The sequence below is a fragment of the Lingula anatina genome, chromosome 2 (assembly GCF_051362555.1).
Source record: "Lingula anatina isolate TDL-2025a chromosome 2, LinAna3.0, whole genome shotgun sequence".
NCBI classification, from domain to species: Eukaryota; Metazoa; Brachiopoda; class Lingulata; order Lingulida; family Lingulidae; genus Lingula; species Lingula anatina.
In genome coordinates this window covers 47,893,620-48,453,550 of record NC_141768.1, presented here as the reverse complement: position 1 = coordinate 48,453,550, position 559,931 = coordinate 47,893,620, and the positions used below count along the sequence as shown (strand labels likewise).

The window sequence follows — 559,931 nt, the reverse complement described above, 5'->3', positions numbered from 1 at the left end:
GTGTGTGTGTGTGGGGGGGGGGGGGGGTTTGAAGGAGGGTTACACAAGATAAAAAGTAAATTTGCAGATGTCTATGTCACTCCCAATCTATACTACTACGTATAATATACCTAGAAATTGAATTCTAAAGGGTATATATTTGTATTCTATCCCAAGATGAAAGAACTAAATGTTCCTTAAAAATGCTTCACAAAGAATTACCAATGTTGCGCTCATAAATCAATGCTTATCACGGAAAGTAAAAAAAAAAAAGGATGGAGATAGAAAGGCCTCTAAAAAAGGAAATTATTTGACTTAAGGGCTTTCAACATTTCTTGTTTTAAGAAGTATTAGTTCAATGTATGACAGCAGAAACACATCTGCACGCTGTGGCCAAGGTATAATATAAGGAAAAGATCAAGATGACTGATATGTTCACACTACTCAGTGTGCAAACACTCAGAAAACATCTTCAACAAAATGTCAGCCAGGTGATAGCGTGAGGAAGGACTCAGACAATTGAGGCAACAGGGTGGAGCTGAAAATAACTTAAGATCTAAATATATATATATAACATACACAGCTCTTGGCTATTCTATCTGAATAAACAAAGTAATCAACTGCTGTTTCTTTTACGTAATAAATAATCTTGTTTGGTTGTGTTTGGACAAACGTGAACTTTCTGCAGCATGTCATATATTAAATACAGCTAAACAAGTCTCCATATAGAAATTCTTCAAATTAATCTTTGCCACATATACAGTATATAACTCCAATACTCTCCAAATGTGACACATATACTCTGACTTCAGCTTTCTATAACCTGCCACATACACTCCCATATACTCTCTCTGACCTGCCACATATACTCCTACATAAACTCTCTGACCTGCCACATATACTCCCATATATACTCTCTGACTTGCCACATATACTTCTACATAAACTCTCTTACCTGCCACATATACTCCCATATACTCTATGACCTGCCACATTTACTCCCATATATACTCTATGACCTTCCACATATACTCCCATATATACTCTCTGACTTGCCACATATACTTCTACAAAAACTCTCTTACCTGCCACATATACTCCCATATACTCTATGACCTGCCACATTTACTCCCATATACACTCTCTGACCTGCCACATATACTCCCATATACACTCTCTGACCTGCCATATAAACTCCCATATACACTCTCTGACCTGCCACATATACTCCCATATACACTCTCTGACCTGCCATATAAACTCCCATATATACTCTCTGACCTGCCACATATACTCCCATATATACTCACTGACCTGCCACATATACTCCCATATACACTCTCTGACCTGCCACGTATACTCCCATATACGCTCTCTGACTTGCCACATATACACCCATATATACTCTCTGACCTGCCACATATACACCCATATATACTCTCTGACCTACCCAGATACTCCTACATATACTCTCTGACTTGCCACATATACTCCCATATATACTCTCTGACTTGCCACATATACTCCCATATATACTCTCTGACTTGCCACATATACTCCTACATAAACTCTCTGACCTGCCACATATACACCCATATACACTCTCTGACCTGCCACATATACACCCATATATATACTCTCTGACCTGCCCAGATACTCCTACATATATTCTGACTTGCCACATATACTCCCATATACACTCTCTGACCTGCCACATATACTCCAATATATACTCTCTGACCTGCCCAGATACTCCAATATATACTCTCTTACCTGCCACATATACTCCCATATACACTCTCTGACCTGCCACATATACTCCAATATATACTCTCTGACCTGCCCAGATACTCCAATATATACTCTCTTACCTGCCACATATACTCCCATATACACTCTCTGACCTGCCACATATACTGTAACTCCCTCATAAACTCTATAACCTAGCATGTTTTCTACGTCTTACTATATGTCTACCATATTTCCAGTTCCACATTACTATGTATAGCAATGTAACATTTTCTAGAAAAAAAATCTTGAAAAAAGATGAACTTTATAATAAGCAATTTTGCTTCCTCTTACATTTGAATTTGAACCAAAACCCTCCTTGCGGCATTAAACATGTATGCTATCCAAATCATATTGCTTCGACTTAGGACTCAACAGCTTTGCCAATCAATATTACCGCTTAATTGGAGTCATTACCTTAATGATAATTACCACGTTTAACACCATATGTTTCGGATATGAAAGCCAGAATATTATACTCACTGGGCTTTTAATTGTTTTGATCACTGATGCATCTAGTAAAAATGAATAAAAAAGAAAACAGTACTGCACTTTTATGCCCCGCCAGGAAATTTTACTTGCATGTTTATGACTGAAAAATGGCCAAGCTATAAACACTAACAGACACAACTAAAAAGCTCATTTTCTGGTTCTTTTCATCTTAACTGTAATGATTTTCATACCATGGGAGAAGGAAATATGTGCTATTTCAAAAAAGACAGAGAGAGAGAGTGGTAAAATTTCTTCTACATTTCTAACAAATATATTTTATTTTATTTTGTCACTTACAGTGGCTGCAGTTACAGCCATTTCCTGTGTTTAAAACATTGAATGCACTGCTCAGGTGTCAAATAAGAAATTCAATCAGATCTCTGACATTAAATTCCCCCAGGGATGTTCCTTACCTCAACCCCCTTTGTACCACAACCAACACATCTCTCTTGTTAAATGAATGAACTTCAATTCAAGACTTCAGTTCAAAACTGTAAGCAAACACTAAGGCTAACAGACAGTTGGTTGCTGATAAAACTTCATTAAAGGTTTCAAACTACTGACATGCAGACCGGGTTAAGTATTATTTATTACTTAATCTTTTTTTTTTTTGTTTGCCTACCACCTCTTCCCTAAAGTGTTTCATGCAGTGATTCCTGAATAAATGGTTGAATCATGGCACATTTTGACCTCATCTCCCATAAATGTACTCTGGAGTAATAAATTTGTCATGATTTGATCTCTAAGGGCAATTTTTTCAACATGTTCTCTTATGAATTGGTCTGAATGGAGAAAGATGAAAAACTGTTATAATATGGGAAACGAGAATATTGGCAGGGAGGATACTTTGCAAATTTGAAAAAAAAATTTTTTTTAATTTTTAAAAAGCCATGAAAAAAAACATTCTATGCATCCTAGTAAATAAAGTACCCCTGTACTTTACAATGTATATTTAGAGCAGTAACAAATCCACGACTGCTGTGGAAAGCTTAGCTGAATGATTTTGATAAGTCTTCATTGCATATAATGTCCAAATAAGTACCTATAAAAATGACATTTTTTGTTAATTTATGTATTTCTGGCATTACCTGAGGGGAAAACACAATTTTACTGTGATGAGTGACAAAGCCGACAGAATCTGGCTATTAACAAATCTGATCAAACTCGTAACCTTCCTCATAGTGCAGATTGTTTTCAGACGAATTTTTTCACTTTACCGAACAGGTCATTACTGCTCAGACGTGTCACAAATCATCAATATATAAGTGGCAAATAATACCATACTTTCATTATTACATTGACCTCTAAGTCTACCTTTCCCTGGAATTTGGTTATAAATCTTTAATCATCCTGCCTAGCACTGAGAGGATCCAGTGTTACTTTACTGAATCAAATAAAAAGTGAACTACAAAGGATATCTTTCTGAGTATTATTTATCTATTTATAATTCATTTATTGCTAATGTAGTATTCAACACAGCTCCATAGTATAAAGTAACAAAAAGAACAGAGGATCTTGATTTTTTATTTCTTCAATTTTCTAAAATCTTTTTAAAAATCTTTTTTTTAATTTAATTATCTTTCCACATACATTATGTTTTATCTATCATTTTAAAGCTAAATGCTTTTAATTTAAAAAAAAAAATAACCCGAAGAACGCAACTGAAACTTTTTAATTAAAAAAAAAAAAACATAACTCTAAGAATACCTTAATTATTTACTGGTGATTGAACAAGTTTATAACCAATAGCCTTCTTAGGTCCAACATATGTACTCCAGTCAGTATACAGGTGTTCATAACAATACATTATCTCATGATCTGCCAATACATGCGTGGGAGCAAACATTCACAACTAGTCTATCAACACACCTATGAAAGATTATACATCAACTATTTCAACATTTGTTTTGTCATAACACTGCATGATTTCTTATCAACACATTACAAATTAGAAAATATAGGAAAAAGACAAAGTGATATGGGAAGGGGGGTAAGATGGAGAGATGTAAAAATGTTTCCTGTGAAAGCAAAAGCGAAAATGAAAATTTCACAACACTTTCAGTACAAAATCTACTTCCTAGTCACCCTCTAAATTGACGGTTTTTATTTCTATTGTTCACCCAGCTTAATTACCGTCACAGTATGGTCTAACAATTAACACTATTACAAGTATTGATTTGTTTTGGTTTTCATTCTTAAGCTGAAATTATCCTGATAAATGGGCTTATGCTAATTTAAACCACAACTATATATAACTTGAGCTTTTTTTATAAAATGTAAAATACATTCTTTTTTATTTTTATTTGTATTTATTTTAGTTTGATTTTTTACAAACTGAGGCAAAAAGAATAGAATTTATTTACACATACTACTTGAACTGACTTAAAACCCAATGTATAAACGTGATACAACTTCACACAGCCTAACACGGAAGCACAGGTTACAGTGTGAAAATCCAAGATAAGAATTCCGTATTGATGTATTGCATGTCGCTACAGCCTGCCGTGTATGGAGACACTCACCTTAGCGTACATCATGTGCCGAGGATGTTGGTGAGCGTCGTTGTCGGCCATGATTACTGCCAAGTTCCGCATAATTCAAGCAATTGCCTAAAACTACGTTACAATCAAAACCCGCAGTAAAAGGAGGTCATCAGCCCGTTCAGGAAGCAGAGCGGCACCGGTGCCATGAGACCCCAACCACAACATCCCGCTCTGTTTAGATTATTCCAAGTCACATTGACTGCGAGAAGATGCGAGACTCGTCTGCTTATTTATGATATGATTATTGTTAAATCAGGTGGTAATGCTTGGCTTTATTTTGATTAAACAATCTCTCTGATAATAAAACAGCTATTAACACTGGATTCGAGTGAACTGAAATACTTTATATTTCAAATTAAAATTTCCCATCTACCATTGCGACCAAACGACCGCCATTTTCTTTTTTTGGTGTATCGTGTGCCGGCGGCTTTGTCCACAAAGACATTTTATTTTAACAGACTGTAACAATTACAAAAATGACAGACAAACTTGATATGAGCCTTGATGATATCATCACACAGAACAAAAAATCTGGACGAGGTGGAGGAAGAGGTAGAGGCAGAGGCGGTCAACGACGAGGCGGCGGTGGTGGTGGACGCGTCGGTGGCGTGCGAGGCGGTGGTGTACAAAAGAGAGGTGGACGTGGAGGGGGTCGACCAACTCCTTACCAGAGAGTGAGTGTGCTGCTTCGTTTATTCATAGACTATATGAGAATATCTGTTCCCTGCTGAGACTGGATTTCGATTATTCTGCCCCCTTTGCCAGCCTCTGGGCCTCCTTCCATTATCTTCTAACGTTCACTTCTTTTGTTTTAACATAAACTGTTTTCTGGAGGAGGATTGTATTCGGTTTTAAATCTTTGTCTGATAAGTATGAGAAGCTTCAGGCCTTTGACTTTGACTTCACAAGCATCACTTCACAGTACATATGGATAGATCACTTTTCACCAGCATGCTTTTACTCCTAAAACACTTCCAACTGCTGAATTCTGTTGGCAGTACATTAGCCTTAGATATCTTCTGTCTCTTTCACTTCTTTTCATGTTTTCCATATTAATTTGTTAATTCAGAGCAGAAACCATTAGGGGGAAACTGTGAGCACATGAAAACTGTGTTATCGCATACAAATTTGATGGATCAGAGGATTTGATAGGGTCATTGAACCAGATGATATGGTCATGATCAGATGATCAACAGCAAATGATAATCACTGAGTTTTTCAGCAGTCAGCATTTTATGAAGTTTAAAGATCTACATGTAATCAGAAAAAAGAGGGGTTTTGGTCATAGAAATCATTTTCACCATTATCTTTAGCAATATAATTTGGTTGCTGTTTTATATGCATACTAGTAACTACCAGTTCTTATTGCCCAGACTGTTTAGTAGAAAACTAGTGTTTTTTATACCCCCCTCCCCCCTTTTGAAATGTCACAAAAAAGCAAATGTATTAGGTTAATGCATTAAGGATCCTGTCAATATTATTAATGTCTGATTTCTCCCTAGGGCTATGTTATCTATGTCTCCTGGCTTCATAATATATACATAGGCTCTAAAATATTGAATGGAACAACTTGGGTATAGAATCAAGCCTTTTATACATCTTCAAAATGTGTAGCTATGAACATTGATACAAAGGGCAGTGAAAGGCTATAAAATTCAATATGAAAACAGCAAATCATTAATATCATCAGAGGCTATATTAATTTCTATCTGATAATGGCTTTGGGATTAGTTGTCCATTTGTTGAATTATTTATTTTGGCAGCTATCTTCTCTCTCTCTCCATCTCTCTCTCTCTCTCTCTTTCTTTCTCTCTCTCTGCTGAAATGTGATTTGTTTATTATGCATTATAACCTGTGGTATATTGTAGCCCAAACAGATGCCAGATGTCTGGCAACATGACCTATTTGATGGCGGTGCAGGAGGGATGAAGAGAGGCGGCGGTGGACTACAAACACAAGGAGGCGGGTCTGGAAAGTTACTGGTGTCTAATCTAGATTTTGGAGTAAATGACTCAGATATTCAGGTGAGCTGAATACCAGAATACTTACCATCTTTGGTAAATTAATCTTGATGTTGTTATTGTCACACCTAATGAAATGTCAGATCGGACACATAAGCAGAATTTACACCAAAATAACAGAAAACAGAAAATGTCTATATTGATTGTGTTAAGTTGTTAACCTATGACCACTATTCATAAACATTTCTGTTCCTAGGAATTGTTTGCAGAGTTTGGTCCACTAAGAAAAGCAGCTGTCCACTATGACAGGTCTGGAAGGTCACTTGGTACAGCAGAGGTCATCTTTGAAAGACGGACGGATGCAGCAAAAGCAATGAAACAGTATAACAATGTTCCTCTTGATGGTAGGTTGTGATAGAATAGTCATGTCGTATTTAGCAGGATTAACTAAAACCTTTTTATAATTTTCATCCCATTTATACCTAAGTCACAATCTTTCTTATTTAAATGCAGTGTCAGCCTGAATAGATGTAGACCAACAATTCTCATCAAACTGCTATCTGTTAAGTGAACAAGAGACGATATGGAACCAAGTTTTCCTTCAATATGCTATCTTATTGATGACTGTGGATTATTTCATTACATTCTCAGAAAACAAGCCACAAGACCAAGCTGAAGTTAAACTGTCTTCCACAGTGATATTATTGCAGATCTTATATATCTTTATATATATAAACATATCCCAACAAACCTTACTATTTCAGGCAGAGTCATAAGCATACAGACTACAGTTAAACTGTGTCCCTCAATAACTTTTTGTAAAATCTTGTATATCACTATATTTATATCCCAACAAACATCACTGTAATTCAGGCAGGGTAATATTAGCATACTGACTCGAGTTAAACTATTCCACAGTCATTTTATATAAATTTTATATATCTATATATTTATATATAACCCCACAAACCTCACTGTACTTCAGGCAGGGCCATGAGCATACAACTGGTAGGAGCACCCGCAGCAACACAAACACCCCAGCAGAGGTTAGGGGGAGGTGGTAACTATGGCAACAGACCTAGAGGAGGCGGAGGCTTTGGCAGGTAAGCAAAGAGAAATCTGAATTAGTGTCTGTGTGCTGGTATAATATATATTTTGTTGACCCATGGCTCTAAGTTTGGATCACTGTGAATTTTACTTGCATATGTATAAGCACATGTTTGTGAAATTTAGGCATTATAGGTCCCTTTTCAGGATGAATTTATGTAAACTATATTCTCACATACATTACACCACAGTAAATTTAAACATTCTAGATCCTATTTGGAAAGTGTATAAATTGTTTTTGCTAGGCGTGGTTTCCGTGGCGGCCAGGGGCGTGGTGGTGGTGGTGGACGAGGCAGGGGAAGAGGCGGGCGTGGGGGTCAGAATCGCAAAACACCTACAGCAGAGGAATTAGATGCACAGTTGGATGCCTATAATGCTAAGGTTAGCTCACAGCCAAGACATGGCCCCATGGTATAGCACCCAACACATGGTATAGCACCCAACAGGGCCTGCTGTTTAAATACCACTTGCCTTGAATTATTATTATTATTTTAATTTATTAATTTTTATTTTATTCTAATTTGATTTATTTTATTCAATTAAATATTTGTAACTGGTTCACATAATGTATTGAATACATTTAGTTTTCCCTTAAAAGTCGGGTGCCTTTTGGTCAATGTCAATAATATTTACAAATTCAGTTCTTAAAAAACAATTGTCTAGAAAAGGAAAAGTGAAAGGTAATTGATATACTAGTTTTTGATGAAAAGCTTTTTTTCTTTTTTTTTTACTATGACTGGTATTTCTGTTTTCAGATGGATGTAGAATAGCTGTGAGAGTATTCCTAGGGACATTTGACATATTCCAGTAGCAGCTGCAGACGAGATAGTTTCCTCTTTCACTGGCAAACTCACTCTGAACTCCAGACTGTCATAAACTGTGACCAACTAGAGGCAACATTTTTATAGAAACACTTGATCAAGTTGCCTGTGAAGGATTCTATTTTTATGTCCAAATACAGCATTGAGACTGTCCTTCCTTAATTTAAGTGACCAAACTGTGTGTGATGACGTTAATCGTTAATGAAGCCAGGATCTAGAATTCTCAGACAGAATCACAATTGTATCCCTTACCTGGCATGTAGGCTTTCATGAATGAATATTATTTTTAAAATGAAACCTGGACTGCAGTTTTAATGTAAATATTGGTTTTTTTTTACAAAGATGATCACAACAGGAGATTGTTAGGAAAACGTATGAAATAGAACAAGACTTTTATATAACATAACTTGTTTCTCTTATTATTATTATTATTATTTTGTTGATATTTTTTGCAGTTTGGTGGAAGTAAGTGCTGTATTTGACGCTTGTGCATGTCATAAAAACTTAGTTTATGCCTGGATGAACCCTCCCTTCCCCCCATCAAATTCAAGAAACGAGATTCATTTAATTTTAAAGTATTTATTAATAAAATGCTCTTCCGACGGAGGTATCGGATGAAGGTGAATCGGAGTCGAATGGCAGTTGGTTGACGGAATGCTCATCCTGTTGTTTTAGTCGAAAGTCAGGCGGGGTTCCATTTTGTCCACGTGACCTGTGTCGTCTGCTATCGCTGCCCCACCAATTCCCAGGGTTGAAGTCGGCCTCCTGGTCTCTGTACTTGTGCCACAAACAGTCACTGTTGTACATGATGCACAAGAGGGTGGAGAAGACCGCGAGAAGGGTCAAGATAAAAGTGACAAGAGACGTTGTTAGGACAAGTTGAAGGGAATACATCGTGTCCTCGGGACAGCCGCTGCAGCGCCCTGGCTGAGTGGCACTGGTGTTACTGAAGACTTTGGATTTCTCGGTGTCGTCGGTGAGACTGGAAGATGACAGCGTCCAGTTGATCGAGACGATGCTTTCATTCAGTTTTGCTGGAGAGGAATTCTTGTTTTTTAAATATTTTATTTTTAGATAACTTATCGAGAAATTCCTAAAATAAAAACTATGTGCTCTTATGCACTGATACCTAAATGGAAACGAAACCTTCGGTTTCTCCTGATGTAAATTGATCATAGTACTGAAGTTTTAAAACTTTTGTTTACTTCTGTAAAATTAAAATGACATTACAATTTAAACTTATAAACCAAAATTTGTCTTAATAAGAGATTTTCAATTGAATGTAACTTTGTGTACAACTAACCTGTAATATATTCTTTCTCCCCGGTTTCAATTGTATTAACATGTTCGACAAAAAGCAACGATGCCAAACTAATACAACCGATAACAGCACACAACACGGAAATAAATATCAGAAAGTCCGACCGCCGATTTACCACTATTGTTTCCATGTTCGGGATTCATTCTGCAACCAATAACAACGGCACGTTTATTACGTCACAGAACGGGTGCGCTGTCGGGACTTTCCCTTGAAACCCGACATTTTAATTTGAAAATTTAATGGTCTGTTTGTGATTTGAGGACAGAGTAGACGAGATTATTAACTTATTTAGACTCGATATCAAGAAGAGTTTTTAAAGAAGAATCTCGATCACCACTTGTCACACGTAAATGCAGTATTTATGACGTCATTAACAATTTCAATTATTTACGTCTGTGACATCATCATGACGTCGCGTTGTCGCCATGATTCCAACTGCAATACTACCAAAACTCGCAGGCATGGATTCAGAAATTCGCCGCATGCTTTTTCTGAAAACCCGTGCTTACGTACAGAACCGACGAAAGCTTGTGCGTTTTCACATGCCTTTCCACGTCCACCGGCCAACTGACCTGGAGGAGGGGCTAGAACTACTGGCCATAGAGGGCTATACAGCAGACCCCACCGAGGAGTCCGACGTCTGGGTGGAAAGCGATAGTGACGAGGTGCCGTCAAATCTGGTACCCTTAATGTTACCCTTAATGTCACGGGAAGGTACCTAAATAAGTTCTCTCTTCTAACCCCACCCTCTCTCTCTCATTTTCTCTCTCTCTCTTTCTCTTTCATGATAACGATTAGGTCGATAAAACGAATAATGGGCGTTTTATGCATCAAACCTTACTGAAACTACTTTGTAAAAGAGACAAGTCCGTGTTATTAATATTCTGTCATATTTTCAGACGGACCATTTTCAAAATGACGGGACGTTTTTGTCTCGTCAACAGAAGATTGGCATCTATGTCAATTTTTATGCTCGGATTACCATTTCAGAATACTTTTGGGACTTTGTGTATGCCTTCATGGAAGATGATGAAAATTCTATACGAATTGGTGACGGAATCTTGTTACGCAGACTATTGCAGCATCTGTATACACTGGAGACCGAGGGACTCGTCCGGAGATATGAAACTTCCACCTTCGATGAAATATACCGACAACTACCGAAAAGTTGTCTCAAAACATCTTCTTCATTCAATGTTAGTATAAAAATCGAACATACGTACTAGTTTGTTTGCCCATACCAGTCTTTTTGTTTAATTGTTTAATTTACGAAAGCTTTTCTGAAAAAAATATTAGAGAGCAGATTAAAATAATTCTCCTTTACAGATCTATAGCTAAAACTAAGACATTGACACTGATATTATCACACCAAAATACTACTAAAACAGTTTGCTAAGTAATGCATTCAAGGCGACGAAAAGAAAATGGATTATTTTGTTTGTATTTTCTCTCTAATAAGAAAAAGATGGTCTTGGGTGGCTTGCAAAATGTAAGTTACATATTAAGTTTTCGGCATGGAATATAAAAGGAATTATGCCCTCGACTATCATAAAAGATGAAAGAAAGGAAACTATATATTATAAAGTACATTTTTCATTTAGTTTTCCTTTCAACACAATTCATTTCGGGGTTATGTGTAATGAGTCTTTCTTTCTTATCTTTCTTCCCCTTTTTATTTTTATTATCCATTAATTTCTTCTTTTTTTGACGCCCAAAATACATCATATTTTCAATTCTTTCTTTCTAATTCTAGGAATTGGAAGACGTGACAGAGAAATGCAAGATCACTTTCGTTTACTACGGCAATACACAACACCGCCGCTCCTCAACACAGCAATGGGCCGTGGTCACAGCTGACCGGCTGCAAGCAGAGGAAGGAAAGAAATACTTTTCTTCAAGCTTAGAGAGCAACCTAGGAACCTCATACAGCCAATCTTCCCGAGGGGTTGAAACAAATCGATTGTCAAGCATTTACCCAAGTAGGGGACGTAATAGCGCTTCAACTGCTCCTCGTGACAGGGAGAAGGGTAGTGATTTCACCACACTGAGCGCTGCTGCTGCTGCAGGCACGTGGAACAAGGCGGATTTCGGCTTTGGTAGACAAATCACCAAGGAGGAACCGAGCAAGCCTCCCTCCAAAGAAACCGTTCTACTGGAAGTTCCATGTTTCGAGTTCACGAGCAGAGAACCTTCCTCCATTGGTGACACCCCGAGCCCACTCTCCTGGAATGAAGGAGAGGAGGGTCAAGCGACGGGGACTGGCGTCCATCATGACTGGACATCACACCTGAACGGAAACGCTGCCTTCCTCCCTGCCTCTCACAGCCCTGCTATCGCTCAGCGTGGAAACAATGACAGCTTTTCTCTACAAGCAGAACGTGGTTCAAATGCTTCACGAAAAGACACGCTGTCTATTACGTCCGATGATTCTTTATCGGAAGTTTCCAGTCTCTTCGTGCAGCGTACCCCAATCGACTTTAAAGAACGCCTGATTAAGGCTTTGGACGACTTCCTTATTAGAAAAGAACTGGTCACATCCAACAGTTATCAAACAATACAAAGTCTCACTATTAACAAGAAGTTGAAGAGACGGCTATTTTCTTAAATTTCATCTTTAGTGACTTCATTCTCAATTAACAACGGTTCTTTTAAACATTGCTTTTAGCAGTGTTAATTGCCAAATTGGAATATTAAAAAATGAAAATGAAAAATATTGCTGCACTGCAATTCTAACACACTCCTTTTTTTATATTCAACAAAATGCACATTTGTCAATTTATTTGCTAATCTGTAACACAGTTACTTCAATAAATATAATGTTTATATAATATTACTATAATTAGTCATATAATTTTTGTGACAAAAGTTATAAATGGTTTTAACTGCCAACATGAAAGCCCTCCACTTGAATCTTATAACAGTCAATTTCGTTTTTGGTTACAAATCATGACAAGATGACGGCAGGAGAGGATACGTACATCATTCCACCACAACAAGGTGGGATAAATACAGACATGAAACCGTTTTATTCTATAACGGTAACTTATAATTTATACTGCTCATTGGTGGGCTAGGTCCCTATATTTACAGGATTTAATATTGTTTTACATGTCAAGCATGCTCCTTCTCTCTTGTCCTTTTTCAGCTATGAGATGAACAACATGCTGTCACAGTCAGCAAATGGGAGCTGAGAAATCTATGAAATTACGCAATCAGTGATGTTATGCGAGGACACAATTTATTTAAAATATAAAATAAATATTTTCCTCATGTGGATAAATTTGTCCTTAAGCTCAACACCAGTTCTGCGTCTTCAGGTGAGAGTTTGAAAACACCAATGTCCTGAAGGGCGTCGCTGGGTTCCTCACTGGGAGCGTTAGGATCTCTGTTCATCTGGTGTAGACTGCGATACAGAACATCTTTAAGGAGAATGGCAGATCCCACATTGATGGTCAGCAATATACAGGCCTCCTTGGTGCTGGAAATAGATATATTAGGTTAAATAAGTCCAATGTACTTTTGTTTTGAAAAAAAAAAAAAAAAAAAAAAAAAAAACACCACTTCCCTTGATATTAGCAAGAAAAAAAAACAATCGACTTTTATTTAATATATGAGCAATATCACATAGTATATCTCATCATTAGGTATTTAAAAAAAAAACATGACATCTAACTTGCTGACAGTTTAATATTCTAATCAAGATAAAGCATGTCAGGCCCAAACTCACTTTCTGAAGAAGTTTTCTGGTTTCTTTGTGTATGCTCCAAACAGAGGGAACAAATTTCTTGTCATGTCATAGTGCAGCTGAGAGGCACCTCCTTCATTGAAATAATTCTTCAGAATGAGCTGAAATTTCAAAAGATGAAAAAATAAATTCAACAAATGGCAAATATATAAAGCTTTCAAGAGAAATAATAAACAACATAATAAATATATCACTCCACATAAGTACTGCTCAAAATTGCAATTAATTTAACCTTCAATATGACACAATAACTGCTCTTAATAAGCATTATTCCAAGTGGAAAAAATGTCACTTCAGCAAAATTAAATTATAGGCCAATTTCTCACCTTATCATACAGATACTGGTCCAGTTCCTCGGCTAGCTTCTTCCAAAACAGATTAAATAAAGGTTTGCTGAGCAGCTTCTCAACACTATGAAGATGTTCTTTCAACACTAAGAACATTTCACATGCAGATGGCGACAGGGTGGGGGACGTAAACTCCTTCAGGGAGGGCAGTGACAGCCATCTGAAACATGGGGATAGTTCATGTTGTGTCATTTTTCTCAATTAACAGGCAATCAAATTTCAACATTAATACAAACACATATTCTACAGGTCTTCTAAATATACAATTTAATGTTAGTCAAACAATCATTTGTTCTTAACATCTTAAAAAAAGGAAAAGGTTTCTTGTGGCCCACTTCCAAGTAGCAAAATACCAAAGAATTGAAGTCTGTGATATTTGACTTCGCTTATCTAAAGCAGCATTTCACTGTCTGTTGTCTTAGGTCTAGTGCGCAAATGTACCTGTCCTTCCTGTATGGTCTGCTCCTAGCTTTGACATCATCACTGACATATTTGAGAATGATTTTCAACATCTCATTCTTGGTAATCTCAAAGTACTCAATAAGTCTGTCAAACACAGATCCAGTCAGGTCCTCTAGTTTGCTTTCATCAAAGGTGTCTGGCATCTAGTACATAAAAACAAATCATGACTACACTGAAATGTTGTTACTGCAATTATATTACATCTAAAAGAAAAGGAATTCTTACAAAACACAATCTACAAGTAAAATTTTTGTCTTTTTATACTGTACACAGTTTACAAGTGCTTTTTTTAAATCAAGCATCATAAACAGCGTGAGGGGTGATTCTCATAGGGTGCTTACAATCTTACAAGGATAATCAGAGCAGGTTTCACATCAACCACTTTTTTCACAAAAAGAAAAACCAATGAGTTATGCCCTCATTCTGTTCACCTATCTTTACCGACATATTTTGAAAATTTCAAGACTTTATGAGATCAAGTTCACACCTGAAAGTTGCTGGTGGACAGTTCTCCTGTGTCTTCTACTGTTCTGGAAGTGTCAATGTCGTCACCCAGTGGCGCTGGTGACATGGGCACATCTCCCTCTACAGCCTCTGTACTTTGACTCTCTATCCTGAAGTACTGTAGCTGCAGGAAAAACTGGAAAAGAGGGAAATAATGATAATAACCAAAAATTTGCCGATCCTTTTTTGCTTTTGGATCTCAATTCAACTTGCATTCTTTAATTGTGTAAACTTAAGCATCATTCTCAAAAATTTTCTGATGTCAAACTCCCTTATCCATAAAACATAACATTTCCCATGAGTAAACTTAATTGCAAAACATTTTCCTGTCCTTTGTCATCAAAAATTCTAATCACACAGAACTGTTCAACAAGAATTGTTTATAAAAAAGGTATGGGATAATACAATGAGTAAAATTCAAGCCAGAAAGTTGCCAGTCTCTCTACTATAATCCATTTTAAAATCTAAGATATAATAGAGGTACTGACCAGCAACTCACTCCATTCCTTCAGCACCTCTATAATGTAGTTAACAGCATTTAATATTGCACAGTAGCACTTATCCAGAGGATTTCCTGTGTTTTCTTGTTCTCGTTTAATCTGCAGCAGTCGTATCCTGAAGTCATCAAGGAGTTCAAGCTCTAATTCCAGGAACCTCAGTTTGCATGTGGGGTAAGGAAGGGGCTTGTAACGATCTGCGAAATGACAAGAATCATTTATTGGTCTGAAAATTGTGGGACTTTGAAATCGAAAATGACTTGCACACTTCCCATATAAAGGGTCAAATAAGATTTAGAGAAAAAATCGTAATATTTCAGGGCAAATAAAATACAGGAAGAATAACAATGTCTTGAAGGAAAAAAATATTTGAGTTATAGGTCACAACCTTGTACATGGATTGCTTCCACATATTAATATCTAAACTGCGCTGTATAAATTCACAATACAATAGTGATTTTCACCTGTTATAGTGAGTACAAGAGTCAGGAAGGCCTCAGCTGACTCGGGAGTTTTCATGTCGTCCACGTCTGCACTGTACTGAGCCTCCCAGGCGGTAGGGGAGGTCAAGATGGCATCTACCTTCTCTATGGCAACTAGAACATGGAAGAAATCCTACATGATACATTACATATGAATTTTCTTCTTTCATTAAAAAATAGCAATATTTAGGATTTCTTTACATCTCAATGGACTAATCAAGATGACTGATTGCTCATCCAAGGGACGTAAGTTCTAAATTCTTAACACCATATTAATGGTAGGAAAATGACATCAGGAGATGTTATATAATAAAAGAGTAAACTTGACTCAGCAACTGCTTACACTTCTAAATTCTTAACACTATATTAATGAAAGCAAAATAACATCCGGATATGCTTAATATAGCTCAATGTAAACATGACTCAGCAACTGCTTACACTTCTTCTCGATTGCAATCCACTTCTGGAAGGGTTCATCATGGCACAGCACATGCAGGCAGCCTGGCTCACTGTTAGGATAGCCAAAACTATTCCGTAACTCTTTGTCAAAACTCAGAACTTCATCTATGAAATGAGAGAACTGCTGTTCATCAAACATCAACTCTGGAATGTCGACCACCATCTTCTCCAGAACCAGTAGAACTAATCCTCTGGCAAACTCAGCCTGGAACAGATGCAGGTTATAGAACTTATGATATATACTGTAATATTATCAAAACAATTGCTGCATTTTGTAACATTGCCACACTATACACAAGTTATCTTATCCTTTAAAATGCCCTTTACATTAAGCCACTGACACTTTTTGTATTTTGGTTTAAAACAAGAAGACTTTCAGCACAATTTCACACCTTACACAATGTCAAACCCAGTCACACCTAACACAATGTCACACCCAGTCACACCTAACACAATGTCATACCCTGGAATCCATTGAATCAAGGCCCTCTTTCTTAATAACAGGCTGAACGTTGACTCTGAGAAATTCATTGTGATCTCGAAGCCAGCCAAGAACCTGGGTAAGGTACCACTCAGGCTGAAGTAAATAAGCAGCACTTAGCTTTATCAGTAGTGCAAAGTTGGAAGAAATTAGAATTACATCACTTACATGAATTTCAATATTCAAATACAATGTATATCTCACTCAATAAATTAAAACATATACATGACTATAAAAAGGTACTTTTTCTTGTCTTCTGTGCTAGACACATGTGTTATACCAAAATGTGATTTTGAAAATCTCAATCTTAAAGACATATGCTAATTCCCAACCTTATCTAGACTATTTGTCTGCTTGTTCCCATAGAAATGAAATCTGAACCTCTTCCTGAGAGGTTTCAGAAGAAGCTGTATTGGTAGAGGTATGGGTCTCCACCCTGGCAAAGATCTCAGCACTGGATGCTGCTGCAAGCCCTGATTCTCAGCGTGTAATCCTTCACTGACAGGAGTTAAGAATCATTTTAATCTTAAAAGAACTGTTTTTCATGTCTTTCAGGGTGCAACCTATTGACATTAAGGACATATTCTGTACATATTCACCAGCACATACTGGCATATATAAATCATAGTACAATAAATACAGTGTAGAGTAGTTAAGAATGAATAACTTTAGGATGTCTTTCAGAATGCAACCTATTGACTTTAAGGACATGTTTATAAACTTGTGTCTGTACATATTCACCAGCACATACTGGTGTATAAATTGTAGGAAGATAATTATCAGTTTGTATTTATTTACTCAAAAATTCTAGTGGAATCACAATCACTCTGTTTATATCAATCTTAGGGATTGCAATCAAGCCTGTGCCTCCACAGGTACAGGTGTTATGGTGCTGGTATGCAATGAATTGCTCATCAAACTCAATCGGTTTTAGAACAAGAAATTTTCACCATTTACTTGCAGTTCAGTAAAGGTTGAGAAACTTATGATAAAAAAGCATTACTCCATCATTCAACGTAATTTATAACCACATCACAAAACTAAGAATCTGATTTTTACACAGCTATCACACTGTTCAAGGATACGGTAATCGAAGGAGCAGTAGCTGCCTACACAAGGTTTTGAACTTCCCACTGGCGTTTTGGACCTCTGTCTCCTTGTCTTTCAGTTTCACAATGGCAGCAATGAAAGGCCACCCTAGGGCCTTCAGAACTTCATCAAATTCACTGGTAGAGAGAAGAAAAAATTATTTTTATATTACTGTGGTATGACAAAATTAAGGTTTTGAATATGAAGCAAATTAAAAAGATAATTTGTGCTGTTCATATCATCGAAGGGCTTGTTGGTCATAAAAAAGAAAAATTATTCAAAGGATTAAAGATACTACAAATTTTAAAAGATCCCGTAAAAATCGGTTGGAATCTATGTTATAAAATGTTTTGGAATTTATCTCATAAAAACAAGCTAGAATCTTCTTATAAAAATGTTTGAATATAGCATACCCAGAAAGTCGGTCCCTAAAAATTTTGTACCAGAAAAGCAATGTATTTTGTGAAAACTTGACAAGGTTTTGGCAGCTGGAACTTTGAAGATACTGAACTAATCTTCCCATCTCTGCAAACTGTGCTATGGATTGGTCGACGTTCTCTATTATAAGGGCTGTTTGAATTTCAGAGCTAAAAACATAATGGTTACATTAATCTAAATAAATATATAATTTAAGTGCTAAACAATACTTCTTGGACAGCATATTGCATTAATAACGTTAATCCTCTTAAAATTTCAGAGTTTACATTATAGTAACTATAACATACTACTTTACCTAAATGGTGGAAATTGGCAGAATGATTTTAGTAAATAAACCTTTCACTTATTCACAGTCATTTTTACTGTCACCACCCTAAAGACAACACACATGTATGAAAAATGTCCCCTTCAAGATCTATTTACCTCAACTCTTCTATTTTTACAATCCATTGTAGATATTTTGCATATTTTTCTAGTTCTTCAACTTGTGTAGTCAGTTGTGATACCCTGAATATGATGGGTTCAACCTGGCGGTTGTGTTCCAGGATTGCATCCCTCACTTGTTCCTGCTCAGCAGAAAGTGAAGCAATTCTGTTTCTGGCCTCTTCAGCATCCTTAACAGCAGTCCTGATCTTGCTGGGAACTTCAGAGCTTTTAAGGGAAATCTGGTAGGAGATATTAAATCTAGAAAGGTGCTAAAACAGTATGCTACAAATGTTTGAAACTGTTTTGTCTAAACCCTATGTCTAAATGTTTTGCAACTCTACCTGTCTTTTCAGATCTCAAAAAATATTGTTGATCCTTCCCTTTGAAATGTCAGGCAAAAATGGCAATTTCAGCGAATCAAGACTAAATTTGAAACATGGTTAAAAGGAAAAACTCTACATTTCAGTCAGAACAATAGATGAAATGAAACCTCTCCCGTGCATTTAACACATGAATCTGCATACTGCTGTGACATCTGTCAGCACTGCTGACGTTGCCAAGACTCAAGAGCGTTGGTTTACTCAGCAAAGTTAAATAATGCACTTAATTACCTGCGATTCCAATAATTCTTTTGTATGCCTCAACTTTTCGCGAACTTCTCTGACTTTGCTTAAACTTTTGACATCTTCAGAGAATTCAGAATTTATGAAATCCATGATCTCATTTTCTACCCTGTTTTCCCCAATGGGGGCTGACATGTTGGATTGCATCTAAAACTTACTAGTTTGTGAATTCAGTGATAGGAAAATATTGAAACTAAGAAAAATAAATTGAAATGAAAAGCGTTGTTCTTAACTTAAAATTTCACCTTTTTATAAGTTTAAGGGGAATTGTTTTATGTAAGAATGGAAAGGGTTCATTTATATTTTCCGTGTTTCGGTTAGGATCACCTTCGCACATCCGGTGTTCGCCATTTTATTCATTCACGCATTTTCGACTGTAAGTACAAAGCATGGAAATGAATAATGTGTGGCCAGTCTAGCTGGAAAAACTGTTCAACTCAAGTGGAATATTCAATGTTAAGTGCTTTTCTTTCGGAAAAGGGTCTGATTAATTTCCTCGTTTTTAAATCATGTTTCTAATTTTCGCGGTAAAATGTGTTTGACTGAACTGATCTCGCCGGCTTATTTCCTAGATGTAGTATTTGAAGATGGCTTTAGGAACAAAATTCTTTTTCATTTAGTATATGATCAGCTACCGTTAAAGCTGTCGGTATTTGGAAATGGGTTCTTGTTTAAAAGAGTGTAACTTTCTTTTACTTAACTGATAAAATTGGCATACATTTGTTTTTGTTATATCCTCTTATTTGCCCCACTCGTCCTGTTCTTAAAATGGAACGATAAAGGAAATGAGCCTCACAGCCTAAAGTAAAGTGAATGTCTTTCTTAGTAATACATGCGTCTTGGTTAATCTTGACTTGTGGATCCAGGGATTTGCCAGAGAAGGGGTGGGGGTCTATTTATGTATTTTATTCTGATAGCAGCCCACCTATTTGATATTTTACATATTGAGCATGTGATATCAGTGGTTGTATGATGAACAATTATATATACATTACAGGACCCAGGCTTTTGAACATGTGGTGGTATAGTGAAGTGTGAAATAGGTGTGCTAAAGTTGTAAGACTAGGACCAGGTGCATGACAGTTAATTAGATATGAGACCTGTCTGAGACAGTGAGAGAGATGGTTCCATTACTAGTACTTAGTTCATTTTTGTGCTTTTATATCCACAGAGCAACAGCCATTTAAAGTTTTCACATACCATGTCAGGGATTGCTTTTGGACGTCTGGCAGAGGAGAGAAAGGCATGGAGGAAAGATCACCCATTTGTAAGGATTGTCTCTTATTTTGATTAGGCATAGTTATCAGATATACTCAAATATATTGTGTTTAATACATTTCTCTCAGAAGTGTGGAATATGTGTGAAAAAATAAACGTGATAGCACTGATTATGTATAATTTTAAAACTGAAGCCTAATTTTTGTTCCCGGTAGTTTCTGTTTCTGTTTTCTCATTGGTGAGAGCAATGATGCAAGTAATGATTCAATTTAAATAATTTTGAAACATAGATATGATTTAAATATCCTTTATATGTAGAACATTTTCTTGCTCATTTGTTTTTTGGAGTACTTTACTAAGATATAATATTTTGTTGTTTTAGGGTTTTGTAGCCAAACCTGTCAAGAATCCTGATGGTTCTTTAAACTTAATGAATTGGGAGTGTGCAATACCTGGGAAGAAGGGGGTAAGTACCTGGGGGAAAAGAGGGTAGGCATCGGAGGGGGGGGGGGGGAGGGATTAGCAATGGATGCATTATGCCAACAAACAGAGGACATGCAATTTTCCTGCATGGTTAGATCAGAAGGACATCTTTTTTACTTCTGTCATAAAAAAATTATGTATTGTCAAGGCTTTTGAGCAAAGAGATACTGATAAACTTTATCTACACTTAGATTACCATTGGTTGTTTGTGTCACTCTTTCTTTCTATACACACATGAAGATGGCAAATTGCTTTAAGCATTATGTACTCATCTTAAGATAACTTAAAAATGTAACCAATTAACTAATAAACATCTATTCATTATGGAGAAAAGAAAAGAAAAAAGTTTTATAATGATAAACACTGAAAGAATAATTTTAAAAATTAATTAATTACATGGGTTTATGACTGACTTCTACCAGTTAGTTTTCATTGTTGACTCTTCCAATTTTGCAATTTCAGACAATATGGGAGAATGGGTTGTACAAGTTAAGGATGCTATTTAAAGATGACTATCCATCTTCACCACCTAAATGTGAGTACGAGTCTCTTATGGATTGACAGATTGTTCTGACTACATCCTCTTTAATCATATTAATCTGCAGTTCTTATTGGAGGTCAGTTTAGAAATCACTAGCTGACTGCAAAACAGGTCATTGCTGTAATGTAAGAAAACACTAACTGTGTTTAATGACTTTTGTTTGATAAAAGTAAATGTATGTATCTTTTATTCTTTCAAGTAAGTTTGATCCCCAATTGTTTCACTCCAATGTCTACTGTTCTGGTACTGTGTGTTTGTTGTACTGGATTTCTGCTTTTTATCTGTACATTTAACAGAATTACTGCCTTGTTTTCTTCCAGGTAAATTTGAGCCTCCACTGTTTCATCCCAATGTCTACCCCTCTGGTACAGTGTGTTTGTCTTTACTGGACGAAGAAAAAGATTGGAGACCAGCAGTGACAATAAAACAAGTAAGCTACCCAACTTCTGAGCATCTGTACTTGAAAGGAAAAGGGAGTTTAACTGTAGTGACGTGGAATATTAGCATCTTCTTTTTAAGAAAAGAAAAGAAACTTCAGTTGAGTGATGTATGTGTGTGTCATTGATTTATTAGAAACTTTATTGCCTTAGTTACCCTTAAGATAAAGGTAAACTTTGTTGGGTTTATCATGGCACTTCCTGTACTGTCTTCAGTATTTTCATCTTTGGGCATGTTTCAAGACCAGCATAAATACCTTACATTTAATTTCACTGAATTAAATCAAAATAACTAAAATTCTAGATATTGCTTGGCATCCAAGAGCTGTTAAATGAACCAAACATAAAGGACCCAGCCCAGGCGGAGGCTTATACCATTTATTGGTAAGTAATGGGACAGAGTTAATGTGGAAATTTATCCTTAAAGATTGATTGTCCTATTTAATTTCATCGAATGCTAAATCAGTCCCCATTAATGTGGCAGTGGTAATTCAGTGGAAGTTTTACAATGAAAATTGTCGTTTTCAATCCCTTCAAATGTAAAATGTTTTATTTTTAAAACAGTGCAGATAAAGAATTGGTATTAGCTATCTTCGTATGTAAATAGTAGTGTTGAATGTTTTCGAATTCCAACAAATACTAAATGTTTAGTGTTTGAAACAGTGCAAATTAAGTTTTGTTATATTAAGTAATTTTTTATATTTTTGAATTCCATAGAATGTTTTATGTTTGAAAGTGCAGATCTATGAAGTTTCACTATTAGTAATGTGTTAATTTTTGTGGTAAGTAAATACTAGTTTTGATTGAATGTGGCTGAGTTTTTCCTGTGTTTGCATAGTTCAAATTCTTTCTTTTTCAGCCAAAACAGAAATGAATATGAAAAGCGAGTGAAAGAACAAGCAGCCAAATTTAGGGACCCCTCCCTTACGTAGGAGACTATGTACTCTGTACGAAGACATTTGAAGACTATTGAAGTGAATTTTACAAGTATAAATTGAAAAATATTTAGCAGCATTTTCTTCTTGTCTGGCTGTACCTTGCAGTTGTGTATTATTGGGAACATCAAACAGTATCAAGGCATGACATGCTAAAGTATAGAAGTTTTGTGCAATGTTGATGGGTGACAAATGTAACCCAGTTTGCTGCATGAAATAGGTGCCTAAATCTCTAGAAATAGTGAACTTAATAGGCTTTTCTATGACAGATGGGCCTTTGTAAATTGGAGGTTGTAGCAGAGGGATCAAGTGTTTTCACATCTCCAGTGGCAACTGTGGGTAGTTAAAAATGAAAATCAGTGTTACAATTACTCCTGGGGTCCTTTCCTACAAAAGAACATAAGTGGATGGTAGATCAAGACTAAAAGCTGGAATCTTGAGTCCATTTTGATTTATCTTTAACTGCAAATGGAGACCTAGTGTATACAGTCTTATACATGAGCCATTTCGTACTTGTGAAACGGGCAAAGTATTTTTATTCAGTGACTAGATTTATTATGGGGCTAAGTGAGTTGCTCTTAAAATTTGACCCGTTTGACAGAAGTGCTTTTATGGAATGGGCTCTATGCTGCTTTTGAAGGATAAAACTTCAAAATGCTATTTAGTAACTTTTTATACATAAACTTCCACAGTATGCTGCAAATTGGGACGTTTAATTCGAACCAAAAAATTTCTGGGTACAATATTTCTTACTGTAGTCCCTTTTACCATTTTTATTTAAAAATCATTTGTAGAGAGCAACAGGCAATACTGTCTTTAACTCTTGTACAGAAATAGACTATACGACTGAATAAATATTTGACAAGTTAGAGGAAAGTGCAGTCATATCGTAAACTGAAATACTTGTGGTGACTGTAAAGCCAACAATTGTTTACCAAGTTATACTACAGTAACATTTCTTTTGTAATAAAAAAACGGGTATCATTGGCTTTCTTGTTTGTACGCCACTTGATTTACTCCAGGTGACTAAGTTTGACAGAAGTTTTTAGCAACCATACTTGAAGGCACGAAATGATCTTTTCATGTTAGTATGAAAGACATGATATCATTAGTGAATCCTTCAAAATACTTAAATTTTGCTCGATTTAAGTCGATACCATTCCCAAAAAGGTGTTACCCTCTCTAACTATCCAATGTAGCTGCTCCTTGCAATAAAAAAGAACTTCAGTTTTTAAAGAGACCTTTATTTACAGCCTGATGAAAAAGTCATTTTATCTCCAATGCTATAAGTTTAACATACTATTCAATGCCTAGTAAGAAATGGTGATAGGTATTTACATGGCAAATATACATAAAATTCACAGCAACGTGCTGTTTTCATACTTGTTACTGGAAAATTTTAATTTAAAAAATGTTAATACTGTACATTTAATTTCCAACTGTAACAGTAACATTTGGAAAGCACCACTGTAATTAGTTCATTACTAATGCTATCAGAAATAACAGTGAATGACGTTCAATATCAAAGTAAAACTCCTGTCCATACCTCAGTACTATAATATTTGTTCAAAAGTTTCATAGCTGCCTATGAATGGACAGCATAATGAAGTGAAGAAAATCGGAGGAATCCAAAAGACCAAACCACAGTATCTTCAATGTTCACAGAGAATCTCAGGAATCTACAAGGCCAACCACTTTATCTCCATAGTTCAGAGAATCTCAGGAATCCACAAGGCCAACCACTGCATCTTCAATATTCACGGGATGCGTCTCAAGTCCTTGCACAACCTGAGTCACCTCGCCACCAGATGTCGCCACAAGTCCCTCCAGCACATCATCAGGCAGCTCCTCGCTGTGTGTTACTATGGTAACATCATCAGAGGTCAGCCCCGGCACCTGTCCTGATGCAGTGACCGTAGTCATTGTCGGCGTGGTTGACATGGAGGCCATGCTGGAGAGACTGTCCAGGATTGAGGTTGGGTCAGAGGTGGCGACGGCGATAGTGTTCCCGTCTGGTTGGTTCAAGATGACATACTGTGTGGTGTTATCCTGGGCTGTGCCGACCACCTCGATGTTCTGCACCTGGATGTTACTCTCACTGTCAACTACCACATACTCAGCAGCAGGCTGGAACAGAGAGGAAGATGGGTCAGTTATATATCTTATTGCTAGAAAACTAAAACTTTTAAATATACTCAAGGGCCATGCAGAATGAGTTAGCTATTGTGCACTGACTCAAAAGGGACACTTGTTACCTGTGTGTCTGTCATGTCTTCCTCCTGTCCCTCCAGTATATAGTGTTATATCTTACCTGTGTGTCTGTCATGTCTTCCTCCTGTCCCTCCAGTATATAGTGTTATATCTTACCTATGTGTCTGTCATGTCTTCCTCCTGTCTTTCCAGTATGTAGTGTTATATCTTACCTGTGTGTCTGTCATGTCTTCCTCCTGTCCCTCCAGTATATAGTGCTGTGTGTCAGTTACCACAGAAGAGAATTGGGCCAGAACTGTAGGGTAATTATTCTCCAGGCTATTCTGAACCACATCCTCCTCCTGGGTCTCCTGTACTGACCTTAACTGCTGGGTGCATGGGGCTGAAATGATGGAAGAAATTATAATAAAAATATAATATAATTATTTAAATTTTAAAATCCATAACATGTTAAGTAGACTTTACAGCATAAAATTATTAAAGTTTACAGGTAAGAATGATTAACTGTTAGTGAGGTAACAAAAATGCTTTACTCTTTCAGACTGCAGGTCATTACACTCAAAACACTGCTTCCGTATAAACAATTATACACTTGTTTCTTGTAATAGCAACACCTGATCAAAGTAGGCAACATTCATGACCCCCACAAACCCTTCTTCCTCCACCCCGAAAGGACAATAATGAAGATACTACACCTCAAATAACTCTTCATGAAGATAGCAGTATTCAGTCAAGATAAACATCAATAGAAATATTGAGACAAGGAACAACCAGACATGAGAGGTAAGTAGGAAGAGGTAAGTAGGATTTACAACATGGGGTCTGGGGGCCACTGAAGGTGGAATACTGCTAATGTAAAAAAATTGGATTTCCAATTTAAATTGGAAAGAATCATGTCTGAACACCAAGGGCTTCCTGTAATGATCTCACCTTTTGCTTTTAGATGCCTGTTAAGAGTACCATGTTCAGCAAACTTGCGTCCACAATACTGGCAGGAGTATGGTTTTTCCCCAGTGTGTGTGCGGACATGGCGTTCTAGAGAGCCTTTTTCACGGAAGAGACGATGGCAAAATTTGCATTCCCAAGGCATCACAGACCCATGGGTGCGAAGGTGAACCTTACATGCATTCTGGAAATACAGGCCATACTTTCTCTTTAAAAAACACAACTATTATACTATATACTTCATAGGCAAGTGTGTTTGGAGAAACTGTGGACATTTAGTTACTTCCAAATGTTAAAGTAATTTTTTTCTTTTCAGTGTATGCATATAAAAGGCGTGACGTTTTTACTTTCTTTGTAATATCCAGAGCATTTGTGGACATTTACTTACTTTCAAATGGTTAAAATAATTTTTTCAGTGACTGTATTTAAATAGTAACATGATCTTACTGTGGTCTTGAAGGTCTTGTCACAGAAAGTACATTTGTATGGTCGTTCATTAGTGTGTATCTTCAGGTGCTCCTTGACGTGAGAAATTCTTTTAAAGAGTTTCCCACACTCTCCACACTTGTAGTGCCTGGCCTCAGAGTGGGCTGTCAGGTGCTTGCTCAGGGTGTCCTTGGTGGTGAATGTCTTGGGGCAGTGAGGGCACTGGTGGGGGCGCTCTCCTGGATTGGGAGGTTTGAAATTGATGAGAAGTAGCACATATTAGGTACAACTGCAGTGATTTATTACTAAAACACCACAGTCAATATGCTTTTGAAAGCCACTGCTCTCGTTTGTAAAAAAGATAATTTGTGAAATGCATTTGTAGGTGCTTAGAAATATATGCATGTTATTATTAAACAATAAATATCAAACAACATTAACTAAAATTCAAGTATATTTGTCAGAGAAGAATTTGATTAATTTTGCTGTGTTATGTCCTAGGAATAAGATGAGGTTGCTCAACGAAGATATCAAATTATTGGAGACAAAATATTTCAACATTAGCTGTTGCCTGAAGAAAAATAATTACCTTATTAAAGTATAACTAAGAGGTGAATAACGACACAGCAATCACAATGTTACCTGTGTGACTCCTCATATGAAGTTTGAGATAACTGCTTCCCTTGAATGTTCTGCCACACACTGGGCACTTGCTGAAAGTCTTGTAGCCGGTTGCAGAGGGGTCTTCTACAGCAGATTTCTCACCTAGAGTAAGGAGCTGCTTGGCTGCCATAGAACCTTCCCTGGAGTAGGCATTTCATAGTGAAACAGAGTACCTAAATAGTGCTTGCATTCTGAAAAACTTCAGTTCTTACTGCACAGATCTTCATTCTAATTGTAATGTTGTACAGGGGCGGATTAAGGCCGTCTTCTGGGTCTTCCGGAATATGGTCAAATTGTAAGGTTTACATTGATGGGTATATAACTTTCTTGTTGGAAGACGGTCAAAAATTGAAGATTCAACAAAGATAATATGGAAGACTGTCAGAAAATATATCTGGATCCGCCCCTGTTGTAAATACACACTTTGTACTATCTCATGTTGTACAGATCATTACATATCACAGTGTACAGCAGTCTTTTATAAGTACTCACTTGCTCAGGCGGAATAGGTAGGAATTCATTGGAGGTGGGTTTGTGGGTACCACATCCGCTTCATTACCGTCTGGACCTATTTCCTGGAAATATAGAATAAAATCTCTTCAATGCTTGCTAGCTCCATTGTCAACTCCAGTCAAGTATGTGGATATACTGAAAGACCCCTTAATTCTTTATTTCTTTCAAACCATATGGTTGTGGCATTTCCCCTTCACCTAACATACAAAATCTATTCAATAAAATGTATTTTGGTGCTGAAAATTTGAAGCATTTTTATATTTTAATTGTGAAGTGTATTAAAATAAAGAAACAAGTATAATGCATTGTATGATAAATAAATATTATAACTATAATATACCCTGAGTGTTGCCCTGTGTCTCTCCTTCATGTGTCCCGCCAGGTATTCCTTCTTGTCAGTGCAGAAGTTACAAGAGCCACACCTGAAGGGTAGTCCTGACAGGTGTGTCTTCAGGTGTTCTATTAAAGTGTCTACATTGGCCAGGGCTGCTTTACACACCTGGAACACAGCAGCAACCAAATCTATCAGCAACAGGGCACATGTGTGTGAGATGAACTTCATCAAGAGTTGAGATACATCAAAGTAAAGTTACAAGTTTAAATCATACTAATAAATTTTAGCTAAAACATATGATAGTTTTGCAAGGAGGGAGAGAGAGAGATCCACCAAACGAAAAAAATAAGCATTAATCTCCTAATCCTACCCTACACTGATTTGGCTCCAACTGTTCAAACTTGTCATCCTCCTCTCCATCCTCCAAAGAGAAGTCCTCACCCTGTCCCTTGGCCTCATCTGAGGTCAGAGTGGTGACCACAGTGGTCTCTCCAGACTGACCATCCACACTGGTCAGAGCAGTGGACACAGCTGGGTTGTCTGAGGTCATCATCTCAGTGGTCACTCCATCAGCAGCTGAGGCAGCGGCTCTTAATACTCTGACAGACTGGTCCTCATTTTCTTCACCTTCCTTGGAGCTTGGCTGAAATTTAATTAAAAATATATTAAATGGAGTTAATGACCTTCATCTTTTGTGAGAAGTCTGAATTGCAAACTTATACCACAACAACATGAAATTTGTTTTGTTAAACATATCTAATAGTGCAAATATTGGTTTCTTACCATGGCTGCTGTGTTGTGTTGTGTTGTGTTGTGTTGTGTTGTGATGTATACAGTTTCATCTTGTGAGCAGTCTAAATTGCAAACTTGTACCACAACAACATCAAATTTGCAGTGTTAAACAAATCCAGTGTGACCAGGTTCTTACCTTGGCTGTTTCATTTGAAATCACTGAACCATCTTCGGAAGTAATCTGTATTTTTCTGCCATATCTGGGAAGATCTGCATCACTCTTGGATGTACAAGGAGTCCTGGAATGAAACATAGCCCTTATCAGTAATCTCCTAGAACTCTATGACTAACAATCCAACACGGACCACACACTGAATACATTATTTACATATCTTTATGGGACTATATCAGATATAGCAGAACCTAAAGACAGAATATACCACTGCCCATGTTATAGAAAACAGCTTGAAAATGTTAACCTCATTTTACTCTTTAACACCAGGCTCTGGGTGAAGTTCAATTTCAGTGATAAGTTTGTCTGTCAGCACCATACAGATATGTCCTACCTAGACTTGAGATGTCTGGTCAAGGCCCCGGACTCTGCAAAGGACCTCTGGCAAAGATGGCATATGTAAGGGCGGTCACCTGGAATATGACACAATAGAAATGCTTATAGACAACACAAGACATTCAGATTACAAAGATTCGGGGACTTCATTCTCCATTATGTAATTCTTTTATCTTGGAACTGTAGAAGAGCTCATATACACAAGGACTATCCAAAATCCAAAATGTTGAAAAACACATTACCAACAGTGGCATCATCAACAAAATCAAAGGAAAAAATATTGGTGTTGTCAAAATCAAGAAACTAATTCAATATTACAGTGTTTAAGTGTGTACTGACCAGTGTGCCTTCTCTCGTGTCTCTTTAGTGACCCCTTGGTCTTGAAGGCATAAGTACAGCCTTCAAATGGACATGGGAAATCTCTCTGGTCACTGTGGGTTAGCAGGTGGGTCTTTAGCACACTCATCTGCAGCATAAAACCAGACATTTACCTCCTTATAGCATTTTATGGTTTAGATTTGGTAGCTGCTTTAACATATTGGAAATATATGTAGGAATTAAACCAGACGCTAAGATCCCTATAGCTTAAAATGGTTAAGATTTGGTATATATTTACTGTAGAATTCCACCAGACATTAAGTTCCTTATAGCTGGAAATAGGTCAGATTTGGTAGCTATTTACTTGAACATATTGGAAATCTGCAAAAACCTTCCTAGCTTGTTAGTGTTAATGGTTAAGATTTAGCAGATATTTATTTTAAAATATTGGAAATACTTATCAGATACTTTCAGTATCTACTAAATGAACAAAACAAGCAAACCTCTTTGAATTTGCTGTCACACACTTCACATGCAAATGGGCGGTCTTCATTTGAGGAGGTTTTCATTCTCTTCACTTGGAATACAGTGCTTTCAGGGCTTTCCATCTCTACTACAGGGGCAGTGCTGTTCTCCTCTTCTGCTGCTGCCTGGAGGAGTGTGGTGACAGCAGGACCCTTCCCTGTCTCTTCCTCATCCCGGCCTGGTGGAAAACAAAAGTATGTAGTCAGCTAGACCAGTAACTGATCCCTAAATCCATAGTTGTCATCTTTTTCTCTGTCTGTCACAGTTTGATATTAGCACAAAATGTGCACAGTGTGTGTGTGTGTGTGTGTGTGTGTGTGTGTGTGTGTGTGTGTGTTACAGTGTGTGTGTGTGTATGTGTGTGTAACTGTGTGTGTGTATGTGTGTAACTGTGTATGTGTGTGTGTATGTGTGTGTGTGTAACTGTGTGTGTGTGTTACAGTGTGTGTGTGTGTGTGTGTGTAACTGTGTGTGTGTGTTACAGTGTGTGTGTATGTGTGTTACAGTGTGTGTGTGTGTGTGTGTGTGTGTGTGTGTGTGTGTGTGTGTGTGTGTGTGTGTAACTGGAACAGTGTGAAGGGCATGTAAAAAAATCTGCACCTAGCACACAGTCTTTTCTGTTATGTTTGGTTTTGGGCAGACAAAGAAAATAACATTTAATTTTATCAACAACTATATTTTTCCTTAATTATGTTGTAGTGCTGCCATTCACAAATACAATTTAAAGACAGCTTTACTTTATGTTCTTTCTTACCAATCTCATCATTCACTATTTCCCATGTTGAATCATGCTCTATGTCTAGATGTCTTCGCAGAGTAGCCTCTCTGTTGAAAGTTCGAGAACATTTTGGGCACTTATGAGATGTCTTCTCTACAATATTTTCTTGGTCCACTGAGAAGTAGGTTTTCCTTTTCCTTTTCTGTGATCCTGAAACAAAAAACAAATAACAAAACCATGTCTGATTTTTGAAAGGTCAAAAAGAAAAGTTGGACCTGAAATAGACACCCATCAACTAAATGTGATAAAATTTAATGCCAAGCACCATGCTGTTTTCCATACAATATTTGCAGGTAAGAAGCAAGGGGTTTTCAAACACCACTTTATGGTTACTTTCAAATGACTAGTAACCACTGTGGTTGAGTGTTATATATCATGAGTATTACCTCTTGTTTCTCTCTCCTCATCATCTTTAGCTTCTTTCTTGATGAGCCGGGGAACCAGCACTCTCTTGTCTTTGGTTGACTTTTGATAGAAAACTCTGCAATTATCCTTGTCCAGTTTGTGCTTGATGAAGTCCTCAATACTGCCAAACTCCAATTTACACGTACCGCATCTGTGCGAGTCCTCTTCCTCTGAATCTAAATGTAAAAACATAAGTATCAGGTGACAGAGAACAGTACTGATAGCATTACAGAGTTAATTTAAATATATTCTGACATAAAACACCCTTTTGTAGCCAGTGTCTTATCCGAAGTCGCGCCAATCTCAGAAATCTAGGGTCCAAGCTAGATTGTGAGGGGTCGCCTCAGCTGGTTTAACCATCCGCCATCCATTTTGTAACCGCCTCTCAATTATTTTAACATATCGGCTAGATTGCGCAGTTCCCCCAACTACAATTATTGATTCTAAATAGTTTCATTGAAGAATTTTTCAATGACTGTATCATAAATTGAACCAGATGAGAAATAAGCAGACAGCCATCACGTACCTGGTGTTGTTTTATCGACAGAGGGATCGTCGCACTCCACGGCGGCAGACATTTTGCGACAACCTCTGCAAAGCGGGAGAAAGGGTAAAGTAAAACAAGGCACAATTTCGCTGGAACGGCTGTATTACAAAACGCGTTGTTAAAGCAATTTACCTAATATATGTGCTTAAGGAATAAAATCAACAAGAACAAAAACTTTGATATTTGTTTAAGCTCACTATTTTCATTATACTTTTAAACTTACACATTCTTTTTCATCAGAATAATCTTTCAATTAGACTAACTAATCTTTTGGACATGCGCACTTCATATGCTTCGTCGTTCTTCATTCACATCTGTATAAAAATAATAAATAAATAAAAAGGCGAAAACATATTGACATGAATACACTTTCTTCTTTTATTCTAAGTGTATGAAAAATCTCTCATTTTAATTTCTCTCTAAAAAATTTGAATTTTCAAACTCAGTAGTTTTTGAAGAGCATTTATCACTTTACTGCAGCTGAGTGAACGGCTGCTTCCATTAATTTTTTTTTCAGTCATTATTAGGAAATATATAGGCAGGGGAACCAATTTCATTATATAAAAATAAAGCCTCTGAGTTATGTGATGTAATGATGTAATAAGCCACGTGATGTAGGTCAGAGGTCATGAGTATGAAGCGGGAAGTGGGGATGCGACGTGGCATGTGAGACATGGACTTTTAATTCTGTAATAAATATTTTAATCTTTTATATAAATTGTTGTTACAATACCATATCTGGCGACGAGGATGGAACAGTCTCACAAGGGAAGAAAGTAACAAGTAAGAATCTATATAAACATTGACTATAGCGAAATTGAATGAGCGCAGTGTAACTCGTTGAACAGTCACAATGGCGAGCCCATCTATACAGATACCTACTTATCATGAATTTGACTGTAAGTCAGAAGGCGTTGCCATTAGATGGAGAAAATGGATAAACAGATTGAAAAACAATGTATTTGTTGGTTATGGTATAACAAGTCCGAAAAAGAAGAAGGCACTCATGCTATCTTTCGCCGGCGACGAGTTAAATGACATCGTCGAATCTTTCAGCACATTTCAACTAACCCCCGGAGAAGGAGAAGACGAGTTTACGAAATGTGTTGATGCTATCACTGACTATTTTTCACCTTCCATCAATGTTGAATTGAATAAATTTTCATTTCGACACGCTACGCAGAAAGGAGAGGACATTGACGAATTTTATAGAGAGCTTCAAGATATTGGTAAACTGTGCAGTTTTCATGACTTGGAATCAGAGATAAAATCACAATTGATTATGGGATGTAAATCTCAGAAAGTCCGACAGAAGGGCTTAAGTAACCCGTCCATGACATTATCACAACTTTTGCAGTATGCGCGTACAGAACAACTTGTCACTTCACATACACAGCGCATGGATGAACCCGCGGTTAACAGGGTGCAAGTCAGGAGTTCGACAGGTAGTCAAGCATTTTCACAATGCCGTAATTGTGGAGGAGAATGGCCACATGTGGGTGGACGGTCGAAGTGTCCGGCCTTCAACAAGGAATGTTTCTCTTGTAAACGGCTTCATCATTTCGCATCGATGTGCAGATCGGGTCAGCAACCATCATCTTCAGCTACATCTAACAAGCGCTACGCCGTAAAACCTAAACGCGTGCCTCATCGCCGTCAGAACAATGTGAATTGTCTACGTGGAAATTCTGATGTGACTGAAAATGAGAACGAATGCACGGGATCTGATGAGGATGGATATGTCTTCGCAGCGCATGCAGTGACCGAGAACATGGACCAACTCCCCCATTTTGAAATAGAGATGAACGGTAGGAAAATAATTTTTCTAGCTGATTCAGGCTCTACTGTAAATTTGATTTCTGAATTTGAGTACAATAAATTACAACCAAGACCAACGTTACATATTTCAAGTACTAAAATCAAGGCCTATGGCAGTGAAAACAATTCAGTTCATGTATTGGGAAAATTCACGTCTCACTTACAGGTTGGAGCAATTAGCTGTGACGCAGAGTTTTGTGTGGTAGCTGGCAGAGAGAAACCTATTCTCAGTTGGCATACGTCTCAACAATTACAATTAATAAAGAGTTGTGATCACATTCATTCCAAGCATATCAAATTGAACGATGAATTTTCTGATATTTTCCATGGCCTTGGTTGTTTGAAGCAAGGTGAGATAAAACTTCACATCGACGATAACATACAACCCGTAGCACAGCGTTATAGACGCATTCCGTTCCACGTCAGGAAACACTTACACCCCATTCTCATAGATTAGATCGACCTACATTGGATCGACCTAACTCCCTGGGGGTTCACGCTAAATAGCTGTCAGCCGGGCGGACACGAAAGTTAATTACCCCTTAAAGCTTGTAGTAGGCGGGGACGGACACTTAAGGGGGATTATCTGACAGTAATCTAGTGAGACTCCCCGCGGTGATAGATCGATCTAAAAGTTGTGAGAACAGAGCCATAGAGGAACAGATTAAAAAGGATGAGGAACAAGGTGTCATAGAGAAAGCTACAGGTCCTACGCCCTGGGTGTCTCCCATTGTAGTTGTTCCCAAACCGAAATCACCTGGGAAAGTACGTGTCTGTGTAGATATGCGCGCAGCAAACAAGGCGATTAGAAGAGAAAGACATGCAACACCGACGCTTGATGAATTAAAAACAATGTTGACTGGCGCCTGCTATTTTTCGAAACTTGATCTTAATCAGGGGTACAATCAACTTGAATTACACGAAGATTCTCGTTATATCACTACATTTGCCACTCATCTTGGCCTCTACAGATACCGTCGATTATTTTTTGGAGTGAATTCAGCAAGTGAAATATTCCAGGAAAGCATTAGACAAGCTTTGTCTGGTTTGAAAGGAGTCGTGAACATCAGTGATGACATTTTGTGTTACGGGACATCGCAATCTGACCACGACAACAACCTACGTGCTCTTTTTCAACGTTTGCGCGAAAGAAATCTAACACTCAACGCAGAGAAATGTGAATTCAATCAAACATCATTAGAATTTTTAGGGCACGTTTTTGGCGCGGAGGGTATTAAACCAAGCCACAGCAAAATTGAAAACATATTAAATCTCCCCAATCCAGCCAACGCTACAGAAGTCAGGAGTTTCTTAGGAATGACGAATTTCTGTGGGTCGCAATTCATTCCAAATTACGCGTCATTAACACATGATTTACGTGAGCTGACAAAGAAAAACACACCATGGTCTTGGACATCTAAACACGATGATGCTGTGAAGGAACTCAAGTCAAAGTTAAGCCAAGCAACGACTTTAGCGTACTTCAACCCGTCGAAAACCTCGGAGGTATACACAGATGCGAGTCCGGTAGGCATATCTGCTGTATTAACACAGGACGGCCGCGTCATACAGTACGCCAGCAGAGCGCTTACTCCTACAGAACAGCGATACTCACAGACCGAGCGAGAGGCTTTAGCAATCACATGGGCCTGTGGACATTTTCACATTTATTTATTCGGAGCCCATTTTATTGTGCACACTGACCACAAACCCCTTGTGAGCCTCTTTAACAACCCCAAGGCCCAGCTTTCGGCGCGTATCGAGCGTTGGATCATGAAAACACAATCCTACCAGATGACGGTTGTGTATCGTCCAGGGCATGACAACCCTGCTGATTACTTGAGCCGACACCCCACGCATCAGACTGATCAGTTATCATCAAGTACAGAGGAAACAATAGCAGAGGAGTATCTTCATTATCTAGCCTGTACTTCGAAACCAAAAGCAATGACCCTTGAAATGGTGAAAGAGGAAACCGAAAAGGATGTTACACTTGCAGCGGTGAAAAATGCTATGGTCACAAATGACTGGACTCCACAAGGGAATTTCAGTATTTTCCAAAACATTTATCAGTGTCGTTCGGAGCTTTCTATCTCAAACCCTGACGGAATAATTCTGAAAGGACGACAAATAGTTTTGCCGGAAAGTTTATATAGCCATGCTGTGAGTATTGCACATAGCGGACATCAAGGGATTGTAAAAACTGTTGCTTTACTACGCGAGAAGGTGTGGTTTCCTAGAATGCATAAACTTGTCGAAGACACAGTGAAATCGTGTAAACACTGTCAAATTTCAACGAAGATAATCACGCGAGAGCCGCTTCGCATGACAGATCTTCCAATCGCTCCTTGGACAGAAGTTAGTGCTGATTTTGGAGAAGGACCGAGTGGTCACAAACTTTTAGTGATAACTGATGAATACACACGATACGTCATTGTTGAAATTTTGACCTCGACTTCAGCACAGAGTGTTATCCCACGGTTGGATAAAGTATTTGCGGAGTTCGGCATACCATCGGTATTAAAAACGGATAATGGGCCTCCATTCAATGGAAATGACTTTGCGGATTATGCCGAGAAAACAGGATTTAAACACCGAAAGATAACACCACTGTGGCCTCAGGCAAATGGAGTAACAGAGCGTTTTATGGGCCCTTTAAAAAAGTCTATCAAGGGCGCCATCGCAACAAAGCGCAACTGGAAACAAGCCATGAATGATTTTCTCCTTGATTACAGAACAACGCCACATACTTCCACTGGTATTCCTCCCGCAACCGCTCTTTTCGGAAGGGATATCGGCTGTAAACTTCCACATGTGCCTCAAACACCAAACACTGATTCTAAAATCAGGCGTAATGACCAAAACAGCAAGAAAGTGATGAAATACTATGCCGATCGTAAAACAAATGTTAAGAAATCTACGTTAACAGTGGGTGATACAGTTCTCTTGAAGAACACCAAATGCAATAAATCCCAAACACCATATGAATCCACACCACTTACAATATGTCGTAAAAAGGGAACAATGATTACTGCGAGAGATGATTCCACGAGGAGAGAAATAACGAGAAACTGTAGTTTTTTCAAACGTTTTCATTAAGAATTAAAGTTAAAGTTGACAATTTTATGAATCCAATTGACATTTAGTATTATATGCATTTTGTGTTATTGTTTATTACATTTATTGTATATATGTTATGTGTTGTTCTGTCATAATATTCAAATTAAAAAAAAAAAAGAAAGAAAAGAAGTAATGTGATGTAATGATGTAATAAGCCACGTGATGTAGGTCAGAGGTCATGAGTATGAAGCGGGAAGTGGGGATGCGACGTGGCATGTGAGACATGGACTTTTAATTCTGTAATAAATATTTTAATCTTTTATATAAATTGTTGTTACAATACCATAAGTTATAACACAGGCTTTTTACTACAAGATTAAGATGTTGGTCTACTTTATTTTTTTTTTAAATATGTTTCAAATATTAGCACAATGAATAAATTATAGAGAATTAAAAATCTAAAACAATTAAATATTTTAATCCAGCATATACTCGAAGACAGACGCCCATTCAGCTAGTCCTGCAAATCTCTAAATCTTCACCATTCATAATTCTCAGTACTGCAAAAATGCCCCAGACTTTTCTTAGTCATTTCTTAGTTATTTTTTCCATTAAATTTCTTTTCCGCTACATGTACGAGGGGAGGGTTAAAATAAGGCCTATTTATTCCACCCTCTTTTTTTCTTTTCTTTCCTTTTTTATTTTGATACACATTATCCTTAATTCGTAGCATTACACGGCCGTTTTTCAAATTTTCATTTATTCTATGTGTATTGTAATTGATTTCTCTCTCTCTCTCTCTCTTTTTTTATTTTATTTTTTATTTATTTATTTATTTTTTTTTTACTCTCCACCGAATTTCAAACCTCCCAACTCAGTTGTGTGAATTATCAAAAAATTATATCTTCGATCCGTCATTGTGAATAAATCATTAACTATAAATAAATGTATTTCGATCGCGCTTTACATTGTTTATTTTACTTGTCCAAGGTCGTGTTATATATTAATTTAAAAAAAAATGGATTCTAAAAGCAAGTTTCATAACATCCGTAAACTATTCACGTGATCCCCAAAGTAAATCACCTATCGACATGACAAGGTTCGTAATTAATTTGCGCTATGTGCATTAAATTTAGTGTACCTCTCTATTTGAACATGAAACCTGGAAAAAATTATAAAAATGACACTTTGCATAGCCAGATATTTAAGCATTTTTCCCGGCCCGAAGTGACGAAAAGTTTTTTTAGTAACACGTAAAAAGCCTGAAATAAATGGAAAATGCCGGTAATTAAATAACTGATATTCCAGCCTTGGAGATTCGCTTTAAGATTTTGCTTTATTTTTTTATGGAAAATTAAATAAGTATAAATTGAGCTTTGTCTTGAATAGTATCGTTGACGTTAGACTGACGCTTAAACTTTGTGCGTCACACATTTTTTTAGATGAACACATATAGAATCGGGGTTTTCTAAGGCTATAACGGTCCCTTTTGTGACCAAAAACGAATTAAAAGCGTTTTTATGACAAAGCATTTGGCCAATTTAATCTCGAGACGATATATAATAAGCAAGTCTCGCTAGAAAATGGTCAAAAAGAAAACAACCTTCAATTGTAATTCTGTATATTTTTCAAAAGTTTTTTCCACTTTTCCATTAACTGAGTTTTAACTTGAACGTTTCGTGCCTTCATTTTATGACTGATCTCTTCAAGATTTGCACCTTCTAACTTAACGATTAAATCCTCAAAGGAATCATAATAAGTGATGTGAGGCCACTGGTAGAAATCTGCGTATTTCAGCCAATATTTGATGGCAGTCTTATTTGTCTCACAGTTGGGGTCAGGTACCCCCGGGACGACCCCGGGGATACGTGATCTACTGGGCCTCATCCCCCTCGTTCCATCCCAGGTCCGTTCATTTAGCACCATGTATTTATATTGCCACTCCGTTAACAAGTCTAGAGATGGGAAAAATAACGGAATACCCATGCGATATTGCTCAAATAAACTCATAAATGAGACTTGGTACGGTACATATACTATCCCTGGGTGAGACAGGAGATCTGTGAATTTATAGCTTGGATACAGCTCACGTAGAGGGACAATCTCCACCATAGAGGTTTTGCTGAGTTTCCTGAATTCTTCCAGGAATACATTCTGAAATTCCTTTTCTCTTGCGTGAATAGGTGCAAGAAGGTACTCGGTCCGTTTTATTTTGGTCGTGGAATACGTGTTGTTAACATAACCGCAAAAACTTTCCAAGACAATGGGTTTGATGCCCGTGAAGTAACGTATGTATTCTGCGTCATAACGGTTATTAGCAGCGACAATGTTTCGTGGGTCTTTTGCTATGTTGACAAGGTTTGCGTTCCATTCTTGCCATCTCTCTGGCTCTCGTCGTCCGAGCTCATAGCGCACAGTTGCTATCACGAGTAAGCTTCTGTAGAAAGGAATGAACAGCTCACACATAGCGGCGGGATGAAAACACACAAAGGCGTCCACGGTGTTCATCAGAGGGTCATTCTTGTAACTGTCGTAGAACGCCGCCTTGATGTCGTCCGGGAGGGGGATTCCATTCCAAGAGTTTAAAATCCGGAGCCCCTTAGCGCAGGTTCCTGTAACAGAGCAAGCGGCGGAGAGGCTCTGGTCTATGATCGTAACCCCCATGGGCTGCAGCATATTTTTAAGATCTCTGATGGGTGAAATATGGAAGTCATTTGACCAAATCGTGACGGGGAACGTTTCTCTCCCCGAGTGGCGGATTCGTCCCCACAAAATGTACAACATAGTTATAAATACTAAACACAAACCGAGCCTAGGTAGAATCCACGATCTTCGAGGAATCAGTCTGAAGAGCCATGCACCATTTTTCTTAAAATGTTTCCAAATTGATCCCAGTGCTGTTGACCGCATGGAGAGCGCCATGTATCAACATGACCTAATTACACACCTGAAACCCCCCTGACCTACTTACCTGTCAACATGTACCTGCACACCTGTGTTAATTGGATGGCGTTCTCAACTTGAGCGTGCTTCAACTTACCGCGCATTAATAACATTTAGATGTCTATTACATATCAAATTATATAAATTGGTAAAGGGGTAATGTGTTTTTTGTCTTTCCATCTTTTTGTTTTGGGGAAATTATTAAAAAATATTATTAAAAATCAATAAAACGTGGAATATTAAGAAAAAATACAGATAAAGACAGCATGATCTAAACAACCATTTTTGTTGCATTATTCTATTATGTTATTATTATACCGTTCAGTAAAAATTATTTAATGCATATAAATCACTTAATTTCAAGGTAAATTAAACGATCGTTTTTATTATTTTGCGTCATTACAATTTTCATTTTCGTTCAGTAATAAATCAATACCAATGGCTCAGTTGAAAATAAAGTAAATACGTGTTCATGCGTGATAAGGTTAACTTATTTTGTACATTTTTTTCAATCAGTTAAACGATTTGTGACTCGAGATGTTAAATTTTTTTCGACAGATATAAATTTTTCGCGAACAAAAATACAATTAACGTATTGTGTGGGCCCCTCAACAAAGTCGACCATCAGTCTAGCAAGTTCCAAATAAATAAAAAACACGCCGTCTATATACCTCCTTAGACCGAACTCAATTCTTGTTTTTAGTCTGCATAAATGCCATTTTTATAATTAGAAAAACGAAAATTTAAAGAATAAGCACAAGATGCGTACACAGAAAACTTAAGAGAACGTGTGGCCCTTTAATCATAGTACTTTGACCAATGTTTTTGATGCTCCTACGTTTTATTTCAAAAATTGTAGATATCCCCCGCTATCTTTTATTTCCTTCAAAACAGATCCATTAAAATAATCCCAGCTTCATCACATTACATTCCCCAGTCTGTCTCACATCTGGAACTTACTGATGCTTTCCTAATGTGACGAGAATAAAAAGGAGTCTTCTTTAAGTGGTGCTCATATTAAAAAGAAATGCATTTAGGAGCAAAAATGCTGCAGCTTGCTCTTGTGATAGACAAGATTAGATTTTTAGACCAAAAACATGTTAAGGAATTAAATTCTAAGACATTGTTTGCGCGTAACTTAAGCAAAATGCATGTGAAAAGCACATAAATAGTGCAGAGAATTGCCGTCAATTTAACCGGAGACATCGGTGAACATCTAGTAAAAAATCAATCTATGGCCCTGGTAGAGGGTACCTTAGGCACATTTAGTTATATCAAAATAATGTGACTAAACTAGACTCAACAGCTGTTGAATTAAATTTTATTTGGAGTGTAGAAAAAAATTACGTAGTACAAATATAAAGAAGGAAATAATGCAGATCCGACTTTCAGTACTATGAAAGATACAGATATCACTATAATATGAATATATTTATACCCAAAATTAATTTTGACATTTAATATAAATTATTAATAAAAAATAGTCTTGTAACTATAATATCTATAATGTTGCCTTATGGCAATATAATTATATTAGTTATCAACAGCTATGAGCACCACACTGTCACCTCTGATAAACAGCTGGTTAACGTGACGAGTGACATATACACAGCTGTTTCCCTGAGAACTAGGAATGATCCTTGCACCTGCTTCACCTTCTTGGCTTTGAGGTGCTTTCCCTTTTGGATTCTTTGCAGTGACAATTTTCTTCTCTTTCACTTTGTCCTTGTTTCCATGGCTTTTAGTATCTTTTATTTCCATCTTTTTACCAAGCCTTGTTTCAGAGCTGGCTCTTCTTGGCAAGCCTTCTTTATGTCCAGATTTTGTCTCCGTCTTTGGTTGCCTGGGCAATGAACTTGACTGTCTCCTGCTGTCTCTATTTTTACTGCTCATTTTTGATGAAGACAAACTTTTATGTGCATCTTTTCTTTTATCTAACGTGTCTCTGTGGTGCTTCCTATCATGCTTTTTTTCATTGTTTTGTTTTCTTGCATGGTGCTTACTTGAGGATTCACCATGTTTTTTCTCTTCCTTATCATACCCTGGCTTATGATGAGAATGTTTAGAAGGCTCATCCTTTTTCACCTTTTGATCACTTTTAGCAGCACCTTTAACATCCTTTTCATCATTATCTGGGTCGTCCAAAATTTCTCCTTCTGACAATTCCCCTTCCTCTAGCTTCAAAACTTCCTTTGGTACATCCTCAACATTACTTTCACTTTCACTTTTCATTTCTGCTTCAGCAAGATAAGCCAGTTCATGCTGCAGCTCTGCTAATCTAGATGTTAGGGCACCAACATCCTCATCATCACTTTCACTTTCACTGTCAGCATCATCATCAATATCGTCTTTCACATCACTTTCACAGTCATCCAAACCAACAATATTATCAGGAGGCTCCACACTCTTTGGTTTCTCTTTCGCATCTTTCACTCGGGTTTCAATGATTGTTGTTTTATCAATCTGATTTTCATCAGGACAAATCTCTTCTTTATTTTTATTTCCATCCACTTGAATGGTTTGAGATGAACTGTTTCCAGTATTTTCCTTTAAGTTGTCTTCCACCATTCCTGACATTTCACCATTTACACTGGCTGTGGGTTCTTTACGCACCTGCATAAGCATAACCTCAAGTTTATTAATGAAATTGTTTTGGTATACAGGATATCTTGAAAAAATGGTTTTATCATTTTCTTTATTATTCTGGTACAAAACAGAAATAATAAACCTTTTGGATGTTTGCATAGCTAGAAAAATACTAATAAGGCAAAAACAAAACTATCAGATTATATTTTTTCTGTTAAATTCACCTTTTCACTCCTTTTTCTTTTCTTTCTTCTTTTCCATGGCTTTGCATATACTTCATCAACATCTTGCATTGCCTTAACAGACACAAAAAATTCAGATCTAGCATATTAAGTGAGAAAGAGGGGCCATCTCTGTTGATTATTCATATAATAAATTATCCTTTAGAGTTTTCATGAGTCAAGTTTCAATTATTGAATTAGTTTTAACTACTAGTATGTAGGCGTAACCAATTTGTTATCAAATATTGAAAACCAATAAATAAACAAGAAATTAATTAAATGAGAAAAATTTCAAACATAATAATGCGTACATAGCTTGATAACATGTGGTTAAAACTTCAATAAGAAGTATTTTCATTTATAGGAAAAGATCGTTTAATAAGCACAGCATTTCATGTGAAAGCACTCTTTTTGCTAGTCTCAAGTACGCAGTATTTATATATGCTAAGATATTAGCAAAAACACTAAAGTACATATCAGAGATTGTAAATAAAAGTGCATAAAACTCTGTGGTTTAGATTACTTACTAAATTAAAATGTGTGTCAAAGGCTATAATGTATCCTGAACATATTCCCCTCACGTGTTTGAAACTTCTCGTCAGTACTTTCACTTTCTTTCTCTCCTTGACACACCTCCGCAGCAAACTGAATGGTCCTTTGTGGTGCTCGTCTGTTAATACAAGGTTAAAGCAATTGATATCAATATTATTTGATTAAAAAGTGGCTGAATGAGTTGTTTAAATTGCAAACATAAGAAACTGCTCAGATAAAATTTTTTAAAAACTTGTTTTATTGTTTACAATTTTCTAAAAAAAATTAGCACTGAGCATTCTAGGTGTTGCTTTTGGCATGAACATCCAAAGGCCTGACTCCTCAGAATTTAACTAAAGAAAATACAATTTGAAATCTAAGGCTAAATCAAAATCATAAGAAAAGAAATAATATACCCTCCATTCTTGACAGGACATTTCTGTCCACTCGTCTGCGAACTTCGGTCTGGTCTTCATCTTCGGGTTTATCTGTCGATTCACCTTGACGACTTCTGGACTGGCTTTGCAACTGCAGCTTTAGGATGCGCTGCGCATTGGCCTCTCTAAGCAGCCTTGCTTTGCCGGGCTGGGCCTGTCGTTTTTTATTTGAAACACTCTCAAATTCAGCGAGGTTATTAAAAGGGTTCACATTTTTGTCTGGAACTACTGTGCTATCGGAATATAATGCAATTAATGGGTCAAATTCGCTAGAAGTGAAATCAACTGTTGCTCCAGGGGCATTTAAACCTATAGCTGTATTTGAATCATATTCAGGGGAAACCTTGGATCTGTCATGCTCCATGGGCGCTGCCATCTTAACTAGCTTGAGACTCACACTTTAGTTATACTTACAATATGCTGAATTATTGCAAAAAATAATGACTGTGATAAATAATTTATAACAGTACAACTTATATAATTTTTATCCCCATATATTGACATCTTTATTTATATAAAATGTTTTCTTTGGTCTTAAATTAATTTCGAAACTAAAAAATGAATGTACTGCTAGCTCCCTCCATGGTAACCATTACACTTCCGGTATAGCTGACATTTGTTCAAATTCGGACATTTCTGAAAAATGCCCCCTAAAAAGAAAAAGGGAGGTAAGAAAAAGGGCAAAGGAAAGAAAGGAGGCGCTACACCCGCAGGTGGGGAAGAAGCACCCCCAACAGAAAAGGAAGTTTTACTTAAACAAGAGTAAGTGCACCTGAATTACAACCTGTACATCGTGTCAAAGGCATTTTACCACTTCACATTTTACAGTTATTGATGTCGTTGTATGACAGCCCAACTGGCAGCCGCTTAATTTTTATGCACTAGAAAATGTGTGACCCTATGTTGGAATGTACCTGTAGTAAGAGAAATTAATTGAATTATCCAATCTAAGCTCATCTGTGGGATGTTCAAAATCTAAGATTTAGTTTATCTTTATGTATCTGTCACTGTGAGAATATTTTTGAGTGCAATCATTTGAGAACATTTTTTTTTGTATTTTGCAGACTTGACAACTTGACAGAGGAGTTAGAAAGAGTAAAGAAAAAAGTGGATGAAATGTATCCTTGTCAAATGCACATTTATCTTATTCAGTAAGAAAAAGAAGCATTAGTATGAACATGTGTACGTGGTATGTGGTATTGATTTCATCTTATTTATCGATTTTGATATAATTTTCCTGATAAAAACACATAGAGAAGTGTCATTAAATTGAAGAATCCACATAATTCTTAAAACATTTAACTGGGGATGTTTTAACCTTAACTGTTATGAAGGCGTCAAGAGAATGAATGGCTGCAACAGGAAGCACACAAAGTCAGAGTGGAAAGCGTAAGTACCAAGTCATGTTTTTAATGAATTTCAATTATTGATATGTGCAACTTTTAAAAAAGTAAAAATGAAGTAGCATTCAAAGTTAATGACACAAAAATATGCATTTTTTCAGTGTTGTTAGTAGTGATAGAAATGTTTTTTTAAATTGAAAGTATATTAGCTTCTGTTTTATTCCCTTGTAGCATGAATATATGAACTACATGCAGAAGAAGACCAGCAAGAGGCAGTCTCTGATTATTTCTCTCAGTGACCAGAACCAGCAAGAGATTCAGAACATCCTGGAACAGAAAGCTAACATGTTGCAAGAGTATGAAGAGAAGAAAGCAGGTGGGTAATTGTGGCAATGTGAGAGGTTTTATCTTTATTCTTTCGTTTGTTGTTATTATAATTATTTATTTGTTTCTTTATTTTTTGCTTTCATTTAGTATTATTTCAGATTAAAGTAATTACTTGCAGGATTTTATCATTAAAAAGTGAAAATTTAACACATTTCCCATGGTGTACTCACTAACAGTTTTTTTTTATTAATATAATACTGTATGACCATTATTTTGGTGAATTTCAAAATAAAAAAAACCTGTAGTTACTTGATGGTATATGCACTTTGAAAAAAGTAATTTTGAAGAGGGGGTAGTGATTTCAGTCCAGATTATCAAATTGCATTGGAAATATTGTATAGATGTATTTTCTTTGTGGGTGTTGGTATAAAAACAAATGTTCACAAGAATGTTTTATACTATATTTCAGGTTTAAGATCAATACTGATGGAAAAAGAAAATTTGCTGTCCAAGACAAAACAAGAGCTGGAGGATTTACAAGAATATAAGGTTTGTTATCAAATTTCATGATAGCTTATCAAAATATAATGCACTTGTCAAATTTAAGTTGTGATGATTAGTATTTAAAGCAATAATGGACAAGTATCAATTTATTATACTTCGCTCATTTGAAAAATTTAAGGAAAGTCTTCAATAATGTACAATTTCAATAATAGATATTTTAATTTATTTTTTAGAACTTACAAAAAGACCAGCTGTCAAAGATCAAGGAGCTGGAGAAAGAGGTGCAGAAAATGAGAGGGGTGCACTCTGACACCATACAGAAGCTGAAGTCCGAGTTCCTCAAAGACAAGCGTGAATTTAACCAAGACTCCCAGAACAGAATATCTTCCCTGAAGGCACAGGCAGACAAGGTAGTTACTCTGCTTTGATCATATTTTCAAACATTTGTAACAAGACCTTTTTTTCTCTCTCTCTTGATCTGTTATTTTGTGGTAAAGATACTGTGGAGATGCTGCAGTGTCACTCTGCACACCAAGCTTTTCCATTCCTTTCAGTTGTGTGCCAGTTACAGGGTCTAGGTTACCCTCTACCAGGGTGGCAAAATCCAGAGAACCAAATGACTGTCTATTTATCTAAAGACATATCTGAGAATATCTTGTGAAAAATTATTCTGTCGCCCTGGTAGAGGGTAAGGTAAAGGTCATGCCTGTCCACTCTTTAATGTCAGCTTTCCATAGTTCCCTGTCTGCCTCTGCACCTCATCACTTCACCCAAACCATGGAGCATTGTTTTAGCAAGTCCATTCACCACTACATTGGTGGAAATACATTAAAACTTGCACACACATCTTTATTTAGATTTATCAGAAAAAACTTATTTTTTAGAGCTTTATAGAAAATTATTTTCATATTTTGAAATATTGTCATAATTTTATGATCCTCATTTGATATTCTCCCTATGTTGCAGGAAGCCCTGCAGTGCCTGAATGAACACACCAAAAGGATAAAAGAGGAGAACAGAGAATTGCGTAAAAAACTTTTCAGACTCATTCAGAAAACACGGGCTCTGCACGAGCACAAGAAACAGTTAGAGGAACAGAAAAAAGAACTGTTACGAGAACAGCAGTATGCTAGGGACTTGAAGAAACTACGACAGACACGCCAGCACAAGGTGCTGCAGTCGTTTGGTTTGTTGGAGGAGAGAGAGGAGAGTTCTGAAGACCCAGAACTGCTGCAGACACCCTCCACTAGAGGGTAGGGAAGTGCACCAGACAAGACAAGCTGGTGGTAACAGCTAGCCACAAGCTCAAAAAATAAAAGTTTCCTAATTTTATTTGTAACTCTTTGGTCAAAATGTAGGTTTGTGTCAATAAGTTTATTGTGAAGTATTTGAGTGCAGGTGAGGAAATTCGTTCCAAAGACGACTTCTTGTTTTAGGGCTCAAGGTGAAATAGATCAAATTAGTTGTTTTTGCATGTTTAGGACCACCAGCAGACATTGCCACCTGTCCTTAGACAGCTGGTCATACATGGTCAGATATGTCTAGGTGCTGGGTGGAAGACATACTTCCTTAGCTTTACTCTAATCTACTCCACTGTGGTAGTAACACTGGTAGCATGGGAAACAGCAGACATGTTTGCAAATATATTATGTTGATGTTGTACATAATGATGTATATAAACTTGATAAAATAAAAGAATGTCACGAATCGCAATGTGAGTTTTCTCAATTCGAAAATACATTCAGTGAATTTTTTAAAATATATATAACATTAAAATATTATTTTTCTGTATGAATTGGAATCAAAGCTAAGTTTAAAACTTTACAGCCCTTGGTATAAATTCAACAGACACCCAAAACCAAGATGTTATCCTAGAAAGTATTTATTTCTACATAGAAATTTATTTCTACAAAATTTTACAAGACACTTTCTTAATTGTCACCATACAGCTCTAAACATGAAAAAATTGACATGACAAATAGAAAAGGTGGCATTTCCAACAATAAAGTGAAGTGAACAGTTGAATCTCCATCTTCTGATTAAAATTATTGCACCTTTTTTTTGTGAAACTGCTGGACAATACTTCAACACAAATATCAAATAATATTTGTAATTTACAGCAAAGAAAAGTTCACATGATAAGCGTACCTTTAAAAAATCAATACAGATAAATACAGTACAATAAAAGCTGTTTGTATTATGTATAAAAAAAAACTCATACCCTGAGTGAACAGTTTATTACTTGTGCTGCTGCTCTTCAAATACAGCTTGTTATTTCGAAACCCCACTATCTTTAAACATGCTTTAAAAAGGTTAAAATATAGATTAACAAATAACATTACTGTGCCAAATTTCTGGGAAAAAATGACTAAAATTTGTTAACTAAATTATCACAATGCGTATGATTCTCCATAATTCTGCTCACAAAAAGTTAAAGAATAAAACAGTACTGTCTGTAGCTCTTAGTGGACAGATTGTATTGAAGGTAATATGCTGTATGGAATGTATGCTGATAAGTGTCACTCTACAAGGCCTTTAGAATATTACAATATAAAAATTTCAAGCAGGTAGAAAAACATGAACATTTTTACATGACTATACATCTAGTTAATTACATACATTTTGTGAGGTACATCTAATTTCAAATTAAGCAATGACCTTCTGCTAGAATAACTTTCCGAATAAGCTGGTGAACCAAGATTCGAATGAATTCAGTTACCATGCAAGTGTATCACAGTTGAGAAAAAAATGACAAAATTACAGTCACGTTCAGAATTCTAAAAGCAAATGTCATCATCATCATCGTCATCATCATCTTTGCCATTAGCAACGGGTTTAGATTCAATCCTATCACGACTCTGTCTCCTTGAAATAGCCTGGAAAATAACAGATAATTGCCAGATGAAAGCAAAAATATAATATCATAAAGTAAGGTATTTTACATGACTTTAAAATTGAATCTACTAATATCATTTCAAACATTTATTTGTTAACACTTTCAGCTTTTGCATTACACAAACGTGATTTTATAACGATAGCAGAGGAAAAATTTTTACCGGAGAACGCCTGGACCTTGGGGTGTCCCTGGGGGATGGCTTGGCTAAAACAGAACGATAAAATGCAAACTTAAATATTTACTGTGGTGTATTGTTAGAGTTTCATAATTAATTCCCACTTTAATATATTACTTTTTAAAATATATGATTTTTAATGTCTTTGATCTCATATTCACCTGATGATGGTCTTGAAGGTTGCTTTCTGGATGGAGTGACAAAGTCTTCTTTATCCTCGTCCTCTCCCTCAGAGTCCAGACCATTTGTCACTGGAGTAGGAAAAAAAAAACAATGATTTATTTTTTTAAGTCATTGTTAAGAAAGTTGGTGGTAAAGAACGGGTAATATTACAAGATAAAACTTTTCATTTTGTACGCTAAGTGCTCAGTCTCACACTGAGGAAAGTCAGGAAGTGACTGAAAGCTTTTTAAGTTACAGTTTTAATTAAGTGTAGAAAAAAAGATGTTTTATCTTATATCATGATCAACAGAATACACAGTTGAATTTCCATCAGAATGGGTAATATAATTCTTCAAAAATTTCATGATTTTCAAACATTCATAAAATAAGTCAGTCATAATAATTTACAATTGCATGGACTTTTCAAACTATGTACTCAACAAAAATACACAAGATTCCTAATAAGAAAGCAATCTTGCAGAGGCTATCTCTATCAGTTACATAAACAGTGTAATCTTACTGAGTCTGCGCGACTGTGCACTGCTACGTCTGGAAACGCGGGGAGAGGCCTTGGCGCTGCTTGGCCTTGATGACCTTGGTGAGGTCCGTGTGCTGCCTGGACGAGATCTAGAACGAAAAGCATGTGTCATATAAACAACATGTCCAACTACAAAAATGTGCTTTTCATCACATTCAGACAGTTATTTTGTTCAGGAAGCTGAAAAAACATTATTTATCCTCCTAAATAGAATAATTAACATCTAAGTTGCCAATATGTAATACATACTATAAAAGTGCATGGGGAGTTTCAAGACAACTATTTTGCTATGCAACAGATATAAGCACTAAAAAGTTCCCTCAATAAAAATCATTGCTTTTATTCAGAGAATTTAGCATAATGATGGCATCAGATGATTCCTGGCCAAACAAAATGGCTGTCAGCGTGGAGTGCAAGCTTGCTGCATTACTTGAATTTTAAAGCAATTAAAGTGTCTACAAACCTTCAGAACTCAGAACTGTACCTTAGAGAGGTTTGTAAATTATATTTCCTTGCCAAGTGGCCGCGTGCAGCAGACTGAATCAACAATGCAGCCTCGTCTGTTTCAGCCTCCTCTTGTTTAAGAGCACTACACGCAAGACAAGACACACAAGAAGAAATAAATAGGCAGAAATTTGCAAAACTACTCAGAAGGTGATAGTGACTATATGTGTATAAATGATATGTAAATGAAACAGTTAAAAGAATCACTGAAAATGTGCAACAATCTGCCTGGCACAAATTAGAAAATGAAAAGACTGAAAAACAGACAAAATTTGTGCAGAATCAAATCTAAGCAAATGGTGAGTATACGACATAAAAGTCCACAATATATAACACAGGTATGAAGAGATGGTGGCATAGTTATAGGCAGGTTTAAGTGGGAATAACATGAATCACCTGGTTCAGTACAAAACACTAGAACCCAGCTAACATGTTAAATGTTGCATGTTATTTAATTCATCCAAAAGGTGAAAATTTTGGTTTTCTGACTTAACCTGGGATAAAAATCCCCTTTTGAATCAGATTTGGAATGTTATGTCTTAAATCTGCCTTTAAACATGAAAAGACAAGATATTAAATCACTGGAGTTAACCTAAACAAGGACTTTACCTGTTTCTTAGCTGATCTTTCCTTGTCTTGTGTCCTCTGAGAGTGGACTGGATGAGCATGACATCCTCATCCTCCGTCTCCTCCTCATCCTCATCAACCTCTTCCTCAATATCCTCTTCTTCTTCATCTTCCTCCTCATCCCTGTATCTGCGGAGCTGTTTCCTTCGGTTGCTATGGCCGCGGAGTGCTGACTGAATGGTCTCAGCAGCCTGGGAAAAGGAAAGGTTGGATCATAAATCACAATGATCACATCACAACAACTTTTTGATATGGCGACCGAGCTGTAGACATTGACAATGATACACTGATGGGAGATATAGGAATGTATGTCGTACAAAATCTTTCTGGTTTTCTTTTTTTTTTATCTCACTGCAAAGACAACATCCAGCTACATTCATCCGGGGATAAAGAGAGAGAGGCTTTAGTCTTTGGTAATAAATTACTTTGATAATATTTTTGTTATAATAAAAAATATCAGTTATTTCAACCATTTTGCTTTTCGTAGTCTATTTTTTAAAAAGATTTATCTTGTCCATTATCACACATGAATCTTTTGTCACAAGCATATTTATCAAAACAGATTAGCAGCAAAAATTTGTTTAAAGCAATATGGATTTGTTAACCAAGGCAAAGCAAAGCACTTGATTCAAGTATTTTCCATTAGGATAGTTATTTGGTCATCAAAGCAAAATAAAAGTTCAGATGGTTTTAGTAAGAAAAATAAAAAATTTGCAGAGAAATGGGAGAAGGGGAGAAGGTAAGCAGCAAGCCATTTTATATTTGGTGTTTTCACAGTCTAATGTGTCAAAAAATATGCTTGTTTTTTAACACTGCATTAGATTAAAACTGTATAAGCACTTATTCACTATTTATCATGCTAAAATGAAAGCGTTTTGCTGAGGGCCATTCCACTGTATTCACTCCCAAGATTATCTCTTCGAGTCCATAAAACATTTCATCCCATCAAATACATGTTAAGGAAAATGCCCTTGAACTGAACTGGTTTGATAAAAGTGATTTTTTTTTTTTTTTTTTTTTATGAAAACATAATACTATGAGATGGCCTCTATTACAGTTAGTACTTTGGTATTAAATAGTCTTTTATTTCACTTTTTAAATTCTTTTATCGAATCAAAGAGATCAGCTATATTACCAAAGGTCCATAGTCCCCAGGAACCAAGCAGTGCAAAACATGTGCAAGGGGTTATTGTGAAACCATGACACTGCACCATGTGTTCTGTGAGTAATATCACATCCCAGATAAACTGCATAACACATTGTCAGACTATTATCAAGCAGGGCAGTGAGGTTAGCTGGCAGTGTTATGTGGGAATCTGTTATAGAAAGCATACAATACAGCCACAATGGCACGCAGGCAGTCAATGCACACACCCACAAGAGCACGTGTGTTAGCATGCAAACCCAAACAGAACATACTTCATCATCTTCTCTCTCTATCTTTATCTGCTGGTAATCAAGCCAGCCTTTCTGGATTCTCCTTGCAGCCCGCTGCTCACGAAACTTTTCCACCTGAGCTTTCCGTTTCTAAGAGGAAAGTACATTACAATATAACAGTGCTTTTTGATTCAGACCTGCCTGAAAGAAATTGTGTCACAGTGGGAAATGACTGAACACTTTGAAATGTCTTAGTAATTCTATAATGGTAAACAAAGAAAAACGCTCACAACAAAAAAGCAACTACAACCAACTGTTATATAAGATGCACTACTGCTACAATTTAACCACTACAATACAAATACAAAAAAACAAGAAAACTAAATTAAAAGACTTAAAGTAGAATTAATAGAATTACAGTTCATTACTGTCTAAATCATAAATCTATTCATAAAAATACAAAGAGAAATGCATCTAAGAGAATCATCAACATTAAAACAGCTACTTTTTAAAATCTTAAAATCAAAGGATTAGATTTTTAATTAGCATGTGTTTGTATTGCTAATCACAATCATCACATACTTCTTCATCAATTACTACTTTTCTATGGTGATCTCTCCATTCTTTTTGAATGGTTTTTGCTGCTCTACTCTTCCTGAAGCTTTCAATCAATTCTTCCCTCTTCCTGGCCTAGATAGTTGAAAATTTAAAGGGAGAAAAAGGAGAAAGAGAACTAAAGATGACCTAAAAATTACAGAAAAGTGCAAGGGAGTTACAGTTCAAATTAAAAGTGCTCTTAGATGAGGATATCTACATGAACATGGAACAAACTAAAATACTCTACGACTGTAAATCATTTTAATATACTACTATCTACTATACTGGTTATAATCCTTTCTGGCATGCTGTTATCAACCCATATGGCATCTAGAGATATCTAAGGATTAAGACTTTGTTTCCCAGGACAACAGTTTAATTAGAAAACTGATACAGAATCACAGAAATAGATGTATGAAGGAGAATAAGTTTCAATCAATCTTTTTAATAAAATGAGTGCACAAAAACAAAATTCGCAAAGATAACAAGGGGGAAAGTGTAACATTATAATGGTATACAAAGAAAAAATTCTATTATATTTTTTTAATATTCTGAACAGTTGTTCAATCACGATGGCTCCCAAATTACCTCTTCTTCTTCCTCCAGAGCCTTCCTGGTCTTGAAGCCTTTCCAGCCTTTCTGGATGCTCTTGGCTGCCCTCTGCTCCTGAAAGTCTTGAACTTTCCTGTCCAATTCCTCCCTCTCCTTCTCTCTTCTGGCTCTGCTGCTAGCTGTGCTCTCCACAGAATCTCGTCTGATGGAAAAAAAAAACAAAAAAAAACGAAAAAGCATTTTAACTATAAATCATAAAATTCATGCAATGTTTCATTTTTTTCATTTCTTTATAAAGAGACAAATAAAGTTTATTCATTTTCATCAAAAACCAAAGTGCCACCTGCAGCAACTGTGGTGAAATGTCATTTTTAATTCATTTAGGTTGACCTAAAAAAATCATGGCTACCTTGACAGTCGAGGGGAAATCTTAGGTCTGCCACTAGAGGGCCGAGACCCAGCGATACTGCGTGGCTTGCCAACCTCGGACTGTAGAGCCTCGATCTCCTTCCTCAGTGTTTTAATTTCCTTCCTAGAAACAAGCAAAACATGGTATTATTAAACATACAGCTTATTTTTGTCTTTATTTTCCTAGTGTTCTACTAAAATCTGCCTGACAATTGTTCACATAATCAACTGTCTATTCTTTCCTTAAATGCAAGTTTTTCTCTTCCTATTAAGTGAAAAAAAAAGGAAATTTAGAAGTAGAAATAGTCTTAACAAATGGAGTACAAACCAGCATGCGATTCTATTGGAAAACTGTTTTAAAGCCAAACTAATGAATTCTTTTCTGTTATGCATATCAATATTAACTAAAAAAAGAAAAATGATTTTGAAAAAAAAAAAAATTTTTTTTTATAAAAATCACAACTCTATAACTGTGTGCGTACTCTCTGTCGTCTGCCAGCTGTCTGTAGTGCTGCCTGTCCTCCTTCAGCCTCTTAATGATATTTCTCTGTTTCTCCAGCTCCTCAAGAAGTTCTGTCTCTCTCTGGTCCAGCTGATCCAGTCTCTCTGCCAGGCTGCCTTCAAGGGTAATCTTACCTGAGGAAATGCAGAAAAATAATGATTCATTATTCTAAAACTGGTACTGCCAAAAGATAACATTACATGATGTGTTTGGACTACAGCCAACATACAAATATCATTATATAAATCAAATGGGATTAAATATTCATCTAAATGTTTTTCAAAAGCTCCAGACATTTTGATTATAGTTAAATAAAACAGAGTTGATAACTGAATACTATGCTTCACATGTATGTAATGTACACAAATAGATTTGTCTATTTATGTCTGCTGTGGAAATTCAAAATGGAATCTAAATCTATCAATTAGTTAACTTTAATACATAAGTAATTAACCTTTGGTATTCACTGCCCCCTTGTTGTTAGTGGAGGTTTCAGACTTGACAGAGGCCGTCTCTACCTCGGTCTTCTCAAGACGCTGAAAAAATAGTATATGTATGCAAATATGGATCAGGATACCATAAAATTAATGTGTTGTTCTCTTCATGCATTCAGCCAACAATACATTAATACTTATATAGCTGAAAACTTTGGCAAATATGCCAATGATGTCACAATTTTTGTGGGAGTTCTGCTTTATGGATGTGATATGTATACTGACTAACATATAACACAAATTGCCAGCACCTACCTTTTCAAGCTTAGTAATAGCATTCATTAGTTGTTTCTTGTTCATATCTTCATAATCAGCTGGAAACAAATACACAAATAATATAATATATCTTAATCTGTTTAAGAAACATTAAGTTTTTAAAAAGTTTTTATACTTTTGTGTTTTTTAACAGGAAATAAACTTATCCATTATCATGGTTCCTTTTGTAGTATATTTGATTTTACAATAACAAACATAGTAGTTAAATATATAACTTGGAGTTTTCATATAAAGTTAACCAAGGAGAAGTTAAGTAAAGTTTTAAAATCTATTACTGGACTTTGAATTGAGTAATTGATGACAGTAGCTCTTCCTCTTGAAGACTTCTGCCGGACTAGTGAGAACACAGGTGAAATTATTTTTGGTATTCTTACGTAACTTATGTACCACATGCCTAAAAAGTATTCCAGATAATGTGGATGATAAATTTCATTCCAGTAAAACTTTTATATTACAAACCTTGTTTTTCTTTTAGCTGTGACTGCTCTTCCAACATTTTCTCCAGATCTTCTTTCAGGGTACGGTTTTCTGTCTGCAGCTTGACATTTTTCTCATTCATTCTGAGTATAGTGTCATTCAAGGCTTTGATTTTGGACGGATTTTCCTTACCAGGTTTAGAACTGGAAGAATTATGTGTATAACATTGAATAAAAGCAGAAATACAGTAGATAGTAATTCACACTCGATGTAAAGATTGTTTGTAAAAATCAATTGTAACTTTTAATTTATAAATTGCAAAAGTGTGACTGATGTTTTAAATTTACAGTTGTTGTATAAAAGTAATAGAAAGAATTTATTTACCTCTGACTAGACTGTTGTGTTGCTGGCGCTGCCCTGGTGTTTTGCAGGCGAACTACCTCCTGGTAGAAAGCCTCCATTTGCAGGCGCAGCTCTTCAACTTTGGTTGTTTTCAAATCTGCTTGTAATTTCCTAGAAATAAAATTATGGTTAAACCATCAATTCAAGAAATACTGCCGACTGAATCCATTTTATACAACTGTTAACAATTTCTTTGTAGATACAACTATATACCATACATAAAAACAACACTGAATTGACATGGATTAAAAAATTCATGAAATTGTTGTAGGGTGAAGGTTGTAATTTGATCCATAATAATATACTTAGACAAATTCTTCACAATCTGTTAGCAGGTCTAACATACGTGAGGCTGCTCTCCTTGTCCCTCAGTTGTTGCTCCAGTTTCAGCACCTTCTGTTTCATACTATGGATGACCTACAAAATAATGAACATTTCAATAACATGTCAAACTGTTTTAACCGCTGGTTATTTATTGTGCTCACTTAAGCTTCCTGCAAATTTTACTTAAGTTAAAATTGAAAATAAGGCTTAACTTTTAACTCTCTCTCTCTCAACCTTCATTTCAAACAAATCTCCAGGGATTATATACTAAGAGCAATGTTAATATGTGCTATCATACTCACAGCACCAGTGTCAGGCTTCCTGTCCCCCAGGGTACGCCGCATTTCTTCACTCTAGAATAAATTTTTTGAAGATACAGTTGGTAAATAGCTTATATTACTACATACTCTTTGACCTCCATACCAATTGCAAAAATATTTTTTTAAATATATGCCTTTTTAAAAATGGTAAAATTCAAGCCAAACTTCACTTTAATTTGTTATTACTGATGCATCTCAGCACAGCCTGGTTCTGAAACCACTTCACACCCCCTCCCATGGATGAAAAGCTGTGTAATATTACCCACTGTTCCCAAGCCATATTATTACTTACCTTACTTGGGTCCAGAAGAGTTTCTATTTCTCTTTCCTGAAAAATTTAACACAGACTTAAATATTTTCATTCAGTACTCCGTATATTGCTAAGTTTTGTTCTCAGCAGCTTATTTCACCACCTGTTAGTTAACTATTATGTACTTCTTGACCAACAAAAGTAAGATCATACTAAGATGCTTAAAATTTCATCATACAAAGGAAAATGAAAGCTACCTTTTTCAAGTTGTCTTCCTCAAGCCTGCGTACTCTGGCTTTTTGCGTAGAATTTTCACTTGATATTGCTGCAATTTGCTGAAAAACAGTATATAACAAGTTGAAACAATTTCTTAATACAAGTCATCAATATAAGTAAATGTAAATAAAAGATGTGTTTTAATCATTATTAAAATGGTATAGATACGATTCTTTTGGAAATGAAATGGAAAATTAATTTAAGGGACTAGTGAGAATGAGTATTAGTTTGTTTGTTTTTTTTTTTTTTTTTGATGCATTGCAAACATAATAAAGAAAGATAGATAATTTGTAACTTTTACCTTTCTGAGTTCGAGAATTTCATCATAATATTCTTCAGGTGTTTTATAGGCAGGTGTTCCCTTGGCTGCTCTGGCTGAAAGCAATCAGATCAGTCACCTGTCACTACACACTCTGAGGATGAACCCATGTTCCAGCAAGACTATCTTAGACTAAAACAAGCACTAACTCTTCAGTTTGCTTTAAATAAAAATTAGAAGTATTCTGGAGATTACTACATCACTTTGTCATCTGGTAACATCATCAGGACTTTTCCAGTTCAAATTTTGATTATAGCTTTACCTTACTTCTGTTTATAAATTAGTGCATAATAACACATGAATGGGAAGCCAACAAAAATACTTCCTATCATTAGTAATAATATAGTGTCTACAGCATTCAGATGTTAAAACATAGCATAATTTTTTAATTTAGCAATTATCATACATAACCATTATATCTCTTGTAACTACCCACTAGCCACCTCCATGATGGTCCTTGTGTAGTACCTAACCCCACCCCTCACCTGTGGGGTCTACCCCCCCTGGCCTGGGTTTCTCCGTCCCTGCCATCTGTCTCATATAGTGGCTGGTGCTCAGGTACGCCATATCTCTGTCTGCAACATGGCGGTCACGGAACGTCATGCTGCTATTGTCCTTCACAGCTAGGCAAAAGAAAATTAAAAATCAAACTCAAAGTAATTTTCAGAATCTGCGTGTCCGATTTGTGAAGGAAGTCTCATTTTTAATCTTCTGGCATTCACTACTTTCCCGTTTTTCCCTCCCAAGTTGTGTTCATTTATCAGCAAAAGAACAGATATTATAATAGAGTTTTGCACAGGCACAATAGCTAGGGTTTGATGCACATATCTGATACACAATCCGAATATTGTGGGAATCTCATATGAATTTCACAGTACTACACTCACCAAAGGACTATCAAGCCATGCTCCTCTAACTCCCCCCCACCCACACACCTCTCTCACAAGAAGTTTGTTAACCTGTGCCCATCTTACCTCCACTCTTCCTGAGGGTATCAGTCCAGTATTCCATGGGGGATCTCTTCCCCAGGTGTCCCTTGTTTTTACCTGACGCCATGTCTATAAAGACAAACAGAGGTTGACAGATTAATTAAGATAAAAATCTAAAGGCCATGTCTAGAAAGATGAAGGAGCTGACAGATTTAGAGACCATTCCTAGAGACTATTGTACTAACTTCGGATCAAACTATCTTCAAGCAGATTCTCGCTGACTTGCAATTAACTTAAGTGACTTAGATGTCTGTCACGCCTACTGAAGCTGATAGGGGGAAATTAACTAACATTTAGCAGCTTTAGTAGGCGTCCCAGACATCTAAGCCACTTAAGCTGAAAGCAATTTAGCAAGAAACCCTGTGTAGACTGACCCATCCGTTTAGATCAATCTAGGGATGGGAACCCAGTCTTAGAGAAAAGGCTAGCTTATAAGATTTTTTTTCCTAAAATAAGTACAATTCATTTACTACACTAAAGGACCATGCATTACATTCCGACTGTTTTTAAGATATGAATTTGTTTAAAATATTAAGCGGCAAGAAAGTGAATACCCATTTTTGTAAATCATAACTTAAGAGGAACCCAAAAATTACCCCCTGTCCTCTTCTTGACAGTGTCCAACCACATTTCTCGTACATTCTTCTGCGGGGCACTTCCTGTACGCCCCTTGCTGGGCGACCCTCCTCGCCGCATTCTTGATGCTGATGGCACCAAATGAGATGTTTTCTTGTGTTTTGTGGGAGCTGAAATTTTTTTTTTAATATTGACTATTCCACCCAATTTTGTATATTTGTATAACCATAAGTGAAGGGGAACCTTGGACAAACTTTATATTTGGGCACTCTGTTTAAATTTCCTACATATTATAAATCCAATATTAAAATATATCATATAAACTTTCACAAATAATATATTATTTTCTGTTCCAACTAATGACTTACATTTTTGTTTAAACAAAGATAATTATGACCATTGTAAGACATATACTACTACTATTTCTACCACTATTTCTACTACTATTTCTACTACTACTACAATGAATAATACTAAAGGACATTTCCATGCTGCTATACACTACCTATTGCTTACCGTGAGCTGGTTTCAATGGGGGTCTGCCTGTGATCTGCAAAGAAAAGGAGAAGAATTGTGATTTAATCTGTTCTTGCATATTTTTGGGGGTTTATTTTGTACTTTCAATTTCAATCATCGTTGGTTTGTTTTGGGCAAACTCATCATCAGTGCCCTAGCTGGCTTTTTGACAAGGAAATCAAAACTGCCTTTTGCTATTTCACTGAAAATATCTTTTTTTCAACAGTGTTATCAAACATTTCTAAGAATGTTTTGGGAAGGTCTCTTTTATTTCCTTCTTCTTCAATATTTATGTCTGACTGCAACTGCCTCGGAAATGAACTTACCCTTGCTATTTCTGTGTCCTCTTCATCTGATTGAAAATCATCTGAATAATCCTAAAATAAATGAACATGTGCATCATGATCTTTTAGTTACAATGGTAACATGTTACTTAAGTCATGAATGCAAAAACACTGATCAAATCAAAAAGCCTGGACAAATCACACTATAATCAAACTTGTTAACAATCTTAACACCCTAGCCTCCATTAACTACAATCTTAGGTCAAATCGTAACTGCTTAAAGTTTCCATAACAGCTGCAATTAAAAGGACTTCCAAAGCACCTTAGCTCTCCTCATTTTAGCACTACTTCTGAATCATAAGAAAAACATTCATTTATATACAGGTTTGTTTGACCTTGGAAAAATGATGCTTGAACTACTTAGTTCATTTTATCTAAATTCAAAGGCAAACAAAGCACCTGCTCTGCATACAAAGTCATAACTTGTTTGACTTGTGATCCCTGAGTAAGTAAATGTACAGAGAAGAGCTATCAGTCCCGCCTCACACATCCCAGGGGAGAGACATAGCAACCAGGATAAACAAAAACCACACCATGCTAGCTAATGTCTCTTATTGTTATCTGTTGCTACTCAAAAAGACAGCTTTTCAATAACTGTGCAATGTAATGCAATACAGAGTACATGCCACAGGTAAATCTTATATGTGGCCATTTTAACATACCATGTACAAGCATGCTGATATTAACCTGATATGTCAGAGCAGTGGCATTTACAATGGGCTTACAATCACTTCAGCAAACATATAATTGGACTTTCAGGAGACTCAGACAGCGATAAAAACAGATTTGATTTCTTTTTTTTTTCTTACTTTTCATTAACACCCGTTTAAGACTACTAGTACTTGCATATAGTTACATGTACATAACCAGTGTTATATCTAGAGCTTTATTTGTTCAAGTGAGTACCCAATTTTCAGGCAACACTAAAAATAATGTCTTATCAATAACAGAAATATTAATTAAACTAAAAATTGCTAGGTGATTTACTAGTTATAAGGAATAATTTGGCGGAAAAACTTTCAACTTTCTGGCTAAATCAAAACCTATAGAGTGAATATGAGAGCAGTTATACTGGGTATTCTTCTTTATAATTATTTAATTTTTCATAAGCAAGAATTTGAAATAAAAGCTTTTTTTAAAATTCAGCTGGAACTGCACTTCATATTAACACTTAGAAATAGTTTTTTCTAAACCATATTACTAGTGTACTTCTCTTATACTTCATCAATACATCAGTCACATACATATTGCAAACGGTATTCATAAGACACCAATAGAGACTATATATGTGGATATTATTAATTGCTATTTTCCAGCATATCTTACAAAATTCATACACCTTATAATAGTTTAATATGTAAGAACATGTACAGATATGCCTGTACACTTATAAAGGCTGACAAGTGTTCTAATAATTACAAATATGCATACACTACTGTCTGTGTTCAATATGATATTTCAATAACTGAAACAGTCACATAATCAATATCAATGCTGTTTCAATTAGATTCAAAAAAGGAACATGTTGCTTCTCTAAATTAGTCTGCTACATGGTAATTTTGTGTGCACTAATCAGATTAATCACATACAGCACTAGAAGATGAAGCTAATCTACAGAAATAATGACTGATCTTCCTACCTTTTCATCATTGGGCATCTTAAGCAGCACACATGGATGGCATATTTCCACCTGTGCTGGGGTATATTCCAAATGTCAGTGTTTCACTCACTGAAAAAAAACAAACATTTCAAGAACTGCATTCAGATGTAAGTTAGGCAGCCACAGCTCAAGAATAAATCTCATAATACTATTTAATTGAATATAATTATTTCGCGCATATATATATATATATATATATATATATATATATATATATATATATATATATATATATATATATATATATATATATATCAAATCCTTGTATGCACTGTATGCATGAGGTATGTTGGTCATCTAAGGAATCCAGTATATATGGCTAGTAAATATTGGCTCTAATAATCTGAATTAATGACTTAGGGTGCATTCCCATAGATTTTAGATCGATCTATCCCCGTGGGGAGTCCCACTAGATTACTGTCAGATAATCCGGTTTAAATGTCCATCCCGCCTACTACAAGCTGTAAGGGGGGAATTAACTTTCGTGCCCGCTCGGCTGACAGCTATTTAGCAAGAATCCCCAGGGAGTAAGGTCGATCTAGTTGGATCGATCTAATCTCTGGGAATGGGGTCTTAGGCATTGTTGTAAATGAGACTCACTAAAACTAAAGCATAAGGGCCTTAATTCAAAACACTGTTGTCATATAATAAAAATTTATATCTGATAAAAATAACTTTCCAAGAAAACTTATTTTCATACATTATTTGCATACATGTACTTTTTCCTATATGATGGGAATAAAATGATGAAAGAAAACTAAAAAAAACACATAAAATGAAATCTATTCAAATTCCAGAAGGAAAAAATATTTATGTAAACAATTTCCAATATCTTTGGTATAGAATAAACCATTTTAAGAAATGTTAGAGCAATTTTCATGGAAGTTTTAACACTCTCTCTCCTTAATCTCGGACTATATCCAAAACCTCTGACAAAATTATGATGTATAAACTAAGGTCTGTGTTTCTAATTTTTGGACTGATGAAGCAAGAGACTTGAATTTCACTTGTAACAGGAAAAATTATAACATTTGAGGAGCTATGAGATTACAGTTTGTATCCCAAAGCTTTTGGTCAGGGTTCTAAGATACCTTGGTGATAAAGGAAAACTGCTACAGTTTCCAAGATTTTATTTTGCTATACAATAGTCCAACAATGTATGCATATGAAAGCAAGTTAAATTTTCCAGCTAAATTTAGTTATGGCCCATTTTTTTGCTGTAGCAAGTGCTTTAACAAACCCACCCACTAAATATCCTTTTGGTACTTATAGTACTTATACATGTACTTCCCCTCCTTTGTCCAACCTGACAACCATTCATTCATTCAAAAGATAATGTTAAACTTCTAATCACTCGGTGTTAATTAACTTCTACAGATTAAGTGACAGTGTGGTGGGGCAGGGATACTCAGTTTTTGCAACATTGGTTAGGCTTCATAACACCCTACTGAGGCTATATTTCATTAATATCATGCTAGTTTATACCAGGGGAAATTGTGGGTCCTCTGTCATACTTTAAAGTAAATCATTTGCATTTAAAGCATTTTGGTATTTGTACATACCACATTTGCAACATTACCACCACTTCAGCACACCATTTGTAAGTGAAGTTGTATGTAGCCCTTGATAACATAAAACACCAGCCTTTCCTTTCCTGAGGCGAGGGTCGGGGGGGGGGGGGGGGGGGGGCAAAACAACGTTCATAAAATTAAGAATTATTACATATTATGCATTTTTTCAGTAATAAAGTCTAAAGCAATCTCTGAGAAAGACTAACTGAAGGGCGGGCGAGACAATCTTGGTAAAGTAACTGTTGTCAATAATTGATATGAATTTCGACTGGCACAGTCTCAGTCACAGGCAGAGAGGTAACGTTGTTCAGCTTGGCTCAAGCCAATACAAGGCTCTTCTCAAAGCTTTAATTAATCAAATCATATAATTTCTACATACAAAAGGATGGAACAACAGCATAATTCATATATTATATGTTACTCATATGAATATTACGGAATATGACTATCACATCCTAAGGCACCATAAATGTAACAAGTACTCTACATACCAACTCTATGTCATGTTGCCCTACTTCAAATAAACATTGGATTGATGCTATGTCTCGCCAAAACACGCGAAATCTCGTCATGATTTTGGTGCTTATTTTTCAGATTATATGGCTTATTTTTATAGTATCTGATTTTGAACGATCATATTACAACAAGCAGTACGTTTCATTGTTTTTCTTTATATATGAAAGACAAAATCAGAAACAGAAAAAGAAACAGTCACATGATATTCAAAAATAGGTCAAGCACGCAAGGTGCGACCTTCATTTTTGGGTCATATGATTGGTTAGATACTGAAAATGGCCGCCGACTTGACGTTCGGTAAGAGAACCTGCAGTTGCGTGCTGTTATTGAAGTGAAATCATTACACTTACAATGAGACACTACAGTTGATGCAAGGTTTACATAATTTTCTTCCATTTCAGGGTCGGTGCCACCCTTCTACAGGGAGATCTACGACATAGTATGCCCAAATCAAGAGCAAGTGGATCGCGATATGTTTATCAACTTACTCGTGAAGTCCAGCCTCCCCAAACAAACCCTGATGCAGGTGAGGTCTCTTTCATGTGATACCTCAGCATTCGCAACTCTAAAAAAATGGGGTTATTTATATTTTGATACACTACAACTAATTACGTATGTGGCAATAATATTCGTGTTATTATAATATTCCAAAGCGTGAACTTTATTGTAAGTAAATTCCTCAGGTGGTGGGCGTATCTCCATCCATACTAACTGATAAAATACAATGTAACATATCTCTGTACCACGGGGATACAGGTGTTCATTCCTGTCACCTTATGACTTCTAATTGTGTTTACATTAGCATAATTTATTTCATTTCAATCAGCTGATTATGCTGAAAATTATCAAACGCATTTGTCACTTCTGTGGCTTAGATAAAGCTGATATTATATCATCCCCCAATAATCTGTATTTGGAAATAATAAGATATAACACTGCTAGTTGGGGGGGGGGGGGGGGTTGTACTTTACTTTGATGAGCAATTCATTCTGTAAATCATTTGAATTTTTTTTTTTGATAAATCAGTATTCAAATTTAAATTCTCCTAAGTTAATTTAAATGGTCAAAATAAGCCTAAAATATAGATCCCGTATTGAATGTTTTAAATTTGATTTAACAAAACTTTTGATTTGGTGTGTTCTGTCAGTTTCCATGAATACAAGTGCAAAATTTTTTAAACCAATCCTGTCTTTCATTTTCTCATTATTGTAGAATAGATGACAGTAGCTGTATATTGAAAGGGATTTTTTGCATGCATTTAATCATGGTGCAATGAAAGGAAAGGGTCAGTTGTATTCTAGTGCAAAATCTTATGGTTTTACTTTTAGGATTTTGTTTATTTTGTTCCTTTGTTTTCTTTCAACTGATATATGTATAAAATGTTTTAACTCAATTATAGATAATTTAAAGCAGAATTACAAAGACTTCTGATCCACTGTTTTTTTTTCTGATCTCTAACAAATTTGGATGTCATTGGCCCAAAAGGAGTAATTAAAGTAATAGCCTGCTGTCATCCTGTTATACATTTATTTACTAGTATATAAATTATTTTAATGGTAAAAAAGTATATATTTATGTATTTATATTTGATAAAGGTAAAGTTAAGTGGGAAAATTAATGTTTTATCTAATAAAATAATAGCTAAAAAGCAGTTTACTAGTATTCAGTTATTCAGAATATTTTAGTTTGTCCATTAGTTGTAACCTTTACATTTGGTCTGTTTTAAATGAGAGCATTTACCCTGACAGTCCAAATGCATTAATTTGGTTAGAGGATAAAAACCTGCAGCTTCACTAAACCCATGTTTCTGTCTGTTTAGTTCCCCAAACAGAATGTACAACATGTAAGATTTTAATCTCTATACCTCTTACACAATAAAATTACGCAAGCTTCATGTATTCACTAATTAGTGGCTTAGTTTTATATATTAGTCAGCAGCATCACCAGAAGCCCACAACTAAACACAGATACATGTATTCTATTTATTTATTCACTTGCTGATGGATGTTTATGTCCATAGGGAGTTGTTTTCATTTAATGATATGCGTAGGATATAAATGTCAGCAATTGATTAATCTGTTTGACTGCAATAATTCAGACAGGTCATAAAAACAGCAGGTATAAATGTCTACTTGAGATATATGATGCAGTGTTTGGGTCATTTATTAAGCCTGGCATATAAAATTCTTATCTACATTTACTGACCACTTTATATTAGTGTATGCAAAACTGGGAAATGGCCTGTGTGTGTGTGTGTGTGTGTGTGTGTGTGTGTGTGTGTGTGTGTGTGTGTGTGTGTGTGTGTGTGTGTGTGTGTGTGTGTGTGTGTGTGTGTGTGTGTGTGTGTGTGTGTGTGTGTGTGTGTGTGTGTGTGTGTGTGTGTGTGTGTGTGTGTGTGTGTGTGTGTGTGTGTGTGTTAACAATTCACAATTTCTTATGTAGAAAATATTATTGGTTTAAGCCTGAGTATTTCAGGCTATTCTACCGAAAATGCTCTTCAGCTAGGAAGTTGGTGTAGTGTTTGTTGTTATATGAAAGTAACATCACAGTTATCTAGTTTAGTCCTCTTTGTTTTCATATACCGGAGTCTTAATATAATAACTCTGGTTGTTTAGCTTCGTTAGTTCTATGAAGAAATGATATATATATATATATATATATATATATATATATATATATATATATATATATATATATATATATATATATATATATGATGGTCTTTTTATAGTGTCGGTTATGGGCAAATCGTTTATTTAATAATTTCTACAAGCAATAAAAAAGCACAAGTTTCATGTAGGATGGGGGTTGTACATGTATATGGGTCATTCCACAAAAGGTGACTCTTAGTCACATCCGTGAAGCTCACAGTGTGTGCAAAATTTGCATAATTTTGACTTGTCTCTGTTTTAAATTATTTTGCTTTTAAATGTGGAAAGAAATAAGATATAATTACAAAAAGTTGACAAGGTAATGTGTGAAGCACTGACTGAATTCTGACCGTCACTTTTTTGTGGAATGTCACACCCATGGAAGATTTTCAACCATTCATTGTATTAATAATTATTATCATTATATTTATTGTTTTTATTATTAATTTTACATTTTGTGTACAGATCTGGGATCTAGTAGACAACAAGCAAGGTTACCTAAGTAGGACTGGATTGTACAAGGCTCTAGCACTGACTGCTATGGCACAGCAGGGAAAAGCCATCAGTGAAAAACTGTTAGAAACTTACTCAGATCAAGGTGGGGGAATGATTGTGAAAGAGAGATCTCTGTAAAAGTAAAGAAAGTCATTTGGTTTTTGGTATATTTTAAGTTTGCTTTAAAATAAATATATGTATTCTGATTAAGTAGTGAAAGGTAAGTCTTTCACTTACATGAAACATATTGTAATATGGGACAAAAACAGCTGAAATATATTTTCCAGAATTATACTAACAACCAGTAATATTTTCAAATATTACAATGATACAGGATTCTTGTTTCAAGCAATTATATCAACATTTATTTTAATTTTCCTACAGAATTACCAAAGCCCCAGCTAGGAGACTTGACAGATTTGAAAGCCATAGGCATGAGAGTTAGGAGAGAAAAGAACCCCAATGTGCTGGGTTATAATTATAAAGAACTTTGCCTCTTAGATACTATAAAAGTTGAACGAGTCCCAGAGAAGAAAGGCATCATCATGAAACATGTGGAATATGAAGTGACTAGTCAGGTAAGAACATGGATAAATAAAGAAAATATTTGCTTGTTATATTTCAGACATGAGCTTTTTCTGCTGAAACACAGAATTCTGCATTTTTAAATTCAATTATGATGGTTCCTGAGATTCTTCAAGATCTGCAATAAAATCTGGTTATAAATGAGGTTTTTATTTTATTTTCTTTTGAAACTTAGGCTCATGACTTTTATTTGGTATTTAATACTTTCACTTTGACATTTTGAGTCATGTACAGACACCATACTGTGGCATAATTCCATTATGTTTGAGTATGTTGACACTCAGCTCCTGATACTTTGGTAATACCCCTCTCATGCTGGTTAGGATTGCATTTCAAATTATACAGAAAGAGAATTGACCTCTACAGAAGTCTAAAATTATACAAAAATCTTGAGTAGGTGGGTAGAACTGGGACATAATTGAGGGTTGTAGTAATTATTTGGGGTCACTGAAGACATTAATAACAGTGTATATATGTCATTTGTGTGGACTGTGGACGTGTTTCTTGGTTATGGTGGCTTAACTTAGTGTGTACCAGCGTAGCCAGCTGTGTTATTACAATGTTTATATATATGTAGGTAAATCAGCAGATACTGTATTCATGGATTTTTAGTTTATATTGCTCAGAATTAAAACAAGCATTCCTGTCAATTTTTTCACAGAAATTCAAGGTTACTGTACTGAGAAGATACAATGACTTCTTGGCGTTGCATGAGCTACTTTTATTGAGGTTTCCTTATAGAATGATTCCACGCCTGCCACCGAAGAAAATGATGGGAGGTAGGCATATCGATTTTATATTTTTATTTTGTTAAGACGTGATTAATTTATGTTGCTCGTAGGTATTGTTAGATGTTTGATTGATATTCAGTTTGCTTAAATAAATAAATAAATAATTGAGCCCTTTTTGAATAGTATTTTCAAATTGTATAATCAGTAGCGCTGCTGAATACAACATGGTTTTTCTTTGTGTTACAGCAAGTAGAGAATTCATAGAACACAGACGAAAATGTCTGCGTCGTTACCTGAACCTAGTCGCCAGGCACCCAGTAATGGGAGATGACAAGTTGATGAGGTTCTTCCTGACTTACAATGGCTCAGTAAGTGCTGTCTTAGGGCGCATTCAGATTCACACATCATACTAGCTGGGTCGGCCCAACTCTGGGGATTCTCGCTAAAGTACAATCAGTGGAATAAGCTTAATCAGCACACAATAGTTATTTATCCCTTAGATGCTTGAGGAGGAACAATATTTTGTCAGTCAAAGAAGCTGATACCAGTAGTTAGACCAGCCAATTTAAAAATATTGTATAGGAATATAGAGTATGACATTTGGTTTCACTTTCATTTTCTGACATGTTAAAAATATCTCTTAATTCATCTCTGTATTTTCAGGAGATGCAACACAAAATAAAAGAACACTTTAAAGGAATTCCAGATGAATTTATGACAAGTGAACTGGCTTCAAAAGCAAAGGTAATCAGTACTTTATTTTACCCATTATAAAGTCAATTATATACATAATAAATGCATTATATATGTTTGCTCATGCACATTCTTATCAGTGCAAGTTATTGTTAACAATTGGCAGTAGTCATTTACATTAAGTATATTTGAACTACTCCGAGCATTTGGCACAAATTGAATATACAGTGACACTGATCATATTGATTTGTTCAGTTTAAACTCATTTTAAATAAAATGTGGCACAGACATATTAGTTAATACAAGGGCCCTGATGGTTAATATTTCATTAACTAGGATATAGTGCCAATGGACACACAGATGCAATTATCCCACAGTAAACAGCATATCTATCTACTGTACTCAAGTGTGAACAAGTTGATAGATGTCACAGAGAGAATGGTGCTACGCTCCACGCAGGAGGCAGGGGACATGCTGCATTTTGGGAAGGAATTGAGGTGCGTCATTGAGGTGGCCTCACTGTGTGAGATATTTTAAAGTATGCAACAGCTATATGCTTTCAGCTAGGCTTAGAGAATTGCATAGCTTGGGCAATTTTTGTGACCAGTTTTACTAATTATATAAAGTCATTAAATTAAATTAAATGGGTTTCTTATGTATCTTTAATTCCTTAACTTCCTTGCTTCATTTTGCTCTCTTTTAATTTGTTGTTTTTCTCTTTGGTGGAAGATTTGAAAAAAAGTTCACATATTCTGATCCTCCATATATCTCCCCAGTGCTCTGAGTAGTGACGACACCCCCGTGTCCCCCTGGGCGACAGGAACCAATGACACATGGTCCCACCTGAAGAAGGGGTTCAAACACCTGTCTGTAGAGTTTGCCACCCTTGCAGACAAAGCCACTTCACAGGTAAGTGTGGACATACTGAGACAGGCTCTATCTGGTGAAGAGCTTTGAAATTTTTATCTAGTGTGGATTGCATGATCTTGTGGTACTGGCATAAAGTAATAATCAGTAATATTTCTGAGCCTGTGTTGATGTCTGTTTGACATAAATAAAAAACAAATATTCTCAGTACAAGTTATAAATATTACTTTGATCTGGGAGTAAACAATGTTGATGTTGACTAGACAACGGGGTTATGTTTTTAGATAAAATGTGTATGAAATATGTCTTGGGGAATATCTTGAAGTCATGTAACCCTGGATTGTTTTTGTTTTTTGAAAAAGAGGGTAACGGACTTATGTTGCTTTTGGTGAAATGCACATATTAAGATTGTTGTTACAAGTCTTAGTAATATTATTTTCATTGTTCTTAGTCTTAAAATATTTATTATTATTTTGTGAAGGCGTCAGTCATCCAGGATAGTGTAGTGGGGCAGTTATACATGTACTTCGACTTACTTAGTGCATTTAAGGTAAGAAATACCTGAAAGAAAAAAATGAAAATATATTTTATATCCTCTATCCAAAGTTAATGCTGACAGGAACAGACCTCTATACAGGGATGAGATTTTCCTAGATCCCTTCAGGCTTGCCATATTATCTGCCTTTTTCACTACATGACAGTCTCATCCTTTTGTCTTTATCATCTAGTGCGCTGAGCTTTCTCATTTCTTATATCACAAACACATTGTACATGTTTTATATAATGAAATGTTTGCCCTCTATCAATTTTTTTTTTCAATGGTGAAAATTAAAAATGCATGTAATCCAGTCCCCTGTTACTTCAGGACCTGTGTGAACGGCATGAGAAAGGAGTTCTACAGGACCACCAGAGGGCGATACAGAAGATGGGCCAGTACAAGAAGAAGAAGATGACGGCCACGGTGCAAGGCTCAGAGGTAATATTAGGCCACCTTGAGAAGCTTGTAAAGTTCTGAAATCTATTTTATGACTTATACACGTACTTAACAGTGGCACAGTTTATGATTATCCAAAAATGTTTGAAACAAAAATGAATGTTTATAGTCAAAGTATAATTGGGTCAAAGAAAGCAACATAAAATTAAATTATAATTTTAAAAGGGGTTTTGTAAAAAAAAAAAAGTATATATATATATATGTACATGATTTTACTTAATGAAAATAATAAAAAGTAATGCTACTAAGTAATTTTAATTTTTGACAGGGGAATCCCCCATCAGCAATTTTCAAAAATCTTTTCATTATTATGATTATGAAAATCTTGTGAAATATATCATTTCAGTCAGAAGCAGTAGAACAGTTAGAAGCCAGGATATTAGAGGTAAGAAAACACCATGTAAAAGCTTACTGGAACATTAAAAGAAGTCAAGTAAACAAAATGTGATCTGAAAGGTGACATGCTATATTAAAGAACATGTATGATAGTAATATCACACCATTCAAACACCCAGAGTCTCATAGTTCTGAAGGAGAAATTCTCTATAAATAAGCATGTTCACCCTAACAGCAATTCAGTCTTCATTATCACTCTGTAACTGGGAAAGATAATATATTGTGTGGTGTGGTCATTGACCTGTTCACTTGATCTTCCAGCAAGAGAGTCAAATCAGCAATATGGAAAACCGCAATTACTTCTCCCTCCATTGTCTCCAGATGGAGGTCCAGTTAATCCATGCCAACATGGAGACTTTGTTTATAGTCATAGAAGCCATGATTAACAATGAGGCTAAAGGGTGCTCAGAGGTGAGTGGGAGAAAGGGAGCTCTTTAAGTCGTGGATTCTGTGAGAGAAAAGTATATATTCTGTCTGATTTGATATACAGGGACTTTGAATCTTTGAATTTATCTAAAACTATTGATAAATGTTTTTATAGAGAAAAAGTATTTGTAAAAATTATTGAACATGTTTGATAAACTCATTGTTGTTTAAGCTGAATGCAAAACATTTGCCATATTGCCACAATATTTCCCTTTGTCTGACTACTACTCTAGATAATTTTAAGGAAAATCAGTCGTAACATACTGATAATGTTATTGCTTTTAATTCCATCAGATGTAACATAGTTTGTGCTGTTTTTATTACAGATTGCTGCAGTATGGGAACAAATTAAACCAATAGTGAACAATATATTTCCTAAAGAACATAATGTAAATGGGGGTGTGCCCACGTCACCCATCGGTTCACCGAACTCTGGCAGAGCAGGAATAACAGTACAGTAGTGATTGACAGATCTAAGGAGGGCAGGTTGGAACTCCCACCCACCGTAGTACAAATCCTAGTACTAATTTTGCTGACTCATCATGGCAGAGGTGTGAAAGACTTCTGGGAAGGTTAAACTGTCACCAGTTGGATTTAAACTTCAGCTCTTTTAAAATTTGTGATTTTTTTATTGGACTTTTTTTCATGCATGTGCAAGCCACCATCCTGCAGCTATAGTTACCTGATATCCTTGTAAGCTAAATACGTCTTGAAAGAAAATCCATGCTTACAAGTCAGAGGCTCCAGACTGTGGATACAAGAGACTCCTGAACAGATGTTGCGTTATGGCAAACCATAAAACAGTTTTATTGAGATTTGCCTAGAAATGATCTGTAAAAAATTGAATGGCAGGATATACCTTTGCTCCTGTTTCATACAAATTTATCCTAGAGATAAGATGACAAACTCTTCAGCATAAGATAATTCAAAACTCTAGTCTTAGAATCAGTTAAGTATACAAAACAGTTTTGTGTCGTTTATTTTGATGGATAGACACTGTGTGTCTTGTTTGTATATTGACGGATTCATTAGGAATATTACAGTCAATAATACTGAGATAAGACATTAAATACACCTTGTTTTAACATCTGTGGCAGAATATAAAATATTATTCTTGAGGTGCATGCAATGACGGTTCACCATAGAGGTTACTACAGGGCACCTGCCAGGCCTCTTCTGATTATATGTAGAAGGGGATCAGAGGGAAGGGCTGTAACACAAGGACCTGAGCTGTGCTGGCGTTTGACAAATTCTGACTTGATTTTCAAATGGTTAACTGGGAACCTCCTATAATTTAATGATAAATATCTATGCAATATGTGTCTGTTGATAATTCATATTTATTTCGTTGTCAAAAACACTGAAAATATCTTATGGGTGATAAAATCATTATAGAATTCTACGATTTTTCGGTATTGTGTAATTATTCTTTGATCCTCTCCATGTTTAGATGTAAGTAGCTAGAAGTCTGTGTATCCATGCTTTAATTGAACTAGTATAATTCCCAGGTCAGTCAGTCCATATAATCTCATATAATTCAGAATATGGAAGGCAATATTAATATTCTTTATATGTATCTGCTATATTTATTGGATACAAGGTTGTGCAGCATGATGGGATACTTACAGAGAGAACCACGGGTCTCGTGTATCAAAGTGCTTCGGTCTCAGTACGCAATCCACACAGTTTCCTTTCTGTAGATAAAGTTTGATCCATGCTAACTCATGGTCTACAATTTATATAGGTTGACAAGAATCCACCCTTTTGAAGTTTCTAGTAGTGATAGTAGGCAGAGGCACTTAAGACCTCTCAAAACGGCTTAAATGATCTAATTGAAGATAAAAATACATTGAATGCAATGACACTTGCATATTGGCAGCTAAATTTAAGCCCAAATTCTTGCTTATGTGGTATTTTTTCATTATAAGGTAATTCCCTGGAAAAAGATAATTTTGGGGGGAGGGGGGGGGGTTAGCATTAAAAACAATTAGAAATGTATTATTGTACATATCAACACTAATATTGGTTAGGTCTGTACTGGAAATGTTTTGGTTATTTTAAGGCAAGGTTGTGCCTTACCATTGTATAGTGTCTGATTTTATTGAAAATGAGAAGAAATCTCATATAACCTAGAAATGAACATAGTGTTAAGTTTATAGTTAATTGTCAATGCCCGTTCTAAAGTTTGATTATTTCACACACATCTGCTAATTCTTCCTTGTGCAAAGGTTAGACTTCAGAAATTAAGGCAAAAATAAACAAGGCCAGTCCAAATTAATAAATTGGTTATCTTGCAGATACTCTCTGAAAAAAAAAAGGGGTTTCCAGGTGCTTTGAATTTTCTCACTTGATAAACTGATGCCAAATGCATATTTCCATTTGAAGAAAAAGTGCACAAAAATAAGAGTGGCAAAAAAATGATTTCTTACAAATAAAGGTTTTGTCTAGCCTAACTAGCATTTTTATGGGAGTAATTTCTTTATTTTTTTTCTATTTTTAGGAGGGGTACTTTAGAGAACATTGCAATAGTATTTTTTTTTTTTTTTTTTTTTTTGTAAAATTATACATAGCCATTGTTCATCCACCAAGTTGAGATTAACCAATTTACTTCCATGTGGAAAATAACATGGCGTTCAGGTACAACCAACACTGGGCTTGTTGGAAAGTTAGTCATTATCTCAGTGATCCAGTTTTGTCTCAACTGTAATATTTATTCCATGCTACAATGCTGCTTAGTTACATATATGCTGCATGCTAAAATAGCGCATTTTTTCTGATTCTAAACTAAATTTTTGAACAATTTTAAAGTAAAGAATACATGTCCTTCAGGAGGCCAGGTTATTAGTTTTCACTGTAAAAGCTACCAATGGAATGCTTTAAAATTGATTTTACAGTGTCATTGTAAAAGGTAAGATCTAGGTTCATTTGTATGTTATAATTAATTCTATCCAAAAGAACATTTTCACAGTTTGTATAAAATGTGAATAGGAATACTGGTATGTAATTTTTTTTTTAAACACACAAATCCATTTTTGCTCACCATAACTTGAAATGTACTGTCAAGTTATTTAGAGCTATAATTTTGTTATGTTGATTATGACTTTTATATCAATTTAATTCAACTACATGTACAGTAGATATGGCTTTGGTTAAAACTTTGTTCAATTCAGCATCTTTTAACTGTAGATGGTGTCCTTTGTAGTCTAACAAGTGCAGATTTCATCATTTTATAAAATCTTGATGTTTTAGTTAAATAGATGATGAATACTGTTGTTGATAAGTGATTATCAACCATATGTTAATGTTTTATGGTTATATATTTTGATAATTACATGGAAAATATTAAAATTGAAAATAAAGAATGTCTAAATGGTCATCATATGACTATTTCTTGTGCTGCATTATCAAAGGCATACTATCTGCACTAGAAAACGCCCCAAAGTCATATTCAATTGAAGACATATGGTGGGCAAAGGTTCAGAAGTCAATTATTTAATTAATGTTACAAAATGTCGAGTCCAAGTACAGGGACAGGTGCTGCAATGATTCGTGAGTGGGAGAACTTTTGTTTTTGTTTGTTTTTTTCAGAAAACATCACGGATGCAGTAAAATACCACAAAGCATATACAGTGCTTTAACGTTTTGATATATCAACCCAAAAATGCAAAACAATAATTATCACAATAATAATTATAATGCCCCTCCCCCCAGTAAAGATTAATTAAAACAAACGATAATTGTTTAGATCTACAGTAATTCACAAACAAAAATGAAAAATTACGGATCAGTTTAGTAGTACTACTCGAAAGTTTCATGATTTAGCCACTCACTTAAGCGTGTTCAAGGCATCTTATCCCCCGCCCCCTTTTCAAGGCATAATAACCTCGTTATCTCATTCTGAAGCTGCTTTGAAATATTAGTTGAAGTCGAGGCTGTGGGTGGAGTTGGTCGTGTTAAGGTCAAGGTTGCTATACCTGAAGCGTGAAGTTGACACCTGTCACTGAAACTGCTGCTGCTGCTGTAGTCATGGCAAATACAGTGTTCCAGTATTCCTCGGATGATTTTACGCTATGTACCCCGCCATGGGATGATAAGAAGGAATGGAATTTGAGTAAGGTAAAAAATTAAGAATCATGAACGCTATATAGACTTGTACATGTAGATAACCGATGTTAGATTACACTCAAGTTCACAATTATACTTACACATTGTCCTAAACTCGGTCACCGCCACGTACGATCATGGTTGTGTTTACATTCGTTAATGGATTATTGACGTGTGTACTATTGATATTATGTAACCTTTGTTTTATGATTGGGAGAGGAAGTGGCAAAGAACACAAATTTTGGTGGGTAGCTAGTATCTTTGATGCATATCACTCAGTACATGTATATCATACTGCCATTGCCACATTGGGAATATATATATAGTACTACAGACTGTATATAATAAAATATGTCAATTAAATCTGTGTTGTAGCTCAATATCTTTGCATAATGTCAGTAATATTCATATTAACATAATCTAACCAATGGCTCAACTGGCCAAGAAAAAACCCTGGAGACAATGAATGATTTAATACTATTTTATTTTTGAGTTTGATCAAATGCTCCAGTGTAAGTGGACCCAAGCTATGGAAGGGGGACATTTCCGTTATACTTTGGACCATGTTGTTACCCGTGTCATTCCAGGCAAGAGACATTATGTGTCCCAGGTAATCTCCTTTATACATCTGCCATTTCCCTTCTGTAACAACCCCTCTCTCCTCCTCAGCCACCAACCCACCCCACCCACCGTCCATATATAGAACTTTTCACCAATTCATATCAGTTGAAAAAACATTTCTTTAATTTCCTGAGGAGCAGATGATATAGGTATTATTCAGTTGACAGATCTTCATCAGTCTGCAGATCTCACCTTACACACATGAAAACGTATCACCTCTTAGCTGCTGGAGGAGGCTTGTCATTCTGTTAATCTGATTGCATTCAATGGAATCCCTGAAGAGTTGGATCTACCTGGTACAATAGTTTTATTGGGAATGCACCCTTAAAGGTATACTGTGATGAAAAAACGGGTTAAAACTATCCGTTAGGTGCCCAAAAGTCATTTTTGAGTAATGAAAAAAAAGTTCTTACGTTTATTTAGTTTTTAAAACCGATTTTATGCAGGTGTGAATGTAGTTTATGATACTCCCGCGTGGTGGCGCTTTAAGGCGAGTGACGTCACTAGCGTCAAGGCTCAGAAAGCCATATTCGATTCAGCTATCCGCTTGCTAGCAGTGCAAACTAAAAGCGATACACGCAATTGATCACTACATGATCATTTATAAATTCAAACTTTTGAAGATAGATACACAAAAGAAGATGAATTCCCCACGTGGTTATCATTTATTAACCAACAAAATACACCAAAACTATGTTAACAGTAAAGGTTTGGAAGCAGGGCAGCGAACACAGTTTTTCACACATTGCCCATCTGTCGCGTCGGCTGAACGTTCTTATCCCGACTGATAAGAGAAAGTTACCTAATACATGCTGGTGTGACAGCTAACATTATTTTTCACACCCGTGCAGTTTACCAGTGTCATTCCGGGAGAGCCAGGTCAGTGGACAAAAGGCCAAAGATATCGGACTGATAGCATCGGACACTACATTTCACACCTCTGCAACTTACCTCGCTACTTCTGCCTTACACGTGATCAGTGCAGCAGTATGTCGAGTAAAAATTTGATTCCACTATCATGTTAATATTAACGTTTTCACTAACATAACCAAAAAATTCGACAACGTAATTCTGCTACGAACTATTTTTTGGGCTCTAGAAGCTGCTCTCTTCTTCCTTTCGACGGCCGCATCATGCACACATCCTACAGGTAAGACTCTCGTCGGCAGCGCTCTGGCATTTACTGTCGCATTTTGGTACTCCGAAAAATCGAATATACTGGGTACAGCATCATCTTTTAGTTTTCTCCGTGCTTTTCCACCGCACAATTCAGCTCGCAGGTCACGTACGAAGCATTCCGGCTCGAAGTGGTCGCTACAGATCCTCGCGTGTTTTGACACTGTGCTGGGGTTTTTTAACTTCAGAGAATTGAGCCAAATTTTACGTTTAGCGGCATCCGCAGGCAGGATATAATAGCAGATGTCTTTCTTATTGTAACCTACATTACGGCACCCGGGAGCAACACAACTTTGTGGCATTTGTTTTTCTGACACCTGGATGTTTAGTCGCCTACTGCATAGTATATACTATTACTAGTACAGCTGTGGGAAGCTACTCCACGGGTTACGTCACTAGAAACTGACCAATCAGAATTTTCTCATCTAAATCTCATCTTTTCTCTCTAAAACTTAAAAAGAACAATTTTTTGACGTGGATTTATAGTTTTTATACTGTAAAAAAAGCAGTGAACGCTATGTGTTCCTAGAGCGCAGTAGGCCTTTAAAGAGTTGACTGTACCTATGTGAACCTGTGGGCGTATTCCCAGACATTTAGATCGATCTATCCCCGTGGGGAGTCTCACTAGGTTACTGTCAGATAATCCGGCTTAAATGTCTGTCCCGCCTACTACAAGCTGTAAGGGGGTAATTAACTTTTGTGCCCGCTCGGCTGACAGCTATTTTAATTTTAGCGTGAACCCCCAGGGAGTTAGGTCTATCTAGTTTGGATCGATCTAATCTCTGGGAATGGGGTCTATGTGAACCTAAGTCATTATTGTTTCAGTTGAATGTGAAGCGTGGAGTTGAGAGAAGAAAACCACAGGTGATTGACAGCGTTAATCAGCCATTTAATCCTGATATATTCAACTTCACCAAGATCAAACCGTCAGAGATACTTTTTGAGATGTGTCCCACACACTGGGGTCAGAGGTCAAACGGGGTCAAGGACGTGATAAGTAATGGGACCAAAGAGGATGAGGAGGTCAGTTTTTCTGAACAATGTGTATATGGATATACCTTTCATCTGATCTCGTCTGTCCATGTTGTTGTTGCTATTCGCCAAACTGTTTTACTTTATAACTAGCATACCTTGTTTTTGTTTCATTTAAGTCTCTCTATGGGGTAATGATATAATATCATTAAATGTTTTATATTTTAGCAAGCAAAAGAACGTAACCTTGTGATCATCAACATCAGCCCGTTAGAATTTTGTAATGTGCTTCTGGTGCCAGATGTTGATGGCTGCACAAATCAGGTAAGTTATAAAATGTCTGTTTGGAAAGATTTACAATATGTAAGTTAGATTTACTATTTAGATAACAGCTTTAGAGGAGCTGAGACTGTTAATGCAAAACTGGATACCACAAGATTAGAAGACCACAGTGATGAAAGACATTTAAAGGCCAGATTTATGTTGTTATTTCTGTTCTCTTCTGCAGGTTATCACACCAAAGTTGTTACAACTTGCAATAGAAATGATGCTGCTGAGTTCTCACCCGTAAGTTTTGCCATACTTCATTTGAATTATTGATAGTAAAACCAAATAAGTCACTTTTTATGTATCGTAAAAAGTTTCATAGTATCATTTTATTTATTTGGTAGAAAACATATTTTCCACTTTTAATAAATAAATAAATAAAACTTAAATATGACTTAATATCCAATTTTTATAAATAATTAAATAAAACTTAAATATGACTTAATATGAATATTTTATCATTTCAGTGGTTTCAGAATTGGGTTTAACAGTCTGTGTGCATATGCCTCAGTAAATCACCAGCATGTGCATGCATACTACTGTAACTATGAGCTCTATATAGAGCATGCTGTAAGTACACCACCACCTTATTAATTATACAGGTAGTAGGGAGCTTAGCAATTTCTGGGAATATCTGATACACAATCTATAAAGAAAAATGAGCTGAGGTGGATAAGGAGCTTGACAACATATTGTCCTTTAAAAGGGTCAAAGCATTCGACTAATGACAGTATTTTGGGGGAGGATTTTTTCTGCTGGATGTATGTTTAGGGTCAAAACCAATAGGTGACAAATGCCTTTATAGTGTTGTGTTAAATTTTATCCATAGTGCCAAGTTGCACTGTTTTAGTACTGTAATAGAATGACTGTTGAGATTGTTGTAACAATGTGTTAGGTGTGCTATCATATTGATTATAGTTAGAGATGTCACATCATGCCTTGTTTTCCAGTTTGTGAAAATAAATGGCATCTGCTATATTTTATCTGCTTGAATCGTTGCTTCATTCTCAACAATGACCCTTTGACTTATTGTCCTGCTATCTTTTCCAGAAGGTAAAAGAAGTGCATGATGGGATGTATGAGCTAGTCGACACTCCTGCTAGAGGCTTTGCTTTTCAGCTAGATGAACTTCCTATGGAGACTTTGATAAGGTATTTTGAAAAGGAAAATAAATAAGACAAGCATAAAGATTGTGATACATGTACGTATATATGTAGGTGTATACAGGTACTTCATGTAAAATTAAAGTTCTTTATTAACATTGAATTGAGAGGCATCTCAGACGAGACATGAATTTGTTAAAGGTCGATCCTCTTAATGACCATAGATAATAGTTAATTTTTGAATGAAAATGTACATCTGTGTACAAAGTGAGCAATGAACACACTTTTGATCTTAAAGACATGGTACTTGCAATAGGAGAGAAGGTATATTTTAGAGACGATTAATTTTACAATAGGAGACTTTTTTTTCTGTTGGCCAGTGTACATCTTGGACAAAATGCACTGAAGACGTATTCTTTTCATTGCTTTGATCATTTTAGAAAGAAAATATTTGAGAAAACATGACAATTTGTCCCCTTTCTTTCAGGAGAATATATGATATAACAGAATATTTCCAAAGACAGAATATTGCCCATAATCTAATGTTGGTGAGAGGACCAAGATTTGGTGAAGACAGGGCCAGTAAAAACAGAACCATTCGGCTAAACCTATGGCCAAGGAGGCCAGTTTATGGTAAAAAAACTCTAAATAGTCTTTATTTTTGATGACCATATTTAATTACAATGTTTTTTTTTTTTTTTTCAAGTTTGATTGTAATTCTTGCCCAATATAATATTTATGCCTTTTCAAAATTGGAAATATAGATTTGAATTTTACACATCATGTTTAGATGTTAAGTATTTATGATAATTTCAGCTCATCTTGTATACGAGGGCATCTTCAGTCGTGCAGCCACTGATGAGCTAGGTATACGTGTGTAGGGGGTGTGTGGTGTTGGTGTGTAAGGGGAGGAAAGTGGTGGAAGCATTTGTTGTTAACTGTTTCTGGACCAAGTTTTATTTTTCCTCTCATTCTTTTGTAGAAGCTGGTTTACTGAAATTACTTTGAATAGAATCACTAGTGAAAACAATGTGAATCAGTTCAAAAAGAAAGGGAGAAAATGTATTGATTTGAAAAGCTGGCATAACGAAACACTGTCGCAGTTTTTATTTTCATTAGACTGGATATTTTCTGTTTCCGTTAAAAGGAAAAAATGCCAGTAACCATGGAGACAGCTTGTAGCATTTTGAGTAGATTATAAAAATTGTTGTTATGGATAGCAATTTTGCTTACATGTTACATGTATGTTAGAACACACGCACACTAACTTCAGGATTTATCTGAATCAATCTATTCTATCTTTTTGGGGGATTTGGTGGCATTTTTTTCTTTATATTGTACTAAGCAATATATGGTGTACATTTTGTTTTTTTACAGTTTTATTTTTCAGGAACTAGTTCATAGTAATGTCAGGTATCCCAACCATGCTTGTGTATGATATTTCCATATTAAAATCCTAAGCTGTCTGTCTTCAAGGTCACTTTGGAAACTACGTAATTCACCCATTTTTAGCCATAAAACTGAAACACATGGAAGTCATGACTTTTTTCAGGAATATGATTTGGAATATCTAAATATGTAAACAAATATCTATATGTATTTTGAGTTGATTGTCAGTTTGTATTTTTGCAGAAAACAGTTTTTACTGTTGTTTATATAGTCATGTGACATTGGACTGATGTCTTGCTAAGCTTCAGGATACTCTATGTTTATAATTTAGGTACTGTTCAGTAACAGAGCTGAACTAATATGGACTCAAAAACTTCGTCTTAATACATCAGAATAGTTCAAAATCACCTCAGCTAGTAATACTTGTGGGTACTTCATTTTCTAGGTGCCAAAAATGAAGACATATTCAATATAGCTGTTGCAGAGCTTGGTGGACACCTGCCAATTAAAGGTAACTGATTGCTCCCATATTTCTGCCGAATTTATCATTTATATTATTATATGATTATGTCAGCTTTGGAAGGATAACATTTTTAATGTTTTTATAACATTACAAAGATCTGATATCACAGGCTATAGATGCTTGCTTATGAGTGATGTTCAAAAGCCATTGAAAACTTTCTGGTTTTCACTTTGAAACACTTAAACTGCTGAGAAGTATTGAAAGTAAATTGATCTAAAAAGGAATTCAGGGTTTTCCCTGCCATTTCTAAAATGGGGGCACTGTTAAATCAAGGGAGTGGGAATTGTTATTGTTCACTTATCCACCTTGATACCATGAGTACAGTACCCTCTACCAGGGTGACAGATTGATTTTTTACAAGATATTCACAGATAATGTTTCTGGCTAAATGTGGTCAATCTTTTAACTGTGGATGGTGGAAAATGTGCCTGTAATATCTGCCGCCCTGGTAGAAGGTATGAGTGCAGAGTGATTGAGATATTTTCATGGCCTTTGATAGACAATGATGCGTGTTAGCTTCAGTGTTGATTTTATTTTTATTTTAATAAAACACATTTATAGAAGTGGTTCCGAAAGCAGTTTTTTCCTTGTGCAGGACAAGTGATCTTGGATTAAGATACTTTTAGTTGATGGTAAATTATATTTTTTGTCAAAATTGATTATTTTAGACAGTAATTTTCCTCATTTCAGTGACAAAAGGATTTGAAAATATAACAGAAGAGGAAATAGATGGCAACCTGCAGGAGGCCTCTCTGTCACAGGAACAGTTTGAAGAGATCAAATGTGCTCTTATCAATCTAGAAACACAACAATCCTGAATATTTAAGCCAAAAATAACATAACAATGTACATTATAAATATTTTTTCCAAAATATTTATGTATATGTTTTTATTTATTATTAATATATAACCCTTTTATTTTCTTAAATACGGGCAGTAATCTCATGTTCCATTTTACTTATTTAATCTAAATAGATATATAAGTTACTAGTCATGAGTAACTGTCTTAACTTTGGGTATTAAATTGTTAATGGGTCTCAGTGCAGATCAGGGTGACAGCATAATCTGTGTTATACTGTACCAGTATATAATATTAATGTTATCAGGGAAAGATGTGATCTATACTAAAGACTAAAGCTTTAAGGATATCATTGACTGTGAACTAAGGGTGCTTTCCCAGAGATTTAGATCGATCTAAAGATTAAGTTTTAGATCGACCTAACTCCCTGGGGGTTCACGTTAAATTGCAGTCAGCAGAGCGGGCACCATAGTTAATTACCCCCTTACAGCTTTTAGAAGGCGGGACAGACGCTTAAGCCGGCCAAGCTGACAGTAATCTAGTGAGACTCCCCACAGGGATAGATCGATCTAAAAATCTATGGAAATGGGGTGTAAGCCCATAGTTTTGGGTAATATACAGTACCTGTGATATTGATGAAGAGCAACAAAACTAGATATTTGAAGGACCTATCCTCCTTTTAGAGGATTTCTGCCTTTCTGTAATTTAGAAAATTAGAGTGATGCTGATTTTGTAGGAAAAAGTTCAGACAATTTGTTCAAAGGCATTTTCCTCCTTATTTAGCATTCCAAGCTCTACACTTGATAAGTCTAAATGTTCTTTCTTTAACAAGACTATTTAAAAACTGTTTACTGATACTGGAATAAAGAGCTACTGTAGTAACCATGAAAATTTTGGCTTGGTGCGAGTGTTTGAAGAACACTAATATAAGCCAGTATTATAAGTATTGCTCTGTTGTTGGTTACAGAAACAATCAACGTGCAATCAAGATAATAATTATCAGCATTTACTCCCAACATAGTCTAATTTAAACAAATTATGCTACTATAGCCTGGGAATCTTGGTCACTGCTCCTTTATATAAACAACTCTTCCCCCCCCCCCTTCTTTCTTGAAAAAAAAAGGAATAAAATTAGTTTTCTTGTGTCTGTATGTAGGATATACCACGATGTTTAAGGGAAATAACCTCAATTTTTTTTTCTGACCACTTGATATTCAAGTCAGAGAATAAAACTACCAATTATAATATTTATTTACACTTTTTGAGTTCAACAATTTTTTCAAGCTGTTCAGTTTGACTGCAACAGTAAATATGACTTATATTCTTAAAGCAACACTAACTCTGAAATAGTTTGCAATAAAAACTAGACTAACAGAAAGTTTTGTTTACATACATTAAACACTTTCAAATCTTATTTGTTTAAAATTCAAAATGAATGTAATGTTCTTAAAATATGCAACAAGGTAATGAAGAGTTATTATCTGATAGTTTTTTCTCTAAATAAATGCATTGTGATTATTGAAAAGAAAATTAGTGTTCTTTGGAATATTTTTGCAACTGATATGACAAAGAAAAGTTTTCAAAAAGTGATTGAAAGTGATCTTTTTCAAAGATTCTGGATTACATTTAAATTACAGATGTAAATGAGATTACATCCAGTGTGGAAGTCCAACAATTTTGCTTAGAAAAGAGGCTTTCATTTGCAGTGGAACTGGGGAGGTCCCTCTACACGCTGCCGCTTCTTCTTTTGAAGTTCTGTGAAAAATTCTCTTATGTCTTCTTCACGCACCACCTGAAATAGCATATCAATTTACATGACATCTTTAAAAGATGATGAATATCAAGAAATTACCTGAAAAGAAAAGATGATGTGCATCAAGGAATTGCATGATCCAGGAAATAATGTGAAGTTCAAGTCATATGACAGGCAAAGAATTAATGAAATCAATGCTGGAATCAATGGAAAAATTCTTACAAATACAGGATAAGTAAAAGAGGATCTAGAAATCCATATCTTTAAACAGAATAAGTGCAGTTAAAAAATAAACCTCATTAAGACCCACTTCAGTGCCGCCTTATGGTCAAGCAGGAATTCAGCCATATCATATTTTCTTACCTTTCCATTATCTGCAAATTTCTTTAAGTAATCTGTCAGCTCTTCCTTCATGTCATTGTATCCTAGAAAATAAAATATTATAAACCTTATGTATCTATAATCATTTATGAAAATGATCATCACTGTGTCCCACTATTTATGATCATATGGACAAATTCCTGCAAATCTTCATCTTAAATAAATTACCATACCGAAGTTGTAAAACAAAACAAAGAAACTAATACCCCTCCCTTCCCCCCTCTTTTCCACCAGTTCAGTTACCTCTTAGGACCTCCACTTGCTGTATTCTACCCATACTGGACAGTACATTCAAGCCACGGTCATACTGGGACTGACCGGGCTCCTTCCCGCGCCCCCTTTCTTCATATGCATGTACAGTGTCTCCTTCATCTGGGAGAAATGGCACTTGTTTTTCTTCATACAGTTTCTGAAAGTAATAACATAAATGGTCTCAGATCATAGAAAATCTTTATCCTAAGTGACAATTTAACTGCAACATAGAACTTTTTATTGTCTTTAATTAAAAAGTGTACCAAAGTATATTTTACAGCTGATTTTCAGTTTTAGACAGAAAGCTCATATTACGTTAAATAGGTTCTGAAATTCTACACAAATACAAAAAAAAAAAAAAAAAAAAAAAAAAAAAACTCATTTTTACAACTCATCTGAAAATGTCCAACCTTATGTTTATATTAATAATAAGTGGACTAATACAAGCAGAATTTGGGACAAAATTAGTGAAAATTTCAAGTTTTCAGAAATGAGCCCGGGCCTTCGGAAAAATCTGATAACATTTATTGTGGTGATAAATCTAGAAACTTTCTCAGGAACTACCAGAAGTCTCACAACTGAATTAAAAATCACGAAAACCCAAAATTCCATAGAAAAAGCTCAAGCCCTAGCCTTCCATTCTGAATATAAATCATAATGGATCCAAACTGGTGAAACAACCACTGCTGCCGACTCCTTTGTTTTTGGCTGTTTTAGAAGTAGAAATGTGATAAGTGAGAACTCACTGTGCAATCATTACAAAGACACAGTTTGGCCCTCCAACCATTTGGCCAGTAGGTGGCACCAGAGGCAGTGCGCGGAATGTCTCTCTGTTGCAACTCCTGGAGTTTACACGAAGGAGAAGAAGACTCAGACAGGTTGGCGGAACACTGCCCATTTTTCTGTTCAATTTTAGCTTCGACATTTGTGTGTTCTTGTGAAAGTGGCTTTATAGCTTCAACTGTCTGGTTTTCTGACTCTTTTCTCTCAGCTGTCTGACTTCCTGACCCTGTGGCATCAGTCTTATGGTATTCTGATTTGGTTCCAATAGTGTCAGCATCTGTGCTGCCAGCTTGAACTGTCTCCACATCTACACCAACTGTGTCAGCTTTCTCAATCTGTGTGACTTCTGAAATAGTGAAAAATATTTAAATGAACAACTAAATATGCACAAATACTGTTATCAATATTAATCCATGATCAGCCATGTTCTACTGAAGTTAAATACCTACTCTTCATCAAATCTTCATATCGAATTGTTCAGAAATAAAACTACAATATTTGCTTTCCCAAGCACTGGTGCCTTACCAACACTATGTACAGCATATGGCCACAAGAAGTCACATTTCTTCATACATCCGTCACAAATCATCTCCATGAAATCTTGGTTCTGAGGCGGAGGAGTGCCCAGGTGCTGAAAATGGAGACAACATACTTAAATGAGAGAGGCTGGAGGGGGGCAGGAGCATGTTATGTGAGTATACAAGGTGACCTTGTGATTTTAAAGATAACCAAGATGTAACCAGTCTGAATAAATGAATGGTCACAACTTTGTGTGATTTGATACTTGACAGGTTATTCCACTACAGAGAAAATGAGAAAGACTTACTCTTCCATGATACCAGTCCTCACAGATGACACACTGAATCATCTCATCCTCTACCTGAAACACAGCAAGAAACCTTATTTCTGTTAATATAATACAGCACAAGCTGAACTGATATTAAAGATGTTAAGACTCCAAGATATAAGTTCAATACGCAGTGTTAAAATGCCCTTTACCACTATCAGTTATCATAAGTACAAAATTTCTTATAAATCATTCTTCTCATACCAAGCAGAGTACACAAAACACTGGTCAATTACTGTAATGAGTTATAAGTATGTCTTATGATATTTCCCAAAATAATACCCTGAATCCTGATAAGCAGACATGGGACAAATACGTAAAACCCCCGTTATACTGTTTTATGTCATAAGAGTGATGACTACAATACGGTAAAGTGCCATGAATTTCGAACGGCTCTTGAATTTCGAACGATCTTAAAATCGGCCGTCTGGAGTTTTTTCTGGACCATGAATTTCGGCCAGTAAGCAATTTTGCGCGATCTTCATTTCGTGAATTTCGTACACCTTAAAATCGGCCACCGGGCTATTCTCGCGCTTATAAAGATCTAACAGTCGGCAATGTTGCCCTAGCGTACCTTTACCTGAGTACTACGTGTGCGGCCCAAGGTGCAAGATAACGATCAGTACAGTTAGTTTAGGACGCTAAACAACATCGTCATATCCATTCATTCAGATAACAGGAGAATCTATTAAGAGTTTTACTGTCGGGCTGTTGTTTCTTTACCGCAGTATTCGGTGTGAGATAGCAATCGGTAGTTTTGCTGAGGCGCACAATAGCATTGTTAACAGTAGAGACTTCAGTAACAGAACAAAAGAGCAATGTTAAGAGCTGCAATAAAGATTACCATTATTGCTTTCTTGTCTCGCTCGATCTCCCGCTGACGATCTTCCGCTAATGAAGTCCCTTGAAATGTACAAATGAAATGAAAAATATTTTTAAAAATTATAAATTCCAATGGGGAGGGATGGAGGGTTAAAAACAATCGAGAATGATCTCCGGCTGACAATCTGCCGCAAACGAAAGCCACTGAACGAGTATGAGCTTTCTCGTTTCACTCGGATTGCGACGCTGACGATACGAAAATTGCGTTCTCGTCTCGCCCTTTGGCTTACGAAGTCTCTTTAACAAATATGAAAATTGCCTCCTGGTCTCTCTCGGATTGCGAACGATCTATCGCTGAAAATTTGAAATTTTCCTTTTTGTCAATCAGCTTTGTCAGTTGCCGTGCGTATGAAGGTCCAGAAGGTGTCCCCTTTCACAAATTGGCCTGTAGTTTGCTTAGTGTTTTGTTCATAGAAACATTTTATTGTGTTTTGTAAGCTTTAGGAAGTAGTTTCGTCGTGACTGAATATCAGCGTACACTACAAAGTAGTGCCATTCATCTGTGACGCATCATAAAAGCTAGGTACGTCAAATTACTCTAAGAAAATTTCTTACAACGTCCACGGCTGTCCCGACAGGCCAAGACGTCATTAAAAAAAAGTCGCAAGCCGTCTAGCCGTCTTTGAAAATATAGGCCGTCTGGTGATGTCAGAGGCCGTCCAAATGACGGCTGGACGGTTCGCTGGGAAAAGCCTTGCTCATAAGGGTATATTTATTTAACTAGGGGCTAACTGACATCACCCAGCTTACATGCGGGTGCATGCCTCCCAAAATTATATTAGAGGATAAAATTGTAATATATCTAAGTTTAATTGTTTGTAAATTTTGTAAAAATTGCCCATGCCACCCCGTTAGTTTGGAGGGTTAAGCTGGATCAAGTCCGTGTCAAAATTCTTTGAAACTTTGCAGGAAAAATCAATCTTCCTTTGTTTCTCTGGCTCCTTGTTTAGCCCGATGATCAGTTTCATCTAGTGCCCCCAGGTCTGCTGGAGCAGCTCTTTGAAATAACACACAGGTAGATTTTTATCTGAGATAAATATCGCGTTCGATACACTCAAGACAAAAGCTACCTGTGAGCTGAAGGGCACTTTACCCTCTAATTAAGAGGTAAAACAAGTTCCAGCTAGATGGACGATTAAGATCGGACTTCAGATGGTAACTAATATTGTTTACCTCAGTTCTGTGAAAGCAAACGAGAAGGGTGTCAGAACAATGGTGCATATATAAATTATACAGAGAATTTGTACATTCATGTGACATTAACTTATAATCGAAGGGGATTTTCGATAATATTCCTTGAAAAGTACACTAGATTTAAAGAGAATAATTTCATGGTTGGCCAAAAAATTATATACGCACAGTGTATCCGTGCGTATGTCTGGTTACGCACCTGTCGCAAACCAGCAAACCATATCCTGCGGACTACATGAAAATTGCCTTCTACATGTAGCATGGACAAAAAGTCCAAGCTTCTATGCTTGCTCGGATCGCTGACGATCTCTTGCTGACGAATATAGTAACGAAGTCCCTTGAACTAGTGTGGAAATTGGCTTATTGTCGCGCTCAGATCGCTCACTATCTCCTATTGACGATCTTCCAGTCCCTTGAACGAATATAAAAACTGCCTTTTGGTTTACTCTAGATTACCTATCTCTCGCGTTTGTTTGAAGATGGTTTCAATGACAAAACGTACACGCTTTTCAAATGCGTACATTGACGCAACTATGCTCCAGGAAATCAGTTGCTGCTGCTGGTTGCCTGAGCGAAAAAAAAATAAAAAAAAAAATAAAACGGCCCTGCAACCCGCCCCCCCCCCCCACCAAACCTAATATATTTGATCGCAGACAACAATCAGCTGTCATCTTGGTCGCAGCACACGACGGAGAGAGACCGTAATACACAGATCGGCTGCCGTGGCGAAGGCTACCTGTGCGCCGCACATACCGATCTGCGGTCGTAGTGGCCTCTTCGCACGGAGGAGAGGCCGTAGTGCCGAGGCCGGCTTCTGCAGGGAAGGCTACGTATGCGTCGGAGACACCGACCCGCGAACGGCGAGATGAGGACGCATATGGGCCATACACAGTGATCGGGTGAAAGTACGTGTATACCTTTGGTCGCAATTACCGACACTCACACAATCATACATTATGGTAACTCTAAATAGATCGTCGGGAGAAGATAACAGAAGGCCTAGCGACGAACAGACAACTTCCGGTCATAATTGACAGAATTCCATGAAATTCGAACTTTCGGAAGTTCTGAGCACCTCCTTTTCATGAATTTCGGCCAGAACGATCTTTTCCCAAATTTAATTATTTTCTACTGTTCGAAATTCATGGTACATTACCGTAATCTTGTTAAAGGAAGTAAAACTCGCCAAAATGTGAGGAAGTAAAACTCCCCAATATATGTGAGGATATATAAGATTTAATGAAATTGTTCTCTAATATATGTTAGGAATTCTCAGAGTGAACCAGTCCAGTTCAGTGTACCACTAAAAGTGCCTCAAACACTCACACTGTCCTCCACATCAGGGTAAGGTCTGGAGCAGGTACAGTACACGCCTCTGAAGTTCTGGTTGTATGTATTGCCTGGGTTGACACTTTCTTTGTTCTGTAACATATCCAAAATACGTAGTCAAACAGACATTGAGAATTCTGATTATAAGATTTAAACCAATGAAGTCAAATATGCTGCAGCCTACTTCAATTTTCACCCTAGCAAAAGAAAGAGTTCATGTGGTGATTCATCTAATAGTGTGATATCACATAAATAAAGCTTCATCTTTTTATCTTTACGTTACGTTCACTTAACAAACTTACCGGAAACAGTTTGCATGTAAAATCTGGAAATCTACTGTTCCCACAATCGCATCTAAAATTCCTACAAACAAATAAAATACAAAAATAGCGATTAAATTTATAAAATTCCATCTTATTCAAAAAAATTATTTGATCAAACCAAGAACAATATGCAATATTATTATCGAAGACATAAGACATCGATAAAACTGCCACATAATCAAGCTTAAAATTGCACAAGGAGAATAATTTAGATAAATACAGACACAGGTATATCATAAAAGAATTGTTTTTCAACCAAAACAGTATAAAATAAAGGGCACATCATGTGTGTACCTCTTAGTGTACAACTCCCACAAGCTGTGTCCCTCATGGCACTCGTAGCTACAGGCTAGACATATCCCTGCAGGCTGGCTACCCTCAGGTACTGCAGGAGTACAGGTGGCACAGGCATACACTGCCTGCCGCGGAACATAGCCCTAGAGGAACATAGACAAGTGTATTTTACCAAGAATTCAATAGTACTTATGGTCAAACAAGTTTCACCTCAGTAGCTCATAGCATCAACATTTTAATCAAAGTGACAGTTGTAAATGCTTCAAAATTGATGATCAATCTCTTCAGACACTGACTATAAAAAGCTTGGCTTGGCAGACTTCAACAGTAAAATTAAACTGAAAAATACAGTCTGTGGACTTTTGAATAAGTGTATTATATGTAGAATAACATATAACAATAGTGCAAACACACAAGTATTTGTAACTATTCAAACCCCTCTTCTCCCTACCAGTACACACACACTTTCAGTTTCATCCCTACTCAATATTTCTTAATTGTCACTTTAACAATGCAAAAAGTAGACAGATGTTATTTACAAACTTCTTTGCGTAGCAAACGACAGTTTGGACATTATCCATACAAATGACATGGAGTCATTAGCAGGGTGAGAGGAGACGCTATGCTCATGTTTTCCAGCAAAATTCCGATTCCGATCACATTGGCAAGAGCAACCGGTGAGTGTGTTTGCAACGCTCACCGATTCATATGTGCAGTTTTTATCATCGCTATCTCCCAGCACTGCATTTGCATCTGCTTCTAGTTGCTCTTCCTCTTCTAAAACGTCAACCATTGACACCCCCGTGTCTTCATCATTTGGCGGGCAATTCCCATTTCCATCTGCCATCTTTCGGAGCAGGGGTTATTTAGAAATGTAAGAATGGGAAAAAATACCTTTACTGTGTCATTGTGTAATCGACAGCAAATTAGCTTCAAGTAACGACCAATAAATGACAAAATATATAGAAAATTACATTTATGCTTCGAAAGATTTGTTCCTCTTTTGTTCAATGAACCCGTGCCAATATTGTCAATGGGTCTTTCTCAGTGTGTACATTAGCTACAATCATTTCCGGATGTTGCCATATTTTGCGCAGGCGCAGGTCATGGTGGTGGATATTTTGTACACAAAATCTGACAACGAGAGATGCGATGCAAAAGAAAGAGCCTTGATAGTCATGTTCTTGGTAGCTTATTAGAAAGCTGTTTATAGAAACGTATTTTTGAAGGTAAGGTGGTTTTGACGACAAATACTTTTCTATAAATACTGAAATTTGGCATATGAAATGTTTAAAAAAATGTGCAATTTCAGTTTTCAACCCTTGGGTCTTCAAATTAAACTTGAAGTGTCTTTGCCTTTATTAGCAGTTACATGTGTTCTAAAAAGAAAAAAGTCTTTTACATTTCTTTATTATTTGGTTTAAAAGGACTGTTGAACATTTTGATATATTTCGGTATGCTAAACCAACAAAAAATAATGAATTATGCAAATAGGTTCAATCTTGGTGATTCTGACAACACAGTGACAACATCCGCACATGTAATTTTAACTCCTTTCAATTTCCCATTGCTTCTCATGTTGCCAGGTCTCAGATACACTAAGGGATTACCACGTAATGCTAAAGCTTGGTTCTGCTGATATGTCAGAGTTTATGGATGTTTCATCATTCATGCCTAAAGTAACTGACTGCCTACTTTGATTATGAATTTATGACTTGCACTTAAACTATTACTTTAACTAAAATATTGAAAAGTCACTGTTGCAAGAGCATCCTTTTCAAATTAAATAGAAAAAAACTTAGCATTTTTTATTTGTTTCAGAATTAAGTACTGTTAAGAGAAAAGAACATCCACCATAGCGCAGGATATCCTAAAAAATAAACAGCTGACGAATGCAGCATTTAGGAGAGTGTCTGATACCTTGCAGGTCTTTAAAGCAGCCCTGAATGGTAAGGAGCTTACTAGTAGTCATTATTTTGTAGTACCCAAATGTAAAGCAGTCATGAAGTTTATTAGTAAGTAATTTTGCTTTGGCATTCTCATTTACACAGTGTTGAGAGATTGATACAGGAATGCAAGTGGCTGAATATTAATTAACACAGACTCTCGTGTAGTGCTATTAGTCACCAATTTAGCTAAATGCTAAATGATTGTGCAATGTATTCAGTCTCATATTCAGTTTTCCCTATGTTACTTAAAGTCTAGACCAATTTTTTTTTTTTGTGCCAGAGTTTGCAGTTTTTTATGCACAGATTCAAAATGTGTCTGGTTTAGTCTTGTGGGCCTGGGGGTCATGAGTTGGCATATTGTAATTTCATACTGCTAAAGATTTGCTGAAAAATTGATTTAAGTAAAAAAAAACTACGATTTCTGTATCATAGAAAGGGTGATATCATGGTTTCTTCTCCTTATCCAAGCAAGCTAAACATCTTTTTAATCAGCAGCTGAATAACCTTTAATCACCTGCCCCCCCCCCCCCAAAAAAAAAAAAAAAAGAATAAATAAAAATAAATAAATAAATAAACCCTTGCTCACAGAATATATTAAAAGATGCTAGTTATGTGAACATTTTGTTGTTATTGTGAGGTCAGTGCTATTTCTAGTGTTGGCTTCCTTCCTGGAAGTTAACCTGAAAGGGTAAATTTTTTCCTCATCCATGTCTAATCTGATTTGGACCCCCGGAAAGATAAAATGCTGCAGTAAGCCAACAGTGCAAGAACCCTGACCTTCAAGTATTCCCATGATCCATGCTATTATCATCAGTCAGGATTACCTGTTCTTTGAACATGAACATTGCTAACTAGTATGGATTATTGATCATGTCCCAATGGGAATATTGGATCAAGCACGTGTTATGTAGCAGTTTGTATTCATTAGTAGCTCTTAAAGTAACTATTGATCATGCAGATAAATCCATGTGACTTATATAAAATATGGATTTCCCTTCCTATACTTTGTCTTACCTGCTAAAAAGGGGGGTGGGGCATTTGTTTCACCTGTAATTCAATGATTATGATAATTTAATATTTATTGTTCAAAAAACATATCATATTAAATATGCAATTATTCGTTTTTCCCTTGTTTGCAGTTATTTGTGTAAATGTTTGCACTTGAACTTAGTCATTCTTGGAGTCTTCATGTTTCAGCATGCTGTAATGATATTAATAGTACATTTTATCATCAAACAAATGAAATCAGATATTTTTCTGATAAACCTTTCATTAGAGAAAATACCACATTTTTATAGCTGTGTAAAACCAATGGCTTGACTCCAGTTGCCTGTAATATTTATAGGTTTTATGGCCAAGATCATGTCTCCAACCTTTTGATGCCTTTTTTAAGCACCATTGAAGTCATATAGGAAGTATTTAGCACTTACTGAGTGATATCTGCACACACACAGTATGGCAGTTAAATGAGAGATCATTTTATAGGTATGTTGTAATTCAATAATTTTTTTTCACTCTTTCAGATAAATGAACTTTCACATCATTCTGGATGGGATATGTGTATTAGGAGTTGTTGCCCATTATGCCACATAGTTTTGTATGTGGAAGTTCATCCAAAGTTGCTGACAGTGTAATTGCCAAGCAGCTGTTGCAGGAACAGGTGGGTGATTCACAGTAGAGCACAGGACATACAAGAGGGTGACTTCCAAGCCGTGGTTCTTATCGGGTTAGGTCAGCCCATCTCAGCATGTTGTGTGGTTATGATAAGACTTAGGCCCCATTCAGAATAAGGGACTAGCTAGTTCGAGGGTCAAATATGGCTGACCCATTTGAATACTTCCCCACAGGATATCTGTATAGTGTCTATTAGTGGATTAGATGGCAAACTTTGTAGTGTGCTTTCATGTTTGACCTCCGGACTAGTTGCTCCCCTATTCTGAATGGGACCTTAGAAAAGGTTGACCCCCCCCCCCCCAAGTCGTGTTTCTTACCAGGTTATGTTGGCCCATCTGAGCATGTTGTGTGTTTATGATCAGATCACCATAGGTATAGACATTCTATTACTACATGACTTCTGTTAGTTATAGTGAGGAGGGTGGGATAACAGAGGGACAAGAAAAACATTATGTTTACTTATTCTTACAGCCCACTGAGTTGGCTCAGACCCAGCTAATGGAAACACGACTTTAAGCTGTGTTCACAACCTGTCTAAAATGGGACAGGAAATAGTGTCAATGTTAGATCTGCTGTGAACACGAGCATATAGTGAGTTTCCTGCCCTCTACATGGGGAAAATGGGATAAGGGATATACTGTAGGTTCTCTTGATTTTAAAGCGAAAGGTATTGATATGGACTTGGCACAAAGTGGCATTATGTAAAGATTTCTAACTGATGTGGACAATAATTGTTATCATTGCTCTATGGGAGGGGGGGGGGAATGAAGCTATTTTTCTACATAATTTAACCCATGTTCTATACACACCCCATCTTTGCTCTGCTCTCCCTGTGTTAATCTAGTTCATATCCAGGATATCAATGATCTAAATATAGACCTTTAAGCTGTTCTTAATACTGTTTTCAAAACAAAGCATTAAGATAGTGTTCTGATATATGGTATTTGTTGTCTGAAGTCTTTTATATAGTAGCATGCGTGGGTGCGTGCGTGTGTGTGTGTGCGTGTGTTGTTATGAAGATAAACCCCAGTGTTACACCAGGTGCTCTGCCTTCTATTACCTGACATATGAAAACAACATGTCACTTTTTTTTTTTGCACTGATCAACAATTTATGTCTATTTTGCTAAATTATTTATATTATTTTAGATTGTCATGCAATTTTCCCTTTGATTCATTACAACTTGCAGATAGAGTAAAAGTGATTCATTTAAAAATTGATAATGTTATTGGCCTTATCATTTAGACTTAGTGTTGTAAACTGCTGAACTTTGAGTGATTACGTTCTGACAAAAAATGTCTCGAGTCTTGCTGTTAACATAAAAATTATCTTCAGTATAGCTTTTTTAATCTTTCTCCCTTTAGTAAATAACAGAAAGGTAAGTGAGTATGATACTAATGTGTGCTGATCCTAACTTTACCTTTATCACAAATACCTCTAATCCTCACATCTGCAATATTTATTATTTCAGTTTATACTAATAGCAACTGTTTGGCAGAGCCTCTCAAGCAGTGATTTGCTCCACGCATTCTTTTAAAAATCTCTTAAATGATTTAGTTGGATTTGAAGCTGAAACCTACAGACTTTTTTTTGATAAATTGTTATGTAGCTAAGTTAACAAGTCAAACTGTAAATTTATATGTAAGTATTGAAATGGAAAAAATAATTCATAACAGGAAAACCCAGTGGGGCACTTAATGAGATAGGAGATGTACGTACTATTAATTCAACATATGTTTCCTACCTTAACCTTAAGGTATTAATATTTGATAAAATATGTTGACATAGTTCATTAGTTGGTGTTGTACAGAGAGATTGTTTCCATGGCAACTGTTGCTATGCACAGGTGAAGGGAAATCAGTGGAAAGTGATAGAGGGCAAATTTTGTCTTGTATGATTCAGCGTTGTGCATTTAGCCACAAGTCTTAAGAGACATACACGCATATAGGAATCTTGATACACAATCTAAAATCCAGATATATATATATATATATTAGAATAATTCCAGTCAAAGAATCTATAATATTTGGGTTTTAAATATGATAACTTATACTGCACTTAGAGCTATAGCTTAATGTGGAGCTTTGATGGTCGTAGTTGAAGGTTATAGAAAATAATAAGGTATGAAGTGTAAAATCATGTGAATGTTCCAATTGTGGAGTTGATACTGTTTTAGCAGCTGTGTGATTATATATGCAAAGAAAAAAGTGGGGTATGAAAGGAAGATATGAAAATCTATAATATCGTTATCAGTGTAGTGAATACTTTGTTTAAATAATAGAATATTTGAAATTTTCATTTAAAAATAGTTTATGAATTAATCACAATATATATATATATATATATATATATATATATATATATATATATATATATATATATATATATATATATATATATTGAAAATTGTAAGAGCTTCTGTCAGTTGGTATCTTTGAGACCATTCCCACAGATATTTAGATCGATCTTTCCCCCTGGGAATTCTCAGTAGATTGATGTCAGCTTAACCGGCTTAAATGTCTGTCCCGTCTACTAAAAGCTGTAAGGGGGTAATTAACTTTAGTGCGCGCTCGGCTCCTGGAAGCTGACAGCAATTTAGCGTGAACCCCTATGGAGTTAGGTCAATCCAGATGGATCGATCTAAATCTGTGGGAACCCAGTCTTTGATGTATCATGTTTTCCAGTGATTCTTGTCACTCATGACATCACATTTTAACCAACAAAGTGACGTATTAACCAGGACCTTGTATGACTGTGAACATCTTGTTCATCACAGGCGGCAGATGGATCATCTGATTATTAATTGAAAAAAAAAGGATAGAAAGTCTTTGTGAAAACACTAAAATGACATGCAACAGCTGCAAGAGAGGAAAAAGTTAAAAGTTTCTTCCTGATTAATTTAATTAAAAAATTGCAGAAAGACATAATTGAGCTAGGAATTGAAGTTCTTTATGGGAGTTAATGAGAATCTGGAAAATCTACCTTGAGCAGAAATGGAATTACCAGAGAGAAGAATTTTCAAGTGTGTACCAGTAGTGTATACTTTATAGCACTAGTATAATCTGCAGTAGCAGTTATTCTTCTGTATAACACTTATCATGCCTCAGTGGTTTGGAGTGACTACTAGTAGACAGGTGAGATAAAAAAAAAACTTTTTTATTGTGACACGGAATGCGATTTTCAGTGCAGCAACTGGTCACTTTTAAACCTCACATTTAAGTTTGGTGTTTGTCTTCTAGAAGGGAGTGCCAGTATAATTTGTTTATATTTGTATGTGTCTTTAAAGCTAATATATATAAGCAAATATGTGTAAGTTAACAAACTTTGGAGAAGAAGAACACATGTAGTGATGGTGATCTATTTGAGCTGGACCAGCAGCTGTTCCTATTCCAAAGATACAGGGCACTCCACTGAGTCCAGAGACCCCAGCAATGCCTGTGATTTAATTATACATATGGTGGTATGGATTACCTATGTCCATCTGCTTTATAACCAGAGACCCAGCAATGCCTCTGATTTTAATTAATAATGGACAACATGTAATATTAATTGCCTGTGTCCATCTACTTTATAACCAGCACTGCCAGATTTTAGCCACTTTGTTCCCAAACATCATCCTGTAAAAGTGAGCTCTGATAATGACTGTGTGGATATAGGTGGCTTTCAGATTCACACATCGTACTAGCTAGGCAATCCAACTCTGCGGGAGATCCTCACCAAAGTGCAATCAATTGAGTCAGCTGAATTGTCTGACATGCCTCCTTAAGCAGCTAGGAGGTAATTAACTATGGTGTCACTGTGCTGATTAAGCTGATTCCACTGATTGTACTTGAGCCAGTATCTCCCACAGAGTTGGACTGACCTAGCTAGTACAATATGTGAATCTGAATGCACCCTTAGATACACAGATATATTCATGGTTCTTTATCATGGAGTACTATGATATAGGGAGTGAGATTAATACCCTGAGTATAACTTGCTACTAGAAACTGGCAGGCTGATAATGGAAGGAGTATACTGGGCAAGGGAAATGCATTGTCAGTGCTATGAAACTAAGGGTGAAAGGTGGCTGGTTGATAGGTTGCACTGATTGCATAGATTTTGCTAGTAAAAGTTTGAAATTTTTTAAAGCCCACAATTTGATCTTGTGAATTTTTACATTGATTTTGGAAATAATAGGTATTTTACTACAGAAATATTGGTAATATTGGTATTTTTATATGTATTGTTATGTTAGATCATATACTTTGTATACGTTATTATTATTATTATTATTAATATTAATATTATTATTATTATGATAAATAGTAAAATGTTAATCAGTTAAGAAGTGTGTAGAATGTTGGTAATATGAGTATGTTCCCAGTGCTATGGTACAGATTCACTGAACATAACTTACTAGTATGCAATCGCATATCAAATGGAATGCAAATCTGGTTGGTGTTTTCTGTGATTTTTTTTTTCTTTTTTTGTGAGACACAACTATCCTTTTCTGTGGGTTCTTTGGTTGACTTAATTGCACTAGAGAGGAATTTGATTTTGTTTTCATACCATTTCATAGTTATGTGCACTACATTAATACAAGGTCCCACTAGAAGATTTAGTGGTGTACAACATTACATCATGATAGGCTTGGCCCTTAGTTCTAATTATGGATATTTGCCTTAGTTCTACATCTAATATGGATATCTGGCTTAGTTCTACACCAAATTATGGATATAAAGCTTAGTTTAACACTTAATTATGGATATTGGGCTTCGCTCTTCACCTAATTATGAAAATTCAGCCTAGTTCTACACCTAAACATTGAAATTTGGCTTCACTATAACTCATCCTCACCTAGATCTCTTAAATTGCAGCCGCATCTGCTTTATTTCTTACATTTGATGCTTGTCCTAACTTCTCACTCTTAATTGAGCTGATAGAGATGAGTAACTCACTTAAAAACTTAATTCCTTTTTTGCCATAATTGATTCAATTTACTTATGGCCACAGAAGTTTTATTTCTTCTTTACATATTTGGTTCCAGCATTTAACTATCTCTTTCTGTATGCTTTTTATCATTATGAAAACTTTTTGAAAGTAACATTTTCATTTTATTTTAAAATCAGACTTCTGTGGTATGATACATTATTGAAATCCCAATAATACTTTATCATTGAAATGTTCACAAACTACATTTGAAAATAATTTTGAAAAAATGAAGTTTCTTCTTGTTTTTAGAGCCTCAGGATAACCTCTAGTCAACAAAGTCGTATGGACAAAATGAAGAAGTTGTTGAGCTCTCCATTAAGTAAAAGAAAAACAACCAATGGCTCTCCCAACAAGACATTTGGACTTCCTTTGGAAGATCTAATCACCAAAGACCAGGAAATTCCCTTTGTGGTGCGCAAAATATGTGAATTTATCCGTATGCATGGTAAGTCAACAGTATTTATTAATTACATTGATCTCTTTGCTTGTTGGACAGACTGTTACATGAAGTGGATGCTGCTAAAGTTTAAAAGCTAATTGTGCTGCGGTGTGAACAGATGTTATTTGTGATATTTACAAGATCGACAGAGTTTGCATGTTATACAGAGAAGAAATGTTACATTTGTTACATATTGTATGTCAGTGATTTAGTTTTCATGTAATATACTATCTGCACGTTACCATTACTGCATACACAAAGACAATACAAATTGTGTGCCAACAATGCAAAATACATGTGGGAGATTTGGTTTTCACAGTCTTTTTTTTTTTTTTGACACTTGACAAACATATAACATATAAAATGAATCAGTTCTCTAAATGTAGCTCAGTGCTCTTATATAAAACAACCACAAGTCAAATTCTGATATACAATAATAAGATTGGGATATGTTTTGTGATGTCAATAAAACCAAACATCCAATGTGATAATTCACTTCTGTCTCTCACCAGGTATTGGTCACGAGGGTATTTTCCGTGTCAACGGCAACGCCAGAGTGGTGGAAAAGTTGAAGGCGTCTTTTGACAAGACAGGGGACGCGGATCTCCTTGAGGCAGGAGATGTCATGGCGGTGGCGGGGCTGCTAAAGTTGTTCCTTCGGGAACTTCCTGATGCTGTCATCCCAGAGAGCGAAACACAGAAATATGTGGAGATACATGAAGGTATTGTACAGTACTAATTTCAGTGAAGTATTTTGTAAGTGTTATGGTGTTTCCTAGAACTCCGTGTGTCACAAATGGTTCATATTGCCATAAATCAAACAATTGAGTGATTAAATGCCCATTGCTTTTGTTAATAACTTTCTACAGCATTAGATTGATTATTTTTCAGTAAGTTTTAAAGGTGATCATTGATCAGTGATAAATAATGTTGTAGGGATGATACTACAGATACCAACATTTTTATCAAATTTTTATGTACAGACACAGATGTGTCTGTACATATTGCCATCACCTGCGTCTGTCGTCGCCGTCGCCGTCGCCGATCATGTCGCCGTGCACTTTCAGCGTTAACACCATAAGTGGAAGACAGTTTTACTTTTTGGCTTAATATTTACAGAGCTGACTAATATTCATAAAACGCAGGTCAAGTTCGAAAATCAGCATGATCGGGCTATTATTGTAGAATTTATGCGGTTTTTTCACTTTTTAGCATATATACAACACTGTTAACACATTACAAGGAAAACCGATAGGCCTGTTGTCATGAAACTCACAGGAGTAATCAATCTTACTAAAACGCAGATCAAGTTCGAAAATCAGCATGATCGGGCCACTATTTTAGTAGTTATGCTGATTTTTTCACGTTTCAGCATATGTGCAACACTGTTAACACATTTCAAGGAAAACCGATGGACCTGTTGTCATGAAACTCACAGGAGTAATTAATCTTACTAATTCGCAGGTCAAGTTCGAATATCAGCATAATCAGGCCATTATTTTTTAAGTTATGCTGTTTTTTCACATTTCCTCAGATTCAATTCTTAGGCATGTTAACAGTCTCATTATTTAACTAATAAGATTCGTAAAAGTGTTTGTTTGACATTTCCTGCATCTTTACAACATTGTTAGTTGATTATGTAAAAATGATGGTAAACGTATTGTATAATAGAGTTTCAAAAATGGAAATAAACCCATATCATTGCAGTTTGTCAGATTCATTCATTCACTATGTTCAGAATCTCAGAATGGAGGAAATTGGACATTTAACACTGTTCTATTGATATTTTTCCTATCTCATCAATTTTCTTAGTTGGTCATATAAAATGGCAGTAAATTGTTAATTTTGTTATATGTTAAAAAATTGTTAAAAATGGAAAAAAAACACATTTCAGGACAGTGCTGTCTTGTCTACATTTTGGCATTTTCAAGTTGTGACTTTGAAGTTCCTTGTGCCTGAAGACCTTTGCTAGGAACATTTTCTGAATATCCATGATACTAATATTTTATTATTAAAAATTGATGGTAATTATCCTGTTAAACATTTTCTGAATATCCATGATACTAATATTTTATTATTAAAAATTGATGGTAATTATCCTGTTAAACATTATGTAATATTGCATCAAAATTTGAAGACACCCCTATTTTGGACACTGCTCCCATGATAACCATTTAAGGAAAACCATGTCACTTACTGTTCTCAAACTTACAGGAAAGAAACATGGGACTTAAATAAAGCTTCAGTGGGCAATGCAGTTTGTTTGGTAAATTTTTCTGGCAGTTAAACTTTTTTTTTTTTTTTTGTGAAAATTTAATTTTTCACATATTGGCATTTTCAAAGTGTGACTTAAGAACCTCCACGAGCTTGAAGACCCATGCTAATCACATTTTCTGAAAATCTGTGATACGGATCTTTTATTATTAAAAACTGATGGTCATTATGCTGTTAAGCATTATGTAATATTGCATTAAAATAGAAGAAAACACAATTTTGGGTGCTGCTGCCATGATGACCATAATGGGAAAACCATGTTACTTATGATTGTCAAACTTTCAAAAAAGAAACAAAGGACTTAAATGCAGCCTGAGCTGGAAAAGCAGTCTAATTGGCTTCTTTTTCTGGAAGTTATACATTTTAGTGAAATATTCATTTTTATCATGTTGGCATATTCATTGTGGGACTCGAAGCTCCCATGGACATGAAGCCAAATGGTAATCAAATTCTCTACTTGTCCATGCTATTTATAGTCAATAATCAAAAATTGGTGATAATTATTCTGTAATTTATTATGTAATGTTACATCAAAATTGACAAAAATCTTTTTGCACTGCTACTACAAACATTATGAAAAGAAAACTGTGTTACTTGTTAGTATTTTCAACTTGCAAGTATGATATGTAGGATTGGCATGTAGTTCAAATAAGAAAGCCAGCTCAAATGGGTTATCATTTATTATTGAATTTAAGCAGTTTTATGTGAAATTTTCATTTTTCTCATTCTGGCATATTCAAAGTGTGAACTTAAACTCCCATGGGCCCGAAGCCTTACGCTTGTTTCACATTTCACTTACATTGGTATTACCTGTTGAGCATAATTAAAATTTGATGTTGAATTTGCAGTTAAGCATAATGAACTTTTGCATCAGAATTGACAGCAGCCTATTTTGTGCATTGTAATTGTCTGCTTTTTGTCTGTACATTTGACAGCTTTGCTGCCTTGTTATATATATATGCAAATCATTCTTGCACTAACAGAACTCTTCTCTCTTCCTCAGAATATGGTGACAAGGATGAGCTGTGCACACAGAAGTTAAAGCAGCAGATTAAGACTTTACCCAAGATCAACTACGCCCAGCTGAAGTACCTGTGTCGATTCCTGGTCCACGTGGCTCAGAGAGAGAACAGCAATAAGATGAGTGCCATGGCCCTGGGGATTGTGTTTGGGCCTAATTTATTCAGGTGGGTACAGTAGGGGTCTGGTTCCACATCTATTACAGGATACAGAAATGCTGGTGGTTTTACCAGTATATTAGAAACAAGAGGAGGCATGTCATTCAGTCTAGCTGATTGCACTCAGCGAGAGTCCCCACAGACTTGGTTTTGTTCCAGGTAGACCGATGTTGTCAATGGGAATGGGGTCATAGAAGTGGCCTAGTTCAGAAATCAGTTTAACAGCATCAGGTGGTTTAGCTAGAAGAGCAGATAGATAAAGATGGGATTCCAATGTTTGAAACCATTGGATGTCTATAGATGGTCTGACTCTTGGGTTATGGTATTGGTTCTGTATGGGACTGGTCCACACCTACACCAGGCTAATACATCAGTCTACTTCTGGCTTAAATGTTATATTGCTTCAAGAAAATGGAACATTTATTTATTTATTTATTTATTTATTTAATGTCATACCTATTTAGTTTAGATTGAATTGACTAGAATATTTTATTCATGAAAACAGAAATAGCATATACTGAAGTTGGTCTAGTGGTTGTTTCAACTGTATTACTATTCATATGAACATGTGAAGAGATACATAAATGTGACAGCTAGTATATAAGATTGATTATTTGTTCTATGTACAGTAGTTATAAGACGGGTACCAGGATAATGGGGGTGGGTTGTTTAACTAGAGTTATTTATTACCTGGATGCCAGAGATAGAGTTCTAAATTGAATACTTCCAGCTAATTCCATCTATATGCCGTGTATACTTAAACCAATATTCAGTTACTGTGAAAAGGTTTATTGATGCAAAAGGTTGCTTTGCTGTTCATATTACATGCTTGTAAAATTAGCTGGAGTTGTATAGACAAAATTCTTCACAATACAATATATGGCTGTTCATTACAGTCAGGTATTACTAAAGTCATTGCTACTTGTACTCACCTTTGAGAGATGTTTTTTTAAAAAGGTGAAAGATTTTCTGTAGAGAAGACTGGTCTCATCAACAAACATGTGCAAGCCATTGCTCTTGACCAGTCATAAGTTGTCAGCCTCTTGACATAAAGTCCTTTTAGTTATCTGAAAATATATCTGTGAACTTCATTGTTGATATTTATATTTTTTATCAGCAAAATTAACTGTGCACTTGTTAAAATAATCTGGAAGAGGGTTCACAAGGTGAGGTTCACCAGTTAGTAAGTCAAGGCCAGAGATAAGAGAGATTCATACCTATACATCATTTAGGTGCAGTGACGGTATAGCAGGACTGAAAGAGCAAGGGGTGACCAACCAGATTGTCTGCAAGTTTATCAATCAGTTTGAACAGCTCTTTGATGACAAGATTTACTCCTCAGAGGAAGAACTGAAACCAGCTCCAGCCAAGTCACAGAGAATACAGGTGAGATCTGATGGACAGATATGACTTATACTGGAGTAGTGTATGTGTGTGCGTGCTTGCATGCACGGGCGTACGTGCCTGAGGACAGGCCTGTTTATTTTTTAACTGCATAGTAGATTGTGATACTTAAAAAATGCAATATTCAGTTTTCATATATTTACAAGTGAAAAGAAAATGATCAGCCAATAGTTTCTGTGACTTATTCAAAGTTGAATGACTAATGTCAGATATTTCATGACGTGTATATTTATAAATTTGTTGTATTGCTGCAGGTTCAGGAAGCCAAGCAGCCCAGAACCCCCCCTCCACGCCCTCCACCACCAAAATTTGAGATAGACAGCAGCAATGTCAGCGCCCCAGTACCCTCTCCTAGACGGGTAAGTTACAAGATAACAGCAATTTTCAACCAGATTTGCAGTGGACAGGCTAGGTTATAGTAGGCAGTCTTTAAAATAATGTTGTTTAAATCAATATGTCACACTTGTCACTTATTTTCAGAAACACTAACTGAAAAAGTAAATTAATAGACTTTAATATATAAAAATGAGATATCACCTGAAAGATTGGCTTGACTTGCAGTCGAAGATGAAGCAAGATGGCGGTGCGTACCTGGACAGCGAGGAAGTAGAGGGCAGTGATGAATCACGCGGAACAACTCCTCGCAGTCGTAGCATGCTCAGCCCGCGCTTTAGTGATGATGAGTTTTTGGATCCAAGAGCAACGTCTCCTTTTCACTTAGAAAGGTTTGTAACAGTACCTAAATTTACTAGTTGTTAAGATGATGTACATTTTGTTTCATGTGTAATATGTTAAAATGGTTACATATTGTGCACATACTACCAGTAATAATTTATAACAAGACAGCACCCTTACTGGTGTGTGTTCGATGGGACATATGACTGATTAGAATATTATGTTACTGAACAGACATGCTGAAACTGTCAGTCCCACCCGTCTTGGCCAAAATAATTTTCAAGGATCAGTTGAAAAATGTGTCTCGTCCATCCGAAGGACTTGCAGCAATTTTCAGAGGGAGCATTTCGAATTTACATTCAGTCCCAAAAAAGTCCTTTGGTCTGGCAAAAGTTTCATAACTGCAGGTTCGAATGCCCATGTGTATTAAGTTTTTAGCATGTCTGTGTGAATGAGTTAATATTGAAATGCAAAAAAAGTTAACTGTTTTGGATGATGTCAACTTGTCGTCATATAGAGAAGACCTGGAATGAGGAGGGACTTAGAACATTGTTCATGTGTTTGAGTTCTACATAGTACATATCATATGGTGCCTTGATAGAAATACGCTTTTCCGTCAGATCCAAAGCTCTGCACATGCCAGTGGAGCACTACTAATGTTACTGCATTATCACCAACATAGTTCATATGTGACATGAAAACTATTATTAAGAAATGAGTATCACTCCAATTTGTATATCTTACCTGAGAATATCCTGAGAACATTCCCGCCCACTCCTGGTGCACCATTAATGACCATAAGAAGTGATTGATGAACCTATTAAGGTAATTGCAGTACATAGTCTAGAATTCTCAGTAAATCTATACTCTTTTAGTGAGTAAACCTATCTTCTTTCAGTGAGACAGGATCCACAATGGCTTCTCCTGTAATTGATGTGGTCGCCTCAGAGTAAGTGAATCTGCTTTGATTTTGAGCTCGCTTAATTTGTGTCAGTCATGTTAATTAGTCTTTAATCAGTAATGGGTTAATAAGGTTTGCACATGTGGCCAATACTTATAGTTAAAAGGTTTCTTGAATACCATTAAATTTACTAAAGCTGGCTTAGTACTTGTAGGTACTGTATAAAAAAAAAAAATCAGTCTCAGTTATGTAAAATAAAGACATAAATTAATTAAGTTGATGAAATGTTTGAAGCATGATTTGATTACCCCTCCCCCTCTCTCTCTCTCTCTCTCTCTCTCTCTCTCTCTCTCTCTCTCTCATGTCTAACTGGTCCTTTTATTACAGAGTGGTGAAGAATGTGATCAGTGAGGTGACCCAGGACTACCTGTTTGGCAGTGACATCAGCTCTGATGATGACAGTGATCACAAGCCTGTCAGTAAGTACAGTATTTATGTTAAGATAAATATCTTAAATCAGTGGGAAAAATTTTTTTATCGAGAAGATTTTTGATTTAGACATACACTTTTAGAAAGCCATCTCATTTGCATGTGTACATGCACACACATGTTTGCGCACATACGCGCGTGCACACAGAGAGAGAGAGAGAGAGAGAGAGAGAGATGTTAACCAGGCAGCATTGATTGATAAACTATTAACATATATTAACATTACCATGACCTTTAATGAGTCCCCAGGTTCTCTTTAATAAGGCATCCTAATTATGGTGTACTTTAAGGTCTTAGAATACCGACCTGGACATGTGTGACATAATGGACATAGGTACGCCATGTTGTTGCTGAAACCAGTCCTCTTCAGGCATGTTGTCAACTTGGACAGTATAAAAAGATCAAAGATCAAAACTGTGTCCACTTTATTCTTCCCAACAGCTGTGTGACTCATTCATTTCAGATTATTGTAACTCGGCAAACAAGTAAGGATAATAGCTTGCCTTGGGGCCTAGGCAGAGTTGCAGATATGCCTCTTCCTTATTGTATGACCTGTGCTTCTTATTCTTCAGCTCCTACGCCAGCGCCTAGAAAGAAAAGGAAAGACAGAACTAAAGAGGCTCAGGTCCGAGAGGAATCATCGTCTCCCAATAGATACATGTAAGTTGAGGTGGTGGTGTTTTAGATACAGGTGTCAAACAGCAAACACTGTGTAGACTTTCTGTCACATATGCTACACATAACTGACTTTGTGCAGATAAAATCATTAGATTTCTTGAAAGTGTATTATGACTCTTTACTGCAATGATTGAGACTTCATTAGTTGGTTTGACATTTTTTACTAGAACTTTGGGTTTTGTATATTTTATTGCCCTGAAGGCCAGGGGTGGTGATATTTAGCTAATTTTTTCTGAACTGGAGATTTGTTTAGATTGTAGCAGTGTACAATTAATGACAATGCTTAAAGAATTATTAGAATGTAAATACATTTAGGAAAAGTCCAGAAGGTTGAAAATGAGAATAAAAAGAAATAAGAACTTTAGGGAGGGACTGATAAACTTCAAGACTGTCCTTCAGTTAGTAATTATGGAAAAGTTGGAAAATGCTGAAGAAAATAGAACGAGTGTTTGTTCTTTTTGCAGAGACCACGATGATGAAGAGGAGGAGGATGAGGATGATGAAGGATTGTTGTCACCACGATCTGGAGTCTCACTAGAGGGCGACACTAACGCCAAACCAAAGAGACACAGGTCTACCTCTGCCGCCACTGAAATGTTCCAAGAAGACGTAAGTATATATTTCTACTTATATATCTGTTATCTGAATTGTTAGACAAAATTATTGGGTTTTTCAGTTAGTAATTTTTTAAAATATTTTCTTTTTTGCCACCTGTTGCATTGTAATACTTGGGTACAAACTTTAAAACTGTGAAAGTATTTCAAGCCTTTTGTTTCAGTAATTGGCCATATTTCACATTTCTTGCCTTGCAAGAATTTGGTATATTATTTCATAATATTGTCTCCATTCCCAGGGGGTTGAGCATTCCCAAGGTTATCCCGGCAGACGGACAGGAAAGTCTGAGAGTATTACAATACCTTCTGACCTCAACGATCCTGTCGGCCACAGTGACAGTCCTCACGTACAACCAGTGCCCAAGCCACGAAGTCCTCGCAAGAATATAGACAGGTCAGGGACACCATCTTTGATATGTAGAACCTTCTCAGTATTACAGCTGCAGCTTTAAAATTTTTGTCTGCATGATAGTTTAAAGTATTACATGACAGTGACAGATGGAAATGTGAAGAAGTCATTTAAGTTAACATGATAATTTCTTACACTGCAGCTTGCATGTGGCACTTTCTCAATCTTGGCATGTAACAGTAGTGTGTAGTTAGGAATGTGGAACTAGCAGTTGTAAGCAATTGAAATCTGTTACCTTCATGTCAACATGTAGTAACAGGAGAACTGAAAACAGAACAGGACAGTTTTATTTGTTATGAACCTGAAATGAAGAGAAACTCCAAAAACAAAACGATGAATATTAACATAAAAAAAGATGCACAAAATATAAATTTCTAAAGCCTTTAAACAAAACACAATATTTTACATGGTTATCTATGTATCCTAAAAACAGATGCAAAAATACTAATCTCTAAAGCTGTTAGAACAATGAAGTTAGATGAATTGATAATGGTGTTATAGGTGTCTAGGTTTAAATATTCTGTGTGATACTACACACTTATTATGTAAAGATAAAACAGTGATAGCAGCCAGTAGCAAGATTTAGATGTATTTTTGGACAGTTTGGTGGCTGTCATAGTTATGTTTTGTATCATAGCTAGATCTCCAGCTGCCAGTATCACATAACTTCTCAAACTGAACACAGGTTACTCTGAATGTGATAAAAACAAGCTTATTTGGTCGACAACCTAGATCTTAGACAAATTACAACAAGGAAGAGGAACAAGTCTAGGTTGATAATTATTCATAGTCTGAATTCAGGGAAAACAGGTTTCTCTCTAAGTTGCAAAAATTACACACATTGCACTTACTATAATGAAGGAAGCACATGTTGGAAATTCATCAAATTGCAGTTAGCTTTTGGGTTCAAAAACAGTTCAGCTTTGTGTTTGTCAACTATTATAATTACTCTATCTTTTCAATGGGCAAAAATTATCAAACTTACAAAATTTTTTTAGTCACAAAAATTATATTTCTAAATAGCATTTTACTGCACAGAATACAGCTGTATAGGGGCCTGCTTTTTAACTTCATTGCTAACACTCGATAGGTATATTCTAATTTTTACTTGAAAAGGACAGTATTCCCCCCCCATTTGAAAAGATTGAGTTAATACTTTGAGGAAGTCAAACCCAGTTTCCCTTTTAACAGCCACTAGAAGAGAGTTCACTGCCCACATAATGACATAGACTGAATGAAGCCTAATTCTGATCTAAAGTTTTCTTCATTTCCACCTGTTGTGTGACTGCATGTTTATATGTATGTGTTTCTGAATTGATTAGTTGACTGTAAACCTGTGTAATGTCAGCCAAAGATAAAATTTGAAATGAACTAAAAACATTTTTGTCAATTTTGAGAAGGCATGATAAAGTTGAAAAAAACACAAAGAGTGTTCCTTAGACACCTTAACCAAGTTTCCCCTACTGTTATTACCACATATCTGTTGGAAGATTTTATGTGGATAGTGCCAACTTTAATTGATAAAAAAAAAGAAACAACTAGAAAAGCAATCCGAGAGTGCAGACCTCTGCGAAGGCAGCAATTTTTGAATATTATTGATTATTGATAGATTATTGATCCAGATCACCACCAAAAACTAATCATCTGTTCCTTGGCCCACTTCTGACAGTTCCTGAAAATTTCATCAAAATCGGTACATAACTTTTTGAGTTATGTTGATGACAGACAGACACAAACAAACAAACAGGGGTGAAAACATAACCTGGCAGAGGTAATGATTGTGAATTTTAAAAAACAGTTTAGATTTATGTGTATTAACAATTCTACAATTTGATTATCTTTATCCTTTCTTCCATCAAAAAGGAAAATATCCCCCCCTACACACACACACAGTATAACTATAAGACAATGGTAATCTTCATGCAAGGTCAGCATTATCTGGCTGGCAGAAATAATTTCATGGTGAGACATTAAATACTGGAAAGGCAATTATACAGGTTTAGTTCAAGACCTGAGTGGTTATGTACAAAGAAGCATGATCTCCCTGAGGTGTCTTTGATCTATTAATAGCTATCTAGTATTATGAGTAATGTTCTATGTGTGTGTGTGTATATATAAGAGAACACACAAACCCAGGCAAGAAGGGTCCAGGAACCTCTCTCTACTGTCACAGAGGTTTCTCAGCTCTCTTGTCATCCTCCTCAGAGAAAAGGGCCACCACTTTTGACATTTTGTGGCTGAAATGATCATTGTGCTGAAAATGATCCATGTGATAATGTAATTAGGGCTGTGTGGGTAATGGGCTGTTTACTGCTTGTATTAAGAAGAATAATGTGGTATCTGAAGATGATTAATGGGGGGGTCTAAAATAGAATGTGGTGTTAGCAGGTATTTTAAATGCTGTTGATTTATATTTTTGCAGGTCTCGGCAAAAAGACGGTTTCTCAACTGGAGAAGAAGGATACGGCACTCTGTCCAGTGAAGTATCGACGCTCAGTAATGTAAGTAACATAACAAGCTGCACATCTGCATCTTAATGTTAAGAAAGCAGCAGCTGCTTTGTCAAGCTTACATTATTTTAACTGCACAGCAGTAAATTGGGTGACATGTTAGGAAAGGTGGAAGGCAAAATATGCTTGTTATACAAAAAAATGGACACAGTAACATTAGGTGATAATTTATTTGAAAGATGATGTAGATAACATTGAGTGTTGAGGAGAACAGATGTTGCCAAGTCTTTACCTTTTATTGCTTTTAAAAATTATTGAAAAAGTATTTTCTGATATTAGCAGAATGACTTTTCAGAACTTATTAATTTATTAGTCTTTTCAGCTTAACTGAAATATAATTATATTAAGCAATTAACCAATGAATGATATTGATAATAATTAATTTTGTTGGAATTAGAAATTTATTATTTATATTACATTAAAAGATAGGATGTCACTGGTAGTTGAACCTTGTGATGACATTGTTTATATAAATAGCAGCACAGCGTGGTTGATAATTATGGATTGATATTCATGTGACGTAAGTGTGAAGATGTTACAATACCATACAAGCACCTGTTATTTACATATGTGATCTATGGGACATATGCATTCCTAGCCTGCGTTATGCAACATAGTTGTCTTGTGACTCACTATTTCCTGCCTGTAGCTAACCTATAAATACAGATTAGATCCATCCTACCAGCCAGCAGATCAAGGATGTTTTCCAATAGAAGCAGGCACATAAATTTCTCCATAAGTTAGAAATAGCCTATGATTCATTGGGTTTTGTGTAGGAAGTGTTCATGCAATCAGCTTATATCTTGCAGTAGGTAGGGGAATACCACATGTCAGGACATTTCACTGTACTATTTCTAGAATATTTTGCATTCTGATGCAATACAGGTATTGCTGACACCATTAATATTACTGTAACTGCATTATAGGAACAACTGCAGATAAATAGATGTACTTAGGTTTTTGGATTTATATTTCCAGTTTCGTAGAGCTCCAGGTCCTAAGAGGCGCACTCCAACAAGGAAGATGAGAACATTGCTGAGTCCGGATCACTTTGACGGCCATGTTGATTTAGAGAACATAGACGAGGAGAGGATGGAGTCTCCAGACTTTGACCTCCCAGCCCTTACCAGGAATAATACACAGATTGAGGAGGACGTTAATCATAATGAAAAGAAACCCACAATAAGGTTTCTTGATATTCACGACGAGCGTAACAAAATTCCGTCTCCAGAGAGGTCACCAAATAGCAGTAGAAAACAGCCGTTTGTTCCTCCACTTGACCTGTCCACACTGCATGAGAATGTGGAGGGTGGAGGTAAGTACTGCCAGCCAGACTTCATATTTCATACCAATAGATATATATAAAGCACTGGTGGTATAAAATACAATGTGTACTTAAGTGATGAGACTTTTTCATGGCAATTAATGGGTGGTTGCATTAATGAAAACACTAAGGCTTCGTTCACATGCAATGTCTATTTTCTAAATTCTATTTTCTATTCGCGGTATGTCTTATGATCACGCTCTGTGCCCTTAATGTCCCGCGGCGTAATTACTGGCAGCGCGAGCCAGTTACTTATAGTAACTTATAGTAACTTAAAGCTGACAACCGTAAGACATTTATTGCTTTAGGCTTCGTTCACATGCAATGTCTATTTTCTAAATTCTATTTTCTATTCGCGGTATGTCTTATGATCACGCTCTGTGCCCTTAATGTCCCGCGGCGTAATTACTGGCAGCGCGAGCCAGTTACTATAAGTTACTATAAGTAACTGGCTCGCGCTGCCAGTAATTACGCGGCGGGATATTCAGTGCACAGACCGTGATCATAAGATAGCGCGAATAGAAAATAGAATTTAGAAAATAGACATTGCATGTGAACGAAGCCTAAAGCAATAAATGTCTTACGGTTGTCAGCTTTCTTTTGGAAATATGGATTTTAGAAAACATTTTGTCAAAGATAGGTCATTTTACTTGAAGTTACAACACTTAATCAGTACTAATGAACCTTAGAATGTTTAAGTGTCTGTACTGAGCCCACGTTTGATCAGTGTTCTGTTCTCCTTACTGCCCCCATTATTTTCTGGTCAGTGTTCCGTTCTCCTCACAGCTCCCATACTTGTCTGGTCAGTATTGTGTTCTCCTTACAGACCCCATACTTGTCTGATCAGTGTTCTATTCTCCTTACAGGCCCCATACTTGTCTGATCAGTGTTCTATTCTCCTTACAGGCCCCATACTTGCAGAGAAAGGCCCTTCCATATCATTCCAGAAAGCCAAGTCTATGAAAGAGGAGGAGCCACTGCTGTCACCGCGCTCACAAAAGATGAAGAAGAAATCCAGGTATTTTAGAAAGTCCTGGTTGTATATGAGTGTGTTCTTTAGCCAGTCACTAGTGCATGATAACTCTAGCTCCCAGGGTTTGCCCAGAATTCCTGGATATAGTTACTTATATAAAGGCCACAGTTTGGATCTTTTTACATGCAGCATAATTTTCTTTTTGAAGAGCACGGTGTGAAATATTTTTTTAGCATTTTACTTGTGTATCTGCATCTAGCAGTGAATGTTATTTTTAACTGATCTTATCAAAATAAGCTTTATTTACAAAGATTTTGCTCTGTGTCTTATGTTTCCAAAAATAACCATGTAGACACGTGTGTGCACGCACACACACACACACACACTCACACACACGCATGCACGCACACACACACACACAGCTAAAACAATTGAAACAATATTCTTAAACTTGTTTAAAACTAAAAGTGAAATATATTGAAAAATGATAAACTTTGTAGTTTTATGTGACTTAGAAACGTTTGTTGAAATTAAAGCACAATTCTCCCAAAATTTTAAGAAATTTAAAGAGTGTGTCTGGCGTTATCTAATATTCTTGTCCTAAACAAGGAGACGGAGCTCTGAACACCTCCTTGACTCTCTAATGAGGTCTACGGCCTTTAAAATCTTCAGCAACCTAAGGTAACTCTTCATTTACTGTTCTAAAGCTGAAACTTTGTTGAAAATTTATGCATAACACAACTTTATGATGTTTACATTAAGCAGTATGAAAGGTTTATTTTACAAAGGCTGTTTGACATATTTCTATTTATTTCTATTCTGTTTTACTTACTAGTTCTAAATCATTTTATTTTCAATATCAAAACTCTGTGACAATAGTTCTAATGCAATTATCTAATACTTTCATAAAAATTGTTATGTTAAATTTAATCTTTGTTATCTTATATCACAAAAAAGAAATTGTTAATCATATCAGTAGTTTCTAAATTAAATACCTCATTATATGATACAGGTTTTTAAAAAACATGGCAGACAATAATCCACCATTTCTTATTTAACAATACACTATAATGACAGGTTTTCTTCAAATAATACACAACCTGACACCATATTAACACATATACCAGGAACAAAATGTTTGCCCACACAACTTGTATTGTTTACACGTATTTACTACGTCAATGAGAGGATCAGAGAAAAAATTAGTGCAGTGGAAAGAAATTGATATTAGTCATAATTCTCATGCAATAGATACCACACAAATGCATGCTTTGCGTTTAATGCTTAGTTATTTTGTTGCATATAACAACTTACTAACATGTGTTCAGTATTGAAGTTGATTGATTTTTCCATGATCACCGCAGTCTTCTTAGACACTGAAGGTATTGCGTCCATGCATAAGAAATTCCTGTTGTTTTCAGCAGATGTTTGCTATTTAAGTGGACTACATGTCACATTTGTCGTGAGTCAGAGTGTACTCACTTTTTTTTGTTGTCTCAGCTGGAAGCAGCATTTAATGAAAGTTGTCTTTTGGGACAGCTATATACATGGAGGCCATGAAGAGCAATACTTTCTGCTTGCTACAAACTCTTAGAAGACTGCACCTTCTTTGTTTGCTTTTATCAGACATGCTGAAAAAATTTTCAGATATTGGGACCAGCAGCTATGATAAATTAGCTGAAATAAAGGACTTTTTGCCAGACTGACTGTAAATTCAAAATGACCGCTCTTAAAATTGTTGCCGACACAAATTTTTACCAGTCTGTGAAAATTAAGTCCATCATGGGCCCCATAACTTGAAAGCATCGCGCATTGCAACAGAGCACAACTGTCTCGATTCCATAACTCGATCGCCCATACTCAATCCACATGGGGGGTTATGGAATTGAGACTGCTTTTAAGTTACAGGGCCATGGCCAACAGTTTCAGCATGTCTGTGGCATTGAGCCTTGCCTGTGATTTGATAATTAATGTGGTTTTGCAGTGGCTCTACTGACACGGATATGCCACCTTCTCCTCCAGTTCTTCAGACCAATGTCTTCAAAAGGTTGGTTTTATATGGTAAAAACTTGAAAATTTAGTCAGTCTTGAAAATTTTGTTGGAAGACAATTCTCTACCGACATAATTTTTTCAACTGGAAAATTTGGCAAACTTGAAAATGGGCCTCTCAATAATTTTGAAAAGTTTGTCACCCACTATTGCCAATCAGATTGATGCATTTTAAAATATTAATTTTTAACTGACGAAACTTTCAAGTTTTTACCATATCCACATACAGTCCCATCATGTCTATATAAATATAAATAGTTTTTGTTGCCCAGTTTTCAGTTGTATGCCATTCAAACAGCCCTGTTTAGCATATTATAGTGGTAGAAATTATAGAAGTCAGCTAGTGGGTTTCTTGGTTTGAGATTGCTGTCTGCATCCATACAATAAAACTGATGTTAGCTCATGTTGATTTCACTTTTTTTTTCACAGCATAAATCACCTTACTGAAGATATATATTGTTAACAGAGCTTGGTTTAAGTATTTTCTATTTCTTGATAATTATCTTAAATCTTCTAAGAGAATTTTCAAGATGCATTTCTTCATCCTATCCCTGTATCAGGTATTATTTGATGAGATATTGTATTTTTTAATGACTCAATATTTTGTTTGGGACCCTGTATAACGCCTTCTGACATGTGTTTATCTTTTGATGCAGTATGAGGTCAGATGATGAGCACACCCTGGCAGTGAAGAAACTCACTAAACATATTCAGTGTAAGTATAAGCCAACTAAGGGGGTAATGAGGACCACTTTGCTGGCTATAGGCTAGACCCATCATGTGGGGTTCCGTAAAAAAAGGTTGTAGTATTTGTTAGTTTTTATTGTTACTGAATAAGAAAAAGAATGAATTTTGTTTTAAATGTTTCATTTCCTTTCTGTTGTTACATAAGAAATCTACTTTTTTATGAAATTTCCAAATAGCTTGATGTCTGATTTGTTGCAAATGATTGTGAAATTAGAACTATGTACGTTAAATTAAAACTATTTTGTAAATTTTTGATAATACAGCTGTTGTTATTATTATTATTATTATTATTTTGTTTCCTTTTTTGCCATTACAGCATTGAAAAAGAAAATCAAACATTTTGAGGAAACCTTTGAAGCAGAGCATGGATACAGGGTAGGCTCAACTGTGCATGCACACAGAGAGAGAGAGAGAGAGAGAGAGAGAGAGAGAGAGAGAGAGAGAGAGAGAATAAGTAAAAAGGCCAAGGAATGGAAGTTCTTGATATTTAAGCGACACATAACATGTTCTAAATTTTCAGTCTATGTGTATAGTATTAATATGGTGTTTATATTCAAATTGAAGGTAGAAATGCAAGTTCATTTGAACAGTGAATCGGAGAGCAATACACTGTTGTCACTGTCTTCTTGGCATAATGATGACATTTCTTGCCAGTCACATTCCTTGTATTTAAGGAATAAATCCTCACATTAAAAAGTGGCATATTGAAGGGTATAAAGCAGTTTATCTTCTGTTCCAGCCGTCACAGCAGGACAAGTCGTCCAAGCCAGAAATCAAGAGATACATGAATGACCTGGCCAAGTCACGGAAGGAGCTAAAACGTAAGACAAGCATTAAAAAAACTTCTTGTACTGAATTTATACTACAGGGAGCTGGCAATGTAGTGTTAGTTTTGTATTTTTAAAGACTCCTGTTTGTTTTATTATCATGATCCAAAATATTTTAATATTGCTTGTGTAATCCAGGCAGACTTTGAAATACCCAAAGTGGAACTCTGCTGACCTTAATTAGGATTGAGGCATGTTTTATAGAAGCCTTTTAAAACATAGACACCACAATGCTTATAAGAGGGCCACACTGCACAGTTGTTTTATATTGTGTCCTTTCTGCATGTTAACCAGCTTTATTTTCTGCAGTTCTAGTCAGTGAGGACCAAACCAACCAGCATTCTAGTAAGCAGTTTACACATGTGGTCTTTTTCTTTTCCACCTTACACATCAAAGATGTTAACTACATATTGGTGATAAGTCAACATGCTAGTTAACTGTCGCCCTCGGCTGTTCAGAATGATTTAGATTCCAGTGCTCACTGCCCCTTATCTCCATGAGGACTCTCGTAGATTGCAATCAGATTAACAAACTAACATGGTCCTTTCCGAAAACGGAGAGGCTGGTGATTATGTGAATATATTGGAAATCAGAGGAGGTGTGCTAAACCGATAATCTGATTGAATACAGAGAGAATCCATGTGGAGTCATTCTGAACAGTACCTTTGTCCTTTCCTTTCCATTTGGACCCAGTCACTCTTGATACTCAGAACTCTAGTTTGCAGTGTCAGTATGTTCTTTGTGTTTGTGAACCTTTCACAGCCAATGGCACAATTAACTGGACTGGTCCACTATGAGAGGCTGATAACTTAGTGGACTTGTGAATGGAAAAAAGAACTGTAGCATACTCAGATGTTAGTACCTGTATTGTAATTAAATGTCAGGACCAGACATAGTGAACCAGTCCAGTTAAGTGTTCAGTTCAACATGGAGAGATCCTTGAAGACATGCTGTGGTCTGTTGTTACTTGTGTTCTTAACTATCACTTTCAGAGGCAGTCATCTGGTTACAGAGTCACTGTTATATTTTATAATAATCATACCCCAGCGTCTTTCACCTTTTTGTTCACTTGTGTATATTACAGTATGTACTTTCTACTACAGGCAGTCATTGGGTTGCCTCTGTGCTTTATAGTCATTTCAATTGAATTAATTTTGTATTGATTTTTATCAAGAAATCCTTAATGACTCGCCTGACTTAATCAAGTTTGCGTTTCTCCTATTCCTTAGGGAGTGCACTCTCTGTGAAGAATGAATTTTATTGTCTCATTTTAGGATGTTTTCCCTTTTGGAACTTTTGCTTTGTTTTAGTAGAGATAAAAGATGTGAAGGCCAGATGGTTTCTGGCATGTTGCGAGAAGTCATTGTTGGCTTTATTAATAAAGCCATTGTTGATATTCTGATATTGTTATTATAAGTGAAATTTTGCTTCATTCAACAGATTGAAATTTTATCATTTTTATGTACAGACACAGATGTGTCTGTACATATAGCCATCATCTGCGTCTGTCGTCGCCGTCGTCGCCGTCGTGCACTTTTACCGATAACACGATAAGTGGAAAACTGTTTTTTATTTCAGCTTGAAACTAACAGAATTGATAAATATTCATAATACGCAGGTCAAGTTCGAAAATCAGCATGATCGGGTGACTTATAGGGAATTTATGCTGTTTTTTCACTTTTTTTAGCATATATGCAGCACCGATAACACGATAAGTGGAAAACCATTTTACTTTTTGGCTTGAAACTTACAGAACTGGTGAACATTCAAAATCCGCAGGTCAAGTTCAAAAATCAGCATGATCGGGCCATTTTTAGGGGAGTTATGCTATTTTTTCACTTTTTTCAACATATATGCAGCACTGATAACACAATATAAGAAAAACAGATAGGCCAATTGTCATTATACTTACAGGAGTGGTCAATCTTACTAAAACGCAGGTTGAGTTCGAAAATCAGCATAATCGGGCCATTATTTTAGAAGTTATGCTGTTTTTTCACATTTCCTCAGATTCAATTGTTAGGCATGTTAACAGTCTCATTATTGAACTAATAAGATACGTAAAAGTGTTTGTTTGACATTTCCTGCATCTTTATGACATTGTTAGTTGATTATGTAAAAATGATGGTAAACTTGATATCGTGTATTGTGTAATCAAGTGTCAAAAATGGAAAGAAACTTGTATCATTGCAGTTTGTCAGATTCAATCATCTACTATCTTCAGAATCACAGAATGGAGGAAATTGGACATTTAACACTGTTCTATTGATATTTTTACCACCTCATCAATTTTCTTAGTTGATCATATACAAATGGTAGTAAACTGTTTATTTTGTTTTATGTTAAAAAAGTGTTTTAAAAATGGAAGTAAACCCATTGCAGAACAGTGCTCTCTTGTTTCAGCATATATGCAGCACCGATAACACGATAAGTGGAAAACCATTTTACCTTTTGCCTTGAAACTTACAGAACTGATGAATATTCATAAAACGCAGGTCAAGTTCGAAAGTCAGCATGATCGGCTCATTTATAGGGAAGTTATGCTGTTTTTCACTTTTTTCAGCATATATGCAACACTGATAACATGATAAGTGAAAAACCATTTTACCTTTTGGCTTGAAACTTGCAGAACTAATGGATATTCATATTACGCAGGTCAAGTTTGAAAATCAGCTTGATCAGGTCATTTTTAGGGAAGTTATGCTGTTTTTCCCTTTTTTTAGCATATATGCAGCACCGATAACACGAAAAGTGGAAAACCATTTTACCTTTTGGTTTCAAACTTACAGAACTGATGAATATTCATAATACGCAGGTCAAGTTTGAAAATCAGCATGATCGGGTAATTTTTAGGGAAGTAATGCTGTTTTTTCACTTTTTTCAGCATGTATGCAACACCTATAACACATTTGTGCTATATGATGGTACTGTATGTCCCTTGGGTGATCACTAATTAAATTAAGGTCTATAAAATCACTTGCTTACTCATTAATTTTCAATTGGCCATTAAATGAGATTACATAAAACACTCGTTGAGATTTCCCTGTAAAGTCCCATAGGTTTAGCTCTCTTAACTGTGTCACAAAATTAGGATTTGGTGATAATTATGCAGATAAATGGTGTTTAACATTGCAAATAAATTTACAACAAAAAATATGTGTTATGCCAACATGCTATAGATGAATAACAGTGCTTTATTTTTCTCAAACTTGGTGGGGTTATTAATATCAAGTTAATACAGCTAGATTAAAAGTTTGAATAGCAGCTTTATTGGAATTTTTTACATTTTATTTAAAATTTTTTTTAAATTATTTTTCAAACACTAGCATCTTCAAGATGTGATTTTTAACTCCCATCCACCAGAAGTGCTGTGCATTTTCTGTATTTTTGTATATAATTGTTATTTCTTCAGATTTAATTCTTAGGCATATTAACAGTCTCATTATGGAACTAATAAGATATGTAAAAGTGTTGTTTTGACATTTTCTGCTTCTTAACAATATTGTTAGTTGATTATATAAAAATGACAGTAAACCTGTTGTTGTGCATTATGTAATAAAGTATCATAAATGGAAAGGAACTCATCATTGCAATTTGTCAGATTTAATCATTGTTCAGCATCTGCAAATGGAGCAAATTGGACATTGAAAATTGTTCTATTGATATTTTTCCTATGTCAACAATTTTCCTAGTTGAACATTTAAAAATGACAGTTTATTGATTATTTTGTTTTAAAAAAGGTGTTGAAAATGGAAAGAAAATCATTTCAGTACAGTTATCTCTTGTTTACATTTTGGCATTTTGAAAGTGTGACTCTGAACTTCCATGGCCTTGAAGACCTTCCCAAATCACATTTTCTGAATATTCATGATACTTTTATTTTTTTTATAAAAAATTTGATGGTCATTATGCTGTTAAGTATTATGTTATATAGCATGAAAGTTGAAGAAACCCCTATTTTGGACACTGCTGCCAGGATAGCGATTAAGGGAAAACCATGTTACTTACGATACTGAAACTTACTGAAAAGTTTCATAAGACAGAAGTGCAGCTTGTGTTTGAAAACCAGTGTGATTGTTTTCTGTTTTGGAAGCAATGCAGGTTTATAGAGTGCTATACTGGCATTTTCAAGTTGTGACTTATCACTTCCATCTGCCAGGAGCCCTGTACTCTTTCTTTGTAACATTTTCTGTATTTTGTTAAGTTACAGGAATGATTCTTAGGATTGACATACAGCCCCCAAAAAATAAATTTTATATATATATATATATATATATATATATATATATATATATATATATATATATATATATATATATATTTTTTTTTTAAATTTTTTTAATGAGTTTAAGCAATTTTTTTTGTGTAATTTTCACTGTACCTCATTCTGGCATTTCCAAAGTTTAACTCTTATCAGCCCGTACGATCTTTATGTCGGACCCGACAGCCTGACACCTTAAGGACTATTTCCAGACCCTATCACACTAACTGTGGATCGATCTATCTCCATGGGAATTCTCGCTAAATTGCAATCAATGTAAGTGGCTTAGCTGTCTGTCATGCCTACTAAAACTGGCATGCCAGAATCCTAAGATTCTCAAACTGAAAGCAATTTAGTGAGAAACCCCTTGGAGTTGGATTGATCCTGTTTGATTGATCTAGGTATGGGAACTTTACTTTCATCCTAATCCAATGTTATGCAGAATTAGAATTTGATGTTGGCTATGCAGTTACAGTAAGCATAATACATTAGTTCATCAGAATTGACAGTATCCTTTTTCCTGCGTTTTTATTTTCTGGTTTTTGTCTGTACATTTGACAGCTTTGCTGCCTTGTTAACTTTATTTATTTTATATATTTATTCATTCATTGCTTTCAATTAATATTTATCAAACTGCCAACATATAGTTACATATCTGATACATAATAATGGTAAGCATACTCACACATTGCTCTGTTCTCTTAAACTGCTTGAAAGATTAGTAAAAAAAAAAAAAAGACTTCTCACTATCCACAGGCCTTAAAGAAGAAAGTCATATGGACCAGCTGGCAGAGACGTACCCCGGTGGACGTCCAGACAGCGGACATCATCCCACTGGACACGATGCGGACGGACCGACCATGCAGCAGACGCTGGACATGTTGATGAAGAAACTGTCGGACAAGAGGAGAGATGCCAACAGACCAGAGGCTTTAGAGGTAAGACGACAATTTTTTTTTTCCTGGAAGGGCCTGCCATATAATCACATGTTAGTGAAAGCACAGATGTTTTTCAGTTAAATAGTTTTTGTGAACTTTGTCAAAATGAAAATTGTTTGATTTGGTAATGTGGGATGTTAGTTTAAGTGTGTTTCAAGGTCTTTGCACAAATTGCTCAGCAGTCCTATGTATACAGATGTCACCACATTGGGACAGCTTATGTTGGAATAGGTTCATCACTTTGGTAATGTTAGAGGAATATAATTTTATGACAAAAGTTTGCTGCCTAAAAACAGTTCACTAGCTTTCAATAATATCATTTTGTTAAATTATATTGTTTGATTATTAATTTATGGCCCATTTGCTTCCAGATGATGAACAGAGAGCAGGTGCAGGATGAGAAACTTGCCGTCCAAAAAGTTTTATTGCAATTTGAAAATTTCCATGGCAGACCTGTAAGTAACAATACTGTATCCCAAATTTTACTTAAATGGATAATAAGTCAAATGCCATGTTTCATGTAACTCTTCCTCTTCCAATCTTTCTCAATGTATCGGTATAGGCTGTATAGCTTAAGTTTATTGCTGGGCTTGAAAAGGGCCTATAAGTGTACGCTATATTTCCCATGTATTATACCAGGTGACCAAGCCAGAGAAAGAATTGATGAGGCCACTCTATGATAGATACAGGAATATTAAGAGGACTCTTGCCAAGCCTATCTCGGTAAGTTCAATTTCATTTAACCAAGTTTTTTTTTTTTTTTTTTTTTTTTCTTGGGGGGGGGGGGTGCACAGATTCACTCATCACATAAACAGCTGAATATATGATATAAAACTTGTTTTAATTTACTCTCAAGTTTGAACACAACAAAGTACACTATAATATATTCTGCACAAAATGAAGTGAAATGATGTGCAGTGATAACTAACACATCAAATACACACCAGCCAGTCTATCTTATCATGACCAGTTTGCTGTGTTTTATGTGTGTTTTATCATTAACCCAGTCGTGTAGTGTCCATCATTCTGCTGTTTCTCTCACCATGTTCTCACTGTGCCCACCACTGCACAATTTCAGCCATCAGAGAAGGATTTACCTTCCGTGCCAGAGGGACATACCATGGACTTCTCACCTGGAGAAAAGACAGTCTCTCAGCCTAAAGTAAGCAGCCACCAAGCTGGGCCCCCAACAAGCCTCAGGGGTTATATTTTCAACACTTATTTCAGCCAGACTTCACAATCTTGCAGTTGTAATTGATCACACCATTTGCTGTGGCTTTGATAACTTAAATGCTTTTTGCAGAATAATCCTAATTTTAGTCTTCATACATTTTTGAGTTTGGGGGGGGGCATCTGCAGTAAGTTTAAAGAGTGTGGCTTAGATAACTTCAATGTTTTTTCATAATAATCTTAATATTTTTTAGTGTCCATATATTGCTTTATTTATTTATTTATTTTGGGTGGAGGGGTTATTGTTCAAAGATTTAATAATGATGTGTTCTACAACCTCCTCACAGACATCATCTCATCGTAAACAAATTTCATAATTTTTTTTCCAAACTCCAGGAGCCAGTCCACATTCACCTCCCGGCAGCAGAAATGGATGACCAAGATGAATTTGGTAGCGGGGAATTTTCTGTCACCAAAAACATGTCCTTGCTTCAGGACACCACAATGTTAGGGGTGAAAGGCAAAGTGAAGGAGTCCAATTTGCATGAACTGTCCATGTAAGAATCCATGAGAATTCTTCAGCTTTGTTTAGATTGATTGACTACAAGGAGATGTGCTGATTTAATTCCTTTAGTTTTTTAAAGGAAACATTCCTAATTATCCTTTACATAAAAACTAAGTTTGTAGCAAGGATTATATGTTCATAAACCTCAAAAAAGTATATGGGACACAGGCACAAATTAAAAACAAGAAGGGTTGAGATGAAAAATTCCACAAATAATATCTTTAAGTTGATTTTGTTGATGTCATTTTATGAAGTTAATTACCTAAAAGAATATAACGTGCATTAGAGACACAAACAGAAAAATCCCAGAGATTGTCTTTTTAAGTTGGTGTCATTTTATTAAGGGAAATTCATGTGTTGCAGATATGGTAAGATATTTTTATGTGAAAAGTTGTATTTATGATATTTTTATTCAGGGAAGAGCTACTTGCAGAACAATCAAAAACAAGAACTGAAAAGAAAAGATTACGAAAATTTTTGCGAGAGTTTGAAGATGATTTCCTGAAGGAAAATGGAAGGTTTGTTGAAACATCAGCATTGAGGAAGGTTTGATGAAAAGAAATGAAAGCAAAATGCATTATTTGTACTTACTGATGGTATATGATGAAGATTTCTTTGAATGTTGAAATAACTTCAACTCTGAATGGTTAAATTAAAAGAAGGATTTCACATTTTCTTAAGATTATAGTTGTTCATAAAGTTTACTTCATCGTTGACTTATAACATACCAGCCTTTCTGGAAAAATTGATTTGATTTTCAAAGACAGAAAATATCACTGAATTCATAAGACCTGTAAAGTGAAGATATTGCTATTTTGTAAGGTTAAGAAAACACTGCTGATCTCACATAATTTATATAGTTTACTTTACTGTCTGTCATTCCAGGAAAGTGCAGAAAGAGGACAGACTACCCATGAGCACAGAGTATAATGACTATAAAGTAAGTGAATGGGGTTTACTCCGCTGAAAAACCTTAGAAGGTTGTTGTTAATGTAGAGCAGATATTCTGTTAACTAACAGTGATATCCTGTTTATAATGCAGTATGTGGGTCTGGTAGCCAGGGTGGGGGGATTCGTACAAATTGCCTTTCTTTCCTGGAAAAGGTCCACTCTGGGTAAATATTGATCTAGGTATAATGAAGGTCTCATGGTAAAAGGTCAGCTTTTCTTAGAAAGAGAATCCCCTTTTGAAATTGTTGACTACTGACCAGTATGTGGAGCCACGTGTCAGTATAGCTGAATATACATATTTAGTCTTCATTGGCACCTTCAGACATGTTTAGAGAGCTTATTTTCATCAGTTTTTATCAAAGTTTTGTCCTTTCCAGCAAATCAAGGCCAGACTGAAACTCCTGGACGCTCTTATTTCAAAACATGATCCCAGCAGTACCATATGACCTAGTATAGGTGGCGCCACTTTGATCGCAGTGAAGATGGCAGGATGGTGTGCATTGAATGCTGAGTACTGAAAGCCAGTCGTCCTTACACAGCGGTGAAGGAGCCTGAGGACCGCGTCACGTTCTTAACAGAAGTTGCATTCCATGATTGCAGTGTGGAAACCAAAGCTTATTTTTGCTAGAAAACTTCTGCTGCAGATATGCACAGAAATATTGTGTATGCTATAATGTATACGATAATACAAATATATCAATCATGACAGCATGTCAGTGTAGTATTGCAGTGTAGTATTGCTACACTAAGATTTATAAATTTGTTGAAGTATGGATTTTGCAGTTTGCATACAACTGAAAGTTGTGAAGTGAACTTTTTTTGATGGCAGCTGCAAAATGTTATAACAAGAAGAGAGTTAATAGTTAAATTAATATTAAAGGCAACTCAAAGGCCAGTGGGGTTGTACATTGTTATATTAATGCCAGAAAAAGAACATTGAACAGTGAAAAATGAAATGGACTAGTAAAATATAACCTGTAGATAGAAAACCTCACAGGAAGTTTCTGGCAGAATCCAAACGTGATTTTGTTCAGGTGACAGGCAGCAAGTACCACTACAAATTCTCAAAAAAAAAAAAAAATCAAAATCATTTTATTGAAATAAGCACGTTAATGTGTAAATTCAGTATTTTGCCCCTTGTGCATATCTTACAAGTCTCATGCCATGTGCTGAAACACTTTTTTTAACACAAGAAAATGTAAAATCCTTCCATTAGATATTTTCTTGGAGTGAATTTCTGTGCTTGCCTTCCTAAGTATACCAGTGTTTACCTGTGCAGGTGTTAGACAGACAAGTCCAGGGCTCCGTAACTCGATAGCATCGCAAATTGCAAATAGCGATATCACCTCTTATTTCAAGGCTATTATATGGGGCGAGTAAATCCCCAAGTTATGGAATAGAGTTGCAATTTGTGATGCTTTAAAGTTACAGAGCCCTGGGTTTAATGCTGTATCTGACATGGTTACATTAGTGTCTCTTTGGCAGCGTGACAAGACAGGTGTTATATATGAGGAGGAACAGGTTCAAATATCTGGGTTGTTTTCAGCCTTTGTTAAAACCTTGATTAAGTATAGTGGCAGGAGAAATTTACTCGGTTGAGACATTTTCAGCAGCTTTGAGTAACTTTGAGAGTTGAACCTTTATGATAAACATTATTATGTTAGTTGCAGTGTGTGCCTGAATTTCATCACCACTTGAAAAATATTCTCCACGAAAGCATGTGACAGAATTGAACTCTGATGAATTGAGAACAATAAGACTGTGATATAGCCATACCCAGTGCCATCCAAAGTTTTTGAAATGTGTTCACTAAAACAACCCCTCTACAAGTCCCTCTTCTTGCTAGTAATGTATGTTCAGGGAAATTGTTCCAACCAAATCTCACATCTGTCACATTTTATATCCTATGTGATTATCCTAATATCCTACACGGTTATCCTAAAATCCTACACAGTTACCCTACTATCCTACTCAGTTATCCTAATATCCTACATAGTTATCCTGAAATCCTACACGGTTATCCTTAATATCCTACTCGGTTATCCTAATATCCTGCAAGATTATCCTAATATCCTTCATGTCTATACCACTCTTGAACTTACCCTGAACTTCAAATGCTGATAGTGACACTGGTTTAGAGGAAAGTTGCTGTCTGTGCTCAGAAATTTGGGTGATGGAGCCTTTGTGTAGGATGAAATTTCATTATAAACAAGTTTATTTCAGGTTGTTACAGTGGAAATGTGCATGGGTCTGTAGATGTAAGATACTAATCCGTCCATTAGCTACTTCCCATTGCATTGGTCCTTGTGTTTTGACTAAGGGCAAAGAATGAAGATTACTAATGTTTTCTATTTTTGAAATGAAATGTGTCATATTTCAAAATCATTTTTGAGTACACTGAAAATACACTTTAAGGTTAAAGGTTAACAGTAACAGGAGTGATGACAAGGTCAAGGTCAAAACCTGATTTTGGAATTGCCTGTAACTGAGGGAATCTTCATTGTTTCCACAGTGCTTTCACTGTTCTTCACAGATTTTTGCAACACTGCCTGAATCTAAAGGTTGTTTTGGTGATAAAACATATCTTTTTTTGTTTCTATATATAATTGTTTCACTAATTGTCTTTTCTACAACTTATTTTTGCATAAATCCAGATGTCTGTCACTTAATCTTTCAGTAGTCTTATCAAGATTTACATTGTATATTTGTATAGAATGTTAAGTATATTGGTACCAAAGTGTCAAGTAATGTATATTCTCTGCAGCATGTTACTTGAGAGAAATCCATGGACATTACTAGTGATTTTGAAAGCCAGGATAAAAATTTATATTTCTACGTTTAAAGACATTAACTGTATTGTCTTAGATTGGAAATTTTGCCAAAGATGAGCAGGACTGGCATCCACTAAAAAAAAGGATCCTGCTTTGTAACCTAGAGTAAAATTACAAGATTTTTGTGGGATCTGAAAAAGTGGCAGAATATATTGATGAAAGGTATCTCCACTGTGCTTCATCTGATTCAGCCACATCAATATACTGTTTGTGAAACTTGAATACACACAAGCATACACAGTACTTTATGGTAAATAAAGTTTGTACATTTTAAAACTTAAAACTGACTTCACTTGTGGTTTTTACATCAGTTGAGCTGTATTATGACCATGTAGTCTATGTTAACAGGTGGGGGGGGGGGCTAATATATGAAGAATCTGCCCGTTTGGCTAGGAAAAGATCTACTCTGAATCAAATACTTGATCTAGGTTGCGCAATTTGATAATCAAGTGTCTTCAAACAAAAAGGTATTGTTTCCATTTAAACTCAAGAAAAAAAAGAAGAAAACGGCATTTTGTGAAAATGTATCTCTTTATTCAGGTTACGTGTAGATCTCATATCCATCGTCACGGTAGCAGACAGTGGCTGAATGCACTTAGAAGACCTCTGTCTGCTGTGAGACGTCTCAAGTCAGACTGTCTGTATACCAGTTGTCAGCCTGGCCATCATATTGGAGGAGAAATACACAGAACACTGAAAATATACAACAGTTTAACAATTTTATCAATTCTAATAATTAAGTCTCGCCTTCCAAACGAGATCGTTAACAATTTGTTTCACTCTTGGGTCCAGTGGATTCACTCTGGGAGCAAGCCTGTAACGCGGGCGTCCCCGGTGGTCCAGCAGAAATTTCTCAAAATTCCAAGTTATGTCGTTCACCTTGATTGGCGTCCAGAACAGCTTCTTTGGGTCGCCTATAGTTTCCGATACGGGTGGACAGGCGGACTGGAAATGGTCAAAACTCAACGGTTATCAAATACAAATGTTATCTTTCAAATGCATCTTTTAAGATATAATTAAAATATAAAATTCAGTAGATCACTTTCAGTTTCGTTTTTTGTACGATTCTCGTTACAAGTATAGGGTCTTTCCACTTTCTTCCCACTTAAAACGTGGATTTTAAAAGAATTCAGTACAACATAGAAAAGAAATGTTTTAGTACCTTTAGAAATGTGAACAATGGGTTTTCATCAGGCCCGTTGACGTCTGTTTTAGCCATGAGTCTGAAGTTTGGCTCAAAACCTTTCCCAGGGCGCACAAACTTCAGACTGTTATAGATCTCCGAGGCGTTGGCGCCCGGTTCCTGGAGGCCGAACTGATTGCTGGGATACCCTATGACGTCAAAGTATCCCAAGTGTTCTTCAACAAGTGCATTCAAACCAAAATACTGGGGTGTGCTTCCTAAGAATGACAGGAAATAAAGCTATTTAATTGCATGTAGTTCATGCATGGTAGCTATTATTATTATTATTATTATTATTATTATTATTATTATGTCATGTAATCTGCGGATTCTTTCCATTGCCTACCTCAGGCAATGCCCAGGCAATCCTCTCACTTTTCAACCCAGATGTATATATTAACAGGTTCCGTTTCGATATTTTTACATACTGACCAGAGTGTAGAATGGGTTTATTGTTCAAAGCCCAAAGGCATGACCTTTTTTCATCCGTTAGTTAACAATTCAATATACAGTGACACCGCATTACGAACAGGATATCCCGTTTGTAAATCCAACAAGTGTACGCTGTATACAGCATATGGTGTAGCATATAAAAGTGATGTTACTTTTTAACGGTTTTTTAAAGTTCAGATGTTCCTAACTCGGTTTCACCAATGAGCACATTGGTTTCACTCTCAGTCTGTGTTCGTGTAAAGCCATTGGAACGGCAGGCACGCACAGAACGTGTGTATATAGAAGAAAGAATGAGCCCTCTTTCTCTCGCTATTGTAATTTGCTTTTTGTTAAATTTTTCAGCATCCATTTCCAAATTTGTCACACACACTGGATTCATCAAAAGAGGAGCCGTAAGCACTTGTGTCCAAATTGTTGTGTCCAAATTAGGGCGCTTCAACCGGACAATAAAAATAATTAATCTCTATCTCTCTATGCCACGTGCCACGCAAACTTAGCACGCAAATACAACCACCGTGTTACAGAAAGTTACTCTGACAGATTGCTTTCAGAACTATTACGTCTACGTATGTCATTTGCCGAGATTAAAGAATGTCTTACACTTGAAGGTTTTCGCCTGGTTCAGGGAGGTACTGTGGCAAGCGTCACCTCAATTACAGGAGAGAGAAATAAATACAGTGGAAAACACATTTGTTGTACAAAACACGAAGGAAATGAAATTAATTTATTTACTCAGGCTTACGACTGTACAAATAAGGGTGTGCCTATATGATTCGACAAGTCAGTACAAACTACAAACATGATGGAGCGAGTACGTGTAATCCATCAGTTCTACACGACTGTAGTATATCGTACTAAATAGACCAAAAAGCATAACATTTTGTATATTAGAAATCCTATTTTTTAAATATTTAAAACCATCCATGTTGCAACGCTACAATCTTTCCTAAATACTACACTCAGATGCAGGGGAAACAGTGTGGTACAAAATCTGAATTTTCCTGCCTTTATTGTACCTAAGTTATACATTGAAGCTTCACGTATAAAATCTGAATGCTTATTTATCATCATAATGTGAAGGTTCGCAGTCAGGAATATTTCTCTGTTAGATTAACAGAACTGGGAAATGTCTGTTGTCAACAGCACTCAAAGTACCAGCTTCCTAATTTGTATGGATGTGTCGATGACGCCATCCATATACGAGCTAACGGTAGTTATCTAATTCTAAAACTGAGATAATGGCTCATTTTTCCAACGAGTTTCCCAGCAAACGCACCATGAAGGCTGTCTCACTGCTTAATAGAGGATGCGTCCATGTAGACTAATGCTATATTAACAACAATCCATGGACGTGGCAGCGCGTCAAATCAATAGACTGTGCGGTTATTTTTTCTGATTAATTCGCTGTTTCACAGAACAGAAAGTACACGAATACCAACACAAATATGGATAAATATGGATATAGGGTTTAACTCGTATACTCTGGTTAAAAGTTTGTTTATAATTCTGTAAGGTACAAAACCATTTTTGTTCACACGGACGCGACAACTTGTTTGTGGTAACCTCCCGTATCACCTGCAGCGACTATAGCAAACTTACTGAATTCTTATTTATCCAGAGTCCCTAAACTTACACTTTTATTTATAAATATTAAACTGAACAGACGAATGATGAGTCAAACAATTATATGAAAAAAAATGGATTGCGTTCAAAACTTTCATTTTCTAAAAAAAAATTATAATAAATAAAGATAACAAAGCAACCCGCATTATTGCCAGCATTTACATCCTTGTATAAATGTACTGAACACGTTAAACAGGTTATCACTCATAAAATATCAAGGAACTAATGCCAGGGATTAAAACTGCAACAATATGCACCATAGTCAATCATATTAGCACTAACAAAATGACCTACCTCAGAAAGAAGCCACATTGGTGACCATCACGGCTTTACCATAATATTCCTGGAGGTTTACCGCCTGCCCGTCCGCCAAAGCAGTGTCAGTGAATTGGTGAATAGAGCCTTTCCTGGGGTCACACTGGGAGATCTGCCCCAGGGTCCCCGGGAGACACAAGAGCAGGGAGAGGCCCACCAGACGCTCCATATGGCTGGCCTCCTCTCACAGAGAATGTCGAGCAAACGCTGCTCTGGTGTGACAAGATATCTCCCACTGCGTCGATAGGTTGAGATGATGAATAGGATCTATAGCAGTGCTTGCACTTAGGCCACGGGAAATTAGATTGATAGTTTACGTGGTTGTGTTTGTTTTCATCGTGAGGACTAAATTAGAATATTGGATATACAGTTAAACTGTTGAAGTTCTTTATTATTATTATTATTATTATTATTATTATTATTATTATTATTATTATTTAGATAAATGACTGTTGTTGTGAATATTTTTTGAGTTTGGGGTATCTTAAATGTCATACATTCTTGATTTGCATTCTAGTTATCTTTATAACTTCTTGGATTGCATGAACGGCTTCATCTTTACCAAACTTTGAAGGGAAGTCAAGGGAATGTTCATGAGGGAAGCGAAATAGTACAAACCCATACTGAAACAAACCAAAACAGTGAAAGTAAAATGTCGGCAGTTCAGTTAAACAGATACTTAAATATCACAATAACTTGTCCACGCTCAGTATATTCACGAACCTGGTAAAACAATGGTCATTATTCTTAGTCGGCAAATAAGGAGTGCTTCTGACCTGCTCTCTCTGAAGAACATGCGGCCGGGCACGCTATTTCGCGATTGTCCTTTTATTTCTTAGCCCACTCATTTTTTTTTTTTTTTTTTTTTTTTTGGGGGGGGGGGGGGGGGGGGGGGGCTCGTGCATCGGTTTAATGGTTACGCACCTGTCAGTTATGAATAATTAGTGTTGTCCTTTCATGCTTATTTACGAAAAAAATGAAGCTATTTTTTCACTGTCTTTTATTGGCAACTCGTTCACATGGGTTAACCACGAAATATTTGAGGGAAGCCGTAACTTGTGTCCTTTCCTTGTGGTATTGTGTTTACTGCATGGTGCGAAATATTTGCCATTACTTTAACAGAAAATCTAACGGTAATCGCTGACGTATAAAGGATAGTGAAAACTGTCATCAGTAAGGGGCCATTCAGAAGAGAAGATCCGAGTATCAACTCGACCAAGGCTCAAGTATGGCGGACCCTACATGAAAGAAAGACCGCGCAATCCTGTAATGGTCTCTGCCTCTTACACGCCTCCCCACTCGTCGTCCCTGCAGTGGCACAGTAATTAAACCTCGGCTCCATTCGACCGGACACGTGGGGAGGCGTGTAAGAGGCGGACAGACCATTACAGGATTAAGCGGTTTTCCTTTCATGTAGGGTCTGCCATATTTGAGCCTTGGACCAGTTGATACTCGGATCTTCTATTCTGAATGGTCCCTAAGATATATCTTTATGCCAGTGAAGCAGCTCAGGTAGGATATTGTTTAACAATACACCGGTTCCAGCTCACTCCTCCGTGTTGGACGCAAATTAATTTACTGTTAGGGTAAGGATGTGTGACACGACATCTCATTATGACCTAGAAACCGGTTGACTCAAAGAAAATCTAACATTATAAGAAAATTAAATAAATAAATAGGTCTAAATAAATAAATAAACAAACAAACAAAGACAGGTCTAAATAAATAAATAAATAAATAAATAAATAAATAAATAAGTAAAGGAATGGAACACAAAGCATGTATATCAAAATCCAAAGAAACTTGTCTCGTTAGTTTCTAAAATTTCTACCATATTTTTTGCATATGCATATAATGGATAATGGATAATGGATAGTTCATCGACTGGCAATAAAATACATGTTAACAAGACTAGCCCGTTTGTTTACAGAGCAGTGTGACCACGAACTCTATTATCTCAGATCTGTTATTGCAGGTTACATAATCCCAAGGAAATTTTAATAAAAAACGGCATTTTGTGAATATGCATTTCTTTATTCGGGTTACGTGTAGATCTCACATCCATCGTCACGTTAGCAGACAGTGGCTGAATGCACTTAGAAGACCTCTGTCTGCTGTGAGACGCCTCAAGTCAGACTGTCTGTATACCAGTTGTCAGCCTGGCCATCATATTGGAGGAGAAATACACAGAAGATTAAAAAATATGCAAAATGTCAACAAATAAGGAGTTAATAACTTTGATTACCAAGCCTTGCCTGGGACACCAGATTGGACACAAGTTCTTTCACTCTCGGGTCAAGTGGGTTAACTGCAGAGGCAACCCTGTAACGCGGGCGACCAAAATGGTCCAGCAGAAATTTCTCGAAATTCCAAGTAATGTCGTTCACCTTAATTGGCGTCCAGAACAGCCTCTTGGGGTCGCCAATGGTTTCCGTGGCGGGTGGACAGGCGGACTGCAAATAATTTAAACACTTGCATTTTCAATGGGCTGATTTCTAATTAAATATGATATCCGGTATATACTGGTGTCCATATTATGCTAGGGAGATTTTGATTTCGTATCTTTTCGAATTTATGGGGCTTAAAACTCGCTACAACTGATAATATTGCAATATGGATGATAGTGAACACTATTTCAAGATTTATCATGGACAGAATTACGAAATTCGTAATTTTGCCCATGGATATATGTATAACCAGACGACCAAGCAACATATATCGGCACAAGCTATTATCTAAATGTATATGGCAGTTCGGGGTACCTGAGCCATTTGAATATAGATAAATATAATTAATCTAACAAGTTCATGTGAGCAAGACAATAAGCAGCGACAATCTATACAAGTGGATGTCGACGTGGAAATGCATGTTAGAAACGACAAAATATTATACATGTACTCCGGTATGTGTCACTACTGAATAATTTATCCACCTTTCTTCCACGTTATTAATCGAGAAAAAGTTAGATATAAATGAATTAGTTTACAAATAAACAAACTGCATTACCTTTAGAAATGTGTAAACGGGGTTTTCATTTGGTCCGTTGACTTCAGTTTTAGCCATGAGTCTGAAGTTTGGCTGAAACCCTTTTCCAGGGCGCACAAACTTGAGCCCAGCGAAGATTTCGGTGGCGTTTGCGCCTGGTTCCTGAAGACCGAATTGATTGCAAGGAAACCCTATTATGTCAAAGTATCTCCCATGTTCTTGAACAAGTGCATTCAAACCAAAATACTGGGGTGTTCTACCTGAAATTTTGTAGATATTTTAATCTTTTTAAAGCTCCATAACATATCTTATTTAGCTTTGTTATCTATCTAATAATAACGCGATGTAAAACAGTTTTCACTTCTTGTTTCAAAATTGACACAAAGCAGGTTTTTACATAATGTTCAAATTCTAAAGCTATATAGACAACCATATATCGACAGGACAGCGCTTAAATGTGCGGGAGTATTGTTTTACTGTGGCCAACGTCCCCTGTGGCACAGATAAGAGGCTGTATTCAAGGCAAAGTATTGGCAAATATGGTTCAAGAAATTGCGCACAAATTTCCTTAACTGGTTTTAAAACCAACATTATTGCTGCAAGTTTTTTTACCCTTGTTTCAACATTCTATATACCTAACAAATTCATATATGAAGAACTTACTACTCAAAATATACAGCGACACTCGACATTATTTTATTTCATTTTTTTTTTCAATAATAAAACCGATTTACCTCAGAAAGTTGCCACGTTGGTGACCATGACAGCTTTTCCAAAGTATTCACCGAGACTAACTGTCCTGTTGTCCGCCAAAGCATTGTCAGTGAATTGGTGAATAGAGCCTCTACTGGGATCACACTGGGAGATCTGCCCCAGAGTCCCCGGGAGACACAGGAGCAGGGAGAGGCCCACCAGACGCTCCATATGGTCGGCCTCCTCTAACAGGGAATTTCTCTCTCTCTCTCTTTCTCTGAATGATCTGGAAGATGTGCTGTTGCCTTTTATAACCTCACAAAACGAGTTATAACGTGATGAATAAGGCCATGACAAATTGGAACGTAAGTTTTGCGCAATAGCGTGTTCTTTCTCATTACAGTAAGGGGCAGAAGAATGGGTGAAATATATACATTAGACCTGTTGTAAATCGTTCTCTTTAAGAAAAAAAAAAGGAATGGATTTTTCAATGTTGAATTTTTAGGTAAAAAGACTTTCACAAATAGTTACAAGTTGTATATTGTCGGTATGGCAAAGCAACACGTTAAATTACTGTGTAAAAAATAAAGAAAAATCAGATTAAATTACAGGAATCGTTTGAAAAAGCAAGATTTTTCATTTATGTCTGAAATATACTGACTGTGCCATAACACAAAAACTGGATTGACTACATAACATGCGACTCATAGTTTCAAAAAACTTTTATTAAAATTCAAATCACACGTGTTTGGTCTTATGGAAACGACGAAGAGAATATTTTTTACAAATGCGGACGGAGGATCAGTCTCTGCCCCTTCTAAAATCTCTGAATCAGTTAAACCTATTAGGCCCAAACACTGGTAATTGTATGAACTGTCACGGCTTTACCAAAATGACACTGAATTTTTTACTGTACATACAGCTGGTGAAATAAGTGATACCCCAAACAAGTGATACCTTATGCGGTCACAGTGAGATTACAAGTTTTTTCCAACATTAGTGACATCCACATCGCATGGAAATTTAGCCATGCTATCCACGCAACAAAGCAAAACAAAGGTTTCCTTTCTTAGTCCAAAAAAAAAACAAAGTTCTGCTAAAGAGCCGACCAGGACTGTCAGCAGAATAATGACGCCAGACACGTCATTTTACAGAGTACTCTTTTAGCGTCTATTAATATCCTTCGCTAATTTACGTAACTTGTCTACATTCATTTACTACAAAATATGAGGTTCCCTGCCACGTGCCTTTCCACTGTCGTCTCCACTGAAAATAAACGTAGCCCCAGCAAAGCAACTTACTAAGTTTAAAATCACTTGACACTTTGTACAACAGACCCCTAGCTATAGGTTGTTCTCATTTACCGATGCTGTACATGTAATAACAGGGGCGGATCCAGGATTATTTGAAAGGGGGGGGGGTCCGTGGATGCAAAGCCGGGGGAGGGGGGCGAAACATTTTGGTATTTTAGAGGGCGAACGGTGCCATTTTGTACGATTAAGAACTATGATTCAGCTAGTCAAAATTCCAATTTCAAGAGGGGACCATTGGTGTGATTTTTTTCAGAAATCGAAGGGGGGGGGGGTCAGGACCCCCCCTGACCCCCCATCTAAATCCGCCGCTGTAATTAACTAAATGAAATGATGATAGAAAATCGTGTATTTTTTTATTTTGGCTTATATGTCCTGATGGGAGGCCATCAGAATTAAATTAATGTGCCTTCATTTGGACTTAGTATTCACCGCCAACTGGAGTCGATTTTCAAGGAACATACGAAGGGGAAAACGCCGTGCCAAATACTAGACGGGTGGCTTTTTGCTCAAGTCAATCAACAAGAAAACTTAAAAATCAAAAAGTTTGACACTATTCTTAGGATTCGTGTCTGGACGCGTCGTTTCCCAGCACAGCACATTAATAGAGGAATTTGAAATTTTTTCTAAACATTTCTAAAAATACGGAAAATCGGGAAATGTGTCTTTTGAGATTGAATGAGAAGAATCGGGAAATTGCGTCTTTTGAGATTGAATAAGAAGTTAGTAACTTTGATTACCAAGCCTTCCCTGGGACGCTAGATTGGAAACAAGTTATTTCACTCTCCGGTGAAGTGGATCAACTGTAGAGGCAACCCTGTAACGCGGGCGTCAAAGGCGGTCCAACAAATCAGCTCTCAAAGGGCACGACACTGGGCCCTGTCTGTCTGTGACAAGATTGGTCAAGACAAGCCATTTTGTTTACAATATTGTTTTAATTGCAAGATTGACTTCCTTTGCATATTAATTGATATTTCATTTATATTTATCCTGGTATAATGGTTTTGAATAATCGTTTCATTGTTACGTGAAAATGTTCTGATGGGGCTTTTCTTGGAAAGGAATTTCCATATTGACCAATCAAAAGCGTTGGTGCCGTTTTTAAATTACTCCGCGAGGACAAATTTGAAAGTCCACTACCTACAGTTGTAAACAAATGGTGAAGTTTTAGATCTACATTACTTGTGGTGATAGTCTCTAATAAGGGTGCCATGTATACCTTGGATGAACTAGAAGGACTAAAGTACGCAAAGCTCCAGGAGCTTGCTAAAGAAGCCGGGATTAAAGCCAATGTCAAGGTAAATATCATTATGTGAAATGTTTGATATCAACACGATGCTGATAAGTGCAATTAATTGACATCTTGGATTGGATATATATATATGTTTTATATATTCACAAAGAGATCAGTGGCAAATATTGCAAAATCATGGAAAAATATTGATAAAATACACCCAGTTTTGTTTGGAAAATATCTTCAATTTTCGACACCTTCTATCCAAGAAGGGAGACCAATCCGAATAAATCTACAATCTAGATTCTCTGTTAAAGTCTGATTCTTACTGTGAGTCTGTATACTTTACTGTCCACTCTATCCTACCCAGCAATAACTGAACTAGACATTGGGTGGTTTCATTTGTATAATATTATTTTAAATGTGCCTGCAAGAAATTGTGAGCTCTATTGATTCTGTGATGATATAAGTTTTTAGATTTTTTAAAAATTTTACCATATTTCAGGCTGAGAAATTGGTCAAAGATCTTGCCAAACATTATGATAATTTGGCAGGAAAAGATGGAAGCAGTGAGGTAATATAATATAACTGCAATAATTATGGTGATGTTGTCACCTTTGTTAGCAAGACATATACAATGTAAATAGATCCTACTACTATAACATTTTTTATTTCTTTTGCATGCACATAATTACCACATGAAACTGTAACACAAACCCAATCTGAAAAATAATTGGTAGTCCAGTTCTCTGGCATCTTAGGCGGTCTAAATTTTGAGCATTGTTTATGTGAGAAAATATTTGAAGTCATGTGTTATATTTTCCTCTAGGAGTCTGATGCTAAATCTCCAAAGGAAAAACCTGCCAGGAAGATAGCAAAAGGAAAGAAAGGAAACAAGAGGAAGAAACAAATAAAGGTGAGTAAAGATGAAAATGGTAAATTGAATTCTATATAAATTATACAGAATTAATTATCGAAAGTACTCTTTGTTTTTTAATCACTATCAACCTTAGCCATGTTTAACTTCATTTTTCGTTCTTTTGCAGGCTGATGAAAGTCCAACTGAGACTGACAAACAAGAGCAGGAGAGAATCAAGACACCAGCAAAGTCCCCCAAGGTCATGACCCCCAAACCTAAGAGACTGTCAGTTATCAAAGCAGAAGAAGCTAGATCATCACCCAAGGCGTCCCCAAAACCTGCTGGTAAAGTTTCTGAGTCCCCAGCCTCTAATAGAGTGCCCTCTATGGGCAGCAAGAGCAACCTACAAGATGGTGATGCCAGGAAGGGCAAGGGAACCCCTTCTTCAGCTCAGGGATTGAAGAGAAAGAGACAAAATGAAGACAGTTTTCAGGTAGTTTGAATCATTTGATATTTTAATGCTGAGAAAGTGCACTTTCCCCCCAAATATAAGTACTTTATAAAAATGTCTGTGGGACTGTGGATGTTACTACATGCTATCTGTTACTCTCTGAAATATACTGGTAATGGAAATGATCACAAAAATTTACTTTAAAAGAAAGCAGCTTCATCTGTTGAACTTCCATGTTGAAATTAGTTGAATGCAATTTCATATGTTTCTCACCTCCCCCAGAAAACTGCCACTCCACAAGAGCAGCAATCAGAAAGCCGTGTCTCTACAGGGAGAGCAAAGAGGGTCAGGACGGGGACATACGACAAGGAGGACAGCATTATCATTGCCAGCAGTCAATCCAGTAAAAACTCAAGCCCAGGTAGGCTCTTATTGTCAGATTGAACATTTGATTTTTGAAACTTCTCAAATCTTATTATTAGTATTATTATTATTTTGCTGTCTTCCTTTGATATGAATTTGACATTAAGGACTTACTACAATTAGAATAAAGCATGAACTTCAAAGAACAACGCTGCCTGACTGTGTACTAATAGGTTTTACTATCACTTTTTTGTTTGTTTGTTTGTTTGTTAAATGGGTGTTTTATAACAAATTGTTAATGAAAGACATTTTTCATGGTTAATTGCTGTAATTTTTTGCTAATTTTTCATTCTTATTTTATATGTGTAAATAAGTATAATCTAAATGTGTGTCCTCTTCCTTTGTTATTTGCAGCTCTGAGTGGAGGGAAGGAAAGTGCTAGTTTGACTGAAAAGAAAGAAGCAGCAAACAAAACAACAGAGGGTATTCATGTTTATTTATTTAATAGCAGCAGCATCTGGTTTTGTCGTGTCCTGTACCCATATTTTATATGAGTATGTGAGTTGTAAAAACTTTACAGTGCCATGCATAATTGAACTAATTGATCTTTGTAATTTTTTTTTTACTGGTTATTTAATTAATTCTTGAAGACACATCCGTAGGTGATGATTTCTGGTGATTTTCAGGAACAAAACCAAAAACCCAGACCAACATCCCAAGGTTTGCTGCATTTGCTGCCAAGAAGAAGGCAGAGAAGAAGCCAGTAACGCCAGGTAATGGTCATGACACAGAACTTTTCCTGGTAGACATGTTCTATTGGTTGTGTGTGGACACTCTAATGATTTGCCAACTCTACATTTTGATTTTTACATAATAGTGCTTCCTTGAAGAAAAGAGTTATTGATTAGCATAAAAGCATGAACTTGTAGCTGTTTTGTACAGCAACCTGTTGGTATGTATCATCAAGATCAATACTCTAGTCATGTCACTTCCTGAGTATTATCTTACTTTTACTGGCTGTATGTGTGGAGTTCAATAGATAGGGTTTGCTAACAGTGTTTTATTGACTGAATGTTATAAATATCAAAGATTTACAATTTTTTATTTGCGAGGAACGCTTCTGTCAATATTTTTCAATTTACAGGCAGCAATTTATGTTAAAAAGAAATGAGAAAAGAATAAAGAAAATGGAACTGGCATTTAAAATTTTTAGGTATTAGAATGTATTGTGAATTTAGAAAAGGCTGTTCAAAATTTTTGTAAATATTGATAAAAGGCAAGTTGTTTGAATGCAAAATTTTACTGAATTTTATATACACACATATATCTGTAGGCAATAAGGACTGGGCTAAGATTCACCAAAAGAACTTTGACAAAATGGACTCCATTGATGTGTACTTGGAGAAGAAGAGGGAGAGGACAAAGAGCATCACAGCTTCTGTGAAGAAAGCCCGTATGCTCACAGAGCAAGCAAAAGCTTCAGTGCAGAAACTGAAGAACCACAGGACACCAACAAACAAGGTAGAAAATTTAGATGTTTATTTTAGAGGTCTTGATACTCTCGTTCTACATACATACAAACAACTGCTTACAGCTATTTGTTGCTGACAAATTTCATTGTCGTTCATCTGTCATAGAAATATATATGAATATTTTAAAGGGACGTTTTTTTTACATATATTTGATTGTAAATAAAATGTGATATAGAAGTGTGAAACACACAAAAAACTTGCTTCATTTGCTTCTTTTGTTATATATTTCAGCATGCAACCTAAAACCTAGCCTCAGTTATAAATTTTTACTTCCAGGGTCCAAAGTTTGCTAAACCAGTGAAAGCATCCCTGTTCAAGTCTCCTCACTCTGGCGTTCCATTTGTGCCGTCAGTCACGTCCACCTCAAAGATGAACCTCAACTTCAACGGCATTCTCAAAACACCAATCGCCAAAACAGGGCCTATGCCTGGGGATGGCATCGCCAAGACAAAGGCCGTGACGGTCAAGTCTCCTGCTAAGGCTGCGGACAAACCCGGAGACAACACCAAGGAGAATAAGGAGAAGAGGAAGTCCATGGACAAGAGGAAGTCCGTTGGAGACAGCAGGAAGTCCATTGGAGCTGGAAGGAAGTCCATTGGAGACAGCAGGAAGTCAATTGGAGCTGGAAGGAAGTCCATTGGAGACAGCAGGAAGTCAATTGGAAGTGAGTGTAATAATCTTTCATTTGGACATTTGAGGAGTAAATTTTTTTTAAAAACTCACTGATAAATTTATCACATCTGTGGTGGCCGTTTATTAGCTTCTTTGGACAACTTTTCAAACCTCACATTTTCAAAAAAAATGGTTGAGGCACTTTTAATGTCTTGTGTATTTCAGACGAAACCTACTTAAGTAAAAAATAAGTGCAGAAAGGTTAAAAAAATTGAAATACAAATTGATTTTCACATCAAGTTAGTAACCATTATTCAGCTGTTTAATTCTTCTCCTTTTCAGCAACACCCTTCAAGTTTGGCAACACAACCCTCGGTGCGAACACCACACTGGGAAACACCGCCCTGGACACCAGTCAACCCGCGACCAATAAAAAGCCAGTATTTGACCTGAAGGCCAGCTTGGCTAAACCCATCACCTGGAAGCCCTACACTGGCAAATTGAAGCCCATTAACTTTAAGACAGAGGGACATCAGCAGCTGGCTAACAAGGGCCCAAAAGTGCAAACACGGTAAGTTTTTGAAAATTGATTTTGCCCTTTTCTTATAGAAGATAACATATGGATTCTCATACGAGAAAAAAAAATCTGCTTAATATTACATGGTGTCCTTTTGGGTCATTTGAAAGTAACAGTTTTTCCTTTCTAGTTTTTTCTTTCAGTTTTTCATTTTGACTGAAGAAAATGAGCACTTTTTAAAATGTTTTGTAGATGTTACTATTTTTAATTGAACAGAAAGCAAGTTCAAGACAGGCGAGCAATACATTCGGTTTTTCTTTTTGTCCAAAATTTGGATTCATTGGTCATGTTCTTCTGCATTGTGTTGTTAGTCTGCCATCTTAAAGTATGGCGAGATTTGACTTTAACAGGTATCTCAAATGGACTATGGGCTTGAGAACTTTATTACAGAAGAGGGTGTTTCCATTTCTGGCAACCCCATATAACAGGTGTCTGTTTATTAAATGCAGATTATTATTTTTTTCTCACAGGGAGGACAGACGAGCAGCCGCTTCTCTTCACCGGGCAAACAAGAAATATGACTTGCAGCTGAAAAGAAGAAAAATAGCCAATGCCTGAGTGACTTCTAATGAGAAAATGGGGGGAAAAACTTTCAACATTTCCACCAGCTCCATGTCATTATGCCATAGTTACTGACTAATTTTTTTAAAGTGGTATGCTGGAGGAATGACATCACATCATTTTGTGGTGTTAGATCTGTTGGTTTTTATATCCTTGGTACATGTTTACAGCATCGAAATTGTAACGACCCTAGTTTTAGCGGTGTACAAAAGGCAGCATATAGTGTACAGAATGCCCAAGCTTTCTTATGTTTTTAACTGTAAATAAGTATGTTAACTGGTAATGTATTTGTAGTTAAAAGAGTACATGTGAAGTTGATTGTATTTGACTCTTGTTTGAATGTCATGGATTAGGAATTTCTTTGAAGTTGTATTTTAATTCATTTTTTATACAAAAAACAAATTATACTTAATTATGTAGAAATGATTTAAGCTTTTAGATTCTGTGTACCAACGTACATTTAGCATTTCACTACTGTTGTAATGTTTTGGATTTGATCTTCCAAAATGGGTTTCATGTAATTTGGAATGTGTATATAAAACACTATTTGTAATAATTGGTAAGGGCTCAAGTAAAACATGAAAAACAGAAAACTTTCTAGTTCCTTCTTTTTTTTTTATAAGTAATTTGTATAATAAATGGCACAATATGGTTGATGTATAAAAAAATCAATTTACATTCTAGATCAACATGATCGGAGTATATGAAGTATTGACATTAAACAATATTGTCAATGAAAAAATGCCAATGCTTTACCATATGGCTGCACTGAATATTGATAAACATTTTAACACTGTTGTAAATCAAAATTATTGTCTTAATGTCTTCTCATATAACATACTTTTTTTTAAAAATGCCTTCAAGTAATTTGTGACATTTGGTCATGATTAAGACTGATTAGACTGACATCCACTATCATAAGGTGAGTTGGATAGATTGTGGCTTAATAATAATAATAACATGTCATCCTTCTATTGATAAAGGAGGTACTAGTATAATCTACAATTATATAGTAAGAGAACCTGATACCAATTTAACAAAATTACATTGCCAACTATCTTCTTTGAACCTGGTAATAAAGCAGAACTTGGCCCTGAAAATGACAAAGTGGAATGGATTTTTTTCCCAAAGAATCTATAAAGTACTTTTTCTGGCATCCTGTTTGCTTTCATCTACTTTATCAGATGATGAGTGTTGTGTGATGACGGTGAACTGTCACTTGTTTTATAGGTAGTACTTGATACTGGTGCACACAGTACATACATATCAGCTATGCTGGTAGAGTGTTTGCTGTACAGGTATCTGTGTTCTGTTTTCCCTATCTCTTCTCACTACTCCACATGGCCTGATTACCAATACGTGACCTATTTGCTGACAAGATAGTGATTTTTCCAGGCACCATTTCACCCAAACCTTTTTCATTTTATCACAAAGAAAATTTTAATTAACAAATAACAAGATATTTCAACTTTCATTAAATAATCAAAATTTGAGCAATTTTTTTCTGGATGTTTTGTATCAAAGAAAAGTTTTTTTTAAAAAAGACGGACTATATACACTAATATCAGGTGGCATCTGGTATTAAAGAAATGTCTCTTTACGTGATCCAATTTTTCTGGTTAACTTGTTCAAGGAATTCTGACCAGTTCGTCATCTTGGGATTAACTGTGATGTCTATACTGGTCTCACCACACTGCAACATCCCTATTGCTTGAGTTCAAAAGACTTTCTTGCATAAGCCATCGGCCAATCTCTCCAGGCTTCACATAATCACAATCTCCCCAGGCCTCTGTCTAACACAAAGCCTTCTGGTGGACCATATTTTGAGCACAGGTCAATGGTAATTTGACACCTCGTTCAAGCAAGTTTATCAGTTCGTCCAGCGCATTGCAGCAGGCTGAGAAGGGACTGAGAAGAAGGTACCAGCCGGCACAGAAAGCTCCTATGGGCCAGCCGATGATGAACAGGATCAGAAGCCATAATATACTCCACAACCAGGAACAATTGGCCATTGTGATGTTGATGATGTGAATTCCCTGTTAACAGAAAAGCAAATATACAGTGTCAATTTTCTTAAGAATCTGAAATAAGAGCACATAACACTGATTATGTAAGTTATTGCAGACATGTTTCTACTTTAATTCAAAATTTATATAAAGCTTCATTGATTGTCCTCATGCCTTTCTCTGGAAACATTACAATTATCATTCTTTCTTGACAAAGAACTTCCCTAAAAATGTTTCCTGTGGAGTCACTATACAAAAACATAAAATAAGTCAGTCTTTGTGCCAAGCATACTGTTAAACACTAACATACATTTGAATCATATTAAATATATGAATTCTGCTTCACCTTCCTTAACTATAGTATTTTCATACTTATGTTTATATTTATTTTTATATGCCACAGTGATAAGAAATGGCACCTGTCATTGTTAAAGGTACATACGAACCGAGCATCGGTGGAGTGTGGATGCCGAGTAACACATGTAAACCACTTCTACTAGATTCTCATATGACTCATATAAATTCGACATGCCAAGGGATAAACTGAATAGATCACTCTATCAGCCATAAAAGACCTTTAGACTGCTCCTTTTTTAAATTTATGGTTGTAAATTTAACCTACTTCCGTGACCTACTTTCCTGCCCCATTGACATACAGCTTAGAATGCCGGCAGAAAAATCTGTTCAAACATCATTTTTGGGTAAAATTAAACAATGCCTTTTGGTAATTCTCTTAGTTATACTACTTGAAACTATATATATGCTGGCATTTGGTTGGTTTTTGTGACAAAAAATTGACTTTGTATGCATCTTTAAGTAATAATTAAGGTTAATATACCCAGGAGTGTGACAAGGGGTATGTTTCACAATAAGACTTAGACCCCATTCCCATAACTAGACTGATATAGCAGGAGCGCCCCTTCTCCGTGGGTATTCTCGCTAAATTGCATTCAGATTAAGCAGCTTTGATGTCTGGCATGCCTTATGAAGCTGCTACTAGTAAACGATAGTTGATTACCCCATAACAGCTTCAGTAGGCATGGCGACATCTAAGTCACTTTAGTTGATTGCAATTTAGTGAGAATCCCCTCGGGGAAAAGATCGATCCACAGTTAATACAATAGGGTCTGGGAATGGTCCTTTAAGTTGGGCCTAGCTTTGCAAGTTACTACAATATTATACAAACATCATTCATCACTGAACCAGTCACACCGTAATAGCATGACATTAGGGATTCCCTGACGAGTTAGTCCTTCACCTTTTTCTGTCGTCAACAAGTTAATCAGTCACGTCCTTGATCTTCCTAACACAGTGATTTCTGGTGCACCATATTCTGTGCACAAGTTAATGGCAGTTTGAGGCCTTTCTCCAGAAGGTTTATTAAACCATCCAATGCACTGCAGCAGGCGGAGAAAGGACTGAACAGAAGATACCAGCCAGCACAAAATGCTCCGATCGGCCAACCGATGATGATAAGGATAAAAAACCATAATATGCTCCATAAACACCCACAGTTAGCCATTTTAGTTGTATAGCTCTTTTCTCTCTCAAACTAGAACAAAAAGTCAAAAATCCATTTTTTTACGTGAAATGTTGACAAAATATTATACTGGTTCTTTTTAGATATGCAGATAAATTTGCTACTGGTATCTGGATATAATACCAAAAACCACCCAAATGGAAAAGCTAATGTCAATTTTGATATTATTAGAAATGAGAAGGAGATGCACAACACTTTCATGCATCATATAATTATCTAAGGGGCCAAGAGAATTTTGCAACAATTTCATAAATTTTCATATAAAAATCAAAATTCAATTTTTGTGAAATTAATACTAGTAAATTCTTAAATCAAAATGGTGCTAGTACTTACTGAAAAGTGCAATTACCACAATACTGTTATGGAGGGTGGAAACTCAATGTGAGGAGAGACATGTGGTTGCATTGTGAATAAATATGATGATCACGAGATGTGTGAATCATGATAAAATGGTTTGACAGGAAGAGTTCTAAAAATAACACACGAGGACAGCACCAGCTATCAGAGCTAATGCTGGGTAAGGGGAGAGGGCACTTAGAAACAAGAAATAAACTGACATGTTATCTCAACCACTTCTATTCAACAGAAGTCCTTGGTTAGCTAAGGACATAAGGGAAAGATAAATATATGACCTGGATGTACAACTTGACTGACACTCAGAAGCTGATAAGTTTAGCTGTCCATTTTTAAGAATATTCAGGGACTTGTGCACTGAGTTTATGATTACTACAGATAGCGTGACACTGTTTGAGGTCAATTAATAAGTAATAATGAATAATTAACTTATGCATACACTGACAGGCTAGGACTAGAGAGTGAACAAGACAATATGAAGGAATTCATGCACTGACATATGCAATAACAGTTCTGGAAAAGACCTCAGATATGCCAGAAATCTGTCAACCACTCATACATATTCTCAGTATATGACAGCTATTATAATATCATTTAAGTACATGTACATGGTATATAAGTATATGGTTTCTACCACAAAATTCTACTATCTTAACATCTGCACATGACTCATTTTAGTGTGACTTGACAGCACAGTTTTGGACAATACTTTTACATAAAATATTCTGTTATTGCACAATATGGATGTGATTTATTTATATAAAATACAAAGGTACTGATTAGATGCAGTGGTTGACAATGAGTGTTCAGTGATTGACAATATATGATTAATGCTATTTTGATACTGCATATTACTCTTCAATCACAAATCAATACAAATGATAAGAGTATTAACACCATGCCTAATAGAGATAAAATATAATTCCCTAGTTGACTGTGATGAAATGGTATAAACTACTTTTATAATATCACATGTATTGTGGAATTAGATTAATGTATTACATTTGACGATTACAGAATTACATACTAGTATATGGAGTAAACCACAATTGTGCTATTCTAGCTAGAGGTCTTAATAATGTGAAAAACAACAGCAATGAAGGTAGGGCAAATAATATATACCTATAATACGCACAGTACCTAGTTAGCAAGACATTACCCGTGCTGAACCTTTTTATTCATTAAAAGTTTTAAGTTGTTTACAAAAAAAAAAAAAAAAAAAAAAAAAAAAAAAAAAAAAAAAAAAAAACGGTTTAAACGCTAAAAATTGCATGTAGTGTTTCTTTTTTACATTTGCATCAATGCCACAAAAACCTAACATTTAAGGTAATTTTAAACTTGTGGCGGACAGCCCGCACAAAGCCAAGGCCAGCGGGTTGTCGAGCAGCAGGATGTCAGCTGATGCTGATATTTACATACACTTCACTGTCTCTAGGTCCTTACAACAACGTTCACACCCTTTCGCTGCCGCCTTTGGAGTCTTTACAGTAATGCATCAAGTAGTCGCTGAAAACTAACATAATGATATTAAATCAAATTTACCACGAATTGATATACATACCTGCAATTGGAAGAAGAAAGGGAATCCAAGACTCGTTGATTGATGCGATCGAGGTAAAATTGGGTCACCAGATGACCTATTTTTCCATTTCCTGATTGAGGCATTGTGGGAAAGTTGTCAAGAAAGAAACAACATGGACGACGACAACAAAAGTGAATTCCTACGGATAGTTATGAAGTGTGCATAGTATTTGACTTTTAATAGCACCTCTGTTGCGAGCACCGAAAGGTAAAGTGCATATTTATATTTTAATATGTTATATATACTTTTAAATATAGTAGAACTCCCTGCAGCAGTTACAGCAGGTGCCCGTGGGCGCCCAGTTTGAATGTCAGTTGCACTGCCACTTACATGTACATGTATCTTATGATATGCTAGCACTATAAGAACTAGTATTTGTGAAAGTAGCATATGCCTAATTGATGTACACCTTTACAGCCTTTGATATATGCTGCTTTTTACACTTCTAGCTAACCAGCAGTGAGTATAATCTAAGGCACACTTGCAAAATAAATAAATAAATAAATAAATAAAATAAATAAAAAAATAAAAAATTTATAAATAAAATAAATAAATAAATCAGCACTTTATTTAATTGGACTATTATAGCTGCATGAAAAACTCTGTGGTTTGTATTTTGCTAGCACTCTTTTTGTCATACATTATTTTACATCTCCAGACCATGGAGAGAAAGCCAGACACAGGGTCCTCTTTCCAGTCCAGTTACTCTATGGCCCCAGGCCTGCAGAGGGAACCTACAGACACTTATCTGAACCCTGTCCCCACACCCAACATCAGGGAGACTAGCTTTGTCTCCAGCTTTGGGAACATGCCTGATCAGACCTCACTGGACCAGGGGACACCACCTGATACCTCACCAAATCAAAATGGAGTGGCTACAACTGGTTTGGCTAAGCCTCCCATGCCAGCAGCTGGCCGGGGAAATGCCTTGATGTCTAGACTCTACAACACCCCAGCTAGCTCTAAGGTTGTACAGATATATAAGAATATCAGCAATAAAGGAATTGCAGTGCCTAATGGAGATAGTTCTCAGGTAAGATTTCTACCTATGAGATAACACACTATGTCTTGGACAAGAAGATTCATGTATGGTTCCATGCGAGTGATAAACAATTTTCTCATTGACTTAGAATGTCTCTTGTTTTGAAGAGTTGATGGTCACTAATTACAACGTATCTGCTGATAAAAACTTTTATTTAATGTTGATTTGTTTTCAAAACAATTTATTTGCTCCAGCCTCTCGTGCCTCACCCTCCGTCCAGCAAAGTTCAAGGAGCTGGACCCTTCCGGACAACCTTTTATAAAAAAGACCAAGAAAGAAGGAAAATTCAAATGAGAAACAGACAAGAACAGAAATCGAATGATGGAACTCCAAAACTTGATGTTAGCACAATGTAAGTTGTTTTAGATGATATGCTATAGAACATAATCATGAAGTTTCAGTTTTCTTTCTCTGGACTAATTGCATTAGGTGAATGTGTTGCCTGTACTTAATCTTAACGTATGAAATTTCTAGCCCAACCATTTAATCATTGATAGTGAATAAGTGGAAATAAGATACTTGTGTCAGCTATGAACCTTTTGGTAAATGTTTAAAACATTTTGGATAAACAAAATAAAACAATGGGAAGTTTTAAAAATTCATGCTACTATTGGTACTTAAGTTTTCATTTAGTTAAAAAGGTATCTGTTGGTCTAATACAGAAATTATGTTAATACAGAAAATATGTATTGGTAACAAACTTTGGTCTTTATTTTTATCTAAAACAGGTTGCGCAGAAGACCAAGCAAAGAAGTTCTTCCTCCTATTCAAGTTGAGCAACCAGAAGATGCCATGTCTGATGCGACCTCTGAGATCAATCTTGAGGAGGAGGTGGAATCAGGTCAGTCAGCTTAAAATGGAACCGCTGCATAAAATTGGGTCAGTGGTGTAAGACTGGGTTCCTATACCTAGATCAATCTAACAGGATCTCCAAGGGGTTTCTCACTAATTTGCTTTCAGCATAAGCGGCTTAGATGTCTGGAACGCCTACTGAAGCTGCTAAACAATAATTGATAACCCCCTAGCAGCTTCAGTAAGTCCTCTAGGTTAATGACAAAAACTCAGTCAGTTATCAGTGCAAAACCTCTCACCCAGTTCAGTTATTGAGCTTCAGATTACTAGGCTAATGATTAAACAAATGGAGGGAGATAATGTTAAGTTTCTTGAACGTAGACTAGTATTCAGGGTAGTGACCTTATCTTTATTTAACCATTCTCATTATCCAAATATTTTGTAATAATTCAACTGCCTGGGGTAGGGTAAGAATAAATTACAGGACTTAAATTGTCCTATGATACTTAGCCAACAGAATAGAATATATTTAAAAAAAAGGACTAATTATATACTGTATGATATAACTTCTCAGTTTAATGTTAAAATGAGGTTTAAAAAATTAATTCAACATTTTTATCATTAGTCAAAGATGAAAAAGAGACACAAGAAAAGAAAACTGTGACATTCATCAAAGTGGAGGGAGAGACTGCAGAGCCACATGTCACAGAAGAAAAGCCTGACGTGGAAACTGCCACAGTGGCAACTACTTCTGCAAAATCAAGAAGGACAGCAGATTTGCGGACGCCAGATCTCTCTGAAAAAGGAGCTAGTAAACAGAACCGTGAAATAGTTCTGACGTACCTGAAGAAAAACAAATATGATGATACAGGTTAGTGCCCTTTCTGTCTGTCTGTCTCTTATGGATTGGATATCTGGTTTAGTCAGATACATCTCTCCTGTCAATGTTTTTTTTTCTTTTTTTTTCATTTAAATGAAATTAAATTATCTTTAGCATTGCTATTTAGCTTGAATTCAGCTATCTGGCATATTTTTTTTACCCCAAATCATTTCGAAGAGCCTCATAATAAATGTGCATATTTTTAGTTAATACAGGCATCATAGATGTTTCAGTTTCTGATCCTTTTACCATAAACCCGATATTTTTGATTTTAAACACAGAAGAAACTCTTTTCATTGTAGAACCAGAAGAAACTAATGTGGAAGAGTGGTTAATGAAGCTACGCAGAGAACTTGGTTGGAAAACTGAGCTTCCACGACATGGTCCAGGCTGCAGGAAGGCTATGGATAAACTGATGGAGAACCCAGATCAGAAGCATGAGGTATGGAAAAAGAATACTAGCTATTGATATTAGATAACAGTTATAAAGAATTTACATAAATTTGAAATTATTAAGTGCCAGTTTATGCAAAAAATATTTAAATTGATTTAAAAAAAATTTTTCACTGCTTAATATCCAAATGCATGAGAAAAGCATTAATGTTATTATACTTTATTCAAATGTTTCAATGTTTATTCTACATTTTTTGTGCACAATGGCTTAGAACTTTTTAAGAAGTCCAATGTTTTTATAGATACAACTTTTAATCTTTCTAGGATTCCCTGTTTCGTAAAGAAGACCCAGGGAGCTTTGTGTACTGCCTGCCTAAGAACAGGAACAAATCTAGAGCCAGATACAACCCTTATCATTTAGATATTGTGTCTGTGAATGCTGCTAGAGCTTCCCCAGTGTTCTGGACTGTCAGTGCTTCTAGTGTGTCCATGGTAAGTGTAGAATGTTCTGGATTGTCAGTGTTTCTAGTGTGTCCATGGTAAGTGTAGAATGTTCTGGACCGTCAGTGCTTCTAGTGTGTCCATGGTAAGTGTAGAATGTTCTGGACTGTCAGTGCTTCTAGTGTGTCCATGGTAAGTGTAGAATGTTCTGGACCGTCAGTGCTTCTAGTGTGTCCATGGTAAGTGTAGAATGTTCTGGACTGTCAGTGCTTCTAGTGTGTCCATGGTAAGTGTAGAATGTTCTGGACTGTCAGTGCTTCTAGTGTGTCCATGGTAAGTGTAGAATGTTCTGGACCGTCAGTGCTTCTAGCGTGTCCATGGTAAGTGTAGAATGTTCTGGACTGTCAGTGCTTCTAGTGTGTCCATGGTAAGTGTAGAATGTTCTGGACTGTCAGTGCTTCTAGTGTGTCCATGGTAAGTGTAGAATGTTCTGGACTGTCAGTGCTTCTAGTGTGTCCATGGTAAGTGTAGAATGTTCTGGACTGTCAGTGCTTCTAGTGTGTCCACGGTAAGTGTAGAATGTTCTGGACTGTCAGTGCTTCTAGTGTGTCCATGGTAAGTGTAGAATGTTCTGGACTGTCAGTGCTTCTAGTGTGTCCATGGTAAGTGTAGAATGTTCTGGACTGTCAGTGTTTCTAGTGTGTCCATGGTAAGTGTAGAATGTTCTGGACTGTCAGTGCTTCTAGTGTGTCCATGGTAAGTGTAGAATGTTCTGGACTGTCAGTGTTTCTAGTGTGTCCATGGTAAGTGTAGAATGTTCTGGACTGTCAGTGTTTCTAGTGTGTCCATGGTAAGTGTAGAATGTTCTGGACTGTCAGTGCTTCTAGTGTGTCCATGGTAAGTGTAGAATGTTCTGGACTGTCAGTGTTTCTAGTGTGTCCATGGTAAGTGTAGAATGTCCTGGACTGTCAGTGCTTCTAGTGTGTCCATGGTAAGTGTAGAATGTTCTGGACTGTCAGTGCTTCTAGTGTGTCCATGGTAAGTGTAGAATGTTCTGGACCGTCAGTGCTTCTAGTGTGTCCATGGTAAGTGTAGAATGTCCTGGACCGTCAGTGTTTCTAGTGTGTCCATGGTAAGTGTAGAATGTCCTGGACTGTCAGTGCTTCTAGTGTGTCCATGGTAAGTGTAGAATGTTCTGGACTGTCAGTGCTTCTAGTGTGTCCATGGTAAGTGTAGAATGTCCTGGACTGTCAGTGCTTCTAGTGTGTCCATGGTAAGTGTAGAATGTTCTGGATTGTCAGTGCTTCTAGTGTGTCCATGGTAAGTGTAGAATGTTCTGGACTGTCAGTGCTTCTAGTGTGTCCATGGTAAGTGTAGAATGTTCTGGACTGTCAGTGCTTCTAGTGTGTCCATGGTAAGTGTAGAATGTTCTGGACCGTCAGTGCTTCTAGTGTGTCCATGGTAAGTGTAGAATGTTCTGGACTGTCAGTGCTTCTAGTGTGTCCATGGTAAGTGTAGAATGTTCTGGACTGTCAGTGCTTCTAGTGTGTCCATGGTAAGTGTAGAATGTTCTGGACCGTCAGTGCTTCTAGCGTGTCCATGGTAAGTGTAGAATGTTCTGGACTGTCAGTGCTTCTAGTGTGTCCATGGTAAGTGTAGAATGTTCTGGACTGTCAGTGCTTCTAGTGTGTCCATGGTAAGTGTAGAATGTTCTGGACTGTCAGTGTTTCTAGTGTGTCCATGGTAAGTGTAGAATGTTCTGGACTGTCAGTGTTTCTAGTGTGTCCATGGTAAGTGTAGAATGTTCTGGACTGTCAGTGCTTCTAGTGTGTCCATGGTAAGTGTAGAATGTTCTGGACTGTCAGTGTTTCTAGTGTGTCCATGGTAAGTGTAGAATGTTCTGGACTGTCAGTGCTTCTAGTGTGTCCATGGTAAGTGTAGAATGTTCTGGACTGTCAGTGCTTCTAGTGTGTCCATGGTAAGTGTAGAATGTTCTGGACCGTCAGTGCTTCTAGTGTGTCCATGGTAAGTGTAGAATGTCCTGGACCGTCAGTGTTTCTAGTGTGTCCATGGTAAGTGTAGAATGTCCTGGACTGTCAGTGCTTCTAGTGTGTCCATGGTAAGTGTAGAATGTTCTGGACTGTCAGTGCTTCTAGTGTGTCCATGGTAAGTGTAGAATGTTCTGGACTGTCAGTGCTTCTAGTGTGTCCATGGTAAGTGTAGAATGTTCTGGACTGTCAGTGCTTCTAGTGTGTCCACGGTAAGTGTAGAATGTTCTGGACTGTCAGTGCTTCTAGTGTGTCCATGGTAAGTGTAGAATGTCCTGGACTGTCAGTGCTTCTAGTGTGTCCATGGTAAGTGTAGAATGTTCTGGACTGTCAGTGCTTCTAGTGTGTCCATGGTAAGTGTAGAATGTTCTGGACTGTCAGTGTTTCTAGTGTGTCCATGGTAAGTGTAGAATGTTCTGGACTGTCAGTGTTTCTAGTGTGTCCATGGTAAGTGTAGAATGCAATTATGATTTTGGTTCTGAGCTTCCAGTGCTATTTTGATTTTACATTTTGACCAATACAAAAAGAATTGAGGCATTTGGCTTAGATACTCAGGGTTTTCTGTTATATATTGCATTACATTTTAAGCAGCTTGGCTCAAATTTCTTACTAACTTTTTAAAACTTTAATAGAAAGAAGTAAAACTTGATTGAAATTATCTTTCATTAAATTCATATGTTTTGTCTTAAAGTTCATTGAGCATCCTTATGTTTCCAAAATATATTGCAATCTCTCAAGTCCTTACATATCTTCAAGTCCTGTCAATAATCGAGGTTATGAAATGTTTACTGTTTCTGTTTGTGTAGTGCATCCAGACCCCCAATGGAGAGGAGACATTTGTCACCCCTGTGATGTTATGGTTGTGGGAGAAGAGGCTGTTTGACATGATCTATGACCTCCCTGTCCTCAACAACTTCAGGTTTGAAGATTGATCATAAATGAATTGATAAGAATATAGCCCTGTAATTTATTCATATGACAAAATGTGAGAAAGAATATCAGGGAGCTTACTGATTTATTTTGATAGTTATCCTTTGTTGATATGGTTTATTCAAACATAATCTTACTTTTCCTCATATAAAAACAAATCAATTGGCAATTCATAAAGTATGTTCTGATGAAAATATTTTTCATAGCAAAGCATATTTTTAATGTACAGGATATGGAAGGCTTACACCTTGTGGAAAAACAATGTCAGAAATCACAAGACTACAAACAGCCTGTAAGTACTAGTATGTTTATGCCCAGACAGAAAGAGGAAATAGAAATAATAGAACTGTTTGTTAATGATTTTGTCTTGATATATATTTTTTGCTCAAATTTTCATAGGAAAATGCTCATTAGTAGTGTTTTCAATAATTATGTATACAGACGATTTAGTATATAATTGGAATTTTCATTTTCTGGGATAGCAGTTTATATTGATGCACAAGACGTTTACTGTTTTGAAATTTTCCAGGGAAATCTTAACAAAGCAATTATTTTGTGCCAATGAAGTCTTGCAAGGCTGTGTCCTCCATGTACAATCTCTCTGTGAGGCGGCGTCCGGCAGCTTGACAGGGTTTGGCTCTGGTGAGGCAGCCATTTGCCTGGTCAAGGTCAACAAGGCCGTGACCTTGACCTTGAAGGAGTTTGTGGCCACTCAGAGGCTGCAGGGAGAACTGGCACTAAAACAGTTGTTTGCTCTTAGGAAGAAAGTGATTGATGTCGTTTGGAAGTCTTGTGCTGTAAGTATGAAAAATATTGTGAAAATTGTATAAGATTTCATCGTAAAGTACACATTGATACCATGAACATTAAGCACTGTTACCTACTAGGCTTATGATGTTCATACTACTTTTGCTTTTGTCAGTTTCCATGCCTTGACTTAACACATTAATTTGTATATATAAACAATAATTTAGAGTCTGAGTATTATCTGTGATGTACTAAATGTTACATACATAATTTCTTTCAGACTGTGGCAGAGATGGAGGGGGTGACTCATGGAATAAGACCAGAAAAGGACAAAAAAGTTAAAGTGAAGAAAGAGCAGGAACAACAAAAAGAAGTCAAATACAAAATAAAAACCAAATATGGAGAGATACCTGTCTATGACAAGAAACAGCCAGTTATTTCAAGTAAGTTGACTAGTTTATTGGACTATCTTTTGATCATACAGTAAAGAAATCAAATGCACATACATCTACAGATATACTGTAGTTGTCAAATTTACACTCTTACAATGGCTGTTAGTGGCCATCTTCCTCTGTTTATATCTGCAGTTTGTATAACGTTCAAAATAGCCTGCAGTGATTACATATTGTTTCAGAATATATGTACCTCAAGTAAATTACAAGTTGCTTTTTTGGGAAGGATATCTTGTTATGATATCCGTGGCACCCAAGTATTAGAAAATACATTGTGTGTGCTAGACTTACAAAACACAGCTTCATAATTTTCGTGGGTTTTGTGGACTCAAAGCTTGACATCACATTTGTATGCTATTATTTCAGAAGACCGTCCAAGTTATGCACAGATTGCAGAGTGGAGAAAGATTCTTGCTCGGCTGTCAGAGTTCCTGAAAAGTGTTGACTATCTGTTACTGGAGTTGCTAAGAAGACTTGTCAAAACTGCCGTGAAAGAACTCCTCAACTTCCTGATAGCTTCTTTTAATGTGGGAGTGGAGGTATGTCTGCAGACATAAAACTTATGAAAAACAAGTGTCTTTAGTATTTTTATTAAAACCACCCAATTACTATTTGTTATTTCAAACAGATATTCATAGAGGAAAAATATTTGGATATCTGTATTATATTATTATATTATGTTAAAGAAACCTCATTTCTATATGTTATTTTAAGTATACATTCAGTAGAGGAAAAGCAACCATTGTTCTATATGGATCTATTCACCTAATTACAGGAAGAGGATGAAGAAGATGATGATGATGAAGATGAAGACAATTCCTCCACAGAAGGCTCTCCCCTGCCTCCAAGGAAAACTGGGGGAGGTTTCAGGTAAGGTGAAAGCTCGAAAAATGGTGGTCTTCTTTTAAAGTTGTTCTGATCCCAACAAATTAGAATGGAGTAATTCATTAATGTTCACACATTACACACTTACTATGGCTTACAGAGACACAGATTGACATAGTAACATTATTTATTTATTTATTTATTTATTTATTTATTTATTTATTTATTTATTTATTTATTTATTTATTCTTTCTTTCTCTCACTAAACACTTGTCATATTTTCAAACTTCCTCCAAAATTTGTTCTACCCTGTCTGACATCCCCAAGTTTAACAGATTCTGCTTCCGTTTAAAGGAGAGGGTTCAACCTGAGACAGGACACTCCAGATTCCCAAAGAACTGGCACCCCTGCCAGTATGAAACACAGAGGGAAGGAGCGCCAGGGGATAATGGAGACAACCTATGATATTCCCAAGTTTGACTTTGACAAGCAGCCAGAAGAAACCAAAACACTGAATGCTGATGATGTAAGTTGTTGCAGAGGGGAAAATATGTGCAATTTCTTTACTTATATGTGTTTTGAATCCAAGGTTTATACTTATTACCAGGTGCAGTGTTTCAGAAAACTATTGATAGCATTGGAAAATTACTATTACTTTATTGCTAAAAATATGAATGATGGCAACACACAAAGAATCAATTAGTTACAATGAAAAAAGGTGCCTTCATTTGTATTTGCCGTCAAGATTGTAGTGTGTACAGATTTTACAGTATGTTTACATAGCCTAGTGCATTTACCATCAATTTATTATAAATAATTCATATCCAAGGTAATGGAGGAGATAAAGAAGAACCAGGAAGTAGACGAGGAAGTTCCAGACCCAGTGATATCGGTCCAGCTGGTACTTAATGTGCCAGATAACCTGCCCAAGTCCCAACCTAAGTCCAGGGAAGGCAAGCGGAGTGGCAGAGATAACAGACCTTTCACCTCAGAAACTGGGAAGAAGATTGTTACCTTCCCTGATGAACCTGATTTCTCAGGTAAGACATAAGGGGGTAGTTCTTGAAGAGGGTCAGCATCAGCTAAGATATTTTTTTTCTTGCTGAATGTACTTGTTAGGAATCTATTGTTCTCTCTTTGTGAAAATTCCAACTTTTGTATTTTGGGACTCAGTTCAAGGAATCAGAATCTTTTAGCATAGTAGATATTTACTTAGTAGATATTTATTCTATAACAATGATTTTACATCTCTAATTCAGAATTCATTGATGAAGGTAACATAACATTGTTTATCATAAAGATACACACATGCACACACACACACACATACACACACACTTGAAGAAAACACTTTTTCATGAAGTACATATTGAATGATATTTCAGGGAGTGAGTCTGGCTATAGTGATGAGGAAGAAGAAGAGGCAGAGGAGGACTCAGAGTTTAACAGGTTCAAGTTTGCCTACCCCTTAGACGAGGAGGATGGATTAGGGTGAGCGGTAGATTCTAAAGAATTTACTATAATGTATTATAATATATTGTATAAATAAGATTCATTTAACTTTAACAATACTAGCTACCTCAAGTGCTGGAGTAAAGGCAGCATTGGTAGACAACCATGCCAATGAGAAAATATAGAAATATAAGAAAAAATGAAATATATTGTATAATATGAAGAATCACGTAAGTATTATTACTTTCAGTGCTGGTGCAGAGGCGGCATTGGTAGACAACCAGGCCAAAGAAATCCCTAAGAACAGAGCTCACTGCACTCTTTCTCCTAATGAGTATGAGATCAAGAGAGCCATGAGGGGGATTATTACTGGGTTTGAATACACAGTGGGTCAGTACACACATTTTTGATACTATTTTAATGTTAGAGTATCTTGATATTTACTACATAATTTGATTTTATTTCAATTTATATTACCTAATTGTTTTTTTTTTTTTTTTCATTTGATAGGTTTAACTAGTGTTATGTACTCTGTTTTGGCAAAAATAAGCATGTGAAGGCCAAAACTAGCAAAACATTTAATATCAAGGTTCAGGGTTCTATCAAACAATTGTGAACCAGTGTGTGTGTGTATGTGTGTGTGTATGCGTGTGTATAGACCAAAATTAGCAAAATGTGTGTGTGTTTGTTTATGTGTGTGTGTGCATTGAGGTTATAAATGTTTATGTATATCAAATATTTACTGACTAAATCCTGTTACCAGCTCAAGTTGGCTCCATGCTGCGGGAACCCAGACTGGCCGTGTTCTACTCTCCTCCCAAACATGATCTTAAACTGAACTATGACGAGGAGAGGGAGGAGGAGGACAGAGAGAAACAGAAACCATGGCCAGACACTGCCTTCATATTTGGTGAGGACCCAGAGTATATGGGCCTGATAGATGAACTCATGAATTATGTGACACAGGCGGCGGAGCAGGTGGCAGATTTCTCTGAGGTAATTATTGATAGAAATGTTGTTTAAATATTTCTCAATATTTCTGTGTTATTTTTTGAATTGATATTGTTTTGCATCAATAATAATTAATACATCAAAGGGTTCATTAATCAATATTTCTGTGGAGTAGATTTTTGCCTTAACTTTATACACATGCGAATATTACCTGAAATATTTAAATGAATGGTCAATTTAAGCATCCTTAAGAATAACAAAAACATTATCCATGAAACCATGTCGCTGCTCTCTTGCTTTTATAAATTATGGCAGTGCTGTCAGGCAGCAGGGCAGATGAGAGTTATGAAGAGTCTGGATTATATTTTATACTTACAGATTGTGTAAAAAACTTTTAGCCCTTTGAGTCAGCATGGTCTAAAGATCTGTTGGCCCAAGGGGTCAGTAGATGGCTGTACTTGAAAAAGGCTCATCTTCAGTATTTTCACTGATATTTGTCCTGGGTTCAGTGTGTTAATGACACACCATGTATATACTTGACATATATATTTCCCTTTCCTGTCCACAGAACTATGACAAGTACTGCCTGATGGTAGAACAGGCCAGGAGGATGGACGTAGAGGGCTCCATGGCCAAGAAACAGTGGTCAACAGATGAATTCCAACATGTCCTCTCCATACATACTGACCAGGTGAGCTGACCATAATAATGAGTGATAACAAGGCTTAAATCAATTAACAATTTGCTACATACTGACCAGGTGAGCTGACCAAACTGAAAAGGCTCTAATGAGTTAACACTTTGCTCCCTCTGTAACAGTTTCAACATTTTTCTTAGGACCAATCTGTTCCCCTGCACATTGACTAGAACTTGTTTCTTCATTAAAAAAAAAAGAACAAAGACATCATGTTAATTGACATACTTGGTGTCAGTTTTGAATGTAGATAAATAAATTTACTTCATAAATATCAATCAGTAATGTTCAATAACATGATTATTTAATGAGCAGGTTAGTTTGGTGGTGGACAACTGCAGACTGTGATGATATTATTTCTTATTTCAAACCAGGTGCGTGAGATGAAGAACATGGTCCTCAGTAAGAGACTGGGCATGATCCTGCTGATGGCAGAGAAGTTTAGCGAGGCTTGCATGCCCTATCCCACCAATGTCCTGAATATAATCCACAAGAAACTACCTGTGGTGGCCAACAAGAGGAATGAGGACCTTATTAATATTATCAAGGTAAGTCATATTAGTTTTCAGATGTAATTTTTTTTTACTTTGAAAATTTTGTCAAACTTGGTATTGGGCCTGTTAATAATTTTGTCACCTAATATGGTCATATCGGATTCACACATTTTAAAATATTGTTTAATTAATAAGTGACGAAATTTTCAATATTTTACCATAAGCTACAATCAAAATTTCACATTCCCCTCTTTAACACCAGGGAGCCCTGAAGAAACTGGACCACTTCCCATCCTCAGTGGAGGAGTTTGTGGAGCACCTGTCATTCCTGGGTCGCATGTCCTCAGAGTTACCTGTCCTGGACAAAGAGTTTGCCATTGTCACCAAGATGTTCTCTATAGCCAAGGACTTTGACGTGGCTATCCCAGCTGAGGAGTTTGCGTTGTATCAGACCCTGGCTCCAAGCTTTCAGCATCTGAAGGTGAGTACAGCATGGGATGGGCACTACTTCTACTTCTCCATTTAGTTTCAGGGGCGGATCCAGAGATATTTTCTGACAGTCTTCTGAATGATCGTTGTTGATCCATTCTCCATTTTTGACCGTCTTCTGACAGAATAAAAATTAGATACTCATCAATGTAAACTTGAAAATCTGACCATCATCTGGGAGACCCAGAAGACGGCCTCAATCCGCCCCTGAGATTTACCATAGAAGTGAAATCAGTAGATACAAAGTAATATAATGATTTTATTATATGTGTCATAGTGAAAAAATGATGTATTAAATCTAAAGCAAATATGACTAAATAGTTGTATATCAGTTTAAATGATGCCTTTAAAAGCCACAGTTTAACCATAGAATGATCACAGTGATGATATTTTTATTAAGTACTACTGAAGACTAAACATAGATGTATAGATGGTTGATGTCTTCCTTCAGTTTTTCATTAATCCAGTATTTCCAAAACTTCCATTTCATTCTCCAGTCCACTGTCCTATTCTGTGAAGCCAAGAAGGAAGAAAACATCCGCAAGTTCAGCACAGACTTGGACAGCCTGGTTAATGACATACGCTTCACCATCATGGAGATCAAGAACAAGGTGCGTGATCCAGCGCTCCTCCACGCAGACACCATCCCCCTGGCAGCCCTGGAGAACATTAAGTACCTCCAGGACCAGGTGCAGACGCTGGCGTCCAAGGCACGCAGCTACGGCAGCTACCAGGATAGATTTGGGAGTTCTCTGTCACAGTCCAAGAAGTTTTCTGAGTAAGTGTGTTTTTTTTTGAAAAAAAAAGTATTTATTAGTTAAGCTATGTATGGCTAGTTTAGTTATATTCTGTAAAGATGATTTTTATTGCAACGTTTTATTTGTTAAAGAATGAAAATCTCAGAATTTGTGCCTTATTTCAGAGATATTCAGTTGTATTGTAAGAATTGGCCTGTTTAATTATCTCTGCTACAAGAAGGGCTGGTGTGATAAGAATAAAGATGAATATCACAATATCTTGTCCATTGCTTCAGAACACAAAGAGATTCTTTCTGTACCATCAAATGCTATATATTTTTTGTTAACACATAAAGGACAACTAAACAATAAGTTCCATATTTCTTTAATGTACATTAAGCTTGCCTTGTTCATAATACTAGATGAATATAATTTGTTTGCTATTTTAGGGAGTATCTTCTAATGGACAGAAGAGATGATGCTGCCAAGGCTCAGGCAGTGCAGCATGAACTGTCCGAGATTGAGCGTGACTTAACTCTGCGACGTCTACTCTGGGAGTCCAGTGAGGAGCTGACCAGACTAATGGAGGAGTGGACATCCACTCCCTTTGATAAACTGAATGTGGAGAGCCTGCAGAAACACACCAATAGGTTTACACAGACGGTGTTTATGCTAGAGAAAGGTACAGAAATGATGTAGTTTGTCTTTTTTATTATGTACAGACACAGATGTGTCTGTACATATAGCCATCATCTGCGTCTGTCGTCGCCGTCGTCGCCGTCGTCGCCGTCGCCGTGCACTTTTACCGATAACACGATAAGTGGAAAATCATTTTACCTTTTGACTTGAAACTTGCAGAACTGATGAATATTCATAATACGCAGGTCAAGTTCGAAAATCAGCATGATCGGGTCACTTTTAGGGAATTTATGCTGTTTTTTCACTTTTTTCAGCATATATGCAGCACCGATAACACGATAAGTGGAAAACCATTTTACCTTTTGACTTGAAACTTGCAGAACTGATGAATATTCATAATACGCAGGTCAAGTTCGAAAATCAGCATGATCGGGTCACTTATAGGGAATTTATGCTGTTTTTTCACTTTTTTCAGCATATATGCAGCACCGATAACACGATAAGTGGAATACCATTTTACCTTTTGACTTGAAACTTTCAGAACTGATGAATATACTTAATACGCAGGTCAAGTTCGAAAATCAGCGTGATTGGGTCATTTTTAGTGAATTTAGGCTATTTTTTCTATTTTTTCAGCATATATGCAGCACCGATAACACGATAAGTGGAAAACCATTTTACCTTTTGGCTTGAAACTTACAGAACTGATAAATATTCATAATACGCAGGTCAAGTTCGAAAATCAGCACGATCGGGTCACATATAGGGAATTTATGCTGTTTTTTCACTTTTTTCAGTATATATGCAACACTGATAACACAATATAAGAAAAACAGATCGGCCAATTGTCATTATACTCACAGGAGGGGCCAATCTTACTAAAACGCAGGTTGAGTTTGAAAATCAGCATAATCAGTCCATTATTTTAGAAGTTATGCTGTTTTTTCACATTTCCTCACATTCAATTCTTAACAGTCTCATTATTGAACTAATAAGATACGTAAAAGTGTTTGTTTGACATTTCCTGCATCTTTACAACATTGTTAAATGATTTTGTAAAAATGATGGTTAACTTGTTATCATGTATTGTGTAATAAAGTGTCAAAAATGGAAATAAACTCATATCATTGCAGTTTGTCAGATGCATTCATCCACTATGTTCAGAATCTCAGAATAGAGGAAGTTGGACATTTAACACTGTTCTATTGATACTTTTCCCATCTCATCAATTTTCTTCATTGGTCATATAAAAATGGCAGTAAACTGTTTATTTTGTTTTATGTTAAAAAAGTGTTAAAAATGGAAATAAACCCATTTCAGAACAGTGCTGTCTTGTTTACATTTTGGCATTTTCAATATGTGACTTTGAAGTTCCATGGGCCTGAAGACTTTTGCTAGTTACATTTTCTGAATAACCATGATACTAATATTTTATAATTAAAAATTGATGGTCATTATGCTGTAAAACATTATGTAATATTGCATCAAAATTTGAAGAAACCCCTATTTTGGGCAGTGCTCCCATGATGACCATTTAAGGAAAATCATGTCACTTACTGTTCTCAAAATTACAGGAAAGAAACATGGGACTAAAATACAGCTTCAGTAGGCAATGCAGTCTGTTTGGTAAATTTTTCTGGCAATTAAACAGTTTTTTGTGAAAATTTAATTTTTCACATATTGGCATTTCCAAGGTGTGACTTAGAACCTCCACGGGCTTGAAGACCCATGCTAGTCACATTTTGTGAAAATCCATGACACTTATATTTTATTATTAAAAATCGATGGTCAGTATGCTGTTAAGCATTATGTAATGTTGCATCAAAATAGAAGAAAACACAATTTTTGGTGCTGCTGCCTTGATGACCATTATGGGAAAACCGTGTTACTTATGACTGTCAAACTTTCAAAAAAGAAACACAGGACTTAAATGCAGCCTGAGTTAGAAAAGCAGTCTAATTGGCTTCTTTTTCTGGAAGTTATACATTTTAGTGTAATATTCATTATCTTTTTGGCATATTCATTGTGGGACTCGGAGCTCCCATGGACATGAAGCCAAATGGTAATCATATTTTCTACATGTCCATCCTATTTATAGTCAATAAACAAAAATTGGTGATAATTATTCTCTAATTTATTATGTAATGTTACATCAAAATTGACAACAATCTTTTTGCACTGCTACTGCAAACATTATGAAAAGAAAACTGTGCTACTTATTATAATTTTAAACTTACAAGTACGATTTTTAGGATTGGCCTTCAGCTCATGAGAAAACCAGCTCTATTGGATTATCATGTTTATTGTATTTATGCATTTTTTGTGAAATGTTCATTTTTCTCATTCTGGCACTTTCTAAGTATAAACTTGAACTCTGATGGGCCTGGAGCATTATGCTTTTACTTTCGTCTGTGTTACCTGTTGTGCATAAGTTGATGTTGACTGTGCAGTTAAACATAATGTATTATTGCTTCAGGATTGGTAGTCTCCTATTTTGGGCATTATGGTTTTGTGCTTTTCTTAAGGTGTGACTTATGGGCCTGAAGACCTTTGAGTGGGTCAGTCTGTAAATTACCCTTGGGTATCACTAGATTAATTTCAGAGTTATAAAGTCATTTGCTTTAATAGGCCATTAAATGAGATTACGTAAAGCACACTTGTTGATATTTCCCTGTAAACTCCCAAAGGTAAAGCTCTCTGCTAGATTAATAATAAGGAAGCAGTGATAATTATGCAGGTAAATTTTGTTTAATATTGCAAATAAGTTATATATATATATATATATATATATATATATATATATATATATATATATATATATATATATATATATATATATCAAACTGGAAGATTAAAAGTTTGAATAGCATCTTCATTGGAATTATATTTACCTCAAGCTCTGCGAAGGGGGTTATATTTTCACCCCTGTTTGTCTGTCATCCACATAACACAAAAAGTTATGGACCAATTTTGCAGAAATTTTCAGGAACTGTCGGAAGTGGGCCAAAGTGGACAATGATTAATTTTTGGTGGTGGTCTGGATCAATAATCAATCAATTATCAATAATAATCAACAATTGCTGCCTTGGCAGAGGTCTGCACTCTCAAAGTGCTTTTCTAGTTTTGTTGTTTTCCTTTATAATTTTTTCTCAAACACTTGCATTTGTGACTTTTAACTCTCATCTGCCTGGGGCTCTGCACATTTTCTGTATTTCTACATAAGCAGTTGTATTGTTTTTTATGTCTTTAAACATTATGTAATATTATTTTATGCACTGTCATCATTTTTCAAATATTGAGACTTTCATAATGTGAATTTGAACTCTCATGGTCCTGAAACTGTAATCTTATTGAAGGGGTGGATTGAGACCATCTTCTGGGTCTTCCGGAAGACAGTCAGGTTATTAAGTTTATATTGACTGGTATCTATTTTTTTCTGTTGGAAGACCATCAAAATGGAGGATGGATCAACATAGATTCTTTGGAATACTGTCAGAAAATATCTCTGGGTCTGCTCCTGTTATTGACCATGTTACCCGTTGTACAAGATTAAAATTCAGTGTTGACTGACAGTGCTATTATAAGCATTATTTATTATTGCATCAAAATTGACAAAATGACCTTTTTTGCATCTTTATTTTCTGTTTTTTGTCTGTACATTTGACAGCTTTGCTGCCTTGTTTTTCATCAAAATAGAAAACAGGCCTGTAGCCAGATGGGGTTCAGGGGATTCAAAAGAACTTCCCTTTTTGCTGGGAAAGGGTCCTCTTTTGTTAAAATTTGATCTAGATACATGAAGATTTTATGGTAAAAGGTCCATGATTTGATATATTGAATACACTCACTTTATCTAAGTTTAATTTTCTAATATTTCAGGTCTTCCTCATAATGAGGTCTTGCCTAAGCTTAAGGAGCGTGTGTTAGACTTTAAGCAAGGTATGCCAGTCATCACGAGTCTCCGTAACCCTGCTCTCCGCGCGCGTCACTGGTCAGTCATCGAGGGCCTCATTGGGAAGACGATCATGAAAGAAAAGAACTTCACTCTGGGAAACCTTCTGGACATGAATGTACGTGTGATGGTGGTGTTTGTTGTTTTATCTAATGCTAGTGATATTTTTGTACTATTTGATAAAAAATAATAGATCTCTGTATTTGTGCTTTGATACTTTATGTCTATTTTGTGGAATGTTTTTCATGTAACTTTTGTGTAGTTGTTGTTCACCTTTGTAGCATGTTTCAAAACTTGATTAATTTGATTTCATTTATATGTTATTTTTTTCTTTTGTTTGTTGAATGAGAATGCTTCTCTTCTTGTTTTGTAGATATTCAAGCACAAGGACAAGATTCAGGACATCTCGACCACGGCCAGTAATGAACACACCCTGGAGATCATGCTGAACAAGGTAATATGCCATGGTGAACACAGGGGCAGATCCAGATATATTTTCTGACAGTCTTCCAAATTATCTTTGTTGATCCAGTTTCTATAAGTTACCATCTTCTGACAGAAAAAAATTAGTTACCCGTTTCAGTAAACTTGAAAATCTGACCGTCTTCTGGAAGACCCAGAAGATGGCCTGAATCTACCCATGATTAAAAAAACAATATCTGTGTGTTCTAGGTCATAGACCTGTGGCAGCACACGGACTTGAGACTGGTTGCACACCAGGGCCGCGACACCTGGATCATAGCTGGCGCAGATGACCTCCTGGCACAGCTGGAAGAAAGTCAGGTTACCATAGGAACCATCAGAGGGTCCAGATACGTCACACCCATCAAGGTAGGCAGCAGACGAGGAGTTCAGACGAGATTTCAAAAAAGTTTGGGGAAAAAGGCTATTTTAATTACCTCAACTGGTCCAACTGTGTTACATCTTTCACATGAAAAAAATAGGGTGTTTTGACTTGCAATGGATATAAAAAATATGGGCAATGTTTTGCAAAATATTTATAAAAGACTTAAAGAGAATTTTTTTAAATAATTCTGGCTATCATTGCTGAACTGAACTGTTTAAAAAAAAAGGAATACAGCATTCAGCCCTTGTATTTATCTATTTCTTTCCTGGTGGACCTCATAAGTTGTGTTTGTAAATCTTCTTAGTCCCAAGTGGAAGAGTGGGAGAGAAAGTTGACAGTGTTTGCCAGAACTTTGGATGAGTGGATGACATGTCAGAGGAACTGGTTATATCTGGAGCAGATCTTCTCCACACCTGACATACAGAGGTAAGATATTCTCTACACCTGACATACAGAGGTAAGATATTCTCTTCACCTGACATACAGAGGTAAGATATTCTGTACACCTGACATACAGAGGTAAGATATTCTCTACACCTGACATACAGAGGTAAGATATTCTCTGCTTTTAGATTGTAAAAAATAAAATATGTATAAATACACTGGCTGCTATATTGCTGTATGTGTAACTTTGAAAAGTATTCATGTTCCTTAATATCTTCAAGTAGGTCTGATCAGGTATTTTCTTTAAGTACTTACACCTACCTGTATGTCATCTCTTGTCCTGTCTCTTTGCTTATTTGTGTTCTTGAAATAGACTTCATTTAATCAACCTGTTTTACCTTTCTTATAAGTGTTTTGGTAAGTAAAACCTTAGTCTTCTTCCGTATTGCATGTTGATTTTTCCTATGTCAAGGTGACTGTTCACATAATTTGTACACTGGGCATTAGATACCAATAGCAGTTACTGCAGTTTGTTCAAATAGCTTGGCAATTTTTATTATTTGTTATTGTTTCTTTTATATTGTTCAACTTCACTAATTCCTTCTTGGCAGACATATGGAGCATGTGTTAAACAGTGCATTATGCATGTGCCTTAGTTGCATTTACCGTGTCCAGTTATTGTCACCATTTCACAAAACTGGCTTTTACATTTTACCATAAATCATTTAACTCAAATAAATCAAATAAATTTTGTTCTATTTGAAGTGGATGGAGGATCACCTAATGCAAAAAAAAAAAAAAAACAAAACAAACAAAAAAAAAACAACAGTTAAAACAACAACAAAGAAACACACACACACACACATATGGCCACACAGTGTGTTATAAGGAAATTAATGATATGTACCTCTATTCCAGACAATTACCCAATGAGGCCAAGTTATTCAGCCAGGTTGATAAGACATGGAAGGACATCATGAGGCGTACGGAGGACAGACCTAATGCCCTGAAGGCTGCCACTGCCACAGGAACCTTGGAGGCGCTACAGTCTGCCAACGCCAACCTGGAGAAGATACACAAGTGTTTGGAGGTACTGTTATTGATTAGAATTATTTGTGTGCTTAAATTGTTTACTTTTAGAAATACACTGTTCTTTGAAGATTATTTTTGTTTGTTATGAGAATTTGCAGTCTGGAGAAGAAACAATAATGAGGTGTTTTTCTATTTTTTCAGGTACAACCTCTTAATTCTTTATTATACATAATATAAAAACTGAAATAGATTAACATTATTGCTTTGTCCTGATCTCTTCTCAACTTACCACAAAATTATAAGAGTTGAAAATGTTTTTGGCGATTTTGGTATCTATTTTTCTTCTTGTTGATTCAGGATTATTTAGAGACCAAAAGACTCGTGTTTCCAAGATTCTACTTCCTCAGTAATGATGATCTGTTGGACATATTGGCACAGTCCAGGAACCCAGACGCTGTACAGGTCAGTGAGGGCAAATAGAAAAACAAGATCAGTAAAGGAAAAGAGAAATGGAAGGAAATGTAAAGTGAGGAACTGATAGATAAATAAATGGGAAAATGGATGGATGTAAAATATATTGTTTAACAGTAGACGGTGTATTGATTATTAACTTTTATCATATATAAATTTTTTAGCCCAGTAAGAACTATATTTAAGTATGCCCCTTTTCAGCCCCACCTTGGAAAATGTTTCGGTAACATAAAAGCTCTGGAGATCAAGACGTTGCCACGGCAACCACCTACAGTGAAGTGTATGATTTCAGCAGAAGGAGAGATAGTGCAGATGCCCAAGTAATTGTAACTTTTTTTCTTTTTTTTTTCACTGTAATTTTGATTGCATTTATTTATTACAGGAATGAAATGGATTTTCAAATTCAAATTTAATTTTATATTGTCCCACTTCCTATTAGATGAATTGAATTTTTAAAAGTTTTGAAATAGAATGAGAAAATTCAGAAAAATTGAAATTTAACAGTATGGATTATTTAAATAGATTTTCAAATTCAAAATTTAATTTTATATCATCCCACCACCTATTGGATGAATGGAATTATTAAAATTTATGAAATAGAATGTGAAAATCCTGAAAACTTAGATGCAGCAGTATATGATGAATCTAAGAATGTCTGATGTTATTTTCCAGGAATGTGAGGGCGCGTGGTCCCGTGGAAACATGGCTGGGAGGAGTGGAGATGGGCATGTTTGATACTGTCAAAAAGCAAGTATCTTTTATCCAGCTGCAATTTTTTATGTGTAACTCTTTCAGGATAACATTTATATCACTTTTAGAAAAAAAAATTTGATATGATAAGAAGTGGGTTGTTTCTGTTGCATGTTGTTTCCCCAGAGTGTTATAAAGTTTAAAGACATTAAACTGAATAAGATTTCAGATTCATGGTGGTAGTATGGTAAAATTTTTGATTAAAAGTTAAACTTCTAAGCCAAAAAATCAAAGTCAATAAATTGATTATTGTGAATTCTGATGTGGATCTTTTTTATGTGCTTATAAAATATGTTAAATAATGTGCCTTTCAGACACCTGAAGATGGGGCTGTCAGACTGGGTGGGAATCAAGCTACAAGACTGGGTGCTGAAACATCCAGGACAGGTTGTCCTCACGGTGGTACGGGAACCTGATCTTAGATTTAAATGCCGGGCACTATTTTTGTGAACTCTTGTACTATAATTATGGTTTAAATTTAGATTCATATTGTGATAAGCTTGATGTCATATATATATTCTAAGAGAAAAATTTATTAAGATATAAATGGTTTCATATTTTAGCTTTGTAGTAGAGTATAGTATACTTATACATTCAGCTTACAAATCTGCCTTTGCAACAAATATAAAAACAGGATATTGATACTTCATACATACATGTTACTAGTGAAACTGCATGTAAAAACAATTTGTGTTAACCACATATCTCCTCCAGGCACAGATCATGTTCAACAAAGATGTCCTGAACTGTTTTGCCACCTACGAGCCGAGGAAGGCCATGATGTCTATACAGGACAACCTGGTGGAGACGCTGAACGTCCTGGCGGGACTTGTGTCCACCAATCTGGCGTCACATAAGAGACTCAGCATAGAGGCTCTGCTCATCATCACTGTCCACAACAGGGACATCGTGGCTGACATGATTGATAATAAAGTTACCAAGAAAGATGACTTTGAGTGGATGAAGTGAGTGGTAGTAATGTATTATTAGTGTTCTGGTGGACTTTTCTTTAAGGTTGTTGATGAAAGAAGAAAAGTGGAGCAAATAATTAAGTAAATTTTACATATAAGGATGAATTGTATTTACTATAACATAGCTTAAAAAGGGTGCGTTTGCATATTTTTGTTTGTTTGTTTTAAAATGCATTGCAAAGACTGGTAAAAGAATTATGAAGGTTTTTAAAAAATAATAGAACAAACAATTTGTGAAGACAGATGTTATAGTGACCAACGTGGGACCTTATTTTCTTGCACATATTACATAAAATCAAGCAAATATTTTTTTTCTTTTTAGACAACTGCGTTATCAGTGGGACGAACAGACCAATAACTGTCATGTCCTACAGTCTAACGCTTCCTTCATCTACGGCTACGAGTATCTGGGCTGTTCCCCCAGGCTGGTCATCACCCCTCTGACAGATAGGTGCTACCTCACACTGACAGGCGCACTCCATCTGCACCTGGGAGGCTCCCCTGCTGGGCCAGCAGGAACAGGGAAGACAGAGACTGTTAAAGATTTGGCTAAGGTAGGCCGAGAACTATATTTGAGCTATTTACTTTGATAAATTTGTTGGCTGTTATGAATTTAACCCAAGTTTCTCTTATATCCACTAAAAATCTCTTTTAAAAGAGGTTAATTTAAATTTATGAACTTATTACTAACAATGCATAGTCAACTGTATAAAAAAGGAATTTTTTTTAATAAACTTCAATATCTTCATCATCAGGCCATGGGCAAGCAGTGTGTAGTGTTCAACTGTTCAGAAGGCCTCGATTTCAAAATGCTGGGGAAGTTCTTCTCTGGCAGTTCCCAGTCTGGCAGCTGGTCCTGTTTTGATGAGTTTAACAGGATAGATGTAGAAGTGCTGTCAGTGGTGGCACAGCAGCTGCTCACCATCAAGGCTGCCAAAGACACCGGGGCCCCAAAGTAGGTTTGGTTAAATGAGTCACAACCATATTTGTTTTTTAAACAGTTGGATGTCATTATATTAAACCATTTCTGCTTTAGAAATTGTTTTAAAGGCTATAATTTTGATGTTATTATTTTAATTCATAATTATTTATTTTTGTGATTTTCCCCTTCTTATATATAAGTTTTGCCTCAAAGTCCCCCATATGTCAATATTTGTGTACTGAAGTTTGCACTCATATTGTAATTTGTTTTTGCAGGTTTGTATTTGAAGGCAGAGACATAAAACTGAACATGACATGTGGAATCTTCATCACCATGAATCCTAGGTATATGTGTACCTGTAGGCTCTCTTTAAATTTGCAATTTTTTAATTTTTTTTTTTTTTTTGTAATTATGTGTCTCATATATAGTCTAGGTATTGTTCTTTGGTCAATATTTAAAGGATAGTGAGTGAGAAGTTTATAAATTCTCATTCAGTCTCTTTTACCCTTTATATGACAGTGCATGTTCACAGTAATGATTGAAATCTTTGAATTTTATTTGCTTTAACAAGAGGCACTGGCTCAACTTTGGAAAATGTTTCAATTTTCTCCCAATATCCCAATTTTATAATTTCCATTTTACATTTCTCCAGTTACGCAGGGCGTGTGGAGCTCCCAGATAACCTGAAGTACCTGTTCCGCTCTGTCGCCATGATGGTGCCAGACTACACCCAGATTGCGGAGATCATGCTGTTCTCAGAGGGGTTCACGGCTGCCAAGTCACTGTCGGGGAAGATTGTGAATCTGTATCAGCTGGCCAGCAAACAGCTCTCGCAGCAGGTAAAGGACTGGTTGTATATTGTCAAAGAGACTAACTTTAATGTTTAAAGTGTTTTCGTTGTTGTTTTGTTTTGTGTTGCTACTACAGGAAAAGTGTATTAATACAACACGGTTTGAGATGGGACTTTCCCCATATGTTTCTATTAAGGGTGAATTGTAATCCTCAGAAAATGTTATCTCTCAATAGCTTAGATGTGAAATAGCTTGATACAATTTTAGTCCCTACAGACACTATGGGCCAGTCTTTAAAAGGGTTTGAAAATGTTTAAACTGTGTGTAGGGGATCTGAATAAATTCTTCTACACATTTCTTATTCCAGGACCATTATGATTTTGGTATGAGAGCCATCAAGTCAGTGCTGGTGATGTCTGGACAGAGGAAGAGACAGGCACAACTCAGGTAGTGGGGCACTTTGATGATTATTTCTAACATGAAATCCATTGATCTTAGACAAATTGTAGACCCTGGACATAGTGGGGCACTTTGATGATTGATTATTTCTAACAAAAGTATTAAAATATGTTTGTTTAAAAGATTGATCAAAACAAGACATAGACATGTATTTCTTACAAAATTATCATTTTCTCCAAATCTAAGACAGAAATTATCATGAAATCAATTATTATTTATTATATGGAATAAATGATTGTTTGATTGTGTTCCAGCTCTGATGGTAGAGTGAAGAGTATGACGGAGAAGGAAGAGTCCTACATCTTGATCCACTCCCTGAGAGACGCTAACCTGCCGAAATTCCTGGCAGAAGATGTGCCGTTGTTCGAGAGCATCCTGGCAGACTTGTTCCCAGGAATTATACCTCCTGAGCAGGACCAGGGGATCTTAGAGGTTAAAAATATTCCCTTTCTGTGTTTGGGTTTTCTCTTTCTGTGTTTGTTCATCAGGGATCAGACTCTGTAGCACTGGTTCTTAATATCTACTATCTATTATATATAGGTCTTCTGTTCCATATTATATATCTCCATGTTATATATCTGTTATATATCTCCTGTTCTTTGTACCTTCCAGAAAGCCATCTCCATGTCAATCAGGGACCAAGGTCTCCAACACTGGTTCAGTCAGATAGAGAAAGTGAAGCAGCTCTACAGCCAGATCTTGGTGCGCCACGGAGTCATGCTGGTGGGACCCACAGGGGGCGGGAAGTCTACGGCCAGAAGTATCTTACACAGGGCTCTGGTCCTGCTACCCTCTATCTCTACTGATGTGGCAGCAGAGGACGGGTTGATGGATTCGCCTCTCAGGAAACCTGGGATGTTTGTGGTATGTGGAGCCAGGCTGATATCTTTGAATGGGGTTGGGTAATTCTCAGAGAAAAATAAGATTCACTAACAAGAAAATTTACAAGCACAATTTATAGGTTGACTGATATTTGCTAGTTATAGATACTTTTATCAATGCAATTAAACTTAAATGACATTTTTAAATTGTACCTATTTTAAAATTACAATTAAATTAAATGAAATTAAATTAAATTAAAATTGATCATATATTCTAAGTGTTAAATCAAGTCATTGGATTGATGTTTCAAGTCAAGAGAACTAAACTAATGTATTCTTTTCAATCAGCACAATCGGTCTAAGAAAGGCCGTGTGGAAATCTTCACCATCAACCCAAAGTGTGTGAAACTGGGAGAGCTGTATGGCGAGACAGACCCCAACACATTTGAGTGGACGGATGGTCTGATAGCTCACGCCGTGAGGAGGTTTGCTCGAGAGGTGGCCAGTACCCCCACGGAGGACCGTCCGTCCACTGCGGCCACCGCTTTGACCAGTGCCACTGGACTGACTGGGGCCACTGATGTGGTGAGTTGGAGTGTGAATGAAATGTTTGTAAATAATGGTTTTATTTTTAGCACTATCATTTTACTGCGAGCACATTGTGTGTGTTGTTTATTTATTTATTCACCTGAAAAATACATTGTATACATATTTATATATATATTTAACTGAGAGCCACAGTGTGTGTGCGTGTGTGTGTGTGTGTGTGTTTGTGTATTGCGAACAATGTCCTGGACTACACGATGCCAGGGGGTCACCTGTACTGTATGATGCTGATGTTATTTTAAACTACATCACCTCTGGTGGCAAACCCCATACTACACCACTGGAATAGTTATAATTGTTTTATAATAGCAGCAAGAAAGATATGCATATATGACATCACACTCTGAGGTGTTAAAAATCTTGATATTTTAGTCATTATTATTATGAAAATCTTTCCATTTGTATAAATTTCCATCATTTATGTTTGTTTAGCCACATGGAGATCAATATTTCATGATCCATGAGATTGCTAATGGTCTTTTGAATTATATCACACCCCACGGTCTCTTCACCTCATAGGGACCATATAGTGTTGACCTGGAGACCTCCCCTGGGTCCATTGTATGAGCACAGGCAACTTATAGTTTTTTTCGACCCTAAATCATCGTTTGCAATCATAACCTACACAAACCATAAAAAATAAAACAATTTTGATTTTTCTTTTTTTTTCTTCCTTCTCATCTTATCATGTGGTAAAGGTATTGTTTATAAAAAAATGGAATTAATTGATCTCAGAATGTTTGTAAAACATATGTAAGTTACACGTTACAGAATAAATTATGTCATAGAAGAATATAAACTGAGTGGGTTGGTGGTTTAATGTGAAGGACTTTTTCTAAATACTGTGAATGCCCCAGAATTAATACATTGGAGAGAAAAAATGGGGGTTGGGGGGGGGGGGGGGTAAAAGTCAAAACCCAGGGACAATATAAATATGATTAGTTAGTTCAGTGTGGCAGTATTCTAGCCATGTTATATTAATCTTTACTCCACAGGGAAAAGAATTATTCTTTATGTAATGAACAAACTCTAGCAATAACCATAACAGTACTTTTTTTATAACTTTACACTACACAAATTTATGCTAAAATGTAAAATTTGTAAGTTTGACCTCTGATTAAAAGTAACTTTTCTTAAGATAACCATGGTGTCTTTCTATCTTGTATTATTTCAATACATATAAGCAAACATATACAAACACACAGAAGTAGAAACTGTGACATACCTTTCCCTTTCATCAATTCAGAGCTCATTAAATTCAGTCTCTTCTCTAGACAAAAATTTCATATCTCTTGTTTCATGTGACTTATCCCATGTGATGTAGTTAATGACTACGTATCACAAGACATTCAAGGGGATTTTACTGGTAGTGGGAATGAACCTGCATTTAAACACAAAATGTACATATATAAAACATGAAAATTGAATATTTAGACCCGCCGTCTGTTTTCTTTTTAAACTGCAACTGTAATATAATACATATAATTCACAGACCATATAATAGATTTTATTAGTATAACTTAAAAGTAAATACCCAGGTCCAGACATGCTGAAAACTTTTCAGAACTGCCGGACATTCGGACCGGCAGTGATGAAAACTTTGCCGGACCGAATGGACTTTTGTCGGACCGAAAATGTCCATTCAATAATGGGAACGTTTTGTTTGCATAGTAGTACACAGAAGTAACTCTTGTAAATACATATTCAGTAATACTATTAAATAATTTGGACATGTTGTAAATTAAAAAAAAACAAAAACACACACTTGTGAAGCACTGCTTTATTGTTGTACTCATTTCACAAGTTCCAGGGTTCATACAGGCCTTTAGAAGAGCTTGATTTTGTTTCTTCCTTTGAAAGTCCTTGAATTTCACACTTAGTCCTTTGTCCTTTAATTCAATAGTGCACGTACGGCTTAAAGAAATTCATCATATATTTCACATCCCTGTCATAAATTTAGGTTAATTATAAATTTTATCATGATCAATTTCTCAAAAAAATTAATATTGTTTCAAATTGAGATGAATTTGATAAAAAATTAAATGGAAAAAACTCATTTCCACTGTTCAACAGTAGCAAAATTTGCTCTTGGTCAATTTCTCCTTTCCTTGAAAATAATTTGCAAATTTTGATGCTACACAAACAGTAAAGATTGTAGTCCGAATGGGAGTGCCAATGCATGAAACATGCTAGCCACTTCACTGTATCTGTCTCATCTGCATGGAAACGAACGGCTTCCTGGTCAGGACTCGACGATATCATAATCTAAAATAATAAAAATGTACATACTGATAATATGAAAACTGTAACTGGTACTGGTAACAGGTATCGCGTTTATGCTTACGGGATATTTAAAATCTGTGAACCATTATGTTCATACACCACGGATCGAGTTTTTTCGGTAGGTTCGAGGAAGCGACCGAACTGTCAAACTTTTTTTACGTAAAACGTCGCAATGCGGAAGGCACTGCCGCGTATTAGCTGAATGCAAACGAAAGTACCCATTAGTTAAATATCGTTACAATCACCATTGATTACGCATAATATTCAGTCCTATAATTCTGAAATCGTTTTTACTGAGTGAATCGGGTGACCTCATTTCCATGTAGGCTACTATCAACGCTTTTTTCTCCCTAAAAGAACGAATAACGATGTATACGTACCTTCGAAGGTCAGGCGTCATTATCCTTGGTTCCTATATGAATAATTGTTCTTGAGAAAGGAGTCAGGCGTCCAAGTTAAGCAGTAAACATTTTTTCCTGCATGTTTACATGTGCTTGGCAGCGTGGACCGCCCTCGTGATAGCTGTCTGTGTGTCGCGGCCAATATACCAATGACGGGGCGCGTAATTATCGAGAGCAGGGGGATTCCCCATGGGGAAGAACCCATTCGTTTGAGAGAGGGATAATACGATTGGCTTGCGTACTTTGTAAGTGAATGTGACCGAAATGTGGTCACTTTTACGTGTCACTAGATTAGTAAATGGAAGAAAAAATGATGTGGATTTTATATAATTTTATTTCTGAAGCACATCGAACGCTAACTGTTAATTCAAAATGGCGGCTCTTAAAACTCTTGTCGGTCCTTTGGACCGACAAAGTACAATATTTTACCGGTCCAGACAAATTTTGCCGGTCATGACCGATCGGACCGACAGTTTCAGCATGTCTGCAGGTCTGTAATTGGTTGTATGTGGTAACCCAGGCAGGTGAGGGGATTCCCCTTTCTCTTTTTTAGTTGAATTCAGCACAAACCATGTGATTTGTATGATTATAGAAAATGTTGTAGTCATAGTCACAAGGATCATATTACTTTTACGTCAGGTACAGAAAAAGGAGACTGGAACTTTCCATGCTTATTCTTTGGTTAATAATTGTTTTGTTAATTCAAGGAGATCTAGCCTAGCTGTAATCTGCATGCCTTGCTACCAGTCTGTTGTGCTCTTTATTATTATTATTATTAAATAGATTTAAGGTGCTTTGCCTTATGTGTAAAAAATTAATAATAGTTATCTGTGTTACTTAATGCACTTCAGAAATAGTAGTAACGGAAAAGTAAAAAAAAAAGTACCTTTAGTAATCCTGAATTCTTTTTTTAACATACAAGTGACACTTTTTCATTTGTTTTGTTTAAAAAATCTCTCTTTAAAGTTAATTATGGTTCACTTACACTTAAAAAAGAAAAAACAACAAAATTTAATAAGTAATTTGTTATTATTATTATTGTGATGGATCTCTGACAGGAATTACCTCTCCAGACATCATATACATTAACCAAAAATACAACCAATATATTATTAAATATAGTTGTTTGCTATGTATAAAAGACTAAACAAATCATTTAACTGATGAAAACCAATCTGTATGAAGTATTGTATGTATACAAATTGAATGTAATATGTGCAAAAAACATATTACATTTGATTTTATAATCAAGTTTGCAGTCAAAAGTTTAATGTACACAGAGGCCCTAACTATACACAAAAGTAACTTTACAAACTGTATTGTAGATAAAAGCACCTAAAGGCAATAATTGAGCACAGTTATTGGATATCTATATACTTTATGTTATCTGTACTCTGAATACAACCAATATATTATTTTTAAAAACCACTTATTTGAAATATATTAAATACTAATCAAATCACATAACTGACAAAAACAAATCTTAGTGAAATAATATATGTGTACAAATTGAATGTAATAAGATACATACAATTAACATATTACATTTGATTATGTAATCAAGTTTGCAGTCAAAAGTTTAATGTACACAGAGGCCCTAACTACACACAAAAGTAACTTTACAAACTGTATTGTAGATGAAAGCACCCATAAGGCTATGGTTGATTAGTTATTGAATATCTATACACATTATGCTATCTGTAGTCTGAATACAGCCAAGATCTAAGATCTGAGTTCAAAGCATGCATGTACATATTATATTATTATTATTGTGAAAGGGAGTTAACCTCCCACTACTCCATGCCATTATTACACTTAAGGACCAGACAGATTGATGCCATACAGAAAACTGTACCACTTCATACGAAGAGAACCACATGTCTATTCATAACCTGTCTTAAATTAGGTAATCAAAAACTTCAATTTTCCCAGTCAAACACTTAGACACAATAAGATGTCCCTCCTGGTCTAAAGCAATACCCTGGGGTCTTACCAGACCATCCCCCCTAGTGACCAAATGACATATAAACTCAGCCCTTGGGGACAGCATGTGAATACGGTCATTGTCCCTGTCAGTGACCAGTATGTGACCAAACTGGTCAACACACACACCATATGGGTGATCTAAACAGTCATCCCCCTCTGAAGCTGACCCTTTCCTACCATACCTGTGTAATACTTCCCCTTCCATGGTCAGTACATAGACACAGTGCTTACCAATATCTGTCACCACCAGATTACCCTGCCTGGTCAAGGCTATCCCATAAGGATGCCTAAAAAGCTCTCTGCCATCTTTGTCTTTCCTTATCTCTCTCACTACACTACCATCATGTTTGTTAAATATCACCACACAAGCTGAACTACTATTACCTGCTGTACACACAAGATGGTCCTTTGAAAAGACAACACCACTACAATCATAGCCTGTAATGGTTCTAGTTATCTTAAACTTCTGTTGGGAGTCTAAGAACAATATTTTCCTATTGAACCAGCTACATATTGCTATATTTCCACCACTGGTACAACACACACCTGTAGGCCTACTTAACCTATGTACACCATCACCTGACCACACTGATACCAATCTACCACTTCTGTCAAATAGTTTCAGGTTATGGTTGCTCCTATCTGGTACAACTATATTAATGGCATTGTCAACTGCCAGAGCCTCTATGTTTGGAGTGTACTTATCTACTGCAGCTTTGGCACCAAACTCTGCTACTAGTTTCAATCTAGTAACAGTTGTTCCCCCAGATATTTTCCCAATTGTGTCCTTCACCTTTGAATCATTGTGAGGGACATATTCAACTTTATCTTTCTTGGAAATGGTATCCTTTGTCTCTGCTTCATGTTTAGCCATAGTAGAAGAGAGAGACTTCTGGTGCAGCATCATTTCTTTGGGTGTTGCATTTTCCATCAAGTGAACAGCCAGTTCTGCTATCATTTCCATTCCATTTCTTGAGTTGATCATATCGCGACGTTTCTTTGCAAGAAAGCACTGTTCGACATTAACTTTGGCACGGAGTTGATGCCTTATTTCTTCTTTCTGTTTGTTTATAAAATCAATAAGCTGCTGGGAATGAGTCTCAAGTTTTCTTTCTGCCTCATTTTCTTCTGCTGTAAGTTTTTTCTCCTGGCGGTCAAGTTCAGTAATGCTATCATTTTTTTCCTTGATTTTTACTCTCAGTTTCTGAACTTGTTTATGGAGTTGTCTTTTTTTACCATCTAATTCATCAAACGATGTCCTTACACTTACACAGGGGTGGTCTTTGTGACAGTCCTCTGTCACCACACACACATGACATATTGCTGTGTCACACTTCTTACAGTACATGGTCACCTTCTCTTCATAATGACGATTACATGGGACATCTGTGGTGGAGGGTACAGGCTCACTCTGTAGAAACAAAGGTACTGGAAATTCAGCCACGCCCTCCCAAGGCACAGGGACATTTTTACTGCACACAAAGCACTGGAAGGTTTCTCCACGCTTCTTCCCCTTTATGGCATCAGCAAGACAGTTCTCACACAAAATATGCCAACAACTCAAAAGAAGTCTTGGTGCAGTCATACGTTTTTTACATTTAGGACAATTACGAAGGTCTGCTGTGCCATCCTCTCTTGATGGAGGTACGCACGCAGCCATAATCCCTGCTGTATCTGCTGATGTCCTGACTTTGATGGTTTTATTATAGCAGCTTTATCTGTCATACTGTACATGAAACTGTGGACCCACCAAAAGTTCAAGGTCATACACGGTTCTCGCAATATTTTGTTATTACGCTTATTGATACAAGTTAGGTTTTGCAAAGGATGAAATCACTTTTCAAATATCAGTTCATACGAGAAATAACATTTTTAAAAAAATGTCATTTTGCTTTGATTTTTTTTCTGAGTCACAATTTTAGAATTGATATGTTGTGGAAGCAATATTTTTTGAGACCCTATACCTGTCACCTGAGTAAAACTTCTATCAGGACAAACATCACCCAGACTGATGTGGTTGGTCATTAAATGGGGTAATCTTATCTTTAAGGGTCAGGAATTAATTATTGGACTGATGACAATATAGCTTTTAAATAGGTGCAAACCTTGGCAGTTAAATGAAATGTTATTGAAAAAATAAATGAACTACTTACAAGAGCTTAGGAAGATGGGTTATCATGAAGTGGACATATGAACAATTGTTGCACAACTCACTTTCTTTAGGATAAGTGATTGAGAATGCCCTAGAGTCGTTTTTTTGGCTTCATAATCTTTAAAGATCACATTGTCCCAGTCACTTTATGCTGTATCCAAGTGAAAATGCTAAGTATTAAGCATACTGTGTCAGTTTAATGATTGAATACAGATAATGCAAGTTGAGATGCGGCAAAATAATACCTGCACAGAAATTATTTCACATCCTCTCACTTGGTGAGTTTTAACTCAATAAACTTGAAGACAGATATTGCTTATGTAAAATTGTCTGGTGACAAAGTAAAATTTCCTGATTTTTTTTTTTTGGTAAAGCTTACAGTGTGTACATTGTAGATGGGTTACATGCACAAAGTTCTTATCAGCCAATTATCAACCATGCAGCCATTACCACTGTTGAATCTGCCAATCACCTGACTTCTATAGTTTTATTAAAGCAGCTTCACCTGTCACACTGTACTGTCCTGTGGACCCACCAAAAGTTCAAGGTCATACATGGTTCTATACATTGTATGCACAAACTTGTATTTACTTTGATCATCTTTAATAAATGATTACCTATATTATCTAGATAATTATTATACTTTCTTGGAATCTAGATAATTATTGTACTTTCTTGGAATCTAGATAATTATTATACTTTCTTGGAATCTATGGTTGTTTTTTTTTTACAAAATTTAAGGCCACATTTTTCTCATAAGTTTATATTTAACAATTCTGACAATGCATACAATTACATGTAAAGCTAAAATATATATTATAAAAAAATGTTTTGACCATATGTATGTAAATCTCTGGTACACAAAGCAACCAATTTTACTGGAACCATGTTTTATGTAGAACTATTTTCTGGTTGGTATCTTGTAAGGTGTTGAGGTGAATAAAGAGAGGACAGTGGAGTACAATGTAGGTTGGGTGGTGGCTCTGGGGGTGTTGTTACTGTTATACATATCATGGCTGTGGCTAGTTAAGGCAAACATGGCATCATCAATTTTGTAAAGTTTATTTAGTGATAATGCTCATCCAAGAGTAGATGTTAATATTTACATCATAGTGGTATCGGGTGTCAGCCTCTCTTCACTCAGATAAAGTGTGATCACATAGACAACCAAAGATAAAACCTGTCCAAGTCATGTCTACACTGATATCCTTATTCATTGTTTTAGTGAACAAACAATCACCAGCTAAACAGTAGGTCACCTTGATGAATGCATGTGTATTTGCATGTATGTGCATAAATGCATGTGTGTATATATATATGTATATGCGTGTTAATATGTGTGTGCATGTGGATGGATGTCCTACTGCCCATACGCACACTACCAGGTGGATATACCCTGGTATGTCAGAATGGCAAGATGAGTACTGGTATGTAATAAGGTGGGTGCCAAAGATGTCAAAGCCAATGTCAATGGCATCTTTTCCCCTCCTTTTCCTCCCTTCTCTATTTCAATCCAGTGACATCTTGCCCCTTCCTGTACCCCCTTCCCTCTCTACTTGAATCCAAGGAATCATTTATTATTATTTTCAAAATCATGATATTCTGTATTATTAAAAGTAAGGTCATTAAGTATCTTTCTATCTTCCAGACTGCCAGTACCAACCCCTCCAGTCCTGGTCCTATCAGTGAAGTAGGGGAGACAGATGGCCAGACGGTGGCAGGAGACGCTGCTGACCACCCCCCTGACCACGAGACCATGCATGAGGGGGAGATGATACCTGTGGACTGGAAGTGGCTGGTAAGATGAACTCTCTCTCTCTCTCTCTCCATTCTTTTCTCTCTCTCTCCCTCTCAATTCCATGGTACATAATCATGGATGTGGTGCAATGTCATGCTGCACACCAGTCTTCTCTAAAAAAACAAATTTTGTTAAAACTGGAAAAAAACTTATTGAAAAAATTTAAGTAATATTCTCCTCTCTTTTTTTACAGCTGTACATATCTTTTCAATTAATATTAATCTGTCATATTTCCATGCCCACCGTAGGTTCTAGACGGCCCAGTGGATACCATCTGGGTAGAGAATCTGAACACAGTGCTGGATGACAGTAAGATTCTCTGTCTGGCCAATGGGGAAAGGATTAGCCTTGGCTTTGGCATGAGACTCATGTTTGAGGTGGATAACTTATCACAGGCCAGTCCAGCCACCATCAGTAGATGTGCTATGGTCTATATGGTGAGTACTGAGACAAGGTACTCCTAGTATATATATTTATTATATAAATTACTAATATTGTTTTGGTCCTGCCATCATCAGTGAGTGTGAAAAGTAAGTACTGACAGAGACAATATTTAGGTATTATACAGTTATAATAATTTAGTCAGTTATGACCTACATGCCACCATCAATATTTGTGCCATGGTCTATTTGGTAAGTAGGAAGACAAAGTAAAATATATTTGTTATATATTTAGTAATATTGTTTTGGTTCTTTCATCATCAGTGTATGTGTAGTAATTCATATGGTATGCACTTATTCTAACTAATTTTATGTAAACTTAATTTTGTACAGTAAACAATTGATTTTTTTTTCTGTCACTGTCCTCCCCTGTAAAAAAAAACAAATAAAGAAAAAAAGCAAGCAAGAAAGAAAGAAAAAAATGAATAGAAAAAAATTTTAAAAAAAGATAAAAAAAACTATGCCTTTATTTTGTCATTCTACTCTAGGACCCGGTTGACCTTGGCTGGAAGCCATACGTGAAGACCTGGCTACAGAGACTGCCCAAGGAGATCCCTGAGAGCGGCAAACACCATCTCCAGGCTCTGTTTGACCACACGGTGGAGAAGGGACTGGAGTTCATGCTTCAGCACCAGAAGTTCCAATCCGTCCCTGTCCCCGCTATGTCCATGGTGAACTGTCTGTGTAGTATTCTCTTGTCCTTCTTTGATTTTATGAGCAAAAATGGAGGTTTTGGAGATCCAGGTATGTTAGACAAGACTCAGTAATGGGAAATATTTCGTAATATAAGAAATGATTTGGATATGACTCACAATTTGTGTTATTGATGTTGCGTTTTTACATTTTTGTGCATATCACTTATTTTGTGAATATCCCTGTATGTTATGTTGGGTTAAAATTTTTTAAAAATATAAATCAATGTGCAGTTTGTAAAGAATCCAATTGTTTTTTGAAATTGTTAAAACAATCTTTTTCCACATTGCATTTTTTAATAAAGTCATAAATAAGTTTTCTTATATTGTAATCTATGTAGATAAAGAGGTAGGGCGTCCCTCCAGTGCAGACAGCCATACTTCCAGCCAATCACGAAGTTCTTCTAGGACCGATGTCAGCGGAACCAAGAAGATGAAAAAGAGAAGCAGGAGACAAGCTAAAATTAAAGAAGAATTGCAGAAAATTGAAGACAGAGCATCTGCCAAAAAGGACCAACCTCACAAGTAAATTAATTAACTGGATTTTTATTTAAAAAATTATTCAAACAATTATCTCAGACTGATTTGATTTATACACAATTTGGTCTTTGCATCCATATTTAATTTAATTTCCATTTCTTAATAAACGGCCAGTTTTATTTCATTGTTTAGGGATCAAAAACAATATTACATGCAGAAAAACCCAGGAAAATTCACAATCTTCCTTGGCAAACTGTTTGCCTTTGCCTTCACCTGGGCGTTTGGTGGAAGTCTGCAGAGGTTTGATGAGATGGATGATGACATCGCTGTGACTAAGAAGGAAGGAGACAAGGACAAGCCTGATATCAATATTTGTTATGAATTTGATGGGTTTGTCAGGGATCTTTTGGAGGTCGAGCCACCTCTAGGTAAGTATTAATATTTTAATGTTAATGTTAACGTGTGAACGTGTGATGTTATAAATGATGACAGTGAAAAAACTTGGAAAATGAGAGAAACCTTTTTCAATGAGAAAGAATTTTGAATATTCCATTTGTATTGTTGTTTTTTCTCAGTTTAAAAAGTACAGTAGTGAAAAAGTTCATTTTTTTAGTAATAATTCAAAAAGTGCAGAATTTGAAGAATATTTGAGAAAAACTATAAAATGACTAATTTATGAAAATAATCTATATCTAACAGACTTAAGTATTAATTCAAATATTTTGTACTTGACAATGAATACCTCAATTACAACTGTATATCTTTCCCAGGCGTGCGTCTCCCATCTGGCCACAAGACCATGTTCAGTTATTTCCTGGACATGGAGTCTGGAAACTTCGTCCCCTGGGATGTGCTGGTACCCAAGACAAACTCCCTGATCGAGAAAGGCGCAGTGATTACAATAGGGGACACCATGGGTTTGTCCACGGGGCACGCCAAACCAGGAGAGGGTCGTCTGGAGAATGAGATTGTCACCACAGTGGACACTGTGAGATATTCCTTCCTGACAGGACTGTTGTTGTTGAATGGTCACCCAGTACTGCTCACAGGTGAGAAATTATATAGGCACATGAACAATATAAAATTTGTATTTATACTGTCATCACTATATGATCCTTGACTAATGACTGATTTACAGGTGAAAATAAAGTTGTACTGGTGTCACAAATGTGGTTCTAAGGCTGCCTTTGTAACCATAACTCTAATTCCAATGTTTTAATGTCTCTCTTGCTCTTTATTGAATTATACTTGTATTTGCCATTGGTAAGGACTGACACTTTTGGACATATAGAATTACCTGCATCTCTTATTGCTGCAAGGACACTTTCCTAGATTTTTTGTCGTAAACACAATAAAAGAAAAAAAAACATTTTACTAATTATTCTCAAGCCAGGCAGACTTTGAATACAACAAATGGTTTAAGAAAATAACTTGCTGTTTGAAGTTAAATGCTCATCTTTACAAATAACTTTTTTGATTATGTGTCGTCTTTACAGGTGAATCTGGTGTAGGCAAGTCTGCCATCATTAAACACATGTTGAAGGAAATGTCCAAGGACAATGGGACAACTACCAAAAATGGAACCATTTTAGGAAATGTGTTGAATTTCTCAGACAAAAACCAGTCACTGTTAGAAAACATCAGCAGCTTGACAAAGTTTGCCATGGAGGAAGGTAAGACACTTTGAAAGTTTCTGTAGACTGTTTCTAAAGACCGGTTCTCTTACGCATTTATTCATTTCTTAAATTTTTTGAGATGGATATACTGGGTATTGACCCATTCTTATTATAATAATTATAATAAAAATAACAAAGATAATAATAATGATACTGATATTAAAAGTAATTATGATAATAGTTATAATAATTATTATGAATATTATTTATTCATCTAATATAAATATGTAGAATATACATCAGAATTTGGAATGTGTTCAAGCTTTTTAAAGTGATATAAAAGTGAAATAATAATAGTTATATAATAAAAGTTGTAATGATCATAATAAAATCATCAAGTTTGAGATGTGAAAGTGAAACAGTTAATAACATAGTTTTTAAAAAAGATAATGAGAATTGAAATTAAGAGTTAAAATGAGACACAGCTGAAGGATATTTTTTTAAAACCTCTTACTGCCTTTTAAAGTCAAAAGTCTCTCATGATTTGGTAGAAACGTGAACAAGCTAAATGTCGAATCACAAAAGCATCTCATGTGCAAAGAAGTAATTATGTGTTCTCACTTGATTTCAGACATAGACACAGAGAAGAATCTAGATCTCCTGATGGGGACCAACAAACCCAAGCAGAACACAGGTATCTCCACCAGTCTGCTACAGTTTAGCGCACAGACGACTTCCGCCAGGACCCAGCTCTCCATCATACACAGGCTGATCAAGAAGGGCAAAGATACACTGGGAGGACCCAAGGGGAAAAAGGTTTGGGAGAGTTTCTCATAGTCTGATAGATTGGAATTGGACAGTGTGATTATTTCTTATATGGAAAAAAGAAAAAAATTTACTGAATTTGATTAATTTTACATGTCCAGTAGGTAACAGGTTATAACTACACTTATGTCATTATAACTTTGACATTATAAACTATGTAACATGCTCTTTTATGGTGGCACAACTAGTATTTGATAATGGCAAACACATGATAATCATAATCGTGATTGAGGAGGTAAACTTGAATCAGATATCACTGAATGTCAAAGTCTGTTGAGCAAGCACCATGGTGTAGTGATTTGAAAATCAAGAAGTTGGCATGATTCTCAGTGTATAAAGATATTTTTTTGATGTCCTGTTGATTTTTATCACACGTTCCAGGTATTGGTGTTTGTTGATGACTTCAACATGCCAGCCCCTGAGGAATATGGAGCTCAGCCTCCACTGGAACTTCTCAGACAGTTTCTGGATCTGGGCGGATTCTTTGACACTAGGAGAATGTTGTGGAAGGTATGACTTTATCCATGTATAACGATTTGAATCTCATAAAAAGGTTCCTATTGAGAGGTAAAAAAAAGTTTAATTAGATTAATTTAATTAGAATTACTAAACATGTCACTGATGTCAGATATAATTCATAAAGATATTAAAGAAAATGCCAGATGCCTGTTTATTTCAGGTGCCTGTTTTGTTAGCATTATATTAACAATAACATGTAAAAAATGGTTTGATTTCAGACAACTGTAATTATACCCACACAAAAATCAGCAATTTTTTATTAATATTTTTCATTAACTACCTTTTGACTTATTTGTTATAACATCATGGTTAAAGATAAGTTTCTGTGGCAATATAGCAGGTGTCTTGATTGGGGTGTGTGTGATAAAATATTGAAATGAAGAAATATTTCAGGACATCATGGATGTGACCCTAGTGGGGGCATGTGGACCCGTGGGTGGAGGCAGAAACCCTGTCAGCCCCAGACTTCTCAAACACTTCTGGTAGGGAAATATCACAGCTTCAGTTTTCAGTTTTTGTTTTGCAAAGCCATACATCTGATTTACATAAAAATCAAGTGAAAAAGATTTTTCAGTGTCTCTTGTGTTAATATTGTAGAAAAAAGTCTAAAGAGACTTAACATCATGCTTTACAAACAAAAACATGTTAAGTCTGGTTAGAGTAGTTTTTTATTTTACCATACATGTTTTTGTCTTGACAAACCCGAGGTGCATGATTGAAATGCCCTCAGAAAGATTTAATTAATTGGTTGATTAATTTATTCATTTATCATTACAGTATGCTAGCAGTGCCCCAGCCCTCCACCCGGTCTCTTCAGCATATCTACCAGGTCCAGCTGGGCAGGTACTTCCAAGATGGCGACTTCATGCCGGAGGTGAAAGAGTCGCTGTTCTCTCTGGTGTCAGCTAGTATAGCAATGTACTACAAGATGTGTATGAATATGCTGCCTACTCCGGCCAAGTCACATTACACTTTTAATATCAGGGATCTCACAGATGTAAGTATTGGGGATTAAAGGGGTTTGATTGTGTACAGGAGAATAACTGAAACTTTGATGAGTAATGTGCATGAGTTGCTTTGTCAGTTTATGTATTTCCAAATACTCGAGGCGTATCTTAATTTTGCTCTGTAGAAGCCTTAGAGCAAAAGATAAGCCTAAAATAGTTATATTAGTGTGATATATCCCTGTCCTCTAGGTAATCACGGGTCTGTTACAAGCACACCAGCAGGTGATAGTAATATAAGTGTGATATTTCCCTGTCCTCTAGGTAATCACGGGTCTGTTACAAGCACACCAGCAGGTGATAGTCAACAAGGAGAACTGTGCCCAGTTGTTCTCACACGAGGCCACCAGGGTGTTCCACGACAGGCTAGTAGACAGTGCAGACAGGGCGGCCTTCTTCAGCTTCCTGTCTGAAACACTGCATGATTACTTCAAGGTGAGAGAGCAGATGATATGACACAATGGCTGACAACAACTTAGATTATTAGGTAACGGTATTCGTATAATTAGAGGCGATGTTTTTAATATAGTGTATTTATTTATTTATTTATTTATTTATTTATTTATTTATTTTTTAATTTATTTATTTCAAAGAAATATACATAAAACACACATAAAGAAAAACTTAGATTAAAGGCACAGATTGAGCTTGTGTTACAATATTTGTAATTAGCAGTTTATGCATTATTTTAAAATTACATATATAACTGGAAAATATTCACAATTAAATCTAATTAATTGTATGTTTTGGTGAAAGATATGAGTTTTTATTTTTTATAACTGTTATTTTATGACTTTGTTGTTATTGTTGTTATAGGACACAGAGTTGTTACTACAGCAGTTGGAGAAGGACCAGGAGGCCGTCGACCAGGTCAGGGAGATTGTGGAGCAGGAAGAGAGCGTCATGAAGAAAGAGACGCAGATTGTGCAGGATTACGCTGATGTAAGAGAGCTTGTTATGTTCATATGAGGAGGAAATATTTAGCTCTGTGTGTTGCTTGAATCATAAAAATAGTGATTCAAAACTCCATAGCAGGAGTACTTAGAGTATCTGAAGCAAAGAATTTAGGAAAGCAAGTCAGTGGTCCATTAAATCATTTACATGTATAATTGTCTTGTCAAATAACTAGCATGTTCTCTTAAACCACAGTCTTTTTTCTCTTTAGGAATGTCAGCAAGACCTGAACTCTGTAATCCCGGCCCTGCAGACAGCCATCGGCTCCCTGGACTCCTTGGACAAATCAGACGTTGCTGAGATCCGTGTGTACACCAACCCTCCCGAGCTGGTCATGACTGTCATGGCGTCCGTGTGCGTGTTACTGCAGCAGAAACCAGACTGGGCCACAGCTAAACAGGTGCTTGGGGATGCGGGATTTCTCAAGAGGCTGGTCCAGTTTGATAAGAATAATCTACCTGATAAGGTATATTATGATATTTTACTCCTTTTTATGTGGGATTTTTATCTGTTACAAAGAACATTGTTTTTAAGATGAAAAATGTAATCCTTTTATATTAGATTCTTGTGATGGTTTTATTAGTAAGTGGCTTGTATTTGGGAATTTTAATTTGGTAATTAATACCTGTTAAAGATATTGTGCAACATTTCACTTGTTCTTTATTTGCATTTTTTAAAAAAATTCTTTCGACATTTAATTGACAGCAGTGATTTAAGCCAAAACAGGAAAAATGAAAATATAAACTTGTTATTTATCTGTTTTCACACAACACTATATATTGTAGGTTTATAACAAACTAAAGAAGTACACAAAGCATGCAGACTTCACCCCAGACAAGGTGGGCACAGTGTCAGTGGCCTGTAAATCCATGTGTGAGTGGGTGCTGGCCCTGGAGAGGTATAATGAAGTGTATAAGGTGAGGTCAACAGGTGCTTCCAGGTCTATAGATTTGATGTTGATATATCATCTGAAATATCTTCTCATTCGGGCGTGTTTTGAAAAAACTGACAGAGAAATACATGAGGTTGTGTTAATAGAGTTGATGTGTTTTTAAATTCTGGAAAACTTCTGTTTCTTCTGCTGTTGCTATTAATAGAAATTTGATTAAACAACCATGAATAATAAGCCAGAATTTCTGTTTTCTTCAGAAGAAGGAAGTGAGTGGCAATCATGTGCCTGGTGGTGTTATCGGTACAAGTGGTCTTTTTCTTAATTTCTCTGTTTTTATATATTTTTTCCTCGTGTTTCAGATGGTTAAACCTAAGCAGAGGAGGGTAGAAGAGGCCAAAGAAGCACTGCATCTGGCACAGAAGAATTTAGCACAGAAACAGTCTAGCTTATCAAAAGTAAGAAATTGTTTGACTCATAGGAGTGAGTGCTTTTAGCAAAAGATAGAAGTAGAGTTATATCAAAGGTCCTTAAATTTAGAGAAATATATTAAATCATAAATTTATGGTGAGTATTGCCTAGAATAACTGAAATGATGAATAGTATACGTCAAAGTCCTGCAAAGCAGTTCAATACTATACGAAGAAAACAAATCTTCAAATCTTCAACCATGAAGAAAAAATATTATGACTGTGCAGGGTGCTGATGTCTGTATCCACTTTGTTGATTGATGTCTCGCACATTTTTCTGTTCTCATTCCCCAGTTTTAAATATATTTAAATTTATATCCATCACTTTCTTCATTCATCTTGATAACCTCTGTAACTGATCAGTTTACTGTCATTTAGTTTTTAAACTTATTTCTCATGTTTCAAACTCTCCACTCCTTGTTACCACACAATAACTAGAGGATCAGAGAGGCGATACCGCCTCCGAATATTGTACCACCAGCTGGAGCAAGCGCATTCATATAGACCCCCACATACACAAAATAAGGGACACAGCCACCAGTTTTGTGCTTGACAAGCTGTAAAAATGCAATCAACAAGAATTTTTAAACTATTGCAAAAAATATATATGGTACAATCAAATTTAAGTTCTTCGTAAGGTAGGTCAAGGGTCAATTTCAAGGTCACAGTAAATTGCCAGTATATGACTTCCTATTCAAGTTCAAGAGTAACTATGGACCTATCTCTGTCAAGTTTGAAGTTAAAAGAGAAAGAAATTAGCAGAGTTCAGTTCATGATAAAAAGTAGGTCAAAGGTCAATTTCAAGGTCACATTTAGATTGCCAGTATATGACTTCCTATTCAAGTTCAATAGTAACTATGGACCTATCTCTGCCAGTTTTGGAGATAAAAGGGAAGCAAAATTTGCAAAGTTCAGTTTATGGTGAAAAGTAGGACAAAGGTCAATTTTAATGTCACATTTATAATGCCAGTATATGACTTCCTATTCAAGTTCAATAGTAACTACGGACCTATCTCAGCCAGTTTTGGAGATAAAAGGAAAGCAAAATTTGCAAAATTCAGTTTATGGTGTAAAGTAGGTCAAAGGTCAATTTTAAGGTCACATTTGGATTGCCAGTATATGACTTCCTTTTCAAGTTCAATAGTAACTATGGACCTATCTCTGCCAGTTTTGGAGATAAAAGGAAAGCAAAATTTGCAAAATTCAGTTCATGGTGAAAAGTAGGTTAAAGGTCAATTTCAAGGTCACATTTAGATTGCCAGTATATGACTTCCCATTCAAGTTCAATAGTAACTATGGACCTATCTCTGCCAGTTTTGGAGATAAAAGGGAAGCAAAATTTGCAAAGTTCAGTTTATGGTGAAAAGTAGGTCAAAGGTCAATTTTGAGGTCACATTTAGATTGCCAGTATATGACTTCCTATTCAAGTTCATTAGTAACTACGGACCTATCTCAGCCAGTTTTGGAGATAAAAGGAAAGCAAAATTTGCAAAATTCAGTTCATGGTGTAAAGTAGGTCAAAGGTCAATTTTAAGGTCACATTTAGATTGCCAGTATATGACTTTCTATTCAAGTTCAATAGTAACTATGGACCTATATCTGCCAGTTTTGGAGATAAAAGGGAAGCAAAATTTGCAAAGTTCAGTTCATGGTGAAAAGTAGGTCAAAGGTCACTTTCAAGGTCATAGTAAGATTGCCAGTATATGACTTCCTATTCAACTTCAATAGTAACTATGGACCTATCTCTGCCAGTTTTGGAGAAATAAGGGACCAAATGTTATAATTTTGGAGTTACCATAATGTACTTAAATTTCGTACAGAAAAAATTAATTAAAATAAAGAAAATGTAATTTTGGTCAAAATTCTTGAAATAGGAGGTGCTCTGAAGTTTCAGAAGTTCAAATTTGATGAAATAATGTCATTTTTGAACACAAGTTGTCTGCTTTGCCAAGCCTTATGTTTTATTTTTCCAGAGTTCAAAATTTATTATCCATTACCGTACTGCACATTTTGCTTTTACCACCAATATGTACTTTTTGATACAGCGTAACTCGAAAACCGTATGGAATACAAAAAAACTGAGACCACCTTCAGTGTTGGGCTTTACATGCTCTACAAAATGCAAAAAAGAATGGGTCTCTAGCATTAACGGTTCCCGAATTAGAGACAGTTTTCAGTTTCGGTATCTTATGGCCGCTACTCCCGTGAAAATGCACCGATTGACCCCAAATTCATGGAGATGAAAGATGACCTGAAGGGTAACACCTTCCAATAATATTATTGGTTAAGTCTGTGTGGTGTCTGAATAACAGGGCAAAAAAATTTTTTTTCGTAAAAAATTTCATTTTTTTGAAAATTTTGGCCCATTTGACCTTGAAGTAAAGGTCAAAGGTCAAATCCAAGGGTATATTTGAAATCTACACATATGACTTTTGGAAAGCCGTCTATAGAAATTTTTCCCATAACTCCTTCTGTAGGGTAGATAATTAGCATTTAATTTTGCCATTTTTAGACAAGGGTGCATTGCAATGAGTGCCACACCTAGACCCCAATACCGACAAAGCCCAAATTTTATGTGGAACGAGTTGAGATTATAGGTGACCTAAATCCATGAGATGGGTACGGGGGCCCTTACCGTCTAGGAGGAGAAGCGGTAACGGTAGCCGTCCGGCGGAGCCGGCGGAACGATCCAGACGGGATCGAAACCATGTGTACCGCCAGCGCTAACGCTGGTGGTACAATAATGCTATGATTACGAAAAATATCTTATAAAATTACATTATTTGCGTAGATTCAAGACCACCTAAAGCTCCTCCAGCAGCAGTACCAGGACAGCGTGAACCAGAGAGAGTCTCTGAAGGAGAGGAAGAAGACCACAGCTCTCAGGATACAGAGGGCTTCTGTGCTCATCTCCGCTCTGGCAGACGAGAAGGTAAAAACACTGTGACAGCATCTTAAACTTTGTTATAACTCATAATGCTAACACAATACTGTTACCCTTCAAAACATTTTTATATTGTCTTAAACTTTGTTATAACTGGAGAAGCTCAGTAAAAGAAGTAGATCTATGCATGATTAAATATGCTATATAAGGCAATTACTTTTCTCTGACTTTTTAGTTAGGATAGGATAATTTATCTATATGTGCACACTCTTCAATGGTTCCAGAATTGAGACTGTTAGGTAATTGTTGGGGTTACATAGGAAACTTCTCCAGATATAGTTTCAGAATGACAATCTACTTAGTACCCAGTGTGTTATTATCATTACATTTTTTCTTTTCTTGTTTTTTGGTCATGGATGATAACATTTTCTGTTCCAGGTGAGGTGGGCGGAGTCAGTGAAGGTCCTGGATTTCAAACTCCAGGGTCTGGTAGGTGACACCCTGGTATCCGCGGCTGCCGTGGCGTACCTGGGGGCCTTCACAGCCAAATACAGGAGGGAGCTGATACTGAAATGGGAGGAACGATGCAGGGCGGCAGAAATACCTATTTCTGAGGAATATGAGCTGGTCAAGATTATTGCTGATGCCAACCAGGTTTGTTTGCACATAAAAATGGTGTTACTTTTTTTTTTCGTTTTTTAAATTATGCTATAAATATAAATGACATTGTGGGAAGTCCACCTGTTAGCTTTTTATTTATTTTATGATATTAATTTTTATTATAATTTCTGTTGAATGATAATTGTAATTCAGATTACTTTGAAATCAAAAAGGCCTTCGCAGTTCAAGAAGAAGTGTATGCTGGACATAGAACAAAATGTTGAAAAATTAGTCACACTTGTCTCCAGGCATTTATAAATAAATGGTTTAACTGTAATGGTTGATTTTACTATTGATATTCAGGTCCTTCAGTGGCAAAATGAAGGTCTCCCAACAGACACATTGTCCACAGAGAATGCCATCTTTGTGAAGAAGGGGAGAAAGTGGCCTCTGCTCATTGACCCCCAGGGGCAGGCTAGCAAGTGAGTTAACTTCATGTCTTAATTACAAGGTGAAATGGTGAAGTTAAAGAAATACTGTGAAAATATTTGACTTTGATTCTTTACTTCAGAAGAATTTTGACTGATGAAAGATATTCATTTATATTGAGATATCCTTGGGAAATAAGTTATAAAACTATTTATTAATTAAGTACTCCCTCAAGATCTTGCTTTTTTTAACAAACTTTGTAATTCCAGGTGGATTGCTGAGATGGAGGGCACTAAACTGAAGATAGTCCAGGCTTCGGACCCTAACTACATGAGGACCATGGAGAGAGCCATTAGAGTGGGAGAGCCTGTCCTGTTACAGGTAAGAGATATCATAGTGGGAGAACCTGTCCTGTTACAGGTAAGAGATATCAGAGCGGGAGAACCTGTCCTGTTACAGGTAAGAGATATCATAGTGGGAGAACCTGTCCTGTTACAGGTAAGAGATATCAGAGTGGGAGAACCTGTTTTGTTACAGGTAAGAGAGAGTGGGAGAACCTGTCCTGTTACAGGTAAGAGATATCAGAGTGGGAGAACCTGTCCTGTTACAGGTAAGAGAGAGAGTGGGAGAACCTGTCCTGTTACAGGTAAGAGATATCAGAGTGGGAGAACCTGTCCTGTTACAGGTAAGAGAGAGAGTAGGAGAACCTGTCCTGTTACAGGTAAGAGAGAGAGTGGGAGAACCTGTCCTGTGTGTGTGTGTGTGTGTGTGTGTGTGTGTGTGTGTGTGTGTGTGCACATGCATGTGTGCTTAACACTGGTTCTTGGAGTAAATGTGTACATACTTGGCTGTAGGTTCATTGATTTGATAGACTGGCTGATATGTTACAGCACGCATACAGACTATCATTTTGAAGTTATTTTTTCATAAATGGCTTGTACTTTAGACACTTGAATGAAGTGTATGTGGTTGCTCCTTGTTGTTGTTTCTTGTCTTTGAATAGGATGAACTTTACCATGCCAAAATGATGCTCTTTGTAGCATATTGTTAATGTGTGCTAGCTTATTTATTATGTACAACATACACAAAGTCAGTAGTATTATCAGCAATAGACTGTTTAACAAGTGTTTCACTTTATGTCCAGTTTTTCTATTTACCTGTTGGTAGTTGTCAACAGGAATGATAGTTTGCACTTTGTTTGACACTTCATATTGAACCTTCTGTTGAAAATCATCTAAAACCATCATTATCAGTCTTGTATTATGAAACTGTGGATTGATCTGCCATTTGATATGTTGTCTTCAATTGTTGCAGCTAGGCAAAATAATGGACACTTCATGAATTTTTAAGGCAGCCATAGAGAGTAAATCATGTCTAATTCATAAGCTGTCAATTTCTGGTTCTGGAAACCGCTGGTGGTTTTGTTTGTATCAAGGTGATCTCTGCAAACTCTGCAACTGTTATAACTTGATTGCATTTGGGTTAAATGTATCAATGGAAAATCTAACTGGGTTTTTCAAAATGAACAGCAGTCAATTTCACCTTGTTATATATTATTAACAAAATCGAGAACCCCTGCCTGCCCCTATCTTGATTTATTTTACTTGACCTGGGATTCTCAGACTAGATCTTAGAGCATAGCCACAGTTGCTAAATGTAATGTATTTTTATGAAATTATTTTATTTAAAAAAAAGGTTGCTTAGTTGTACCCTATAAGAAGGAACTATAGTTTTTCCTGTTCACAGTGAAAGTCAGTCGTAAATGTATCTGCAATCATGCAGATTTCACCAAGTAGAAATCTGTTCTCAGTACTACTGCTACTTAACTACTAATAGTAGTGCTCATTTAAGTTGCAAATATATAGATTAAATGTCCTCTTGCAATTCTGAAGAAATACACTTAAATTTTAAAAAATGTTTTCAAATTTAGTACTCACTGTATTTTGGAGAAAGTTTTATGGTTGTTTATAGGGTTTTGGGAATTTAATCTCTGCAGCATAAAGAAAACACTAGGAAAAGTGAAGACAGCTAGCAGCTAGCTGACCTTAAAAAAGGTTTTGAGTTCAAGCCATTCTTCGCTGTGTTTTGGCACTTTTACCCATTCACCCACAGTGTGATAGCTTATTCTTTATCTGTAAAAACTGACTATGATTTCCTATTATTAGTCACTCGGTGAATATCGTGTCATATGTTATCTTTTCTAAGTTGGTGGGCTTGAATTGGCTTGGCTGCCTCTCTGCCTATGGAGAAATACAGTTATTCTCCCTGATTTAACTGTTTTATCAATTAAATTCTATTTTTAACATGGAACAAGAAAACGCAACATGATCTATTTTGATTTCAATCCCAGACAATTACCAGTTTTAGGTGTAAAAAGATTCCCTTGTTGGAGATATTAGTTAATATTTTATAACCTTCTTTGTTTACATATAAAGGTGCAGTTCAAAATGCCTCTCATTAATTCTCTCAAGACTCAAGCCTTTCACTATTGATAATCAGCAACTAATAAAATATAGATATTATAAAGAAACTCCTTTGTTAGAAGATAAAAGCTTTCTTTTATCCAAAGTTATCAGAGCTTGATGAAAATTCAGCTTCCTGGTTAGATGAAAGCGTGCCAGACACTATCATTATACGGTAGTAGTGGTGATGGATAATTTTTGTCAAAAGGTATTATTTCAATGTATACATAATTCACGGACATATGTAAGATTCAACAAAGGAAATATGAAAGTTAACAAATTAACAGACAACACATCTGAATTAAGAAAAATCCTGTGCTAAAAAATTCTGTAGATTATATTAATTTCCCCTGTGAGCTTTGGTAAAGGAGTTGTAATACATTAAATAGTAAATAAAACAGTTTTTAGAAAAGAAATACAAGGAATAATCTGACTGTGCTGATGTTTTTGGGCATTCAAGTCATTATTATTGAGGAAAGCTATAAAATCTTTTAAATGCACAGATAAATTAGCTTATTAATTAACACATCAGAAACATCATATGTTTGGTAAAATGACAAAGTTTTGCCACAGAACATCCCATCAATTGCATGATGAATATATACGTAAAAATATATATAGTTTTCTGCAAATTCTGTCACACATTGGTTGCCACTGTGAAGCAGCTAATTGTTTTTGTCATGACATGCTCCTGTTTTCTCTGCATTGGCAAAGAGTTATTCTTATTGCCTTGTTTCCTAGTCATTGGCAGAGAATTGTTGTTGTTATGATTTGTCTGGTGTCGCGGACTTCTGCTGCTTGTTTGTGACATGGCTAACACACTGGTGGTGTCACTGCTACTAGTCCTGTGTTTTCTACATAAACAGCAACAGAAAGCTTTAAATTTGTCTCTGACTTCATTGATTTTGAATGCATATATCATAGGGTTGATGATGCTGTTACTGAAGGCAATGGGCGCGAGGTAAGCCAAGACTTGGCCTTCATTGACTCCTTCCATTATACTGCTGTCACTTATAACTACTATGATGTAAAAACCTGAAATAGATACAGAGACAGTTGACATTTTTTTTTTCAGTGAAATAAAGAACAAGGTTTACAAGCATTAGTTTCTGAATATTCTTTTTTTCAATTTAATTAAATTTTGCTGTGAATATGAAAAATAATCATTTCCTGCCCTGTGACTTTAAAATTCTGTATAGGTGAAGTTTATGATTGTAGTCATTAATATATAGAAATGTGGTTTGGGGGAAAATATAAAAAAATCCTTGCTTTAGTACAGAATGATCTTGAAATTATTTAGTTCCAAACTGTGAAGTAAATCTACTTTTTCCGTCCTCTTTTTGTTGTTTTCATCAGTTTCGTGCATTTTTACTTCTCATCAAAATGAAAATACTCAGCAGGCATAGATTTCTGATAAGTTAAGAGGGATATAACTTGTCTTCAAGAGTTTGATACAGGTTATTCAAAAAGTGAGTCAGAAAATCAAGAACAAGTAAAAATATCACTCAAGGCCCCACTGATGGTTTCTTCTGATAAAGAAAAAAGAAGCAAATAATCTTTCATTTTTAAGTAATTGCATCAGCTGCATTCAGTTTTGTTAAGTAATCAATGGGTAGAGCATGGATTCTCTAAATAATGATCCCCTGTAGATAAATATTACATGGAGCTTACCCAATGGTCCCCAGCACAGAAAATAAGCTCCAATAATGAGGCAGACGGTTTTAGTGGACTTCCATGTGGCTCTGTTAGGGTGTGATCCCCCTGTGTTCTGGGATGCTATCATCCTAGCATGTTTCATTGAAATGTGGATCAAATGTGTGTATAAAATGATCATCAAGACAAACGGGATGAAGAACATCGTTACAATAAGAATCATGTAGCCTTTTGTGAAAGCCCCAAAATAACTACAGGTGAATTCTCCGTGTGTGATGTTGCTCCACCCCATGAGAGGGAGAAGGCCCACAAGTAGAGATATAGCCCAGATGATGGCTAGGGCTATTTTTTCTCCCAACGATGAAACATGTTTTTCGTGAAGATAAGGATGAACAATCTTTAAATAACGGTCTAATGTGAGAGCTGCTAAAGTGAGAACTGATGTGATGTTCAGTGCATTCAGCATCCCAAATCTGAACAAGCATTCAGTTGCATGCTGAAATACTACCAGATTGTACAAGTTGTTGTAAATGACAAATATGGAAATTAGAGTGTCAGCAACCGCCATGTTTGTTATGAAATAGCCCATCATGTCATGAAGTCGAGATGATTTTCTAAAGGTATCCAGTACAACACAGTTAAGCACCAGAGAACATATTCCTAATCCAAAGGCAAATCCATATATGATAAGATCTATCATGGTCACCTTGGTCCCGTCTAAGGAGACATACAGAGAGGGAAATATCATCGATGACATTGTTCAAGTTGTGTATGTACCACAGTAGACTCAGTGTGTCAATTGTTGTTCACATCTTGCAGCTACTGGATGAAGCTGTCAGTATTTCAAAATATCCTCTGTATCCACGTCTCTGAAAATATTACAAATATATTATTTTATAACCATAACCAGAACATAGTTTTAATGGTCGCATTTCTTTTACTAAGGCTGTTACCCATACTAGAGCCAAAAAACTGTTAGATGCTTCTTCAAATTTGATCAAATAAAACAAATAAACATGATGCTCAGATTATATTCTGTGCCAGAGAAACATCCCATTTAGAGCTTTGAGCCAAAAACTAAGATCCTACCAAGCATTAACTGAATCAACTCCAGCTGACGCTCTAACTTGTGAATTGAGCTGTAATTGATACAAACCTAATTGGATTTTAAAAATATTCTTGATAAGATTGCATCTTTTGTGTAAGTTGCACCCATTCATAAAATGCTTAAATAGCCATTACTGTAGGGATATCCAACGACCCTTCAGTAGCAGTTATTGTGTGAAGTAAAGCATTTAAGACGTGCAATTGTATTTTATACGGATCACTACCTCTTCCAAGAATGTAATCTGAAACATTGTCATCTCTGCGCTGTGTCTTTTTTGGTATCAAGTTAATATTCACAGAAACTATTCACAGTGAAAGTTGTATTTGCAATCTTTAAACTTTGGTGTTTTTGTCCTAAGATCTTGTTTTATAAATGACAGGTAGTTTACACTCATTCTCAGTCCATCTGTTCAATAAATTTATCTTTTTTTGAACTCGCATGGCGTGAAAGGACTACCAAAGATAAGCAGTACAGTTGAAGTAGCAGTACAGTATAGTAGAATTACGTAAAGAAGGGAGCATTGTTACATGAAATCTTTTTTTTTTTTTTTTTAGCTATGGGGCTACTAGAAACAGGTTTCTATTAAATCCAGTGCCTGCATAACCTCTCTAAACTGTTGGAAGAAATGTGTGACTAAGAAGAGAAGAATTTTTATCATACAATACAAAATGACATAGAAACTTTCAGATCGGGGTTAACGGCAGTGTCTGAAAAGAACCGAAACTAAAGATTATTTCTGTTGGTACATTTATCACCATGACAAATAATGGGAATAATGTAATTCAAGTCAGGATGCCCATGCAAAAAAAAAAAAAAAAAAAAAAAAAAAAAAAAATAGAGGAAAATTGTGCAGGAAAATTGTTTGGATGTGATGCTTTGAATGAATTCAAATTAACAAAGTGTGGTTGACATTGGACTAAAGTGACAAGTACTGAAGGCACGTACCATGGGGTGATTTTTTAATATTTTCTATCCTGTGACTTTAGGTACCTCCTCTGCAAACACGGATTTTAAATATCTTATTTGGTAATAGTCCTGAAATTTTAATTAGTTTATTTTCTTTTTCAGAATGGTTTAAATTTCTAAAAAAAAAAAAAAGGGGGGGGGGGGGTATTCTGCCTGTTTTCTGCCTGAACGTAAATGAATCAATTGTGGGTCAAGTTTTAGAACTGGTGTATATCATCTTCCCTTTTAAAGTGTTTTTTAAGTTGTCCTTGTTTGGAGCTGTGGGAAATCTTCAGCGTGTTGAAGAACAAACACCCATCTTTTATGGTTTTATGACTTTTCTATGGATTTTTCAACTCTGCTCTCAAGCTGTATCTATTCCTAAATGGTAATTTCTGTGAAAAAATAATCCCGTTTGACGCATTTTCCCAATAATGCTTTCATAGATGAGTGAGTCAGAAAATTGAAATCCCTATTTGTCAATATGGCAGGCTTGACTCCTGGAAAGTCACTCAGAAAATTATCTTGGAATTTTTAGGGCATTATTTTATCTTTTTTCTGCTTCATTAAGTGTGTCCTCTTTTGTGAATTCAAATATTTTTACTGTGAAAAGAATATATTGCTTGGATTAATAATTCAGAGTGCGAGATATGAGTGTAATGAGTCTAGGAGTGATAGAGAACAGACTAGACAGACTTATATCTTAATCTTGGATGGTTCCGGTGGAGAGTGTGTAATTTCGTAGCGGGAAATGTGGTTAATGGAGTTACGCTGAGGAACGTCCCCTGCAAACAGATATAGACCTTGTAGTTTGATAACAGTACGTGTACAGTCCAGGGAATATCAAAGTGGAAAAGCAAAGTCATGTAGCTTCCCTTATCACTTATTTGAATACTCTTGTTAGTTTTGCTTTTTTTGTGTTAAAAAATAAAGACATGGGACAACTTTCAAGGAAAACTGTTTCCTGGACCACATGAAAATGGTTCATTACTTTCACCAAGAAGCTATGTTTTGATGTTTGTCAAATTTGAAAAATGAAAATATTTAGTTTATGTTTATGTGGAATATTATAAAGTGATCCAATATGTATATTTTTTTACCTAGCAACAAGACAATGTATAACCTATCCCAGTAGAAGATTTTAATTTTAACTGCAAAGAGAAAAAAACAAATCCAGGATTCTATAGATTTTACAGATTTGCAACTCAGTGGCATGCCACAAAAAAGTACCTCTTCTCCAAATTAAAAAAAAATATTTTATGCATCCTTCTGATCATATTTAATAATTAAGATTTAGTTTAAATAAAAAAAACAAAACAAAAATGCTCCTGATAAACAGTCAGTATCTGCACACCATTGCCATTATTTCTCCACCCAGTATTTACTTTGACATACAACGACCACAAATTTCCTCAATTAAACAAGTTTTACATGTGCATACTTACCAAAAAATCTTAAATTCCACTCATCTCCTGTAAAAATCCAGTCAATTCCTGAGTCCCAAGTTTCACTGATTTAATTAACCTAAATTTTGGTGTTTAACCACTGCGTAGCTTGTTCTCCTGTCTACCAGCACACACACACACATAGTGGAGTGAACAGTGGAGTTGGAGTTGGGTAATCTAGTGATGCGTGGAGATTATGTGTGTTTATCCATTCCCATGCAATGTCCAATCAATACACGCACACACGCCTATGTTAACTGGGGGAATCAATAGCAACGAGAGAGGCTGAGATGAAGTGAGCTCTCTGAAGTTGTTTTTTTCTTCTTTTTTAGGCTACGGATCAGAATATCTGATTTTTGTTCTTAGTCATGCATTTTTTATGTATAGCCCTGGTAGGAAAATGTTGTGATATCTGGTTATTTCAAGGCCATCAGTGACGATATTTTAAAAAAGTACAAAAACTACATTCAGCTTGTCTTATCAGTTAAGTTTTGATAATTGATAAATGGTTTTTAGTTCTATAAATCATTTACTAATTCTGTCCTATGAAAAATGGCATATTTGTGATATTTTATGTGTATTTCTTTTGGAAACCCTAATGACTTGCAATAACGGATAAATGATAGTTCAATTATTATCATTTATCACTCATATTTTCTCTCACTCACTGTTGTGCTCAGGCACAAGTCTGGAATCCCTGGCAATTATTAATTTGAGAGGGAAAGGGAAGGGGAGACCACAGGGGCAAGGGAGGGGAGACCACAGGGGCAGGGGAGGAGAGACCACAGGGGCAGGGGGGAGACCACAGGGGCAGGGGGGAGACCACAGGGGCAGGGGGGAGACCACAGGGACAAGGGAGGGGAGACCACAGGGGCAGGGGAGGGGAGACCACAGGGGCAGGGGGGGGAGACCACAGGGGCAGGGGGGGGAGACCACAGGGGCAGGGGAGGGGAGACCACAGGGGCAAGGGAGGGGAGACCACAGGGGCAGGGTTACTTCAACTTTAGTCTTAAAATAATATATCATGTGTGGCTCATCAATTCAGACATGCATGGCCAAACATTTTTAATCCTTCAGACCTGGAATTGGCAAAGCTTGGGGAGGGAAATATTCTTAGAAATTGATGTTATGTTTAGGTCAAATAATGTGGTTTTCTGCTTATTGGCAGCCAGATAATTCCCAGGATGCTAAGATATGCCTTGTAGTTTTTTGCTGGTTATTAATCTAATGTGATTTCACTGGAGCCAAACTTTGTATCCTACATCATTTGACTTTCAAAATTCAATAATTGGGTGTGATCCTGGCTCTGCCTTTAAGGGTGGCTTTGACTGCTTCTGACAAAATTGTCTATTTGGATTAAATGATGGTATGGATACTTACATGTATATACCCAATAGTTCCTAACATTGTGCATTGGCAGAATTTGTATAATTATGGGAGCATAATGGGCAGCGCTTTTTTTTTCCTCGCAGGAAAAAATTCTACTTAAACTTCAATGTTAGATATTGCAGTAGGAGTTCTATAGTAACTGATGGCCTGTTTATTATCTTTAACTCTGAGATGTTTAGCATACATCTAGCAAAAGCACCTGTGTGTAAAATATATTTATTTTGAGCAACTAGAGCAACTTAGTTATCAGGCACTGTCGGGATTACAGTTAAAATAATTAGATCAGAAAGGTGAAATCCTAGCTGCTAAATCATCCATTTGAAAGTGTCTCCTCAGAATATCCTGCTTAATTTAGATGGCTTTCAAGAAGATAGTGCACTAAAGTCAGTCTCAATCTGTCCTGACCTCTTAAATATGTAGAAATATGATCCATTATCAATGGTCAGAGATGATGACATATCAGGACGTGGTATTGATGTTCTCAGGGAAGTGATAAATTTAAGATCCTAGATAACTGATAGTTTTGATCAACATTAGTAGTAGTTTATATAAAATTTAGCAATGATAGATTATGATTGAATAATTGGTTAACCATATTTTAACGAAACAATATTTTCTGAAGCAAACAAGAAGTTTTTTATACTAAAGAATATTATCAAAATTCTTATGATAATGTATTCAGCTTATTATGTTACATGTCAACATTATTGGCTGTCTGTGCTTCTTCTAATGCTTCCTATGTTTGTTTACATAGTGTAAGAAAGAAAAAGAAAATAAGTAAATAAATAATTTAATATGGTAGATACTTGTCTATCAGCAAATACTGGTTAAAAAGTATGATGGGCCTTTTTTGCATGTGTTGCTAATTGTATCATTGTGTGTGTGTGTGTGTATGTGTGTATGTGTGTTTGTGTGTATGTGTGTTTGTGTGTGAATTGATGTAATATTTTCCTCGTTAACATTCCAGGAGGTGACGGAAACCCTGGACCCCTCCCTGAAACCAATCCTCCTCCAGGAAACATTCACAAGAGGAGGACAACAGCTGATAAAACTGGGAGACACAGAGATTGAATACAACGAGAACTTTAGGTGAGTGCGCACTCTCTTTATAACATAGCTACCACTTCCATGAGGTGGCAGGAATCAAATAAAATTAATATTGTAGCATTATACCTTACATAATTTTTGAGAAAAGTCAACCAGTATTTCTGTTAAATGATAACATACAACGATATGAAGACCACTGGTTTGCCATTTATTTTACTATTCATTGATGTTAAACTTATTATCAATTTTCATGTTATTAACATTTGTAGCAAGTGGTGTTTTAAATGAATAGCTTCTAACTGCCTGAAGTCAATAAAATTTTCAAGAAAACTTAAGACCATTGTTAACAGCAGATATATAATACAAAGAACACAATTAATATTATCAGAAAACTCAAGATTTAAGTTGATAATTCCAGGCTATACATGACCACATCAATGGGCAACCCCCACTACCTACCTGCTGTCTGCATCCAGGTCACCATCATCAACTTCACGGTCACTTTTGACGGTCTCCAGGAACAGCTCCTGTCCATGGTGGTCAAACAGGTACAGAATGGAAACAAACAACTTTGTCAGACTGTCACTTGTTGGCTTTCACAGTGCTGTCCTTTGTACAAGCTTCAGTGACTGTCATTTACTGACCTTCAAGTGCCTTCCCTTGCACAAGCCCCATCTTTACCTTGTTTATTTTCCATTCATCCACCCTAGCTGTTTTATACTTAGTCTAATTACTTTCTGTGTGCCCTCTCTGGTATTAGAGCTTGTACCTCGTCAATAATCCATGAGGCAGACATGGGTAGGACTAATTGGAGGCCCTTGAGATAATTATTATGAGGAGGCAAGCAGTGTGCCATGGCTCATTTGTTAAAATCTGCTATAAATTGAATACAAGAATACAAGGGACAATTAAGGAGGAAGTAATGTATTTAACTTGACATAATTTTCTGTGATTCAAACTTTTGGTGGTGTGATGTAATATTGCTGCCTTAAGATTTAGGCTACTCTGATCTTAGTAACATAGCTCAGTGTTACTGTACAAGGGCATTGGGGGGGTTAGGAGGGCCCAGTTATGTATTGTGATTTTATAATGCAACATAAATATAAATCTTTTGAAATGAAAAAAAAAATCACAATTTACAAGGAAAGTGATCTTTTGATTATTCTTGAATGAAGCTGTTATATAATAATAATTCATTCAGCTTTAAGTGTTACAAATTAACATTGTTTGCTGTCTAAGCTACTTCTATCACAACTCTATTATGCTTACATCAAAAATATAAATAAATAAAGGATAAATTAAGGGATAAAATATCTATATAAGTATCTATACTCAGACTATTCTTTCAAAAACATGGAAACTTAAGATTGATAAACATTTGGCTATAACCTGTCACATTTGTCCCCCCTTTCAGGAACGTCCTCAGCTAGAGAGCCAGAGAAGTGAGCTACTGTCCAGTATCGCCCATGACTTGCAACTACTGAGAGACTTGGAGGATAAGTCCCTGAGTTTACTGCAGAAATCTCAAGGTACTGGCTTCTTTCAATGGGAGTTTGACAGGGGCTTGGTTTGTGATATTGAACTTTGCATATTTGAATTAGCATTATTATGCCTACATAGTTAGGTGCTGAGTTGAAAGATGATGTCACCAGTTTTTTTTTTCTATCACTGTTCCATGATGTATGATTTCACATAAAAATAAAAATAAAACAGCAAATTATGTTTTGAGAATCATCACATACAATATCCCACTCATCACATACAATATCCCTAACCAGCACTGTGTCATGATTAAGATTCACATCAGTTATTGATAAATTATCAATATTGATAAATGATATAAGGTAGGGGAATTTAGAATTATATCTTATAATAAACATGTTCATATAGATGACATTTTAAGACCTGGCAGATACTCTTTTTATTTTTTGTAAAAAAGAATTTTTATAAGAGTTTTACCTTGATAATGTATATAATATCTTAATTGTCTCCCATCTTCTTAGGCCATATCCTAGATGACCAAGACCTAGTGGACACCCTGAAGAAAAGTAAAGTGACCAGTGGTGAAATATCTCAGAGAGTCCAGCAATCAGAGGAGACAGAGAAGAGTTTGAATAAAGCCAGACTCAAGTATTTACCTGTACGTGAAGGATGGGATCTTTGGGTGTTACGTAATGAGATATGAGAAAACAACAATGAAGTGCAAGCTCTTATAGATGTTGAAGTCAAGTTTGATAAATACTTTAGAAAACTTTAATTTTGTTTTATTTTTCTAACTTTTGAAAAATAAAATTTGACTGTCTTCATCCTAGGGATACATATGTATTCTCCTAGATTTTGCTGCTATATGTACATTATTAGTTTTATTATAGTGTTTGGAATTTTACTGTCAGCATGATACAACAACACTGCAGACACATTAGAAATTCAAAGAGAAATACATTTATATGTGTTTTGTTGCAATGGTAAGTTACCTGAAAGCATCAGTTATAATATGACAGGTATCTGTTCTGTTCTCCAGGTAGCCACCAGGGGCGCTGTGCTCTACTTTGCCCTCTCTGACCTGGCCTCCGTGGACGTCATGTACCAGTTCTCCCTGCCCTGGTTCCAGAACATGTTCATCACCTGTATCAGCACCCCTGAGGACCGCCCGTCCTCGGCCGACAGAGCCAGCAGTCACCTGCGTGGCACCCTACGCCCCTCAAGCAGAGGCAGCCCCGACCTGGCCCCCCAAAAGACAGAAAAAGACCCTCCTCTCAGACCCTCGGCTCACGACCTAAACAAACACATGAAGCAGATGATTGACAGGCTGACGTACAGCGTTTACCGGGCAGTATCGGTGGGACTTTTCTCCAATCACCAGCTGATGTTTTCTTTTATGCTGAACACCAGTGTGATGCGGTCCAATGCTAAGTATGGAGACATTGTGAGCCAGATTGGTGTGATAGAAGACACAGAGTGGATGGTGTTCTTACAGGGCTCAGTACTGGCCAGTATGATGGATGAAGACACTCTACAGGCTCATGATGGTAAGTGGTGCTGGAATCTTCCTGTGGAAGGAATTCTTATTAACGCATAGGAGATACTGGTAGGATAGGGAAATTCCATCTTTTGTTGGTTTCTTAGATCTTTTTTATGTGTAAGAGTTTAAGAAGCTACTGAATTTTATGTGGAGTTTTTAAAAACTCAATATTTTGGATATTGATTATCATATCATCACACATTCAATTTCCTGTACTGTGCACTTCTATTATTGATAACCCATCTATTCTCTCCCCCCTCCCAGGTCTGAGTGCCATGCAGCGTCTAGAGTCCCAGTCCCAGGGGGTGGTATTTCAGAGACCGAGATGGGTCACGCCCTCTATGTGGAGAGAGTGTCAGTACATGGAGGCCACTATGCCTGTGTTTGACCACCTGCTCCGTAGCGTTATGAGTAACAGGGTACAGTGGGAGTTGTTCGCCAGGACGGAGGACCCCTATCATATCATGGAGGCTGCCTTTGATCCTGCTGTCATTGCACAAGGTAATGATGGACAGACTTCATAGTTTATACCACTGTCATCAGTTATTCACATTATTGTTTGATAACATTGATGATTAGTTCATTTGAGATTTTTAAATTCCATATGGGGTTGGTATAAAAATAGTGGCCTTTAATAACCAAATATCAATCAACTTATATAAAGTGTTTGTCTATCATCTCATTAATGGGAACTTGTTAACATTGCCTTTTACAGTAATTAAAGTACTTAAATTAAAGTACTGGTGATACCCTTGCATAAGACAATTATCTTTGAAGATTTAAGATCGTTTACATTTATTTCTCTTAGGTGAAGAAAACATCAACCACATGTACAAGGAAATATTCCACTGGGAAAATCTAAGCAGGTTTCAGAGACTAATACTTATTAAAACACTAAGACCTGAAACCTTGGTAGCATCTGTCCGCATGTTTGTCAATGACCAGATGGGGTCCAAGTTCCTGTCCACTGGCGCCTTTGATCTCAGAGAGGTGTTTGAGGAATCGTCTGCTAAGACTCCACTCATCTTTATACTGTCTCCAGGTAAATCTCTTTGTAGAAGTGGATTTTGTCACTAAATGTTGCCAGGAGTATTTTATAACAACTTACAATTTTTCATGGTCCGTCTTTTGCAATATAGTTACATATATGTATGATTTGAAACATAACTGGGCAAAAAGATAAAAAGTTAATACAGCAGCATTTATTTCCATATATTTCACATGTTTATATTTATAACAAAAAAGCAGCACATTTCATATAGAATGGTGGGATTAGAATAAGCAATGTTAAAGTCAGTTTTATCAAAGTTTATTCAATACATGATAAATGTTATAAATGTTGTATCAAACTATTAACCTGGTCTGAGTAAATATCAATAAGCAGTGCAAGCGCCTGACACTTACTCTTATTCTCATTCCCAGGCTCAGACCCCGGGGGTCAGCTACTGAGGTTTGCTAAAGAACTGAGGGGGAGTACCCTGCATCTGGACATGATCTCCCTGGGGAGGGGGCAGGGCCCCAAGGCAGAGGAACTCATCTCCAAGGCTCAGATCTTGAAGGGAAGATGGGTGTTTTTGCAGAATTGCCACCTTGCAGCTTCCTGGATGCCTAAACTACAGGAAATAGTGGACAAGTAAGAGACTAATTATAATAATGATTATAATAGTAATGTTATGTAATGATATAAGAGCTCTCTCTAACACTAGATCACTCTTCCTATTAAAGTAGTTTATGTATTTCTCACATAGATCCATGGTTTAATAGCAGTCAGTCAAATAAATGTGCCTTTAAAAAATTAACACACAATTGTTTCAAGACAAACAAGACAGATTATTTTTACTTCATCTGCTTTACTTAATCACTTTCATTTATCATCTCAAAAATTTCATTTGAGTTGAAGTAACAGGTATATTAATTTGATGATCATCTATATACTTGCGTGTAATATTGTTTCCTAGTTTCAACAAGCCAAAAGCTGATGTGGATCCCCAGTTCCGTCTGTGGTTGAGTTCCAAACCAGACCCCTCCTTCCCCATCTCTATACTACAGACTGGGTTCAAGGTATGTGATACTGCCACATGGGTCTCTGCCACATTATGATCAATATTTGTTTTATAAATATCCTTAGCAGTTTATATGCATATAGATCAAACACAGTACCCTTTTGGTTGCAGTATATTGTTTTATTTAAAGAATTAAGAGACATAATTAAGCAAATTCCTGATAATTCATATACTACCCAAGTAAGCACAAATCATCTGGTGTCTTACCAGACAGTTAAAGCACTTCCAAGCACTGCATGTTTTATGCCAATTATTACTGTTGCCTTGTTTTCAGATGACTGTGGAGTCTCCACAAGGTCTGAAAGCCAACCTAGCCCGGTCATTTGGCACTGGCGGAACAGGTGCTGTTAGTGAGAAACTGTACGATGACGTGGACAAGGAGGCGTCATGGCGGAACCTGTTGTTTGGTCTGTGTTTCTTTAATGCTGTGATACACGAAAGGAAGAAATATGGAGCCTTGGGGTGGAATATTCCATATGAGTTTAATGATTCTGATTTAGAGGTGAGTTGAGCTAAATTAGAGTACTGTATGCACAATATGTAAAGCTTTTAAAGGCATCAATTTCATTTGTGATTCAGAAATGTAAGTACATATGGAGCTAATATTAATGTAACTACTAGTTTTTTTTTTTTTTTTTTTGGTAGCCCCCTTTATATTTTCTCTATATAATCTGAAATCTATCATGCACTGTTAATACACAATCACAAATTTCAGGTGTCAATTCTTCAACTGGACCTGCTGCTGGGGATGGAGGGGGAGGGGTTGCCCTGGGCCGCCCTGCGTTATTTGACCGGAGAGGTCACTTATGGTGGGAGAGTGACAGATGACTGGGACAGACGATGTCTACACAGTCTTCTACGCAGATTCTACTGTGCTGAGGCCCTGGAACCTGGATATACATATTCACCAGATGAGGTTTGTGTTCTGTTGCCATGCCTGGTGTATAATAACTGATGGATTGGATTCAGTGAAGTAGTTGTTATTTTTATTATACTTGAAATAAAGTAAGGGTTACTGACATAATGCTGTATATTCTGATTTTTAAAATTATCTAAAAAGAGAGCATCCCAATAGTTTTCAAGTATGACATTAGAAAAAAAATAATAACATTTGAATTAGCTCTACGGTAATTCTATATATTATATTGCTTTTTTGATTAATTTCTGTTTCTTGTCAGATTATAACTGTAACCATTATTTGTGTTACTAAGATGCCCATTTACTGTGTATATGTTACCTTTCCAGGTATACCACCCTCTGCCTCCAAGCTTTACCTTCTCAGAGGTGAAGCAGTACATCGATGGCCTCCCCCCTGTGGACTCCCCCGAGGTGTTTGGGATGAACCAGAATGCCGAGAAAGCTTACCTGGAGAGTCAGGCCAAAGAACTGGTGGACACCATTATAAGTCTACAGCCCAGGCTGTCTGGAGGGATGATAGGGTACCAGTTCCTAGATAGAAAATATCTGAATCAACATATCCCTTAACAGTCATTGAGTTTGATAAAACAAGTTATATCCACTAAATTAACATAAACAGTTGTATTTGGCGATTTGAAAAAGTTGCTTCACTCTTCATAATTCAATACAAACACTTATATATCTGACAGGTCCAACAAGAGTAGTGATGAGCTTGTCCTAGAGATGGCAGCAGATGTCATGAGGAGCCTGCCAGAGACAATGGAGGACGTGGAAGAGGAAGAGGAGGAGAAGCAGACGTCAACCAGCAAGAGAGATATGTTTCATTGTTTGTCTGATGTCTTCAAAGTGGCTGCAGTGCCAGGAGAAAAACGAGCAAGTACGTATGACCAAAAAATGTAAAGAATTAATCCATATTATGCCAGTCTTTTGCTTGTATCAGCTTGTGCAAATTATTTCAGTTGGATTTGCACCAATTGTCAGAGTCATTTGGGTTAAACATCCATATTGAATACACTTATATTTGTCTCAAATATTCAGCATGTACCTATGCTCTGATACTATTTGCCTGATAGGAAGCCACGCCCCCACCCCAGTGGCAGACGGCCCCTCTCACCCAGAGCTGGAGGCCCTGCAGCCAATCTTCCAGTCTGCTCTGGTCACTGTCCTGCGCCAGGAGATCGACAGGTTCAACAACCTCCTTGAAATCATCCACAAGTCCCTGCGCGAGCTGTGCCGTGCCGTTAAGGGCGAGATTGTGATGTCAGAGCCACTAGAGGAGGCTTATAACGCCATGTTGACACAGAAAGTACCAGCTCAGTGGAAGGTTAGTTATGATATATTATAGGCTCTGAATCTCTGGAAGAGACAAAAAATGCTATATTAACCAAGAATTGACCAGTAAGAATTCAGTAGATGTGTATTAACATAATGTACATGATTGGTTTGTTATATGTATATTATATATATCATTTATGTAATCTGTGTGTTTTCAGCAAGCTGCCTATGAAAGTTGTAAACCTCTGGGCTCCTGGGTGAAGGATTTAATCCAGAGGGTGGACTTCTTTGCCAGTTGGTCAGACCTTGTAGTAGAAGCTGCTAACAGGGTGGTCAGACCCCCTCCTCCCCCACAGCCCATGTCCAGGGGGCAAACACAGGTGGATGCCCATGACCTCATCAAGACAGAGGCCAGAGAGACTCCCAGGAGCTTCTGGTTGCCTGGTTTCTTCTTCCCTCAAGGTATTACAAGGTTTCAGGGAGAAGTAGATGACAAGTATTTGATTATATATCAATACATGTGCATTTTGTCAGAATTTAAAATCAAAACTATTTCAGAGTATTAAGTACAAGGTTATTAAGCTTAACTTGGGACCCTTGAAATATGTTTTTTTTTTGTCTCAACCGACAGTTAGAATTAAAATTACACACTGGGTAATTATCATCTCTCTGATCCTCTAGTTTTAAGAGAAGGATATTATTTTAACAATCTCTGTTCTGTTTCCAGGTTTCCTAACTGGAGTCTTCCAGAATCACGCCAGGAAGCAGGGAGTGTCTGTGGATTCCTTGATGTTCCAGTTTGAGGTGATCAACACCAACCCACATGATAACGAGGAGAGCCTGAATGATGTGAAGCAGAAGATTCCTGTCAGGGACTGGGGGTTTAAGGTGAGATATGGGGTGGGGGTTTAAAGTGAGATATGGGGGTGGGGGTTCATGGTGAGATATGAGGGTGGGGGGTTCAAAGTAAGACAGGGGGGTCGGGGTTCAAGGTGAGATATTGGGGGGTTCAAGATCAGGTATGGAGTGTGGGAGAAGTAGTAGAATGATTCAGAATATTGAAGGCATTTCAAAAAGTATATAAAATAACCAAAAAGACTATACTATACTATATTATATTATATAATATTATATTATATTATATTATATTATATTATATTATATTATATTATATTATATTCATTTTAGAATTAAAAATTACGTTTTATTCTTCATCACAGTGTACAATATTTTACATTCCAGGGTCCTCCTCCACCAAAGGAAGGGGTTCTTGTGTTTGGGTTGTACCTGGATGGTGCCAGGTGGGACCCTAGCAACCACTCTGTGATGGACTCTCTGCCAGGACAGAGGTTCTGTAGACTACCAGAGATACATTTTCTACCTGCTCAGGTAACTCGTGTGACTCATCTTTTAAATATAGCTGTATGAATTTTCTTTATGTCCTTAGTTTGTATTTATTTGCTTTTGTAAACATTTTCTTCTCTATTTTTTAGCTGCATTTTGCACTCTCAGGGCACTAAAAAAAAACGTCAATCGGATCGTTTTTCCAAATTTAGATTGCTGTGTTAAGCTTTGGAACTGTGCCAATGTGCTGAATATCTCGTCACATTAAAGTGTATCGTAGTAATAACTGAGGCATTGTGGTCCTGTTTACTTTCAGATCTCCACTACAGTTCCTGTTCAACAGACTGACTCACCAGTCGACAATGCCTTCAAAACGAAAGAGGAAGATCCTGAGAAGAAATCCTACGAATGTCCGCTGTATCGTACCTCAGCCAGGGCGGGAACGCTGTCCTCAACTGGTCACTCCACAAACTTTGTGACCACCGTCCATCTCCCCACAGACCACTCCCCAGAATTCTGGGTAACCAGGGGGGTGGCTCTTCTCTGTCAACTAGATGATTAATATAAGTGCCATCAAAATGATGAAATGTCCAACCCAATCAGTACCATGACATTGACAGCTGTGGAGTGCCTTCATGAGGCTTGGCAAAAAGTTTTAATTAATAGGAACAACAGTGGCTGCTTTTACATGTATAGAACAGTTAAAATGAACAAATAGCACTTGGTAACAATTATATCACAAACCCTGTGCTTTCACTTGGTTGCCTTATATAATTATATGCAGCTATTTTTCTGATTTCTGTATTTATTCTATTTATTAGTGCTTTACTCATAGCTCTATGACTATACAGACATGTTGATGGTCACAAGATGTTGCTATGTCACCCTGACTTTTAATAGGTATAAATATTTTGAAATATTGATTCAGGAGATGGTGGGTGGGTGGTTTGTATATCACATTCCAAGCAGAAATACATGGAGTAAAAATAGGATCACTGTTTAAAATGTATATAAGGTTATTATAAGTGTGATATTGCACGTGTACAGCAATGTGATAGAAGTGAAATATGTCTAATATTCTTTAGAGAATCACTAGTTATTATTCACACATGTGCAAGTGTAACTTGCAGTTTCCTCCGCCCACATTTCAAAGTGCACACAATCTGCTGATAAACACATCCGTCCTAAGAAAAGGTGTTTTAGATAACACTGAGTCAAACACATTCTGTTAAAGATTGTTTATTCATATCTTTTTTATAGTATGTTTTTTTATGTTTTATTATTTTAAACACCCTCTATGCATTTTATGATCACTTACTACTTACCTATGCCCATTACTCCCAGTGGTGAAGTACTAGTATATGTTAATATATTTTACAAGATTTGTATTTTTGTTGGTTTAAAACATAAATGAAGATTTTTATCAAGATCAGTAGTTTGTTTTTTTTTATCAGATATCATAAATAGATAATGCAAAATATTATTTTGAGGATAGGTGATATTTACTGTGTTTTTATCTGTGATACGTTATTTATATAAAGCATATCAGTCAAATTTTCATGAAAAAAAATGTGTGAAAATGTGTGAAAATGATTAATTTTTTCACGATGAGAATTATGTAAAAATCAGTGTGAATTATTTTAAATATAATTTCCTGAATATAAACTGCATAAGTGAATATTGGTGTTTCAATGTTTTTTAACCTAATCAAATGAATATATGCACACATGCACCCATGCACGCACGCTCACAGTGAGAAGTTTTTCTCAAAGCTCTAAATCTTGTACCATATTCAGACAATGTCTCCAAATGTCCATTTAAATACAAAATGACATTAAGCCCCCTATGCCAACCCCACCCCACTGAAACCACCTTCTAGATTATGTAACCTTTTTATCTTTTTTGGGGCAGGGAGTGTTCGTTTTGTCTGTTATGATGATAATGACTCCTCTTGAATTGTCTGCCGGTCGATTTAAATGTCTTTTGCAAACTTTGAGGTGCGCTTTTAAAGTTTCTTCAAGTCGTTTCCTTTCTTCCTTTAGCTTTAAGTTAGTGTACTGTAGTACAGTGTTTTTGCTTTGTAGATCTTCAGTAAGCTGAAATGAAAACAACGCAAAAATTGAGAAAAACTCTGTAGTAAAAATGAATACAAAAAAGATTTTAAATATTGAAACGACAGTATTCTAGATATGATATTCTCCTATCAATTATCTGGATAACAGCAGAATACTTCAGTGAAATATCGACCAAAGCACACCCTTCCCATCTAGCATAAAGCGTCCTTGATGTCCTCTTGTAACTCTTAGTTAATGGAGAAGTGTCGTTAGAGGTCGTTTACGTAAGCGGAGCATGGCAACATATTTACACCATGTTAATCCTAACCCACCTTGATAAGGCGCCGCATTTTCTCTCGCTTTCTTTGCCGACATTTAACAGCCGCCAGTCTGTTTCTCTGCCGCTTGCTGATGCGCTGTTTTTCTTCTTCGGGTGACAACTAAATACAAAAGAAAAGTTTATCAATATTCTATCATTGTGGCATAGCAACATCATGAACATGCAAAGATAGGCAGAAATAACTTCACTTGGCAGAATGTTTTAAGAAGATGAAATCTAGAGTTCCACAGGAAGACGAGTTGGGTCTGTTGTTCTTTATCTGTGAAATAATAACCATCTCCCAAAATGCATTAACTTTCTTATCTGAATCTTCTCGTTATATCTTACAAGAAAATTCCAAGATGACTTAAATCCTCCAAGAGAATGGGCCTGCCACTGGAGTATGCAATTCAATGCCAAAATACGAAACATATTTCGTTCGCGTAGTCTCTTACAACATCAGGGGCGGATCCAGTCTTCCAAATTATCTTTATTAATCCATCCTCCTTTTTGACCGTCTTCCAACAGAAAAAAATTAGATACCCGCCAATGTAAACCAGAAGACCTAACACCAGCCTAACACCAGGTTTTTCTGTTATCTAATAACGCTATCAGTATTTGAGCAAGTGCCACACAACTCATACTTTGGGATCTAAATTTCAATCGATTTTAAATGGATTGGACACATAAATAACATTAAAATTCGTGTTGAAGATTCATTCAACGGCATCTAGAGCTGTGAGCAATCGTGTAAAATGATGCATACATCAAAATCAGGGGCGGATTGAGACCGTCTTCTGGGTCAGATTTTCAAGTTTACGTTGACGAGCATCTAATTTTTTTCTGACAGAAGATGGTCAAAAATGCATGATGGATCAACAAAGATAATTTGGAAGACTGTCAGAAAATAGCTCTGGATCCGCCCCTGCATTTCACGAAGATGTTTGCGACAGCATCTCCTAGAACTGTGAGCAACCGTGCAAAAGATGCATGTACATTTCACCAGGCAGATCTACTTGTAGGCCTACATGTACATGTATACTCGACTGCAGTGCTGTGTGGGATCAAAACGTTCCGTTTAATATTGATTATGTTACTAAAAACTAGAAGACATACAAAATACAAGCAGTTCGCTTTCTTACAGGTGATTACTAATCTAAACACCCCGGGTCAGGTACCTAAATGCTGCATGACAATGGCCCAGTCAAACTTTAACTAGGGTCAAATTGCAGAGGCTCGAAATCCTGTGGAAAATAATTTACAGCCACTTACCAGCTTACAGAAAACTAGGGAATTTCCTACAATCAAGATCGACAAATATACGGATACAAGATAAAGCATTTTAGAACCGCGAGACAACAAACCCCTATGTAACAAAAAGTACTATGTCATTTAAAGTACCGAAGGCAAAAAATGGTGCAATTGAACGCTGATTAAAAAAAATCCATAGGTGGAACAATATAGCAGACTAAATCATCAGGAAAATGACATCGTGTATACAGACATCTTAGAGGCCTTCAAAGTCAAGCTGATGTGCTATAAATCAGAGAAATTGTCTCTTAGCTGCAACAGCGCCAAGTTCTGTTCCTTCAGCAGAACTATACAGATACATATCTGTGGCCTGAAAGCTGTATGAATGTGTCTATGGCTGCACCGCCGATGTCCTGTATCCGCCAATAATGGCGCCCATATTATATTCGAGAGGGACTAGAGACTGAATACTGAGATGTTCTTGATCATATAACCATGGTGGCTGCGTCTTTTTAAGGTGCAGTTAACCGGCAAGTGTTTTGAAGGGGGGTGGCTGACTCTGGTCCCTGTGTTCCCCAGCACCTCAAGGTACCTTTAATACCCCTATTTCACACAGACCACGAATCCCACGAATCGCTAGGAATTGACAAATTTCAAGATTACTGGTTTAATCGTAATCAGTTCGTGAAGTTCTTAACAGATTCGTATATATTCGTAGTCAGTTCTTGCAATTCTTGATCAATCGGGAATTCGTGGCAAAAAATTTGAGCTGTTCAAAATTTTGGCCACGAACTCCCGATTCCAAAAAATCGTAGTTAATTCGTAGCAAATTCGTATTTCATTCTTAGGCATCGTAACTGAATCGCAATCGATTGGTAGGCATTCGTATGTATTCTTAACTCAAAATCACTTTTATTCGTACCCAATTCGTGCATGCATTCGGCATATGCTTAACTGATTCCTTATTGATTCATAACGTTCCTGCAGTATTCGTAATGGATTCTTGTAAATCGTAGTGAATTCTTGACAATATTCGTGCGATTCCAGCCGAATCCCACGAATATTCGTAACGTTATCGCACCTGTATCGTAACTGAATCGTAGAGCGTATCACGAATTCTCACGAATCCTGAAATTTGTCAATTCCTGGCGATTCGTCGGATTCGTGGTCTGTGTGAAATAGGGACATAAGTAAGCGGGTTTGGTGCCCTGGTGAACCGATAACCTATGCCGCCTGATTTGATGGAATTCTGAAAATTCACATCTGTTTGAGCAGGGTAAAGTTCGACTATTGAGACAAATGGATCATTGACTAAGGGGATTCCCCATCGGAAATTTTGTTCATCCGAAATAGGCTATTTGTAATGGTACCTGGCGTCCAACCAGTTATTCAAGTTGTACAAGGTGCATTCCAGGTCAACGGTGATGGCACGACTAGGTAGAGTGATATGGGCATAACGCTTAAATATCACAATCTTTCTTCAAACATTCTGTTGGGAAAATATTGCCGAAAAAAGCCATTCTGTGGTCAATTTTGCGATGGTTTCAGACTTAAAAGTCTTATTTTATGGACATTTCCGGGACGTGCCTTATTTTCTTGTTTTATTGGTCTGTATACTGCTTCGTGTTTTGTAACCGGTGAGATGAAAAAATAAAAATATTAAAAATTCAGTGCATACATTAGTTTTCCAATGGACCACACCCTGAATCCACCTGTGGTAGGTAGCCCATGTACATTTTGAACAAAAAAGAAAAAAAAGAAAAAACTAAACAGAAAACAACCTAGAACCTTTCTCTCATGTTTCGGGGCCTTCCCTCTACTTCCGTGCCAACCACCCACCAACCTATATTAGGTAGTGCTAAGGCATTTTGGGACGAGGAGAAGAGAGATGATTGGGCTTTTTCCCCTATGATACAAATTTAGTGACCTTCAGATATCTGCCTGACTTTACCCTGGACAAGCTTCTGATGTCCCCAAAACCCATTAGCTCCAGCGGGGTAAAAGTTCATTGACGGAGGGGGTTCCCCGTCGGAAATTTTGTTGTTCCGCGACGGTCTATTTATATATTTTATCCAACTGTTTTATAAGAGGTTCAAGGGTTGAAATTGTCAAGACACCCTGTGAGGTGATATAAACACAATATGTAACTAAAGCCAACATGCTTAACGGAAATTCCAAAATCTTTAGATCTAAAATCGACTTTAAAAACATGTCGAACATGGAATTTTAATGTAAAGTTTGACATATTTTCATAGATTATTCAATAAAAATGGTGAGGAAGATCCTATCGCAAATATTTCCAAAGATTATACAATAAAAAATGATGGCGAAGATTCTATCGCAAATATATATAGGTGTTAGTTTATCTTTATCCTTGGATTCAAGATTTGTCTAGGGGCTCAAAAACATCTGATTTTTCTGCATAATTTCGACAGCCGTCAGAAAAAACCCAAATAGGCTGTCAACAGGCCAGTATGAAAAATAATAAGGTTAGTAACAATTAAAATGAGAAAAAACTAGTTTCTTCCGTAATCTGTTATTGAGTGGTTGCAGAAATATGAAGCGAAAATAAAATAAATATGCGTAATCAAATTTTTAATTTTTTTTTTTTTTGGTTTTAACTTTCGTTTTTAAGGCTTCATATTACATACGCCCAAATTCTTTTTGGAGCACCTGATGAAGAAGCTAATTCATTGCATTTCAAGCAAACAAATATTTAGAAATAAATTATCACTATTAACGTATCAGTTTCATTTTACACTCATTTATCATTCTGATATTCGTTTGCACCCAATTATTATTTATACAGATTAGATAATACTCAACAAACTTTAACCGATGTAGCTATGATCACAGAATATAATTTCACAAGCAGCGCTTCTCAAAAATTGAACCATTGCCTTATTTTTCATATAAAATGTATCTTTTCTGTAAAATAGAGTGCAAAATTATATAAACTTTGGATTAGTTTTAATTAAAAATTTTCGCAAATTTCCGCAATTATATTTAAAAGTTGAACCAAAACCATGTGTATTGTTGAAACATAAATTAATAGTTTTTACTTTGACTAAAGTAATGATATTGAATCATTTGTCAAACATTTCATAATTAAGATTAACCTTCAGAAATTCGGGAATGGTCTTAATCAAATGTGTTGGTTTATCGCTCATTAAGAAGAAACCATGATAAAAGTAAAAAAATTTTACTAGTTTAAATCTCTTAATTAAATCCGTATCACAGGATGAACATCTGTTCTCTATTTTCAATACCTACCACCTCCGGGCATGGTGCTTTATAGTCAGGTTTGAGGTCACGTTTTCCATTTTTCAAACATCTATGTATTACGGAGTATCGAAGTTCTTGTTTTATTAAAGGACTCAAGTCTCCCTTACTTAAAGCCTCTAAATTTACGTCCGAGAAGTCTGGAATACTTTCATCAAAATCCTCAAAAAGTTCTAATGGATGAGGTGTCCCATTCAAATCATGAGAAGTGTTACACCGTTCAGCTTCCAGAAAAAAGTCCTCGACTTCGGGTTCCATAATTTCAAATCGTAACCCTTTTTAAGAAAATATATTACATTTTTTGCTTTTTTCCCAAATGTCCACTTGGTTTTTGATAATTGGGTTCCCACGGAGATTACGTCGGGAGAACTAGTTTGATTTGTTTAAACTGTGATCATGACACCTGATTTCATCGATCTTCTGCGCCTGCGTATTTGAAAACCCCTTGGGAATTCCCGGCGATAACGTGCAAATATGTTAATACAAATCATGTCAGCTGTATATATTTGTATTTATAAGTAATTTTGTTTAGATTAAAATCATTTGATGTAGTAATAACAATAAAAATGCATATGCGGTACTAAGGTAATGAAAGTAATGAGCTCTGCTTTGGGCAACAAAGGGCATTTTGTGCAGCAGATTTGCTTAACTTTTTCTTTTAAAAAAGCAAGACAGTTCAATGCATAGTGAAAGAGATTTAACTTTGCTAATATATCATTCTTTTTTAATTCGTATCTTGGGGAGAAAAAAAAACATTTATAGGTGGCTGACTAACTAATTGCGATATTCAAATATGCTTTTTTCCAAAAATTGAAAAAGGTATGTTTATCTTAAAAATTACATTTCTCCAGCATCAAGTTTTCTGCCTCACTTTCAAACCACGCCTTTTATGTTTTCTCAAGTTCACAAGTTGTTTTTTAAGCAGCTGGCATAAATTTTCTCAAGCAAGAAAACAAAGGGCATTTTCTGTTCAAAAAGTTCTTTTCAGTAACCTGATTCTGGCGGCCATAATAACGTTACCCGGGTTCATGCATACATAATTAATGGCGAAAAGGGGATTCCCCTTTGGAATTTCCGCACAACGTGACCTAGGTTACAACTATATGCACATAACATATCACAAAGGTCACTTTGAACATGTCATATCTTTCAAAACATTATCGAGCCTTTAACACATATGGCCATATTTTGCAAAAAAGGGCTGAGTGAATGATTGATAATAGTTGCAGCATTTTCCATCATCATCTTACCGCAGCTTAACTCCTATTGGTTAATAATTATTTTACTTCCTTGATGTTTGAATTGAAGGACTCAATTTCAGCGATAAAATTTTATGGGAAAAAAAACCAATAATCGTCCAAGATACTAAAACGCTTTGGTAAAGAGGCAATGACCGATTTATCGAACGTAACCAAGTCATTGTTATGTTGATGATGCAGCACCTGCCGTAGTTGTTTACATAGAGTGTACTTTGTGTTGGAGACGATGCACATCAATATTCCCAATACTTACAGGTTCGTTAATCTCTGTCCTGTATTCTACATGGACATCAGTCTTTCCTGACCTCGCGTTGCGAGCCAAAACCCTCTGCCTTAGTTCTCGCTTCACAGGGTTACTGAGAGCCTTCTCTACATCGTTACTGTTCACTTCCTCTGGGTCAGATGCTGAGAAATCAAAATTGAAATCGGTATCAAGGTCCTCTTCAGAAAATGAGAATTCTGCATCCTCTGGTCTTTCATCACTGCCCTGTATTATTTCTTCATGTACGTCAAATATTTCCATATTGCAAAATAAAGGGACATGAAGGGGCGTTGCAATGATCAGTAGTTCGATGTGGACGCATCAGCGGGCCATCAGACGCTGTCTGGGGACACCTCCACATCAGTAGACTACACCCGTCCAATGTTGTCGTGTGTTAAACGCCGTTAACACTGAGTTTTCACTGATTTACTTCTAAACAAGTAATTGAGAAAAACATGATTTTTTCCAGCTCGGCTGCAGCCATGTTACATTGGAACCTGGATGGTATAGGGGAAATCCCCTATTAACAACTTGTACAGTAGGGGATTCCCCTTTCTGCCGTCTTCCAAGATGAAAGCCAAGATATAGCGGCAGTATGTTGTTGATATTCAAAATAGAAATACAAGGACAAAAACATCATTCTCAAAACCCCCAATAATTTAACTTATTTGAAACATACTGTGAAGCATTTTGGAAAAAAGAATGATTAATCGTTTTGGTTTTTGAAAACATATTTAAAAATCAGTGAATTTTAGATATGAAGAATGTTTGAGCTCTCGCCCGTTTTTGTTCTCCCTTGGTTTAACAATGTATTCAGTACTAAAATAAACACCCGATTCCTGTCAGACTGGTTACCTAGCCCCTAGTGGAAACCTGGGTCTCCGCATTCCTCCAGTCTGATGTGTTGTTTTCCTTTACCTTATCATCTCAACGAAAAATTCCCAAATGATTTGTCACTTCTTAAATTTAATTAAATGATAAGGTAAGCAAAAAATGAAAAAAAATGCTTCATCATTATCATTTTGTCAATTAGATAATTGGTTTATTATCTAATGTATTAACTATTTGTTTATCTAAAAGCTATAATTGTTTACTTCAGGATGAAATGAATAAGTTGTAATAACGAATGATTATGTCATGAATATTGTCAACCAATCACATTTATCTAATACTTCATATGAATATACTTTTTTACTACTTTTTTCCATCAGACTGAGCTGGTGAAAATGTACAGAGATAAATGATTATAATAATACAAAAAAAAAAAAAAAAAAAAACTTTTACTCAAATAAATAGCCTCAAAATAACATAAATAGATATGCATCATCTTTACACTTTATATACCTGATATTTTATAATCATATATGTAAACTATGTGCGATAATAACGCCGAGCCAACTGCTCACAGCACTGATCGTACGCTAGCATCATACTATACATGTACCAAGATATCCCCTGATTATTGAATCTTAAGAAATAATCAGTTTGATAATATCTATAAAACCTCAGACAGACAGAATACAGAATGAACATGTATAAAGACGCTACCTATAAGTTCAAAAGAAGTTACCCGAGGGCATCTTTCCTTTCCTTGGCGTGCTACTTTACTATTACAAAACAAAGCAAACAAAACAAAACCTATAACGCTATTCGGGTATTTTGATAAAACATTGGCTCTGAAAACGCACTAAGTCTCAAGTTCAGTTCTTTCGCCATTTAAAATCAACTTGAAATGAGCGGGCATTGAGCCAAATGATTGTCTAGAGCGCGTTGAACCGCGTTCTTTTCCTTCTGCAGCTGTCGTATTTGGTAACGCAGTGAAGTGTTCTGACTTTCAAGATCGTTGTTTTTCTGGAAGATAGAATACTAAGAAGTGATCAGGCATTACAGGCATTATCACAGGTATATAGGTCATCACCTAAGTCATAACGACTTGCATCTTCAAACAGGCAGTATTTGTACAACACTGTAGCGAACAGTGAAGACCATGTTGACACGACGTTCGGCGGCCAGTCCTTATTGAAACTATACTTAAAGGGGGAAGAAGAGCTCATACACCTAAGCAAAAAATTAATTATGGAATTAATTTTATAATATCAAGGCAAGCTATTTGCTTCGTTGACAATATATATTAAAATTGTAAAATAACTGAACATATATGTATTGATTAAAAACAAACTAGTGAGCGTACCGCTTACTTTAACGAGATCCTGAATGGTTTGTTTCTTTTTGTCTCGGCATTTTCTGGCGGCCATTTTGTTTTTCTCACGCCGCGCATCCCTCCGTTCTTGTTCTTCGGGAGATAGCTGATATAAGATACAACAAGTCAACTTTGAAAGATAAAAACATCAGTGCCACACGCAGATTGAATATATTGTGCGAATCATGTAGAGTAACACAATGAGTTGGTAGAACGTGTGGGTGTGGAGGAGAATAAATAAGCATATCTAACATAATCCATCCATGACGCACACCATTACAACACTGTGCATTATAAACCATCCATGCCGAGGGACGGAGCGCCTGGAAAATACGTATTTTAAGTCAAAGTGAAATATCAACGTGTCCACTCTTTTCTATAAAACTTATATGGACTTTCTGCCATGACGTGAACAGCAACAAACAAGACGCCTCAAAGGCACACCGTGAATAAGTCTGGCTACATGTCAAGATCGATGTTTTTGCGGCCGAGATTCCCCTTTTCGACTCAATTAAATATCCAAAAGGTAGGAAAGTGTTGTTGACTGGAGAATGGTTGTTGTCGCTTTCGACGAATCCCGCAGTTTTCACACATGTGTAGCATAATGTAGATTACAATTTGAGCTAATTAACTTAGTTCGTTGTTAGGGCCACTCACTGACGGCTTGATAAGTGCTAGTATTGTTTTACCAAACCAAAGGCTAACCACCAACTAATACCCGTATAAAGGGGAATACCTGGTATCATACTCGTATTTAGTTTGGAAATGATTTTGGAATGCGAAGTTTCGGTTTCTGATTTATACACTCTAAATTGTTTTACCAAACGAACTTTCGGGACTACATGTAGCCATCTAGCTGTCGATGGTTTAAATAATGTAAAATATATATTATTGTTAAGTAAAAGTCTTTTTGTAAAAGTGGGTTATAAACATAAAATGTTATTAATATTATTATTATTATTATTATTATTATTATTATTGTTGTTGTTGTTGTTGTTATTATAGACTGAAAAGTTCTAAAAAAAACTTCAAAAAGGTTAAAAATGTGCGTATAAAATGTAGTGCAAAAATGACTGGAAAAGATATAAACATTTATTGATCTTAATAAAATATCGTTCCGCCAACAGTTAGACAATTTTTACTTGAAATAAATAAATAAATAAATAAATAAATAAATAAATAAATAATAACAATAGAAAAATGTTTAACGTGATACTGATGAATGAAGAGACCTGGATGTGTAAGGCCGAATATTTTTTGGCGTTTTTGAAATATGGAAAAGTTACGTAAATGCCCACAAGATGGAGACATTTATGCTATTCCACATGACGATGAAATAGCAATAAATGACCTGAGCAAAGCATAAAAATGAAATACCGTCTCGGAGTTTTCATTAAAAATAATATACAAATACAAATAATGGATAAAAACTTGCACTAATTGTGCACTGCTCCTACCTCTTCAACTGTTGACTCTTTATATTCTGCCTTCACAGCTCCATTGCATCTTCTTAGTATGCTGTATCTCAGTTCCTCCCTAACAAGTGGGCTCAGATCGCCTTTTACAAGAGCTTCGACATTGGCGTTTTCAAAGTCGGGCAGTTCTGCAGTGCAGTATCTTAAAGCGTCATATTCTTCAAGTGGAAACGCTGAAGGGTCCAGGAAGTTTTCATCGCTCTCTTGTTTGGAGGCAAGCTGCAAGAAGTGTTCCCCTGTGGCTGGTGGGATTTGGTGACAAATTCCAGAACAGATGCTGTTTTCCATGTTTTGTCACCTTTTTAGGGTATATTTGCTTTTAAAGATCTAGTATTCGGTTGACTTAGAGCAGTAATAGTTGCTACAAAGCTCGCGTTGATAAGTGTGGATCTGAAGAATGTCAAAAATTGAAACTTCTTCGTTAAAATGCAGCTTTTATGTACACGAATATCCAAGCCAAACAATTACATATGTGCGATGTAATCTGTCTGATATAGGCCTACTGTGCAGAACGGGGATTTCCATCAGAAACCACCCAACTCCGAGCCAAATAGAAAATGCACGGCCAACCATATGGTATTATTGGTGAGGTATGCTGAGGAATAAACTTTTTAATAACATGAAAAAATTGAATTGTACTTGGCTCTTATCTGCACCATCAACCGCATGGATTTTGTATTATTACTACGCAAAACTTCTCGCTGTTAGGGATACATAACCGTGCACAGAGTAAATAAGCTAGAGAATTATCTGTAAATGTCTAGTGAAAAGATTTTATGTGACCAAGATAGAGGGAAATTGACCTCGTGTATTAGTATTTCTATTGATATAAATGACCACAAATATTTTTCGAATAACAAAACAAATTTGTTTGGTCGTTAAGACGCATTCCACCGATAAAGACATTCGATTCGTTAACATGTTTGGGCGAGTTCAAACTTGCCTTTTGTTTCTTTGTATAATATGTCTTCGAAATTTACCCATTTTAAAAATAGATTCGACGTTGGGTAAGTACACTGCTCTCGTTGGAATGCTGCCACTCAAAACAGCTGTTATCACAATCTTTGAGTACCTGTGATATTATCTCACCTCCCAAACCATCTCTTCTTGATCGGTACGTTTTTCCTGTCACACCACGTAATTTGTGCACTTAGATTCTCGTATTTTAGTGTTCTTGCCCAAATGCACGGCAATGTCTAAATGTTGTTAAACATATACACAACAAAGAAAAGACCTCTCTTAAGAGCAGACCTAAGTTAGACATCGTTTTTTTTAAACTTATCTTCAGCTGTGCACACAGCATCAAACAAAACACTCCTCAGCCAAAAGTATGAATACATTTTAACAAAACGCCAATCACACCTTTGGGTTTTCCTAAACCGCACTTGTGGAAACGTGTGTGTGTATTTGTGGGAGTGAATAGCCGCAGGTGTGGCAGGAAATAGAGGGAGTCGTTGTGGTCGTAACCGTTTGAGGTAGGCTACAACGATCTACATTATTTTCAAAATATTCGGTAACAATTGTCACCATAGACACTTTTGAGACTTTTTTTCTACTACCGCCTGGTATAAATAATCAGGGAAACTTTCTTCATCAGAAAAAGACCCGACTTTCGCCATACATGCATTAATTATTTCTTTAATACTGGTTACAGTACTTTGATATCAAAAGAAAAATCCCCGCATTATAATTGCCCGGATGTTGTTGACCGGTCGTGGTCCAGTTTTTTTCCACGGGAAACTAACAAGAACTGTATCCTCTACTAGGGCCACAGAAGGAATTTAATAAGATATTTACTGATATGTCTCTGGCACTTTTCTGCACTGTCGCGTTAGAGAAAAGTGCACATAATAAATCTGCGGTCCTGGTTGTAGAGGGTACATGAACAGCAAGAACAAAAGAAAAACCAAAATGATCGTTGTACGCTGAGAATATTGTTTGGAGCTTCACCCCTTTACACTAACCTTCACCTGATTAAATCATTTATTCAAAATGCTGTATCGAAACGCGCTTTCCATATCATCCTTGTGATTTGTGTAGTCCCGATGTTTATTCATATAAATTTATCACCATGATAAACATTGTTTAATTGTTTAACACAATACGATTTAATAAAAATCGCTTTACTTTGTTATAAACAACCCGCCCCTTACGCTGTTCGTGAAATAAGCGAATGATGTAATCTTAAACTTATCGCAGTAATAATAACATAAATAAATTTCAGCTGTTACTTTTCTCATAGCTTGTGTCACGAACATTGTATTACTTACAGCTGTAGGCACATCTGCTTCCGTGTCTATATGCTTAAAGAGATAACAACTGTTCACTATGGCCAAAAACTGGACTTTTCCCGGGGGTAAAAGACAATTTTCTCATACATGTACAAACCAATGGTTAATTAATCCATTCAAACATTCAAAGTTAGTCCCTAGTTTTTTCTAAAAAGTTTGTTTTTGTAATATTCTCTTAAGAGATTATTACAAGAGTGTAACCACGTATGGAGGTCACGTGATGTGATGGCAAGCACAAATTCCAAAATAATTGCGTTAACTGCAGTTTTGGTGGAAAAATAGAATTTATTATATTTCTGTGGGTTGTTTATTGTGAAATATGAATATCTTACGAACAGTTGTTATCCCTTTAAATGAAGAAACTATACCCTTTCATGATAACGGTAACTACTGATTAGCCGAGCTGACAAGTGATTCATAATTTACACTTCAATAAAAGAAAATGTCGCCACATTTCAAATACTGTTTGCTAATGAACGTAATAACATGCCATAAAACGCTTGCATCTACCGTCACCTGAAAATTTAAATATGTTCTTAATAAGGACTGCTAAGCTATCGTTTTATCACAATTACTGTTTACAACACGATTTTCACCTTTATAAAACTTAAGCTTACCGCCCTATTAAACTTTTGCAATGTTTTCAATTCACTCTCTAGCCCAAGCGGACCATTATAATGATTTAAAACGCCAACATTTTTCTTTTCAACTGCTGTATTTATTTAGAATGAAAGTTATCTGTGTCAGGTCCACTATGTTGACACAGAAGTCAGTTCCCTTAACTCGAGTTCCACGAGGATGCTCCTTCAACGATCACACATCGGAAATCCCGACTTTACTGGATAACAGCAAGCAGCGCCATGGCAGCTTCACATTTCAGCGACTCCTTTTATTTTGTGTAAGGTTCCCCGGATCTGTTTTCAGTTATACAGTTTCTCTTTGGGGAACGACTGAGAGTCTGTGAGAATATTACAACCGCACAAGCATGCTTTTTCTATTAAATAAAAAGAAGTAATGTTATACTCCACTACCTCCGCCCAGTTATCTTAATGTTTGTCAGGGCAGAATGCCGTGCTTTGGATTTATTAAAGTTATGATGCTGGTGCTGTGTTGACCCTGGGGGGCCTCCCTGAGGGGGCCCCCCTTGTCCATACATGTTACCACCACCTGAAAAACCCTGTTCGGGCCCTTGTTGCTGTGGGGGGAATTGTCCTTGAAATCCCCCTGGCCCCATCATTTGAGGTTTGTTATAATTTCCAAACTCTTGAAACCCAGCACCTTGTTGGCCAGGAAACCCTCCCTGGGGTTGTTGCTGTTGACCTGGGGGGCCTCCTTGGTACCCAGCCCCCTGCTGCTGAGGGGGTGGGGCCTGCCCCTGGGGGTAGGGTGCAGGGGGGTAGGTCTGATTTTGAAACCCGTACCCCTGCTGTTGCTGTGGTGGTTGCTGCTGAGGGGGGAGAGGTTGAGACTGGAAGTTTCTGGGTTGGTATCCCGCCTGTTGCCCCACTGGAGGGGGTGGCTGTTGGTACATACCAGGGGGCTGTTGAGGCTGCTGTTGTTGTTGCTGATATTGTACCTGTCCTGCCTGTCCCGGATAGGGTTGCTGCTGCTGATAGGGCACCTGTTGTTGCTGTTGTTGGTATCCAGGTTGCTGCTGTGGGAAGGCAGTACTGGTAGAGAATGTAGCTGGGGCAGTAGCCTGGTTGTACACAGGGGCAGGAGTGCCTGACTGGGGGTTATAGCCAACACTGCCTGCTGTACTGGCCTGGTTGATCAGAGACTTGATATCCTGGGAGCCCTCCTGGGACATGAAGGAAGAGGTGTACATCTGAGAGGACATGTAGGGGTTATAGCTGCTGTAGGTAGTCTGTGCTGGTTGAGGGGGTAGAGCAGGGGGTGGCTGCTGATAGGGGGTGTTATACTGCCCTGGGGTGGGGGTCCCCACAGGCTGGGTCACACTGCCGTACTGACCCCCTGGGGTGCCTGCTACCACCCCCTGAGGGGGTACTGGCCCTGGCTGGGGGGTGAGGGGTTTCTCCACAGGCTGTTGTCCGGCATAGTGCGATGGCCTCCCTGGGGATGTGGGTGTGCTGGGTCCCCTGGAGGGTTTGGCCCCAGGGGTGGGGGTGACACTGGAGGACCTGCTACCATCCTGTCTGGGAACCTTAGCTGGCTGTGGGGGTTCTGGGGGTGTGGACTGGAAATAGAAATGAAGGTGCTGTTCTTGAATATTGTCAATGTGATATACAATATTTCAGTAAGGTGAACCAGTGGAATATTTTGCCTTTTTTTGTAATAATCCAATGCAATTCTAAGATACTATTTATCACACAGGGGGTGTGGACTTGAAATAGAATTAAAGGTTTTGTATTTGCATAAAGTCAATGTGAATCAGAGTACTCACTTTCTTAATGTGAAACACTTTCAGTGATCCCCCCCCCCTCTTTTTTTTCAATTCAATGCAAGTCCAAGACAATGTAGTTCTGACACTTACAGGTTTCTTCACTGGCAGTGCCTGCTGCTGCTGTAGTAACAGCTGTCTCTGTTCAGGAGTTCTGTTGGTAATCATGGGAGGGGACTCCGCCCTCTTCTGGGGGTTGCTGGAGTACAGGTCCAACACTCTGTGACAGATGTCTGAGAGAAAAAGAAACAATTTTTCTTTTTATCACTTCAGGATAGATTGATATCTTGTTTTGTTACTCTACGACCATGTTTGAAACAAATTACACATCTAATGACACTATTTAAAATAGAAGCTGGGGAACTTTTTAAACTTATTATTTTCATAAATACCTTTTTCATCGTTAGAGACCAATATCTGTAAATTCACTGCATACACATCTTCAGGCTATAAGGCTCATGGCAAGTTTTAAAATTTCAATAGCCATCACTTTCTGTTAAGAATTTATTACTATAGCCTCACCTTCTAATAACTCCAGAGTAGCGTCCTCTACAAAGTGTTCCCACCACTTCCCCTTGGTTCCTGGCACCCTGCCTTCCCAGTCTGTAATATCAAACTTGGACAGTCTGCTGGCCAGGTAGATCAGTGCCACAGCCACTATATCTGGCTCCCACTCCAGACACAGAGTGGTACACAGGCTGGAAGAGACAGGGGTGAATGAATTTTAATTCTAAAATTTTAATTAAAAAAATTCCAATTATGGGCATAAGATGAAATAGGAATCTACTTCAGCGTGGTACATGGGCTGGAAGAGGCAGGGATGAATCACATGAACTTCTAATATGGGTACGTTACAGCATAGGATGAAATAGGAATCTAAATCATGAATTTAACAATATAAGAGAAACTAAGAGATTCACATAACTTATCTTTATAGGAGGAACCAGTTTGTGTAACACAGAAATGTAAATAGCATAAGACAGTCCTTTGAATTAATTTCAAACAGTCAACTATAGCACTTTGCATAATGAAGCTTCCTATACAGGTCTAAAATGCTGCTGCCTGTTTCTTACTATATCCATTTATAAGCTTTTACATATCATTATTCTGCAACAACATTGTTATACAGTATTTTATAAAAAGGATTATACTAAGTTTTGGCTCTAATAAGCCATACCCGTCATTGATAAATGTCCATGCCATCTGCACCATCTTCTGGACTTTCTGTTTATCACCTGAAATATAACAGCTTTGTGTTAGCAATAGATCTCTTTTCATTTGGATAGTTAAGACTAGGACAAAATATATTTGGTATAGTCTCCAACATACAATGGTGTGTGTGTGTGTGTTGGGGGGGGGGGGGGGGGGGGGTTCTTCATGCATCTAAATAAAAACTGACCCCCCACCACTGAAACAGAGTCTAATAGCCATGTCTTATCAGTAAGGGTCTAAAATAAGACCCACATAAAAATTTAATTGCAACATCCAACATTTTTTCACTCTCATTTTTATATTGATACACAAAGCAATTTATGCTTTATACATGCTGCACATAATCATGAGATAAAATTAAACAAGAAAAATAATTTTGCTCACCTTTGATGCCTTTAGCAAACCTCAGCAGGAATGAATAGGGGTGGTCCACCTGCAGGTCAAACTTGATGGTTTGTAGCAGAATTCTCTCCATTGTGATCACTTCTTCCTACAAATAAATGTTAATTTACTGCACAAAAATAATAATGGATTAACAAGTACTGTGAGTTTCTGTAGTATGAATATAGCTTCACTGATGCTTTATCTTAATCACAGATAAATAATAACAGACAAAATAGCAACAAGTACTGAACCAACAATGGTAACTTATAAGGCACATGACCAAAATTTAATGTCCTCCATGCTTTCACCTTCAAAACTAAACATTGTTGAGAGAACAGATAGCAGGCTAGTATATATATGATGTACCTTGGGGTCCTCTCCAAACACCATGAAATGTTGGTCAGGCAACATGGATCTTGCTGTCTTAATGATGTCCTTGCACTTCTTAGGTGTCTCCTCTACCTTCCCAGCCAGGAATAGACAGCAGGCACCCATCACCTGGACATAGGGGGATACAGGAGGGTTAACATATGACAGCTGATATATACACAGTAAATAGAACTCCACTTCTTACATATTATATAAGAGTTTACACAGAGTTTAGACTTTACAGCCATTTGAATTACATATATACTAATATTACTGATATCCCATATATGTATCTTCATAATGTTTACTTGATACATTTTCATATATTTCATCGAATCACGTGAAAAATCAAACTCAACTATCATGCTTGGCATGACATTCATACTACACTGCTTCATTTATCATATTTTACAACTGACATCTTTGCTCTGAGTTGTATTATTTGTGCTGTAATTAAGACTTTACTGAACTCCACTCACATATCTGTGGAATTCTCTAAAGGAATGGTACATGTAAAACCTGTGGAAGTACACAACTCCTGTGGCACAAGTGTCATAACGACTGGTGATGCAGTTAAGGAAGTTAGGAATTATTTTGATAACATACATTATGTTAGTATTCAACTTATATATCAGTCATTACCTTGTTCTTAAAGTATAAAAGTTTCATGACATCACGTCTTCAAAATAAGCCTCCCCCACCCCCAATGTTATCGTAATCACAATATTTATAAGATTATCCTACAGCCAAACTGGGTTATTAATTCTGGTATTATTCATTGCATGCTATACAAGCAGTACAGTAACAAATCTTTGCACATATAACCTGTTACATCCACTTTCACATTTCTCATATTTGTTTCATTATATTGGACTGAGAAAATAGTAAGACTCCAAATCCAGACCTAAGCCTAGCTCTACGTGAGTCATGTGGTATAAGGATACAGTCCTAGTTTGTTGCCAGCATCAATGATAAACCTGGCCCCCTCCTTGCGATACCGGGCCTCCGTTTCCTGGTCAATGCCATCTGCCTGGGAAGGAGTTTTCTGAAACTCATCTTTATCATAGTACCAACAAGGCATGCTGGGAATACTGAAAAAATCATGTGGTTGATTTAGAGAGGTGAAAAAATTACCTCACTGGCATGGCAAGACAGTGTCATTGTTGTATTTTACATCTACTACATTTACAAACGACAAAAACAAATTGCTCAAAATTTAAGGTCTACGGATTTTTTTGCATTATTTTTTATAAAAGCAAACTACGTAGGAAAAGTACTGTAGGGCAGAACTAAGGTATGTGAATCTGTTCACATCTGTATAATTTTTTCATAAAAAATAACACATTACAGATTCAGATTACATTATTTTAGTGTCTGCAATTTGCGTCTGACTGGAAGTAGTATGTGAAGGTGTCTTTTCTAAGGATATCTCATGAAATGTACAACTATTAGGATTTATATATACCCACTTACTCAAGCGTTGTAGAAAAATACGTTTATGCTTCTCTTATAACTTTTAAACAGTCATTTATCTTGGCAGCCGGCATTTACAGCATTTCTCCACATTTCTCGGTAACAGCTTCGGAGCACATGTATTGATGACGTAAGATGGAAACAAGAGAGGCCACTTCGATAATTTTGATCGAATTCTTTAAGATAATGCCATGTGTCTAAAAACTTAAGAGCTTTGTTGATTTTTATTGAAATTTATATGTTTTGATTTTAAGATTTGAAGTTAAAGATACATTTTGTCAATATCCGACACTGAGCAGCGCATAAAACTATGACGTCACATCATCTACACAACCGGTTGTATTTAGGCGAAGGCATGTGCACTGGTTTCTCTTGATATTACAGCAATGGGAAGAAAAAGCAAACGCTCGAAGGCTGCATCAAATGAAAATGGGGACAGTGGTGGTCTCAGCAAATCTCAAAGGAAAGAATTGATGGATTTGACCAAGCAGTTACTCGAAAGTAAGACTTTTTAAAATGCACAACTCGTTGTTTACAAACAGCAGCATCAGATGAAAGTTCGCCTTATAAGGACATAAGAATGAAACACTTGAGTGTATTGAAAAATCATATTTTATAGAACGCGCAATTACATTTGATTTTATTTTGATATAATTTTTGTTGAAAATATACTTGAAAAATTACTATATAATATTTACAATTTGTGAATAATATTGAAAGAAGAACAGTTTAATTTGCAGTGCAAGTACATGTATGCCATACAGTAAGTGAAAGAGAAAGGTGCTTGCAAATAATAATCAAAACCAACCAGCTGGGAGAAAACTAAAGAAGCGAGAAAAAGAAGTAGAACCCCACAGTGAATCTCATTTGCTTATTATAGTTGTTTCTGTGTTTTCAGAATGTGTGAAGCCAAGTGAACAGAATGAATGGGGGAACTTTCTGGAAATTCACGATTTGGTAGAAAAAGTCAGAAAGCTACAAGAGGGTATGTAGTGATTGTCATTTTATAATGGTTTTTAAAACAATAACAAATACTTTAATGTTTGTGACTTACAAATCAAGTGATGGATATATTTTAAGTCTCTGAGTCTCTGGGAAGTTGCACCTTATGGTGGAGCACTGATTTTGAAATAGGTCATAAAGATTTGCAAATAATGAATTTCAAGTGCATAATCCCAGATTACTGAAAATCTTAATCACCTTTTATTACAATATAACACGTAGCTTAGATGCTGCATCATTTCTATAGTACAGTTAGAGCACTTTGTGTATTTTCAGGTCATAATTTCCTTCCTGGAGACAGAGAGACACATTTCCCAGTATTTTTGACTTGGCTGAAGGACAATGGGGTAGATACCACAGCAGTCAGCATCAGAAAGTTTGAACATACTGGTTATGGATTAGAAGCTAAAAAAGAAGTGCAGGTAAAAAATTGTATATTTTCATTTTGATTTTTAGAACAGATTTCAAAGGGATGCCTGATGTTATTTACTACTGATGTCATGCCATAGAACCAATATGTACCTTTGTTAAATAAAATTCAAAATGTTTTACACCAAAAAATGATTGTTTGTTGTAGATATTAGATGTTGCACATCACATCTGTACGATTGTCTTTTTATAGTGATAATTTTTTTGATCACCTATGAACATCTTGATTTACAGGAAAGTCAGCTCCTCCTGACCATCCCCAGGAAATTGATGCTAACAACAGAATCTGCTAAACTAACATGTCTCGGTGAGAAAATAGCAAACAAAAAAAAAAAAAAAAAAAAAAAAAAAATACAACAACAACAGATAATAATTTCTGCACAGATTGTACAGGTTACATTATTGTATATATAATTAATGGTATATTGTAAAGTTAAGAACAACAGCAAACAGTTCTTTGGTATTTAAATAATGACTGTGTGATTGATAAAAATAAGCAATATAAAATTTATATTTCCATTATACAAAAATTTTTGTCTAGCAAAAATTCAACTTTTATTTTGTTACCTTGAAAGTTTTTAAAGAGTCTTCCATTAGATCTTGGTTCAGTACTTTTTATTATGATATAAGTGGATTTTTGAGTGCACAAATCGTAAGTCTGTCTCTCACTTTGTCATTTTTCCAGGTTCACTTGTTGACAGTGATCCACTACTGCAGAGTATGCCAACAGTGGTTCTTGCCTTACACCTCCTTATTGAGAGATGTGATGTGAATTCCTTATGGAGACCTTACATAGGTATTCTGTAATATTTTAAAAACACATCACGGTCATTGTTAGATTTGTGGTTTTACAGAATTGAAAGTTCATTACTCGACATTATTGCTAAATTTCAGAAAAATGTCTGACATCATAATATGGGAAAGGTTTGTAAATGACAAAGTTTTGGAAATTCAGCCAGTTTTTGTTAATACAGCTGCCTAAAAAAAAGCAGTTGTGTTGCTAACGAGATTTAGAGAAAACTCCTTAAAATCATTACGCCATGAAAAGGGTTTCATTAAAAACTGTTGCATTAAATTATCCTAATTTGGAAAATTATGGAATTTGTAGTCATGAAGAGATATTCACAAAGTTCATCATTTTTAACTTTTATTAGATACTCTACCAGAAAGTTTTTCAACTCCGCTGTATTTCACCCCAGATGAAATCCAGTTACTGAAAGGATCTCCTGTCATGAGTAAGTGTGATTTAATGTGCTTTATATTATTCTGATATGTTAGATATGTTAAATATGTCAAGATTCAAAATGTTTGGTTTCTGCTATTTATTTCATTACATATTATGGATAGAAAAAGGTGTTCAAGTTTTATAAAATTTGAAAGAATCAACTTGATGATAAAAAATAATGCCCAAATGTTAGTAAAAGTAAATGCACAAATATATATGTATACCATGTTAATGAAAATAATTTCAGGTGAAGTCCTGAAGCAATATAAACACATAGCAAGACAATATGCATATCTTCACAAGTTATTTCAAGTAAGGAAATAAAAGTGTTCTGCCATATTTAATTGTCCTTTTTATAGACTTAAGCTAGCTTGTGGATTTCATATATTTTGTTTAAGTTATTAAGAATTTGTCAAATGATACTTTTGAGCCAAATCGGTGACATTCTAAAGTTTATTCATTATTAAGCCAAAGTTCTATTTTGCAAAATTCATTTACACGATCACATGATGTCAGCGAATTGCCTCGTTCTGAAATTTAAAAATAGAAAAAGAAAGAAAAACTCTTGATGATGTAAATGTTGGATTGTTGACATTGAGCTTGATATGTTGAAATGTTTCTGTTTTAGGGTTTACCTGATGGCAAGTGTCCTCTCAAACACCAGTTCACCTATGATGACTACAGGTATTCACTCTATGGACTGTGGTTGATGTAGTGCACAAAACTTGCCTGAACCACTTAGGATTGTGTTCAAGTTTTTTTTATTTTAACCACACATAACATATTGGAGTGACCTGATATTGAGTTCAGTTTTTTAGCCTTATAGGTTTGTTTTTTTACCTAATAATAATGTAAATTCAGGAAGCATAATACAAATAAGTGACTCTTTAATACTTAACCTCATGCATAATAATTATCCTGAATCATTTATTAATTATACAATATACCAAAATCTTGGGTATGCATGTCTCATACTGAGTGACGATGATAATTTCCAGATCCACTGTTTTGGTGAGTGTATATTACCACTATGGGGAATTCTTGGTCAGTTAACTCTAGTCAGGTAGTTTAGCCACTGTAATATGAGAAAAATCAATGCATGAACACCCTTAGGCTAGTAACATGTTTGATACAGCACATGTTTGTTGCTGGAATCTGTGTCTTTATACAAAACATATCAACCAGTGGGTCAGAAAAAAGATTTTTAGAAGTATTTAAAATTAATTCTGGGTTCCAGGTTTGAAAAACATTCTCATCTCTTTATTTTGGGAGGCTCATATTCATCAGATTGAGCTCTGGTTTGAAGTTTTTAATGTGCAAATGAGGGTACCGTAGATCATTATGGTTTTCAACAACATTGGATTGACACCAAACTGAAAATAAAAATAAACTTTTAAATCAGGTTGAAGTGCTCAGAATTTGGTAAAAATGAGGAAATGCTGACATTATTATAATTAACTCAGGTCCTTATTTATTGTTGAGTAGTAGATTCCAGTTTGTTAACTTAGACCCCATTTCCAGAGATTAGATCAATCTACTTTAGATCGACCTAACTCCCTGGGGTTCACGCTAAATAGCTGTCAGCCGGGCGGACAGGAATGTTAATCACCCCCTTACAGCTTGTAGTAGGCGGGACGGACATTTAAGCCGGATTATCTGACAGTAATCTAGTGAGACTCCCGCGGGGATAGATCGATCTAAAAACTCTGGGAATACAGCCTTAGTGTGGTGGCAGGACTGCAGTGTAGACTCTTTAACATTTTGGCATGCATAATTAATTAGTTGAATAAGTAACAGGAAATATATAGAATGATAGAAGAAATGAATTCCCTGAAACTAGATATTGTGCATTGACCTGGGAATGGACCTAGCATAACCATAACGTGCATATGAAGCATTACTTTCATGTTTCTTTATTGAAAAATATGGCATTAAAATTTTGCAATATTGGCAACTAGTCTTCAAGGCAATTATTTTTTGTCTCAAATTTGATAAAAACTAATTGTGCTAAATTAGAATAAGAAAGAACTTAAGCACAGTAGGCATATTGGCTTGTAGATTTCTACTTATGTGGTAATTTTATAAAGGGAAAATAAGTATAAATGGAAAATAAGTATCATTTAGGCAATATATTATGATATACAGAGTGATAGGATTCTTTAGTGCTCACACCCCCTTCAGAATGCACATTGTTTTCTATGTGTATTATCTTAACAATAAAATAATGGCATGGGCCCCTGTAGCTGTAATTGGTGCTGGGAGAATGGGGACAACCTATGGTATATTTTATATTAAAATATTGACAGATGTCACTGATAACCTTATAGTATATGTAATTATGTTGACACAGATAAATGTGATAAGTATAAAAGGAAGGGGTAAGTTACTCTGTTGTCAGCCATGTTCAACAGGATGAAATTTTAAATATTGTGATTTGTATTTAAATATGTAACTATATGATAGTATTGCAATTCTGCCACCACAAAATGAAAGATGCAGCAGTAAGAAGACCCAAAAGTGCTACATATTTTGATGACCAACAATGAAAATACATAATAGAAGCAAGCATATGGTTATCTGTTGTATTTGCAAACATTTATTAGCCTGTTATTAATGTTTTAGGTGGGCAGTGTCAGCAATAATGACAAGACAGAACCAGATTCCTACACCAGATGGGCAGCAGATGATCAACGCTTTAATTCCCTTCTGGGACATGTGCAATCATACTAATGGGCAGGTGAATGAAATGATCTCACTTTTCTTAAATATTTTTGTTTTTTTACTGTGCTCTGTCTGATTTTAAATGACCACTGCCATATGTAGTAGTTATTTGATATTTTTTACAATGGTTATTCTTGTATAACAAAACAGAAAAATGTCTGATAGGCAACTGAAAGTGATTCTATGTAATCTACATGTTATTCCTTTTATTTTCTAGTTCACAACAGATTACAATTTAGAGAAGGACTGCAGTGAATGTTTTGCCCTCAGAAATTTCAAGGAAGGAGAGCAGGTAAGGAAGTGTGATGATCATAGGGGGCAGAGATTGCAGACAAATATAGTGCCATTTGGGCCGAGTTTACTCAGAATTGGCAGAGCAGTAAAAAAGCAATGGTTTTTCTGTCCTGCAGACATTTTTTGTAATTTCTCATTGCAACTTAAAACGAATGGTTTGAATTAAGATGGTCTTGAAATTTCTTGCGCCTTCAGATCTACATTTTCTATGGCTCCCGGAGTAACGCACAACTTCTCCTATACAGTGGTTTTGTCTTCCCAGACAACCAGAATGACACATTGGACATAAAACTAGGTAAGTGATTCCACAGAGAAATTGAATACTGCTGCTTAGCCTGCATAATTGATTTTCTCCTTTTTATACTATACCATTTCATACCAACCCTTAAGAGGAAAACAAGATTGTAGTTTGGAATTTTGTTAAAAAAAAAACAAAAAAACAAAAATTTGATGATGCGATTTGCAGAAGTATGGACAACACATTTAACAGGATATTTTTTGGGTCTAGTATCGTGATAGTTTTAAATTATGGCTTTAAAGCAATGCTAAAAGATGTCTTGTGTTAAGAAAAAGTTATTTATCTTCTTTGTTTCAGGGATAAGTAAAAATGATCCATTATATACTTTAAAGATAAATTTGCTCACAAAGTTAGGAATAATAGGGTAAGTAATCTGGTACATTTTAATGTTGTTTCATGCATATATTAATTGATTGCATCTCTTAATTGTATTAAAATAATAATTTCAATTTACGCATGTTCTTTTGAATTAATTTATCTTACGTACTGTTCAGATGTTACAGATTATGATGTACTTTAGAATTGTAAGCCCTGTCACTCAACATTAAACAAGGAAAAAAATATAATAAAAACATCGATTGCAGAGCTGAAATTAAGTCACAGCCTTGAAAAAAGCAGAATTTATCTTTGCCAACACAAATTGTTACTGTTCTGTAGGGATGTGTTAATTATATATTTTAATTAAGCAAAAAAGTCTGGGTCCCGGAGTGATTTTTTAATTATTTTGTCTTTAATCTCCAGTTCTGGAATGTTCAGCTTGTACCGTGGAGATCAGCCTGTTGATAGCAAACTGCTGGCTTTTCTTAGGATATTTAACATGAATGAAGGTGATTTTACTGCTTCTTAATGTGTTCTTCCTTTTTTTCAATGGATAACAATGAATAGAATTAAGATTGTCTAACTCTTTGTATGTTTTGCTATCTTTGCATGATGCAAAGTTTAATGGAATTATGGTGTAACAAAGTTTGCTTAAATGTGTTCACTCACTGAATAGAAAATCAGAAGATTTTTAGTTTGCACTTGCATATCTTATTAGATAGATTCATGTTATTATAAAACAATGGATGAATATGTGCTCGTGTCAATGCATTTTCAGAACAACTAAAGCAGATCTCTGAAGAAGAATGCCTGGAGAAGCTTGGAGATCTGGAGTCAGACGTGTCCCAGGAGTTAGAACAGAAAGTATGGAGTTTTCTAGAAACAAGATGTTCTCTGTTGCTGAGGTCTTATCAAAACTTTGAGGTAAGCTGATATTCTACTGTCAAAATTAAAGTATGGGAATCGTTATGGGGTTGGAAGTTGCAGAAACTAGCTTTGAATAATTTATCAAAACAAAAATGGCAAACTACTTCTATTTCTCTTCATTGATTTGGATTTGGCAAAAATGTTGTTCAAATTCCATTCCTTTTAGCTTTACCTTTTATTATGTTAGAGTGGTTCCATTTGCATGCAACTAATTTTATCTAAGTTTTTGAAAAATTGATACCGATGTGCATCTCAATTTCATTTTCATTTCTTATTTAGCAGACTTGGAGATAGCTAAAACCTGTTCTCCATTACTATTCTAAGCCTGCATTGCTTATTTAGGTTATTTTCTCCACATTACTACTTAGGCCTATTCTTCTTGTTTTAGGATAATGGCAAGATTTCAGATGGTGACACTCTGTCAGATAATGCAAGACTTTGCCTGCAGTTGAGAATATGTGAAAAGTCCATACTTCAGAGAACTTTAGAATTTGCCAAATCGAAGAAGGAGAAATATAATATTAATGGATCAGCATAATCCTGAACCTTGTTATCTTCTAATTCACCAATCTTTACTTAGATTGGAACAGGTTCTGTGTGCCTTGTGTGGAAAACTTTAACATGTGGAAAATGTTTTTGCCAAATGTGATTTTAATTCCTAGAAATGACATAATTATGAGGAAATAAATAAAATTAGTTTTCTTTTTTCATATATTGGTTGGTCTGATGATAGACACTGATGAACACTTTACTGTAAACTTGTGTTGATGCAAATTTCTTTCCTATCCTGAATATTAAATATAAATATGAAATGTTTTATTTCTTTTGATAATTGTATGAAAAAATTGATTTGTTTTGGAACATTTGAAGAAAGACCCTAAGTTATGAAAGAAGCAGGGGAAAGCACAGTCCTTAATGATATTAACATGTTCAAGATTTTATTTCCTGTTAGATTTGATTGAAAACTTTTCTTAAAGGGGTATTTTATACAATATAACAACATTTGCAGCTTACTCTAGAAAATAAAACACTTCTGTGCCATACAATTTACAAAGACATTTAAACTCTGTTGTTAATTTATGTTTTGTATCACCACAATTTCTCTTGGTGGTAGAGTGGTGAGATCTACATGAATAAAACTTTTATAAAAAGGAATAGATTTGGGTTCATTCATTTTCTGGCAATACCAATTCTTAAATTGGTTGAACAAGGAAAATTTTTAATGAAAAAGAGTACCAATAAATTGATATCAATTTGATTTTGTATCACTAGTTTAGGTAAAAATTAAAATGAAACAATCATGCATGTACACTTCAGCAGATGGTTGAAAGACGGTAATATTAGTTTTATTTTGCCACCGTGTAATCTAGTCTATTTATAGTTCTGAGCAGAATATTTGTCAAGACAGTTTAAGTCGTGACCGCTGTGGGTTGTCGGGTGTGCCTCTTGATTGACACACCATCAAGTTGGGTATTTGTGTCATCAGGATATCAAGACAATTTTTTTCTTATATATATATTATTATTAAATGTGTCCATTTCATCTGTCTTTCAGTGCTAGAAATGTTTGTATTTGCTTCAACTCCGAAAGAAATAAATAAATAATAAAGGTGATTGATTTTTAAAATATCATTGTAAAAGACTGACAGCCCATTGGAAGTCATCATAAATAAATGCAGGGTCAATATTGATTGTCTTTTTTCATGACAATCTATAAAGTGTGTGGGGCATTGGATTTTTAACCTAAATCCCAAATTGCACTATGTTTCTTTATAATTTTCTACTTTTCATCTGTCATTCCCTAATTATTTAGAAAAGTCCTTTTATTTTGGATTTAATACCCCCCTCACGCTACTCAGCCAGTGAGTTAGGCTATGACGTCACGAGGACGTCTGCTTCCAAAAATAGAATCGACAACAAATATGGCGCACTGGTTCCATAGGAATCCTATCAAGGCGACAGCGCCGGTCACGTTCGACCTTAGAGGGGTAACTAGTACTGGCCCAACACGTAAAATATGCAGGTAAGCTAACTTACTTGGTGAGGATTAATTTTATGAATTCGATTTATGTTAAATTGATACACAATGTACAAGGAAATAACGCAGATCTGTCAGTGTCACGAGACCGAGTTGTACTTACAGTTTTAAGTGTTCAGCTTTAAGGAAGCATTTTGTCCTCAAAGACACTGAAATCTCATTTTAAGAGATTACGGGAAATAGTGAAAGGCCGACACTACGTGAGGGGTTCGAATTGATGATCATATCCCCCCCTTTCACAGTCGACCACCCTATATCTAAAAGTGGTCTTGTTTATTATTGTTCTTGGAATATGTAGTAGATATATTAGATGGTAGATCTAGAGCAGTATGGAATATGTGATATATATTTTGTTAAATTTCATGCAACAGTGACTTAAGGCAACACAGAAACCGGCTGCTTGATATCCTGTCAAATCCCAATGAGAACATGGAAACTGTAGACAACGTTGCAAAGGAATACTTCTCTTTGTTACAAGGGTTTTTGACAGCTGTGGATGAAAAAGGAGGAGAGAGCAAACTCAGACATATAATTAGGTTCAGATGGACCAACACACTGACTGGAAACACTCCTACGTAAGTTGTCAATTGTCTTTTTTAAGAGTCTGATTTCTAAGTCACTGTTATGATAATGAAAAAAAAAAAATATTAAAATTAGCACCTGTTTCTAAGTGATGATGCAGCTCCACATGAAGAATGAATATGTAATGCATCAAAATGGTAAAATGAAACAAGGATTTAGCTGTCAGATATTACAACATTTTATGGGTCCTCTTTCTCTGAATTAATTGTACACACAAAAAACTCTTACAAACAAATTCACTTTAATAAATGATGAAATGGTGATAAATGATGACATGTTGTCGTTAATGCCTAAATGATGATAATATGTTTTTTAGCAATTTATCATTATTATGATTATTGTTTTTGTTTTCAGGGCACAGTATGATGCAATGTATGAGTTTGTCTCTATGGCAGTAAATGTGGCCCTGTGGTATACAAAGCATGCAGCTAAAATTGCTGCAGAGAATGATGAGTGAGCAGATTTGACATTGTCTTTAACTTCACTGAGCGGTATACTTTAGTAATACAGTCTGCACCAGGACACTTTGAGAGTGACTTTAATTGTTATTATGCTGCAGGGTTTTCTTTGTAAACTCGCTTTCACAATTTCTCTTCCCACTATTTGGGCCTTATTAACATGGCTGTCTTATGTAATAACAAGGTTAAATAAGTTGTCAAAGTCTAATGCTACAGACTGTATCGCTGGAAGCTTTAAGAATAGCTTTAAATTTCTAACAATAATAATTTTTTAAATAAAAATGTCTATAAATACCTTAACATGATGTTTTATGTACTCAGAAATTATATTGGGAAAAATTTTTTTGATGTTATCATAGAAATAACAACTACAGAATATAACAATATTTTCTATATTTCAATGCTATTTACATTTTTTAATGAATTTGCACACTTTTGTATGACATAAAAAATAAAGAAAGAAAGTGTGAGGACACAGAAACTTGTGTAGAATATTGAATAGTTATCCCCTATCTTAAAATGCATGCTGAGGCTGCTCTCTGTTTAATTCCAGACCCAGCATGGATGAGGCTAAAGAAGTACACACATGCTTAAGAAAGGCAGCTGGGATTTTTGTACATCTACGGGTGAGTTATGTGAACATATGCTCTTTTTTCATACAGAAAAGACTGCTATAAGCTAATTGAAGTATAAGATGATCAAACTTGTAATGAAACAAATAGGGACCATGCTATTTTAATTAATTTTTGATTTAATCTTTCAATGGGGGAAATTGTGAAATTTACAGAACATTATAAAAATAAGAACAATCCTATTAAATGGTAGCAACAAAACTAAAAAGTAGGCTACAAAATAGTTCTATTGAATCTATTTTATACAGTAAAATCACCCATATTGCTATACAGAGCATGTTTTGTAATGATTTCACAATTGTGCATTTAAAGATTGATGATTTTTGATTGATAATTTTTCTCTGTTGAAAAGATCGAGTCATTACCATAGCTCTTGAGTTTGGCCAATAGTGTCTACAATTTAGATGGTTCTCTAGTATAGAATTTAAGTCTGACTTACACTGAAACGATTCATTAATTTGTTTTTCATTTATTAACCCAGGACAAGTGCATTGCTGGTCTGATAGAGTCACCGGAGCAGGGGACAGATTTGGACAGCAGGGTCGTCACTGCCTATATGCACCAGTCTACAGCAGAGGCACAGGAAGGTGAGGAGAGCTGTCACATGGTATGAATGTTGTAGTCTTTTTCAGGAGAGTATTGTGCAGTTTTGTATAGTTTCATACCATGTGGCCTTCTGAGGTATGTTGTGTGTGTGTGTGTGTGTGGGGGGGGGGGGGGGGATGGACCAATTGGTTGAGAGAGAGAGAGAGAGAGAGAGAGAGAGAGCATGAAAATGAATATTTTGTGTAGTCTTTCATTTTGTACAACCGTCTAAATATACATAGTTGAAGTCCACAGACCAGATGTAATTGATCACTCCATGTTTTATCTCAGAAATTCCATTGTATGTTATCTCAGAAACTACTTCACTTTTACAATAATTCAGTAGACTTATGGTCCCTTTGTAGTAATAACTTTACTAATTTCTTTCAGTGACTTTGGCAAGAGCTGTGGAACTGAAGCACACTGCTAGTCTTATATCTGCTCTGGCTTTTGAAACCTCAAACATGTTTCAGAGCGCAGGTAAGTGTGGGTAACTGTGTTATTGGTGTAAAGATTATGAAAGCTCTGCTTTCACATTTAAAAAAAATCAAGTGTAATTTTATGCATACTTTTAGCTTTAAAAATGAAACTGTTCGGTCTGTTGGCCATATCACATGTTGAGCTGTAGGTAATATGTTTATTCTTTGACTCCTTGACATTGTCATTTTAACACTGATATTTCTAAAGCGGTTAATAAGTAACAAGCACTGTACTCTTTTTATGCACTCAATTCTTAAGAACATCTATTGGAGTTTTGCACTTCATACTTCTTTGATATACCAAACAGTTGATATTTGTAGTGAACTCTGTTTATTTCTGATGACATTATGAGGACTAGATCCATCAGTTTAAAGTAGTGGATTAAAACTGTGACAGAATTATAATCATAAATGCTATATTTTCAGATGACTCACTTAAAGGCGAAGATGAAAGATTAGTCACCAAATGGCGCAAATATCTCCAATTAAAGAGAGCTTTTTATATGGCTTATGTAAGTAGGTTTTATTTCATTTATGAGTTGATTGTGATTACTGTGTCATTGTGTAGGTATGGAGACAATGCCTTCATGATAAGATATGGCATGGTTAGGGTATGTATACCAACTGTAATTTCCTACAAAATTTCAAGGAGTCCAAGTCGTTATTTTTCAAAAAATTCATGAGCCGTCAAGCCATCTTTGCAGATAAAGGCTGTCTGGGGATGCCAGTAGCTGTCCAAATGAGGGCTGGGCATTTCACTGGGAAAAACATTGCTCTAATCCCTTTGTTTTCTTTATAGGCATACTCATATATTAGTAAGGTATGGTATGTATTTTACTATAGATACACATGTAAGAATTTTAACTCGCAGTTTTCTCTATAGGCGTACTCATATCATGGTATGGTATGGTATAGTATGGTATGGTATGGTATGGTATGGTATGGTATGGTGTGTATTTTATCATACAACCACATATGTAAGACTCTTACCTTTTTTTCTACAGGCGTACTCATATCATGGCGAAACTCTGCTGGCACAGGACAAGTGTGGAGAGGCAATCAGATGTCTGAGAGAAAGTGTCAAAGGTTTGTTATATTTATGACATTTTTCATTTTAAATCTATATGAACAAATCTTATTGTGCGAGATCTTCAGCAGTCTTGTGTATAATTCAAAAGATTTTGATTTGTGTCAAAGACTTAATGTGTAAATTAAAGTATTTTACCTTTTGCATTTTATGAGGATTTTTCCTAAAAATAAAAACATGGCAGGTGTTGAATAGGATTTTCAGTCCGAAATTCTTTGGCATAAACTGCATGTTAATTGGATATTCTATTGTTTTAATAAGAGTATGAGAAGGCAGGTGCTCTAGCCAAGGAATACAAACAGGCCAAGGGTCCAGGTACCACAGCCAGACCAGAGGAACACTTGTTCTTCAGGAGACTAGGCCCCATTGTGAAGAGAACATTGGAGAAATGTGAGAGAGAGAATGGGTTTATGTAAGTACATAACTGGGGGCACACTGGTTTGGCTTAACTAAACACTTGCTGGGTTTGGTGTGCCATGTGCATCAATGAAACAGATGTTGATTAGAAAAGTGAAAAATAGAATATGGAAACAATCAGTTAATTAACACAACATTTCAGCTGTCATCACTATTTACCTGTACCTACACTCTGTACACCACTCTTGTTTGTTGTGTGCTACACAATAAAAAATATCACCACAACTGTAATTTTTCCCTATATATCAGCTACCACCAAGCAAAGTTACATCCTTGTATTTTAAGGAAAAAAATGGCAACAATCATCCATTTTTCTGACTTTTCCCCATTCCAGCTACCATCACAAGGTTCCAGAGGAGTTACCAGACTTGGCACTGAAGGCCACCTATGGTTTAGCCAGTCCTGAGGAGGTGGAGTTCCCACCACCAAGTCCTGCATGGAATCCTGCTGTGTATGCTGAGTTCAAGGTGGAAAACAACCCACCTGTTCCTGAAAAGGTGCAAAGTTTGATACGTCTTTTAGATTTCTTAATGAAGGACAATTGCAGTGGCTGTTACCATATCAGATATCAGGAATTTGTCATTAGATATGTAATTTACACATTTTCCTTCATTCAGTTATCGACCAGTACTATGAATTTTCCAAACTTCAAAATTCCCTCAACATATTTTTTCCTTACTCAACTTCCAATTATATTTGAGCAGGGGAACTTAATTTATAATTTGTAAAAGGTGCAAATTGCCATATTGTGCATAATGATCAGTTTAGGCTTCCAGAAAATAGCACAATTTATGACAAGTGCAATACTGTTGACTTCCCTTTATTACATTGATCCACAAACAAGATTTTTAATTCTTTTTGCTATTGATAGTTAAGGTTATAACCTGTTAGTCTGGGTATAGGTGGAGAAAAATATAAGTTATCTTGCTTCATTTCAGGAGAAAGAAAAAGGTGAAGGAAAGGAGATCCCACCTGTAAAGGAAGAAGATATCAAGCATGCAGGAAAAGACCCTAGAAATAATAGTGGCTGTGTGGTATCATAATGATAGCTTGTTATGACAACATCAAGAAACTACTTTGTTCACATATTTACTATTATAGACTTACTATACAGAAGAAATGAGTATACTCTGGGCATATGTAGTCAAAAGTAGTTATTGAAATGAAGTGTAATATTGTGTAAAATAGCTGATGAAATCTGATTAAATTCAATGGAAAACTGTATATATTTAAAATGTTACTGACAATGAATATGGTTCTACTAATTAAGGAGTTGACAGACTTGAAATAAAGAGGAGTAAGGAGTTCAACAAAGTTCATCCCAAGGGGGTGTGAGGGTGGGGGAGGGGTTTCTGATTTCATTACTGTAACAGGTTTCAATTTACTAAGTCAGTAGCCAGGCCGGGGGGGGGGCTCCAATGAACCTTCCTTTATTCTGAAAAAAGGTCCGCTCTGTGTTAAATTCGGTCTAGGAACACATGTTGAAAGGTCTGCTTTTTCAGATAAAGTACCCCCACATTTAAAATTGCTTGCTACTGGCCTGTTTACTATTTCAGAATTTGTAAGCCTGTGTACTGTATGATAAATCTGTACAATGACGCATGGTTTATAAAATTATATATTGCCATCAGTGGTGTATTCATTGTAATCAGGGGCTGTTGAATTAATCAAGAATACAGTTCTGTATGTAAAAGTGAGCCAGGAGTGCAATCTGTACATTTAGTAGTGCTATAGTCAGCATATATGATTATATAAATATGTTTATAATTAGTGATTTTGCAAGAAATCTTTTCAGGTGTTTTCCATATTTATTTAAAAACTATAATGTATATGGATTTTTTAAAGTATGAGAAGTGTTGAAAGGAAAACGTGTAGTATAGGTAAAGTACAGGTGCCATTGTGCATTTGATTACATAAAAAAATTTTCCCATTCACAATTCGGTTTTGACGTTTATGCTGTTTGGGGTAAAATATGCATTATTTTAGGAAAGACTAAATCATATAAAAATATCTCAAACCAGGTTCTGTAAAAATTTTGTTTCGAAGAATGGTGAAGTAATTTGGCAAGGATTTATAATGCAGAACAAAAGCAGGGAAAGTACTTAAATATTGACTGGAGTGGGTGTGGCATGTCATATACCAGACTACTTGTTCTAGGGTTTACAGCTATGGTATGTTGCTGGAAGTCTGTAGGCAATTTCTTTGTGATTCATACACTTCTATTTGTGCTAATGTAAAAAAGCAATTCTATTTTAAGGTCATCTGTATTAGTTTAATGAGTCAAATTAAGTTCACTCCCACAGAAATAGAATTTTAAAGTAAAGTAAATGGATTTTTTAACATAGATTTATGAGAAATTTTCAATTTAATAGTGTTTTGTGTATTTCCAGAAATATCAACCACATTGTACTAAGCTGATACATGTTACATATTTACAACTGTTTTAACGTGGGTAACAAAAAAACCTCTTTTATGTACTAAAAACTGTTGGCCATTTGGTGAAATTAACTTTGAAAACATTTTATAAGTTAACTTTTGAAAAAAATGTCATTGGTTCAGCATATAATGCTCATGTTTATGTCAGTCACATTTAATTCAGTTTAAATGCATTTTGTATATTTATGTCACATGGATACTAACGTCATTAATTATTATTTAAAGCTATTTTTACACGTGAAAAAAAATAAAAAATAAAACGGCCTGTCATGCAAAACTTGGTTATGATCATTTGGTGAAAAAAATATACAGAACTATAGTTGAGAACCTTTGACAAATAAAACTTATTGCAAAGTATAACTATTATCCCTATGAATAGAAAAGTTCTTTAAAGTTTAAACACTAATATTACAAGATTTACGATTTACAAGATCTTTTGTATGCCTGAGTTATTGAAGAAAACGGTGTCCACCTAAATATCGGCTAATTTATTTGGCTTAAAAATGTAGCATAATAAGGTTCAGCATATAATGCCCATGATTTAACTATATTTGTGAGAGACGGAGGCATAAACCCGTCTTGTTAAGTCACCATTAATCGCCTTTTTATGTAAACAAACGATGAAATAATGATGACAATGATCAATCATCTTGGAAATATTCTTGATCATACATGTGTATGCCAAGACCCTGACTGCGCGAATACTTGTCCGTCTTGTGATTGTAAAACAAATATTTGATTTTTTTTAATCCCTTTATACCAACTTTTATTTGATTAAAACGCTCAATGATATCCAGGGCCTTTAGTGTACAAAATACAGGCGCAGAGTTTCACTTTGGCTGCTTGTTTACATCCTCGCAGGCGCCTCTAATATCGAATAGCGATCGGCTATTGTCGTGATTTTACGGAAAAAGCCGAGTTATTGTCAAACTGGTGAGACTCGCATGGTATGGAGGTAAGACTTCTTAGAGTTAACTGGGCTTGTTTCTGTGTAGTCACGGTGAAGTATATAGACACAAGTCTTGATGGTTGTTTGTAGTTTAGATCTACATCTAATCCCCTAAGTTCAACTTGATAAGGCAAAATGTCTTTCCGCCCCCTGCACTTTGACAGCACTGTTAGTAGTGTAGCGTAACATGCCGCGCATTCTTCTCATGAGCCTACGTAACATACGATGCTACGACCGCTAGATTTATTTATAAGTTGACGGAAAAGAATTATATAATTTAAGGAGTACAGAACTATCCAGAGTGAACATCCTTGACAGCAAGAGAAGCGGCAATGCCCAAGCCAACGACTGAGTCCAGAAGCAAGCCCGGCTGAAGTCAGAAAACAACGCTCCGCTGTGACTTTATCAAGAAATGCTCTAGAGCATTTGATATCGGTAAATATAACCAACAAGACCACATCATCGGCTTCTGCGCGATTTTTAACGTTTTTAGACACGAAGTCTACAGCATTCATAGCATGTTTAGAAATCTATAAAAATATACACTGTACATGTACATTAGAAAGGACAAAATTTTATATCCTATCAGTATCAAAACTAGAACCACACGTTCTGTAGACTGTATCCTTAATTTCAGCTTCTCTTTGTGTAGTGATATGTCTGTTATTTAAGTAGATGCATGAAGATCAATTTTTCAATGAATTTTAGATTGTCAATTAGTCACATATAGCTCTCTGCACAGTGGTATACTGGTACACTTTATATACTAGTAGCTGTGTATTATGTAAAACATTAATTTTGGAGAACCAGCACAAACTTTAACAGTGTGTTGACCATTTCCTCCAATATACAACCACTATCTTTGATGTAACCCTTGATATTTGATAACTGACTGAACCAGTTTTGCATTCAACAATGGATGCTTCAGTCTTTCCTTTTCACGTCCTGTTCATTCCCATGTCAGCCTTTTTACCAACCCAGCACAAAGGCCCCTGTAGATATATATATATGTAACTTGACCTTTTACAACAAAACACAGGGGATCAGATGTGCTGGTGAGCTTGACTTGGGTACTACAGGTAGCAGAACAGGTAACAAGAGGCTAGAAATGAATGGAGGTAATGCACCTTGAGTTGGTGATAAATGATGTTGCTTGGACTTAAGACCAGTTAAGACTACATGGTTAAAAATGCCCAGAAGACTTTCAAAGGTGTTATCATGTATTGCTTTCATTTCTCTCCAGTTACTAGTAGATAAGAAAGTCTGATATAAAAAGTGAGCTGCAGCCCACTCTCTTCCAGGGCTGTATATTAATCATGTGCACTTTTCTCCAATGCAACGACCAAGAAATGTGCCATGAATTAGCCATAGACATAACCGTGAATATTTAGTAAAAAATCAACCTGTGGCCCTGGTAGAGGGATACTACACCCAGGCTTCAGGTTCAGGTGAAGTCTGTTGTCCTCTGCTCAGTAGGGGGAGTTATATATATAGAGTCTACAGACAAAGAGTCAGATATATAGAACATAATTGTTTACGTAACATAGCTTGTCTGATCCAACTCCCCTTTATCCTGAATGGCGTATTGTCTCAGGGGTGAATACTATCATGGCAGTGGGGGGTGGGTTGTTGAAAACTTGTTTTATAGATGAGAGGGGAGTGAAAGAACTGGTAGGCAGATACACTGTACCTGTTCAGTAATATTCACAGTTTCGAGGCTATGTCAAATACTTTAAACTTATAGGTCATCTGGTGCACCAGAGTCAGAATCTACTGTCCTAAACTAAAATTCACTTAAATTGAACCATTGAGATTAAACAGGCTTTCTATGGCCACATTCAGAATAGTGGACTAACTAGTCTGAGGGTCAAATATGGCAACCCACTTCAAAGCTTGTTGTCCAATCTGCTAGTAGACACTGATTAAATTCCTGGTGGGGTAGTATTCAAGTATTAGGAGGTAAATATCTTTTAGCAGCTTCAGTAGGTGTGCCAGCCATCTAAGCCACTTAAGCTGAAAGCAATTTAAAGAGAAACCCCCAGAGATGGATCGATCCTGTTAGATCGATCTAGGTATGGGAATGGGGTCTTAGTTTCTATCCACATCTTGTCTTCTCCAGATATGTAGTTGTCGGGCCTGATATGGTCTCACCGTCTGTGGAGGAAGGAGTGGTGTGGACACACTGTATTGTAGCCTTTGTCAGGCATCATAAACCCCATTGAAAAGACTGCACCAGCTCAGTTTGACTCAGACCAATACACACTCTCTCTCCCTCTCTCTCTCTCTCTCTCTCTCTCTCTCTCTCTCTCTATATATATATATATATATCAGGCCTTAGAAATGAAATTACCGTTTATGTTATATAGTGGCACATCAGTGATTGCAGTCATCGTATTAATGGCTTGAAATTTGATTTAATGGTAAAAAGAAAAAAAAAAAAACTGACTGCCAGCATCAAATTATTAACTGTGAACTGTAAGCCCCCTTACCTGTCCCATTCAGCACATTCCATATGAGATTATCATAGACTCATTACTCTGGTATTTTATTACCATAATGATAATCACATTTATTTAAAAAAACCACACAGTAGGAAGAGTGAATTATATAAACACATAAGTTTGATTATGGAGACATTTGTAAGCCAAATTTGTACTTGTTTCCTATTCGAGACTTGGTAAGCAGCAATATTTATAGGCGTGAATAATTCATGTCAACATTGTCAAAATCACAATGCTCAAGATGTTCCAATCTATTGTTTGACTTGTTGTTAATGATACACCTGAAGACAATGGAAGTGGATAGCAAATGATACATGGAATATGTATAAATATTGTGGAGTTGACCAACTTGCTGATAATAATTGCCATTTCATGAGAAGGTTACAGGGACTGCAATGGCGGATGCAAGTGCTGTTTACTCTGCAAGTTTTTCAAACTCTTCTGCCATATTGATCATACCCAATGGTTGAGAACAAGAACTTTTATGCAAACAGTGAGAGACATGGATGAAAGCCTAACATAATCTCAAAAATTGTGTGCAGTAAAAAATTGATTATCGCAGCCAGTATTTTAACAATTGGACCATGAGATTGTGAATTAAATCTTTAATTCAGTGATGTCAAACATAAAATCATTGTTTATGGGCCTGGATGTAGTTTATTCTTGAAATAGATGTTGAGACACTATGATATGGTTTCACCATTAGAACCAATTAAAGTTACCTTGCCATTACAGCTACTGGTAGCTTGCCAGTAGTTACTCAGTAATGAGATTTGTGAAATGATTATCACAGCCATTGTGTTTACAATTTGACCATGAAATTGTGAATTAAATTTTTAATTCAGTGATCACAATCATAAAGGACAATAATAGTTTCTGAGGCCTGGATGTAGTTCACTCTTCAAATAGTAGATGTTGAGACACTATGATATGGTTTCACTATTAGAACCAATTAAAGTGTCCCTTCCATTGCAGCTGCTGGTAGCTTCCCAATAATTACTCAGTAATGAGATTTTTCTGCCTATCAGCGGATTCCCAACTTTTGGAGCCAAAAGTATCATTTTTGAGATAATGGAAAGGCCCTTCTGGACCCCACCATATTTTCAGACTTTTTCACTTAGCAGCAGACTATGTCCTGATTGCTACAATGATGTTAAATATATTGACAATAACACTGCTGCTAATGAGGATGATATGTTTTATTGACAACTGTGGTGTCCTTGCTTACTCATGTGTTCACTGTATATTGTGTGACACTAGTGAATAACATCCAAATAAAATAATCTAATGGACATAAACATGTTATAAATTCACTCATCAGTTTTGACAATATGGACATGCCCAGATTTACCAAGATACAGGTACATGATAATGAATTAAAGGCACGTAAAGATTGCTGTTGTTTTTTCTCATCACTTGGTTACATGCTGTAAGATATACCTTGCTAATACACTAGTGCTTATGGCAACAAGCTGTTTTGATATTGAATAATGGCTTAGGTCTTCATTGAGGCTGTCATTACTTGCTTTCGTGTTACTTAAAGAGAAGATCCAAGTGCTAACTGGTCCATGGTTTAAATATGGCAGACCTGCATGAAAGGAAGACCCCTTAATCTTGAAATGGTCTTTCTCGCCTCTCACACGCCTCTCCACGCTTCGTCCCTGATGGGGCACAGTAATTAAATTTCGTCTCAATTTGACCAGATGTGTGGGTAGGCGTGTGAGAGGCGGAGAGACCATTACAGGATTAAGCGGTCTTCCTTTCATGTAGGGTCCGCCATATTGAGCCTTGGACCAATTGATACTCGGATCTTCTATTCTGAATGGTCCCTAAGGGTGCTTTCCCAGAGATTTAGATCTATCTAAAGATTAAGATTTAGATCGACCTAACTCCCTTGGGGGTGACGCTAAATTGCAGACAGCCGAGTGAGCACCATAGTTAATTACCCCCTTACAGTTTTTAGTAGGCGGGACAGACGCTTAAGCCGGCCAAGCTGACAGTAATCTAGTGAGACTCCCCACAGGGATAGATCGATCTAAAAATCTATGGAATTGGGGTGTAAGAATGCATTGTCCAAGTACAAGGATAGCACCTCTCACAGCCATGTGCTCCAGGTTTGGAAAATTGGAAATGGGACTTTTGTGCCTCACTTGGCTGAGCAATATATTGTTACCATGCCCCTAGACATTTTCCTTTGATAATGGGATTAGGAGCACCAACCATTATTGATGCAGGCTCAATGAGGGTTTATGGCTGAGATTACAGATGTAGTATAGAGTTGGGATATGGAGCACATTCATGGTGTTGTACAATATTCGGAGGATGTCTGAAATGGTTGGTAAAAGAATGAAATTGGGTACAGTAGTATCAAGCATGTTATTGTTAAAAAAATGCCTGGTGAATGATATGGTTACATTGTCACAGTTAAGAAGAGATAGATAAATAAAACCTCTATCTGAGGCTACTGATTAAAACTGGCTTTTGCTACACCAGTTATTAATTTAAAGTATTCTTCTACACTTGCATTCACGTTTTCTTTCAACAGAATATTTCACACCATTAGGATAAAAAAATATAGATGTTATGAAATTTTTAGTAAAGCACATAGTTTTCTGTGTCAGTCTGCAGAATTAATAGAATTCCCCAGGTGATGACTTGACCAACTTTTGTGACTAGGAAAGGGTTAAACAGGCACTGGGGAGGGGAAGATGGGTCAATGTAAAATGTTTTGAAACCCTGATACAGAATGAACTTACAGTACCAACAGGATCAATCTATCTCTGCAGGGATTCACACTGAAGTGCAGTCATTGTAGTCACCTTAATTGTCAGGCACTCTTTCTCTCTCCCCCCCCCTCCCAACCACATAGTCTTGTATGCTGATTAAAATGATTATACTTTAGCAAGAATCCCCTGCAAAGCTAGACTGATCCAGCCATGTGAGAATCTGAATGCGCTCTAAGACACATGACCAGATGAGAGCAGAGTCTGTGGTAAGCATCTTCAAGAAAGTCTGATGTTCTGGAAACCAAATTGTTGTAAATCATGCAATCAATACTGTGGGACTAGTCTGCCATGTTTGCATGTTACACCTACATAGATACACAGACATATGCAGTTATTTTTTCCTCCTAACCAGGATTCACCTGTCCACACAGAGGGGTCATTACTTACAGCACTCCTTGTCCCTCCTATTACTGAATGGCATGTTAGCTCACCAGTCAGAGAGTAAATATAAGATTTAGTCCAGCAGGAGATAGTGAGGTGGAAAATCTGGGATTTTCTAATGGTAAGACTCTTCTAGACTAATGTTGACAGTATGGATCAGTAAGATAATTTCCATGTTACATTACCCACAAAGTTCAGGGGCCGATCCAGAGATATTTTCTGATAGTCTTCTAAATTATCTTTGTTGATCCATCCTCTATTTTTTACTGTTTTCTGACAGAAAAAATAAGATACCCGTCAGTGTAAACTTGAAAATCTGACCAGTCTGGGTCTTCCAGAAGATGGCCTCAATCTGCCGCTGGAGTTTGTACCGACCCAACTAGTACAATGTGTCTATCTGAATGGGATCTAAGTCCCTGTCCCACTGTCCTTGTGGCAAAAGTGTCGGCTGATTATGATTTTAACCCTTTGCTCTTTAATGCAGCACATGAGCTGCCCTTCGACATCACAACCAAGAGGTGATAAGTCCACTTTTCCCTGGAGAAAATATCACTTCTTCCTTGGAAAAAGTGCAGTCCTGTTATTTAGTGAATTATATGACAGATGGCACTGAATATATGAAGTGAAGTAAGATGAAGATGCAATTAATAATAAATCTCACACAGGAGTGAAGTTATGACATGGTGGTCATCAGGTGGGGGGGGGGTTAACAATTAAAGGCCTACAATTCTGTCTTAACAAGCTCATGAAGAACACCTGGAAGGATCAAACCTTTCATTTTGATATTATGGAGTAATATTTCTTTCTATGTATTTTTCAGGCTGAAGCCATGAGCCACCCCTCCAAGATTTTCAACAGTAAACAATGCATCAAGGGTGTTATCATAGCAGTGGTGCTGATGCAGTTATGTGGGATGAGCTATTATCTTGTCTTCACACTGGGAAAACAGAGACAAAAGAATGCATCACATGTACAAGATTCTAATGGTGATCCACACGTGTATAATGTCAAGGTCCTTAAGGAAGCTTTGCGTTCAGGCGGGGATTCTAATTTAAAAACTGAAGGAAAGAAGGTAGCTAAAGTTATAGGAAATCCAAGTAAAATACAGCAAGATTTTTTTCCAAAAATCAAAAGTAACAATTCAGTATATACAACACAGTCACAGAGAGTGAAATTCTCAGAAACACTGCAAAAACAAAAGAGTTTTAAAAAATTCAACAAATATATATCACAAAAAGTGATTCTTGGTGAAGATAAAAAATCATATTTCCACATAGTTGGTACAAAACGTTGTTTTAAGGAAGGGACAAAAAGTTTTACTAACCAAGGATTATGTACTTGTTTACCTAACTGGTATGGCCCACAATGCAGCATTCCCGCCTGTGTACACTTCGCTGATTATCCACCCCGAACACTTCATGTCAGAAAAAATCCAAGACGTATCATTCATGCTTTCCCTTTTAATCATGAGTTTGAAGCATTAACGACTCTTCTTCATGAAGTCGGAGATGTTGTAGATCAATTCATCATCGTGGAATCAAACTACAGTGCATATGGAGACAAGAAACAGTTACGACTGCTGAAAGCATTAAACTCTGGATTTGGCGCAGAGTATCATTCCAAAATTTTATACACATTTTTAGACCATTTTCCAGAAGGAGGACGTAAAGATGGTTGGATTGCTGATGCTTACATTCGAGCTTACTGTGGAAAGAAAGGATTAAAACACATTGGGGATTTAAGACCAGACGACATTATGATTATAACGGATGCTGATGAACTACCATCACGAGACCTTATGCTCTTTCTAAAATGGCACAATGGCTTCCCAGAGCCTTTTGGAATAAAATTCCGCTGGTCGGTGTATGGGTACTATTGGAAAATGCCAGAAATTTCAAGGATAATGGTTGGCTGCTCAATGTTTATTTTCAAATACGTCTTTCAATATGACACAAGTGCTCTACGTAAAGCAGTGGAAGGCACATACTTACTTGATAAACCCTCTTTGCGCTGGTTAGCTGATAACGTGACTACAGAGCCTTGGTTTTTTGGTTCCCACAACCACCTGGGGGGCTGGCATTGCTCTTGGTGTTTCAAACCAAAAGGAATTGCGACAAAACTGACCTCAGCTCAAAATGGAGATTACCCGCGCTGGGGTGACTTCCCAGAGAAGCAGAACCTTACCTATATTGCAAACCTGATTAAGACGGGTACCTGGTTTGACGGCAATACTTTAGGAGAGGGAGGTGTTGTTTATGAAACACCTAAAACGGATCCATTCTTTGCTCCATCTTATTTGCTTAAGAATCCTGACAAATTCAAATACCTATTAAAAAATCCATATAGAAAACTACAAAATAGATACAACCAGGATTAGAGTTTTCTTTTTTGAAACATGGACATTATGTCCATGTTTGAAATTAGAAATAGTGGTAATATATTCAGTGCTTATTGAAATTATTGTATGAGAGGCAATGATTAATCAAACTGAATTAATTAATTTTAGAAGTTGAATGTGTAGAGGTTAGTGATAGAAGAATTGTAATTCTTTCTGAAGGCATATCATGGTTTACACAGAAATAGAATAGAAAAAAAAATGGCACAAATATTTTAATGTTACAGTTTTATTTATATGAGTAATACATTTTTGTGATGTGAAATATGTGAATGAAAAGAAGTTTTTGATATATTTACTACTTATGGACATGAAAATATCCCTGGAGATTTAAGAATCTGAATTATGATTTAATGTCTTAATAGTTTTGCCCTTTTATGCATACAAAATTGTATAAAGGGTGCAGTATAATTATAGTAATTAAAGAGGGAGACCAAAAGCCCTTTTTCTATTAATGTTTGTTATCATATAAAGGACATACTTGTATTTTCTTTTACAAAAAAGGGGGGTTATATATACATTTCCTACAAAATTGGATATTACACAGACTTAACGTTACTCTATTGAGTGTTCAATATATATAAAACTATTCATATGTATAAAAATACCTAGACAGTATAAAATTTGTATGTTACTAGGTGCTTTGTATTCTATGAAAATCTTCATCCGTTTTTGAGGTGCTGTGTCTTTCAGTAAGACTACATTCCCACAGATTTAGATCGATCCATCTGAATTGACCTATCTCCCTGGGGGTTCATGTTAAATTGCTGTCAGCCGAGCGCGCACGGAAGTTAATTACCCTCTTACAGCTTTTAGTAGGCGGGACAGACATTTAAGCTGGCTAAGCTGACAGTAATCTAGTGAGACTCCCCAAGGGGAAAGATCGATCTAAAATCTGTGGGAGTGCACAGAGAACCAATTATGGGTGTGCAATGAAGGTTGTGAAATAAGCTGCTATATTATATGATATATAAACTTAAGGTCGATATCTCTATTCAGGGGGGGGGGGGGGGGAAGAAATTGTAAATTTAACAGATAATGTATTTTTAAGTCATTATTTTTTAAAGTTGCAACATTCTTATTGAATGATAGCAACAAAATAAAAAACAGGCTACCCTACACCTCTAATTTATGCAGTAAAAGCACTACAAATGCTATATAGAAATATAATTTTTTTTTGTAATTATAAGATCATGTATCAGAAAGTTACTACTGTTCTTCTAATTTATCTTGCTAGATGTTTCTAAATGTTGAGTTTTTTCTTTTGATCAAAAAATGTATCCATGATGTAATACAAGTCACAGAGTCAGAAATTATTTTTGCTGAATTTTCACAAAATATGTTCTGACTAATTCTGTGCACATATTCGGTACTGTGAGAGAGGTTTTTGCCAGAATTGAAGGCGTTCTGCTGGCTTCTGGTAGATAGTAAAAGTTGATCTGGTCTGTTATAAGAGACAATTGTTTTTCTGCATTGCTTCAGTAAAGCTGAAGGTTTACATTCCATAAGACATTATTAGATTTATATTTTTTATCTATGTAATATGTACAAAATCTACTTATAGCATTATTTCAGAATTAACCATGTAGTATTACTGTAATGAATTTATATCACATCTTCTTAATATTGCATTTTGCTATGAAGAAATTGCATATTTGTGTTAAATTGCAGGGATGTCAAAACAAGTAAGACTGACCTACTTACCTATGAGGCCTACTACTGATATTGCAAATACAGGATTTTATACTTGGACATTTTTCAGTTTTAAGTAACTTATGGGGAAAATTTTCACTTTTTGTTACAAGACACAGTAATGTGGGTAAAGTAGCACAAAGATTTGTTGGTTAATTTTTTTTTTCTTTTTTTTTTTTTTTTTTTTTTGCCATTTATTGTGAAATATTTTGAAAAAGAATTATGTCAGTGATGGTTTTGAAAGTCTTTTTGATTAAATATCTAATATTTTTTTCTGGAGTGTAAAGTTATATTATGTTGGGGGAAGGATGTGGGTGATTTTTTCAATGCTTTGTCCCATACTGTAGTAAATTTCATTTAATATTATTTCTTTCCTCTTTTGTGGGTTTAAAGATATATGTTTTTTATTTTTGTAAATTTTATGCTTCCTTTTTAGTTTTAGAAAGTCCATATACAGAAATTCATCAGTAATTCAGGAATTTTATTGCTAAAGGTGATTGTGTAAATGATTTTGTATTGCAAATGCGTTTTGTCTGCTGGTTGCAAGAGTAAGATTTTTGTTAAAGATTTAGTGCAGTGTAGTATGTGATATTGAAACTTGTTAATTAGTCTCTGTAATTGTAATTTTGTGGTTGAATGCCAAAGGATTGTGTTGATGAAATGTTTACAAATGCTTGTGTCAAGAATTTCCCAAAGGGAATGGCGTTATACAAATCACAAAAAAACTTAAGTAAATTCCTGCATTTTCAGCCATTATTGTTGTCATATTCATTAGTTCCTAGTTTTCAACTATAGTCAATTGCAATTTTAGGCTAATATATATGTACTTTTGTTTGCTCTGTTTTGATAGATACTCTAAGCGAATTGCGTACCAGCGATAGAAACTGTAAGCGAATTGCGTACCAGCTTTTATATCACTCATTATTGTTTCTCATAACTTTTTTTAATTATGTTGAAGTCGAAAAAAAGATTCCGTGGGTAATTTTTACCGTAATTTTTATATTAATGATACTTTATTTAGCACTTATGTGTTTGCAAATAAATTTTAACAAGCTCTCTACTGTGACAACTAGTTAAAAACTGCTTTACGTTTATGCGTATACAACGTACAGAGATAACTAAATAAGTAAAACAAAACTATTGAGAGGTAATATGAGATCCAATTTTTTTTTTCACTATTTAATCAAATGTTGCGTAATTGCTTCCGATAACAATGACTAAACATCAAAAACTGTGATTTACCTTTTAAGAAAGTTCCACTTTTTTATTTGGGGGGAGGGGGGGTCATTTAGCCATATCGTATCATGAACCTTAAACACACAAGAAATGAAAAGGGTGGAAAGTGAAAGTAATTTCATAAAGTTGATGATCTTTTAAACTATTTTAGTCGGATTATTAAAACACGTCATACGCTTCAATAATTGCCAATAAATAACTCCGACCCCCCTCCCCCGCGGAACGCCTGGCTCAGACGCCCTCTAAGGTGAATTCAGATTTTAACCAGGTTTTAACCTTTTCACTTTTACGTAACTTCAATGGGCTGTTTTAATTGTCATCTGCTCCAAGTTTTCAGACATGGAGTTTGAAACTTGAAAATCTTAATTTTAATTTCGATTTACCCGCACGTCGGGTGCAGAGTTAAAGCCAGAATTATGTGGAAAAGCGCGTGCCTATTTTTAAAGTGGACACGAAACTTATGGAGAATCAAGCATTCAAGACAGTCACCTCAATATTGGAGTTTTGGGGTGGGGATGGGAGCAGATTCACGCAAAATCTAAAGTGGAAACCCGTCTTTGATTTTCGAACAGAATTTAGTCCTGTAAAATCGCACTAGCTTTCGGTCTTAGGAAACGAGGTCTTCGATTTGTTTCAATGTTTGTTAATATATCGGATAGCTGTTTTGCGCAGGTCTTTTCCTTGTGATGTGTAAGTGGATCATTTTCCTTTTAATTGACCTAGCCTTTGCTTATATTTGCCTAAATTGTTCGCAAACCGCAATAGTAATAATAGTAATAAATAAAAACAATTTAAACACATGAAAAAATGTTAATTTTTTATCCATCTTCTGCATTCCCCTGTGTTGTGAGAAAAGTCGTTGCTCTGATCCTTGGTGTTTTGCGTAGGAGTGCACTTCCCGCCTTCTGTCAGAGCAGAGCGGTGATTCAGAAGATTGTTATTCACCTGTATCAAACAAAGCGACACTCTTTAAGTCACGTGACCGATGTGCGTCCTCAATACACCTCAGCATTAAATTCACCACTACGATTAATGCTATGCAATTTGAATATCTCCAAACCGATTTTTGATGAGGTCTATTACGAATCTCATCAGTGTGTTTGATTAAAGGCACTTAATTAGTGGTGTAATTAACGTCGTCCTCGGCGTCTCCCACCTGGTCTGAGTGTGTCAAGTCCCTCCAGGTCGAGGCCAGGAATGAGACATAGGTAAACACTTTAACGGCTAGTCACAAACCAAGATGGCGGCGGCCATCTCAGGTACAGTGTTAAGTGTGTTGATAATCGTCTCTACGTTGACTTTCACGGCATGTGAAGAAGTACTATCAGGAGTTATAGACAGCGATACCACATTACTACGAGCTAACAGTCCTTATATTGTGAAAGACGACCTGCATGTTGATAAAAGGAGTACCCTGACAGTCCAACCTGGAGTCACTGTGAAATTTTCTCCAGGTGTAAAGTTTCTGGTGAATGGTACCTTGATAGCTAAGGTAAGAGCTTTAATCAGCAACAACCTGTTTGATTTATCCTCTGGGTCAATATAATTAGATCTTATGTTTACAATACACAGGCTCGTGGTATTTCCATAAATATTAGATTAAGCTTGTAAACTAAATTAACAGAATGTTGTGACTCACTTCTACATAAAGGTTCAGTGGCTGTATAAATCTGAGTCAGAATATATATAAAAATGCTATATCTTACTTTTTATGTCTTTGATTTACTGCGTTCTTTTTCATAGCTGTGATATCTGAACTGAGATGCATGTACATGTATGTAATCATGGAAGTACATCTTCCATGATATGATTGACTATTGTCTTTAGTTTCGTGGCTTTAATCATATTAGGTCTTTCTGTAATGGATTTAAATTTTCTATCTAGAGCCACCCACCAGCAAATTGTTATACATGTTCATAAGAGAGTGTGTTAAGTCACCAATATAGGATGTCCAACAACATCATTCGGCACCGGGAGTAGTTTTTACAACGAAAATTTGAAAGTAAATCATTTATTTTTGTAGCTGACAAAATAACTGGTATGAACTACTGTCGACAAATTTTCAGGACGGAAAAATTAGTTCTAGGAAGGCATGAATCACAAAAAAGTACTTCTCATTGGATTTTGAATTATAGCATTTTTTTTTTAAATAAAAAGTAGAAAAATAACGATTAATTGATGTGGCATTGAAGGAAGGTATCACATCTATAGTCATGGGTATTAAAAAGCAGCGAGTTTGCTTTAGATTGACATATTAGGAGCGGTCACAGACACTGGGAGCACTCACAAATGTAAGAAAAACAGTGTAGCGTTTATTAAAGAAAGGGAACTAGATTTAATTACACACTTTCCAGAAGCGAACAAGTTCACTGTCAATTTGCCCCAGCCGTAGTTATCCTTTATTGGTACACGAAGATCATGAAAACAAGTGTACACATTCAGCATGGTTATTACGTAAATGGAAGTGTATTGTCTGTCCTTTGGGTCGATTTTTCATTTCATTGATATACACTGGAATAACAGAGAGCTCTGCGCACATAAGATCGGTGTAGATCTATAGGAACGTCTTTATTTCTTGCATGAGAAGATTGTAGGGAGAAGCTCTCCTTAAAACTGTTTTCCTGTAGCTGTGACAGAGGGTTAGCTAACAGGCTACTGCTTGAAACATCGTCAACATCGTCACTCCTCTCCTCAGAAATAATGAATATCAAAATATTAAAAAAGTTTGTAATGGACTTTCCTCTTTTTCTGATGATTTTTTTAAATTGAAATAAATTGTTGGAAAATCAGTCTGTATCTTTTATTATACACTGCAGATTCAGATGTCTCACAACTGAGTACCGATGAAGTAACTGATAAAATTGTCTGATAATATAGTTATATCTCGTAAGTGGCCAGTTGCCGAGGATGTTTTGATGACATGATACTAGACCTATGGTACGAAATGATGTAATATAAATATAACTAATTATAGCGCGCGACAGAACATGTGAGGACCCCGGCGTCTGTCTCTTAATTAATTGTTCTACATGTATTTAGTTGGATATTCGCTGTGAATATATATTATGATTAAATATTCTATGTTATGGGATCCTACGTGTTTATCATAGAACATATCACATGTCCATAATTGAGAAAAGTTTATGGTGTTTGCTTTCCGACGTTATCGTAGAGGAAGTGTTTTTTTATTGAATATTGCCCGGCACTGGTAGGGTAGGGTAGGGTACGCGTCCCATGGCTTTCAGTCTTACACATTTCAGGCGCTTGTGTACATCGTTTCGTTACAGAAAGCTCAAACAATTTTTAAAATACAAATGAAATTACAGTTATTATATAACTGGATGTAATTGTTCAACAGCTTCATGTATATTTTTACTGGTCTTATTTGCATTAGTGTCCCGCTCAAAAGCTTCTCCCGTTTAAGATACCTCTTATGCTATGGCTGCTTGATTTTTCGTAGGTTTGATTTGAAACAAAGAGAGAAAAAAAGATGGAAAGAAATACGCCAAATTGACGATAAAAAATAAGAAAATCACCTTTGAACATTAATATTAAAATAAATCAAATTCCTCTTTTGTCTAGGGCACCCCGACGGACCGTATTGTGTTCACCAAGGAAAATGACGACGGCTCGGGAAACCCGGACCTCTCTCGCTGGCCCAGTGATATCCGCATGGTAGAGGGAGAAGAGGGCAGGTTCCTCGAGGGTCGCGTGCAGATGTATCATAGAGGAAGATGGCGATACGTCTGCTCTAACTACAGAAAGTAAGTCTGCCTCTCATTTTCAGGGAATTAAGATCAAAACGTGAATGTCTTGGTAGAATGTTTTCGTTATGTCTGTTTTTGAATTTGGGGTTATTATTGAATCACATGCATTATTTGACGAATTTCAGATACATCCACTACATACAAATAGATGTTTTAATCATCATTTAGATTCCTAGAATTATGGAACCGTCAGCATGAAGCCTGACCAGCCTTGCTGTTCTTGACAGTATACCTACTTTTCAATAAGCCTACTGAAGGCTTTATTATTTTTCGTTATCTTCTGTGTCTACTAAAGTCTATAGTCTAGTTAGATCAGAATAAAGCTATTTGTATGTTGCAGAAAATAAATAAAAGCTTGAGATACTTAAAAAAAAAAGAAAGTGGTTCCGCCCGGGATCGAACCGGGGACCTTCTGCGTGTTAGGCAGATGTGATAACCGCTACACCACGGAGCCGTTAGGGTATGAGGTTGTGTAAATATTAAAATGTTATTGGACGACAATTTCAAAGTCTAAGGCAGCTGATGTCCTTATGAAATTTTTCCTTTTCCTCGCCTGATTTGCTCTACGTGGTTTCTTTTGGTTTGATTAATAACTGCATGTAGACTGGTATTTAGACTATCTTGTTTTGAGCGACATCTACAAGGTATGCGCTATTGCCTAGCAAGCAAGTCTGCGTTAGCCGGGTGATTTAAATGAATTCATCGATGATTTAAAATCTAGTTTCTTAAAAGTTATATTATCTATACTTTGGTATTCGAGATACTGCACAGAATGGTTATGGCATGGGAAGAGAACAACCTTACGCTGACTTATCGAAGAAAAGGAAGGGAAACTATAACTATACGATATTTGGTTTTCAGCTAGTTTCACTTTCATTTAGACCATTCTGGTTTTGTTACAGAAAAGATAAAAAACTTAATAATAATTGCTCTTTATTTATTCGAACATATAGTTTATACAATGGTTAAAACGTGCTTATAATTTCTACGATAATTAATGGCTGCCAAAGAGAAAAAAACATTTACAGAAAATTAACATTCAATTGGCTATATATACACTTACTTTTCAGCTGGACCCAGATAGACGCTGAAGTTGCCTGTAGACAGCTTGGCTACAACTCTGGAAACTTCACCTTTAACAGTACACTGTGGACCAATGACACGTGGACCATGATGTATGAGCTGCCTGCCTGCTATGGATATGAAAGAAGTATTTTTGACTGCCCAGGAAACACTGACATTAAAATTGGGAGAACTATATGTGGTAAGGTTATTTACAGCTAGGTTAACTGGTCGACCAAGTTCAAACAAACAAAAAATAAAGAAAGAAGTAAATTTGCTCTCATCTCCCATTCAAAATTATGTTTACGTCAATGACAGTTATGTGCATATATTTACAAAAACACGTAAAAGAGGTGAAAATCAGTTCTATGACTGATATTTGAGTAATAGGTATTCATTGTAAAACAAACTTTTTGTTTGCAGGAAACCCTAACCTGGCTCCTTCATTACCTTTACCATATAATTAAAGCATTATATTTAATGCAATTAAACCCTCTGACATCTTGGTTTTAGACCAGTAAAGCCTCATTTCAATTCTCTAATACATCCTAACATGTATCTTGGTTTTAGCTCATCAAGACACAGTGGGACTCCGTTGTGAAGATAAACTGGCCTCAGACTTTGCCACGGATCACTGGCAAGGCATTGAGCTATACAACTCAACCAGAAGGAGAATAGTGGACTACAATCAACGCTACAATGTATCAGCCTCCGTATTAGAATACGTGGACATTCAGTTTGCTGGCAGGGACAGGGACGGCTTCCCCAGGTCAGCCCTTGCAGCCAGTCCATTTGTACCTATCTTGAAAAATGTGAATCTCCGCTGGAATGCTCACCATGGGACAAATTTTTCCTATTGTGAAACTCCAGTCATTGTCCACGACAGTAACGTGTATGAAAATAGAGGTATGGTATTGTACAAGAAATATTTGTCATAGCTAGGTAGTGTTCAGTTTTCTTAAATGAATAAAACTTTTTATATAACTTGAAATTATGTAGTGGTATTTTCATTAATAATCTGAACATTTTATTTGAGTTAGAAAACATCTAATAATGATCAGTATTTTGTATTGATAAATAGTACTGTAACATATTTTTTATGTTATCAAGAAGGTTTTTATTTTCCCTCACTATGATGATAAATATATATTAGAGGCACAGTATTATTGTACCACCAGCGTAGGCGCTGGCGGTACCCATGGTTTTAGTCCCGACCCGTATGTTCCGCCGGCTCCTGCGGCTCCGCCGGCTCCTGCGGCTCCGCCGGCTCCTGCAGCTCCGCCGGCTCCTGTGGCTCCGCCGCCAAGTCACCGTTACCGCTTCTCCTCCTAGACAGTAAGGGCCCCTGTACCCATCTCTTGGATTTAGGTCACCTATAATCTCAACTCATTCCACGTAAAATTTGGGCTTTGTCGGTATTGGGGTCTAGGTGTGGCACTCATTGCAATGCACCCTTGTCTAAAAATGGCAAAATTAAATGCTAATTATCTACCCTAAGGAAGGAGTTATGGGAAAAATTTCTACAGACAGCTTTCCAAAAGTCATATGTGTAGATTTCAAATATGCCCTTGGATTTGACCTTTGACCTTTATTTCAAGGTCAAACGGGCCAAAATTTTCAAAAAAAAGAAATTTTTTACGAAAAAAATTTTTTTTGCCCTGTTATTCAGACACCACGCAGACTTAACCAATAATATTATTGGAAAGTGTTACCCTTCGGGTCATCTTTCATCTCCGTGAATTTGGGGTCAATCGGTGCATTTTCACGGGAGTAGCAGCCATAAAGTACCGAAACTGAAAACTGTCTCTAATTTGGGAACCGTTAATGCTAGAGACCCATTCTTTTTTGCATTTTGTAGAGCATGTAAAGCCCAACACTGGAGGTGGTCTCCGTTTTTTTGTATTCCATACGGTTTTCAAGTTATGCTGTATCAAAAAGTACATATTGGTGGTGAAAGCAAAATGTGCAGTATGGTAATGGATAATAAATTTTGAACTCTGGAAAAATAATACATGAGGCTTGGCAAAGCAGACAACTTGTGGTCAAAAATGACATTATTTCATCAAATTTGAACTTCTGGAACTTCAGAGCACCTCCTATTTTAAGAATTTTGACCAAAATGATGTTTTCTTTATTTTAATTAATCTTTTCTGTAGGAAATTTATGGCACATTATGGTAACTCCAAAATTATAACATTTAGTCCCTTATATCTCCAAAACTGGCAGAGATAGGTCCATAGTTACTATTGAAGTTGAATAGGAAGTCATATAGTGGCAATCTTACTGTGACCTTGAAATTGACCTTTGACCTACTTTTCACCATGAACTGAACTTTGCAAATTTTGCTTCCCTTTTATCTCCAAAACTGGCAGAGATAGGTCCATAGTTACTATTGAACTTGAAAAGGAAGTCATATACTGGCAATCTAAATGTGACCTTTAAATTGACCTTTGACCTACTTTTCACCATGAACTGAATTTTGCAAATTTTGCTTCCCTTTTATCTCCAAAACTGGCAGAGATAGGTCCATAGTTACTATTGAACTTGAAAAGGAAGTCATATACTGGCAATCTAAATGTGACCTTAAAATTGACCTTTGACCTACTTTTCACTATGAACTGAACTTTGCAAATTTTGCTTCCCTTTTATCTCTAAAGTTACGCTGTATCAAAAAATACATATTGGTGGTGAAAGCAAAATGTGCAGTATGGTAATGGATAATAAATTTTGAACTCCGGAAAAATAATACATAAGGTTGGCAAAGCAGACAACTTGTGGTCAAAAATGACATTATATTTCATGAAATTTGAACACCTGGAACTTCAGAGCACCTCCCATTCCAAAAATTTTGACCAAAATGACCTTTTCTTTATTTTAATTAATTTTTTCTGTAGGAAATTTATGGCACATTATGGTAACTCCAAAATTATAACATTTAGTCCCTATTATCTGCAAAACTGGCAGAGATAGGTCCATAGATACTATTGAACTTGAATAGAAAGTCATATACTGGCAATCTTACTGTGACCTTGAAATTGACCTTTGACCTATTTTTCACCATGAACTGAACTTTGCAAATTTTGCTTCCCTTTTATCTCCAAAACTGGCAGAGATAGGTCCATAGTTACTATTGAAATTGAATAGGAAGTCATATACTGACAATCTAAGTGTGACCTTGAAATTGACTTTTGATCTACTTATAATCATGAACTGAACTCTGCTAATTTCTTTCTCTTTTAACTCCAAACCTGGCAGAGATAGGTCCATAGTTACTATTGAACTTGAATAGGAAGTCATATACTGGCAATTTACTGTGACCTTGAAAATGACCTTTCACCTACCTTACGATTAACTTAAATTTGATTGTACCATTTTTAGTTTCATTTTTATATATAAAATTTAAATCTACTATTATGCTCACTTTGTTTTGACTTACATAACAAAGCTAATGATCAGTGTTATTCACTATCTTTTAGGTCATGGGATAACAGCCCACACACATATTGGGAAAGTTCACATAATAAACTCTGACCTTCACCACAATTTTGGGGATGGTGCATTTGTGGAAGTGGCAGATATCCGTAATTATGTCTATGACGAGGAGAGGCTGGCATTTTGCAGCCGACCCACTTTGACAGACCCTAGTTATCCAATGGTCATTGGTGGCCATCCATACTTGAGTCCTCCATGTGGGCTGGTGAGTTGAAAGAAAAAAATAATTTAATGAATACACATATCTTACTTAACGACAGAAATTTTGTATTGTAGTAGACAGTTACATGTGTTTAAAAAGTGTTATCTAAACTCTAAATATTGAATTCACAGGAACTTCAGTTGTTACAATACATAATGGCATATAATAATTGTAGTTCTATTGATATAATTGTTTCCTGGTCACTTTCAGCTATTCAATGCCCGGCATGACCAAGTCCTGACTGTGGATTTTCTGGAAATGGACACCGAAGAGTTTGTCACTGGTTACATGGTATTCAGGGAAGGCAACACCAGGTCTGGCCCCCTTATTGCCAACATCACGGTCACCAATGGCACCAAATATGGCCTCCCGCAGTCCATTCACACCAGTACGAATGGACTGTATATCAACTACCACTGGACGCGCCCACCCTTCATGCTGGACTACAAGTGCTACAAACTGCGTTATTGTGCTAAGTTTGTGATCCAAGTGTCGGCTGGAGATAGTAAGTGTTGTTTGACTCTGCATTGTTTTTATATGTAAACTGTTTGAGTCAGTATCATTGTAAATGTACATGATGACTAGTCTATGCTTATAATGCACAATGCTAGAAAATTTAGATAATTTTTTTGTTTGGAGATATAGTGTAACTAAAGTGAATCATGTTTTTATGTACAGACACAGATGTGTCTGTACATATAGCCGTCATCTGCGTCTGTCGTCGCCATCGCTGTCGCCGTCGCCGTCGCCATTGGCGTGCACTTTAACCGTAAACACGATAAGTGGAAAACCGTTTTACCTTTTGGTTTGAAACTTACAGAACTGATGAATATTTATTATACGCAGGTCAAGTTCGAAAATCAGCATGATCGGGTCATTTTTAGGGAAGTTATGCTTTTTTATGTACAGACACAGATGTGTCTGTACATATAGCCGTCATCTGCGTCTGTCGTCACCGTCGCCATCGTTGCCGTCGTCGCCGTCGCCGTGCACTTTTACCAATAACACGATAAGTGGAAAACTGTTTTTTCTTTTTGTTTGAAACTTACAGAACTGATGAATATTCATCATACGCAGGTCGAGTTCGAAAATCAGCATGATCGGGTCACTTATATGGAATTTATGCTGTTTTTTCACTTTTTTCAGCATATATGCAGCACCGATAACACGATAAGTGGAAAACCATTTTACCTTTTGGCTTGAAACTTACAGAACTGATGAATATACATAATACGGAGATCAAATTCGAAAATCAGCGTGATTGGGTCATTTTTAGTGAATTTAGGCTATTTTTTCTCTTTTTTCAGCATATGTGCAGCACCGATAACACGATAAGTGGAAAACCATTTTACCTTTTGGCTTGAAACTTACAGAACTGATAAATATTCATAATACGCAGGTCAAGTTTGAAAATCAGCACGATCGGGTCACTTATATTGAATTTATGCTGTTTTTTCACTTTTTTCAGTATATATGCAACACTGATAACACAATATAAGAAAAACAGATTGGCCAATTGTCATTATACTCACAGGAGGGGCCAATCTTACTAAAACGCAGGTTGAGTTTGAAAAGCAGCATAATCAGTCCATTATTTTAGAAGTTATGCTGTTTTTTCACATTTCCTCACATTCAATTCTTAGGCATGTTAACAGTCTCATTATTGAACTAATAAGATACGTAAAAGTGTTTGTTTGACATTTCCTGCATCTTTACAACATTGTTAGTTGATTTTTTAAAAATAATGGTAAACTTGTTATCATGTATTGTGTAATAAAGTGTCAAAAATGGAAATAAACTCATATCATTGCAGTTTGTCAGATGCATTCATCCACTATGTTCAGAATCTCAGAATGGAGGAAGTTGGACATTTAACACTGTTCTATTGATACTTTTCCCATCTCATCAATTTTCTTCATTGGTCATATAAAAAATGGCAGTAAAATGTTTATTTTGTTTTATGTTAAAAAAGTGTTAAAAATGGAAATAAACCCATTTCAGAAAAGTGCTGTCTTGTTTACATTTTGGCATTTTCAATATGTGACTTTGAAGTTCTATGGGCCTGAAGACTTTTGCTTGTCACATTTTCTGAATAACCATGATACTAATATTTTATAATTACAAATTGATGGTCATTATGCTGTAAAACATTATGTAATATTCCATCAAAATTTGAAGAAACCCCTATTTTGGGCACTGCTCCCATGATGACCATTTAAGGAAAATCATGTCACTTACTGTTCTCAAACTTACAGGAAAGAAACATGGGACTAAAATACAGCTTCAGTAGGCAATGCAGTCTGTTTGGTAAATTTTTCTGGCAATTAAACAGTTTTTTGTGAAAATTTAATTTTTCACATATTGGCATTTCCAAGGCGTGACTTAGAACCTCCACGGGCTTGAAGACCCATGCTAGTCACATTTTGTGAAAATTCATGACACTTATATTTTATTATTAAAAATCGATGGTCATTATGCTGTTAAGCATTATGTAATGTTGCATCAAAATAGAAGAAAACACAATTTTTGGTGCTGCTGCCTTGATGACCATTATGGGAAAACCGTGTTACTTATGACTGTCAAACTTTCAAAAAAGAAACACAGGACTAAAATGCAGCCTGAGTTAGAAAAACAGTCTAATTGGCTTCTTTTTCTGGAAGTTATACATTTTAGTGTAATATTCATTATCTTTTTGGCATATTCATTGTGGGACTCGGAGCTCCCATGGACATGAAGCCAAATGGTAATCATATTTTCTACATGTCCATCCTATTTATATTCAATAAACAAAAATTGGTGATAATTATTCTCTAATTTATTATGTAATGTTACATCAAAATTGACAACAATCTTTTTGCACTGCTACTGCAAACATTATGAAAAGAAAACTGCGCCACTTATTATAATTTTAAACTTACAAGTACGATTTTTAGGATTGGCCTTCAGCTCATGAGAAAACCAGCTCTATTGGATTATCATGTTTATTGTATTTATGCATTTTTTGTGAAATTTTCATTTTTCTCATTCTGGCACTTTCTAAGTATAAACTTGAACTCTGATGGGCCTGGAGCCTTATGCTTTTACTTTCGTCTGTGTGACCTGTTGTGCATAAGTTGATGTTGACTGTGCAGTTAAACATAATGTATTATTGCATCAAGATTGGTAGTCTCCTATTTTGGGCATTATGGTTTTGTGCTTTTCTTAAGGTGTGACTTATGGGCCTGAAGACCTTTGAGTGGGTCAGTCTGTAAATTACCCTTGGGTATCACTAGATTAATTTCAGAGTTATAAAGTCATTTGCTTTAATAGGCCATTAAATGAGATTACGTAAAGCACACTTGTTGATATTTCCCTGTAAACTCCCATAGGTAAAGCTCTCTGCTAGATTAATAATAAGGAAGCAGTGATAATTATGCAGGTAAATTTTGTTTAATATTGCAAATAAGTTTTAAATATATATATATATATATATATATATATATATATATATATATATATATATATATATATATATATATATATATATATATATATATATATATATATATCAAACTGGAAGATTAAAAGTTTGAATAGCATCTTCATTGGAATTATATTTACCTCAAGCTCTGCCAAGGAGGTTATATTTTCACCCCTGTTTGTCTGTCATCCACATAACACAAAAAAGTTATGGACCGATTTTGCAGAAATTTTCAGGAACTGTCGGAAGTGGGCCAAAGAGGACAATGATTAATTTTTGGTGGTGGTCTGGATCAATAATCAATCAATTATCAATAATAATCAACAATTGCTGCCTTGGCAGAGGTCTGCACTCTCAAAGTGCTTTTCTAGTTTTATTGTTTTCCTTTATAATTTTTTCTCAAACACTTGCATTTGTGACTTTTAACTCTCATCTGCCTGGGGCTCTGCACATTTTCTGTATTTCTACATAAGCAGTTGTATTGTTTTTTATGTCTTTAAACATTATGTTATATTATTTTATGCACTGTCATCATTTTTCAAATATTGAGACTTTCATAATGTGAATTTGAACTCTCATGGTCCTGAAACTGTAATCTTATTGAAGGGGTGGATTGAGACCATCCTCTGGGTCTTCCGGAAGACAGTCAGGTTATTAAGTTTATATTGACTGGTATCTATTTTTTTCTGTTGGAAGACCATCAAAATGGAGGATGGATCAACATAGATACTTTGTAATACTGTCAGAAAATATCTCTGGGTCTGCTCCTGTTATTGACCATGTTACCTGTTGTGCAAGATTAAAATTCAGTGTTGACTGACAGTGCTATTATAAGCATTATTTATTATTGCATCAAAATTGACAAAATGACCTTTTTTGCATCTTTATTTTCTGTTTTTTGTCTGTACATTTGACAGCTTTGCTGCCTTGTTTTTCACTTTTTTCAGCATATATGCAACACCGTAAACACGATAAATGGAAAACCGTTTTACCTTTTGGCTTGAAAGTTACAGAACTGATGAATATTTATAATAAGCCGGTCAAGTTCGAAAATCAGCATGATTGGGTCATTTTTAGGGAAGTTATGCTTTTTTTCCACTTTTTTCAGCATATATGCAACTCCGTAAACACGTTAAGTGGAAAACCGTTTTACCTTTTGGCTTGAAAGTTACAGAACTGATGAATATTCATAATACGCCAGTCAAGTTCGAAAATCAGCATGATCGGGTCATTTTTAGGGAAGTTATGCTTTTTTTTCATTTTTTTCAGCATATATGCAACACTGCAATATAAGAAAAACAGATAGGCCAATTGTCATTGTACTCGCTAATGGTCAATCTTACTAAAACATAGGTTGAGTATGAAAATCAGCATAATCGGGCCATTATTTTAGAAGTTATGCTTTTTTTTTTTCACATTTCCTCAGATTCAATTCTTAGGCATGTTAATAGTCTCATTATTGAACTAATAAGATACGTAAAAGTGTTTGTTTGACATTTCCTGCATCTTTACAACATTGTCAGTTGATTATGTAAAAATGTTATCGTGTATTGTGTAATGAAGTGTCAAAAATGGAAATAAACACATATCATTGCAGTTTGTCAGATTCAATCATCCACTATGTTCAGAATCTCAGAATGGAGGAAATTGGACATTTAACACTGTTCTATTGATATTTTTCCCATCTCATCAATTTTTTTAGTTGATCATATAAAAATGGCAGTAAACTGTAAATTATGTTTATTTTGTTTTATGTTAAAAAAGTGTTAAAAATGGAAATAAACCCATTTCAGAAAAGTGCTGTCTTGTTTACATTTTGACATTTTCAAGATGTGACTTTGAAGTTCCATGGTCCTGAAGACCTTTGCTAGTCACATTTTCTGAATATCCATGATACTAATATTTTATTATTAAAAATTGATGGTTATTATGCTGTTAAGCATTATGTAATATTGCATCCAAATTTGAAGAAACCCCTATTTTGGGCACTGCTCCCATGATGATCATTTAAGGAAAATCATGTCACTCACTGTTCTCAAACTTACAGGAAAGAAGCATGGGACTAAAATACAGCTTCAGTAGGCAATGCAGTCTGTTTGGTAAATTTTTCTGGCAATTAAACAGTTTTTTGTGAAAATTTAATTTTTCACATATTGGCATTTTCAAGGTGTGACTTAGAACCTCCACGGGCTTGAAGACCTTTGCTAGTCACATTTTCTGAATATCCATGATACTAATATTTTATTAAAAATTGATGGTCATTTTGCTGTTAAACATTATGTAATGTTGCATCAAAATAGAAGAAAACACAATTTTTGGTGTTGCTGCCATGATGACCATTATGGGAAAACCATGTTACTTATGACTGTCAAACTTTCAAAAAAAGAAACACAGGACTGAAATGCAGCCTGAGTTGGAAAAGCAGTCTAATTAGCCTCTTTTTCTGGAAGTTATACATTTTAGTGAAATATTCATTATTATCTTTTTGGCATATTCATTGTGGGACTCAGAACTCCCATGGACGTGAAGCCGAATGGTAATCAAATTTTCTACATGTCCTTGCTATTTACAGTCAATAATCAAAAATTGGTGATAATTATTCTATAATTTATTATGTAATGTTACATCAAAATTGACAAAAATCTTTTTGCACTGCTACTGCAAACATTATGAAATAAAACTATGTTACCTATTATTATTTTTAACATACAAGTATGATTTTTAGGATTGGCATGCAGTTCAAATTAGAAGGCCAGGTCAATTGGTCAATTCTTTTATTGAATTTTTTTGTGTGAAATTTTCATTTTTCTCATTCTGGCACTTTCAAAGTATAAACTTGAACTCTGATGGGCGTGAAGCCTTATGCTTTTACTTTCGTCGGTGTTACCGGTGTGACCTATTTTGCATCTTTATTTTCTGTTTTTTGTCTGTACATTTGACAGCTTTGCTGCCTTGTTTATGATTATCAAGCTGATAGGTTCATATAATTCAAAAGTTAAGAAATTGAATTTGAAGAAGTGGACCAGTTTCTGACATGCAAAATTTGGCAAAATGTTTCTAAATATCCATTTTTATTAAAAATCTTTTGCAGGCCCATCAGCCGACTTCAACCTTACATCAAGTAGAATCTACAACAATACCCAGCGTGGAATCACAGTGCGTAAGATGCGCAGCAGCGTAGTTGTGAAGAGCTCCAATATATCCCATAATGCTTTCCATGCTGGCATCCATGTCTACGGTGGTGCAGGCGATGTTTTCATCTCAGATTCGCAGTTCTTGTATAATGTTGACAGTGGGCTTAATATCACCACAGCAGGTGGGAGGCGTATCATCAATACTACGGACTTTATTGGCAATGATTACGGTGCATTTGTAGGCTACCAATTGTTGAACAGGACCCGTAATGAAAGTGAATATCTCACAGAAATTATCAATTCTAATTTTCAATTTAACTGGAAGTCTGCAGTGAAGTTTGGGAACTACTGCAAGACAGGCAAATCTGTGGTGAATTTTACTTCTTTCTCCGATAACCATAGAGACTGCGTGGAATATGAACCTTGTTACCATGGTATCGGCCATATGCACAATGTTACTGTAGGCCTAAGTACGTTCAGTGATAATGTCGGGCATGCCTTCCGCGCCACTCCCATGCTGAACACCATTGGACGCTTCGCAAACAACACCATTGAGCGCCACAAAGCTGGAGCTCTTATGATTAATAATGAGGACAACTTTGAAAGGAACAGACTTTACAGGACTCAGCCTGTTAGCTATGTTGTAGTAGGGAATAATTTTCACAACAATTCTGGAATGTATGTCACCAACATGAGGCTAACAGTTACTAATATCCAGAGTTTGATCTTTGAGTACAATCAAGTCCGGGAGAATACCATCATGGGCGGATTCGAAACAGAAATGTTGAATCCCAGAAGCCGTGCAAGTGCTGTGGTTATTGCATCATCTGGAAATCTCGTTATTCGACGTAATCACATACAAAACCCTGCCTCAGTTCGACAAATGGCGACCCATTCTACGGACATCACTAGCATCATTAATGCCACCTACAACTGGTGGGGGACAAAAAACCACACGAACATCTTCAGGGGGCTTTTTGATAACAATGATCGATACAATCTCGCCCCCATCATATATTATCCTGCCCTGGCAAACGATGAATTATCGACTAGATTTTACACTATCAACCAACCTAACTACCAGCCTCCGTTTCAAAGAAATGGAGGCAGAACTATTGGAGGAATGTTGAGGCAGTCAACAACACTTTCAGCTGGAACTTACAGAGTGGACAAGGACATTAATATTCCCCTGGGGCTACAGTTGACCATTAATGCTGGGGCACGTCTTGAGTTTGAAAACTCCATTGGTGTTCTTGTTCAGGGAAAACTGGCAGTTTCTGGCAGCCCAGGGAATGATGTCATTATGACCTTGCAGGATGACCTTCACTTCCATAACAGCAGCACTGTCCGCCTGGTGGGCCAGTCAGGGATAGCAGACGACACTGCCATGGAGGGGCGCGTGGAAATAATGGTGGACGGAGAATGGGGGACAATTTGTAGTTTCGTAAGTTTGAAATTGTTTGAATGCAAAATTCATCAAAATGGTTGTTTAGTAATATGTAAAATGGGTCAGATGATAGGAATGATTTCTGTTTTAGTGGATTTTGAAGGAATTGAATAAAGTGCATGTAAATATGAGACAAAATAATCAAAACATTTTCGTTTTTACTACTTTTATTTCATGGGATTGTACAACTCATGAACAGTTGAGCTGAAAAACCAGTTAACATTTTATTTTCTTGTTGCTAAATATTCAAAATTTATCAACAACAGCAAGAACAATTTTCAATTACTTGCCCAGTCATCCATGCCCCTCTCAGAAACAAAAACATGCATGACTATTTGCTTATATTTTATTCTTTTGTAACATATCTCTGTACCTACATTTTGTACATGTTTTATCAGAATGAATTATCAATCTCTCTCTCTCTCTCTATCTCTGTGCTAGGGCTGGAACATAGAGGACGCCGCTGTTGTATGTCAGATGTTGGGGTACACAGTTCACCCTGATGACTGGGAGACCAACTATCAGGTTCCTGTTGACAACCCCAACATGCCCATCTGGCGCAGCGCTGTGGAGTGCACCATTTACGACACCAATATCACGGAATGCATGGCTGACAGTCGTATGGAACACTCGTGTGATCACAGCATGGATGTGCATGTGAAGTGTAAAAAGCCTACCTGGGCAGGTGAGGGGAGAATTAGTTATCATATGACTTATATGCCAGGATATTTGCTTGATGTGTATCTATTAGATGAATATATTGAGGTCAAAGTATATCAAAGTTCTATCAAACACAAAGTGAGATTTAGACATAAAAACTGCATTTTGTGTATCTAAAGTAACCAGCTTCTTTTTACTCGAAAATTTGTATTACTCATGTGATAAACATAGAAATTTTCAAAATGATGAATACATTTTCTTCAAATTATATACATTTTATTCAGAAAAAAAAATTGCCAAATAGTCCATTGTACAATTTTTGGGAAATATACCAAAAATGTAATGTAGATATGTAAAAAATTATCATCTCATTTCCCCTTCCCAGGCACCAGATTGATAGCCATTGCCAGTGCCAGTTCTATTGTGAGAACCAAGATGGACAAGGCAGGGTTGTTGGACCACTCCACCATGCAGTATGTCCCAGCCCTCCAGACGGACTACAACAGACATACCATGTCCTACGTCTCTATAAAGTAAGCTTTTCTAGCAGAAGACGGGCTAAAATATCAAAGTAAATGGCAGTTGTTGATTCATAAAGGCTTGAATGATTTTTAGCTGGTGAAAAAGGTTTTAAAAATGTATTTGTGTCAGGATTCAGATTTATCATGTAACTATATTCCAAAGTCAATTCAAGTGTGATACATAACTCCCTACAGTATAGTTATTCATTTAAGAAAATATATTTTTCAAATTAAATTGTTAATGAACATTTTCACTTAGAAAAGTTACTTGTGTCATTTTGATAACATGCATACAAACATGTTTTTAAGTGCATAAAAATATGTCCAAAATTGCATTACAGTTCACTGAGTGAAATTTTATTTGTATATTATATTTATTTTCAGTGACACCTTGTCATCAGGTATAGCAGTCATGTTTAATAATCCAAAGGGGGACCAGATGATTGACCACTGTGACATTAACAACAACCTTGGTGACGGCATCCTCACCCGCAGCTCCTTCCTCACTGTCTCCTTCTCCACCTTATCTCATAATCAGCAAGCTGGTTTCCGCTTTGACCCCCGCTTCAGCGAATACGATGCCTGGAATGTGCGCTCCTGGGTGGCCCTTAGCCGTGACAAGACTGTGGTTATCCCACTTCCTGCGGGACAGAGCCAGAAGATTATCCTCGGAACTGGGGACAACAATGAAGGTGACTATCTGTTCTTATTGACGGAGCAGATGGGACAGACGCTGGACATGGAAACCACCTTTGAAGTGGAAGTTCAAGATTCTAGGTTGGTGTTTGTGGCTTAATTTTGTCATTTTATCAAGTATGAAGTAGGAAGGATTAGATTATTAAGTGCTTATGCTTGTTTCAGAAAAAAGCTTTGATATTTTCATGTTTTTTTCTTAGGAATTATACGTCATTGATAAACCATTGAATAAAGGTAGATACATGTACAAAGTACTCAAAGTTAAGAAAAATTATCAAAGATTTTGTTTGAATAAAAAAGATTCCAAAATTGATGACAGGTTCCGTGTGCTGGTAACAATGTTGGATTACAACCCAGTGACCTCAGTGGAGAAATTGCTGATATATGATGGCCCCAGGAACAACATGGCCAACAGCAGGATAGTGGACATAGAGGAGAACTTGGTGGAGTTTCCGTATTTGTCAACTTCCAAGACTATAACATTCAAATACAAGGTGAAGGGACCCCAGTCTGGGAGACTGGCCATGTTGGCTACCTCAGGTAATGAACAGATTGTCAGTAAAATATTGACCTTGATCAGGGTACTCTTATATAAAACTTACACAAAATGAGATAAGATGTAGAAAATAGGAATAAACAGGTGTCTTAGCCAGAGACACACCTATCAAAAATAATTAGGATTTCTAAACTTTATTTGAACCGACTATTTCTGGTCTGCTCTTTCTATCCTGCCCACACTGAGATTTAATATAAATCTGCCAGTAACTCTTGCCAAATGTAACAGCCTATGGCTAGTTCACACGTTAATATATACACGTTATAATTCTTATGATGTTATGTATCAGTGTTTGGATAACAAGGATTTAAAACTCCTACTAGTTTGTATTAAAGTGTCTTAATGAAAGTTAATATTTCTTTATCTTGATTGCAGTGAGGTTTGATGCCAACAATCCCAACAACAGACCCATAGCAACCTTACAGTTGAAGAACTGCACCCTGACAGATAACTACAATGGTATCGTGACCCGCCATTACAACAGTCCCTCCAACAGGAGGCTGGAGATATTCCATCGAAGATATGAAGAGTTTATTAACATTATGGGTAAGTTTGGATAGATTGCTGTTTAAGAACTATTTATTTATTTATTTTAGGTTATTTATTTATTTATTTTATGATGTAAGTGTCATATGTTATCTTTCCTCAGATTTAAAGCTTTATGACATCTTAAAATTAGGTTTTAGGGTCTCACATTTTCTGAAATTTACAGCTATTATATGCTTAATGAAATTAAGTTGGCTAAACTCAGAACATTGAGACTCTGCTTTAATTTATCATATGAGAAAGAAGCACTAACATTATGCCAAAGATTGCATACAGAAAGCAAAACCAAAGTTTTGTTCTCAAATTGTTTATCTCGTGTATCATTTCAGGAACCAGAATACTACGCAGTAAAGCAGAGGCGCTGTTCTCTCCCAGTGTCTCCAAGTACACAGAAGAATACTTGTACGAGCCCAATCTGGACGAGTTATTACGCGCTGAACACATCAGTAACATAACCTACAGAATGGAGGACTGTGACATAGACAGCAATGCCAAAGGAGTTCTGGCCGAGCACAACCATGTGGAGTTCTCAAATAACGTGTGGAAATGGAAGTTGAGAAATAACAGATTTATGTGGAACCAAGAGGGTGGTTATGTGATAGAGTTGCCTGAGGTTTCTGATGATTTCCGTTACTTCGGCAACCATAGCGTTAACCACAGCGTGGAGGTGAATGATACATTATTTGAGAACAATCTCAGATTCCAGTTTGTTATTGGTGGACATTATGCCAACACCACCATCTATAGGAACACGTTTAGAGATAACACTTGTAAAAATGGGCTGATTTATATATCAGGCATGGAGAAAGACCTATACATCCATGACAATGAGGTGATCAGAAACACTGGACGCTTCATGCTGGAGATCGACACGTGGTCACATGTAGAAAACGCCTCCAAGATCCACGGCCTGGTGTCCTACAATCGGTTCTCTAATAACAGAAGACTAGTAGTCACCACCACACCCACCATTTTCATGAACAACCCCACCAGCTATGTCCTGGCTCTGAAAGGTGTGCAACCAGTCCAGTTCCATAGAAACCTTTTAATTTCCAATTATCTGGAGTATGCCATGATTGCTGGTTTGAAGTCTAGCCGTCTTGGTTTGACCCTGAATGTTGATCAGAACTACTGGGGTACGACAAATCAGACCAAGATTGGAGAGAGCATTTTTGATTTTGATAACTGGAATAACTATGCTGTTGCGAAGTATTATCCTTTCCTCACGCAGCCAAGTTTTACGTCTCCTCTCACCACGGAGCCCAAGCTGGAGTATCAGCTCAGCCTAAATTTGCCCCTGGGTGGCAGGGTACTTAGTAACACCCGTATTCCCAACAGAGGGCGACCCTACCTTGTGGATTCAGATGTCACTGTCATGCCTGATGTTATCCTGGAAATTGATCCTGGAGTGGAGTTGCAGTTCAATCCTAATGTTGGAATACTTGTCCTGGGAACTCTGATAGCCAGAGGGAGGCAGGATAATAGGATCAGGTTTTTACCCAAAAAGACCCAGTACGTTACCCCACCTGCTCCACGGGTTGATAATTTTGTCAGGTTGTACCGCGGGAAGTTCTTTCCTCCCCGTCCAGACAATGAAGGCTTCTTGCAGTATTATAACAGCACCTTGAAACGCTATGTTTTAGTTTGTGATAACGATTTCCACGAGAAGGTGGCGCAAGTGATGTGTCGTAGCATGGGAATGGAGAGCACTAACGTCCAGTATCGCTTCACTAATCTTTACGACTATGATGAATATGGCTGGGGAGCCAGGTCACAGAAAGATTTCTGGCAGAGAACGTACATCTGTAATGGTGATGAAGACAGCTGGGAGCAGTGTTATTCCAAGATTCACTATGGTTTAGGCGAGTGCCTAGCAGCAGAAAATTATGTCTATATGAGATGTGGAAAAAGAAATCTTCCAAGTACTCACCAGTACTGGGGGAACATTCGCTTTTCTTCTCCAAACATTGAATACATGCAGGACGAAGATGTGGGTGGCTCCTCAGAACTCCTCTATGTTGACATCTACGGAGCTGGACTGCTGCATGGTGAGAAAGTGGCCGCCATTCAGTCAATGTACCAGACCCCCTCTGCAGACGACATCAACATCACTCACTGTGCCTCCCATGGATATGAATTTGTAGACCCCCGTGCAAAAATTACAGTACAAAATAACATCATCACCAACAACCATGGATATGGGGTGAGAGCCTTGATTCTGAATGGCGAGTCCTCCGCCCGTGAGATGGCCTCCTCCTTTGAACCTCTGAACGACAGTTCCATTCCTTACAATGCCTTTGGTATGGTGGACATGTGTGACACAGAAAAGGAGTTGGTTATTGAAAACAGGATTATCTTGTACTATAAATATTCTTACAGGAGTGTGGACTGTGTCAAGTATATTCGGTCCAGGTCCCTAACCAACACAGTGGGGTTGAGGTTCTTACAGTTCAACCTTAAAGAAGACAACTTCAGCAGGAACAGTATAGAATTTTATGAGGGCAAAATCATCAACGACACCACATATATAAACGTACTGTGGCCCAATGCAACCATGAGTCAAAGAAGGCAGTTGTATAAAACTAATTATGGCTTTAACACTCTTAATGTTCACATCCATGCTGCTGCTGGGGAACCATTCTATGGGTTTATTGCTGAGGTGGTCATCTTGCCTTTGTCCAGGAGAGGATATTCAGGTTTGTGTTGACATTTCTGTATTTATTTCAGACTTGAGCTTTTTTCTTTGCGGAAAAGCGCAATTCCGCATTTTTAATTGAATTCCGATGTTTCCTGAGATTTGTCAAGGTTAGGTGTTGGGTCCTATGATAAATGTTCAGAGGTTCTTTTTTTTTCTTTTTTCTTTTTTAACCTGGGCTCAAGTCTGATATTTATGTGTAAAATTGTTGTGCAGTTATTTACATTAGGTAGCAGAGTGTAAAGTGCAGAGTGGTATTAAAATGCCACTCGTTTGGTATAGTTCTAACTACTATTTGCTACAAATACCGGTAGAAAATGTGTTAGCTTTGGTGTTTTTGACTTGGATTTAAATATCTTACTAAGCATATATTGGAATAATTTAATATCAGAATGTAAACATTTGACAGTTTTTTATTTGCTAACTCACACTGCAGGACAGGAAGACTTGGCATCCTCCAGCCAGAAAATTAAACTTCTTAAATTTCACATTTTCACTTTTCTGTCTCCTTTTTGTTTTTCCAGGCAATAACAAGTTACACAAGGTGGTCAAATCCCTCATCACAGACAATGAAGGGGGTGCTGTCATGTACGTCAACGTGGGCGAGACCAACCCTTCTGTCGCCATGACAGAGAATCAAATTGAAAGAAATGGCATCTCCATGTTGAACTTGACTTCAAACCCCACAGTGTATCTGAATGTCCAACACTTACCCTATGTGACCTTTGCCAATAACTTCTATGGAAGCAACAAAGGAGGGTTCTATATGTATACAGTGGCTGATGCATTCTCTAAAGCTGTCCTGGCCAATATCAGTAATAACGTCATCTATGGGAACACCTTTGGACCTTGCATGGAAGTAGGAGGACATCACTTCCAACAGGTGAAATTGATAATAAAAATGGACAGTCTGAGTGATTGTGAAAAAATAGACAGTTTGTATTTCATTTACAGAGAGGAATGTTTTTGGTGTTTGGTGTTAAAAAGTAGGATTATAATGATGTTATTAAGAAAGTCTGTTTAAGAACTTCAAGACAGTCATTTTGTATTCTGATGTGAGGAGTTAGTATTAACCATAATTGCATCAAAGATATAAAATCATTCTATATTTGAAGTAATATGTTACCTCTAGTTTTCTAGACGTTTTATTTGTGTTTCATTTTTGTCACTATTTCCTAAGGATTGCTTCCATGTTTTTGTGTGTTTTATTACAAATCTTTGCTAAGTTCTTTAGTTTATTATTTTTTTTCCCCAAAACATCATATTTCAGATTTTGGTAAAATACAACTACATAACATGGAATCTGGTGAACAACACAGAGACCAGTACTCTTGTCTTCCGCGGTGTGGACGTGAACTTTACCAGGAACGTCCTCCATAACAACACTGGTTCCAGCATTATTGATTCTTGGTAAGAAGGCAGACGTCTATTTGTACAAGGATGTGAATATCCTGTCAGCTTCATGGATTTGTTCAAATAGAACTAATTGCTTTCGCTGCCTGTCTGAGGACATCCATAATTTGTGGGAGTTTGAGGGCAAATCTGTAGGAAGCCAAAATAAGAAAAAAATTCATAATATTTTGTGAAAACAATCTGCCAAATGAACGAAGAATTTTTTAAAGACACATCAATGAAAACTTGATACTGTGCTTACCTTGCAAAAAAAAAAAAAAAAATCACATTTTCAAGATTTATTTTCATCATAGAAATAAACTTTGAAAATCGTTGAATTAAAATGATAACTTAATGATTTTAGGTTACAATGATGTGATGAAATCTTTTCTTACTTTGAATCCTTTTTATTACAGGGGTGTAGAAAAAGTACAAATGTGGCCGACGTATGAATACAACCACATCTACTACAACAACGCGTCTGGTCCGGACTACAAGACCACCATATTTGCTCACACTGTACGCCATAAGGTCCGCCATAACTACTTTGACAATCCATACTGTACTCTGGACTTGGCAGCGGGAAATATGACTTTGTAAGTGTAGCCAATGGAGGTAGATGCCTTTTCTTTAAAAAAAAGGCAATTTATTTCATTTTATTATGTCATTTTTTTCTTTTTATTATGTCATTAAATGAAGCTGTAATAGTGGCTTATTGGTAATTTATGTTCTCAGCAATTATTGTGAACTATGTGAACTTTAAACTAAATGTTGGACTTGGCAGCAGGAAGTATGACTTTGTAAGTGTAGCCAATGGAGGTTTAATTTTTTCTTTTTATGATGTCATTAAATGAAGCTGTAATGGTGGCTTATTGATAATTTATGTTCTCAGTAATTATTTTGAACTATGTGAACTATGAACTAAATATTGGTGCACTGTTACATCGGACTTAAACATTTACTGCAATATTTTTTGTCATCAAAATAAATCGTGTCTGTTGGGAACTTGAATTTTTTTTGCTTTTACGCAGCATTGGTTAGTATTTTTCTATATGTTGTATATTCTGTATTTCTTCCACAGCACGGATGACTACACCCTGTCTATAGAGGCGCCAGGGAACTGGTGGGGGTCACCCTATGACCTCGCCATCAGGGGAAGAATTCTGGATTTTGAAGATGGCCGCTACAAGCACTTGTACCGAGCTCCCAAGAACTGGGAGGATTGGTGGCGCTGGAATGTGTGGAGAGAAGAGTGGCAGGGGAGACATCCCGAGGAAACTTTCTACCAAATTTATAATGTCACCTATGACCCACCGCTTTATTCTAATAAATCCCTGCTACAAGGTGAGAGCTCTGTTTGCCAAAGTAGTTTTCTGGTTACCTGTGGAAAGCTGCTAATTGATTGATGTGAAATTTAAAAGTTGGATCCTGTGTAGTTGGGCTGTGACTTGAAAACATTACACAGATTTTGCCAAGTTCATAATCTGGTTACCTGTGTAAAGCTCCTTTGCTAATAAACAGGTGTTGCCTTCCTAATTTGCACTTCATTCTCATCGAGAGGCAGGTGTTGACTTTTAATCTGGATGTTAAATCCTGTGACGTCTTTCACACACCTAAATAATGTCGCAATTTATGTAAGATTTTTTTTCTCAGAAATTATGAATTAAAGATATCATTCCTAACTTTTTGTTTAAAAAATTTTCAGGATTTTGTCAGCCAGGTTGGCATGAATACAACAACCGCTGTTTTTACTATATGGGTGGACTGCTGCCATTTTACAGAGCTAAACAACAGTGTGAGGTAGGCCTGGGGAAGCTTCAGGGAGATAAATTTTTTTTTTTGTTGTTTTAATAAGTTGTTGGTATCTGTGATTGGTGATTGGTATCTGTCTGAAATAAAGCACTTTTAGATGAATCTTCTTATTTCTTATACACTGAAAAGTTTAGGCTCCCAATTTGGTGTAAAGTAATCATTCAAGATTATACCAACTGATGAAAGCATATTTATATTTTAATATTTTGTCAATTTGCTGGATAACATGACCCAATATCTGTGATTGATGATGATATTTTTGATTTCAAGCCCAAATATGACTGAAGTAAATGTCTTCATATTCCTTACTTTCAGCTTGAGGGGGGTATTATAGCAGACGCCAAAGATGCCTTGAACTTCCTGGGTGGTCTGGTCATCCAGGACCAGGCTGATTACACACATTTCTGGAAAGTTTGGGTCTACCACACCATCACTGAGGGGTATTGTTCCGCCATGTTGAACTACCAGCCTATAGCCACCGACTGTCATGAGAGGCTGCCGTACATTTGTGAGAAGAGTAAGTTCATTTGTGTGTTAAGATTGTACATTTTATCTCCCTCTGTTTTGGGTATGTGAAGGTACATCAACGTTTGCCTACATATTCAAGACACATTCTACATAAGTTTAACGAACCCCTAGCATTTGTCTGTGTTTTGGCAAATTTTCTCACATAGCTGTAGTGTGACAGCACCTTTATTTCCTCATCACCAACTGTAAGTTCAACAGATATTTTAGCTGTAATACTGGACAGAGTTCACATAGGTCAGGTAATGTCAGATACATAGATGCTGTGTGGCACGTACCAAGTGGGATTTCACCAAAATTTGATCATGAAGTGTAAGCTAAGTTTAAGTGAAAGCCAAGTTAAATTTATTTAGGAAATCCGCCTTTTAGCTCTTGTGAATTGGAACACAAATAATACGGGAGTAATTAAAATAAGAATAAATTCAGTATACTTTGTTTAATGTTGAATGTTTAAGTATAATTGGAAAATGATTTTCCTTCTGTTTAGGTAAAATAAAGCTGAGAGATTTGAAAGACAGATTCAAGAATCGAGTGATTTTGAATAACATTTAAGATTTTTAAATTAAAATTTGATTGAAAGATTTCTTTTGATAAATAATAATATGTTTAATAAGCTAAACTGGATAATCTTGCTACTTTCAGTTCCTGTGGTGCCTTACTTCCCGTTCAACTGGAGCTGGGTGATAATTGTTGTCTCTGTGATGGGAGTTATCGTCCTCATCCTCATCATTATCATCTGCCTGGCATATCTGAAGGCCAAGCGTCGCACAAAAGAAAGACTAGAGCGCCGAGAAGTCATTCGCAATTCCATGCGCTCCGTTAAGTCCACAGGCACTGGTGGCTTCAACAGTTTCCGTGCTCAGAAAAAGAAGCCACGACAGCCCGAAGTCCACGTCAACATGCATCCTGATCTGACAGTGTCCGGAGTCACCATAGACGACACAAGTGATGACTCCATGGACAAGACCAAATTGGAGGGTCTGAGCACAGGCTCCACCTTTGATTACCCCTCCAGGAATGGCAGTGTTATGTATGACAGTGACAAAGAGGACATGTACCCACCGAAACTGGAAAATGAAGTGACCACTTTCACTGACCGGTCTGCGGAACCCAGTGTTATTGACAGTGACCATGATGATTACTATCCGCCCAAACTTGAGAATGAAATTCCTAACCTGAGCACCAGGCCAGTCTATGGGATCTACCAAAACATGGGCTATGATGATCGTAGTCTGGACAGTAGGAGCGGCATCGACACCCCTCCGCGTTCCGTGAGCACGCCGCAACAAACCAGGATGACTTTAGAGTTTGAAAACAAGGGTTATGAGGACAGCCTTGAGAGACGCCCTAAAACTCTTAAAGCTTACACTCCAGCTAGCAAACTGAGTGATGATTCAGACAGTCTGAGCGACAAAGCATCACTGAGCAAAGCAGATTCAGATTCTGATGATGACGATGTCAAACCAGACCTGAATTCTAGCGTTAATTCTTTAAGGAACGGCCAGCGCCCACCTCCTCAGGAAACTGAAATATGAGATGTAGATGAAGTTTGTGAAAGATAATCCTGATTGAGTGAAAAGTCATGCAAAATGTTCAAGCATTGTTGTGAATCAATGGAAAAAAATTGGAACAGAAGAAAAAAATCAATACAAAAAGAGAGCAAATGTGTTGCAAATTGGTTCTGGCTGTGTCTCACGAACCAGAAGGATCTCCCGAAGTAACAATTTCATGACAAATGAAGCAAGCAATTTTGCTGGAGGACAGCTGTCGGCTTCCAAGTGCCATCTAAGGTTTTTGAATCATGTGGCCTAGCACAGCATTTATGTCAAAAAAAAAAAAAAAAAAAAAAAAAACATTGAACTGTTATTTGTAGCAATCAGGGATTTGAAGAATTTGAAGGCTGTTTATATACATTTAGATACATGGATTTTTATACTTGCCACCACCTTGGGTGGTCCAAGAAAGCCAAAGTTAATTGTTATGCATGAATCGCTTGCTCATGGAGAATAATTACCTCAAAAGAGTCATTGATAATTGCTTGGCTGACACCAGTGACTCAATTAGTGACCAAAGTTAGAGGAATTTAAATATTATAGCTTAAGGCGAGGTAGTTGTGCTTCAACAGTTCAGATTTTTTTACCATGGAGAAGGTACTGTTAAACCAGGGACCATATTTTGTTGGAGTTATTTGAGGTGTTATCTCAGTTGTTACTTTACACACACACACACACACACACACACACACACACAGCTTAAACTAAGACTAAAACTGCATACAAGATATGTGAACCTTCACAATCATACCCATGATACAGTAACTAACATACTATTTTGTAAGTCTCACCATGAAGTCCTGTGATTGCTTTTTATTATGTGAAGGGAAATGTAAGTTAGTGACTGGATTTTTTAACAAAATTGACATCAGTGGTTTTTGTGAAAAAAGTGACTGATTATTTGAATATTTGTATTTTAAAATAATTAAGTATCAAAATGGAGTAAATATATGTATTATAACACTTGGGACCAGAAAGCAAAGGTTGTATATTTAGTATTATAGTGAAATGTCTCCTTCAATTTACGTAGGTTGTGAAAATGAAAAGTAGAATGACGTCATCATTACTTGTCCTAATATGACCTGTGTTGAGTTTAGTATGTTTATGGTTTTTCCATGTTTTAATGTCATTTATTTTCTTGTACATACTATCATACTATGCAGTAGATGTTCCATGAATGCGGTGCTACATGTATTGGATAGATTTGCGTGTTTTTTACTTTGCTAGTATGATTGCTCTTTTTTATGTCCTGTTTTTGGCGTAGTAGTTTTGTTTTTTCCATTTAATTCATGTTTCCCCCCTGTAATGCAACCAACAACCATGTACCATAAAACGTGCAATTAACTTGAAATATGAAACCAATAATTTCAGTTAAAATCTAAAATGTGTGGATACGGCAAGTGACGCAAAACGTTGATTAATAGTTTTACCATTATTCCTATTATTGAACAAAGCAAAAATGTATATAATTCTCCTCTTTGGTTTATGAATAGTCTTTCTTATTTCCACTCTTTCTTCGATGTTTCTTCTTTTATAGTTTGTTTTGCTGTAAAAATTTCATTCCAGATTACAAAATGTTATTATGTTTGTTCCTGTTTAATGATTGTAGAAATGTGTAAATTAACGCAGTGAAGGTAATCCTCACTTTGCTGTTAGGGGAATATCAATTTATTGGAGTGTTAATTGAAACAGTTGTATTTGCATTTCATCACAGCACAAATGTTTTTTTTTTCTTTTGCATTTCTGGAAAGTAAGTGGATGGAAATGTTGAACGTTTATAATAGTTAATAAGATACCATATGTCTTTGAACATAATTTTCTGCGCCAGATATGTATTTGTATATTGTTTAGTTAACGTAAAAGTAGCGTCAGTGTACATAGCGCAGATACTGGTATCGTACATTTGTGTAGAAGCTTTTTATACATTTTCATTTTATTTTGACAAGCTTATTGGATTCAAATTTTATAATAAAATATAAAATTAGGAAGGTGAATCTATTGAGGTGATTGCGAAAGTGCAGAATTTAAGCTCTTTTTTTCATGAATAAGTTCGAACACGTACAAACAAACAAGCATCGAACAAGTCGAACTCGTTCGCACATTTAAAAAAATAACAAAAGGTACCTGCCGTTACCTCGTACACAAGGAGTAATCACGAATACCTTGCATATTATAGTAATGAACATGAAATGCCATCGCAGGAAACCAGACCTATTAATTACATGTATGAAACTGGAAAAAACACTCGGAGAGCGCAGACATCTATGGTGGCCCCTATTGGATATTTCGACTTTTCGACTTTTAGAGTTTGCGACTTTTAGAGTTTTAGAGTTTTCGACTTTTCGACTTTTTTCTGCGGACAGCTTTTTGCTGCGGAACTTCTGCACATTTGGCACGCGGAAAGCAAGCAATGGAAAATCTTATTACTAGTTATTATTTCAAAGCAGGATACACAGCAACTGAGATTGCTAAAACTTTAATTGTCACTTGCCCATGGCACCTATGTAAGGTGAGTGTAACTTTCCCTATGATATGGTACTGGAAAGGTTAGTATCCTCACTCATCAAACTTAATTATTGTAACTGATTATGCAAGGGGTCACGTCGGTGCGGGGGAGTATCCGGATGTAGTCTTATGTAATACTAGTTTTCAGTGCTTAATTAAGCCTCGAGGGCTTTGCACATTTATTTATTTGTATTTTATATTGCAAAAAGATGTCATCTTTGCTCCCTCCTTTCTCTCCCCCCCCCCTTCATCAAGCTTTTGCATTCTTGCATATTTAAACATTTTATGTTAAAGATATATATTTGCATGTTTTGTATTTATTTAGATTGTTGTACAATGTATACATATTTTCTCATTTCATACTCAGTGAATCCTACTTGAGGAAACGTCTTGTCAAATTGAACTTAAGAAGAAAATCAATTGAAGAGGATTTACCTGAAGTGATTCATGCAATGAGAGTGAGTCTTCTAAAGAGAAACTATATGATTGTAAAATGTTAAATATCCTGCTAACTCATACATGTAGTTAAATTTGAAAACTTCTGCAAGTTTTGGCCTTTATTCTCATTTTGCACCAGGTAGTGCAAAATTCATGTACAAGCACTTCTTACTGGTGATTCTGATATGCTTTGCCTATATCTGAATTGTCAATAGGAGTGCTACATGTAGTGCATGAATTTCGTGCTATGCACCAGGGTGTCTTTGAATGATTCTTTTTTTGCTCATTTTAGTCTTTATAGCATGTTACACTGAGGAATGCCTGTTTTTTTTTCTATGCAAAAATTTGATGTCCAGCTTATGATCTCAGCTTCTGAAATGAATTGACAAACAGTGCAATATACCAGTCGTTGAGCCCAATGAACACTCTGTTAATATTATTATGTTTACTAAGTCCAAAATTTAAATTATTTTTTGCTAAATCAGTATCAGGGGGTAACTCTTACTCCACTACAGTGAAGATAGGGTTTATTAAATTAGTAACTCATGTTTTAAGCAACATTTTCAGTTGCCTTACATGTCTTGTTGCAAATACAGTAATGTAGTTTATAAGCTTGGATAATTATAGAAGATGCATTTTACAATTTACTATTCTATAATATTATTTATTACTATTTTACTGTTGATTATTTTAATTATAATGGGTTTTATGTAAGAATTAGACTGTTTGTAATCATTGTCTTTATTGTAATCTATTTTTTTTTTAATTTGAGAATGTGGTTTATTATGTAGAATCTTGTGAAAATGAGGTTTAAATGCTTGTTTTTCATGTACTGTCACTAAACATGTGAATATGGATTTTCATTTTCTGAGGCTGTTTTGCTGTAAAACCTTTGCAGGAAGAACTTGAAGGAACTGGCAGATGTCTTGGTTATCGTGGTATGTGGTCCCGACTGAAGAAAAAGTATGGTCTATCAGTAAAAAGGTACAGAAAACGTTTTTTTTTTTTTTTTTTTTTTTGCACTCAGCTTTGTTATTGTACCACCAGCGTAGGCGCTGGCGGTACACATGGTTTTAGTCCCGTCCGGATCATTCTGCCCTCTCTGCCACCATGTTACCGTTACCCCTTCTCCTCCTAGACTACAAGGACCTGCATACCCATCTCTTGGATTTAGGTCACCTATAATCTCAATTCGTTCCACGTTAAATTTGGGCTTTGTCGGTGCTGGGGTCTAGGTGTGGTGCTCATTGCAGTGCACCCTTGTCCAAAAATGGCAAAATTAAATGCTAATTATCTACCATATCGAAGGAATTATGAGAAAAATTTCTACAGACGGCTGACTGAAAGTCATTTATATGTGGAGATTTCAAATATGCCCTTGGATTTGACCTGGAAAATAAAATATAAGGCTTGGCAAGGCAGACAACTTTGGATCAAAAATGCCATTATTTTATGAAATTTGAACATCAAGAACTTCTGAGCACCTCCCATTTCAAGAATTTTAACCAAAATGACCTTTTCTTTATTTCAATTAATTTTTTTGTTGGAAATTTATGGCACATTATTGTAACTCCAAAATTGTAACATTAAGTCCCTTATATCTCCAAAACTGGCAGAGATAGGTCCATAGTTACTATTGAAGTTGAATAGGAAGTCATATACTGGCAATTTGACTGTGACCTTGAAATTGACCTTTGACCTTCTTTTCACCACGAACTTTGCAACCATTAACTTTGCAACATTTAAGTCCCTTATATCTTTTCATCACGAACTTTGCAACCATTAACTTTGCAACCATTAACTTTGCAACATTTAAGTCCCTTATATCTCCAAAACTGGCAAAGAAATGCCCATAGTTACTATTGAACTTGAATAGGAAGTCATATACTGGCAATCTAAATGTGACCTTTAAATTAACCTTTGACCTACTTTTCATCATGAATTGAACTTTGCAACTTTTTCAGTGCTTATACTTTCAAAACTGGCAAAGATATGCACATAATTACTATTAAATTTGAATAGGAAGTCATATATTGGCTATCTAACTGTGACCTTGAAATTGACCTTTACCTACTTTTTATGAATGGTAAGAAGATTTTGTCTTACAATTTTAATCAAAATCGCTAGGGCAGAAATATGAAATCTGAAATATGAGAGAGCGTCCTTAAAGGGATAATTAAGGGACTCTTCACTTTGGACAAAAAATGAATTTTCCTGGAGTAAACAACAATTTTCCCATACTTACCAATGGTTAATGTATCCATTTTTACATTCAAAGTTAGTCCCTGTTTTTTTCTAAAAAGTTTGTTTTTTGTTTTAATCTCTTAAGATATTATAACAGAGAATAGCCATCAGTGGAGGTCACATGGTCTAAAGACAAGCTCAGATATCAGAATAATAGCTATAACTGCCGTTTTTGTGGTATATCATATTTCTATGAGTTGTTCACAATGTTTTTATTGTGAAATATAGATCTCATATGAAGAGTTATTATCCTTTCAAGGAAACAGCTGAATTGGGCAAAAAAAAGGAAAAAGCACTACCACTAAATGTTCAACAAATAATACCAATCCCTTTAGCTTTATGTGGAGAAGATGGATCCCCCTATGGAGAAGATGGACCCCCCTATAAAAGATATAAGTCTTTATCAAGACATTTTTTTTTTCAATCAAATTTCCCACAAGCTTTTAATACAGGGTTCCCTAAAGAAATTGCCTATACTAACATAGTTATTGATGCAATGTTTCAGGTTATAGCACCACCATTACCATTACTTTCAAACAATATGCACAATCTTTTTACAATAGGAATATCTGGGGTAGCGCTAACACTCACCAATTTGGCCAAATGCTAAAATTGGCTTAAATTGGCTAAAGAAAAAGGGCTTGATTTGATGTTTTAGCCAAATTATAACCATTTTGATAACAAATTGACAAAAATGTGGTGATTTGGCTAAGTGAAAAAAATTGCTAGCGCTACCCCAGAATATACTTAAATTATTTAAAGTCAAAGATATTGTGGAAATTCATGTTGTTTTCGATAAACCAGTGGACAAAAATAAATATTATCCTAAACAAGTTGAACATGATAGGAGAGATCAGGGTTGCTTAGGATTAAATGTGGAAGAAATTACTCATGAAACCTCTTTACCAGCAGTCTGGCATGATTTTTTAAGCAATATCTAGATCTAACAAGGGTAAACTAATAGCCTACCTTGGTGATACCTTATTGCAGTTTCACTGTGAACAGTCACACTGAGATATAGGAGTACTAGGTTGTGTGTAGCTGGTAGTTATAATGACATATGCAAGTTAGCTGTCAGTGGTTCTGTTAGGGGGGATGCTTTATTTAGTTCAAATCATGAAGAAGGGGACAGTTTAGTCTGGCTTCACAGTCTGAATAGTTCAGAAAATAATATGATAATCATATCACCAGATACTGATGTACTAGAAATAGGGCTTGGTTTGTATGATAGCAGAGAGTACCTGGGTAAGAACATTTTGATAAAATTAAGTTGTAAGTTGTATGAGGAAATTTATGTTAATGTTAATAGGTTGCATGGTTACTTAGTTAATGATCCCGACTTGAGTAGGTTAGATAGGTCAAAGGTGGGTAAATTATGCAGGTTTTGTTTGTATGTTCTGGGTGTGATTATGTTTCGTTTTTTAGGGGATTTGGTAAAAAACAATCTACTCTGTATTTTATAGGTATGCTGACTTTATATCTGGAAAAATTGCTGTAGTAACTCTTGATGAAGTAGGTGCAGGGAACTACAGAAGTGGACTATTAGCTTTTCACCATTTGTTAGGTTGTCTTTATTTTAGGAAATGCTGTACAGGATAATTTTAATTTCTTAATGAAAGGGTGTATAGTTGTAGGAAGGTAGACCACATGTGGCAACCGTTGTTGGAAGTTGTGTATGTGAAGGGGAGTGTTTAAATAGCTTAGATAATTTATGTAGTGAAGAAATTATAAAAGAAAACAGTGATAGTGAAAATAGTTGTAGTGAAGCAGAACTTAAAAAGCAATTCGAACACGCAAACATAAATAGCTAGGCATGCTTTATTGAAAAGCAATTCGAACACGCAAACATAAATAGCTAGGCATGCTTTATTGTTGACAGAATTTTGAATGGCTACAGAATTTGAATGCTTTGGGTTGCACACTTTTAGATTGATATGTCAGTAATAAATGATCCAATCTTGATGTCAAAGCTGATTTCCTTAAAATTTCAGTGGATGTGTCCACATAATTATTTTGGTTTAGAGAATATGAATGCTTTGGGTTGCACACTTTTAGATTGAAATATCAATAATAGACGATTCAATCTAGGTGACAATCTTTGATCATAGGCTTTGATTTGATTTTATTATATTCGTATTTCATTAGGTGTTTCTACAGAATTATTTTGGGTTTGAAAAATTGTTGCTTTGGGTTGCACACTTTTACAAAGATATATCTTCAACAACAAAATTGTATATATTCTTAATGGGGCAAGTCAAATTTCTTTAAAAAATGAACGACATTTTATCAAAATCAAATGGACTAGGTACTTGTTTTTTTCAATGAAAAATCACAGACAATTGTGAATTTTACACATACTGTATTTTTTAATTCATATTTTTTAATTGTAATTTTCTCATTGAGTGGTACAACAAAAATAAGAGTGCCTTACAGTTTTATTCTTTATAATAAAGACACAAATCCTACATGGAAATATATTTTTGAACTGAACTTTGCAAATTTTCTATCCCTTATATCTCGAAAACTGGCAGAGATACGCCCATAATTACTATTGAACTTGTATAGGAGGTCATATTCTGGAAATCTCACTGAGACCTTGAAGTTGATCTTTGATTTGCTTTTCACCATGATCTAAACTTCTCAATTTTTCAATGAATGCTATTGTTTGTCAAGGGTAGAGTTACACACTATTTATAGAACTTTCTTAATTGTCGGAGTAAAATAAAGATTTTATTATTACAGGTGTTTAATCAGTTGAATTTTATTTAGATAAGACAGATTACTAATGTGCTATTTATATTTTTCAGTAAATGAAAAAAGAGACAGGAAGTGAGAGGTCTTCAACAACTTTAATAAAACTCTTAAGTCTTAACCTAACCACACCTTACCAGCTGACTGCCCACATACCTTGTATAAACTATGGATTCTGCTATGGTCTGACAGCCAAGGTATGAAATACAGCCCGTAGTATAGAAATTGCATATATGTAAAGGTGGATGATTAAGAAAGTAGTTTTAATGAGGAAAGTTGCTTTGGAATATAAAACCTTTGAAACATTCAAATGTGAATTTGTGTGAAATAATTTTTAAAATTAGCTTTGTTTCATTTTTCAGATAACAGCATTGCAAGGGCCACATACTGATCAAAAGGACATACAAGGAATGCATACTGTTTGCTGTTAAGAAGAGACAAGAGATGGACATTTTATGTATTTTTTTTTTTTGTGTGTGTGTCTGTTGTTTAATTTCAAATGGTTGAATGTCTCATGTGCCTAGATGTTACTGTACAATTATATATTTAGCTTGGGGTATTTTATATGCTAAAATTATGTCTGCATATATTAGTGTGTTGCCATTGTCTGGTGGCAGCGTGGATTTTTTGCTTTTTTATTGCCAAAGATAAAGCCTGATTTAAATAAAGATGGAAAGTGACATCAGTGCAATTTAAATTCAACTGATTAAAAATGATTTAATACTAGCATCTCATCTGCTGAGAACATCAAGGTTATTGTAATATTACTGTAGAATTAAAATAGTATTTAGCTGCTGTAAAATTAAAATAGTATTTAGCTGAGGGGTACACTCCCATCTAGACAGATAAATTTTAACTAGAAAAACTTGATTTAAGATACATCTGCTAGAAGCTACTATTATGATACGATTTTTAAAAATTTTAAATTTAAATTAAATGTTGAAATTGTTACAAGCATTTAAGAAGTGGTTGCATGCCTGAAATGTGCAATAAATTCTTTTGTTTTATGGGCATAATGGTCTAAATGCCCATTTTGTTGCTAATAAATTACCACATATATATATATATACATGTGCATAGTTGTTTTTTCTTTCATTATAGATTTTCTTAAATAAAAATATACTTGCCATAATTGTTAAAAAGTTGACATAAGACAAAATAAGTTATAAGTAATTAATAAGTAATAATGATAAGTAATATCGGAGTTTTTTTTTTTTTTTCATTTTTCATTATTATTTTTTATACAAACATCGTATATGTTTCTTGTCTTCCATATGTATTCTCAAAACAAGAAGTACATTTTAACTATCAGTTGCTCTTGTCTTGATAAACAAATAACACTGACATCTGACGGCTAGTATCACGATGCCAGTATTCCGACTGGTAAAAAAGTTGCCAGGTTAGATTTTAATGAAACTTGATAGTCAATTTTCTCATGCGAAAAGCCACCTTCCATTGACGTGAATAAGTTGCACAGTTTCTGTGACATGAGATATCTAAAAATGTTAGTGTTGCTATGGCCAAAAAGTGACCAGTTGGCTGCATGACTTCGTCGAGATCTACCTTGCTTCTTACTTCTGAATATCTTCCTACGCGCAGCCAGTGTATGACTGGTAAAAAAGTCGAAAACTCGAAAAGTCAAAAACTATAAAAGTCGCAAACTCGAAAAGTCGAAAACTCTAAAAGTCGCAAACTCGAAAAGTCGAAAACTCTAAAAGTCGCAAACTCTAAAAGTCGAAATATCCAATAGGGGCCACCATAGACATCCGCTCTGGCAACTCAATTTTCATTATAATAAATTCAGTGAATCACCAACATTGTGTGATCGATTCTTAGAAAGCCAATTTCTGGCCTATTTTGACAATTTTATCACAAACCGCCCATAATTTTTGTTTTTTTAGTTAGGTTTAAAGTAGTTTAGTTTAAAGTAAGCAACAAAGGCAAAAACAACCTCTCCTAATCTTAAAGGGCTTTTTATGAAGAGTGCAGATTCAAATTTAGAGCTTTTTCAGCCTATGTTCTCTTCAAGTGTTTGCTTACGTCATAGAAGTAATTCTATGCTTATATTGAGTGAACATAGTGGATTAATGCCCATGCAGTGTCTTCAACTGAACACGTAAAACTAATGAATGAGCAAAGGCGAAATCCCTGGACTATATATACACACACACACCTAGCGGATGATTTTTGATCCCGCTGTGTAATATACGTCCACGCCATCTTATCAGATTACGAGATTCAGAAAGCCTGAAATAAAGCGGATTGCCAATTTATTGTCGACTTGATCATGCTGATTACCAATTTAGCAAATCGAGGCCATTCTGGTTAAGGCAGGAAGTATTATCTACATACACCGGTGATTTTAATTAGAATAGATATTATACATTGTCTCGCCTGCTGTGACTGATACACACAGCCGGTATAAAGAATATCGACTACGCTGATGTCTCCTGGTGGTAATTAGTTCCTTGATAGATTTAAGTATTAATACGGTCACACAAAGGAGGAGATACTAGCAATAAACGATACATTACTATCGACGACATAGGGCCGACATTTTCAATAAATAATGTTAGGCTACGTCTAACGTATTGCGACCAACCTATCAAACGTCTTTTGGGAAAAAGATATATATCGTCTTAATATTGAAGCATTGTGACGCCCTTCACACCTGTACTAATCAGTTATAACGCCTGTATCGACATAATTGTAGAGCTACACGTCTCCCAGCTTGTCATAGAACGATTTCAAACCATCGTGTGGTTGCTTTCTTACACCTCCTAGTGTATCTTGTAATCATATATAGAGAGCTTAATTCTTCCCCACTGGAAGATCTGACTGTCATTCTCCCCCACCCCCCTCTCTCTCAAGTGATAACACAATGGATGAGATACGAAGTCCATTATCCGCAATATTTGTATGATAAACGAGAGACTGGAAGTTACACATCAAAGCACGCGGTTGCCGTGGCAACAAGGTTATTGTTAATTTCCGAGCTGAAATCCTCGAGAGGCCTTTTGATAGATCTACAGCATCACGAAAGCTGACTAAAGAAAAGTGAAGTCTATTTAGACAGGGTTGTATTTAGTCCAATTCAAACTGAAGCGCGCGGCCAGGCCGTTCTTTGAAGGCCTAATGCAATATCTCATTAAACTACAGATTTCCAAACACACTTACTGCTTAGGCATGTATGTATTTTGTTTAGAAATGACAAAAAAAGGCAAAACTGAAGAAAGTGTTTTTAACATGTCAGAGAGATATATCTTTTGGCAAGGCAGAGGGCATATATTGTCTGGAATAAGACGAAGAATACACACTACCACTGTTCGCAATCTTGTTGATATATGGACTCTCTTAATGTCTGGCCCCAGAAAATACACTTTCGCTGTTCGCGGTGTGATATTACCCAGAAGGAAGGAGCGAAATATGTTCTTTTCAAGCGCCATTGCCCATAACGATTGGATCTACTCCTTGAAAGCAGAGAAAATACTCGTGGGCAGCCATTATTTTTATCGACCGCAATGTTCCTACATGCAATCAATATATTATCGTGCTCCTATGCAAATGGCAGCAGACACGACTCTTGGAATTGTGACTCCAATATATTGTAATTGTCCGCACTGATAAAGCCTCCTTTCAATATTAATAAGCTTTATTTAGACTCCAATGATAATTATTTGTTGAAATGGCCGGGACCTACAGCCTGTTTCAAACAGTGACGTGCGCGGTGACGTAGGTAGGGGTCCACCAATGACGTTGTGCCGTTGGTCGACAATACGGCAGGAACTCCTTCCAGATGTGACTTTTCGGTTTGCAGATTAATTTCAACTACAGACACGACAATACAGGGACTGAAGAAAACAGAAGGACACTAAGAAGGGTAACTGAAGCAGGGTTGGAAAACGAACAGACGCGAACTGTTGGAATAGAAAACAGGCAACAAGAGAGGTCGAGGGATGAAAATTTTGGCCATTTCACCATTATGGCGAATGACTGACGTGTGGTTGTTGCTCGTTTTCCTGAACTGCCATATTTTAAGATCGCTATGTAAGGAGGTTGTTACCAATTCTTGGTTGGTTACCCTTCATGGCGACGGAGGAGAAGAAATAGCCAAAAGAGTTGCCAAAAATACAGGATTTTCATACATTGGACCGGTAGGTGTAAAACATCTTTATGGCCATTTGGTAGACTTAACCCTCTCTATTATTATTCATAAAAATCAGTTTGATAACAATGATTTTCAACGTGTATATTGGCAAAGTTGTCTTCATTCCTCCATATCATAAATTTCTTAGCATAGTATATTTTTCGGATTTTCCAATTCAGCAATAATTAACACAATTTGGTACATGTATGAGGATTTCTATTCAAAATATCGATCGCTTTTTCTCTTTCGTATTTGACCTTAAAAAAGACAACACAAAATTTACCGGTTTCATGTTTAAACGTTAATGATAAAGCTGTCTAAAATGAAGAATTTTGGGAGAAATGCATGCAAGAACGAATAGATTTTGTCCAGATCTTACGCCATCGTACATATAAATAAATCGCACTTCTTCAACGGCTGTTCTATAAATTTGAAAAGTCCATCCTAAATAATCTTTCACAAACTAAAAAATCATGTAAAGACTATCTCACACGGGTCGTTTTTATATCTCTGGTATTTAACCTAGTGATTACTTCTCTTCGACACAAACCAGGAAACACACCTTAATAAGGAAAGTTTGAGTTTAATGCCTATAGCTATGTTTTTCCTGTTTCATTATTCTCTGGTTTTAGGTCACCTATCTGTAATAACGCTTCTCTAAGTCAGTCAGTCAAAAGTTAAAATTGAGACGCAAATAATGGTGAATCTATAATAAAGCAAATTCAGTTAGATTAAAGTGATCAAGAGTTGGATCCATAACAAATGGGCATTTCAATAAAAGTCAGAAATGTGTGAAGGCAAACGGCTTTAAAACCAAACAAAAACCATATTTCCCTCGGCGTTATCTTGGATTTCTCTGACTTGAGATTTCGCAAAATTTTCTAACTTGATTTAAGAAATTGTTAAGAAAAATAACACAATTATGAAATACGCTTAAGAAAATATAAAGTTTAGATTTGGAACAGAGGAGTAAAAAGTTATTATTTACATGTAACAACCTAAGTTTTGAAATAAAGCACCTACAATTTCGCGTGACCAAGTAAAAGTGCGTTCCTTCCCTTGGCACACGACAATCTCCTAACGCGGCTTAGTTGTCATATCAAAACCATGAATAATCATTATTCACAAATAATACTTAATTTCCCCAACACAAACGATATCGATCTTTTTTATCTTATCCCCTTGAGTGTTGTCGGTTTGAAAACAATACTTCTATCCTACATAGACAGAAAACATATATAGGGCACCATATTGAGGGGACTGCCTTTTCCCGCCTCGACAAAGACGGATTGTTGTCTCGTATTTTAAATCAATCAAGTTAACTGAATACGTTACCAAAGGTGGATAGCTGAAATTGGATTATCCTTAAGATACATCTTTTATCTTGCTTTTACACAATCACCAATGTTCCGTCTTTCAGTTGTTTCATTTGACTGCTTTTTAAACAAGTCCCCGAAACGGTACTATATTATGCAAAATTTTATACTGGAAAATCATGAACGCATTTCGATTTTGGAATTCAAAATTTTGGATTTAATTTTCAACCTAATAGTCGCTTTCTTGGTTCCTTTATCAAGTCAAGGGTGTTTAAAATGATGTTAGTTTTCTTCAATTTCCATGAATGAAAAAGATAACGAACAATCTCAAAGTTGATTGTAAAGTTATTGTCAGTTAAATCCAATTGTTACTAAGGAGAATTTGTGTTTGACCCAACCTTGACTTAACAAGTAATAACAAGTTTCTTGACAACAAGGTTTCTAACTGGTGTATTTCCGTTCAAATCTTGTATAACCAATATCAGGTTACTTACCATATTACAAGGCTACGGGAATGGACACTGAAATTTGTTTTCGAACGCGAGCAGAGTGACCCTTAAATAGAATTTATGGCTGCCACCTTTTTATGCATTGTTCTTTTCCTACGTGACACGGTCCTATTGAGTTATATGGTTTACCACCAGATAGAAATGTACCGCCCCCTTTCCGCTGCACAAGTGTGTACCATATGGTACTTAAAGAACAGCCAGATCAATTTGCATTTGTTCGTTCTGAAAGTAATTTGAAAACACATTTATTGCCCACCTTTGAAAAACATTGACTTGATTCTCCAGGTGAAATGGCCACTTGTGTCGGAAATTTGCGTGTAGATCTAAGCAACGTGCAATCTCACCTCCCCGTGTTTAACATGGGTGTTATCTTGATCGACAGTTATTTTCACGAAAAAAATGCATGACTTGCGAGGGAGTTCTATATTCATCGCAACAAACCCAACTATTTTTATGCTTCCGATATATCTCAAAGGCATATATATCTGTCCTCTGGGTAAATACAATATAATCTTTCTTTAGAAAAAAATTACATTAAGTCTCAATCAGACAAATGGCAAGTTTAACATGGTTAGGGAAAGTTAACAGTAGATTTGTTTTCAACTGGAGTAATGATGTGGTGGTTTGGGGAGTTGCACGTCCTCTGACACATAGTGACGTCAATGAGCTGTCTCTGATAAACAAGCTCACAAAGCATCCGTCAAAAAAAAAAAAAAAAAAAAGATAAATAGATGCAAAACAGAGTTATTCAACTTAATACAGCTCACTGTAATCTTCATCATAATTTTTTTCAGTTGATCATCGCTATCGTTTACAAAATAGAAAGCTAGTTTACTCATTAGATTTTGGTTACATTTTCCAGAAAATTTAATTATGCATTGTATCTGCGATCCATTACATGAGTTTCATTGCTTTATGCATTCAGATAAAACAGGTGCCTCCTATTATTTTTAATATTCAGGGTACATGTAATTATTTCTATACTTCATGGTATAACGATCGTTTTGCTTCACCCCAAAATCAGGTTTTAGATATATCGGTGCCTTTTAAGCAAAGTCACTGCATTGAAAATAAAAACCTCTAGCGGAAATTGCATATCGATCTTGCTACAGCCGTATTTCTACGACTGCCAACATTGGTTTCTCAATTTCGATTATCTGATTTTAACGCGGTCCTCAAAGCAAATAAGATCTACTGTCGACCACTTTGGCATGTCATAATCTGAAGTGTAGGGAAAATGAATCACCATAAAACGAATTGGAATGGCACAAAAAGCCTCTGAAGTTATGTATATGCCATGCCATTTCTGAGAAGTCGCTTAACCACGCGAGAGGCATTCCTGCCTTCAATTCTTTTTATCAAAGGATTTCTTTTTCAAAGACTCTTTGAAAGAGCTTTACCTTTAGGCAATCATACTGTTTCACATTGTCTTCGCGGGTTCTTCGCAAATCGTGGCGTGATCTACATGAAGGAGGCCATTCAGGACAGAAGATCCGAGTATCTACTGATCCACGGATCAAATATGACACGGATCAAATATGGCAACGCGTCATTGAACGGATTAAATCACGGCCCCGAGGTTTAATTGCTAGACCCCTGCAAGGACAGAGCGTGTGGAGGCGGGGAGACCATCAGCAGATTGATCGGCTCTTCTTTCATGTGAGGTCCGTCATATTTGATCCGTGGATCGATAGATCCTCGGATCTCCTGTTCTGTATGGCCTCTATGTCCTATACATATTTCATTGATTTAGGTCCCCTCTAGTAACTGTGTTCTGCTGTTTTTAAAGCAGAGTCATTTGTCAGAGATAACATTACTGACATTAATGACGTGCTCGTTAAGCACAAATGTATTGATATTAATATAATCTTCGTAAAAATCCGATTGTTTTTCTCCTATATCCGAAATAATTAGAATAGACAAACGAACAATTGATGAATAATCCATTTGAAAGCCCAAAATCGTTTCAAAATCAACGTTCCGTTTTTCCAAAAATAATACACATATGTAAACTTGTTTTTAACATGTCCTATTTTTTTCTTTTCAGGTGCTGAATTCCAAGACAGATTTCCATTTTGTCCACCATGCTGTCCACAACGCACGCATGCGCAGAAGTGTGCCTCACACAAGACTGCTCAAGTCGGACCCAATGGTAAGTGGCCTTCAGAATAAAGTTGTTCTTCTTTCACAGCCAATGCTAAAAAAAGTGGGCGAATGACAGGAATATTCCGTTGAAAAAACACTTCACCGTTTATGCGCAATGCTTCGCTATTGACGAAAGAATGAAACACGTTTTAATTAGTTGCTTTTAGCACAGTTTTACCACGAACTTTAATTTTCAGTCCCAGCAGGTAAAATTTAATTGAAATCCACCTGTAACCCGCTATTCTTCGTTCTACCTCATCGCTTATACCACTGTCAATTAACTGACAGGGATTACAGCAGATCAATAAGAGGGGTTTGCAATTAAGCGTCTTCCTCCCGAAATTAATCTTTTGCTAAAACCATTAAGACCGCTTCCAATGTTGTTGCCACGATGCACTGATGTGGCATCAACGGAGATGTGACAAACACGCAAACTGCCAAGCGTGGCGTACAGAAAACCGCACGGACTGTCTCTGTCCATATTTAGTAATTCATCTCGCCATAGGGCAAGTATCTCTTGTTTAAATGTACTCAGTATCTCAATGAAGTACAAAAAATAAGTCTTATAAACAATTGTATATAAGCCGATCCCGATTCTATGTAAAGCGTCGTTAGGATACAAATTAAAGTACTCCTCTTTAAAGTTTCCTTGCAGTTTTATGTGTTCGTTCAAAAACTCGCAGTTTCAAGTCCAGTGGCAGGATGAATATATTAGCACATTATTAACAAGAAATATGAGTCTACCACAGTTTCCAGTCAGTGTTTCTGACAACAACAACAACAAAAATAAATAAATAAATAGATAAATAAAAAATAAAATAAAATAAAATAAAATAAAATAAAATAAATAAATAAATAAATAAAATAATTATAAGTATAAGAAAAAAAAAAAAGAAAAAAACACAACATAGGTCAGTGAGCGAGAAAAATCTGAAACACACTACCTGGCACGACCGGGAAACTAGAGGCCTGTTGGTTCTCATTACGAAAGAGTCCCTCCGTTGGCTAAATGCATCTGCTAATTATTTGGACATTTTAGGTTCACCATCTTTTAAGAAAGTAATTTCATAATGAGAAGACTGTTTATTTTTTAAAAAAGGAAACCTTCGTTATTTCTGATATTATGCAGGTCTGTCATCAAACTTGGCAATTTTTTCCAAAATCATCAATTGGTTATATAATAGATACTAAAAGAAAATGGCATCAGAATAGATATACATGTACATGACATCCTTCTATATTGAGAGTAAAACAAATATTTACTGTTGAATCTATTTTTGTGATGATTAACGTCATAGTTTGATTTTGTATTGAATGGGTGAACACCGTCATGTTTAGATTGTTGTAAATCTTGGAGAATTTTAAAGATACACAACCATTGTAAACAGCAAATTGGATCTTGTCAAGTTTCGGTCATACAATTTACATTTACATGTCATATAATTTACATGTTAATTGTACCGTTGACTTTAGAATGGGAACATTAAAAAGAACTATGTATCAACCTGTGCATTGTGAAAGTGAGCAAGCATCATGAATTGAGCAAAAAATAATAATCTTAACTGCGTCTCATGCATAATTTTTACATTCATTTCTATACATGAAAATCGTGCAAAAATATGGCGTTATATGTCCTGAACTTGATATGATGGCTGACAGACAAGCCACTTAAAACGCCGCGTCACGCCTGCAGCGACCTTGATTGTAATACCACAGATCGTATGTATACATGTGATGCACCAATATAGACTCAAGTTTTAATTCTCTTTGTCTTTGTGAAGTCTATGAAAAATCCAATCGATACCAAGAGTTGCCGGACAAAAAGCAAACCTCGTGGAATTCAAGGAAACGTCAAACAAATGGCGCGTAGGTGTTCCAGTAATTATTTCCGAAGGCTTATCGATCGGGATTTCGAGTGCCTCGGGTCGTGGTATACCGAAGCCTTACAGGCGCAAGGCATAAAAGTACTTGTGGGGTTTTGTACGCTGAAGTTAATGACAGTGTTCAGTATCACACGCGATCGATTATATATATTCGTTGAACTCCTACTGTACTGAAAAGTTACAGACAGACAGACAGACAGACAGACAGGGTGTGTTATCAGTAAATGTATATAGTTTGGGTCATCACTTCAAGTAAACAAAAAGCAAGAGGCACATTTGTCTACGTTTTCGCCACTTTTGGAAAATCATAACAAACTTAAATCTTACCATTAGGCATTTCAATGTGTTAATAGATTATTCAAAATAAATAAATAAATAAATAAATCTGAAAAGGAAAGAAAAAGAAATAACATAGTATTTAGCAGCTGGGTGGGTTGTCGTATCCATCTGCAGCTGAAACAAAATGAAACGTTGCTAGCTTCATCTGATATGGACGTAAGTACTATACATGTATGTGATGATTCTACTCCTAGGTATTGATCTTACGGCTTGTTTGTACGTCCCCTATCATGGAGCGGTCCGCAAGGTGCTGATTTTGTTCGCATTTTCTGACGTGTCTATTCCGCACCCACATGCGAAATTAACGAGGCTTCTTGCTATGAAATAATTGGGGAAACAGGAAAGGCTCTATAAGTCCCATAGTTAATGGCATATTAAAGAAGCTGGTCACTAATTTGTGTAAATCCCAACAGCGAAGGCCACGTAAAGCTGATAGTGTGGTATCATTAAAATTTCATGAACTCGGGACTTATCGATTTATTATTGGCAGGAAAAACACAAGATGCAACATGGCGGCTCTGTTTCAACATTCAGTCCCATTTGTCGAAGTAACGTATCAGTAGCAATCTTTTACAAACACATTAAACCATTCCCGAGATAAATCATATGCTTCTATGAACAGCAGAGTGGCTTTCTCCATCTCGCATTCAGAAAGCACACAGTTCTGTACAGGGCCGTTTTACTGTATAATAAGACTGGATATGTTTTGCCTGTGGCATTTCTAACAACTCATCTGTCCGGAAAATTGTTTTGTCAATCCATCTGAGATCCTTTCTATTATTACAGGTTATGTCATAGCAGAAATTAATAACTGCATTGCTGCTTATTACCCGGAACAATATATTATCAACTTTTCTGGCTGTTGACTCAATTTACATCTCTGGGGTCTGGAGCAGACGACATTTGAGTTTTGCAAATTTTACACTCATAGTCGACTGTCAGACCAGAATCAGGAGGCCGAACAACACCAAAGTGTGAATAAAAGAAACCTTTACGGAACCTTTCTTAAGGCAAATATTGCTTATTTTGAAACACACCACCCGAGAATGACCAGCGCGAATGTCGCGTTAAGATAAGGGTGATGCATTGGTCTGATATTTCCAAGGTTTTAATCCCCGTTGTGAAGCAAGAAACCTCCTGTATCTTTTGCCTATCAATCAATAAGTTCTTCATCATCCGCTTGGCTAGCACTTCTCATCAAATTCTTTTTGACTGAAGAGTTCCTATTTTCTCTCCATAATGGTTCTGTCAAACCAGTCTTTAAGTAAAGAATCGATGTAAATATTATTTTTTGTCAAATTATCTTTCTTTCTGCACTCATATCCAGACATAGAACACAATTGCTTTTTCTTTTCTGGTATTAATCATCTTTGACCGCTATGCGTGCATCGAATTCACCACAATGGATGTTTTTTTTTTTCAATGTCTATGATACACAACAAATCTTTGTTATTATGGCATCTTCGACCACGTACCGTTTGCTCGCTCTCTTTCTGTACCTTAGACCGTCACTTTCATAACCGAATCGACAGGAATGAAAGCGTCTAATATAGGAATAACATATTTCCCCGAGAGAGTGTAACCTCCAAATTGCAGATATCAACTTTGATCATCGATCAACATGGGTTATAGTTGAAATATTCCTTATACTGAGAATGATTTGTCTGGCACTTCACATCAGGCATGATTGCAATACTGCTTGGATAAAGCACAAACAATCTATCTTCAATAAATTTCGAATTATGAGAGAGAAAAAAAAATTATTTATCTATCTGTTCATGAAAAAACACGACAAAATCTACTGTACGAGCTACCTGCATAGCTACCCGGTAGCCGTTTTTCTTAACGTATATTTTTATTGTTTATTAAATGCACTGAGCTGTTTGTTAAGCAATAAACAGATTTTCCACACGATACTTAAAACATTTCCTATGGCATATCGACAAACATTTTGGTCAGCCTTTAAGATTAATTCTTTTCTTTTCCCCTTTCAGGTCCGATTTGCTGTACAACAGACTGGGTTCCCGCGTCTTAAACGCGGGTATAAACCCCTGAAGCCTTTGTCCCACGCCAAAAGCAATAAAGCGAAGGCTGCCGCCCCGCCGAAGACTTCCGTGCCTACTGACCCTCTTTATCCCAAACAGTGGTATTTGGTGAGGAGGCTCCTTTGATATTTTAGCTTTAATTATCTAAATAATGCCATTAATTGGTATTTGGCGAGAAGACTCTTGACATTTTACTTATCATTCTCTTCTTTTACCGTTAATTCACATTCACGATTGTAATCTATATCAAGGTCACATGTTGCGACACATACATGAATACACGGACATACAGTAGATATAAACTGAATAATTAATTTTAAAAAATGAAGAAATATATAAATAAAAAAAAAAACAGTGCATAAAAAGTAATATTTTTACGTTAAAACAGTACAGTCTCATGGTACCCACCTTCTAATTTATTCAGTCTCCCATTATTCATTATTGCCGTGTTCAGACTTACATAAGTCCAAGTTTTGAATTTTAGAACAACACAGCACAAGCGGGAGGCAAGTTAAAGCTGGACCTGAACGTTGAGGCAGCCTGGGCATTAGGCATCACCGGGAAGGGGGTCACCACCGCCATTATGGACGACGGTAAGACGCTGGCGGACATGGCATTTTTAAAATACTGTGTGTATCTTATTCCTAGTTACTGAATATCCATAATATTAACCATAATGTTCTGAATCAAATATAATTTTATGCTGGCTTCAATATCAGTGTCGCTTAGCATATGGCAAAAATGTCTAATTCTGTTTATATTTTCCAGGTATCGATTACATGCACCCGGATTTATACGAAAACTTTGTAAGTATTTCAAGTGATGTCAGTAGTAAGAATTCTGATATTTTCCCCCAAACTCTGCCTAACCTTAAACGACTTTTGCAAACGAACAGCTATCCATGTGGTTAAATGTATCATGTCTGGGATTGTTCCTCTAAATCGAATTTTCTTCGAAAAAAGAAAATTGCTCTTACTCGCAAATCAATGTGCGACCGATCCATGCACTTGGATTATATCATTTTTTCATCAAATAGGTTAGGCGTAAATGACCGGCCATTCATTTAGATAACTCTGTCTTTCTTGACTCAAATGGAAATGTCGATATAAGATACTTTTATTGGGTTTGTCGTTTTTAAGGTCTTTATGGGAAAAGCTAAAAAGCTTTGTATTCTATGTAGACGTGTGTATAATAAATGACCTTGGGACATTTTCAAACCCGGATAGCATACGTTTAAATAACAACAATAAAACATTCAGAAAAATACAGAAAAACATGCAGAAAAACGTAGTGAAGTGAAGAATGATCACAGCTGTGTTACACAGGAGTTTTTTGGGGATCGTTTCTTTAAACAACAGTTTCTGCTCCCCTCATTCATACAGTTATACAGTTCCCTTAATATCATTTCAGAACGCGGAGGCAAGCTACGACTTCAGCAGTAACGACCCCTACCCATATCCTAGATATACAGATGACTGGTTTAACAGGTAAATATACAGCGTTAAAGACCTTAAACATCGTACAAAATGATGTTTGGCATTTTCTCGGTTTTCTTGGCAGTAAGGTTTACACGTCTGTTATGTAATTATAAAAAAAGATCTTTTAGTAAGAATGTGTGGATGAAATATGCATAATCATTATCTTTTGAAGTCATTCACTCATTGTCACAGTGGTTTTAAAAATACCTTGTCAAGGTACCCCCTTAAGGGTTCGTAACTTAAAGTATACCATACCGATACCATCACGAGCTATGAACCAATGCAGTTTTCAAACATCAGTTGTAGTATACTTTCTTAAATTCCTCCATTGCAATATTGAATAATTCCCATTTTCCCATAATTACCACCTCTTCGATTTTCAAAAATTTGATGGCATTTCTTTAAATGTACAGCCTGCACATAATTTATAACATAAAAGCCGTTTAGCTTTCCTTATTTCCTGTTCTGAATAAAACATCCCGATTCCATCCTACGTTACTCATTAGATAGGTAATTGATTGCTTTTAAACAATTTGTTTTATTGTGATTCCATCATCGGCTTTTGTTTAAAAAAAAATCAGTTTTGAACTTTGTTTCAAAGCGACCTCTTCATCGTATTTATGGAGTTAATGTACTGAAAGAGGTTCTAGTTTTTTTTCTTTTTTTTTTTGCAAATGAAACTAGACTATATCCAACAAGGAATTGCATGTACCGGAAGTTTCATTCCCCGTTTTTACATTGACGTAGGTTAATATACATAATCGATATCCCTAAGGCCAGATACATGGTTTACCTGTAACCACAGTGAATGTTCGCTATTAAAAAAGAAGGCGGAAAGATGTGTAGTTTTTGTCATAAGTGGCGTCTGAAGAACAAAGCCTTTAAGGAATATTTTCTGAGAAAACTTTTCATCTTGTTCAGAAGCTTACGAAGGAGTAACATTTCTGTGTGTTTGAGGTTTTGTTAGACGACTGTCTTTATAGTGTGTTAACACCCTAGCATCACATGTAGATTGGGGAAGCTTTTTCAAAACTTACCAAGGGAAAACACTCGTATGGCCATTAAAGATAATTAACATTACTAATCAATATCCACAACCTCCATCGTTTTAAATATGAAATATAACAGGTACGTTTCTTCGCCAAGATCTGCGGTGGTCTAAAGCTTAAGTTCTGGATTTACAAGGCACTTCCTTTCATGTTCACACTTAGGATGTGAAAATGAACCTCGGAATTTTCTCTAAGAGAGCATCCGCAACCCGTTGTTCCGCGGACTAACAAGTCCACGGGTGAAATATGGCGTGCGCTTGAAATCAATTAGCGTAATCTCCTAACAATAATGTAATGGATTTCCCGCCTCCCACGCATCCCAGCAGGAGCAGGGCAATTAAATCTCGGCACATGCTTTCAAGTGGGTCGCGCCATATTTGATCCGCGGACTAGTTAGGATCAGCTGACTTTGAATGCTCTCTAAGTCTCAATATCTAAAGAATAACCAGTAACTTTTGGTACACATGTATATAGGGTCTGTTTGCATCACGAATTATCCCCAAAAATATTTATTTGGTATCTGTAATGCATTTTAATACCTAAGATATTTAGCACTTTTATTTTTGCTTCACTTTACTCTATACGTATTCAATTATGATGTTTATCCGAGCGATATGTAACGATTTAGACATATTTTCTGCCTTGTCCTCTATACACGTTGGTATTATCATTGGTTTTAAATCATTCCATCCAAGTGCAATCTTTAGGTTTACATGTAATTCTTTACACAGGTGACTTTTCACAGCGACGGTAAGCATTATGGAATATTTGCTACATTACTTGCTGGTATTTCATTGACATTTAGAGAAAATACTTGACATTTCAGCCATGGCACCCGCTGTGCTGGAGAGATAGCTGCTAAAAGAGACAATGGCGTCGGGGGAGTGGGCGTGGCCTACGGGTCTAGAGTGGCAGGTAAGAACCACACAGGGGTTGGGTGGCTGTCGTCTGGTTCCGTTTATGAGTTAGTGATAGAAATGTTCAATGGTTTTGGGATACCATTACAATATCAAGTGGAATAACAATCAACATCCGGCTCATCATTGCCAGATTTCGTGACAGAGGCAGAGCCGACATAAAGCGTTTTTGTAGACAAAAATTGCGTAGAGCGATGGAAAGTGGAAAGATGAGTAACAACCAATGCGTCGACTGACTTTTTTCTCCGTCTTTTAGCGGCTGATTGCAAGATGAAAAAACAACTGAAGTTGACGTCAATCATGAACTACTTATAATCACTTTTTATAATTTTATTGAATCATAAGTCACCTATTGACATCTGACTAAAGGGCGCTTCTTGGTATTTATTAATGTTTTATTCAAAAAAGTATTTTTCCAAAAGCGTATTGCCAGGATTAAGAAAATTTCATCTGTAATCATCTCTTGGAAAATGAACTAAAATCTTCTTCTGAATACTTGTATGATTTGTCAGCTCTTTTTTAAAATATGATTTAATGTGGATTGGCCTGTGACAGATAAATTACTTATCAATGACAGAAATATGACGATTTTATTGCCCTCAGCGCCAGTGCAATGATTTGTCCATCGGACTGGTTTTAATGTTTCGACTTCAGAGAACAAAACAAGTGCGTTGAACCTTTGGTTAATACTCTACATGTATATGAACTACAATACATGTGGGCAACGTCAAGAGTGGCAGGTAGGACCCACCCAGGGGTAGGGTGGTTGTCGTCTGCTTCCGTTTGTCAGTTAGTATTGAGTTTTTCAATGGTATTGGGACATCATTACAATTTCAAGTGGAATAACAATCAACAGCCGGCTCAATATTACCAGATATCGTGACAGAAACTGAGCAAACACAAAACGTTCTTGTAGGCAGATATTGCGTAGAGCGATGGGAAGTGCAACAAGATTATAGGTAGTTTACCGGTAGTTTAGACCAACGTGGTTTGCAAGATGAACAAACAACCGAAGTTGACGTCAATCACGAACTGCTCATTATCGCTTTTTGTAATTCACCGTTTAACCACTGACGTAGGTCCCTTCTTCGTATTTACTATGTTTTGACTTATTATTTAAAAAGTCCCTGTAACTTTCAGCGAAAAAATGACATTCTCAAAACACAATGCAGGAAGAATTTCATCTGTAATCATCTTATCAATGACAGAAATATGACGATTTTATTGCCCTCAGCCGGTTGGAAAACCTTCTGAATACTTGCTTGATTCTCTCAGAGTTTTGTCTGTAATCGTTTCTTTGAAAACCGATTGAAATCTTCTTCTGAATACTTTCATGATTCTGTCAGCTCTTTTCTGTTATGATGTAATATGGTTTGGTCTGTGATAGAGACATTTTTCTTTAACTGTCTGAAATATGATGATCATATTGCTCTCAGAGCTGCTGTCGTGCTTTGTCTACCGTGCTGATTTTAATGTTACGACTTCAGCTATCAAACAAAAGCGGTGTACATGCAGTCACATTCTTATGCATAAAATGTTGTTCCATCTTGTATGGTCAAGTAATTATTAACTAATGGGACGTTATTATTCACGACAGTACAAAACGCTTACCCACGGCTTTTTGTTTTCGGACTATACCTATTATTTTTATACAATACGCCACATGGTATGATAGCTGTCTGTGTCAAATCTATTATCAGACCGTTTTCGAAAAATTAACAATCAAGTCTGTTGTTTTCTTTAACTACCCGATTTATGAAATGATTTGCTGATTCTAGGGCTTTTTGTTATTGTAAGGACATTAAAGAATATGCGTATTTTCAACCCTACCAGGCTTGCGAATGTTGGACCAACCATACATGACGGACCTGATAGAAGCCAACTCTATGGGTCATGAGCCCCAGAAGATCGACATATACAGCGCCAGCTGGGGTCCGACAGACGACGGTAAAACTGTTGATGGACCCAGGAACCTCACCATGAAAGCTATCGTATACGGAGTAAACGAGGTAATGGATTGGTCTCGTCTTGAACCAGGAGTAATAGGTACATTATCGTAATTTTGTTGGAATTACCGTCTCATTCCTCAGGGGAGGGCATGTGATACGGCCCTTTCCTTTTCTTCATCAAAACAAGCTTTTCAACCAAATTGCCTGTTTATTTGATCACGTTAATGGCTTTCAATCTGTCTATATAAAAGACGAAAAGATACCGCCGAGGAAAAAGATCGCCCCCAATAAATCAATTTTACATAGCTTCTTACAATCATATTATGTCTGCAGGGCCGTCAAGGGAAGGGGAACATCTACGTGTGGGCCTCAGGGGACGGTGGTCCTGATGATGACTGCAACTGTGACGGTTACGCTGCCAGTATGTGGACAGTGTCCATCAACTCGGCGACCAACGACGGGCAAACCGCGGGTTATGACGAGTCGTGTTCCTCGACTCTGGCCTCCACCTTTAGCAACGGGAAGAGCAGCATTTACGACGCTGGCGTGGTAAGTGATGGCAATGAGCATTCAGGGCACAAGACTTTGGGGAAATTATCTATGATTGTTTCAATGACAAGAAAAATAGAGTGATGATTGGAGTGTTGTTGTAGACTGTGTGTTTTGGATCCGATTGTAGACAGGAGAAAAGCGTGTTTGTGCTGAAATTATTGGCTCATTTTTTTACCATTATATGTTATCAATCCAAAATCGCAAGGGACATCTCCTATCCTACAGATTTTTTTTAACCACCAGCAAAATAATCAATAATGTGTTTTCGTTTGATGTCTTGGGAAAGCAAAATATCCATAAAGCTTACTTCATAAAGGATAGGCAATATTTTGGAAACCTTCAACATTTGTACTGAAATTAGGAACGGCCCAAACTGCTAGCTTCTTTATCGGCACATCTTTACGACATAATCCCAAAACTCGTTTACAATCAACCTTTAACAGGTATATGTAATTTTATAGAATATCACACTGAAATAGGAGAGACAAGTATCAAAAATAGTGTTTTAACATTGCAGGCTACCACCGATCTTTACGGGAACGTCACCACAAAGCATTCTGGAACATCGGCGGCTGCCCCCGAGGCTGCAGGCGTCTTCGCGCTCGCTCTGGAGGCAAAGTAAGTGTGGTGCAGAATTAATTTAGCCGGAAAGACGCGTGAGTCTCATGCGGTGAAATAAGGATAATTAGATGTAATCATTTTAACACTAACCTGGGAATATTTCCAATCAACACCCTGTCTCCCAAGTCCTTATTTCAAAGACGTAAAACTTGTTTTCCTCGATCTCCTAGAGATATGGACTGAATTGCATGTTTTTTCTGACAAAGTTGAATACAAAGTCCTTATAGAATTGCGCCATTAAAGAGTTGTTTTATTTTATTTTATCATTTATTTATTTTATTTATTTTATTTTTTGTAAAATAGCCACTATATAAAGCCTACAAATATATCTAGATATTCAACAAGTGCTGGTTTAAAATAGATCTGACCTGTGTTGTTTTTGAGTACAGTACTTATTATTCAACCTCCGTTATCAAAACCTTATTATATCAATTCATAACAAATTGCTGGGATTGCTAGAATCACCGCCATTATTATTTTACCTTTAGCCCCGATCTCACCTGGCGTGATATCCAACACCTGACTGTGCTCACCTCCAAGCGGAACTCTCTGTTCGACCCTGAAGGACGCTTCCTATGGATGGTAAACGGGGCTGGGCTGGAGTTTAACCATCTGTTTGGCTATGGAGTTCTAGACGCTGGGTCCATTGTGGATCTGGCTGGCAAGTGGAAGAGCGTCCCAGAGCGGTTCCATTGCTCCTCTGGCACTGTGCAGGGAAAGCAGTAAGTTTACCGTTCACACCTATACAAAGTCTTGGGAGTTTAAGTTATCAGAGCAATATTCCAGAGTAGCAAGTTTGAATAACATTTTAATTCGTTTGTTATAGATTATTGATATTTAAAAAATATTAACTGTAGATTTACCAATTACACAAATTGAAACAACACTTTTTTTATTTGTCCACCAATAAAAATATCAAAACTTTCTATAAATGCACCTTTGCCACTGCTTTATAAAAAGTTAGATCACAATTTGTCACAAACTTATATTGTAGAGATTCACAGAAACGTTTCTATTTGGAAAGGCCCTATTTGAAAGTTGAGTTGTCATAAACAAGTCAGTTATGTTTTCTTTTTAATTCTTACAGCAAATTTAAAACTAACGAGCCACTGCTGTTAATTATCGACACTGACGCCTGCCAGGACAAGGACAATGAAATCAATTATCTGGAACATGTCCAGGCGTTCATTACCATTAACGCGTCTCGTCGTGGTGACGTCACCATGTATCTGACCTCCCCTATGGGAACGAAGTAAGAGCTTCATCTGACATAAATTATTATTATTCTAATATAATATTTTATCATAATTATCTATGGATTAACCAAAAAGGTATTAGTTTCTCTTTCTTACCTGACCGATGATGCAGTAATTCAATATTCAAATTCAAAGAATTTTTATTCAAAGAATTTCAAAGAATTTTTAAGTTGTTCGATTTCATTGGTTTGACTTGAAAGAAGCAAGTTAGCACATTATACATGAAGCGGATAACTTTCAGAACAGTTGAATAACTGTAAAAAGAGCTTTGGCATTATTGTGAAAACGGTATCCTTTTCTTGCCAGGACTATGATCCTCAGCAGACGACCGCGTGATGACGACAGTACATCCGGGTTCATCAAATGGCCGTTCATGACCACCCACATGTGGGCAGAAAACCCTCAGGGCCCATGGCGATTGGAGGTCGTCATGGAGACAGCCCCTGTCACTGGCCTGGAGCAGGAGGGCAACCTCTTTGAGTGGACTTTGATGCTCCACGGCGTTCGCGACGCCCCCTATGCCAAGTTGCCCGTTGACGCTGTCACCAACCACGAGAAGCTGGGCGTGGTCAAACGGGCGCACGAGCGATTTATTGCTCGCTCCGCCAGGGTGTAGAATTAGGAATTAGATCCCAAGCTTCTTGGCTGACTGATATATAGCATATATACATGTGTTCTTTTACATGTTTTTTGATGAAAATTATATGAAAGGAATTTTCTTCATGTAATAATACTTGTATTTGGGGTAAGACCATATTTGGGCAAGTTATATGTACATCTGTTTTCATTTTCCTTGTGACTAGTCAGAGAAGAATATCATCAGCTGTGTTTGGAGGTAGAAACTATCTCAATATTAGCTGTTGACTGAAGAAAAAAAGCACATCGTCCTTGTGACTAGATATTAGATTTGATCAACTACCTACCTTAAATGGTGTAATATTTGCATCACATTTCGTGTGATAATGCAGCCTGCCCTAAATAATTTTCTATAAATCCATAGAAACCCCTGTTTGATTGTTGGAGTTTCATACATCTTTTGGAAAACTATTAATGTGCACTTTATCAGTTTTGTCATTTTTGGGGGCAAATCACTAAAAAGTCAGCTAAGAAACTTGGGATCTATTTCTTTTGCCACAATTATATTACAACAAAGTTCTGACAATGAATGAACTTTGTTGTAAAACAACAGCATAGTACTTATGTGGTGTATGAAGAACAAGAAAACAATGGGCTCTTCTTTCTCATCACATCAGTTGAATAAAAGATACGTATTTGGCACAAAATTACAATCAACAATACCTAGTACTGATCGAGTCCCAAAGTCGAAAAGTCCCTATCCGTATACACACGTAGGGCCGCTGTATTCACAATCTGACCTGATTCGAACGTGTTCTTTCACTTCACTCCGTGGAAACGCAATTTTATTTACAACAACATCAACAACAAAACGGTGCTTAATTAAACTTGTGTGGAGATGATGTGGTATTAATTGGAATAAAACCACATGATCTCTAGAAAGAGAAGAGGAACATTCACGAAGACGAACACCGCATGTTTCTTCTTTTAGGTTGAATTCCAAGTATCTTTTGCCTGAAAATCAAACGCAATAAAAGATACCCTTGTAAGCCCAAAATGTTGCTCGATATTTGTATAGTTCCGGTGTATTTTCTGTTTTTGTCTTGAATCGTGTTTTTCATAGGGGTAGGGCGGGGCGGGGTGGGGGTCGTTGTAAGAGATTTGTTTTTATTTTTAAAGCTATACGCAAATAATTTAAGCCTCTGTCTGTCTGTCTGTCTCTCACTCTCTCTCTCTCTCTCTTGTAAGATTAAAATGTTTGGCAAGATGAATAGATAATGAAAAGGGATTAAAAGAAACCAAATACTGTTTCCATCATAACAATTAATAAATTAAACACTGACTGTAGTGTATATAAGTAGGACTTATTGTGCTCCTGTTATGCAGTATTGTGATCACACGTTTGCACGGTATATATATTATAACATATGTTGATAGAATTCCTTATAAATGTTCATAGCATTACTTATAACTATTATGAAACTGACAACAGTGTTAGGTCCAGAAAGGGGAGCGTTTTACAGTTTTAGTGTCATATTTTAGACATTTGATGCCGCGGGATTGTACAGTTAAAAGCTTGTTAATATATTGCAATCTGAGGATGATTATTATACAGCGAAGATACAGTAATTATTGTGTGTGTAGACATCGTTATATCTGTGATAAATGTCTGAAGTCGTCTCGCTCCAACTTCTGCTTTGTAGTTTAGTAAAAAAATATAGAAACGATATATATTTTGGGCTTATGTTTGGAGGTGACAGAATCTGCGACGAGGATCAAGAAAATAAGTCTTTGGGCAACAACCTATGTACAATTTATGACTGTTATTTATTCTGTGAAATAAATATTTTGGCTCTATTTTCTTTTTAAGTGTTGTTTTCGATTTCAAATTCTGTGCGGCTAAAGCCGATGATATTTGATTATTTAGTCGCCCATTGTGACATTTGTCATATTACGCAAACCAGCACTTAATAACCAGTAAATTGAATAACAAACTTATAAATTGTTCGTTCTTCGAGCTTGGCCTATTTAATTCCATTTAAGTAATCGAATTGTCTACAGGAAAACTGTCCGCTCCCTCGGCCCACAGTGTGGATATACATGGGTACTGGTTCATTACTATCACACATGCGCAAGTGCATAGACATCCCAATCTTCCAAAATATCAAAGTTTCCACTCGACATTTAGTGATATCATGTTACCCATCAGTTTAGAAGTAGAAATAGTCGAACATGAGACTGTAATTTTACCCACTGAGATATAAATACTCTTCGTTAAGCACTAGACTTTCCAGGGACAGTCGACAATTGTCTTTTCATCGAAGTGAGTTACATTTAGTTCTGTGTTTCTCTGTATATTATGGCTGAAAAATTTCATGTTTAACAGCATCTCAACGTTGTGTTACCAAGAAAAAAATAAAAAATAATAAATAAATAAATAAATAAATAAATAAATAAATAAAGATGAAAATAAATAAATAAATAAATAAATAAATAAATAAATCAAAAATTCTCCAGGGCGCTTATAATGAGAAGACTGTCGAGAGCTCGTAATAAAATAGGAAATATCTTTGGATTCAATATTTCTAATCTGAGGATACGTAAATGAGATGCACATTGCTGACATTGAACAATAAAGGAAAACAATGGGTAAAATCCGTTATATCCAGTTTTACACGTCTACAAATAACGTGGGTTTCAGACATCCAGAACACTGACTTTGTTGCAATATGTATCACGTCGGCGCCTTCAGAGTATTTTCACATTGAAGGAGAAACAAAAACTTATGATTACCTTAGTTTAAAGTATCACGGTAGTCTGTCTTGATTATCTACAGTAATCATACATTTTAGCGAATGAAGGAGGAAGCCATTATTTCACGCTAAATTACCATCGTTAAATTTCTTATCAACCCTTTCCTGTTTTCATTCAGAAAAAAAACTGCCCACTTATAGTTTACACGAGTATTTTTTTTTAAATTAAATTTCCCATATATGTAAAATTACTGGCCACTCTAAGATTTCACTAAAATGCTGGAGGGAAATGAGCTTGTCTGTCTTCTGAAGAGCCGACTTAGCCATTGGTTTCTCTTATGTCAATTATTTTGCTGTATTACATTGTTTGTAATGTACAGAAATTTTAGTCTTACCGTTTGATATACGAGAGAAAACATGTATTCACCTTAAAAAGATGTTGCCTCATTATCCCCCATTGTATTAATATATATCATGGAATGTGTTAGGTTGTTTTTATGGACAGGGAATTTGGGTTCTACACTGTACATTATGACAAATATGGGTGTAAATATATATCAACCTATACTAAATTTTATTATCCCCCATTGTGTAAAAATGAATCATTATATTGATTTTGTCATTTTACAATAAATGACAAAATTTTTCCTTATTGGAATAAGGCCCCCTTTACTTCTAGAGCAAAAACAGAACTTCAGAAAGTTTGTGAGCATATGGCTAAATTGTACATAAATTCGATTGTGCAGCAACACGCTCGCCTCAACAAAAGCAATTTGCAATATAACACCTTTTCCACTCAAATTTCGTGCGTCAAACATCCTTCAATATCAGAGCTGTCAACTCATTCACACGTATTCTACGTCATATTTAGAACAGACTAACATTATTTACATGTGTTAACATGTGTTTTTCTATTTTTGTATTGTTCTCCCCGCCTCAACACGCGCCATTAAACAGATTAAATTTTGGCCCCAAGGTTTAATTGCTAGGCCCCTGCAGCGACGGCTCGTACGGAGGTGGGGAGACCATCATGGCATTAGCGGCATCGCTTTTGGTGGAGTCGGCCATATTTAATCAGCGGATCAGTTAGTACTCGGAACATCTATTCTGAATGGCCCCTATGTTATCTCTATATCGCTCCCTTGAAACAGATTTTATCGGATGCAACTGTCTTATCAATGTTTTATGTTGGTGGTTCTTCAATATGGCATGCCTGTGATCTATATATATGTATATTATATGTACAATTTTCTGAAAGCCGTCCTTAATAATTCAAGACAGCATGCACAGTGAAGCACTCGTATTGTGACGGTTCTAAGAAACAAAACAGAAAGATAACGTTTCTTTACCTATTCATTATGTGATACGATGCCTTACCAAGCATTCTTTAGGAGGTCCTTGCTTTCTCTCTCATATCCTTAAAAAAGCACCCTTTTTATAAGACTCTCTATAATGCGTTTCTCGCACCATCTATTCGGGTCGATAATTTTCTATAATTTCTTTTCTGTACATATTACATTAGATGTAGAATACATGGACATGCAGGGTTTCTTTATTTGCCTTGAACTAGTAATGTCCTTTGGGTAGAAACAGTGGCGGATTTAGAGGGGGGAACAGGGGGATTCTGACCCCTCCCCCCCATTTCGGTTTCTGAAAAAATATCACACTAAGGGTGCATTCCCATAGATTTTAGATCGATCTATCCCCGTGGGGAGTCTCACTAGATTACTGTCAGATAATCAGGCTTAAATGTCCGTCCCGCCTACTACAAGCTGTAAGGGGGTAATACACTTTTGTGCCCGCTCGGCTGACAGCTATGTAGCGTGAACCCCCAGGGAGTTAGGTCGATCTAGTTTGGATCGACCTAATCTCTGGGAATGGGGTCTAATATTCCTCCTTTGGAATTAGAATTTTGACTAGCTGATTTATGCCAAATGGCACCGTTACTCCGCTGAAATACCAAAAGATTACGGGGCCCTTCAGCAGGCCCCAAACCCCATGCCAACGGGGGGAGGGGGGAGGGGGGCTTGGGCTTCGCATCCGCGGACCTCGCTTAGCATAATCCTGGATCCAACCCTGAGAAAGATTTCAAAGGCCTAATTCTGGTGCACACCAATGTGATTTACACGAGATAAAAGGCCAACTTGTATTTGAATTTTGAGCCTTACATATTCCCATTATTCTTGATTCACCAGCAGTTGAGGGTGGGGAGGGGGTGTCCCAAAACTGCAGGAACGTGCTAGAGCTCCTGTTTCCGTTTCAACTGTCTACCACATAGTTTTTTTTTTACGTGTACAATTCAGACCATTCGGCCAGCATATTTTTCAAATATATGTGAAAAGCAACATCGCAATTCTTCTGTAGTCAGTGTTATTGTAGTTCGATGGCGTGATATTTGTATGCCTAACTTATGACTGGTTTGCAAGGACATTAACAGGGAAGTACAAGGTTCAAGGTGGCGCAATGGTATGGTATGGGGTACGTGTAGTTACGTAATACGTCGCATACCAAAGGCTTGTAGATCCACACATGTAGAAGCGCATGTGTAAGAAACGCTCTACCTGTTTGTGTTTATACGCGGTTAGTGGACATTAGATTGAGTGTGTTGCTTACCGTTGTTTATCTTATCAACTTGTCGCAGGTGATTTATTTGGGTTTTGGGACCCCCCAGGCTAGCAACACAAACGCTCAGACTGAAAGCAAGATGTCTTCCTCCGTAGGGGGCAGTATATTAAGATGCACTTGTCTTGCTTTCGTTTTTCTCTCACTGTGTCTGATGCCCCGAGCTCTAGCGGCGAGTGCAGGGACTAACCGTCATATCAAGGAGATTTTTATCGGACAATGCTGGTACTACACGGAGTATATCAGTCAAAGTTTAGGCGAGAACGTGTAAGTACGGGCACATGTGTTGTTATGTCAGATCTGTCGCCAACAGAATGCTGGTGGCAAATTTTACAAAAATCTTATAGAATGAAAGTTTGAATAAATATGTCTACTGCTTGTCTATCTGTGTACATGAATGTCTGCACTGTGTCTGAAGTACGGACGTGTGCTTATATATCCATGTGGTATCTTGAACCCGGGTCCCCAGTTACAGCGGGCTGGCGACAGCTTTGATAAAGAATTCTGGCTTACCCTCACAAAGGAAAAGACTGTTATATTCAAAGTTTATCAGAATTCATGAAGTGATATGATGTTGACTACCAAATATTATCAAAATCCCAATTCTATTCGAGTCATTATTGTAACAGGGGCTTTAAGGAGAGGTCACTGCTCGTGTTCCGTTTCGAATAGCAAATTGTTTTGCATCTTGGAAATAGCAAAGTAGAACTACTTCCTGGTAGGAAAAAAGTACATCCTGGTAGCAAAATAGAACTACATTCTCACATCATTAAAATCATACTGCAGCAGTTGCTTATTTACCCTTTTTTGTTAAAAGAACAGTTAATATAAAAATGCTAGTCAAAGTTACAAAATTTTTTTTCCAATCAAAAGGCAAAATAGGCAAAGGCATCCAAAGAAATAATTAAAATGAATTTCCTTTTTTGTTTACGTATTTTGACTGTAGTATTTTTGACTTTGCTCCTCTTACAGCGCATTCAAAACAACTTGATCCGCGCACTAAATATGGTCGACTCACTTAAAAGCAGCGCCAACTAATCCCCAGATGGTCTCGCCGCCTCCACACGGGTCGTTGCTGCAGGGACCTAGCAATTCAGCCTCAGAACCAATATTTAATCCGTTTAATGATGCAGAAGCCATCAAGAAACTACCAGCATTGGTTTTTAGTGGGGTCGGCCATATTTAGTCGGCGAATCAGTTTGTCCGCGGATCATCAGTTCTTAATGCACTCCTAAACAACAATGTCGAATACCCTTTTTCCATCAATAAAAAAATGAACAAAATCAGTTTTTAATTATCTGAATTACTTTCGCCAAAAACTCACAGGTGAAGAGTAATATTTTCTAATCATAGTCAGCAGAACTGCACAGATCTTTGGGAGAAATTTTCCCGTGCTTGGATGTACAAAGACCCGTGTAACGTCACAATGGCGGACTATGAACCGTTTGTTAAAGCAGCCACTGTTCCTGGGGAGGTCCCTACAGACAAGGTGCGTATTAAGTGTTTGTTAAAACAACCACTGAAGCTGAAAAGATTCTTACAATAAGTCATGTCGAAAAACGAATACTATTTAGCACTTCATTGCCTTCTTATCACAATAAACGAACTGCACTTTCAACTGTTTTGTTTATAAACAATCATAACGCGAAAGGTCATTAATAGTCCAGGAAATTGGTGAAAAATTGTGCATTTTTTACCTACAAGCATGAAATTTGGCACACTTATGGACAATAAAATTCTAAGCAAATTTGGATATATGGGCATGTCTGAAAATTCCAAAATGGCCGTCAAATCTAATATGGCCACCAAAATACCTTTTCAAATTAAAACTTCAAGTACATAGTCTTCTAATGACTTAAAATATCATATAAAGGTTAGAAGACACCATGGTATGAATCCTTCAGGTGTATTAAATCCAAAATGGCCGCCAAAAGTAAAAAAACAGACCATTTATTCAAGATATCCATTTGAATGGGGAATTCATCAAGCACTTAAAACTACAAGCATAAAATTTGGCAGGTTTGTGGAAAATGAAATTCTGAGCAAGTTTGGATGTATGGGCATATCCAAAATTTTAAAAATGGCCTTCAAATCCAAGATGGCCTCCAAAAATACGGCTTCTAATTAAAACTTCAAGTATATAGTCTTTTAAGGGCGTAAATATCATACAAAGGTTAAAAAACACCACAGTATGAATTCAGAATCAATATTTGCTTTTTTAGGTGTATTAAATCCAAAATGGCCGCCAATAGTAAAAAGCACTCTACTAATCCAAGATATCCAGCAGAGTGGTTAATTCATCAAAAACTACAAACATGGCATTTGGTACAGTTGTAAAACAGGATTCCAAGTACTTTTGGATGTATGAGCATGTCTAAAAATTTCAATATATGGCCCCCAAATCCAATATAGCCGACACAAATACCCGTTCAAATTAAAACTTCAAGTATATATAATCATATAATAACTTAAGATAACATTTTATGGTTAGACAAGACTATGGTGTGCATGAAGTATCAATATTTGATTCTTTAAGTGTATAGAAATCCAAAATGGCCTCCAAAAATAAGAAAAACAGGCCACTCACAGCAGCAGTATGGTGAATTCATCATGCACTTAAAACTACAAGCATGAAAATTGGCTCAATTGTACAGAACAGGATTCTAAGCAATTTGTTATATAGGGACATGTCTGAATATTCTAATATGGCCACTAAAACCCCTTTAAAGTAAAAAAAGACTACTATATAATCTGACTGACAACAGTCTTTACTCTTTTTTGGTTTTTCGCTCCTTTAGTTACATTTAGACCCAAATGACCATAAAAAATGGAACAGGACTCCTTTTGGTCTAGTTGTGACACCACATGCAGCAATTCTATAAATGTCAAGGATATGAAAATGTCAAGGTATTTTCACAAGTAAGTTTCAAATTAACGAAAGTTATTTTATCAAGTAAGTGTTGCACATTTTATGGGCGGTCAACCTTTTACTTTAGTAAATGGACACTATCTGAACAGAGGATAACAGCTAGCTACACCGAAATTTCTACTTATTTGGTTAAATATTTTTCATTCATTAATGTGTGCCTAGCTTTACTAGTAGTTGTGTTTCCCTCAGTTTTCCCAGTATTTCCTTAAAGCTAAAGCTTCTACATGTAATCCACTTTCCCCAACAAAATACCAAGAGGCATTGGTCTTTTTTAACACCAAAAAGCATCAGTTTACATGCATGAGGGTCAATAGGAATATGAAAGTGTGGTAGGGCATAGTAGTAGATGTAGGTTACTAGTGTGAACCCTTATAGGACCAGTCTTCCAATGCTTCTAACTCAGTTTACATGCATGACGGTCCATAGGAACATGAAAGTGTGGAAGGGCATATTAGTAGATGTAGGTTACTAGTGTGAACCCTTATAGCACCAGTCTTCCAATGCTTCTGACTCCCCTCACCACAGTTAGCAACTGCACACATAACTACAAACAGATGTGGTAGGAGCTACCTGGTAGATTTTGATAGCTGGGTAAGTGAATACTCCTCGTGGCTTCATTCTGGATTGTCCCACAGAGACAATGATGCCGGAAATCTCATGAATTTGTACCTTTCAAAGTCCATATTGCACTAATTTCTTGGTGTAATCCTCAGAATACATCGTTTTTTGAAGTTTTGTATGTATTAACTGTCTGGAGGATTTTAATTCTTTTATTTTCATGTTCAGTTTTTTGAAAGTATAAGTTTGTAACTAAACAAGTTGCCAAATGATCAAATGAAAACCAAAGTTTGGCGCCTATAGATCAGTGCTTCTTTTTTTGTGCACGAAGTGTGAAGTCTGCAATGCAACTCTTGGATACAGCACGTATCAACACCTGCCCTCTGTTTGGGGTACAGGTATTTCTTTGCTCATAAATTTTCACTAAATTCTAGGTAGCCATTACTGCGAATGTACTAAAGCCAATTTTTTAAATAAGAAGCTTTTCTAATTTACTTTTGAAGCACAAGATAACATCATAACATTATCGAGTGCAAATGTGCGCTGCTTTTAGTACTTTACCAATGAAAAACACCAAATTGTTGAGACCTGTATGTTTGATTAGCTGTCATTTTTGTTATATTTATGAGCATTTGATGAAGCGCCATGCACTGATCTAGCTGAAGAATCATAACCAAGAGACAAAATTGGTACACCCCAAGTTTTTTTTTTATATTTGCCTCTTTAAGGCTAAGTTATTCTGGTGTTTCTTTCACATTTTATGGATTTTGCACGATACTTTTTTTCTTAGAAAGGGGGAGTCACTCATGAGTGCCATATAAGAAGATTGCCAACTGGGAATTGATCTAAATGAGAATCCAGAGCAAAAAGTCAAACTACTTATGTTGGTTTATCAAAAGAAGGACTTTTTTCAGTACATAATAAATGTATCATGCTTGATGGTTTTTTAAAAACTCTGTAGAATAGCTCCTGCACAGGTAGGAATATGCTGATTGTACAGGTATTTTGCAAAGCCCACATGCCTATTCCCGAGTGATTACAATTCAATAGTTGTGGTCTGCTGACTTTTGGAGGCCATTTTGGAATTTTAAAACCTTAACTGGCAGATACTGATACTTCATACATACAATGGTATTTTCTAACCATTAAATGATATTTTTATAAAATACTGTACAAATAACTTTCACCTTGAAAGGGTATTTTGGGGGCAATATTGAAATTGGCTGCCATATTGGAATTTTCAGACATGCCCCTATATCCAACGTTGCTTAGAATCATGTTCTACATAACTGTGCCAATTTTTATGCTTGTAATTGTAAGTGCTTGATGATTTTACAAAACTGCTGCATATTTTGCGTAAGTAAACTGCTTATTTTACTTTTGGAGGCCATTTTGGAATTCTATACACCTGTAGAAGCGGATATTGATAATTCATTCATAGCATGATATTTTCCAGCTATAAAATGATATTCTAAACCATTTTAGGACTATATATTAGATGTTTTAATTTAAAAGAGTATTTGTGGCGGCCATATTGGATTTGGCGGCCATACTGGAATTTTCAGACATGCCCATGTATCCAAAAAAGCTTAGAATTCCATTATCTACAACTGTGGCAAATTTCATGCTTGTAGGTAAAAAACGCACAATTCACCCTTTTTTCTGCACCAATTTCTTGGACTATAACAGTATCTTAACACTTTATTTTTGTATCAAACTTGGTTCTTCTCTGTAGGCGGTATTTTGGGAGGCGGCGTACACCCTAACACACGACTATAGCGGCAGCCGGCGTCGATACGTGGCCTCTGCTGACATCCTGACTGGCTACCTGGGTAATCACGTGTTCGCCTGGTGTGGTCAGGAGGCGGAGCCAGGCATCAACTTTGACAGCTGTCCGCTGGAAGAGGACTGTCCCATGTTCCAGGGCCAATATGGCGGAATGTGGACAGCCGTGTCGAAAGCGGTGAGAGGTTTTGGTTTCAGCTACAGAAAAACAGGTCTTTTCTTTTAATCTCTCATTTTTGCGGAATTTTGATAAAAGAAAATGTAGTTTAAAAATAAGTTTTATATTGCCGTCGATAACTGATTCTTTCTTTATCGATGTTTTGATAGGTAAAAAGATGAATCAGTAGGCCTACAAATATAGGTCTACCTTATCTTCGGTTCCAGGGTTAATTTTTATTCTGAAATTGCAATGTGATTAATTCTGACCAGAAACCATTTAATGAAAAAGTTGCTCCCAACAGAAGTAACGCATAATTTGACCTATCATTTTTTCAGTGTGGACCATCTAAACATACATTTTTCCTTATGATATTCTACGCATATTTTTTCATTGAACTTTATTATGTTTTATTTATAAATACTCCCACTATTAGACAGTTGGGAACACTAAGATCATATCATTATGTTTATGGGGATAATTTGCATATTTTACCGAAAGTTTGCAGAGGTAAGCACTGGGGTAATTCAAATGATCCTCAATGGAACAACTGCAGGAACCAATGTGGCCTTCAACGAAACAAGGTACTACCAACAATTTATCTAACTGGTACACGTGTAATAACATGGATTCAAAGCAGACATTAAAACACTACAGTAAATATTTCTTTTAGTATTCTTTTCTTAGAAAAGACGTTGGATGGTAATAATTAAAAGCCCCTTTTTATTTCAGTAATACAATGTATTTAAAAGATATCCAAGGTTTACCAAAGCTTTCCACTGAAGCTGAAAGACACTTATCAACATGATCAGAAGGCATCATGAAACATGAAATTACCCCAGTACTCTATTTTACAGCTATTTCAACCTTTTTGAACTTCCAAACTTTCCGAAGGCGAAAGTCACGCGATTTCAGCTCATGGTATTCCATGATGTTGGGAAAACGCACAAGTACGTATTGGTATACCATTACTCAAATTTTCATAAATAACTTTTTCAAAAACTATACAAAGGAGGCATTAACATGTTTTTCCTTTTTGTGTTAAACATACTCAGCTCATCGAAAACGTAAAATGTATTAAGCCATTAATATATTTCAGGGAAACGTGTAACAATGGAAGCATTCCTCTCCTTAAAAAACGTTTAGAAGAACTTGGTTTCGAATGTGACTGCACCGATGACCCAAGGTAAAGCGAGCCGATTAAAACAATGAAGAAAAAGAAACGCTTTGCAGGTCTTAAACAGGTCATTATTTAATTATTTTTGATATTTAACGAAAGTCAATGCAATCTTTTAGCTCCTTACTATAATTAAAAAAATACATTTATTTAATTTCCAGCGCACTGAGGCACATTTTGTGTTTGGATGACATCGATTCAGCAGAATGTCAGTTCGCCTCCAAGGTACTGCGGCCAACGTCCGCTTCAAATACCATAGGGGCAGGCTTCAAGACCTTGGTGTTTGGGGGCATATTAGTCCTGTTTTATTTTATAACCATTTAATGAATTAACTGAGCTGACATGTGATTATGTATAACAGATTACACGTCATGCAAAACCAAATACGATTTCACATTTATATTGCATACCCAAACTATGGTACCATTCCCAGACACTATCGTATTAACTGTGGATCAGTCTATCTCTGAGGGGATTCTCGCTAAATTGCAATCAATTTAAGCGGCTTAGATGTCTGTCACGCCTACTGAAGCTGCTAGGGGGTAATTAATTATCGTTTGTCAGCTTCAGGTATAGTCATATACTGGCAATCTATCTATGACCTTGAGCATACATATACTGTGACCTTGAAATTAACTTTTGACCTACTTTTTCACCAAGAACTGAATATTGCATATTTTCTTGACCCTCATATCTTTAAAAACTAGCAGAGATATACCCATAGTGTTGCCCCCATACTACAAATGCAACAATGATAACACATTTCAAGGAAAAACAATAGGTCTATTGTCTAAAAAATCACAGGAGTGATCAATGTTAGGAAAAAATCTGCATGATTGGACCATTTTTAGTTGTTTTTTTTTTTGCATTTTTTTGCATTTTTTACATATTTTGATCACTCTTGTTGATTGCATTTTATAGAGCTTGTTAAGCACAAGACTGGAGGTGGTGTCCCTTTTTTGGGGGGTTTTCCATACGAATGCGCTTACTCCAGCTGGTGGTACAATATCCGGAGGCGGTATCACCTCTCTGATCCTCTAGTTAGAAAACAGTGTTGATCTTTTTTTTCGGATTAATAAATTTCGTTAAATATGCATTTATATCGATCAACTAAATATTTTTAAGGAAAACCAATGCTGAAATGCGTTAGAAAATCAAGATATTAAACATTGTCATTGTCCAATAAACAGCGAGAATTCATTTGGTGCGACACAGTACAAAGTGCTGGGTTTGAAAGTTTGCAGACGACGGCTATCTAACCCGAGGATTTTGCGTATTTCGGGTTTCTGCAACTAAGTTAATTTCTTTTGAATCATGGGATGGGTATGGTCCCAATATTTAAGGCCACCTTTTCGAATGGTCACCTTTTCGTTTTGGTTCCCCTGGAATTTTGACCTTTGGACGCGGCTGTAGAGTACCTGATCTTTGGCGCGAAGATGTTCCTTTCAAAACAGCCTCGATTAACGGGTTGGTTTTGGCTGGGGTGGCTTTTATTTCCACCAGCAAAGCTGACAAAATGTAGTTCCGCGGCATTTCGTAATTAAAATGAGCCTTGTATTTTCCAGTCGAACGCGAAACAGTTTTGTGTGATACACGATTTGTGACGTGGAGTGAGTTGCACTGAATGCAATAACCATGATACAACATCGAGATCAACTGACGAGTCATCCAGGCACCATGAAACCAGGATTCATAGTCTAGGTGCATATCATACGGTATGAGGAACGACAGGGTATCTCTGTGGAAAGCGTTGAAACACTCATCAAAATCCCAGTTCAAGTTTACGGGTTGGTTTTCATTGACAAATTGTCTAACCATGTCTCGGTAACGTACGTAACCCACAGCAGGTTGGTAATACATAAGAAACTCCTCGAACCGCTGAAAGGGATTTGCAGCCATATTGGGCCAAGGTTTCCAATTGACCTGTCCATCAGTACGAAGCGATAGCTTCAAGTCGTCGTCGTCCATGAATATATAGTAGAGATAACCCCCGTCTTTCATTTGGGCCGCTAAATTCACCGCGTGCTGAAGAAGAGCACTTCTACCGGAACCAACAGACGTATTCGGGGCGTATATTTCTCCCGACCTATCTGAAAACGTCATCCAAATGACGTCGCGTTCCTTTGTTTCTTCTAATCCTTCGATGATGCCCTTCGTTGGACCTTCAATGAGATACACAAAACGCTTCCCAGTTGTCAGACTGTTATTCCTCGGTCGGACAACTGCGTACCTAAGCTCCAATGTGAACTCTACGGACTCTGGCAAGTCATCGTACTCGGTGCCAATCCTAGGAGGCGATCTTGTCGGGTTTTGCTGACTGGCTTCTTTGACAGCGATAAAGTTCAGTAAAGAAGACTTACTCATCATTTGTTTTATCCATAGAATCTGCCACACAGAACCAATCAAAAGGGTTGACAGGGCCATGTATTTGACTATCTTAGAAGTCCACATAGCTGTCGAAAATCTGTCACCTAAATAATATATATGAAAGCAAATTACCCTTTCTTCGGACGTTGAAATAATTATGAATACCTGTCTAACTCTTTCTGGGCCACGTTAATACACGTGTATTCTAACTATTGGAGCGAGTGAGCCTAATTACATATAGGCACAATATTATAATAGCTTAAATTGCCTTTCCTCTGACCCTTACTTGCTAATCATTGTTCTTGGTGATTTTAATAAGGCCAACATGAAAAGTCATTGCCTAACTACCGACAATTTATCAATTTTTAAAACAATAAAGGTGTTCAATCACCCTAAGGTGAGAAAGATCAACACCCTGAAAAAATTCGGAGAGTAAAGCGATAATAACTCTTCGTTTTGGCCAAAAAAAAAATGAATTTTCCTGGAGTAAACAACAATTTTCCCATACTTAACAATGGTTAATGAATCCATTTTTACATTCAGAGTTAGTCCCTGGTTTTTTCTAAAAAGTTTGTTTTTTTGTTAAAATCTCTTAAGAAGATCTTAAAATCTTAAGAGATTTTAACAGAGTATAGCCATCAATGGAGGTCACGTGGTCTAAAGACAAGCTCAGATATCAGAATAATAGCTATAACTGCCGTTTTTGTGGTAAAACAAAATATATTATATTTCTAGAGTTATTCACATTGTTTTTATTGTGAAATATAGATCTGATACGAAGAATTATTATCCCTTTAAGCAGTGATTGGTAGTGCAATCAAGCAAACTAAGAGAGCCCCAGAAAGCAGATTGAAGTAAACTTCGAGACTGGCAGCACGAAGCAGTTAATTGTCTCTTCTCACACGGTATAAGGGAACGAGACACAACGAGGATGACAAATCCCTCAGCTCATCGAACTCTCTGTGAAAGTTGACAAAGATGACAATATTAAGGTAGGGTACATCTAAAATTTTTTCCATAACAGCTGTTTTTCGAGGCGAAATTTTATGCTTAATACAAATATGATAATCATTTTTCTACAAAAATTATTTAGGTAGGTAATTTTCAAAATGGCAGCCAAAACAACAACTTCAGGTACTGTAGTGTGTCATATGTCTTTTCTTATGTTTTAGGGATTGTAGAATCCATTTCTAATGTTAATACTGAGATTGGTACATTTTACAGTGAGTTCAGTTACAATGTGAGCTAACAGTTTTCTGTCAAGCTAGACTGAAGAGCCAGAATATTCGATTATGGAGACAATGAACCACCTTAGTCACCTTCATCTCTCTTTGGACGGTGAAATAATTATGAATAGACCTACTTGCCTACTCTATGTGAACAACGCTAATACATAACTCCCCCATTATTCTAACTATTGGTGCAAGTGATCCTTATTAGACATAAAAATACAACATTGGCCAAAAAGGTTGTCCCACACCCAATTCCATGTGCTTTATTTACAAATAATCACCTCACTGTTTAAATTGTTCTAAACAGTGTTTTTTTATTTTAGCAGTCACTTCTACCTCTTTCAACGTGCTGCTTGCGGTGAAATCTACAGGGTGTTTGACTTTAAAGACAGTTTACTATCATTAAAAGTGATTATACCATTTCAAATAAAATTTATTTAGTGGAATTTGTGGTACATTGTAACTTCTTACACATACCTGGCTCTTTCAAAATCCCCAGAAAAGAAGTGTCTCCTGTCGATTCTAACGCCGCCAGTACAATTATCTAAAATTTAATTTGCCAGCATTCATTCATATACCATTAAAATCATATAAAAAAATTATCTCAGTGAGCAATCTGTGGTATATTGGACAATATTAAGATATGAGTTTCAAATAGGTCTCCGGCAACACGATCTTTGATCGTTATAGTGACCCATATCTAATTGATTTGTATAAGCTCCCCAACGATGAGGGCTTAAAGCTCGAATCCACGGTTATTCAAACAACGAACACAGGGGGGGCTTTATAGATCTTAAAACTAAGTCCTTATTTAAATTATCTGATAAAAGAAAACGCAATTTTAGCTCCTAACGCTAGCTTTCAAAAGTAACATATACTCCGCGTCGATCTCAAAAATAGACCATACAAAAATTGAGCACTATCAGATCTTCAAAGACGTTACTAGGTGCAAAAAAAGAACACTGATCAAAAAGGTTGTCCTACCCCCAATTCCATGTTCTTTATTTACAAATAAACAGGTTTGTAGACAGTGTTACAGACATTGTTATAGATAGTGTTTTTCCAGATACCGTATACAACATAATTAATGGTTCAGATAATACAAAGGCTTGTCGCGCCGCCTACAGGATGAAATTTCGGTACGCGGTAGACACACGCTATTAAACACGCAGGCCCGTAGCCGGGGGTGGGGGTTCGGAGGGTTCGAAAGAACCGCCCCTTTTGCTGGGAAAAGGTCCACTCTGGGTAAAATATGATCTAGGTTCATGAATTTTTTATTGAAAAAGGTCCACTTTTTCAGAAAAAGAACCCCCCATTTGAAATTGCTGGCTACGGGCCTGACACGTATCCTTTACCGAGCACATCCTAATGCTAATTATGTGAAAATTTTGTGATATTTGGTGGTGTCTTTTCAAATTAATGGACATTCTTTAGCTTTGTGGAAATAAAAGTGAACATTGGATTTGAGGGGGTACCTGTACACTTGGAAATCGTTATTATTTCCAAGCTGTACAAGTACACCAAGAAACCTTTCCCACCTCTATTTCAACCTCAATGAGGAAATATGCTCATTTAGTGGCTTAATATAGGGGCGGCAAGAGGAGACAGCAGGTACAGGTTTACCCACGTCGACAAGACTGAATACAAAGAAGAATGTGCTCCACAATGTAAATGATAGTTATTATCTTTCTTTTGCTAATTTATTGCCCAGGTCTCACCTTTTTTGTTGCTTTACTAAATTCACACTTAAAGCTTTAGATTACATATTATATTCCCCAGTTCAAAAAGCACTATGACCTACCTTTCACTGGTTGGGTCTAGCACAAAATGCACGCACTACTGTTTTGAGCACCATACATAGGCCATAGATTTTATAACCAGACACCCGCATCGAGGCTTTTTAATATTTTCTCAATCTATGCTCACTGTACGTAAAGGCCAGGTCACACTGCGCTTGCGACCTTTTTGCAACCTTTTTGCAACCACAAAATCTGGCGGTCGCTTGCGATCACTTTGCAAGCTAATTAAGAAGCTGTGGCCAATTTTGATCGGCAAGCAGTCGCAAACCGGTTGCAACAAGGTTGCAGTATGGTATCTGCAACCTCTTATAGACCATCTTCAAGTTATAGGTTACCAGGCGCACACTGTTTGCCGAGCGATACACAACCTGTCTGCAACCACTTGGTGACCGAAAACCGGTTGCAGGACTGTAGCAATCGCTTGTCAACTGGTAGCAGCAAGGTCGCACAGGATATATATGTTGCCAACTTGTGACAGTAGCTGCTTTCCCATAAATTCCCCACTCAAAAGACAAAAATTTTCTAGTAAAACGACTCCTCTTCATAAATCATTGACTTTGTTTACCTAAGAAGTAAAACGAGTAAAAAAACTCGAAAATACTGGGTGAACCCGTGGATTGCAAGACGCCCCTTGTAAGGCGATTACAAACATTTGATGAAAGAACTTCGACTTGGAAATCAGGAAGTTTTCATTTCCTTCCTAAAAATAGAACCAACAATGTTTTGTGAACTTTTGAAAAGACTACACTCTCACCTAACGAAACCAGTGCTGCAATAAAAACATAAACTTGCATACGTTTTAATCCTTGTTAATCTCATAATACTCTTTAATATTTTCTTGTTCAAATACTTGGTCTCTTTGAGGTCGCAAGGCCTGTGCAGTTACGGTCACACTGAACAAAAAACCTCTTTGCGACTTGCAACTGTCACCGGTTGCAAAAAGGTCGGCGACCGGTTGCAACAACTCGCAAAGTGGTTTCCAAATGAACGCTGGGTTAATATCCGGTTGCGCCGATTTTCGGTGCAGCACCGATAACCTCCTGGCGACCGAAAAACCTACTTGTGGTATCCAGCCGCTTGCTATCAGGTCTCTGACTGCTTTGCAACCGCTTTGCAACCGAATGTGTGGTTTTCCCTTTGTCTTTTTAACCCTAGGCGTTTGCCTCTTACAATACAACGTAATTAAATCGTGACAAGTCATGCGCATCGTGTACTTTTTACACTCTCATCCTTGTAGTGAGGGTACCAAGCACTGGGAAGATGTTAAATTGTTTGTGTTGAAACTATTTTTATTTAAGTCTATTGGACACACTTTACGATTTATTCAATTATTTTGTGGATAATTTTGATTGTTGAAATTATGATATTAAATAGCAGCTATACCTTGCTGATTAAATTGCTTTTATTTTCCGTTTTCTCTGCATTCGTGTATTTGTTTCATTGTTTACTCTGATAATATGGCTTTGCAAATTTTAAATAACATACAGCGTATATAATTGAGGTTCTCGGCATTTTACCTATGATTTTCGCAAAATGGTAAAATAAATAAACGTAGCGTCAAAAAATCTTACATTGCTTTTATCATCACATTTTTTTTTGGTTTCGTAAGTGTGAAATGCCTGGTATATGAAAGCCTTGGCAATTGGTATAAAATATTGCCAACAAATGTAATTTATGTTTTCTTTCTCTAAAATATTATAATTTACGACCTTGATATTTAGAAGGCTTACATAACAAATTATGAAAAGTCTTTGCCCAAATAAACCACCATCCTACGCCTATTTTATTGCAGTCGCTTGCAACCTTCCTGCAACATATCTTCGAACGCCTGCGATCGGTAAAAAACCTGTTAGCGACCAAGATACTAAAGACCGTCAATCGACCATGCAGTTACAACTGCAACCTTCTAGCGACCTGCTGCCGACTACTTGCGACTGGTAAAAAACTTGTAAGCGACCAGTCGACTAAATACGGTCAATCGACCGTGCAGTTGCAAATGGTATGCTACTGGTTATAGCAACCTACTGACAACCAAGAAGAGACCGATAGGCTACCTTTAGGATACCAACAATTTTCATCTTTAGTCGCACTGGTTGCCGGTGCACAAAAAATGGCCTTCATGTGTCAACGATCGCAGGCGGCCTGTTAGCAACCTTATGCGACCACTTTAAAACCTATGGCAACCTCTTTGCGACTGAGGTTGCAAAGAGGTTGCCAAAAGGTTGCAAGCGCAGTGTGACCCAGGCTTAAGCTTGTTTTATGCGTCACCAATCAATATGTTCTTGAGGATGACTGAGTGAATATCGTAACTTTTGCATTTGTGGTGGTATGTGTTGATGGAAACGTACATACAATTAAAATAGTGAGATTTCAGAACACATTTAAACACATTTAAACCACTATTTAGGTCAATTCCACGAAAGCTTCTCAAGCAAAGCCTCGTGTACATCATGAAACTCAACCTTGATGATAAGACCACGTTTGGGGACTGGCGTTGCGCAGGGCTTTCGATTGCCACTAAACTTATTTATCCAAAATAACATTTTCGCAAATTTTTGCTTAGGGCAATTACATTAAAAATTTCGTTTGATCACTACATATGGAGGTTTGGTATCTCTAACAGAGCCGACTGTGGTTTTGCACGGTTGTTAAAAAATTCAAAGCAATCACCACGAAATGTCACGAGTTGGAATCCCGGATAACGCATGCCAGCTTATTGGTGATCATTATCCCAAAGTATATGTCCTCAAAACTATTCCCTTTCTCTTCCCTAATGAGTCCTCCAAATAATGACGTCGCAGGGGTCGGCATTGACCTTGGCTAGCTGATTTTAAAAAGTATAAATATAACCTTCATTAAAAGCAAAATGGGTGGCCAAGTCATAAATTTTTTGTAACATTCAATTCATTTTGTTAATATAATTCCCATTAATTCTTATGTTAAATTAATAAAGATTCATATCCATATTTGATTGAAGTCGCTAGGGCATAATTCTATTTTAATTTTTGTATATTTCTGTCAAATTAAGGTCATTTTGGCAAAATACCCTTGTCAGCTTGTAACGCAATGTTATAAGGGACGATTCCTCTCGAAAGCGTGCTTCATTGTCCACGCGTTCTTTTCATATCTTTTAAGACCCATAAAGCCTCGGTCACAACTAAACCGGCCGTACGGGCTCTTAAGGCCTGCTTGCATCCAAATTTTGCGCAGAATCTCACATGCCGCGCAAGTCCTTCTTGCGAAATTTGGAATTCGCAGACAGCCCGTGAGCACGTACGGAGGATGTTGGACATGTCGAAAAGATTCTACGAATAATCTGTGAACAGCGAGGCCACAAACGTAACTTGCTCCACTAGCATTTAGAATTATGCAAGTAAAGCCTAGGTCCCAACTACGTTTTGGACGCACGGTTTTTAGGTTCCTTTCGTCCAGCTAGGACGTAGCTAGATCGCATGCAGCGGCTGTTGATCCTGTCGAAAAGTTTCTACGTGCTGTTTGCGTCTTCCTCACGCACGAACTCCCACGTTTTCCCCATTTTTTTGGCCGTAGACCACACGTAGCAGCCCGTACGTTCAGATGGGGCCTATGCTTCAGTCGTGCGTGGTCCAAGACGCACGTCGTAAACAATGAAGGAGTAAGTGTCCTTTGCGTGTTGAGTACGACGCACGCCCTCACAGCTAACGAACAAAGTCGAAAGCACGACGGAAGTGCGTCAGGAGTGAGGCGTGCTCATGATGCACGCTCGTGTCTCGACAAATAACGTCGCTTGTAGCAAGACAAACTCAAGAAATGAGTACATCACACCTTGCAATTAGCGTCCCTGCTTCTCACGTGGACCCTGCGACTCTCAAGGCAGACTTGCGCCTTTCCATTGCAAACTCTCCTCTACCTCTACGCACTCCCCGGCCTCCACTGCACCCAAAACTCGCAGGGGCCGTACGATCCTTAAATTCGTGCGTCCGGTTGTGACCGAGATTTAATTTTACATATTTTTTTCAAAAATCGCCAGGGTAGAAATGCTGTTTTTAGAATCGGAGAGAGGATGAATAACAAGTAAGTGGGATACAGAAGAGGGATTCGTTGAAAATACAGCAGTAAGTAACTGAAAATAGTGAAACACGTCAAAATTATGCAACAATACACAAAACGTCCACTTTGTGGAATAATCCATTCTTATTTTAGACACAATAGAACGGCTCACTGGGCGACTATCCTAAAGCTCCAGACAGGGCCAATAATAATACTAATAATAGTAATAATAATAATCTTTTGGGGACTGAATTTTTTAGTTACATTTTACAGGATCTTGACACGTCTAGTTCCACATAAATGTTGAAACAAAATACGTAGACAATTACATAAGACATGAGGACTTGTTATTGATGGGTATTTTGCCTTTCAGTTATAGTAGTAAATACGTTAACGGCTCTCTGGCATGATTAATTTTTTGGATTGAGCAGCCAGTGAGGTTTTAGAGTACATTCATTGTCTGATCAAGTTCCTCTAAAGCTACGTTCTTTGGTAATAGGAAATGAGTTCCAGTTATATTGCGTCAGGTGAGAATAGAAAGATCCTGACGTTTTGTCAATGATTTCTTATTTCACGAAGGGTTACTTTACGTGACCACAATGATGACGGTGATACATATTGAACATATTTTCAATCACTACCCGCCCAAACATGAGACCGCTTTCTCTGTGAAAAACGCAATAAACAAGTAGAAAATAACTTTTTTGACAGGTTTAGTTTGTTAGTGGTGCTTGGGTTCTGCCTCATCTGTTTTGAACATTGTAATTTCTCTTCTCGTCTGCTTTCCGCCCCTTTATAGATCTATCTTCATGACATTGTTAGCTGTCCACACAGTCCAAGTCACCACGAGAACCTAGAAGACATTTTATAACTTTGATTTAATAAAATGATGATAAACACTCAAGGTACAGTGTTTTGACAAGCTGCTAATATTGCAATTAATTGCTTTCCCCTGTCTAAAATGTCATAGCAGCCATTTGCCAATAATAACTTAATTCATTATATTCATACTCATTCTTAACAAAATTTGAGAAAATATGAAATATGACAATATGAGACCACTCAATGCCGACTGACAATTATGATTATTATCTTTAGGAAACAATAGATCAGTGCATCTGGCCTTTGGTCTTTAATTGCTGATAAGGAAGGAAAGAGTAACGAGGACCAAGCCTGAAAAAGAATATTTCATATTAAGATATTTACATAGCTCATGACTCACCGTGTTTTGCGGCCGCAGCGTCGCATAATTTCTTAAACTTCCCGCTGGAGATGAGTTTGCTGAACCCTGCGTTCCACTTTGAAATGAAATCGTTGTCTTTCCGTGTCATCATACCGGCCCCCGCCAGAACGCAAGAAAATCCGCTCCCGGGGACTTTTTCAATCTCAGGGTTGGTTCTTGATACATACCCCACCATGCCTTGGGCATTTGCAAACGCTACGTCTATCTGTATGCGACAAGTGTTGTACATGTACATATTGGAAAGTTTATAATATGTCTGGTAGAATCAAGGGGTCCACGTGCAACCCCGTGACAAACAAAAGGAACACATATTTTCCTAACCCTTGATGTCTAAATTTTTCATTTCTAGGTGTAGTATATAATCAAAATGAAAAGTTTGCAGCAATACTGCAGCAATGTTGCTGCAAACTAAAAACTAAAAGTTTGCAGTAATGAGTTTGCAGGAATTAGCAAGAAAAAAATATTGCTGCTCAATTTGCAAGAAGGAATTGCAGTTTGCAGCAATGTTGCTGCAAATTCGCTGCAAATTTGCAGCAGGCCTGATATTTTGGTGAGGACAATGCTGAGAAATATGTCGCAGTGGGGCTTCATTTTAATGTCGTGAAACACCCTGTGGCTCAAATGGTCGCTTTTATAAATTGGGATTCTGGAAGGAAATCATTCATAATTTGTTATTCAAATAAGATATAACAATGATCTATAACCGTTGTATAGCTGAAGTGTTACTCTGCACAATGGCAGTGAAACATGTTTTAGTTAAATGGGGCCAAAGGTAAAATGAGGTCAAATTTGAGGCATTTTTTTGGAAATTAGCGCCCCTACAGCGCAATGATATATAAATTAATGGTATATCTTAATTAGATCCTATTTTATTAATGATTCCCCTCCCCTACCCCCATTTTTCAGCAATCAAACTAAGCTCCCCTCTATTAGTACAGTACTTGTACATTGTATCATTCATTAATATCACAAACTAACTGCAAAATAAACTGTCAAAACTCCATTATGTGTTTGTAATAAAAATAATTTTAATCATAAATATCCAAAAATCATATTCTCGACTCACTTTTCTGATTAAAAAAAACTGTATTAGTTTGCATTCATAAAATTCTTCAAAACTGACCTCATTTGACCTTGACCCATTTAACTTTTACAACATTTATTGTTACATAAATTTTATTAGTTATATGTTTAGAACAACCCTTCAGCTACACAGCAGTGCATAAACAACTGCTATATTGCTATATATTTTTTAAAATTACAAATTGTGTTTAATTTCCTACCCCTACCCATAATTTTTGAAATGCACCCATATAAGCCACATAACCACTAAAGAGCCCCCATGGCATTGATTCGCTCGGGAAACACCTAGAAATAAAAAAATTAAGATATCAAGGATAAGAATAATATATGTACTCATTGTTTAGACTAAATAAAAAACACACAATACTTTTTAAAACTAAAATGGAACTTTACAGTTTTAATGAATACTTCTAATACTACTGGTATCCAATATACTAGTACTACTACTACCCTAGCACGAAGTCAATATCTGAACCTTAATTATATCTACATAACTACATTCTAAGTTCAAAAATGAACATGTTAAATATCTTACTTCGCCACTTTTCAACTTGGTCACGACATCCCCAGGGTTCTGAAGGTGGACGATGGTCATGCTGTCCTGACCCTTGACGTCAGTCCATCTGGCTAGACACCTTTCGTCACTAGACCATCCATCTCCTAAACCTTTAAAAATCCAACATATGCCCCTATAGATTTATCTTCTACACACAATTGTCAATAGAAGTGTCGCCCCCTGAATCGGAGTAATCAAAGTAGGCAGATCTTGAGTAGTTTTAATGCCTGAGCTCCGTATATCGAAAGGTTCGCTATGTTGCGCACGTGCACAAGCGTCTCGATTCCATGGCCCCGTATCTCGAAATAGAATCGGTTATGGAATCGAGACACTTGCACACTTGCGCACGTGCGCAATATAGCGAACCTTTCGAGATGCGGAGCCCTGGTCTACTTATAATGTGACTAATGAGTATGAAACCGCTGTACCATGGACCTGTTTTTTTTTGTGATGTTTGATGTTAATAAAATGATACCAGGAGCATATCATTCCACAGTCATGTATCTCCCCCATAGTATTGGTTCAGTAGGGGTGACACTTCTATTGTCCACTGCGTGTAATTCAAGTCCATTCAGTGTTTTAGCATGATGCGCACCTTAATGGGTGACGTACGTTATACATGTACACTATCTGTATGACATTGACTCTGCTACAAGGACGTATTCAAAGATAAATCTAGCCAAGCTGCAATAATTGTTTCTTCAAACAACCATTCCTGTAAGTCAGTTTCTTATAACAGGAAATAATAGAACAGGTGCATTAGAAGCATCATCCTGAATTAAGCGAGTTTAGCTGCGTGAGGTAACCATTCTGTATAACACTAAGTACTGATGGAATTCTTGGTGGGAAACTAACAAGACCAAAAACAACTGCCTGAATATACTGAGTATAGTTTCTGTTGTTTGGAAAAAACCATTATGATTAACACTCCTTGCAAATGGAATCCTTTTATGAGAAACTGACAATATCATGGACACAATTTTTTCCGTCTAAGTTTCTGTTTTATTCAGTTATCATTATCACACATATATAGTAAGCCATTGCCAATGTAATGTTAGTAAGTGACAGCATGCAGTGAATAAGAGCGGGGAGTGTTTAGTAGAGTAACTTAAGTTGATTGACATGCTCTTATGGTATTTATACAACTGCGCTTAGTGTAAACAAAGAGAAGGCCGCTACAGATTGCATGAGGTAGGAATAGAAATGAAGGAAGCGGCGCGGGTAATAACTGGACAGTAGTTCAATAAATAATAAGAAAGATAATATCTGAGTTGTATTTGCTACCTCGCGTAACATGACGAAGACAAGCCTATAGCTTCGTCACAAAATGGTGGAGGATGCAAAATATAAACATAGATGTTTGACATCATGAGTCTTGTCGAAAAGAGAGAGAACGATAACCGGACGAAAATACGTAGGCGAACACAAAGTATCTAGATGGGAGATTGGAATTGGACAAACATAAAATGGAAGGTAAGACAATTGCTTTAAACGGTTATTTTGGAAAATGCTTCTTGCGATATTTCGATGAATTTATGGTAGACAGCCACAATTTCAAACATTGCCTTAGTGAGGTAAACATAGTTATACGAGGGCTGAGAAATGCAAACTTAGCATTATCTGAATAGTTTCATTGCGCGAGAAGAGGTCAGGTATTAAGGGTACATACATGTAGTTTCGCGTTGATTAAGTGTAAGGCAGTGCCAGAATTCCATGCCCATTTGAATGTAATCGAATTTCTAGAAGTAATGAATTATTGATTATTGAATTTATCCCCTAACAGATGTCAATTAAGCAGAGTAAAGGCAAACACCTCGCGAATGCAGACGCGATTAGCCGCCGCCCTTACCACGAGGGAAACGTTGAAGAATAAGACTTAGAAAATATAATGACCCTGCACAGTTTTTTTAATGATGCATGTTTGAACAGAATACATATGTTAGACACTATCTCGGCACAAGTACTTTACGTTAATTTAAAACAGAGTGGCAACGAATTTAAAGGTCTGGAATGCTTTTAACATTTAGAGAAAGGTGACAAAAATATGACGTTGTCAAAATGTCAAGATTGCGAGGCATTTGTTTTAAAGAGGAATTGTTTTAAAAAGTCCAACGTAAAGATAAGAACCTTGCGTCAATTATCACACACTTGACATCAGACGAACTTCTACTTAGTTGCAGAGGCGCTTGGCTTCTTGTTGATAGAGATAGGAGATAACGTGATAATTGATGGCAGAAAATCACCCCACCCAGGAGGTTCTTTGCAACTTGTTTTTCAGACAAGTTAGAGTACAAAGTTTTGTCTAGTTTACACAACGATAATGCAATCGGTCATAAGGTTATTCAAAACACGTAGTTACCATTACGCACACGGTGTACTTTTTAGAAAAGGTCATTTACAGATGTCATTATGTTCGTTCTTGTGTTGAATGTTTGACAAGGAAAGTTCCTTCAAAATAACTCCAGGGCTTCGTTGCTAACTTTGCCCATAAACAAAGAGAGTAAGGAAAAAAATAGAAAAATGAAGAAAAACGAGAAAATGAGACTGCAGGACAAGCGAATTTGTCCCAGACCACTGATGAATTATTTAAAGTAGAAGCCTTACGAGGTCGCGTCAGATAAAAGTTGAAGCACAGTCTCTTATTTAGTGGAAATGGATTCCCTTTTGGTTGGAATATTAGGGATCCAATTAAAAACTAAACGAGGCGACATTAAAGGGAATAATATAAGAGTAAAGGAAAAGAAGAAAATATATTAAGTTGCGTGTCAATGTAATAGAACACGCCTGTTTAAAACTAACAGCAAGATGGGAGTAGCAAACGTGACGAAGTTGAATTCTAATTGGATAGAATTAAGATATTTATAAAGAGACTATCTTAAAGTGATGTCATTAAACTTTTTATGGAAAATATGAAAAGATGCTCTTCAATGTCAATGCCATTGACGTTTGTTTTTTAAACATGTACGCTAAGTCTTTTCTAGGACAATACTATTAGGAGTTCAACGGCGATATGGTTGTCCCTCATTTTCCCTCGGAATCCGTAAAAGATTCACGTAAGTAAGTGTGAGTATTGATTAAAGAAATAATTTGAATTGGTTGTAGACTCGTTATAAAATTTGTTTGGTGAATATATTTTGTATGTCTTATATTTTCCGATACCTGCTAATTTAGATAAATGTAAACATTATCCATCTTTTGATACGTCTTATGTTTATTAAGTAAATTCATTTCCGTCTACATTTTATGCATCTATTGACCTTAAGAATTTTACAGGTTGCGGAATGTTTGAAGAGATGCCAACAGCTAAGATATCTCACTTCACTGTTGAAAATTCGTGACAAGACGGAAAACTGCATTTGGAAATATTGTGTTGTTGACTTGAACAAAAATGTTGCACTAATCAATATTGATAAAATAGTTTATTTTTCCAGGTTAGCCAGGCAGCGAATGAATTTTTCGTTGTTCGCCTTTTTAAATTTTCTTTTACAGGATATAACACTTAAATGGCATTCACCTTAATTTCAGGCAATACTAATTATTATTGCACTTTGTTTTGGTTTAGGGCTCCTGGACTTACAGTCTGCGTAATTTCAGATGATGAATCATAATTCTTTTCATAAGAATACCCCTTCTGTTTCGCCCACTACCCCCTTGCAATGTCAAACATCGTCGAAAGTGCACATGCACCTTTGGAGGTGACAAGCAAACATTAAGATTATGATTAATCTACCTTATTGGAAGTCCCTTCAATAGAATTATGTTTTCGGGTTGCGAAGATTAAAATTGGAGAATAGTTTGAACTTTCTCGACAAATTGCCTTAATTAAAGTCCTAATCACTGGCATTTCGACGATCTTTTTAAAATGATCTTGTCAGTTGATAATGTGGTTATATTGGCAATCAAAAGATCGAGTGGAACAAATGAGTTAATGAGTATAAATGTTGCAAGGATAAATGACCTTATGTGAATATTATTTGATATATTGTGAGGAATAAAATGATTCATATGTGACATATTTCAATGTGGTTATGGATAACTGAATATGTGGAGTTGAGGTATAAAAGTGTGCGCATGACGTCATATAAATACTAAAATCTGGGACGCCAGATAAATATTAGCATCTGGGACGCCAGATTGCGTTATTATTATTTTTATTATTAGCATAAGTATTATTGTTGGAAAAATTATCGTATTATTAGCATGGTTCCATATATGTTTTATTGTTATCATAATATTTTGGATGGATAATACTATGGCAAGTTAAAATCTTGCCTGTTAAATGTGACTGTATTCAAGTTTGATGATGATTGTTATAATATACGTAGTTAAGTTTTTCTTGACATGCATTTCTGCTTCATTCATTTTGGATATATTCGTAAACGCTGGACATGGACATTCGTGGATACACAGGAAACTGTGAACATTTATCTACACGTATGCCAACGTGCGCGAATAAGACGTTTATCCATATACAATGAGTGGCAGATGACAATCGCTATGCACTGTCTAGAAGGACTGATTTTACACTATGTGCTAACTGAACTTTCGTGCTAAAATTCAAAATGGAGGATGCAACGGACTATACCAAATGGAACTTTTCATTTGAGTGGATATGAACTTTAAATTTTTACGAGTTAACTTTGAGTTATATGTTATTGCATGTGGTTATAACGACACATTAAGTATTGTGTGTTGAATATTAAATATTAAATATTAAATTTTAGTATTAATAATACATCTTTGTTCAGTTTGTCGGTCTTATAATTATTAGTTATTGATATTTAACTATACAGTTATTGGTATAGGAACAGTGTACTTAACTTTTATAAAGATGATGACGTGAAACTGATGATATCCATAAGGAAGATTCTTACTTAATTATTTTTCGGTATGTTATTGTTCAATCGTGGATTGGGTTTGATATAAAACGATTGTTTCTCTTATAGCCACCAAAAGAGAGCGCTACAGTGTGGACAAATATGAAGATGAACAGGTACTTCATCATGAACGATGCGCTGGTCGCACCGTTGTGGTGAATGCTGCTCATTAGACAGGGAAGGTACCGCCCGATTGTCTCACTTGGTGCATTCCTACTAAATCTAAAATGACAACCAAGAAAAAGAGAGAAACCGTAGATAATGTGTCAGAGCCATAATAAGAGAGTAACAGATTTAAACATCTGCGCAGAGAAAACAATTAAAAGTATCTGTACTCTTGGGCCACACATGACAACATGTAAATGCACATCCACGAACAACCATATTTTCTGAAGAGTTGTCAATCTATCTTCCTTTGAGTTATATTTTGGGTTTCATGTCCAACGTATTTCTATTTTATCATAAGTTTCTTATAAAATATCTATTTACTTAGTTTTGTTTTGCATGGATTTATGGTAAAAGACAAATGGAGTGTTCAAATTTATTTTAATGTGAATTTTTAATTTTAAATATGCCTGGGGACAGGCATATCGTCCCCGGGAGATAATGTAATGTTAGTAAGTGACAGCATGCAGTGAATAAGAGCGGGGAGTGTTTAGTAGAGTAACTTAAGTTGATTGACATGCTCTTATGGTATTTATACAACTGCGCTTAGTGTAAACAAAGAGAAGGCCGCTACAGATTGCATGAGGTAGGAATAGAAATGAAGGAAGCGGCGCGGGTAATAACTGGACAGTAGTTCAATAAATAATAAGAAAGATAATATCTGAGTTGTATTTGCTACCTCGCGTAACATGACGAAGACAAGCCTATAGCTTTGTCACACCAATAAGAATGGTTTACCGACTTTCTTGTTTGCTAAATTTCTGGAAGGAAACGAAGCAGCGTTGCCCGTCCTGACATACAAATAGCTATTCGGGGGTTTGGTGAATGTCGATGAGAAACTGAACACCTGAATCCTGTCTATAGTTATATACCAGCCGGTGCAAGCATCGTACCACCGGCCCATCAATCCTGAAATGTGATTGAAGGCAACCTCTACAATCATGTTGGTAGGCAATATTTACATAGGTAATTTTGATTCTCAAATATCAACAAAGGTTATCTTGTTTAAACTAAAATTTTCATAATATTTTGGATTAGAATAAATTCATGCTATTCACCGAATTAAGGCAAAAGTATGAATATTAGCAAAATCTGTTTTTTTTTTTTGTAAAACAGGGAAATATTGTTTAGTTGGCGAAGTTTCTCTAAATTAAGTTTTGTCAAATTAGACCAAAGGTTTCGTTCAAGGCCAACTTTTGATAAAGTACTGTTGAACAATATCTCTTGTCGCTTTCATAGCTTTCTGAGAGGGTAAGACGTTTGCTTTGAAGAATTTGAGAAAAAAAAAACAAAATGGCACTGTCAACGAGAAATCACGAAAAAACCCACGTACCCTGGCCGCCGTGTGAGGGTTGTCCCGGGGTGGAGTCCCAACAGTTACTGTACTTGTCCCATACAGTGCGGCAGTCCATGCCGGCCTCGGTACACACTGTGAAATGTTTAAAAATGATAGCTATGGTTGTATCTGTCTTGATTGTGGAAAATTTGGGGGCGGGCAAATATGCAAAGTGCATATAATGAAAATAAGTAGGTCAAAGGAAACATAAATAATTTCCTATGCTTATATCCCTGCTAGTTTAGGAGATATAAGTTCTGGGAAATTTCAGAGTGCAGTCAGTCAAAGGTCAAATTCAAGCTAGGCCACATTAAGATTGTGTGCTTGCAATTTAGACCTAACCTAACATATATCAACTTGGATAATTTGTCAACGAACAAATTAAGCTAAATAGTGGTATTGCAAAGTGAGACTAGTGATACAGTTAGACTGGGCTTTAAGGCGAGTACATTTCTAAAAAATTGCGATAACCATTAGCAATGAAATGTCGATTTACCCGCGTCGATTAAATCATAATGGAAGCCTGCCAAGTAGCCAGAGGTGTCTCTGAAAATTAAAACATCACAAGTATATGTGATTACGCATTTAAGCACATGTTTCATAGGTGATAATATTTGACCATCCTAGTCTCTATTGCTGATTTAAGAGAAGCAACATTATGTTCATGAAAATAAATTCCTCAAAATGAAATAAGCAGTAACTGAAAACTTAATGGAACATACTGTACTTGTACCTGTACGTCAAGACGTAGGTAAAGTTTATAATTTTTGAGTCTATATCTGTCTGTCTGTCTGTCTGTCTCTCTGTCTGTTAGCAATATTATGGAAAAAGTTGTGATGAATATTTCACAATCTGGAAAGGAAGTGGTGATCCATTTATCGATTAATTAGTTAGGTAATTCATAACGTATGTTTATCTGTTAGAAATATCACCCGAAAAGTTTTGGAAAGATTTTCATGAAAATTTCAAGAGCCATAAACTATCCAATCAGTTAATAAATCAATAATGAGAATTTAGTCAATCCTTTGATAAATGGATAAATAATTAATAATTAATGAGAATGAGAATTGAATTGCGTTGGCAGAGGTCTGCAGTCTCCAAGCGCTTTTCTAGTTTCTAAAGTTTAACTTTTGAAAAATCTTAATAAAATTCACTTTTAATATATCGGTGTACAATATTCTTACTTACCCTGTATGTAGAATATGCCCCCGAACAATGTTGTTCTAAATTAAGTGATTTCGTGGTTTTGATTAACTCTGTACCATTCTAATAAATACATGTATTTTTAATGACTGAAATGTCAGTCCTGTACATTAAATGAATTTGATTTTTTTTAAGAACACTGAAAAAATAATTTGTGTGAATAACAGAAATATTTATCAGAGTCGCCACAACATTGAATGATATAAATATTGAGAATCAAAATTGGTTTTGGGGGATAGGGGCCTACAGCATAAGCATATCTATTCACTATCTGATTTGCATCAGCAGAGTTAATTTTTAAAATTTACCGGTGCTTTAATACAGAAAAATCTACCTACATATATTCGTGAGCGCCCCAGTCATGTCCTGTGGCGATCGTGAAGATTCGTCCTCTTGATGATGAGCCCGAGATCCCAGCAGAACTCCAAACAGACGATCCTTGTCCAGAGGTGCTGCCACCTATTGTCGTTTGGTCGCCTTGGATGGTGATGTTTGGAGTGGTCGAGGATCTCGACACTGCCACTACAGCTATAACTATAGCTATCACGGCGACGATTGCACACACTGCTACCAGTACTATCAAAATGCGGTTTCCTGAAGGACGAATTAAGAAAATAACATTGATGATTAGTATCATTTGGTTGACAGTTATAATAGATGCAAACCTCAAAATTCAAATTTAATAAAATTTTAATGGTAATAAGAACTGAATGCGAAGTATAAACATAATAACGTGCTTCTAAAAAAAAAACAGCTGTAAGTCTACTTAGTTTTTGGTTCAAGATTTAAAAAAAAAGTGGATGGCAGATTAAATCTAGGGGTTATAATATAATGGAAAGGCACAAGCAACAGAAGAGCAGTGAAACGGAATCTACAAAACCTATCTCTACAGAGTATATAAGAGTACCTTTTAAGAAACACAAAAATGGCATCATAAACTTAACGCTTCATACAGAAGAGACAAAAACTCTTTAGTCCCTGCCTTCACGTACGCTTTGGATAAAAAATAAGTAAATGTATTTTAAGAAACAGAGCACGTTTAAGAAGGCTAGAAGTAAAATGAGCCAGACAACGTAAAACAAGCAGCAAGCAAATGGAAAGGTAATAAAAACAAAAAGGATGCAAACATTTGCGCGCACACACACAAACACATACACGCACACGCACGCGCGGGCACCCAAACATGCACATTCCTCATCTCTCCCCACCTGCTGCGGTGCTGTCATTTAAGCATGATTAAAACTGGTTATAATTCATGACATCTGCTGACATTACTACGCAACCAGAACACAAAAAAAAACATCTTAGTATGTGCTGTCGGTTGTGTTTTAGTGTTGGGGTTATGGGAGGGATAAGACAAACAAAAACAACATTAGATCAAGGACATTGCTTAATCATGACATTAGGTGCATTTAATAGGCCTTTCAGTTGCACCATATGCTTTGAAAAATGTATCAATGACGGTGATGGGAATCAACCGAACGACTTTTGAGTGTCGTGAGTTAGCGTTGAACCAAGCGAGATACAGAAGAGAGAATGGCCAGAAATAATAATGGACAAGCGGTGCTGTGCTGTGCTGTAAAATATATAGTAGCCGACATATTTTAGGTGATATCCCAAGCACAAAGTTGAAATACGTATAGAATGGGAGAAACGTTTCAGTGGTTTTATAACTTTTGTGAAAAATTCTTACACCTAGCAATTGTAATTGAAAACAATATCTGTTATAAATTAAGCAAAATTGACTGAATTGATACAAATCTATTTAAAAACACAGTTCAAGTAGACAAACAGGGCCTATCTCTGGCAGCGAAGTGCAAGGTCGAGCACGTCTATGTATCGTTGCAAATATAATCTCTACAAGACATGTTAACTAAGTTATAAAAATGTATGTACATCGTAGTGACACTCCAATAAGTCGACTAAAATCACCTTCTTCAGAGAATTAACTATCGAGATTCAGAACTAAAAATACTTACTGGTGTGAATGTTTAATGCCATTTTCCACACTATGCTTCGCTCGAGTGTGCGGTTACGTTTATTTGGTACTCCACCTCTTCTCGTAAAAGTACAATGTTTGAGCAGGTACAAATTATGTTTGTTTTAATTGTTTTAAATACAACAAGCAGAGAAATAGAGACAAAAAATATGGAAATTGTAAAGCTTGCTTTTTACAAGTGATATTCGTTTCACCAAGTGCTTTTGGTTTGTGAATATGATGATAATAAAAAAATATATATTTACTCTGCATTTATATAGTGAGAAGTGCATTTATATAGTGAAAGAGAAGAGGCCCAGCTTTGGTCCTGTTTATCTCGATTGCAGTGAATGCCCGTGCTATGCCACCGTGCACAAACGGACATTGTCGAAGATGTGTCAAATCCACGTAACTGCCACCATCTCACAGCTTTAGACGACGATTTCCGAACATCGTTCTCTGCAAGTAGACGCCATACGGTGGGAGGCGTTCGGTGATAACAACAGCGTCGCTGAGCGGCAAAATTTAGTACTGAAGCGTGAAGGGCGTAGGGAGGCATGGCGCAACGTGGTCTACCTCGCGAACCCTGCAGGCGCGGATCCAAGATTGGAAAGGGGTCAATTTTTAGGAATGACAGGCCTCGGATGCAAATCCTTGGGTGGGGCTCGGGGCCCGCTGAAGGGCCCTAAATTTTGGTATTTTAGAGGGCAAACGGTTTCATTTGGTACTGTTTAGAACTAATTCAGCTAGTTAAAATTCTAATTTCAAGAGGGGACCATTGGTGTGAATTATAGTCAGAAATCGAAAGGGGGGGGGGGGGGGGGTCAGGACCCCCCTAAATCCGCCACAGCCCTGAGCTTCAGAGTTAAATTGAAACAATCCTCTTACACTATTATATACTATACCGCTAACATTTCAAATAACTTGAGACGGCAGATGAATGCTATAGTGCAGAGGATTGTTTCAATTTATCTCTTCTGTGTGGGTGACTTCGCGATATTCCGCCTTTTTTTTTTTTTTTTTTGGTCGAGCACCAGCGCATTTAACTGGGACAGGACCACATAAAGTACTGAAGGTGAAACGTGGAGGGTGTTCACACAAATGCATATATTTTCATAACAAGACGAAAAAAATCTGAAATTTTGATATATTATTCAGCATTTTTCTACAATATATGTGCTTTACTCTTCGAAACCCTGTTCTACCCGTTCATTTCCTCGAGTCTCACGCGTCCTTTGGGTGGGTACTTCTCTAGTTGACAATAAACTCTGATGCTATATTTATCAAGGATAATTATTTGAGGAAATTCTTGCTACCAAAACATTGATTCATTCATTTTGTTTTTATGCCTTCAGTGGTTGAGTGTTCATGAGAAAGATGTATCAAAACAAAAACAGTTCATTATATAATTATATAATTCAGGGGCGGATCCAGAGCTATTTTCTGACAGTCTTCCAAATTATCTTTATTGATCCATCCTCCAATTTTAACCGTCTTCCAACAGAAAAAAATAAGATACCTATTAATGTAAACTTGAAAATCTGACCGTCTCCTGGAAGACCCAGAAGACGGCCTCAATCCGCCCATGTAATTTAAGTATCTAGTGAAATGGCCCCCATAACAAGTTCTATAAATTACATCGTAGCTCTTGATATGTACAACAATCAGACAGGATCAGAACTATCTACAATAAATTTCAAAAGATAAACTAATTCTTTGTTGCAAATACAACAGTAAAAAAATGAAAATAATGAAACAAGTCAAAACATTACACAAAACGTCCACTTCGTGGAATAACCCATTCTTATGTAAGACACAAAAGAAAAGTTCACTGGGCGACTATCCTAAAGCTCCAGATAGGGTCAATAATAATCTTTTGGGGAATTAATTTTTTACGGACACATTTAACAGGATCTTTACACTTCAAGTTTTACATAAATGTTTAAACAAAATATATTAAATAAGCCAATTAAATAAGACATGAGGATTATTGTCATTGATGGGTATTTTGCCTTTCAGTTATAGTTAGTTATAGTATATACGTTAAAGGTTCTCAGGCATGATTCATTTTTGGATTGAGCGGTCAGTGAGGTTTTTCAGAGTACATTCATTGTCTGATCAGGTTTTTCTATGGCTATGTTCTTGACATTGTTATAAGAAATGAGTTCCAGTTATATTGAGGTGAGAATAGAAAGTTCCTCTCGTTTTGTCAATGGTTCTTATTTCACGAAGGGTTACTCTATGTGAACAAAATAATGACGGTGATATACAGTATACTGAACGTGTACTTCTATCACACCCAGCCCAACCATGAGACCGCTTTCTCTGTGAAAAACGCAATAAACAGGTAGAAATTAACTTTTTGACAGGTTTAGTTTGTTCTTGGTGCTTGGGATCTGCCTTATCTCTTTTTCTCTTTGTAATTTCTCTTCTCGTCTGCTTTCCGCCCCTTTATTGATCTATCTTATGACATTGTTAGCTGTCGACGCAGTCCAAGTAACCACGAGAACCTAGAAGACATTTTAAAACTTTGATTTAATAAAAAGCAGAATAACATATTCTTAACAAAATCTGAGAAAATATGAAATATGACAATATGAGACCACTCATTGCCGACTGACAATTATGATTACTATCTTTAGGAAACAATTCATCTATTTCCAGTGCATCTGCTTGTTGCTCTTCATTTGCTGATTAGAAAAGAGTAACAAGGACCAAGAAAAACAAAATTCTTTAAAGCGTATTTCTCCTCCATCACTTCCCACCCCTGCCCCCGTCCTTCCATGCCGGATATCCCATTTCAGAATGCCCCAGTTGATGTCCGAAGCTTGAAAACGCATGTTTCACAGGTCTATATTCAGATATACATGTATACATAGCACGTGACTCACCGTGTTCTACGGCTGCGGCGTCGCATAATTTCTTAAACTTCCCGCTGGTGACCAGTTTGCTGAAACCCGCGTTCCATTTTGCGATGAAATCACTGTCTTTCCTTGCCATCATCCCGGTCCCGGCCAGAACGCAAGAAAACCCGCCCCCGGGGACTATTTCTATCTCAGGGTTGGTTCTTGAGGTATACCCCGACATGTCTAGGGCAGATGCAAACGCTACATCTATCTGTAAGGGGTATACATAACTTGCAGCACATTTCTGTTAATTGGAAAGTTTATAATAAGTGTGGCAGGGTGCAACCCTGTTGCAAACAAACAGAACATATATTTTTATAACTCTTGATGTCTAAGTTTTTTATTTCTAGGTGTGGTGTTCCCATATCCCTGAGCAAAACGATATCTCTGTTGCAAACTAAAAACTAAAAGCTTGCTGCAACGAGTTTGCAGGAGTTTGCAAGAAAATTTTTATTGCTGCTTATTTGCTTACACATTCCAGCAAATTGCAAGAAGGAATTGCAGTTTGCTGTAATATTGCTGCAAATTCGCTGCAAATTTGCAGCAGGCCTGATATTTTGCTGATGCGGAGAAATACTGTATGTTGCAATGAGGCTTCATTTAAATGTCGTGTCGGTCTTATTTAGACCCTATCCTATTAATGATTCTCTTCCCCTACCCTCCTCTTTAGCACAGTACTTGTGTCATTTATTTAAGTTACAAACTGTAAAATAAACTGTTAAACTCCATTAAATAGTTCGCTCAAGGAACACCTAGAAATATAAGAACTAAGACATCAAGGATTAGAAAAATGTATGTTCTCGTTGTTTGCTACGGGTTTGAACGTGGTCCACTTTTTCCCACCAGACTAAATAACAATACATAATACTTTTTAAAACTAATATGGAATTTCACAGTATTAATGAATACTACTACTACTACCTGTATTCAATACACTAGTACTACTACTACTACCCTATCACAAAGTCAAATTGCGTTTTTCTTTCCAATATCTGAACCTTAATTATATCTACATAACTACATTCTAAGATCGAAAATGAACATGTTAAATATCTTACTTCGCCACTTTTCAACTTGGTCACGATATCCCCAGGGTTCTGAACATGGATGATGGTCATATTGTCCTGACCCTTGACGTCAGTCCATCTGGCTAGACACCTTTCGTCACTAGCCCAACCATCTCCTAAACCTTTAAAAAGCCAATGAATTAATCTTCTAATTCAATTTCATTCACTGTTTTAGCATGATGCGCACCTAAATGGGTGACGTTATACACTGACACTTGCTGCATGGCACGAACTCTGTTACAAGGACTTATTCAAAGAGAAATCAAACCAAGCTGCAATAATAATCTCTTCAAACAACCATTCCTGTATGTCAGTTTCTTACAACAGGAAAAAAACAATTGCATTTGAAGCAATATCTTGAATTTGCCGAGTTCATCTGTTGCATGAGGCAATCAGTTTGTATGTCAGTAAGTACTGATGAAATTCTTGGTGAAAAACTTACAAGATCATAAACAACTGCCTGAATTTACTGAGTATAGTTTCTGTTGTTTGGAAAAAACATCATTGTAACTAAGTGGTTATATTTACACCGTGCGAATGGAATACTTCTATGAAAAACTGACAATATCATGGACACAAAATTGTTCATCTCAGTTTCTGTTTAATACAGTTATAAGTATCAGAGATATAAGCTTTGCCAATAAATGTTTTTTTACCGACTTTCTTGTTAGCTAAATTTCTGGAAGGAAACGAAGGAGCGTTGCCCGTCCTGACATACAAATAGCTGAACGGGGGTTTGGTGAATGTCGAAGTGAAACTGAACACCTGAATCCTGTCTATAGTTCTATACCAGCCGGTGCAAGCATCGTACCACCGGCCCATCAATCCTGAAATGTGATTGAAGGCAACCTCTACAATCATGTTGGTAGGCAATATTTACAAGGGTAATGTTGATTCCAAAATATCCATAAGGTTATCTTGTTCAGACTAACTTTTTATAATATTTTGTAATATTTCATAATATTTTGGATTAGAATAAAGTCGTGCTATTCACTGAATTAAGACAATAGTATAAAAATTAGCAATATCTGTTTGTTTTTGTAAAACAGGCAAATATTGTTTATTTGGTGGAGTTTCACTCAAAAAAACTTTGTCAAAGTAGGCCAAAGGTTTTGTTCAAGGTCAACTTTTGATAGAGTTCTGTTGAACAATATCTTTTGTCGCTTTTATAGCTTTCTGCGAAGGTACGACGATTGTTCTGAAGAATTTGAGAAAAAACAAATGGCGCTGTCAATGAGAAATCTAGAAAACAACCCACGTACCCTGGCCGCCGTGTGAGGGTTGTCCTGGGGTGGAGTCCCAGCAGTTGTTATACTTGTCCCATACAGTACGACAGTCCATACCGGCCTCCGTACACACTGTGAAATGTTTAAAAATGGTATGGTTGTATCTGATTTGGTTGTGGAGAATTTTGGGGCGGGCAAATATGCAGAGTGCATTTGATGAGGAAAAGTAGGTCAAAGGTCAAATTTAAGGTCACATTAAGATGCCCAATATATGATTTCCTATGCTTATATTTCTGAGTTTTGGAGATGTAAGTTCTAGGAAATTTCAGAGTGCAGTAAGTCAAAGGTCAAGTTCAAGCTAGGACACATTAAGATTGTGTGCTTGCAATTTAGACCTAACATATCAACTTGAATAATTTGTCAACGAACAAATTTAACTAAGTTGTTGTATTGCAAAGTGGGCGATACAGTGTACGACTGAAATTTAATCATCGACTAAATTTCTTGAAAACTGCAATAAACCATTAGCATGTCGATAGCAATGAAATGTTGGTTTACCCGCGTCGATTAAATCATAATGGAAGCCTGCCAAGTAGCCAGAGGTGTCTCTGAAAATAAAAAAAAAACATCATAGGTAGGCCTATATATGTGATTACAAGTTTCAGAGGTGACAATATTTGTTTCAGTTAGACCATCCTAGTCTCTATTGCTAATTTTCGAGAAACCTCGCTATGTTCATAAAAATAAATTTTCTCAATATGAAACAAAGCAGTAACTAAAAACTTAATGGAACATTCTTGCACCTGTACGCCAATATAATAGGTAAAGTTTATAATTTTTTAGTCCGTCTGTCAGCTTGTAGAGTCTATATCTGTCTGTCTGTCTCTCTGTCTGTTAACAATATGGAAAAAGTTGTGATTAATATTTCATAATCTGGAAAGGAACGGGCAACAAAAATAACATTTTGTGATCCATTGATCAATTAATTAGTTAAGTCATAACGCATGTCTATCTGTTAGAAATATCACCCGAAAAAGTTTTGGAAAGATTTTCATGAAAAAAATCAATCAGTTAAAGGTACATACGAACCGAGCATCAGTGGAGCGTGGATTCCCAGTGACACATGTAAACCTCTTCTACTAGATTCTTATATGACTCAAATAAATTCGACATGCCAAGGGATAAACTGAAAAGATCACTCGATCAGCCATAAAAGACTGCTCCTTTCTTTAAGTTTTTGGTTGTAAATTTAACCTACTTTCGCGACCTACTTTCCTGCCCCATTGACATACAGCTTAGAATGCCAGCAGAAAAATCCGTTCAAATATCATTTTCGGGTAAAATTAAACAATGCCTTTTGGTAATTCTCTTAGTTATACTACTTTAAACTATATGCTGGCATTTGGTTGGTTTTTGTGACAAAAAAATTGACTTTGTATGCATCTTTAATAAATCAATAATGAGAATTTAGTCAATCCTTTGATAAATTGATCAATAATAAATACTAAAATGAGAACTGAATTTTGTTGACGGAGGTCTGCAGTCTCCTAGCGCTTTTCTAGTTTCTGAAGTAAAACTATTGAAAAATCTTTTTTTTTTGTTGTTCAATATACATACTTACCCTGTATCGGCCGTATGTATTATTTGTCCCCAAACATGTTTTTCTAAATAAATTGATTTGTGGTTTTGATTACCGTTCTAATAATTAATTCTTAATGACTGAAATGACCCCAGTCCTCAACATTGAATGAATTTGAATTTCTTTAAAGAACACTGAAAAAATGTTTGCTTGAATGACAGAAACACTGATCACAGTTGCCACCACATTGAATTGAGATAAACACTGAGAGTCAAAATTGCTTTTGGGGATACTGCATAAGCATAACTATTCGCTATCTGATTTTCTGATTTGCATCGGCAGGTATTTAATTTCAACACAGAAAAGTCTACCTACAGATATTCATAAATACCAACGTCATGCCCTGTCGCGATCGTGAAGATCCGTCCTCCAGATGATGATGAGGCTGAGCTCCAAACAGAACTCCCAGCAGACGATCCTTGTCCAAAGGTGCTGCCACCTATTGTCGTTTGGTCGCCTTGGATGGTGATGTTTGGAGTGGTCGAGGATCTCGACACTGCCACTACAGCTACAACTATAGCTACTACGGCGACAATTGCACACACTGCTACAATTATTATCAAATAACGGTTTCCTGAAGGCAGAAGTGGAAAAATAACATTAATACCTGCCTTTACGAACATGTGTTGGATAACAGATACATATTTAGTGTTCACTGAACTGCATTTACACAAATGTCATTTTATCCACGACGCCCTCCTTGTGATTAGAGGGTAAAATCGCAGAATCGGTTTCTCAAATCTCTCTTTGACCTGAACACCTACGAACACCGCTTTGATACCATTATTGAGTGCAAAGATCAATGTCAGCCATCGCTTTTAAAATGCATAGTGCAAATTTATCGAACAATGTCTAAGTTACCTCCAGGGGCAGTGCTACCTTCCATGATTTCAAATGTCTGCCTCAAAGGTCGGTTAAGAAAATGTTATCAACTCTGAAGAAGAAAATTAAGCTAGACAGCTTGGTGCATGAAACAATTAGGAGAAAGGACTTATTGTCGCCTTAAAATAGAACCATTTCCCTGGCGTTGGTACAACGTGATATAGGCACACTGTCTCAATAAAAGAATTACAATATAAATTAACATGATAAACTGCAGGCAGGTATTTCTTTTATTTTTATTATCTTTTTGTCCACTTTTCTATCTCTTACTTCCTCTTACTTCCGTAACATGAATACGATATATATATGTGTGTGTGTGTGTGCGTGTGTGTGTGTGTGTGTGTGTCAAAGGCCCGGACCAAATCTAGTCCCATGCGTAAAAAGCCCAGACCCCATGTTTATTACGCCCTGGCTGGGTCCATTCTTTATGGTGTCTTTGCATTGTTAACAGCATAATGGGCAAGTTAAATGACCAAGTTAATTGACCAAGTTAATTGGCCAAGCTGCCAGTTTGTTTGTATGGCATGTGCAGGGGTTGTCTTAGATCAAGGCACAAATGAAGCCCACCTTAGTAAATGTTACTAAATCAATCTACATGTCTTTTCTTTAAACATTAAACATCTTTAAAAGTATCATCCTCTGATGTATTTTACAAATCACAGGTAATGAAATACAAGTATATCTCATTTGCCACACCTGTACTAGTAAGTATCATAATATGTGCCTTGATCTAAGACATCCCCTGCACATGCCATACAAACAAACTGGCAGCTTGGCCAATTTACTTGGTCATTTAACTTGTTCATTATGCTGTTAACAATACAAAGACACCATAAAGAATGGGCCCAGCCAGGGCGTTATAAACATGGGGTCTGGGCTTTTTATGCATAGGATTAGATTTGATCCGGGCCTTTGATATATATATATATATATATATATATATATATATATATATATATATATATATACAGACTTGACATTTAATATGGAATATTTCAGTTTCGAAGGTATACCTAGGTAAAAATACGTTCTTTTTTCAAAAACTCCGATCTCATATAAGATTTGTGAATGTAAAAGTGTGCAGTCAGGTGTGTCACTACCAATTAACTGACTTTCATGCCTGTTGCGCTGCTACATTATGTAATTTGCAGTGATTTAATTGGGTAGTGTTCCTTTGGGCTGATCAAAGCTTGGCTTAGGCAAAGCTTGGTTCTGTCAAAAAATATCCATATTTCGGCAACTACTGCATAGAAGAATTTGAAATGTTGCATGCAAGCGGTCAGTTTTGCAGTGCGTAAAATGAGCCAAGTAGTGCATTACAAATTTGTTAATCTAAGGCAGAATGGCGCGAAAAAGACAGACATAACCAGACAGATCATAGCGCCAAACGGAACGGTCCCCACAGTTTTATAGAGTAATGCCCAGACTGATGTACCTACACAGAGGTGACCCCCAATGTTCAAAATTTTACCTACAGGGTACAGGACCCACTGTCTTTCGGTATACGCTGCTGCAACTCAACAAAATCACTTAGTCTGTTCAGAACGAGGGGTAAATTGCCACTAAAATGCATTTTTCAAAGCCCTTAGCGAACACTAAACTGGTTTTAGCAGGTAAGAACACAAAATGACCTCCGAGGTACCCACTGTATACAGCAAAACATCGTCGTCTGTTTCTCTAATGAATTGGGGGCCATGAACGATTCTGGGTAGAACACTGAAACTGCGTGGCTTTCTTTATTGAGGTCAGATTTCACCTGTACCGCCCAATTAGTCAAAACAGAGTTTACAGATATCCAGAAGAGGCCTACGACAAAGCATATGCCGGGTCTAAAGTGACAAGGATGATTGACAGCGTCAGTATTTGGAGTAGATTCCACATTGGTGCCAAAACACCAACGGTAGTCATCCACGAAAACCTGAACCAGATCAAATAAAGGAATAATCTCGGAACCACTTGACTATCATTTGATAGGGGGCACCTTAGGAACAATTCTAGGTTGCACGATGAGGTTGCAGGTTCACACAGAGCACTTTTAATAGCAGATAACTTACAGAACCAAGGGAATGAGCAGCTACCCTGGTCATCAAAATCGCCACATTTGAACCACATAGACAATATTTCGGTAGACCATTACTCACCAATCAACTGCCTACATGTCCTACAACAAAACTGGACCAGATTGGACAATTTTAGACCGATGCCTGGAATGTTATTCCAGATTGAACTCTTAAACCCTACCCCCAAGAAATGCCTTGCCGCTTGAGAGCGCTGGCAACAGCCACGAAGAGGCCAGGCGTAACAACGACCATTACTGTGACTAGCAACTGACATGAGGGTCTTTTGTGGAAGGTATTACCCTTTTACAGACGATAATTTGGAAAATATGGAGATCTAAAATATCTCTTTTAATAGGAGTCGTATGACATAGAATAGGCAACGTGTTTTTGTTTGCTTCTCTGGCGAATTCCATTAATGAACTGATGTCACAATGACATCAAAGAGGTAATTTAAAGTTATTAAAACGCGATTTTAATCCTTATTTTTATTTATCAGTTAGCAAAATAGGAAAAAACTGATAAAATATTGTTTCGAAAAAAATATTCCATATTAAATGTCAAGTCTGTATATATGCACTTTCACGATACTGGGTAACAGCAATGGGTTAGGTTATCATATTTGAAAGTCTGTCAAAATATTGGTATATGTTGAATTACAATGTAGGTGCTTTCATGTGAAAGGGGATGCATTTGTCTTATTACAACAATCAATTCTGTTTCCAAACATTGTTGTGTGTTTTAAATCTTTTAATTCTTAGCCGAAAATGACACTAAAATAGGGCTTAAATCTGGGATACAGATACCAGTCTGTTTTGCAGCTCTCAGAATAGTATGTCAATTTTTTGTTCACACAGTATTTTTTGTTCATTTACGGTTCACACAGTAGAGAGAGAAAAAAAAAAAAAAACAAAATTGCTCTTCGTCGCATTTGGATGGGTGAATAAAACGTGCTTTTGTGTATTACCATTGTTTTCAACTTCAGTACAACGTATTATCTCCCATACACGTGAACTATACAAATCGTTCAATTTCGGGATTTAAACGCCTGAAATACATTCTGCTTTTCATAAAAGAACAATGTGTAAATAAATCCTGTCATCTGAACGTGGACAGATGTAATGAACCGATGCTGTTTCGTTTCCTTCAGACGCGTACGATAGCGAAACCACAGCTACAGTGTAGTTTCGTTACCCCATGCAGATTCGGCCCACGGACTGCGGCGTTAGTAGTGGAGATTTCCTACCCTCTGCCAGGACCGCAGTTATTATTGTGGACATTTTTTTTTTTTGCCAAAATGATCACAACAAAATGACTATGTCTATTTATCTAGAGACATATCTGTGAATATCTGTGAAAAATCAATCTGTCGCCCTGGTAGAGGGTAGAGATTTCCATTGTTGACGTAATGACCCGGTCACATGAATATTAAATGAGACTAATTAAATAAGCTATATCCAGCACTCACTTTAATGTGTAATTCACGAAAAATGATTTCATGTCATCGCTGCTCAACTGTTGATTCAGGATCGCATCGTGCTTTCCCAACTATGTGAAATTAAGTGTATTTTTCCCTGATGATTCTATATCTGTTTAAGGTTACATTTACAAACTTCATGAATATAAAGCAAAATAGGATGCATTATCTAAGCAGAAAACGTACTCACAAGATCGGCGCCAAGTTGAAATTTTGATGCCTGTGTCCCAATGTTGTTATACAGAATCGTGGACGTGGAGATATATATTCACAATAACTCGCAAAAATAACAATTTTAGACCCAATTTCAGTTTTACTCAAATGGAAGGCTAAGTTGGTCTACAAAGCAGATGTTTTCAAGCCAAATTTGAAGGGCATGAAGATGCGCCCGTGTATACCTACGCGCAAAATCTCTCTCTCTCTCCTTTGCGTGGACCTGTTGCGGTGATGTATTATATACGTGTCCTAAACCAGGTACCAGCATTCCACAAACAGAATACAAAGGTGATTTAGTATATTCTATTAGGCGCGATGTAGTAAAGGGTTGGTGCGAGGTCGGTAAAAAGGTATTTAATGAAGGACGCGGTGCAAATAAGACATTTGTGCTAAGGTTATTACTTCCCTCAATGTCCAAGGTATTTACTAGAGACAAAAAAGGGGGGGACTAGAGACTAAGATGTTTTAGTATTGGTATGCAAGAATCACGCTACGAGTAAAACTGAAGTGAAATTGGAAAGAAACAGAGGAAGATGGGTTAGATAATTATGTATAAATGTTTCACAAATTGAATATATGGAATAATAAATTAGCACAGGAAAACATTGCAAATATATATGGGGACTTGTCGGTAGCTAAGCGTCTCCAAGTACCATAAGTAGGCGTGGCAAATCATTTCAAATATTTTTCGGGTAATATCAAACAATGTCTTTTGGTAATTCTCCTGGTGATACTATTTGAAACTATATGCTGGCATTTGGTCCGTTTTTGTGGCAAAAATTGACTTCATATGCATCTTTAATAATTCAAAACCATCATTAGTGGAGATGAGCTCTAGGGAAGGGTGCACGACGCAGTCCTTCCAGGCCAGGTGGAGTTAATTTATACATGCTAATGTTGATTTATACATGCAAATGTTTGAATATATTTTAAGAAACTTAGCACGTTAAAGAAGACTAGGAATGAAATGAGCCAGACAACGTAAAACAAGCAGCAAGCAAATTGAAGGGTAATATAAACAAAAAGGATACAAGCAGTTGTGCATCAATGACGGTAATGGAAATCAACCAAGAGACCTTTAGCGTTCAACTAAGCGAAATTTTGCGAGATATAGAAGAGAGAATGGTCAGAAATAATAGTCGAATAGCCAGAACGCTAACCCTGCAATGTTTTCTTCTGTAAACTTTTTTTTTTGCTGAAATGCAATATGGCCGTCAATTTATGAGAAGAAATAGAAAAACGACATGGAAATTGTAAAGCTTACTTATTAAGAGCTTTTTTGAACGTTTACCCTATCAGAAGAGCACAGCAGGACTAGTGAATACACTTAAGTGTGTAACTTTCGGCAAAAAAGCCAGAATGGCGGTCAAAACATATGGCAGAATGTAAAAAAGCGGCAAAATTAGTTCGTTTTTTTTTTGCGTATTTAGTATTATCAAAATCATATCTCCCTTAATTATTTTTGTTCATTATGATATTTTGTTAGCCATAGGCTACTTTTGGTCGTTTTCCTATTTTTCCTCATAAATTGACGGCCATATTGAAAAATGCTCAATGTCTCGGAAGTAGCAGCCAAGCTAATTTTGCCTTTCTCGGCCTGAAAAATGCTTTTCAGCAAAAAAGGTTTGCAGGAAAGAACATTGCAAGGTTCGACTATTGGGCCTATAGGAGTGACGACTCTACTAGTAGACTAGCAAGTGTGGTTGCGTACAATATATAGAACCCAACATATTTTACGTGATATCCCAAGCACGTGCGCTTACCACGAAGTTGTAATAGGTATGGAATGGGCGAAACGTTTCAGTGGTTTTATAGCTTTTGTCAAATATTTTTACACCAAGCAATTGCAATTAACAACATCTTCTGTGATAAATTAAGTAAAATTGACTGATATCAAGACAGTTTTAGAAGTTAAAGACTATTTCAAAGCACAGTTCAAGCAGACAAATATCTCTAAGTGCAAGGTCGAGCACGTCTTTGTATCGTTACAAATATAATATCTACAAGGCATGTCATCATAGAGTATAAAATTTATGTACATCGTAGTGACACTCATAATATCATCTTCTTCAGAGAATTAACGATCGATATTCAGAACTAAAATACTTACTGGTGAATGTTTGATGCCATTTTCCCTACTAGGCTTCAGTCGAGTGAGCGGTTCCATTTATTTGCTACATCACCTCTTCTCGTAAAAATACAATGTTTGAGCAGGTACAAATTAGGTTTGTTTAAATTGTTTTAAAATAGAACAAGCGTAATAATAAAAACAAAAAATATGGAAATTGTAAAGCTTACTTTTTACAAGCAATATTCGTTTCACCAAGTGCTTTAGGTTTGTGAATATGATGCATAATGATAATAGAAAAAAGAAATATTTATTTACTCTGCATGCATATAGTGAGAGATATATAATGAAAGAGGAGAGGCCCATCTTTGGTCCTGCTTATTTCGATTGCAGTGAATGCCCGTGCTATGCCACTGTGCACAATGATTCATTAACTTTTCGACAGTGTAGAAGAGGTGTCAAATCCGTGCAGTTGCCACCATTTTACAACTTTAGACGTCGATATCCCAGCAATGGTTTTGCAAGTAGACGCCATACGGTGGGAGGCGTTCGGTGAAAACAACAGCGTCGCTGCGCGGCAAAAAGTTCCAGCTATGTACCTTTTTTAGTACTGAAGCGTGAAGGGCGTAGGGAGGCATGGTGCAACGTGGTCTAACTCGCGCACCCTGCAGGGGCGGATCCAAGATTATTGGAAGGGGGTCCATTTCTTTTTAGGAATGACAGGTCTCTGATGCAAAACCTTGGCTTGGGGCTCGGGGCCCGCTGAAGGGCCCTAAAAATTTGGTATTTTTAGAGGGCAAACGGTGTCATTTGGTAAATGGCGGCTGAGGATACACTGCCAAGCAGAGTCGGACTTTAATTGTCCACATTGTGCTAGGGACTGCCACTCTGATATTGGACTTTTCCAGCCATACTCCCCACTGCAATATCAGGACAAACAGTCCAGCCCAAAGCACAATCATGTAGTCTTTCTAGACGTACAGTGCCAATGAATGAATTTTATTTGCTATTAGATAAAGTAATGGTTAACTGTTTAAGGCTCTATTCCCATAGATTTTAGATCGATCTATCCCGTGGGGAGTCTCACTAGATTACTTTCAGATGATCCGACTTAAATGTCCGTCCCGCCTACTACAAGCTGTAAGGGGGTAATTAACTTATGTGTCCGCCCGGCTGACAGCTATTTAGCGTGAACCCCCAGGTAGTTAGGTCGATCTAAAGTAGGTCGATCTAATCTTTGGAAATGGGGTGTAAGGCTACCTACACAGCTGGTGATAGTTCCGTCTCAGCGTGATATCCACCACGAGGCAGAGTATCCTCAGCCGCCATTTACCTGTGGTCCGAAACTGCAAGCCGAAAAGAACACTATTAGTGATTAATAGAAATTAATAAAAAGAAACATGTTATAATTGTTATGTTTATTTTTCACAAGCGTTGTTTGTTTTAATAAGACAGTTTTGAGCATTTAATACAAAATAATAGAAGAAAGAAAATTGTTCTCCAGAATACATACAAAACAGCCTATAAGGCTTGCAGTCTTCTCCTAAAATTGAATAAAAATATTTTGAAATATTTTGTTGTTGGAAAATATCTTAGTTCTATATGAGGACAAACGTCCCTTCAATACAGATATTGTGACATAATGAAAATGAGTTCTTGTCATTTAACAAGAAATAGACAATAAAATCACGCCAGCGACACAAACATTTTATGCAATTTGCATAGCTACTGTATCACTTATAAATTGCCGATTATTTCTTTCCATATTGGAGGGTACTATGGTGAAAAAAAACAGTGGAAATCATGGAACAAATCAAAATTACGCCAATATGATAAAAAATGTTCACATTTTTGTTGAATTAGTACTTTGTTATAAGTTAGAAATTTTAGAAATATTCACAAGTCGACAATCCTAAGACTCCAGAGAGGATTGATGTTGTGTCAGGTGAGAACAGGTACATGTAGATCCTTTCAATTGTATTTGTCTTAGGGTTTCTCTGTTCGAATAGTATGGTGACCGAGAAACATTCGGTTTTACACCAACGGACTTTATTTTTGCATTTTGATGGATATTAAAAGCAGGTTAAAATTGTACCATGCTCAAAGAATCCCATCTTTATATGTTAGTCAAAGATCACGACAAAGAGTTATGGGTTTTGTATATCTGAGTTGTGTTTTGTTCTTTTTTTCTCTCTTATGTGGAAATCTTTGTACACTGTCCGAAAATTCCACGGCCGTCTTCAGCAAAAAAAAAAAAACAAAACAAAAAACAATAGGAACTGAACTTTCTGATGGGTCTTAATTGTCAGTTAGTATTTTTCTTTCTGTAATCTATCTTTTCCAGTCTCTTTCCCGCTCTTGGTGATATCTTCATGGTATTTCTAGCCATCGACGCAGGTCACGGAACCACGAGAACCTACAAAAAGTTTTATAACTTACAGGTAAAACTATAAAAGTGATAACCTTCGCCCAACATACAGTATTGCGACGAAATAACGTTGTATGAAATGACATTTCAATTTCAATTTCATTTCGCCTGTTTTCGAGTGTGTTCCGTTCAGTGAGGATTTTCTTCTGTTCAATTTTTATGTGAGACTACTTATTGCCGACTGGATTTTAATCATGTTTATCATTAGAAAACTATATGTAACATCTAACATCTGTGGTCGTCGTTTTTCACATTTTAATTAGAAAAGCTATCCAATGTCAACATCTAAGCTGTTATCCCGAGTTTGAAGAATCATGCTTTTAGAGCTGTTTTCATGTGACTCACCGTGTTTTGTAGCGGCAGCATCACATAATTTCTTAAACTTGCCGCTGGAGACCAGTTTGTTGAATCCCGCGTTCCATTTTGAGTTGAAGTCGTTGTCTTTCCTAGTCATCATCCCAATGCCGGACAACATGCAAGAAAACCCAGCCCCGGGGACTTGTTCAACCTCGGATACATAGTCTGCCATGTCTAAGGCAGACACGAAGGCCGCTTCTATCTATTTGTGAAAAAAAAGAGTAGATTAAGACTAGGATCCCATACCTAAATCGATTTAACAGAGGGGTCTAAGGGGTTTCACGCTAAAATGCTTTCAGTTTAAGCGGCTTAGATGTCTGGAACGCCTGCTAAAGCTGCTAAACGATAAATAACTTTCCCCTAGCTGCTTCAGTAGACGTGACAGGCATCTAAAATTGAGCGAGAATCCCCGTGGAGATAGATAGGCTCTGGGAACGGTTTCTTAGTTTCCACCAAACATGATTGTGTAGCATTCTCCTCATCGTAGGCATACTGTATGAATTTAAATATGTCAATTCTCCTGTAATATATGACGAAGTCAAATTCCGTTTTATCTGCAATGTCTCAAGAGCACTGAACACTTTCTACATTTCAAGATCGGAATGGAATACGCTATATATCTTACTTCTCCACTTTTCAACTTGGCAACGATATCTGCAGGGTTATTAACGTGGACGATGGTCATATTGTCCTGACCCGTGACGTCAATCCATCTGGCCAGACATTTCTCGTCACTAGCCCAACCATCAATGAAACCTTGAATAATCAAATAGATTAATTTTCTATTTTATATTACTATTTCTATTACCTACCTGAATGACAATACAATGGTAATACATTGATACAGGTAATCTATATGATACACGGATTTATTTAAAGAAAAACTAAACAAGACTAACAAGACAACTTCATAAGGGACGGCTACGGGTGATTTAGCAGTCTCTATATGAATCTTCTGAGTGAATACAGTAGGGGGGACCGGGGCTAGTTGGACCCCGGGGTAAGTTGGCCCCCCATTTTTTTTTTATGACTAAGTAACTATGGGGTAAAAGAATTGATCACATCAATTTGTGAAGTGACCGTATCCAACGGTGCTAAGAAAACGTCGGCAGTGAGTCCAAATGAAATAATTTAGCATCTTTTAAAAGTAACTTTATTAAAGAGACTTGATGGGGGTCCAACTTGCCCCTTTGTAGTTTGGAGAAAGTATAACTGACAGTTATTACAGAAACAGACTGTAACTTGAAGAACATAACACTGTGAGCTGTCGACGTTTTATTGTTGAAACACTTAAAATATCGTCAACATCTTTTTTCTCAATACAGTATAGTAATGCTTATCGACATAATACTGTATGTGTCTTACCGATTTTCTTGTTAGCTACATTTCTGGATGAAAACGAAGCAGCGTTCCCAGTCTTCGTAAAAAAATAGCTGGTTGGGGGTTTGAGGAATGGTGAAGAAAAGCTGAACACCTGAACCCTACCTATGGTTGGAAACCAGCCGGTGCAAGCATCATACCAACGACCCATCAAACCTGAAATGTTTTGGTTGTAAAAAAAAATTATCAGTAATATTACTTCGAATTTCGCAGCCTCTTTTGCGCAATGAACAAAGATTGAATAATATACTGGAACACATATTGAATACCAAGTGCCCCAAGCGCTTGTCATATTTGTCTATTTAGGGTTAAGGTTAAATTATATTCCCCAATATTGTTGATATAAATGATAGAAAACAAACTGCTGCCCCAACGCATACCCTATGCTTCAGAAATATTTTGAGAACATGAATATACGTAGTCAGACAGAACTTACATGGGCAATGTCGATTCCCAAACAACTAAAAGGTAATTTTTCTTCAAGACAAAAAACATTCATTTTTGAAAAAAAAAAAAATGGGGATAAATTTGTATTTTTCATTGCAATAAGTGATATTTATGTGACGAAGTTGTTGTCTTTATCTTTTGCTGACACACACACACACATACACACACACACACATACACACGTCACGTACCCTGGCCGCCGTGTGAGGGTTGTCCTGGGGTGGAGTCCCAACAATTGACGTACTTGTCCCATACAGTACGACAGTCCATGCCAGCCTCGGTGCAAACTAAAAGATATCAGTATTCCAAAATTAAAAAGACACGATTTTATAATATGTAGACCCTATCTGATAAAATGCACTAATAGGCCTATGTCGACCCAGTATGTTACCTATGTTACCTACAATATTTTTTTTAATTGCCTGCCTGTCTAAACCGAGGCTGTCAGTAATGGATGACGATACACAAGATTAGAAAATGTACAAAACCCGCGTGAGCTGGGGCTCAGCTTTTTACAAAAGGGTGAAATTCTGTGCGCCGGTAATGTCTTCTTTCTAGTCCTACATAATACAAATGTGAATACTCTGTACACACAGGGACTGTTGTGCAAAAGACAACAAAAACTTAAGTGAAATTATCCGTGGATAAATTCCGTTATCTTTTCTTTGTTTCCCTATACAAGCTAGTCTGCCATTGTTTGTGACTGTTCTCCTCCAAATCCCTAGAAATCTCGCTTGATTTTATGTTTAGTTGCGAGACTTGAGACTATTTCGGAAGATTACCATTTTGGCTTAACACATCAACTTGCATGTTGTAGTATATGTCAACAAGCGACATTTGACAAATTATTTTAATGAGTGGCAGAGCATCAGATGGGGATGGAGCAAACAGTGATCAAATTATTTGAAATGCAATTATTACTTAACATATTGATGAAAATGAAATGTCGATTTACCTGCGTCGATTAAATCAAAATGAAAGCCTGCCAAGTAGCCAGAGGTGTCTCTGAAATAGGAACAATACAGCAATGTGTTATGGATAGGAATGTTAGCACGTGAAAATTAAGTCTTTGATTGCTAATTTTATAGAAACCACAGTGTGTTGATTAAAATGTCTTTCTCATAAGAAATGACTTTAGATATGCCAATGAACTTTATCGGCAGAGATAACTTTTTTCTACAGAAAAATCTACCTACATATATTCGTGAGCGCCCCAGTCATGCCCTATGGCAATCGTAAAGATCCGTCCTCCAGATGATGAGACTGCTGAGCTTGAGCTTCCAGCAGACGATCCTTGTCCAGAGGTGCCGCCACCTGTTGTCGATTGGTCACCTTGGATGGTGATGTTTGGAGTGGTCGAGGATCTCGATACTGCCACTACAGCTATAACTATAGCTATTACGGCAACGATTGCACACACTGCTACCAGTACTATCAGAATGCGGTTTCCTAAAGACGCAATTAAGAAAATAACACTGACAATTGGCATCATTTGTTTGACAGTTACATGTGTATAGCCCTAATGAATGCAAGCTTCAAAGCTCAAATTGAATAAAATCATAAATGATAAGAAGAAATGAATGCGAACTATTGGTTCAATTTAAAATTAAAAAGAAAATAGATGACAGATAAAATCTAAGGGCTAAAAGGGCACGAGCAACAGAAGAGCAGCGAAACGGAATCTACAAAACCTATCTGTAAACAAACATCCATCATAGCAGTGAGTCCTGCACATCCACAAGGAACAATTCTAATAGGATAATTCTAATTCTAAAAAAAATACGACACTGGAGACTTGAGCAATATGCGTAAGTCAAATGTTTGAAGGTGATAAGAGGTTAAATTATTAGACAGAACTTTTATGGTCCCCCATGATGAGAGAGAAAGTGGTAATGCAGTAGGCCCAAGATATCTGTGCCGTCATTTTTAAAAGCATGATTAAAACAGGTTATAACCCATGACTGCAGCTGGCAGTATTACACATGCAGAACTTCTTCGTATGTGCTAATTGGTTGTGTTTTAGTTACCATTCCCACAGATATTTAGATCGATCTATTCCCCTAGGGAGTCTCACTAAATTGCTATCAACTTGACCGGCTTAAATGTCTGTCACGCCTAGTAAAGCGGTAAGGGGGTAATTATCTTTACCCTAGCTGCTTCTGTAGGCGTGACAGACATTTTTAGAAGCGTCTTGAGCTGACAGCAATTTAGCGTGAACCCCTAGGGAGTTAGGTCGATCTAGATGGATCGATCTAAATACGTTTGAATGCAGTCCTAGTGTAAGGGTGATGGGAGGGATAAGACAAACAAAAAACATTAGATCAACGACGTTGCATAATAATCACATTAGGTACATTTAGTAGGTCTATCAATTGCACCATAATATGCTATGAAAAATGTATCAATGACGGTATTAATCAACCAGTATGGGAATCGACCAAGTCCAAGAGGCTTTTGAGTGTCGTGAGTAAGCGTTAAACCAAGTCACGCCTTTTTTGCGAGATATGGCAGAGAGAGTGGCCAGAAATAATAATGGACAAGCAAGTGCGGTGCTGTTAGATATACAGAAGCCGACATGTTATAGGCGATATCCCAAGCACGTGCACTAACCACTAAGTTGCAATACGTATAGGATGGGCGAAACGTTTCAGTGGTTTTATAACACTTGTCAAGATTTTTTACAGCATGTAATTGCAATTAACGTCAATTTCTGTGAGACATTAAGTAAAATTGACTGAATTCAAGACAAATCTATTAAAAAACAGTTCAAGTAGACAAATAGGGCCTATCTCTGGCAACGATGTGCAAGGTCGCGGACGTCTTTGTATCGCTACAAATATCAGGGGCGGATACAGAGCTATTTTCTGACAGTCTTCCAAGTTATCTTTGTTGATCCATCCTCCATTTTGACCGTCTTCCGACAGATAAAAAATTAGATACCCGTCAAGGTAAACTTGAAAATCTGACCGTCTTCTGGAAGACCCAGAAGACGGCCTAAATCCGCCCCTGAATCTAGCCTCTACAAGGCATGTTAACTAAGTTATAAAAATGTATGTACATCGTAGTGACACTCCAATATGTCGGCATGCCTCAATAAAAACAACTTCTTCAAAGAATTAACGATCGATATTCAGCACTAAAAATACTTACTGGTGTCAATATTTGATGCCATTTTCCCCACTAGGCTTCAGTCGAATGAGCGGTTACACTTATTTGGTACACCACCTCTTCTCGTAAAAATACAACGTTAGAGCAGATACAAACTAGGTTTGTTTTAATTGTTTTAAAATAGAACAAGCAGAGTAATGAAAACAAAAAATATGGAAATTGTAAAGCTTACTTTTTACAAGCGATATTCGTTTCACCAAGTGCTTTAGGTTTGTGAATATGATGCATAATGATAAAAGAAATATTTATTTACTCTGCATGTATATAGTGAGAGATATATAATGAAAGAGGAGAGGCCCATCTTTGGTCCTGCTTATTTCAATTGCAGTGAATGCCCGTGCTATGCCACTGTGCACAATGATTCATTAACTTTTCGACAGTGTAGAAGAGGTGTCAAATCCGTGCAGTTGCCACCATTTTACAACTTTTGACGTCGATATCCCAGCAATGGTTTTGCAAGTAGACGTCATACGGTGGGAGGCGTTCGGTGAAAACAACAGCGTCGCTGCGCGGCAAAAAGTTCCAGCTATGTACCTTTTTTAGTACTGAAGCGTGAAGGGCGTAGGGAGGCATGGCGCAACGTGGTCTAACTAGCGCACCCTGTAGACGCCCTGAGCTTCAGAGTTAAATTGAAACAATCCTCTACACTATTATATACTATACCGCTAACATTTCAAATAACTTGAGACGGCAGATGAATGCTATAGTGTGCAAAGGATTGTTTCAATTTATCTCTCCAGTGTGGGTGACTTCGCGATATTCCGACTTTTTTTTTGTCGAGCACCTGCGCATTTAACTGGGGCAGGACCATATAAAATACTGAAAGTGAAATCTGGAGGGTGTTCATACAAATGCATGTATTTTCATAACAAGACGGCAAAAAAAAAAAAAAAAAAAAAAAAAAAAATGAAATTTTGATATATTATTCAGCATTTTTCTACAATTTATGTGCTTTAGCCTTCAAAACCGTGTTCGACCAATTCATCCCCCCCCCCCCCGAGTTTCACTCGTCCTATGGGTGGGTACATCTCTAGTGGACAATTATCTCGGATGCTATATTTATAAAGGATAATGATTTGAGGAAATACTTGCTACCAAAACATTGATTCATTTTATTTATTTTTATGCCTTCAGTGGTTGAATGTTCATTAGAAAGGTGTATCAAAACAAAAACACAGTTTACCATATAATTATATATTTTAAGTATCTAGTGAAATGGCCCCCATGACAAGCTCTATGAAGTACATGACAATAAGCTCTCTTGATATTTACAATAATCAGACAAGATCAGACTTATCTACAAACATTTCAAAAGATTAACTACTTCTTTTATAGCTGTCTATTAAAAGCAAAATTAGATGTTTTAAAAGTCTGATTAACCTACTACTAGAACGACAGAATATCTTGCTCTGAGAAGATATTTCATTTTCAATAAATAATGCTTTTTCTTTTTCCTTTATTATCCATGAAATGGTCATTTTTTGCCAAAGTGTATTTGTTACCAAGAGAATCCCTGTCGGATTGAAATAAACACTCAATCTGAGGGAAAATTATCACTTGTAGTTTTGCTAGGCTTCTCCCATTTCACATTATATCCTAACAATTTGAGCAGCTATATTCTGAATAAGTTTGATGTCTCCGTCACCAGAGGTCGCCCTTACAGCAACTGTAGCATAGGTTCCTCCCACCTGACCTTTGGCAAGACGTCCGGGATTGAGACAGCAACAGCCATGGACCTCCTGGTAAACAATATGAAAGAAAAAATTAAATATACTATTATTCCACATTTCTGTGAGACCACAGATTCAAGAGATTTCAGGCAATATTTTGGGTTGAAGAGAAAAATGGCTCTTTGTCTAGGGTGACACAAATTACCTTTATAAACTGCTTGAGGTCGGAAGGCGTGACAAGCAGGTGAGGGGTCACAGGCAGCTGGGCGTGGCCATCAAACAGCTCGTAGTCGATGTTTACCTCATCAGATGGTGGGTATAGGGGGTAGAAACTGGCAAATAATACAGAAATGTGTGATAAATTATAAACAGTTAAAGAAAAGGCCAAGATATCTCAAAGTTTTTTTACCAGTAAATGAGTGTGCAACATAGTCATTCATAATTATGTCATTTTACTTTCTAATTCAATTGCAAAAAATTGTTAAGTTACTGAATTGATTATTTTGAAAAAGGAAAATAAACATATCTCGGGAAAACTAAAAACACATCCAAGCAAGCTGCAGAGTACATACCTGTGCTGAGTGAGAAGATGGTTGACATTTCGCCCTAGTTTGTCAGATGCCCCATCACTGAAATAAGGATTTTAAGTCACTCAGATATATTTAAGGCATATAATTGGTGTAAAATGCCAAATGTACCAGTGATTTAATTCATAATGCTTTCTCTTATCCTTTATAACTAGACCACTTTCACTTTATTCCACCATTTATAATACTGTACTGAAATTAATTTTCCAGATTTTTTGCCTGAACAGTTGAATGTAATTAAAATATTTCTTAAACACAAAATATTTCAGTCTCTATTTAAAAGCGATTACAAACCTCACATCTTCTTGATAAAAAACTACCTCTTTACAACTTAAGCCAACATTCCTATGCCCTTTATCCTGTCAGACCAAACAATTCTTACTAACAATTAATCATAAAATATGACAGGTAGGACAAAAATAGCAGTTTCTTTAAAAGGACATTTAAAGCAATCTCAGGCAACATGGCGGGGTGATTAAAACATGTTCCTCTAATGTTCTGACACATATTACTTTATATATATATCAAGTTCAAACTCAGAATATTAAAATATAAACTCACTTTGCAACTTCTTCAATCCCCATGTGAAACAGTATGTCAGTTGACGAGATGGCTATCACTAACCCGTCCAAGCTTAAGGTACAGGGGTCAGGCACAAAATGGACTTTCTACCAAAAATAATAAAATGGAAATAATAGATAAATAAATCGCATATGTAAAATCTGGACAAATAATAAAAATTAGCTCACTTTGAAAAACAATTAACGCTTTCTTCTTCTTCTAGTTTTACCCAATATAAATTTTGCATAAAAAATGAACCTTTTATTTAAAAACTACATACACATTATAATTAAAACTTTACAACTTAAGTTAGACAAAGTATATCAACTGTAATTTAGCGAATTAAAAAATATCAATTATCACTAACTGCACCCAGTCCATCAATAATTAGTAGTGAAATAAGCTCTAAGTACACAGGGGGATGTTACGGCCCAGAAGAGGCTATTATGCTGTACCTGTCTTTTCGGACCACATGTAAATGGCGGCTGAGGATACACTGCCTCGTGGTGGACATCACGCTGAGACGGAACTATCACCAGCTGTGTAGGTAGCCTAAAATAGTAAGCCATTACTTTATCCAATATCAAATAATATTCATTCATTGGCATTTGGCTGTGTATGTATACATAGAAAGACTAAGGGATTGTGGTATGGGCTGCATCATTTGTCTTCATATTACAGTGTGAAGTATGGCAGACGGTAGCACAGTGTGGAAAAAGTCCGACTGTGGTTGGGAATGGTGGTCTCTTTCCCTTAGCTTTCAATGACAGTTTGCTTTCAAAGGCAAATAATATAGCACATCTTTAAAAATCATCCCCTTAGTAAGGCAGCTGACCTTAGAATATAACTAGTAATGATATCCAACACCCCCTTGCAACATATAATGCATACAATGATTTGTACTATAAATTCAAAATTTAAGAGAATGAAGAAGCTTAATGCCTATGTTTGTAAAGAATTATGTGATAAGCAAACCAAATATAAAAAATAAAATGTTAGAAAGAAATATTCTCACCTGTCAACTGATTTAATCAGCTTCTCCAGAAGTGTTCTGAAATACTCTTCATAAGAACACTCCATATTCCCTTTCTGAGAAGGAAACGTTAAAAATTATTTAACAACTACAGGATGGTAAATTCAGATAAAAAAATTGAAAGATAGTTATCTCAGAAACAAGCAATCTTTCTAAGGTCTCTGTTGGAATCACCAGTTGGAATCAATTATTTGAAGAAAACAAGGCCTATAATAATGATATCAGATTTCAAAGGCATGTCCCTGTTGAAAAGTTATAAGGTAAAAAGAAGTATTACATCAACTTACCAAAATTTCCTCATGTTTGGCATCAACAAAAGGTCCAATCTGAAAATAATAAAACCAAGAATTTGGTGCTACTCAACTGCTGGGAATAATAAAAAACTAACAAATGTACACCTTTAAAATGTGATATCTACTAATACCACTGATACTTATAGGGCTATTGTCACCCCTTTATCTTAAAGGGATAACAACTGTTCATTTTGGCCAAAACACCGATTATCCAGGGGGAAATGACAATTTTCCCATTCCTACCAATAGTTAAAGAATCCGTTCTGACAATCGAGGTTAGTCCATGGATTTAAAAAAATTGTTTTTTTTTTTGTAATAAACTGTTAAGAGATTATTACAGAGGGTAGTCACACGGTCTAATGGCAAGCACAGATTCTAGAATAATTGTGATAACTGCCATTTTAGTGGTAAAATAGAATTTATTATTTCTAGGAGTTGTTTACAATATATTTATTGTGAAATTTAAAGAGTTGTTATCCCTTTATTTTTCAGCATTTTATCATTTCATAATAAAAATGCAGACATGCCCTAGGTTAAAAAAAAATATGAACATTTATCATGGGACCCAACATCTAACCTTGACGAATCTCAGGAACCGTCAGAATTGAATTAAAAAATGCAGAATTTCGCTTTTCAGCAGAAAAAGCTCATGCCTGAAAATGTCCTATGCTCTCAATACAAGGGATCCCAATTCTCCCAGGCTATCACCTACCAGTATACAGACATCTGGTCTCTCCTGGTGGATCTTCTGCTCCAAATCTCTCAGTGGTTCATACGACAAGCTGTCCGAGGTTGTAAATGGCCCTGCAGCTATCATTATGTGGAGATCTATAATGACAGGTGACAAATAAGTACTGTTTAAAGACGTGGTGTTCATGAGTTCAGTAAGTAAAGAAGATTATACATGTAAATATGTCTGTATAGATAATGGTGGAAATGAATAAACTCAAAATCAGCCAAGTAAGAAGTTAATTTAAAGAGCATTCCAGGGACGATAATGATAATGAACTATTTAACTTTAATCGTCAAGTAAATGAACAGGTGCCATCACCAAGTCTATATAGCCCAGTCACAAAGTATACAATATTAAACAAATTATAACAAGACTTCTTAAGCCAAGTGTTTTCATACCTTCCTCAAGTGAAGGGACATCTGGCAAAGGCAGAGGACCACTCTGGAATGAAGAATTCTAACAGTAAAACAAGTTTAAAGATCTGGTAACCTCGAAAAAAAAAAATGTTTGAAAACACATTGGGGTGGGGGGGAGGGGGGGTAGCAACATTAACCACTACATATACATAATAATTAATATGAAAAAATTTAAATGAAATGAAAGTAAAAATCTTAAAGGGATAATAACTCTTCGTTTTGGCCAAAAAATGAATTTTCCTGGAGTTAACAACAATTTTCCCATACTTACCAATGGTTAATGAATCCATTTTTACATTCAAAGTTAGTCCCTGGTTTTTTTTCTAAAAAGTTTGGTTTTTTGTTAAAATCTCTTAAGAGATTTTAACAGAGTATAGCCATCAATGGGCGTCATGTGCTCTAAAGACAAGCTCAGATATCAGAATAATAGCTATAACTGCTGTTTTTGTGGTAAAACAGAATATATTATATTTCTATGAGTTATTCACAATGTTTTTATTGTGAAATATAGATCTCATACGAAGAGTTATTATCCCTTTAACTTTTACCCAGGTGAACTCTAAATAATTTGCTGAATAAGTCATCATCATTACTGTTATTATTATTACCCTCCACTCACCCCAAGTACTTTTTTCGCCACCAGTTTGTTCCCAGTGCTGTTCAACCCTTCTATAGCTACAATCTGAAAGCAGATCAGAATATGTGAAATTGTGTTACATACAAAACCAATTTTGGGTTGTAAGAAGGAGGAAGAAATGACTTGGTGCCCTTATGACTTGGGGTCTAAGAACCGATGAAAGTGGAAAATTGCTAAAGAAATTTGCACTTTCTATTTGGACTGGAAAAAAAATCACATCTATTAACTTTCTTATACATAAAAATGGATATATCCATTGTTCTGCTATCTCAAAAAGTTAAATTAGACTATTAAAAATGCAAACAAATTATTTAACTCAACAAAATTGTAATTGAAGCACTTCAAATGAAGTAAGTTGAATCTGTCAATAATTCAAATAAATCCATTTCAAATCTTTTTTTTTTTTTTTCACAATTTAATAAAATTTACATTATAACTCTGTCATACCTGTCCAGGAAAGAAGGAGAACTGCTGAATGGCAGACACGTCAAGAGGAATCTGTTTCCCAGATGATGTCTGCCGCGAGCCCTCCAGCAGTAGCGACTGTTTGTTAAGTCTGCCATCACCATCACAACATATCCTGCCGACAACAGTCACTTGGTCCTGATAAATTGTATGATATCATTGAAAATAAAATCCCCAGTTGTGTGTTGGGGGAGGGGGGGGGGGGGAGTCAAAACACATCTAATTATTTCTAATAGACTTGACTAAATACTTGGCTTGGGTTACTGAAAATAATAAAGAAAAAAAAAAAAAAACACCCGGAAAATGACAGCAATGAGATTGATAAAATGTTGCAGTAATGTTCCTTAAAAACACTGAAAATATCATATCGACATACCTGAGCTGGGAGAGCCATGTGAGAAAACTCCTCTATTCCATACTGTTTCTGCAAATGATCAGCCAAACTCTCAATCCCATCATTGAGTACTGCAAGTGAAAAAAATTACTAAATTCATAACAAATTGCAATAAAAATAACACTGATAAAACAAACAATAATTATTTCTAAAATGCTTACTGTAAATCAGGTAGGTAGTAAACACCTTTACTTTTGCTAACCAAAAATGATAAGAAATTCTGTCCATTTACCATGCGCTTTTTCAGTCAACTTCTGGAACATATACTTCTGCTTTTCTTTTAAACTGTGTTCTTCATCATACAAGGTCACACTGCATGGCCTTGACCTTTGACCCTGTGACCTTTTCAGAAGGTCACCATTACCAAAGGTGCATTCAACTTTCCCTGCATTAGACCTGCTTCCATATTTACGAGATGGAGTTGCAGCTCTGCAAGAGGAAAAAAATCAATAAAGAAAATTGAAACTTTCGGGTGGTATTACATGAAACCATGTCTATAAGTAGGAAAAAAAAACCCTCAAATGTTAAGAAGCTACTGACAAAAGAAATCAGAATGTAACTTCATCAATTCTAAAGGTAAAATGACACTAGCTACATGCACAGGGTTTCTTTTGCACATCATTTCTCCAGAATACTACTTCAGAATAATATTTCATATAGAAAAGATTAGAAATAAGAAGTTAAACACAAAACTTGATAGCAAAACTAGCAAATCTACAAACATAAAAGAGAAAAATCACACAAGAAACACCTTGGTAATTCAAGACTTACCAATATTAAAAACAGTTATGCAGTAAATTAAGATAAAGTGACGAAGACTCACACAGAAGGAGACATGGTTGTAGGAGAGAAAGGAACAGCAGGACTTCTTCCCCATCCTGTGAACCTTTTACTGACTGCATTCTCTGGGGTGTGCTGACGTTTTTTAGTTCCTTGCTAAAAAGAGTAAAGGTTAAAGAACATAAGTCATCATACAATTAATGATAGTAATTAGTAGGCTGGATGGGTGAGGATATCTTAATGACATAAAAACATCCAGCTTAACAGAAGTAAGCCATTCATTGTATAAAACTTATATCATATAATTACATTTTATCTTTAAGGAGAAAAATTTCAATATTCACCTTGGCACCTGGCGTACCGTAGGCACCCAGGAGATCCTCTACATCTTCTTCTTCTAATCTGGTACACAGTTAAGGCAATCAACCCTTTCATTAACATTCAGGTGCATAGCTTATATGGGGAATAATATCAAGAATGATTCACTGACTCTATCACCAAGAACCAAGCCTGAAAATGCTTATTTAAAACAATGGAAAAACTGCCTTTGTAATAATTCATAATTTATATGCTTTTATTTTCCTAACTCAACATTTTTTTCACGTTTTTAACTGAAAAATGTAAAACAGGACCTATGGCCTTAGCCTTTGAATTACTAATGCCAATGGCTGATATATTTTATTTTATGCTTCAATTTGCCAATCTTTCTTACATTTCTAATTTAAGGCGAAAAAGCATGTTAAGTTTATCAAATGCCAACAGAACAGAAGGATACGCGGCTTCAATAGTGTCCACTGTGTACATCACTGGTTCTGGTCTTCTGGACACAGTCCTGGGGGTCTTGGGGGTCTTAGACATCTTACTGGTGGCCTTGGCTAAATCCTGAATTAGAAAAAAATTAGAAGGTATTTATATGTTTCAGAGGGAGTTAGATGACTCCGTTTTTACCTTAAAACCTAATCACAAAAAAAAAAAACTTTTCATGTTTGTCAAGGTGATACAACAGTTTAAATATATATAAAAACACACACACACACACACACACACACACACACACACACACACACACACACACACACACACACACACACACACATTACAGTGTATGTGTTCACACACATATTATCAATTTTTTAATGTTCATCACGAAAGTTATTTGCACTCACCTCTCTTTCAAACTGCTGTAAGCTTTCCTGATTCAGACTTAGCTCTGCTCCACCCTTGGAGAGCTGGTAGGCCATCCAGGCGCTGGCCATCTCGCCGGCATTCCTGCGGTAACTGACACATAACTCCTGTACTGGAAATAACATTACAATTCACAGGATACTTTATGTGGAGAGTGGCGTGGTAGTTCCATATTTTTAACGCGATTGTGGGGGAACTATATCATATTCTAGACGGTGAGGTGTTATGAAAAAAAGCATTAATACATCAAACGGCATTTTGAAGTTTTGACTTGGGGGGGGGGGACTGACACTGTGACAATGTTTATACATATTTTATACACGAAAGACAGCTAATGAGAATTTCAGCTATACATCAATTTAGCAAGAAGTACTTACACTTGTTTATCGTATCAGGATCATCTAAAGCGAACCCAAAGGTTTCGAATTCCTCAGCAAGTTCTTCTTCGTTAACACCTGCCATTTCTGATTTTGCCGCGAAACGATCGTGGGTAAATAGGTCACGAAGATCTCCGTAGTAAACAGTATTTCAAGCGTCTAATTGGTCAAAAGAGTATGTAGGTCATGTATCATTATTTATTTTGGACAACTATTTTATCAATTACCTACTGATTTAAGCTATATGTCAATAACATATATTAATGCTTTCCTATTTTTCTTTAATGGTTGGAGATTTTTTTGGGGTAAATGTAACTACTGCCCCGCACTTGGGCGTCATTAGTTGCAAGATGGATGACTGCGACTTGGAGAAGCTGACGATAAAACCAGGCAAACTTGAACCCGCATTCAAGCGAGACGTGACAGAATATCATGTGACATTAGGAAGCGAAGTAGAAAAGATTACGTTTGATCTGTTTACCAGTGATAGTGGTGCATCGTACTCTATTTCGGTAAGAATACAGGCTTAACCCTACTCGGCTGTGACAGAATGTTGAGTGCTGCTGGGTACAGTGTTAAGATTGTTAGCTCTTTGCAAAGCAGCTATGTTCATCTTGAGCTTGGTTAGAAATGGATATTAGTCACTAGTACTGTGATAACTTGCATACACGCTCGGCTGTCACCTTGATTGGATAGTAAACGATTGTCGTAAAATCGCTAAATGATATTAAACCGGGTGCATATACTTGAAAACCACCTACAACAACCTTGGACTGCCACATTAATCCAATACAATGCAAAAATAAACTATAACAAGTGGTTAAAGCCTTCAAACCGAATGTCGTAAAGTCCCCATGTACCTCCATAGAGACAATAAAATAGAGTAAGCTTCTGAAACAAAAATAAACCTACTTAAACATAATAATCGAAATAAAATACTGCCGGGCATCGGAGCGGCCTAAAACTTGGCACGCTTACCGCAAATACTGCAGGCTACATCATCCTGTAAGCGTGCCAAGTTTTAGGCCGCTCCAATGCCCGGCAGTATTTTATTTCGATTATTATGTTTAAGTTGGTTTATTTTTGTTTCAGAAGCTTACTCTATTTTATTGTCTCTATGGAGGTATATGGGGACTTTACGACATTCGGTTTGAAGGCTTTAACCACTTGTTATAGTTTATTTTTGCATTGTATTGGATTAATGTGGCAGTCCAAGGTTGCCCTAGGTGGTTTCCAAGTTTATGCACCCGGTTTTAATATCATTTAGCGTTTTTACGACAATCGTTTACTATCCAATCAAGGTGACAGCCGAGCGTGCTTGCATAGTGCACGACAAGCAGTACAGACAATTATCTTATCAAAGCACAGCTCTTCAAAAGATGTTAGCTGTTTTTTCTTCTGTTTGAGGCATTAGTAGCCTTTAATTAGGTCCTTAGTCTGCTACTTTCTAGATTTTACTGAGACAGGTTTAGTGCTGCCATGTAATATATTGAAATAAACCCTGGCCTTTGACTTTGTATATACGTTCATTTGACTTACCGGTAGCTGCAGTGATTATTCAGCCAGTAATATACTTGAAACAATAACATTTCCCTTACTGTTTGTTAACTGTTTGTCACCTGGCCTGCTGTTAGTGAGGAACCAAAACTCTGGAAGCAGTATCCCCTTTCCTTCATCTCCAGTATTAAATTGATTGCACAAAGTTACTAAAACTATCCAAAATTTAACTGAATTTCTTCAGAATAGTGGCGGATCAAAAACAGTTCCTTTGAATGAAGGGGAGGTACTGGACATCAAAATAGAAGTAACTGCCGAGGATGGTACCGTCAAGAATTACTTTGTTCATGCCAAGCGTCTGTCAGCCAGGGATGCGACCTTGAGTGCCCTGAAGCTGAATACTGGGGTGTTGTCACCAGAGTTCAGTGCTGGGAGATATGAATATAGCTGTAAGTCTATAACCATCAGTAACTTGGATGCTAATCATATGAAGGTGGCAGGGGAAATAAAGCAGGAACTTTTCTTCAATCTCCAGATAATATTGAAAATGTTGTATATACCTGTCTATCCAGAGCACCATTTCTCAGGGAAATAAGCTATCACGGTGAATAGGTTATGTATCTAAATATTGGAGGTATGTGAGTATACAACATTCTCTATGCTAGCTGTTGATTGGAGAAATAACTGCTTTTTTCTAAGTGCATAACCTAAGTACCATGTTCTAAGTGCTTTTTTCTAAGTGCATAATAAAATTCTATTCTGATGGAAGGAGAAACTTTTCAATCATTTGGAGTCAAGGAAGATAGACAAAGAGCAGAGAGTAATATGGGAGTACTTGTAGACATTTATTGGCTAATCTGTACTCTAGTTAAAGGTATCTAATGTCTGACTCAGTATAAGTATTGAGTATATTAGTTTGAATATTTTTCTAGGTAAGTATACTTTCTGCTACATTATGAATATTTGGGGTTATTAATTACCATTATCAACTGAATAAAAACACTTTCACATCAGTGATACTGTGTTTTCTTCTGGAAGTCATTTTTATTAATTAAATACCTCAGAAGATAAATCCCGAAAATGATCTAATATATGCATCATTGTCTGTCTGTCTAGGTGTGTTGCCATGTAATGTTGCCACGGTGACAGTGGCAGCCACGCCCCCTGATCCCAAGTGTGTGCTAACTGTGAATGGTAACAAAGCAGACCAGCCATCCCCTCTCAATGTGGGGGAAACCAAGATAGAGGTGGAGGTGACCTCTGCTGATGGGTCAAATAAACAGGTACAGGATTATTTTTGTGCATATTTTTGCATATATTTAATATTTTTGTCCGATCACATGTGAACGTACATGTGCTAGCTGGCAATACAGGTCCTCTGGACTGGCAAGGTTTTTGTAAAAATACTATGCATAAAAATAAATCACTTGTAAACATAGACTAATGAATATAAAATACTTAGTTCTGGCCAGCACAGAATTGGAGAGACCTGCAGGATTCTTGTAGTTATTTTCTCCAAAGTTTTCCCCATGTCAGGGTATATGTACTAGTGTAAATACTGGCAGATGCATATGTTGCTACTTGCTGATTATTACAGATAATGGTGAATATTTGTAACATTATATAATTGTGTCCTGAATGTAATAATAATTCTTTGTGTTAATATTTTTCAGATATACACAATCTTGGTGACAAAGACCCAAATTCCTCGATACATTAAAATATCTGATGCCTCACTAGCAGCAGCCCTAGAGTGTCCAGTTTCCCTTGCACCCCTGTACTGCCCGGTCACTATCAACGGGAGTGACCCCAAACACAGCTTTTCTGGACCAATCATAGATGAGCTGACAAAGACGTCAAAATTTGACCCTCTGAATGAAATGCCGCTGGCACTGGATTGGAGGATACAGGATTACGATCTAGAGAAGAAGCTGGCCCAGGCCAGTGGCTGTATTCCTCATGTTTATGGAGGTAATGACTCATGGATGTCTGTGTGAAAGATTTATAAAGAAAGTGGAATTAAATATAACAAAAATACCCATGATTTACATATTTGAATTAAAGGTAAATCTTTGATGAGTAGACTTCACATATTAAAACCAAGTGCATGCGTTATCTTCTGCAGGAGCATCAGAAACTGTGAAGGTTGGACAACTTGGAGAAAAACTTGCTGATTGCAATCAAACACCAAAAGCTCAGGTATTTGTTTAACTTCAAGTCTCCATTGACCTCATCTTTGCTGCACCTCTCTTGATCTTATAAACAACAACATCAGTTCAGGCATACTGAGCTTTTAAAATAATTACCTGTCTTAGGAAAAAGTTTATGAAAAGAATTTTTACGAATGACTTTTTAAAATGAGTGATGAATTTACATTTTAATTTCTACTTTATTTGTCTTGATCAACATTTCCTGTTTCAATCAATTTTTCCTCTCTAAGCTTTTTACTATCATTTTACATTGCATTGAAAAGTCCAATGAACAAATTTGAATTTTAGACACTTATTTATTATTATTATTATTATTATTATTATTATTATTATTATTAATACTTTAGTACGCTATCTCCTTAATACTACTTTGAATTTATCCCTTGTAACAGTTTCAGCGAGTTTTTAATTTAGATTGCATCTTTCCTATTTTAGGATGTGAAAGACAAGTTCAAATCAACAGACGCTCCCATCACTCACACCATCCAAGTGCGGCCTTGGGAGAAACAACTTCATCAGATCTTTGATGAAACCAATGCCACTAAGCTGGTCACTTTAGGAAAAAACTCTGTTCAGAAATACTTTGAGACATTACCCAAACCAGGTAAGATTAATGAAATACAAGTTGAAGGATTTTTAATAAGCATATGCAGCTTTGAGAAGATATTTGTTTCAATATCAACACCAATTTTTATTTATAAGAAACTGTTCTCTCTCCTCATCCATTATCATTATCAGGTAAAGCACCCAAGTTTGCCGAGGGCGAGGGCCCCTTAGATCATCTCAGCCATGCTGCCTTTTGTTACGCCTGTGCCCTGAAGACCAAAGGCAAGGATGCCAATGTCCACCTACAACTTGGCCTAGTCTTGGAGGAGAAATACTATGCTGAGGACATGTTTCATTTGAAAAAAGAGGTATAAAGTGCAAAATTGATATATGATGTTCGGTGTTTTACTGTTACAGTATATCCATGGTAATTTAGTTTTTTTTTTTTTTTTTGAGTTAATAAAAGTTCTTTTTCCCTGCTACATGTAGGTAAAGTACAACTGAGATGGCTAAAAAGCAACATTTTCTTGATATTTTGTCAATACCATTGAAACTGACAAATGCATTTTAAAAAGAAAGCAAATTAGTATTTCAATTCTTCTCCAGAGAGGTATTGGAGAGATTGCTGGCATGAACCTCCAAGCCAAAGAGAGTTCCAAGGCTGAGGAGATAGCTGCTATCTGTAAGCTCCATGGCTGTGAGCCCAATGCCCCCCTCTCCCTGCAGCTGAAGGCCCTGGACACAGAGTATCACCAGTTAGTGGACAGTGGTCAAGGGGACAAGGCTGAGCATGTGCAGAAATTGTATGCATGGAAGAACAAGCAGGCAACTCAGGTACAGAATAGTTGATGCCTTCCAGGATGATGATGCTTGAGTATTTGCATTGATTTGATTAAGTCTAAGAATTATTACTGCTCTTTATTTCTTGTATATTAATGTACATAAAAAATATCTTGATTCAGAGTTTGAAAATACTGAATTGAAGTGCTTGTACAGGTGCTCATTTTCACAAGGTAACAACGCTCGTAACATAACAACATAGCATTAGATGACTACCATAACATGACATCACTTTACACAGAAAGTTGATGTCAAGGACTGAAAATAAAAGGCTATGTATAATAAAGATATGGTTATTCACAATTCTAGTCAATAAAATCACCCCTCCTTCCAGGAAGGTGAGGCGGCCCAGAAGGCAGAGGACCAGGCATCCCCCCTGGGTCAGGCTTACCTGAAGTACATGGATGCCCTGTCCCTGGACGAGGCCAAGGCAGTGTACCACTTCCATGTGGGCCGCCTGCTGGTGATCCAGGGTAACTACCTGGAGGCCGTGAAGAGACTGGAGGTGACCCTGAGCTGGAACCCTCAGTACCAGATGGCAAGGTGAGTGGCACAGAACCCTCGGTACCAGATGGCAAGGTGAGTGGGACAGAACCCTCAGTACCAGATGGCAAGGTGAGTGGGACAGAACCCTCGGTACCAGATGGCAAGGTGAGTGGGACAGAACCCTCAGTGCCAGATGGCAAGGTGAGTGGGACAGAACCCTGAGTATCAGATGGCAAGGTGAGTGGGACAAAACCCTCAGTATCAGATGGCAAGGTGAGTGGGACAGAACTCTTGTTACCAGATGGCAAGGTGAGTGGGACAGAACCCTCAGTACCAGATGGCAAGGTGAGTGGGACAGAACCCTGAGTATCAGATGGCAAGGTGAGTGGGACAGAACTCTTGTTACCAGATGGCAAGGTGAGTGGGACAGAACTCTCAGTTCCAGATGGCAAGGTGAGTGGGACAGAACCCTCAGTATCAGATGGCAAGGTGAGTTGGACAGAACCCTTGGTACCAGATGGCAAGGTGAGTGGGACAGAACCTATTACTGCCGTGATGTTGACCTAGAGTAAATGCTAGAAAAGTTGAAGATGAGACAGTAAATTTTTTTCAAGTTGTTCAGGTATAGAAGTCATTGGCCATTTCATTATCTGACAACACTCATATAATACATAGTATTCCCTGCAAACAGTAACTGGTACAAATAGAGTTAATTTACAAAATAAGTTTATTTTCATTCTATCCTATATTATCCTCTATCCCCAGGTTTTACCTTGGCCTTGCCTTGGCCCTACAGAAGGATGGACCTAGAGACAGAGCCAAGGAGGCCATCAGCTACCTGCAGGAGGGAATGGAGATACTGCTAACACAGCTTACACAGGAGGCACTGGGTGTGGAGGGCACAAGGTAGTCTATGTACATAGAGGATAGCTGGAAGAATTTACGATATATATTGTTCTTCTCATGTTAACGAATTTCTTTAAACATAAGAATATTATAGAATTGTACAAGACACTGTGCTGTGAATTTTAAGATACAAGTTTTCATAATGTAAAAAAAAAATCTGCAAGACGATAAAAATTGGTGAAATTTCAGGGAATGAAAAAAATTTCACAGATTTTACAGTATTTTCTGTAGAAAGTGGAATGGAGACCTGACTTTTATATTTAGACCAGATAAATAATCTGTTACTCTGTGCGTTGTGTTTCATTTCAGTAAAGATGAGGAGCCAAAACTTAGTGCAGAGAATCTCTATAGACTGTCCAATGTCCACCTGCTTCGGGGTATTGTCCAGCTGGGCAAACTGGCCGCTATCAACCCTGATGTCAAAGACTGCATGTCATCATCTGATGTATTCCACAGGTAAAATATCACAGATGTATTCTATTGTTTGTCATTGCTTACAACTCCTTTGTAAATGTTTATTGTAACTAAAACATCAGGGTAAGTAATTGAAAATTGTGCAGATTTCCATTTTTTTTTTGTTTTTGTTTTTAAATCTTGATACGTGAATGAAGAGGAACATTTTTCACTAACAAAAAAATTCATAATTACAAAAAGTAAATCTTCAGTTCAATTCAGTTTTACTGTTTAAGTGCTGTACATTCACACTCATCTACTCATATTTCAGTGCTGCCTACCTTGCCACGCAGGTGCTCACCAGGATCTCCAGAGGCGACACCTATAAACAGTTTGAGTGGGTTCTACTGGAGGCACATTCCTTGCTATTGGAGCAGCTCTCAGCCAATCCTAAAGACAACGAGAAACTGATCACACAGAGATGTGAGCGTCTGTCAGCACTGATAAGATACTCCACCATTCCCACCAATAGTGATCTGCTGGCTCTGCAGGCTAAGGTGAAGACATATCTAGATCATTATTTTAAATCCCCTTTTTAGATTTGGGAAGAAAATTGTTGAAATTGAATAGTTATAATGTTGGCTTCTTTTTCATGGATAAAGTTAATTTTCTGAAGGAGACACTGAAACTTTGCTGTCTGTAATCTTTCTTTTTCTCAAAAAAGGAAGTTGGGGCAAAAAAAAAAAAAAAAAACAAATCTTGACATTTAATTCCTTTAATATGGACATATCCATTGGAAAAATTTTATTATTGTTGTTGTTGTTATAATAATGATTATTATTATTATTTGATACAGACAAGCCAGAAGCTGGTCACCAGTCAGCCTTGCAACAGCTACGCCCTCTATCTTCTTGGTAACTCCCAACTGGAGCTGTACGACAATGACCCTGGGTCAGAGGCATCCAAGCAGCTCCTGGACGACTGTAAGAAGTCCTTCCTGGCCAGTATTGCACTGGAGGGGAAACCTGCAGCGGGGCCAATACCAGAGGAGATTAAAGGTGTGCTCCTCTTCAAATACACCGAAAATCATTATATGCATTTTAACAAAAATGTGATAATTATAACAATAATAGAAATAAAATTTAAGAAATTAAATGAAATGAAAAAAGACAAAAGAAGAAAGATAATAAGAAAAAGCCTCCTTTCTAAATTCATATACATGCATACCCATCATTTTTATTTGTTCATTGTTAAAATGCCTTTGTTCAAAAACATATAGGACAGAAATGGTGGCAGGACAAGGTGAAGGCAGAGGAAGAGAAAAAGAAAGCTGAAGCTCCCGCAGCGGCCCCAGCAGCAGACAAGGCCCCTGCTGCGGCAGGCAGGGGAGGAGCAGCGGCACCCAGGGGGAGGGGAGCCACCACACCTGTCAGGGGAGGTAGGGGAGTTAATTGGCCTTGTTTATGTCTATTACTACATGTAGAGTTACCATATCTTGGTTCTGTTGTTAAAGTCTGCATTTTTGAAATAAGATTAACTAAACATTTTAATATGGATTCTCTGAGAAAATTTCAGTTAGGACAGTTTATTGAATTGACAATTTATTGACAATTGTGCAATTATTTGTTTAAAAAGGGAGTTTTAATTGCACTTAGTTGCTGCCATTTAAAGTCCAGATTGGAAAAAAAATGAGGTATTAGGGTTATTGTAACAGACAGAAGAATAGCTGACATTTTGTCACTTGTCGTTGCAGTATCACGAGGAGGTGCAGCTGCACGTGGTGGGGCTGCAGCACGCGGGGGAGCCGCCGCAAGAGGAGGAGCTGCTGCTAAAGTAACATAGCTAACATGTATATCTTTGACATTAACATGAAACTGCAATTAATGTCTGAAATACAATACAATGCAAAAACTACAGAAAAGTAGATAGTGTGTAAAAAGCTGCTTCATACTGGCATTTTTACCTACATTCAGCTTTGTTTTACCACCCTATACACTCACTACTTCAGGCAGCCCCTGCTAAACCTGCCGCCCGTGGAGCCCCCTATTGTTAATATTAACCACCCTATATATATATATATATATACACTCACTACTTCAGGCAGCCCCTGCTAAACCCGCTGCCCGTGGAGCCCCAGCTGGGAGAGGAGCTGCTGCAGCTAAACCAGGGGCACCTGCCAAGACTGCTGCTGCTCCTGCAGCCACCAAACCAGAACCTGCCAAAGAGGAAAAACCAGGTAATGAATACATACACTTGGCAATACTGACTACATCCAGACTAACAATGGAACAAAAAATCTGCCCTAAATGTAAGAAATGTCAAGCTTCATCTAAATGACTCAGATTCAAAACTGTTACTGTGCAATCCTATTTTGGAATCATATCTCAAGAGATTGACACAAGAGATTGACATTCACTGTAAAGACATTGCCAAAACATAATTATCAACTTTCCAGCAGAGACCAAACCAGCAGAGTCCCCAGCTGTGGCCCCAGTTCCTGCCAATGCCCCTATCAACCGTAAGGCACACCACCCCAGACTGGGACTGGCCAGGGCACTCTCCAGGGAGGCCGAAGATCTCTCTGAGTCACTGAAATATTACCACGAGGTCATCACTCTGGCACCTGATGTGAGTTTCTTACTGCTTTTCACTTTTATTTTAGATTGATATCTAAAACATGATTTGAATATTACCATGATGGAAACACCCCGCTTTCTGTAGTATACATGTGCCACCCTACACACTTCTGTTAGTTGTAAAAAGTGAGATATTGCCCTAAATAAAGTGCTAATTTTTAATAGAGCAACCAGTTTCCATAAAAATTTTAAGTGTGTAGTCTTTAAGAGTTTTTTCAACACCAAATGTAACTTTATCTTCACCGTTTTCCAGCTTCATGAAGCTTACATAGAATCAGCAGATATGATCATCAAAAAAGACCCCATGGCTGCAGTTGATATCTATGCCAGGTTTCCTGTCCCAGAGACCCCATCTTTTGATGATGCCTACATATTCCAGGAGATAGTGCGACTGCTGATGAAGGCGGAGAAGTTTGATGACCCCAGGCTGGGACCAAACTTAATTGCCTTGGGGAGAGTAATGGGCCTCGGTCAGTGAAATTTTAACATGGCAAAATTCCTAATTTGATATCTTAATAAGCCTTGTTTGGACATTGATGTCATTAGTTTGCTGTTTTACATATTGATAGTTTTACTGTTTTAGTAATCCCATTTGAAGAATTTCTTGTTTCATTATGTATTGAATTTCATGACTCAATAGACTACTGTTTTATTTCTTATCACTTCCATGCTATATCTTGTTTAAGAAGAAAAATTCTTACTCAAAAAGTACAACATCAAAGTCGCCCATCAATATGTTTATATCCATTTAAAATCCTGTTTAACCTATAATCTCATTAAAAAATAATATTTCATTTTTTCTGTCAATCTACTTAAGGATCCATAGAGAAGTATGTAGAGACCCTGGATGCCAAGTTCAAGACAGACCTGTGTAAGTCTGTGTATGCTGGTGTGAACCACAAGTCTGTAGATGACCCAGATATACAGGCCTTCTTCAAGTTCAAGTGCTGGATATGATGTAGAAATTATGTAACAATGTCAGCAGCTTTAATTTGAAGGACTCGGACACTGACTGAAAGAATGGACCTACTGAGTGCTGTGTGTCAGCCTTCATGCAAGAAATAACAGACATGAGCCTAGGTTTAAAAAAAAAAAAAAGCTCTTGAACATTGACCATGGAACTCAACATTAATCGGCCAGTGGTCCGGGGGCCACCTTAGTAATTGAATTAAAAAATGCGGTTTTCAAGGAAAAAGCTTTTGTCTGTGTAATCTGGCTTATGTTCTTGGTGTTTGATTCAAAGACAAACATTATCAAGCCATACACAGGAATGAAGGACACTGGGAATATGAAGAGGTGGACTGGAGGTATAATATAAAGGGTAATAATTAGGTAATTAAAATGTCTAATCAGATTTCATATTATTGTATAACAAAACTGATGCATTTAGAACTCTGTACATTGTATTTGAAGAGAAGTTTGCAGAGAACAAGCTGATATCTCCCAAGTCAAAGATGCCAATTTGCTTTTTAGTCCATTTTCTTTGTTTGTCCTTATAATTATGTTGGGTAACTGGGGCAAAGAGGTTACATTTTAGCCATCATTTTGTTGAACCAGTGATAGTAATCCGTCCAAGTTATATACATGCTGAATAGGTGTTTGTTTTCTAGCCATCCTCTAGCAGTCTTTACCCATGAGCATATTTTTATATTAAAAAAAAATGATTTCACTTTATAAATGTGCTGTTACAGAGTAATAAGTTTTGTCTTAGTTAATTTTACTGCAATGCTTAATTTAGTAGAATTAAAAAAATGTATTTAGTTCTAGCAGAGAAAGTATTTTATAGCATAATTATCCCTTTGTAGTCCAGAAAATATATTTTTGTTGTCCGTTTTATGGTGAAAAGGTTGTGATAATTTTCTATGACGCTACAATCGCAGAAAATAAAACAAAAGATTGGAATACAAGGTATGAATTCATTGCTTTATTCATATTCTCTCAAATGAATAATAAATAATTTTAGACTGGTCAAAGGACAAGGATTTTGTTTTCTAAACCAAAAGTTTATTAATATTAATATCTTCAATATGTTTTGGACAAACTTGTAAATAATCTGTCCCTTTATTGCTTGACACATTGAAACTAGTTCCCAAAACAAGTGAATATTCCAGATAACAATTCACAACAACACTAATGCCAATTACCAAACTTTCTATTGTGATAAACCACTTCAATATAATTAAGGAAAAACATTTTGGAATATCCAACAGCACATAAAACTGACATATGTAGGATCCCTCTTCCCTTATTTGAAGTCAGATAAAACAATAAGTGTCTCCCAAACTAAGCACCAAATGCATCTTTCTCATATTCCTCAAATTTATAGTTGTCCCAGATTTTGTCAAACATCTCCTTGCATTGAATTTTAGCTCTCAGTTTAGTACAAAGCAGGAATGCACCAGACATTTTGCGATGCAGGGAGTACGTCTGCTCTGGTGGCGGCGAGAGGCGATGGTCCAGCATGACAGGCAGGATGTTCCTAACGCGGTGCGTAGTGCTCTGCGTAGCAAAGTCAAAGGGTTCCGCGGAGTTGAAGGCTTCGCCAAGAATGAGGACTGTATCTGTGTGGGCATCTTCCATAACCTAAAAGTATTGCGAGAGGATGAATCATCATGAAATGAGAACAGTGCTTATTGCTGACAACACCACTTCAACAATTCAGAAAACTTTACCATGAAAAATTTAACTTGACATGTTTGTAATTATATGGAAATTGACCCATATTATCCTATACAACCAGATTTAAACAGAACATCTTAGAATGCCATAATTATATCCATTATACTTCTTTTTTTGCAACTTTTCTTAACCTAGTAATTTTGTACATCAAGGATATGAGGGAACAAAAGCCACTGAGAAAATACGCCCAGTGACCTTTACCTTTGACTCATAACCAGTGAGAAAGCCTATTTTCTTGGACCAATCCAACACCCCCTCTCTGTCCCCCTCCCCGGCAGCCTTGATGATCCTGATGTAACTGTCCACGAACTCTGTGTCATATTTCCTGGTGGCACCGAAGTCTAGCAAGTATATCTAGAGAGAAAAAAAAATTCCATTTATTCATTTTCATCTACATTTATAAAATCTGCCTGACCAAACAAAGCATCCACTTCCATCTCATCTTTAGCAAACTTATTTTCTCCTCCCCACTCCTCCAGACCTGATTATCGCAATCTCCCAGAATCCTCCTACATTTATTAGTGAATGGACAAACATCTGTAAATAAATGGACAAATCAAAAGTTCATTAAAACATCCTTACCTTTCCAGTGGTTGGGTTGAAGAAGAAGTTGGACCAGTTAGGATCTGGTTGCATAAGTCTTAACTCATACAACTCATGAAGGCAAAGCCTCAGGATGTTCTTGCAAATCTAAGTAAAATAAAATAAAATAAATAAATAGAGATTGAGAGAGAGAGAGAGAGAGAGGCAGGGAGGGAGAGAGAGGTTGACTTACATGGTTCCTTGTGTCTTGGTCCATGTCTACGGCCTGATCCAGAGGTACTCCATCTATCAGCTCTGAGGTGATTACTTCCTTAGAACTCAGCTCTGGGATCACTTCAGGTACGTAAAACACCTCATCATTCAGCAAGTCATCCCTGCAAGTAAATCACTAGCCATGACAACAAAAATACCTTCCAATTACACCGAACAGGCTACAATCTTCCCATATAAAAACCTTGTTACTTTTGGCTTACCCTGACCTGTTCTTATCTTATAAAACCAGAGTTGTATTCCTTAGACTACCATTTCTGTTTTATCAACTATACATGAAGGGATTCTTACTGGAGAGAACCTCAATGAAGGTGAAATAAATTATATATATTGACTTTTGTAGGAAATGGTCTGTATAAATTCAAACATGCTTTTCTACAATGCCAATACATTAGAAAATCATTTCTGCCACGAAAGAGATATTTACAGAGGTCAACAATGGTGTTGGTTTTGGACAAAACATGCCCACCAATATTTAGATAACTTATCTTAAGCCCCATTCAGAATAGGGGACTCACTAGTCCGAGTGTAAAATATGGCGACCCACTACAAAGCTTGCCGTCTAATCTGCTAATAGACACTGAATAGATATCCCGTGGGGAAGTATTCAAGTGGGTCGGCCATATTTGACCCTCAGATAAGTTAGTCCCCTATTATGAATGGTGCCTCTGATACCTTCATCATAATTAACTAGATTAAGTCAAACTTCTACAGACATTCTAGATGTTGTACCTGAATATCTTAGCATACTTGGCTTCCCTGTAGTAGTCTACTTCCCAGGCTAACTCTATCCTGGCTTGCTGCACAAACTCTTCCACATACAGTCCTGAAGATAACAACACCACAACATGACCCTGATGTCTGATGCATTTCTTCACTGTGCGTGCGCGTGCAGTGTGTGTGTATGTACGTGAGTTAGTGGTTTATTTGATCAGATGCCAAAACAACTATACATAGATTAACATGATTGGTATTAGTTTAATATTTCACTTTTTGTTCAACTGACAGCAAATATTATTCTTTATTTGCATCTTATTTTTCCTTTTCCAGTTTAACTCTTGAATCATTTGGATGGGGTTGGCATTAGTCCTTGACATACTTTGATACAAGAAGCCCTCTTTGAAGCACACAGTCACATGCTGACTTTTTACTGACCCGTTTTTTATCAGCAGGGTCTCTTAAACTCATTATGTATTGAAACACTTGACTTTTATTTGCTACATTACATAGCCATACCTTTAGGTAGAATCTTCCAAAAGTTTAAGACAAACATCAAGTTGTCAATGTCACTGTTAATGCTTTTACCAACCCCTGGGTACTGAAAAGTAAAACAAGTTCTGGGAGACTGTTATAGTCAAAGTTGATACGTCTTTCATGTTTTGCTCAACTTAAAACTATTTTAATAACTAAAACATTTAATTGTCTAGTTAAAATCTCTTCAATTAAAATCTAGGTAAATTTGATCATCCATGCGATACACTGCCAACCAAAAACTGTTGCCATTATCAATGGCACTGAGCTGGCACTAGAGGAAGCACTCCATTAAACACATACTAGAAGCATCATATCTATATAATATTTAACACAGTGAAGGGTAACCAAAATGTGGCCCTGAAAAGGTCTCTTACCTGTATCTTAATGGCCACTTCTCTTCCATCATGAAGCCTCCCTCTGTGTACTTGACCTATAGATGCAGCAGCAAATGGTTTGGGGTCAAACTCGGCCAACTTGTCCCTCCAATCACTGCCTAGCTCCTTCTTCATCACTTTCTGGAACAACAAACAACATTTTTTCCTCTATTCAGTGCATACATACATATATATATATATATAGTGGTGTTTTTCAGTGAAATGCAAGCACTTGAGGCTTGAGGTGTTCTGGTATATATCACTCCAAGGACAGTTTATTATCTCACAAATAAGCTATTCAAATAATATATGTAATGTCCCATATTTTGTACAATATTTTCATAGTTCACACCATCAATTCTTCATTTTCTGCATTTAACTTATCTCCACATAAAAATGTTACCATTTGTAACTGCATACAATGTACTAAACTGTGAACTGCTCTCAACAACATTACACATATGGTCCCTTAAAAGCAATTTTCATATATATCAAACATGAGCCTAGGTTTAAAAAAAGATAAAAAATAAAAAACTTCTGAACATTTATCATGGGACCCAATACCTAATCGGCCATGAATCTCAGGAACCATCAGAATTGAATTTAAAAAAAGTAGAATTCGGCATTTCAGCAAAAAAAAAAGCTCATATTTGATTTATTTCCAGAAGCAAACTATCAAACAATTAAAAACAAATACCTCCATCTGCCAAGCTGGCATGAAATCGGCACTCTGTCTCACTCTATCAAATATCTTGGCCAGTTCTGGGTTGATCATGGTGTTATCCAGTATACTAAGCATCTGTCCCAGCTTCAGTGCGGCCCCTCTCACCTGGCACAGTTTGTTCACAATCCGCTCAGCGTTCGCCTCACTCAAGAAAGGATTGGACGTGGAGTCAAGTATTGCAGATGCCTCGAGTTCTGCAAAAAGTAGAAGCAATTCCGGGATTTTTTTTCCACTATATTTGATTGTACTGTTACCATTTGTATCAATGAAAACAAGTTCAAAGCAGAGCTTCCATGAGTTTCTGCCAGAGAGAAGTATTTCCGTGACCTTGGAAAGTAGGGCAAGGTGAACCAATCAACACATTCGTCCAAAAGAGTCTTCAGTGTGCCAAGGTCACCTGGTTCCTCAGTCATGTTGTCAACAATATTGTGTCACAGAGATTGAAAGTGACATAGTGTGAGTATAATCCAAAGCTCATAAATGACAGTGTAAAATTTAATTAATTTAAATAATATAATAAACCATTTGGATGAAGTGTGGCCATTTACATCACTAATGTGACAGATATTACAGAAAAACATAGCTATTGTCCACTTTAAAGATGGCAGGTAAAAATTATAAAATAGAAACCTGGAATGATGTCAATCAATAGTTATTTAGAAATATGTGATATGTGAAACAATGAACTTCTGAATCATAGTTACTCCAGCATAACAAAGTTAATTATTTCACATCAGTATCACGCAAGGAAGCCTCCACAAATGCTGTGTCTGGCAGAAAGTTAAAACCAGGTCAATATAATTATATACCACATACATGAGTGATGTCAGCATATAGTCCTTAAGTACAGTGGCTTTGTTTCTGTTTGTGTTATTAAATTTTGACCAGCTAACTATCTTTATGTCAGACAAATTTTGAGGTACAATTATCTGGACAACATTCCATAATGCTTCACGCAGACTTCAACTTACTCTTTTTATCATCCTTTCCAGCGACAAATCTTTTTGTAACTTCTGCTAGTGCCCCCATGCCTAGTCCTGCTGCAAGACCTGAAAGACATAGATTTAAGTCTTAACACTACTGTAACAGTAACTTACATAAGACAAGGGCGTTAATTGGCATATCCCATATGTAACAGACACCTATTTATAGACAAAATCCAAAACAAATTCTCTGTTAGAAACATGTCTGGGAAAATGTAGAGACATGATTGGAGATATGAAACTCACACATAGTACATGCACGCAGTGTATGTGGTGCACGCATCCATGTATTCTGGGCATACCACTAAAAACCATCATAAAACACATTAAAACCAGAAGTTTTACTCTTGAGCATACATAACCTCCATATGGCAAAAAATATTAAATGTAATACTGGACACTAAATTGCTGTCAACTAACTGGCTTAATTGTCTGTGGCGCTTACCGAATCAGCTAGGGATAAAGATAATTACTCCCTAACAGCTTTACTAGGCATGATAGATCAGATAGAGATAGAGATAGATCGATCCAAATATCTGTGGGAATGATCCCTAAAAGACCTTCAGATCTCTGTGAGAGCCCAGTATTAGATTTAATATCCATGCCTTTTGAACATCACCACTGGACATAATTTATATCTTGACATTACCTCCATAGTTCATTACTCTTCCCACACGAGACGAAGGCACTTTCCTCTCTCTAGCTCGCTCACTTAACTGAAACAAAAATTAACTTTTCAAGGTGGGAGGCCTTTTTAAGCTCATAAAAGAAACTCAACAGAAGACAATCACTGTTAACTTATATCACCATACAACAGGAAGTCTTAAAATTTAGGCTGCTAGGATATATTATATTATATTATATTATATTATATTATATTATATTATATTATATTATATTATATTATATTATATTATATTATATATCAAAGCTACAATATATAACTGCATAGTTCAATTATATCAATCATTTCTATCATTAGGACTAGCAGACTCTGCATTATTCAAATTTTAAAGGGATAATAACTCTTCGTATGAGATCTATATTTCACAATTAAAACATTGTGAATAACTCATAGAAATATAATATATTCTGTTTTACCACAAAAACGGCAGTTATAGCTATTATTCTGATATCTGAGCTTGTCTTTAGACTACGTGACCTCCATTGATGGCTATACTCTGTTAAAATCTCTTAAGAGATTTTAACAAAAAACCAAGCTTTTTAGAAAAAAAAACAGGGACTAACTTTGAATGTAAAAATGGATTCATTAACCATTGGTAAGTATGGGAAAATTGTTGTCTAATCCAGGAAAATTTATTTTTTGGCCGAAACGAAGAGTTATTATCCCTTTAAAGTAGACATTCAAAGTAATATTGTGCATTTCCTCACTCAAAAACATATCTCTATCCCTTTATCATCACATAAGTAAAGGAAACTAAAATAAAAATACACCCACCTTCTGTTGGTATTTTGAACTCTTCTTAGAGCTTTTTGTTTCTTTTAAAACATTTTCAAATGCAGTGGCAGTTGACTGTTGGGAAATGAAAGATTCAGTTTTATTTGCTTTTTCTGACTTCGATTGTGAAAGTTTTTCCATCGAATCATATGATTTGGTTGGTTTTGATGATGAAGATGAAACAGGTGCCTTTGCTTCCTCCACAGATGAAAGATTTTGATTTGCTTCCTCAACAACTGCTGAATGCTTTTCCTTCTTTTGGTGTAAATGTTCCTTTTCCATTTTTGTTAGACTCTCAGCTGTAAATTTTGGCACTGTGGAATCATAATGAAATGCAGCATCTGATTGGCTATTGCTATTTTTCTGGTCCAATCCCGTAAAAGTTACATAATCGTCTGCGAATTTGGGTGTTTTATCCAAGAGTTCTGATATCACACTTTCATCAGTCAGTGAACCAATGTTTTCTGAAAATGCCTCAAAATCATCATTACTTGTTTCTTCTTTCTTTCCTAATTTTGACCCTATTATAGAAGCTGTATCTTTAATTCCTTCCAAAGTTTCTTGAATATTCTTCTGAAAATAAATTATGGTACATTAAATGCCTACTCTGATTAAAATACTACCAGAACTACCAAAACTGAGTTAACTGAAATGTAAAAAACATTTCTGACACTACTGCAGAACTTAATTTTTTGTGTTTATATCCGTTAAAACATTTCACAATAAAAATGAATTATGAATTTTTTTCATAAAAAATAATGAAAATACAAATACAGTGAATAACGTCTCCTGCACCATTAACAAATATTTATAGGCATTTTCTTCTGTGTTATACCCATCCTTATAAAGATGTCTTTCCAAATTTTTCTCCTTTCAGCACATTTACCTGAAAAACAGCCTGTTGGTCAGCAGCATTGGTGACCATTGCACCAAGCTGGTCATTGACCCCCTGACCAGTTTTCCTGAGAGAAGAGTTACTCCAGAAAACTCTAAACTGGGCCTCTTGTCGTAGCGCCAGGGCCCTGGTGACGCTCTCTAGTCCCCGGAGTACAGCGATAATGTCGTTAAATCTTGACATTGTCTTCTTAACTGGGGAAATAAACACATAAGCATAACTTATTTGTAAATAATTTCACATGTGTATATAAACAGAATTTGTCAGAGAAGTAACAGTTTTGCTACGTTGATAAATAGAAGATGGAACTTTCATTTTGAATGATTTTTTTTACTGAAGTATTGTAAAGTGATATCAAAAGTGAAACTACTTGGTCTTATGTCTGTTTAATGCAAGAGTGATGTCAAATTTCCCAAATTTAATTATCATCTACAGCTAGCAGGTAATATACTCTCTCTCTCTCTCTCTATATATATATATATGTATATATATATATATACAAAATCCACAGATTCAGCCAAGATAAAGTACAGTTATACCTGGGAATGGTGCTCACAAACTGTGCGATAACTTGATAAATCATTCAACCAGGGAGCACTTTAGATAATCGATTTGAACTTGATGTTCATTTTGTGTAAAACATTGGACTATTTGACCGTCACATGTCACTGACAATGTGACACACCTCCATCATGGCTTGTGTAACCAAAAAAGAACACTTAACAAAATTGTTTCTTATTTTTAGCACCAGCCAGGTTGCACCGCACACAAATGTACTACTGCTACAATAACCACTGACGCCACAACCCTGACTATAATAACTACCTGACGTCAATTGTCACCTTGGACAGCAGATGTTTACCTTGGTGACATCAGTATTTTGACATTCAACAGAATGATATACAATTTTCCAATAACAGTAATTATTCTGCACAAGTAATGCTTGCTATGTGAATTATAAGAAAAGAACAAATATCTCTTGATTATCATTAGTTGGAATGCTCTGGACAAGAAATGGTGGTCCAGGAATAAACCGTAAAGGGCCATATCAGACTGTCTTTGAGGTATAGAGGAACACTGTAATCTTATTGGCTGGTGGAGACATTTGAACCAAACAGCAGAGGTCTGCAGTCGACTCTTGCAGAGATTTTCACAAGTACATCTCACATACTTTCTTTAAAGTGACCAAGCAAGGCAGAGGAGACCAAACAGCTTTAAGAACTACAAGATGAAACTTCATTTGTTGTGAAAAATATCACATTTCAACATCATGGACTAAGGTAATGAAAAAGTGGCATGGCCAAAAGTTTTTGTTTCTTCTTATTAGAAAATATACTAGGATATGAAGTTCTCAGGGATAAATTAAGGTTTCACTTTCACTGGACGTTGCAAGGAAAGACGTAAGAAGGAAATAGTCATTTTTTAGTTTTTGATACAGATAAATAAACCTATCATACATTTCACATGAACATCATAAAATTGGGTTTAAAAATAAGCTCATTTTTTTAAACCCAATTTTATAATAGATATTTTAGAAATAAGTTCATCACCCAGCTCAATAGGGATTAAAGAGGCATCTGAAGTCAAAATTTTGCTACGAAAGCCTACCAAATGCTGCCATACAGTTTCAAATGGTAAAACTTGGAGAAATACCAAAGAATGCTATTTAATATTACCTTAAAAATGATGTTTGAATGGATTTTTTTTGCTTGCTTTCTATGCTGTATATTAACAGGCTGATAAATAGGTTAGATAGTTACTAGTTGGTTAAATTTATGACCAAAAATTTGAAGAAGGTGCCTTTTAAAGCTCTTTTTTGGCTTTTTGAATGACTAATTTAGTTTATCCATTGGCATGCAAATTTTATTTTAGGTGTATGAGAACCTGGTAGAAGTGGTTTATATATGTTACTAAGAATCCATGCTTCATCCTTGGTTCAAATGAACCTTAAAAGAAAAGAACTACGCACAAAAAATGATGATGGCATCAGATATTTCACACCTCGTTGGCATGGCCAATAACAATTAAATATAAAGACAGGATAGATCAAGTTTCAAGTGATAATTACCAGGAAGATGAAGCAAAGTGACCTTACTATGGCTGGATCACACGTTAGAATTCTCAGTGATCTTTTTCTTACACTTGATTCTACAGTAAAGCCTGACAGTTGAAATATCGGAATCTTTTAGATCATAATTTGGTAAAGTAATTTTAAAATGTTAAGTCCTACTTCAATCCGAAGCTTAATTTAAGTTTGCTTAAATTTAGTGATTTTCAAGACAATTTAATATGTACAGATTCACTACAAGAGGCACTAATCAAAATCAACATATAGCTGATTATAGAAAAGAACACCTTAGAGGCCTTAGTCCTCACCACACTTACTTAAAGTCATAATAACTCTTCATTTTGGCCAAAAATTGGATTTTCCTGGAGTAAACGGCAATTTTCCCGTACTTACCAATGGTCAGCGACCCCATTCCTGCATTCAAAGTTAATCCAGGGTTTTTTTCCTAAACGTACGGTTTTTTGTTAAAATCTCTTAAGAGATTTTAACTGACGGAGCTCTCTCTGACATCGCATAGTCACTGTTGACCTACTTAAAACCGCGGGAAAAGCAGACAACAACAACACTATAAAAGATTCATGAGATATATTCGTCTTTTTGTTAAAAATACATTAATATCCACAATGTGTGCCATTCTGGGCTTTTCGTTATTCGACGCACTGTACAAAAACTCGCAACTTAGGTCTGCGTCTGCATTAATGCGTTTGCCGCCATATGTTATTTTGGTCTCGAATGAACGCGAGAATCCGCGTGACACCATTACGTCATTAGCAACGAATGCCTTGATGACCGGGAAAAAAAGCATCGTAAGCCCTATTGACAAGCACAGATTTTAGTTTTACTACAATAACGGCCGTTTTAGTGGTAAAATACAATAGAATATATTTCCATGCGTTGTTTACAATGTATTTCATGCGGAATTTTGAATCTCAAAGGAAGAGTTATTATTGCTTTAAAGCAATGATAACTCTTCCTTTGAGATTCAAAATTCCGCAAGAAATACATTCTAAACAACGCATGGAAATATATTATATGGCATTTCACCACTAAAACGGCTGTTATTGTAGTAAAACTAAAAACTGTGCTTGTCAATAGGGTTTTCGGTGCCTTTCTTCCCGGTGGTCAAGGCATCCGTTGCCAATGACTTTGGCGTGTCACGCAGATTCTCGCGTTCATTCGAGACCAAATAACATTTGGCGGGATAAGATATAGCAGGCACATGATGCAATCCTCAGACGAAAGTTGCGAGTTTTTGTACAGTGCGTCGGATAACAAAAGGCCCAGAACTGCACACATTGTAGATATAAATGCATTTTAAGCAATAAGACAACTATATTGTATGAATCTTATTTGATTGTAATAAAGTGTTGTTGTTGTCTGCTTTTCCCGCGGTTTTATGTAGGTCACCAGAAAACCCCGCTCGATATCGCGCGACTATGCAATGTCAGAGAGGGCCCCGTCAGTTAAAATCTCTTAAGAGATTTTAACAAAAAACCAATCGTTTAGGAAAAAACCCTAGACTAACTTTGAATGCAGGAATGGGGTCGTTGACCATTGGTAAGTACGGGAAAATTGCCGTTTACTCTAGGAAAATCCAATTTTTGGCCAAAATGAAGAGTTATTATGACTTTAAGATTAACATAAATGGACATTAATTTGTACAGGTAACCACAGGTAAGCATGCACCAGCTAGACTGACTAGATCTTTACAGTAGTATCCAGCACTCAAAATCTCAAAATGTGACAAGTATTATATTATATTATATTATATTATATTATATTATATTATATTATATTATATTATACAAACAAATTTAACAGAATAGCAGAGGCACTGATCACCTTAATAATTCATTATAAAATAATGAAAATTAATGACAAATTTGGAGTCTACTGCATATTGTACATGTACATTTTGTTCTCTAAAATGTACTACTTGTAACTACTAATAGTATTAGATTGTTTTGACTGCGCTGACACAGCAATAAATACATAAAACTGTGATAGAAAAACGATCTCTCCATTAATGTAGATCCGTATTAATTTCAGTTTACATATGAATATGCCAATGTCATTTACCCGGCCGGCATTTATATTATGACACAAGGTCAAAGAGTATGACTAAATAATTTTATCCTATTAAAGACTTGTAGTAATACCTCTTCTAAAAAATACGTCAATGAAGGAACTGGAACGAGTTAAAAGTATGGCGTAGTCAGTCTGTAACAGCAGCTATGAAGAACGATGTCGTGGTTGCCGTGAACGTTTAACTTACATCACGAGTTACACAACTCCTAAATGTCCGGTTAGGTATCCTACCAGGAGCACACCTACTAAGTTGTATTCGTAAGGACCTTAATTTACAGCAAGCTTAATCAGCCATACTCAAATACGGCATTTCTTAGTCCTCGTGTGCTACACGTCAAATTTGGAAGTCCACGCAACGATTGCTGTCGATGAACGTATCAGTGCACATGTCCTGCCGGTAAATTATCTTGTCGATAGATGTCGCCGTAGTTACGAATAATGCATTATATTAAAATAAATGTTTGAAACGAAATGATTGAAGCAAGTAAAATGTAAAAAAATTAAATTCTTACATTTAAAGTTATTTATTATTTATTTCAGTGTCTGAACAAGATAAAAGTCTTCGAAACTATCCTTCAAATTAGATCCTCGTGTCAAAGGGTAAGCAACAGGCTGCTGAGTTTAAAGACGTGCGGACGACAGATGGATTTCTTTTAAATGTGGCTTTAAATAAGTTATTTACGTCACTAAAATGTCAGCAGCTTGTAATGTCAATTGGTAGAGCTGTTTTGACTCAATGAAGTAGCCAAAGGTAGACTAGGCAAAGAAGGCTTGCCGAAGAAGCTGAGTGGTTCGGAGCCGCGTGTAGCTCGTGAAGTCGAGGAGTGTCATTTGTAAGTGGCACTTTGTCAGGAGTGTCATGCGAGATCTGCTGCTGTTTGCGTCATTTCTCTAACCATGTTGCGGAAATGAAGACCATCCTAACAATAGTGACCATGGGGAAAGGATAATTGATTTTCTTGTAACAAACGCGGAGAAGTGTTTACACTTGGGATTTTATTGTTTTGAAATTATTTTACTAGAGAATTGAAAACGTTTTCACGTGTGACACAGGTGCTTGTTTCTCACCGATTAAACGCTAAAGTTGAGAGAAGGGTGAGTAAGTGTTATCAAACGAGTCATAATTTTTGTCAAAACAAGTTCCTCTGTGTTGTAGTTGTAACTGACGTTATTGTTGATATATTACTATTAGTAGAATGTGATATGCTGCCATTTCAGTTACTAGTATGTTGGAATATCTTATATGGTCTCATGTATTTGGTTAGAAATTGGACATTCAAGTCAAAATATTATTTAAGGTATGTAGGAATGTTACGAGTGAAGGGCAAGGTTGTTCAGTGATATTTTAGGTTCTAGCCTAGTCCATGTTTTTCTGTAGTCAGATCTGAGTGCCTTTGTCTTAAATGTTAAAAATGTTGACATGTTTGTACATAAGACATGATTCACATACTTTACATCTCTGATGACCCTTAGTAGGTTGGGTTTTATTTTTCAAATGTGAGACGTAAATAAAATTATTATGATTTTTTTCTTTCGTATGTATATATATATATATATATATATGCAGCTCGTTGGGGGGGGGGGGGGGGGTAATTTTATAGCCTCACCCCAATTTACCCCATTATGGTTACTTAATTAGTACAGGACATGATTCAGGTCAGCACCTCTAGGGTGTCATTATTAAGCCATGGACAAGTATGAAACCAGATGTCTATACAAGTAATGGGGTCATGTTGGAATATTTCCTTCAGGATCTTAATTTGGGGGGGGGGGGGTGATTGGTGGGGATAATTTGTACGTACTGAATGTGTAACATAAATAGTGAGATCAAACAAGGATATGGTCTAAAAGATATCCGTGTATGCTACACTAATACCTTTTTTCCACATCTCTCTTCTGCCCTTATACTGTGGACTGACTTTTTCCTACCCATACTGTTGTGTGTTTGTGTGTGTGTGTATATATATATATATATATATATTTGTCTGTATTGTGCTTTCCATGGCTGTTCAGTGGATATTAAATGCCTCATGACAACCAGACCTTACTTCCCTCAAGGGGAACATTTGGATGATTAGAACGGAAACCACTGTATACTCATTACCTGAATATGATTCACTGTTATTATCTCAGTTATTATTAATGAACAATTCTGAGATGGAAGAGATATGAAATGAACTTTATGTGTATGGATCAAAGGCTCAGAAAATATGATGTTAAAATCTGCCTATGATAGTTTTAAATTATGATTAGATTTTTAGGTTTTCCTTGTTTTTTATTCTGTTGAATGTTGTAGTAAACCCTTTGAGATGACCACTGAAGGATATTGTTTTGTTTGCCCCCCCCCCCCAAAAAAAAAAGAAAAAAGGAAAAAAGTAGAATAAAATTGCTTAGTGATTATCTCCTGACAGTTAAAAATTGTCCAGTAAAAGATGTAAAGTTGGATTTTTTATATTCCTAAGTTATGCAAAGTACCTACATGACCAAAAAAAGTTGAATGTATAACCATTATGTTATTGAATAACCCTCAAACCAGTCTGTACTAGTACCAGCATCTCTTCCATGCCTCTGTAATCTTGAATACATACAGTATCTGTTTTTATCTTTTTGGTAAATTATCTTGTCTGTATGAGTAAGAAAAAGCACACAAACACTATCAAGCTGTATAACCATAGAACACAAACGTTTGGTTTGTGATATAAACAATTGAAATATTTAAAGGAGAACATAAAATTTTAAGTGAAAGGACTTCTAGGATTTGACTACAAAAAGGTCAGTAACCTGTCAGTTATGTAAAGCTGTGTACATAAATATGTGGCCTACTTCCATCGTGCCTCGTCACACCATGTGTACAGTGATTGTCTACAGTACTATATTATTATCATGTTCCTAGGGAAGTTTAACTAAAGGACCATTCCCACCGATATTTGGATTGATCTATCTCCCTAGGGAGTCTAACTAAATTGCTATTAACTTAACTGGTTTAAATGTCTGTAACGCCTAGTAAAGCTGTAAGAGGGTAATTATCTTTACCCCTTAGCCGATCCAATAGGTGTGCAGACATTTTAGTGAGACTCTCTAGGGAGTTAGACCGATCCAGATGGATCGATCTAGGCATGGGAACCCAGTCCAAGACAAGATAATATCACATACCCTTTAAATCCCAGGCCCATAGCCAGCAATTTCAAAAGGGGGGTTCTTTTTCTGAAAAGGTGGACCTTTTCCCATAAAAACTACATGTACCTAGATCAAATTTTACCCAGAGTGGACCTTTTCCCAGCAAAAGGGGAGGTTCTTTTGAACCCCCCGAACCCCCCCCCCCCCCCCCCCCCCCCCCGGCTATGGGCCTGATATCGGCTGGTCCCAAAGAGTTATTCAAGATGTGGAAGACTCTTTAATAACCAAAGATGTTTTACAGAAATCAAGAACACTTTACCTGATAGGATATTAAAGTGGTTTTAGCAGGATACAGTAACAGTATGTTATTAAAGAAAATACAGGTAATACTTGTTCACGATATCTTGAATTAAGGGAAATTTATGCTCACATCTCCAAAATTAAATCCTGTTGTATGAATCATTAGCACATTTTGCTGTGCTGTAAGACATTCAGAACTGTGGTTGGATATTTATAAGATTGAGGTCATAGGCAGTCAGTTTCCCTCTGTAACTTCCTCACAGTAATATCCTAGCTCTTTGTACTGAAACAATCATGATTCATATACCAGTAACAAGGAACAAAGCTTCTTGGTTCCATGTGATATGAGAAGCCAGGGTAATTGCACAAACATAGGAGCAGGGTTTAGCTTTGGTCAGGTACCGTAGATAACTTAATTACTAGTACAGGACTTCTTCATCTAGACCCGACCCCCTGGTCTGAGATGGCCATAGTGATAAGCATGCCATAAACAGGTTTTCTCAATAACCGTTTGACAGGGGTCTATCCACTGGCTACTCATCAAAGCCATTACAAAAGGACTGCATAATGTTAGTAATCATATATATGTAGTCATTACATTTAAAAATGTTTTATGTAATTGAATCTAAATTTGTACTACAAATCATTTGACAAATGAAAAGTAATGTAAATATAAAATTACTGTTAAACTTAAATCACCACCTAATAGCATACCTGTACATGTAGAGGGTGGGTAATTGTCAATCAAAAATTACACTGTGTACAATTCAAAATATTTGCCATTTGTTTTTCTCTTTTCCACCAGTATTTTTTGAACATTTGATCTTTAACAGCAGAGAGATGATTGAAGAGGTTTCACCTCTTGTCTTTTTCTCTCTGTACCAATCATGCATGGGACTTTACAAAAAGGTTTTCAAAGCAACAGGTAGAATCAGACATATGCAATATTTATGCACATCAGAGATCAGTCTAGCTGCCATTTAGAAATTAGACAGTTATGTAGACTTCTACTTAACAAAATGAATTTAAACTGCCAAACACTAATATTATCAATAAACTGAATTAAGTTGAGAGACCAGTTAAAGTGATAAGATGATGCTAGAATGAGTTCACAGGAGTTATTAGATAAATACTAGTTGCTTTCTACAGGGAAGTCGGGTCACTTCTTAGGACACTCGTCATGAGGCAGCCAGAGATAATATAAGTTAACCGTGTTGTTTTGTTTTCCAACCTTGTTTTGATGGCCTCACTTCAGGTAATGGGATTAATGTCAATAGGGGAATTTTGGTCAATAAGGATGCTCTCACCTTGGCTCATGGTGTTAATACAGAGGGGGGAGGCACTCGAGGTGATTTATTACAATCGAAAACTGTCTGTGATAGAACCACTTGAAGGTCCTCAGTCTTCAGTAGCTTTGAGAATGGTCAGCAAAATGCACTAGCTGTAAAAGTGAGATCTTTCCCCAGTTAAAGTCAGGACATTAAAAGTAAGTGAGGTAAATTTGGTGGGGGGTTCATGCTCTGAAGCATGCCTGTGTCTGTTTTTAGACAGAGCTATTGGTAAATTGGTGCATAACTGATAGGTTTACATATATTTCAACTACCTTGTAGTAGTCATTAGAAGACAGCTATAATTTGGAACAAAGATGATGTTCTCTTGTTTTAGCCAGTGTAAATGAAGAAAGATTTGAAAGGGGGAGGTATGTCATTGGAGGTATGTCGTTGTACATTTGACTGCTGTTGCTGAGTGTGAAAATACGTCCACAGTAAGGAAATGTGTTCATAGACTTGAAAGCAATTTTGGGAATGGAAACAATACTTAATGAACAACAGCCATAGCCTTGAAACTTTTTTTGCAATGAACATTTTTTATGAGGATTTGAATTTAATTGTGCAAATTATAAAAAGCACTAGAGCCCCCTTTATCAAATTCTTACAACTAATAGGTTATTTCCTTCTGATATTCATAGTAATATATACAAATATTTGATATTGAAATAAAATAGTTTTGCTATCAATTCAGTTCTGGGCCTTATATTATAAAATTACTTGGACTATTTTTATCCTCGGTAGACAAACTAGCCAGCATCATGTATTGAAATATCTGTTGTTAAAGTTGTCAGAGTTGTTATAAGTCATCTTCCTACATTAAGGCACCTTATATCATAGTCACGACTTCCTGTGTTCCGTGCCATCCATGTGAACAGAATGATGTGCGTGACTTTTTCTGTTGGCATTACCAGCCAAAAATAGCTGCATATTACATTTTACTGTGACGGGTAGAATATATGACCAGTGCTTGATTATGTTGAGAAGATGACAGTGCAAGATGTTTTACACAAGTCTGATGCCATGTAGTTCAGGTGAACTAGTTATAGTATATTACAAAAATCAAATTTAATGAGTTTAAGGTGGACTTATTATGTAGTATTGAATAACACAAAGCAGATTAAATGAGCTTTAGGTGAACATGTATGTATATTTGTTAAGGGGCACATTGAATGCATATCTTGAACATTTTACAGGAAGTCATTTATGTCAGGATTATTTATAGCGGTTTATTTATAGTGTTATAAGTAAAAAATGTTTTTGGTATTTTTAGCATAAACAAGTGTTATGCCCAGTCAAAATTTATAAAACATATTAAAAGATAATGATTTTTAATTTTTCACTTATAATCTCAGTTACTAGTAAGTAGAGAGCATCAGAGAGGCAAGGTAAACTTAGATTTGGGTCCATGGATTGGTTTTGTTTACAAAGATGCCCTTAAAACATTTTTAATAAAATGACTGACTGGTCATGTTGTTGAAAAAAACATTTTAATAGCTATATCAAATGAAATAAAAGTACACATCTAAGTATGGGCAATATTACATTGTGATTATATCAATAGTATTCTCCAAAACAAATGCAGTGTGAGGAGTTTTTGGATTATTTTAGCTTTGAAAGAAGCCCTTTTATCATATACTGTAAATACTGCCTGTGGTAGCACAAGAAAACCAGTTCTCCTGAATACATTTTTATAGCTTTTTTTTCTCTATGACAACCTCAGAATTAATGACTTTCAGCATGTATGACGCCATTCCCATTTACATCATTGGTCTATGTAGATCGTTCCAACTCTGTGAGGACTCTCTCTTAGTGCATGGAATGACACGCCTCCTCTTGTTCTTGTATAATCACCAGCTTTTCTACATCCTACTCATAACCAGGAGGAGACAAGTCATTTAGTTACTAGTAAGCTGATTGCACTCAGCGAGAGTCCCAAACATTTTAAACAGCTTCAGTTGTGTTTGACCTCCTAGCACCGCACTACATAATACACTGCGTCTTGCATATATGTATCTAGTCAAATGTTTGTCCTATTTTTTGGTAGAATATTATATTGATGTAACAATTTGGTGCAACGTGTTATCACAAGTCTCTGTACATTCATATGGTCTTTATTTAGTAACTTAGATCGGATGATGTGATTATTCGGCTTTCCTCAGATAATCATAATTTAATTTGTTGTTTTTTGAACTTTACACACTCATGCAGTTTCCTGCTTATATTTACTTAGTTTTTCATATTGATACCTATTTTTATTTTGTATTATTATTTATTGCATATATGAAATAAATTTGAGATGATTATGTGAAGTATTACAGTGAAAATTGTTGAAATTCATAGGGTGATAGGATGATCCTGTTTTTCTCAGATTATCACATTTCGGAACATCTGAAATGGACGCATTCAGAACAGCGAAAGCGTGCCGAGATTTAATTGCTCTGCCCCTGCTGGGATGGTGCACGTAGGGTGCAGGAATCCATTGTCAAGTGCAAGCCATATTTGATGCGTGGACTAGTTAGTCCAGACATGCTGAAAACTTTTCAGAACTGCCGGACATTCGGACCGGCAGTGATGAAAACTTTGCCGGACCGAATGGACTTTTGCCGGACCGAAAATGTCCATTCAATAATGGAAACGTTTTGTTTGCATAGTAGTAAACAGAAGTAACTCTTGTAAATACATATTCAGTAATACTATTAAATAATTTGGACATGTTGTAAATTAAAAAAAAACAAAAACACACACTTGTGAAGCACTGCTTTATTGTTGTACTCATTTCACAAGTTCCAGGGTTCATACAGGCCTTAAGAAGAGCTTGATTTTGTTTCTTCCTTTGAAAGTCCTTGAATTTCACACTTAGTCCTTTGTCCTTTAATTCAATAGTGCACGTACGGCTTAAAGAAATTCATCATATATTTCACATCCCTGTCATAAATTTAGGTTAATTGTAAATTTTATCATGATCAATTTCTCAAAAAAATTAATATTGTTTCAAATTGAAATGAATTTGATAAAAAATTAAATGAAAAAACTCATTTCCACTGTTCAACAGTAGCAAAAATTGCTCTTGGTCAATTTCTCCTTTCCTTGAAAATAATTTGCAAATTTTGATGCTACACAAACAGTAAAGATTGTAGTCCGAATGGGAGTGCCAATGCATGAAACATGCTAGCCACTTCACTGTATCTGTCTCATCTGCATGGAAACGAACGGCTTCCTGGTCAGGACTCGACGATATCATAATCTAAAATAATAAAAATGTACATACTGATAATATGAAAACTGTAACTGGTACTGGTAACAGGTATCGCGTTTATGCTTACGGGATATTTAAAATCTGTGAACCATTATGTTCATACATTAGGTTCGAGGAATCGACCAAACTGTCAAACTTTTTTTACGTAAAACGTCGCAATGCGGAAGGCACTGCCGCGTATTAGCTGAATGCAAACGAAAGTACCCATTTGTTAAATATCGTTACAATCACCATTGATTACGCATAATATTCAGTCCTATAATTCTGAAATCGTTTTTACTGAGTGAATCGGGTGACCTCATTTCCATGTAGGCTACTATCAACGCTTTTTTCTCCCTAAAAGAACGAATAACGATGTATACGTACCTTCGAAGGTCAGGCCTCATTATCCTTGGTTCCTATATGAATAATTGTTCTTGAGAAAGGAGTCAGGCGTCCAAGTTAAGCAGTAAACATTTTTCCTGCATGTTTACATGTGCTTGGCAGTGTGGACCGCCCTCGTGATAGCTGTCTGTGTGTCGCGGCCAATATACCAATGACGGGGCGCGTAATTATCGAGAGCAGGGGGATTCCCCATGGGGAAGAACCCATTCGTTTGAGAGAGGGATAATACGATTGGCTAGCGTACTTTGTAAGTGAATGTGACCGAAATGTGGTCATTTTTACGTGTCACTAGATTAGTAAATGGAAGAAAAAATGATGTGGATTTTATATAATTTTATTTCTGAAGCACATCGAACGCTAACTGTTAATTCAAAATGGCGGCTCTTAAAACTCTTGTCGGTCCTTTGGACCGACAAAGTACAATATTTTACCGGTCCAGACAAATTTTGCCGGTCATGACCGATCGGACCGACAGTTTCAGCATGTCTGTTAGTCCATGGATCAACTTTGTTGTGAATACTCTCAATGTTCTCCACCTTCAGGAGAAGTTACCCTCTACCAGGGCGACTGATAGATTTTTACAGACTTAAGACTTAGAGCCAAAATGACCATCTATCTAGCTAGAGACATATCTGTGAATATCTGTAAAAATCTATCAGTCGCCCTGGTAGAGGGTAAGGAGAAGTAACCTACAGCTTGTAAAAATCTTTGAACTATAATGAGTCATAGAAGGTAGAGATGGTTTAAAGAGATAACAGAGATAGATAATTTAATTTCATCCTCCCTGTTGAAGAGGAATGACAATTATACCCTGGAAAAAAGAGAGATTTAATCTGAAAGAGGTTCAGTCAATAAGATAATTGGGTTAAATATTAAATAGAGATTTTAATCTTGACTGATTCCAGTAAGTGAAGATGGATGTTAAATAGATTTTAAAAGCTAATCAAAGTGATCTTAATGGAGTTGTTCAGATAATGTGAAGTTGTTCAGTGCTAACCCAGTATAATCGCCCATTCCCAATGAAACTTGTTCTACGTACTAGAAGATCGATCCAACTCCATGGGGACTCTTGCTATATGCAATCAGTTTAACAGATTAATATGCCACCTCTTGTTTGCAATGTACCTGTAAAATCGCAGCTTTTCTGTATTCTGCCCACTGCCAGGAGGTGTGTTAATTGGAGTGCATTCAGCGAGAGCCTCCAGGGAGTAACATCAATCTACATAGAACAGCTTCATTGGGAAAAAGCCCCAAGTTTATCAGTTGTAGAAGAATTGGTGAAGCCTTTTGTTTCTATTAAGCACCCCTGGAAGAGCCTTGTGGAACATTATCAAGAAATGCAATTAGGAGGAAATAAAATGGCTTAGATCTCTAAGAAATTATGTTTCCTAGAAAATTGTTACGTGCAATGACTTAGCTCTCAGTGGAAAGAGGCGGTTTGTGGTTTGAAGTACAGAAAGGTGTATCACGGTATCTCAAAATCACTGAATACAACCTTTGTTTTGGGAGGGAGATAGATAGAGAAAGAAATATATAACAAATGAAAATCAATACTGCAATACAAATGATAGCAGGTTAAGTTATACTGGTTAAGAAGGTTTCACTGGCAGAATTATTGTAAATAATGTAGTTGTGTGGGTCATACATTTACTGAAGAAAATGCTGATTCAAAAATCTGAGATTCAAATCATCTGCATTTACTTCCATAATGAGCCATGAGTAAGGAGAATCTGCCTGTTGGGTTTGAATTGGTTTTATTTGTTGTATTTTGAGGAAGAGTCATGAAATGGGGATGTGGTTGAGAGAGCTTACACAAAAGACTGAATCATACATTTGTCCTTGCCTAAGGTTTACCTTCTTAGGTCTTTGTATTAGTAAGCAGGTTTCTGAAGGCCTAGGAAGGGCATGTTGTCTTCTGCATTTGTACTGTTAACTGTGGTAGATTTTTGTTTAACAGGTGTGCTAACTGTGTGTTTTGAGTTTTTTGAAATTTCATTAGTATAAACTATGCACTAGGTTACCCCTGACATCATAACTAGGTCTGACGGACAGATGTGGCGATAGAGGGAAAATTTGTTAAGAAAATACAAGACTGTTTAGACGATAGTTATTTCATTTGAAAACTGTACCTAGTACAATTTGTACAAACTTAATGTGTCCAATGATCACTTGAAATGATAATTGTAACTTAATGGATGAAAACCAAAAAATATGGGTAAATTCACATCATAATAGCCATTATGATAATAGATACGCTTGCTGTTTTTTAAGATTGAGTGTTAAAGCTTGAAAAACAATGTTGAAGTGAGAGAAGAATTTCAGCAGCTGTGTTATGTTATAAGAATGAAGCAATTTTTCTTCAGTCAGCAGCTTAATATCAACAGAACATTTTCATCAAGGAGACATGGAAATATTGGAGGTAAAACTTTTTCAATATTTAGCTGTTGACTGAAGAAAAATTACTTCGTTCTCAATGTTGAAGTGAATAGAAAAAACAATCTTTTTACTTTTATGTAAAATCGTTAAATCGATTGAGAAGGCATTGTTTTTCAAGCAGTCATGACACTGCTGAGGTTAAACATTTCAAACTTTAAGTAAGTGCAACCACATTTATCTCAAAAGTGTACATGTGTAACCTTATAAAACTTCTGTGGCTGCTTCCACGGAGATTACAGCAAGCTCTAGAGAGAAAACTGAGCCAGAGGAGTGAACTGTGACATTGCACAGAACAGGGGTTGGGGGGGGGGGGCTCGGACGGGATGTGACGGGTTGTGGGGCTCAGGAATGGGGTGTGACAGGGGGTCAAGGGGGTGTCAGGAATGGGGTGTGACAGGGGTCAGGGGGGTTCAGGAATGGGGTGTGACGGGGGTTGGGGGGGTTTAGGAATGGGGTGTGGGATAGCATTGGGACAGTTTCATTTTATATAACAGAACCTTATTTTTTACAATAAAAATGTCCTTATATGGAGAACTTCACGAGAAGAATGTAAAAATGCAAAAAAAATGGCGACCTCTCTAATCGGACTGTTTAATAGGAGAGAACTAAATGAAATTGTATCAAACTTTTTTGGCTTTGCTGTATTGGACCAAATCTGTACACTTTAAACAAAATGACAATTGAATAAGTTTAGTGGTTAAATGTGATGATTTTGTTTTCTTTTTATTATCATTCATATTATTGTTTTTTTTTAAACGATTTTTAACAAATTCTTTTTTTGTTTCAGGTTTTCAAGTAACACATAAATGAAGTAAAAACTCCACCTGGGAGGCAGATGAAGGGTCACAGTATGGAGCCGAAAAAACATTCCGCTAAGCATTTGCGTCATTCCTGGAGTTTCTTTGGCCATCGCAGCCACTCCAAGTCCACGTCACAGGCCAGTGGACACCATCAACATTCCAGGACCCCGCCAGGACCAGTGAATGAGTTACAAAACCAAGAGGACATGTCTCACAATTCCACTCTCTGGAACAGTGACACGAACATAGCTTCTACCAAAGGTACTCCTAGCACTGCGCCTCACTCACAACATAGGCGGTCTAAAGAGGACTCCAGTCTGTCCATATACCATGACCTCCAGAAAAGTTATTCCATTGAAAATTTAATTGTGAAGTATAAACCTCTGATTGAGAGCAAAGAGAGGAGACACAAAGGTAAAAGAAGTGGCAACGCCAAGTGTGCGTTGGCTTTGTCTGGTGCTAAATATGGTGCTGGCTTGGTGTTACCCCATCATGTGGAGGACCCAGGACTTGCAAGCTATGCACAGGAATATTTATCCAAAAGTGAACTTGACTTGCCTGCAACTATAGTCGCTGACCAAGTGAAAAGTGTTTCTGATACTCGTCCATTAGACAGGAGTCCAGAGCACTCTCCCCTGCAGCAGTCGCCAGAACTTCCAAGAAGGTGCTCCAAGAATAGGACCGTGACACATATGGACAGGTCCTTGCCTGGTAGTGACGTGGCCAGTGATGATGACCTGAATGTGGAACCAAGGATGGCGTACGGAAACACTCTGGTGCCTGGGGGGGCGCACAACTCGCGGCTCTACCGCACTGGCTCGGACAGAGGGGTAAATGTTGCTGGCTGCAGGAACTCAGCCAGTGATTTTGAAACTGTTGATTACGACCATTTACATGTGGCACGTAGCTTTGATTCTGCCAAAGACCACCTCAAACAGAGCTATGGTAAAACCCTGGAGACAAGTGGACCCGAGTTTCAGTTTACCATTCCTGATTCTGGTGCTGCAAATCCGCTGCAGTTGGAGACGGATTTGCGTTTAGGACATAAAAAGGCGTTACTCAGCCCGCAGTGTAGTCACAGTAGTCAGGGCTCTAGTAACGCAGACTCAGCTGTTGACTTGAACTTACCTTATTCTGATGATGATCACCTAGACTTACTGACTGTATCAGCATCTCATGAGCACAATGAAATGCTACTAAATCATGTTAGGAAAGGGACTACCAAAACATCAAAAAATAGACTAACTCTTTCACACAAAATGAACAGTAATGGCAGCAGTGAAAAGGACTCCTTTGAGTCCAGTTCCTCTCCCACTGTTGCTATGGCATTCAGTTTCCCGCAGTTGCCCCATATGCTTCCAGCGGTCATTATCAGTGACCACAGCCATGAGGGTGACCCAGGTGACCTTTATGGGAAACAAAATGAGGACAATTGGGAGAGCGTTGACAACACCCCGCAACTGTTGAATCATCCTAAATTAAGACGTCAACTCTCAAACAGCAGCATCAGTTCTTCAAAGTCAGATGTTTCGAGTAATTCTGAGAAATTTTTGTCGGATTCCTCCTTCTCTTTGGATGAGGAGAACATTGATGGCAGGGAATCGCCCTCTAAGCGGGAAGGCAAAGGAAAGGTAGGTCACATATTATTAGTACATGGCAAGCTTCTCAAGTTCTTGTATCATCAATGCCACATTTTTTTATTTTCGGAGAAAAACTTGTTTTGCAGGTTCTTTTGCCACTGATGACCCAACTTCTGTGATGAGGGCAATGTAGGCTCTTCTTACACCATTCAGTACAGTTTTTCTGTTTCACGCATTTTTCAAAGCTTGACAACTTCATAGCCTGACTTTTACATGAGAAAGCCACCTCAAACAGAGCCCTATGCTCTACATGGCAAAGTAATGGGCTTATTATTTTATTTTTTAACTTGAGTATGTGAAAGGGAGTAAAAGCCCTAGTGGTGAAGCGAGCCTCAGCATTCCAGCATATATATATATATATATATATATATATATATATATATATATATATATATAATCTTGTCTATTTTGAAATCAGTTTAATTTATATTGTACAATAGCCTGTGATCTCCCCAGATATGAAAGCACGGTTGTGAAATCATTTGACTTAATATACTGATCTGCAAGAAAGATTTCAGACTTCACTTGTTTACTCGCTTGCAGGAGGAAAAATTAAGCACTTTGATAACTACTAGTATTTAACTGTGACGGCTAAATTATAGATAAAGACAGATGGATATTCTTTGATTGTTTACAGAGTTATTAAGCAAAAGTATTGATGTTCCTCAGTGCACAGATGTTTTCAGGTGTCTTTGTGGCTTTTCAGGTCTAACTTCTGCTTTGGGCTGAATTTGACATCACTGCAATCTCAAAAGGACTCTTGTCTTCCATGCTTAGAATATGTTGACAATGCATGATCAAAATTGCACATACTTGCTTAAAAAAAAACAACGTTTGGATTCCCTTCCATCATCTCGAAGGCAAACAAGCTTGAATGGCAAGCTAGTGTGGTGTCTGCCCCCCGTAAGTTCACATGATATTATGTCTGTGCTTTCATATCCGGGAAGGTCACTAAACCCCTTTGATGTGTGATTGTGTTTCCGAATTTTCAGATGAAGCCATCTTTTTCCTTTTATATTTTTTCATTTGGCTTCCATAGGAATTGACTGATCTGAGGGGAGGGGGCACTGTCTAGTCAACTTTTCATCATTATAAAGAGGTTGATATTTCACTTGTTTTTACTTTGTCTGTGAACCCCTGTGGGGTGGAAGTAATTGAAATCTTATCATCTTCTGAGAAAGCAGTTCAGGGACCAGTTATGTGCAGGTAATGATGACGGAGATATTGGAAAGGATTAGAAAGGATTAGTGTTTGGATCATGCACAATAAACCAACAGAAAAATGATGAAATTCTGGTATAGATTGTTTACATGAAATATATGCTTTCACAATGAGCATTGCAACAGAATCACTTGAATATGTGCTTACTGCTGATTCTGACTATTATTCACTTATAGTAAAACTTGCATGGTTTTCTCTCTCTCTCTCTCTTTTCACGGTGCTCTAATCTGTGTAAAGTCTTAGCATGCACAGATTTTTCCAAAGCACCTTGGATATTTTACATCTTTTCCCTTCTTATTCAAAAACATGAGGATTGTCACTGTGTACTTCTAGACGTTAGATAAAACAATGTAGAAGTATAAAAAGAGGAACACATAAAAGGTGTAACAGGAACCTTTTTCTTTTATTAATGCTGCTGTCAGGATATTAAATATCAGGTGTAGTTATGGATACTAGAGCTACATCTGCTTCTCAGACTTCTAAAGCAGCTCTGCAGGGATGCTATATTTAATAGGTAGCGCTGTGCTTGATTCCTTGAAGAATCATGACAAGCACAACTGTGGAAGAGAACACAGCTCAGCGCATTGTTTCCTGCTCCTGCTATGGTCTTTAAGTCGAATAAGGTACTGCTTCACAAATCTCGTTTATTTTGTATGAAATTCTGTGATTCATACTTTCTCTACAACACAGCTTCTCTCTCTCACACACACACACACACAAAGCCAATTGAAGTTTTTTTTTTTAATATTTGTTCTGATAATTGATATATACATAAAGAACATAACTTGACAAATGTAAGACTGAAGCAGTAAAGTTTTGGGTTTGTTCCGTCAGTGATAGTAGCCCCCTGATGTTAGAGATGACACATTTTCAATATAGAACCATCACTGGATGAAGACCTCTAAGAAACAGATGTCCATATCACAGCCCTCGAAATGTGAATATCTATTGTCTAGAGTCTTGATAACTTGTGGAGTAACACCTGTTAAATAACAATGGGAATCTGTCCTAAACAATATGTAGAAAACATGTGATTGCCTTGACTTGATATTGTTTTCCTTGAAATTGTTTTCCATGCTTAATGGGCTTCACATCTCGACTGGCTTACTAATAAATATATTGAAAATTCATTAGACTCCATATTCCTTTTTAGCCTTTTTTTCTAATGAGATTGTATAATGAAATTTTAAATTCCTACGAGACATAGAATTTGATCTGAAAATGTTATGAATGAATGATTTTACTGATATTTGCTCACACATGGAAGATATGGACAGTCAAATTATTTATGTTTTGTGTGTCTGCTCTTAGACGGGATTGGTTAGTTTTACAAATTTATAGAGATTCCTCCTCCTTTTAACGCCACTTCTATCACTTGCCTTGGTAATAGGTTGCTATCACTTGGCTTGATAAAAGGTTGTAAGAAATTCTGTACTTACACATTTCCCCATATTTAATTTAAACCATTTTTCTCTTGTATTTTAATAACAAACTTCAGAAGAAGGTGACTACTTTTGACTATGGTCATATTCAGCACAGAAGAGAAGTTAAACATAAGAGACAATAATTCTTCAAGGTCACATTCAGAACAGGTGATCCTTGAATCTACTGATCCACGGATCAAATATGGCGAACCCTACATGAAAGCAAGACCGCCTAATCCTTTATTGATCTCCCCGCCTTAACAAGGCTTTGAGGTTTTATTGCTAGGTCTCTGCAGGGAAGGCATGTGGGGGGGGGGGGGGGGGGATTATTTCTTTTTAGTCCTTGGAGCAGTTAGTTGGCCGATCATCTTTTGTGAATATGACCTATGTGGAATAAAATGATGTATCAAGTACTGATGAAAATTGATGACCTGGCATGAACTAGTAGCCTAGCTGGTTCCTGGTAAAGGAACAACCCTGTCGGCTTTGATATCAGTAATGTGAATATATCTTTGACATGATATGGTTTCTGAGAAACCAAAAGTGTGGAGCTTTGTTCCTAGAAATGGTCCAATGTTGCTCATGGGTATTTTTTTTATGTACTAGTATGTTGTTGATGTGTACAGTAGAACAGCAGTTGAGTGTCATCTTCTCTCAGGTCACTTCAGGTTCTGTATGGCTCCATTCAGAATGGATGATCCGAGTGCCGCCAACTAAATATGGCCAACCAGTCGCAACCATACTTCAAAAGCTAACTCCATAAAGGTCTACCTGCCTCCACACAGGGGCCTAGCATTTAAACCTCGGGGCCCCTGATTTAATCCATTTAATAGTGTGTGGAGGCCGCTAACTCCATAAAGGTCTACCTGCCTCCACACAGGGGCCTAGCAATTAAACCTCGGGGCCGGAGATTTAATCCATTTAATAGCGTGTGGAGGCGGAGAGACCATCAGTGTATCAGCGGTATTTCTTTTAAGTGGGATCGGCCATATTTAGTCCGAGGATCAGTTAATCCACGGATCATCTGTTCTGTATGCGTTCTGTGTGATAAGTTTTCCCTGTTGTCCTTACTGGGGTATAGTGAGAGAAAGTAGAACTTATAGAGAAAACCCAATTTGCAGGATAAGGTCATTTGGTCTCAGTGAATTAAATTTAGTCATTCAGGAAAGTTTTAAGTTTCAGCTTTCTTACAACCTTAATCTTATTGATATGTAGCTAAAGCCTGGTGTTCACAGTGATCAACTAGGCATTTAGTACTATAAAGACTCAACCCATAGGTTGATTATTCTCACTCAGTATAAATTACTAAGGGTTTACTCAATCTCATACAAACGCAGATTCATGGTTTTAGATGTTTGACGGTTATGTATGCCCATGGTACTTTTTACAATAAATAAATAAATAAATAAATAAATAAATAAATAAAATAGTATAAAGATGCAATGCTGAAATAATTCTGACAAATTTTCAACTGAAATATCCTACACTGCATTAAATGTAGTTCTAACTTTTTTGAAAATTAATTTACTTTCAGACATTTGCCTAACACATTTTTTATACCTTTTTTTGGCAGGGGATATAAACTGTATAAATATCAATATTTAGATCCTTTTCATTTTTTGTAACGGTAGATATAGCTGTTTATAATAACTGGGCACCCCTGGAGTTAAATGAAGTGCTTCCAAGTGTGTATTTCCGTCTAGTCTCTGTAGCAGTGGCCAGCTCATTGATGAAGAAGCCATATTAATAGAACTGTAAGTGGAGAGAGGAAATCCTGAACAGGAGTAAGAATAGAGAACTGAGGCCCTGGCTTACAGCTGCTCTTTATGCTATCAGATAGTTCATCCTGGTGAGCTTCAGACCTCTTAAATTGTCTGTATGGAGGATGAGTCCTAGTCAAGTCTAACAGAAAACTTTAAAGCCTGAACTTTCTGCAGTTTTAGACACCATTGACCAAGATAAACTTGCTCAGATCTAGCTGGCAGTTGTAAAACAAGAGGGGCACATGTTTTTCCTTTGGTTGCTTCACCTTTAATGGTAGGTAGAGCAAATCCTTCATGTTGCGTGATAACTATCATCTTGTTTTCCTGTGTTTCAGGTAGTACAGATGTTATGTTTGGAAACCGTGTATTACATTTCACCGTGTATGATGGTTCATATTTAATAATGTTCCCTGTTGTCATGGTTACGGCTGTCATGATTCTTAAATTTGCCAAGAATAATTTCACGCGTGCATTCATCTTTGTTATAGACACTTGGTAATCCTAAACCTTTTTGTCAATCCTGCATGTGTTTTTTCAAATTTATCTAAATGTCATTGTTATCCCAGTAAAGATATAATACAAAAACCCTCACAGAAGTTTGTTTGGCTTGTAGAAACAATTATTTTGAATAACAGTTTTGGTTGTTCTAAATAACTTTTCATCATAATGCTATATATGTATGATGAAGTATAAAAATTTGAAAAACCCATACTGAAGCATTTTATGGATTCTGAAGCCCTTTTTCCCCCAAATTGTTAGTGTCAGGTAAGGAGGGTCAAAGGTTTTATAGTTGGAGAAAAATACTGCTTATCCAAGGGAAATTTATGAATATTTATCTAGTGAGAAAATTTTGTGCTGCCTAACACTTCAGATAAAGACATGCACAGCTTAAAAATCAAACCCAAGCATTTTTTAAATAAAATATATATGATGTTTGTGACAGAAAAGATATAAGAAACTGGCTATATTTTTTTAAAATTAATTTTGTTAATTTTTTCACACGAACCCAGTATTTTTAACTATCAGACCATTCAAAATGAGTGTGGGATATTTCTGCATGGAGCATGACATTTATGTTGTAGAAATAACATAATTTTTCATCTCGTTTATCAAAAGACTTCCTGATTGCAGAACTGATCATGGCAGATGATAGAATCATTGCCTTATCATTTTTGTGGTATATATTAATAGGTCATGTTCTGTGATCTTATACAAGAGCCTACTTTGGCATGAGGTCGTTTGTTCGGTAACTTTTTCTCACGAAAAATGCTGTTTTAATCCTGTTTTTACACATCGGTAAAAGAAGCACTAGTAATCATGCTTCTGAAAATGATGTTAGAATGAGTTGATATTGGTGTCAATTTGTTTTGAGAAAGTAGAAAAAATTGCTATGTCATGACAGCTTAATAAATTTCTTTTTGATTTTTTCCTCTTATAAAAGCAGCAGCTTATCGCTTTCGGGGAATTTTTTTTTCCAGGCAGTCAGGTAGAAGTGTGGTAGTTTTTATTTAAATTTCTGACATATTGATAAGTGTCCTTATATCACCAGCAAAAATTAAATTTTCTCTGTCCTATGTTTATTACCTGACATCATTCCCTTGTCCTATGTGTTTATTATCAAGCAGCCATCATTTCTATTTCCTAGAAAATGATTCATTATGTATATGTCCCCTGCTGTCTCCTGTCTTTTATGTCAGATAATGGACTGAATTGTTGACAACATTTCAAGTAGCAAGGTTATACTGTTACTTGACTGTAATGAGACAAGCAAAAACAGTAGTTCATTTCTTTAATGGCTCGGCTTTCTTGTCAAACTGCCAAATTTACATTTCTGAAAACAGGAGATTAGATATACTCATGTAATGTGTATGAAATAATGTCAGTGCTTTTTCCTGAATATTGTTGACTTGTATTTGTGTGTTAGAATTCTGTGCTATAGGCAGACAGCATTCCAACGTAAGTAAATAAATAAATAAATGTCTGGTAAATTGGATCTTCAAAGGTCAAGAATAGTAAAGAGATATTTAATAGGTCATGTCTTGATGTTGAGTGGTAGATAATATTTATGTCAACAGCTCATAACTGGTTTCACTCTTTTCCTGATCTTGTTTGATATCTTATTAGGCTAAAAATTTTTATCAGCAGGTTAAATGAGAATTATCTTGAATATGACCTTGCAATATGGCTACAGTATAATGTCTTTGGCCATGTACACCAAATGGCAGTTTACACTAGTAGGTTACAACTTATATGCCATAACTCATTGCCACACTGGTACAACTGCTGCTATGAAAATCTCTCTCTCTCTCTCTCTCTCTCTCTCTCTCTCTCTCTCTCTCTCTCTCTCTCTCTCTCTCTCTGTGTGTCTCTGTGTAGGTTTCTCTGTGTGTGTAGGTTTGATGTTAATAACATTCTGTTATCTAAATGATGATAGAATCGCATGACAGAAGATTGACAATTTTTAATCTTCGTAAAATGTTATTTGTGTTGTGACTGTTATGCTTTAAAAAGGAAATCACTTGAACATGGAAACTGGAATATCAGTTAAAATCGGTGTCCAGAATTCTGTTTTATGTACACTTTATTTTTGGCACTTTTAGGACACCGAACTCATTTACTATTCTCATTGATAATGTATAACTCTGTGGAAGCAGTTGTTTTGTTCGGAAACATGCAATAACTTGAACAGGAATGGCATCAATTTTCCACAGACATGTGTAAGTATTTCTGGTTTTCATGTCCAGGTGCCCGAAATAAACCAGGCAAAATGAGAAAAGTCTGAACTCTTTGTGTCCTAGGAGTGTAACTTGCTAGTTAGGTTAGAGTGGCTTTTATTTTATTTGGTTGGTTGGTAAATGTGTACATATACATGTATGTCTTCATTAGTGAGTAGATTGGCAATGATTTACTTGCGAGTTTATTGCCCATCATGACTAGAAGCAAGAGTGGAGTGCTTGGTTGGGCGGGGGCAGGGGGGGGGGGATTGAAAGATGCCAGACATACAGAGCAGATACCTAAAAGAAAAGGGGGGAAGGGGGGCAGAGACAAGTAAATACAGTTTTATAGGTTATAATAACTTAAACCAGCTGTTTGATGGTGTGAAAAAAGTAATATTTTTAAAATCAGTGCTGTTGGTATATGGAAATGTTAAAATGTCTACTAGATTTGGTTATTAAAACGAAGTTTTGACAAAAGTGCTGATTTGGAGAATTAAATGTGGTATTTCCATACTTCATGAAGCTTGAAGTCATAAATTTAATTTGAAAAAAATTGATAAATATTTGTTGGCAATCCTCTTTAAAATCTGGAAATGCTTTGAAATGGATACTGCTGTATGCTATTCTCTCTGGTCTGCCTTGGTTATAGAACAGTGTATATTTCAAAAGAAAAAGAAAAATTAGGAAATCAAAGAAAAATGCAGTAATAAAACTAGACTAAGGCTTCGTTCACATGGAAAGTCTATTTTCTAAAAATCTATTTTCTATTCGCGGTATCTTATGATCACAGTCTGTGCCCTGAATATCCCGCGGCGTAATTACTGGCAGCGTGAGCCAGTTATACATTCTATAAAATCTCATCCTCCATTGCCGCATCGCTTGCCATCGGATCATGAAGGTTGCACTCGTATCTGTCGTGTGTATAGCTTCTTCATCTTCTTCGTCTTGTTGTTGCACCAAATCGACAAACACATTTTTCAAAGCAACCACCACTGCCATTAACTTTTTAACTTCGTACTGCGCATGCGTCAAGGTATCAGAATCTCCTCCGAGCCAACCGAGAATTAATTACAGCTTTGGAAGTAACTGGGTCGCGCTGCCGGTAATTACGCCACGGGATTTTCAGGGCACAGACCGTGATCACAAGATATACCGCAAATAGAAAATAGATTTTTAGAAAATAGACTTTCCATGTGAACGAAGCCTAAGACCCCAATTCCCATAGATGCCATTGGGCTACGTAATTGGACCCAACTCTGCAGGAATTCTGGCTAAGTGCAGTCAGTGAAATCAGGTTAGTTGTGTGACAAGCCTTCTCAAGTCCAGAGGTAATTAGTTAAAGTGTTAAATGAGTTAATTACATCCTAGCTCCTCGAGGAGGCATGACATTCAGTGCAGCTGATTGCAATTAGCGCGAGTCCCCAGCAGAGGTGGAGTAACCCACGTACAGTAGTGTCTATAGGAGTGTTCCGTAAGTGATTAAACATGTTCATCTTTAAGTGATATGTTTTTTAATGGACATATAAGTGGAAAACTGAGACCAGCTACATGGTGATCATGTAAATCCAATATATAGCAATGTTAAATCATGATATATCCTTTATATAGCAGTGTTGGTGTTAAAACCATTGGACACCAGAGAACACAGAAATTGCACAGAGAACACAGAAACTGTCCCTTTTCTTCAATCCACGGTATTGTAGACTTTGTTTGCTTGACCAGTGATAATGACACAGTTTAAAAGTAGTGTTTGTTTGGAACTGAAAAGCCAATGTTGTAACTGCGGGGTACAAATATAGGCTTGGTCACTCTAGCACAGCAGACGTGTACCGGAGACCAAATAATGCTGACCTTTCACTTACATAGGCCTGTCAATACAGCATAGTGGAGACTGCTCTTTACCCATTGATTGTCCACTGTAAGTATAATAAAGGGGTATTGTTTATTTTGGAGGCACTTGGTTATACTGAACAGAGAAAGTTGAACACGGGTGAAATTGTGACATTGGGGTAGAGAGTAATTTCTTACATATAACTCTATCCTCATGGCATAGGAATTTGTTGCAGTTTTAAGGAAGAAAGAATAGATTTCAGATATCACAGTAGGTAGAGCTGTTACATAAGACAGGTGTGTAATGTGTGCTGCCATATGGTTTGGCCACATCTTGACAAGTCTAATATTTAACATCCTTGTTTGGGGTAAGATGAGCACAGTTGGCTTTCCAAGATTTCTGCTCTACAGAATTTCAGAAAAATCATTTATTTGGTTGTTTTCTGGCAGTTTCAACCCTTTTCACCAGGCAGAATGGAGCTTTAGTTTATTGACCTTGAACTACCATGTTAACCTCAGGACCTTGGAACCCAATTGAACAGCAATAATCAGGTTGATTTGCCTCGGTTCATTGCAGCTCAAGATTGGTTCAGGGTAGAAACAAATTGCTTCTGTCATTACTAGTAAGGACACTTGCTCACTGTATGCTCCCATAGAGATGTGGTTCTATTAATGTGTCATTCAAGCAGGATCTACAAGTCAGTGGATGTCACTTTGACATGGTGGTTCACATCCACTGTAACTTCCATTTTCTTCATGCAGTTTAATTATTGTTATTCTTAAAGCATGTCAGCCAAGAGTTTCCTTTTCTCTGAGGTAGTGAAAAGGCAATAGAAAAAATATGCCAAACATCAAATAATTCTATATGGTTTGTTTAAACCCCTTGTATCTCCCCTGCCTATATGAGCCTGGTATATGATTCTCATGATATTGTGCAGTATTTGGAGAGCTGCAGTATAGTAGCAGGTGCAGGGTTGCTGTGCCTTCCCAGCAATGTTGTGTTGTGTTTAGCCAAGTCTTCAGTATTGACATGCATGGTAGGTTCATTGCCTGTCTGTGCATTGGCATAAAGATGGAGTTATGTAAGTGGCATTCTTTGGATCTCTAAAATTTCTTGTCATAGACTGTAAACTACATAATAGTTGAGGTGCCTGAGTTGGGAACATGTGAAGGGTGTAGAATTATGTAGTGTTAGTCAAGTTAAGGTAATAATGGAATGAAATCGACTCTTCTCCTGGATCTTTCGTTTTGAAGGTCATGTTTTGACCACAAGTCCATTTCATGTCCATCGTTACAAATATCTAAAACAAACGCATGGATTAAAACATTCACTTTGGTATTATACAAGTGTTAATTGATCTTTGCAAGAAACATATCTTGTTATTACCATAAAATCTCCAAGGACAACTTTATTATGGTGATATTTACAGTTTCACAGATTAGAATCGCAGATTAGATTCTGGCAGATTTGGAATAGCATATGTTTTAATATGTGTTCTAGAATCCCCCAAAGCAATTTCTGGCTTCAGGGGTCAAATATTTATCAGTAAAATGTTGAAGACAGCTGTGTTCTGGTAAAGAAGATGATGATGATGTGACAGGTGTGTCATTGCAGACTTTGTAGAACACCCAAAGCATTCTGTGCAACAAACAAATAGTTTTGGTTTCCCCCCGCCCCTTCCCCCAAAATTATTATTTTTATGTACATTCTGGGTTTACACAAGCATGGTTAAATTAATAACGCAACTACTGAGTTAACTGTTATATATATATAATTTGTATTTTTTTAAATCAGTTTATTTTAGTTTATAATTAATTTTTTTCACCCTTCTTGTTGATCTTGTTTAAAATTATTATTTGATGTCTTAGATGGATTTGCCCCTGGTTTTAACTATTTTGTTCAGTAGAATGTTAAATTTTTTACAAGCTGATTTTATATATATCTTATGTTGCTTCATAGAAAGTGATGCTAGTTTCATATGTACCTTTTGGCAAAATTATCCTGAATCCTTTGTAGCTTTAAACTGAATAATGACATTGCTTTTTCTTGTGTGCAAGATCAGAATAGAATTGCAGAAAGTGATTTCAGTCAAAGAACTGTATCAGGTTTTGCTCTATCATATAGCCTATTGGAAGAGATTCAGGTTACCCTTCAAGTCATCAGCATTTCTTGTTTGCCAGCATTGATAGCCTTGAGCACATTAATCCAAGGATGTTATGTAACTATTTCTCAGTATTTATTCAGCTATATTAATCCTCCATATTTATACCTGCTACTAGCCAGGAGAATACAAACATTGACCTGGTCAGCTATCTTGATTAAGAGAGCTGTTAAGTGAGAGAGGATGGATTTCATTATGGCAAACCAGCTATAGGTGTATTCAGCTAGGTGTATTCAGCTAGGTGTATATAGATAGTAGTTTATTTTAGGGAGCACCTTAATGTGCAATTTACTAACCCAGCAGGTGGCCTGAATAAATAAGTCTGATGTCTTCGTTGGTAGGAATAGAAGGCCACAGTAGGCTCAGGGTGAAATAGACAGGGCTGTTCTCCCTCAATATTACTAGAATGTAGTTGTTATTAAAAATATGATATTTATTTATTTATTACAAAGATTTCAGAAGAGAGTTATAGTATTGATGTTGAATGTTTGCAGGTTTGGTTGAAAGTAAGTTTTATAAATTGTTTTTACTGAGGAGTTGGCTTTTGCAGTGGTTTATTCACGTGACTTATGATACAAAAAAAAGTGACCTTAGGACCATAGACTGTAAGACAGAACTGTTTTTATAGTTTTTTACTGCCACAATGGCACAAGTGGATCTGACTGGATCTATAACTGCAGTGTCTTATGGTATTTTTAGAAATCATCTTTCTCTGTAGTTTTGCTTATGACAGAAATATTAGCCAAGGTGGAGAGTGAGATGTTATCACCTGTTTTTTTGTCTCAATTTTATTGTCTGCTTGTTTAAGATTTTATGAATAACGGTCGACCGGTAGGACCTATTAGATGCTAATCTTGGTCAAGCTTGGCAGTGACGCCTTACTTTACTATTGTATGCCACATAAAAGCATGTGTGATAGGCTCTAAAACACATAAAGAACAATTTGGAAATGTTCACAGATAATTTTATACTTTCTGATTATTAAATTTTCAAAAGATTCACAGGTTTTATAAAATATGGTGTGAGACAAAAAGATGAAATTGATATTAAAGGGGTCCATTATTTATCCACTGTTCCTCACCCATTAAATCCTTTATATAAGGCTCCATTCAGAATAGGAGACTAACTAGAGCGACCTCTGTGGTCAGAGAGCATGTGATTGTAGTGATACATACATAAGAGTTATACTCATCTGTATATTTCTGTCTATATCTAGACTTCTATATGTTGATATCCTATGTCTTAACTTCAATATCTATCTATCTATACACACTTGCATGTGCATGTGCACTTGTGGGAGAATGTGTGCGCGCCTGCACACACACACACATACAGACACACACACACACACACACACTGTCTTTTATTAGTCGAGAGAAAGAGAGAGAGAAAGGCGTGCTCAGGTATGACAGGTAACCTATTTCCATACACCAGTAGCTGACACACATTGCCTTCAAGACAACATCAGAGATGAGAGAGAACTGACTGCCACTTGTTGATGAGCTGTTCACAGGAGTACAGAATCAATCCTTGTCTAGGGCTGGATTAACAAGAAACTGTGGCAAGGGTTTTATATCCCCTTTATACCAAGTGTTTTCTCTCTTTGAGGCAGGATTTGATTAATCTGAAGGACATGGTGTAAAAAGAGAGGGAAAGAAGACAGCTCATAGAATTACATCAGATATACTGGAAGCTGTGGAGTCCATTTGGCGTGATCAGTTCTGCCTCTAGGGAATCTGTGTTTATACCAGAACAAAGGATACAGTAATACATAGGTAATAGGTTTGTCTATAAATAGAGAAAGATATTATATGCATCACCTGTGGAAAGAGATTTTGCATAGTAGGAGAAGAATATAGGTCAACAGAACAGCAGAATAACCACTTTAAAGGTCTTGGTGGTTGTAAAAGTAGAAAAGGCTGAGTAATAGAGTAGGGGTGAGAGTCTCTAACTCCCACAAAGGTGAACTTGGAGAACTGTTATGTTAGGTCCTGGAGGCATCCATGTAACTGTATCCCTGCCTAACCCAACACCTACACAATAAGAAGTCAGTCTGATGTTTTTTAATCTGTCACTATATGGTTTATGTACCTCACAGCTAAAGTGGTTGTTAAAGGGTTATAAGCTGGGCAGATGGAATGTGGGTTATTTGTCCATGGTGAATGAGTGCCTTGTGCTAAGATTTGTTCCCTTCAGTCCCTTTAGAGTAGTTTGTTGGTCAATTAACTTGGAGCCGGACACAGTGGCTGCCTTTGTCTTGTGTTGGCTGGTGGGCGTGGCCTCTCTCTCTTCCATGTGGCTTCACATGTACCTGCAGTGTCTCAGTCAGTGTGTCAGTCAGTGTGTATATATGTACTAGTATTGACCAGAGGAGTTGTACATAGCATGGGTCATCACCTATGTTGTCAGTGATGTGTTATGATATAAAGTTTCAGGTGACCAGTTTTTTGCACATTTCAATTTGAATTCATGTCTCTATATTGCTGTTATGTCACAACTACAGTGCTTTCTGGATCAGTAACCATTCATATCAACAGATGTTAGGAAGACACAATGCAAGTCAGTGATGTTGACCAGGGAACGGCAGGTGCTCTGTGTTTTATACACTGTATTAGTGGAATATGGATTATGCTATTGATTAGCAGATTTGGTAGTATTGATGACATATTGCACACTAGTTCTAACTGGTAAAGGTGTGAAACATTGTGGAGATATGTGGCTGCAAGTATTACAACAACAGTGGTTAGAGATGTATTCCTTTTCAGAAGAATTAGGCTATTGGAGATGTTACATACACTGTTAAGTTGAAGCTGGGCACACTTGAAATAGAGCTTGCATTGGGAAGTTAACATATATGTATATGGCTCAGCAAGCTGCTTTGTCATTTATTTTTAATGGAATTTTTATCCACAGAAAAGAGTGATATTCATTAGTTACGAGGCTGAATCACTGAGATCTATAGTTACTGAAGGAATGGAAAAATCTGCGTAGGCGAGAAGTGTTGGATGTTAATAGGCAAAAAGTATTGGATGTTAATTTTTTAGGAAGTATGTCACTGCTCAATGTGAAACATTTATTTTCAAGTAATATAAGTATATGGTCGAGTCATCAATATTGACCCATATGAATCACTTTACCACATGCTAAGAAACATTTAAGAGAGCATTCACAACCAAGTTGATCCATGGGCTAACTAGGCCGTGTATCAAATATGGCGCGCACTTGACAGTGGATTCCCGCACCCTGTGCACACCATCCCCGTGGGGGCAGAGCAGTTAAATCTCGACACGTTTTCAAGTGGGTGGCGCCATATTTGATTTGCAGATCTTTAAGTCCGTGGATCAAATTGTTCTCAATGCACCCTACTACATTGTTTTAGATGCTCTGTAGAATTAGAGTGAATTAGAAACTCAGCTAGAAGTATGACGTAGCTGTATTTATATTGTTATGTATGCATAGATCAGACTTTAAAAAGTGATGTTCCATGTGTTTCCAGGTGTTCTACCTGCCATAGGTGACTAGTAGACAGAGACCTGGCTTACCTGACTTAATGGCAAATTGATGGGATCTTAAGGGTTCACTACAGTAGAGAGAGATGAAAGAGTTAATAGCATTAGTGCAGTGTAAGGTGGCAAAACATGTCTACAGGCTTTTATTGTGGGTGGCACTTATCCATGTAAAATCTTTGATCTAAAAATCTGCGATGTACTTTTGAAGAGGGTACTCCCCCCCCCCTTCTCTTCTCCTAAGAAGTATGTAGCAGATAATTTGTTCTGTGAATGCTATGAAGCTCAAGTGATTGACATCAGTCAGTTTTGAAACTAACTTGTTGGAACATCTTTTATATATTGTTTACGCCATTTTCCCTAGTTAACCTTGTGTGGAGGCATCACACCTGCTACCAAGTGAATGACTAATTAGTATTGTAAGTACGTTGGCGGCATTACATGAAGACTGTTGTCAGCCATGTGTACTTTCTTGATGTTGTCATTAATAGCAGAATTGGCATTTTACTGGTCCCATGAGGTCTTTTAAAATAACTTTTTTTTGTGACAGCAAAGAGAGCTTGCCACTCAGAATATACTTCTAGAATATTGTTATTTGTTTATGCTGTGTGGACAAAGAAAAGCACTTGAGGTCTATAGAACTGAACTGGATACATGCTGCGGTTTATTCCCAGGAGAAGTAGGCGTCAAGAGTTGTTTTTATCCGAGTAACAATTCAGATGAAAGAGCAAGCTACTATATGGTCATGAAGAAACCCGAGAAATTGTTTTGATCATATTGTCCTCCCCTGTGTGTTAACATGGGACTCTGTTGTCTGAATGTGGCACCTGGTGGATGGGAAATGAAGGTAGAAAACCGACTTGATCAGATCTGGTTTGTCATGTCATCAAGAATTGGGTTAATTCTTTCGAGGACTTAATGCTTATGTGGGATTTGTGGGTTTTCCGTAATTGTATTTTCTGAGAAAGAGCAGGTTTGTTATGTTTTTTTTTTCTTTTCTTGTTTCTTTATCTTTTTTGCTTAGTTTCTGTTTATTTGCAAGGTTGCAATTTGATTCTAGTGTACAATACGTAAAAGATTTGAACAAAACATGGTTTTTTCATGGAGAATCCCACATGAGACATGAGCATTTGGCTTGGACTTGGAAACTTTGATCCTTGACTTCTAAGATTAAGGTTAGACATCCAAGAATTTGTTGTTGTTGTTGATAATTTTTGTGGTTTGGGTAGAGTTCTATAAAATTCAATCTTTCACTGTAAACAAATGAGCTGGTGTTGAGGAAATTATAGGTGCTAGACCTGTAAATGAATTCCTTCAAGGGCGCTGTTTATCTTTTTGTGTTCATTTCCTTTTTTGTCATGATAGGTATCTGAGAAGCGTAATTGTTAGAATTAGTCATTATGTGTTCGATTTAACCTTCAAACAAGTCCTGAGGACTCTACTCGAAGCCAACGGGAAAATTAATCTTGTGTGCTCGTGTCTCATGTCAAAGCCTTGATGTAGGTTAGTGTCAGAGTGATTTTTTTTACCATTGATTGAAGATTGCTATATAAGACATCAGTACTAGTAGTGTTGTGGTCGTAAAAATATACACAGTTTTCAGGGATGTCTCGGTGATATAAAGGGAATTCTTGGATTTTGTACATTTGAAGATGCATCTTTAATCTGGTATTGATCATTGGGCACACATGGACTACCCGAGTGTGCTACTTCACTTCTGGATTGAGGCGTGACTCACTGTAGGAACAATGGCAGATCAAAACATAGCGAATACTACAAGGCCATTCATTGGTCATCCACAACTACATGATAGTAAATCTCCCCAAGACACTGAAAATAAGTCACAGTTAACAAAGCATGATGATGATGACTCCAAAGGAATTTTTACTGGAGAGATGAATGACAAATCGTGCAAAAAAATTAAGCTAGAGCCACACGTGTGCTCTCTCATGGCTGCTGAAGCCACAGAGGATCATGACGAGGACGAGCTGCTCCCACCTTGCGATTGCGAGGAGTGCTTTCTTGCAGGGAACAGCGATAGCGGGAGCAATGACTTTGAAACGGGGAAACAAATGAAACGAATCAGAACCATGGTAAATATGTTTCAGTGTAATTTCTGTTTCTTTGAGTGTGGTTTTCTATGGCTACATCATGTCAGAGTCTTCTATTACAGATTTATGAACGCACATGTGACCCAAGGTGGTTTTGGTGACTTTGAAACAAGAAAACAGATGACACTACCAATTTTATATACAACAGAAAATTATATATGGTCAGAATTGTACCTAAATGTGTAGCTTTACTTCGTCTTGTGCTTGGTTTTTATTATTACTTTCATTTTATTGGTATGCTGTTTTGTCTAAAAGTAATTTATTTTGAAGCCATTTTAATATCCTTTTTTTATTATATGGTTTCAATTTTCATGATGTTGATCATTTAATACATTTATCTGAGATCACGTAATCTGCAGGAATGAAGTTCACCTTGGCTGACGTATGGATAACTGAATATCTTCATTTATTTATTACAGGGTAGCTTGCTGTAGTTTTCAGAGTCTATCTGCGGTCATATTACATGATTATGATATGTGTCTTCTTTTGTAGTAGAGACTATTGTATGTGTGGTTACAAAAAAAAAAAAAAAAAATAGGAAGAAAAGATATTCTGTGAATTCGCATTGATCACAGGCAAAAATAGCATACTTCACTACCGGGAAACTTCAGCTCTAGACGCTTCTGGAAAATGGAATATGAGACAGAGATTATTCCAAAGGTAGACATCTAGAAAACATTCACACTGTTTACTTGCCATTGGTACTTCATTCCATTTCATGTTCACTTTTTTTTTAAATCTTTCCAGAGTTCATGGCGGAAGATCCGGAACATGGTGCACTGGTCTCCGTTTGTGCAGCAGTTTAAGAAGCACAGGTATCCCTGGATACAGCTGGCAGGTCACCAAGGTAACAGCCTCTGTGATAACTTGTCTCATTTACAGCTCACTTACAGTTCTCAATCTATTCTAGAACATTTGACGTTTCTTTTTTTTTTTTTTTTTTACATCTCTAGTGTTGTTCTATAATGAATGTAGCAGTTCGAGAACTGTTTTTGGGAATTCCTGCAGAATTTCCTAGAACAGATTAAGAACATTTTTCATTAAAAGAGAAAAACATTATGTTCTAGGACAGATTGAGAACCGTAAGTGAGCGTTAAATGAGACAAATTTTCACGGGGCTGATCCATCTATGTGTGTCATCTCTTCTGAAGTTGATGTGAAATGACCGTCCATCTTGTCCTGTTCTTTGCTTCATTCGTGCACTCTTCCATTGATTTACTTGTCCATCTTTTGATGTCATCCATCCATGTTAGTTGTAGCTCTAGCAATTTCCACCCTGATAATATTCCTCTGTCTGGGGTAGCACTACCAATTTCTACCCTGATAATATTCCTCCGTCAGGGGTAGCACTACCAATTTCTACCCTGATAATATTCCTCCGTCTGGGGTAGCACTACCAATTTCTACCCTGATAATATTCCTCCGTCTGGGGTAGCACTACCAATTTCTACCCTGATAATATTCCTCCGTCTGGGGTAGCACTACCAATTTCTACCCTGATAATATTCCTCCGTCAGGGGTAGCACTACCAATTTCTACCCTGATAATATTCCTCCGTCTGGGGTAGCACTACCAATTTCTACCCTGATAATATTCCTCCGTCTGGGGTAGCACTAGCAATTTCCACTCTGATAATATTCCTCCATCTGGGTTTGACCTAGCAATTTCTTTTGTCAAATTTTTCTTAAGTCAAATTTTTTATCACTTTCTTTTCCAAATGGTTTAAATTTGACAAAAGTCAAATCAACCCTTTTAAGTCAGTTTTAGCATTTGGCTAAATTGGTGGTTGTTACTACACTGCTATCTCAGCCTATTTCACACTTTTTATGTACAGACACAAATAGCCATCACCTTCCTCTGTTAGTGTCAACCGTGTTGTCATCGCCATGCACTTTTCACCGTTATCACAATATATGTCAAACCTTGTGGTTTGTTATCCTCAAACTTACTGGAGTGATTTGTGCCCCTCAAATATAGGTCAAGTTCCAAAAGCAGCTTTTTTGGAATATTTGGCTCTTTTTCATTAAGATATTGAAAATGGTTTTCTGGATATTTGTGAAATTATAAGAATTTCTAGAATGTTGCTTGAGAGACTGAAGTGCATAGCTTGCCTGTTTTTCTTTTTTGGGCAAGGTTTAGAAAATCTATTATTTGCACAGAACCAGCTAGCTATAGGGGACAAATCAGAGATGAAATTTTTCTAACTGCCCACCATATTTTCCAACTTTTTTGCTTAACGGCAGTCTCATCCCTGTTAAATGTGCATGCACTTTTGTCTGCCGAGAACATTCATCATTCATTAAGCTCAGGGCCAGTTTGCTAAGATTTACCATTCCCTTTGAAGACTGAACATAATAATTTCTATCAATTTTTCATTGTAAACAAGGCAGATGACAACCTGAGCAAGTAAGGCAGAAGTGTTACAAATAATTGACTAATTCATCCAGACTGTTACAGCTGTATTTTTAGTACTTTGAAGGCATAACATAATGCATGTAGCTTGATGTCATGAGAGAAGCAGTATTACCATAGGCAAGGTGCCACAAATATGAACCTTGACAGCAATTTATAATTGCTTCATACAAAATGCCTTTAAGATCCCTCGGTTGATTTGAATCGTGACAGCCGTACAGGAAAAATTTTAAGAACCTGTCAGATTTGGATGATGAAGGTTGGAATAATAAGACATCACACATTAAGTTGTCATGCTTTGATGAATCCAGGTTGAGGGTTTTGTTAGGATGTCATTCTAGTTTTCAAAAGTTCTATTTGAGTAACATTACTGGGTAAACATTTCTGTTACCAGTTAAAAAACCATTTGATTCATTGAATGGCTCAATGGGAAAAAAATTAAAAGACAAAAAGAAAGAAAGGACATTAAAAAACTAAGTTTAGTAGACAATAAACAGAAGAGGAATTTTATCCTGGAGTAAGGTGCTGGTTTTCTTCTTGACTTTCATGTCATTTTTTTCACCTTTGCAGGGAATTTCAAGGCAGGTGACCAGGGAACAATCCTCAAGAAGCTGTGCAGCAAGGAGCAGACCTGCCTTCAACAGCTGATGAAGGACATTATCCGGCCGTACGTGCCAGAGTACAAGGGGGAAGTAGAGAGAGATGGAATCAGTATCCTTCAAAATGGAAAATGGTGTACTTTTTGAAAATTTATTTCAAATTTTTTTTTTCAAGTTTGATTTTTTAGTTTTGCTATATTTTGTCACACGACGTTTTTACTCTAATGAATTATAGGCAGAAAAATAATGAAAGATACATAGCCACATTAAAATTCATGAAAGTTTAAACTTTCTCAAGTTAAAAGGGTAATTTTAGATAAAAAGGTAATGGTATTAAGAGTAAAGAAAGAAATGTCCAATTAATACATAATTCTGTACAGATGAGTTTGCACAATACCAAGTACCTAAGTTATAGTCTGAGTATGTGAACCCTGTTGTTTTCCTTGACTTCTGACCTAAGAATACATCCAGATGCAGGACCTCCTGTGTGAGTTTGACTGCTCCAGTCTCATGGACTGCAAGATAGGGGTCAGGACGTACCTGGAAGAGGAGCTGCAAAAAGCACGAGAAAACCCCAAACTCAGGAAGGTAGGATAACTGTAAAGTTTGCACATTGTCCAGAAAACAATTAGGGTAACGACTCCATCTTTTCAACTGATAAAAATGATTTTAAAATTACTCCTATTGAAATTATAGAGTTATTTCTGTATGTATTTTTGTGTTTGTGTGTGTTCCTACATGCCTGTGCAGTAATAATAAGGGGAGGGGGTTGAAGATTTTACTTGTACTGATTATAATCTGCTCTCAGCTCTGGATATTTATATGATACTGCAATACAAAACAGATGTGTTTTTGAGGCTCTATTGAAGGTCGCAAATGGAAAAAATAATATATATGGTTCCTATTTTTCAGTTTATGATAATCTTTGATGCTATCTCTGTTATAAATATAAAACATCTTGTGAAATATTTCTGTGCTGAGATATTGTGGAGTGTAACTGCTTGTTAAAATACTTCTGTTCAGCTAAATGTCACACACAGGGAGAGTTCCATTTTTAACCTGACAATACAGCCACACGTTAAATTGATTTTATGTGGGAAATATCGCATCAAAACTTCCTTCTTTTCACAAAAATCCAGCTGGAAGCCTTGTTATTTTTTTGACATTGAGAATAATTATGGTATCAGAACTATTCCCTTTACTGTAACAATGGACTTTGATCAAAGGGTGTATTCCCAGAGATTTAGATCGATCCAGGAATTAAGATTTAGATCGACCTAACTCCCTGGGGGTTCACGCTAAATTGCAGTCAGCCGAGCGCGCACCATGGTTACTTACCCCCTTACAGCTTTCAGTAGGCGGGACAGACGCTTAAGCCGGCCAAGCTGACAGTAATCTAGTGAGACTCCCCACACAGGGATAGATCAATCTAAAATCTATGGAAATGGGGTCAAATTAACAGCCTGGGTTTTACTTCAGAATCTATATCCCTTGTTCTCTCTCTTTGCTAGGACATGTACCAGAAGATGATCGAGGTGGATCCTAACGAGCCCACAGAGGAGGAACATGCCCAGCAAGCCATAACAAAACCACGCTACATGATCTGGCGGGAGACAGTCAGCTCCACCGCAAACCAGGGCTTCAGGATTGAGGGGATTAAGGTGAAGTCTCCTTCTGGAAATATGAAACCAAAAACATTTGAAGATATCTTTTGCATTTTTCCTGTATCAAGGATATGCTGGAGGTGGCTTTTAAGGATTAATTGAAATGTCATTGTAGAATGTTCTTCTTTTTATTGACTAAATGCTATCCTTGTCATTTCAGAAAGCAGATGGTAGCTCAAGTCGAGATTTCAAAACCACTAGAACAAGAGAGCAGATTCTAGATTGCTTCATCTCTTATACAGATAACAACAAAAATATCATAGTAAGTGTTGTATTCAGGTGCTTGGCAGCTTGGTTTAAAAGATATGTAAACTATGCTACAGCTGGAGTTGTGTGAAAGACTTGTTTTCTGGGAAAAACTTATTAAAGGGAAAAACAACTGTTAATTTTGGCCAAAAAATGAATTTTCCTGGGGTAAACGACAATTTTCCCACACTTGCTTTTGGTTAATGAATCTATTTCAATATTCAAAGTAAGTTCCTGTTTTTTTTTTTCTAAAAAGTTTGGTTTTTTGCAGTATTCTCCTAAGAGATTATTATAAAATGTAGCCATCTATGAAGGTCATGTGATGGGATGGCAAGCACAAATACCAGAAGAATTGCGTTAACTGCCATTTTGGTGGTAGAATAGAATTTATTATATTTCTGTGAGTTGTTTACAATGGATATCATAAAAACAGTTGTTATCTCTTTAAGTTAGATTCGAAACACCCTGATTTTGTTACTTCTCGAGTACTTTTGACTAACTGATAACTGATATTTGTGAATACTTTCAGCTGAAGTACATGAGAAGACTCAAGGCAATAAGAGCTACTCTGGAAGCATCTCCTTTCTTTGCCAGGCATGAGGTAGGCTTAACGCCTTATTTAGACTGGGTTCTCACAACTAGATTAATCTAACAGGATCGATCCATCTCCAAGAGGTTTCTCACTAAATTGTTTTCAGCTTAAGCGGCTTAGATGTCTGGCACCCCTACTGAAGCTGCTAAACAATTATTGATTACCCCTAGCAGCTTCAGTAGGCGTGACAGACATCCGCTTTAGTTGATTGCAATTTAGCAAGAATCCCCTTGAAGATAGGTCGATCCACAGGTAGTTTAGATAGGGTCTGGGAATGGTTCAGTAGTGACTAAAGCCAAAAGTGCATGTCTTATGGCAGTACACTATGTACTTTAACAGATCATGTAGTGATTTTTGTGTTGTAGTGTAGAGGTTTGTTTCTCTGAAGCTCGAGGTGCATTTTTAAGGAATTTAACACCTGTCAGGTGTGAATTGGAAAAGGTAACCAGACATGTAAAAAATCACTTTATGAAATTTGGATTTCACATTTTATGGGTTTTATGGGTTTAATGACCTGCCAAGTATGGTCAAATCCATTTGGCTAAAAGTTAGTTTCCTACATTTTCACATTGAATCCATTTAGCACTTTTCTATTTTCAGCTTAAGGAATTGGCTAAACAATTTATTCATTAGGTCATGCTAATACAAAATGTGGTTTAATTTCAGAATCCAATTAGTTAAAAGCAGCAGCTTTCATTTGCACATCTAATCCTCTTTGCACTTCATTTTAAGCTTATAATGAAGAATTTGCTAAGCAATTCATTCACTACGTCACACTTGTACAAGTTGGAATTCAATTTCAACATCCAATCAGTTAAAAACAGCAACATCCATTTGCACATTAGATCCGTTACGCACTTTTCTAATATCAAGATAAAGGAATTTGCTGAATCCTTCATTCATTACGTCAGTCTTGTACGATTTGAAGGTACATTTTCGCAAAGGCAAATGCAATTTGACTGTAATTTGGCCGTTTGTTGTGTGGTGACCAAGACTTCCAAGTGACGCAAGTACGATATATTTAGAGCAAGTGACGCAAGTATGATGTATGTAGAGCTAAAAATGCTTTGAATTCTCTGGGACAACAATGTCACAAAGTGTGTTGCCATGGTAATAATGACTTATTGCATCTTTCAGCTGATTGGCAGTTCCCTTCTGTTTGTTCACGACAACACGGAGCAAGCATGCGTGTGGATGATTGACTTTGGCAAGAGTAACCCCATCCCCAATGACGCCACCATCAGTCACAGGGCCCCCTGGGTGGAAGGAAACAGGGAGGATGGCTACCTCACTGGAATAGACAATATCATTGACATTTTTGAGGAAATGTACACGAATGCTACCGGCTCTCCGACATCCTGATATCAGCTTCCCATTTCTGCTGAATCGTCACAAAGGATTCCACCCTCTGGGATTAGTAATGGTCAGAATGGCGTGAATTGCCTGGACTGATATTAACAAGTGTTTTGATATTCGTCTCATACTAAAGATAGTCAGGTCTATGAAGGGTATAATACTCCCAGTATGATCCAGGTTACTGGAGAAAATTAATTTCTCATGATAGAAAAAAAAAAATAGTCCACGGGTATCCTACATATCTCAAGAGCATGTTTGTCAACATTTGAAAACTTGTCTGAAGAAGTGATACAGTGGTCTTTATAAGTGCTTAGATTTGTTCTCAGGGTTTGCCCCCTATACCCATTTTTATCGAGGACCAATTGTTTTATGTTTCTAATTAGCTAGATAAGCCAGCACCCTGCCATATTTGGGGATCAGGGAGACCACAGAGGATTTATACCCCCCCCCCCCCAATCTCCTCGGCATAATCTTTGGTCTGCCACATCGTGCCTGTCTTCTTAGCCAAGGAGTATTTTTTTAACTGCTTTGTATGGTGCTGAGCATTTGTACTCCATGACATTTATATATAAACACAAAGCAATGAGCTCCTCAAATGATGTGGAGCTTTGGTAATTTTTTTATAATTGTGTATTGATTGATTAAATGTAATGATAACTGTTGACATTGTGTTCAGAAATGCTACTTCAGGCAGTGCAAGACATCAGCAACCTTGTTACAAATAGGTCTTTCAAATGGACCGAGATTTCCAGTGCTTTACCTACAGTATGTGATTGTATCATTTCCTGCAGCTGTACACTATGCCCCACTGTACAAGTTTGTGAATTTTTGAAAGTTGTGTTATATGAAACATGTAGCCATTATGGGCTGACATGATCAGAATGTTGACATTTTAGTAATTGAAAAAGACTTATTGATGATAAGAACAAATTTGGAATTTTTACTGGTAAATATTTCACTGTTCAAATCACTTTTCTTTAATGTGTAAATGTTTATGCAGAACAGGTAATGAACTGATATTAAGCTGCGTGCTGTTGCTGTAATGTGCCTTGTAACAAGCAGAAGATTGACAGAAACGAATAGTATTTCCATAATGAGCTGCATGAAATGTCTTATTTTTGACATATGTGTTTGATAATTTCCTTAGTTTCATTTTCCGAGAGTTTTGTTTTTCTGTAATTTCCATGGATGTGCTCTGTGGCAGATATGTGAAGTGGAGACAGTGGAGTAACAGCGTTTTCTCACTCCATGCTGTAGAATAAGATGGTGCTTCTTATAAGAGAACAAATTTTTACATTGTTGCTTGTCATTCTGATTACATTAAAGTAAATGTAAGGATTGAGGTGTAAATGCCTTGCCAAATATGTGAAAAATACATTTTAGCAACTTGTCAAAGCTTTGTTTCACCTGCTTGTGATTTGGAACCTATGAAGGTAAAAAACGTGAGAAATAGGTAACATCGGGAAAACAAATCCAGTGATGCACCATTTCTATGAAGTGTAACAAGTATCGATCTAGTGTGAATTGTGTGTTTGAATAGTGCAAGATAAATTGACATCTTATATGGTACCTGTGACAGCTATTTCTACTTTAAGTATGAAAAATCACATCTTGAAGGATGTCTCTATTTGACATTAAGGACATGGAGAAGGTATTACTACATAATGTAATACATTGTTATTGACATGCATTTCCTGCTCTTCAGATCTTCCTACTAAGTCCCAGCTACTTAAGATCGCACAATGTACTAACCACAGTTGCATTTCTTAGACCTAATCTGGTGATGACAAAATAAGTGCATTATATTCTTGATTGAGTATCTAAGATCTAATTACGAAAACATCAGTGATTTTTCCATTTTGATATGTAATAAAAATTAATTAACTTAATATTTTGGTCATGTTTTGATGAATGTCGGTTATCCATGAAATATCTGATTTTGTGTCATTTTGCTGGTCCCCTTCTGCAAGATGTAATGCATTTTAGCTTTACAGGGAACATGGAAGATAATACTACAGACCAAACTCTCCCGAAGAAAATTATCCAACATGTAATAACAAATTAAATCTTTTCAACAAAGGTCCATCTTTTCATACTTTTCTATCGTAATTGACAAAAATGATTTGAAGCAATATCATATATGTAAAGTTTACTTTTTATGGAGGGTGGGGGAGGGGTCTTTTTTTTTTCTTTTTATGTAAATTGGTGTACATAAAAGAATTATTTATTGCAAAAAGATATACCATGTTAACAATGTTGTCTCTAATAAACCCCTTGGCAAATAAAGAGTGAATTAATTATATGTTTATTAAAATGTGCCTGGGGCAGTGTTATTGGGCTCCCGTCAGCTGTTATGAAATATAGTTATCAGTTCCAAGTAGTTCATTTTTCTCTGTGGGTATATACTATAAGTAAGTTACTGTTTATAAACATATGAATATAATGAGATAAAACAGTACAGATTTTGTATTCAGAGTGGGCACTTCCAAACTCCATGGATACATATTTCACATAAACTGTGGTGAACTTGTAAGGTATTATATCACCAGAACTGCAGGGTGCATTTTCACACCTTAAAAACTATATTTATATGAGAATTTTAACAGAAAGTGTTATAATTGCTATATAACTGTAATGTTTTAATGTTTACATTTCCAATAAACTAACACTGACACCAGCCGTGTATTGGGTGCCTTCAGTGTTTGACCATGATGAATTTTTATCAAATGACTGGTATGGGAGATGGTCAAGCTGATTGCTATTTGTTGCTTTAAATATTATTTTATTACGCATGTTATTTTAATTATTTTGCCAAATGCTAGTGCAGTGGTGCAGAGGTTGTCCTGCTTTGTCTACCTCTTTTTCAAAGTACAATGGATGTGTCATAAGTTATTTTCTCCAAAATGAATGAAATGATTAAATAAAAAGTATACTCAGTTGCTAAAAATGCCTTCAGTTTCTTGTTGTGTAGACTGCAATCTTATAATGCATATCATTCCCCACTTCTTACTTTTTGTTAAACCAAGTATAAGCCCCCCCCCCCCCCCCCCCCCCCCCCTTTAGGAAAGCTGTGTTTAGAATAACTTGAACAGTGACCTCAATATAATGTCTACATCTTGTGGTCTGTTCTGTCTTGACAATAAACGGAAGCTTCTAACATGTGTGGATTGCTGTAGTTGTGCCATACATCCTCTCTACCACAATTGCTCTTCAACCGGACTCAACTTGGAAGGATTCAAACTTTGTGATACAAAAGAGACCAATCTGAACAATTTCGTGCTCGGAAGTTTTGAAGAAAATTATTTTCGCAACTTTCACTACACGTCTTTATCTTTACGTAAAAACAAAGTGCAGGTATGGGTGTTAGCTTGTCTTGCAATTTTTTTGTGACCAGGATGTAGGGTCAAGGTCGGTGAAGACTGCAAGTTTTGAAGGTAGTATCATTTATAAGTATCAGTTAATATTTCTGCGTAATTCACATTTTGCTAACAGACTGGAGTCGTTTAAGCAACAATACTCATTCTTATTTGAACGACGCAGTCAGTGCACCACTTTTCTTTCCAAAATATCGAAAATTAAGTTGTAAAACTTAACCTGAATCGTTGACTAATTTGATGTTGTCAAAACTCCCATGTGTCAGAATGTTGTAGAGTGCAACCAAGCGCGGCTGTCACCTAGATTGGGTAGACAACGATTGTCGGAAAATCGCTTCATGATTTAAAATCGGGTGCATAAACTTCAAAACGACATAAAACGATCTTACAGAGCTATACTATCCTACCATAAAATCAGAAAGCATCAAAATCAGTATAAGTATTAAAAATGAATGTTGTTAAATCCCCAATTGGTCCCATAAAGTAAAAAAAAAAAAAAAGGGAACTTGCGAAACATGAATACCCCAAACACGGCTTAAAAATCCAAAATAAAATGGAGGCAGCCATCAAATCATGCTCAAACTTACTCTACCTACACTGAACGTCCTAGGCTACATCGTCCTATTCATCATTTGTAAAAGCACACTCAGACCGCAGTAGAAATCCATGATTAAGGCCTACAAAATCCTCATCGAATAGAGAAAGGAGTAATGTCTTGCTTTAATGGCATTAATTTTTGTCCAAGGGGGAATTTGTGATTCTTATTCTTTTTATTGTGCTGTGACAGCAGCTTAAAAAAAGTAAAGAAGAATTTGGTATCATTGGCCTATGGATAGCTTTCATTTTTAATCATATATCGTGAAATCATATATCATTGCAGTCATATATTGTTGACCTCGTGGTCAGTCCAAAAATGCCGACCCAATGGTACAGCTCCATTTCATAAAGCCCATTCCATGCTACATTAAAAGTGAAGAATTGCTTCGTTTTCAAATGGAGGACTTGCCTAAATATACTCAATTATGTTAAGGGGCTATAAGGGGTTCAAACACCACTTTGTTAGCTGGAAAAGGATCTCCTCTGGGTAAAAATTTTTCTTGGTGCATGAAGGTTTATGGTAAAAGGTCCACTTTTTTTCAGAAAAAGAACCCCCTTAGGCTTTTTAAATTATTGGCTACTGGCCTGTGAATACATTAAGTTCAATAAAAACAGCCATCAGATGAAGTTCTTACCAAAGTCTAGGCACCTAATATGTAATAAGATATATCCGCACCTTATCAGCTCTTTAAATTTCTTTTTTACAAACCTGAGTGTCAGATTTCACAAGTCAACAACCGTACTTATAATTTTTTAATGGTATGCAATATTTACTAGAGGTGTGAACTTTAGCAAAATTTCAAATGGCATATCTTATTATATTTAATTTATCAATTATAGAGACCCAAGCAGTCTTAAAATGGGGGGTCGGGGGGGGGGGGGGAGCTTTTTCACGTAGTTAGATTTTTCTTGTTTAGATTAACTTGTTCATTGAAAACAAATATATTGCAAATGAAACTGTCCAACATTTTTCTTTTGGGTTTAACTGAATCTTCCATGCTGCAATAACTGTTATATGAAGTCAAATCAAGTTAACAGAACTTGCTGGTGGATGATTCTTTGCTTCTCATGAAGAATATTTTTTCAGTGGTAAAAGTGAAATTTTAACAAATATCTTAACTGCATGTAAGGGGCAAAAGCTCGTTAGGTTGAAGTTTCCATGTCTATCCTGTATAATATTGAAGAATAATCCTACAATATGTTATCTTTTCAAACATGATTTTTCTACTATCATCAATATTACCTCCAATATTTCGATTTCTGACAGAGCATCTTTATCAGAAAATGAGGCTATCCAGGTGAAATACCTTATTTTATACTTCTACTAGTATATATATAAAAATATATCTCCTAGTATATCTCCTGGATAGAGGTTATTCACCTGGATAGCCTCGTTCCCTGATGAAGACGCTCTGAGACACTAGAAATATTGGAGGTAACATAAGCTGTCAATATTAGCTGTTAATTGAAGAAAAATGACTTTATGCTTATTATATAACACAGTTGATGAAATTCTATGATGTTGAGTGCACAGTTGAAAAGATCCTTTTGTATTTTTTCCTTTCTGGTAAGCAAAATTCTCATCTGACAAGTCTTGTTTTATAGAATAGGGTCATTTTTGTATGTTTTTCAATGTAGCATCAAAGACGTAGTTCTTCTAAGAAAAATTGACATATTGCATGATTTCTCTACATACTGCAGGGGCGGATTTAGGCCGTCTTCTGGGTCTTCTGGAAGACGGTCAGATTTTCAAGTTTACATTGACGGGTATCTAATTTTTTCTGTTGGAAGACGGTCAAAAAATGGAGGATGGATCAACAAATATAACATGGAAGACTGTCAGAAAATATCTCTGGATCCGCCCCTGTACTGTAACCAATTTTGATCATGTTTTTGATACTTTCCCTTACACCCATTATAAACATAACCTTTCCCATGATTTAAAGCACTGTACTTGTGCACATATTTCTCATTTCAATAAGTCATCCCTCTCTCTTATGTGTCCACTGTGTGAATTCTAAATTTTTTCTTTAATTAATAACATATAAATCATTTAGACACCGTATGCCGAAGTCATGATGCTAATAAATCACGAAACTTGGCATGCTTTTCCCTTTTGAAAGATTTAAAAAAGAAACGAAAGCAAAATGCCCCCTGTGTCTTGAAGTGGCAACCCTGAAGCTATTTAAGTATTCTCCAGCTACCTGTGGGATGTTGACAGACAGGCCTTAGTGCACTGCTTTATTCTCTAAGATGTCAGAGGTCCTGATCTGACAGCCAGTAAACAAGTTTGTCTGAACTATTTTTTCAACACTGCACTAAGATGATTTTAGGTTGCAGACAGAACTTGTTTAAACTCATTCCAGCCAATGTAAATTTATTTATTTAATATTTGTGATTTTCAGAAAGGATTATTATGCAACAGTGGAAGATTATTGAACTATAATGCAGCAAATCATGTATGTGGAGTCTGCCCATGCATTGGACTTCTAGATGGAGTGTTTACCACTGAGAAAAAGATAAGAAGAATGAAGTGTCATGGTAAGCAGGTGATGCCTGGAGACATACTAACTCCAGTACCTATGGACATACCACTTGAGAACAGTTGTCCCGAACAGGGCCGAGGGGAAGACACCCAGGGGGAGGAGCCCCAGGGGGAAGAGGTCCAGGGGGAGGAAAGCGGAGGGGAAGAGACTGTGGATAATTCAAGTGATCTGCTGAAGAAGTTACTTACTAGTACTAGTACAGACCAGGTGAAAACCAGTGACAATGCAAACAAGGACGGAGAATCAGCTCCTGAAAAATCAAAAAGTCAACTTTTTTCAGAAAAGCTTTGTGAAGAAGGAGAGAGCAGTCTCACTTCTCACAGAGTAAATGGAGACAGAGCAGGGAAAGGCAATCAACAAGCACAAGGAGGGTGTGATAAACCAGTGGAAATAAACGGACAAGGCAGTCAAACCAGTGTTCCACTGTCTGTGTCACACAGAAGACTGTTGACTGAAATGCTGACCAAAAACTGGAAAGCTGTCACACCAAGAAATGGGAACAGTTTGTATGGCAACTGGAAGGAAAACAGTAACTTGAAGTTGGTTCATGCCTTATTGAAGCAATCTGCAGGAAGTAAGTACTACAGAAAATATAAGCAATATAATGAAAACTGAATTTATTTAACATCTTTTAGACTAGACTTGCTCTTCAAGAAAGCGACAGAAAATGGCTCATTTTCAAATTTGAATGGGCATTGTGAAAAAAGCATGACAGCTTAAGCTCTCATATCATGTAAATAAGAAGTGTTTTAAATTTCAATCCAAACAGTTGCGTTGATTTAGAGATAGAAAGCTTTAAATGTGCTGCAAACTGTATAGCTAATGCCTTCAAGATTGCAACGAAAACTGGATTAAAGAAAATTCGGTAATCAAAATTCAAACTGCGTAATTAGACAGATAAAATCATACATTTCTGACCTTGGCTTGTTGGTGTAAACAAAGTGTACTAAACACATCATTTACAGGCACATGAATGCCGCATTTGATACTTAACAACACAGAGTGTTTGTGTTTGGCATGATGGGAAAACAACGAAAAAACGCATGCTTCTGGTTTTCTTTGATTTCTTGAAGGGTGAGTCTAATGTTTTGGGCATTTGTCATACATGTAGATGTATTCAGGTTTTTTTTTTTTTTTTTTTTAGGACTTCCTCTTATGTGTGAAAGAGGGTCTAGAAAGTGTAAATGATAAAAATGGGTTGGAATTCAGTGGGAGAGGAAGATTTTATTTTTTTAAATATATTTTAAATCAGGAGCCCCTTTATTTATTTTTTTTAAGTAACTGGATGGGTATATATAGCATGTCTGCTGAGGATAGCATTTAATTTTAATTCTACCCAAGAACAGTCCTTCTTTGTCAGTGAAAAGTTACTGAGCTGTTTTGTGCACATTACCCCTATCATGTAAAGAGTTATTCAAGGTTGAAAATTGTTTGAAAGGCCTTGAGACAGGTGTTACAAGTCCTTTATCATACTTAACAACAAAGATGTGGAAGTATATTTTGCAAATTTAATGCTGTAACAAGAATTTAGTGACAATTACACAACTTTAGTTTATGTATGACCCATCTGATACGTCTGAACTTGCTGGCGTGGGATTGTAGAAATCTAGGTCAAGATAAACTGATCTTTACGTAATCAGTCAAAATTTTGATTAAGTTTGTGATTAATTTTACCCTTTCTTTGTAAAATAGAAAAAAAGAGAGAATAAATGAGGCATTTTTTTACCCGTTTTTATCTACCATGGCATATAATTGACGACAGATTGCAAACTTGAAAAAAAAAATTTTTTTTGATTGGTATATCTGTATGTCTGGGTCTTCTGAAGGATATACGAGATTAGGTGGGGATAGCAAAGATTTTCATATATAATTCTGCTGTTGCCATAGTGAAGTGATGCAAAATGTCCAATATTGTGAACACTGTGACAGGTAAGACAGTCAAATATCTATGGCAAAAAGTATGCGGCTGAAGATTGCATTTGTCATAGAGAAGTATTTTTATTTGGAATATTCACCTTAACATTTACTTTTTGCATTAGAATGGGACTGAAATTTAAACGTAAATTATCCTTTCAGTTTATTATATACAATGATGCACTCTGCCTGTCTATGTAATTTGGTTTTGCATGATAAAATGTAGGTCTTATTAAAAAAATTGAACAAATTGATAATTTATGGAAGCATTATTGTACCTGTTGTGGTATTTTGCATGAGTGTATAATATCATTTTTCTGATGACTCCAGAATCATGGCTTTCTTTCAGAATTTATTGAGATTTTTTATTTTATCAAAATGCAGGGCAAGTTCAAATATTTGTATAATTATGCAATTTAAAGAATATAAATGGCATTTTTTGGTAATCTTTTCACAGCCAAGAAGACAACAAAACTCTCCTAGGTTCAGCACTTTTATTAGTTATTTTGATCTGTTTTTACTGACCTTATATATAGCGTACATTGCATGATAAATAACACTTACTTAAGACTGTAACTCAGATACACTGACCCAATGAATTCATATAGTGTACAACATTGCATGATAGACAACACTTACTAGTACTTAAAACTGTAACTCATATATACTGACCCTATGAATTAAATAATAATTACTGAAGATACTTAAGGCAGTCAGACCTACATGTATGTACTATAGACAGCCAGTGACCAGGGTGAAAGCTGCACAAATTGTTTGTGTTTTTCGATGTGATGTTTATGGCTTCTACTTTATGTTTGTGCACTGATATTGTGGCTCTATTTGTTAATCTTTGCAATCATGCTCCTAAATCTAAGGTCTGTGATAGCAAAGGGCAATTATTGTTTATGAGACTCGGTCAATTTGGTCTAACATATCAAGAGGTAGACATTTATAGGTGTGGAGAGCTTGGTTGGTCAAGTGTAGTGTCCCTGTTCAGGGCAATGACTGATAAAGATCCTCAACTGGGTCACTTGGTAGACTAAATACAGGCAAGTGCCCCCCACCCCCCACCCCCACCCCCACCCCCTGCAGGGCTGGATTATAATTCCTTCATCCATCATTAGTTTTCAATGAAAACTTACTTCACCATCAAATGCCCACAGGACCTGTTCTCATTGGCCATTGTTATCAAGCAAAAATACCTGTATTAAAAAGCCAAATGTTCCTGAAAAGTATTTATTCAAGGTATTATTTTATACAATGTAAACATTTATTTAGTGGAGCGTAGTGAAGTCAGAAACCGTGAAGTGGATGAGGTCCTCTTTAACGTGTTGATCTTAGCTCAGATGTTTTTATTTTTTGACTATCTTTCTTTTGGTGTCTAGTAAAACAGGTTTGTGCTCATTGCCTTAGGGGAGCTCTATTTCTAAAAGTACTATTTCTGGGTCACGACCCCGTTCTTAAATCAATTTAAATTTTGGTTGTGTAAGATGGTGTCATGTTGCTAGGGATTTACTCCACACGCGGATCTCGGATGTTCTATTAGTTATACTAGTTGTCTTTTTTTCTGGTTCCAAGAAATGTACGGTGTTTTGTTTTAAACTTGGAGATTGTTACATATGTGCACATGCTCCAGAATTATTTCACATGAACCAATACCTTTTGATGGATGAAGGAGAAAAACCAGTGGCTTAGTGAAAAAAATCCGAAAACGTTGGGCAGTGGTTACAAAAGTAAGAGAAAAAAGTGGAGATTTCAGGGGATGATTTCATTGTAGTTATATTTATCACATCGCAGCCTAGAGTAATGATTTACGTTCACAATTAGATCTTTTCAACCAGTTCAGACTTGGTCTTTGCACCAGGTGAATAATTTGCTTCTGTCATCTTGTAGAAGGGAATCTAAAACTCGAAAATGATTTACCTCAGTCATGAACGCATAGACAGTTAAAAAGATAAAGTTTATCAGTTTTGCTAGGAATTAAGTTAAGAAAATGGGTTGGGAGCTTATTTTGTTACACTTCATGCTATAAAAAACTAAATAAAAGCTTTGGAGTTGACCTGTTTTAGGGAGATTAGCTTAAAAATGTCGAATATTTTTGATGAATTATTTTTGACGCTTTGACTTCATGGGATTAGTAATATAAAGGAGGCTACTGTTTGTTGCATTATAGGTTCTGTATTGTGTCAGTGATTGGCAGATTATTATTTATTCCCCTTGCTTAACAGTCCAGTGACTGTGTTGTGTGATAATAATATTGATGGTCTATTTGTGCAGGGTCAGCACCAGTAGTGGCCCCCATGCCAGGGTGTACAGAAGACCAGGCAGGGCCAGGTGAGGGCCTCCCCTTGAAGACTGGCAAAGGATCAGAGGTGAGACTTTTTAAAGGCTTTTGCCACACTCATATAATTCGAAAACACCATTTTATTTACTTTGCACATAAAAATGCTAATAGTTTTCATTCTTTTGGAAAAATGAAAAAATGAGGACCATCATAGATTATGAAGTTAAAATCAAAATTACCAAGTTGCTGGCATCTTTGGCAGTTAGCCTAGCTCATTTGTGTGTTTAAGTCAAAGCCTAATATTTACTAAACTTGAGGAGAAAATTGTGAAAACTGGAGTCATTTACATTTTTAGACTGCCTTAAATTTAACCAAAGACATGCAGTCTATAACTAGTTGGAAATCGTCAACACTGTCGTTTTGTTGAGGGATCTCATTAATTTCAAGGGACATGCTTCCAAAAATTATAGTTGGTTTTTGATTTGCTGGGTGTTAAACATAGCTACCAGATATTTGTTTTAAATTTGTAGAAAAGGAAAAAAAAGCCATACAATCCCACTAATGTGCCATTTGCGTGCCTAACTGTGACCCATGAGTGACTGGAAAGTCACCACTTATTACCACTTCACCACTCAACAATAGGTGAAATTTATCTATTCATTTTATAAAATGAATCATGGTCGTACAGCGTGAAGTTCTGACTCTCAATCAAAGGTCGCAGGGGGCGCCAGCCGCATTCAAACTGAGCTGGGACATATCCAGAAGGCATGTCAGACACATGAACTGGTGTGGAGTTTGTTTAATTCAGCTTATAAACACACAACTGTGACAAAAACCAGTGGCTGTACTGTAATTTGTTGTAAAATTATTTGAAATGAGATGCTTTGGTGAACCCTTAGAGGTCTGGCATTACTAGTATCTACATGACATAGTTCAAAACACATCCAGGGAATTGGGACCAAGAAAGTCATGTGTAAAAAATTGAGATATTCTGCAGGGGCACATGGTTTGGTTAGATGCAGGTTTATACTAGAAAAGAGTCATTTTTTTGCATGTATAACTAGGCCAATATAAGGCATGTGCAGATCTCCAGCTTAAGTTACAGTTAACAAACATCTTTTGCATCGAGTAGAAAGTGGAGAGTGTTAAAGACTACTAGTAGCAGGCGACATGCAGGTAAACTCCATAAAAGATTTGAATACAAGATAAAAGACAGTGGTTCTCCATGCTGTTGTGCAATTTAAATAGTTTATGATATTAGATCTGATGATATGACAATGTGTCTCCAAGGCAGTAAATTATGGTTATGTTATTATTCTAGATTGAGTCCAGGATAGTGGGAAGATGTAGTTATTAAAGTTTTTTCTCTTTTGAAATATTTCCTGTCTCATGTTGTGGGATATTTACATGAAAACTGAAAAGGATCTTAAAGAGATAACAGCTCTTCGTATGACATCTATATTTCACAATAAAAACCTTGTAAACAACTCATAGAAATATAATATATTCCATTTTACCACAAAAATGGCAATTAAAGCAATTATTCTGAAATCTGTGCTTGCCATCGGACCATGTTACCTCCATAGATGGCTTTCTGTTATAATCTCTTTTTCTCTTACAAAAGAAAACTTTTTAGAAAAAAAACAGGGACTAACTTTTAATTTAGAAATGGATTCATTAACCACTGGTAAGTATGGGAAAATTGTTGTTTGCCCCAGGAAAATTCAATTTTATTTTTGGCCAAAATGAACAGTTCTTATCCCTTTAAAATTTCACCTATAGGTGATCTAAATACACTGTTTTCAGTTTTTATATAACTATAATATTATAGTCATTATTATTTTGCATGCTGTATATAATCTGAACAATCATAGTGATGTTATCTGGTTATGCTTGCAAATCAAGTTTCTGTTATTCAGGTTTTGTACTGCAGAATATGTCAGTGCCACTCGGCTTAGTGCTAACTCAAGGTCTTTTAATGATTAGGTCATTACCCCCACCCCCCTTTATATATGTTATGATATGCAAGAATTTGTTCATGCTTTACCGAGCTTTGACTGGTTTTTATACTAAGTGAAAATAGGTTTACCAGTTTTGCATTTAAGTTCTGTATTTATACAAGAATAGAAACCATGTGGCATAGAATTCAAATGTGCACGTGGTGACCCCGAGCCAGAAGCTGGTGAACCATAACAGTCAGGTGAACGGCCGTGAGTCATTGGCCATGTCCTAATCAGGAAAGGGGTCACTGCTTGGCATGATTGACCTTGGCTAAACAACAGTCACACCTGATACAGAAGGAGAGAGGGAGATAGGGGTGTAAACCCTTCTATATACGGCACGGGGGGGGGGGGGGGGGGGGGTAATCCCTTAGACATATAGCTCTATATGGCACAGAGGAAGAGGGGTGTAATCCCTTAGACATAGCTCAGAGAGGACATTTTTGTTTGGTTTTTACAAGTACCTTCCATTGTCAGCATAATCAGAATATTTTATATGAAAGTCATTGAGCCATTTGTGGTATTTCACATGCATTTTGGTATCATATGCACCATAACTATCAGATTAATAGGTATGTTGTGATAATGCAGGAAGAATTTTTCACTGGCCCCATTCAGAATAGATGATCCAAGTACTAACTGATCTGCCGACTAAATAAGGCTGACTATGCTTCAAAAGAGTTGACGCTGATTCTGGATGGTCTCCCACCTCCACATGTGCCGTCGCTGCAGGGGCCTAGCAATTAAACCTTGGAGCCAAGATTTTATGCGTTTCATGATGCGTGTGGGGGCGGAGAGACCATCAGGAATCAGCGGGATCTCTTCTGAAGTGTGTTCAGCTATATTTAGTCAGCTATATTTAGTCAGCGGCTCAGTTAGTACTCCCATCATCTATTCTGAATGTGGCCATTGTTAAATAAGGCTGTATTCCCAGAGCTTTTATATCGATCTATCCCCATGGGGAGTCTAACTTGATTACTGTCAGATAATCCGGCTTAAATGTCCGTCCCACCTACTACAAGCTGTAAGGGGGTAATTAACTTTTGTGTCCGCCCGGCTGACAGCTATTTAGCGGGAACCCCCAGGGAGTTAGGTCGATCTAAAGTAGATCGATCTAATCTCTGGAAATGGGGTCTAATACTAATTGTCTGTCACCTCATGTATCCCAGCCCTATTGTGCTTACACCTCACACTGGGTCTTCTCTAACACAATCCTGTAGTTATCAATATTATAGGGTATTACTCAGCAGTGATATTCAATTGATAACTAAATTTAAGAATAGAAAGTGTAGAGCTACCATGTGGTTGATTTTATAGGAATACGCAAATTGTTAAAATCTATGAAGAAATATATTTAATGATTTCACATCTTTTGTATGTACATATTGGTGTATTCATTCTTCATTTCTTTTCTTTCTCCTGTATTTGTAAGTTCTTTCTTGAAAAAAATGATAAAAAAAAGATATTTATTTAATGACAAATTTTAAATCTTACTAAATAAATAAAATAAAAGACACATTCCTGAGAAAGTCCATTTTGCTTTAACTTCAAGAAATTCTTTTCAAGTCTACCATCACCTGACTGTCTTGTAGAAGTTTTGAGGGCAATGTCTGTATTGATGGCAGTCTCGCTGTCAGATATCAAGTTGCTTCTGTTGTGTATCAGTTCTGCTGTGGTTTATTTTAGTGGGGATATTTTGTCATTACCAGGTAAATATAGGTATGTTTGTGTCAGCTGTCACGCATGTGGCAAGGAACACTACGTCAGGCCATCTTCACTAAGGTGATCAGAATCGGTATTAAACTGGGTAATTATAGGAATGAGGCTTCAGATTGATGGTGAAGTCCAACGAGGTGGTGTGGTTGTTCAGCCTTAGCAAACGGATAGAGACATTTGGTAAGAATGTAGATGAATTGTGTCGATGTTTCTGGTGCTGGATACCATAAGAACTTGTGATGGATAGTGCTTCATAGATATTTAGGTCTTATAATACAACTGATAATATACTGCAACAATTGTGCAGTTTCAAGAATTATTGTCAAATCGTGCACTTTTATGAAATCTTAGTTGGAAAACTAGGGGAGGAGATAGATAAAGTCCAACTTGTCATGAAATGGCTTTTCTTTGTTCTGAAGACAACTTCTTGGAAATGTAGGAAAATTGATGTAAGCATCAGGGTACGAGACCATGACTTGGTGACTTATGAGAGGAGGACACGCAGAGCTGATGGTTTTTCTTACTCTTCTACTTGCCGTAACAACAAATGCAGACTATGACAACAAATACCAGTCAGGGGCGGATTTAGGCCGTTTTCTATGTCTTCAAATTTTCAAGTATCTATTTTTTCTGTCAGAAGACGGTCAAAAATACAGGATGGATGAACAAAGATAATTTGGCAGACTGTCAGAAAATAACTCGGGATCCACCCCTGCCAGTGGCTGGTCTACTGTTGTGTTATTTTGAGCCACGCATGCTCTTCTTTTGTCAGGTAAAAGATTAATATTTCTCTTATTATATTAGTCATATGTCAGGGTTTTTTTCAACTGGTTTATTTGTGATGTTCACATCCTGTATAAGAAAGCTGTCTTTTTCATTTCATATTTTAATCGTCAGTTAGATGTTTTCGGATAATTTTTTGATGAATTTTTAAAAGGGATTAACTCTTTTGCGTTAACTCCCAGCAATTGGCTAAGCCTCTTTTGAGAGTCTTTCTCTCCATTGTGCATTACAAGCTCATTAATGTTTTTATTACAAAGGCTTTTATGTAGCAGTTGTAATGATGAGTTGGTCAGGATACAAGAAAGCCAAGTTGATGAAATAATTCTTTACTGGTAGGTGAGGAAAGTCTGCTGTGTTTTAGTCCCTAGATCGAGTGGGTGTGAACCACCCTTAGCTTCAGAGCTAACTTGACACTAACCTCTTCACTGTAGCCTATCTTCATCGTGTCAAGTAACCTCTGACGAAAATAGTTTGACCTAGTTTATATAAGCCAATCAAATCCATGTTTCAAAATTTTTCACCAAAGTTTGGTGAAAACGCTGATTGGTTGACCGTCAATCGGCAATCCTCGGCTGATTCCGCAAGCTCCATACTAACAACAAAGTTATTGTCGAGTGCGGAGACATCCGAGTAGTTCCGAGTGTATTACCGTACACAAAGAAAGCAAGGCGAGTGACTACGAAAAAGAATGTGTTAAGTTATCTCTTGATTCTTTGCAAAATATGAGTAAATCGGAATTGAAACCATAGGGTCTAGCAGTTTGAGGCCCTGCATCATTATCTACTGAGAGACGATGTTATTTGCATGCTGCCCACAGGTTACGGCAAGTCCCTGATATTCAGCCTTAACTTTGATTGGTCCGGATTTGAACAAAGCGCGCTTTGACTCGTTCGCGTTCATTGGCTAGATCGTTTAATGAGTCATTGAGTGCGGGCTTTTAAATTTGATTGGCGGGCGGCGGAGGCAATCGAATCTGGTCAGAGGTTACTTGACACGATGAAGATAGGCTACAGTGAAGAGGTTAGTGTCAAGTTAGCTCTGAAGCTCAGGGTGGTGTGAACAGGTCCAGTGGTGAATAGCAAGAGATGTCTATATTGTACAATAACATTAATACTGTGAAAATGACCATGGATAATGGCACTGGAGGAACAGTATTTCAGCAGTTTCATGCCTATTTTTACATGCAGGTGAGGAGTGAGAGACAGCAGTTTATCTTATATTAAAGAGGATGCTCAGTTATTTGTGGTTACAGTCTTTCTCTGCTGAACATGTGTGGATTTATTATTAAAGGGAGGGGGCACTTGGCAGTAGGCTCAGAGAAATGTGTGCCACATCTTTATATCAAGGTAATTTTTCATAAAGATGTGAAAAAAACTAATTTCTTATGAAAAAAATTGTTATGTTGAAAGTCTTCACCTGTTCTTTATTGTTGTTAAATTTGCTGTTTCCTTTGCTGTAACATGTTGACGTGTTATGTGGAAGTGGCAGTGGCTATGCAGCACATTCCCACACATTAACACTGTCTGTGCAGACTGACTGACAGATTAACTGTCATGCAATCTCAGGCAAATATTACAGCACAAAAGAAGAGAAAATATTGAACCTTTGTCTTCTGTGACTCAATATGTTGCAGTTCTCATAATAACTGGCAATGTGTTAATAGCAGCCCCACCCCCCCACCAAAAAAAAAAAAAAAAAAAAAAAATTAAGGCCGTTGTAACATAAAACTCTGACTCCCCCAAAGAAATCTTGACTTTAAACCCTAACCCTAACCCAAATATCAAATAAATAGCTTCATCATAGGGGAGTCATTGGGTGGTAAAATAAACATTATTTATTTTCTACGTTTTTATGAAAATTTTCACCTGCAAGCTATCAAAAAACATTTTGTCCTGACAAGGAGGTGGATAGAAACCAATTTGAAAAAGTCCAGACCTTTTTCCTTACAAAGTTTTAATAGCAAAAGGATTTGTTCTTGCAGAAAAGCAGGATGCCATTATAAAGCTAGCTAGGTGTCCTATTTCTAGGTTCAGCACTTCTGTGAGATGAGAAAATGCAGATTCCACACAAAGCATAATTAATGGATCTTGAACATGGATAAAAACAATTGCACTAAAAGTGGATGATGTTATTGTCTTACATCCAGGTTTTGTATTGCATTTTGTCATATCCCACTAGCAACATCATTGTTAGATGATTCAATTGATACTCCCAAGCAAAGTGAATTTTTACGTGATATGAACATGCAAGGATTGAATGACACCATTTCTTCAAGTTGCTTTGGTGACAACCCATTATTTCTTTTATAACTTTCCCCGTTTTGATAAAATATGAAAAGCGTTTTATTTGTGGATAGTGATCTCCTCCCTAGAAGTAAAAACCTCGTTGACTGATACCACCACAACTATTTATGGATGGTGACCCCCCTGGGATGTCAAAACCTTGTCATAAGATACCAAAACACCTATTCAGTGCCCATAGTTTAGTAGCTGTTTAGTGCTGTTTAGTAGGAGGTTGATCAGATATAGTTTCTACAAATAAGCAGATTTGTGTCTTTAGTGAATTGCCAATAACATCTCAGCACGTAAGTGTTTACGTTTGTTGGGTGCATGAAAAAACTGCGACAGACTTTATTTTTATTTCACAGAAACTGAAAGCTGTTCTACAAGATTTCAGTGAATACAAACACATTCTTCTGTCTTTGGCTTGTTACAGTAATGATACAATAGATTGTGAGACAGAAGTGCCGTGTCAGATCCATTGAAATAATTGTGTCTTTTTCAGCTACTAGTATATGAAAATCAGGAGTTCATCGTTTTAGTCCGCTGGGTGTAATTGTTGATTGATGTGTCTTGGAGTACACTGTAGAAAACGATTCTAGAAGAGGAACTCCATATTATAAGGTTAATCTGAAAACTGAGTGAATTATATGTTACTTTTGTGGTTGATCTGTTCATGCTATATGTAGGATTTTTTGTATTTATCTGTTGATGGTGTTTCGTTCCAGTCCTCTGCCAGCGTGATGAAGAGAAGTTGGGCGGCAGCGGAGAACTGGAGGGCAGGCCCGGAGGTCTGGAACTTGGCACAGAACGGTGTGATGGGGGAGTCCATTGATTTCAATATGGCGGGTAGCGTACAAGGAAGAAGGAGTGGCGTGCAAGACAACTGTACTGCAGTGAGCCAAGAATGTAATGGGACTATGGATGTCAGTAGTCCCTTGAATAAGAAAGCAAAATATGAGACTTTGAAAACCAGTTCAGGAACAGATGACAGTGGTGTTTTTTGTGGCACTATGAACAAAAAGCCTTGTGGTCAGCTAGACTTGACGTCAAGCGATGTTTCTAGCGGAGGAAGCTCAGAGAGACAACAGCATGGCAAGTGGAAGAGGTTTGTGAGGACTGCAGAAGCTCTCCAGAAATCTGGCCTCATGGACGTCACCATGAAAACAGCTGAACTTATAAAACAGAACACACTTATCCAAAGAGAAATTGTGATGTTACAAAAGGAAACCTCCGACTTGGTGCGGAACATTTTAAACAATACTGATAATTCCAAAGTGTTACAGGCACTGCATGATCTAATGAGACTGAAATCTAAATCGGCGGGTAAATGATAATCTGTTTACACAGGAAGTTTTCAAAATAATTGTTCTCAAATGCAGACCACATTCAGTTGTCAGGCAAATCCATACTGTAGCCTTGTCATGCAAGCGAAGGTGTTTTTTCTCCAGCAGGTACAGGGCTTATTCACCATTTAATTTGCTACAGATAAATGGAAGACAAAATAAGCTGAAGCAAATTACAATGTAGCAAAATTGGAAATAACTATCTTGTTATTTTAGCTACAATAGATTTTTCTCCAGTATTAGATCATTCAAAAAAAGGTCAATTGAAAGGTAATCCCAGCATCCCAGCACTATTTTAGACTCTGACATGACGGGAATCTGTAAAATATGTAGGAAGTTTTGTAACAGACTGCTAGCAAACCCTGTGGTCAGAGAGTAGCAGTGAGTAGGGATGTCTTGAGGCCGTTTGGTGTCTCCTTGTGGCTGGTGCCTTACAGTCTGAAACTAAACCCCCCTCCCCCCTCCCCCCGATGTTCAGAAGACAACAATTAACGTGTCCATGTCCATAAATATGGGAAAGTGTCGAATAAGTTTTTATAACAGTGAAAAGTGATGTTTTGTAAGATCTATTCCCTTCATCTCTGTTGTTCATTTCAGTTGTTTTCTGTCTCTCTTGCTTTTGTCTTTCACTTAAAATGTCTCTTAATTTATGTATAAGTGTAAGATAGGAAATATGGTAGTAAACTGAGAAAGGATATGGATTACTTGGAGGGAGATTGAAGTAGATATAGTATAAATTGTTATAATTTATAGTCCAATATATTTTTATATTGTGCTCACCCTTAGCAGTCTACTGAAGGGAATGTCATCCTGTGTTAGACTGCGTTCCCATACCTAGTTCGATCTAACAGGATCGATCGATCTCCAAGGGGTTTCTTGCTAAATTGCTTTCAGTTCAAGCGGCTTATGTCTGGCACGCCTACTGAAGCTGCTAAATGATAATTGATTACCCCCTATCAGCTTAAGTAGGCGTAACAGACATCTAAGCCGGTTAAGTTGTTTGCAATTTAGCGAGAATCCCCTTGGAGATAGATCGATCCACAGTTAGTACGATAGGGTCTGGGAATGGTCCCTTATAGTGAGATGCATATAACGGAATGAAAGGCCGTGTTGTACGGTCTTGGCGTACAGACTGCTGTGCACAGTGCTATTATGTCGTTCTGTGTTGGGGACCATTCATACGGAGGCCTTATGATACATGTATACCTGAACGTAAAGTGATCCCCGTTTCTAAAGTAACCTTCATTATGAGTTTAATGGCAATTCCAGCTTCAGTCCTCTTAAAGGATAAATTTCAGTTTGTGATATCGAACTGCCAGTTTGTGATAGCGAACGCCGAATTAACGATTTGAGCTGCGTAAAAATACTTGTCGCGAGCATCGCAATGTACTTTGCGAATCGCAGTCAGCTCACTTTCTCGTTATGCTGGCGTCAATTTTGCGTTAGCGCTATGAAATTTCAGTTTGAGTTGTTAATTCAGCGTTCGCGATCACAAACCCGCGGTTCGAGATCACTAACTGCAATTTATTGCTTATGAGGGCCTGATCTTAACCTTTATGCATAGGATAGGCCAGTGACCTCCTGTTCTACACACGTGAAAATTATACAAGTCTGTGTTTTGATGCACTGTACCGCGTGATAAAAAACCCCAAGGTTCGGTATAAATTGTATCGTAAATAAAGTAGTGTCAAATATAGTGTTTTCTTCGTTGTGTTGTATGCTGGAGACATTGTGTACCGTGCGCACCTTGGTTGATCAATTCAATAAAAAATATGAGAAAATAGAATCTGTTTCTTCAATTGCGGTTGATGCTTTGATATTTCAAAATCCTTAATGTTAAATGCTGTAGAGAAAGTAAAATGGATACAGTTGCATTTTTATCCAATCTACTTTTACTTGAGGCCAGAGAGATGACATTAATGCCATGCACACATTCCATCTGGCCACAGAAAAGTGGAAGAAAATGTCACGAATTAGCCAGAGACATCTTTGACTATCTAGAGAAAAATCAATCTGTGGCCCTGGTAGAAGCTTCATGAAGCTTCAGACCGTGACGGCTGCAGAAAGAGCAAGATTATTATTGGTTGTGCAAACTGTGCTGCATTAAACATATACCAAGATGGTGAACCAAGATGGAAATATTCGAAGAGTCAGAAAAAAATTTAATGGACAAAAACAATTTTCGGCATATGGCGACACGCCGACTCGGAACTATTTTTGCTAATATAAGAAGCAACAAAATGTGAAGTCGTGGGTGCACTAAGTATAAAAAAGTCGTGCATCCAGTAAATGTTCTGTGTGTTTTGAACCTCCTGACATTTCAACACAAAGCAATTATTTGATAGAGATACACACAAAGCGTAACATGTCAGGCTTGGCAGGTAGGATACTGGCGTTACGTGACGAACGGAGCATAGCAGTAGCACTGGCTTGTACAGAACGAAAACATAAAGGTCCCACACAATACTTTAAAATACTTTAAAAAATTATCAGAATTACGGGTTATATATGTAATAAATCATACAAAATGAATGTTGTGGTTCAGTGTCGGTATTACTGTCCATGCTGTCCGTAGCCTAATATATATATATATATTAGGCAGGTATATATATATATATATATATATATATATATATATATATATATATATATATATATATATATATATATATATATATCATGGGACGTTTATATTCTTACTCAGTGTATAATAATAGAACCAGTAATTTATAGCTAGTTTTCGCGGATATTTGTGAGCAGAATTTTAATTTCTTTGTGTTCTTGTGAATATTTTGTATATTATCACAGAGGATTATCACAGGGAATTACTGACAGGAGAGCCAGGATGGTAGGTTTATGGCTGCTTTTATACTAACTTGGTTCTGGGTGGCGTACAGATCACATTCCCTCCATTCTATACATATTCACCATGTCCTCAACCACGGCGCTTCTTTTCTGACAGTTCCACTTGTTATAGAATGTTATAAACCCGTTACTGTAATTGACACCACAGAAGAACGGAACACGTGTATCAGATTTTATTCAAGTAAAAAACCCTACCCGGTTACCCCCCGTTAAACCTTTACAAAGTGGTCCTTGACTCTAACCATGATCAAATTATATCTAAACATTTGCCAACTTATGCGATTCGTGATTTTTGTATCTGTTCTTGTCGTTTGCACGCAAACTTGTTAATGTTTCAGCAAACACCGCCGAGATCAGCAAATCCGTGAAAAATGTATTACTTAAGCTCTAGAGATTCTGTAGGAAATTAACCGAAATTTGCACGACAAAACCCCACGCCACATGCAAAATATCAGCGACTGTTTTCACAGTAATATGACACGGCCAACAGCGATGGCATCAGTGGTAATTAGTTGGAAAGAAAGTCGAGCTGAAGTTTTCCAATTTGCTAGTCTGCTAATCAATTTTTTTGATGCCGCAAAGAAGGGATTGGACATAATTACAATTAAAATATCTGTAATTAGGTGACAGGAAAATTGGTTTACGGTATCCGAGCGCATGTCACGCTACACGCACATCTCTGCACTTACGTCAAGTTTTAAAAAAATCGTGAACGGAAACGTTAGTCTATAAGGTCTGACCAGAAAATACCTATCATCATGCCTTTCAATATTTGTGTGTGTAATATTGGGAGTGTTATAAATTCCAAATGCCCCTAAGTTACTTTTGGGGCTAACTTTATATCATATTCTTTGCCAATATGCCATGGTTTGAACATGAAGACTGGAACTCTTTTTTTCCCGTCAATGTGGTGAGTTGACCAGCCAATAGAAGCACTCAAATTGACGACATTGGTCTTTACTATCATAGGGAAGCTAGAAGAGCGCGAGCTAGTACTTGTACACAACCAAGCCAAGCCCTTCAAAAACGCCAAGGTCAATTTAGCCTTATTACTGACATTATAGGCCTTCCTATTGGTTAAAAGGTTTTAATTGTTCTAAGAGTTCTGTTTTTTTACTGACGGCTTACGCATATTCGGCACATTTACTGTCGTTAACGTTCTTCGATATTTATCAATTCCTACTTCTTTTCGCAAAACCTACAAACAGAATTTACACTCGCGAAAATGGAAATGGTTTGAAACGATAGAGGGCCACGTTATAGACTACGTGACAGCTTTAACTCCAGGCACCACGCGCTAACTGCGGTCACACAGGAAGAACGGCGAGTGATTACTGTTCCGGTAATTGTATGCCCACTAATTTGTCTTTCTATAGCACTTGATCCAGTTCCTAGCACTAATAACATTATTAAATGCCTAGACAGATAAAATATAAAGAATTACTAGATGTTAAGATGCGTTTTCCACCTCCTCTCTCTCTCTCTCTCTCTCTCTCGAAAAAGAGTTTGAGATCCAGGGTTTGTCTATGCAGTATTTAAAAGATCTTGACATAAGAGGGAAATTGTTCTAGGTCTAACGCTCAAATGTGTGCCTTAAAAATACATCTCAAGCTAAACAATGTGACTGGTCTATGTCGTTTGGTTTAAAGTTTTTTCAACTTTAATATGTATATTGTTTAAAAGGATAATAGGCACCTTTTAATTCCTTCATTTCATCCGTGAAAGTATTTCGAAAAAAATCTTCTCGCGGCTGCCCAAGACGCTACAACGTTCTACTGCCATTTGTCACGACAGTATGACTTCGGTACAGTTCAACTTCCCAAACTACAAACTCTTGTTGTTGTAGTCTTCTCCATGAAGTCGATTTTTTCACCTTTTCATACTTTCAGAATAATTCTCTCCGTCACTTGTCTTCATTTTGAAAAGAGATTTTACAGTCTTCATTAGGACTGCCCGAAAATTTGGTCTTGACTTTTTGACCAATAATTTGATCTACTTCGTACAAAAAATGTCCACTTGGGGCCCTTTCCCAATGTAAATACCGATCTACGTGGGTCGATCTTATTCCACGGGGACTCTTCTTGAATGCAGCCAGATAAACAAATTAACACCCCTCCTCTTGTTTCGTAAAATCTCCAACTTTTCCGTATTCTATTCAACGCCAGGAAGAGGTGTGTCGAGCTGTTAATCTGATTGCATTCAGCGAGAGTCCCCGCGGAGTTGGATCGATCTAGGTAGAACGATAGTGCTATTGGGAATGAGCCCTTGCCTAAAGTAGGAGTCTGGGACATTAAAAAGTGACTTTCTCGTTATGAAATAAGTGCAATGGTTATCTAATTGGACTACTGCTATAGGCCTATCTATGTTAAATAGACTGTCAGTGTATTTTCATTCCCCGATGAAGATGGTTTGGTTTAGACAGACTCGTATTACTGAAGGTAAAAAACTTCAATACTAGCTGTCGAATGTAAAAAAAATCACTGCTTTCTTTTTAGTACATAACACAGCTGATGAAATTCTTTTCTGACAAATACACTAAAATTTCGGTCATTATGTTAAGGGCAATTTTCTATCTCGAATTATTTTATGGTATCTGGAGTTTAGGTCTATGTAAAGATCCTTATGTGAGCTACAATTTAGATAGAATAGTCAGCCGTGACAAAGAGAAAGTGACAACATGATAAGCAAAGCGTGATGCAATTTACTCAAGTTATTAGACTGCTGTACAACACACAGTATAGATGTGAAACTCCTTCAGTGACATTTTAAGAGCATGTTCTTGGCGACAACATCGTGACAGACTGTTCCTTCGGATTTTTCTTTTGTTCTATATTTTCTATAAATCCAGTCACGACGCTAAAGCCATAATGCCAGGTAACATCCCGTGATATAAATAATTATCTTTCTAGATGAGCTTTTCCAAATGTTAAAAGCCGATTTAGTGCAACCGCATTTGACTAATCCCATATAAGTGATATACCTTATAAAAGATGTCATTTAACGTGAGTTTATCATATGCTCAGTTATATTTGTACCACAACTAGTCAGGTCAGCTTGACTTCAAACACCGGATATCAGCCTTTTTTCAATATCCGTCGCACCATGCTTCACTACTCAATCTTCATAACCGTTTTTCTTCTTTATTGGATAATAGAAAAAAAAATCTTGGCAAGACGCAGTTTCTCAATATCTTGCACAAATCTAGGACCCACCAAACAAATTTGCGTCGCTAGTACAAACCTTTCTTTTACCCGCTACTTTGACCTCGCTGAGTTCTCTTGCTCAGGAAGCCTTTACAAAAACTGGGTTCGAAGGGAAAAAAACATTGCTTATTCTTGGGATGAAGACCCTTTAATGTTCCAGGTTTGCTGCAGAGATATAGAAAGTGTCAGGAAGGGAGGAGCAAAGGTCGGTTATGGCCCCATTTTACACCGACTACGAATTCCACGAACCGCTAAGATAAATCCCAGGGTTCTTAGTTAAATCGTGATAATTTCCTTAAGCTCTTAACTGATTTTTATTTATTCTCAATCAGTTCTCCCAATTCTTTAGAGATCGTGGAATCGGCAAAAAGATTTCGAACCAGTCTTCTATTATCACCAGTTGATGTGCATACTCCAGCTCAAGGGGCAGTACTATATTAGTTGAACATCCTTTTTGAAATTGAAGCCCTAGCAGGGACAAGTTTTCCACCAGAAATGTGCAAAATTCCACGATTCCTCACGATTTCTAAAATATATCAATTCCTGGCGGTTCGTGGAATTCGTAGTCGGTGAGGAATAGAGGGATTAGTCGGAGAAAATTACTGCTGGTCCCTGATTAAATCGGCAAGCACGAGTTTTTCGCGGAGAAATTTTACACTGCATGACTTTAACCATCATTTTGTTATTAATATGCTGCGATAAAATCACAATAAAAATTTCTTAGAAAGTTAAAATAAAGGTCTCATGGCACGATGGTAAGATAATATATTGGCAGTTTTATTAATCAATTCCGAGAAATAGCGTTCCGAAAATCATTCTCTGCAGATAAATACCCAAGTCACTTGCTTTATGTTTTCAGTCCTTTGTTCCCCGAGAGCAGACATCTATAAGTCTGAGGAAACTTGTTCTTAGTACGTGACCAAATTATGAGACAAAATAATAGAGTAAAACATTAATTAACATTTGGAATGATGAATCTTTGCAAAAAAGTTTCTAGATAACACTCTGTAGAGAGTAAAATGAATATGTAAAATATACCTTTTAAATACATCTCTTTAAGTACAAAACTATCTATTTATATACCGTGCATTTATGTAAACATATCCAGTAGGTGAAGAGAAATACACACTCGTATTAACTGAAAGTTCCCGTTTTATCCGACATCCGATGTGTAAAAACACTGTTCTTCCATCCGTATATACATGTACGTATCAAGAGCTGGGCCTGTTCAACATACTATCAGAGTCTCGAGTATTATAAACCTCTATTTTCCGTTTACTGTAACGTTATAATGTATAGGGTAAAACTCTGAAATGACGTCGAGGCATATGTCATAACGACATGGATAACGGTATAATCTTGAATTTCTAGGTCGACCGGGGTTCTTCGACATGATAATTCTTCAGTCGTGGGTGGTTAAGCGGTAACACAGTTTACTTGCCCGCGGTGAGCTGGAATAAAGAATACGGTCAGTTTAATGACAATGGCCCCATTTAGAATAGGGGACTAACTAGTCCGAGGGTCAAATATGGCGACCCACAACATAGCTTGCCGTCTAATCCGTGGGACTAGTTAGTCCCCTATTCTAAATGGGGTCAATGAAAGCGGTTGATTCATTTAATTCATTCGAACGAACTACAGTGACGTTTTAAAAAATCCCTTTAAAAATTACGTCTTGACGCATTAACTTACAGTGGTCATTATTTGCCTTGTCGCAAAGTTTCTTAAACTTCCCGCTGGAGACCAGTTTGCTGAAGCCCGCGTTCCACTTGGAGGGTAAATCATTGTCCTTGCGGGTCATCATGGCGTTGCCGGCTACCATACAGCTGTGGGTGGAGCTGGTGATCTGTTTGATGCCGTTGTTCATGTACGGCTCCATGTCCGTAGTCGCCGCGAATACCGCATCAACCTTCGTAAAAACAGGGAGAAGATCACAGAGAAGAACGCTAGGCCGACCTCAAGCCGAGCACGCTCTATGTTGCCATTTAGAAGGTGTGTCAAGAGACTTTGGAAGAAATGGTGGCTATTCAGGGAGAAACAGTGGTTTGTTTGACTTTGACTAATGTTTTTGACTAATGGTTTTCGTTTAGTTTAACATAAATAAAAAAACGGGAATCCAAGGGCCAAAGTCGTCCCCTTTTCACCCAAAACGGAGCTGTGTCTCTCCACTTTTCTACAAAAACGTTGGTTTTAAAGAGAGAAAAAAAATTAAAATTCCAAACTTTTTTCTGGCCTTTTTCAATACAAGAAAACACAAGTTCTCAATTTCAGCTAAAAATCCAAAGGAGATGAAGATATACATTCATCAATAACAAACTTAATCGCCCTCAAATGAATTTGGGACGCTCTTACCGTGTCTTCAGTCAGCGCCTTAACCAACTCTTCTGGATTGAAAAAATGAACGACGCTAATGTCCTCCCTTCCTTGTAACGTACTCCATCTGTACAGACACTTTTCATCGCTAGCCCAGCCGTCAAGGAAACCTGGTTTTAAAAAAATATTATTTATTTTTATTATTTTTTTACACATCACCTGAATTAATGAAGACAGTTGAAAACTTTGATTTCGACAAATCACGACTGAATCTGGTATCAGATGTTAGACTTAACATAAAGCTTTTGCGTACTATCAATTTATACTAGTATTGCGACTAATACTGCAACCAAAACTTGCTTCAACAGTTAATGCCGGAAATAATGAGCAAGTTCAAAATCCACCCACCCTGCAGTGCACATATTTTGGTCAATTCAAGAGGTATGGGAACATATCACGGTGTTACGATCCGTCTATTCTCTGGAAGCTACATCCAAAATCTTTCTCCCTTCAAAAGAAAAAGCTCACCTATCTTCTTTCCGGCCACCCCAGCTGATGGGTCAAAACTGCTGGCCGACTTGACGAAAAACGAGGACATGACGGGTTTAAGCCACGGTTGTGAGAACTGGTAGACCTGCACGCGGTCAATGGTGGTATACCAGCCCGTGCAGGCGTCATACCAGCCGCCCATTAACCCTGAATTATTATATTAAGAAACATTTTCATCACGAAAGAAAAAAAAAACGTGAAAACACACTCGAGTTTTGGACAGAACTAATTACCTATCTAAACATTACTGCTGGAACTTTATTCTGAAATTTACACTGGATCGTTCATGGAAGGTTAGCTGCGTTTATATTAACATTTTTGGACCGAATAGCGTGGTCACGAGCTCACTAAATATCATTGAAAACTTGTGTTTACCCACATAATAGTACAGAGCGTTCCCCCCCCCCCCTCATCCTCCCACCCTCCACCCCCTAAACATATCACGTACCCTGGCCGCCGTGTGAAGGTTGTCCTGGGGTGGAATCCCAGCAATTGATGTACTTGTCCCAAACAGTACGACAGTCCATGCCGGCCTCGGTGCAAACTGGATTAAATACCAAAGGACACAGAAATTTACTTATTGTTTTTTTTTTAAAGATCTTCATCATAATATATAATGGTTGACAGGGTTGACCTGCACTTTAAAGCGCCAATGTTATACTAACGTAATTTAAAAGAACTGTTGCTTTCTAAAATTCTCCAATCTTAAACGAAAACAGAGATGCACACCCAACAGCCAAGATAAATATCAAGACAGTATTATACAACTTATTCTAATATTCTTATTGGAGTGGCACAAATACAAAGGTACCTGCGTCTATAACGTCGTGGCTGAAACCCGCCAAATACCCGCTGGTGTCACTGAAAAAAAAAGCGCCAGTTGGTATGTAAATTGGCATATTTGTGTAAACTGCCACCAATTAAAAAATTTAAAAGCAGAGTATAAAAGATTAGCAGTTGTTAATTTTTTTTATTCTTAATAAATACGATTCTTCGTAAGTAAGTGACGAATTAATCTTTTTCTGTCATATTACATGTACTAAAACATTTAAAATATCGCGTTTATACAAAAAAACAAATGGGAAATCGTTTGTCAACCACCCTTGTCAACAGCGATAGCTTTTTACGAACCAGCAAGGTAGTTAACTTTGAGATATTGAAAGGGCAAAAAACGGGGTATCTGGAGGGTTAGGGTGAGGGGGGGTGCGAGGGTATGGTAAGGGGTGGGGGTGGGGGCGTCATCCACTTCTGTTCCTTCCTGGAGACCGTTGAGTTACTTACATGTACTCATGAGCACCGTAGTCGTGGCCGATGGCTATGGTGTAGATTCTTTGGCCTGCGTAGTTCGTCGCACGGCCAGAGCCAGATAGAGAGCCAGAAGAGCGGCCCGAGGTCTGGGAAGAGGTGCTGCCCCCAGACGTCTTGTCGCGCTGGATTGTGATGTTGGGCGAAGACGGCCGAGAGACCGCAACTGCTGCAATGATCACCGCGATAATCGCAATCACGGCGCAGACAGCCACCAAGACCATTATCATACGGCCCGCTGAAATTATACAAAAACACATTGAATTTTACTTTGAGCGGCTCATACTGTACCTCTGTGTCTCGTGAATTATACACAGATGAAACTTGTGAAATGTTGTCGATTGCTATTTAGTGGGAGTGGTGCTACAATGTGCTTTGCGTTCTGTATCAAGTCCATAAAGTCATTCGTCATCCATTCGAAAATAGTGTGATTTGGTTTTTCAATTCCCCACTAGGCCATTGAGAAAATAACTCGGTTTACGAAGTTTTAGGATTCTAATAACTGGAGCGGTACAACAGAAGCAATGGAAGCAAGTGAAAAGTCCGATCTTGAAGACTTTTTAAATGGTCGCAGCTTTATGATAGCCATAGTTTTTGCACTAAGCTAAATTGAAGCTTATAAATTATACAAATGTAGTTACTTCTCTAAATAACTTATACAAAATTAGAACAAACAAAAACAATCAAACCGTTATAATTCAGTATAAGACAAATGAACCGTAAACCAAGTTATTTAAGGAAGTCGACCCCTTATGACTTCGGCAATTCCCGTACGATTACGTTCAATTTCGTAACTTATTTCGATTGGTCAATAAGGGATCCACAACCTTCAGCGGCCTACCTGGAGCCTGGGTGGACGCACCCCCCTCCATTACTTCAAACTTTCCAGTTGACTGCATGAGGGCGCTCTGTTAGTTGTACCCTGACCCCTTGTGACTACGAAAGAAAAATATAATCTAGCGTTAATTCAACAAAATATGTCATGGCTAGACAAGTAAGGAATATACCTTCTTGAGAGCGCGGCCGAGGAATAGTTAAATTCACTGTGCTGTCAGACCGCTCTACCTTAGCGCCACCTTCTTCCATCGTCTAGTTTCTTGGGGGATCTTCCGAACCTGGGGGAGAAAACAACCACAATATTGAAAAAAATAAGATACTGACACTGTCAAGATGAAAATTGTGGTCGACTCGTTTACCTTCGGGCAGCTACATTCAGGCGCGGCTTTATTTATACATGTAAAGAATGTTAAAAGAAGATGACATGAATAATAAAGATAATTTACATGAAACTGACAAAGACGCAAAGCTATTTCTTTGACATGTTTATGAGCGTGACGGCAGTATGTTGGCGTAGCATGTTCTAGCTCGTTGTGCGTCTAACACCCCATTCTCATAGATTAGATCGACCTACATTGGATCGACCTAACTCCCTGGGGGTTCACGCTAAATAGCTGTCAGCCGGGCGGACACGAAAGTTAATTACCCCTTAAAGCTTGTAGTAGGCGGGGACGGACACTTAAGGGGGATTATCTGACAGTAATCTAGTGAGACTCCCCGCGGTGATAGATCGATCTAAAAGTTGTGAGAACAGAGCCTTAATACGAAGTAGAGCATCACGACCAGGGATGCTAGGTGTAGCATACGTTTATCAACCTTCGTGTCGCAATGCACATGAACATCTTTATATTAAACAGGGTCATCTACCTAGTATAAGCACATTTTAGGACTAGAATATCTTTCAGCAAAATCATTGATCTCTGTATTCGAGTTTTGCACAGAAGACACTTCATCAAATCGTAGAAGACAGGTCACCTATCTTATGGGATGTTATGTGTGGTTTAGACTTAATTAAATAATAATCAGCGTCCCTTTCCGAACGAACAATGATACATTAACGTGCGATCAGGTATTTTTGTTTACGAGCAGGATTTTGGACGAAATCCAGCACGTGACGTTCATACCTTAAAAAAACAGACATTTATTACAGTCAACCTAACTAGTATTGCATGGTTTAAGTGCAGCGTATTGTGACATCCTATTTCAGTGTCATCACTGTCCTGGATACAACAGCAGCTTAGAGAGACGCCGACAAAAGAACTATCTCTACTCAGTTCCACCGGTCACCCAGGGAGATTCTTCCAACCTACATGTTTTGTCTTGTTAATACGTCTATTGCAAATTATTTGACACGTTATGGTAATAAAAGAAATTGTGGTGTCAAAACCTCCACTGCATTTAAATATTCCTTTGACTGTAGGCCTATCCTGAATTGAAAAATCTCTGCTTTTTCTCTGCACTAAAGTAAACCACAAATGCCATCCCAAACCCTCCCAAAATGCAAAGTTCTTTGTGGAGGTCTCATTTTCATGTAATCAGCATGTGCCTTAATAACTTTACTACAATGGGACCGCATACAGTATATATATATTGGCACAGAAAATATTACTGGAGAAATTTCCTTGAGTCATCGCTATTTTTTAGCATTCAACGATCATCGCTTCGTAGAGGTGAAACACAAATATATATATATATCTTTTTCTTTACTTGGTTTGAGCCGAGTGAATGGATTGATTACGTTACTATTCAAACTTTATACAATGGTAATTGATATTGTAACCACCTTTATCAAATTTCGTGAAAAATTATTTCCCTGTAGTGATACTAATTTTACAATAATTTTTTATCAGAAGAGTGCTCTTACTTTAACTTTTTGATCGTATGCTTCGTCATTATTTTTTATGTTCGTAGTATTAAAATTGGTTCGAATCTTAGGATAGTAACAATAAAATCTCTGACAACACTATAAAACTTTGAATAACAATCCATTAAAGGAAGAAAACATCTTTCAAACCTGATGATATAAAGATATGGCAAGTGGTAAATCGTAAACTGAAATTTGGATGTCATGTTACAGTGAAAGAGTAAGGTTCCGGTGACAACAAATACGCCATGTACCCTGGTATAGCATAAACACCCAGTTATATTTTGCTGGGTCCTCGGTCAAGTCTGGTAACCCAGCCTGTCTGACCGTCTGACCTCTAACCTCTACATGGCTTGTTTACTGAAAATATGATATTCGTCTCAAACAGGTTTTTCAAATTATACTGTCACCTGAAAATAAGAAATATTCAAGAGCTGATCTGGAGTGAGCCGAGAGGCGATGCTAAAGAAAATGCCTTGACCTTTCCCTGCGCCTTCTTTGCCCCGTCTTGTGTATAGTGAAGTCCGGTGGTGTGTTATAAGGCTGCGTGTATAGGAAAACCCTTCACAAACCAGATTTTAGTTATCTATTGAAAATTATTAGATTCGTTATTCATTGCTATACAAACAGCTACATCATAACAGAAAGCAGGGTGTTTGTCCTTGGACAAAATAAGTAGGCCGACGCCTTAAAATAATGGCTATTATATCTAAAAACATGTAAAGATTTATAATTGATCTATTTGCATTTTTTTTTCTTTTTCTCTTCATCTCTTACATGAGTCAAAAACCGTCCAGTTGTTAACATATAAACCTTGAAATATATTTAGATATCAGCATCATAATAAGTAAAGACGTACCGTTATCTGTCGTCAGCGTCTCGAGATGGTGATGAGATGTGACTGTGGTCGAACTCTGGTCCGAGGTGGAAGGGTCCACTTTTACGTACTCACCTTAATACTGCGCAGGTATCGCAAGAACCACGAACTGCGCAGTCGTGCTTGGCTAGGAATAATTAGCCCTACCCACAGTTATTATGCATCATTCATGAAGACAGCCCGTTATTACTACGACCCTCTTACTATTATAGAAACTGCTCAAAAGTACCGTATCTGACGCCCATGTCAAAACATTCCTTAAATTAGTGAGTCATTAGGTGAAATAAAGTAAAAACAAGTAAGCTAGGATACAAAAATTAAAGTTATCTTGCATTCTAGAAGTAAGTGATGAGCACATGCAGTATGATTCTTTTATGTGTATAATTTATGTCATGTAGAAATGTGTGAGTGCAGTGACAATGTTATGACGTGAGGACATAATATGAAATTTGGGTCAAATAAATTTACATATATTACGAAATACATCATCCTCTCTCCATGAAAACAGTTTATCCTAGAAGAACGAAAGAATTAGTCTTGTCTAAATTATTGAATATGTTGGAGGTGGATACGCGGAAATTCATTATTGTACATTCTTTTAAATACATTTCAGATAATTCATTCAATATTCTTTTTTAATTCCATTTTTATTAATATTACCTATACGTGGATCTTCTGAGATAGCCAAAAACTACGTGACTTCATGCATGTATACGAAACTAGATAACGAGCGAGCATCTGCGTGAGGTAAGCGTTATTTCTCAGCGATAAGGGCGAAACTCTTTGGGTCGGAAATATTAGAAAGAAATACAAAAGAAATACAAAAGTGATGCGCAAAGCATGGCGAGTTGGTATCAGCACTGTTGTATAACATACATGTACTAATTCTACTGAATTTAAGAATAAAACAGCCAGAAAAATATCCGTCGCGCGTAGGCCTACCTCTCCAAAGATACTCTACCGATACAGCTTTTGCGTAACACTTATGGTTAGACCAGAGGAATGTGGAAGAAAAAATGGATTGTCTCTTCAAAGTTTAAGTACATGCGGAATTACAGCTAGCATAATACGTAAATATCCACAGCGCGTCTTAGATCTGCAACAGCGCACTTCTTGTAAAGAAAATGCCCGCGGTCATATTTGGAATTTATAATGACAAAAAAAATATTGACGCCTTGCTTTACCATATACGACAGTCGCGTTCTTTTTTTTTTAGCATGGGGATGGATAATAATAATCATCATCATCATAATGTTTCTCCTCTTTTCTTTTACCTCCAAGATGTACTATCTTGATATGATGTTCAGTGAAATATTTACTGAAAAAAGCATCGTGATTTTGGTGCTCCATGCCACATAAGAGGAAATAGATTAAGATGGAGTAAGGCTGTCTCTCTTTTTCTTTAACCGTGTGACGCTTCACCCAGCCCTCGACCCCCAAGTAGCACCGAGTTAGCCGCAGACGTCTACCAGAAGCACGAGAAAAACCCCTCTCACCCACCCCCACCCCCCACCCCCACCCCCGCAGAGATATATATTGTTTACAGTTTCAAATATATCCATTCAGGGTGACGAATGTATGAAAGGCTGACAATACAGAGACATTTTGCAATTATCGTCTAAAACACTTAAGCGCCGAGTGTGCGTTTAGAGTGTATGCAAAAGAACAAAGATCTCCCATTTTCACGTGCACGAGCGTTAACTTAAAACGTCCATCGTTGAGGCGGTATCTGTAATTAAGATATTTCCATTATTAATGTGTAGAATAAGATGCGCGTTTTACATTGCATTAACTTTTTGTTGTACTTAAAACCATGTAAATTGCAGTCATTTAATGTATAAAAAATGAATTTCCATATAAGCACAATAAAAATATTAAAAAGTCAGAGATGATATAGATGTATAGATACAAGATATGTTATATGGCAGTGTAACATGTCAACGGGAAAGAAACTGATCTGAATACAATTCACCGTCACCCAGAGAATATGAGGTCAATGAAAACGTAAAGAGATTTAAAAAATATTCACAAAGAAGGATAAACTTATCGTTATGATATTGAAGGAGGCAACAGAGCCTAAATAAATAAATTAATAAATATAAAAACAAAGGATAACGCGTATAGTTATCCTGATTTTTTAATAAGCAAAACTTTTTTTATATACAACAGTAAGCATACACTGTACGCCATGATAAAGTAACAATATAAGAGAATGTGGCGAGATGAGTTGTATCACCTGATCTTTACGTCAGTGATGAATTTGCTACAATAAAACTTGTAAATGCTTCAGTTTATAAACTAAATAATTATGCAGAGAAAGTACCGTCAAGCAGGTTGATTTCAAGGCCAAAAATATTTACACTATGTTCTACTAATTTTTTGCTGTCAAGGAGAGAAATCGCATTCTCGTTTGAAATCATAAAACCTGATCTAAGCACACACTCCAGTTAAAGTAGTGTTAGTGTAAGTAGTGTTGAATATCTAAAATTGTGCAAAATAGTCTTGCCGATACGTGTCATTTCTAGGAGACTTAATTGCTTGTTCTATGTTTGGTAAGTTCTTGATTAACTTTTGCATGTCTATGTAATTCTCTCCTTTCTGTGCAGAAAAATTTTTGTTTAATGAAAGTTTATTGAGTTGAATGTCACTGTGAACGTTGGTTCTTGTTCTGACGCCCATACAAATAATTTTCTGTCACATTCCGTGTAATATTTAACTGTGGTTTGATTAATCCCTCGCTCTAACCATCAACACAATCAACATTTCCTCGGCTCCCTGAAACAAAAAGGTAAAATGAGCCACATGGTATACTAGTAGACAGTTTTATCTTTGTTTATGGTTTACACCCGAAGATTCTGATTAGAAAAAATAGTGCTCGCTTTTTATGTGATTTTGGCCTTTCTCATAAGAAATACTTTGCATGGACAATATTCGAAGAACCAAAAGAACCTCCACGTTAATATAAATATGAAATAGGTCATATTTTACCAATATCTTACTACTTTATTAAGGTTGTCTTAATAACCTTTTTCATTGTGTTCTAGTTTGATGGGTTGTTATTTCAGTGGTTTATGAACGTAGAGAAAATTACAGTTTTTGTTCACCACACCGCCGACTACTTACCGTGCGTTTGTTGTCCGGCAGCGCACAATTTTTTGAATTTCCCAGAAGAGACGAGCTTGTTGAAACCAACGTTCCATTTCGAGTTGAAGTCGCTGTCTTTCCGGGTCATCATGGCACTGCCCGCTATCATACAGCTGAAAGAAGCGGACGGAACTATCTCTACCACAGGGTTGGTGGCCCCTGTGTGCGGCTCCATGTCAGAGATGGTGGCGAAAATCGCGGCGATCTAAAAGAAACATTGGTTTGAACGCTTTTAAGTGTTGAAATTTGATCTTAAAATTTAAAAAATAAATAAATAAATAAAGCAGAAATTTCATCTTTTTAAAGGCTTCCTGTCAGATTTTAGTAATATTTAAATAAACGTGGTATCATTACCCTTTAAACATATTTCGTTAATTTTAATAGTAGGTCTATCTACAAATCCAGTTCTTGCAGTAGGTGAGAATGGTTCGGGTATGCATCAAACTCAGTGAACTTTTATGTCACCCTTACTGCTTAGGCGCCATCTATCGACCAGCCTTATCTTCATTAGCTTACCTCCCCGTTCTGTAACTTAGCCACGAGGTCAGTGGGTGTTGGGCCGTGGACCACCTGCATTGTGTCCTGGCCAATTACGTCTGTCCACCTGTTCAGACACTTCTCGTCGCTGGCCCAGCCGTCCACGAAACCTTAAGACAATAGTTCATGTTTTAAAAAAGCAAGATGCTGACCGAAAACAAAGCAACTGTAAATGGAAACTCGGGCGTATCTTACAACAGGCCTACCCAACTACCAGACTCGGCACCTAAGGATCCTGAATTAACCGGTATATCGGACCACACTACCCGTTTTCAAGGTGTGTGTCAGATCGCATTTCGGAGTAGGGGAGACCGGGGCTAGTTGGACCCCGGGGTAAGTTGGCCCCCCGTCATTTTATGAAAAAGTAACTACGAGGTAAAGAAATTGGCCACATACTCTTGCAAAGTGACCGTAGCCTACAATGCTAAGGAAGTGTCGGCCGTTAAAAAGTTTTAATTAAGCGGTGAGTCCAAATAAACTATTTTTGCACCTAAAAGTAATTTTGTTTAAGAGATTTAAAAATCTATTTTCATAGGCTTTTGATCGAATATAAGATATGTATAGGGCATCAAACTGAAGCTCATTGTTTCAAGTTTCACAGAGATGTATCATCGTTGCTCATTCTAGCACCATAAATGGCTGCCATCCCTTAAAATAAATAATGTGCACCCGGGGCTAGTTGGCCCCCTCGACTCGGGGCAAGTTGGACCCTCATATTACCCACAATCCTTTGCGCGCAACGCTGTTTGAAATAAACAAGAAGTTGTAACTTCTTGAAATAAACAAGTTGGTGAAATTGACAAAGCTTGCCGGAGTTAACCGTCTGATTGATTTTTTAAAATTTGCTCTCTAGTGTCTTTTCGAAAATTTATATTAGAAATGTTCTGTTGTTTGTATGTATTAGAAAGCAAATCCACTGGACTTTCATTAGAAAAACATTTCTTTTGCCTTAATTCATTGTAAGGTGATTTTATTGTATTTATAGTGTTATATGTGGCCCCAAGGGGATTTTCCACCCCTCCCATTGTTGAAACAAACTCAATGGTTTAAAACTGAATTTATTACTTTCTTTTAAATTCTTATAATTCTTAATTAAAACAAAACAAATTTTATTGATAGATTTTTTTGTTCTTGCAACACATCCCCCCCCCCCCACAACGTGACGTACGGAAACCTCAATAAATCTGCCTCATTTGAACTATTTATTCATCAAAGACTCTCAAAAATCAATTTAATAAATTAAAAATGTATAAAAATGTATTTCAAGGCATTTATATGGGATATATATACTTCATTTTCGTATAGGGGGGCCAACTTGCCCCGACCCTGGGGCCAACTTGCCCCGTGGCGGGGCAAGTTGGCCCCCTTGACGTCAACTGCGTTTTTTGTCAAATTGTGAGCCATCTGGCATTATATTTGAAAAATAATGGCGTTACATACGTAGCTTAGTTCATAGGGCTTACTTTGAAACCGGTTTTGTTACTCTAACCCATTCCTAGTTGGCTCTACAAGGCCAAAAGTGTCTAACTGGGCCAACTAGCCCCGGTCTCCCCTATCAGCCAGAACACCGACAGGATGAGCCCTGGCATGCTCGGCTGTCACCTTGATTGGATAGTAAACGATTGTCGTAAAATCGCTACATGATTTTAAAACCGGGTGCATAAATTTGAAAGCCACCTAGATGAACCTTAGATTGCCACATTAATCTAATACAATGCAAAAAAGCCCTATCAAAAGTGGTTAAAACATTCAAACCGAATGTCGTTAAGTCCCCATATATCCCCATAGAGACAATAAAATAGAGTACTCTAAAGTAAGAGTACAGTTTAAGGTTGTTCAGCCGAGCGTAGATGAGCCCGCAGTCGTGCTACAAAATTTGTTCTCGGGTATGATACTCCGAAATGCGATCTGACACACACCTTGAAAACGGGTAGCGTGGTCCGATATACCGGTTAATTCAGGATCCTTAGGTGCCGAGTCTGGTAGTTGGGTAGGCCTGTACAAGGTGGTTACTAAAAACACGTCTGCTGCATATAAGCCGAGTCCAGTCAACAAGTAATGTGGGTATCTTTATGGGCGGCCAAAAGGGCAAAAATTCATGTCGTCGATTCAGTTATGTTTCGTCGATTCACTGCCTTCCCATCGATTCAGTTTCAAGTTTAAACGATCCTGGCATAAATTCAACATCTACTTTCGTCAATTCAATTGTCAAACATTTCTCATCTATGGTGTATTAAAACCAATGCTGTCACTATTTTCGTCGATCGTGTAACTAATCTCGTCGATCGTCAAACTGTTTTCGTCGATCGTGTAACTATTCTCGTCGATCGTCTAATCTCGTCGATCGTGTAACTATTCTCATCGATCGTCTCATCGATCGATCGCCAGAGGGCGCTGCGGTAGCAACACGTGCTTCTGTCTGTCAATCACGCGGTAATTTTTAACTCGGCCAGCCATGGTCAGAGTTAAGCACAACTAGAAAATAATGTCCCTACAACCGAATGTCTTTTAATTATTAACAACTAAAATTGAAATTGTTGAGAAAATGTTCTTATTTCACTAGCAATCATTTTGTTGTCTGCCATTTTGATAGTCATGTGATAGGCCAATGTGCTACCGCAGCGCCCTCTGGCGATCGATCGATGAGACGATCGACGAGAATAGACGATCGATGAGAATAGTTACACGATCGACGAGATTAGACGATCGATGAGAATAGTTACACGATCGACGAGATTAGTTGGACGATCGACGAGATTAGACGATCGACGAGAATAGTTACACGATCGACGAAAATAGTGACGGCATTGGTTTTAATACACCGTAGATGAGAAATGTTTGACAGTTGAATTGACGAAAGTAGATGTTGAATTTATGACAGGATCGTTTAAACTTGAAACTGAATCGATGGGAAGGCAGTGAATCGACGAAACATAACTGAATCGACGACAGGATTTTTTGCCCTTTTGGCCGCCCATATATCTTACACTGATTTCATGTATTTTTACCTATTACCTTATACAAATTAGCAAAATGTTAACACCACGTCAACCTGTAACCCGTGATATGGACGCTAAGAACTATCCCGACTTTCACCATGTCAAATCGCGTTCTGCTGCTGATTGTACTTTTAAGTACAATCAGCAGCAGAACGCGATTTGACATGGTGAAATTAAAATTAAAATTATACATACAATACTTACCAATCTTTTTTCCAGCCATGTTTCTCGAGGAAAAAGAACTCCCCTGTCCTTTTAAGACAAAGAAATTGCTCATTGGCGCCTTCAGGAATGGCAGGGCGAAGCTGAAGACTTGGATGCGGTCAATGGTGGTGTACCAGCCGGAGCATGCGTCATACCACTGACCAAGTAATCCTGGAGACAAAATGACACGTTAGGCCTATAGGAGGGTGGGGGAGAAAAGAGAAAGAGGACACTTTTGTTCGACACAATTTGTGGGTAGGGGGGATCACAGTGTGCCCCTCCCCCCCTCCCCAGCACCGGAGTGACCTCTTCCTCCACTTAACCCTCTCAATCTTTCAAATAAAAAAAATCATAATCAAAATAATAAATAAAATAATTAATTAAGAATTAAAAACGAAACATCAATACCAAGCCGTTCTTTCTCCCCGTATCTTATATGTCAATTGATGTACTGTAAAATTGTCCTCGTATGCTGTTTTACAACTGCGGAGGAAATCAAGGCAAGAACGGTTAGCTTAGTGCTACCATTAGACATTTTTCAGTGTAACTTGAAGAACATATCATTCTGTCTCCCCCTCCATCATCTTCAAGATGAAGAACCCCTGGAGTTTGTACACACACACACACACACACACACACACACACACACACCACGTACCCTGGCCGCCGTGTGAGGGCTGTCCTGGGGTGGAGTCCCAGCAATTGCTGTACTTGTCCCACACAATACGGCAGTCCATGCTGGCCTCGGTGCACACTGAAAATGATGGAAAAACAGTGACGTCAGCACACGGGGTCACGTGCAGTGTCACCAACATCACAGAGTCATGTGCAATGTTCTAAGTCAGTGCAATAAAGTAGAATAAGCTGCCCATAAAAACGTACCAAATTTCGATTCGCTAACTTATTATACTGAATAATTAAATAAAGACTAATCTGTTTTTGGTTTTCCAATATTAATAGTCATACCACTGCTTCTGTATTATAATATATTTATATTTTTCGCGGTTCAGAATTTTTACCTGCATCGATGAGGTCATGATAGAACCCCGCCAGGTACCCGGAGGTGTCACTAAAAAAGAGGCACAAAAATTTTCAATCTCTGATTTGTTTTTCTGTATTTGAAAGTGTAATTTATAGTTATCATACATGAAGCTTGCGTAAAACATTGTTTTTTGTTTGCAAACATGCCCTGGTAAAACAAGACCAAAATATGTTTATTTCCGCATCAAACCATAACCTGTGTCCCTCCCTTCATCGACCAAATTATTACATTTCCTAAATTCTGAATGGATTATATTTACAATCCAATTCCTTTTTAACTCCTTTCATAAACCAATAGATATTAACACAAATCAATGCATATTTACATGTATTCGTGTGCACCAAAGTCGTGCCCGATGCCAACAGTGTAAATTCTACTAGCAACGCTTGTGGTACATGTCGTGCCCGTCGAGGTGGAGCTCGAGCCGGAGCTTCCTGAACTCCCAGTTGACGTCTGACTGCTTGTGCTGCCCCCTGTCGACTGTTGGCCACTTTGAACGGTGACGTTGGAGGAAACAGGTCTGGAAACAGCTACTGCGGCTATGATGAGAGCCACCAAGGAAACGATTGCACTCACTGCTACCAAGATGAGTAAAATCCGGTTGCCTGAAAATAAAGTCAGAAATACAGCATTTAGTATTGTTTTCTTAAAGTGTAAATAAAATCATTTCGCATTTGAATAAAGAAGCGTTAAAATGAATAAATAAATGAATAAATAAATATATAATTAAATAAACAGACAAATAATAACTAAAAATCAATTGAATAGAATAAAAACTAAATCGTCAAGTCGAAAATAATATACCTACGTCATGTAAAAAAATTAGATTCTAGATTATAATTTGCTTTAAAGTGAACTTGCGATAGCTCTGTAATTCTTTATACCTGATGCCTGCGGTTGAGCGCCACCCTCCATTACTTGAAACTTCTCCATGGCCTCAGATATCACACCTTCTCAGGTGTACATGGACCTGTGAGGGGAGAGGAGGGACGCAAGATTTAGATTAATAACAGATATGTGTAGAAATATATGTACCTGAAGCTTGCTGTCCTCCAGACAGGTTGGTGGTGCTGTTTGATCTCGACCCTGGATCCATGGTATCAGATTAAGGCGACAAGTGCCTTAAAATATAACATTAATTAATGAAAAACAATCAGTACAACTCAAATATCATAGGTGGTGCGGTTTTAAAAAACATATATGATATAGTCAGTACCGCACCTAATCCCAAGATCATTAAAAATCTCAGCTTTTCAAAAAATTATTTGTACCCCGGATCCTGCGATGCTAATATGGCTGCCAAACAGTGAGCACGTTTTGGGTCTTTCCCGTAATTTTCCACCCACCTTTCAGGATCATACAAATGTTCTTGGTACAAATTAAGAGCTACATGTGTCTATCTAATCTGTAAGGCAGCAAGACATATTAACTACAGTGGGTCACGTGAGTGCGTCGGCAAATCAGAAATGAATTAAAGTGAAGCGTTAATGCCCAAAATGTCCAAATAAAGTTTATTTACGAGCGTTTCAATGGGATAAACATGCAAACTATTTTGGATTCTATTTTGCATTGAGAGGCTGCCAAACCTACCTCTTCCTACCGACTCCACATTCCGCAAAAAAGTGATTATGAAGAAAAAAGTCGACCCTCACTACTCATATGTCTTATTTTCCGTGTTCATAAAAACAGCACCTTTATTCGCACAACATATTAAAAAGATAAAGAATGCAATGACCTGGCAAATAAAAACGCCATTGAATCAACACTGTCAAACGTCCCAGACAACATTCACCCTGGATCTTCTGGCAAAATTGATTCTTTTGTAATTCGTGTTTTGATATCGATATTCCTTTCTGTGACATAAAATACCTCTGCAAAAACAGCTCTTAAGGAAATGAAAGCTCACCGGTGCGGAAGATGTAAATTATGCAGCCATTATGGGGACAACCAAAATACATCTAGGCCAAAATGACAAAGATAAGAATTTTTTATTATCATTCTCAATTCATTCCATTGATCTTTTCATGATTATCCTTCTGTGACGAAAAGCGGGTTCGATCCACACAACTAAAATGGGAATTGTCAGGTACATAGCCATGGGACTATCACCCTGCACCTGCAGGTGGAGCCACTAGCATGTGTTCATGTTGTCGAAGACCCTGCTATTAAGATAACAACGCTATAGCCCGAGATGACCATAAATGACCTGAGATGTCTTGGAGATGACCCCCAACTCACAATAAAATTTACATTAAAATGACCCAGAGGTGGCAGGGAGTAGGTTGACAAGCCCATGAACCGATACAAATAAGGGGTTTTACTGTATACTTAATTGAAATTTCACAGAGACTTCCTTGGCTTTTTAATGACAGTCTACGCCGTCAATTTGTATCTCTTCGCGGATCCGTGTATCATACTTATAAAACGCCCCAAATCAAATCTATCTAGTCTTTATGCCGTGTTTCTTAGCAGTTAACCACAGTGCGCGGACATGTCAGTTATCTTAAGTTTGACGCAGACACGTACCTAACGTTTTCCCAGTCGGGATGAAAAATGAATAGATGAGTAAATATATAATTAAATTAAAGAATAATAAAATAAGAATTCTGAAGTTGATCGAATATTAAGACCAACCTTTTGGTTCATTATAATTCGTCATCAATTTGTAGATAAATTAGTTGTTCACTAAAAAAAGTAACCATTAGTTAAAAATATTCTGACATTAACGAATTTAAAACTATTTCGTGCGTCTTGTATAAAGAGGTCCAATATTCTTCCATATTTATTTTTAGACTAACACTGGTCAAATGTATATCTTACGTCACAATGGACGACAATATCGGGGTCCAAAGAAAAAACAGCATTCGCTACAAGTTTTTATGTCTGCTACGTACATGTATGTGTAAGTTAGCGAACTGTTTTCTTTTTAACTGGAATAATACTCTGCAATAAACGATCTTTTGCTACAACTGTGGACATTGATTAAAAGGGAAGAAATCGGCGTCTATGACAACGGTGCAGAAAGTATGAGTTATTGTGTAAATGAAGAAAATGACCTGGATTCCGACATGTTTGAGATCAGAAATTTAACACAGGATTTCCATATCAGTTATGAATTATTTATAGTCACGCGTTGAAAATGTGGTCACAGTGACCCACGACGTTGACACGGTCACTACACCGGTCACTGGGGGCGGGTAGGGGGCGGAGGGGAGGGGAGGGGGACTCACGACTAAATTACTACACCTGCAGTTAAGGTCATTTTTGACATTCGGTAAATTGACAGACCGAGCAGCACGGCTCTGATCGACTGAACTGGCCGCTAAGTGAATGGGTTACTCTTATTTCACAGATGCAACAATAGTAATACGTACAAATAAATATACTACATAATTGCGTTTTTAAAATCAAGTAAAAAGACACTAATCAAGACTTAATTACAGGTAAAATACACGTACCTGCCCCACCACTGCGTCTTCCACTACGACGAAAGCGGACGAGTCTATTTCTCGTTTTCGTGGGGACTGTGCATTTCAATAGGTCTTACGTTAAAGAGTTTCAATGGTGTATAGAAATTGCTTGGTCACATCGAGAACAACCCTGCGTCTCCACCATTACCCACCTCTTTTAATTATTTAAATGGAATTTTACATATTTCAGCGACATAAAAGATCCCAAATAGACAGACCGTAATTTTGGCCTGTTTTATTTCCAAACGGGGACGGATGCATGTAGTAATATGTAACAAGCCATAGCAAAACCCTGATGTCCCTAATTTAGTGAATTATATGGTGCATGTAGATTGTGGCTTTGCTGTGCGGGTGGCGCTCTGAGGGCAGTGCCTGTACATTGTACCTTTATAGCAAAGTGAGGCTAGTAATCTACTACATGTGCATCTGCCAGTATCAGAGGTGTTTTAGCTGTTCAAAAGAACCCTCCCTTTTGCCGGGAAAAGGTTCGATCTGGGTTAAATGTTATCTAGGCGCACAAAGATTTCTTGGTAAAAGGTCCTTTTTTTTTTCAGAAAAAGACCCCCCCCTTTAAGAAATAGCTGGCTACAGGCCTGTAAATCATGGCATGTCTTATGTACAGCTTTGTAGCAACTAAACCTCTCGTCGAGATTATTAATAATTTATTTACAAAAATGAATTTGCTGCATAGCAGATTGGTTTTAGGAGTGTGATAGAACACAAAGAAATATCCCTCAGCAAAAAGGATTGTTAAGCTCAAAAGTCAATATGTTCACATCTCTGAATTGTACAGGGTAGAAATACTGCACTTAGCATGCCAATAAGGATACATTCTAGACTTTTTCACTTAAAATCATCTTATCTCTTTAGAAAAAGACCTCTATTGCCAGGCCTGGACGAATAAAACTCGTCCAAAAACCAGAGTAATAAGAATGGATAAAAAACATTGTGATCACGCAGAGTCCAAATGCAGCAGATCTACCTGATACATCTTGTATAACATGCATTGTTACTTTGTGCATGCAACTTCTCTTTGCTGCTTTCAACATACCTGGTCGACTAACCTTGAAGCCAAGGTATTGGTTTTTCATCCTATTGCATAAAGCGGCTTTACAATTTACACCTGTTTTTTAGTTAATCAATAGAATGGTATTTTAGTCCCCTAGATATTATAGATAAATGAGTTCTTGGGTCATGAAAAACATCGATGGCTGAAAGCATTCATACTTTGTTCAGCAGACTGCGCGGTAAGGAAGAAAACATCGGCTTTTACAAATGCCTTCCTTTGTATTTTAACACGTAAAAATCTAATAGCTGTCTCCACACAGCACCCTCGCTATCGGTGCATTGCAAGCACGTTAAAAAATGGAGAACGAGACAATGGATGAGGTGAATATCTAAAGAAAATTCTTGTGCTACAATACAGGAGGTTGTTTTTCTATGGACGACCAGGCTGCGGTTAACTTACAACAGGAGACACAAGGTTTATATTAAGACTACGAAGTCACGGTCACCGGGTAATGTAAATCGCGTCTACAATAACAGTCTGAGGCATTTTAAATGGGGTACCCTTCTGGGTCCTTTTCCCATCAGATAGTTTCAGATAGCTCTCTCAAATGTAAACTCATCCCATTTCTATGTATCTATGTCTATTTACAAGTCCTGCTCTGCTGCTGTCGCTCTTTCCCAAACTAACACTTATCTCCACCTTGACCAAGAGTACCAGGGGCACAGATTGATCTTTCCCAAGATATTCACAGATATGTGTCTGGATAATACATGTCAATTTTGTTTTGGTGGACATAGAGTTTGCCAAGCGCTCGGGGTCAATAAATATAAGGCTATTTTATTTGGGGTAGGGTGGGGGGGGGGGTATATGTCGACAAAGGGAGTTCTTTATTTCTTATTCCGAGATGTTTGGAGAAAAAATAAAACGAACAGTACACAATGAATTATTTATATACTTTTAATAATCGACTTGAACTTTGTTATGCAAAATTATCTCCTGTCCAGGTTACATTGAAGTAAAGTGTAATAAGGAATAATATCATTAATCAAAATGTTTTTCTTTATATATCAGTGATCAGTAAAGTAGCATGGCCGCTTTCTGTATGGCAAGTTCCTGACGTAAATATGAAAAATGTACAACTATCTAGAATATGAAGCCGTATGTTTATCACTGATCTAGTTGCAAAAACAAAGTACTAGGCAAAGGTAATATTCTCTTCCATTTGTAGAGTTCCAGCTATTTAAATGATAAAGGGTCTTTATGGAAGCAGCTAAGGTACTCTACAACACGCTCCAGTTTCAATAGGTATCAGCAAAAACATCTTATTTACATAGTGTGAATTCCTTCTTCAGTACATCATATTTTATGTAGTGAAGACTCCATTCTGAGTCTCTTGGATAATTTGCCCAAAACATCTGTAGAAAGCGTGTATTTTGTCCGTTTTATCACTTTGGATTGTGTTTCCTGACGGGGTCGTATTCCTTTTATCCATTTACACAATCGATGCTACCTCGGTTGCCTGGAATTGACATAATGAAGTACATTAATTATATATGTTTTATCGATGTTAATGATGCTTAAACAATTGAAAATTAAAAAAAAAACAAAAAAAAAAACAACCGAACTGTGCGATTAAACGAATAACGAATGACAAAAAAGAAAATAAAATCCAGCCATTATTATTATTATTATTTTGTTCATCGTGCGCAGATATATCCAAGCTTTAGTAAAAGAATAAATAGAAAGCGCATATCTATATCGAAACCTAAGATGAAAAAATTGAGTATAGACATATCAATTATATATGTAAGGTCCCATAATAAGGACTTACTGTGAATCGAAGCTGCGTCGCAGATTTTCTTAAATTTCCCACTGCTGATGAGTTTGTCCAGGCCGGCCTCCCATTTGGAGATGAAATCGTTGTCTTTTCGGGTCATCATGCTGCTCCCACTGAGCATGCAACTGAATTCTCCGCCGGTCACTTTGGTCACCTGACTGGCGTAAGGGGCCATGTCGTGGACGGACGCAAACCCAGCGTCGATCTGTTTTAAAGGAAGTAAACAGATGAAATATTATTTTAATATTTAAAAATAGACACAGCTGTATTAACAAGAGATGGTAAATTACTACTTAGTTTTATATTCAATTTAATTTATTTCTGTACTAGTACAACAATACAATTGGTGCAATACCATTCTCTAATTGGTAATTGGATTGCCAGTTTGTGAATGAACAAGTATATATCTTATATAACGAACAGATGTACTAGTTAGATGTAAGTTACTAATAAAATGTGAGATCTAATTTTAAAATATATAATGAGAATTATAATGACATGGAAATATGTGTGGGATAATTAAGGAGCTGTGACTTACTGCGCCACTTTTAAGCTGGGCCACCATGTCCGTGGGAGTGGGGACGTTCTTAGCGGTAAATGAGGTACTGCTGCTCGGCTGTCTCCGAACGCAGGCTTCATCACTAGCCCAGCCTTCCACGAAACCTGCAGGAAGGGTGTTTAAACTTCACATCAGCTGATTATACAAATTACAAAGTTTATATGGTGGACGGGCATTTTATAAAGTTATTTTTAAAAATGAAATACACATTGAATGTAAGCTTGTTACCTTCGGAACTTCTGAAATATTACCTGCAAAAGCAGCATGTGGCTCATATTTTAGTTACTCTAATTCAAAGCATTTATTACTACATTCAGGTTATGTAAAAACCCGCTATAAACAGCAAAAAAATCAAAATTAGTGTCTTAAGAATTAATTATTGACAACCAAAAAAGAAAGTTTTAAAACAAGCTGCACAGCTTACCAATAGTTTTTCCAGTAAGAGTGGACACGGACACCGAAGTGCCTCCATTTTTGATATAAAAAGCGGACAGGGGGGCCTTGGTGTGAGGCCTGGCAAAACTGAACACCTGCACACGCCCTACTGTTTTATACCAACCGGTACAGGCGTCGTACCACTTCCCAAACAAACCTGAGAAAAATATATGTACAGCGATGATAACTGAGGTCTTCTTGACCAAATGGTAATGCTCATTTACATGAAAATGTATCTTTCAATGAGTATAATTAAACGTCCCATTTCTGTATTCCACAATATGTCATTATACATATATAAAACAGTGACTGTCCTATTCACATGCAAATCGCAATATTCAATAAAATGAATCAAATACGTATTACTAATAAATATGCTGCCACACATTAAAAAGGTACAAATGCCTCAGAGCCGTTATGTAAAATAAGAGGCCATTATTTGGGAAATTACCCCTTTAGAGGTTTGAGTGAACTGCTGTTATTTCGTCACGTACCCATGCCGCCGTGTGCTGGTTGTCCTGCGGTGACAGCCCAACAATTGCTGTACTTATCCCATACTGTACGACAGTCCATGCCGGCCTCGGTACACACTGCGTATAACAAAATTTAAAAATAAATAAAATACGCTGTTTTCCAATAATTTTCTATGCTAGTTTGATACATTTATAATGCATGCAAGTATTTTCCCTTACACGAAGAAATAAATAAATAAAACAATATAATTAGCAGGAGGCTTTACAATCCTTCGGTTAATTACCCATTTAAATCTTTGATATTTTTTAATTAGTTTTATACCTGCGTCAATCAACTCCAGATGGAATCCAGCCAAATATCCCGTGTTATCACTGCAACAGATAGAAACACCAGTGAACTTCTTGGAGAACAAAACTAAAAAACGACACTTGAAAGTGATCAAAGAACTAACATTCAAATCTCAGGAGACCGGAATGATAATGCTGAGAAATAAAATATGCTGAAAACTGAAATTCAAGCACACACACACAGAGAGAGAGAGAGAGAGAGAGAGAGCGGCAGCATACCGGTATACCGGTACATAGACACGTAGCAGTATATTCATTAAACAGATACCCTAGCTATGTTATTTGAAAAGAAGAACACCTATTAATTTCACACTTTTATTCGATTTTCTATAAAAGGAAACTTATACAGACTATCATTATAAAGATAGGAGAATGGCGGCTGCCCTGCCTTACATGTATTCGTGGGCTCCGAAGTCGTGTCCGACAGCAATGGTGTAGGTTTTCTTGGCGCATGTATCCTGAGCGGACGTCAGGGAGCCGAAGACTGCAACGGCGACAGCCAGGAACACTTCACGTCGAAATAGGAATCAGTTTTACTATGATTATTCTACCCCCTTTTTTGTTAGCAAATATGCTGTGGCTTATATTTTGTTTAAATAAATGTATTGAAGTAGTAGCGTTTGATGACGGATTCGCACTCTGTTTGTGGAGACTGGTAACAGTAATGTGGGAATTATCCAGTTGACATCAATATTTTGTATTTATGCTCTACGAACGCCAGCATTTAATATTTAATATTTTCTCTACCTCGATACTAAACGTAATCTTTCGCAATACTAAAGTTACAGTTTCACTTTACACAGCTTACAATAATTCAAACGAGAACATTAAGAAAAGCATTAAAATTATTTGGATCGAGAACGCTAAATAAAGAAGTTAGCTTATCTTACCGATGCGTCCTCCGTCCATGTCTGTATGGCGTGTACGTCCTTCTCAGCCGGGAGATTGGGATGAAGTGAGAGGGCGATGGCGGAATCAAGGGCGTAGGTAAGCGAGCACTTGCACACAGTGACAACAACTCCTTCCCCTAGCGGCCCGTAATGCTCTGTTTACCACGTCCCGTCGACCATTATTGGCGGTATTGATGCGGCGGGGTATTTGCATTTTTTTGTTGTACATTATTTGTATTCTGACGTAGGCATTGTGAGGAGGTCAGTGAAAAAGCCACTTGCGGGGATGACATTCAGGTTATGATGAATGGACGCATCACAGCGTAAATAAAGACATTGAACGGGTGACTTCTTAGTTTAAGGTCTTCATGCACGGGGACGACTAATGGAATGCACATACTAAGATAACAAAAACTTAAAAATGCATATCCATGCAGACTTGCAAAATATATCCCCTACCAAAAACGAATTTCTTATGAAAACGCTTTGTTTCAGATATCGAATCAAAAAATAGTATTTTCTCATGGCGTTTTGCGGGTCTTATATAAACAATAAATTACGAAAACACTAAGGCTCTGTTCTCACAACTTTTAGATCGATCTATCACCGCGGGGAGTCTCACTAGATTACTGTCAGATAATCCGCCTTAAGTGTCCGTCCCCGCCTACTACAAGCTATAAGGGGTAATTAACTTTCGTGTCCGCCCGGCTGACAGCTATTTAGCGTGAACCCCCAGGGAGTTAGGTCGATCCAATGTAGGTCGATCTAATCTATGAGAATGGGGTGTTAGTAGATCAGTGCCTGGATCACACTGCTGTCAACCTTTACCTCGGGATACCAGGGGACCGACGGGGGCTTCCGAAACGAAAACCAAAGGAGACCCGTAAGGGGAAATGAAGACACAGCAACTAGTGAATATCACGGGGAGATTTTTTATGCTTAAGTACTACAAAAGCATTTTGGCAAATATTGGAAGCATTTCCATAAAAATTTGCTAACGATGAGTTTGTTTAATTAATCGAGCTTTCCTCATTTGCCCCTCTGAACTGGGCGAGTCCAAGGCTTAAAGTCAGCAATGAATACCCAAACAAAAATAATTTCTTTGGAGGAATTCTATACGAAATGGGTTCACAGACGGGTTTAAGTAACGTTTACAGCATAAGCAAATAGAAATTAACTGTCCTGTTCCACACGCATTTCTAAGGAGGCGACTACGGGATTTAGGCCAGGCATTGACTTTGATGCCGTTTTCAACAATTTTATGTTGCTACAATAATAGCTTCTTCAAATCAAGCTATTAAAGTTACTTCTGCTCCAAAATGTCGATGTCTCTTTCTTAAAAGAATGACGTTTTTAATCGATTTTCGATCTGTAAAATACCAACAAAAGTAAATTGTTAATACTTCTTATTTTCTTTTTCTCCACTGGCTTCAGTCAAGTGAATGGTTACAGTTCTTTGCTACATACACTTTTCTCGCAAAAGTAGAAATTTACGTAGGAACCAGCATTGATTTCATTATTTAAACAAAAAAGATGTATAACGACCCTCTGGTAAATAGTAAGTTGTTAAAGCTACAGGAATAAAAATAGAAATATAATAAGATGATATGAGATAACAAAATGCCATTTGCCAACCCATAAAAATGACAGGTCAATTCACCTTTTAAAGCAACCTGGGTCAACTTGATGAGTGAAAATAACAGCACCAAAATTGTGCTTAATTTTACCAGACTTTAAAAACTTTAAAATTTCATATAAAAAAGCTTTGTTCAATCGGTTGTTTTTTTTTTTTATCTCTGACGTAAGTTAGAATTTGGGCTCTTCATGGTGGTTGAATATTATTGTTGTAAAGCAGAAGACTTACACTTTCGATAATTACAAAAACAATTAAAACAGAATCAAATGTGTAGGAAGTTATTGAGTGCAAGTTAAAATTTTTTAAGTGTCAACAAGTGTAGAGAGTGTTCTCGAAGTAAGAATGGATGGAACATTTCAAAGTCATATATAGTTGGATCTGATTTGTCAATTTTTCTATAGATTTGCACGTTTCTAACACGTGTAAAACTCATGCATACTCGAGATGGACAAGGTCCAAGCATGAGTAATTCGGAAAATATTTTGAATTGAAACAAGTCTCTCTGAAATTACTTAATTAGGAAATATTGAATAGCGTTTTGTAATATGAGAATGGAAAATTCTTTGGGAAAATAGAGTATAAATACTTGTAGATTCTGTGAAAAAGTGAGTCGTCATTCTTCACTATAACATAATGCACTGCAGTGGTGCTGAACACGGAGCAGACTGGAATGCTTTGGCCACGCCTTCAAAGAGCACCACTACTGCATTCTAGGTTCAAAACACCTACATCCTACGATAACATAAATATCTAAGAAAATGCACGGTGACCGCCTTTTATGCCGTTCGGGTAAGGCACCACACGGTGTATGATGAAAACGCATATACTAGTACACAAATTAACAATTCTATTCCCCTCCTCGAATTTTGACGCTGCACTTGGTTTTAACTTGTTACCAGGGCTTGCCTATTATACACAGAGGGTATAAATAACATTATTTTATTCGCATATGATAGAAATCACAGTAAAAAGAACACAAAGTTTAGCATGTGCACATGATAAAGAAAAGAAGAAAAACTGACAAATGAAAAATGACAAAGAAATTGCATTACATACAATTTTTCAAAATTATAGTAGGTATCATACTAATAACAAAAACAACAATTATTTATAGGTTAATTTTAAGTAAATAAATAAATACCGACCATTAAGTTTCTTCCACACTTTTTCTAAAGTTACATATGGTTCAGGGGGTGATCCAGGATTATTTGAAGGGGTTGTCCACGGATGTGAAGCCCCCCCCCCCCCCCCTTGGCGTAGGGTTCGCTTAAGGGTATTGATATTTTAGAGGTCGAACGGTGTCATTCGGTACACCCGTTTACAACTGTCATTCAGGTAGGCAAAAGTCTAATTTCAAGAGGGAATCATATTGGTGTGATTTTTTTCAGAAATCGAAGGGGGGGGGGTCAGGAATCCCTTGACACCCCCCCAAATCCGCCACTGTAGTTCCGTAAATATTTGGAGGATCTCGACACACAATAAGCTACCAAAGATAGTCATAGCTGCACTAACATTTTTACTAAGTATAAAAAGAAATTACAGAAATTGTAGTCCAGGATATAATATTTACTTTTATATTACTAATACATTTGCGCGAAAAAAGTGTCGAAAACCCGTGCCTTTTAGTCGACGTATTGCCAGGGTAAATTTGTGAATTAGACGCCAAGGAATTACCTTTTATATACCCACGTTCACTATATTTACACTGTGCACTGTATTTGCTCCCGTTGTCAGCAGAGTGTTTGCACTCTTTAGGGCCCATTCCCAAGACTATAGTATCAAACCTATCTTTTACGTAAGATCGATCCAACTTCGCGGGAAATTTCGCTGAATGCAATCATATTAACAGATTAATACGCCTCCCACTGGCGTTTAGAAGAATATTGAAAAGCTGGTGATTGTGTGAGTATGTTGGAAAAAAGAAGAGGCGTGTCGTTCAGTTAAGCTGATTGCATTCAGCGAGAGTCCCTGCGGAGTTGGATCGATCTACGTAGACCGATCGTGTCATTGGAAATGAGTCCTTAGGTATGTTTAACAACTCCTTACAAACCGGTACACGGGACCCAATTTCCAGTCAAGTTGTAACTTAGTCCAAACTGAAGTTTGCAAGAAGAATGGACTATGACTTTTAAAACCAAATTAATCCATTTAACCATATGTCGTATTGCGTATTGAGAGAATAACCACCTTTAGTTTGAAACCGTTATTACACGTTGTGCTAAGAAGGTGTGTTCTAAGCTGAGTCTGCACAACTCCACTGTGAATGCGCCCAAGGACAATAAGAGGCATTAACTTAGTTATTTTCTTCTTCTTTTGTTGTGCTTGAGCGAATGGGGGTCGGGTGGTTAGACAGGTAAATTGTCTCTAACATCCTGGAGGCCGTCACCCATTATACATGTACAGATACAGGTCACGGCTTGACCTGCTGTAACGTGTTTGTGAGTGAAGAAGAGGTGGTGTAGCTGTCTTCTACAGCAAGGTGAGCATTATCAAAACAAAGTGTATCTTTCATTGTTTTTGTAGATTTTATTTTACATGTCTTTTCAATATTACATGTAGGACTTGAATATACCGTTAAAAGAAAGTATAAGCTCTATCAACGTTGAACCAAAGTGTGGAAAGCACTGAAAAACGATCTGAAGAATCTTTGCATCTGCAGCACCTGTAAAAAGTTGACAAATTATACAAACAAAAAAGAAAATGGATTGTCTCAAAAAACAGGTAATCTTCTGCAAAATATGGTGCAGTTTGGCATATTCTTAACAGAAAGTGAGAGACTTTTACCCATTTTGCATCTCTTCATCAGATCCACTGGTGTGGGTAAATGTCCTTCTTGGAAGGTCAACGTGATTACATGGTTTTGTGAAAATATTTTAGGTTTCACCACCGATCATAGACAGGCCATACGTTAAAAGGTCATACAGAAGAGAGATATAAAAAATGGTCATAACTAAATGAACGTAAGGCTAATGAACAGCTAACTAGATAAATGAATAAACAAAAAATAAATCGATAATATTATTATCACGCACAAACTAAACAAAAATGGAAAAATTATTGAATTAAAAAAGCGAAAAAAGAGTACTGTTTAAGTGATTTCAAAGTTGTCAAGTACATTTACATGTAGGAACGTAGATAAGGTAACAAAGATCATTTCATTTTGTCCCACAGTAAAAGATTTATAACCACGAAGGAACAATGATAGCTTTTCTTTCTGAGTTCTAAAACAGACCTTATAACCCTGCAATATTTCATTTAATGGAAAAGGGACGTGTAACTTCCATTCCGTAGAGGGTATCTGAATGAGAAGAGTAAAGGAGTATCAGGGGTAGCACAGGTGCAGTGAGGAGTGTCGACCGCATTCCAATTATATTTTTATATTATTATTTTTATATTATTATGCCTATACACTTCAGTTTTAAACAGACACCCAACCCTAGCTCTGTTCAACATTTTTCTTGACTTCTACATGTATTTTGATAGAGAGCGGCGGTTGAAAGCGATCCTATTTTGATGTTATTTTAAAAAAATAAAAAAGAGACCGAATAATGGCGCAAAAATTACAAAATTCACTCATTCCACTGTGATTTGTTGATTTCTTGCGCACCACAGTAAGTTAAAGTCATAAAATACACGTACATAAAATGACCCAGATTGTTTATAAAACCATAAGCAGTAGTGCACGGTGTTTGTTCTATATAAACTCAGACGGGCACTGATAGGTCACGCTGCTTTGACACAAACTATTAAACCTATATTTATCTATGCTTATTTTGCAAAGCAAGAAAAAAGAGAAGGGAAACAACCACTATTTTCATTGTGAATCTCACCCCTTCTTTTCACAATTTAGTCTGGTCGACCGAGGTTGATCTAGATCTGTTTACAAGAAGTATCTTATTTGAACCACAACCATCAAATATCAATATCATTTATAACAGACAGACAACAATCTTCATATTATGAATCATAATAAATTACAAACAATCCTGCTTGGTCATCACTGTATTTTGTTATCCGTATTTGCAACTATGGCCACTCATAAAGAGGCAATTCAAAGGGCTCAGATAAATGGGCAAGATAGTAAAATGTCACGAATTTTTAGGTTTGGTCAGTATCCAAAGTTAAAGACCACAACTTGATCATTATACACCTGTATAAAAGCTTAGATCTACTGTTATCATGTTAATAATGCCAAAATCTTTTTCTGCTTTGTTACAAATAGAGACATATCCGTTATGAATAATCAACAGCTAAACCTTGCATTGCAATTAATCTTGTAGCTTGCGGTGAATTTTTGGACAAATATCACACTCAACGGTATATTATTACAAAGGGAGGTACATGGGAAGAATTTGTTGCTAATGTAAAGCTACAGATTTTTCATGAAAAAAAAGTAATTTGAGAAATATTAATTATTATATGAATGGTCAATACTTTGCACAGATTGATGGTGACCAGGACGACCACCATTAAAATTTAAAAGATATACAAGCGCCTCGGTTATTTTACAAGGAAGATTGTACTTTAATAGTTTTCTCGTGTGATAAATGAAATATCCCCTTGCTATAATGTTGTTTGTCTTGTCCTATCCCCCCTTCTTCTCCGAGCCCTGCAGTCCCAGCACGACTAGGGGTGTATATTTAGCATATTTGTATTCTGTTATGTTCTCTACCTGCAGAGTAGCATCATCCAAGGTCACGGTTGTTTGTCTTCGTGTGTAAGACATTGGTTTCAACGAAAGCACCACAGCAGGTGAGCGAGCGAGCGAGAGAGAGAGAGAGAGAGAGAGAGCGAGATCGTGAGTACATCACCTTTGTTGTTTTAACAATATTAAAATATTGGCCTTTAGTTTGCTGGTTTCTTGTTTTTTTTTTAATCCCACCTTGTGTTTTATTTTTGGTCTTTTTTAAGTCACGCTGATTTAAGAATATACTCATAGATATATCGATTTAAAGCAACTCTCTCTGTGAGAATGAACTGATATACAGATACCTACAAAGGAATGGCATACTTTGTATATGTAGCACTACTAAATCAATGAATAACTTTTATAGTAATAAGTGGAGAATTTTTTACAATGGCATTTCCCCTCTTTGAGCCTGGACCGCCATTTCAGTCTCCATAGAGCCTTCGTCAAGAACATATCAACTGGCCCATGCTATTTTATTTATTCAGAGCTTATAACCCCTCTTTATGTATAGACCATAAGGGTACTTAGGGTTCCGTCCCCTCGAAACTATCGGTCTCCGTAGGTCGATTACACTCAGTTGTAAAGGTGAAATATGCATCTTCGTCAAATTCTAACAATTTTTTTGTCCCAAGTCAACCTGGTTAGATAATTATTAGGAAAATAATTATTTTCGGAGAGGTAAAATAAGTTCAAAATCAAAATACGTAATTTTTTTGTTGTGAGGCACATTAAAAAGAATTTAGGCACAAGATAATGGTCATATGTATAAGTGTATAAATCATCTAAGTAGACCGAATAGAACTTCACAAGCGACCTGATGATATAAAGTAAGTATCAGTAAAGAATTATTAAGTACTTTCGAAATCGTACGGGGCTTTATTTAAACTAGTTGGAGCATGGAAACATGTGGTTAGACCTGCACGTTTTACGTTTATGTGTACATCTAGGCTTGTCATAAACCTGTCCACTGAGATGATTTAGATTTACGTTCCAGTCTGACAACTCGCTCTTGTGTAGCATGGCGCTAAAATTGTCATTGGGTGCGTTTTTCACCAGTTGCATCGTGCTAGGGTTACATTTACGTTACCATCCTTTTATGACTAAAAGATAAATAGAAAAAAGATTTCTCGCCTATTCTAACATTAGTGCATGGCTGATTTTGTTGAAAATATCTACATGTACTTGTAGGCCTATTTCTCCTTTCGGCGATTATTATTATTATTATTATTATTATTATCTGTGATGAATATGTTGAAAATAAAGATATTACCGTACAACCTTGTCGTATTCCTTATGAAGAGGGATACCTCTGCTTGGGACAGCTATATCGCCGACGCATTGAAAATGGTTACACTGTCGCGTTGTGTCGCCCTTCACCCGTATGTCCCATGCTTTTATTCTGTGCAGCAAACTGTCTAAATATTTGAGTTTTAGTAAAGCTGTCTTATTTTCCTCTTCAGAGTGGTTAACATTTCCTTCGCCGATTATTGATGCAGAAATTTGAAATCATGGAAGGTGGCGCTGCTCCTGCAGGTAACTTCAGATCTTAAAATCAAATCATTTCCAAAATCTGTCCAAAATACACCCGGGTAGCCTCATTTCCAGATTAAGATGCTCTATTAGGCATCAAAATATAGTAAATTATTTCAATAATAAGCTGTTGACTGAAGAAAGAATTCTTTATTTTCTTTACATAACACAGCTGACGAAATTCTTCTCTGGCTGTTTCCTAAGGTTTGAATTCATCATTACTGTCAACAAAACGTTGTAACTATTTATTTTATTTTCCTAATTGCGTCTTCAGGAAACCGCATTTTGATAGTACTGGTAGCAGTGTGTGCAATCGTCGCCGTAATTGCCATAGTTATAGCTGTAGTGGCAGTATCGAGATCCTCGACCACTCCAAACATCACCATTCAAGGCGACCAAACTACAATAGGTGGCAGCACCTCTGGACAAGGATCGTCTGCTGGGAGTTCTGGTGGGAGCTCAGGCTCTGCAGTCTCATCGTCATCTGGAGGACGGATCTTCACGATCGCCATAGGACATGACTGGGGCGCTCACGAATATATGTAGGTAGATTTTTCTGTGGAAAAGAAATATCTCTGCCGATAAAAATACCATAGTAAAAAGACGTGGCATAACCCGCGATTGCTTATACAGTGCCAGTAGGAGCACACGAACGAAATGGGGTGCCTCGATATGAAACCAGACAACTTTTGTGCTTTTAATCTCCAAATACTTTAAAAAATCAATTAAGTTAATAAATAGGCCAGGAACAAGAACTTCTTAAATCGTATATTTAATATTAATGATTATTAAAGATCATAATAATAAACGAGTCGCATTTCGATTTACTCCATGCTATGGTCTTTATTGAAAATGGCAATTTTTTCGAGATTACAAATTGCATCGTATTGTTTGGTTCCATTGCCTCGCTTTCAAAAATTAGAACAGGCGCCCCAAAACCGGGAGACGAAGAAAAAAAATTATATTGGCCAAGTTTGCCCTTGCACAAGAATGTCCTCGCAGTATTATCTGCAATTAACCTTCCTACGATTTTGAATGTATTTTGCAATATCATTTTCAATCTGGCCGATGAAGAATTTTATTAATCAAGAGTGGGGGAGGTGTGAAAATCCCCATTGGGGCCACATATAACACTATAAATACAATGGGAATCCCCTTAAAAATGAAGGTAAAATTAATGTTATTCTAAGGAATTCCGACGGATTTACTTTTTAAAACATAAAATCAATATAACATTTCTAATGTAAATTTTCAGAAAGACACCAGAGAGCAAATGAAATAAAATCAACCACACGGTAAACACCGGCAGGCTTTGTCAATTTCACCAACTTGTTCATTTCAAACAGCACACTTTTCGCACATGCGCAGATGTTTGAAGCCTGTGCTGCCAGTAGGCACAAAAGACGTCCTCAAACCCTTCTAGACTTCTAGGATTTTCTGAATTTAATACTGTCGTGACTTTGACAAATATATCTGTCATTCAAATAAACTACGTACTTATATGTGTGTTTGGAAAAGTAGATAATTAGTTTTCGGTTTTGATAAATTCAAGCCTTTTATATATAATGAGAACTAAGGTAAACCGAAATATCCGTAAATAACAAAACTAATTTCTTGAAAACAGAGATGTTTATCAAAAACACCACATAACTCGATTAAGGAAAAACCATGACAAAAACGTATGTTTTCTGTATAAAATTAAGGAGAATTCTGCAAAATTACCGATCTATGTACAACAGTGTACAGCCATATTGTAGGCCTATAAGGTTTTCAATACCGCCGCTTTAGAAACTCTATCTATTCATTGACATATCCTTAGTCATTTCTTATTAATGCATTTTAATCAACACAGTGTGGTTTCCATAAAAAAAAGCAATAAATGCTTAAATTGTCACATATGAAACACGTTCTTACATTCATATCCATTCAACATGCTGGTAGCTGTATTGTTCCTGTTTCAGAGACACCTCTGGCTATTTGGCAGGCTTCCATTATGATTTAATCGACGCAGGTAAATCGACATTTCGTTTTCATCGAATGTTAAGTAATTTGTCGAATTTTAAATAATTTGATCACTGCCCCCCCCCCCCCCCCCCCCATCTGACGCTCTATCACTCACTTAATAATTTAACGACAAATTTCGGTTGTTAACAAATTAAACAAGCCTAGATTACATTTACACGGGGCCGTGCGATGAAATTGTCCGAACAATTTTTTTTTTGAAATCGCAAGGAGCTACGGGCTACACCGAGTGTAGCCTCTACATTACATGGCCTTAAATCCATACAATTCCGTGCAATTTCGCACGGCCACCGTCTACCCCCGCTCAGACGCCGTGCAAAAAGGGTATTACGGGCAGTATACGTGCAATGTACTGGCATGGCATTTCAAATGTAATCTAGGCTTTATATCTTTTCAGTTTGCACCGAGGCTGGCATGGACTGTCGTACTGTATGGGACAAGTACGTCAATTGCTGGGATTCCACCCCAGGACAACCCTCACACGGCGGCCAGGGTAAGTGATGTTTGTGTGTGTGTGTGTGTGTGTGGGGGGGGGGGGGTATGTACTAAAAACGAACGTTAGCAAAAATTATAAGGATAACAACTGTTCATTTTGGCCAAAAAATGAATTTTCCTGGGGTAAATGACAATTTTCCTGTATAATCCATTTCTACATTCAAAGGTGTCTGTTTTTTCCTTAAAAGTTCGCTTTTTTGTAATGATCTCTTAAGAGATTATTACAGAGTATAGCCATCTATGGAGGTCATGCGGTCCGATGGCAAACACAGATTTCAAAATAACTGCTATAACTGCCGTTCTTGTTGTAAAATAGAATATATTATATTTCTATGAGTTGTTTACAATGTATTCATCGTGAAATAAAGATCTCATACGAAGAGTTATCCCTTTAATCTTCACCGAAAAATGTGGCCTATTTTAATTTGGCTCAAATCAATAAAAATTTACTGAATTAATCAAATTTGCCTCGTCTAGAAAAAAATACATGATTTATGTAGATATATAAAATGAATGATACTAAATATTTAAATTTCGTATCTTTAGGTATACTACTTATTTTAATGAAAATTCTTAAAATTAATGTTTTTGGTGTTGAGGAAATTACCACCTTACCACCATTTCGCAAGAGAAACTGCTAAATTGAAACATGTAGTTGTCCTATAAAACCACATTTCAGGTTTGATGGGCCGTTGGTATGATGCTTGTACCGGCTGGTTTCCAACCATAGGTAGGATCCAGGTGTTCAGCTTTTCTTCGCCATTCCTCAAGCCCCCAACCAGCTATTTTTTTACGAAGACGGGGAACGCTGCTTCGTTTCCATCCAGAAATGTAGCTAACAAGAAAATTGGTAGGACACATATTTTGATCAAAGCATACATGTATAACGCCGATAAGTATATTGTATCAAGTAGAAATCGAAGCGGGAATTTTAGGATCTAAAGTTGTTGACGATGTTTTAAGTCTCTTGTAAGTTATAACTTCTCCAAACAACATACTGTATTCACTCAGGTAGATTCAGGTAGAGGCTGCGTTCCCGGATGAACTTGTCTTGTTAGTCTTGTTTAGTTTTTCTTTGAATAAATTCGTGTATATTCTAGATTAACTGTTTCAATGTATTGCCACATTGTTGTCATTCAGGTAGGTAATAAAAACAGTAATGTAAAATACAAAATCAATCTCCTTGATTATTTAAGGTTTCATTGATGGCTGGGCTAGTGACGAGAAGTGTCTGGCCAGATGGACCGACGTCACGGGTCAGGATAGTATGACCGTCGTCCATGTTAATAACCCTGCAGATATCGTAGCCAAGTTGAAAAGTGGAGAAGTAAGATATAAAGCGTGTTCTATTCCGATTTTGAAATGTATTAAGTGTTCAGTGTTCTTGAAACATTGCAGAGAAAACGGAATTTGACTTCGTCATATATTACAGGAGAACTGACATATTTGGATTCATACAGTAGAGATATTTCATTTTCCAGTAAACAGGACTATGCTACACACGTATGTTTGGTGCAAACTAAATATACTCTGTTTTTCTGCACAAATAGATAGAAGCGGCCTTCGTGTCTGCCCTAGACATGGCGGACTATGCATCAAGAGCCAACCCTGAGGTTGAACAAGTCCCTGGGGCTGGGTTTTCTTGCATGTTGTCCGGCAACGGGATGATGACACGGAAAGACAACGACTTCAACTCAAAATGGAACGTAGGCCTCAGCAAGCTGGTCACCAGCGGGAAGTTTAAGAAATTATGCGACGCAGCGGCTACAAAACACGGTGAGTCACATGAAAACAGCTCTAAAAAGCATTATTCTTCATACACAGGATATCAGCTGAGATGTCGAAACTGAATAGCTTCCCTAATTAAAATGTGAAAAACAACAACCATAGTTACTGGACCTAACATTTTGGTTTCTAAAGATAAACATGATTAGAATTCAGTCGGAGAGGAGTGGTCTCACGTAAAAAATTGTAAAGCAAGTATATATCAGATCCGCTTTTTTGTAGGTTCTCGTGGTTCCGTGACCTGCGTCGATGGCTAGAAATATCATGAAAATATCACCAAGAGCGGGAAAGAGACTGGAGAAGAGAGATTTCGGAGAAAAAAGTACTAACTGACAATTAAGACCCATCAGAAAGTTCAGTTCCTATTGTTTGCTTGTTTTTTTTTTTCTTTTTTTTTTCATTGAAGACGGCCGTGTCATTTTCGGACAGTGTACAAAGATTTCCACCAAAAAAAAAAAAAAAAAAAAAAAAAAAAAAAAAAAAAAAAAAAAAAAAAAACTCCGATACACAAAACCCGTTTTTTGTTGAAGTGATATTTGACTAACATATATTGATAGGATTCTTTGAGCATATTTCGGTTTTAACCTGCTTTTAATATCCATTAAATTGCAAGAATTATATCCGTTGTTGAAAGACGAAATTCAGACACATGTTCAGTATGTATCTTGGTCACCATCCTGTTCAAACAGAGTAACCCTCTGATACATAAGGCATTATAGACCAACTGAGAGGATCCACCTGTTCTCACCTGACACGATATCAACCCTCTCCGGAGCCTTAAGATTGTCGATTTGTGAATATTTCTAAGGTTTTTAACTTACTAAGTACTAATTCAACAAAAATGTGAACTTTTGAGTCTCTTCAGCGACGCGCATTTTTGTGATATTGGCGCAATTTTGATTTGTTCAATAATTTCCACTGTTTTATTTACCGTAGGACCCTCCAATTTGGAAAGCGATAATCTGCAATTTAAAAGCATAGTACATGTAACAGCTATGCAGATTGAACAAAATGTTTGTTTCACTGACGGACTTTATTGTTCATTTCTTGTTAAAAGGAACAGAACTCATTTGTCACAATATATATATCGAAGGGGTGTTTGCCTTCATACAGAAGAACTAAGATATTTTCTAACAACAAAATATTGCAAAAGATTTTAAAACATATTCAGGAGAGTGCTATAGGCCTTAGGCTGTTTTGTATGTATTCTAGATAACATTTGTATTTTTTCTATTATTTTTATAGTAAATGCTCAAAACTGTCTTATTATGACGTATAACGCTTGTGAAAAATAAACATAACAATTTTAGCAATTTTCTTTTTATCATTTTCTAGTAATCACAGTTAGTGTTCTTTGCGGCTTGCACTCTCTACCAGTGTGTACTGGGTAGGAGGTTTGGCAAATGCTTTTGCTAATGTATCAGTCATCACTTTTGGAAACCTCTATCAGCGTAGTGAGTGAAATTTTTGGTATTTTGGTATTCTTTAAATTTTCAATTCATCCAGTTGGCTGCTTTAGAAGGTGAATTGATCTTTTCGTCATTTCAAGGGGGTGACAAGTAATACTTTTGTTATCTCATATCTTATACTATTATTTTTTTATTATTATCTAAATTCATTTGCTAGATGTGCTTGTAATGCGTCATTTTAAACTATAAAATCAATTCTGGAGCTATCACTGTCTCTTACAGTCTTGATTGTAAGACAACAACCCTATGAATATCTACCAAAAGTTTTCGATCCAGATTCGCGAGGATCAGCCTGATATTTAACCCATTTAAATCTACTTGGTGGGAATTGCGTATTCTTTTTACATGACCTAAAGAGGTTTTGATAATATGTTAACATACTAGTACAGTGTAGGTAACGTGGGAGATTTTTAAGGATGGAAGAACATGCGTGCAGAATAGCGTTCTGATAAATACATGTATTTATAGACGTATCGTTTTTTAATGGTTGTATAATGAAACGGAGCTACTCCCGTTTTAAAGAATAATTAATCCATTAGAGTTAATTACATCGTTTCGCTCCACCATCAATAGACCTTGGTTACATGTACGTGAAAGATGCATACATGCAAGAAGGAATGTGCTTTACTATTTCCATAATGCATGAAGGTTATGCTTATTTAGCCTCTTAATCTGTTTTATCATATGCTAATTAGAAACCAAGAGAAACCTCTTTTGTACATGTAGTAAGGCACACGGTATGGTGGTACTTTAATACTCACCTTATGTAATAAACAAGCTATACTTTGCATAAATGCTGTTAACCTTGTTTTATCCCGACCTCGTTCATCACATCTACATTCCAACACGACTAATATCACGTACTAAACCATATTTGTATTCTGCTAGTGGAGTACTGTCAGTCGAAGTGGATTATAACCTTTTGTGGGACATGTTTCAATGACATCACCGCAGCAGGTAAGAAAGAGAAAATGTGAGTGTATGTTTTTGTGGGCGTTTGTATGTATCTTTGAATGTGTGTATCTATTCTGTTATATAGCATTTTGATTGGTTGATTGCTTGTTTAGCCTTTCCTGGTTCGTTTTATTTCTGGTCTTCTTCAAGTTACACTGATTCACATAATGCATGTAATTTCATACATACTTTAAATATAGCCTCAATATATTTAAATATTGAGAGCAACTTTCTGTATGTAACCTGTAAACACTGTTTTGAGTGTGAATTAAAAAAATGGTGAAAAATTTACAGTTCTAAAAATTGTAACAACCATCCGCTCTCTCTGACCTACATACCCCCCTCCCTCGTGCACATTCCCACTGATCCGTGTATTTGTACTTTTAATTACTCATGCTGTCTCCGGGATTCAAATAAACCTACTTTTTGGTATCTTGGTTTGAAGAGGCCCGCAAAGTAGAGCAGCTTTTACCAAATTCCAGTAAAATTTAAATTTGACCTTAAAATCTGATCTTAACATTCGATTTAACAAACCAAAATTAATGCAAACATGTAAACTGTATCATCCCTGCCGCAATTATGAACATTGCCAGCAGGCACCCTAAAATTAGAATTAACTAAATTTTGCTTAACATCTAGTCAACAGATCATAGTTTAAATTAAATTGGTGACGTAAGCTGTAGAGCAAACAGTGGTGTATATCTACCCATCTGGACCATTGAAATATCCCAACACCAATTATCTTATTATATTATTAATATACGGCTCTTAAGTTAGGGAGATGCATTTTTACCATGGTAACAGGAGGTAGTTTCGACCCAACAAACGCAAAAAAAGGATCGTTTGTACCACAAGAACCATTTAGAGGGTTAAAACCATCAAATTTAAACAGGCACTAGCTAATATGTCTTGTGGCGATCAGCTTCATTATTATTATTATTATTATTGTAATGATGATAAATATGTCGAAAATAGAGAAATAAATTCCATGGCCACAGAAATGGTTTGAGTGTATACTGATGTCAAACAATGATCAGCACTGATGCTTTTAATTGTTAATGTCACAAAATTTCTTGATATTTGATTCTAAAAGCTCTCATTTTTGTTTTAGAGTTTGCAACCGACATTTGATGCAGAAATTTGAAATCATGGACGGTGGCACTGCTCCGGCAGGTAACTTACACATACACTGTACGAAGTAAGAGTAAATACCCTGTTAAGAATATAACTTATCAAAATACCATTGTATAAAAAAACAAGGTCATTTTCTCAGCCCGGGTACAAATTCTAAATCAATATCATCATCATCGTCGTCATCATGTTAGTATGCCCCTACACATCATCGTAGTATGCGTCATTCACATAATATTTGCTGCTGTCCAGCATTTTTCCTCTTTGTCTCATATCATTCTGTTTCTTTTTCTCCACGAATTTCCAGTTGCTCATTAAAAGGATAACAATTTTCATTTTGGCCAACAAATGAATTTTCCTGGGGTAAACAATCTTCCCATACTTACCAATTGTTAATTAATACATATCTGCATTCAAAGTCAGTCCCTGTTTTTTTTTCTAAAAAGTTTTTTTATAATAATCTCTTAAGAGATTATAACAGAGTATAGCCATCTACTATGGCGGTTACGTGCCTTTTTTGTGGTAAAATAGAAAATATAATATTTCTATGAGTTGTTTACAGTGTATTTATTGTGGAATATAGATCTCATACGAAGAATTGTTATTGCTGTAATATCTTTTTTTTATTACATGGCAAGTCATAAGTAAGTAGCTAGCCTTTCCTGGTCCGGTTGGTAAATGCATTTGATTTACACTTTGTCCTAACTTCAAGTTGTGTTTGAGGCATGTGTTGTTTTGAAACAACCAGCAACATCCAAAAGGCTGCAAATGAAAGCACTGACTGGAGAGAAGGGAATACTTTTGAGTCTCAATGCCAGAACAGTAAATTTTACCCAATCTGCACCAAAACTTTAATCAGTGGATAAGGGGGGGGGGGGGGGGGGGGGGGGGGAGGGGGGGTTAAGGCCAGTTAAGTGTCTCGTTTCAAACATTTGGCTGTTTATTATTATTATTATTATTATTATTATCATCATTATTATTACTAATTTTAAAGCCTATGATCCGCGTTTCCTGACGGAACATTACAATTGGTTCTATGCAGCATTTTTTAAATTCTCTCTATTGATACGGTTGGTTATGTTTTTCATTTGGTAATTTTTTTTTTCTTTTGCTCGTCCAAGTTTTGATGATATTTTTGTTGACACTCTGCCATCAGAAGTAAGGAAAATGCCTCGATATTGAGTCGAGTGACTTTTAGTTTTAATTTAGTATTGTTTGTATAAATGCTACAGACCGGAGCAACTGTATCTGACAGCCTTTAAACTTTTCAGATCAGACCCTTCCCTCTACTCTCTGATATAACTATATGCAGTAGGAGTGACAAGTTGTTATCATCATCTGCTATTAGCACTGTGTCATCAGCATATATATTATTGACAATATGTTTTTTTTTTTCAAAATTTCTGGAGTTAAAACACATTATTAATGTTAACAAAATATCAATTAACAATCAATCATGTTGTTTTCGTAGCTGAGCCTTCTAGTTCAGGAAACCGCATTTTGATAGTGCTGGTAGCAGTGTGTGCAGTCGTCACCATAGTAGCAATAGTTATAGCTGTAGTGGCAGTATCAAGATCCTCTACGGCTCCAAACATCACCATTCAAGGCGACCAAACGTCAAAAGGTGGCAGCACCTCTGCAGGACAAGGATCGTCTGCAGGAGGACGGATCTTCACGCTTGCCGTAGGACATGACTGGGGCGCGCACCAATATATGTAGGTAGATTTTTCTGTGAAAAAATAAAAAAAAAAACTTATCTCCGCCGAATTACAATAGTAAAAAGAAGTGGTACAGTGTATGGCCCGCAACTGATTATACAGTAGTCCCCAAAAAAGCGCCTTCAAATCCTTCCAGTGTTTTAAGTATTTTCTGAACTTAATACTGTCGTGACTTGTTCAATATTTTTGCTATCCAAATACATTACTAACCTGTATATGTATTTGTCAAACTGGATAAGTGTTTTTCGGTTTTTATATATAATGATTTTTTTCTTTATGAAACTGAGGGGAATTCTGAAAAATTAACTAACTATGTGCAACAATGTTCAGCCTCTCATTACCGCTGGTTGAGAAACTTTAAACTCCAACTAGTCATTGGCATATCTGTTTTTTTTTTTTTTTTTTTTTTTTTTAGGAAGACATTTTAATCAACACAATGTGGTTTCTATAAAATGAGCAATAAAATGCTAGGATCGAGGTGCACTGTAATTAAACTGCCCAAAATTGTCACGTACACTGCATGAAATACGTGCTAACATTCATATCCATAACGCATTGTTCTTATTTCAGAGACACCTCTGGCTACTTGGCAGGCTTTCATTATGATTTAATCGAGGCAGGTAAATCGACATTTCATTTTAATCGAAATGTTAAGTAAATGCAATTATCGCATTTCAACAAATATGACCACTGTTTGCCCGATGCTATGTCACTCACTTGATAAGTTACATGTAACTAAGTATGTCAGTTGTTGACAAATTATGCAATTTGAACTTGATATGTTAGGCCAAAATGGGAATCTTCCGAAATAGTCTTAAGTCTCGCAACTAAGCATAAAATCAAGCGAGATTTCTAGGGATTTAGAGGAGAGTGGAGTCAGAAACAATGGCAGACTAGCTTTTAGGTACAGCAAAGAAAAGATGACAGAATTTATGCAAGAATAATTTTCTGTGTTTTTTAAACTAAAGTTTTGTCTTTTGCACAACAGTCCCACCATTATGTTTCACCCTCAGCCCACGTGGGTTTTTGCATACTTTCTAATCCATTACTAAGCCATTACTGACAGCCTCGGTTTAGACCATCTTGAATGATTTCCATGAGAGGCATATTGATAGTTATTGTGGCTACTGAAGACAATAAATATACGTATACAGTATTATAACACATACATGTATTGCCTACGTGTTCTTGGTATGTTAATATGCAACAAGAAATCTGGGCCAACTTTTTATTTTTGAATAATGATATCTTTTCAGTTTGCACCGAGGCTGGCATAGACTGTCGCACTGTATGGGATAAGTACAGCAATTGCTGGGATACCACCATAGGACAACCCTCACACGGCGGCCGGGGTACGTGGTGTGTTTTGGTGATATTTTATTAACTGCTTCTTTTTAGATTTATTTAATTTTTTTTTCTCACTCCGTTGCGTTCTTCTCTATATTATTACGTTTGCCTCGCTAAGATCATAATTTTTTCGATTTTAATACTACTAATTGCATAAGAATTGTCGTTTTCGGTTTTTCTAAAAATGGGTTTCTTCTAATTTCCTCCAACGATATGGCTATAAAACGGCTAAAATCAATAATTAAATGAATGCTAACAAAAATTAATCTTCACCGAAAAATGTGGCCTATTTTGACAGCTTAAATCAATAAAAGCTTTCTGAATTAATCAAATTGACCTTGTTTAATATAGATTAATATAGATAGATAAAATAAATGATACTAAATAATTAAATTGTGTATCGTTAGGCACATGCCTTATTGCAATGGGGAGATATAGTTTTATCCTTATTCTTAAAATTGATGTTTTTGAAAATATTAACTTTTGGTTTGTTATTTTGGAATCGATATTGCCAATGTGAGTTCTGCCTTTCTAAGCATATGAATATACTCAAAATGTGTGAGGCACAGCCTATGCCACTTGCAGTGGTTTGTTTTATATCATTAATATTAATAATATTGGCGAATATACCTAAAACTAGGTAGACAAATATAACAAGCACTTGTTATTCAATATGTCTTCAAGTATATTCTTCAATCTTTGTTAATTTCGCAAGAGAGACTGCTACATTGGACGCAATTATTACTGATGACAAAAGTTCACCACCAAAAACGCAGTTGTCTGTCATAGTATACAACCACATTTCAGGTTTGATGGGCCGTTGGTATGATGCTTGCGTCGGCTGGTTTCCAACCATAGGTAGGGTTCAGGTGTTCAGTTTTTCTTCGCCATTCCTCAAGCCCCCAGTCAGCTATTTATTTACGAAGCCGGGAAATGCTGCTTCGTTTTCATCCAGAAACTTAGCTAACAAGAAAATCGGTAAGACACATATTTTTATCAAAGCAAATAACACCGATAAGCATTAATGTATCAATTAGAAATCGAAGCGGCAATCGTAGGATCTGCAGTTGTTGGCGATGTTTTGTAATAACGGTCAGTTATACTTTCCTCAGTTGTTTTGTTAGTCTTGTTTAGTTTTTTTTTAAAATAAATCCGTGTGTTAGCAAGATTACCTACATCAATGTATTGCAATTGTATTGTCAATCAGGTAGGTAATAAAAATAGTAATAGAAAATAGAAAATTAATCTCCTTGATTATTTAAGGTTTCATTGATGGATTTGCTACTGATGAGAAGTGTTTGGTCAGATGGACTGACGTCAAAGGTCAGGACAATATGACCATCATCCACGTTCAGAACCCTGCAGATGTCGTAGCCAAGTTGAAAAGTGGCGAGGTATGACATTTAGCGTGTTCGATTCCAATCTTGAATTGAAGAATGTGCCAATTTTCTTCGGGCAGCAAAAACGAAATTTGGCTTCGTAATATACAGACTTGACATTTAATATGGAATATTTCAGTTTCAAAGGTATGCCTAGATATAAATGCTGTTAAAAAAAAAAAATCAGATCTCATATAAGTTATACGAATGGAGAAGTGTGTAGTCAGGTGTGTCGCAACCAACGGACTATCATGTCTGTTGCACTGCTGCATTGTGTAATATGCAATGATTTATTTTGGTAGCGCTCCTTTGGGCGGGTCGAAGCTTAGCTTAGGCGATATGCTGCTGCAACTTAACACAAAAGCTACCCAGTCCGTTCAGAATGAGGGGCAAATATGTGGGTAGGTCATTACTCGCCGAATCAACGGCCTACATGTCCTACAAAAAAATTGTACCAAATTGGACAAGTTTTGACCGATACCTGAAATGTTTTTCCAGATTCAACTCTAAAAACCTATCTCAAGGAATGCCTTGCTGCTTGAGAGCCCTGGTAGCAAATGAGGTCAGGCGTAAGAGCGACATGATGTTCTTTTGTGGGACGTGTTAATGATAATTTAGATATATGTAATGATAGTTTAGATATATGGAGATCCATAATATAACTTTAAATGCTTGTCGTATGACTTAGAATAGGCACTGGCGATTTCAATTAATAAACCGATGTCACAGTGACATCAAATAGATCATTAAGCGTTATTAGAATACGATTTTAATCATTATTTTCATTTATCAGTCGGCAAAATAGGAAAAAACTGATGAAAAATGATTTAAAAAAATATTCCATATTAAATGTCAAGTCTGTATTACAGAAGTAACTATGAAAACTTTATATTTGAATTAATACAGTGCCACGAGATATTTCATTATGAACTTCACAGTAAACAGGAGTATGCTACACACACATGTTTGGTGCAAACTAAATCTATATCATTGTTTTAACAAACAGATAGAAGTTGCCTTCGCGTCTGCCCTAGACATGGTGCACTATTCATCAAGAGCCATCCCCGAGGTTGAACAAGTTCCCGGGGTGGGGTTTTCTTGCATGTTGTCCGGCAACGGGGTGATGACACGGAAAGACAACGACTTCAACTCAAAATGGAACGTAGGCCTCAGCAAACTGGTCTCCAGCGGGAAGTTTAAGAAATTATGCGACGATGCCGCTACAAAACACGGTGAGTCACATGAAACCCGCTCTAAAAAGCAGTATTCTTCATAACCCGGATATCAGCTGAGATGTTGAAATTGGAAAGCTTTCCTAACTAAAAAGTAAAATACAACAGCCACGGTTACTAGATGTAACATTTTGTTTTCTAATGATAAACAAGATTAAAATTCAGTCGGCAATAAGTGGTCTCACATAAAAAAACTGTAGGCCTACAGCAATAATATATCATATCCTCACTGAACAGAACACACTCGAAAACAGGCGAAATGAAATTGATGCCATTTCATACAACGTTATTTCGTCACAATACTGTATGTTACCTGTAAGTTTAAAGAACTTTTGTAGGTTCTCGTGGTCACGTGCCCTGCGTTGATGGCTAGAAATACCATGTAGGTATCACCAAAAGCGAAAAAGAGACTGCAGAAGAGGGATTACAGAGAGAAAATACTGACAATTAAGACACACCAAAAAGTTTCAAGGGGGTGAAAAGTATTATTTTTGTTATCTCATATTTCATTATATTATTTTTTATTTCTGTATCAAAAAAAGATGAGCTAAATTTACTTGTTATGCGTCATTTTAAATAATAAAATCAATTCTGGGCCTACCCAATGAATATCTACCAAAAGGTTTCGATCCCGATTAGCAAGAATTAGTCTGTTTTTAGATCCATTTAAACCTGTTTGGTTGTAATAGCGTATTGTTTTTACTCGTTTTTATTTTTACTCAAACATGGACAATTAAAAAGATTTTGATAAAATGTTAAAATACGGAATAATTTTTAAGGATGGAAGAACGTGCTGAAAGAATAGCATTCGAATAAATAGAAGTATTTATAGACGTGTAATGTATAATGAAACAGAGATACTCCTATCTTAGAGACTAAATAACAATGAGAGTGAATCACATCGTTCCAATACACCATCAATAATCCCAGATTACATGTACGTGAAAGTTACACGATTAACACAAGAAGGAATGTGCTTTACTATTTCCATTATGCGTAGGTAATACTTATTTAGCCTCTTAATCTGTTTTATCATATCCTGATTAGAAACAAAGTTAAACCTCTTAGTAGTAGGACACACGGTATGGTGATACGTTCATAGTCACCTTATGTAATAGACAAGCTATACTTTGCTTAAATATTCTAATTAGAAACCAAGAGAAACCTCTTTTGTAGTAGGGCACACGTATGGTGGTTTGTTAATAGTCACCTTATTTAATAAACAAGCTATATTTTGCTTAAATGCTGCTTACCTCGTTTTATCTCGACCTCTCCCATCACCCCTACACTCCAACACGACTAATATCACGTACTTAAACATATTTTGTATTCTGCTAGTGGAGTACTGTCAGTCGAAGTGGATTATAACCTTGTTTGAGACATGTTTTAATGACATCACCGCAGCAGGTAAGAAAGAGAAAATGTGAGTGTATGCACTTGTGGGCGTTTATGTGAGCGCGTGAATGTGTGTTTCTTTTCTGTTATATAGCATTTTGATTGGTTGACTGCTTGTTTAAACTTTCCTGATTTGTTTTATTTCTGGTCGTCTTCAAATTGCACTGATTCACATAATACATGTGTATATTCATACATACTTTAAATATACCCTCAATATATAAATATTGAGAGCAACTTTCTGTATGTAACCTGTAAACACTGTTTTGTGTGTGAAATTCTAGAAAAAAGTGATGAGAAGTTTGCAATTCTTTTTTTTTTATATTGAAGATCCTAAGCAACCGCCTGCGCTCTCTGGCCCCACATGACTGAAGATTTATATAATCCCTTTCCAAATGAATTGTCACCCATACCGCAATTTTGAACATTGCCAGGAGGGCACCAAAAATTAAATCTTACTAAATTTTGATTAACAGCAGACAACCTATCATAGTGTAAGTTGGCGACGTAAGTAGTAGAGCATTGATATACCTAGCTTGACCTTTGAAATATCCCAACACCAATTATCTTTTAAATATTAATTAAGATGGTGTACCAGAACTATGGCATTTACGCTAGCCAACAATTGGGCAATAATACTGTTCTCAGGTTGAAGCAGGTTCAGCGTTGTCACAAGTGATGGACGCACAATGGGTTTGGAGAACAGCTTGTGAGAAGTATATTTCCAAATTTCTGCCTCTGGTCGACAGGACGCACCCCACATAGTTTAAGGTGTGAGGTGTATTGGCTACCACGGTGTAGGAGAGCTGGTAGTGGTCAACCAATGCATTTCAGCCCTGTTAATGTAATAAGCTGTCTTTATATTTGATTTAAAAACTCTCATTTTCTGTTTTAGAGTTTGTAGCATTCCCTTAACCGACATTTGATGCAGAAATTTGAAATTATGGAAGGTGGCACTACTCCTGCAGGTAACTTACACTGTATGAAGTAAGAGTAAATACCCTGTTAAGAATATAACTTATCAAAATATCATTGTATAAAATACAAGGCCATTTCCTTAACCGGGGTACAAATTCAAAATCAATATTATCATCATCATCATCATGTTAGTATGGCCCATCCACGTCCCACTCACGTAATATTTGCAGCTGTCCAGCATTTTCCTCTTTGTCTTATGTCATCCTGCTTCTTTTTCTCCACGAATTTCCTGTTACCAGTTGCTCTATAATATCTCTTTTCATTACATGGAGTAGCTTGGCTTTTCTCGTCCGGTTGGTAAAAGTATTTGCTTCCTACGCTGTCCTGGCTTCGTGGATGGTACAACTGTGTTTGAGGCATGTGTTGTCAGCTGCTATAAGCAACATCCAACAGACAGCAAATGAAAGCATCGCCAGGATTGAGGGAAATTTCTTTTTGTCTCAATGCCATAAAAAACAAATCTATGGCAGTAATGAATATAAATCTTACCAAATCTGTGCCAGAACGTTGATCAGTTGATATCAGGGGGACTAATACCAGTTAAGTGTCTCATTACAAACCTTTGGCTTTTTTTGATTATTATTATTATTATTTAAAATTTATTTTAAATACTAATGATCTGCGTTTTTGACGGAACATACACGGTTCTATGTAGCATTTTCGTTCTTGTTTCTATTGATACGGTTTGTTATGTTTTTCATTTGGTGAAATGGTGTTTTTGCTTGTCCAAGTCTTTGCGATATTTCTGTTGAAACTCTGCCATCTGAAGTAATGAAAGTGCCTAGGTATTAAATAGAGCGACTTAAAGTTTTAATTTAGCACTTTTTTAGGCGCTTTAGAATATAGGTAGGTAAAATTTTCCGTGCGCATTAAAGGTATTACAAAGTTATCTCTGCATATTAAAGAGGTGAAAAAGCATGAAGTGTAACATGCAACTTTTACAGCAGGCCCCCAAAACCACACAAGTCTGACTTTCAATAAGTTTTATATGGTGACTTGACAAACAAGGTGTTTGCTATTCAAATTTGTCAAAAAAATACAATAAGAAGATACTTATTACTTGCCATGTAATAAAAAGAAATACATTTCAATAAAATGTGAGCTAAGGAAAACCGAAAAATCAGAAAATTACAAAACTAATTTATCTGAAACCAGAAACTATTACATAACTGAATTTAGAAAGCATTTAAAATCAAGATTGTAAGTACCAAACTATATATTTTTCGTAATATTTGTCAAAATTCTACTTTGGAAACTGTACTCTGTGTCTGTATATGTAGTTATTTTCAAACTTTTGTAGTCTGCATTGTCTTTTCATCTTACAGGAAAGTTTGATAAAAATGGCGTGGTATCGGTAATATCAGCAGTAAGAGGTTAGAGGGTGTTTATAAACTTTACCGAACACGGTTACTTCTGCTGGTGTTAATAACTGTGGAGAAAAATTCTGTCGTGTTATACCTGTGATGTTTTCATTTTCAGAGACACCTCTGGCTACTTGGCAGGCTTTCATTTGGATTTAATTGACGCGGGTAAATAGAAATTCATTTTAACCTATACGTTGATGTTTTAGAACTTAATCACTGCTTATTCCCCATCATCCTCTCTGCCAGTCCAAATCAATGAAAGATGCATGTTTACACATTCATACATGTAGTTTACCAAGATGGAAAGCAAATGGAATACATTATTTTTTGGGGATATTATGATTTTGGGGTCAAATATTGCAAAGAAAGCCAAGACAATTTAAATTTAAAAATTCCTACAGTTTGCACCGAGGCTGGCATGGACTGTCGTACTATATGGGACAAGCATACCAACTGCTGGGACACCACCCCAGGACAACCCTCACACGGCGGCCAGGGTACGTGGAGTGTTTTAGTGATGTCTTGTTGACTACACCATTTCAGAATCTTTCATTTTCATCTCATTTTTATTAATATCTTGCATTTTATTATTAACGTGATAAACATTTTTATCCCCTTGGACACAGCGTAAATTGATACAAGTCCACCGCTTAATTAATGTGAATTGCTAAAAAACTTCCCTTTTTTCACAATTAAAATGAAACGTTGGTCTTGACAAAAAATGACTTTCTGGCTCAAAATCTTTTAGACCGGCATTATTCATGTAAACGCTGTAAGCAAACATCTCTATAGCGTTGGAATTATTCTACATTTCAGGTTTGATGGGCCGTTGGTATGATGCCTGCACCGGCTGGTTTCGTACCTTAGAGAGGATCCAGGTGTTCAGTTTTTCTTCGTCATTCTTTAAGGCCCCGATCAGCTATTTATATATGAAGACGGGGAACGCTGCTTCGTTTCCTTCCAAAAATTTAGCTAACAAGAAAATTGGTAAATGGCATTTATTAGCCAAAGCATAAAACTTTGATAAGCATTAGTGTTTCAAGCTTAAGCCAAGGTTTTAGGCTGCGCACTTGTTAATGACATTATACGCTATTTAACAAAGAGTATCATCAGTACTGTTACGTATTCATTGTTACAACTGTGGTTTCTTGGAACAACAGATTATTTAGGCAAATGAAGTTACTAACTGCTATAGCACATTTATGGAGGTTTGGTAAATGAATAAATAAATAAATAATAAATGAATAAATGGATAAATTTGAAAGAAATCAAATCAACTGTATTGTTTTAGGTTTCGTTGATGGGTGGTTTAGTGATGAAAAGTGTCTGTCCAGATGGACTGACGTAACAGGTCAGGACAATATGACCAGCGACCACGTTAATAACCTTGAAAATATCGTAGCCAAGTTGAAAAGTGACGAGGTATGATAATTAACATGTCTGATTTTGACCTTAAAATATAGATCAGTGTTCGATATCTATATTGTTAAGAATGTCGAGTTTGGTTTAATAATATTTACCGTTTTATCAGTGGCATTCAATTTCCTTGTTAAGTTCCCTATTACATTAATGTGCAATGCAATGTTTAATTATGCTCTTCTTGATTTATGGAATTTAAAAGTATTTTGAAAATTATATTTAACCCCTTATCACTAACAGATAGATGTAGCATTTGTACCTGCAGTCCACATGACAGGCTACACATCAAGAGCCAACCCTGAGATTGAACAAGTCCCTTGGGGTGGTTTTTATTGCACGCTGGCTGGCAACGGAATGATGACACGGAAAGACAACGACTTCAACTCCTATTGGAACGTAGGGTTCAACAAACTGGTCTCCAGCGGGAAGTTTAAGAAATTATGCGACGCAGCGGTTGTTAAACACGGTGAGTCACAAGAAACTTCGGAAAAAAAGAAAGTACAGGCAATCACGCAACATAAGCTGTTTGACAATTTTTTAGCTCGAGTTATAATTGTAACTTCTTAGATTCAAAATAATAAACCGTTCTCTAGGTTCCCGTGGTCCCTTGGACTGCGTCGACGGCTAGCACTATCATCTGGATACACCATATCAAAACTGAAGAAGAGAGAGACATTGGACCCCAAGTACCAACGTACAAACTAAATCCGTCAGAAAATCAGTTCCATTTGTTTATTGTATTTTCCAAGGCCGTCAAGTCATCTTTGGACAGGGAGTGTGTGAGATATATGTTCATTATACATACTAAAGTCACCACTGTGTTCATACACAGTTACTATCGAAAGATAGCATCTCCCCTGTTCTCATCTGAAACAATAGGATTGTCGGCCAGTGGACCTTTCCACTTGGGAATGCATTTTGTATAATATCCCAGTACTAGTATCTATATTCAACTTTATTTTTGAATTATTTCGAGGAATGTACTACAACTCTAAAATTGATATGTATATATTATAGATCTAGAATAAATATATATTTCTTTTTTCTATGATCACTATTCAACTGATCAAAAGTCCTTGGTAAAACGAAAATCGCTTGTAGAAAGTAAACTTTACAATTTCACAGCTTTACTCTTTTTCATTTTTACTACTCTGCTTTTTATATTTTAAAGAGGCTATATTTGTGACTATACAAAAACGTGCACGACCTTGCACTTCATTGCCAGTGGTATTTGTCTGCTTGAAATTTTCTTGCGTTCTGACCATGACCAGGATAATAGCGCGAAAAGACAACGCTTAAAATGGAACGCGGACTACTAACAATATCACGATCGGAGATAAACCATCAAGAGGTCGGACTGGAAAAGGGAGATTACAAAGAAAGAACCACATACGGGATCCCAAACAACTAGACCTGTCAAAAAAAGTTCACTCTTATCGGTTTGTTGCATATTTCACAGAAGACCCCGGCGCCATGTTTGGACAAGGCGTGATTAAGATACAGGTACATGTTCAATATGTATCACCACCCCCACCATTAACATGTTCATATAGAGTAACCCTTTGGAAAATAAAACTAAAAAGATATTGACCAGATCATCCAGATGAGAGGTCTCACCTAAAACAATATCAACCCTCTCTGGAGCATTAGGTTTGTCGACCTGTGCACCTTTCTGAGATTTCCACAACATTTTTCATTCTGTTTATTATTACAGTATCTATATTCAAGGAACCTTTTAATATTTTTTCTGAGAAAACTTTTAAATCATATCAAGGAAAGTACCACAGGACTAAATCTGATAAATACATGTTGTATGTATTCAAGAGTACATCGTATATTTTTTCCGTTATCGTTATCCATCATATCCATAGATTTAACTCTCCTTGTAAAAAGTAAACGTTAGTTTTTTTCTTGTTAACAATATCTAACTGTCATTTTTTGTTCGTTGCGACTTCCACTGACCTCCAATAAACAGATTTTGCAAATTATTTCGCTAATTTGTGATATTAGCTAGCTCCGTGTGAACGGCAAATAGAAAACTGACGTGTTTGACATTAACTGTACGGACGCCTAAGAGAAAACTGACGTGTTTGGCATTAACTCTGTACGAACGACAAATAGAAATACGGCGTTTATAGCTTACACGATGACGTGTGTGACGAACATGACGAGAGGGTGACTTGAAGAAACGGAACACTGTTGATATCAATGTAACCTTGGCGCAGATATTTGACCCACGATCTATTCATTAGCAAAAAAAAAAAAAAAAAAAAAAAGACACACTGACCATATGACTGTTATATGCGTCATATTGAATAACATGTAACAATATAGATGCATGTGATAATACAAAGTACGGGTTCTCCTTTTTATCATACACTGCTGTGATTTCACCGTCACGTGTATGTGAGCAGTCCATCATGTGCTATAGTACAACTCACATAAATGAATCATTTAACGTAACGCCCCCACAGGATAAAAAACATTTTTGGATAGATTTGCTGTATCACGGACAACCTGTGGCAGCATCATACACGCATGTACCTCGTTTTGATCTACACTGTAGCTGTCTACTTCATTGGTAAAACGAGGTCGGAAATGATCCTACTAGTGCATGGAGTGTGGGCCTATTTACATATGACGCGATTTATGGCTGGGCGTATCTACCAAGCATTCACTTTTACTGTAGAGCTCATTCACTGTGTTCGAGAGAGATAGGTTATTGCAGACCAGCAGCGCTTGTAGCCTGTCCTCGCTTTCTTGCTTAGATACTACGCACTGGATCAGTGTACATTGGGTTCTTGTCTCGTGCATTGAACACCACCTGAATACATTGGAACCAGCACAGACGGCGTCAATATGGCTTTATCCTGCTCGACAACGTTGAAGATATGCCTTGTGTTCCTCCTTCTTGCCAACATATGCAATGTTATTGCCTTTGCCACTATGGGCTGGTCTCGCATAGACTTCTTTAATACGTGGAAAGGCCTCTGGCGGTGGTGTACAGGAGACTTATGCGGAGACAGAGATGGCGACGGTAAGAATACCATATACTGTACATTGGTACCATACACTGTCCAGACACCAGTGTGCTGCTTTGTGATTCTTCCTATATTATACGGGTAATTAGATTTGACACAGAGTTTAATATCCTGATGTTTTACTTGTTTTCACACTGGCAGTATTCACCGCCTTATTGATCTCGGTAATCTTGATATCAGGCACAAGAAAGTCGCAGGTGCCAGAATGGGTTCAGTCCCTGCTGGAAACGGCTCTCTCAGCAGTATGCCCAGTAATGGGACGGTGTCAGGTGTGTCTGGATGAGCTCATTTTAGACATTTTACCGTCGGTGTAACCAATCTCGGCGTGATCGTATTGACTACAAAGTACTCGTGATTTTTGCAATTCATAAATCGAGTGTGTTGAAGATGGAGTGCTATATTGCTTATCTTAAGGCGAGCCAATGTGACTTATGTGAATAAACCCAGCTACTTTTTTTCCTATTCCCGTATTGATGTTTTCCCTGTTCACATTTCCTCCCCGTTTCGTAGGTCCAGTAGGTGAAGAGCAGCTCTTTTTTCCCATTTTTCTGTTACTTTTAGAACAATGTACATGCAATCTCATTTATCAGAATTTCAATAACCGTCCAAACAAGGTTAATTTATGCGAGTATTTCGATAGTCAAGGTCGATTAAACTGTTAGCATGCTAATTGTGGCTATTAATTCTTTATCTGGTAAGTTTAAGCCATGCGTTTTTGTAGGGGGTGGGGGGGGGTAGGGATGAGAATGGGGGAGGAGTGTTTATCCCCCGTTGGTCACGGTCGAGAAGTTGCGTTGAGTTATTACAAGAAACTTGTTAAAGACCAATAAAATTTGATAAACTGTATTTTACGGACCATTAGTCCGTGAACAGATTCTTTAAGTACTTTGGCCAAGATCGAGGAGGCCATTAGGCCTACAACGGCTGATTACAATACAGTGGCCAGATTTACGTCCTTGAATGCTCAGATGCAGAGCAGAGCCGAGTGATGATTCAAACTATGCAGTTCAGAGCGGCAATATGGGCGTGGACATGATGAGTCTATATAAAACATATCAGAAAACACTGCTGCCGGCGATATATGAATATCTAGGTACAACTGTATACAAGCGCAGTACATTTGGAAGTAGCTCAGTTGATATTAATATTGACCTAAATGGTGCTTTTTCAGCCCGTTTAACAATGCTATTGGTAGTTATTACAGTCAATATATACAGCCTCTATGCTCTCCATCGTTAACTAACAGTACATACGTGTTCTGAGAGCTGATTAATTGTAGAACAGGCTCTTCAGTTTGGTCATTTAACGCCAATAGCATATAGAAAGTAACAATTAAGGGGAACATAGAGAACAGTGGGTGTACAGGTGTTATTCCGTAAAATAGACAAGGCTGACAATGCAGGTCGTTAACATATCAAGTCACACATAAAAACATGATGATGTGAGTTTTATGAACATGGTTCGTAAATTGAATCTGCAGTCGATATTTTAAGTTTGACAAAATGGCAATTTTTGAGGATTATGGAAATAACCTCTTTTCTAGGCGTTCCCATTTTCTAGTGTTGCGGGGGCGGGTTACACAGCTACAGGACTTTGTCGCTGGGCAGTCTAAAATACCTTCTCAATGATAACACTAGCATGTGTCACGCGAGGTTTTACCTGTACCTCATTTCTCACTGTGAAGACAAGTGTTTAAATAACCTCCAAACTGTAGTGTAAAAGTTACACCTTTAAATGTCAGAATTAGTATCAGAGACACGCCCTAGACTTAAGTGAGATTTAATGACGAGGCATTTGGGAAATGTAACTTAACTGATAAACACACTATAGGCACTAAGACCCCATTCCCATAGATTTTAGATCGATCTATCCCTGTGGGGAGTCTCACTAGATTACTCTCAGCTTAGCCGGCTTAAGCGTCTGTCCCGCCTACTAAAAGCTGTAAGGGGGTAATTAACTATGGTGCGCGCTCGGCTGACTGCAATTTAGCGTGAACCCCCAGGGAGTTAGGTCGATCTAAATCTAAATCTCTGGATCGATCTAAATCTCTGGAAATGCACCCTAAGATACAATGTAGTATTTGGTGTGCGTATTTGTCCGCAGAGGTCGAACCCCGTTAACCGCGGGCTAAATTAATAACGCAGTGAAATACGACTTGGCCTACTATCGGTGACGGAAAGAATTCCGAGGTCAGAGTTAATGGTTTTCATGTTGTGTGGCCGCTAGCCAGGACACTACTGCAGTAGTGGCCTAGATAGTATTTTCATAGATATAGAGTATAAAAAGAAAATAATTTTAATAAATAAGATATGTTAACGCCGCTTTATCGTTTAACGGGCGCATTTTTCCCGCCTCCCTGTTGGAGATAGGTAAAATATAAAAAAAACCTGGTAACGCCCAAAATACCACACTGAGTTGATAAAGCCTAGTATTATACGATACAACTGTCAGAAGACGAGCAACTTAATGTTGACTTAGCGTTTTGGAATATAGAGAACAAACCTCAATCCCGACATCAGAATTTTTTTGAATAAATAATTCTGATATGATGTATAAAATATACGTATTATGAATGTGAAGTCTTTGACTTAAGTAAGGCTATATAAAAACCGCAAATGGGACTTTATGATAATAAAATTGTGCGGCCTTACCCCCCCCTTCCATTAACCCTGCTGCTCTCTTTTGAAGGAATGCGATCTTGACCAACATGCGTGTAACAGTCGTATAATGCGATAATCTTTATGTATTAAATATCATTTGATAGAATATTCTACTGGAACAACTAAGTCTCAACAGTTTATGATTTATAAAGAACTATCAGTGTGAAAGGTGAGTCCCACTTACGCAGGTGCATGTATGAATAAAGAATCATCCTTGAATGAAGACCGGTGATCATGTCTTGAAAGAGGGGGTCTTGAAAGAAAGTCAGATGGTCTAATTTTTAAGAAAGATTTTAAGACGGGATTCCCAATGTTATTATAATTTATTGATTCCATTTCTTTGTCATTGCAGACTACTTCAAGGCGGTGCAGTGGACGTTTATGATTGGCAGCGGTGGGTTTGCAGTGACCTTGGTCATCTTATTCCTCTACTCCTGTATGTCACCGCTTAGGAAGCGTCCTGTGGCCTCAGTCTGGATATTCCTCTGCTTTATCTCTGGTAAGAAACGTGACCATAACAACGTGCATTAAGCTGGTGTTTATCTCTTTTGAAAAAAATATGTCTGTGAGTAATAAAAACGTAATAGCACTGATAAGGGAAGAGACTTACGGAGACCTGGATCTCACATATGATTAATGTCGATTATATATTTGATTATATATTTTTCTATTTTTATCCCGTGACAAACTCTTATTTTAAGGCACACTCAGGCTATGAAGTAGTCCCATGTGTTAACTGCGTCCTGTTGTGTTATATTGCAGGTGTGTTCTCTCTGATCGGAGTGGCGATATACGGGGCCAGGAAACCAGACATCGAGGAGCTTCATTACTCCTACGGTCTAGCCTGCTGCGGCCTCATCCTCGGCGTTCTCACAGGGGTGTTCGGGATCGCAGACTCACGCGCGTAGTTCGATACACTTCTGACATAATCTCTGTTGTAGTTAATGTTGTAGTTTATGTAGCACTGAAAGCTGGAGCACAAACGAAATCTGTGCAGTGTTTTTGGTTAATATTTATTAGATCTAAGACCAAAGTTTTGTAATTATGTAGAGATGTTTTAAAATACATTTATATGTAGCGAATGATGAGCATGAAATCTTGCCTATAGTATAGACTGACGTATGACAAAAGCATGAACTAGTATAGGAAGACATGAACTGAAATAACTCTTCTTTTGCTGTGTTGCCCTGCCTCCTTGGCAACGGATCTTGTAGGTTTTCTACTTTTAAATAAGTAGGGATTTTGCGTTATTGAAATTTACTCTTTGATAAGTATACACTGTGGTAAACACTGTTCTTTGATGAAAGTAGTGTTAGTATTTATGGATTTTGATGTAAGGCAGGTGCTGTAGATACAGTGTTGTCTCAGACTCGTCGTCTTAATCCATCATTGGGTATCAGTAACCGGTCAATGTTTAGTTTTGATCTACACACACTGGACAAAAGAAGTGTCACCCCTACTGAACCAATACTTTGGGGGAGATAAATGACTGTGGAATGATATGCTCCTGGTATTATTTTATTAACATCAAATTTCACAAAAGAAACGGTTCTGACTGAACAATTCAACTGTATCGATATTCTGACATTGCTTATAGTCTGCCTCTTCAGGTTAATAACTTTGATTACTCTGATTCAGGGGGTGACACTTCTATTGTCCAGTGTGTGTGTACTAACGATTGCATGATCTTTGTCACAGAATACTTTTGGAGCTACTCTATTTTTCAAATTATAGATCACTGGCATTCCTGTATAGTTTGTTAACTTTGAACTCTGTGCAGGTACTTTTTACAGTGCAAGAATATTTATGCAAATAAGTGAAGGACGATTACCTGAAGTCAAATACCAAGACTCGCTACATTCAGTGAAGAAATTATTCTATATGAGCAGCATTGGTGTTGCTTTTTAATATGCTCTGATACTGGGGGCACTGAATGAAACAGTTGGCCTCGTGCCAAACTGAATCTCTAATGTTTTCTTTTCTACCTGTGACACATGTAAGGTGCTCTTTAAGTAGGCAGTGGTAAATGCATCTCTTTTATTCCATGTAATATAGTATATTAATATCTAGTCCTTCTTATAGACTTGTAGTATTCTAATAAGTGTTTATTTTTCATTATTCAAAATAAAATCCCGAGTTGGAGGGAAGGCAAGACAGGACGTATTTTTACTATTTTTGTATCTTGAACTTTGGTTTATTGTTGAAGTGCATACTGCTGTGCTGTCAGCCATACTATATATATATATATATATATATATATATATATATATATATATATATATATATATAAGGCCAATATGCAAATACCACGTTTTATCATAAACGATAATTATTCAGCACAAGATGAATTTTCCCACCGTTAGCTTAAGGCCAACTCAGTCGGAGGCCTTCATTAAACTGATGTGAAAAAAACAGCGTGTGCTGAATGATTATCATTTATGATCTAACTACTAATGAACATTTTTGCTCCTTTCCGTAGTTTTATGTTCTCGTTGCCTTTATTAAAAAGAGTTTAGCACTGGTAATTTTTTGTCCATATATTAGGCGAGTAGAGCCATACGGGTACATGAGGCGAAGAATAGTGTGACGTGCCTTGCAAGAGCTTGGGTGTGTTATATGAATGCGCTTCCAAGAAGAGGGTAGTAGAAAGGCCAGTTTTTGCAGTTCAATGGCAAAACCATGTTATGTGTTGCTTTAAGCAATTTAGTGCCAATAAAATATTTTGTTTTTAACTTTGCATTTTTGCGTTTTGTGTCTGTCAATGAGCCCTTTTATTCTTCGCGTCTTTGAGTTGAAAAATGACGAAAATTACATAGTTAGTGTTGAATGTTTAAAAGAGGTCAAACTTGAGGGGAGGGGTGGAGAGCGCGAGTGGCATCACGTGACCCAAAACCCGGTTTTTGTGGTTTGAAATTGGGTTTGCTTTTATGTTTCGTTTTGACATGGGCACTTACATAATTCAATCGTTTTATATTTTCTGAGACACTGAAGAAGGACAGAAAACGCATTCAGTAAGAACACCACTAGCTTATCTAACACAATTGTGAGAGGAAACTGTTTAATGGACCTCAGGTCAACATTGTATGTGTACGTCCCGGGCTTCTCAGAGGCAATCATAACGTTAAATGCAGATTTGGGAGGGGAGGGGGGGGGGTCAGGGAGGTCCTGACCCCCCTTCGATTTCTGAAAAAATCACACCAATGGCCTTCTTTTAATGGGAATTTTGACCAGCTGAATCATAGTTCACAACCGTACCGAATGGCACTGTTCTCCCTCTAAAATACCAAAATTTTTCGGGGCCATTTCTCGAACCCCACGCCAAGGAGGGTGGGAGGTGGGTCGGCTTTGCATTCCGTTTCAATAATCCTGGATCCGCCCCTAATTGTGCAGAAAATATTGTGACCCTAATAAAAACGTGAATCACGAAACGAGAACATGAAAGAAACCAGTTGGACGATAGATAAATTCCAAGCACCAACTATTCGTATTATTAGTGAATGTAATAACTGGAGTCGATATTTCGATCTCTATTTACGTGTCATTGAAATAATTTTTCTATCATCCTTTTACGTTAGCAATGGGGAAATAAAAGAACCTACTGCCAAATTAGGAAGAAGGTGATAAAAAACGAAATGTGTAAACATTCACGTAACTGGGATCATTTTACGTTTTGAAATCATATTTTGAAGTAATATCTGTAATGTTTGCCAAATCGATATAAAACCTTCCCGTTGGGCTTAGTTCCAACCATGGTCATACAAGTACTTTGAACTGACAATGACAGAACGCAAAACGCGTTAGTCGAAGGTAATATAAGGTAATATAATGTAGTCCTGTTTTCAAAGCCAACCCTCTAACCCTCAGCAGTTTATAAAAAGGCTGACGGTCAACCAAGAAATGAACAAGTAGACGATTTTGTCATTTTAGTCTACTATAACCCAGAGTATGCCTTTGAAAAAATGTTGAACTACTCTTGTAAAAGCATCGCACATGATTACACTGACAATACTCCAATCGATCCATTGACTACGCCCGGCACCACGAATCATCTTTGCCAGTCTACACAGGGGAAAAAAATTCGATATTGCGACAATATAAAATGTGCGAAGTCAACAGTAAAGTCGATTTCAAATTTCAACTCAAGTGTGTGCTTTGTCAATGTTTTATCAGGTGACAAAGACTTGGCAATTGAGGAGAGAGGCGTAGAGGTGGTAAGTGAACACATAGCGAGAGCGCTATGTCAAATATGAGAGCAGGAAGCAGGGAGCTGAGTGCCCATGTGGGTACACTTAGTATTGGTCACAGCGCAGCAGCGAAATGAAGATTTGATACAACATTTGTGATGACAGAGAAAAAAAATAAAAATAGTATTGCGTAAAAAGAAAAAGGAATGGGTGATGTAAAGCCCTATCACTTTGCAAACAACATTTTCACACACACACGCACACACTCATACACACGCATACACAAACACACACTGTACTCAAGACACAGTTCCAAATAGGCTTACATGTCTCTGGCTGTTTACTTTTAACTTTGACTGAAAATCGTGTTTTTCACAGAAACGGAGCTTGGCAGTTATAGGTGTTTGCTAACCTTTATACATGGCGACACCTTCCTTTTTTCACAAGATGAGAAATTTTGTGACTGCTTCTTAATTACTTTTCATTTTAGCATTCTGAAGATGGCTGGTGTATTAAATTCGTTTCAATTGGAATTAGTTTGAAATTCTCTCGTGCCTCATATTGCCCTCTATATCCCAATGCATAATTTTGTTTTAACAAGCGTTAAGGTCTGATGTTGAACTGGTAACGTCGTCACTTGGTTCATCATGCAAAGATCGTATTAACACTTTCAAGTAAAAAGTACAATCGTAGCCCCTTAAGTTGACGCTACCAGGCGATGCTTGTCAACCCGTTGATGATCAAGTATCGTTACTTGTATCTTGGGCATCAACGATCTCTAGTTTGCGTTTGCAAATATATTTAAAAACGATTAAATAAAAAAAACGACCGCTGCATTTCATTAAGGGAATATCTAATTAAGATGACAGAGCGTTAGATCCCTCATCTAATGAAGTCATCCTCAGAACTCTCACGTCTTTTAAAAAGCCTCTTTTAAAAATGTTGAGGCTGAAATGAAGTTTTGCACCAAGCACTGAAATGCAAATTAAATAGCTCGCTAGTTAGTGTTTTAAACAATCAACACCAGAATCTAGCTCATTTCTGGCCTGACATGAATCTGTTCACAACTTTTTCCACAATGTTGCTAACAGACAAACGGACAAAGATACGAACAGCAAGACAGACAAACGGAACCAAAGGCTTAACCTCAATTGCCGGAGGTAAAAGGAAAACCCTAATGGCAGAATGCTAAAACCCACTGCGGGAGGGAGTATACAGGATGCAGTGCAGCTGCGGTCACATCGTACAAGTGGCACTTGCCTGTCTCCTGCACTCAGCGAAGCAGAGGCAGAAGAGGGTTCGGTAACTGGTCAATGTCGATGACGCAATGAACGAACATTATCTGGTCCTTCGTGCTCGGCAGAGTGTGCAGGACGTTGATAACGCCGCATAATGATCAGATAAAAGACTGACAGGAAAAATAAACATATTAAGCACTGAAAAATGAATGTATAAAACTCAAGTCTTGCGAAAAACGAAATATTTATTTATTCAATGAACCAAGCACTCAAATGAAATGTTTCAAATGATTCTCGGCTAATTATTTCCTTTCGATATTGATTTTAATGTAATCGAGATACTAAGTCTAATTTTCCCCAAAACACACAAAAATACAGTATTACTACAATCAAGGGAATTAAAACCACTTGGTGTGGTCTTTTCTCTTTACTGCTTTTTCAGATTAGATCTGCAATAGTTGATGGTATCGTTCATAGAAACACCTAGGTTTTACATTACCACTGCTCTTAGAAACTAAAATAATTCAATAAAAGATTGTTTTACGAGAAAAGAATAAGGTAGTTAACAATCAATGCACCAATAAAAGCTACTTGTGTGTAGTGAATTAATATACGCTTGGCATTTTTGAATACAACTGTACATAATTTCCTGGAAACGTGCGCCTGACTTGCCGCTTTCAAAGCCCTTTCTTGTTGCCCATTATTATTATTTTCTGCTATCCGTGTGTGGCGTAATGGGATCTATTTATCTACGATTGTAAACAAGATAAAACATTCAGTTGCTAATGTGCTTCAACTGAGAGATAGACGGAACAGTCCATCGATTGCGTTGTAGGGCACCTTGAGTTAAACCAGATGGAAATTATTGGAATCGGTCTCAATGACGAGTCACGAGTCGCTGTGAATGCCAGGATTTAAATATGGACCTGTGATGTCACAATGATGCTAGCCTGGCATCCCCATTGTTACTCTGAATAAGATGTGATTACTTTGCGGGTGCGACGTCAATACTTTCAGCGGGGAAAAGGAGACTGACTGAAACTTAAGACCTTCTCGACGATCTTAATTTCACACGCTTCGTTAAGTCGATAGCATTAAGTGACTTATTATCCAGAAACACTGACAGAGATTTTTTCAGACTTATAGTACACATCGTTTGGCGTCCAAAAGAAGGAAGAGCAGACTGTCTGAAAAAGTTGAAGGACGACAGCGCAACCAACAGATAAGCCGACCATCATGACTTGGAGGACGGCATCTATTGTGAAGAAAATGGCGATTTATTTTTTGTTTAAAGGTAGCTATGTCAATTTTCTATATTTAAATCATGCATTTTTCTAAACAAGCTGCTAGTAATCAAAAGACCTTTTTCTCCTCAGAACACCTTATGTTGGGGAATTTTAAGTGGCATACTGTGCTTAGGTTGCTTCTGGCCTGTTGGCAATGGTACCTTACAGACAGATAAACATCTCTTGGTCTCATTTTATAAAAGAAAAAAGTGCCTGTGAGGAGCTCAATACATGTCCGTTTACAGTAGTGTTATGCAATATTAAGTCGCACAACCTTGTTTGGAAGAGCATTTTAATTTGAAGTTTTGAGATAGACTGTCATAAAATAGGTTTTCCTTTTAAAAATTTTAAACCTTGACGGCATCGTTTGAATTACACGTCGTTTGTCATTCCCACGCGTTCTTTGGGTGTCTTTCAACTTCTGTCCTTAATGAAATGATGGAAACAACATTTGATCTTTTAACGGGGTTCGTGCTTTCATTTTATATTAATATCAAGTACATTGGTAGAAGCGATGTCCTTGAATAAACACGTATATACAGTAATTGTCGTTACTTCTCACACTTTCATGGCAGTTAAAGGATCATAACGGAAGTGAAGTGTTCTTGGCGTCAACACAAAACACCCTCTTGAAAACGGGGTGGTTTATAAATTGAGCGCCTCGTGAGTTCTGTTGGTAATTCGATATAGGCATAATTCATGAGATCTTTTCGATTAAAGCTAATAATGGAGAAAACAAAAAGACATTAACTTCATGAGATGAATTTGAATATTAAATAGCAACACATGGTACTATGACCGTCTGAGTAGAGGCATCCTAGTCGTTAATCTCTCCATAATTTTACGTTAGCCGACATTCCATTCATCAGTCACATTGTCCTGTTGTCATATTTAGAGTTATCGAAATCGGTTCTAGCAAGCAAGTCCCTGCAGACCGTTGCTGTAGGGTGCTAACCGCCAATTGCGTCAGCATTGCCTGCCCTACTTCATGTACATGTATGTCTGACTCATGATATTGCAAGATTCGCCTAAGGACAATATTAGCGCATTTTTTATTTAGATTTTTTTTATTTAACTAGGACGTTTTTCCACTTTCCTTCTGTTTCATTAAACATAATCACGATTTCCCATGGCGATCTGCGGTCTTGAGAGAGCTCATAAATCCATGTTTACCAATTGTTTATTAATCTAGCTCATGCAAGTTATCTTAATTGGATATAATAATTCTTTTCTGAGTGGATTTTAATTTTTCACTACGATTGTTGCTAGACAAAAGTGTCACACATTGTTCAGTTCACAAATATAATACCCAGACTTGTTAATTAATTTTAATGGAGTCGCTTGCTTGTGCACTCTACTCTTTTTATGGCCTTACATGTAATTAAAATTGGCATGCAGCAAATAGTGCAGTATAGAATCCACCGTAGATAAGGAATTGGTATATAAAGCATAATATCTGGGAGTTCAGATTGAGAGAGATTTAGGGAGACCGCCTGGGAAAGCTAGATAGACGGACGCGAGCCATGGGAGATGGTTCAAAAGTTGGAGACTTCAAGTAGATCATGTAGCTATAGAGTGTCAACAAATAAACCGTTAAACTGGTCATTATGTGTCCTTGGGTTTTCTTTGAGCGACTTTACGTTAATCTGACACGAACCATGGAAACGCCATTGCGTTTTTTTCTCGTTATAAAAAGTACATAATAATAAACAGTCTCATTATAACATGACACCATGCTTCGGTTTGGTTAACTGATGTGCTGGCTCATTAGAGTGTCATAGTGTATCCGTTGATTAACTTCAGTGGAAATAATATAGTACTTGTTCATCCTAGTTTTGGTAGTGTATAATTTTGAATAAATGACATTGGCCGATATTTGAAAAGTATAATACAACCTCCTTCGTTTTCGTAAAGTTTATTGCCATTTTGTTCTTGTCTGACTGGTTTATTAGTTGCTGTTTTAGAGGAGTTCGGAGCTCAAGTTGGGTGCGTCGGCCACATATTGCAATTGAATTTAATGCCAAGCTGTACGGAGATCGTTCATCATTATCGCATCGCGAATAGAACCGATCCTAGTTTCGGCCAACATGGTACTCCTGCTTTGATATTAAAAAGAATCTGATGTTGAATTTCTTATATTTACACTTAGTCATAATTTGTCATTTTTAGTACTTTATTCTGTCAACGGTCTTAGTCTAATCAACCCGCAGCAAGCTTGCATATTACTCCACGCTGTCTTGTGTTTTTGTAATAATATGATGTCGGTGACTTCCATCGAAGAGTGTTGCACAATTACCAATGTTAACGTTTTTTCAATCTTGATACAAACCCATAACTCATATACTCGCCTTGGCTGATGTAAACAGATTAAAGGGATCATTCCCAGACCCTATTGTACTAACTGTGGATCAATCTATCTTCGATAAATTGCAATCAACGTAAGCAGTTTAGATGGCTGTCACGTCTTCTGAAGCAGCTAGGGTGTAATTTATTATCGTTTAGTAGCTTCAGTAGGCGTGCCAGACATCTAAGCCGCTTAAGCTGACAGCAATTTAGCGAGAACCCCCTCGGAGATGGATCGATCCTGGTAGATCGATCTAGGTATGTGAACCCAGTCAAAGATCACACGTTGGAACCCCAAAAAGGGCCTTTTAAACCCAAAATGTTACGTTACAATGTACCTAACCGTTTGGCGATGTTTGTTAGACTATATTGGATTTAAAGTACTGAAGACTTGTATTGAAAACCACCGAAACGCGATGGACTGTTTTATGTAGCGGTACCTGTAGGTACATGAAGGTGCGCAGGCAATGCTGACGCAATTGGCGTATAACGCCCTACAGCAAAGGCCGATTACTGACAAATAGAACGGTCTACAGGGACTCGTTAGCTGCTTCCTGCTAAAAAAAGCTGGTGTTAAGTGATGAAAAATTAACTGCGGTTATAGGGCCATTTATCGGAAGGAGCTCAATGTTGCAAACTTTTCACTTTGTTAACCTGTCAGCCAGTAATTTTGTGAAGCTGGTAATATGAAGAATTTAAACTGTTATGGGACGTTATTAGAAGAAACAATGTTCAGCTGCTCTGTTCTGTTCTGTAGAAAGACAGTGATGGATGGGATATCCAACTAACCAACATAATTTATTTATTCTTTGTTTGCTTTTTGAGCACCAAGCGACCGCTTTTCTGAAATAGCTACAGGTATGTTTATACACTGCAGGACGTGTCCGCTAAGCGTGATAGATGTCCTGACAGCCATGATGGAGGACTAGAAATTATGTCAAGCAAACGATGAAAACGCTTAATTATGAATGATAAATATATAAAATATGAATTACTTTGAAAGTAGAGCATTGTTAAATGTCTTATGGGGACATTATATTAAAGATAATTACTCTAGATGATCACAGGCATACAGTGTATAACTAGACAGCTGTGCTGTCAAATATACAGTCCTAGTTTTAAAATGGTCCCATTGTCATTAGTAATCTAATACTATTAATATTATTAATATATTATTATTAATATTATTAAAATAAGATTGATCTTATGAAAATCTCAGGGAAAATGGACTGAAATGGCGAAAATGAGCAATTTTTTGACATGGCGGTGGTTAAACAGAGATCTCGTCTGCTCCTCACACACTTTCATGGAAGTACAGCCAGGTTTCTCGTTAGCATAAAATACATAAAGTAAATATAAATTTGCATGAAAAGACAACGCTGAAACTGCCATGTATCTGTACATCGATCGTGTGCCATGATTATTGGTTTACAACTAGGCCGTTATAACTGAGAGGTTATACTATTTAAAACGAAAAAAAGAAGGTCGCACAGGTCGTCTGTGAAACCTGTAAACCAAAAGCCAATGAGGGCGGAATTTGAGCATGATACCATTAACATTTGATTGACTCAAATCACGAGAGCGAGGAATATTTTGCGAACATAGTGCTCGTGTTGTATTACTTTTTTGTAAATTATGTGCTTTTTGTATCGATTCTTATTGCTCTCCGATTATATTCAATTGCTTATCACACGTTCAACAATAGACCCGAGTACCATAATGTCGACGAGCTAGTTAACACACTGAGAGCCCTGCACCTGTCAAGGGTATTAATTAGTGGTAACCGTGGTAAGGTATCAGAACGCAGTGGGTCAGGTAGACAGCGCCGTGAGGAATCTTGCATCGTTGAAGGGTTCAATTATCGATTGTTTGGTGCTTTCCGTTCAGACGTTACTCTATTGCCACGACTCCTAGCCTGTCACTGTGATTAATAGCCATAATCTATGGCATCGCGTTCGTGTTTACAGGTGTGGGGATACATCCGTTATAATAGATTAATAAATAAATAAATAAAATAAAATAATCCCTGAGGTAAGTTCCCTGCCAAGCGTTGCATGAAGACACGAATAGATTTATGGAGAAGGGAAAACGTGACAAAAGGAGAGCGAAACAAATTATAGGCTAATGTTATCAAAAGCAACATGAAGCAAGATTCCATGTCGTTAGAAGAAGAAATGGCAAATGCCCAAGCAATTAAAATTTGTTAAGCAGGAGTGAGTTACATGGAGGACAGGCAGACAGACAGACAGACAAGAAGACAGATATTTATAAGGGGTGACAATGTGTATTTTACTTGTCCTTTTTGCATTATCGAGAAATGTTTGACCATCAATATTGGCTATTTTGTTAGGAAATCACGGCAACCTCTTATCTGCAGACACGTGTTTGGAGACGGAACAAAAGACCATTTCCTCTGTGTGTAGTATAGAGCTAGTTGGTATCGACCTCGTAAAATAATAAAGGCACCTCAAAAACGGCATTTCCTCATGTAGAAATTTGTTTCCTTCGCAAGTTTTTTGCATGCGTTTGCCAATAACATATTATCTGTATATGAAAAAGGTCTGCCCCGCCTTTGTAAGCATTGCGAGAATAAAAAAAACAAAACAAAACATAAAACCCCCAAATAAATTGTCTGGGTTTTAGATCGTTAGGATAGATGATCAAGGATGCGTTATTGTAAAAATTCTAGTGTGTCTGATATTACGGTTGTTATTGACGTGTGTGTTTGGCGATTCGATGCCTTAGTTTGTCTTAGAAAGTATATCTTTTTGTTAAAATGTTGGTCTACTTTTTAAAATTCAATATACTTTGTGTCCTATACTTAATTATCTCATCTTGCTAGGAGCCACAATTGATTGATACGGGTTCAAATATTTGCAAGTATTTCACCAGCTTGTCCAAAGTGTCTGACTTTGGAAACTACAAACCAAAGCTTATATCTGATTTCGCGGGGTTACACAGAGTTACCCGTGGCAATGATATCGGGTTGAAACAAAATATAATCTAGTTTTTCAAATAGGAATTGTTCCTTTAAATCGTTTCTCCTGGTTTTTTTTCTGTGACAAGCAAACATTCTATATTATGATTCTAAAAAACAACAAAAATGCAGCATTATGTTACAACCCATTGTATTTTGAATTATAGCAAATATTGTAGACAAAGGTGTCGTTTTTAAATATAGTTATGAAAAAACTGAAGAACAATATTTGTTTTAATATGTCAAGCAAAACTGATGAATAATTGTTCTTTATTTTCAGTGACATCTATATTCACTGCGGCTTTAACAACACTCGCTGCCCCCACTGCAGGGAGCGTCTCCACTACGGTGTCATCCACAGCAACAATTAACGGTACCAGTACGCCGGCACCAACAGCCAAACCTGGCGCCAACCTTACGCTGGTCATCGTCATCCCCGCCGCTGTCATCGTCGGCGTCCCCATATTATGTGTCGTCTGCTGCGGACTTAGGGCGGTGTTTTGTCTTCCGAAAGCTAAGGCAAACAAGAAAGGAGAGAAGACAAAAAAGATGAGAAAAGTTTCACCAAAACCACCCAGATTGGAGGACAATGAATTGGAATATCAACCGGAGTATACAACTTGAAAAACATTTTTCAACATCTCCCATTTTCATTATTTTTTACAATCCATCCTTACCACCTGCATCGGACGTCCATGTTAAAGACGCTTTGAATTACAAAAATAAAGGTTGCATACACATTGTTAGCACATATCAAAAGACAGATCGCGCAAAGATATTTATTTCAATAAACTCCTCATAAAGCTCTTAACCATGATGCCGTTGCGGTAATGAGGAATGCATTTATTTTCTGTGATAAACCATTTTTATCGATTACAAGGACGTGTTTTAGTGTTTGTTGTACATAAAATCAACTGTGGAGTGTGCTTCAGAAATGAAAGACAACAACTCAACAGTCTGTCGATTTTACTGTAAAAAGACTGCTGTCACAACAAGATGATGTCAAACAATCCTGTCTGGTTACACGGCGAGAGATCTGAGAGCAATTTGAACGCATAATGCACAGCCAGTGTGAATTAAAATTACAACGATAGACTTTTCAAATATAATGTCACCGAAGTCGGGGAATGACGAAGGAGGGGGCCGTAGCGATAGTCCGAAGGTTCAATGGTCCGAATGTTCACTATAGAACCTTCGGACCAATGAACCCTTGATTAAAAAATCGATAAAAATGTTACCACTTTTCGGACCAATGAACCTTCGGACTAATGAACCTTCGGACTATCGAGACGCCCCCCGAAGGAGCACCCCAGATCACTAACAACTACCCGCTCACAATATAATAACTGCCGAACTCTCTGAAGACATTAAAAGGTGTTTTACTAATAGTAATACATATAACTTTCTGACTTGAAAACCTTCGAAATGTACAGACTTTTCATGAATGAACGCTATCTTTTTTAATAAATTTTTGAATTCGGAAAATCACAGAATGATTGAATGCACGCGAAAGGAGTATTTGTAACGGTATTCGTCACAAGCAGACAGTGTTATTCTTGAAATTTAGAATATTACATGTGTTTAATTTTTTGTCTTTATTATCCCGACATGAATATCATGGACAAATGCCACAAGTTTGACAGATTAGACATTTTGACGACGACTTACTACAAAATGGGGAATTGAAGTACCGGTAGTCTGCACGTTTTAGGTCAATCGCTTCTTAGGCATTTTGGTCGATTTTGGAAAGACGAGTTTCATAAATGGCCATGAGTATTATTCATAAACTATGAACATGTTTTTTTATGTCAGTCTTTTCGAATGAAAATTTAAAAACGTGAACATTGCTTTGATCATTTAAATTGCCAGTTGCATTTTACTCTTTTGGACCTGTTTCTGAAAGCCTAGATTTTATTTAGTTACAACATGCTCCCATAATAGCTTTGGTATTCATCGATTTGTATTTTTATATGTCATCTTAATCTGCCGTTAAACTCTTTGTGTCGTTAATATTTCCCCTTTTTCTCCTTTAACAAATTTTAAATTGAGATCTAAAGCATTTAATCGGATCATATAAGTATGGAACTGAATTATGACATAGATATTCAAACGTTTATGGGACGCATTTCGCATTCAACAATAGCATGTTTTGTAACTGATTAACATTATATATATTATACATTATATATATAATATTATAACATAACACTGAAATAAAGTAAAGTAACAGTATGTCGAATAACGTGGCCCTCAAAAAGAGATATAAGGCCACTTATAAAGGCCAGTAATTGGTGAAAAGAAATTTTGAAATTTATCTTGACGTTTGCAGATTGTTATTACGCTGGGGAATGGATAAAGTAGCGGCACGAGTTCAAATGGATTTTATGGGAGAACTCTGCCGATAAAAAAGGTACTTATTTGAACTGGAACATTGTTGAGAACTCTTTAAAAACTGTTGAACTGCATTTCCCTTGCATACAGGACATTGTTCCCTTATGACTCTCAGTTCAATTATTCAAGATGATATAACTGTGTCAGAAACCAGTGGCACGTGAGTAATAGATCTATGCATTACCCGCCTCTAGCTTGTCAGGAACAGTCATCCGTCAGCTTCTATAGCATCAAACCCTGTGATGCCCAAACTCTTACCTGCGTGTGAAAAAAGGAGAAATAAAATCAATTATTGAACGTATTGTACTTGTCTTTATAGTGTATATCCGGAAGCTGGATTGATTAATTAAATATGTAAAATGATCGGGTCTTTATGTGTGTAGAACGAACGCAGTTGGTTACCCCCTGGATTTGTTAACACGCGTCAAATGGTCCGTCGGGCAGCGTTGGGAGCTCATGCGGCGTTTTGGTAAGGTTACTTTCCGGCGGCACTGTATCAAGTGATCGACTAAGGTTCACTGAACTGGTGTCGTGTGGAAACTTTGGAAGATTGTGGCGCAGCAGATTGAACTCAGATTAAACTGTTATCATGATATAACGGGGGCGTCTCGATAGTCCGAAGGTTCATTGGTCCGAAGGTTCATTGGTCCGAAAATTCGTAAATTTTTCATCAGATTTTCAACAAAAAGGTTCATTGGTCCGAAGGTTCATTAGTCCGAAAATTAAAGGTCCATTGGTCCGAAGGTTCATTAGTCCGAAGGTTCGATAGTCCGAAGGTTCATTAGTCCGAAGGTTCGATAGTCCGAAACATTTTAAGATGTTCTTCGATTTTAAGAATTATAATTACAAACGGAATCTAAGGGTGCGTTCCCAACGAAACTATCATTCTACGTAGATTGATCCAACTCCACCAGGATTCTCACTGTATGCAATCAGATAAGCAATCCTGGAGCTGCTAGGGGGTGATTAACTTTCGTGTGAACTCAGCTTCTAGAATCTTTATCATTTCGTTTTGAGTGCGACCGAAACGCACGTAAAAAATTATCCATATAGGTCGTATTGTTTCCGTGAACTAGGCCTACTCTTTACAATGTGGGGAAGTTTGGGGATATGCAATGGCTACCCTTTCCAACTCATGAACACCATACATGTTTCACATGAAATATTGAATAAAGATTGGAACGCATAAAATGAGAGGACGCCTATAATGACATTTTCTTACGATGTCTTAAGATACTATGATTAGAATTCAAATTCTTCTAACCTACACATTACTTAAATTATGTAAAAGTTATAGAATAATTGCATTTCCAAACAAACTATGTTGTTGTTCGCACAGCCCATTCCCCTACCCTCCCCCCCCCCAAAAAAAAAAAAAAAAAAAAAAAAAAAAAAAAAAAACAGCAGTATTGTATTACTCATAGGGATGAGGATGAATTAACTGGAGTGTAAACTTGGCATATAAACAAAAATTACGAGCATTTACGAAAACAAACTTTTCCCTTACTAGGGCTTTAAACATAAAAATTGTATCAGAATACAGTAATATGCTCAAATATCCACAAATAGCAATACATATTTAATTCCACCCCCTCTTCCCCAGCAATACTGAAGGTGCTGAAACGTTTATAATCTGAAATAGAAATGTGGCAACGCCATATCAACCCGGTGGGCCTATTTATTTATTTATTTATTTATGTATTTATTTATTAAACGTAAAATACAAGTGAGAAGGCAGTTTGAACATGTTGAAATATTCTAAAACAGTTAAACTTCTAATCTGATGAACAACATCAAAAATGCTGTCTTTGTAACAAATTCATTTAAACGAAGAAAAACGTACTCTGCAAAAAGTAGATAAACTCGTGACTCGTGAGAAAATTTCCATTTGATTTTACAAAATAAACATTTGCAGTTAAATATCGTCAACTTCCAATCCCATGAAAAATATCAAGATCTGTTTTTTTTTTTTTTTTTTTTTTTTTTTTTTTTTGTAACTAATGTAATATGCTAGTATTGACGTTATTTTTGCCCGTGCAGACCTAACTTTTAAACCCTCTACCAGGGCGACTGATAGATTTTTTACAGATATTCACAGATGTGTCTCTAGATAACTAGGTGGTCATTTTGAGACACCAACAATTTTCGGGGCCCTTTAGCGGGCCCCAGATCCTACGCCAAGGGGGGTGGGGGCTTTGCATCCGCGGACCCCCCTTCAAATAATCTTGGATCCACCCCTGTACATGTAATTCACTATACACTTATACAGCGGGCCTACATTCGGACTATCGAACCTTCGGACTATCGAACCTTCGGACTAATGAACCTTCGGACCAATGCACCTTCGGACTATCGAACCTTCGGACCAATGAACCTTCAATGCACATTCGGACCATTGAACCTTCGGACTATTGAACCTTCGGACTATCGCTACGGCCCCGATATAACATCCCGTTGCTAAAATGATCACATTAAAAATCGGGGTAGGTGTAGGAAATCATTCACGGTATGAAATTTTGATTTTATTTAAAAATAAGATAAGGAAATGATTATACATGTAGATGTATATCATTATGCAAGGATTGTTCGAAAATATCAGTATAATTATAAAAGATTGGTTCACCTGTGATTAGATGGGGTAATATGTCACTTGAGGTCTGAGGAAAAAATAATTTCACCAAAACCAGCTATCAATGTCATAGCGCGTTCCCATTCTGTTTACAGACCAGCATTAGTAGTGGTAAATCAATTCAGTCCTCCTCACAATACTTGTGTCTTCTCTAACACAATGCATCATGATAATACTTGACTAGTCAACAACAACTTCTGTACACTTTGATCATGACCAAGAAGTCTCGTACAAATTAATTACATCGGTTGGGCCTTTACTTTAATTTTGTATAGACCCTACTATTTTAGAAACCTTAATATCAGGGAGTGTAACTTCTGTATAAGAAAACTTCATTTAGATAATATTTAATAAATAAATAAATAAATAAATAAATAAATAAATAAATAAATAAATAAATAAATAATAATAGCACAAAGGTGAGAAAATGCTAGTTAAAATTAGACAGGGTATCTGCCCAAAGGGATTGCAGTTAGCCTGTAACGCAACACTGCACTGGCTAAAGAACAATAGTTTTAAGGCACCTTTAACGTTTATATTTGTGTACAGAGACTGTAGGCCTACAGGGAGATCTGATATTGATGAGGCAACATTACATTTGTACACGTGTGAGGTTTAATTTATACTACCAATTTTGTGTGATTAAAACAAAAAACGTACGACCATGATCATAAGTATAAACTTTTCAGTTTCTTCAGGAAGTTGAAGCTTTATTATTTAAGCTTTGTGTGGCATGGCTTCAGTTTCGCGTAGAAAGTGAAAAGTTTAAACTTACGTTTATTATTAGCAGACTCTACAGATAAATTTCATCAGAAAAGCTTTCAATTTGTTTATTGACGTTTTCTTTTTTCTTGAAATCAGCACTGGCTCAATAACTTGAGTTATTTAAACTTACTTAGAAGGACCTACCAATAGCTGCCAAAAATACATTTTTTTAAAAAGATATAGATATAGAAAGAGATATTGAAACATACATTTGCCAGCCGAAAGTCTTTTTTTAACCCTCCTAATTGTGGTAGGTGTTCCGTTGCAATTGAGTTCGCTCACCCGACCACAACAATACAATGTTTACGCTTGAGGCTCGCAACGAAAAAATACATACCGGTAAACAGGCCTTAGCGTTGCCAATCCATTTCAGTTTAGATTGCCAGTTTAATTAAAACAGTTAGACCGAATAATTCTGCATGAGGTACCATAACTTAGTTGAATTAGTAAGATTTTTGGTGGATAAGTTAATCCCTGACCTGCCTTGGCCATCACATTTACCCAGTTGCCGGGCCTGTCCTCTTTCCAATCACGTTTGTCAAAGGAAGTTGTGTCGAAGCTTTGAATCATGCGTACGGCTTGTCACTGCGCTATAAGCAGCTATCTGATTAATGCGACTTAGTCGCCAAGGGTCTAGCTGTATCAGAAACATGACGGGGAGATAAAGATGTCATCTGACAGTGTGAAAGTTGCTGTGAGAGTCCGTCCTTTCAACCAGGTAATGTCAACTGCTTGTTTGTGAACCCGAGGTCAACAGTAACTGTAAATATAATACTATTGTTGGTATGTAATACGGAATGTAATAAGGACAACAGTAATATCCGATGAGTCTGGATGATGTGAAATTTACACGGGAGTTTGGGCCTCTCTCTCTCTCTCTCTCTCTCTCTCTCTCTCTCTCTCTCTCTCTCTCTCTCTCTCTCTCTCTCTCTCTCTCTCAGTACTATGCTGTTGTACTATGCATTTTGCAAGAATGTTCTTTTTAGAAAAAAGCACTAAATATACCTTGAGAACTTAAGCTTTAATTACTTTTAAATTAATAATTTAAATAAAATTGGTAATATTTCTGATATAGATTTATAGATTTAAATCTGTCTATCTATGTAACTAATATACACACCAAAACAGTTTGAAAAGTGACATACAAAAATATTAAGATAGGGCCCATAGGGGTATCAGTGATCCACTTTGTAAGGTTTTAATCATTTGAGTCTTCCAGCACAGCAACCTGACTTCCAAGAACTGTGTCACCACAACTTTTCTAAAGCAAATGACTGGGTCACAGGTGGAATTTCTGTGGGGCATACAGAATTTAAAGAGGTTTCTTTTTAATGACCTAGTCATACACAAACATAGCTTCTTTAGTCCATTATATAACCAGTATAAGTTACCTGTACCTGGGTAAATAGGCAGTGTTGTTCTACCTTTGTTAAAACGGAGCAAGTTGTTCTTTAACTTATTTCATATTTCACTCATGAAATGTTTACTCTTTTAGACGTGTCTGCTATGCACTGCATAGTACAGTCTATACAGATAGATGTAAATTAATTGCATATTGATTGGTTTCACTTGTACATGTAGTTAAGTAGATGTTTGCCTCTAGTCTGAGAACAGCCATGTATTCAGCTACCTGAAAACTGAAGGCAACATGGCTCTGTGTTTATTTAGATATTATCAACCAGGGACACAGGTAGATATGTGACCTGAAGCCGGTCAGATTATTCAGGCCCATAGCCAGGGGGTTCGGGGGGGGGGGGGGGGGGGTTCAAAAGAACCCTCCTATTTGCCAAGAAAATGTCCCCTCTGGATATCATTTCATCTAGGTACACAAAGGTTTCATAGTAAAAGGTCCACTTTTTTTGAAAAAGAAGCCCCTTTGAAATTGCTGGCTATGGGCCTGCTATTCCACTTTCAGCTGCCTTAATTGCATTCCTCTGTTTATTGAGATCGGTTAAAAAATGTGTGAGCAAATCTTTTGTTGCCAACGGTGGGTTGCTTAGTCTATTGACATATATTGTGTCATTCTGCTCAGTTTTTGTTCATGTGCATAATACATATTGTATGTCTACCTAGAGGGGGGTTAATGGTGAAAACGCATTGAGTTCATGTTTTCTTAAAGTCACCAAAGGGTTTCTTTTCATGGAATGAATCTAGTATTCACATTTGTATGTACATGTTTAAGGTGTCAATAAGTAAAAAATATTGTCAAAAATTACATCAGTTGACTAATAGACCAGGCGATTTTTTGACAAATTTTCAGGTGTTCCTTTTGCCTGCCTAATTTAAATATATCACTAGTACTAGTGCATGTTATGCTTAAAAGCAAAGTTGAAACCAATCTGGCAGTACATACATGTATATATAATAAGGAAGCACTTTTATATCCTCTATCTCTCTCTCCTCCTCTTCGCCCCCCCCCCCCCCCCTTCCAAGTTAAACATAGACTGAGAACAGGTAATTTATATTGAACTGTTCACCATGTGTTACCTGGCCTGTGCACTCATTGAACTCAGGTGCTCTATTTAGACTCATGCTGTCATTGATTGATTGATAAAAGAAAAGTCTCTTTCACAAATTAATTTTGTAAAAATGTTATTGTCCTCTAATCAATCCCCTGAGTATTTATATGTAATGACTGCATATTATGTTCTAGTTCTTTACTCTTTTGTTCAACTGTTGCTGTGACTCCAAATGTAAACAAGTTTTGTAACCTGCCACAATACCAGTTGATTATATAAACTTAAATAAGAACTGTAATTGTATGTTAAAGACAACAGGTGTGCAATTAGCACAAGAATAACACACCTGTACATATGTAGGTAATAAGCTGAATTCTATACATTTAATTGATTTGTCACTCCAAGGAAACAAAAATTAATCAAATAGATTAGTAAAAAATATTGAGAATTAGGGATTATATTCATTATTGGCTCCTGTCAATTACTCTTCACTGAACTATGAAGTGGAGCTATGCTCAGTGTCAGCACCACTCCTATGGTTAATTCTATTGATTTGTGGACTTTGTCAATAGTGCCACCATGTTCTATTGATACAAGCTGAAGTTTTGGTTTTCTCAGAATTGTAGAGAGTAAGGTGTGTTTAGAAGTGACCTTTACATTATTAGCAATACATAGAATTAGTCACAGATTGATTTTAAAGAAGACCCCACCAGGACCTGTACCAGGACCTTATATCCATGATGTCATGACCATCTTCAAGGACATATTTAAATTTACTTGTGTTTTTTTCTTTACAGCCACAGTATCAATACAAATGAAGGTTACAATGTATAAAGCATTTTGTGACTGTTGAAAAAATGCTACAAAAGGGGCTTCCATTTTTCTTCAGACAGAATCATGATAATTTTGCCAGGAGAAAACACTACTGAAGCCCATTACTAAGTTATTATCATTATCCTTAACGACCAATTTAAAAGTTGATTTAAACATGACAAAGAAATTAGCTTTGCCCAATTTTGGTGACTTCTTCCCAGTTTAGACAGGGGTTAAGTCGATGAAAAATGCTTTGGAGCAAAATCCAGACAATTTTATGTAAATATATTCATTAAGAACACTTACACTGTGAGTTTATAACCTGTACTTTTTTTAAAGAACAAATTAATGTTCAACAAGTCGAACTAAATGTATTTATTTTTCATGTTAAAAATTAACTGAACACCCATGTCTTGAGTTAAAACCATGAAATCAAATTTTGATAACAAAATTATCTAACAGACTTGTTGATATGTTTTTTTTTATGTGAAATGAAAAAGTGTGTTTTTACAGTTTGGACTGATGACGAGATGGATAAAGGTTCTTTTGGAAATTAAAAATTGCAATTTCAATTTTTTTTTTTTTTGGGGGGGGGGGGCAAAAGAAAAAAAAAGTATTATTCAGAATGCATTGATACCCATTTTGATATGCTTTAATTATTCTATATTTATGCTTACTAGTAGTATGACATTTGTTATATCATTATATATTTTATTTTGTCAACAGTTGGTAGTGTTTATTTGTTACCAGAATTTTTAAAAGATTAAAATATTTTAATAATAAATATCTTGCTTATCTAAAATTGATTATTAAAATGTTGGAACTATTTTCTTTCACATCAATGAAGCTTACACTTTGTGGAATTCCTTAGTTTCAATGTAAGAGCACATGAATTAGGATGTTTTTGTAAACATATGATTAGTTTTGTTTAGTCTAGTCTAGTTATCTGATACATCTTATACATAGAGATTAAATGATTTAAGTTACATTCTTAGAAAAGATTGAAGGAGCCTGGAGGACTCTGCCTAATTTTTTTTCCAAAAGTGTACAAATTTATGGGATCAGCTGCAGTATGTTTGTGATATTTTCCTTTTACTTCTTTAATAATGATGTACTAACTTTTGCAGCATTTTTTGTTTTCTTACAGGAAAAGATATAAGATAAGACAGTACCTTAATTCTTTGTACATGTTTTTTCCCCGATAGATTAGAGATAATTTGTAACTTTTGATTCACTTTGATAAGAAAGTTTGCTCAAGGTATCGGTGTGTGTGAGAATCTGATAATCCTGCTGATTACTGCCTGATTGAAGACGGAGCTCGTCAGTGAGATTTGTGGACAGTAGATATCTTATCCTGTATGTTGACTTTGTGTTCATTGATACCAATGTTATAGCAACAAGATTGTCACGGTGGTGAGCACCTTACTTGTATCTGAAGACTAGCACAGGTGTATTTATTTTATGAATTGGTTGACACATTCATATAGATAGCTAGAAAATGAAAGGATATACACACAGCTAAATTGTAAATAATAAGATTTTTGAGATATTTTGAATATTGCAAAATGTATACCAGTGCTGCTGTTTTATGAAACATAAGAAAATGCTGAAATATAGTTTTTTCCCAGTCATTTTATACTTATTAATAGGGATAAAGTCAAATAAAAACCATTTTACTTTTTTAGTTTAATTTCCAATGGTTATGATAATGATGAAATATGGAAATTATTTAGTATATGTGCACATGAATTTTTAAGAGCAACTTATTTTGTTAAAATTACTGATTTAGCATTGTGTTTCAGAGAGAAAAGAATGCCAACTCCAAGCTGGTGATATCCATGAGGGGTAATGCAACCACCATAACAAACCCTCAAAATGGAGAAACTAAGACATTTGCCTTTGACCATTCCTACTGGTCACATGATGGGTTCAAAGAAAACGAGACAGGTGTTTATATTAAGGAGAAGGAAAGTTATGCAGATCAGGTAAATTTATTGAAATAATAAATGATCTGATATCGTACATGATATGACATAATATTCAGCTTACATTAAACAGTTTGGCATGTCTTCTACAGTGTATGTACCTACAAGTTGATACAGTCAGCAGTAAATTTTATATGCCGTTGTTTGACTTCATTGATGAACTTTTCTAATATTTCATCATTAAATTTACAAAACATATTTGGTTGGTTTTTCATTAGTGCCCTAATTCACACACAAATGGTGGCAATGAAATGAGAAAACATCACGAAAATGTTATCTGAGAAAACTTTGCAGTGGATCCTTTATCCTGTGTGATGTTTGAGTTTCGTATATTCTTGCCTCTTCAGATGGTAGGATATACAAACAAACAGTTTACTGAGCTCTCAGATAACATGTAGCTTATGTCTATCGTGTAGAAATATGATTACAGCACTAGAATAAGTAAAGAGACACATTGTCATGTGATATATACTTCTAAAAGTTTACAAACGTAAAGCTATAGAAAAATTAGGAAAGAAAAATGAAGAAAAATTCTGTTTAATTTTTTGTTTAACTTGCCATTTTGAAAATGAAAAATTTAAAAATAAATGATTTACCTGACTTAATAATGAAAGGTCTTTAGTAAGGCCTTTAGTAATACAGCAAATTACTTGTCAATTGTCAATTAGTAGTCATTCCAGATGCAGTTCATTTTGCTAACATTAATCCATTGTTAGATTCGTATAAATTGAAGTATGTATCAATCTTTTTTCAAGACTAATAATGAAGAGTATTTGTCACTAGTTTCTGTCCTTTATTCTTACATGCATGGAGATTTGAATTTCTAATTCCTTCTGTTATAGATCTAACAGAGCAACAAATGGAAAAATGAGGTGCCGTGCCATACAAAATGTCTGCTGTTAACCTCTGATAAGAGAGAAATGTAAAAGGCAGCATTTTTATAAAACTATTATTTTGTGTTACAGCGACAGGTCTACAATGACCTGGGTCAAGGGGTGCTGGACAACGCCTGGCAGGGCTACAATGCCGCCCTCTTTGCTTACGGACAGACAGGCTCAGGGAAATCCTACTCCATGGTGGGATACGGCCCTAACAAGGGAATCGTACCCATTACATGTGATGAACTTTTCAAGGCAATTGATAAAAATACTGATAAGAAAAAACAAATGCAGGTAATTTGAAGCTTTATTATTGATTGTTTGATTTAACTTGATATTTTTTCTTTTATAAGATGATTTAAAGGAAAAAACAGCTAGAGTTTAAAAGATCAAAGTATCCCTGTATACATTGAATTAATTATCTGCATACATTGTAGGTAATCCTTATTATTCAAAGAAAAAAGCGCACTTAATTTATAAGATTTTGAAATTGAATAGAAACAGAAACACATTCCAGCAATAAAGATGAGTTATGACAGAGTTATCATTGATCTTCCCAGTTTGACAGCAGCCCTGTGATGGCATCACAGCTAGAAATACCACTGCCACTAGATTGGAAACCCCATTAATATTTCATTGACACCAATTGATTTATGTCCAAAAGCAAGTTGAAGCCAGCCCCAGGCACAGAATTATTGAGATAAATCAGAAAACAACTACTTCATTTGTGAGCAGGAGACATTAAAGACTGGGTGATGATTTATCTATTTACCTGTCATTGTCAGGTGGATATGATTATCATATAACACCTGTTCTGAACATGTGAATGTTCAGTAATGTGCATTAATTGTTACATTTACTTATTGTTTTGTTGATATTTCTCTTGAAAAAGAAAGCAAGGCGGGGCCAGATAAATGCTATGCCTTTGGTGTTCCACCTCACTGAATGATTTATGAGTCCTCTTACACAATCCAGAGATTACCTGAGTACATGCCTTAAATCAAGTGCACTTGAGCGTTTCTGATTTCCTTTAACCTGTAGAATAGGCCTAAATAGTGCAGGAGCACTCTCTGCTTTGAACTATAAATAGATACACTTGAAATCACAAATGTTTGAATCAAGAGTCTGAAATTGACAAGACCCCCACTGATCCAGGCAACCCTATATACCATTGAACTATAACCCATACATGTAGATACATACATTTTCATGTAGTCCCCCCTCTCTTTAAATAATTTCCTTGACATACTGTTCAGTTCAGGGCCATTCCAAATCTGATTATATCCTCTGTGACAATATATTTTCATATAAAAAAAAAAGAGAAAAAAGAACATCAATGGGACTAACTTTTATGGATCTGATCAAGTGGAAAGATATTGTCTGGTATTACACAGGGGAAAATAATAAACATGCTTTACACCATATTTACAGATGGAGAAAATACAGAAAAAAACAGAATACAGTAGTTGTCTTGCTTGACAGCTGCTACCGAAGTTTTTTTTTTCTTTTTTGTTGATGTGCATGTTTACATCCCAGGCATAAAGTAGAGATGTAAAATGTAATGCACTGCCATATATTATATAAGGTTTAGAAGTTGTCAGGTACACATTCACACCTCTACCCTGTTTTCTGAAGGTTGCTATGGAAACAGCAACAGTTGACATCATTCTGTGGAAAATATTGCTAATAAAATAATGCCACTTTGGTAATTATAGTTCTACAGTATATAGACTGTATAGATAGGAGCCTGAAGGAGGTATGGTATCTTGCACTTTCTTGCTTAAGTCAAGTGGCTGAGTGTTGACTGGTCATAAAACACAAGTGTTTATTGCTTCCTTATTCCACTCATCTCATGTTGTAATTGACTCTTGCTAATCATAATTCCTGCATAAGAATGCTTTCATATATGGCTATGGAACTTGCAATATAAAAACTTATAGGCAAGAAAAAACAGAACAAAAAAATTTTTTTTTTTAAATTAAAAAAAACAACTTAGTATTATTAATTTTTTTATCATATACCTTTTTGAGTTTACTCAGTTATGTGGCATAGGTAACAAACTTTGGAATTTACCTGTAGAATTTTCATCAGTATACACTGATATATCATCAACATTTCAATATCCTAATATTTCAATTCAATATATTAACTGACATAAATTTTACAGGACTTTATTAATTGCTGCAAATGTCTTAAATTCATAGAAATTCAATTTGAATATTTTGATTTCTATCTGGACTTGGATTGTTTATTGCATGGCGTGACTGCCATAGATGAAATTTGTACTTCAGATTGAAGGATTACACAGTAATCATAGAATTGATGTGATAGTGCATTTTATCAAAAATTATCTTGTCTTTCACATGTTCACTCAGTGTTGCCATATACTCCAGGTGACGTTCAGTATGCTGGAGATATATAATGAGCAAGTCCGTGATCTCCTGACTCCTGCCAAACAGCAGCAGAAGGGGGGCCTCAAAGTTCGCCAGCACCCCAAATCTGGCTTCTATGTGGATGGACTGAAGGTACTATATAACTATAGTGTAGCATGTTTAAAACAATCTCATTCCATACTATTTGTTGTTTGTGGTAAAAATATTTCTGCTAATTTAATCAAATATTTATATAAAAAAGAAAAATAAACTTTTATGTTTATTAAGTGCATTTTAAGCCAAGAAAAATTTGAAGGCAAACTTGAGATGTGTTTACAGGTGACATATGAATGTCCACTGATATGCATATTTTCCTGCCACCTTTAATTATTATAATTAATAATTAAGTTTACATCACCAAATATATGAGTGGTGCCGGTAATTCTTTCAATCCTCTTAAGTTCAACCTGATAACTTGCACTGGGGATCTCAAGTTTGTGCCACAACATAAAACATAATTTTTAAACATAACAAATAATTTTCCTCAAAATTCAAGATATGTGGAAAAAATAATATGTATGTCTATGATTTCAGTCGGTGCCAGTCCGCAGTTACAATGAGATTGAGCGCCTGATGGATCAGGGAACACTGAGTAGGACAACTGCCGCCACTAACATGAATGCCACCAGCAGTAGATCCCATATGGTCATCACCATTAGGTTCAAACAGGTAGAATGTCTCTCCTCAATTCAGCATAGTTCATCTCATTCATTTACAATTAATATATTTTTATTTATTTAATAATAAAGCAATCAGTGATGTGTTGATTTTACAAATTCAGTAACATAATTTTATAATTTTTGAAAAAGACAAATTGTTGACACCAAAATCATTTGTGTTGTATAAGAGAAAGAATAATAAAAAAGTGTTTGATGCTGTTGTGAACCTTGTAATTTAGAATAAACATGCTTGAAAACTTTGTAGTAACATTTGCAGACAAAATGATTTTTCATTATTTACAGAATTGCAGTACGTGTTAAGAGTAAATCTTCCCATCCTGACTTTGGTATTAACTTGTTTTTTCAGTTGTATATGAATGAACTGGGGGAGAGCACCACTAAGACCAGTGAGGTGAGTCTTGTCGACCTGGCAGGCAGCGAGAGAGCTGACTCCACTGGGGCCGAGGGAGACAGATTGAAAGAGGGCGCTGCTATTAATCAGAGTCTGTCCACGCTGGGGAATGTTATCAGGTATTGGGTTCAGATTGAATGTAATTTGAAAGCTATTTTCATAAGTCTTAGAATAGGTTTTTTAGCTTCATCTGACAGGAGGATGTTTTTGCTTACTTTTGAGATTCTTTTTTTCTGTGGTAGCTGAGGCAAAGCAGATTTGATATGTTACATTCTGTCATTTCTGTTCTTGAAGTACTCTTATTTATTTATTTGCCCATATTTTTTGTTCTAAAAGCTGAATTTAAAAGCTGAATAGCTGAATGTCAACTAAATATTCTGCAAAATAAATTTCACATTCTTTTTTTTTCTTTCTACACTTCATACATTATTTACTTAAGTAAGGTAATGATTTTCTAATCTTTATAAAAAATTCCCAGTGCCCTAGCTGATCTTGCTATGGGGAAGAAGAAAGTGATGGTGCCGTACAGAGACTCTGTCCTCACCAAACTTCTCCAGTCAGCTCTGGGAGGCAACAGCAGGACCATCATGGTAGGCTAACACACAACTACACAGATTATACATAGTATAGGGCAAATATTATTATGAACATTTGATTATATTTTTAAGGTGATTGCCTGTGATAAAGTATAGCTTCAGTATATATAATGCCATATGTTTTTCTTTGTCTTACTTTAGTATGTTTACTTAATAAATTGCAAATATAAATGTGTGGGAATTATTTTTCTGAACATTTGATCATTATCACATGTGAGAATCTCCAGTTATATGTCAAAAATATTTTTAAAACAATTGCTTTGATTGTGATAGAATAAAGCTACATTTTATATAATGTTTTGTGTATAGTTCTCAGTCTAAATTAAAATCCAGGCAGCTTTGGAAATCTTAATTGGCAATAATTGTTTTTGCAGTCTGAACAAGGCTTAGTTCATTAGAATGAAAAAGTTGACAAAATCTTTTGGCAATAATGATGAACCAATTGTGAAAGGTGATAATTAATATATTTACAATTATTTGTTCAGATAGCAGCCCTGAGCCCAGCAGCTATTAACTATGATGAAACTTTATCAACACTTAGATATGCTGACAGGTGGGTTACTTCTAAAATAAAGATTATTTATCATGAAAGAAAATATACATATCAACTTGCTATTAGACACATGTAATAACCTACATGTGTGTTTGATTCTCCCGTAGCCTACAATTTCAAAATCAGTTGTATATTTTTTGAAAATAATGTTTGTTGAGTTTTTTATCTCCCTGTCATTAAGTCAACCCAATGAGAGAAATGAAATAGCTAGAGCCTTCATGAAATTTTGATTCAGAGTGAACTTTTTCCAGCCTGAAGCTTGGTTCTTTTAACTCCCCTTCAGCCTACTAGCATGTATTTGACTGAAAAGCAAGCCAGTACAATTTGGGCATGTTTATAATCCAAGATTGCGCTTTTAATCACCATCAAATATCACTGAATAATTTCCAGGGCCAAGAAGATCCAGAACAAAGCTGTGATCAACGAGAGTCCCACAGAGAGACTGATCCGAGAGCTAAAGGAGGAAAACAACAAGCTGTTAGCCATGTTGAAGGCACAGGGAACGGGAGTCAAGGCTGTTGTGAAAACAGAAGGTATATGACACTCCAGTTTTAACTAAACTATTGTGGACTGGATTCTTTATACTATTTGGATATGATTTTTAATTATCTTTCATTTAATGTTATTTTTAATTAATATGTTAAATATTGGTAAGTTGAAAGACATTTATTTATGATTTATCAACTGTATATTGTTCATCATATATTACTGTACAGAGGTAAATTCAAACACTACCATAAGATGAATTATATTTAATAGATTTATTTATATATGACCAATGTATGAAGTACAAAACTCTGCTTTTGCTGTAAGATGATCTTATCGATTACAAAAAACATGCGTCTCTTTGTATTGCAGAACTTGAACGTCTGCTACAAGAGAATGAGCGTCAAATGCAGGAAGCTCAGTTGTCATGGGAACAAAGATTAGAAGAAGCAAGGTAATTGTAGAGCATATTAAACATGTTACAAGGTGAAAAACAGTTAATTGTGCAAGTTATATTTTTCAAGCCTAAACATGCCACGTGAAAACGGTTCCTGGAAAATTGACTCAGAGGAGAAAAATTTCACAAATAATTTTGATTAGATAATATATTAATTATCAACATTCTACTGGAAAATATAGTGTTCAATTATAGCAACGTGCAATGATTAAAGAACCAATTAAAGTTTTTTTTCTTAATGACACTGTGCATGTGCAGCTGGCAAATGTGCACAGTCACACACACCAACACGCGCGCACACACACACACACACACACACACCAAAATAAGAGATATTATATTTATGAACTTGTTAAAACAAATCCCCTACAGGAAAGAATGGGAGAAGTCTCACGCCCAGGAGCTTCATCCTGAGGATCTTACCTGGCAGCACTTCCCGTACCTGAGGAATGTCAATGAAGACCCTCACCTGTCAGGAGTAGTCAAATATGCTTTGCAAAACAGTGAGTTCTGGACAAATAAAGTATTTTTTCTTTAATCAACAGCTAAGTATTGAAATTGTTCACCTCCAATATTTTGTTGTCTGTCATAGCATCTTCATCAGGGAATGAGGATATCCAGTTGATTGCCTTTCCTCTCCTACTGCCTTAAAAGAGGCAATTTCAATAATTAGCGGTTGATTAAAGAAAAAAGTAGTTTTTTCTTATAACATAACACAGTTGATGAAATTCTTCTCTGATTAATATTATACAAATGTTGCGTTATAGAAAAGTGGAAGAGGGGGCACTTGATCACGGTGAGGCTGGGTAGATGGGGATAAATGTGGCTTGTGAATGTGTGATTTGTTGCAGCAATTTTTACGCAAGGAACTTAATTGTAAAGTTATCATGTTCTCAACATGATTGACAGTACTACACAGATTGACTTATATAAGAATATTGTAAGGTTATGATTTTTGTAAAGAGCTGAAAGTCACACATTTTAATGATATTTTTCCTTCTTTGTGTTCTTCAGAAGAGTATGTCATTGGCAAGCCAGGGAATGGAGTCAGTATAGAGCTACATGGATTAGGGTAAGCACTTGAAGAAGATATATCAAAAGTTTAGATTAAATGCACCATCAAGCAGGGAATGCTCATGTCTGATTCTAATAAAATAAAGTGGGAGCAGAGAGCAGATAAGCCTGTGATCCTCAGCATGGATGAACAATTTTTATAGCATGATTATAGATTATTGTGATAATAATAATTTTATTCAGCTAATATACAATTTTCATTCAAAATTTAAAACTTTGATTATGAAGTACTTTTATTTGATTTTAAAAAAGCAATATCAGTTCTCGAGATGTTGATTTTTTCACGATATTCAGGATCCAGCCTCATCATGCCGTAATGTGCAATACTGGACAAAAGGTGTTGATAAGGCCTGCTGTCCAGCAAGCTAAATTATTGGTCAATGGTGTTCCTCTGCAAAAGGAGAGAACTCTGACACATCTGGTAAGTGGCTTTTTGCACTCTAGTGGCTGTTGTAATTCAATTGTTTTTGCTTATGGATAGGTTGAAAGTTGTTAATAAAACCCATGCAGTGACTTCCTGCAATATTTTCAATAAGCACTACTAAATGAAATTTTGTGTGACATTTTTGAAGTGTATATCAGATTAACTTTCAGCCTTATTACATAATGTAAATAATGTCAGATACTTATATATTAGAGTGTTCTTTTTCTTGAAATATTGTTGTTAGAGAGGAAACAGGACTAATAATATTATTTGTTTTTCTTTTGATAAAGGACCGCATAATGCTTGGCTCCAGCAGTCTGTTCCTCTACGTCGGCTTCCCCAGCGAACGCGCACAGCACGAGAACCTGGAGCAGTATGACTTCGAATTCTTTCAGACAGAATTCGCAGAAGAGTCTGGATTTCATACGAACAGTTTGCTGACCCCCAGGGAAGGTCACCATGACCCCAATGAGGACAAGTCTGCAATGATGATGGTGCTACATGAATATATGAACTTACTGCCAAAAATTGAAGAGGCAAAAGTGATGAGTCAAGAAATGCAGAAGGTTTATATTATACTTTTTCAATTTTTCCATCTTTAGTTATTGATTATTCTTTTGAATTCTAATATCTGACAACTTTTTTTTACCAAAATGCCTGTGTTTCTTTGAAATTTTGAGGCCTAAGCAATAATGAAGTGGGTTATTTATTAATTTTTTTTATTAAATTTTAAATTTATTTTGCCAAAAAAGAAAAAAAATATGTGAAATTCAGAGGTGGATGTAAGTGCTGTTCACCTGTTGTGGTTACTTAAATTTGAAAAATAAGTTTCTGTGCCTTCAGCAGTGAAATACAGTTAAAACATTTCTCCACTGGCTATGTTCAGGGTGTCTCCTTTGAGCCAGAGGTGAAAAATCTAGCAGCACATGATGAAGTTGGGAGAGATATGAAGAAAGAAGTTATTGTTAAAGTTACCAATGAGAAAACCAAGCAGGTAAGTTTCACTTATATAACTCATAAGTATGCTAAATTAAAACATATATTGAAGAGGTAACACAATGATATGATTTTAAATATAAGTTAATGAATCAAATTTTCTTGTTGCATGTTTTGATCTCTTGTTATCAGCATTGCTAATAATGAGTTGACACATCAAACACTGAGGTATTTACAAGGAAGGCATATTGCTTTTTTATTAAGTTCAAAAATTTTTCTGGGGGGAGGGGGGGGGGTTGCAGTTTTCCTACTTATGTGCTCTCCAGACCCTTAGATCAGAAGGCCAAAGAGCCATTCCAATCTGCTTTTTCTAAAGGCCCAGAACCCCTTCCTGATCAGTGCATGGCACCAGGCAACAGAGAACATTGTAATCCCTAGCCCCAGTTCTCATATTTCAGGTGTGGGTGTGGTCAAAGGCAAAGTTTATCAACAGGAAGTTTCTGATAGAAGACATGTATACCAAATGGTGTAATGGAGAGAGTATTGCCATAGACAGACATCATGACCCTTTCTGGGACCCTGTGGAAGATGTATTTCTGGGGAGGTAGGAGTGGCCGCATCTTTTAAAATTAAAATTTTTACATTTCTTATTACACTTTAGTCGGTCTAATCTTAAGAACTATATATTTACACTCAGATGTTTTAGAACCATCATTATATGTTAAACCCTTGATTATTTTTGTCTCAATTAATACAGTATTATGTGAAGGTTGAATTTAAAATTGTTTTCGCAAATAGTAGAATTATTCTTTTCAAATTTTAAAATGCTGTAACATTTTTAAAACTAAATTTTTGCTGGTTAACTTTAAAGTCATAAAGGTAGCATTGGTTACCAATTTGACCGGTATTGATGATGACGTATCTTAAATGCCCCCAGCTGTCACCTGTGGCTGCAGAGTCTGGCCTACAAGATAGAAACTAATGACCAACTGGACATCATTGACCATCACGGGCGAGAGGAGGCCATGATCCACATCAAGATGCTGCCCTGTGACCACACGGGAAAGTAGGTGGAGTTGAGACAGATACTTCTGTACTCCAGTGGAATGGGCTTTAAATTATTACCACTGCAACAGCTCTTCTCCACACTGGAATAACTTAACTAGGACATTTACTTGAGCATGTTTTGTTTTTTATAGAAAATTGAAGAAAACAAGTCCATTTTTTAATAAAAAAGTAAAAACTTTAAGATAGTGTTTTTTGGCAATTTTCTTATGCATATTTGTAAACCAAATAAAAGAAGGGAGAATATTATTTTAACTGCTATATTTGTGTATTTCAGAGTATTGAGTGATGACTCCCTGGTGCTAGATCCTGCAGAACTGATAGGGCACCCACTGGACTTTGTCTTTGTCATAGACCACTGTATGGGTGTGAAGTGGGTGAGAGGAAACAACCTGGCCAGAGGGGTGTACTGTGGGTAGGTACAGTATGGGTGTGAAGTGGGTGAAAGGGAACAACCTGGCCAGAGGGGTGTACTGTGGGTAGGTATAGTATGGGTGTGAAGTGGGTGAGAGGAAACAACCTGGCCAGAGGGGTGTACTGTGGGTAGGTACAGTATGGGTGTGAAGTGGGTGAGAGGAAACAACCTGACCAGAGGGCTGTATTGTGGGTAGGTACAGTGTGGGTGTGAAGTGGGTGAGAGGAAACAACCTGGCCAGAGGGGTGTACTGTGGGTAGATTCATACTGTCTTGTCTTTCACTGGTTTATTTTTATTATTATTTTCCAATAAAAGACAAAGATGAAATTTCTAAAGCATATACTTTTGGCTCAGCTTTTCCTAATTTATTGAACAAAAAGGTATGATAATATTTTACTAGTCCTAATGTCAAGTTACATATTACATGTACAACTTAACTCTCGCAACATTTCAGTTTCTCATGGGTCTAAATGTGAAAAGTTCTTCTGATGGAAATACTCTTTTCCTCTGACTAGGTTCCGATTCTTTGGCCAGCCAGACCTGATCACTACCAAGACCATGTGGGGAAACAGCAATGCTAAGTTTCACTTCAAAAAACACTTTTCCATAGAGAAGGTGACTCCAGAGTTCCACGACTACCTGCAAACACACGCCATTATCATAGAGCTCTGGGGAACACAAGGTGAGAAGTGTCCTCAGGCAAAATGTTAAAATATATATTATTAATAAAAAAGGTGTGGCAGGGACATAAAATTACACGGCAAAAAAAGAACATTTTTACGAATTATTCTACAGTTTCTATTTTAAAATCTTGACAATCATTTCTTTTTATATTTTTTAGTTAATAGGTTTCAAAGTAGTTCCATTTGATTAGGGTATGGCAATGAAAAAAGAAAATAATTATAATGAATTATATATTTCACAGTTTCATATAAGCATGTTTAGCTTAATGCCATTGTTTGATAAGTGTTTTTTGGTGGGGGAGAGGATCTATTTGATTCTTTCAAGTGTTCATCTTTTCCCAATGTTGACTTCTAGTGGACCCCGACTCGGGCAGTGCTTCCTCTAGACCCAGCTCTGGCTCCCTGGCTGACCACACAGATGAGGTACAGTGCAGACCAGTGGCAGATTTAAAGGGGGGATCAGGGGGGTCCTGCCCCCCCCCTCCTTCGGTTCCCAAAATATATATCACACCAATATTCCCCTTTTGAAATTAGTATTTTGACTAGCTGAATCATAGTTCTAAACCATACCAAAGGGCACTGTTTGCCCTCACAAACACCAAAAAATTTTCAGGGCCCTTAAGCAGGCCCCAAAACCCCACACCAAGGAGGCGATGGTCAGCTTCGCATCCAAAGCCTATCATTCTGGACCCCCCCCCCCCCCCTTTCAAATAATCCTGGATCCATTGCTGGTGCAGACCACCTGCTTTGGTCATCTGTGCTGGAAAATACACATCTTCTTTAGATATTAAACTACTTCTGAAGTTTTATTAACCAAAGAAAAAGATTGATAGCATTAGGAATCTCAAACATTTGATATTATTTTCGAATTAGCTTTAGGTTAAAAACTCGGCAACTTTAAATCACCCCTTCACATGACTTAACTAGAATCTTTGAAAAGTCCCAATGTAAATTTTTAAATATTTTTTTGCTTGTGCTTTAGGATCCTGAGGTAGCTGAACTCAGGAGAGTTCTTAAAAGACAAACAGAGGAGTGTGATCATCTAAGAGCAGCTTATCAGAAAGCGAAGAAAGAAAACTTCAAGCTGAAACAGCAAGTGGAAAGACATAAAAATGCACTGGAGCTGCAAAAACTAGGTATAGAAGTTGCTGCTTATGCCTTTTTTTTTCTATGTTTAGCATTCATGTGCTTGTTTTAAGATTTTGATATGTTTTTTTTTCAATTTGGTATCATATTATATGTATATAACATAACCAAACAACATTAAATGCATGCAATTAATAATTGATACCAAGTTCATTTCATATGCAGTTATGCTACACAAGGTTTTTTATACTTTAAAAAGTTGTTCCTATTTGTTGTCAGATCATCAGGAGACCATTCCTCACCCTATAAACAGCCGCGTGGCTCACTTACAGCGAGATCAACATGGAGGAAGTCATGACTCCATCAACTCTAACTCCTCCACTGGGAGCAGCCATGAACCTCCTCCTCCAAAACATCCCTCCACCAGCTTAGATGCAGAGATTGCCAAGGGTCTTAAGGTCTTTTTCAAAGATGTCCGTCATGTTCAGAGGGGCTTAAAAAATGTGAAGGAGTTAGGTGAGAAAGTGGTGTATACACAATTTTGTTTCCAATTTAATCTTGAAACTGTTTGGAAGTTACTTAATTCTTTTTAAAAGTAGAATTGGTTTACTTAATAAAAATCATTTTCAGTTAAATAGCAATTTTTTATACATTATGAGAACTGTTCATAATTTGTTTGCATTTAATCGTGGTGTTAATATTTTCCAGGGACCACAAATAGTTCAGCAGATAATGGGAATGTAAAATCCTTATTTGAGGAGCAACAGAAAGCACTTCATGACATAGATGAGCAGTTGAACGCTGCAGTGTCTGCTCTCAAAGTCACCGTCACCAGTGTTATCAAGAAGAAAAAACAGCAGACAGATCCTAGCTAGCGCTCTCTACCTGTATGACATAATGCATAATACACTTTTCCCCAAATTTGCCTATAAAAATCTGATTTTTTTTCTTGCAAAAAAAACTTGTGAAAGGGAAACAAAAAAACTGTTGCATAATTACTTGTTAGAACTTGTCAGGGTGGACTAGCTGGTTCAGTTAGGTGCTGCTCCGTGTGAAGATTATCAGTGTTCTTGTGCAAGGTTATTTTATCTTGTAAAATGGTTAATTTATAGTAATTTTCTCTGGAATCAAACATTATACATAGCTGGAGATGATGTCAATTATTTTTCTGTTATTTATTTATTTATTTTTGATTTATCTATTTATTTATCTCAGTAGTACATTTAATACTAACTACTTATCAGGTTTTTTTAATAAGAGCATCTGTTATTGTACCAGCGTGAAAAAAAAAAAACACTTTTAGGTAAAGTTTATTTTACTGCTAGGAGATTTTTACAAGCAATTAATAATCGAAATTTCTAAGAAGTTTATTTTATTTTTTGAATTCATATTTATCTAATCTAGACCCGATTTTTTTACTTCAAAAAGTTTGTTTTGCTAGAAAATGTGATCCTTTTAACAATGGATAATTTGATCAAGGTGCCAAAATAACTTGCCGTTACAGTATAAATAAAGCCAGGGTAAACAAGGAAAATATAAATTAAAAGCAACTGTGATAAACCCCATGACACTGTTACATGTAGCTAAGGGTAATGCTTGTTCTACGACAATCATTGTAAAATATTCAATAAACATGAAAATAAAGTATAAATATTTTCCTGTTTGTTACATGTACTTAGTTCATAAAGAAATTAACTGGCCTAGCTAATGCCCACTAACTCCACAGGGACTCTTGCTGAATGCCGTCAGATTAACAGACAAACACGCCTGAGTATTGAATATAGAAAGATAGTGATTGTACAAGTGCATTGGGAATAAGCAGCTAGAAAAAAAAACAAAAAACGAACATTTAAAACTTCCCTGAAACGCATGCAAGCTACACTAGTTTTATTTAAAAAACTAGAACGCATTATATACTGATATTGTTGCAACGCAAAACACTTATTAAATTTTTATTAAATATCTATTTACTCGCT

The 559,931-nt window shown here is 36.5% G+C and overlaps 42 protein-coding genes, 6 long non-coding RNA genes, 1 other non-coding gene and 1 pseudogene across 82 annotated transcripts; 27 read left to right on the top strand and 23 right to left on the bottom strand.

The window, feature by feature from the left end:
* The first annotated feature begins 5,167 nt into the window (after window positions 1-5,167).
* LOC106159727 (THO complex subunit 4) lies at window positions 5,168-9,097 on the top strand. The gene is made up of 6 exons (XM_013536113.2): window positions 5,168-5,476; window positions 6,671-6,826; window positions 7,020-7,167; window positions 7,749-7,866; window positions 8,116-8,251; window positions 8,626-9,097. Exons 1-6 carry the CDS (start codon window positions 5,279-5,281, stop codon window positions 8,638-8,640), a joined length of 771 nt encoding a protein of 256 aa, XP_013391567.1. The 5' UTR covers window positions 5,168-5,278; the 3' UTR covers window positions 8,641-9,097.
* Window positions 9,098-9,721: 624 nt separating this feature from the next.
* On the top strand, window positions 9,722-12,845 carry LOC147763787 (uncharacterized). Its single transcript, XM_087005511.1, has 3 exons — window positions 9,722-10,726; window positions 11,003-11,208; window positions 11,766-12,845. Exons 1-3 carry the CDS (start codon window positions 10,438-10,440, stop codon window positions 12,615-12,617), a joined length of 1,347 nt encoding a protein of 448 aa, XP_086861637.1. The 5' UTR covers window positions 9,722-10,437; the 3' UTR covers window positions 12,618-12,845.
* On the bottom strand, window positions 12,776-19,711 carry LOC106159712 (RAD50-interacting protein 1). Of its 2 annotated transcripts, XM_013536091.2 has the most exons (14): window positions 19,554-19,711; window positions 18,940-19,181; window positions 18,492-18,665; window positions 18,075-18,215; window positions 17,322-17,487; window positions 16,972-17,085; window positions 16,488-16,713; window positions 16,032-16,163; window positions 15,559-15,764; window positions 15,054-15,206; window positions 14,546-14,709; window positions 14,084-14,264; window positions 13,740-13,858; window positions 12,776-13,490 (listed from the first exon to the last, which is right to left on the bottom strand). In XM_013536091.2, exons 1-14 carry the CDS (start codon window positions 19,698-19,700, stop codon window positions 13,280-13,282), a joined length of 2,376 nt encoding a protein of 791 aa, XP_013391545.2. In that variant the 5' UTR covers window positions 19,701-19,711; the 3' UTR covers window positions 12,776-13,279. The 2 variants fall into 2 exon arrangements, with proteins under 2 accessions (XP_013391545.2, XP_086861635.1); XM_087005509.1 differs by lacking the exon at window positions 16,972-17,085.
* A 175-nt stretch (window positions 19,712-19,886) lies between these two features.
* On the top strand, window positions 19,887-24,168 carry LOC106159739 (SUMO-conjugating enzyme UBC9-B). The gene is made up of 7 exons (XM_013536137.2): window positions 19,887-19,941; window positions 20,737-20,832; window positions 21,166-21,249; window positions 21,729-21,801; window positions 22,128-22,237; window positions 22,549-22,628; window positions 23,104-24,168. Exons 2-7 carry the CDS (start codon window positions 20,767-20,769, stop codon window positions 23,174-23,176), a joined length of 486 nt encoding a protein of 161 aa, XP_013391591.1. The 5' UTR covers window positions 19,887-19,941; window positions 20,737-20,766; the 3' UTR covers window positions 23,177-24,168.
* Window positions 23,103-32,204, bottom strand: LOC106159734 (uncharacterized). The gene is made up of 15 exons (XM_013536129.2): window positions 32,124-32,204; window positions 31,579-31,773; window positions 31,169-31,342; window positions 30,393-30,592; window positions 29,911-30,037; window positions 29,570-29,648; window positions 29,200-29,302; window positions 28,642-28,914; window positions 28,278-28,436; window positions 27,917-27,999; window positions 27,404-27,564; window positions 26,783-27,000; window positions 26,321-26,519; window positions 25,603-25,772; window positions 23,103-25,306 (listed from the first exon to the last, which is right to left on the bottom strand). The coding sequence occupies exons 1-15, from the start codon at window positions 32,173-32,175 to the stop codon at window positions 24,899-24,901; spliced, it is 2,601 nt and encodes an 866-aa protein (XP_013391583.2). The 5' UTR covers window positions 32,176-32,204; the 3' UTR covers window positions 23,103-24,898.
* A 521-nt stretch (window positions 32,205-32,725) lies between these two features.
* Window positions 32,726-34,392, top strand: LOC147763786 (uncharacterized). The gene is made up of 2 exons (XM_087003177.1): window positions 32,726-33,952; window positions 34,129-34,392. The coding sequence occupies exons 1-2, from the start codon at window positions 32,998-33,000 to the stop codon at window positions 34,140-34,142; spliced, it is 969 nt and encodes a 322-aa protein (XP_086859303.1). The 5' UTR covers window positions 32,726-32,997; the 3' UTR covers window positions 34,143-34,392.
* Window positions 34,393-38,339: 3,947 nt separating this feature from the next.
* On the bottom strand, window positions 38,340-44,127 carry LOC106159715 (uncharacterized). Its single transcript, XM_013536093.3, has 4 exons — window positions 43,720-44,127; window positions 43,300-43,442; window positions 42,776-42,847; window positions 38,340-42,578 (listed from the first exon to the last, which is right to left on the bottom strand). Exons 1-4 carry the CDS (start codon window positions 44,114-44,116, stop codon window positions 41,499-41,501), a joined length of 1,692 nt encoding a protein of 563 aa, XP_013391547.2. The 5' UTR covers window positions 44,117-44,127; the 3' UTR covers window positions 38,340-41,498.
* A 180-nt stretch (window positions 44,128-44,307) lies between these two features.
* Window positions 44,308-47,633, top strand: LOC106159718 (uncharacterized). Its single transcript, XM_013536096.2, has 7 exons — window positions 44,308-44,502; window positions 44,805-44,858; window positions 45,075-45,129; window positions 45,315-45,459; window positions 45,880-45,959; window positions 46,148-46,324; window positions 46,881-47,633. Exons 1-7 carry the CDS (start codon window positions 44,384-44,386, stop codon window positions 47,169-47,171), a joined length of 921 nt encoding a protein of 306 aa, XP_013391550.2. The 5' UTR covers window positions 44,308-44,383; the 3' UTR covers window positions 47,172-47,633.
* Window positions 47,634-47,773: 140 nt separating this feature from the next.
* LOC106159708 (uncharacterized) lies at window positions 47,774-63,597 on the bottom strand. Of its 7 annotated transcripts, none has more exons than XM_087003170.1 (27): window positions 63,478-63,595; window positions 61,395-61,484; window positions 59,738-59,788; window positions 59,412-59,445; window positions 58,916-59,065; window positions 58,305-58,388; window positions 57,816-57,953; window positions 57,313-57,386; window positions 56,993-57,070; window positions 56,778-56,813; window positions 56,468-56,518; window positions 56,188-56,258; window positions 55,824-55,952; window positions 55,482-55,642; window positions 55,002-55,060; window positions 54,707-54,788; window positions 54,233-54,386; window positions 53,752-53,874; window positions 53,379-53,544; window positions 52,776-52,883; window positions 52,236-52,343; window positions 50,799-51,007; window positions 50,170-50,274; window positions 49,668-49,774; window positions 49,147-49,236; window positions 48,971-49,014; window positions 47,774-48,790 (listed from the first exon to the last, which is right to left on the bottom strand). In XM_087003170.1, exons 2-27 carry the CDS (start codon window positions 61,410-61,412, stop codon window positions 48,692-48,694), a joined length of 2,529 nt encoding a protein of 842 aa, XP_086859296.1. In that variant the 5' UTR covers window positions 61,413-61,484; window positions 63,478-63,595; the 3' UTR covers window positions 47,774-48,691. The 7 variants fall into 7 exon arrangements, with proteins under 7 accessions (XP_086859296.1, XP_086859297.1, XP_086859298.1 ...); XM_087003171.1 differs by lacking the exon at window positions 63,478-63,595 and adding an exon at window positions 62,978-63,061; XM_087003172.1 differs by lacking the exon at window positions 50,170-50,274 and having other exon boundaries at window positions 63,478-63,596.
* Window positions 63,598-63,659: 62 nt separating this feature from the next.
* LOC106159690 (sorting nexin-8) lies at window positions 63,660-74,716 on the top strand. The gene is made up of 14 exons (XM_013536069.3): window positions 63,660-63,799; window positions 63,904-64,028; window positions 66,619-66,751; window positions 67,033-67,226; window positions 67,895-68,012; window positions 68,211-68,332; window positions 68,628-68,708; window positions 68,994-69,154; window positions 69,434-69,566; window positions 70,006-70,074; window positions 70,390-70,500; window positions 70,865-70,903; window positions 71,176-71,325; window positions 71,667-74,716. The coding sequence occupies exons 1-14, from the start codon at window positions 63,778-63,780 to the stop codon at window positions 71,799-71,801; spliced, it is 1,593 nt and encodes a 530-aa protein (XP_013391523.2). The 5' UTR covers window positions 63,660-63,777; the 3' UTR covers window positions 71,802-74,716.
* A 576-nt stretch (window positions 74,717-75,292) lies between these two features.
* Window positions 75,293-83,605, top strand: LOC106169828 (GDP-D-glucose phosphorylase 1). Of its 3 annotated transcripts, none has more exons than XM_087003406.1 (11): window positions 75,293-75,456; window positions 75,938-76,054; window positions 78,067-78,264; window positions 78,442-78,537; window positions 78,722-78,780; window positions 79,008-79,110; window positions 79,591-79,691; window positions 80,131-80,276; window positions 80,460-80,510; window positions 81,478-81,543; window positions 82,246-83,605. In XM_087003406.1, the coding sequence occupies exons 1-11, from the start codon at window positions 75,367-75,369 to the stop codon at window positions 82,371-82,373; spliced, it is 1,155 nt and encodes a 384-aa protein (XP_086859532.1). In that variant the 5' UTR covers window positions 75,293-75,366; the 3' UTR covers window positions 82,374-83,605. The 3 variants fall into 3 exon arrangements, with proteins under 3 accessions (XP_086859532.1, XP_013404908.3, XP_086859533.1); XM_087003407.1 differs by having other exon boundaries at window positions 75,302-75,451; XM_013549454.3 differs by lacking the exon at window positions 80,460-80,510.
* On the bottom strand, window positions 83,588-91,340 carry LOC106159714 (putative E3 ubiquitin-protein ligase UBR7). Its single transcript, XM_013536092.2, has 10 exons — window positions 91,090-91,340; window positions 90,390-90,532; window positions 90,075-90,135; window positions 89,770-89,865; window positions 86,350-86,403; window positions 86,049-86,154; window positions 85,487-85,869; window positions 84,732-84,897; window positions 84,471-84,532; window positions 83,588-84,146 (listed from the first exon to the last, which is right to left on the bottom strand). Exons 1-10 carry the CDS (start codon window positions 91,234-91,236, stop codon window positions 84,051-84,053), a joined length of 1,314 nt encoding a protein of 437 aa, XP_013391546.2. The 5' UTR covers window positions 91,237-91,340; the 3' UTR covers window positions 83,588-84,050.
* A 121-nt stretch (window positions 91,341-91,461) lies between these two features.
* Window positions 91,462-127,477, top strand: LOC106159728 (protein FAM13A). 5 transcript variants are annotated; one of them, XM_087003401.1, is made up of 30 exons: window positions 91,463-91,618; window positions 92,211-92,338; window positions 93,862-93,998; window positions 99,236-99,431; window positions 99,938-100,147; window positions 102,703-102,886; window positions 104,110-104,263; window positions 104,536-104,640; window positions 104,843-105,006; window positions 105,855-105,905; window positions 106,245-106,336; window positions 106,919-107,006; window positions 107,489-107,633; window positions 107,878-108,032; window positions 110,470-110,548; window positions 111,536-111,872; window positions 112,788-112,899; window positions 114,839-114,901; window positions 115,561-115,619; window positions 115,968-116,026; window positions 116,391-116,472; window positions 116,788-116,823; window positions 121,496-121,677; window positions 122,049-122,132; window positions 122,317-122,400; window positions 122,756-122,839; window positions 123,244-123,404; window positions 123,829-123,930; window positions 124,298-124,352; window positions 124,741-127,477. In XM_087003401.1, the coding sequence occupies exons 3-30, from the start codon at window positions 93,921-93,923 to the stop codon at window positions 124,807-124,809; spliced, it is 3,270 nt and encodes a 1,089-aa protein (XP_086859527.1). In that variant the 5' UTR covers window positions 91,463-91,618; window positions 92,211-92,338; window positions 93,862-93,920; the 3' UTR covers window positions 124,810-127,477. The 5 variants fall into 5 exon arrangements, with proteins under 5 accessions (XP_086859530.1, XP_086859527.1, XP_086859529.1 ...); XM_087003404.1 differs by lacking the exon at window positions 122,756-122,839 and having other exon boundaries at window positions 91,462-91,618; XM_087003403.1 differs by lacking the exon at window positions 114,839-114,901.
* A 229-nt stretch (window positions 127,478-127,706) lies between these two features.
* On the bottom strand, window positions 127,707-131,031 carry LOC106154284 (glutathione peroxidase-like; annotated as a pseudogene). The gene is made up of 3 exons (XR_015332713.1): window positions 130,748-131,031; window positions 128,357-128,595; window positions 127,707-128,139 (listed from the first exon to the last, which is right to left on the bottom strand). The product of XR_015332713.1 is annotated as a glutathione peroxidase-like (transcript).
* Window positions 131,032-132,781: 1,750 nt separating this feature from the next.
* LOC106154272 (glutathione peroxidase 6) lies at window positions 132,782-136,641 on the bottom strand. Its single transcript, XM_087003083.1, has 4 exons — window positions 136,497-136,641; window positions 134,488-134,732; window positions 133,775-134,013; window positions 132,782-133,221 (listed from the first exon to the last, which is right to left on the bottom strand). The coding sequence occupies exons 3-4, from the start codon at window positions 133,829-133,831 to the stop codon at window positions 132,997-132,999; spliced, it is 282 nt and encodes a 93-aa protein (XP_086859209.1). The 5' UTR covers window positions 133,832-134,013; window positions 134,488-134,732; window positions 136,497-136,641; the 3' UTR covers window positions 132,782-132,996.
* Window positions 136,642-136,843: 202 nt separating this feature from the next.
* LOC106159693 (nucleolar and spindle-associated protein 1) lies at window positions 136,844-142,538 on the top strand. 2 transcript variants are annotated; one of them, XM_013536072.2, is made up of 11 exons: window positions 136,844-137,054; window positions 137,496-137,564; window positions 137,820-137,906; window positions 138,037-138,342; window positions 138,583-138,721; window positions 139,078-139,146; window positions 139,350-139,436; window positions 139,997-140,184; window positions 140,472-140,859; window positions 141,150-141,378; window positions 141,855-142,538. In XM_013536072.2, exons 1-11 carry the CDS (start codon window positions 136,968-136,970, stop codon window positions 141,940-141,942), a joined length of 1,737 nt encoding a protein of 578 aa, XP_013391526.2. In that variant the 5' UTR covers window positions 136,844-136,967; the 3' UTR covers window positions 141,943-142,538. The 2 variants fall into 2 exon arrangements, with proteins under 2 accessions (XP_013391526.2, XP_086859203.1); XM_087003077.1 differs by having other exon boundaries at window positions 141,150-141,382; window positions 141,859-142,538.
* A 69-nt stretch (window positions 142,539-142,607) lies between these two features.
* Window positions 142,608-146,273, bottom strand: LOC106159695 (uncharacterized). The gene is made up of 3 exons (XR_001238051.3): window positions 145,825-146,273; window positions 145,210-145,503; window positions 142,608-143,981 (listed from the first exon to the last, which is right to left on the bottom strand). It is a non-coding gene; the product is annotated as an uncharacterized LOC106159695 (long non-coding RNA).
* A 1,055-nt stretch (window positions 146,274-147,328) lies between these two features.
* Window positions 147,329-214,207, top strand: LOC106154273 (dynein axonemal heavy chain 6). The gene is made up of 79 exons (XM_087004401.1): window positions 147,329-147,634; window positions 148,086-148,460; window positions 148,664-148,821; window positions 149,198-149,310; window positions 149,887-150,132; window positions 150,444-150,583; window positions 150,859-151,026; window positions 153,830-153,942; window positions 154,183-154,245; window positions 154,483-154,750; window positions 154,981-155,143; window positions 155,519-155,691; window positions 155,928-156,022; window positions 156,332-156,503; window positions 156,807-157,017; window positions 157,363-157,468; window positions 157,680-157,819; window positions 158,193-158,425; window positions 158,949-159,071; window positions 159,449-159,622; window positions 159,831-160,049; window positions 160,555-160,835; window positions 161,244-161,476; window positions 165,310-165,500; window positions 165,756-165,836; window positions 166,055-166,213; window positions 166,534-166,655; window positions 167,532-167,703; window positions 168,003-168,107; window positions 168,318-168,436; window positions 168,789-168,863; window positions 169,181-169,268; window positions 169,581-169,831; window positions 170,160-170,391; window positions 170,593-170,792; window positions 171,035-171,103; window positions 171,412-171,598; window positions 171,918-171,997; window positions 172,264-172,441; window positions 172,622-172,873; window positions 173,179-173,415; window positions 181,907-182,056; window positions 182,305-182,493; window positions 182,985-183,240; window positions 183,530-183,713; window positions 183,861-184,096; window positions 184,439-184,717; window positions 185,165-185,341; window positions 185,916-186,100; window positions 186,491-186,619; window positions 187,022-187,110; window positions 187,406-187,625; window positions 187,897-188,067; window positions 188,449-188,574; window positions 188,798-189,052; window positions 189,372-189,503; window positions 189,838-189,933; window positions 192,737-192,877; window positions 193,268-193,483; window positions 193,793-193,911; window positions 194,128-194,239; window positions 203,828-203,949; window positions 204,326-204,455; window positions 205,322-205,436; window positions 205,911-206,047; window positions 206,429-206,936; window positions 207,194-207,430; window positions 207,738-207,971; window positions 208,352-208,562; window positions 208,888-208,990; window positions 209,267-209,494; window positions 209,708-209,908; window positions 210,238-210,431; window positions 210,600-210,787; window positions 210,984-211,234; window positions 211,404-211,647; window positions 211,913-212,073; window positions 212,428-212,574; window positions 212,846-214,207. Exons 2-79 carry the CDS (start codon window positions 148,089-148,091, stop codon window positions 213,089-213,091), a joined length of 13,881 nt encoding a protein of 4,626 aa, XP_086860527.1. The 5' UTR covers window positions 147,329-147,634; window positions 148,086-148,088; the 3' UTR covers window positions 213,092-214,207.
* On the bottom strand, window positions 175,202-176,608 carry LOC147763785 (uncharacterized). Its single transcript, XR_015332662.1, has 2 exons — window positions 176,100-176,608; window positions 175,202-175,701 (listed from the first exon to the last, which is right to left on the bottom strand). It is a non-coding gene; the product is annotated as an uncharacterized LOC147763785 (long non-coding RNA).
* Window positions 177,155-179,838, bottom strand: LOC112042528 (uncharacterized). Its single transcript, XM_024077234.2, has one exon. The coding sequence runs from the start codon at window positions 179,764-179,766 to the stop codon at window positions 178,018-178,020; it is 1,749 nt and encodes a 582-aa protein (XP_023933002.2). The 5' UTR covers window positions 179,767-179,838; the 3' UTR covers window positions 177,155-178,017.
* Window positions 196,760-204,514, bottom strand: LOC106154279 (G protein-coupled receptor 12). Of its 3 annotated transcripts, none has more exons than XM_013528589.2 (3): window positions 204,367-204,514; window positions 197,992-198,842; window positions 196,760-197,355 (listed from the first exon to the last, which is right to left on the bottom strand). In XM_013528589.2, the coding sequence occupies exons 2-3, from the start codon at window positions 198,728-198,730 to the stop codon at window positions 196,958-196,960; spliced, it is 1,137 nt and encodes a 378-aa protein (XP_013384043.2). In that variant the 5' UTR covers window positions 198,731-198,842; window positions 204,367-204,514; the 3' UTR covers window positions 196,760-196,957. The 3 variants fall into 3 exon arrangements, with proteins under 3 accessions (XP_013384043.2, XP_086859204.1, XP_013384042.2); XM_087003078.1 differs by lacking the exon at window positions 204,367-204,514 and adding an exon at window positions 201,472-201,563; XM_013528588.2 differs by lacking the exon at window positions 204,367-204,514 and adding an exon at window positions 199,130-199,400.
* Window positions 213,753-225,840, bottom strand: LOC106164782 (uncharacterized). 3 transcript variants are annotated; one of them, XM_087003079.1, is made up of 5 exons: window positions 224,614-225,840; window positions 223,155-223,262; window positions 220,948-222,807; window positions 214,916-215,023; window positions 213,753-214,625 (listed from the first exon to the last, which is right to left on the bottom strand). In XM_087003079.1, exons 3-5 carry the CDS (start codon window positions 221,215-221,217, stop codon window positions 214,410-214,412), a joined length of 594 nt encoding a protein of 197 aa, XP_086859205.1. In that variant the 5' UTR covers window positions 221,218-222,807; window positions 223,155-223,262; window positions 224,614-225,840; the 3' UTR covers window positions 213,753-214,409. The 3 variants fall into 3 exon arrangements, with proteins under 3 accessions (XP_086859205.1, XP_086859206.1, XP_086859208.1); XM_087003080.1 differs by lacking the exon at window positions 224,614-225,840 and having other exon boundaries at window positions 223,155-223,954; XM_087003082.1 differs by lacking the exons at window positions 220,948-222,807; window positions 223,155-223,262; window positions 224,614-225,840 and adding an exon at window positions 219,427-219,833.
* Window positions 225,841-226,596: 756 nt separating this feature from the next.
* LOC106164784 (uncharacterized) lies at window positions 226,597-232,903 on the bottom strand. The gene is made up of 9 exons (XM_087003977.1): window positions 232,762-232,903; window positions 232,233-232,379; window positions 231,768-231,849; window positions 231,286-231,417; window positions 230,920-231,025; window positions 230,501-230,558; window positions 229,846-230,021; window positions 229,417-229,556; window positions 226,597-229,119 (listed from the first exon to the last, which is right to left on the bottom strand). Exons 2-9 carry the CDS (start codon window positions 232,367-232,369, stop codon window positions 227,950-227,952), a joined length of 2,001 nt encoding a protein of 666 aa, XP_086860103.1. The 5' UTR covers window positions 232,370-232,379; window positions 232,762-232,903; the 3' UTR covers window positions 226,597-227,949.
* Window positions 232,904-233,056: 153 nt separating this feature from the next.
* LOC106180236 (actin-histidine N-methyltransferase-like) lies at window positions 233,057-241,130 on the top strand. Its single transcript, XM_013564167.3, has 15 exons — window positions 233,057-233,262; window positions 233,660-233,746; window positions 234,040-234,185; window positions 234,427-234,499; window positions 234,878-234,988; window positions 235,347-235,427; window positions 235,665-235,729; window positions 236,046-236,101; window positions 238,040-238,154; window positions 238,356-238,430; window positions 238,628-238,727; window positions 239,028-239,094; window positions 239,472-239,557; window positions 239,827-239,972; window positions 240,364-241,130. Exons 1-15 carry the CDS (start codon window positions 233,148-233,150, stop codon window positions 240,511-240,513), a joined length of 1,473 nt encoding a protein of 490 aa, XP_013419621.2. The 5' UTR covers window positions 233,057-233,147; the 3' UTR covers window positions 240,514-241,130.
* Window positions 241,131-241,838: 708 nt separating this feature from the next.
* On the top strand, window positions 241,839-248,965 carry LOC106180253 (BRO1 domain-containing protein BROX). Its single transcript, XM_013564197.2, has 11 exons — window positions 241,839-241,997; window positions 242,384-242,587; window positions 242,949-243,047; window positions 243,606-243,678; window positions 244,166-244,271; window positions 244,660-244,749; window positions 245,175-245,260; window positions 245,753-245,834; window positions 246,097-246,247; window positions 246,587-246,749; window positions 247,191-248,965. Exons 1-11 carry the CDS (start codon window positions 241,849-241,851, stop codon window positions 247,293-247,295), a joined length of 1,308 nt encoding a protein of 435 aa, XP_013419651.2. The 5' UTR covers window positions 241,839-241,848; the 3' UTR covers window positions 247,296-248,965.
* A 535-nt stretch (window positions 248,966-249,500) lies between these two features.
* LOC106180254 (beta-1,4-mannosyl-glycoprotein 4-beta-N-acetylglucosaminyltransferase) lies at window positions 249,501-260,141 on the top strand. 5 transcript variants are annotated; one of them, XM_013564203.2, is made up of 3 exons: window positions 249,501-249,643; window positions 249,920-250,072; window positions 256,126-260,141. In XM_013564203.2, exon 3 carries the CDS (start codon window positions 256,135-256,137, stop codon window positions 257,680-257,682), a length of 1,548 nt encoding a protein of 515 aa, XP_013419657.2. In that variant the 5' UTR covers window positions 249,501-249,643; window positions 249,920-250,072; window positions 256,126-256,134; the 3' UTR covers window positions 257,683-260,141. The 5 variants fall into 5 exon arrangements, with proteins under 5 accessions (XP_013419657.2, XP_013419654.2, XP_086860104.1 ...); XM_013564200.2 differs by lacking the exons at window positions 249,501-249,643; window positions 249,920-250,072 and adding an exon at window positions 250,590-250,755; XM_087003978.1 differs by lacking the exons at window positions 249,501-249,643; window positions 249,920-250,072 and adding an exon at window positions 250,608-250,728.
* Window positions 260,142-261,629: 1,488 nt separating this feature from the next.
* LOC106180235 (protein bark beetle) lies at window positions 261,630-290,142 on the top strand. The gene is made up of 20 exons (XM_013564166.2): window positions 261,630-262,120; window positions 264,211-264,392; window positions 265,466-265,659; window positions 266,028-266,363; window positions 268,934-269,154; window positions 269,362-269,656; window positions 275,703-277,189; window positions 277,634-277,877; window positions 278,238-278,385; window positions 278,758-279,150; window positions 279,389-279,609; window positions 280,001-280,171; window positions 280,501-282,867; window positions 283,391-283,749; window positions 284,137-284,276; window positions 284,675-284,854; window positions 285,340-285,602; window positions 285,964-286,058; window positions 286,386-286,587; window positions 287,238-290,142. Exons 1-20 carry the CDS (start codon window positions 261,869-261,871, stop codon window positions 288,128-288,130), a joined length of 8,643 nt encoding a protein of 2,880 aa, XP_013419620.2. The 5' UTR covers window positions 261,630-261,868; the 3' UTR covers window positions 288,131-290,142.
* Window positions 264,777-264,849, bottom strand: Trnav-aac (transfer RNA valine (anticodon AAC)). Its single transcript has one exon. It is a non-coding gene; the product is annotated as a tRNA-Val (tRNA).
* A 521-nt stretch (window positions 290,143-290,663) lies between the features above and the next one.
* Window positions 290,664-297,155, top strand: LOC147763784 (uncharacterized). Its single transcript, XR_015332736.1, has 5 exons — window positions 290,664-290,784; window positions 291,021-291,111; window positions 291,990-292,075; window positions 296,143-296,283; window positions 296,449-297,155. It is a non-coding gene; the product is annotated as an uncharacterized LOC147763784 (long non-coding RNA).
* Window positions 297,156-299,831: 2,676 nt separating this feature from the next.
* Window positions 299,832-318,725, top strand: LOC106180256 (neuroendocrine convertase 2-like). The gene is made up of 13 exons (XM_013564206.2): window positions 299,832-300,240; window positions 304,106-304,210; window positions 308,420-308,578; window positions 308,955-309,063; window positions 309,239-309,276; window positions 309,881-309,957; window positions 311,824-311,912; window positions 313,748-313,923; window positions 314,197-314,412; window positions 314,933-315,033; window positions 315,525-315,758; window positions 316,124-316,288; window positions 316,599-318,725. Exons 1-13 carry the CDS (start codon window positions 300,043-300,045, stop codon window positions 316,906-316,908), a joined length of 1,977 nt encoding a protein of 658 aa, XP_013419660.1. The 5' UTR covers window positions 299,832-300,042; the 3' UTR covers window positions 316,909-318,725.
* Window positions 318,726-322,090: 3,365 nt separating this feature from the next.
* Window positions 322,091-330,065, top strand: LOC106180219 (ADP-ribosyl cyclase/cyclic ADP-ribose hydrolase 2-like). Its single transcript, XM_087007137.1, has 7 exons — window positions 322,091-322,510; window positions 323,597-323,732; window positions 327,466-327,693; window positions 328,174-328,256; window positions 328,530-328,622; window positions 328,772-328,858; window positions 329,011-330,065. Exons 1-7 carry the CDS (start codon window positions 322,326-322,328, stop codon window positions 329,171-329,173), a joined length of 975 nt encoding a protein of 324 aa, XP_086863263.1. The 5' UTR covers window positions 322,091-322,325; the 3' UTR covers window positions 329,174-330,065.
* Window positions 330,066-338,413: 8,348 nt separating this feature from the next.
* Window positions 338,414-339,718, bottom strand: LOC147763783 (uncharacterized). Its single transcript, XR_015333204.1, has 2 exons — window positions 339,499-339,718; window positions 338,414-339,129 (listed from the first exon to the last, which is right to left on the bottom strand). It is a non-coding gene; the product is annotated as an uncharacterized LOC147763783 (long non-coding RNA).
* Window positions 339,719-342,205: 2,487 nt separating this feature from the next.
* On the top strand, window positions 342,206-346,858 carry LOC147763782 (uncharacterized). Its single transcript, XR_015333092.1, has 2 exons — window positions 342,206-342,631; window positions 344,140-346,858. It is a non-coding gene; the product is annotated as an uncharacterized LOC147763782 (long non-coding RNA).
* Window positions 346,859-352,309: 5,451 nt separating this feature from the next.
* Window positions 352,310-358,141, bottom strand: LOC147763781 (uncharacterized). Its single transcript, XM_087006085.1, has 7 exons — window positions 357,871-358,141; window positions 356,475-356,524; window positions 355,953-356,048; window positions 355,347-355,517; window positions 354,682-354,812; window positions 353,609-353,834; window positions 352,310-353,227 (listed from the first exon to the last, which is right to left on the bottom strand). Exons 3-7 carry the CDS (start codon window positions 356,029-356,031, stop codon window positions 353,193-353,195), a joined length of 642 nt encoding a protein of 213 aa, XP_086862211.1. The 5' UTR covers window positions 356,032-356,048; window positions 356,475-356,524; window positions 357,871-358,141; the 3' UTR covers window positions 352,310-353,192.
* Window positions 358,142-365,886: 7,745 nt separating this feature from the next.
* LOC106180227 (uncharacterized) lies at window positions 365,887-372,615 on the bottom strand. Its single transcript, XM_024077851.2, has 8 exons — window positions 372,018-372,615; window positions 370,064-370,316; window positions 369,823-369,872; window positions 369,059-369,154; window positions 368,406-368,576; window positions 367,666-367,796; window positions 367,029-367,242; window positions 365,887-366,671 (listed from the first exon to the last, which is right to left on the bottom strand). Exons 1-8 carry the CDS (start codon window positions 372,037-372,039, stop codon window positions 366,637-366,639), a joined length of 972 nt encoding a protein of 323 aa, XP_023933619.2. The 5' UTR covers window positions 372,040-372,615; the 3' UTR covers window positions 365,887-366,636.
* Window positions 372,616-373,137: 522 nt separating this feature from the next.
* LOC106180200 (DNA polymerase alpha subunit B) lies at window positions 373,138-381,321 on the bottom strand. The gene is made up of 18 exons (XM_087007059.1): window positions 381,167-381,321; window positions 380,771-380,901; window positions 380,380-380,486; window positions 379,949-380,006; window positions 379,648-379,760; window positions 379,057-379,253; window positions 378,807-378,895; window positions 378,413-378,568; window positions 377,948-378,010; window positions 377,311-377,353; window positions 376,892-377,007; window positions 376,174-376,212; window positions 375,869-375,942; window positions 375,309-375,405; window positions 374,854-374,960; window positions 374,278-374,334; window positions 373,911-374,037; window positions 373,138-373,774 (listed from the first exon to the last, which is right to left on the bottom strand). Exons 1-18 carry the CDS (start codon window positions 381,249-381,251, stop codon window positions 373,625-373,627), a joined length of 1,809 nt encoding a protein of 602 aa, XP_086863185.1. The 5' UTR covers window positions 381,252-381,321; the 3' UTR covers window positions 373,138-373,624.
* Window positions 381,322-381,481: 160 nt separating this feature from the next.
* LOC106180218 (uncharacterized) lies at window positions 381,482-391,806 on the top strand. Of its 2 annotated transcripts, none has more exons than XM_087007051.1 (19): window positions 381,482-381,678; window positions 382,908-383,112; window positions 383,780-383,946; window positions 384,337-384,634; window positions 384,789-384,862; window positions 385,309-385,477; window positions 385,612-385,787; window positions 386,026-386,253; window positions 386,594-386,802; window positions 387,511-387,651; window positions 387,961-388,107; window positions 388,376-388,601; window positions 388,901-389,102; window positions 389,324-389,482; window positions 389,798-389,877; window positions 390,145-390,280; window positions 390,503-390,672; window positions 390,934-391,150; window positions 391,498-391,806. In XM_087007051.1, the coding sequence occupies exons 1-19, from the start codon at window positions 381,517-381,519 to the stop codon at window positions 391,635-391,637; spliced, it is 3,306 nt and encodes a 1,101-aa protein (XP_086863177.1). In that variant the 5' UTR covers window positions 381,482-381,516; the 3' UTR covers window positions 391,638-391,806. The 2 variants fall into 2 exon arrangements, with proteins under 2 accessions (XP_086863177.1, XP_086863176.1); XM_087007050.1 differs by having other exon boundaries at window positions 390,500-390,672.
* A 776-nt stretch (window positions 391,807-392,582) lies between these two features.
* Window positions 392,583-404,454, bottom strand: LOC106180252 (atypical kinase COQ8B, mitochondrial). 3 transcript variants are annotated; one of them, XM_087007058.1, is made up of 13 exons: window positions 404,205-404,454; window positions 399,853-400,055; window positions 398,967-399,536; window positions 398,157-398,223; window positions 397,496-397,573; window positions 396,498-396,718; window positions 395,801-395,941; window positions 395,409-395,490; window positions 394,905-394,998; window positions 394,135-394,276; window positions 393,942-394,049; window positions 393,561-393,713; window positions 392,583-393,263 (listed from the first exon to the last, which is right to left on the bottom strand). In XM_087007058.1, exons 2-13 carry the CDS (start codon window positions 400,042-400,044, stop codon window positions 392,964-392,966), a joined length of 2,148 nt encoding a protein of 715 aa, XP_086863184.1. In that variant the 5' UTR covers window positions 400,045-400,055; window positions 404,205-404,454; the 3' UTR covers window positions 392,583-392,963. The 3 variants fall into 3 exon arrangements, with proteins under 3 accessions (XP_086863184.1, XP_086863183.1, XP_086863182.1); XM_087007057.1 differs by having other exon boundaries at window positions 398,967-399,539; window positions 404,089-404,453; XM_087007056.1 differs by having other exon boundaries at window positions 398,967-399,539; window positions 404,205-404,452.
* A 373-nt stretch (window positions 404,455-404,827) lies between these two features.
* Window positions 404,828-442,773, top strand: LOC106173514 (uncharacterized). 4 transcript variants are annotated; one of them, XM_087007052.1, is made up of 9 exons: window positions 404,828-405,112; window positions 415,629-417,272; window positions 434,763-434,862; window positions 436,998-437,138; window positions 437,487-437,614; window positions 438,538-438,687; window positions 438,851-438,952; window positions 439,466-439,537; window positions 440,666-442,773. In XM_087007052.1, exons 2-9 carry the CDS (start codon window positions 415,677-415,679, stop codon window positions 440,888-440,890), a joined length of 2,514 nt encoding a protein of 837 aa, XP_086863178.1. In that variant the 5' UTR covers window positions 404,828-405,112; window positions 415,629-415,676; the 3' UTR covers window positions 440,891-442,773. The 4 variants fall into 4 exon arrangements, with proteins under 4 accessions (XP_086863178.1, XP_086863181.1, XP_086863179.1 ...); XM_087007055.1 differs by lacking the exon at window positions 404,828-405,112 and adding an exon at window positions 407,697-407,832; XM_087007053.1 differs by lacking the exon at window positions 404,828-405,112 and adding an exon at window positions 408,788-408,920.
* Window positions 411,511-412,555, bottom strand: LOC147763780 (uncharacterized). The gene is made up of 2 exons (XR_015333272.1): window positions 412,388-412,555; window positions 411,511-412,009 (listed from the first exon to the last, which is right to left on the bottom strand). It is a non-coding gene; the product is annotated as an uncharacterized LOC147763780 (long non-coding RNA).
* Window positions 442,774-444,142: 1,369 nt separating the features above from the next.
* Window positions 444,143-461,509, top strand: LOC106152784 (uncharacterized). The gene is made up of 4 exons (XM_087005030.1): window positions 444,143-444,318; window positions 447,261-447,975; window positions 451,593-451,687; window positions 459,106-461,509. The coding sequence occupies exons 2-4, from the start codon at window positions 447,384-447,386 to the stop codon at window positions 459,709-459,711; spliced, it is 1,293 nt and encodes a 430-aa protein (XP_086861156.1). The 5' UTR covers window positions 444,143-444,318; window positions 447,261-447,383; the 3' UTR covers window positions 459,712-461,509.
* Window positions 461,510-466,547: 5,038 nt separating this feature from the next.
* Window positions 466,548-473,672, bottom strand: LOC106152785 (uncharacterized). 2 transcript variants are annotated; one of them, XM_087004866.1, is made up of 9 exons: window positions 473,519-473,672; window positions 470,800-470,894; window positions 469,935-470,196; window positions 469,465-469,514; window positions 469,102-469,197; window positions 468,633-468,800; window positions 468,144-468,274; window positions 467,484-467,700; window positions 466,548-467,242 (listed from the first exon to the last, which is right to left on the bottom strand). In XM_087004866.1, the coding sequence occupies exons 2-9, from the start codon at window positions 470,855-470,857 to the stop codon at window positions 467,208-467,210; spliced, it is 1,017 nt and encodes a 338-aa protein (XP_086860992.1). In that variant the 5' UTR covers window positions 470,858-470,894; window positions 473,519-473,672; the 3' UTR covers window positions 466,548-467,207. The 2 variants fall into 2 exon arrangements, with proteins under 2 accessions (XP_086860992.1, XP_086860991.1); XM_087004865.1 differs by lacking the exon at window positions 470,800-470,894 and adding an exon at window positions 470,966-471,073 and having other exon boundaries at window positions 473,519-473,664.
* A 1,985-nt stretch (window positions 473,673-475,657) lies between these two features.
* LOC106173519 (uncharacterized) lies at window positions 475,658-485,062 on the bottom strand. 2 transcript variants are annotated; one of them, XM_087004864.1, is made up of 9 exons: window positions 484,921-485,062; window positions 482,347-482,432; window positions 481,788-482,067; window positions 481,440-481,489; window positions 481,079-481,174; window positions 480,421-480,591; window positions 477,197-477,327; window positions 476,660-476,885; window positions 475,658-476,311 (listed from the first exon to the last, which is right to left on the bottom strand). In XM_087004864.1, exons 2-9 carry the CDS (start codon window positions 482,393-482,395, stop codon window positions 476,277-476,279), a joined length of 1,038 nt encoding a protein of 345 aa, XP_086860990.1. In that variant the 5' UTR covers window positions 482,396-482,432; window positions 484,921-485,062; the 3' UTR covers window positions 475,658-476,276. The 2 variants fall into 2 exon arrangements, with proteins under 2 accessions (XP_086860990.1, XP_023931670.2); XM_024075902.2 differs by lacking the exon at window positions 482,347-482,432 and adding an exon at window positions 482,498-482,583 and having other exon boundaries at window positions 484,921-485,034.
* A 1,822-nt stretch (window positions 485,063-486,884) lies between these two features.
* Window positions 486,885-490,666, bottom strand: LOC106152780 (uncharacterized). The gene is made up of 8 exons (XM_013526512.3): window positions 490,484-490,666; window positions 489,987-490,101; window positions 489,568-489,617; window positions 489,267-489,362; window positions 488,762-488,929; window positions 488,317-488,441; window positions 487,773-487,983; window positions 486,885-487,460 (listed from the first exon to the last, which is right to left on the bottom strand). Exons 1-8 carry the CDS (start codon window positions 490,500-490,502, stop codon window positions 487,426-487,428), a joined length of 819 nt encoding a protein of 272 aa, XP_013381966.2. The 5' UTR covers window positions 490,503-490,666; the 3' UTR covers window positions 486,885-487,425.
* Window positions 490,667-494,428: 3,762 nt separating this feature from the next.
* On the top strand, window positions 494,429-503,950 carry LOC106152796 (uncharacterized). 3 transcript variants are annotated; one of them, XM_013526528.2, is made up of 10 exons: window positions 494,429-494,598; window positions 496,798-496,871; window positions 498,270-498,342; window positions 498,614-498,881; window positions 500,301-500,350; window positions 500,759-500,854; window positions 501,536-501,706; window positions 502,053-502,183; window positions 502,407-502,632; window positions 502,864-503,950. In XM_013526528.2, exons 3-10 carry the CDS (start codon window positions 498,300-498,302, stop codon window positions 502,896-502,898), a joined length of 1,020 nt encoding a protein of 339 aa, XP_013381982.2. In that variant the 5' UTR covers window positions 494,429-494,598; window positions 496,798-496,871; window positions 498,270-498,299; the 3' UTR covers window positions 502,899-503,950. The 3 variants fall into 3 exon arrangements, with proteins under 3 accessions (XP_013381982.2, XP_013381980.2, XP_013381983.2); XM_013526526.2 differs by having other exon boundaries at window positions 496,798-496,917; XM_013526529.3 differs by lacking the exon at window positions 496,798-496,871 and having other exon boundaries at window positions 494,441-494,598.
* Window positions 503,951-504,130: 180 nt separating this feature from the next.
* Window positions 504,131-513,965, top strand: LOC106152797 (uncharacterized). The gene is made up of 9 exons (XM_013526530.2): window positions 504,131-505,067; window positions 506,176-506,237; window positions 507,667-507,910; window positions 508,484-508,533; window positions 509,170-509,265; window positions 510,068-510,238; window positions 510,524-510,654; window positions 511,646-511,871; window positions 512,210-513,965. Exons 2-9 carry the CDS (start codon window positions 506,195-506,197, stop codon window positions 512,242-512,244), a joined length of 996 nt encoding a protein of 331 aa, XP_013381984.2. The 5' UTR covers window positions 504,131-505,067; window positions 506,176-506,194; the 3' UTR covers window positions 512,245-513,965.
* A 1,370-nt stretch (window positions 513,966-515,335) lies between these two features.
* Window positions 515,336-518,609, top strand: LOC106152795 (uncharacterized). Its single transcript, XM_087006342.1, has 6 exons — window positions 515,336-515,773; window positions 516,010-516,105; window positions 516,425-516,595; window positions 516,900-517,030; window positions 517,268-517,493; window positions 517,621-518,609. Exons 2-6 carry the CDS (start codon window positions 516,027-516,029, stop codon window positions 517,653-517,655), a joined length of 642 nt encoding a protein of 213 aa, XP_086862468.1. The 5' UTR covers window positions 515,336-515,773; window positions 516,010-516,026; the 3' UTR covers window positions 517,656-518,609.
* A 1,007-nt stretch (window positions 518,610-519,616) lies between these two features.
* On the top strand, window positions 519,617-523,701 carry LOC106160679 (uncharacterized). Its single transcript, XM_013537343.2, has 3 exons — window positions 519,617-520,064; window positions 523,081-523,227; window positions 523,491-523,701. The coding sequence occupies exons 1-3, from the start codon at window positions 519,887-519,889 to the stop codon at window positions 523,634-523,636; spliced, it is 471 nt and encodes a 156-aa protein (XP_013392797.1). The 5' UTR covers window positions 519,617-519,886; the 3' UTR covers window positions 523,637-523,701.
* A 5,140-nt stretch (window positions 523,702-528,841) lies between these two features.
* Window positions 528,842-537,442, top strand: LOC106160682 (uncharacterized). The gene is made up of 2 exons (XM_013537345.2): window positions 528,842-529,444; window positions 535,037-537,442. Exons 1-2 carry the CDS (start codon window positions 529,387-529,389, stop codon window positions 535,378-535,380), a joined length of 402 nt encoding a protein of 133 aa, XP_013392799.2. The 5' UTR covers window positions 528,842-529,386; the 3' UTR covers window positions 535,381-537,442.
* A 3,598-nt stretch (window positions 537,443-541,040) lies between these two features.
* LOC106173493 (kinesin-like protein KIF28) lies at window positions 541,041-559,618 on the top strand. Its single transcript, XM_087005501.1, has 23 exons — window positions 541,041-541,259; window positions 545,616-545,798; window positions 546,764-546,970; window positions 549,070-549,201; window positions 549,643-549,777; window positions 550,135-550,298; window positions 550,658-550,769; window positions 551,261-551,328; window positions 551,719-551,861; window positions 552,187-552,268; window positions 552,644-552,774; window positions 553,286-553,343; window positions 553,640-553,766; window positions 554,060-554,335; window positions 554,656-554,763; window positions 555,164-555,309; window positions 555,643-555,771; window positions 556,048-556,185; window positions 556,702-556,868; window positions 557,225-557,292; window positions 557,852-558,005; window positions 558,235-558,471; window positions 558,664-559,618. Exons 1-23 carry the CDS (start codon window positions 541,209-541,211, stop codon window positions 558,828-558,830), a joined length of 3,183 nt encoding a protein of 1,060 aa, XP_086861627.1. The 5' UTR covers window positions 541,041-541,208; the 3' UTR covers window positions 558,831-559,618.
* Window positions 559,619-559,931: the final 313 nt, after the last annotated feature.

Bases quoted from the DNA above. Each gene is read 5' to 3' on its own strand.
- LOC106159727 (XM_013536113.2), top strand. From the start codon at position 5,279: ATGACAGACAAACTTGATATGAGCCTTGATGATATCATCACACAGAAC. The intron at 5,477-6,670 runs GTGAGTGTGCTG...GGTATATTGTAG, and splicing joins GACCAACTCCTTACCAGAGA to CCCAAACAGATGCCAGATGT. The intron at 6,827-7,019 runs GTGAGCTGAATA...TTCTGTTCCTAG, and splicing joins TAAATGACTCAGATATTCAG to GAATTGTTTGCAGAGTTTGG.
- LOC147763787 (XM_087005511.1), top strand. From the start codon at position 10,438: ATGATTCCAACTGCAATACTACCAAAACTCGCAGGCATGGATTCAGAA. The intron at 10,727-11,002 runs GTACCTAAATAA...TTACCATTTCAG, and splicing joins ACCCTTAATGTCACGGGAAG to AATACTTTTGGGACTTTGTG. The intron at 11,209-11,765 runs GTTAGTATAAAA...TTCTAATTCTAG, and splicing joins AAACATCTTCTTCATTCAAT to GAATTGGAAGACGTGACAGA.
- LOC106159712 (XM_013536091.2), bottom strand. From the start codon at position 19,700: ATGTCAGCCCCCATTGGGGAAAACAGGGTAGAAAATGAGATCATGGAT. The intron at 15,765-16,031 runs GTGAAAATCACT...GTCATTTCGCAG, and splicing joins TCTTGTACTCACTATAACAG to ATCGTTACAAGCCCCTTCCT. The intron at 14,265-14,545 runs GTACATTTGCGC...CCCATGTTTCAG, and splicing joins AGACCATACAGGAAGGACAG to ATGGCTGTCACTGCCCTCCC.
- LOC106159739 (XM_013536137.2), top strand. From the start codon at position 20,767: ATGTCAGGGATTGCTTTTGGACGTCTGGCAGAGGAGAGAAAGGCATGG. The intron at 20,833-21,165 runs GTAAGGATTGTC...TTGTTGTTTTAG, and splicing joins GGAGGAAAGATCACCCATTT to GGTTTTGTAGCCAAACCTGT. The intron at 22,238-22,548 runs GTAAGCTACCCA...CTAAAATTCTAG, and splicing joins CAGCAGTGACAATAAAACAA to ATATTGCTTGGCATCCAAGA.
- LOC106159734 (XM_013536129.2), bottom strand. From the start codon at position 32,175: ATGTCTGCCGCCGTGGAGTGCGACGATCCCTCTGTCGATAAAACAACA. The intron at 29,649-29,910 runs GTCAGTACACAC...GTCATATTCCAG, and splicing joins ACACGAGAGAAGGCACACTG to GTGACCGCCCTTACATATGC. The intron at 29,303-29,569 runs GTAGGACATATC...GTTTCATTCCAG, and splicing joins ACCAGACATCTCAAGTCTAG to GACTCCTTGTACATCCAAGA.
- LOC147763786 (XM_087003177.1), top strand. From the start codon at position 32,998: ATGGCGAGCCCATCTATACAGATACCTACTTATCATGAATTTGACTGT.
- LOC106159715 (XM_013536093.3), bottom strand. From the start codon at position 44,116: ATGGCAGCGCCCATGGAGCATGACAGATCCAAGGTTTCCCCTGAATAT. The intron at 43,443-43,719 runs GTATATTATTTC...TTGTATTAACAG, and splicing joins TGTCCTGTCAAGAATGGAGG to ACGAGCACCACAAAGGACCA. The intron at 42,848-43,299 runs GTAAGTAATCTA...GTGTCTGTTAAG, and splicing joins TTGACACACATTTTAATTTA to GCAATGCAAGATGTTGATGA.
- LOC106159718 (XM_013536096.2), top strand. From the start codon at position 44,384: ATGCCCCCTAAAAAGAAAAAGGGAGGTAAGAAAAAGGGCAAAGGAAAG. The intron at 44,859-45,074 runs GTATCCTTGTCA...ACTGTTATGAAG, and splicing joins AAGAAAAAAGTGGATGAAAT to GCGTCAAGAGAATGAATGGC. The intron at 46,325-46,880 runs GTAGTTACTCTG...CCTATGTTGCAG, and splicing joins TGAAGGCACAGGCAGACAAG to GAAGCCCTGCAGTGCCTGAA.
- LOC106159708 (XM_087003170.1), bottom strand. The intron at 57,387-57,815 runs GTGAGGGGTGGG...GATTGCTTTCAG, and splicing joins AGGGGGGGTAGACCCCACAG to CCAGAGCAGCCAAGGGAACA. The intron at 54,387-54,706 runs GTTAATTACTTA...GCATTTCCTCAG, and splicing joins GGGGGCAGTGAATACCAAAG to GTAAGATTACCCTTGAAGGC.
- LOC106159690 (XM_013536069.3), top strand. From the start codon at position 63,778: ATGGCCGCCGACTTGACGTTCG. The intron at 68,013-68,210 runs GTAGGCATATCG...TTTGTGTTACAG, and splicing joins ACCGAAGAAAATGATGGGAG to CAAGTAGAGAATTCATAGAA. The intron at 68,333-68,627 runs GTAAGTGCTGTC...CTGTATTTTCAG, and splicing joins TCCTGACTTACAATGGCTCA to GAGATGCAACACAAAATAAA.
- LOC106169828 (XM_087003406.1), top strand. From the start codon at position 75,367: ATGGCAAATACAGTGTTCCAGTATTCCTCGGATGATTTTACGCTATGT. The intron at 79,692-80,130 runs GTATTTTGAAAA...CCTTTCTTTCAG, and splicing joins CCTATGGAGACTTTGATAAG to GAGAATATATGATATAACAG. The intron at 80,511-81,477 runs GTATACGTGTGT...TTCATTTTCTAG, and splicing joins TGCAGCCACTGATGAGCTAG to GTGCCAAAAATGAAGACATA.
- LOC106159714 (XM_013536092.2), bottom strand. From the start codon at position 91,236: ATGGCAGATGGAAATGGGAATTGCCCGCCAAATGATGAAGACACGGGG. The intron at 84,533-84,731 runs GTAACTGAACTG...TTTATTTTCTAG, and splicing joins GCAAGTGGAGGTCCTAAGAG to GATACAATGACATGAAGGAA. The intron at 84,147-84,470 runs GTAAGAAAATAT...ATGCTATTTCAG, and splicing joins AATTTGCAGATAATGGAAAG to GTGGTGCGTGAAGAAGACAT.
- LOC106159728 (XM_087003401.1), top strand. From the start codon at position 93,921: ATGCCACATAGTTTTGTATGTGGAAGTTCATCCAAAGTTGCTGACAGT. The intron at 100,148-102,702 runs GTATTGTACAGT...TCTCTTCCTCAG, and splicing joins ATATGTGGAGATACATGAAG to AATATGGTGACAAGGATGAG. The intron at 104,641-104,842 runs GTAAGTTACAAG...CTTGACTTGCAG, and splicing joins CAGTACCCTCTCCTAGACGG to TCGAAGATGAAGCAAGATGG.
- LOC106154272 (XM_087003083.1), bottom strand. From the start codon at position 133,831: ATGGCTAAAACTGAAGTCAACGGACCAAATGAAAACCCCGTTTACACA. The intron at 133,222-133,774 runs GTAATGCAGTTT...AATTATTTGCAG, and splicing joins CCGTTTACACATTTCTAAAG to TCCGCCTGTCCACCCGCCAC.
- LOC106159693 (XM_013536072.2), top strand. From the start codon at position 136,968: ATGTATACCTTGGATGAACTAGAAGGACTAAAGTACGCAAAGCTCCAG. The intron at 138,343-138,582 runs GTAGTTTGAATC...CACCTCCCCCAG, and splicing joins AAAATGAAGACAGTTTTCAG to AAAACTGCCACTCCACAAGA. The intron at 139,437-139,996 runs GTAATGGTCATG...ATATATCTGTAG, and splicing joins GAAGAAGCCAGTAACGCCAG to GCAATAAGGACTGGGCTAAG.
- LOC106154273 (XM_087004401.1), top strand. From the start codon at position 148,089: ATGGAGAGAAAGCCAGACACAGGGTCCTCTTTCCAGTCCAGTTACTCT. The intron at 153,943-154,182 runs GTTTGAAGATTG...TTTAATGTACAG, and splicing joins CCTGTCCTCAACAACTTCAG to GATATGGAAGGCTTACACCT. The intron at 159,623-159,830 runs GTAAGTCATATT...CTTTAACACCAG, and splicing joins ACCTTATTAATATTATCAAG to GGAGCCCTGAAGAAACTGGA.
- LOC112042528 (XM_024077234.2), bottom strand. From the start codon at position 179,766: ATGGCTGCGTGCGTACCTCCATCAAGAGAGGATGGCACAGCAGACCTT.
- LOC106154279 (XM_013528589.2), bottom strand. From the start codon at position 198,730: ATGTCATCGATGATATTTCCCTCTCTGTATGTCTCCTTAGACGGGACC. The intron at 197,356-197,991 runs GTAAGCTCCATG...TATCTATTTCAG, and splicing joins TCTGTGCTGGGGACCATTGG to GTTTTTACATCATAGTAGTT.
- LOC106164782 (XM_087003079.1), bottom strand. From the start codon at position 221,217: ATGGAAATATTTGACGTACATGAAGAAATAATACAGGGCAGTGATGAA. The intron at 215,024-220,947 runs GTAAGTATTGGG...TTTTGTATTTAG, and splicing joins GGACAGAGATTAACGAACCT to TTGTCACCCGAAGAAGAAAA. The intron at 214,626-214,915 runs GTGGGTTAGGAT...TTTTCATTTCAG, and splicing joins AAATGCGGCGCCTTATCAAG to CTTACTGAAGATCTACAAAG.
- LOC106164784 (XM_087003977.1), bottom strand. From the start codon at position 232,369: ATGCCTTGTTGGTACTATGATAAAGATGAGTTTCAGAAAACTCCTTCC. The intron at 231,850-232,232 runs GTATCCTTATAC...CTGCATCACCAG, and splicing joins GCTGGCAACAAACTAGGACT to TCGTTATGACACTTGTGCCA. The intron at 231,026-231,285 runs GTACATCATATA...ATTTATTTGTAG, and splicing joins TGTTTGGAGAGGACCCCAAG to GAAGAAGTGATCACAATGGA.
- LOC106180236 (XM_013564167.3), top strand. From the start codon at position 233,148: ATGGGAAGAAAAAGCAAACGCTCGAAGGCTGCATCAAATGAAAATGGG. The intron at 233,747-234,039 runs GTATGTAGTGAT...GTGTATTTTCAG, and splicing joins AGTCAGAAAGCTACAAGAGG to GTCATAATTTCCTTCCTGGA. The intron at 239,558-239,826 runs GTGATTTTACTG...ATGCATTTTCAG, and splicing joins GATATTTAACATGAATGAAG to AACAACTAAAGCAGATCTCT.
- LOC106180253 (XM_013564197.2), top strand. From the start codon at position 241,849: ATGACGTCACGAGGACGTCTGCTTCCAAAAATAGAATCGACAACAAAT. The intron at 245,261-245,752 runs GTAAGTAGGTTT...TTTTTTCTACAG, and splicing joins GAGCTTTTTATATGGCTTAT to GCGTACTCATATCATGGCGA. The intron at 246,248-246,586 runs GTAAGTACATAA...TCCCCATTCCAG, and splicing joins GAGAGAGAGAATGGGTTTAT to CTACCATCACAAGGTTCCAG.
- LOC106180254 (XM_013564199.3), top strand. From the start codon at position 254,437: ATGGTGTTGTACAATATTCGGAGGATGTCTGAAATG. The intron at 254,473-256,125 runs GTTGGTAAAAGA...TGTATTTTTCAG, and splicing joins TTCGGAGGATGTCTGAAATG to GCTGAAGCCATGAGCCACCC.
- LOC106180235 (XM_013564166.2), top strand. From the start codon at position 261,869: ATGGCGGCGGCCATCTCAGGTACAGTGTTAAGTGTGTTGATAATCGTC. The intron at 264,393-265,465 runs GTAAGTCTGCCT...CTTACTTTTCAG, and splicing joins GTCTGCTCTAACTACAGAAA to CTGGACCCAGATAGACGCTG. The intron at 279,610-280,000 runs GTAATGAACAGA...TCTTGATTGCAG, and splicing joins GGCCATGTTGGCTACCTCAG to TGAGGTTTGATGCCAACAAT.
- LOC106180256 (XM_013564206.2), top strand. From the start codon at position 300,043: ATGAAAATTTTGGCCATTTCACCATTATGGCGAATGACTGACGTGTGG. The intron at 304,211-308,419 runs GTAAGTGGCCTT...TTCCCCTTTCAG, and splicing joins TGCTCAAGTCGGACCCAATG to GTCCGATTTGCTGTACAACA. The intron at 313,924-314,196 runs GTAATGGATTGG...TTATGTCTGCAG, and splicing joins TCGTATACGGAGTAAACGAG to GGCCGTCAAGGGAAGGGGAA.
- LOC106180219 (XM_087007137.1), top strand. From the start codon at position 322,326: ATGTCTTCCTCCGTAGGGGGCAGTATATTAAGATGCACTTGTCTTGCT. The intron at 327,694-328,173 runs GTGAGAGGTTTT...TTTTACCGAAAG, and splicing joins GGACAGCCGTGTCGAAAGCG to TTTGCAGAGGTAAGCACTGG. The intron at 328,859-329,010 runs GTAAAGCGAGCC...TTTAATTTCCAG, and splicing joins GACTGCACCGATGACCCAAG to CGCACTGAGGCACATTTTGT.
- LOC147763781 (XM_087006085.1), bottom strand. From the start codon at position 356,031: ATGGACTGTCGTACTGTATGGGACAAGTATAACAACTGCTGGGACTCC. The intron at 355,518-355,952 runs GTACGTGGGTTG...ATCACATTTCAG, and splicing joins ACCCTCACACGGCGGCCAGG to GATTGATGGGCCGGTGGTAC. The intron at 354,813-355,346 runs GTAAAAAAACAT...GGCTTTTTAAAG, and splicing joins TTTAGCTAACAAGAAAGTCG to GTTTAGGAGATGGTTGGGCT.
- LOC106180227 (XM_024077851.2), bottom strand. From the start codon at position 372,039: ATGGCATCAAATATTGACACCA. The intron at 367,797-368,405 runs GTAAGACACATA...TGATTATTCAAG, and splicing joins TGTAGCTAACAAGAAAATCG to GTTTCATTGATGGTTGGGCT. The intron at 366,672-367,028 runs GTGAGTCACATG...AACTTTTTGTAG, and splicing joins TGCTGCCGCTACAAAACACG to GTTCTCGTGGTTCCGTGACC.
- LOC106180200 (XM_087007059.1), bottom strand. From the start codon at position 381,251: ATGGCAGGTGTTAACGAAGAAGAACTTGCTGAGGAATTCGAAACCTTT. The intron at 379,254-379,647 runs GTGAGTCTTCGT...TTCCTCTTGCAG, and splicing joins ACAACCATGTCTCCTTCTGT to AGCTGCAACTCCATCTCGTA. The intron at 375,406-375,868 runs GTGAGAATATTT...TTACTATTTTAG, and splicing joins CTGATTAAATCAGTTGACAG to GCTACCTACACAGCTGGTGA.
- LOC106180218 (XM_087007050.1), top strand. From the start codon at position 381,517: ATGGATGACTGCGACTTGGAGAAGCTGACGATAAAACCAGGCAAACTT. The intron at 381,679-382,907 runs GTAAGAATACAG...GAATTTCTTCAG, and splicing joins GTGCATCGTACTCTATTTCG to AATAGTGGCGGATCAAAAAC. The intron at 389,483-389,797 runs GTAGGGGAGTTA...TTGTCGTTGCAG, and splicing joins CACCACACCTGTCAGGGGAG to TATCACGAGGAGGTGCAGCT.
- LOC106180252 (XM_087007057.1), bottom strand. From the start codon at position 400,044: ATGTCAAGATTTAACGACATTATCGCTGTACTCCGGGGACTAGAGAGC. The intron at 395,942-396,497 runs GTATTTGTTTTT...TTGTTGTTCCAG, and splicing joins TGCCAGCTTGGCAGATGGAG to AAAGTGATGAAGAAGGAGCT. The intron at 394,999-395,408 runs GTATGGCTATGT...TGTTATCTTCAG, and splicing joins TTGGAAGATTCTACCTAAAG to GACTGTATGTGGAAGAGTTT.
- LOC106173514 (XM_087007052.1), top strand. From the start codon at position 415,677: ATGAAGGGTCACAGTATGGAGCCGAAAAAACATTCCGCTAAGCATTTG. The intron at 437,139-437,486 runs GTATCCTTCAAA...TTCTGACCTAAG, and splicing joins AGTAGAGAGAGATGGAATCA to AATACATCCAGATGCAGGAC. The intron at 439,538-440,665 runs GTAGGCTTAACG...TGCATCTTTCAG, and splicing joins CTTTCTTTGCCAGGCATGAG to CTGATTGGCAGTTCCCTTCT.
- LOC106152784 (XM_087005030.1), top strand. From the start codon at position 447,384: ATGAAGTGTCATGGTAAGCAGGTGATGCCTGGAGACATACTAACTCCA. The intron at 447,976-451,592 runs GTAAGTACTACA...CTATTTGTGCAG, and splicing joins ATTGAAGCAATCTGCAGGAA to GGTCAGCACCAGTAGTGGCC. The intron at 451,688-459,105 runs GTGAGACTTTTT...GTTTCGTTCCAG, and splicing joins AGACTGGCAAAGGATCAGAG to TCCTCTGCCAGCGTGATGAA.
- LOC106152785 (XM_087004865.1), bottom strand. From the start codon at position 471,044: ATGGAAGAAGGTGGCGCTAAGGTAGAGCGGTCTGACAGCACAGTGAAT. The intron at 468,275-468,632 runs GTGAGCTTTTTC...TTTTAAAACCAG, and splicing joins GGTGGCCGGAAAGAAGATAG to GTTTCCTTGACGGCTGGGCT. The intron at 467,243-467,483 runs GTAAGTTAATGC...TCTTTATTCCAG, and splicing joins CAAGGCAAATAATGACCACT to CTCACCGCGGGCAAGTAAAC.
- LOC106173519 (XM_024075902.2), bottom strand. From the start codon at position 482,558: ATGGATCCAGGGTCGAGATCAAACAGCACCACCAACCTGTCTGGAGGA. The intron at 482,068-482,497 runs GTACATATATTT...CTTTATTTTCAG, and splicing joins TGGAGGACAGCAAGCTTCAG to GCAACCGGATTTTACTCATC. The intron at 476,886-477,196 runs GTAAGCTAATGA...TGTTTCTTTTAG, and splicing joins CTAAGTTACAGAACGGGGAG to ATCGCCGCGATTTTCGCCAC.
- LOC106152780 (XM_013526512.3), bottom strand. The intron at 489,363-489,567 runs GTATAAAACTAA...TGTTATACGCAG, and splicing joins TCTGGAGTTGATTGACGCAG to TGTGTACCGAGGCCGGCATG. The intron at 487,461-487,772 runs GTAAGTCCTTAT...TGTCAATTCCAG, and splicing joins CGACGCAGCTTCGATTCACA to GCAACCGAGGTAGCATCGAT.
- LOC106152796 (XM_013526528.2), top strand. From the start codon at position 498,300: ATGCAGAAATTTGAAATCATGGAAGGTGGCGCTGCTCCTGCAG. The intron at 500,855-501,535 runs GTAAGTGATGTT...ACCACATTTCAG, and splicing joins ACCCTCACACGGCGGCCAGG to GTTTGATGGGCCGTTGGTAT. The intron at 502,633-502,863 runs GTGAGTCACATG...GCTTTTTTGTAG, and splicing joins CGCAGCGGCTACAAAACACG to GTTCTCGTGGTTCCGTGACC.
- LOC106152797 (XM_013526530.2), top strand. From the start codon at position 506,195: ATGCAGAAATTTGAAATCATGGACGGTGGCACTGCTCCGGCAG. The intron at 506,238-507,666 runs GTAACTTACACA...TTGTTTTCGTAG, and splicing joins CGGTGGCACTGCTCCGGCAG to CTGAGCCTTCTAGTTCAGGA. The intron at 508,534-509,169 runs GTAAATCGACAT...ATATCTTTTCAG, and splicing joins TTATGATTTAATCGAGGCAG to TTTGCACCGAGGCTGGCATA.
- LOC106152795 (XM_087006342.1), top strand. From the start codon at position 516,027: ATGGACTGTCGTACTATATGGGACAAGCATACCAACTGCTGGGACACC. The intron at 516,596-516,899 runs GTAAATGGCATT...GTATTGTTTTAG, and splicing joins TTTAGCTAACAAGAAAATTG to GTTTCGTTGATGGGTGGTTT. The intron at 517,031-517,267 runs GTATGATAATTA...TATCACTAACAG, and splicing joins CCAAGTTGAAAAGTGACGAG to ATAGATGTAGCATTTGTACC.
- LOC106160679 (XM_013537343.2), top strand. From the start codon at position 519,887: ATGGCTTTATCCTGCTCGACAACGTTGAAGATATGCCTTGTGTTCCTC. The intron at 520,065-523,080 runs GTAAGAATACCA...TTGTCATTGCAG, and splicing joins CGGAGACAGAGATGGCGACG to ACTACTTCAAGGCGGTGCAG. The intron at 523,228-523,490 runs GTAAGAAACGTG...GTTATATTGCAG, and splicing joins ATTCCTCTGCTTTATCTCTG to GTGTGTTCTCTCTGATCGGA.
- LOC106160682 (XM_013537345.2), top strand. From the start codon at position 529,387: ATGACTTGGAGGACGGCATCTATTGTGAAGAAAATGGCGATTTATTTT. The intron at 529,445-535,036 runs GTAGCTATGTCA...CTTTATTTTCAG, and splicing joins GATTTATTTTTTGTTTAAAG to TGACATCTATATTCACTGCG.
- LOC106173493 (XM_087005501.1), top strand. From the start codon at position 541,209: ATGTCATCTGACAGTGTGAAAGTTGCTGTGAGAGTCCGTCCTTTCAAC. The intron at 549,778-550,134 runs GTAGAATGTCTC...TTGTTTTTTCAG, and splicing joins TCACCATTAGGTTCAAACAG to TTGTATATGAATGAACTGGG. The intron at 557,293-557,851 runs GTACAGTGCAGA...CTTGTGCTTTAG, and splicing joins TGGCTGACCACACAGATGAG to GATCCTGAGGTAGCTGAACT.